The following is a 576,716-nucleotide window of genomic DNA, read 5'->3' on the forward strand; positions in this document are numbered from 1 at the left end:
CTGTTGATGAGCGGTTCATCTTTCACAGTGGGTGTGGCTGAGGACCTTGGCACTCCTACAGTGAACACAGCCAGAGTCCACCGCCACGTTCTCCACCTCAGAGACCACGTCCACGCCTGCCACAGTCCACGAGCCAGCGCCCACGCCTGCCACGGTCCATGAGCCAGCACCAAGGCCTGCCACAAGCCTGCGCCCACGCCTGCCATGGTCTACGAGCCAGTGCTTGGAGCCCCGTCCATTCCAGAGCCAGCGCTTGAAGGCCCATCTGTCCCAGAGCCAGTGCTTGGAGGCCTGTCCGTCCCAGAGCCAGCACTTGGAGGCCCGTCCGTCCCAGAGCCAGTGCTTGGAGCTAGCCCAGAGCTAGCACCTGAGATTTCTGCATCCCCAGCTGCCCTGATCTCTGATCCTCGACCTCCTGTGGCCCCGCCCTCTGGTACTGTCACGCCTGCCTGCTCCTATCTACTTGAATGGGGAAAGACCGAAACCTCCAAAACGGTTGGTCGAGATTACGATCAAAGAACATATTTCAAATCAGCAGTAAAATCTGACAATAATGGTTAGAATAATTTTGTGCTTCTATAGCTCAAATCATGTTAAAAACGCTATTTATCGATATGGTCTAGCTAGTGCACGTTCTTGAGTTAACTGACAGGCGATGTTTGTATCTGAAATGTGATTAGTCTCCTTTACCTGTAATGCCGGACTTCCTTTTTAACACCCCCCATATTGGGTGTTCCAATTCTTTCCATTCACTTTTATACAAGTGCTCTGTCTCTGAATAAACAGTCTCTGTCAAGAGCTTGTATGTGAGAAGTTGGGGGTATTTAAAAATTCTAACGGTCTGTTCAGAAAACCAAAATGGGCACAGGTAAAACTATAGGCAACCTAAATCAGAATTTTGTGTTCTAGGATGATCCCTCTTTACTGTGTCTTTGGCCAGCCAGTGTGTATGTATAATACTTTTGATTTAGTTCTGTTTAATTCCCTTAGTTCTTTCACATCAGAAAGTAAAGTAAATACAGTTAGAAACAACTTCATTGTTTAAGAGATCTTTATTCGGTCTTTACTGTTGATGTGGAGTAAGACAGGTTTTCTTAACATCTACTCTTCTTTGAAAGCAAGACTGCACTGTTCAGACTTCAGAGGTAAGGATTTTCCCTTGCAGACTCTTTAAAAATCATTAAAACAGTGTGAACATACGATAATTTATCTCAGTTTTCATAGTCTTTTTATTGTAGTAACAGTTTCCTGTGAACGTTTACAGTTACTAACTCTGCAGTGGAGTAGAAGGTTCTCTACACAGTAATTTAGCACACAAACTAAAAATACATTTATAAGCTTACAGTTTAGAACACAAGAATGGTAAAATTTTATTTAAACAAATGTATATGTAATATGTACTGTATGTAATACATTTAAACATTTCAGAAAAAACTCTAAAGCTCAAACTGATTCCGTCTTAAAATCTTTTTTTAGGACTCTGGAGATGTCTGTGCTTAAGATCACTTCACTCATTATCATCAGCTCTATGTTAGTACATACTACACACAGGTAATCTAGCACTCCATTTACTATAATTTATGAAGAGTAGAGTATTACTGATATAACAAAAGTACAAAACTGGGTGTTAAGCAGGGTAGACAATTGATATATTTGTTCTATCACTGTGTGTGTGTGTGTGTGTGTGTGTGTGTGTTTTGTGTTTAATGTTTCAGCAGATGATTTCTACTTTGCTGTGATGCCTCAAAGAGTAACAGCTCTGACAGGCTCTTGTATGCTGATACCTTGCACATTCAATATCTCCAATTTTGAGGACAAATGTAAGAAAGCAAAATATATTTATGGAATCTGGCTGAAAAAGAAACCACAGTTTGGTCAAAAAGACAGTTTTATAGCTTTTAATATCAGTCAAAATCATTTAAAGGATTCAATCGCATTCAGATTATTGGAAATCTTACTGAGGGAAACTGCACCACTGTCTTCGATGACATCATGAAGAATCATTCAGACCCCTACTACTTCAGACTGGAAATGGAGCCAGATGTATTCAGAGCAACATTTATGCAAATCTAACAGATTTAACTGATTCAAGTAAGACTGTGAGGATCAATGTAAAAGGTAAAATACCACCTCACTGAACAGACCATCTGCAAGCTAAATTAATTTTATTGCGAGAGCTAAGCAGCTTAGCTGGGACGCCAGCATTAGTAAAGAAGTTTAAAACAATCATTAATGTGTAATATTGTATCTTTAATGGAGAGCAGTTACTAGTCTTTAACATAGTGATTTCTCATGTACAATGTTACAATGTAATCTACAATAAGATACATCAAAGAATTGGATGTATCCCTTAATCAATAACTGCCTGCAATCATTTACCTTGCAGACTCACCACAGCCTCCTGAACTTAAACCTGATGATCTACAGGAAGTGATGGAGGGCACAACAGTCAGTGTTAGCTGCTCTGCTGAAGCCCCCTGTCCCAAACAACCTCCTACATTATCCTGGTCAAACATCCCCAGATCTGCCATCATTACAACACAGTTACAGGAGAAACCTGATAAAACCCAGTCAGTGTTTTCCCAAATGACCTTCAATGCTTCTTACATGGATCACAGAAGAACATCTCCTGCACTGTTACATATCCAAGAAATGCATCAAATACACAACCGTGGAGACAAACATGAAGCTGCGAGTTCTGTGTAAGTTAATTTCCTCTTAATAGTATTGATGTTGTCAAATGTAATGGGTTATGGTATTATTTTGTCACATATAAATAATAAATTATAGAATATACAGTATATCCAGAGATCTCATATAGTATGTACGTAGATATTTAACTTTTTATGAATGTGCTTCTGTTTTCTATCAAAGTTCCTCCAAAAGAAACTTGTCTCATTATTGAGCCATCTGCTTCAGTCTCTGTTAGCACTAATGTGACTTTGATCTGCAAAAGCAAAGCCAGTCCATCAGATGACATGAATTACACCTGGTACAAACGTGGAGTAAAATTACCTCTAACTTTGGGAAAGAAGATTACCTTGATTGTATCTCACAGTAATGAAGGATGGTATGTCTGCACATCACAGAATAAACTTGGTCAACAGACTTCACCAGAGGTCCAGCTCTCAATTAAAGGTGAATTTGGAGAAAGCATGTAGTATTTTAGTTTGTTGGTGCTGTCTGTAAGAGCTGCAGGCTCAGATGTTAAACAAATATTATTTTCATGAAAGAAACAATATTACCTTCACTGTAACTCACTATCATTTATTTGGATTCAACTAATTTTTGCTATTTTCTGGATTTTGATTTGTGTTTGCCTCTTCATGATGTGTATATACTGTATACTAAGTGTAAGCTGCAAGGTCATATACATACAGAACATTGAAATTCCCAACATTCTGGTCTAATTACATGCATTCCACATGATACAGGACAGGACGGGCACTCAAAGCTTATGATTGCAGGTTGTGTGGCAGGAATTATGGCTCTTTGTGCTCATCTCTCTTGGTTTTTGTACCAGGTATATTTAGTTGCATTCACTTTCATTGATTTTGTGTCATTTTGAAGCCATCTGTTTTAAGTGTTATTCAGTTTTGTGCTTGGGTTAATTTAAGCACCAGCCATTGTTAGATCATATGAAACTGAGCTACTTGTGTTTGACTTCATGCAGTGATCAGCTGAACCACTGCAAATGTGTGTATCATTTCAAACCAAGTCGTTCTGCGTTTCAATTAAATTATTTATTTCCCCACTTACCTGCTAGGACAAAAACATGCAGGGAAGACGATGTTGAAAAAGATTCTCCAAATCAGGTAGGAACTCTGCTTGCCATATTTTGTGTATGGATGAATGCTATTTTGAATATACAGCCATTGCAAGAATAAGAGAGAGAGAGAGAGAAAAAAAAAACCCTCTATTTATACAGTATCTATAAAAACTAATATAGATTGTTCTAAACTGCTGGATGTTTAGTGAATTTGATTGTTTAGGAAACAGTCAAATATTTTTAATAGTAAACAAATCTAAATCACAGCTAAATTTCATGCCATAAATAGTCATTTAACACCAGTGAGGAACAACTACATGTTTTTGTAGTTCAGGGCTCATCTGTAAAAATTCTGGACTCTGTCTACAGCAGGAAAAAGCTCATTCCAATCTGATTTTCAGTAGTCAAAGATGTTTGCATATGATTTGGTTTCAAAAAGTTCAAATAAACATCTACCTTTCAAATATGTTATTGGTTGCAGTTTGATTACCCGTTATAAGAGAAAGTTCCAAGCAGCTATTTTTATGACATCACTAATTAAGCCAGTAAGGCCACGTCAACACTAAAATGTTTTCTGTAGAAAATACATTGATTTTGCTACGTTCACACCTCTCATACACACTGTAACAGGGTTTTACTCCACTGAAAATATTTTATAATGTATGTCCCATGAACTACAAAAACTTGAAGACAGCCTATTCTTAACTGTTTCAATTCCACGTAGTGTGTACGGAATCGAACTGAACAACTAGATGTTAATAACAGCATTAATAGTGCATGTGAGATGTGTCCTGGTGCAAATCACACAAACAGAGGTATGTGTCTTCATTTATATATTCCATACTCGCTCTCCACTGTAGTTTCTCTCATCAGCCCTGCGGTCTTGGGGTTACTCATACATCACAGTTCAGCAAGAGCGAGAAGGATAACTGCAGGCAGACCTCCAAAAAGGGGCGGGAGTTACAAACCGGCAGGAAAAATACAGTATAGAAAGCCCCTAACCTAACCCATTCCACTTCCCTAACCCAGTAACACTTTAGAATACTCTTCTGTTATTAATGGGTAACTACATTAGAACAGATTATTAGCACAAGATTGACATTTTAGCTACTACTATTCACTAACAAGAAACTGTGATTAACTAATTAGTAAGTAATAGAACACATATGAATGCGGTAGTTCGTTATTAGCTAATCAATAACAAATTTTATTTCATACCTCCTGGAAAACTTGTAGGCTATTGTTTCATAATTAATGCAATAAAAAATCTAACTAATGCAGGAAAAATGAATAATATTACATTGACATTTTAATCACAACTGCTAACTAGTACACATGATTGTTTACCTAATCAATAAGTAATAGCAGACTTATGATTGGGGTTACCAATTAATAACTAGTAAATGTTACGCTTCCTAGAGAACTATTTACTAAGGGGACATTTGAAATAAATGGCTTTCTTAATTCGAGTTGGAGTTTACCTCAATCCTGAGTCAATACTTTCAGCATTCCTCCATTGAAGTTTACATTATTTCTATTCATTTTTTCCAGCGTCATTTATGTAGTCCAGTTGGGGATTCAGAGCTCAAGTCGAGTCTCGTGCTGGAGTCTGTATGTACGGCAAGTCTGGTAAACAAATCTGTTTACCTTTTAACTCATGGATTATTTTAACATGTGAACTTGTGAATTAATTGACTATGTCAAACAGGTCATTACTCATGGCCCTGTTTATTATTATTATTATTACATTTCATAAAGATATCACAACCTAGGTCAGCACTTGGTGTAATCACTGGAGGGTCAAGCAGGAGTATGGGCAAAAAGGACTCATCAGCCAACATTACCACAAATGCCATATAAATTGTAGCCTACGGTGATTTTATTTATTTTTGGATTATTGTTTTCTTCAGGGAGTGGGGGCAAATTCTTCATGATGTCACCAATTCCAGCCCTGGAATGACTACATTTAAATTATTATATTCTATTTAGTGACAAGAATAAAATACATCTTTACAGAAGAAGGACTGTGTCCCTCTTGTGCTCTTTAACCAGAAATGAACTCCTGAAAGGAATAACCCCTCTAAATTACTACATTGCCTGGTAGAATATCATTACTGGCCAACTTACCTCACAGAAAAATCTTGTTCTGCTGGATATCTCTCAATCATTACTAATGAGTACGCTGTTTCTGTATGTTAGTTGATTTTTGGGTTAGGTTTCTATTAATAACAACTTTTGAAAAGAATGGTAACTTGCTAATAATGACTCAAGTATTACCACATCCTTTTAAAGAAATTACTTAACATTTGGTAGAGTATTCTAAAGTGAAGATCATGGTAACCCACAAGAAATAATTTGTGTTACCACATCCTTCTGAAGGGATTACTAATGATCTTGAACAGTGTTCTAAAGTGAAAACGCAATGTAACCCATTAAAAGTAGGTGTTACTTGTCTGTTAATATTGAATACACAAGTATTTGGTTCTACATTATTAATTCAGTCAGATACATAAATCAGTTACATAAACATTCAAAACATCTATCTTCAATCCTATAGCAGGATGTAATTATTTTAAAGGCTGGTTCTCACAGTTGCAGCCTACAACACAGTAGTGCTGGTGGCCTTTCTCAAGTATAATATGCGGCAATTAGTGTAAACATTCATTCCAAAATCGGCTTTCAATGCATTGCCTTTCAACGTAAAAAAAATCAAGATGAATATAAAAATAAAGTGTCTACAGACGAGTGCGCTGATCTCAAAGTCTTTACCACACAATGACACTTCTCTGAGGCTGATTCCATCTGTCTGTGAATGCCCACTGAAGTGCTTCTAAAATAAATTGTCCATGTGTCCTTTGCCTATTTTTGATCTGAACAAAACTAAACAGATTTTAAAGGGATAGTTCACCCAAAAACGAAAATTCTGTCATTGTTTACTCACCCCTGTGCTTTTGTAACCCAGTATGACTTTCTTTTTCTTAATACAAAGGGAGCACTTGTGAAAAAAAATTGTGCTCATTGATGTCATACAATGGCAGTTTATGGTGACCACCTCTTCAAGCGTCAAAGGGAGACAAAAGTATATTTCAGAAGTCTAATAAATTATTCCATGAGGACTCATGGTTGTTTAGAAAGCATACAATAAGATTTGGTGAGAAACAAACCAAAATCGAATGTATTATTTAGTGATACCGTTGACTGACAGTTGATCTGCAAATGTGAGAATCTTTTTCAAGTTCATGACAGGGCATGAGAGCAACAGTACACACAACCCCTGGTTTGCGAGACTGGATGTTCAATCAAAATCTTGTTTATCTAAAAACAGGTCCACCACAGCATAATAACAACAGAACACAAAACAGCTGCACACAAACCAGAGAACCGAACTTATTAAATATGTCTGAGTTTGCAGTCAGAGAATATATGCATTTCTATGCCCAGCCTTATTTGTTTGAAACTGAGTACTCAATCAAACCGAGAGAGACAGGAGTCACCTCTTCTCCATTCTACCTGAACAGAGCGATACCTCAGCGAAAACATTCGGCAGGTGTAACATTCTCAGCCCAAATATTTTTTTTTTAACTGGCTAGTGAGATCTGGCTTCAATATACTGCTATGAGAACCGTTTTTGGACTGGTGTCAGATCACAGCAGATGGAGTTCCTCAGCGCAATTCCCAAAATAGAAAACAAGGGATCGACGGAATGTCCCATTGTTCGTCACGGCTGGTTAGGACAAAAACGAATTAACATAGAAAAGATCCTACCTTTAATCGCATGTCGTTTGTTATCAGGTTAGGACACAGGTTGACTCTGGCTTTCTCAACCTCCTCTATCTATCTCTTAGACAAACTCCATTTCAAACAAAAAAGGCTGGGCAAAGAAATGCATCTATTCTCTGACTACTCATCAGAAATATTTAGTAAGTTCGGTTCTCTGGTTTGTGTGCAGCTGTGATGTGTTCTGTTGTTAGTATCACTGTGGTAGACTTGTTTTAGATTTCGATTTTTCACCTGAACGCCCCATCTTGTGAGTGAAGGCAAAGTGAAGCGTTGATCTTGTGCAGTCTCATGTAAACACGCACAGGAGAGCAACAGTCAGTCAACAATTTCACTAAATAATACATTAGATTTCAGTTTGTTTCTCACCAAACCTTATCGTATGCTTTCAGAACAATCGTGAGTCTCATGAGATTATTTATTAGCCTTCTGAAATTTTGAAGCTTGTAGAGGTGGTCACCATAAACTGCCATTGTATGACATCAATGAGCACAATTTTTTTTCACAAGTGCTCCCTTCGTGTTAAGAAAAAGAAAGTCATACTGGATTACAAAAGCACAGGGCTGAGAATCACCAACAAGCCTCCATGAGCAAGGAAAAGCAACCTTGTAAAAGCAAAAATGTTTTCCCTGTGGGATACCATGGTCTGGAATGCCGCGAACATAGATAAGCAGAGTTATACAAACTGTGTAGCATCCCAGTGATGTTATACCAAATATAAATACTCATGGAATGCCGCTTGGCCAATCAGATTTGAGGACCGGAGCTAACCGTTGTATAAAAGAATTTAAAACAGAATACATATTTAGCTGCCTCTCTAACATTTGAATCACTGATGTGTGTTTTAAGTTCCAGGTGATTTCTACTTTACCAGAATGCCTCACAGAGTAACAGCTCTGACAGGCTCTTGTGAGCAGATACCTTGCACAGTCAGTATCTCCATATTTCAAAAGAAACTTTAGAAGGCAAAATCTATTTATGGTATCTGGCTAAAAAAGATTCCCTCCCTCTGACAAACAGCACCTATAGGAAGTTTTTAATAGCAACCAAAACATCATTAAATGATTCAGAAGCATACAGGTAATTGGAAATCTTTCTGAGAGTAACTGCACCACTGTCTTCTATGACATCATGATGAATCATTCAGGCACTTACTACTACAAGCTGGAAATGAAGTCAGAGAAACATTTAACAATAAACCAGTGAACATCCATGTCACAGGTAAATGCCATCTCTACTGAACAGAACATGTGCATGCCAGGTTAATTTTATTGTGAGAGCTGCAGTTTAGCTGTGGTACTGTATCATCATCAGTTTAGAGTTTGGAGCAATCAGAATCGTGTATGCTAACCAAAGCCTTAACACAAAGTAGAGTTCAAAAATCTTTAAAAATAAACAGTATTTGTGAAATGAAAACATTAGTTTAAGGCAGGCGTCTGCAACCAAGGGCACAGAGGGTTAATTACTGGCACAATCTCGATTTAACTAAGAAATAAATTGAAAACATAACTTTTATACAAAATGTTGGATTTTCTTGTTTTTAGATGGTAATATATATAGTGTAATCATGCTAAATAAAATGATCATCGTATTTTGTTCATGCCAGCTCGAGGATATGCTGTCAGAATGAGCTTTAATGCAAAGTGTGCTTACATACACAAGGAATTTTTTTTGATGATAGGAGAAACAAGCAAGTGCACACAGAACATTACAGTGAGACACAGAATATAAAACAAGGTAAGAGTATAAATGGACATAAAAAAATAGGACATATAACATAGAGTGGCATATGTACATGTGCAAGTGGTAATATATGTGCAAGGTAGGGGTATCTACAGTTGTACAAAAATTAGGTAAATGCCGAAACTCCGGGTTATGATTGGTAGGACAGCACATATTTACGTCACCAGATTCTGAGAGTTTTGCCACATAATTCATGAGAGGGAGTACTTCCGTCCAATCACAGTGCTGCCTCATGCATGAGCTGGAATTACAGCCACACCAGAGAATTCAAACTCATGGATGTAATGAACGAGACTTCAACAGCTCTCGGGGAACAAACATGAGAATGAACTTTTACACTAAACACTGTTGTCAGATCGAAATCTCTCCACAAAATGCACCGCAGTCCATCACCGGACCAGTTTAAGTATTTCTTGGCTGCGGTTGTGCTAGTCACGCTCCAAAACACACTGTTTGTGAGGGAGAACTGATGCGAGCACTGATTCCATTGCTTCATCTCCGTGTCGGATAATGGACATGATAGCATTGAAATCACACGTCAGAATGGACAGTCCACAGTCCATAACCGCACCGAAGCGAGTATGTTTGTTGGCCAGCTGCTGTTGTGCTACAAGCATGAAGCTGCGGTGTATTCCAGGTGTATTTGTGGAGGCTGTTCTGTTTAGATGGTGCCATTGCGTCTTCTCGCCGTGCGTCTGATCATAAACAGGATAACATGACGAGTTGTTCAAAAACAGAAGACGATGTAAACCTAAAACTCAATGTCATGTCAACACTATTTTGTATCTACTTTACATAAGGATTTACACCCATTGTTTACCGGTGTTACGTCGTCATGACAATGTAAGTTGAAATACTGGATAACTTTACAGATACAAGGTTAGTAAGTGATTTTATCACACTATAGTCCTGTTAAAACACAGAGTCCCCCAGCCACTGCGGGTTGCGTCAGAAGGGCATCCGGTGTCAAATACAGTATGTGGATCACAGATAGTCTGCTGTGGCGACCCCTAATGGGAGCAGCCGAAAGAAGAAGAAGAAGAGTCATGTTAAAACATATTATGCTTAAGTATTGTGGCTATGTTTTTAAAACAGTGTGTATGTTTTGTGTATCAGACGTGTTTACTTTCATTGAATGCGCCTTACTGCACACGATTTGTGCTTTTAGAATAATAGGGATGAGTCTAAATTATGTTCTGTGGCAATCAGCATTATGCCACAAACACTGTCAATAGAGTTTAACTTGTATTAAACCCGAAACACTCCTTATAAGAGTAAATATCTATGAATTATTGTAAAGTCTTAAAGCAGTGCTGGTTTTGATGGTAATATCTGCTCTATGTGCTGTTCTCACTTCATTCTCCAAAGTTTGAACAAAATATCCAAACCCAATTTCCTTTTTGCAGATTTGCAAACGGTTCTATTGCATTATAGGCCTCAATATGCTTCCGGAGAACTTCCTTTTCGTTCTTCGTTCAGGGGTAAAAAGAAGTTCTAAACAGCCAAGCAACGGTATACTGTTTCCGAACATTCAGACACCCGCCACACCATTGTGGGAGGCGTTTAGACTTACATTTAAATATGAGGACGCTACATGTAAAACCTTAACCAATGTGTTAAATTAAAATGTGTTATCAATGACTTTATGCCTCAGTCTATGATTAGACTTCATATGAGGTCAAAAAAAGAAGCCATTTTAATCACTCGATGATGATTTTAAGTAATGCGTATGCAGTAGAAAATGTTTAATTTGTCTTTCTGAATTCATGACGCTAATGCGCTAAAACGCTAAATGCAGCCATTATATTCGCCGGATACACTGTTATTGTGATTTATAATGACACTGATACAGTTGCAAAGATAAGTGTATAAAAGTGATATTGTTCAGAATAAAGACGAAAGAATAATACGTTAGACATGTGTAAAGTGCTTTCTCTGCAGAAGGCACAGGAGTGAATGGGCACTTGAGAGTATCTGAGAAGATTTTATTCCTTTAGTGGAATAATTAAACAAAAATAAATCACATGGTCTTGGAAAACATCTCTAAGCAAACGATCATACAGATGTAGGTAAGTTGCACCAGGTCGCTAATAACTCTACACGCCAATGTGTTCATGTTGACTGATTTTGATTCACTAAACAACATAAACAGAATTTGTTGTTGGCATCAAGGTAGGTGGAGCTCCAGGTCACACCAACCGTTGACGTGGACCAAGAGCTGTAAGGTGTTTTGTTGTCGAATAGAACTTTTCCTAACACTTTGCCCCCGCAAACTGTAACAAACCACTGAAAGGACCTGTCACACCCGTTCGTTCTTCGATTTTGTAGGAAGTATATTGAGGCATTAACTCTTCACACTTTTGTCCCATGATTAATATACAGCCCCAAACTCTCTTGTTTTCATCTCCACCAGGGGTGTAAAGTAACTTATTACAAATACTCACATTACTGTAATTAAGTAGCTTTTCCCAGAAATTTTACTTTAAGTAGTTTAACATTTTTATACTTTTACTTGAGTACATTTTAAGTGCTGTAACTGTACTTTTACTGTGCTATTTTCCCTCCGTCTGTGTTCGCTACTTCCCTGTCCTGATTTTATCCATCAACGTGATTGGCTACGAGATTCTCGTGACTCGTCAAATCAAAACACACATAGAAAACTTGAACGGCAGCTGTAGATTGGGCAACAACTGTTATGGATGTGGACTATGGCTCAAACAGCAGTTCAACACCTGAAAGGTGTTTTCACTTTTCGCAGTGAAAAAGGCCAATTGCTTGATCCTATCATGTGAGTTTAGCTTGCTCAAGCCAGATTTCAGCATTAATTCTGCCTCTAATTTGAAAAAACATATCAAGGTAAATTTCATATTTCTGCTTACTAAATTCTATGTGCCTATAACGTAGCATGTCATTTAGCTATCTATCACTGAGATTATCGGGTTGCTGTGAGAGACTAATGCAATATTATCAACAGGACTGGGTGATGAAACGATCTTGATGTTTATTGGAAAAAAAGAGATGTCCTTGATATCGTGTCTCAAACTTTTGTGCAATTTTCTATACTTAGCCTATGTTCTACATCTAGACCAGGGGTATTCTTTACATCGATAGCAAGACCACCACTGGTTAGTTGATCTAGATAAAATAGAAAAGTTTAACTTTTCACTTCCTCGCATCTGTAGCTGCACGCTGTTTGATTGACAGGCGGCTTATGTTTGTGTGCTGTGCTTTACATGTGCGTGTGTTCCAAGAGCACTATTACTGGTACGCGCCTAAACGATCAATTACACTTTATAATTCCGCCAATGCCGGTCTTGGTGACGCATTTAGGTAAATGCAGTCAGTTATGTCTAAAGTGAACGTAAACAGTGGGACAAAAAATAATTGTATCAAAATGTCAGACTTAAAGTGTACATGTAACCGAATAGACCACTGTCTAGTACAGGGGATCTCAACGGGGTGGTACCGCCCCCCAGGGGGCATTCAAAAGATGCCAGGGGCCGCTGAGAGCAAATTAGTGGGGGTGGGGGTGGGGGGGGGTTTAGGTTACAAATGGGGGGCATTTATCAGTCATAATAATCAAATTTATCATCAAGTTCCTCTTTACATTTAAAACGTTTATCTAGACTTGGAGTATATTGGTTGGTTCTCAATTATGCGGGTTGGTACGCATTTGAACAGCGGTTCATATGATTTTGAAGTGTAGTGACGCATCTGAAGTATCTGGTTTAGCAGTGTCAAATACACAGGTGGAGGCACAACCTCGGCTAATGCACCTGTATGGCTCTGTAGATGGATACGGCTCAATGGACAGAGCAAAGCTCTTAAAGCTCGAGCTCTTAAGGCCCAAACATACTCTACGCAAGTATGTGAACGCAGACGCATCGATTTCACGCGTCGTTGCATTGTGAAATGTGTCAGCGCTCAATTCATAACCCAACGTAAGTACGCGCTGCATTCTAAGTGTTGCCGCAAGGGGTGCTAGAGCAGATTTTCTTCTTTCAATCAACAACTGCTATGGTGGACTCGGGCAGCAATTTGAGTTGAACCTTTTCGAAAAATATATACGAATTTTTATCTCCAGTACATACAAATGAACTTGTTTTTTTCTCTGTGTCTCTCCCCACTCCTCAACTATCGACTCATCTTCCACATCCGGGCTGCATCCGAAAACGTAGGCAGCTGACTTGCTGCCTAATCAGTTAATGGCTTAATTGACAGATGTTTTGAATGAATAGAACTCTTATGGAAACTGGTCTCCAAACAGTTTGAAAAGCACCTTATTTTCATCCTGCCTCTGTATACAGCCTCTGAAGACAGCATTTTCCTGGTTTTGGATACAGCACTGGTTTTGTGAACCATTTTCAAAAAGGCAAATGTAAGATATATTAACTATCACTTAATATAAAAATACAAAACTCCAGACCTACCACATGACAAAGAAAGACAATAGCAAAGGCCCAGAGACGGAGTATGCTGAGGTGTCAGAGAAAAAAAGGCAAATCAACAGTTCCAGAAAAAGGGATTTTTGCTCCTGTTAAATCTATTTTATGTGTGAGGTGGCACTTGTCAGCTTTTCACAAATGCCATACTGACATCTCTGATGTGCAACGTTACATTTTACAAAAAAAAAGAAAAAAGAGAAATAATGTCTTGTGGATGAATGAACACCATCTGACATGCAACAATGACCTGGATGAATGAAAAAACTTCACAGACATTCTGACCTAATATTTACTGAAGGGGGAGCAATGTTTAATATAAAACTTTGGATATGGATCTGCATACACTTTGGAAATACCAGAATTTGGAATAGACCCTTTTCACAGACTGTGATGACTTAATGGTTTCCACCTTATTTAGCTGTATAAATCTAGCAAACAGAATATTTTAAATATTCCAATTATTTTGTGTACATTTTATAACAGTATGCTTTGTTTTATATTACCCTGGAAAATATTCAAGGTCGAACTTGTTTGCCATTGGTCGAGTCATGACATTGTGTTTGACAGTTTGCTTTTTTCATTGCATCACAAAGTCCTTACAGATTTTGATCAAATGTACCTATGAATGGCTTACCAACAGTTGTCTCTGCATATTAATTTTGGATAGGAGAAAGTATTTTAACACAGAAAAATTTACATCATCTTTAAACAGCTGCTGAGGAAATGAAAGTAAATTTGACATCTCTCTTCTGAGTGTTATCCAGCAAGCTTTTGAAGTAGCTTATTAGAAAATTCACTTGACATTGTTCATGAAAATGATCCCACTGACACCTATCTTCACCTCTACCGTATTTCAACAAGATCAAAACTTCCATTTCATTCCGACTTTATGACCCAGCAGAAGCCTCTGCCAGCTGGTTGCTTGGGCAGTGGGCGGGACTGAGTCAAAGGCGGCAATCCCATTGGCTAGCGCTCACAGTCCATGTTTTGATTCAGCAAATCAGTTCGAGTGAACGCAGATAATGTGATTAATATTAATGAGTACAACAGCCTGCCAGCAGTGACAGACACTGAGCTGCAATCTACAGAGAAGTCGTCTTTGATTATTGTAATTTTGATGTTGTTAGATGAAAACATTTAACATTTTGGTAACTTTCAGTGAGTTTTAAGTCTTTGACCTCTTTATTGTTAGTCTTTTTCACTGAAACACTGAATGACCAATAATGTCTCATGTACAACCACCTGCCAAAAAACTGAAGAGGACCAACATGATCACACGTGAAGTCGGTATGATGTTTCAGATAGTTTCGGTACCAAAGTACATCAGTTGTAATTGATTACATGTAATCTGGATTGCGTAATCAGATTACGAAAATCAAGTACTTGTAATTGGATTATATTACATTTGTAAATACTCGTTATCGAACTACAGTTACCTTCTTATGGATTACATGATTGTATGTTTATTAGGCAACGGCAGTAAATTGTTCATTATATGGAATTTTTTCCAACAGATGCTTCCAGTGTAAACAGCACCATCGATTATAATGGGTCCTATTGCTTTTGACGCAACAAGCTGCTCATATCTGGCATAGACAGGGTGTTAGAATGTGTCCCCCTCCCCAGTTTTCAGATCGTTCCTTCGCCCCTGAGTATGTCCTTGTCAGGTCTGTTCTCAAAAACTGAGCCTCCAGTTAAAGGAGTTCACCTAAAAATGGAAAATTTACTTTTACTCACTCATTTACTCACCCTTATGTTATTCAAACCCCATATGCTGTTACTTTGTCTAGGAAAATAAAAATAGATCTTTTAAGCAGCTCTATTCAATAGAATAACAGTTTATAGTGAGCAGGAGCTGTCAAGCTTCAAAATGGACAAATGCTATAAAGCACTAGTAAAGGTTCAGTATAAAGACATCATAAAAGTGTCCATATGAGTTGTGCACTATATTCCAAGCTTTCTGGGGCCATACAACAGCTTTGTGTTGTATGGACTACTTTTATGGTATTTTTATATTGATTTATTTTCCCTCTTTGGACCTTGACAGGAGTGGTCAATATGTCAATATGCTTTTGTGGGGAAAGAGCAGCATTAGGGTTCTTGAAGAAAAGATTGTGTTACAATTCTTCTGGGGGGAAAAACAATAAGGAACAACTTGAGGGCAGTAAATAATTCTGTGTATTTTCTTTTTGCTAACCAGCTGACACAATCATGTCATTTTACAGATACATCAATAATGAAAAGAAATTCAAATTATATTCGTCTTTTCTTTGAGACAGCACAAAAAAGAAATAAATGATGACCGAAACAAGGCAAATTGTTAGCAATGCAGACACAGTGTTTGTCTTGTACTGTGTGAACTTAAAAAAACATGTCTCTTTCAAAACCAAAAATGATCAAATTTTGGGCCTTCATCACAATTAAAGCCTTTATTCCAAAAAGTATTGCATTCAGCGCCTTTATTAGTTTAAAGGACCAAAGAGGACCATTATATTTGTGACCTCAACACCCCGCGACCCCCCCCCCCCCCCCAAAAATGCTTTTTGTGTATGTGCTTGTTTTCTATCAAAGTTCTTCCAAAAGAAACTTACAGTATATCATCATTGAGCCATCTGCTTCAGTCTCTGTTGGCTGACTTTGTGACTATGACCTGCAAAAGCAAAGCCAGTCCATTAAAGGACTTGATCTACACCAGGTACGAACATGGACAGGGCTCACCACTAGCTGCAGAAAAGAAGATTTCCTTCATTGTGACTCAGAATAATAAAGTGTTAATAATAAAATAAGTTCTGCACCACACAGAATAAACATGGCAGCCAGTCATCAGCAGAGATTCAGCTGATAATTAAAGGTGATTTTTGCACAAACATGTTAACAAACATTTTACTTAGTTGTTATTTAGATCATTTGCAGTTGCAGACAGTCCATTTATGATTTGGAAACATTTTAAATATGATTACATTTATTAGGCTAATATTTTATTGCATTTCAAGACAGTTCGGACACTTTAATCGTTTGATTGCTGGTGTGTGGGAGGAATTGTGGCTGTGCATTATTTTCTGCTCTTGCTTTATGTTTAAGGTAAATGTAGCTATACAGTCTACTCTTTCATTGCCTCAGCACATAACAACACTAACACAGAAGCTTCTCTTCTTTGGTTATTATATTAATCGTAATTTTCCGCTCTGCTAACATGAGAATTCTTTTGAAGTTCATTAGGTACAGTATCTCACATTGTTTTGCGACATACTGTATCTCTCATGTCTTTGCTGATTTAGACATTATTAGTGTGAATACTATTTATTATGCCACCTATTTTCTACAAAAAATGTAAATGTCCTGAACAAAGATCACACATTCTGACCTTAATCATCCTGACCATTCTTATAGGAAAATGACTTTCAGTAAACACACTACCAATGAAAGGGATCCCCCTGGTGATGCAAGTTTCTCATTTATATGGTTTTGTGTGTAATTCTTCTATAACCGGCCAGACAATGCACTGTAGAAAGTGGTAACTTGTGACTGTTACCTGAAGGAGCTATTTTTTACCAGATCTAAACCTTGAAAGTCGTTTTGTTGGTGTAACCTAATGCATTCAGGTTGATACAATGATGTTAAATAATATTTTGATTTGAATCGAACCAGTTACAGTCATTTAGATTATTAAGATTTAGATTATTTTTAGGTTATTTTTTATTGTGCATTGAAATGTTAGACTTTATTTATTTACTCACCAGCATATTCACATATTTGAGTCCTTTATTAAAATGATTCCTTTTGATCCCATTGATTATGAGAAATATACTACTTTTGAAATTATAATGCAAATAAAACATGTCCCTATCCCATTTTCATTGGGTACAGGATATAAACAGATGTGTATTATGTAAACACTGCCGCTGACATCATGAGTAATGAACAGAGGAATATTTCTGATGATGAAACACTGATCATCTACTATGGAGAAACTGCCATCTCAAAACTGCAGAACTACTGCATCACAAGAACAAACTTCAGATATGATGAATTCACAGAAATAGAATATATTCAGTTGTGTTAGGAATTACAGGTTCAAAAAGATATTTTAAGATACACTATTTTGTATCACGGTCAATGGTAAATTAAAGTATTTCTAGGAACGCTGTGCCTAAAAACTGCATTCTAAATTTAATATTGATTCAATAAATCAATAAACAGCTGTATTAATTTAGTAAATGTAATAGCTGCTTTGCTTATGAGAACTAGTGTTGATAAAATGCATTTTTATTATTACTGAAAATGTATTTCCATGTTTTTGAAACCTATGCTTTGACTTTATAAAGCATATTTTTTTTTTTTTTTTTTTTGACTGGGTATTAATTAAAAGGCCTAAATTTAAGATTTAACATACAACGCAATATTCAAATGAGAGTAATAAAAAATAAAATAAAATAAAAAATAAATAAAATAAAATAAATGATCAATTATTTTGTCCAGGATTTTCACAGATAAAAAGTGACCTAAGACCTGTTTTAATATATCTTTGCATTGATCTTTTTTATTGTGTCTTAAATTATATAATTATGAGAGCTTTAGTGACTCCAGCCATGTCTCCTAAGCAACCAAATTGGCATGGTTGCTAAGGAGGGTAGAGTCGCATGGGGTAACCTCCTCGTGGTCGCCATAATGTGGTTTGTTCTCGGTGGGGCGCGTGGTGAATTGAGCGTGGTTGCCGCAGTGGATGGCGTGAAGCCTCCACACGCGCTATGTCTCCGTGGCAACGCGCTCAACAAACCACGTGATAAAATGCGCGGGTTGACTGTCTCAGACGCGGAGGCAACTGGGATTCATCCTCCGCCACCCGGATTGAGGCGAATCACTATACGACCACGAGGACTTAGAGCGCATCGGGAATTGGGCATTCCAAATTGGGAGAAAAAGGGGAAAAATTCATTGTATAAAATGCTTGTTATATTTTGCACTGTAAGATACTGACCATTTTATGTTTTTTGTACACATTTAGCTCTTAAAAAGACATGATAGAATATAAAAATCAGCTTGCAGCATCAGAATAAATTTGGCTTAAGCTGTTGTTACAACCACTGTGATGTAATAAATAAATAAATAAATAAATAACCTTACACATAAAGATTTAGAATTATTTTTTAATTCAGTCAGCTCAAGTAACAACATACAGTACATTCAGTGACTGAGACTCATCAGTACTCTTTGGTCCAGATCCCTCAACATTGGTTCAAGTGTAAGATTGTCAATCATTCCAATGATAAAAGGCCATTTTGTTTAGGAAATTATAAATTTAAAAAAATCAGCTTTCATTAAGTCACCAGCAAACATTTAAAAAACACATGTGGTATTGGTGCTTTCTTTAAAGACATGTCTGATAATTTTGCTCAAAACTATTTTTTCCTAAAATGAAAGTGAATGGTGACTGAGTGTGTCAGTCCATAACATTCTGCAAAACACCTCATTTTGTGTTCCACAGAAGAAAGAGAGGGGTTGGAACAATATGAAACTGAGTAAATGATGGCAGCATTTTTATATTTTATTGTTTTGTTTTTTTCATATTGGTTGAACTATCCCTTTAAATATTACATAGTGTACTCATATGCTGCATTTTTTTGCCAGAAGGATTTGCTATGTATGTATCTTGTAAATTCATAAAGTTGTAAAAATATACATTTTGGCAGACAACTTGTAAACATTAAATAGATTTTTTTATCTTCTATTGTAAAATATAATAAGGCACTTTTGTATTGATATCACTGATAGTGATATACACTTTGTGGCTTTCTCCAGTGCAGTGTTCACTGCAGTGCAACAGTCATTCACAATAACACAGTTAGCTCCACCTCAGCCCATTTCTATACCTTATGTTTACTCAGCATAAATGTAATGTAATATAGTCTCAATTTAATCCCTCACTCTCTCCTCCAGCGCTCTCAGCTCTCCCTCCACCTGTGCAGGTAGATCAGCCCCAACCTGCTGGGTGAAGTAGGTTCTGAGCTCCTGTGTTTCTTTCTGCCAGAAGGGTTTGGGCAGGTCAAAGAGGGCACCCATATCTATATTCCCATCCAGGCCTTCTGTGTGTATGGCACCATTTTGTGGAATCCAACCAATAATGCTCTTGGAGGCAGCCTCATCTTCGCTGGTTCGGCCACATCGCTTGAAGATCCACTCGAGGACGCGAGCGTTCTCTCCAAACCCTGGCCACAGGAAGGAACCGGTCTTCGGATCTTTTCGGAACCAGTTAACGTGGAAGATCTTAGGGAGCTGGGTCGGTGCTTTCCGTGTCTCCATACTCAACCAGTGGGCCAGGTAGTCGCCAAAGTTGTAGCCGAAGAAAGGACGCATGGCAAAGGGGTCATGCATTATAACTTTACCTAAATAGTATGAGTGAAAAAAATGATATGTTATTAAAGAGTGTCAGTAACTTTCTGATCACAATGTGAGTCACAATTTAAAGTAGCTAAATATTATATGTAAGGGATAATATACAGTCAGCATTATCACAAAAAAAACCCACAAAAAGGAAACTGATGCGGAGTAGAGGGGTCTTGTATCACCCTGAAGGGGTTCATTTTGCAGTAAAGACTAATTGCACATTATTACATGCTTATTAACCGCTTATTACATGGTTATCTACCAAATACCCTGTAAATAAATAAATGGACAAGAAATATTGATTTGAGTTGAAATTATGTTATTATGTGAGAAGAAAGAGACTGTGGAATCTCCAGAAAAATGGAATTCTATCTACGGTTTGCATCAGAGTTTGGATGAACCTGTTGGGGTTTATTTTGCGACAATTACTGTCTGACTGCTTGTTATCCCACTTATTACATGACTATTTCCCAAATAAATAAATAAATGGACATGTAATACTGATATGAGATTAAATAATTTTATTAGTTTACTTGTAGAGATCACAGAGTGATACAAGAAGTACGAAAGATGACTGGCAATACCCGAATGACCGGTGAAATATCACTCTAAGAAATATTCTGGGTTCAATACAAGTTAAGCTCAGTTGACAGCATTTGTGGCATAATTTTGATTACCACAAAAAAATTATTTCAACTCATGTCTCCTTTAAAAAAAAAAAAGAAGCAAAAATCGAGGTTACAGTGAGGCACTTACAAAGGAAGTACATGGGGCCAATATTTGGAGGGTTTAAAGGCAGAAATGTGAAGCTTATAGTTTTTTAAAAGTACTTATACTAATTTTTCTTTTAAAACTTCAGTATTATTTGAGGTGTAAAGTTGTTTAAATCAGCTTTTTTTATGGTTGTTTTAGGGTTTTAAGGTTTACGGCGTTATGTTGTCATGGCAACAAAGTTGTAAAACTGGATATAACTCTACACAGAAAAGGTTAGTAAGTGATTTTATCCCACTAAAATCATGTTAACACACATATTGTTTACATCTTGTGGCTATACTTTTGAAACAGTGAGTATTTTAATGTTTACGGATTGGCCCCCATTCACTTCCATTGTAATTGAATCACTGTAACCCAGATTTTTGTTATTTAAAGAAAAGGAGGGACAAGTTGAAATAATTTTTTATGGTAATCAACATTACGCCACAAATGCTGCTGATTGAGCTTAACTTGCATTCAACTCAGAATTGTCCTTTAATCCCCAGATGTGCAGGCATTATTCAGAAATATCAGTGGATGGTGTGATTCACCAATCAGATTCAAGTACTTCAGAGAGCTGGGTAATAATACTGTATATAACTGAATTTTACATTTATCATATGGGGGATTGAAGGTCAGATTGTACCTTTATGTTCAGCAGCAGCTGTAGATTCAGATCTCATGGAAGCGCCAACAAACACACCATGACGCCAGTTAAATGACTCGTACACCAGAGGCACACCTGGGAAACAGACACAGGTACATTTAGAGAAAATGTAATCTGTATTATCTTTGACTTTTTTAAAGGATGTAATACATGAATAATACTAATACAAATAACTACTTGAGATAGTGTTAATAATGTGCAAATTGTGCTGAATTTGATTCAGTGACACTGACCCTCAGGTCTTCTACCACCAAATATGATGGCATCGATTGGGACACCCTCATCACCCTCCCAGCATGGGTCTATAATGGGGCACTGGCCAGCTGGGGCGCAAAACCTGGAGTTCGGATGGGCACACAGTGTAGAATCACCTGAGAAAAAAAAGAAAGACAGACATGTTTATTGCTGTTTATTGAAAATGGAAGCCAACAGATTAAGCACATACCAGCAGGTTCAATCTTATGGTCATTATAAGACCACAAATAGAACTATAATTATGTACAGTGCTATTAAGTAAAAATTTAGTAGGACCAATTGATCTTTTGATTGCAACCAAACCAAACTTCCATCAGCATTTGAAATATTTGTAAGTTGAAAAGGAACAGGTAGATCTCCCTCTAATTCATTACATAAAAAGTGAGACTCTGTTTCTCAAATGAAATCCTCATTAATATTGATTGTTATTTATTTTTCTTGTGATCTTGATGTAGCAAACATTAGCTCAAGAAAACAATATAGAGAATATGCTTTTATCTACCATACATACCGTACTTCCAGGATTTTCCATGCCAGTCGGTCAGCTTGATCCCAGGTGCAGGTGGTTTCAGACCCTCCCACCATACGCCCCCATCACTGGTCTCTCCCACATTAGTGAACACTGTGTTCCTGGAGATGGTTGCCATGGCATGAGGGTTGGTCTTTAGGGACGTCCCGGGGGCAACTCCAAAGAAACCATTCTCTGGGTTTATAGCTCTAAGCTTACCTGATGTAGATATCCAAAATACACATTCTGTATTAAAAACATATATTTATAACCACAGAAAACAGTCGGTTAAACATTACACCCTCTAATACAGTGTTTCCCAACTTTTTTCTGCCACGGCACACTTTTTACGACTAAACAATTCTACGGCACACCACTACCCCACACAGGTTAACCATCGTCAATATTTTTCCTTTTCAAGAACTTGTCCATGTTTTCTGTCCGTCTTAGTAGCGTGTTTACTTGTAACGTTTGAAAAAAAAAAAACAAGGCACATAGGTAGGCTACGCTGTGTGAGGTCACAGGTGGCAAGAGCGCTAAATGCGTAATGAAAAAACAACAAATTTGTTTCTTTTCTAATTTGTAGATGTTTTGTTTAGTTTAGATATAAGGCTAATTTTATGAGTGTTTTGCATGCTGAGTTGTGCACTAATTTTGGTTTTAATTACTTCTCTCTCTGTTACCCAATAAAACTACAAAATTATTGATTTGGTGGCCTCCCTGTATACCCAGCCATGTTTCAGTGTGATAATAATTGCATAGGTTGTGTAAGACAAGTCATGTTTCTCACCCTGACTGTCAAATTTCATCCAGGCAATGTCATCGCCCACACACTCAACTTTCCAGCCTGGCATTGTCGGCTTCATCATGGCCAGGTTGGTTTTTCCACAAGCACTGGGAAAAGCTGCTGCAATGTAGCGCTTCACTCCCTGAGGATTCGTAATTCCAAGAATCTAGAAGAAAGAGAAACAGATATCTCTATCAATTTCATGTTTATAAATAATGCCATTTCCCTAGCTAATAGTATAGATGGATGAATAGTATAGATGAATAATTCAAGGTGCATGATTGTTACTTGAATTTCATACAGTAGACATTATGCAGTAAAAAGAAAAGATCCTGGGGCCTGATTTTTAAACAACAGGTTCCATGGAACCTACATTAAAATTTATGGAACCCCCCACCCAAAAAAATATATATAACGTGTATAACATTTTTCTTTTTTTTTAAAGAATGTGAGAATTACTGAATTAATGAATTTATGACCACATTTAAATCTGTTTTGTCGGGGCCTGGGTAGCTCAGTGGTAAAATACGCTGGCTACCACCCCTGGAGTTCACTAGTTCGCTAGTTTGAATCCCAGGGCCTGCTGAGTGACTCCAGCCAGGTCTCCTAAGCAACCAAATTGGCCCGGTGGCTAGGGAGGGAAGAGTCACATGGGGTAACCTCCTCATGGTCGCTATAATGTGGTTCGTTCTCGAAAGGGCGTGTGGTGAGTTGAGCGTGGATGCTGCGGTGGATTGCGTGAAGCCTCCACACGCGCTATGTCTCCGTGGCAACGCGCTCAACAAGCCACGTGATAAGATGCACGGGTTGATGGTCACAGAGGCAACTGGGATTCATCCTCCGCCACCCGGACTGAGGCAAATCACTACGCGACCACGAGGACTTAAAAGTGCACTGGGAATTGGGCATCCAAATTGGGTGAAAAAAATAATAATAATCTGTTTTGTCATATTTACATTATAAATGCATCATATATTTAGAATATAAATTATAATATTAATGTACGCATAATTTTAAGATTATTTGTGTGCATTAATTGATTTGGGAAAAAAAAATTGAGCATGGATGTCTTATTAATTGTTTGCAGGAACATTTAGGAAATTACTGAACATTCACATTTAGGACGATTCTACACACGTCTTTATAAATGAGGCCTCTGGATTGTTTCTGAGGTCCTTTACCAGCATGTGTTCAGCCAACCAGCCCTCATCTTTGGCAATACGAGAGGCAATACGAAGAGCAAAGCACTTCTTTCCGAGCAGTGAGTTTCCACCATAACCGCTTCCAAAGGACAGGATCTGTCTGGTGTCTGGGAGATGTGAGATCAATACTTTCTCTGGATTACAAGGCCAGCTGTTTACTAAAGGAGCTGAAAGGGAAGAGTAGAGGACAAGAGGGTAGTTGTATAGACAAGAAAGGCAAGAATATTAGCCAAATAAAACAATTTACTCAATGGATAATTTGGAGGAAATGGACCTGGAAATTCATGCTGGTCTAAGGGGATCTTTCCAGCAGGGTTGAAGCATTAATTACATTTAACATTAATGTGAACTAGTTGAGCTACCTTTGAGTGGTAGAGGTCTGCCCACAGAGTGTTGGCAACGCACAAACTCTGCTCCCTCTGCCAGTTTCTCCAGGACTGGAGTTCCCATGCGTGTCATGATACCCATGCTAGCCACCACATATGGAGAATCTGTCACCTGAACACCAAACTTAGCAAGACTAGAGTTCACCGGGCCCATACTGAAGGGGATCACATACATTGTACGTCCTATGAGGGACAGACAGAAAAAATATTTTAACTTTTAAACACTTCAAATAGTTTTTATTCTATCTATGTTTTTGCAGACATTTTTAATCAAAGTGACTTACATTCAAGGTAAATTTTTAATCAGTTTGTCTGTTCCCTGGGAACTGAACCCATTACCATGGCGTTACCATTACCATGCTCTAAGTTACTGACATTTCTTGCTTACAGGACTGTAAAATTAACTTGTGGCTGTCTTAATACATACAATGCTGATTGAATACAACCAAGTCTTGAATATAGTCAAGTCAAGATAATCATTAAAAAACCAACACATTCTATATTCTACAACTGACCCTTTAATGCATACTTGGGTCTTTAGTGACCCAGTACCTCATTCCACCCCCTGTGCCTCATACATTTTTTGGAGCCCATACCTCTTTAGTTTTCCTCAATCTTTGTCTTATGAATAGCGCTATATTAATTTTATAACTGCTTAATTACCAAAAGTGTATAGAGTCATTAAAGACCCGAGATATGTAATCGTGTCGCTTTTTTTGTGCTTCCATAAATCATATTTTCATGATTTCTATATCTATATAAGTTTACTATCACAGGATATATATTTCTTTGTTTATTACAAGACAAATGAGTACTATATTCATACAAATGACTACTATATCACATTGATTTTCTGTGGGACAATAGTGAATTATCAGTATTCCATATGCATGTACACATACATATTATACATGCTATTTCTTACTCAAGGGTGGTGCTGATGTTTCAGTGATTGACTTAATTTACATTTGACATTGCTTTTTGTTGAAGAAGCAACGTGGAAGTAAACTATAGCAAGTGTAACAAATGAACAATATGATATGACTATTGTCATTTAAGTGTGCTTCTAAAATTCTGTTGTAGCAAGTTGTGCATCTATTTAGACTCAAAAAGTGCTTGAGAAAATACACATGTGTAGCTTATGTATTATGTGTAACTCAAAAAGTGTTTGTCAGCCAGTTGCAACTAGATTTAGCGACTTTTCAGACCCCTTTAGTGACTTTTTTTCTAAAAAGCACCTAGCGACAAATCTAGCGACTTTTTGGACAAACCTTATCTACTTTCCGTAGAAGAGTCGCCAGTATTGCCGCAGGAGTGCGAGGTCTTGCTTTCCCGCCGCAGGCACACCTCTCTGCATCTACTCTATTCAGTTAGTGGCAGACAGAGGAGCAGCACATTCAGTTGACCGCATGGCAGCTGACACAGACGTGAATGAGCTGCGCATGTGCAAACAGAGTTGCCAAGGACCAATCAATAATCTGTATGGTTTGCTCCTCCACCGTTTTAATTTGACCATTATTTTTCTTGCTTATCACTCACTGTTACCCAGACGGAGGCTGTGCGAGAGAAAAAATAAGACATTCTGACACTTCTAACTTTCTCTCCGAGTGATCGTTTACATGTAAATATAGCCGAAATCACAGCACAGCCATTGTCTTTAACTTATGTTATAAAATCAGGATTTTAGCAGTACAGAGCAGCAGCTTGGAAATTGCTTGGAAGTGACTACTTGTTAACATGTAGTCTCAATGGGTGGCATTTCAGTCACTATTTCATACTCGTTCCGTTGTCTGACAACAGAAACAGAACAAATATTTAAAAGAGAACAGCTTTATTGGGAATTTGGCTGTATTAAAATACAGTATGTGAGCACAGAAAGTAGGAGAGAAGCAAACAGATGTAAAAGGCTGACATAAGGCAGAATGCAAATACGACACGCTGATGTCATGAATATGCTAATTAACACATGACGTCATCTGGCTACATTTAGTGACTTTTTGAGCAGGCTTTAGCTACTTTTCATTGAAAGTAGTTGGCAACACTGGTGAAAGTATTGGATCCTGTTCTATATTTGCTGCATCATCTCTTTGATATATGAAAAAGTAAAACTATTGTTTTCTAATAGTCTTGAAAATGTTTGAAAATTGTACATTATTTGGCCATTTTGTAGATCGCTAAAGACCCAAGGTTTGTAATAATGTTTGGTGAAACACCCATGCATTTAAGGGTTAATTAGAAGCAAATTATCTATAAAACCTACAATATCTTTTATCATATTAAATACATTTTGCAGTATTCAGTAGTTTCAGATAGCACACACACACCTGCCATGCAGCCAGGAAAGCGATCCTCTCGGGCCTTCTGGAAGTCTCCTTCACTCATCCAGCTGCCCAGCTGGGACTTAGCGCCTCCAGTGGGGATGGGGATAGTGTCTCTCTGATTCTTAGTCACGATCACTGTCTTACTCTCCACACGAGCCACATCTTTAGGGTCAGTTCGTGCCAGCCAGCTATACAAAGCAATCAACAATTATTAAAGATCAAAACAGATCTACATCAAGATTGGTACAATGTAAAATCATTCATGTTGTAATTAGTATTAGGTTAAATGGTTCCAATATGAAAAGACACTTTGAGAAATAGTGGGAAAAACATACTGTATGCCAAACACACAAGATCAAGGACTTAGCAAAGAAGTGGCAAAACCAGCCCTGAAGCCATCAGTAGCGACTCACCAGTTTTCATATTTGGTGAGTTTTTTCACCATGCCATCTTTCTCCAGGTTGGCCAGGATATCTGCCGTCTCCCCTGGTGTGCCTGTGACCACGTGCACTTTAGCAGGTTTACACTCAGCCGCGGCCCCTGAAACAAACTCAGCCACAGATGGAGGTAGAGAGGGGATGGAGGCGAGGGACCGGGCCCCCACTGAAGCTGTACTGAAGGCATTTCGCCTGCAAGGACAAAATTCAATACACTTCATTGCATTTTCATGCATCAAACAAATGTAAAAAACATACCATAAAAACAACTCTTCATCATTCTTAGTTAGTTTACATGTGAACAATGAAAAGGACACACACACAACACATACTGAACAGAGTAACATTTCATTATTGTCAGATCATCTAACTGTTAAACAGTCTTTCCTTTACACACAATAAACCACTGTCTAGCATTTATCACACCGTAAAGTGATAGATGACAGATGGTGACCATGTTTGTAGGACATGTTCCTGGATCGACATCATTGTTGGTCATGGAACAACATTCCTGTCAACCAATCAGATTTTAGGTTCAGGCTTAGAGTTCCCTTTGATTTCAGGAAATGAAAATGGTTAATGTTAAATTTAATGGATATGGTTAGGACTATGCTTGCTTGACAGGATCAACAAAAGATGTTAACAGTCACCAATGATAGACGTAATTTCTTGAAAGTCTTGTGACCGAAGTTTGGGAATGATGTTTCAAAGATTTTAGTTTAAAGTGAGTCCCTGATTAAAAAATGTACTTCACAAGTTCACTGGTTTGTATAGTCCTGGAGCGCATTAAGGTAAATGGATTTGCCGTGCTGTCCATAATGGAGGGACTGGGCTTGAGCTCTGAGTAAAGCAAGAAAAAGAAAGACAAAATTGAAAGACAGTTTTGAAATATTAATTGTTATAGGCATTATGAAATATAAAGGTTGAGATAGGGAGATGGAGGAATGCCAGAAGAATTGTCACAGGTGCGAGGGAAGCAGCTGCTAATACAGTAAATGATAGACAGGCCTAGATAAACAATCTCCTCCCGGACTTACGTTTGGAACTTCATTGAGAAACCAAATCAAATAAATCCATCAGGCAGAGGCAGACTGGCCATCGGGAGAACCGGGAGTTTTCCTGGTGGGCCGGCCGTGAAACAGGGCCACGATATGCCAAAACGGGCCACGATATGCTGAAGGGGGCCGCGAAAAGGTGCCGTTGACAAATTGACAATACCCTAACCCCCCCCCGAAATAATGCAGGGCCGATCAGCAACTATTCATAGCCGATCAACAACATTTCATGTCAGTGGTAAAGGTGTAGGAGTGACTAGTGACTAAAAAGAATGTCAACCACAGGGATGGTAGAATATGAGATTTATTACCTCACAACTACCAGGTCAAACCAGATCTGATGAATGATACACCAGCCTAACTTCTAATGTTGTATCCGCACACTTATTCACACACATGTAAACACAATTATAATTTCATAGGAAGGGCTTGACAGAGGTTCTTCAGGTTTGCAAACTGGTTTGGCCTGACATTCCACCAAAGGTAAAAATCATCCTCTGCAGGCACTGTCAATGGAATAAGGTACAAAGTTTCAGTGAAGGTAACATGGACATAAATAGTGACAAAGCCTTTTCTCCAGGTGGGACATATCTACAGTAAAGTCAAGTTATTTTAGCCCAAGTCTAGTCTATAGACTTCAGCAGCACATGGATGGATCTACATGATCCATGACGCATAAGATGAATCACTGAATATTCAATTGATAGTAACATGTTGCATCTCAAGTGTGTTACTCATCTGCTGTGATTACTTTATCACAGATTTTAGACAAGTTGAAAAAATTTGAATTTAGAAACTGATTTAGAAACTGTAAAACTGATTTTTGGTGTTTGATTGGTCTACACTACCAGTCAAATATTTGGACAAACTTGACTGAATTTATGTTTTCATGATCTTAAAATCATTAAAAAAAAAATAAACAAACAAATAAATAAACAAATATAAAGGCTTATCCACCTTTTTCCTGAACATTTTTACTCCAAATAACACTTAAATGGCTGTTGTTCTCCATCTGTATCGCTCGTTTCTGTAGTTTTTACATTCTGTCTCAAGATCAGAAACAGAAAACAGACAATAAGAATCATCATGGAGCCCAGTGGTTGTTCAGGAAAACTGGGGATACCTCAATGTTTGAAATACGTTTTGTTGAGAAATATAAATTGTTCCAAAGAAACATTGCAAAACTACAAAATTATAAAAATTGTACGTTTAATTTCTTTAGAGGATATATTGAACTCGGGAGTAAAGAAAAAGCCACCAACAAGTGGACAGCATTTATGGGAAAGCATCCCATCCTCATAAAGTTGGTTGAGAGAATGACAATAGTGTGCAAAGTTTGTATCAAGGCAAAAGGAGAAACTAAAATATAAGACAGTTTTGATTTGTTTATCCCAATTAAATATGCAGCGACAACTATAACTAAGGCATTTATAGGTTGATTTCCATTAAAACACTGTGTCTCAGTGGTGCTATCAAAACATTGCTCAATTTGTTTGAGTATAACGACCATCCAACATTGACTAATGCTCCCTTCAATTTGACCTGGGAAGCTCCGACCTCCAAATCAGACATTCATTATTACGACATGTCATACACTGAAGTGAAATAAAATACAGAAGATGGCAAACTTAAACAAATGCACAATGAACAACGGTAAAATGGTACTCTTTTTTTGTTATACCTCTAAATAGGCGTAACTGAACACATCTGTATCACTTTTACATGACCTATTTAATTTATTAATGTATGGTATTGCATTAAAACAAACAGTCATTAGCTGAGTGTCATATACTGTAACATATTAATATTATTGAAATAAAGCACTGAAATTGAAATAACTTTGCAAAATCATTGCTTGCCATCATCTTTCATGTTGATGCCCCTTTCAATATCACAGCTTGGCAACTCAGGTATCAACTAGAATTGTAGAGCTCATAATTACAACATTTCCGACTCCACTTGAAGAGTGCTTTAACCAGTGGGCAGCAGCCATTATTTTTGCACTTCCATTTGGTGGCACTATTGGTGCAGAAATGACATGCTTCACCTTTAACTATTTTTTTGTCCATGCATACTTCCCATTTCTCTGTGCTATTCCATCGTTTGGATGACTTTACTGTTGAATGAGTGAATGACTTTATTACACTAAAATATGGAAAATAGTAATAACAAAGAACAAGTAGGTGTATCCAAACTTTTGAATGGTTTTATACTACAAATGTACATTGCCTGGCATCACCATTGCATAAGCGCACAGGATAAACAAAAGAAACAGAAGACAGAGACACAAAAATGGGAGGAAAGAATATCCTTTCTCTGCAACCCTTGTCCACAAGCAAGCACAGAAAGAATCCAGGAGAAAGCAAAAGAGAGAAAATTGGCATTTTCAGTGAACAAACAAAAAAACAAAAACAGAACAAAGGTTACATGCCAGAGGATGGCTGAATTTTGTCCTTGCCATTCAATTCTTGGCTTTCTGAGCCTTTAGACAGGTCAAGATTCATTTGAGACTAGCCTTCCTTGTCATTCTTTAACAACGTTAGCTGATCGCCGAAAGCATTTTCAATTGACTCGTGACTGGAAAGCCTGGTGACTAAAATTAGGAGGATATCAGAAGGGTAGCAAGAAATGGTCAGTTCTCTGACTTTTAAACTTTTCTTTTGTTTAGCTCAAGTCCCAACCCCCACTCCAACACTTTGTACTCCAAACTCTCAATCTATTGTTTTCTAAGGTCATAAAATGTATACAAGCTTTGCTAGAACAAAGATAAGTCTCTCAGTCTATCATCATTTTGACCCCCTTGATCTCTTTCGCTCTCAGTAATTGCTAAGCTTTGCACCATCAATTATCGTAGGTAGTTAGTCACACCCGCACATGAACTGACCAATTGGACAGGCTCCCTTGCATTCACTCCCCTCCCCTCAGAGCCTGGTTGAACTGGTCATGGACTCTAACACAAGCACAGCACACTATGTTCATGTATGCACACATAACACACTTTTATAAAAAAAAAAAAAACGATAGCAGCCATTAAATGTAGCCAAAAAAAAAAAAAGATCTTTTCCATTCTGAAACATATGCATGCATTAGAGTAGCAGCAGCCATACTCCTTGCATGGGCACTTCAGTGAAAATTGATCTTGTTAAACAAGTTAGTAGACTATTTAACTAAAAATAAGCACACACGTACACCAACAGTACGTGCAACAATCTGTCCTGGTATCATGCATGCATAGGGTAAAGTTTAGCTAGTATGTTCACACTCTGCATATTTACTTTAAGTCTTCCATTGATGTAATCACTCAGTCTGGTGAGAGAGTGACAGAGCAGATATTGATGCAATAAAATAACATTTTTAACAGGGATATGCAATGATATCTGCCAAGACTTTCTTTAACCCAAAATCTACATTCTTGCTCTATCTATCTCTCTCTCTCTCTGTACAGCAAATTCTTGCTTTGAATGGCAAAAAGAGTGTCTGTTATGTGTGACTGCTCATTCATAACACACCTTTCTTGGTTATGAGAAATTATCTAAATTAACCAGTTTTTCAGATGCATTGTGGTATTGCAGATTCCAATTCACAGTAAAGGTGGTTTATCTCTGTATGTTAAAACCTGCCTATAACCTCTAAAGAGGAAAAATTATTAAAATTATTATCTTTGTGACTTATGTTTCTGCATTCGTTAGTATATACAGTAGAGTACAAACAATGACATGTATATACTATGTGGCAAAAGTCCTTATTTGGGAGTACCAGAGCTGTAACGCTTTGGGGAATTATTATTTGCTTTTTATCCCAATATAACTCCATCAAGATCATTCTGTTTTGTAATATACAATTCTCTACCCCCTCAAAAAGGGAGTTGACCCTGTAATTCCACAGGGTGGTGGCAACTGTGCCTTTCTGTTTCTCATCAAGAAACTATACAACAAGGATGTTTACTTTGGAGTACAGCCAAATGCAATGTACTGAATGGGACTACCAGTAAATAAATTCATGCAAGGCATACCTTTAATTCCTAAGGTTCCACAGATCTTTGGCCATTGGTACCACATTGTATGGACATTCAATGAACCATTTCTAACTATTTCTTATTTCACACAATTGAGTCACCAGCTAGTTAATCATAGAGATATGAAACACCATGCAAGATGAAGTGCGACAGGCAGAGATTTAGAAATTATAACCATGTTATAAGGTTTTTGATACAATACAATCATAATAATAAAGATATCTCAACAGAAAAGACACTTACCTCCTTAGTACTCCTAGAAACAAGCAGGACATCTTAGGTGCAAAAAGAAACTCAAATTATGGCTTTTGAGAAAAAATAAATAAATAAAGTAATATGAGACGGGTGACTTGGTCCTCTGCGATCCTGGGCACCTCTCATATCAGACTGTGATAAAGTCCAGCTCTTGAGGTAGTGAAGAGTAAGGTACTTGCACTTTAACACGTATAACTTATCATCAGCTGATCCACCCACAGATCCTACTCTAATGACACGCTCTTCCCCCGAGTGCAAGCAAACCTGCGATCATCGTATGTGTCAGTACTAAATAAAGTCTGTTGTATTCGCAAACTTCCTAGTCTATTAACATATTTTAAAAGTCCAGCATTTCAACAGAGTAGGCGCGCGCTTTCGATCAGATGTGCACAGACACTGTGCTGAATCACGGCCGAACGAGGACTTCAGTGTCTGCCGGCTGATGTAAGCACACTAGTTCCTGTGTTTTCGATTCCGTAACGACTTAATGCGCTCGTGCAGCACGTCCCGCGCTGCTGCTTCACTATGGCTGTGAAAACACAATTGAGCAAAGTTCTGTAGAGGTGAATCTTATATATCAAGCTTCCCTGAGGTCGTGCTCGTGCCGATTCAGCAGATGTTGATAAAAGTTGACGGTGTGTGAATTATGACCCGCGGAATCTCGTTGGCTCGGTGTGACGTCATTCCATTCATCATCACAGCTGTATAGGGCTCGAGACACCTTTAAATTGAGAGGTAAATTATACTGGAACTTTATTATTGACAATATACACCGATCAGCCACAACATTAAAACCACCTGCCCAATATTGTGTAGGTCCCCCTCGTGCCACCAAAATAGCGCCAACCCGCATCTCAGAATATTCTGTGATGTTATTCTTCTCACCACAGTTGTACAGAGCGGATATCTGAGTTACCACTGACGTTGTTAGTTTGGACCAGTCTGGCCATTCTCTGTTGACCTCTCTCATCAGCATTTCTGATGTTTTTTGTTTTTGGCACCATTCAGAGTAAATTCTAGAGACTGTTGTGTGTGAAAATCCCAGGAGATCAGCAGTTACAGAAATACTCAAACCAGCCCATCTGTCACCAACAATCATGCCATGGTCCAAATCACTGAGATCACATTTTTTCCCCATTCTGATGTTTGATGTGAACATTAACTGAAGCTCCTGACCCGTATCTGAATGATTTTATACACTGCACTACTGCCACACGATTGGCTGATTAGATCAGGGTTCGTACAAGGTGCTTGAAGTGCTTGAATTTGGCTTTTTCAAATTGAAGTCCTGGAAAACCCTTGAAAATAGCAATTTTTACCAAGAGGTGCTTAAAAAGTTCTTGAATTATAGAAAATCTTAAAATGCTTAAATCATTTAATAAATGAAATGTATTTATTTATTTTCGGAAAAACACGACGACTGACCACTAGACCCCTGCTGAAGTAGGCAGCGCATAGACGGCGCTGTCACGTGGCACCTGTTACTTTTGGCAGCGCTGTTCAGAATCGGCCAATCACAATCAAATGTTACTGGAGGATTAAAAAATATATATATATTATAGATACTGCTGTTGCAGATTTAACAAGTATGAATCCTTGCAACTATCAGTTTTGTGAAAAAATTAGATGAGATGTAAAATGTTCTGAGATTTGAATGCAGATCAATGGAGGATTCAGTTTTGTGAGCCGTCTAGCACACCCTTATGTAAAGAAAGCTTTGTGTCTCACAAAATAGGTTATTTCTGACAACATGTGGGTCAATATCAAAATATGTTGATAAACATGTCCCTTGACTTTTTTAGTCATGAAAAAGCTTTCAAATAGCGAAGTTTCTATTTTATTTTATTTTTTAAATAATTTTATAACCTAACCTTTAATGATATGAAATGGCTTGACTCTGATTTGCTAATTTTTTTGAAAATATATTTGAAATTGTTAATTGCCTGAAAAAAATCCTTGTCCCCTTCATCTGGTACACTACTTCTATGATATGTAAAGTTATTTGTGTATTTATTTTGTACTTATTTTTAATAAAAGCATTAGTGTAAGGCCGAACAAGTGTGTAAAAAATAAAACAAAATTATTATTAATAATTTTAATAATTTAAAAAGAATGTTTGTCCCTTGATTTCATGTTATTGGTTTTATCAATGTTAAAACCTTTTTTTTTAATTTTTTTTAAAATGTTTTAACATTTTTTAAATACAAAACGTTGTAGAAAATAATTTTTAAGGTCAAAGTTCAGAGGCTGCTTAAATATGCATATAGTGATTTTTCCCAGCATGTTAAAAAGTTATTAATTCACATTTCAACTAATATTTTCACACACAAATATTTGGTGTTGTACCCCATTGAACCCTCAAAATGTGGTGTTGAAACCCATTTAACCCTCATTAGTGTTAACTTGCTTAATTTGTGAAACAAAATTAAATAATAAAAGAAAGAATAAGAATAAAAATTTATGTCAACATGTTACAAAATGTTTACCCTCAGCGTTTATAGGTAAAAACTGAACTAAATGGAAAATTTAAAAAAAGTTGTAAAGTCAACATTTCTTGACAATGACCCATTTGCAGTTTGGGTCAGTTCCTCACATAAATCTGTTGTGTGACTTTAGAAAACATGAAACACAGCACATGTCATATGGACTACTGTTTACGGACCCACTTATTCACTTTTGTTGGAAAGCAAAGTGTGTTTTAAGGGAGCACACTACAATTGCAAATCAGTTTCGTCATGAATGAACCAAGAATTGTTACTGTGAGAATATGTAGTTAAAGATGCTCATTGTTGTACTTGTAATAAGTGGTGTTTTATAAAAATAAATCAAATGAATGGTTAAAATATTTGTATTTAAAATTAATAAAAATAATTTGTTTTAATGACATCTCGAGTCCTTTAAAACTAATAAAAATGTGCTTGAAAAGTCCTTGAATTTAACTTTGAAGCATCTGTTCGAACCCTGTCACATGGATGATTGTTGGTGCCTGACGGGCTGGTTTGAGTATTTCTGTAACTGTTGATCTCCTGGGATTTTCATGCACAACAGTCTCTAGAATTACTCAGAATGGTGCCAAAAACACAAAACATCCAGTGAGTGGCTATTCTGTGGATGGAAACGCCTTGTTGATGAGAGAGTGACTAGTGACTAGTTTACTAGTGTGAACTGAGTCATTATTGTCTCTCCAATTTAAAGTTAAGTTATAATTTTTGGGACATTATCTGTTATTATGAAAACAAAACAAGTCTCTGGAAATTGCTATCAAAATTTCATTCTTGCAGGAAAATGTTATATTCACAAACAGAAATCTCTTCAAAAATTGCCTAGATTTGCAGAATTCTTGTTAGAAGTCCACTACTTTATACATGCTTTGAGAACCATAAATAACAAAAAAATTTACATCCTTTCTTATATGCTATAATGAGATCTTTCCTGATGACGACTTATAAAACATTTTTTTTGTATTTATTTTATTTATTTATTTATTTATTTAATTAATTATTTATTATTATTTCTCTCTCTCTCTCTCTCTCTCTCTCTCTCTCTCTCTATATATATATATATACACACACACACACACACACACACACACACACATATATATACATATATATATATATATATATATATATATATATATATATATATATATATACCTCCCTTTTTCAGGACACTGTATTTTAAAAATAATTTTGTAAAAATCCAAATAACTTTAAAGATCTTTATTGTAAAGGGTTTAAACAATGTTTTCCATGCTTGTTCAATGAGCCATAAACAATTAATGAACATGCGCCTGTGGAACGGTCGTTAAGACACTAACAGCTTATAGATGGTAGGCAATTAAGGTCACAGTTATAAAAACTTAGGACACTAAAGAGACCTTTCTACTGACTCTGAAAAACACCAAAAGAAAGATGCCCAGGGTCCCTGCTCATCTGCGTAAACGTGCCTTAGGCATGCTGCATGGAGGCATGAGGACTGCAGATGTGTCCAGAGCAATAAATTGCAATGTCTGTATTGTGAGACACCTAAGACAGCACTACAGGGAGATAGGAAGGACAGCTGATCATCCTCACAATGGCAGACCATGTGTAACAACACCTGCACAGGATCGGTACATCTGAATATCACATCTGCAGGACAGGTACAGGATGGCAACAACAACTGCCCGAGTTACACCAGGAATGCACAATCCCTCCATCAGTGCTCAGACTGTCCGCAATAGGCTGAGAGAGGCTGGACTGAGGTCTTGCAGGCCTGTTGTAAGGCAGGTCCTTACCAGACATCACCGGCAACAACGTCGCCTATGGGCACAAACCCACCTTCGCTGGACCAGACAGGACTGGCAAAAATTCCTCTTCAGTGACGAGTTGCGGTTTTGTCTCACCAGGGGTGATGGTCAGACTCGCGTTTATCGTCGAAGGAATGAGCGTTACACCGAGGCCTGGAGCGGGATTGATTTGGAGGTGGACGGTCCGTCATGGTCTGGGGCAATGTGTCACAGCATCGTCGGACTGAGCTTGTTGTCATTGCAGGCAATCTCAATGCTGTGCGTTACAGGGAAGACATCCTCTTCCCTCATGTGGTACCCTTCCTGCAGGCTCATCCTGACATGACCATCCAGCATGATATGCCATCAGCCATACTGCTCGTTCTGTGCGTGATTTCCTGCAAGACAGGAATGTCAGTGTTCTGCCATGGCCAGCGAAGAGCCCGGATCTCAAACCCATTGAGCACGTCTTGGATCTGTTGGATCGGAGGGTGAGGGCTAGGGCCATTCCCCCCAGAAATGTCCGGGAACTTGCAAGTGCCTTGGTGGAAGAGTTACACCTACACCTACTTCTTGCCTTTGTGACTCAGTAAATGCATTCATACATTGTTTGATCTGTTACTTTGTACATCTTATTATATTGGCTTGAGAAAGCCAGCATACCGTTATTCTATTTAAAGGTGCAATATGTAACAATTTTCATGTAATATTCGCCTTTTTTTTTTTGCCAATGTGTGAACGGCTTGTAACGCAACTTAAAAAATGAGCCCTTCCCGGACTTCCTAGGTTGCCTATTAAAGCCTGTAGACTGATTTTCATGTGAAGGGAGCGAGTCGCTTTTGCCGGGAAAATCCAAAGGATGTGACATTTATGCGCGCTACCGAGAGCCTTGTGTGATACTCCTGTTCTACCCGCTCCGTACGGGACTCGAACCGACATCTCTGGCATGGGAGGCGGGTGCGCTAACAAGAAGGCTAAAGGCTACAGCCTCTAGCATCAGTCGCTAGTGCACCTCTTGAGGTGAGGAGAGTGAGGTTTATACACATTGCACAGCTATCTATCAGCTGGCTCCCGTTACACTTGCCTCAGACAGTAATAGCTTCTCTTCCGCTATTTAACAGCGACAACAAACTGTAACACTAGCTAATGTTATCTTAGAGACGGAATCCAGCATATGTCCGGCTCCCAGCACAACACCGACTCCTACACAAACTCCGAGTAAGCCAAAAAAAAAAAAAAAAAAAAAAGTTTATCTACTGATCCAGTCTGGCTAAGCGGGAACGTGATCGTGGTCGAGTGAAAACTAGAGTGAACATCGGCAGGGCATCTGATTCCTGGATGGACCTTCGTTCAGTTTTGGGAATCAAAACCGACCCTGAATTGGCATTCTTCTTATTGGACAGGTAAGCTTACATAACCGCAAAGCATGTGAAATATAGTGTCATAAGGACTGATCTGTGTAATTTTAGCTAACTTGATCTTGCCTGCTAACGCTTACAAATTGCAAGCTACCTTGCTTCGTAACTTTCAAATAATTTCAACGATCTTCTCATTATACTAAATGTCAGGTATACAGGATAAACTTAAGCAAATACACTGGTTTCTTATTCGTAGTACAACATATGACATATAAAACATACAATAGTGCAACATAGTGCAGTGCAACAGTAAACTGTCTGGTATAGTTCGGTAGTATGTAGCTGTATGTGTGTATCAGTATGCTATGTTAGCTGATAAGTAGTTTTAGTTTAGTCTCAAAGTTTGTAGTAAAACAATCCTAACTGTGTAATTTTAATTATGCTACCTCATCTGTCAGCATGATGCCAGTCTCTTTGTACGTAACTTCATTGTTTTGGTCGATGCTCGCGTCCCTGTGGAGTGTGTGCACGAGCGCGATCATGAGCAACAGGTAGCTGGCTGCAGTTCACTTAATGGCCACAGTTGTCATTAATAACAAGGCTTTCTGAATCTTACATACTGCACCTTTAAGCTAATTATTATTATTGTTATTATTATTAGACTCAACATTTCTGACTGTATCTCCTCCTAGAGCTTTCGAGCTACATCCACCAAACTATGCTCAGACTTTCTAACTGTTCCGACTCGGTATGCTTATATTTTTCTAACGGATCGGAACGACTGAATTCCCGTAGCGGACTTCCAAACATGCCCAAATTTCCATTGACGTCCATTCAAGGTGTGAAAACTTTTTAACTTTTTCCTACAATAGTGAAAATTTTTCCTACAATAACTCCACAATAACTTCTGCCTTATTGTATACGATAGACAAACACTTTTGGACATTGGTTCTGCAATTGCACACCATAAACCAGACTTCAAATTCTTCAACGCCGACCCGCTGTTTACAAACACAGCCACATCCTCACATGGTTCTACACCAGCACTGTAGAGAGCATCCTGACTGGCTACATCACTGCCTGGTACGGCAATAGCACCGCCCACAACCGCAAAGCCCTGCAAAGGGTGGTGCGAACTGCCAGACACATCATTGGAGGTGAGCTTCCCTCCCTCCAGGACATATTCACCAGGCGGTGTGTGAAAAAAGCTCGGAGGATCAACAGAGACTCCAGCCACCTGAGCCATGGGCTGTTCTCACTGCTACCATCAGGCAGGCGGTATCGAAGCATCAGGACCCGCACCAGCCGACTCCATGATAGCTTCTTCCCCCAAGCGATCAGACTTTTGAACTCTTGATCTCTCACAATCAATATACATCAGCACTGCACTTTATTAATCTTATTATCTCACACTGGACTGTCATAAATTATATTCTCTCTTAACAACACACTGGCAACTGACTATCAACCGACAGCCTGAATGTCAATACAGTACAATACAACATACTGTACATTTTATATATACTATATATACTATTTTTATTGTATAATGTGTATTCTATATTGTGTGTATTGTATACTGTACATTGTATATTATTATTTGTATACTGTGTTGTGTGTAATTATGTGTATATTAGATATGTAAATTGTGTTGTAAATCTGATGTTTATTGTAGATTGGTATATGTCTCATCACTGTCACAACTGCTATGTTGCTCGGAATTTACCCAAGACTTTCACCCACTATTGCACTTGTGTATATGGCTGTGTGACAATAAAAGTGATTTAATTTGATTTTAGAGGATTCAAGCTACATCCACCAAGTTCATCACACACCTTCAGACTGTTCTGACTTATGCTGTTAAGAAATACTAACATGCCTAGCAACATGCTAAGACATGCTGGCAACATACTAACAACACCTAGGAACATGCTAGCAACATGCTAAATCATGCTAGAAACATACTAGCAACATGCTAAAACATGATAACAACACTTAGCTAAGAGCAAAAACATGCTAACAACATGATAGCAACATGCTAAAACATGTTAGCAATGCCTAGATAAGTGCTAAAACATGCTAGTAATGCCAAGTTAAGTGTTAAAACATGCTAGCAAAATGCTAGCAACTTGCTAACACATGTTAATAACACCTAGCAAAGTGCTAAAACATTCTGTTTATTCATGTATGATAATGTTTCTTAGACAGATAGACCATGAAAATTATCCAGCCAAGCACATTAGGACATAGAGTAACATTTATAAACAATTCATATCTGACAACACATATTTTATTAGATATTCTTATAGCAATACTTGCTATTTGTATGCCTCAGGTAAATATATTTAATTAAAAATCATAAAGTTTGTACATGAATTGTATAAATTATGCTTATGATGCCAAAGATGATTTACACACACATGCACACACACACACACACACACACACACACACACTTGTATACTTTTGATGACAAAAAAGGACATTACAGTTTGGACTATGCAGTAAGGCAAAAACAAAAACTCTTCCATACGTCATGTCAACCAAAAATAACTCCCCTTAGAGTTTTAACCCATTCGCAAATAGGTATTGTTTGATCCTAGATTAATTTTAAATTACTTTGTACATGTATGCACATAAAAATATCATTCTTTAGTTCAATTTGACAACATCAAGGAGATGAGTTGGATGTTGAATAATCTTCTTTGATATGTAAACCACCCATGTAACATTGTAAACAGAGGTATTCTGTTTCATCAATAGATATCTAACAGTGGATCGAAAGAGAGTAAACTGTTCAGAGGATGAAAGGAAAGTCAAAGAATAAACAACTTCTCTATTCTTGTCTCTTTTAATCTTGATTTTATTAATTAGATCTGTTTGGCTGCACACAATTGCAGTGTACTCTGATATTTGTATAGTGGGAAATTAGCACACAGTTTTATCTATATTTCCTTATACAGAATATATTTATGTGTGGTCTGTGTCCTTTATTGGTAGCAATACAAGTAACTTGTAGCAATATATCAGGGATATTAGATTCTCTTGCATAACAAAGTACAGCACACATTGTAGTACTGTTTTCCTTTGTCTGTCAGTTATTAACAAATGAAGTGGTGTTGACCTTGTCTCCATAGGCCTTTTAAAGACATGTGAAGTGTCTGACCAGAATGCAATACATGTTGTAAGCCTTTGTTTTTGTATATTATACCACGTGTGCATGATGAGCTCACTATATCTATATTTCATATGTACAGTATATATAAATGATGAACATATTTAAATTATACCCTTGAGCAACACCAGGTTGTGTGTACTGTTGCTTTGGATAAAAGCATCTCCAAAATGACTACTTCCAAATTTGGTACACATTTTGGTAAAAATGTACTACCCAACTCACCAACCAGTTGAATGTGATTTGATCTAGAATCACACTATTGCTCAATCCAGTTGAACAAAAGTTGCACAATTTGCATCAGTATGTTTGACTTTTTGTTGTAGAATATTTGATAAATTAATGGATGCTCTGTACACAAAACAAAATGTTTTTTTTTTTTTTTTTTTTAATGATGTTCCAGGGGTGCACAACACAACAAATTAGAAAAGCAAACAAAAGTTGAAAACACAATGGAAATAAACCACAGCACAACAAAATTAAGCCACAACACAATGGAAATAAGCCACAATAAAATAGAAATAAGCAACAACACAACAGAAAAGCCACAGTACAATGGAAATAAGCCACAACACAACAGAAATAAGCCACAACACAACCAAATTAACAGAAAAAAAATATCTAAAAAAAATTATTAAACACAGATTTTTAATTTGTGTGGCAGTTCTGACAGGTGAGATCATGATTTCATTAGATCTTAATTCTGTTGTGGCTTAATTCTGTTGTGTTGTGGCTTATTTCCATTGTACTGTGGCTTTTCTGTTGTGTTGTTGCTTATTTCTATTGTATTGTGGCTTATTTCCATTGTGTTGTGGATTTTTTTCAGTTGTGCTGTGGCTTTTCTGTTGTGTTGTTGCTTATTTTCATTGTATTGTGGCTTATTTCCATTGTGTTGGGGCTTTTCAGCTGTTGTGGCTTAATTTGTTGTGCTGTGGCTTTCTGTTGTGTTGTGGCTTATTTTTTGTTGTGGCTTATTTCCGTTGTGCTGTGGCTTTTCTATTGTGTTGTTGCTTATTTCCATTGTGTTGGGGCTTTTCAGATGTGTTGTGGCTTAATTTCGCTGTGCTGTGGCTTTTCTGTTGTGTTGTGGCTTATTTTCATTGTGTTGTGGTTTATTTCCATTCTGTTGCAGCTTGTCTCTTGTGTTATGGCTTGTTTTCGTTGTGTTGTGGCTTATTTCTGTTGTTTTGTGGCTTAATTTCATTGCGTCGTGTCTTATTTCAGTTGTGTTGGGGCTTTTCAGATGTGTTGTGGCTTAATTTCGCTGTGCTGTGGCTTTTCTGTTGTGTTGTGGCTTGTTTTCGTTGTGTTGTGGCTTATTTCTGTTGTTTTGTGGCTTAATTCATTGTGTTGTGGCTCCATTTCATTGTGTTGTGTCATATTTCAGTTGTGTTGTGGCTTTCGTTGTGTTTTCAGCTTTCATTTGCTTTGCTAATTTTGTTGTGTTACCAACCCCTGGGCCACTACTGTAATTTTTTTATACTGTTGTATACTTTATTGTGTTAATAATAATAATAATAATAATAAAAACAGTTCAAACCTCAAAACAAACAAACAACCAAAATCACCCTGTTACCCATTTTTCTAGTTGGCAAAATAGTAGGACTTTTATTCTAGTTAACAAACAAAGCCTGCTTCCGTTGTAATGTTGTCGCCCCCTTCTGGTCATATCGCCAAATATTTATTTAACACTAAATTCACTTTCATTTTCATTCTCTGTGTTGAGTAGAAGTGGCTTCTCGTCGTGTTGTCGATAATAACTGCATATTTACTTTTCTGTCGTATTTAGATCCCACGTCATCTAGTGGGATAAATACATTAAATAAGCGTTTATTTGCATAGAGGTTTTATAAATTTTGCACTAAGGTAAATCGACTCGATTATTCTGCAGCAATGACTTCCTTAGACATGAGTCCCGCGTCCAAAAAACAGGTAATCCACGCATTAAAGGCCCGAAAACTGCTTTATAATTATTTCTGACTGTCATTTGGGCGAGAATATTTGATTGTGAGTCGACCATCTGTCAACATATAATGGACCTTGTGGTGCTTGTGTTTTAAGTGTGTGTGATAAGTTTGACCAACACGTCTTATCTAATTTGCAGGTGGATGGATTTGCCCTAAAAATTACCAAGGAGGTAAATACAGATTTCTTCAGTTACCTCTCTCATACTTTGGAAAACATTTACCATGGTAATCATAATTTCTTCAAAAATACCATAGTTATTTATTATTACTTCAGTTAAAGTTTAAACTTGGCATTAGCCACCACTGTCATGTCATCAATAAACAAACAAACAAACAGAATGGCAGGCTTTCACATTGTTTTGAAGGAAACTCCATATTAATTAATTATGGTTTTACAATAACTATGGTATTTTAGTGGAAACTATGGTTACTGTGGTAAATCATTTTAAGGGGTGTCAGTGTCATGGTTATTGTTTGTATTGTTGTTCTGGTAATGACACATTTTCAATCCCTTTCAACAGGCCGAACAGATGGTCTCAAGCCTCTTCCCAGAGAAGATTGCAGAGATGGACAACCTGTTGCAGGTGAAGTCATCACTGTCAGCGTTCAGTCACAATGACTTTACAGAGACAGATTATAATGGAGCTGAGAGGAAAATGCTGTTGGTGTTTGTATTTATGTGTTATATATATATATATATTCTCTAGGATTCCTTTAGTCTGAAGGATCTGTCTGTCATCAAGGCTCCTCTGGATATCCCAATCCCAGACCCTGCCAAAGAAGAGCTCAAGAGGAAGAAGAAAGAAGAGGCATTCATAAGACTTTATTATTGACAAAGCTGTATTATTCACCTTAAAAACATTATGAGTTCATTGATTCTTGATTTACTGTATTGTGCATCAATACCTGTCTGTGGTTTGATGAAGTTACAGACTACACTTTAGCTCATTAATGACATATTATTCACACAGAAAAAGGCCAAAGAGGGAAAGAAGGATGAGGCTAAAGAAGAAGAGGATGAAGGTAAATAAATCCTCCACCCATGATGTGTAGAATGAATATGGAAAATGAAACTGAAAATGTAACTTGCTCTGTTCTTTTTATCCTTGGTAGAGAATTCCCCTAAATATAAATTCTCTAATGTTGTATTGTATTCATCTCTGTCCTAAGAAAATAAAGTGATTTGCAATGTAAGATGATGCTGGAGCACAAATTAAAAGTAATGGTGTTAATTCTGATCTGAAAGGCCCTCCCTGTGGTCCCATCGCCTGCAATGAGACAGTAGAGAAACTCATCAAACAGATCAAGCCTGAAATTCAGACTGTACAGGAGTGTCTTAACACGGTGAGGTTTAAACACTATAACTGGAACATTTCAACATTAGTGTCACCTACTGGACGCAAGGATTTAGATGGCTCAGTTTCAAACAGCAAGTATGTTATTTGTGATGCTGCAAGAAAAAAAAATTGTTTTTAAAACTATATATAGTCTATTTTTAAGATGTACACATTTGAGTTGTGACATTTTTATCAAACCAACTTGAGTTATTTTTAACATCATGTGCATGTTATGAATTGAACATAATGTAAAGCATTTAATTAAAGTTAATTACTTAACATTTATGTTTAATTTATTAAATAATGTAGATTATTTAAAGATTACTCAATTTGGGAAGCTTGGGTAGCTCAGCGAGTATTGACGCTGACTACCACCTCTGGAGTCGCGAGTTTGAATCCAGGGTGTGCTTTGAATCCTCGTGGTCGCTATAATGTGGTTCTCGCTCTTGGTAGGGTGCGTGGTGAATTGTGCGTGGATGCCGCGGAGAATAGCGTGAAGCCTCCACTCGCGCTATGTCTCCACGGTAACACACTCAACAAGCCACGTGATAAGATGCACGGATTGACGGTCTCAGACGCGGAGGCAACTGAGATTCGTCCTCCGCCACCCGGATTGAGGCGAGTCACTACGCCACCACTAGGACTTAGAGCACATTGGGAATTGGGCATTCCAAATTGAAAAAAAAAAAAAAAAAAAGATTACTCAGTTTAGTTTGTCATACAACAGAAATGTGTAAATCTTAAAAATAGACTGAAGTAATTTTTTTTAAGTGCACAACCTGGAAGCAATTTTATTTATGTACATTTTAATAGTTAAACTAAACAAACTATTGATTTTCTTTGTTCTTAGAAACCCCTGTGACAGGTGCATGTTTAAGACTTTTAGAGTGTTGTGAGAATTTTTTAGCATAGTTTAATATTGTGCTCAACCTACGTGCAGGTGTCGATGTGGATACAGTTACAGATCCCCAAAATTGAAGATGGGAACAATTTTGGAGTTGCTGTACAGGTCAGTCAGTAGTAGCTGATGTTAAGGACATTTGTGAAAAAAAGATTTTACAGTAAATTTAGATTAAATTAGAGATAATCTTATTTTATACCATCTTATACTTTAAAAATATATATAATGTTTCCACAGGAAAAAGTTTTTGAATTGCTTACCAATACTCGTACCAAGATCGAGGGATTCCAGACACAGATTTCTAAGTAAGAGACCAGACAGCATCACAACCCTTAAAGGGATAGTTCACCCAACAATGAAAATTCTCTCATTATTTACTCACCCTCATTATATCCCTGGTGTGTGACTTTCTTCACCAGAACACATTTGAAGAAAAATAGAAAAATATCTTAGCTCAGTAGTTCCTTAAAATGCAAGTGTATGGAGATTTCTCTTTAAACGTCATCTATATGACTCCAGCCATTAAATTAATGTCTTCTAAAGCGTTTTGATTGCTTTTGGTGCGAAAAAGATCAATATTGAAGTATTTTTTTTAACTCTAAATCATGCTTCCAGTCGGCAGTGGTACGCGTGTTTGACGTAATTGCATTGGCATTTGAAACACGAGAACTGAGGCACGTGCGTCACAGCCAGAAGAGCAGCGCTGTTTACAAGTGAGGAGGAAGGCTGTATAGTAGCTTGGTTGATTTTGGTTTAGATCTGTTATTATTTGTTTCTTTACTCACAATGATGTGTTTGTGTGCTTATCATGGATGTCTCAACCGAGTGGAGAACATGAGATTACCTCTGTATCCATGGCAACACGAATACATCACACGAGAGACCGCTTGGACTCAACCCTCTCGTGAAGCGTTGTATTAGTTAAAAAGTACTAAAACTTTTTTCACACCAAAAGCAATCGTGACGCTTTAGAAGACATTCATTTAACTTCTGGTGTCGAATGGATGAAGTTTAAGCTGACTGTCTGTGATTTTGGAGCTTAAAAAGAGAAATCTCCATTCACTTGCATTTTAAGGACCTACTGAGCTATTTGTCTGTTTTTCTTCAAATGTGTTCTGGTGAAGAACGTACGTCATACACACCTGGGATATTATGAGGGTGAGTAAATAATCAGATAATAAAGCAATAAGCCCTGTGAAGCCGTGTTTTACAGTGAATTTAGAACAGCTAAGGGGTGTTGTTAGGCACGACGCGGAGCTGGCAAATGACAGCATGACTACAGAAAGGTGTGCACAATATGCTACAAATAAAAAAGTAAACTAAAGTTTAACTTACCATCTTTGGTGTAGTTTGTCCACTTTGGATGGAGATAAAAAGCCGGTGGATTGGCCGGCAGCAACGAGAGGTATTTCTCCAATGAGGCGACATGACACAGAGGATTCCCTGACTGCTCAAACATAAATCCCCATAAACATTCTTTGTTTCTTTCGCTGGCATCTTTGTGTTTTTTTGTGCATTTGTTGAATGATAGTGTTACATACTTCTAACATTTCTCGTCCTGGCGGATGATAAATGATTCGGGCTTCAGTTGGCGGTTGCCCTCTTTAGCTCAGCGTCCCATATGCAGCTGTACATCAAACCAGACTTTGTTGACAAGACCCTCAGGTGTATTTGGATTCAGTGCTGCAGTCTGCTTGATTTTCTGAAAGTCTGCCTCCATTAACGCAGGATGGTGGGATGTTTTGTCACGTCCTTCTCGGCGAAGATTTTTCACTACTCCAACGAAAACGTTGTTGCCAGTGATAAACTCGGGATCTTTCAACAGACACCAGGATTGGCTGATCGGTGGATCTTTTATGTACCGGTTAAGCCCCGCATGTAGGCTGAGATAACTGCTGAAACTGTAGGGTTCACCTTTCCCATTTTTCACAGTGGCATAAAACTGACAGAGAGCCTGGTTTTGGTCAATTTTGGTTATTGTTTTAAAATCAATAGCCAGATCTTTCTCGGCACACCAATTCTGAAAACAGCGCACAAACCACATAGTCTGTTTAACGGTCCCAGCTTAATTTCTTGACTTTTCCAGTCAAGATGAGTGTCTTCTTTGTTTTCTATCTTCTTTCTCTGTCCTGTCCATCTCTTTCCACCACTCATCCATGCTTAGACCACCCATTATGTCAAAATTTACAACAAAATCTGTCATTTTGAAAATTTCTTTGGCGCAGTAATACTGAATTGTTTTACAGAATCACAAACGGCAGTTGCGCAGTAATACTGATGTAATGTGGTCACAGGTGTATGTTTATTGAGTAATTTACAACGGGTTCGAACTCAGCTCAACCAGTCAGAACTATCCATTTTATAATTTTAATTATTGGGTGAACCATCCCTTTAAAACAACCATTAACAGCCTTGTTTTTATTAAAAAATACTTTTCTGATTTGTTAACCTAATCAACAAGTAAATATGTGGATTGTTGGCAGCGCTGTGATTCATTTGTCACTGTATTTCTGTTATAATCAGGTACTACAGTGAGAGGGGAGATGCTGTAGCCAAGGCTTCCAAACAGCCACATGTGGTCAGTTTATTTTGTGTGTGCAAATAATAATAAGATTTTGCAATTGCTGCCAACCACATGGAAAAAAAAATACTGAAGCCTTTGAACAATACTTATAATAATCATGAAAACACATGGAAATACCATGGAATTTTAAATGGGCCTACACATTTTACATTTAATAGTGTTATCAGATTTGTCAGTGAATCATTCTGTTTAGTCTGATCTTTTAAATGAATTAGTCAAAACTGTTCACAAATTGGTCTAAATGATTCATTAGCAAATTGGTATGAATTCAAATGATTAAAATCTTTTATTATATAAAAATCATCTACGAGTAATTACAAACGACTGGAAATGCCATGGAAATTAATTGGTCAGAAAGGGTGGGAACCCTGTTTGTCAGAATCTACAATTACAGATTTTAGCCTAAAACTAGTGAAAAATATTTAAAATATCTGTAGAATCCATTTGAACAATACTTCTTAAGATTCAGTTGATTAGTGCTTTTAAACCTTTTTTTATTAAAAGTTCTCGGGATATATTTGAATGATGCCTTAGATTCTTCTGATTTGATTCTTTTGATTTATTGGTAATGTGTCGTTTTGCTGCATGACAACAGGGAGATTTCAGGCAGCTTGTCCATGAACTGGATAAGCACCAATACTGTGAATTACGCATCGTAGTCCTGGAGATTCGCAACACTTACGTGAGTTCAGACTCTAGACAATCTTATGGTACAAACTATGGGCTTTTCTATAACTTGAAATTAATTAAAGTTGATACTTATATATCTGGTAAAAGGCCTGAAATTGTAATTTACCTGTAATTTAGTTGAAATTCATTGGCTGTAAGTGTTTGTTCTCAACCATTCTCTTTCCAATTTTAGGCTGTCTTGTATGATGTTATCACCAAGAATCTTGACAAGATTAGGAAACCCAGAGGAGACTTATCATCTAAAGCACTTATCTACTGAGACCCCAGCCAACCTGCACTGAATAGTCACTGACACACATACACACATTTGCTGAAAGTGAAACATGTCATATTGTATTTCACATCTACAGTCACAGTGCATTGACTAGAGCTTCAATTTCATTCATCAGAGAAAAAATCTACTGTATTATAACGTTTTTACACAATAAAGTTGTGATACAGAGTGTAACATCGCTCATGTTTCATGTTGAATCTAACACAGAACATGTCTTTTCATAATCTTAGTCATGCATTAGGGTATTTTACAAGACAGGAGGGTTTTTAATAAGAGAAGAACTCTTAGGGTGTTTGCCAAGACAAAAAAAAAAAAAAAGAGCTAAAATTAAGCCACACTTAAAATGTATGAATATCTTTATAAATATAAAGCAAAATATGAAACCAAGACCCATTAGTGTAAAGAAATACAGCAAAACACTTTTCATAGTAATTGTGATGAACTTTACCTGTTGTAACTGCTAGGATCACTTAAAAAGATAGTTAAACAAAAAATGAAATTTCTGTCATCATTACGTACCCCATCATAGAAGCGTAATTATGACATTTTAAAGACCCCATTATGACATAATACAGGCATAATTATGACATCATGAAAACCCCATTGTGACATCCTAGAGGCCCAATTATGACATGAAAAGACCCTGTTATGACATCATAAAGACTGCATTAAGACATCATAGAGGCCTTGTTATGACATCATAAAGACTCCCATGTTGTTCCAAATGCATATGATTCTCTTGCGTGGAACACCGAAGATGTTAGGCAGAATGTTAGTGACTGACAGCCCCAAAAACACCACTTTAATTGTATGGAAAAAAATATTCAATGAAAGTGAATGGTGACTGGGGTTAACATTCTGCCTAGATCTCCTTTAGTGTTCCACTGAAGAGAGTAATATAGTTTTGGAACAATTTAAGACGGAGTGAAATATGACTGAATTTTAATTTTTTGCTTAACTATTCCTTTTAAGTGTCTAAATACTTTTTAGGCCCACTGTACACCGTCTCTCAAAAGTATCTGAAATGAAGATTATTTTTTATGCAATGTGCCCATTTGATGGAGTATTACATGTGGTGTACACATACAAAGCTCCTGGTCTTCCAAGACACTGGCAGAACCAGTCTGGCTTCAAAGTGTACCAGCCCATAGAAAGTCCCTTCCACCCCAGATACCCTAGAGCTCCCCCAACCAGCTGGGAGGGGAACTGTGGAAAGTGTGCCAGCAAGCAGAGAATCAGGAAAATCCAGAGATTTAACAACAACACACACAACAGGAAGAGTATCCTTAGTGGCGACCCTAGAGGCTTCCCTAGAGCCAAGCATGGTTCAAAAACACCAATTTCCTCTGCAAGAATCAAACAACATAAGCACAGAATCAAGATATCATCAGATACCTCACATCCCTGCCACTGTAGCCCTGCTTTGAGGCAGGCTGCTTTGCCCTTTTCCTGCCTCAGTAGCAACAAAGGGCCTCTAATGTCTGTTTCTGACTCTAGGAGCTTCATGGGGTTCCCATGGACTTCTGTGGTGGTATGGAGTGTCTCAAAGCAGCTTCCTGAGGCATCCACCAGAAAGGAGAGTACACGGCGTAACAGAGACCAGAGAATGCCAGCCACAGCAAGCCGAGAGAGATGACGAATAGATTGAATTAGGGAGTTACTGGTGCAGTATGACAGAAGAAAGACGAAGGAGCCACAAAATACACAGGTCCAGCCCCAGCATGAATGCAGGAATACCCTAAATATCACAACAATCATAATGAACAAGAAATCAATCAGATTTCAAAGGCACATGCACTGAACAAAATGTTATATAAAATAAGATTTTACAATACATTAATGTAACAGTTGATGGAAATAAACAGATCAACTTCACACTCTACAAATGTAATAACATCTTTATAAGAAGCAACTCAGGTATAAAGTTACAATAACTTTTAAAATAAGAGTTGGATCTTGCCTGTACAGGTAGTGGTTCTTGTTGCCAAATATGCTGTACTTGGAGACCCAAAGACTCAGAACAGGTCCAAACAACACTATCACAGAAAGAAGGAAATGAAAATGCTGTCTGAATAACAAATGACCAAGTACTCCAGCTGTGAGATCAGTAACCACCACCAGAGCTGAGAGTAGAAGTTTGATGCTAGAGTTTTGAATCCTCCGTAGTATCTCCATCAGCCCACAAAGATCCATCTGTTTTTGCTCTGGGCAGTACTTCCAATGCATTTCCAACAAATAGACTTAACAGCATAAATTTAGAAAAAGACCAATTTGATTGCTCTGCTCTAGTGGTCTGTTATTGGCACTGTTGTTTTTACAGCTGAGTACGACCTGCTGGATTGTCACACTTTTCATCATTTACCCTCTCACCTAGGGTCCCTGACAACATTTTGGCCCCTAACAGCTCCACACATTCCCTTCTTATCAGCTTGCTCTACCCCATGCCCGTGTGTCTGATATAAAGCAGAGCAGCAGCATTCCCTTTGTGGTTAAAATGGTTTAATTTTAAAATGGTCTCTTAAGATGCATATAAATTATGCGTCTGTATTACAACCAGGTTTTCTTTTAAATAAATCTTGGCTCTTGAAATTAACTCCGAAAACTGACCTGGGAAAGAAAAAAAAAGTAAAAACACACATTTAGAGACCATGGATTTCCACGATTTAGTGAATGCATTGTTGTTTTCAGGTTATGAGAGATTGGCTCTTTTAGTCATGCAGGGGTGTAGATTCCAGGGGAGATGGATACCATGATCAATGAAAACATGTACTTTCACCCCATTTTGACCTACACAGTTACTGTAATAAACATGCTTTTCTCTTTTAGTGTTTTTTTTTTCACGCTTTTATCTTCACAGACTAATTTTAGAACAGTCCATGTAATAAACAAAATGTATATAAACTTTGATCTAGTCATGAATTGCTTGGAAAAAAAAAAAAAAAAAAAAAACAGTGTCAATTGAAATGTTCAATTCACCTTAAAGGAATGTTCTGGGTTCAATACAAGTTAAGCTCAATCGACAGCATTTGTGGCATAATGTTGATTACCACAAAAATGTATTTTGACTTGCTCCTCCTTTTCTTAAAAAAAAAAAGCACTTTCAATGGAAGTGAATGGGGGCCAATTTGTATATGTTAAAATACTCACTGTTTCAAAAGTATAGCCACAAGACATAAACAATATCTGTGTTAACATAATTTTAGAGTGATAAAATCACTTATTAACCTTTTCTGTGTTAAGTTATAGCCAATTCTACAACTTCATTGATATGACGATATGTCAACAAACCCTAAAATGACTGTAAAAATGATGATTTAAACAACTTTACAGCTCAGATAATACATAGATTTAACAGAATTAATGTTAGTGCTTTTATAAAATTATAACCTTCATATTCTGCCTTTAAACCCTCCAAAATATTGGCCCCATTTTCTTTCACTGAAAGTGCCTCACTACAATCCAGATTTGTGCTTTTTTTTAATGAAAAGGAGGGATGAATCGAAATAAATTTTTGTGGTAATCAACATTATGCCACAAATGATGTCGACTGAGCTTAACTTGTATTAAACCTGGAATGTTCCTTTAAAATACAAATAGGGCATATGAGAAATTGACTTTTGAGATATGATTTAGAGCTAAAACAAATATAAAGTTGTGAGCATAAGTTTAATTCTTCTTGTAAAACAATTAAGTATCTTAAAGAATTCTAAATACACAAAGATCACACACAAATCAACTCTGTATCAATAGAAACATATTTGCGAACACTCTCACACGTACACATAAAGAAACTCACTTCTGCACCCATACAACCATGACAAAGTCTCCAGCCACACTTACACCACACATCCAGATTTTTGACAAAGAAAAGATTTTTCTTTACACTGAACTACAAAATCAAATCCTGGACATTAATAGCAATAAAATATCTTACAATATTTAGAATTATTCCTGAAATTTCTGCACTTTTAGAAATTTATCCATCATATCTAAATTGTTTTGCTATATTTACTTAAAGCAAGTACTGCTTTTTTGGTAAAGCAACATTGTTAACATACAGTAAGATTTCAAGCAACGCATTTGTGTCAAGCCTTTCTGAAATAATGCATTCTTATGATTTGTGAAATGTAAATCTTTCACTTCAGCTTAAACCTGCTTTAAACTGTCACCATGGAGCTTAGAAAGAGGTGTGACAGTAGACATAAAAGAGAAATCATAAAACTGCTAGTTTCCATTCCCTGTATGTCACTGCACCTTTATGTTGAAACTTCAATATTTGTATGGTGAATTTTGTTTTAAAGACAGACAGAGCAATGTGGACTCAGACAAAAAACACTTCTGAAAAACCCTGCCTAATACAACATCGATGTGATTTCACAACTCTCTTCACAAAATTTGTTCTCCTTTGTATTTTTTTTTTTCCTTCAGATTTCTCTTCTTAAATCTGCTGAGACAGCACCAAAATCCATCCATCTCTGGCATCGTCAACATTTCGCTGTCATCTCCACCACTTCCACGCTCCTTCGTTCTCTGTCTTTGTCCAGAGGGTGATTCTGTGTGTGTTCCCACAAACGTATGGCACCATCCCACTGAGGACACATGACAGGAAGAAGAAATGTAAAGAAGAGAAAACAGCCAAGGAGAGCTGTAGTTCAGTATCAACAGACCAACTTTTCAAACAATTACAAAGAAAGAAATTAAAATGCGAGATTTTAAGCGCTGAGAACAGACCTAAATTCATCCAGTCTGTTAAAAATACAGATAGTTTATTAGATCTGGATTGAAAAGAATTTAAAAAAAGATGTTTACTCACCGAACTGCTAACCATTTTGACTTGATACGGGTGCCAACTGACATCTCTCACACACGCGTCATGATTAGACAATTTGGTCACAACGCTCCCCGTCAATACATCATAGACTACAGAAGGAGTTGAAGGGAAAAAAAGAAATTAGGCAGATTAAAATTAAACACTTCACCTTTAAGGCATGATACACTTTTGATTCTTCTTTAAATATGTCAATGATATCTCTTCATTGCAAAGCTAATTAAACCACTCCAATGCTCAGGCAGGTTTATGTGGACACACTTACTGACGATTTTGCCTGTTGAACAGCCCGTGTAAATGAACTTTTGTCCAGTGCTGAATTCAGGAGAAAAGCGACACCGAATGAGCGTGTGCAGAACCCCGTGACCCCTGTATGTCATTACAGAGGTGTCACCAGTCAGCTTGTGCCTCTTCAGTGCTGCAGGGCAACAAGAAAAGATGAAATTACAAAATTAAACAGGCGCATTGTGTTCATGTGTAAAAACAAGGTGGAAAATATACCAGTATGTCTGACAGGTTTACTATACATAGACATCCTAAGTAAGCTACACAAACCTCTCTGGGGAACCTGCTGCCAGCGGTAGTCCCAGTTCTGTTGTGTGACGGCAAGTCGTGAAGCAGCAAGTCCCTCTTTGGGGGAGAACTTCCTCACGTCCCACAGCTTAATGGACTGATCTTTGGAGTTACTGATCAAATACCGAGCATCGCCCTTCAGAACAACATACAATTACTGCTTAGTGCATTACATGTTTAGTATGTATCAGTTAACTCAAGTTTTTGAACTAGAGCAACTAATTAATTTTTAAATAATATTTGTGACACCCGATTACCACACCTATATGCGTTTGCGTTGGTATTTTATTTTTTAAAAATTGGCATGACAGTGCCAAGTTGAAAGTCACTGAGCCCTTTGATCCTATATGCCTCATACTAATGAAAATGTTTTTTTTAAAGGATACTGCATAGCTAAATGCTTCAGTTTATGCACCTGCTAGTAAACGGTGGAGCTGAACACGCCAAACCCATAAATAAGAAGGGGTGAAATAGAGGGTGTACTCATACTTTTGGCCATTTAGTGTACCTTATATAAGGTTTTTATTTAGTTACCTAAAAGGCTGTTCTGCTATCTTGGGTGTAAATTTTACCATGGTTATCTAAAATAACCATTTTGCTTATAAAGACATATTATTGTTGTATTATTGTGTGAAAGTTTATTGATGTAAATAATAAGTGATGTAAATCATTGTGTCTTGGCATGATTCCACTATATATATGTGGACAGTACGGATTGTGTTAATATACCTTGCTGTGTATGAAGGTGATTCCATCTCTGTGTCCTGCCAGCTGACCCACAGGCTGTGGTCTGTCTTCTCTGAGTGTACGCCTGTCCCATACCTTACAGACAGCGTCATCACTCCCTGAGAACAGCAGCTGTGATGAACTGTCTGCAAATGCTACAGCATTCACATCATCCTCATGAGCATCAATCTGAGAGAAAGAAAGAGAACAGTTATGCTTCTTTTAAGGGGAATTTCTTCTTGAATTACTGAATAATGTTCTCACTATATATAGCTTATCAATGATCTCAAAGAGCTCATTTAATTCAGAGTGATAGACTTCTGATCTACTGTAACCAGGAAACTGTAATGCAAGAAGGAGTACTCATTTAAAATTCCAAGAGGTCCGGTCTCTACATTTCCTTCCCAGAAAAGGTCCGGATAATAATACGCAGCTTACACGTATTATAACTTGCCACGTTGGCAACAATAGTACTTTGTAAAAAAAATCCTAACCAGTCAAAATAGTCTATTCAAAACTGGGCAGGGATGAGGAAATTGGGGGCCCAGAGACAGCCAAAGTAGTGGGGTCCGAGGGATCTTCTACCAAAAGATTAAACTGTTTCATCAAGACTTCATCAGTTGAGGGCACTTGGATATGAATATTAAGAGAGAAGATCAACAGTTCGTTCTGAAGCTGAATGACAGCAGTCCAGTTTTTGTGTTGAAATATTTTTACATTCAGAATATATATATATGTGTATGGGACATAGGAGACCTGTATGGGTGTTCAGGGGTCCACCTGAGAGAAATTGTTTTCCTTAAAGTGAGAATTTACAAACAAACAATTTAGGTACATAACAACAGTGAAGAATTAAAATACTGTTTGTTTAATTTAAGTGTAAATAGGCTTTTCTTGCCATCCATGCCATGATGACATCTGATTAATTTTCACAAAATTAGAACAATAATCTGTTTGTTACTTATGAAAGGCTCGTAACATGCTGATTAATAAAGCTAAATTTAGACAGGGGAAAAAAAACGTCTACAGACGGCACGTTAACTGGCTAACTGGTTAACAAACCTGGCTTTGCTGAACCGTCTGAATCACACATCAGACAGATGGAGATAGTTTCATTTTTCTTCATTTTTGTTTTCTGCAGTGTGTTTAAGCAAAAGATGCCAGTATCTGTAGCGGTGTCTCCGCTACTGTTGTTAAAATAACAGTGCCTGCAACTACGTACAGTAAATCAGGCTTTGTGGCAACACATGGAGAGCAAGAATAAAAGCGCGTTCAGCGCTAGGGAATAATCACGTAGCGCTGGACGCGCTTTATTCCCGCTCTAGAGAAATATTTTGCTCTAGCGCTGAGCGCGCTTTATTCCAGCTCCATGTGTGTGTACACATATGCTTACACAATCACTTAGCCAGGTGTCAGATAACTAGCACAAAGATTTAGATCTCGGTCCGGATTGAATTGTCCTTCGGTCCGGATCTGGACCGGAGTCCGCCTATTAAGTACCCCTGCTGTAGTGGTAAAAGGGATAGTTTTCTCCTAAATAAAAATGCAGTCATCATTTACTCAACCCCCAGCCTATTTTGTTCCAAACCTGTATGATTTTCTTTCACTCACTGAATACAAAAGGAGATGTTTTGACAGAATGTTAGCCTCACTCACCATTTACTGTCACTGCATCTTTTTCCATTAAATGAAAGTGAATGGTGACTGATGCTGTCACATTCTGCTTAACATCTGCTTTGTGTTCCATGGAAAGTCATATGGGTTTGGTCCGTACTCACATAAGGGTGAGTAAATGATGACAAAATGTTCATTTCTGTTTGACCTATCCCTTTAAAAATGATTATGGTCACAGTATAGAAGAGAATCTAGTTCACACATTCCCCAACATGTGATCCATACCTTTAGAGTTCTCTTGTTTTGTTCACGATCAAACACATACAGGCATCCATCGTTTGCACTGTTTAATAGAGATAAAGGAATTTCAGCATCAGTGAAAAATTATCTTAAACATCCACTTTATTTTACCATACGGCAGTGTCAGAAATGAACTTTTCCATTCATGGTCAATTTGTTTTAAGATTTAATTTAGATTTGATATGGATTTGATTTACAGGGGCATTTTTTTAACTTCATGAGGGAATGTGTTTTCTAATCATATTAAAAATGTTAAATTCTTCAATTTTATCTATTTATTAAGATAAATTCTCTATTTGAGTCATTACATTGTACATTTTATGTAATAATATGTATACCTAGGCCTAGAATAGAATATTTTAAAAAATTCAGATGTTACAAATAAAACATAGAAGAATTCATTATGTGGGCATTTGTTTAACCCACACATTGTGAATTTTGGGGACATTTTTTTCACTTTCAGTGGCATTATTGCCCCAAGCTCCAGTTCATTTCTGACCCTGCCATGTGGGTGATGCTCATGAAACCTGTCAAGAACATTTCCTCTACATATTTAAGCCAAAATCAATACAAAAATATGAAATTATATTTCGTATAATGAAAATGAAACCAACATTTAGGACTATTAAGATATTTTACATTGTGACATTATTTTCAGGACACTTAAGCGCATTTGCCCCCCAATTCTAATTATTGTAAAACATCTGGCTGATTTGCTTTTTCCATTCCCGTTGTTTTCAATGATGATTCTCATTACCTTAACAGTAATTTTTTTTTTACTGTATTACAGTACAAAATTTGCTGTTGTATAATTTTTTACAATTTAAATCAGCAAAAATGAAAAGCAGTACCAAGGGAGTACTACTATGATGTATAAATAATTAACAGTTTAAATGATCATTTGTTTTTCACACTGCACTAATGAGAATATCACAATGACTTCTACACTTTTTGCATTGTGGTTATAACAATTTGGGGTTAAAATGTGCATAACTGTCATGAAAATAATATCACAATATAAAAAAATCTGCATGGCCCTAAAAATAGGCTTAATCTATTTATTTTCAAAATATAATTTCATATATATATATATATATATATATATATATATATATATATATATATATATATATATAAATACTTTTATTTTTATTTTTTTGGGAGTAAAATAAGACAAAAACATTTCTTAACAGGTTTTGTGAGAAGCACTTATGTGTGGTAAGTGGAATTCAACCAATCAAATAGTGTACCGATAATTGGAAACAGAAAAAACTTCCACACACGTTTAAAAAAATCCAAATGTACACAAATGCTGGGTTAGTAAAGGTCTTGGCATGTAGAACACAGAATAAGATACTGACCCGCCTAAAATCTCTTTTCCATCTGTGGATGCAGCCAGTGAGAAAACACAGAACCTCCGTTCATCTGGACTGAAAGAAGGAAAGACAACTGTCAGCATCAGTAACACTCTAAACACAAATGACTACAGTCCATGGTAATTACATTTAAATACTTAAAGCGATAGTTCACCCAAAAATGAGAATTCTCTCATCATTTACTCACCCTCATGATATCCCAGATGTGTATGACTTTCTTTCTTCACCAGAACACATTTGAAGGAAAATAGAAAAATATTTCAGCTCAGTAGGTCCTTAAAATGCAAGTGAATGGTGATCTGACTTTTGAAGCTTCAAAAATCACAGACAGTCACCATAAATGTCATCCATAGGCATCCAGTGGTCAAATTAATGTCTTCTAACTTGATAAGATCGCTTTTGGTGCAAAAATATAAATATTTAAGTACTTTTTAACTATAAAACTTCGCTTCCTTTCAGCAGCAGTAGAGAGCGCTGAGTTCACATGGTCCCTTGTGTGACGTATTCGCGTCTGCAAGTTACAGACGTAATCTCACGTTCTTCTCTCGGTTGAGACATCCAGGATGAGCACACAAATGCACAATTGTGAGTAAAAAAACATAAATACAGATCTAAACCAAAACCAACAAAGCTTCTGTATAGCGTTCTGTCTACTCAGTTGTAAACAGCGCTGCTCTTCCGGGTGTGTCGCACGTGCCTCAGTTCTTCTGAGTGTCTCAAATGCCAATGTGATTACTTCACACGCACATACTGCTGCTGACCAGAGGCGATGATTTATAGTTAAAAAGTACTTAAATATTGATCTTTTTCACACCAAAATTGACTTTATGGCTTTAGAAGACATTAATTTAACTACTGGAGTCGTATGGATGACATTTATGCTTACTGTCTGGGATTTTTGAAGCTTCAAAAGTCTGGTCACCATTCACTTACATTTTAAGGACCTACTGAGCTAAGTTTCTTCAAATGTGTTCTGTTGAAGAAAGAAAGTCATGCACATCTGTGATGGCATGAGGGTGAGTAAATGTTCATTTTTGGGTAATATAAACCTTTGAGCATGAACTAATTTCCATGTACACAGCACTACCTTACTTGTGGATGAACAGAGCAAGAGCAAGACCAAATCTCTAAAAGCATAATATTACTGTTTGTTATCACAATGCAGCATGATCACTAAATATTATGCAATGAAAAGCAGCTGTGAAAACAGTGAAGTGAATTTAATGGGAGAAGCAGCTTGGTCTTGAAAGACACGTTGGCAAAGTCAACTGCTGGCATTTTTAGCATATCTCAGGCAGAAGACAGCAGACAGGAAGTGTTGCTGTCCTAACATATAATAAAAAAAAAACAAATGTTTATTTTTCATATTAACACTTTATTTTTTAAATATATTTTCCTCCCTTTATTTTTTGGGGGGGGGGATTTTTCCCCTTTTTCTCCCAATTTGGAATGCCCAATTCCCAATTCGCTCTAAGTCCTCGTGGTCGCATAGTGATTCGCCTCAGTCCGGGTGGCGGAGGATGAATCCCAGTTGCCTGAGACAGTCAACCCGCGCATCTTATCACATGGCTTGTTGAGCGCGTTGCCACGGAGACATAGCACGTGTGGAGGCTTCACGCCATCCACCGCGGCAACCACGCTCAATTCACCATGCGCCCCACTGAGAACAAACCACATTATAGCGACCACGAGGAGGTTACCCCATGTGACTCTACCCTCCCTAGCAACCAGGCCAATTTGGTTGCTTAGGAGACCTGGCTGGAGTCACTCAGCACACCCTGGGATTCGAACTAGCAAACTAGCGAACTCCAGGGGTGGTAGCCAGCGTATTTTACCACTGAGCTACCCAGGCCCCACTTTTCCTCCCTTTATAATAAATATGGGTTATGTCATAAATTCACCAAAATAAACATAAACCTCACTTTGCCAAAATGTTTCAGCTTGGTTAGCTCACAGTCATGTTATGGATGCAGTAATGAATGGTTGTTATGATGATCTGTTCTACTATCTGTCATCCACATGAGAAAAAAAGCATCCGGGTGATTACCTGAGATGTAATGCTATAATGTACTATGAGGGAAACACTAACTTGAGGTCCAGAGCGGTGTGTGTTTCATTGTCCCCATCTACACTGCACACATGGACTACGGAGAGAAGACACAGACATATGTGCATCAGAAGAATCAGTACTCTCAACAAAACAGTACGGATGAGTTGTCTCTGTCTTACTATAGTCAGACCAGCTGGAGTAGAGCACACAACGAGCATCAGGGGTAAAACACACATCCAGAACGCTCCATCCCACGTCTCTGGCCTTCACAGTCTTCTTCAGAGCAAAACGGCCTCTACTAGTGTCATATAACCTGATATTCTGATCTAAAATAGAGGCAGAAATAACTGATTATCAAACAGTTTCACTTACCGTGATTCAATTATAATGTTTAAGATTGCATTACAAAAAGTATAACATGCATGTGTAATTAAATTATTGCCTAAAATGATAATAACCTTTATACTACATAATTTTAGTGAGACTTGCACTGTACTGATATTACTGACATTCTGGTTAGAGTTTTTTTTCTTTAACTTTAATTCCCGAACCTTAAAGGGATAGTTCACCCGAAAATGAAAATTCTCTCATCATTTACTCACCCTCCTGCCATCCCAGATGTGTATCTCTTTCTTTCTTCAGTAGAACACAATTTAAGATTTTTAAAAGAATATTTCAGCTCTGTAGGTCCATACAATGCAAGTGAATGGTGATCAAAAATGTGAAGGTCCTAAAAGCACAAAATGGCTGCATAAAAGTAATCCATATGACTTCAGTGGTTAAATCAATGTCTTAGAAGCGATATGATAGGTGTGAGTGAGAAACATATCAATATTTGAGTCCTTTTTTACTATAAATTCTCCTGCCTGCCCAGTTGGTGGTGTTATGCAAGAAGAATGTGAATTGCCAAAAACAAAAGGAGTAGTAAACAAAGACTTCAATATTGATCTGTTTCTCACCCACACCTATCATATCTCTTCTGAAGACATGGATTTAACAACTGAAGTCATACAATCAGAGTCGTGGTTTACTTTTATGCTGCTATTTTGTGCTTTTTGGACCTTCTGAGTTCTGGTCACCATTCACTTGCATTGTATGGACCTAAAGAGCAGAGATATTCTTCTAAAAAATCTTCATTTGTATTCAGCAGAAGAAAGAAAGTCATACACGTCTGGGATGGCATGAGGGTGAGTAAATGATGAGAGACTTCCCATTTTTTGTTGAACTATCTCAACTATCTAATTCACCACAAACCACTTAATGTTCATACTCCTTTCAAATGTTGTTTTGTATATAAAAATATTAACATTCTGCACACAGAATTATGATTGGTCTTGTGTTCCCTGCATTTCTTTAACCATATATACTGTAGATGCCTTAACACAGCACAGTGACTTCTGATTCTGTGCCACCGACTGAAAACTAGATGCATGCTGAGTGTCATAATGTCAAAGCAGCTCTGATGTGACATTTAATTTATGTAGAACCCAAGCCTTAAAAAACCAAAGCTTATCAGCATTACAACGTTAACACGATCATTTTGCTGCTTTGCAAGCACTGGCATTTCCTTTAGGAAATGCAAATCTAGCTGTGATAAATCTTTTGTTATACATTTTTGTGTGTGTCTCATGTGGATTTGGAAAATTAGTAAGCAGAGAAAATAAATGGTAAAGGCAAAGCCTTTGATTTACAGTTCAAGAATCTTTGTTTCACCTTGGCATGCAGACAAGAACATGTTTCCATCGTCACTGTAGACTCCACAAAAGACTTTCTGTTGATAAGTGTCCTTGTAAACCACATGATTGGGCAGGAAACTATGAGGAAAAGTTTGTGAATTGTTGTTATGAAACGTATGGAAAAGACTAATTAGTTTAAAAGCAGAAAAATGATACAGCATACAGCTGTATGTGCCCAATATGCATTATTATGGTAACACTTTACAATAAGGTTCCATTTGTTAACAACACTATTTAACATGAATTAACAATGAACAATACTTTTACAGCATTTGTTAATCTTAGTTAATGTTAATTAAAACATATTTCAGCTTGTACATTTGTAAACAATAGTTAATGTACCATGAACTAACATAAACAATGAACAATTGTAATTACTAACATTAACAAAGATTAATAAAAGCTGTAAAAAATATATAGTTAATTGTTAGTTCATGTTAACTAATGTGTTAACTAATGTGTTAACTAATGTTAACAAATGGAACCTTGTTACAAAGTGCTACCTTATTATTATAGCATAGCGTTTGCATGCGTGTGTTACACTCACTGCGAACGAATAAGGCTACACTCTCCATGAGAGAAACTTGATCCTCGACACCGTCCCTGTTCCCGCTTCAGCAAACAATACAAACAGTTAGTTTATAGGAAGTTGCCAAAACACACACTTTTGAATTATCACAATCTCTTTTAATATTTATCATTGCATCCTCTATAAACAGTGGGCTGCATAAATATAGATTCCTTAAACACAAAAAAAAAGATGCAAAGAAAATAACAGAATAAACTGCTATGAGAACGTAAGTATAGACTTATCTTACCTCTGCCAGCATATGTGTGAAACTGTGTCTGCCCTTTAGTCCTGAGGAAGCAGTGGCAAGCAGGATCTGAGTGCGGATCTCACTGCGGTCCACTTCCTGTGTGTCTGGTTGGGCATCCACTGAGAGACAATAAAAAAAGACATATTACACAATGAGTAGAAACACACTCATAATTGCAGTGTTTATTATGTGTTTATAATATTTATTCTTAATGGAACTGTATTGAGTGTCTATGAAATCTTTTCTCAACCTTGAAAAAGACTATAAAGGTCTGCATAATAATCACCAGGAGGGTCATATCGATGTCCTAAACGCCCATCCCAGGCCCCATCACTGTCCTCGTCAGAGTCTGAATACGACTGCACGAGCTGCAGGCCTGTCGCTCCACTTCCATGGACCAGGCGCACCTGGCCCCTATGGCGGATATAATGTAGAACACTTAACAAATTTCATACAAAATGAAATGAAAGAAAAGACAAACAAAAAGGGGGTGTATCTCCCAAATGAATCTCATGTGGGTTATGTATTTCTTTACCTCCGCAATAGGTATGCCAGGACTTGTGCCAAGTCAACGTCCTCTTCTGATCCCGACTGTCTCTCTGACTGCCTCTCTTCCTGTGTGTGGCCCGTCTGGTTGGAATTCTGGTTGGTTTCTGGTTCTGACTGGTCTGGGTTGTCAGAGCCCCGACCGGACATCCCAGAACTGGACTGAGAGCCCATAGACCGATTGTCTGCAAAATAATGCATTCAGCCAAGCAATCACACTCAACATTAGGTCTTTATCATTGTAAAAAGCAAAGTATATTATAAAATCTATAAAACAAATAATCAAAATCTAATTTTAAGCCTTTCCTCAACGACTTTAAACTGTCACAACAACAATCCTTTGGCAGACTAATACTTGTGAATAACATGAAATACAACCAAATATGGAGACATTCTTTTATACATTAACGTCTTATTAAAAATAGTGATAACAGAGAATGTCACTATGCAAAAATCCATAACAGGAAATAAAAATAATCCACACTGAGGTCGTGCATTTAGTGTCGGTGTTATTGACCCCTATATTTACTTGTCTCAGATAAATTATGGGCTCAAACTCAAAGAGATTATTTAAATTAGGTCAGAAAATGTTGACATAAAGCTGACAAAAGGCTGACAAAAGGCTGTGATGATAATGCAGGCGATAATGCTAAAATAACAACTGAAAACTGCAAACGGCACGGGGAAAATTTTCACATAATTGTTTTAGATCTAGAAACTACACGTTTAACATAAAAAAAAAAATGCAACAATCCTATATATTACTTTTCATTTACATCTACACAACCCTGAGTTGGCGCACAAGCTAGGAGATAGCAACCAAGCGACCTACAAAAGAGACACCTACCAGTTATATGGTAACAGTGCTCTGACAGCTCTTTGACTGATTTTTTTGTCTTCCTGCAGATTTCGGTAAATAATCAGGAAACTACGTTCTCAAAAATGACTTTATAAATGTGTTAGTTAAGTTTGCTGTACGCTTCAGTTCACCCCTGAGGTGTTTTCAAGACTCCCCAGGTTCGTGACGCGCCATGCTGTTTACAGTCTTGACTCTCCAGACTCGCCTTCCTCTGGTCACGTGACCCACTACGGTGGCTCAGAAGTGCACAACACAACGAAATTTAAAAAGCAAACAAAAAGTTCACAACAAAAGTAATCAAACCACAACACAAATAAATTAAACCACAACACAAATAAATTAAGACACAACATAAATAAAGCTACATCATAAATTAATTAAACCACAACACAAATAATTTAAGTTACATCACAAATGTATTAAACCACAACACAAATAAATTAAACCACAACACAAATAAATTAAGACACAACATAAATAAATTAAGCTACATCACAAATTAATTAAACCACAACACAAATAAATTAAACTACAACACAAATAAATTAAGCTACAACACAAATAAATTAAACTACAACACAAATACATTAAGCCACAACACAAATAAATTAATATACAATACAAATAAATTAAGCTACAACACAAATAAATTAAACTACAACACAAATAAATTAATTTGTTTGATTTCTTTGTGCTGTGAACTTTTGTTTGCTTTTTAAATTTTACTGTGTTGTGCACCTCTGGGCCACAGTAATAAACCCAAAGAATATTTTTTTAATTCAATTTAATATATATCTATATATATATATATATATATATATATATATATATATATATATATATATATATATATATATATATATATATATATATATTGAATATTTATATTTATTGTAAAAATCACTAGATAAATAAATTAATAAGAGTATACAATTAAGCAATATATATTGTTTTAAAGCAAGTTAACAGAGAACAGTGAATTGCATCCCTTTTTTCTTACAAATAAGATATTTTTATTTCACAATACATTAAATAATATGCCAATGTATTTTTATTTCTGTTTTTATTTCTTACTGTGGCTGTCAATACAATAAAATAATAATGAGAAGGCTAAAGATTTGAGAATGAAATGGTAATAATTTCAAATGATACTTAACAATTTAACTTTTTTTTTTTTCTGAAATCTTTTGTGGACCCCCTAGTGGTCCCCGGACCCCAGTTTGAAAACCCCTGATCTAGGCCACTGACAGTGACGCTGTATATAAATCGTATATATAAATTCCTGCTGTTTTCTAAAAAATGTAAAGGTGCAACCAGTAATTTTTTCCTCAAAAAATTTGTACTCCCCAAGAAATGCATTTTGATTTTGAAACATTAGTTTAAAATAATGAGCTCTCACATGAGATGAAGACTCCAGTCATTAGTAACCTTATAAAAGCTGTTTTATTCTACATGAAGAGGGTCCCCTCTTCATAAATTTTTGAAAAACCTTTATAGTGTTTTCTAAAAAATAAAATAAAATAAAATAAATTTCATAATTATCATGTGGTGTAACCATCAAGAAAAAAGTATTATAATACTTTCTTTGCACTTTCAATACATTAGAGTATAAACAACTTCATCATTAATTTCAAGAATATTTCAAGGTAAAACATATTTGTTTTAAATATTATGAATTTTTTAGTCAAAAATGTCAAGAAGTTTTCACAGGGTTACACCACATAACTTGAACAAAATGTTCCTTTTCATAAAAATGTCAAAATAAATATTGGATTCATGCTCAGTCTTGAGGGTCTAAAGGTGTTATGCTCTGTTTTATGGTTTTTATGGTCAACATAAACAACACAATGGCTACCTGCATGTTGGTTACACCAAATGATTTTGATTTGGTGGTCAAAAGTGCTTTTAAATATGAATCATTTCAGTGGTTTCACTGCTCCTTTTTAAAAAAAAAATAATAACAATAAAAGATAATTCTGCACTAGTATTGCCAACATTAATTTTTTCAGGAATTTCAGCTTTTAATGAGACTATTGCTCTTTTTTATTTTTACTGTCAACATGACTGAAAAAGCAGTATGCTCATCATAGTCAGAAGAGGTGTATTCAAGTGAATGGTTTGTCAATTGCATTTTTTTAATTTATTTTTTTAATGATGTTTTAATGTAATAGATCTGGACAAAAATGAGCATCATTTCACTGACCCTTACACATTGCCATAATATGCACCTGTTACCCTCTGTTATTGTATTCAGTCACAGACACATTTTTTCTACTCCAATAACAGAACTAATGGAAGTTTGGGCTGTTTATATGAAGGGTGCTTAAATAGTGGTGTAAAAAAGTTGTTCAACACACAAAAGTTTACCCTGAAAATTCTTTAAGTTAAAAACATGTACATGTTGTGTACACTTGTCACAGCAATATCTTCCCTTCTGTTCTCTCTTTTTTCTTTTCTTTTTTTAAGAAATAAAAAAAATCTGGGATTATGCAATATCCTATAATGTAATGTCTGTATTTATTTGGATTTAATTTATGTATAATATTTGAATAAATGTTTTAAGAGAATATATTACATATAAACTATAGATATAACTAAATATTAGTTAACCTTTGTTTAGAGCTCATTCTGTGAATTATGCTTTTTAATTTTAAATAAATGTCATCATTTTTATATTTGTTTTATTTTTTATGAAGCTCATTCATCTTTATGTGAAATCTAACTTTCGTATGTGTAGTGTAAACTGTAAAAAGAGATCAGTCAGGTCAGTGATGGGACTGAGAGGACTTACTGAACCAGAAGTATTCGGCTGTATCCAGTACCTGTGTTTCTCAATAAACTTGTTTTGTGGTAAGGTTTTACATTTACTATCGACAAAAAAATAGAATTGGATTTATGATTAACAGATCCATCAAGAGAAGAAAATAGACGATATTGCAGTGTATTACTTTCAAAATACAGTTTGTTAGAGCAGTTTGTTTGTTAGATATTGCTGTCAGTGACATTACCATGACAATGTGCTTTTATAATATGGTTTCAGAAAGTCTCAGAACACAGAATTACATTTTATGATTTTATAAAGAAATTGTTGACGTAGTACAACAAAAAAGAATGAATGCAAATATGAAAAAAAAAAATTGGTAGTGTTTACCTCTCAATTCACGAGTTAAGTGTGTGTCTGTCACATTATTACCTAATATATCTAGCCAGACTGTATTAAAATGACAGTTGTGGTATGTGTCCAAGCTTTCTCTCTATGTCTCTCTCCCTCTCATATGGTGCCCCATAATAATAAATGATTTTCCAAAGCAGTGCACAGTTATATAGCCTAATGTTGTTGTTCTGTTGTTTACAGGAGTAATATAGTGCCTGTGAAACAATGGGTTTGTATTGGACTTATTGATCTGCAAATGGATAATTGGAATGTCTCGATCATCTCTCAAATGCTTTTTGTAAATGCATTTTATCCTTTATGAGACCAGATTGGCATAGAACATAATTGATGTTAAACTCTGGTTCCTTCCTTGTAAATGTAATCAGATGCATAGGACTGTCCGGCTTCTGTTGTGTCTAATTTTCCTGGAGGGGTTCATATGATTCTATATTCCAGCAGATGTTGAAGAGAGGACGTATGGTGGTTGTGAGGGCCCCTATGCTATGTATGTAAACTTAATCTCCTCAGATGGTCTTGAGTTTATTGTGAAGAGAGAACATACTTTAACTTCTGGCACCATCAAAGCTACGTTGAGTGTGATACATGTTCAAAGTCTAGATTTCAAAACATGCATGCCGCTGTCAACACTAAGAGCATGGGTTCAATTCCTAGGGAACACAAACTGATTAAAGGTACACCTTGAATGTATTGCAAGTCACTGGATAAATGTGTCTGCCAAGTGATATTAATTTAACATTTTCATGTTCTAAAGTATTCAGCTATTTTTACTGTTTATGGTGTTTTTAACTATTTTACTCTTAAATGCAAAGTCTATCCCGCTCACTCCATCTCAGTTTTTTTCTTATGATTCAAATCTGATCAACTTTTGTAATTCTATGTTTTTCTTTGTTTGCCTATAGGTCAGTTTGCTGAAAATTAAACCAATGAGGTAAACTTCCGGGAGATACCCTCTCACGTTCTCTCTGAAGTGTGCATGTATTTCACCTACAAAACTCGCTACACCAACAGATCAACAGAAATTCCAGAATTCCCCATTGCTCCTGCGATTGCACTGGAACTGCTCATGGCTGCAAACTTTCTAGACTGTTAGATAGGAATGGAGTATGTGTTTACTGTGACCTGTGTACTTACATGCCATTTATTTGCCATTATATTTGTGTCCATTTCCAGCAATCATCACTCCAACACCTTATCCTTGAGTAATCATGCTAAATTGCTAATTTGGTTCTAGAAAATCACTTGCCATTATATCAAACACAGCTGAAAGTTATTTGGTTTGTTAAATGAAGCTTAACATTGTCTTTGTGTTTGTTTTTGAGTTGCCACATTATGCAATAGACTGGCATGTCTTAAGGTCAATATTAGGTCAAAAGAAGAAACAGCTTTTTATAGAAACTCGTCAGTTAATCATTGTTTTGAGGAATGAAGGCTATACAATGTTTGAAATTGCCAAAAAACTGAAGATTTCATACAAAGGTGTACACTACAGTCTTCAAAGACAAAGGACAACTGGCTCTAACAAGGACAGAAAGAGATGTGGAAGGCCCAGATGTACAACTAAACAAGAGGATAAGTACATCAGAGTCTCTAGTTTGAGAAATAGACGCCTCACATGTCCTCAGCTGACAGCTTCATTGAATTCTACCCGTTCAACACCAGTTTCATGTACACATTTAAAGAGAAGACTCAGGGGTGCAGGCCTTATGGAAAGAATTGCAAAGAAAAAGCCACTTTTGAAACAGAAAAACAAAAAGAAAAGGTTAAGAGTGGGCAAAGAAACACAGACATTGGACAACAGATAATTGGAAAAGAGTGTTATGGATCTTAACCCCATTGAGCTTTTGTGGGATCAGTTAGACATGTAAGGTGCATGAGAAGTGCCCGACAAGACAGCCACATCTATGGCAAGTGCTACAGGAAGTGTGGGGTGAAATGTCACCTGAAGTATCTGGACAAACTGACAGCTAGAATGCCAAGGATCTGCAAAGCTGTCATTGCTGCATGTGGAGGATTTTTTGATGAGAACTCTCTGAAGTAGTTTAAATTTTTTACAAATTGTAATAGTAATTTTTCATGTTATTAATGTCCTGACTATACTTTGTGATCAGTTGAATGCCACTTTGGTGAATAAAAGTACCAATTTCTTTCCATAAGAGCAAAATCTGTACATTATTCCAAACTTTTGTATATAATATAACGTTTGTGCAAATATTACTGTTAATTATAGTTAAATCGTACCTCTTGGTCAGTTCTTTATAAGTTCTTAAATAAGATATTTATACATTAATTTATGATTAAAAAAAAAAATTGGAACAAATAGATCTTAGGAAGCTTTTTATTATTATAATTATTTTTTTTATTGAAGAATAAAAACACAAACCAAAGACATACATATCAAGGCACATTAACATTGGAGTTACAGTTCAAGATATAATAAAAAAATAAAAGCTAAATGAAAAGATAAGAAGCATGCAAATTAAAGACAATACTTTAAGTTAATTCCGCATCTGCAATTATATTTAACTTTATAAAAACAGTAGATCTCGAATTATTGGTATTTACATATATTTTTTAATAATAATAGGCATAATTACAATAATACATTTTATAATAATAACAACATATAAAAATATAAAGCATAAAACAATTCTCTGCACATGCAACAAAGTAAGTTATATGTGCAGGGAAGGGGTGGATATTATGATTTTTATGGTCGTGTTGAGTGTTGACAGATCGCAGTGTACTCGGGTGTCACGTGACGGTGACGTCAGTCGCCCTGCGTTACTGTGCGCCACTGATGCAGGGGGATCCATCATGGCGTCGATGCAGGTGAGATCACAGCTGACATCTAGCTCTGTTCAATCTATAAATCAAGCCTTGATCAGCTACCGAGTGTATCGTCTCTGATAGTGTATATGGTGTTTTATAGATAGGCCTAATAAGGCGATCGAATTGTGGTGTGTTATTTGTTAAGTAATAACTTGTCCTCATCGAGGTGCCTGAGCTGTCAGGGTGAGATTATCGGTGCTTTAAAAGCAACAGCTGGCGATGAAGATTCACAGAAACAGTCAATATAATAGATAGAATAAATATTGCATTTCTCAAAATATTCTTTCTTTTCCCATGGCGTTAAACCTTGATTTCTCCACTTATTTTATACAACATTGCAAGGTTGCTGAGGAAACCATGGGATGTTTGAATTTACATTTTTCGTACCTAATGTTGTACTTTATATATTTAACTGTATCCCCCATAAACGAATGAAATACGTAAGTTTTTTTAGGACTGTAGAAACATGTTAGCTTTTTATATTTGCTTATGAATACAGACTTCAGAAGGAACATTTAGGTTTAAATGGGTCAGTCACAACACAGGTGGTGTCTTAAAACTTAGTGAGATGCCCACAAACAACTTTTTTTTCTGTTATTTATCTATACATTTTTATAATAGAACAATAACATGTTTAGACGTTGCATGTATGGAAAGTTGCACTGTATCTTTAAAAATGACTATATAAAATAATTGTAAAAAATACAAAGTAGCAAAGGTTTTTGAGAAAATGTACTGCAAAAATAAGTATAATAACATATGTAAAAGAAAATGACAGTAGTAGTCACAAATACATAAGGGGCTATTGAGGTAAACAGCTACTTTGACATCATATGGGCAGAATGCAGCCAGTCTTTTAAGGATGCCAGCTGAAATATTTCAGTGCTGTAGTGATTCAAAAACAATGATGAAGACTCTGGTATATATTCTATAGATAGTTCCTAGATATGATTTTCTTTTTCATTTCTTTTCCTTCAATTTGTTCTCTCTTATTCTCAACAGAAGAGATTACAGAAGGAACTGCTAGCCTTGCAGAATGATCCGCCTCCTGGAATGACTTTGAATGAGAAGAGTGTACAGAACACCATCACACAGTAAGAACTTCACTTCCTGACTCAATATTTAATCTTATACCAATGTGTGTAATTACTGTCTACTTACTGACATACTGTTTTTCCACTATTATGAGAAACCTGTGAGAGTGCAATATGGCTCATATTTTCTTCTGTATATATAGTTTGTCATTATATTGTATTTTGTCATATATACTGTGTGTGTGTGTGTGTGTATATATATATATATATATATATATATATATATATATATATATATACACACTGTGTATACAGTACTGTGCAAATGTTTTAGGCACTTTTGAAAAATGTTGCATAGTGAGGATGTCTTAAAAAATAATGAAATAAATAGTTTTCAATTATCAATTAATGTCATACAAAGTCCAGTAAACATAAAAAAGCTAAATCAATATTCGGTGTGACCACCTTTGCCTTTAAAACAGCACCAATTCTCCTAGGTACTCCTGGACCCAGTTTTTCTTGGTTGTTGGCAGATAGGATGTTCCAAGCTTCTTGGAGAATTCGCCACAGATCTTCTGTCTATTTAGGCTGTCTCAATTGCTTCTGTCTCTTTATGCAATCTCAGACAGACACGATGTTCAGTGGGGGGCTTTGTGGGGGCCATGACATCTGTTGCAGGGCTCCCTGTTCTTCTATTCTAATATTTTCTATTTGCAAAAGGAATATTTGGGAGCCTAAAATGTATATATCCTATTGACACCCTAAAGCTGAAGATATAAATAACCATCTTAAGACAAATGCTTTTGTGAAGCATCTTATGTGCCTAAGACTTTTGCACAGTACTGTACATTGACTTGTCATTTGAAGTATGATACATACAATGTCTGACATTGTAAGAATTCATGGGCTGGGTTGTATCGATTGCTCTTACATACATAAATTAATATTTTTAGATTTTTAGATTATGCTAAAAATGTCCTCAGGTCTGAAAAACCTGACAAAAAGTGTTTGTCACAGTTTTCGTTTGTCGTAACTTGTAAGGCTGCCTCAGTTTATCACCTGCCCAATCAATGTATAGTATGTCTGCTCAGTCTAATAAAAAATGAAAGAGTTAAGCTGTCAGCATGATAGGGTAGTATTGCTGTAACATACCTTACTGGCCTATTTTTGGCCTGTGTATGTAAGAATGTGTCTAGAAATATCTGTTTGACTATGGAAAATATCCCTAGAAAAAAACAGGGCAAGAATGTTGTGAATAACTATAAAGGATTATCAACTGAATCTGAATATTCGCTACATTGTATAACCACTCTTATGCTCAGTGTCATGATTGATACATTTTTCATTGACATTACATCAGAAGTTGGAAAACAGAAGTGATTACTATTGTCTTCTCAAATATATTTTTCTCATTCTCTGCATGGCAGTGATGAAAATAAACAGTTGACGTAATTGCTCGGTTTGACAGAGCTGAGTTTTGACAAATCTAGCCTTACGGCCATGTTATAATGGGATAAACTTAAAAGCAAAATTCAGCCAAAATGAAAACTGTCATCATTTATTTACCCTTATGTTGTTCCAAACCTTATAATTTTCTCTGCTCAGTGGAAAACCAAAAGGAGATGTTAGGCAGAATGTCAGGCACAATGTTAGGGACTTACATTCTCAGTCCCCATTCACTTTATATTTGTGGGAAAGAGCAGCCCGATCAACATTTATACATTTCTCTTGTGTTCCACAGAAAGGCATAAGGAAAGAAAGTCATATGTATTTGGAACAACATAAATAAATGATGATACTGATAGAATTACATTTTTGGGGAGAACTGTCCCTTTAAGATGTATCTGAACAGTTCATGCTGTTCTTTTTCACATATTTTAGCGTCTTTTCTGTCATCTGAAGGAATATTATGAAGTAAAGCAGAATAGTCTCACATGCAAACTAAGGCAGAAACATGAGCTCTTCTGCAGACGCAGCACTGATAGTCCAATATTTCCGCTCCATCTCTGGAACATTCTCTATTTTCTGAAAACAAACTGCTGCTGTAGATATGTGATAATGTTGTGGCAGGAAAATGGCATTGCTGATGTCACTTTGTCTAATTGTGGAATGCTGCAAGAGTTGCATATTTGTTTTGTATTCGAGCCAGACTGATTTCTTCACATGAACTGGGAGAACTTTGTGGTAACTTGTATTGTTAGGGCAGAGATTTCACATTTGGGTTTTAGGTTTTAAAATGGAAGTTTTAGTCATTTGCAGACCCAGATGGAATCTGCATTGTCTGCCCTGATTTAGGGGGGGAAATGTGTGTAATTAGCCTACTTGGAATGGATTTAAATATGGTGAAATGTGTGCTACACTCTTTTTGGTATCCAGTATTGGTAGCTGATCAAAATCCAGTTCATCTAAATATTTAAAGCTGAAGTTCTGTATGTAATTTCTGCACCACCAAACGGAATTGCAAAAAAACCTTTGTTTTCACAACAGTTTTCTGAATATGCCCCTTGTCTGCTGTTGGTCAAACAAAGCGATATTAAAATGGCTCTGTTTGTTTTGAGGGACCCGCCCCAACAACGTGACTCAACCAATGGCATGAGTTGGGGCAGGTCCCTCAAAACAAACAGAGCCATTTTCAAAGTGCCAATTTAGAAAATTAACCTATGAATGGCTTACTTATAGTTGTGTCTGCATATTAAGCTGGGATAGGAGAAATTATTATTACACAGAAGAAGTTACATACGTAAGCTTTAATAAATGATAATGCAATTCTGTGTAAATCTCTGGGGTTCTGCAGACACGGAATTAGAGGAGGACACACAAGGACTGGAACACACAAGCACACAGTGACAAATCCCATTGAGTCAATGTATTTCTGTCGAGTCAGGAAAATCACCTCACCTCATTCTTTCTCACTGACTGTTGAGTACTTTTATGCTACTAGGAAAAGGTCAACTTGCTCTCCATTGGTTAGCTGTTCCCCAAATGGCTAAAAATTGACTGGATTATCCCAGAGCGCTCGATTCAGGGATTGGTCATGCTAAAGAGTTTGACCCCTTATGTGGTGCCTCTTCCTATACAAGCTTTATTCATACTTAGTTCTGGAAATGTTATGCTTGTCTTGTCTTTTATCACCATTGCTGTAGTCTTGCCACTTTTTGTCCCTCTCCTTGAATGAAAACGAAACTCTACTGATTGGTTGCGTGGAAATTGTCATAGCAAAGAGAGTGTTCATTGTAAAGCCATGTTTGTACTTTCCAGCCCTCCAAGCTTCATAAAAGTCCAGTTTTTTTTCACTATTGCACTTGTTGGTAATTTTTATGGAGCTTCTAAATAGGAAGGTGGTTAGTTTAAGAGACTATTCAGTCAATCAAAAAGCAACATTAGTAATGGCTTTCTGTTTGTGTTTACAGATGGATTGTGGATATGGAAGGAGCCCCTGGTACTCTCTATGAGGGGGAGAAATTTCAGCTTCTTTTTAAATTTAGTAGTCGTTATCCCTTTGACTCACCTCAGGTAGGTAACAGTGCTTTCTGTGTAGTAGAACTAGAAATTATTTAGTCAATTGAAGCTAAATAATTAAATTAAAGACCCCATGAAATCAAAATGTCTATGTTTGTTAGCTTTGAGGCCATATATATTGTATGTGAATATACCCTTAAAAGGTGACAAAATTAACTTTCAGCATACAGGTGCATCTCAATAAATTAGAATGTCGTGGAAAAGTTCATTTATTTCAGTAATTCAACTCAAATTGTGAAACTTGTTTATTAAATAAATTCAGTGCACACAGACTGAAGTAGTTTAAGTCTTTGGTTCTTTTAATTGTGATGATTTTGGCTCACATTTAACAAAAACCCACCAATTCACTATCTCAAAAAATTAGAATATGGTGACATGCCAATCAGCTAATCAACTCAAAACACCTGCAAAGGTTTCCTGAGCCTTCAAAATGGTCTCTCAGTTTGGTTCACTAGGCTACACAATCATGGGGAAGACTGCTGATCTGACAGTTGTCCAGAAGACAATCATTGACACCCTTCACAAGGAGGGTAAGCCGCAAACATTCATTGCCAAAGAAGCTGGCTGTTCACAGAGTGCTGTATCCAAGCATGTTAACAGAAAGTTGAGTGGAAGGAAAAAGTGTGGAAGAAAAAGATGCACAACCAACTGAGAGAACCGCAGCCTTATGAGGATTGTCAAGCAAAATCGATTCAAGAATTTGGGTGAACTTCACAAGGAATGGACTGAGGCTGGGGTCAAGGCATCAAGAGCCACCACACACAGACGTGTCAAGGAATTTGGCTACAGTTGTCGTATTCCTCTTGTTAAGCCACTCCTGAACCACAGACAACGTCAGAGGCATCTTACCTGGGCTAAGGAGAAGAAGAACTGGACTGTTGCCCAGTGGTCCAAAGTCCTCTTTTCAGATGAGAGCAAGTTTTGTATTTAATTTGGAAACCAAGGTCCTAGAGTCTGGAGGAAGGGTGGAGAAGCTCATAGCCCAAGTTGCTTGAAGTCCAGTGTTAAGTTTCCACAGTCTGTGATGATTTGGGGTGCAATGTCATCTGCTGGTGTTGGTCCATTGTGTTTTTTGAAAACCAAAGTCACTGCACCCGTTTACCAAGAAATTTTGGAGCACTTCATGCTTCCTTCTGCTGATCAGCTTTTTAAAGATGCTGATTTCATTTTCCAGCAGGATTTGGCACCTGCCCACACTGCCAAAAGCACCAAAAGTTGGTTAAATGACCATGGTGTTGGTGTGCTTGACTGGCCAGCAAACTCACCAGACCTGAACCCCATAGAGAATCTATGGGGTATTGTCAAGAGGAAAATGAGAAACAAGAGACCAAAAAATGCAGATGAGCTGAAGGCCACTGTCAAAGAAACCTGGGCTTCCATACCACCTCAGCAGTGCCACAAACTGATCACCTCCATGCCACGCCGAATTGAGGCAGTAATTAAAGCAAAAGGAGCCCCTATCAAGTATTGAGTACATATACAGTAAATGAACATACTTTCCAGAAGGCCAACAATTCACTAAAAATGTTTTTTTTTATTGGTCTTATGATGTATTCTAATTTTTTGAGATAGTGAATTGGTGGGTTTTTGTTAAATGTGAGCCAAAATCATCACAATTGAAAGAACCAAAGACTTAAACTACTTCAGTCTGTGTGCATTGAATTTATTTAATACACGAGTTTCACAATTTGAGTTGAATTGCTGAAGTAAATGAACTTTTCCACGACATTCTAATTTATTGAGATGCACCTGTATATATGCGTTTAAAATGTACAGGCATTCTTTCCGGGGGAACAGACCAAAAATATTGATCTCTCATCTTCTGTGTATACCAATTCTTTTTTTCAATACAATGCTCTCTAGAATTACAAAAAAACACCCCACACCGTCTGCCTATGACTTGCATTTAGCAAATCAAGGTTCTTGGACAAGACATAAACTAAAGTCTATGGGCTATTTAAAATAAATATCAAAAATATTTTATTCTACATATCCCAACCTACACCGATCAGCCACAACATTAAAACCACCTGCCTAATATCGTGTAGGTCCCCCTCGTGCTGCCAGAACAGCTCTGACCCGTCGAAGCATGGACTCCAAAAGACCTCTGAAGGTGTCCTGTGGTATCTCGCACCAAGATGTTAGCAGCAGACTCTTTAAGTCCTGTAAATTGCGAGCTGGGTCCTCCATGGATCGGACTTGTTAGTCCAGCACATCCCATAGATGCTCAATCTGATTGAGGTCAGGGGAATTTGGAGGCCAAGTCAACACCATGAACTCTTTGTCATGTTCCTCAAATCATTCCTGAACAATTTTTGCAGTGTGGCAGGGTGCATTATCCTGCTGAAAGAGGCCACTGCCATCAGGGAATACTGTTGCCATGAAGGGGTGTACGTGGTCTACAACAATCTTTAGGTAGGTTGTACGTGTCAAAGTAACATCCACATGAATGCCAGGACCAAAGGTTTCCCAGCAGAACATTGCCCAGAGCATCACACTGCCTCTGCCGGCCTGCCCTCTTCCCATGGTGCATCCTGCTGCCATCTCTTTCCCAGATAAACTACGCACATGCACACGGCCGACCACATGATCTAAAAGAAAATGTGTTTCATCAGACCAGGCCAACTTCTTCCATTGCTCCATGGTCCAGTTATGATGCTGACATACCCATTGTAGGCGCTTTTGGCGGTGGACAGGGGTCAGCATGGGCACTCTGACCGGTTTGTGGCTACGCATCTCCATATGCAGCAAGCTGCAATGCACCACTGCAGTGTGTTCTGACACCTTTCTATCATGGCCAGCATTAAGTTTTTCAGCAGTTTGTGCTACAGTAGCTCTTCTGTGGGAGTGGACCAGACAGGATAACCTTCGCTCCTCAAGCGCATCAATGAGCCTTGGGCGCCCATGACCCTGTTGCCGGTTCACTGGTTGTCTTTCCTTGGACCACTTTTGGTAGGTACTAACCACTGCACAAGACCTGCTGTTTTGGAGATGCTCTGACCCAGTCGTCTAGCCATCACAATTTGGCCCTTGTCAGAGTCGCTCATATCCTTACGCTTGCCCATTTTTTCCTGCTTCCAACACATGAAACTCAAGAACTGACTGTTCACTTGCTGCCTAATATATCCCACCCCTTGACATGTGCCATTGTAATGAGATAATAAATGTTATTCTCTTCACCTCTCAGTGGTTTTAATGTTATGGCTGATCAGTGTAATTTCCTTTCAACATGTCAACATAGGAAAAGAAAACTGCAGCCATTTCATGGGATCTTTATTAAAATATTATTTATTTATTTATTATGTAATTGTCTCAGACAACATAGACAACCTTTACTAAATGGGGTAAAAAGCTATTTCTTTAATCGCATTAAACAAAAGTGTTTGCTGAATGTTGAAGAATTGTTCCTCAAATACTGTATATTTTGAATCAAACAATTACTAAATAGGCCTACATTCACCTTTACTGTAACACTTGGCTATTTCAAATAATTAGTAAAAGAGACAACTACAGTCTTAACTGTGCCCTAATCTTTTCTTACGGTACCACTACCTGTGCCACTGAGCCCAAATGCACCTGCATGGGATCAATTTGCACAAGGGCACTTTTGAACTTGTAGTGTGAAGCTTTAGAGGCCACATTTAAGGGGATTAGATCCAATCGTGTTTTACATATCATATTTGGAGCTGCCCTAGTGGAGTTTGTGTGCGTTAAGTGCATTTAATCGGAAGTGAGGCACAGGCTGTATTTTTTCCCTCTGAGTGAGAGTGCCCAATGCCCAAGTCCGGCTCTGGCGCTGGCCTGTCATTTAAACTGCTGTCTCTGTCTCCACCTCCTAATCTAGCGGCTTCATGCCAATTGTGAGGACTAAGCACTGGCTTATACTGAAGTCTCTTTTTTTCTGTATTAATGAGGGAATGTGGTATTGTTCCAAAAGACTACTTTTCCCCAGTTCCTCCAATTCAGCTCAGTGTAGGAGTGTTTTTGTTCTGATTGATGCTAAATACCATACTTGTCTGAAAGAGATGAAAATACTTATGTGTATGCACGTATTCTGTTTTGGCAGGTAATGTTCACAGGAGACAACATACCTGTCCATCCTCACATTTATAGCAATGGCCACATCTGCCTGTCCATCTTAACAGAGGACTGGTCACCGGCTCTTTCAGTGCAATCTGTCTGCCTTAGCATTATTAGCATGCTGTCTAGCTGCAAAGAGAAGGTAAGTGTCTCACACTACAATGATTGTTCTCTTGTGGTTAAAAAAATCAGTCAAAATGGCAGATGGGCATTTGGTTACTTCCGATGAATGTACACTTCCGATGAATGTAAAAGTGGTTAAGGTGCACTAAGATATATATACATATACTGTATATATATATATATATATATATATATATATATATATATATATACATACACTATATGGCCAAAAGTTTGTGGACACCATATTTGCTTGATGAACATTTGATTTCAAAACCTTAGGCATCAATTTCCCCCTTTGATGTAATAACAGCTTCCACTCTTTTGGGAAGGCTTTCCACTATACTGTATGTAGTAACATGGCTGCAGGGATTTGCTCTCATTCAGACACAAGGCTATCAGTGAGGTCAGGAACTGATGTTGTTCGATGGGGCCTGACTTACAGTTGCTGTTCCAGTTCACCCCAAAAGTGATCAGTGGGGTTCAGGTCTGGGCTTTGTGCAGGCCAGTCAATTTCTTCCACGTCAGACACAGTAAACCATTTCTTTATGGACCTCACTTTGTTCACAGGGGCATTGTCATGTCGGAACAGAAAAGGGCTATCCCCAAACAGTTGCCACAAATTTGGAAGCACACAAAGCCCAAGACATTACATAAAGAAACATTAAGATTTTTCTTTACTGGATTTAATGGAGTAACCAAATTCGTTAATTAGAAGGGGGTGTCCACAAACTTTTGGCCATATAGTGTGTGTGTGTATATATATATATATATATAATTCTATTTTTTTTGCTAATTACTTTTAAACAGAAAGAAATAGTAGCATTAGAAATAGTAATAAGAGAGAAACATTTTTGAAAAATGAGTACATTTACGTCCACAATCTGACAACGCAAGAAACCGTGTTTACGTGCGATATGAAATCATCGGTTTATTTTCAGCTTTTGATGTCAAGACGTAAACAGTCATGCACACAATAATTGCGTACACTGGTAAAAACATTGATAAAGGAATGGGTAAAAATGTATGTGGGCCGAACAGTTTTCGCTTAAACTGTTTTTGACCTTATTATACATGTTGTTGGCTTTTTAAACATAATAATGATTACATTTCACACTTACTTAAGTTGAAGACTCTAGTCATACCAGTCTTGGAGAAAAAGCTACTTTATTTTACCTATGATGCTTGCCACACATTCATGGCGCACATTCAGCTCTACCATGTTGAGATCAAATGACCAGCCGAATATGACTTGCTTTTCTCAATAATCGCTTGTAATTGGAGGCTTTCACTCTCAGAATAAATTAATCATGGCTGACTGCAAATAGAGCTTTTTTTGTTCTCCCCAATTTGGCATGTCCAATTCCCAATGCGCTCTAGGTCCTTGTGGTGGCGTAGAGACTCGCCTCAATCCGGGTGGCGGAGGACGAATCTCAGTTGCCTCCGCATCTGAGACAGTCAATCCGCGCATCTTTTCACGTAGCTTGTTGAGTGCGTTACCGCGGAGACCTAGCGCGTTTGGAGGCTTCACACTATTCTCCGCGGCATCCACACACAATTCACCACGTGCCCCACCGAGAGCGATAATCACATTATAGTGACCACAAGGAGGTTAACCCAATGTGACTCTACCCACCCTAGCAACCGGGCCAATTGGTTGCTTAGGAAGCCTGACTGGAGACTCTCAGCATGCTCTGGATTCGAACTTGTGACTCCAGGTGTGGTAGACAGCGTCTTTACTCAAATAGCGCATTTCTACAATATAATCGGTAACTGGGAATGTCTGGTTTTGCGTGTTGCTGCATCTATGCCGCTTGGTGTCAGTGCAACATAAACACTATAAAAATATTTAAATGTTCATCAATATATAAATAAAAAGACAAATATTAAATGAGTGCACCTTTAAAATATTTTCAAGATATTGCTAGGTAGAGAGTTCTAATATGGAACACATTAGACTTAATTTTCAATGGCCCACTCCCAATAACCATTTTTAATTTATGGCCATTGTCAAAGCAAATACCTTGGCAATCCATAAATCTCTTTAAATTCTGTATAAAGCTGCAGCTTTGTTATACAGCAGAAAGTCTGTCAGTGTGAAAGCTCAAGGCATGCCTGCTGCTGCTTTGCATATTCATTACAGGTACAAGATGTGTGAAACAGTTCTTACATTAGTAAGACATTACCTGCTTCACTCAGCCATATCTGGTGCCTCTGAAAACCAATGGCTTACTAATTACACAATTCGCATAAACATGTCATAGCGCTGACTTTTTATAATTGACAGTTTCTGACCTTATGAGACAGGAAAGGAAGACAGAGTTGTCAGCTGAACCTGAAAAATTAATCATCTTTTTCACTGGGGGGCCTGGGTAGCTCAGCAAGTAAAGACGCTGACTACTACACCTGGAGTCGCAAGTTCGAATCCAGGGCATGCTGAGTGACTCCAGTCAGGCTTCCTAAGCGGCCGGTTGCTAGGGTGGGTAGAGTCACATTGGGTTAACCTGCTTGTCGTCGCTATAATGTGGTTCTCGCTCTCAGTGGGGTGCATGGTGAGTTGTGCGTGGATGCCGCGGAGAATAGCGTGAAGCCTCCACACACGCTAGGTCTTCGCGGTAACACGCTCAACAAGCCACATGATAAGATGCGCGGATTGACGGTCTCAGACGTGGAGGCAACTCCTCTGCCACCACGAGGACTTAGAGCACATTGGGCATGCCAAATTGGGGAGAAAATCCCCCCCAAAAAAATCATCTTTTTCACTTACACACCATTTAAAACTTATTATAGATGGTCAAACACTACAGTGCTCTTTGAATGTCGGCTAAATAATAGTTTTATGAAAGTTACATGATATCTATGGCAGTTAATTTAGTGGTGCCCCTTAAAGGAGTATTTCACCCCAAAATGAAAATTCTGTCATTTACTCACCCTCATGTTGTTCCAAACATGTTTGAAATTTTTGTTATTCCATGGATCACAAATGGAGATGTTAAACAGAATGTTAGTCTCAGTCATCATTTACTTTCATTGCATCTTGTTTCCATATAATGTCAGTGAATGGCGACTGAGACTAACATTTGCCTAACATCTCCTTTGGTGTTCCACGGAAGCACATGGTACATGTTTTGCACTACCACATCTGTGACAAAAAATCTAGTTATTAATAGTCATGAATATTTGTGTTGAATTTTTTAAACATCAGCCCCCAAAAAGTTTATTTGAATTACTATTATTTTGTTTTTTACAGAGACGGCCTCCTGATAACTCCTTTTATGTACGGACGTGTAATAAAAATCCAAAGAAGACAAAGTGGTGGTATCATGGTGAGAACTGATATAAACTCAGCAAAAAATTATATGTCCTCTCACTTTCAACTGCTTTTATTTTCAGCAAACTTAACATGTGTAAATATTTGAATGAACATAAAAAGATTCAACAACTAAGACATAAACTGAACAAGTTTCACAGACATGTGACTAACAGAAATGGAATAATGTGTTCCTGACCAAGGGGGGAGGGGGGTCAAAAGTAACAGTCAGTATCTGGTGTGGCCACCAGCTGCATTAAGTACAGCAGTGCAACTCCTCCTTATGGACTGCACCAGATTTGCCAGTTCTTGCTGTGAGATGTTACCCCACTCTTCCACTTGCAAGTTCCCGGACATTTCTGGGGGGAATGGCCCTAGCCCTCACCCTCCGATCCAACAGGTCCCAGACGTGCTCAATGGGACTGAGGTCTGGGCTCTTCGCTGGCCATGGCAGAATACTGACATTCCTGTCTTGCAGGAATTCACGCACAAAACGAGCAGTATGGCTGGTGGTATTGTCATGCTGGAGGGTCATGTCAGGATGAGCCTGCAGGAAGGGTACCACATGAGGGAGGAGGATGTCTTCCCTGTAATGCACAGTGATGAGATTGCCTGCAGTGACAACAAGCTCAGTCCGATGATGCTGTGATACACCGCCCCAGACCATGACGGACCCTCCACCTCCAAATCGATCCCGCTCCAGAGTACAGGCCTCGGTGTAACGCTCATTCTTTCGACGATAAACGTGAGTCCGACCATCACCCCTGGTGAGACAAAACCGCGAGTCGTCAGTGAAGAGCACTTTTTGCCAGTCCTGTCTGGTCCAGCGAAGGTGGGTTTGTGCCCATAGGCGACATTGTTGCCGGTGATGTCTGGTACGGACCTGCCTTACAACAGGCCTACAAGCCCTCAGTCCAGCCTCTCTCAGCCTATTGCGGACAGTCTGAGCACTGATGGAGGGATTGTGCGTTCCTGGTGTAACTCGGGCAGTTGTTGTTGCCATCCTGTACCTGTCCCGCAGGTGTGATATTCGGATGTACCGATCCTGTGCAGGTGTTGTTACACGTGGTCTGCCACTGTGAGGATGATCAGCTGTCCTTCCTGTCTCCCTGTAGCGCTGTCTTAGGCGTCTCACAGTACAGACATTGCAATTTATTGCCCTGGCCACATCTGCAGTCCTCATGCCTCCATGCAACATGCCTAAGGCACATTCATGCAGATGAGCAGGGACACTGGGCATCTTTCTTTTGGTGTTTTTCAGAGTCAGTAGAAAGGTCTCTTTAGTGTCCTAAGTTTTTATAACTGTGACCTTAATTGTCTACCATCTGTAAGCTGTTAGTGTCTTAATGACCGTTCCACAGGTGCATGTTCATTAATTGTTTATGGTTCATTGAACAAGCATGGAAAACATTGTTTAAACCCTTTACAATAAAGATCTGTAAAGTTATATGGATTTTTACAAAATTATCTTTAAAATACAGTGTCCTGAAAAAGGGACGTTTCTTTTTTTACTGAGTTTATAAGTTTGCAATAAATATAACATATATTACATTTTCTTTTTAGTGGACGTTTACATTTAATTTTTTTTTATTTTTTATTTTTTTATTTTTTTACAGATGATACCTGTTAATATGAACTTTCTAGAACTGGACGAAAGAAGTCCTACTGACCTATTAAAGCACTTTTTAAAAAAATCATATGGTCTCTGAACTTCAACCTTGGACACAAAACACAAGAATGGACTCAGACCACAAACATGGGAGAGGATCTCAACTGCATAGCCCATAGCCAGTTGGATGCATGTTTGGGAAAAAGATGATGAAGAGTGGAAAATTTATTTTAAAGTGGATGGAATTAGACCCATCATGGGTTAGTGTGGAGAAAATTAAAATTAAGATTTATCCAAGAAGGAACTCTTCGTAGTGAGATGATTTCTGTCTTGGACCACAAGTGTTCATCTTAGTTTTTTACCGCTGGTAAGTTTTAAGGTCCAAGTGTCTTGTGCAATAACAATGAAAGGTGCATAGCTGGGCCAACAATGACAAATCAAAATCAATATGTTGAGAATTAAGAAATCTAAAACTATTTCCCCTCTGAAATCCCTTTGCTTTCCTCTTTCTTTTATTGTAACTGAAATGATATGCACTGTGAAATGATTCAAGATATGTTCATGCAGACATGCAGTTCTACGGAAATAGTGCACCACTTCGGGGGGTAGGATTTCTGATGCTTCACTGTAAATATTTAATTTAAGAATGGTACTTTTTTTTGTTATCTCATTCATCTTTTTTAAGTTCTGACATCATGGCAAATGGTTACATAAGTCATGCTGTTAGGGCTAAATGTGTCCTCTTGAGCATCCAAACAACAAAGCACTCATATTTACCTCTACTTAGTCAAATGGTGTCATCCCTTTGTTCCATAGATTTGCCTTTGGCAGATTACATCAAAGGTTACCCAATATATTGAATGTGGGCAAGAACTTTCTGTGTTGTGTTCTGTTTTATTTGTATGATATGTTTAATATTGAGCTCTCAACTCAAATCTCTTTTAAACTTCAATTTTAAAACAATTTTCTTCAACGTTATCCCTTTCTTGCACTCTTTTCACTCTTTAAATTATTTTTGTCGTGCTTTTATTATTTGGTACACGTTATGAAAAAGAGTTGAAAAATGGCAGTATGTTTGGGATTGTATGTCTTTTTTTTTTATTCTGGGTAATTATTTTGTTCTATGTAACCTCAGCTGATATGGAAGTCATTGTGATTTATACATTCTACAAGGTAAAAATTGAGAGTTGATTCTCCTGGCTCAGGTAATTTTTTCAAGAACAAAACAACCCATCTTTAAATATTGCTAAAAAGATGTATTTTCCATTTAATTAGCTTATATTTTCTTCAAAAGGGCTGTTACATAGTTTGGGGGGGCATGATCAAAAGAAAAAAAATCCAGTGAAATATACAATACTTACTTTATATGTCAGATTTGATGCATCTGTATAGCTATTAAAATTATAGATTACTTGGCAGCATGGTCTATATTTAGATACATTTGATAATAATTGAGTCATCTGCACTTTTTTCCCTCAAAATTATAATTTTTTCTCCTAATGACTGTCACTAGGGTCAAAGATTCTTTGGTTACTTATATTTTGTGTTTGCTGGGATAAAAAAAGCCCCCACAAGATATTCTGTCCCCAACAATTGTATATGTTTGATGTTCTGTCTCTAGTTGGTAACGTGTGATTTCACACTGTTAATTAACTTCATACACTCCAAATATGTATTTCTTAGCAATCCATTCAGACGTACTTGAATATTCAGAGCTTGGTTGGCTTGTCTCCTTTTCCATTGTCTGTGGTACAGTGTACTTAGACTTCCAAGTGAATGTGTTTGTGTAGGAAAAAATGGAGATGGCCATAGCTTCCCTTCTGCACACAATATATATAATGTTAAACATATAATTGTCATTAATACTGAAAGAATATGTGTACAAACTGCAACAGGGCTAAAACGAATGTGTGATTGGTGGCTGAGAATAATTGTGACACCTGTCATCATGAGAGGAAGTCAATAAGTGTAGACTTGTTTTTTTTTTTTTTGTTAAAGAATGGTTCTATTTAAATTTTGGTTTGCAAGTTGTAACGAAAATTAATCAAAGGTGAGGTTTTGTTTTTCTAACTTTTTTTTTTTTTTTTTTTGGTATGTAGAAATTATGTAATTTGTGCCTGTTAATTTAAGGAATAAAAACAGGTTTTGAGTCAGTGTTATTACTTTACACATTGCATGACCACATGACTAAGAACTGGTGTGCTGCATTTAAAGAATTAAAGGTATGGGAAAATCATATTTGCATCTACAAAAGAGTATTTTAGACAATTTGTGATGCCTTAAAAAAAATTGCCATAAATAGTTGAAGACGCACTCAGTAACTTTGTTTGTATCATCTTACAGTGACACCTAGTGGTGTGGATGCTGCATCTTTCAAAATCAATAGTTTTCAGTTACAGATGCCATTATAAAAATTCTCTGTTCACAATCAGCCATGATTAATTTAATCTAAGAGTGACAGTGTCCAATAACAAGACAGATACTAAGATTAAGCCAGTAGTATTTGGCTGGTCATGTGATTTTAAAATGGCAGCCCCCATGAGTGCGCCCCTGCCCCATGTAGAATAAAACAGCTTTTACAAGGTTACTGGTATGACAAGAGTCCTCATCTCATGTGAGTGCTCATGATTTCACATTTTAAAAATTACAATTCATTTCTTTTGGAGTAAAACTTGTTTAATGAGAAAAAAATGACTGAGTGCACCTTTAATAATGATGGTGATACATTTGTTTGTTTTTTGTTTTGTTTTTTTGCACAATGCAAACACTAAAAACTCAATATTCAATAAATCAAATGGATACCTGAATCTTGAATAATAATTTCAGAGTAGAAGTTGAAGAGACTATTTATCCATATACTGTTTTTTCTGCCAATAAACACAAATATAATAGCATGATAATTTTTGTATATAATGAACATTTACACATTTAGTAATGCTTTTTATTTTTATTTACACATCCCATAAACAAAGAACAGTGATCACTGTATTAATGGAAATACATGAGGGAAAAAGGTCAAAGTATCAGAAAAAAATATGGATATAATATATATATATATATATATATATATATATATATATATATATATATATATAAAGATAAAGTTAAAATTTATGCAAAATATGCACAAAATAAATAAGAGAAATGCTCAATAAGTTAGAAAAACAAGGTCAACCTTAGAAAAGCATGGCATTTAAATGTACAGTGGATGAATTTATCTCCAGTCTGTATCAGGAAGCCGGACTGTACCATCTTTGCGACAGAGGAGGGGTGCACTCTTATTTCGGTATACTCGAATTACTTGCCAAAAACAGTTCAGAACCTTTTCTATCCTTGTTAATTAAACACAAGTACGTACGATTTAACATACGACAGTAAACTGTTCTCGGAGTGCACAATATATTGAGAAAAGCCTGTTTGGCATAAAATGGTTTGCTCCTGGTCTCATTAGTTCTCTTTAGTGTTTGCCAAGGTTGGAGGTGTAACTGGGGTCTGTCCCTGGACGAAGGTAATGCATTAAAAATAACTGCATTCTCGTTTGAAGTAGCGATATATTCAGGTTTACAGATGAAAATGCGACCTGTCGTTTGGTTGTTTAATGTCTGGAGAGGCGGTGTGCATCGTTCAGCTGTGAGGGGGTATTTAGTCGTTCAGCCATGATGTCTACACATTCCCAGCTGAGTTCAGACCGGTGGCCTGCATGCTAGAAAGGGATTTCAAGGCTGTATTCCAAAACCTAGTGTGCAACCTACCTAGACATCATTTTTGTGCGTCATAAGCATCGATTAGGTTGTGAAACACAGTTCTAGACTGATTTATACAACTGTTTAGGGGTCAGTAACACATCTCACTATTGCGTTTTGTTAATCAGACTTCTTTCATCTTCAGCAACAAGAAAATGACACCGTTAGTCAATGCATAGACATAGAGGAAAGGCAGAGAGACTGGTTGAGATGTTCATCCAGCCAGCTTGGGAATGACATTGACCTCCCTTTTGTGATTTTGCAAAGTGTGTTTGGTATACAAATAAAACTATCTTCTCAGCCCAAGAGTCCAGGATGTATCTGGTTGATGGCCAAATGTCAATTACACTTAAGGCTACCTCCAGTCTACTCCATCAACTAGATGGTCATACATTGCATTTGATGCTTTTGTAGTTGAAGTTGTGAAGGAATGTTATGTAAGTGTTCTTGCAGTCTGAAAAAACAAAAAAACAAAATGGAAATATCAGGTGTTTTTATATTTGTGTTTTTGGAATAGTCACAAACATTTCTATATCAAGTTGAAAATATTTCATCTGGTCAAAATTTCTTTGTAATCTCTATTGAACAATGTTTAAAAGTCCTTATCCTGTAATGGAAATGGTGTGGGAACACTGTTATGTTCTCCTGTAGTTGAGAAGCTTGCAGATAATTTGATGCCAATTTCTGAACAATGAAACCTGGACAAATGAGGTGAAAAGACAATTGAAAAGTTCTAAATTAAGATGGTGCTTTTAAGAAACACTGTGATCTAATAGTTGATTGATTCAGAACCGGTCCTCCCACGCATGTGTCCCAAACACAGTCATATTTTACTATGATCTTATTCAAGTGGTTGTTGGATTGGAACACAAGCCTTTGACACGAGTAAAAGCTGAGGTTATCTGTGCCACCTTTCTGCAACAAAGTGTAGATTTTTCTTTTCCGTGCACTTCTTCCAGTGCAGTTGTTTTATTTGACTTTGGCTTACACCGGTGGCGATTCTAGGATTTCAATCTTTGGGGGGCTCAGCCCCCAGTGACACTATAAGATGAGCACATTTAATGTATTACACTTTGTTGTGTAGATAGTGTTTTGTTTTTTAAACTGAGCATACATCAATCTAGAAGGCCCGCTATAATAAACACACTTATATATTTATAAAAAATAATAATGGATATTGCTTAAAGAAACATTCAAATGATATATTTTTTGATTCTCTATTTATTAACAAACATTGTAGAACATGATTTCTATAGAGTAAAGTTATATCAAACACCACAATAACCTAATATTACAATAAATGTCACATTTAGCTTGGTCGTTATATAGTAGAGTGAATTAACTTCAAGATTATGCTTCTCTGTATATAGTACAGTATGTCATTAACACGTGACTCAAGTCTTTAGAATTTGTTCAAAAGAGAAAGTCATTCGGAAAAGAGATTTGAATCTCAAGAGACTACCTGTAAAATAAAGGTATTAAATAAAAATAAAAAAGATTGTATTGTACTTATTAGTTCAGTGACCGTTTTTCTACAAGTTTTATTTCCTTTGTGCTTTATCAGTGGTTTAATTACTCAGAATTGTTTATGATCGAAAGTTTAATTATACTTTAGTAAAATCTGTGTGTCTAAGAGACTTCAGCTGAGTGTTTAAGCATCATAAGCATTTCCTCGCAAATGACAACAAATCATATCTTCCATTTGGTGAGCTGCTGTGTATGACTGTCAGGCTATGCAAAAAAGACAACAATATTAGCCTAAAATAATTACAAGTTGGAATTACATCCTGATGACAATATAATGTCATTAGTCACTTTACTCTTAATTCATCAAGCCCCTTCCACTCCTTGTTAAACGAGATTACCGAACTAAATGAACGACATGCCTCCTCTACTTGAGTTGACTAACAGACGCTGATCCTTGCTCATTCAGTGAAGCGGTGTATTCGTTCAGTGGGTTGGACCAATGATGTGCTCCTTCACAGCCCGCACTCCGGTGCTATTGGTTCGCAATATAGTCAGTCTTTACTGATGGGAGAAGCCACCAAAGCAGTCTTGCACTTCATACAAGGGCAGTGCTGTCTGCGGCTGTTTAAAGGATTTAATCAGCACTATTGCTGAGTCACAGATTTTTAGGGGGGCTGAGATGAATTTTAGCAACGGCTATGGCTTACTGACATTACAGCCTGCCAACACTATTAGGGTATGTGTACCCGTTAAGCCCACCAAAGTTTTTTTTATTTTATATTTTCTTAGTTGACATGGGAAAAAAACGTGGATAAAATTAAATATTTATATCTCACTTGAAGTTTTATGTCAATTCCAACAATTTCCAAAATATTAGCTGAACATTCTGGCTTTGTGAAACATCCCTCAAACTAATTAAATTACGTTATTTTAATTAATAGCGTATTTTGTTCCGGATCAAGTAGAGGAAAAAATTATGGAGTCGCCTTGTAATTTGCATTTCTAAAACAAATACCTGTTCAAGTCTAAAAATGCAAATTAGTCTGCAGTTAAAAGAGAGTGCTTACAGACCTTAAGCTGTTGGACTTGGCTAATTGAAAGGAAAAATGGCCCCAACAAGAGAGTTGTCAATTGAAAATGGAAAGGATTATAAAACTCCAAGAAGGAAATCCAACACGGAGTGTGGCAAAAGAAGTTGGTTGTTCCCAGTCAGCTGTGTCTAAAATTTGGTGCAAGTATAAACAAAATGGGAAGGTTATAAAAGGAAAACATACGGGTAGACCAAAGAAGACATAAAAGCATCAGGATAGAAAACTAAATGCAATATGTCTTGAAAATAGAAAATGCACAACAAAACAAATGAAAAACAAATGGGCGGAATAGATTTAGGATCTTCTAGAGACCACATAAGGGCTACTGTAAGAAATCGGCTGAATGAAATTGGATGTACATATAGAAAAGCCAAATGAAAACCAGCACTAACACCTAAACAGAAGAAAACATGGCTACTGTGGGCTAAAGAGAAGCAATCATGGAGTGTGGATGATTGGAAGAAAGTGACATTCAGTGATGAATCACGAATCTGCATTGGCCAAGGCGATGATGCTGGAACTTTTGTCTGGTGCCATTCAAATGAAACATAAAGATGACTGCCTGATGATAACAATAAAATTTCCCCAGTCATTTATGATATGGGGTTGCATGCCGAGTAAAGGACCAGTGGAGATGGCAATCATTACTTCAACAGTCAATGCACAGGTGTACATTGAAATTTTGGACACTTTTCTCATTCCATCGATAGAAAACAGGTTTGGTGATGAAGTCATTTTTTAGGATGATAATGCATCTTGCCACAGAGCAAAGAGTGTTGAAGCTTTTCTTCAGGAAAGGCATATCAACATGACATGGCCAGCAAACAGTCCGGATCTCAATCTGAATGAAAATGTATGGTGGAAATTGAAAAAATTGGCAAGGCTCCATCCTACAAAGCTGATCTTTCTCGAACCGCTGTTCGAGAAAGTTGGAACCAGCTTGATGGAGAATATTGCTTTTCATTAGTGAAGTCCATGCCTCAAAGAATTCAGGCCATCATAAAAGCCAGAGGAGGAGCAACAAAATACTAATTGTGATTTTTATTTTATTATTATTATTTTTTTTTTCCTCTACTTGATCTGGAAAAAATATTCCATTAATTGAAATAATGTAATTTAATTTGAGGGATGTTTCATCCATTTTTTTTGTGTCATATCTGTGATTTGTTTTATTTGCCACGAAGAAAAAAAGCAGGGTGAACATCCTCTAAGTGTGGTGATTCCATAATTTTTGCCAGGGGTTGTACACTTCATCACTGAAACATTTAAGAGATGCATTATTTACATTTTATGTATTTAATTCATTTTTAAGTTTAAATTTAAAAAAGTTCTCAATTAAAATTGGACATGTAAATAAAAAGGAACATCTAAGCAAGGGATAATGTACTGTCAGTCGGTTGTTATCGCAAAATAAACCCAGAAAGGGTGATCAGCACTTGTATCATCCTAAAGGGGTTTAATTTGCGATAATAACAGAGTGACTGTACATTATCCAACTTATTACATGGCTACCAAGTAAATAAATATATAAATGGACATAATTTCAACACAAATTAATATTTTATGTGATTATGTGAGAAGAAATAAAACAGCTGAAATCCATCTACTGTTTGTGTTGGAATTCTGTTGGTGTTTATTTTGTAAATAATGAATGTCTGACTCCACATTATCCAGCTTATTACAAGACTACTTTCCAAATAAACAAATGTCCATGAAACATTTATTAGCTTGCTTGTGGAGATCGCACGGTGATTCGAAAAGCAGGAAAAATGACTCTCAATACCTGGCTGAGCAGTCTGATACTTGAATGTGCGGTTGTTACTCAGAGATATCAGACCACTAGATGGCGCCATTGGCCAATCAGAATTGGGTATTCCAGAGCGCCATGTAATAAAGCAATAAGCCACAAGAGGCCATGTGCTACAGTGATTTTACCACGGGTAAGAGCCGTTCTTAGGCCCTGCTCCAAATTGGACACTTTTTTTTTTTTTCACCCAATTTGGATGCCCAATTCCCAGTGCGCTTTTTAAGTCCTCATGATCGCGTAGTGATTCGCCTCAATCCGGGTGGCAGATGATGAATCCCAGTTGCCTCTGCCTCTGAGACCATCAACCCGCACATCTTGTCATGTGGCTTGTTGAGCGTGTTGCCACGAAGACATAGCGCGTGTGGAGGCGCCATCCACCGTGGCATCTGCGCTCAACTCACCACGCGCCCCACCGGCAACTAACCATATTATAGCGACCACGAAGCGGTTACCCCATGTGACTACCCTCCCTAGCAACTGGGCCAATTTGTTCACTTAGGAGACCTGGCTGGAGTCACTTAGCATGCACTGGGATTCGAACTAGTGAACTCCAGGGGTGGTAGCCAGCGTCTTTTACCACTGAGCTACCCAGGCCCCCCCAAATTGCACACTTGATGTGGACTTGTGGACTTTTGGACTACAAGATATGAAGGCCAAAGTATACTTTGGTTGTCCACTTTGCTGATCGGAATGCGCACAGGATGCGTGACGCAAATTTCCTCATCAGCACAGTCTGCGCAGACTGAAATCAAACAGGATAAGCCAGAGGGTAGAAGCAACAATACGCATAGACAAGGACTGTCTGTGTGGTGAGTAAATCTGGGCCGTACACAGACAGTCCTCGTCTATGCGTATTGTTGCTTCTACACTCTGGCTTATCCTGTTTGATTTCATTTCATGGCCTTGACCATGTTTTCCTTATAATGCACTGGTTAAGGACATTTTGCTTGGCTAAATAACTAATGTAGTCTAATAAATAATATAGCTTACTCAATACTGCAGCCTATAGAAATGTTAATGAAGATGAAGTCCTCAGTGGCTTTCAAGTTTAGATTTTTTAACGTTATATGATGTTATTTTTAACAGTGACAGAGCATGGCTCAAATGAAAGTGCAGACTTCATCCCCCTTGTCTGGGTCTGGCCTGTCCACTGTGGCACCCCCTGTGGCCATGCCCAGCCCAGGAGCTCTGGGTCTGCAGCCCACCTTCAATGGCACAGTGCCAGCAACAACACCCACCTGTCCCAGCCCTGCCTCTGGCTTTGTGGACTCCACTGTACCAGCCAACCCATCAGGTATGTGGCCTGCATACCGATCACATCCATTGTACCAGTGTAGTTCCATATAGGAACAATGTTAGTAAAACAAAACATTTTATGAGTAATATTTTTTGTAAGTTACAGTAGGCGTCCTATGCCTGCAAAAAGTATTTAGACACTTAAGCCATGCATAGAAATGTATGAATTTCTTTGCAATAAACAACAGTGCCAAACCAAATGGCATTTGCACACTAAGTATGCTAGACTTTTTCTCAAAACGAACTTAATTTTGCTAGTTTTTTTATTTTTTTATCTTTAAAATAATTTCCACTTGGTTTGATATTTTGTTGTTTACTAAAGCAATGACATTCATACTGTAAGTGTTGCTTAAATGCCCAAATACTTTTGTTTGGACCACTGAACACATACTGTTTGCTTTCGGTTTATAAAGCAGATTGTTTATTTTGAGAAACAACAATTTTTTAGAAATAAAGTCTTGGATCATTCAAGATAAGATGGTATATTTCGCACTATGATGACTCGGCAAATATAAACAAAATAAATCAGATGACCCAGTGTAATGTTATCATCTGGTTAGTCATAATATTTATCTGTCATAAAACAGTTGGGAATTATACCATGGAATGTCATATAGACATTGTTTCCAGTAGATTTGTAATATGTTTAAATGGTGAAATGAGCAAATATATTCATCCATTGGTTCATTTATTCATTTGTTTTAGCTGAACTCGACTGAATCGTGTCTTTTTCTGATAGGCCCTCCTGAAGAAAACATGGCAAACCCTAAAGAGAAAACGCCCATGTGTCTGGTGAATGAGTTAGCCCGTTTCAACAGGATTCAACCTCAATACAAACTGCTGAATGAGAAAGGACCTGCCCACGCTAAGGTATGGGAACATTCGCTGTAATTTTACATGGGGTTATGTTATGTAGAGACCCCATGAAATTGCTTGACAAGCACAATTTCGTATTGAAACAGGAAGTTTGGTCAGAACATATCAAAGGGCTTGTCCCATTTTATTTATTTATTTTTTTTTAAATAGTCAACAGGCGTTAGATACATTACAGCTGTGAACCACAGTTTGCTAGTTGGCGGCAAGTATTTTTCATCAGTATTTCATCAGTAGTTTTGCTCTGTTTTCCCAGCAGAGAAAGTCCATTTTAAATGCGTATGTTAAACTGCTAAAGATTAATTTTGTTTGCTTCTAGTAGTACACTAGCATATAGATGATTTCAAAGCTAATAGCCACAAAACTCTCATTTTGATTAGATTTACTGATTAAAAGTGCATTGCAATAACCCAATGGTAAGATATTGCAAATATAACCTCTCCTCATTGTTAAAACCTTCTAGGACTGTCAGGGAAGTGGTACATGAATCATGTCAATCAAGATAGTTGCTTCATTGGTCCTTTCAAATCCTTTCAGAAAATAATATGTCTTGCTGCCAACAGTCCATATCTTAAAAAACAAACAAACAAAAAAAACTCAATAATTCTAAATAACAGTGTAGGCAACCGCAGTACATGACCACCAAACCCAAACCTTTGTCACAGTGATGTTCAAAAAGTGCCTTAGATATCACAGTCAATTCTCCCCTGCTGTCCGTGTGCAGATCTTTACCGTGCAGCTGTGCTTGGGGAACCAGGTATGGGAGGCAGAAGGCAGCAGCATCAAAAAGGCCCAGCACTCCACAGCAACCAAGGCCCTGACAGAGAGCAGTCTACCCCGGCCTCCTCCCCGATCTCCTAAAGCCGACATCTCTAACAGCAACCCAGGTACCAAAATCTCCATTACACACTAGAACCAACTCAAAGCTTTACAAAATAGAGCTACAAATATTGCAATGAGTTCTGTTGCAGTATACAAATACATCTATCTTTATACAGTAAATATTGAGGAAAAATGCAGTTAGATGCCAGGGTGAATTGTGTTTGGATCAGTTTCTGTTGAGCCACTTACAAAGATAAACCAACATTATTTATAAGTCTGTAACGGCTGCTCTGCTTAGTACAAATATTGTAGTTAATTCTGTCAGTTTGTTTACCTTGTTGGCTAGGTTGAAACAATGTCTTGCAATCATAAAAGCATTAGTGAATGAGATGTTCTTGGGCTAAAGGGGGTTGTTTTGCAGGCAGCATCACTCCTACAGTGGAGTTGAATGGCCTGGCCATGAAGCGAGGGGAGCCAGCTGTCTATAAACCCCTGGACCCCAAACCAGCCCCTAACTACAAAGCCAATTATAACTTTAGAGGAATGTTCAACCAGAGGTAAGTCCTGTGAACTGCAGAGGTGTAATATTTTAGGAACTGAATGCCTCTGAAGCATGTCACTATTTGTTTATTTTAACCTCCTGGTAATAACAATTGTTGTGAATGGTCTTTACTGACATCTATAGCGTCTCATATAGCGTTCAACATACTGTGGGATACACAGAGGATACTTAAGAGAAGTCCTATTAGTCATAGCCACTGAGCAGTTGACAGGCTTCATTATATAGGTCAACAGATAATATGTGCACTTCATAACTTGTTGTGTATTCCAATATACATTTCTGAAAATAATATTTTCACTATGCAATATTAATTTTATGGTGTAATGTTTCAATTGTAATATGATTAATATTTACATTTATTAATAATTAGAATCTGAATTTTGTCTTTTTTCCACCAAGTAGTTTTTAGGCTTTGATAAATGTTTGTTGCCAAGTAATGTAGCTACATAAGTACACTGCAATAAATAAATAAATAAAACTTGATTCAAAGGGAAATATTATTATTTTTTTGCTTACCCCACTGGCATTTTTTTTTTCTTAGTTTAAGAATAAATTCCACTAAATTTAATTAGATTTCTCTGAAAACAATTTTTAATATCAGCTTACTAATATCAACTTCAAATCAATTATCGTTTATTTTCCCATAGTTTTTAATTGGATTATGCCATTCACAGTGCTTCATGGGATTGTAGTTTTTACCCTCATTAAAGACCTTTATACACAGTCTTGTACCTTTTGTCTTTTATTAGTTATTTCTACCATATGAATCCAAAGGGATGATTTTAAAATGTCTCATAGTAAAAATCTCCCCTACTTTTGGAGATTTTTAGTGATTTTAGTTTAAAGCATTAACTCTTAAATGGATAGAAGGCTTTTGGGAATCTAAAGCAAATTTCTGCTCAGTACCAGTATGTGGCAGTATTGCCCCATTTTTATTACTCTGCCCTTGCAAAAGAGGTTTTTTGCCATTTTGTTGCAAGTATTGATGAATTCACAATCAACTTAAAAGCTGTTGAAGCAATTAAGTACACAATTTTAGTCATGATTTATAGTGATTAAGACCAGTCTGTCAAGATATTTTAATATTTAATTAAATAATGAAGTAATTAGAAAAATGCAAGATAATTGCATTTATTTTGTATTTTTGTCTCAATTCTGTATAGTATTCATTCGCATATATCTGCAACCTAGGAGATAATTTGGCTTTGCAACCTAGCAATAGGCATCTCATTTTTCTGCAAAAAAACAAAAAAAAAAAAAAACCACGATGACTGATTTTTTATTCCAAATTGACCTGCAAGGATGACGAACTAACACTCTGATACGGTAGTACTACTCCGATAAAAGGCAAAGAGAAGCATTGCTGACATTAATTAGAACTGCATTAAAGGGAGCACAGTATACATTAATCCTGTTGTTATTTGAGGCTAGTATTTAGGCATTTGCTTTTGATTGATGCTCAATGGACACTGTGACAACAAAGACAAAGTGAGAAACTGGAGTCTTGTAATGCTACAATCTCAACCTGATATCAGATGTGTCAAAGGGCCTGTGTGTAGGTATTTAATGGACAAAATGTATATATTTTTTTTTTTCTCCTCTGGCCATCTAAAATTTCCATTATGTAGTCTTTGAAATAGTAAGAAAACAAGGAGCCAAAGTAAATCGGATCCTCTGTGCGATTACATCATTTTGTTACAGAGTTTGGCCAAAGACCACCAATGTGGGACTGCTCTGGATATTGAGGGGTGTTGTACATGTATTTTACCCTCGAGTCTTCTGCCCTCACCAGAGTCAACACAGATCTTCTTGTAGGTGTCACTTGTCTTGCATAATTAAACAAGGATTCACTTAATCACAGCTTTTGTTATGAGTTTGAGTATTGATGTTGTGGCTGTATCAGTTTATTCTAGTGTTGAATAATGGTTTGGCTACAATGAATTGTGGGATTATGGGATTGAAAGCCTTGTCAAATAAATCTAAACATGTATGCTTTAATCAAAAAGGGTATTGATTAGCACAAATGTATTTTATGCAGTGATATTTATAGGGGTCATGCCATTACCTTACATGTCATGCCTGCCCAGTCACAGTGATGTAATAAAGAGAAAGCAGAAAAGATACTATAATTCCTAAACAACAGAAGATCTAACAAGTTTAAAATGTGGGTAAATCCATCAAAAACCGTGCTGTTTCTGACTTTGTGTAGCACCTGCCACTCTGCATATCCTTTTGCAGGATCCCAACATTCGAAAAGAGTGGTTGAAGTTTGTTTTTCAAGTGGCCCCTAGTCATTTTAGTTGGATTTTAACAGTTTGAGCAGCAGTTTAAATCAGGATGGGGCAGCTAAAATCCATATTGGACTAGACAGCTTGCATTTAAAAATGCAGCAAAGACAGGTATTTCATTTCCTATGCTAAAAAAATGTTTTTATAGAAAACTTAGGGGCTGTTCAGACAGAATGTGTTATTGTGTTAAAAAGGTAGACATAACGCAACTAATGGAACAGAATGCAGGTGTCTTGGGATGTGTTTTTGGTGTTATTTTAACTTGACATCATTTTAAAAACTCTGTTTGTCAGACATAAAAGTTGGAAAACGTCATTGGTTCTTGTGTGTCTCGCAACTGATCATAACATGCCACATTTTAATATGCAACATCCAATTGCACAAATAAAATAGTTGAACTACAGCAGAGGGGAAGGTTTTCAGTGAATAACAACTTGCATTTTGTCTTTTCCTTACAAAATGCTATTTTATGGCTTCAGTAGACTTGAAATGTCTATATGTACTACTACTGTATTAGTTCTTCTATGGTTCTTTTTTTTTATTTTTATTTTTATTTGTGGAGCTTGATAGCCCCTTCTCATCAATCCCTTTCATTGTATAAAAATGAGCAGCGTAAACCTGGTGAACTATCACTTTAACTAGTGGCCAGGAGTATGTCTTATGAAGGGCTACCAAACAGTGTTTTGGATTATCCATTAAGCATTCCAGCGATATGATGTCTGCGTCCAGACATATACAGTATCCAGGGGCCAATGGGCTGCCAGAATCTACAGTTCATAAATGATGCTTGTAAAAGCTCTGTTATTAAGGGTGCCGCACATCCACTTATTACCAGCTGCCAGAATAATCACTTATTTACCCAATATCAGTATCAATTGCATTAAATCATATAACATAGAAGTTACTCTGGCTCTGCTTCAGTTTGAGGGGTTCAGGCAGAAAATTGCCTTTAAAGGAATAGTTCACCCAAAAATGAAAATTTGCTGATAATTTACTCGTCCTCAGGCCATCCAAGATGTATATGGCCTTCTGTTTTCATCAGAACAGGATTTAAGATTTTTAGGAAAGTATCCCAGGTTTTTAGCTTCATCCAGTGCAAGTGAATGGACACCAATTTGTGACAGTCCAAAAAGCATATTTAGTCAGCATCAAAGTAATCCACACAACTCCAGTCGATTAAGCAATGTCTTCTGAAGGTAATCGATACATTTGTGTGAAAAACGAATCACTAATTAAAACTTTAAAAAATCGCTTCCTGTAAACACCGAATGCCTCACGTCGCTGTCGTGTGATGTCATCATGTTGGCGCGTTCACGCGAGAATTCAGAAGTTCCGTTTACCACAGAGGAACGTACTTCACACGAGAGAGAGGTCAATTCAAACAGCTACAGAGAGCTGGCGGAAGCGCCGATTTAAAGTTAAAAATGTTTTAATTAGCGATTTGTTTTTCACACAAATGTATCGATTAACTTCATGAAGACATTGCTTAATCGACTGGAGTTGTGTGGATTACTTTGCTGACTAAATATGCTTTTTGGACTGTCAAAAATTGGTGTCCATTCACTTGAATTGGATGAAGCTAAAAACCTGGATACTTCCCTAAAAATCTTAAATCCTGTTCTTATGAAGATAGAAGGTCATATACATCTTGGATGGCCTGAGGGTGAGTAAATTCTCAGCAGACTTTAATGTTTGGGTGAACTATTCCTTTAACTCAAAGTAAGAGTTTTATGTGAAGCCCTCAGGTTACCGTTGAACGGGTCATGAATCTGGAACTTACGGAAAAGCACTATTTGTTTTAATATAGTGTGCTCTTAATAACCTTATGGATAGCTAGATTTTTTACATTTTACTGATGAAAATGTGTGAAGTGCTTGCCTGTGAAAGTCATAGACACCATGGTATTTGTGGGGTGTTGCTGTGTGGTTGCTACGGTGTTATAAATGTTTTTTTAGCATGTTACTTTTCAAATTGTAGGTGGTTTCTTACTGGCCCAAGTCAAAAGAGTTAACCCCCAAATCTCTAATGCTGTATTCTGGTCACTAAATATGTATCAGGTCAGTGTCACTAAGATTTTTTTGTTTTTTTTAAGTTTCATCATTTGCTAGCAAGAAGTTTTACATTTGATTGCTTAAAGTAATCACACACTTTTATGCTGTTTGCAGGAATTTGAAGTATCATTCATGTCCTTGGCACAAACAGTGTGGACATGATCATGGAAAAATGTAAAATTGTGTTTTCCAGACCTGTAAATGTCATAGGAATGAATAAAATCTTAAAGGTCAGGAAAAAGTCATAGGGGAATATATTTTAATATATTTTCACCTTTCTGCTGTATATTTCATGAGATGTATATTATTCTTGGGTTGAGAAAAACGTAATCACAATTCATTATGATGTCCGATATTTATTTATTTATTTATTTATTTATTTATTTATTTTAGTGAATCGTTCTTTTGAGTCAGTCCTTTTTAATGAATTTGTTGAGTTCACAACTGAGTTTAAATAAGTTAAATCAGTCTGAATATTTTTTATTTTCTGTGACTAGTAATCACAAATGACTGGAATGATAAAAAAAAAAGTCAACAGAAATTTTACATTGGTCAACCCTGTTGATATTTCAATAAGTGTAAACAATAGTATTAGTTTACGCAGCACTAATAACCTCTCTGAATCCTTAAATGATTTGAAACACACTTAGCTCATATAAGTTTGAATAGTAGCTTCTCATTTTCTTAGCGTGTTTGTAGTCAATTAAGAACTTCCTCCGCAACCCAGCTGCAGAGCTGCTTCACGTAATGGATCCGCAAGTTCAAATGAGGTCTTTTTTGTGTAAGCTGGAGCAGTGTCAGGCTAGTTCTGGAGGTCTCGTGGTCAGCCCAGCTGTTGTGTTCCAGCCTCATACTTGTGGTTTGTTTGTGTGAATCACTCCAAAGCTCACATTCATATCAAAAGGCTGGACCAACAGCACCTTTTTCATAGATTCAATGGTTCCTTTCCAGCCTTATCTCGTTCCGTTCTGAGGGGCGTCAGAGCGAAACACTTCCTGTGAAAAACCGGTGAGGGGTGTTTGTTGGAAATGTGTAGTTTGGAGTGCTCCTCAGCGATTCAGTGGCACGCCTCTCTGTTGCTCTAACCCTGTGCCTCCCTATGCATGGAGGAGGAAAATGTTATTTTCGATGGTGGCATTGTTTTGTTTGGGCGAGTCATTAATGCTTTTGTGTCTTGCAGTCAGAGGACAGCTGCTTGCCTTTGAGTCATAAAGCTAGCTTGTTTCTCTACTGTGCTGGGCTCCAGGTGCTTGCAGCTTACTGTGCCACACAGGTGTGGCTCACACAGTGTCTCTTTCAATGTCTGGCCTTCTTTATATTTTGATCTCTCATGGCTGCTGTCCAAAATGTACAGTTAAGCAAATTTAAGAGTACTTTTTAATAACTTTTTTTATTTAATAAACATTATACAGGGTTCCCACGGTCATGGAAAACCTGGAAATATCACAGAATTGGGATTGTGTATTGAATACAAATATTTGTAGTTATGCTCAGCTTTTAAAATGTTTTAGTGTTAGAAATAGCTTTTTGTTAGTGCGGTCCTATTAATAGGGATGCTATAACCGATAGTGCCGATAATGTTGTTTACTGGCCTATACAGATGTTTTACAGATACATTGGAAGTGAATGGGTGCTTATATTTTGAAGCTCCAAAATCCACATAAAGGCAGCATAAAAGGAATCCATATGACTCCAGTGGTTTAATCCATGTGTTCAGACATATGATAGGTGTGGATGAGAAACAGATCAATATTTAAGTAATTTTTTTTTATCATAAATTCTCCTCCCTGCTCAGTAGGGGGCAATATGCACAAAGAATGTGAATCACCAAAAACAGAAGGAGAAAATGAAGGAAAAAGGGCTTAAATATTGATCTGTTTCTCACTCACTCCCATCATATCGCTTCAGAATATATGGATTTATATGTACTTTTAAGTTGCCCGTATGTGGATTTTGGAGCTTTAAAATGTTGGCACCCATTCACTTGCATTGTATGGACGTACAGAGCTGAGATATTCTTCTAAAAAAAAAATTGTGCTCCACACAAAGTCATACACATCTGGGATGGTATGAGGGTTAGTAAATGATGAAAGACATTTTTATTTTTGGGTGAACTAACCCTTTAAGGTTTTAGCCTGGTGGCTGAAAAATAAAAAATCCTATTGACTTGTATTGAAGGAGGGTCTCGAGCGATATTTAGGAACCATAATATCATAGAAACTTGCAGGTGAGCTCTTTTGGCTTGAGCCAGTAAGCAATCACCTAGCAACATCCTAGCAACAACACCCTAGCAATGACATATCAATGCGCTCACTCAGAACACCTTTACAATGCTTATTTTAATGGCATTAAAATAGCTGATGAAGCATTCTCCAGTCAATTGTATTTGAAGTCAGTGTTGTTGTGGACACTGTGATCAAAGCAGCTGCTAACATTCCTAATTAAAACAAGCAACTATTACAGTATAAACTATTACCTTTAATGAGGACAAATTCAGCTATGCTGGGCATCCGTCCAGCCTAAAACTGTAGAGCCAAATTTGTTTCATTAGCAGTAAAAAGGATGATCCTTTCATGCTCCTAGTTCTAACTGTTATATCAGACATGGACCCTGCCTCTCTTTGAAAATGAGAGAGACCCAGTTAAATTCCAAGATGTGTAAATAGAGTCTTATTAAGCCAGTGTGTCATTTTGAATAAGTCATTAAGAATCGTAATTCGTAAAAGGGTCGGAATTTGACTCGGCTCTGCATTTTTGAAGTGATAAAACAGGGGAAACCCACTGATAAAAAAAAGCAGAGAGCTTTGTAATCTCTTATTTGCAAGTGAAACCAAAACACACATTCCTGAGGAATTTTAGGTTTAGCTGACCTTTAATTAAAGTTACAAAACGCTAATGTTCTGCACTGTTGTCTGAAGGCAGATCAGGCTTTTGGCTTTAAAGGGGCATTTTAAAAGGGTATCTGGATTATGTGCTGTTCTGGCTGGCTGTACCCAGTATTGTTTGGGACCATCAACCTCTGCTATAGCCCATTTATTGCCGAACCGTGGATATGTAGCTGTGCAACTAATTTTGTACAAATTTCAACTCAAATATGGATTATAGTCAATACCACCTGCCGATTTATTATACTTGCATCAAAAAAGCTTTTAAATGTGGCATGGTAACAAAATAAGTAATGCATAATGCTTTGACACAAGCCAACTTTTTTTTATTATGTTTCCTGTAATAGAGCGTTTTATACTGTAGGTATTTTCCACGAATAGAGAACAAAATAGGACCTAAAATCACTCTAGTTGGGGACCAAATGTTGGTTTGAACTTATCGAAAAATGTATACAGTTTTTTTCCATTTAATTAGAGAAAAAAAAATATTTTGTCTTTTTTTTTTCTTAAAATAAGTTCCAAAATTATTTGTCTATGATTTTAATAGTTGGAGAAGGTCGAAATGTGATGGGCCGAAATCACAATTTGAAAGGGGTGATTCTTCAAGGGGGTAATTTTCACAGCAAAAACATGGGATTTGTGCCTCAAAAGTGCACTCTATTTGTAGAAAGTGCCAGTAATTCTGGTAAAGGAAAGCCCAATGGGGCCTGTGCTGTTATGTCATTGGAAAGTGTTTTCTGAAGACGTCACAAATCTTCCTTTCTTCATGAGGGGTTTGGTTTGATCCACGCCTTTTGCCGTTCCATATCCCCTCCTGTGTTGGGTCTCATGCATGAGGTCTTCACCCCCTGACAAAAATCCTTTTGTGCTCATGTAGGGCATTACATGGGATCATTTTGTCACTATTATATATGATAATGCTTTTCTCACATTTGTGGAAAAGTTTTGGTAATGTGATCAGAATCGACACATGGGGGAAGGAGCATGAACAAAAAAAGAGAAAGAAAGAATAATCCATGTTTTCTCTTATTTCCCGGTGGGAAATCGCCCTGTCTTCTGCAAAAGGTGCCAGGTCTAAACTGTAGGCCAGGCAGCCACAGGGACATATGAGTGTAAGAGATGAACATATTCCAGGGACTGATCAATAAAGTGCCATTGCTCTGTCAGCCATTTTACTGTGTTTTTATTGTGCAAAAATAGCAAAAGAGAGTCATTAATTTGCTGAAGGCATGAGATACACAAAGATAGTTTTATGGCTACCTAGACCTTCACTGTGTGAGAACTAGTTCATATTCCCTAACCCCAAATATGACATTTTAGCACATTCTCATCTCACATTGTTTATGCAGTGCTAATGAATGATACCTAAAATTGTGCTGCTTTTTGAGGAAGTGTGCTATTACTTTTCTCAGTGACCAGACTTACTATTTTTGCAGTTTGACCTTAAAATGGGCAACGAAAAAAACAGTTTTTTTCAGACTTTAATTAAAAGATGACTAGTATATCATAGAGACTTTAAGTGGACTCTTTTTACTTATAATGGGCATTTTCGAGTAAGTTGTATTCGAGTACTCAAAAGTTTGGAATAATGTACAGATTTTGCTCTTATGGAAAGAAATTGGTACTTTTATTCACCAAAGTGGCATTCACACAAAGTATAGTCAGGACATTAATAACATGAAAAATTACTATTACAATTTGAAAAGAAATTTCAGATCTTCTTAAACTACTTCAAAGTGTTCTCATCAAAAAATCCTCCACATGCAGCAATGACAGCTTTGCAGATCCTTGGCATTCTAGCTGTCAGTTTGTCCAGATACTTCAGGTGACATTTCACCCCACACTTCCTGTAGCACTTGCCATAGATGTGGCTGTCTTGTCGGGCACTTCTCACGCACCTTACAGTCTAGCTGATCCCACAAAAGCTCAATGGGGTTAAGATCCATAACACTCTTTTCCAATTATCTGTTGTCCAATGTCTGTGTTTCTTTGCCCACTCTAACCTTTTTCTTTTTGTTTTTCTGTTTCAAAAGTGGCTTTTTCTTTGTAATTCTTCCCAGAAGTCCTGCAACCCTGAGTTATCTCTTTGCTGTTGTACATGAAACTGGTGTTGAGCAGGTAGAATTCAATGAAGCTGTCAGCTGAGGACATTTCTCAAACTAGAGACTCTGATGTACTTATCCTCTTGTTTAGTTGCACATCTGGCCTTCCACATCTCTTTCTGTCCTTGTTAGAGCCAGTTGTCCTTTGTCTTTGAAGACTGTAGTGTACACCTTTGTATGAAATCTTCAGTTTTTTGGCAATTTCAAGCATTGTATAGCCTTCATTCCTGAAAACAATGATTGACTGATGAGTTTCTAGAGAAAGCTGTTTCTTTTTTGCCATTTTTTCTAATCTAATATTGACCTTAAGACATGCCAGTCTATTGCATAATGTGGCAACTCAAAAACAAACACAAAGACAATGTTACGCTTCATTTTACAAACCAAATAACTTTCAACTGTGTTTGATATAATGGCAAGTGATTTTCTAGTACCAAATGAGCAATTTAGCATGATTACTCAAGGATAAGGTTTTGGAGTGATGGCTGCTGGAAATGGGGCCTGTCTAGATTTGATCAAAAATGACTTTTTTTCAAATAGTGATGGTGCTGTTTTTTACATCAGTAATGTTCTGACTATACTTTGTGATCAACTGAATGCCACTTTGGTGAATTAAATGACCAATTTCCTTCCGAAACAGCAAAATCTGTACATTATTCCAAACTTTTGGCTGCCTGTGTATATATTACGTTAAAAATAACAAGAATGACGCGTATGAGAAATTTATATTTCGTTTTATTCACAAATGTTACCAAGAATGGTTTCAAAATAAGATAACTTCAACAAACTATACATTTGGGAAAAATTTTAATTAGCAATATGCAATAATAATAAAAAATATATAGTAAAATATTTGCACGCACTCTGAGCTAACATAGAAACCAATATTGAAGACATTACACTAATGCACATACATAAACTCTGAGTCTACATAAAGGCTAATACATTTGTATCATGTCACATTATTATTTGCAAAAGTTGGCTTTTTATAAAATACACTCTCGCTCACTCTGCTGGTGTTCAGAGATTTAATGCATGTACACACCTCTCGTCTGATAAGCTTTATAGTTTCTCGTTCTGCTTCGCATTTTCTTTCCACCATAAAAGCAGATCTTTGTCCGTTGGTTTACATGACTCCAACAAGGACTGAATACCAATAGAGTAGAATTCAGTAAGAATAAAAATATTACAAGCATTGCCACACTTGACTTTGCTTGAAAGCACAGACGCCATGAAATCTTCTCTCATCCAACACCTTGATGGCACACATCAACAGCGCCCCCCAGTGGATTCAGTTGTAACTGCATGATTTTGGTGCGATTCAGAGGAAAGTAATTGTGTAATGCTGCAGGCAAATGCACCAAAAAATGTATTTGCAATATTCGAGTAGTGTTTTTAATAGTCGACTAGCTGGTGAACACTCTCTGAACACCTTAGCAGCCTCATAGCAAGTTTGGCAACACTTTAAAAAAACAATCAACACCATAGCAACTGCATAGCAATGTGTTTCAATCTACTTGTAACACCTCAGCCACCGCATAGCAAGTTTAGCAACTTGCTAAAATCAACTCGGAACACCTTATCAAACGCATAGCAAGTTAAGCAACGTGTTTAAAACCACTCCAAACACATTAGCAACCTCTTAGCCAAGCATTGTGGCTGCGACTTTTGCACAGGCAAGGACCACTCCCATTTTCTTCAAAAAAAACAAATGGTATATATGCACGCACACACACAAACACAAAAGCGACATCTGTCGTACTGTACCCAACAGCGTACATTAGTGGTAGAAAAAAAAGTTTTATATAGTGATACCCCCTAAATATGTTCAAGCTTAATGGTTTTTAGGGCAGTTTCAGCTATTGCATACACCTCCATTAGGCAGAAGGCCATAGTTAACTGTCCCAATAGATTTATTCAGGCATTTGACAGGGCTTATCTGTGGTTTAGTCAGCTTTCTGTCTTATCGTGCACCTGGAGAAGCCATATCACCTGTTAGCATATTTATATTCTCTACAATCCTCACAGGATTTTAAACCCTTTAAAAGCTTTCCTTGAAACTTAGAAATGTCAAATTCCCTCATGATGGTATTTACATAAGTGATGGTTGTGTGAAAATGTGAAAGTGAACAAATCTGTGATCGGGGCATCCTGTAAGCAATTCAAATTGCTAGAGATACAGTGCTTTGAAAAGCACTGATTTCTTCTATTTTTGTGTATTTTTCATACTAAATTGTTTTAGATCTTCAAACGAGATATACCCTAAAACAAAGGCAACCTGAGTAAACACAAAATACAGTTTTCAAATATATATATAATATTTTTTTTTTTATTGAAGCAAAAAAAGTTATCAAACACCTGTATCACCCATGTGAAAAACGAAATGCCCCCTTAAACTTAATAGCTGGTTGTGCCACCTTTAGCAGCAACAACTGCAACCAAATGCTTCCGATAACTGGAGATCAGTCTTTCACAATGCTGTGGTGGAATTTTTGCCCACTCTCCTTTGCGGAACTGCTTTAGTTCAACCACATTGGAGGGTTTTCGAGCATGAACTACCCGTTTAAGGTCCTGCCACAGCATCTCAATTGGGTTCAAGTCTGACTAGGCCACTCTGAAACTTTAATATAACTTCTTTTGAGCCATTCAGAGGTGGACTTACACCTATGCTTTGGATGATTGTCTTGCTGCATTATCCAGTTGCACTTGAGCTTCAACTCATGGACTGATGACCGGACATTCTCCTTTAGGATTTTCTGGTAGAGAGCAGAATTCATGTTTCCCTCAATTATTGCAAGTCACCCTGGCCCTGAAGCAGCAAAGCATCCCCACACCATCACTACCACAACCATGCTTGACTGTAGGTATGATGTTCTTTTTGTGGAATTCTGTGTTTGATTTACGCCTGATGTAATGTGATCTCTGTCTTCCAAACAGTTCCATTTCGACTCATCAGTCCACAGAACATTCTCCCAAAAGGTTTGAGGATCATCAAGGTGTGTTTTGGCAAAATTCAGATGAGGCTTAATGTTCTTCTGGGTTAGCAGTGGTTTTCGCCTCGCCACACTTCCATGGATGCCATTTTTGGGCAGTGTCTTTCTGATAGTGGAATCATGAATAGTGACCATTATTGATGCGAGAGAGGCCTGCAGTTCCTTGGATGTTGTCCTTGGCTTTTTTGTGATTTCCTGGATGAGTTGTCGCTGTGCTCTTGGAGGAATTTTGGAAGGTGGCCACTTCTGGGAAGGTTCACTACTGTGCCAAGTTTTCTCCATTTGGATATAATGGCTCTCACTGTGGTTCTTTGGAGTCCCAGAGCCTTTGAAATAGCTTTGTAACCCTTCCCAGACTGATGTATTTCAGTCACCTTTTTCCTCATCATTTCTGGAATTTCTTTTGACCTTGGCATAGTGTGCTACTGGGTGAGACCTTTTAACCAACTTCATGCTGCAAAAATTGTTCATGCTCTGACATTAGCAACACATTAATGATCAATCAAGGAAGAGAGAGAGAGTCTGGCATGTCACCTGGCTGTGAAAAGGCCTGTCCAGGTGACTGATCAGTAGGTGAGACTCAGTCTATCCATTTCTACTGTGTTTACCACCTTAAAGTCCTTTAAGGCAAGCCAGTTCACTTGGTGGCCATCTTGGTAGTGTCTCAGGGAAGCAGTTTTCTATGAAGGTAAAAGGCATACAAGTACTGCTCCTATCTACTTTAATGAGGAAAGTCTGAAATCTCCAAAACTGATAATAACTACGTTTAAATGGACACCAAAAATCAGCTTATTGCAAGAATGTGGTGATCCTGTCTACATTCACTGTATAAACGGCGTACTCTTTACTCCCGTATACATGTAGTTCGGTCAGTAACTTAATTTCCCATTGACGCTTGTGTAAATAACAAACATGGCATCTGAGGAAGACTTTGCTATTTTATTCTTTGTTGCTTCACTTTATTTCCAGATATTCCAGAGTTGTTGCTGTTTTTGATTTCTTAACTTTTTATCGTGACCTGCAGCGGAATTGCACTGAAATAGTGGTATTTCTCTCTTACATCAAACTCAGGAATTCACCCAATTTACAAGCGCATATACGCAAACGTGAGGGACAGTCGATATTTTACATTGGTGTGTATAAATGGTTGTAGTTTGTATGTGCTTTTCCCACTGAACTCACAGAAATGTTGAATTATTTCCAATGTGTTGACTTGTTGTTGGGCTTCATCCTCTGACGTTTTTTATCCGGTCTGTTCACGCACATGTTTACTCCTAAAAAAAACCTGTAAGAATGCAGCTTATGCGTTTAACATGACAACATTAAGCTGCGTTCTCCAGGAGAAACCCAGGTGTGTTAAACCGCTTTCTCTTATTCCCTTAAGTGGTGTAAGGAAATCGGTGTTGTTGTTTACATGACGTTTCAGGATTCCTCATTCAGAAAAAAACCAAGACAACAATGGGATCATAATTTGTACTACTTTAGCTCAAATCACACACAAAACATCAGCTACTTGAATGTGTTTTAGAGTAAACAAACAGCCTCAATCGTTTTTATTTGCTATCGTGCCATGTTCAAATTGTTTTTAGATGTTATACATTGATGATGACAACCAGTCCCAAATGTTTCATTCATCAAAATCATGATACCCAATAACATTTTGCACAACTTCTTTATCCTTTGAGAAAATTGCTGATACATTGCTACCAGGGGTGAAATAAACTCTGACTTGTGTGTTAAGGAACTCTGCTTGAAATTTGGGTGTTAGCCTCCTCCCAGGAGACAAGAGGTGGATTTGGGCTTGAATAACTACAGGAAGAGAGTCTTGCCTTTTTCTGAAAGGATACATGTGCTCTTACTACTCAAAAGTGTGTTTGGGATGATGTGAAATAATATAATTGAATTGTTTTTGTTGTGTTATAGAAACTCAAGGGAGTTGCATTGTGCATTGACCAACATCGTTATCTATAATGCAGTCTCAAATCAAACGCTCATTTTTTGACTGTGTTCCAGATTAGAGCAAATTTGATTTACTTATTCAGTTTTTGCATAAGAACATCCATTTTTTCATGATGTGTCATTGTTTTCTTTCCTGAAAACAAATGTGACCATGATTGGTTTTGACAACTTCAAATGAATGTGTTGTCATGAGTAGCTTTTTCCTCTGAATTGATATGCTGCAGCCCAGTTCTTTGAAATGCAAATCCGAACGATTCCATTTCCTTCTGATGTTTAGGAACTTGGTTACTTTGAAATCAAGCATTGGTTAAAGAAATAATTTATTTAAAATCTTTAAAATCGTCATCAATTACTCACCCTCACGTTGTTACAGCTGTCCAAAAAAGACAAAAAGCACCTTAAAACACTATAAAAGTGGTCCATATGACTATCATGTATTCTGAAGTCATACAATAGCTTTGTGTGATTAACAGACTGAAATGCATGTCATTATTTACAGAAATTCCTGTCTCAAATTTAATTAGTCCATGCATATTTTCAAATTTGGTCAAAACACGTCAGTGACACCAGATGCCATTGGTTTTTGCATCTTGTTACTGAACGTGTTGAAGTTTGTCCACATGTGTGGATTTATGTGAATAATGACTTTAGTATGGCTATTGTATGGCTTATAAACACTTGGAATATCGAACAAGTTATATGGATGTCTTATGTTGTTTTTTTTTTGTCCTCTTTGGAGCTTAACAACCCCTGGTCACAATATACATTCATTTTATGGAACAAAAGCAGCTCAGATATTCTCGAAACCATATCTTATTTTGTGTTCTGTGGAAGAAAAAGTCATATGGCTTTGGAATGACATGAAGGTGAATAAATGATGACAGAACATTTTTGAGTGAACTATCCTTTTCAAAACTGTAGCTTGCTGGGAATGTATTCTGACAACACAAATCAATTAATTAATAACTTGGAACTATGAAACCCATGGTGGAAATGTCATCTAAATGCTGAGGCAGTGTCAGGTTGATGTAGCCTGATATTTCTTCTGTGAAATGTTGTACTTGGATGACTCATTACATCTTAAGTCATTAAATGTCACAGCAGTGTCTTGCAGATAGTGGCTCACTAGGTATCAGTCAACACTTAGCTGATCTATTTCACAGAATAGCTGTTCAGTTGAAACCACAGCTTCAAAGTCTTCTTGATAGCCATTCTTTGTGGGTTATCATTTGAGTCATTCCCATTTTTTTTTTCATTCTTTGTCTTTATAGCTCTCTCTCATCCTTTCTTCAGTCAGATACATTCACATGCACAAATAAAAGACAATGTTAATGTTTGCCGTTCAGTGGGTTTCTCGCCGTCCTCTCACTAGGTGTTCCCACTTTGGCTTGCGTTCTTTTCTAATGCAGACCAGACTAGGCTGGCTGGTGTGTGTGTGCTGATAGATTATTGGGTCTAATGTGGTTCAGAGTGTCAGAAAGTGACTTTCCCACATTGCACAAAGGGGCCCTCCTACGAGCCGGGGCCAGGGCCACTCTCCCTGCACCTGTAACCAGAAAATCGACCACCCCGATATCCAGACCAGGTCCCATGTTGCACTTGGCATTTCCTCCGAGACTCCGCCTCCCACGGAGGGGCTGTGGTCAGAGAGAGTTGCTGAATCACTGTTGGAGCAGACAGGAGATGCACAGGATGCTGGTGCAGAGATGTGGCTCCGAACACATATGAGCTGAATTGATTTTACACCTTTAAAAAAAAACAGACAAAACCCAATAAGAGGAATCACTGAAGGAAGAATAAAGCTTGGTAGACTGTTCTTGATTCTGAAATTAATATAAAACAAAAACACAAGCACATTCCTAAATGAACAGTTACCGTCAGAAGTTTGTTATTCTGATATGGTTAATTGGGGATTGTGTAAGGGATAATGTACAATCAGCCGGTTGTTATCGCACAATAAACCACGACAGGGTGATCAGGACCCCAGCGTGAAGCGGAGAGGTCTTGTATCACCCTGAAGGGGTTTATTTTGCGATAACAACTGGCTGACTGTACATTATCCTGCTTATTACACAGTTACTAACCAAATAAATAAATTAATGGACAAATAATATTGATTTGCGTTGAAATTATGTCATTTGAGAAGAAAGAAATCACTGAACAGCTGGAATCAACCTCCGGTTTGCATCAGAGTTCTGTTGGTGTTTATTTTGTAAAAATTACTGTCTGACTTTCTGATTATTCAGCCTATTGCGAGACTACTTGCCAAATAAACAAATTAATGGACCTAAAACCTTGATTTGAGTTGAAATTATTTTATTAACTTGTAGAGATCGCACAGTGATGCGAGAAGCAGGAGAGACAGCTCCCAGAACCCGGATGAGCAGTCTGTTACGTGGATGTGCGGTTGTTATAGAGCAATATCGGACCGACGGATGGTGCCATTGACCAGTCAGAATAGAGTATTGCAGTGAGCTGTGCAAAAAGTTATATTATTAAATTGCTATGATTACTCGTTTATTATTAGTGGTGCTTGCTGGGAATTGAATAAATATTAATATTATTACGTGTAACTCGTCCCGCACTATCTGAGCTCAATTTCATATTCCACATTTTCAGAAATCAGTTTGAAATATTTAAAACACAAGGTTTGTATTGAAAGTATAATAGCAAAAATTAAAAGCAAACATATTTCAATTTTAGAGACTCGCATTTAAGATATATGCAGTTATTTTGGTGATGTATTTTTCTTGGACAGGAATATAGTTCTGCATTTCATTATGATCAGTGTAACACTATGCTTTCTTCTTTCCTGGTGGCTTTGGCATGTGCTTTGATTTCAACATCTCCCAGATGGCTTCAATTGCTATCAAATCTAATATCACAAGCCCTACAATGAAATGGAACTTCTCTATTAGCTGAAACTAAGTAACAGGAACATTTAGGGGAAATGTGCAATATGTAGACCAACTGAACCTTAGTTCAGTATGCTACACCGCAAATGTCTGTTTTAGTTTTTCTGTTAAGTAAAGAGTCTGACAGACCTTTTCTGTTCATGCTTTAACTTAATCATTACTAAATCACTAAACATGATACTCTTCCAGTGGCCAAGGATGTAGTATTCTTCCTTCAACATTTCATGTCAACTCATTAACTGCATTTGAAACCCACATACTGCCCTCAGATTATAAACGTTGACCACCTTTGATTTTGATTTTGTTTATGGTATTGTTTTATGTGTTGAACGAATAAGATGTTTTTATTAATGTCCAAATAATTCGTCAGATTACTTTTGGTTAAACTAAGTAAAGAAATCAAGTTAAAACTTTTCATGAGTTTTAAATCAAGTAGAAATGCCAGAAAGTGTGACTAGGCAAATGGATAGAAACAAACATGGTGTTATAACATGATGAAATAATTTTTACTTTATGCGTGATGTATTTTTAATTCCCAAAATGCTGATAAGAGCTAAAACTGTGAGAGCATGATGATTTTGGAAAGCAGCAGTTACTTTTTAACACTTTTCGGTCCCTTGACGCTGGAAAGGAGTGTGAATGCGTTCTCTTTGGTGAGGGGGGGTACGTGAAGGGGGAGAGCTGATGCTAGGTCAGTCGGTACCGTTCCTCATAAAGGCCTTAAAGTGCAAATAGACCCTTAAATCTGCCCACTAAACAGCGGCCTGACAGCCCTGCACGGGTGAACCAAAGTTAAGATAAAGAAAACTGGATATATTTGAAGCCCCTTTTGTTATGAGCTCCTTTGCTTGGAGCCAATGGGAGTCATTATTTCACCAACTCATTATGTCATTGACCCCATGGAAGAAGGTCCCTTTAATTTCGCCATTTATTACTCTACCAATATTGCCTTTTCTCTAGTTGTTTTAAAGCTTTATCCACCACTCCCATCAGCATTTGTGTGTTTAAACACTTTCTTCATGGGAGCTCTGTGGCAGTGAAGCACTCACATTAGCGAAGGGAGTAAACAATGGACAGCAAGGCCTTTTTCACAGTGCGTGCATAAGCCACAGTATGTGTAAGCGAAGCAACAGTAGGCTTGCGTTGTACTTTCATATTGACAGCGTTTCTGCTGTGTAACATAAATGTGACTTCATATGGAAAATCAATTTATTTCTGGATTACCATGTTGAATTTACTTAATAATGGCCATATAATATATAATGGTTTTCGGGAGTCGGCCATTAAGAACTATTACAAACTAAAGCATTGTGAAATATAATTAACATGAGGGGAAACACACACACACACACACACACACACATATATATATATATATATATATATATATATATATATATATATATATATATATATATATATATAAATGGGAATTTTTCTATATAGAAACAGCCCAATCTGTAGCTTTAAACTTTTTAAAACGTCTGTTTTACTGAATAGAAAGTGCTGTTAATGTGCCTACTACTGAGCAGGTTTAAACGTATGATTATAAGCCAACAACGTGTAAGGTCATGTAAATACCTTAAGCGGTTTTGCTTTATCAGGGTAAGTTCATAAATGGTTTAAGCATAAACTGATCGGTGCACATACATTTTTGCCCTTTACACTGATTTTGCTCTGCATGTAAACACCTCTAACGTCATTCTTAACGGCTTAACCAATGAACACAAGTGTTGTGCACATGCCTGTTCAAATTTTGACATCAAAAGTGCAGAATAATCCGATGATGTCAAGTCTCATGTAAATGCTAGGTTTCTTACAATGTTATTTTGAGTAAGCAGATTTTTTTATGTACAGTTGAAGTCAGAAGTTTACATACACTTAGGTTGAAGTCATTAAAACACATTTTTTTAACCACTCCACAGATATCATATTAGCAAACTATAGTTTTGGCAAGTCGTTTTGGATATCTACTTTGTGCATGACACGAGTAAGTTTTCCATCAATTGTTTACAGACAGATTGTTTCACTTTTAATTGACTATATCACAATTCCAGTGGGTCAAAAGTTTACATACACCAAGTTAACTGTGCCTTTAAGCAGCTAGGAATATTCCAGAAAATGATGTCAAGCCTTTAGGCAATTAGCCAATTAGCTTCTGATAGGCTAATTGGCTAATTGGAGTCAATTGGGGGAGTACCTGTGGATGTATTTTAAGGCCTACCTTCAAACTGAGTGCCTCTTCACTGGCATCATGGGAAAATGATTTCAAAAGAAATCAGCCAAGATCTTAGAAAAAAATTGTGGACTTCCACAAGTCTAGTTCATCCTTGGGAGCAATTTCCACATGCCTGAAGGTACCACGTTCATCTGTATAAAGAATAGTATGCAAGTATAAATGCCATAGAACCAGCCATCATACCGCTCAGGAAGGAGACGCATTCTGTCTCCTAGAAATGAACGTAGTTTGGTGCGAAAAGTGCAAATCAATCCCAGAACAACAGCAAAGGACCTTGAAGATGCTGGAGGAAACAGGTAGCCAAGTATCTATATACGAGTCCTATATTGACATAACCTGAAAGGCTGCTCAGCATGGAAGAAGCCAGTGTTCCAAAACCACCATAAAAAAACCAGACTACGGTGCACATGGGGACAAAGATCTTACTTTTTGGAGAAATGTCCTCTGGTCTGATGAAACAAAATTGTTTTTGGCCATAATGACCATTGTTATGTTTGGAGGAAAAAGGGTGAGGCTTGCAAGCCGAATAACACTGTCCCAGCCGTGAAGCATGGGGGTGGCAGCATCATGTTTTTGGGGTGCTTTGCTGCATGAGGGACTGGTGTACTTCACAAAATAGATGGCATCATGAGGAAGGAAAATTATGTGGATATATTGAAGCAACATCTCAAGACATCAGCCAGGAAGTTAAAGCTCAATCGCAAATGGGTCTTCCAAATGGACAATGACCCCAAGCATACCTCCAAAGATGTGGCAAAATGGCTTAAGGACAACAAAGTCAATGTATTGGAGTGGCCATCACAAAGCCCTGACATCAATCTGATAGAAAATTTGTGGGCAGAACTGAAAAAGCATTTGCGCGCAAGGAGGCCTCAAACCTGACTCGGTTACACGAGTTCTGTCTGGAGGAATAGGCCAAAATTCCAGCAACTTACTGTGAGAAGTTTGTGGAAGTCTACCCAAAATGTTTGGCCCAAGTTAAACGATTTAAAGGCAATGCTACCAAATACTAACAAATTGTATGTAAACTTCTGACTCACTGGGAATGTGATGAAATAAAAGCTGAAATAGATAATTCTCTCTACTATTATTGTGACATTTCACATTCTTAAAATAAAGTAGTGATCCTTACTGACCTAAGACAGGGAATGTTTTCTACGATTAAATGTCAGGAATTGTGAAAAACTGAGTTAAATGTATTTGGCTAAGATGTATATAAACTTCTGATGTCAACTGTTTGCATGTAAACGCTTACTGTGTGTATAGCTTACATGAAGCCTGACAGTTGCTTTTATGTTGCTTGATTAAAGCATATGTTGCAAAAGATATTGTTTATTAAATAGGTTTAAAGTGCATTTTTTCTGAGTTCAGCATGCTATGCACAGCAAAAAGAGAGTGCACCAAAACTTGCACCTATTTTTTTGCTATGCAGAACCACGTTGGTCACGGGGAAGTGAGAATGCTGTAATCTGTTCATTTGAGTGTCGAAAAAAATATGTGCCACTTGCCCAAAGAGTATGAAAATGGGATTTTCTTTTTCCTTGTTTGTTCCAATTACCAGCAATCATCTTCAATTAAATTCCTGTTAATTCCAGGTACTTTTTTTGGTGTCTATCGTTTCCAGTCTAGAATTTGCTCAGTAATAAAACTGCCAAGTTTCGATAAACTAATCCTCTTAAAAATCAAAGGCCGTTTTTTCCCTTCACCTGACTTTTTTCCTCTTTCACTCAACTTTTCTTTCTCTCTCTTGGCTCTCTTCCAAACCTAGGTACCATTACCCAGTGCCTAGGGTATTTTATGTGCAGCTGACGGTGGGGAACAATGAGTTTATCGGAGATGGGCGGACTCGTCAAGCTGCCCGACACAGTGCAGCCATGAAAGCCCTTCAGGCCCTTAAGAACGAACCCATTCCAGAAAGACCACCTCAGGTAACCCTCACACCTTTACTACCTTACAGACCACATAATACACTGGCAATATGCTCAATAAATCCACTTGCTCTGCACCTGTATAGACAAAATGTGTATGTTATACATTCATTTACTTTGTATAAGATACAAACGTACAAATTCAAATAAAAGCTTAGAGAAGTCCTCGTGTTCTAGTGTCTCAGGTTGAGAGTAGCTCGATTATCAATTATTCCTTTTCATATATCTTCACTCTTAGATTTAAACACACATAAAAGCCAATAATGCAGTTTCATTCATAATCCACATCAAATAGTCACTGTCTGTTTTTTAGTTAATAGCTCACTCATCTACGCACATTTCCTATAGCAACTAATGTCATAATGAGTATTCTGACCAGCCATACTTAACAAAATTGATTCAAACAGTAGTGTGAGTTTATGGCAAGACTGTTGTTTGGCTGACCAGTATCAGATAGGGGGAGTGTTTGGGGAACCTGTTTTAAAGTAGAGATTTTGTTGTTGTTGCCTTTTTCTATTTTGTTGTGCACACCTTAAAATGAGAAAACTGCAATATAAGCATTATCACTAGTGAGTGGTCTCAGTCTTTTGGACTCCACAGTTTCCTCTTTTTTTTTTTTTTTTTTTTTTTAGTTCATATACTTGGAAAAACATTTGTGCCCTGCATATTCATAACCTGTTGTCATGTAAAAGTGATATTCCGGTTGACGTTCCAAGTCACGATATTTAAGAAGAAACTGTTCTATTTCCTCCTCATCTTTCAATGTTTTCAAAATCTCCTTGCAGCTTTAGTTTCTGTCAGAGCTGTGTTTTCCTGTAGCTTCAGGCAGTCCTTCAAAATACTAATTTCTCCCATCGGAAATCATGTTACATTGTGCCCCAAATGCCTGGCATCCAGGACGGTTGTTTAAACCGCAATAGCATCTCTCCTGTTTGGTCTTGTCCCCCTTCTGTCTACAAAATGAGGTCTTTGTCAGATGCCTCTTCCATGTATTGCTTTACAAATTTATGCACACCATACCTGTGTACACCTCAGGGTAAAACCGTGTTTGACTGCTTGTCTCCCCACTCCTGTACCATATCTCAAAAGATGGGTATCATGCTCACACATGCACACAACACAATATTTGTGGCTCAGTGTTTGCCAAATTAAATGTAAAATATACTATATTTTCCTTCCTTTCCACTACCTTAAAGAGTATCTTGAAGGAACCATCATTTTGACTAAACATCTGTTGTAGACTTTGTAAATATATTAATATGTAAGAACTAAAACAGTAAAAATCTAGGCATGCTTTAAACACTCCTTTTCACTAAAAAAACACAAGGAAAACTGATACTTAATCGTTTTTCGTCTATACACACCAGTCTATATTGTAATAAATAGCAATATTACCTAAATATATTTTTCACTAAAGCAATATACAAGAATTAATACAAGAAAATACAAGAAAAGCCACATGTAGACTTCAATGAAAATTTTCGAGTGATGGTACAAAGCATTGAATTTGAGTTTTGAATTGATTCATTGAAACCAACAGTTTGTACTGATTTACAGAAATGAATCAAACTTACCAACTCTAATGCCATTTTTGACACTATTTAAACATCTCTGTCTTAAAGGAATATTCCTCGTTCAATATAAGTGAAGCTTAATTGACAGCATTTGTGGCAAAATGTTCATTACCACAAACATTTATTTTGATTGCCCTTCATTTTCTTTCAAAAAAATGTTTTGACTTGCCCCGCATTTTCTTTAAAAAAGACAAAAATCTTGGTTCCAGTGAGTCACTTTCAATGGAAGTGAATGGGACCAGTCCGTTAACGTTAAAATAGTCACTATTTCAAAAGAATAGCCACAAGATGTGTTAACAAGATTTTAGTGTGATAAAATTACTTATGAACCTTTTCTGTGTAAAGTTATAGCCAAACTTCTTTGCCATGACGATGTAATGTCAACAAACCCTAAAACAACTGTAAAAATGTAAATTTAAACAATTTTACTGCTAAAAAATACATGAAGTGCTTTTATAAAATAAGCATCTCATTGTAAGTGTCTCACTGTACCCTCAACCTTTGCTTTTTTTAAAGAAAAGAAGGGGCGATTCTAAATTAATTTTGTGGTAATCAACTTTATGCCACAAATGCTGTCGATTGAGTTTAACCAGAAAATTCCTTTGACACTTTCTTTAGGAAACTTTATGGCCAAATAAAAAGCACATTTAAATACTGTAATCATATGTTGCTTGTTATATCGCTAGAAAAATAATTGCAAATATATTGTGAATATTCAATATTTCAGCCCAACTTTCAACACAAGCAGATCCTAAGCAGTACAGAGCAGTTTTCCTAATCAAATCCAATTGTTTACCATGTGCTAACAGCTGAAAGATTGCATGCCAGAGAGAGCTACCAGTCAGTGAGAATAGACACTACAGTAAATACATTAAGCCCCACACATGCAGACAGAGTGGTTGGTAAACAGACTTTAAGAAGCTGTCTCCTCAATACTGTTGAAGACCGTCTTTAACAAGTTCCGTCCAGTTTTTGTCATGGGAACGGTGCTCAATGACCGCACAATGTATGCAGGAAATCGCCCAGTTGAAGATGTGCTGACAGACAGGTGGATTTGAGGCTTTTTCAAAGAGGACACACTGAATAATCCATCAGAAATGTTGCTTTCAAATTTGCTGCATTTTGAAATTGTTTTTTTTTTTTTTTTTTTTTTGCTGCTGAGAAGATAAATTATATTTGTTGCGTATTTGATTTATATCAGACTATCAGAAAATGAGTGATATTTTTAAGATTTTATTACTTTGCTTGAGTAATTGATTGAGATTGAAATGGTTTTGGAGTATTGAAGTCACATGAAATGGCATTTGCAAACCATTTTTCCTTCCTTAATGAGACCGAATATTAAATGAAAATATTTTAGGGCGGGGCAAGATTTTATCCACAAGGAATTGATTGGATCTTGAAAGTGGGTGTTCCATACCAGAATGGAACAGACTTGAAGGTGAGTTTGCCTAGATAGCTATTCAGGTATTGGTTAACATTAAACCAGCTTGACATAGGTGATGCCAGTGGTAAAGGTAATCATTCCAGAGACAATTTTTTCTTCTTTAGAATAACGTGTACTGATGAATCATGAACGGTAAGACCAGAAATGTATATTAAGAATTAAATGGGGGTCAATTTTTATTTCATGTTGACTTAAAGTCCCTTTTAAGGCAAGTCAGTTCACTTGGCGGCCATATTTGGAATGCTCTCAGGCAGGCTGAGCAGCTATTTTTCTATGTAAAAAAGGGGCATACGTGTACAGCACTAGAAGTTGATTGGCTCTTTTACCTGTAAGGTGGGACTTCCTTTTCTACGTCTGTTGACCGTTGGGTGTTCCAATTCTTCCATTCATTTTAATCGAAGTGGCCCCTCTGCTAATAGTCTCTGCTTTAAATAGGGCACTCCTCTTAAACTTCTTTAAAGTTTATAGTTTTAAAGAAGTTCAAATATTGTTTGTCAGCTGTTATTTTATCTATAATTGTTTAATCCTTCTGCATTGTTTTATTATGGCCTTAGATCTTTCAAATCTCTCTGTGAGAACATCAAGTTTAGCTTGTGATCTGTCAGATCAGCTTAAGAAAGACACACAAGCAAACCTTCAAAGTCTGTCACACAAAGTCTTGCACTCTCCAGACCACCTGATGTCTCCCCGTCCTAGACATCATTAACAGGCGTTTGAAGGAAACACACAGTGACATCATGCCGTGTGATCACTCTTAGGAGAACACAAACTAAACACGGTATTGAATGTCTACAAGAAAAGCTCAATTTGATGGAGAGCTATGAGATCACACACTCGTGGTCATGTGTTGCATGAGAACACACTCTTCATTCAGAAAAGAAAAGAAAGGAGGTGACCAAGATAATATGCTGCGGGGATCACATTAAAAGTCACCCTTTGTAACTTGTCTGAGATAACTATTGCAGCTCCTTTTTATAATTGATAAGATTTGAATCAGAACTAAGGGAAACTAGTCTTGGATCAGTTTGAAAGCAGTTTTTCCTCAAAGCTATTATACTCCAAATCTAAACCATTCAACAAAACCAAAAGTAACTCTTTTCAATGGAGTCATATGAGTAGACCTGCCATCAGATTGCAATTGAGTTTCTAAAACCTGTTTTTAGATCAGTGGTTTTCAAGTAGTATTGTTTCAGGACCCAGATTTTACATTAGACCAAGGGGCAACCCAAGACAATACCAAAATTGTTTACAAAAGTTGACCAAAATGTCCTTAAAAGGGTCATGACATGCCTGTTTTACTATTTTGATATGTTCCTTGAGGTTCACTTGTAATAGTAGAAAAGTGTTTTGTACAAAAAAAGTCATATATTTGTGAAACATGATCATTTTCCATCCTCATTCTGACCCTCTGTCAGAAACGCTCTGATTTGGTGTTGATTCTCCTTTAAGACTTGACAATAAACACCCACTTTTATGATTTGATCTCTGCTTAAAGGTAAAGTTGGCATTGATGTGTTATTGTGGAGGCATTCAAATGCAAATGTATACCACAGTGTGACATCATAATGTGGAGGAAGTAAAGAACATTTAGTTTTGGCAGCTTAATTTCAACAAATGCTCTTTTAGCAGTGTAGAGGAAGTTTTGAGTTCTGAAACTTAATATATGTTTTCATAGTACAATGGATGCTGATATGTCAAAAGATCAAGGAAAATGTAATTCCTAATGTCATGACCCCTTTAAAATCAAACATGGAAATGGAAGCTCACTAATGTCTACAATGAACTTCATGGACAGACCTTTTAGAGGCAGAAATCTGCGTGTTGTGTGTTTAACCTTTTCAGTGTCCAGATGAAAAGGTGACAGAGGAGAACAGTGATGCCAGCAAATCAGAGATCAGCCTGGTCTATGAGATCGCCCTAAAGAGGAACCTGCCTGTTAATTTTGAGGTAAACTGTACAAATTTAATTCAGAATATGTAGAAATGCAATATTGATCAGGAAGTATGAGCAAAAATTCATTCTACAGTCATTACCTGCTCTAGTGACGCTACACTGCTGAAAAGACTAGCTTAAGGTGGTTTGCTGGTCTGAACTGGCTACCAAGCTGGTTACTACAGGTCAAACTGCTCTAATTTTATGGTTTTAGAGGGGTTTTGGCTGGACACTTAGAAACCAGCTGGCTGACTAGCTAAACCAGCTGAACAACTGAGCAGTAAACCACCTTAGGCTGGTTTTAGCTTTTGTTTGTCCAGCTGGATATCCATGTAATTAAACATAGTTTTCTTATTCTTAATTGTTTTATGCACCAAATGGGTATGTTTTTGACATCAACCTTTTTTTCCAGTCATAAAGCACAACAAAACCTGTCTTGTGTCATTACTAGTTCACTGGACTTAAAAACAGTTTAGCACTGTAAAAAACAAGTTTCTCTGTATAACTTGAATGTTGTTTTGAGTGCTCATCCAATTTAACTTTATCCATCAGAAAATGCTTATATTTCAGTTAATTGATTAAATTGCAAATTACTAACTTTGAATAAAGAGGATAAAGTGAGAAAGTGATTATATTAAATGTCTGCTCTCGGTCAAGCTCTGTCAGTATAAATGAAATCCCTTAATTGTAATTGCTTTAAAACATAAAAGCGTTTATCATGGGCAGGAGAGTGCTTTGGACACTATTCAAAATCAGCACTTCATTAAAGAGAAGGATCAATGACAATGGTGTCTCTTTCCCAGCCTCTACATTCTACAAAAAAAAACCTAGTGGAAGTCTTGAGGTTCTTCATAACCTCACTACTGACTCGTCTTCATTTATCTTAAATTATTTTCCATGGCTTTCTCCAACTTTGCAATCTGCAATCATCTGCTTGGCTTTGGTCAACCTTACTGTGATCCAGAACCTGCCTGACATATGTTTTCTAAGAATCCTGTGTACTTGCATGCAATCTGTTACGTCTGGGACCCCAATCTAACTGCATTTGGACACAATGTAGCAATCTCTTTTTCCCCCTCTTTTTCTTGTTTTCACTGTAAGTCAAGTGTGAGAGCCTGGACCAGTTTCAACGTTGTTTGATCTTTTCAGGAATTTTCTCCCCAGCTATTAGTAGGAATGGAAATGTTTTCATTTCTGATTCAATTAGCATCCCAACATAATCCAAATATTACAATGTTACTATGAAAGAAAGAAACCATACTCATACTTTCCAAGAGTTTAAGGAATAGATTACCCAAAAATGTATTTGTCATGTTGTGCTAAACATCTATGACTTTATTTCTTGTGTGGAGCACAGGAGAAGAAATTTTGAAGAATCTACTTGTCACTAGGGCTGCAACTAACGATTATTTTGACAATTGATTAATCTAACGATTATTAGAACGATTATTCGACTATTCGGCGATTATTGCAATGATTAATGATTAGCTCTTAACCGATTCAGCTTGTGCCCAAATAAAAGTTTGTATTAAATGTGCTTACTAACAATAAAGAGGACAAAATCATCTTTTAAAAATACATCTAAATGACATTCACTGAATTAAAGGGAAAAAATACTTTTTTATTTAGTTGAATTCATTAAAGAAATTCACTACCTTCTCTCACCTTTCTGTTCACTTCACTCCATCTTTAACTCACAATAACGAACTCTCTCATATTAATAAAGCTGCGTATTGCTAATTTTCTTCATAAGAAATGCACAGTGACATAGATTATGATTCAACAAGTCACGAGCCATCACGTTGTAATCTAGCTGTAGCAAGCACGCCTGCTCGAGGGATGAGTGTCCCTGTGACGGAGTGTGCATCAGCCGGGTGCTGTTTCAATCTCTCCCCCTTAGATCGGGACACTTTGCACAACTCATAGAAGAGGTGCAGACCGCACAGAGAAATGTCAGTTTCATATTTGTAGTTGTTTACATGATCTGCTTCCATATTATTGGAACTTTAAAGCTATAACGCATTAAATATAACTGCTTTTAAGATGTAATGGCGGGGTGTTTCCTTTAAAGAGCTCTTGCTCCGCTTATACCACAACGAGAGTGCTTCTGTATTTACTTATTAGGTATTTTTGTATAATTCCATCATACTTTGCGATCTACATCACCTGAAGCTGTGAAAGTTTAGAGTGCATCTGGACTGTGAGCTGTGTTTTCTTCCTCTCCTCAGTCAGGCACGAACTGCAGTGCTCCTCTCGTGCACCATTATAAGAGTTTAATGTGATCTCATGTTACATTAAATGAGATCAAACGACTATTCGACCATGAACATTTTTGCTGACAATTTTTTATTGTCGACGTTGTGAATAACGTCGACTTATCTTTTCAGCCCTACTTGTCACTCTTTTCCATGCAATTACAATGAATGGGGACTGGAGCTGGATGCAAAAGCACCATCAAATTGTCATAAAAATTAATAAAAGAGGATCAGCACATTCTTAAATTTCTCTTTTTGTTTTCCACAGTGGAAAGAAAGTCATACGGGTTGGTAAAACATGAGTATGAATAAGGTTATGACAGAGTTGTAACTTTTGGGTGAACTATTGCTTTAAATCGAAAATAACGCCATCTCACTTCTCCCCCATATAAAGTAAAGGACCATTCAAGAATCAACACATTCACCTTTATGTCGGTGTCAAATTATATCAAACAGATGCCAGCCTCAAAGAGAAAAATTTATATAAATCACTAGGTTCTTCAGTGGTTCTTCTTACACCTTGCTTAGGTACATGAGTGAATATCCAAGCCAAGAACCACCCATCATGTACATAAGTACCTTCCCCTAGGGCGCACACATCAACAAGAGCTTTTCTTCATTATATCAGTCCTTGCCGTTGTCCCACCCTGGCTTGGTATCCTGCCTTTTCACCAGGCTGAGGACACAGCCGTCTCACTAATACAATATCTCACCTCACATCCATGGAGGGATGAAGAATGATAAACCTCATGTTACAGTGATTCCTTACTACAACTTGATCTCCGTTGTTAACCATGTGAGACTGGATCGCAGACAGAGGAACTACGAGAATCAAACGTTTTTTTGAAACCCCATCGCCGGCTGAGGATTCCATATCATCTGTTGCAGACAACACAAACTCGTCTGCTGCCACAGAGGCAGTCGGAACCTTGTGCCAAGACCTCCTCATAGTCCTTGTTCACCTGATGAGGCTCATTCGATGGCTGGAACTGCAGCCCACCTACCTTAGTCCTTTACATCAAAACCAGCCCTGAGTTACCAGGCCAGTTTAAGTAACATCAGCATGTGCTCATCAGCAACTGATTTCTTTAAAATCACTCCGTGTAAGGGGGTGCAGTGGAAAGGAGGCGGCGAGAACCGGCTTGACAACTTAAATAATAATTTAATAAACAACTTAACCAAAAACACACAACCATAAACACACAGTACAGCTGCCTGTAATTCTCTCTCTCTCAAACTGTTGTCCCCGGCCACCTTTATCCCTCGCGTGCCCCATCAGGCTGATTGGGGACCGAGCGTGTGTCATTCCAGCCCGGCCCTGCCGTCCTTGGCTCTACACTTCCCCCGGCATGATGTACATCCCCCCTTCCTCGCCGGGGGGCGTGCCTTGCGCCCCGACTGCCGGAGGGTCATCCCCGCCTTCCTCGACCTGGGAGGAAACAGGAGGGGAAAAACAACAACAAAACATAGGCGAGGGAAAGGCCAACACGGAGCGACAGAGAGAGAGAGGAGAGAGAGAAAAAGAAACTCACCGGTTCTCTGATGCGCCATCGCGTGGTCCTCGATCACTCCTCCACCCTCTCAGGCGGATGGCAGCCGCTCCTCCCCGGGCAGACCGGAGTCAGTCCTCCGACCCCCAGCAGACAAACGCCCCTCCGTGTTCCCGGCATCAAGTGAGGACACTCCTCCGCCCCTGGCAGTGGCCCTACCACTCCTAGCGGTCGGGGAGTCGCTTCCCTCCTCCCCCCGGCGGACGGTGGTCTTCTCTCGACCCCTCTGCGTTCCCAGGGGTCGGCAGGGCACTCCTCCGCCCCCGGCAGTGGCTCCCTTGCTCTAGGCGGTCGGGGAGTCCCGTCCCCACTCGCCTCGCGGACGGCGGCTGTTCCCCGCGTCCAGGTGGTCAGGCTACTCCGTCTCCCGTCAGATGGCAGCGGCGCTCCCCTGGGTGGACGGCAGTGTCGAGGACTCTGCGATGGGAATCCCTCCTCAATCCCGGGTTTCAGCACCAGTGTAAGGGGGTTCAGTGGAAAGGAGGCGGCGAGAACCGGCTTGACAACTTAAATAATAATTTAATAAACAACTTAACCATAAACACACAACCATAAACACACAGTACAGCTGCCTGTAATTCTCTCTCTCTCTCGAACTGTCGTCCCCGGCCGCCTTTATCCCTCGCACGCCCCATCAGGCTGATTGGGGACCGGGCGTGCGTCATTCCAGCCTGGCCCTGCCCTCCTTGGCTCTACACTCCGTTATCTCAAAAAAGATTTATGGTGATTTTTTTGTTTTTGTTTTTTTCTTTCTATTTTTTGAGATGTGCCCAAATCAGTTCTTAACAGGCTGTCAATTCACTGCTAATTATAAGATGCAGTGTGTAATTTCTACATCACTAGTAGCACTGATTTGACAATTCAATGCAAATTGAAAGGTCCAGTATGTAATTTATAAAACGCTAACGGCACTGATAGCGTATAACAATCAAGTCACAGATGAGAAGCACACACGTCTCTAAGGCTCTAATGCTGGTGGTACTCTAAAATAACTGACAAAATAACTGACAAATAAACGTAGGCTAATGTTTGCACTTAGATTAAATGCAACTAATTGACAGAAACGATGCACCGCTTATTCAAGCTTTCATTTATTTACTATACTTTTTTTGTGCTTTATTATAATAAAGTGACACACTGATCATGCAGTAACACACTGATGACTGATATATGCAGTCAATTATTCAGACCTCATCTCGAAATCTGAACGCAGTTGGTCAAAAGAGATGCATACTACCATGTGTTAATGGCAACGACACCTTTTAAATGCATCTTAATACCAGGCAATAAACAGGGCACACACACACACAGTGGGAGTGTGTGTGAGAGAGGTAGTGAAGTCAAAACTGATGCACTAGGTGAAAATGTTTTTCTTATTTTTTATCTGTCAAAATGACGGACAGCATTTGAAATTTTCCATCAATCTTTCAAAAAATCGGTAAATGACAGAGAATTTTCGGTTAATGCAACCCTTGGGCCTACCATCTGTGTACCTCAGCAGAAATAGAGATTCAACAGACCAGGCTATGTTTTTTCAGTCTTTAACTGTTGGTGAGCCTGTGCCCATTGCGGCCTCGGCTTTCTGTTCTTAGCTGGCACCAACAATCATGCCACGGTCAATCACTGAGATCACATTTTTTCCCCATTCTGATGGTTGATGTGAACATTAACTTACGCTCCTCACCTGTATCTGCATGATGATATGCACTGCACTGCTGCCACAAGATTGGCTGATTAGATAATCGTATGAATAAGTAGGTGTACATGTGTACCTAATAAAGTGGTCACTAAGTGTAAATATATATTCAGTAGACATTTGAAGTCAGAAGTTTACATATACCTTAGCCAAATACCTTCTAAACTCAGTTTTTCACAATTCCTGACATTTAATTGTAGAAAACATTCCCTGTCTTTGGTCAGTTAGGATCATTATTTTAAGAATGTGAAATGTATAATGATTTATTTCAGCTTTTATTTCTTTCATCACATTCCCAGTGGGTCAGAAGTTTACATACAATTTGTTAGTATTTCGTAGCATTGCCTTTAAATTGTTTAACTTGGGTCAAACGTTTTGTGTAGCCTTCCACAAGCTTCTCACAATAAGTTGCTGGAATTTTGACCCATTCTTCCAGACAGAACTGGTGTAATTGAGTCAAGTTTGTAGGCCTCCTTGCTCGCACACGCTTTTTCAGTTCTGCCCACAAATTTTCTGTCGGATTGAGGTCAGGGCTTTGTGATGGCCACTCCAATACCTTGACTTTGTTGTCCTTTAGCCATTTTGCCACAGTTTCCTGGCTGATGTCTTGATGTTTTGTCAATATATCCACATAATTTCCCTTCCTCATCATGCCATCTATTTTGTGAAGTGCACCAGTCCCTCCTGCAGCAAAGCACCCCCACAACATGATGCTGCAACCCCATGCTTCATGGTTGGTATGGTGTTCTCAGACTTGCAGGCCTCACCCTTTTTCCTCCAAACATAACAATGGTCATTATGGCCAAACAGTTCAGTTTTTGTTTCATCAGACCAGAGGACATTTCTCCAAAAAGATCTTTGTTACCATGTGCACTTGCAAACTGTAGTCTGGCTTTTTTATGGCAGTTTTGGAACACTGGCTTCTTCCTTGATGAGCAGCCTTTCAGGTTATGTCGATATAGGACTCGTTTTACTGTGGATATAGATACTTGTCTACCTGTTTCCTCCAGCATCTTCACAAGGTCCTTTGCTGTTGTTCTGGGATTGATTTGCACTTTTCGCACCAAACTACGTTCATCTCTAGGAGACAGAATGCGTCTCCTTCCTGAGCGGTATGATGGCTGTGTGGTCCCATGGTGTTAATACTTGCGTACTATTGTTTGTACAGATGAACGTGGTACCCTCAGGCGTTTGGAAATTGTTCCCAAGGATGAACCAGACTTGTGGAGGTCCACAATTTTTTTTTCTGAGGTCTTGGCTGATTTCTTTTGATTTTCCCATGATGTCAAGCAAAGAGGCACTGAGTTTGAAGGTAGGCCTTAAAATACATCCATAGGTACACCTCCAATTGACTCCAGTTAGCCTAATTGGTTAATTGCCTAAAGGCTTGACATCATTTTCTGGAATTTTCCAAGCTGCTTAAAGGCACAGTTAACTTAGTGTATGTAAACTTCTGACCCACTGGAATTGTGATTATAGTCAATTAAAAGTGAAACAGTCTGACTGTAAACAATTGATGGAAAAATGACTTATGTCATTAGTTTGCTAATTTGAAATTTGTGGAGTGGTTAAAAAATGAGTTTTAATGACTTGACCTAAGTGTATGTAAACTTCTGACTTCAACTCTGTGTGTGTGTGTGTGTGTGTGTGTGTGTGTGTGTGTGTGTGTGTGTATATACAGCTCTGGAAAAAATTAAGAGACCACTGCAAAATTATCAGTTTCTCTGGTTTGAGTTTGAGTAAAATGGACATTTTTGTTTTATTCTATAAAGTACTGACAACATTTCTTCCAAATTCCAAATAAAAGTATCGGCATTTAGAGCATTTATTTGCAGAAAACAACTGGTCAAAATAACAAAAAAAAATGCAGTGTTTTCAGACCTCGAATAATGCAAAGAAAACGAGCTCATGTTCATTTTTAAACAACACAATACTAATGTTTAACTTAGGAAGAGTTCAGAAATCAATATTTGGTGGAATAGCCCTGATTTTTAATCACAGCTTTCATGCATCTTGGCATGCTCTCTACCAGTCTTTCACATTGCTGTTGGGTGACTCTACGCCACTCCTGGCGCAAAAATTCAAGCAACTCTGCTTTGTTTGATACTTGTGGCCATCCATCTTCCTCTTGATCACATTCCAGAGGTTTTAAATGGGGTTCAGGTCTGGAGATTGGGCTGGCCATGACAGGGTCTTGATCCGGTGGTCCTCCATCCACACCTTGATCGACCTGGCTGTGTGGCATGGAGCATTGTCCTGCTGGAAAAATCAATCCTCAGAGTTGGGGAATATTGTCAGAGCAGAAGGAAGCAAGTTTTCTTCCAGGATAACCTTGTATGTGGATTGATTCACGCATCCTTCACAAGAGACAAATCTGCCTGATTCCAGCCTTGCTAAAGCACCCCCAGATCATTACCGATCCTCCACCTGGTCGTCTAATTGTTAGACGGAGACCTGGAGAGACCTTAAAGCCACATTGCCTCGCATCCACTGTGAACTTTGGTGGAGGATCAGTGATGATCTGGGGGTGCAGATTTGTCTTTGTGGAGGACGCATGAATCAAGCCACATACAAGGTTATTCTGGAAGAAAACTTGTTTCCTTCTGCTCTGACAATGTTCCCCAACTCTGAGGATTGGTCCTCCTCACACCTCCACACAAGAGAGCTGGAAATTACATGCTTGCATTTCCAAGAGGGATGTGCACCAGAATTTCATCACTTAATTATGAGCACATAGAATGATACTCATCCTGAGGAATTCTGAATTCTTATGTAACATCTATGTGTGATGATCAAATGCATTCCACATCAAGGCCTAGTAAATATTGGGTCATGCCGCTCTTGTCAAGTGTGTGGGAAATGCACACTGCTCTCTTGTGTTCCTCGGTTTCTGGCCATCTTTAGATGAAAGCCCAGATTGTTGGGGATTAGAAGTTTACTGATGAAGATTAATGATGTGTGGCTAGGCTTCCAATCATTCATATGAGCTGTGTTGAGGGATAGTTTGCCCAAAAATAAAATTTCTGTTATCATTCACTCTCTTGTAAATCAAAACTATATGATTTTCTTTCACCTGTGGAACACAAAAGGAGATGTTTAGAAGAATGCCCTTGCTGCTTTTTCTTCTTACAATCAAAGTGAATGGGAAGTGGGACTGTCAAGCTCCAAGAAGTGCCATTAAAGCTTCATAAAAGTAGTCCATATGAATAATACACTATATTCCAAGTCTTCTGAACTATCCTTTTTAGACATTGTGTTTTTAGTTTGAAATGACATGGACCTTCAAGGCTTCATATTTGTAAACTTTGAAGCTTAGTGACATTTGCCATTGTATTTGAATTGGACGTGATAATCACCATTAGTTGTGTGTGTGGTGATATGGCTCTTCTCAGCTGAGCCTGTTTTTACTGGAGTGTCACATGTTTGTGTGAATGCCAGAATGGTCATGTGTGTTAAGAGAGGATGTGAGGAGGGCTCTCGAGACGGATAACTTTCAGTTCTGACTGAGCGCACAGAGGCCCACACTCAGCTGTGTGTGTGTCTGTGTGAAACTCAATCCCCCCAGTGTTGCCCTTAAAAAGCTTAGAGCTGCTCACCTGTTCCCTCTACCATATTGCTGATGTCACAGGAAATAAAAAATGATTACACATGCGTGCCATAAACTTTCGGTTTCTCACAGAAACATTTGTTAGAAGCGGGTGATATTCTTCCTCTTCTTCTAGAATAACACAAATTAACGTCACCCAGAAAATTAATGGTTGTGATTTATGCTCTACGCAAGCATGCAAACACAGATGCAAAGGTGCAATCCCTTTGTGCATTCTCAATGTGTTTGGAACCAACTTTCAGTACTCAATGGACGATGGAGTTACCATCAAATGTGTGTTCCATTAAACTGGATTTGTTATTTTTCAGCTAGCTAGCTATCAATTAGCATATCGCTACTTTAACTAACTTTTAACTAACATTCTCAGCAATATTCTCTTCAAACTGTTGCTCATCCATAATAGTAGTTGAGCTAAAAGAGAATGGATTATGCTTATGCATGCTTCCTTAATCGCGGCAATGCAAAGAATGCAATTCATAAAACACAAGTACATTTCTTTCAAGATGGCGCCGCAGATGGCTGCTTCAGTGTGGAGCTTTCTATCGTTTTTGTTACTTTTGTTTGTTTGTCATGTTTTTTTGTCACTCTTTCCCGATCAGTTTTAGCAGGGATGAACTGCTGAAGATTCGGCAGATCATCCCTGATAATTTTTTGCCGGTGTTTGATTATTCGGAAGTAATCTTAGTTGGAGGCGCAGCGGTGCTCTACAAGCGATCCAAAAGATGCACGCGAGGGAAGCAAGCCGGCACGCTCATGAAACTTTGTCAGCGCGGCTTTAGGACTCCCCTGCAGAGTATTTATCCGGCGAATGTCCGCTCCCTCGCCAACAAAATGGACGAACTGCTTCTGCTCACTCAAACAAATAAGGACTTTTCTAATTCCGCTGCTCTGTGTTTCATGGAAACCTGGCTGAATGAAGCCATCCCAGATGGCGTGTTTCATCTGCCAGGCTTCCAGCTGTTTGGAGCAGATCGCATTGCGGAATCATCGGGGAAAACGAGAGGCAGTGGAACGTGCTTTTACATCAACGAAAGCTGATGTACAGATGTAACAGCACTGAAGAAGATGTGCTGTCCTAATTTAGAAGCGCTTTTCATCAACAGGAGTTTTCCTGTTCATTCTGGTGTGTGTACATCCCACCACAAGTGTGTGAGAATGCAGCGTTGCAACAGCTGGCTGATCACATCACAGACACGAAGCAACAACACCCGGACTCACTTATTATTATTCTGGGAGATTTTAATAAAGCTAACCTAACCCGTGAACTGCCAAAATACAAACAACACATCACATTCCCCACCAGAGACAGAAATATACTGGACCACTGCTATACCACTGTAAAGGATGCATATCGCTCTGTACCATGTGCAGCTTTAGGACTCTCTGATCACTGTCTGGTTCATCTTCTCCTGACCTACAAGCAGAAACTAAAATCAGCTAAGCTTGTAGTAAGTATTGTAAAGAAATGGACTAATGAAGCAGTGCTGGAACTACAAGCCTGCTTTGACTGCACTGATTGCAGTGTTTTTGAAGCTGCAGTCACAGACCTGGATGTGCTCACAGACACTGCGACATCGTATATCAGTTTCTGTGAGGATATGTGCATCCCTACTAGGACATTTTTATCATTCAATAACGATAAACCATGGTTTACAGGAAAATTCAGACCACTTTGTCATGCCAAAGAGGATGCTTACAGAAATGGGATAAAATATTGTAAAACCGGGCCAGGAACACACTTACTAAGGAAATCAGAGTGACTAAAAGGAGCTACTCTGAAAAGCTGAAAAAACATTTTTCAGCCAACAATCCGTCATCTGTGTTGAAAGGCCTGAAAAGTGTCACCAAGTACAAGACACCTCCCCCTCACTCTGTATAGAGTCAACTAAAGGCTGATGAACTGAATGTGTTTTACTGCAAGTTTGAAAAGCCTATACTCACACCCCTCCCCCACTCTGATCTTCACACACACACCAACACCTCCTGGAGCCCCCCCCCCAGCCTCCTGCTACTCAATCTGCACTTATGATCTGTGAGGAGGATGTGTACCGGGTCTTTCGGAAACAAAAGACTAGGGAAAACTTCAGGCCCAGATGGTGTTTCACCTGCCTGTCTGAAAGTCTGCACTGACCAACAGCTCCCTATCTTCACACAGATCTTCAATAGATCACTGGAGCAGTGTGATGTTCCCTGCTGCTTCAAACGTTCCACCATCATTTCGGTCCCCAAAAAAACCAAAATCACAGGAATTAATTACTACAGACCTGTCGCTCTCACGTCTGTGGTCATGAAGTTGTTTGAGAGGCTGGTTTTGGCCTACCTGAAGGACATCACTGGACCCCTGCTGGACCCCCTTCAGTTTGCCTACCGAGCAAACAGGTCTGTGGATGATGCTGTCAATATGGGACTGCATTATATCCTGCAACACCTCGGCAGACCTGGGACTTATGCAAGGATCCTATTTGTGGACTTCAGTTCAGCCTTCAATACCATCATGCCTGATCTTCTCTCAACCAAACTGACCCAGCTCTCCGTGTCCACCCCAATATATCGATGGATCACCAGCTTTCTGGCAGATAGACAGCAGCTAGTGAGACTGGGGAAACTCGTGTCCAGAACCCTCACTATTAGCACTGGTGCTCCTCAGGGATGCACTCTCTCTCTCTCCACTGCTCTTCTCCCTGTACATGAATGACTGCACTGCAAAGGACCCCACTGTCAAGCTCCTGAAGTTTGCTGACAACACCACGATCATCGGCCTCATCTGTGATGGTGACGAGTCTGCATACAGACAGGAGGTTGAACAGCTGGCTGTCTGGTGCGGTCATGACAATCTTGAGCTGAACACCCTCAAAACAGTGGAGACGATAGTGGACTTCAGCAGAAATCCCCCTGCACCCCCCCCCATCCTGAACAGCACTGTGGCAGCAGTGGAGTCATTCAGGTTCCTGGGCTCTACCATCTCTCAGGACATGAAGTGGGACACCCACATAGACTCCTTTGTGAAGAAGGTTCAGCAGAGGTTGTATTTCCTTCACCAGCTGAGGAAATTCAACCTGCCATAAGAGCTGCTGATACAGTTCTATGTGGCCATCATTGAGTCTGTCCTGTGTACATCTGTAACTGACTGGTTTGGGTCAGCCACCAAATCAGACAGAGGGAAACTACCATGGACAGTCAGGACTGCTGAGAGGATTATTGGTGCCCCCCTGTCCACCCTCCAAGACCTGTATGTCTCCAGATTGAGGAAATGTGCAGGTAGAATCACTCAGGACCCCACACACCCTGCCCACTCCCTCTTTGAACTGTTGCCCTCTGGCTGGCGCTACAGAGCACTGAGCGCCAGGGCATCCAGGCACAAGAACAGTTTTTACCCTCAGGCCATTTTCCACATGAACAATTAAACTGCCTCTGGACTCCCCCATAGTGCAATAATGTAAATACATATCTCATGTACATATGTAAATTCACATATTTAATTCAATAAATGTACATACCCCTACTTTGCACATACATTACCACATTTTACCACTATTATTTGCATGTCTATGTATACTCTTACCTTGTTTTATATTCTGTCTCACAGTAATGTTCTGTGTGCACTTGTTTCTCCTATCACCAAAAGAAAATTCCTTGTGTACGTGAGAATATTGGCAATAAACTCATTCTGATTCTTAGCATTGCCGTGATTAAGGAAGCGGGGATAAGAATAATCCGTATAATTGTTTATTTCACTGTTTTTTTTGTTTTTTTTATTTTAGTCATTTTCTTTTTCTTTTAATTAAAATCTCCTTTTTAATGTAGTCAATATTTTTTCATGTCATTCATTTTAGACAATTTTACTGACTAAAGTGGCATATAATTTTACATTTACATTTAGTCAGTTAGCAGACACTTTTATCCAAAGCGGCTTACAAATGAGGAACATAGCAAGCAATTTGTCATACAAAGTTTAACAATATCTGCAGTGTTGTACTGCCAAGTTCTCAAGGTGGCTAGAGAAGTATAGGTGCTAATGCTGAAGAAAGAGGCCTTTTCAGACTTTTTTTTTTTGTAAAGTGCAAGTTTAGTGCAATAGTAGGTGTAATTAGTGTGGATTGTTTAAGTGCTCATGGAACAGATGTGTTTTCAGCTGGTTCTTGAATGTTGAGATGGTATCAGCAGATTGTGTGGAGGTTGGAAGTTTATTCCACCACAAAGGAGCCTCTTTGTGATGGGACCACCAGGCACCACTCGTTCATAGACTGCAGAGAGTGGGTTGGATCATAAACCTGGAGAAGTGAATTGAAGAAAGAAGGTGTGGTTCCATTGTCTGTCCTGAAGGCCAGAGTCAAAGCATTACATTTGAGGCGGGCAGCTACAGGTAGCCAGTGGAGCGAAATCAAGAGAGGGGTGACACAAGCTCTTTTTGGCTGACTGAAGACCAGTCGTGCTACTGCATTCTGGACCATCTGCAGTGGCTTAATTGTGTTAGCTGGAAGGCCATCCAGAGCATTACAGTATTCCAGTCTTGAAATGACCAGAGCTTGGACCAGGAGCTGTGCGGCATTTTCACACAGAAAAGGTCTGTTTTCCTGATGTTCCTGATTTTAGTCGACAAAAGAACATGACGTTGACATTGATGTTAATGTGCAAAATGACAAAAACATGTATCAAACTGTAACAGACCAAACTTTAACCAAATATTGAATTTTTGGGAAAAATATGTAAGCTACTTACAATTATTTACACATGTATCTTATATAATTTGTAGGCCTAAGATTAAAGAACATGAGAACAGTCCTGAAAACTTGAGTTCCTGAAATAATAGCATATATTGAAAGTATTTGTTACTTTTCAGAAGTTACTCTGTTGTGAATTCCTTAAATTTTGACAGGATATTGCATTACTTGCAGCATTTATTAAAGGAAACGCTATATTCATAATGCAAGTTACGCATTCTGACTTGCACGTAACTTAGTTCAATGTCACCTGTCCATTCGCTTCATTGTATCTGCAGATGTAAGTTGTGATATTATGTTTATGTTGTGGATATCACTGATTAATATTACATATATAGGATGTGTTTGAATCAATTCTTTCTACATTATTCTTTCATAAAAAAAAAAAAAAAACTGTTAGTGCGTTGTTAATATCTTGCAGAATATCTTTGTAGTTTCTATCAACAATGTTTTAATTAAAACCATTTTATTATCGTCATAATGCATCTTTTTCGTCATTGACAAGAAGAAAACTTGAATTTTTGTCAGTTATTTCGAGAGTGCTAAGCGATAATTGATGGGACATTTTGACAATCACTTGGTTTCTATTTCTACAGTGTCACTGGGTAGCCCCACCCACTGTGAAATCTCATTGGTCCAAAATCTCACTCCACATTACTATACAATATACATCAGATATCTTATAATTGGCTGTGATCATGTCACATTGCGCAGCAGTTTCACGTTCAGCGTTGACAGACAAATGACTTGTCGCTGGAAACTTTTTGCATTGCTCCATGGTTAGGACACAGGTCTTAGACAAGATTAATATGTGTGAATGGTACTTCTGATCTATATTCATACATGTTTCATCTCATGTATTCATACTGGGTGTGCATGTTTAAAACTGCGTTCCTGTGGTCTCTCTTCAAATGAGTTTGTGATTTTGGTGTTAAACCAGATGGCTCGGCTGTAGTAAGTCTAATTAGCAATATTCCCATTTCTGCTGCCGAGAGAGAGGAAGAGAGACAGAGCAAAGGAAAAGAGCATACATGTAGCAGACATGGCCTGAGGGCCAGAGAGAAAGAGAGCGTGAAAGGCGTGACTGGAATAACTGCAGTTCCCACTTCTGCTTATGAGCATGCATATGTGTTCTCTTGTGTTACCATGTTCATTACATGCCCCTCAGGTGCTGAAGGAAAGCGGACCCCCACACATGAAGAGTTTCCTCACACGCGTAACGGTGGGAGAGATCTCGGCAGAGGGAGAGGGGAACAGCAAGAAGCTCTCCAAAAAGAGAGCAGCCCTCTCCATCTTACAGGAGCTGAAAAAACTGCCGGTCCTTCCTTTAGTGGAGAAACCCAAAGTGCATTACAAGAAACGGCCCAAGACCATATTGAAGGTGGGTCCAATTAAGAGTGGAACCATTTGCAATGCTATATCCTGTCTTAAAGGGATAGTTCACCCAAAAATAAAACTTCAGTCATCATTTACTCACCCTCATGTCATTCCATATATAAACTCAGCAAAAAAAGTCCTCTCATTTTCAACTGCTTTTATTTTTAGCAAACATAACATGTGTAAATATTTGTGTGAACATAAAAAGATTCAACAACTAAGACATAAACTGAACAAGTTTCACAGACATGTGACTAACAGAAATGGAATAATGTGTTCCTGAACAAAGCAGGGGTCAAAATCAAAAGTAACAGTCAGTATCTGGTGTGGCCACCAGCTGCATTAAGTACTGCAGTGCATCTCCTCCTCATGGACTGCACCAGATTTGCCAGTTCTTGCTGTGAGATGTTACCCCACTCTTCCACCAAGGCACTTGCAAGTTCCTGGACATTTCTGGGGGTAATGGCCATAGCCCTTACCCTCCGATCCAACAGGTCCCAGATGTGCTAAATGGGTTTGAGATCTGGGCTCTTCGCTGGCCATGGCAGAACACTGACATTCCTCTCTTGCAGGAAATCACGCACAGAATGAGCAGTATGGCTGGTGGTATTGTCATGCTGGAGGGCCATGTCAGGATGAGCCTGCAGGAAGGGTACCACATGAGGGAGGAGGATGTCTTCCCTGTAATGCACAGCATTGAGATTGCCTGCAATGACAACAAGCTCAGTCCGATGATGCTGTGACACACCGCCCCAGACCATGACAGACCCTCCACCTCCAAATTGATCCCGCTCCAGAGTGCAGGCCTCTGTGTAACGCTCATTCCTTCGACGATAAACACGAGTCTGACCATCACCCTTGGTGAGACTAAACCGCAACACTTTTTGCCAGTCCTGTCTGGTCCAGCGAAGGTGGGTTTGTGCCCATAGGCGACGTTATTGCCGGTGATGTCTGGTAAGGACCTGCCTTACAACGGGCCTACAAGCCCTCAGTCCAGCCTCTCTCAGCTTATTGTGGACAGTCTGAGCACTGATGGAGGGATTGTGCGTTCCTGGTGTAACTTGGGCAGTTGTTGTTGCCATCCTGTACCTGTCCTGCAGGTGTGATATTCGGATGTATGGATTCTGTGCAGGTGTTGTTACACGTGGTCTGCCACTGCGAGGATGGTCGGCTGTCCTTCCTGTCTCCCTGTAGCGCTGTCTTAGGCGTCTCACAGTACGGTTATTGCAATTTATTGCCCTGGCCACATGTGCAGACCTCATGCCTCCATGCAACATGCCTAAAGCATGTTCACGCAGTTGAGCAGGGACCCTGGGCATCTTTCTTCTGTTGTTTTTCAGAGTCAGTAGAAAGGTCTCTTTAGTGTCCTAAGTTTTTATAACTGTGACCTTAATTGCCTACCTTCTGTAAGCTGTTAGTGTCTTAATTACGTTCCACAGGTGCATGTTCGTTAATTGTTTATGGTTCATTGAACAAGCATGGAAAATATTGTTTAAACCCTTTACAACAAATATCTTTTAAAGTTATTTGTATTTTTACAAAATTATCTTTAAAATACAGTGTCCTGAAAAAGGGACGTTTCTTTTTTTGCTTAGTTTATTTACCTCTATGATGTCTTCAGTGCATGTGGAAAACACTCATTTTCAAAATTTATTTTTAACAATTACATGCATCTAAAGTAATATAGTTCATTAGCCCAGCTGTAGTCAACAGCTGCGCATTCACAGAAATGTGTATTTAGAATACATATGAATGACCACAATCAAATCCAATCTAATTAGATGATAGAGCCAAACCTATCCATTTTATAGTATATATTTAAAGTGTATAATTCTATTTCAATGATCAACCACTATGCAAGCACACAAGAAACTGATGGAACACAGCATTCTTTTAATTACTGGAGCTTGCTTTCTTAAAAAGCTTGTTCAATGGCTTACTTAGTTGCTCATTCTTTCATTCACTCATTCAACTCTTTTCTCATTCTCTTGACAGGGGTACTGATGTGAGCATTAACCAGCCATCCATCAGTGTCTCTCATCCTCTTTCTCATTCTCTTTTACATTCTCAATTTCTCTCTCAGACAGGACCAGAATACGGACAGGGCATGAACCCTATAAGCAGACTGGCTCAGATTCAACAGGCTAAGAAGGAGAAGGAACCAGAATACATGCTGCTGTCCGAGAGAGGGATGCCGCGCCGCAGAGAATTCATCATGCAGGTACATTAGACAGAGAGAGAGAGAGAGAGAGAGAGAATCAGGAGGTGTAAAGTGAGAGAAAAACTAAGGACAGAGTCTTGGACAAACACTGATAACCTCCCACTGTGCAATCTGTCTTCATCAGAAAGACTGTCACCTCCTCCGGCTCTGATTACAGCCGACCTTCAGTGCTGTCAAAGACACACACACACACACTCACTCATTCTCATTCATCTTCTGCCCATTGGGATAGTTAATGGACAGTCAGTCTTAATTAAGGTGATTTTCAGAAAAATTTGTCCCTGGAAACATTAGCACGTCTTTAAAATACAACTTTGTGCCAAAGTTTGTGCCCAACACATCATGTGCAGTAAGTAATATTTTTTTCCCTTGACCTCTTGCACAAGCCAACACTTTCCAGGTCTGTTTTTTTGTCTTGAATTGTAAAAAAAAATCTTTAGAATAGAGTGTAGTACAGTAATTTAGAATAAAATACTGTGTGGTTGAGTTAAAGTAGAATGTAGTAGAGTAATTTAGAGTAGAGTGTGCTAGAGTAATTAAGAGTTAAGTGGAGTAGGGGAAATTAGGAGTGATGTAGAATGTACAGTAGTAGTCAAGTAATTTTTATTTGCATAGCGTTTTTCATAACAGATGTCAGTTCAAAGCAGCTATACAGGAAATTATGGTATAACAGAAAATAAAACTGTAATGTCTTAGTCATCATTGTGCGATTTGATAAAAATGTGAGTGTAGATTGGGATTGTAATAATATTTGTACTTAAACCAAGTGAGCAAGCTAAAGTGAAGAATGAAAAACTCAAGATGTTGGTTAAAAGAGAAAAATAACCTTGGGAGAACCAAGGCTCTCTTTGGAGGCCAGTACCCTTCTGGCTAAACAGCAGAAGGGTACTGCTTTGGCGGTGGAACATGCTTTTACATCAGTGAAAGTTGGTGTACAGATGTAATAACGTTAAAGATGTGCTGTCCTAATTTGGAAGCGCTCTTTATTAACTGTAAGCCTTTCTACTCGCTGCGGGAGGTTTCCTCGTTTATTCTGGTGAGTGTGTATATCGCGCCAAATGCGTGTTTGAATGCCACGCTGCAACATCTAGCTGATCAAATCACAGACACAGAACAACAATACCTGGACTCAGTTATTATTATTCTTGGGGATTTTAACAAAGCAAACCTCACACGTGAACTACCCAAATACAAACAGCACATTACATGCCCAACCAGAGACATATACTGGATCACTGCTACACAACAATAAAGGATGCGTATCGCTCTGTTCCTAGAGCAGCTTTGGGACTATCTGATCACTGTCTGGTTCATCTTCTTCCAACCTACAGACAGAAATTAAAATCTGCTAAACCTGTAGTAAGGACTGTAAAGAGATGGACCAACGCAGCAGAGCTGGAACTACAAGCCTACTTTGACTGCACTGATTGGAATGTTTTTGAGGCTGCAGCCCCAGACCTAGATGAGCTCACAGATACTGTTACATCATATATCAGTTTCTGTGAGGATATGTGCATTCCTACTAGGACTTATTTAACAATGACAAACCATGGTTTACAGCGGAACTCAGGCAGCTTCATCAGGCCAAAGAGGATGCTTACAGAGTTGGGGATAAAGTCTTGTACAATCAGGCCAGGAACACACTGAATAAGGGAATCAGAGTGGCTAAAAGTAGATACTCCGAGAAGCTGAAAAACAAGTTTTCAGCTAACGACCCTGCATCAGTGTGGAGTGGCATGAAACAACTTACAAATTACAGGACTCCTACCCCCAAACCTGTGGTGGACCAACAACTGGCTGATGACCTGAATGTGTTCTACTGTAGATTTGAAAGGCCCAATCTCACACCCCACACCCACTCTGACCTTCACTTCACACAAACACCAACACCTCCTGCAACCCCCCTCCTCCCCCCTCCTGCTACTCAACCCGCACTTAAGATCTGTGAAGATGATTTGAGCCACGTCTTTCGAAAACAAAGGATAAGGAAAGCACAGGGCTCTAATGGCGTTTCACCTGCATGTCTTAGACCCTGTGCTAACCAGCTGGCCCCCATCTTCACACAGATCATCAATAGATCACTGGAGCAGTGTGAAGTCCCATGCTGCTTCAAACGTTCCACTATCATCCCCATCCCAAAGAAACCAAAAATCACAGGACTTAATGACTACAGACCTGTCGCCCTGACGTCTGTGGTCATGAAGTCATTTGAGAGACTGGTGTTGGCCCACCTGAAGGACATCACTGGACCCTTTCTAGATCCCCTTCAATTTGCTTATCGAGCAAACAGGTCTGTGGATGATGCAGTCAACATGGGATTTCATCATATCCTGCAACATCTGGACAGACCAGGGACATATGCAAGGATCCTTTTAGTGGACTTCAGTTCTGCTTTCAACACCATCATCCCAGCTATTCTCCAGACTAAATTACACCAACTCTCTGTTCCCACGTCTATCTGTCAGTGGATTACCAGATTTCTGACAGACAGGCAGCAACTTGTGAGATGGGAAATTCACTTCCAGCACCTGTACAATCAGCACTGGTGCCCCCCAGGGATGTGTGTTCTCCCCACTACTCTTCTCCCTCTACACCAACGAATCGCCAAGGACCCCTCTGTCAAGCTCCTGAAGTTTGCAGACTACACCACTGTCATCGGCCTCATCCGAGATGATGATGATTCTGCATACAGAAGGGAGGTTAAACAGCTGGCTGTCTGGTGCAGTCAAAACAACTTTGAGCTGAACACGCTCAAAACGGTGGAAATGATTGTGGACTTTAGGAGGAACACCCCAACACTGTCCCCCCTCACCATTCTAAACAGCACTGTGGCAGCAGTAGAGTCATTCAGGTTCCTGGGCACTACCATCTCGCAGGACCTGAAGTGGGAGACACACATTGACTCCATTGCAAAAAAGGCCCAGCAGAGGTTGTACTTCCTTCACCAGTTGCCACAGGCATTGCTGATACAGTTCTACTCAGCAGTCATTGAGTCTGTCCTCTGCACTTCAGTAACCGTCTGGTTTGGTTCAGCTATGAAATCAGACGTCAGAAGACTACAAAGGACAGTTCGGACTGCTGAGAGGATTATTGGTTGCCCCCTGCCCCCCCCCACCCCCTTCAAGAACTATACACTTCCAGAGTGAGGAAAAAGGCTGTAAAAATCACTCTGGACCCCACTCACCCTGCCCACTACCTTTTTGAACTGTTGCCTTCTGGCCGACACTTCAGAGCTCTGAGCACCAGAACCATCAGGCACAGGAACAGTTTTTTCCCCCAGGCTATCCATCTCATGAACAGTTAAAACTGCCCCTTTGAGCAATAATTAATGTGCAATACACAGCTTAGTCTTTTTATATTATACAACACATCCTATCTCTTCTGCTATTACATTCCCTTGCACTGTACATAACCGATTTGTATTTAGATTTGCACTACGTGTGTGTGTGTGTGTGTGAGTGTGTGTGTGTGTGTGTGTGTGTGTGTGTGTGTGTGTATGTATATATATATATATATATATACACACACACACACACACACAGTGGTGTGAAAAAGTGTTTGCCCCGTTCCTGATTTCTTATTTTTTTGCATGTTTGTCACACTTAAATGTTTCAGATCATCAAACAAGTTTAAATATTAGTCAAAGATAACACAAGTAAACACAAAATGCAGTTTTTAAATGAAGGTTGTTATTTATAAGGGAAAACAAAATCCAAACCTACATGGCCCTGTGTGAAAAAGTGTTTGCCCCACCTGTTAAAACATAACTGCGGTTTATCACACCTGAGTTCAATTTCTCTAGCCACACCCAGGCCTGATTACTGCCACACCTGTTCTCAATCAAGAAATCACTTAAATAAGACCTGCCTGACAAAGTGAAGTAGACCAAAAGATCTTCAAAAGCTAGACATCATGCCGAGATCCAAAGAAATTCAGGAACAAATGAGAAAGAAAGTAATTGAGATCTATCAGTCTGGAAAAGGTTATAAAGTCATTTCTAAAGCTTTGGGACTCCAGAGAACCACAGTGAGAGCCATTATCCACAAATGGCGAAAACATGGAACAGTGGTGAACCTTCCCAGGAGTGGCCGGCCGACCAAAATTACCCCAACAGTGCAGCGACGACTCATCCAAGAGGTCACAAAAGACCCTACAACAACATCCAAAGAACTGCAGGCCTCACTTGCCTCAGTTAAGGTCAGTGTTCATGACTCCACCATAAGAAAGAGACTGGGCAAAAATGGCCTGCATGGCAGAGTTCCAAGACGAAAACCACTGCTGAGCAAAAAGAACATTAAGGCTCGTCTCATTTTTGCCAGAAAACTTCTTGATGATCCCCAAGACTTTTGGGAAAATACTCTGTGGACTGACGAGACAAAAGTTGAACTTTTTGGAAGGTGTGTGTCCCATTACATCTGGCGTAAAAGTAACACTGCATTTCAGAAAAAGAACATCATACCAACAGTAAAATATGGTGGTGGTAGTGTGATGGTCTGGGGCTGTTTTGCTGCTTCAGGACCTGGAGGACTTGCTGTGATAAATGGAGCCATGAATTCTGCTGTCTACCAAAAAATCCTGAAGGAGAATGTCCGGCCATCTGTTCGTGATCTCAAGCTGAAGCGAACTTGGGTTCTGCAGCAGGACAATGATCCAAAACACACCAGCAAGTCCACCTCTGAATGGCTGAAGAAAAACAAAATGAAGACTTTGGAGTGGCCTAGTCAAAGTCCTGACCTGAATCCTATTGAGATGCTGTGGCATGACCTTAAAAAGGCAGTTCATGCTCGAAAACCCTCCATTGTGGCTGAATTACAACAATTCTGCAAAGATGAGTGGGCCAAAATTCCTCCACAGCGATGTAAAAGACTCATTGCAAGTTATCGCAAACGCTTGATTGCAGTTGTTGCTGCTAAGGGTGGCCCAACCAGTTATTAGGTTTAGGGGGCAATCAGTTTTTCACACAGCGCCATGTAGGTTTGGATTTTGTTTTCCCTTAATAATAATAACTGCATTTTGTGCTTACTTGTGTTATCTTTGACTAATATTTAAACTTGTTTGATGATCTGAAACATTTAAGTGTGACAAACATGCAAAAAAATAAGAAATCAGGAAGGGGGCAAACACTTTTTCACACCTGTGTGTGTGTGTGTGTGTGTTTGTGTGTGTGTATGTGTGTGTATATATATATATATATTTATATATATTTATATATATATATATATATATACACGTATATGTATGTACGTTTATGTGTGTGTGTGTGTGTGTGTGTATATATATATATATATATATAGTCTATTGTGTATTCTATATATACTTTTTTCTTTTCAATATTTATCTATTTTTTATTCAATTTTAATTATTTTTTAAAAGTCTTGTTGCTGTTTTTGTATTATTGTGTACTGGAAGCTCCTGTGACCAAGACAAATTCCTTGTATGTGTAAGCATACTTGGCAATAAAACTCATTCTGATTCTGAATCTAATGCCAATATTAGTTATTTATGTGTAAATTAAGTTGTGGTTTAAATTAGTAAATGAAGTAAATGTTAGGGGCCAATGTTTAAACAAAATGATTTTGTATGAACTGTAAGATTAGTGAAAGTCTTTGAAGTCCATCCTGTATTAACTATGAAAGTACACATAGATGCAGTGTCCTGTTATTTGGTTGATGAAGACTTTAGTTGGCAATTAATTCAGTTTCAATGTATTCCATTTTAAGAGAGTGTAGTCCATCCTTTGACCAAGATGATACAGGCAACAGTCAGTGAGGGGCATCGCAGTCCGTCTGGAAGCTTATGTTTTGGTGAAGTCCATCCTGAGGCCAAGGTTCAGGCAGTGGCACATGAAGTATCCCATGTCTTGGAGTTGCCATCTATTCATCTTCTGTGAAGGACATCGTAGTAGATTGAAGTAACTTAGAGTGCAGTAGAGTAGAGTATAGTATATTATTGTAAAGTAGATCATAGTAAAGAAATTTAGAGTAGATTACAGTGGAGAAATGTAAGAGTACCATAGTGTTGTCGAGTAATTTAGAGTTAATTGGAGTAGAGTAATTTAGGAGTGATGTAAAATAGAGTCAGTATTGTAGAGTGTAAAAGAGTAATGTAATTAAGAGTGTATTAGAGTAATTTAGAGAAGAGTGGAGCAGAGTGGAGTATGTTGAGTATAATAGAGTAAGTTCAAAGAGTAATTTAGCATAGAGTGGACTTATTTGAGAGTAATGTAGAGTCTAGTCGAGTAGTTTAGAGAAGAATAGAGCAGAGTAATTTAGAGTGTAGTATAGTAATTTACAGTAGAATAATTTAGAGCAGAGTTATTTAAAATAGTGCATTAGAGTAATTTAGAATAGAATACTGTGTGGTTGAGGTATTTAAAGTAGAAGGTAGTAGAGTAAATTAGAGTGTTCTAGTTCATTAAGAGTGTGGAGTGGAGTAGAGTAACTTAGGAGTGATGTAGAATGTTGTAGAGGTATTTAGAGTAGTAAAATAGAGTACAGTGTTGTAGAGTGCAAAAGAGTAATGTATAGTTTAATTTAGAGTGTATTAGAGTAATTTAGAGTAGAGTGGAGTGGTGTAATTTAGAGGAGAGTGAACTAATTTGAGAGGACAGTTTGTGAGTAATGTAGAGTGTAGTAGAGTAATTAAGAGTAGAGCAGAGTGGAGTAATCTAGAGTAGAGCAAAGTAATTTAGAGTATAATAATTTAGAGCAGAGTAGAGCATAGTAGAGTAAATTAGAACAGAGTGGAGTAGAGTTATTTAAAATAGAGTGCAGTAGAGTAATTTAGAATACTGTGTGGTTGAGGTATTTAAAGTGGAATGTAGTAGAGTAATTTAAAGAAGAGTGGATTAGAGTGGAGTTAGTTGAGTGGAGTACTTCAGAGTAGAGTGTTGTAGTGATATTTAGAGTATAGTCATTTAGAGTAAGTTAGAATAGAATGTAGTAGAGTAATTTAAAGAAGAGTGGATTAGAGTGGAGTTAGTTGAGTGGAGTACTTCAGAGTAGAGTGTTGTAGTGATATTTAGAGTATAGTCATTTAGAGTAAGTTAGAATAGAATGTAGTAGAGTAATTTAAAGTGGAGTGGAATAGAGTTATTTAGAATAGAGTGAAATTTATGCTGTAGGGCAGAAATTGCAGTCTTGTAACAGCGGAAATAGTTTGACACTGTAGAAAGGTAATTGGCATACAGAAAACAGAAAACACAATATATAGAAAAAATATTAACTACATAGTAGAGAAATACAGATATCATAAATAATTAAATCTCATGTTATTAAATGTCTTATTCTAAATTATCTATAAGAGATAATTAGGACATACATTATGAAGAGACTCTTCCAGCACTACCACACACACACACACATAAAGCAAGTATCAAGCAGCATCCAAGTTGGAGTAGTTTCTCTTCCCTGTCTCTCGTCTGATAATCCCTTGCTTTAAATCTGTGAGCGTGTGGTAATGCAGTCTCTAACTGATTCTCCATGCTCCTTTCACTGTCGCATTAGACTCTGCTTGTGTGTGTTTCTTTTATGTGGCCCACTCGCTTCTAAAATTTCCACATTGTTCCCCTCTAGAGTGTGAGCATCAATAAGTGTCTGTTTTCAGGTTTTCAGCCACACACCATCTCCCCACCTGCTGCTTTTCTCCTAATAAATATGGAAAGATGGTGTTCTGGGTTTAGAGACCATTTGCTATTCAAGCTTGACAGTAAAAAAAATTAACTATTTGAAAGTAAACAGATTGATTGTGGTTTTGTTTTCTTAAATACAATGTATATAATCCAACTGTTATTTAGTGTCAGTTGTAACTAATGAGTTGTGCTAAAAAAAGAAAGAAAAAAAAGGGAAAAAGCAAAGAGTTTTCCATTGTTCAAACAAAGTCCTGTAGACATTTATGTTAATGGTATTACGTCCACATGCTGGATGGACTAGTGTTCCTGTAGCTCCACTGGAAGAGCATGGCACTAACAATGCCAAGGTTATGGGTTCGATCCCCAGGGAATGCACAGACTGATAAAATATGTACTTTAAATGCACTGCAAGTTACTTTGGATATAAGTGTCTGCCAAATGCATGAATGGAAATTTAATCAAGATGGCTCTTAAACATCTACCACTTTGTATGTATGTGTTGACAGGTGAAAGTAGGCACTGAGGTGACCACAGGAACTGGACCCAATAAGAAAGTGGCTAAGCGTAATGCAGCTGAGGCAATGCTGCTTCAACTGGGCTACAAGGCATCTACACCATTACAGACCACTCCAGAAAAGGTTAGTTTTTAACCAGTGTTGGGGAAGTTACTACTGTTACATGCTGGTTTACAGCAGGAATGTTGCATTTTCTACACTATTAGTAGCCTGACCTAAATATGCTGTAACTATTCTCTGTCATTAAGAACTATTTGAGGCAAATTGAACCTTAAATGTAGTGTTTTTGTTTTTACATCAGCTAACTAACCTGTCTTTGTCATATCTCCTTCATTTATCCTCGTATAGTGAGCCAATTACCCCACTTTCTCACCACATTCAGTATGAACAGCATAGCAGGGGGTATCAGCCGCCTGTCAGTGGAAGAGTATAGATGTATACGTTTGTATCATCACGCTGCTTCCTGTTTCAGTATATACAATCTTAATCTTTAAATCCCCCATCTACTTTGTCTTTACACATTAGTGACATTTATGCTATGATGTCTCAATTTGGTAGCGATTCTCCCTTTCAAATAGAAACAAGGGAAAGCGACTTGTCTGACACGCATGAAAAGGGGTTTGCTAAACTGTCTCTATCTCTCTCTCTCTCTCTCCATTTCTTCCCTCTCCTCTATTATCGCAACATTGGCCACAGATGGACAACAAAGGCTGGAATGGACAAAGGGCTGCTTTTCCTGAAACAACGACCAACAGTAAGTGTTTTTCTCCCTGTCTGTGTTTCCCCGTATAGGTGATGGCGGGCCGTTTAATCCATCTGACTGATAAATAAGGAACTGAGTCTTGGCTCAGTCAGAGACTCGCTCCTGTGAAGAGCATGTGAATTCCTCCCTATTCAGACAGACTTATGTGCGTTCCCAGGGGGTCTGTGGGACCACTGTTTTACACGCACACTAACCACCAACAAACACTTCTCCAAATGTCAAAAATCATTTTCTTAATCAGTATTTTTGTTATGTGTTCCAGTAAAAATATCTACACATCCTTAAAAGAAGATAAATGTACTTCTTAAGAAAAATTGTTTTAGATAATAAGACGTCTTCAGAGAATAAATCATGTGTTATGTTTATTTTTCTTACCCCATTGGCAAATAATTTTTTTTAATAGTTTATTTTATTCACAAAATTTTGTTATAATTATGTTAAAAACATGAAAAAAACCAAAGTTTGCCAAAGTGGGTGAGAAAAATAAACTTAATTTAAGAGATATTCTCTGAAAACATGTCTTATCTTGTTTATAGAATATTGAGATGTCTAGTACAAATATTTAAACATCCTACAAAACAGCATAAATGTAAGGAAAATTGTGGAAGATAATAGGAAGAGATATATATATATATATATATATATATATATATATATACACACACACACTGGCGGCCAAAAGTTTGGAATAATGTACAGATTTTGCTGTTTCAGAAGGAATTTGGTACTTTAATTCACCAAAGTGGCATTCAACTGATCTCAAAGTATAGTCAGGACAATGCTGATGTAAAAAACAGCACCATCACTATTTGAAAAGTCATTTTTTGATCAAATCTAAACAGGCTCCATTTCCAGCAGTCATCACTCCAACACCTTATCCTTGAATAATCATGCTAAATTGCTAATTTGGTGCTAGAAAATCACTTGCCATTATATCAAACACAGCTGAAAGCTATTTGGTTCATTAAATGAAGCTTAACATTGTGTTTGTTTTTGAGTTGCCACAGTATGCAATAGACTGGCATGTCTTAATAGGGAAAATAGTCTAAAATATGTCTAAAATAGTCAATATTAGGTCAAAAATGGCAAAAAAGGACAGCTTTCTCTATAAACTCATGAGTCAATTATTGTTTTGAGGAACGAAGGCTATACAATGCTTGAAATTGCCAAAAAACTGAAGATTTCATACAAAGGTGTACACTACAGTCTTCAAAGACAAAGGACAACTGGCTGTAACAAGGACAGAAAGAGATGTGGAAGGCCAGATGTGCAACTAAACAAGAGGATAAGTACATCAGAGTCTCTAGTTTGAGAAATAGACACCTCACATGTCCTCAGCTGACATGTACAACATGTACAACAGTAAAGAGAAGACTCAGGGGTGCAGCCTTATGGGAAGAATTGCAAAGAAAACGCCACTTTTGAAACAGAAAAACAAAAAGAAAAGGTTAGAGTGGGCAAAGAAACACAGACATTGGACAACAGATAATTGGAAAAGTGTTATGGATCTTAACCCCATTGAGCTTTTGTGGGATCAGCTAGACTGTAAGGTGCATGAGAAGTGCCCGACAAGACAGCCACATCGTTGGCAAGTGCTACAGGAAGTGTGGGGTGAAATGTCACCTGAGTATCTGGACAAACTGACAGCTGGAATGCCAAGGATCTGTAAAGCTGTCATTGCTGCACATGGAGGATTTTTTGATGAGAACTCTTTGAAGTAGTTTAAGAAGTTCTGAATTTTTTTTTTTCAAATTGCAATAGTAAATTTACACATTATTAATGTTCTGACTATACATTGTGATCAGTTGAATTCCACTTTGGTGAATAAAAGTACAATTTCTTTCCATAAGAGCAAAATCTGTACATTATTCCAAACTTTTGGCTGCCAGTGTGTGTGTGTGTTTGTGTGTGTGTATGTATGTATGTGTATATGTGTGTGTGTGTATATACATATATATATACACAAATATAATTGTCCCACCATATTAATTTATTTCATTATAAAACTAAAATTTAATTAAAAATGGATGACTTGGACCAAATAATAAAGATAAGCGGCCAATAAATGCCCAACATAGATGGGAACTCCTTCAATACTGTTTGAAAAGCATCCCAGGGTGATACCTCAAATGTCAAGAGTACATGTCTGCAAATTCTAGGCAAAGGGTGAGTACTTTGAAGATGCTAAAATATAACACAGTTTTGATTTATTTTGGATTTTGTTCAGTCAACATAATTCCCATAGTTCCATTTATGTTATTCCATAGTTTTAATGACTTTACTATTATTCTAAAACGTGAAGAAAAAAAATGATAATAAAGAATGAGTGTTTCAGATCTTTTGACCGGTTGTGTGTGTGTGTGTGTGTGTGTGTGTGTATGTGTATATATATATATATATAAATTCAAAAGGTTTTGTTAGATTTATACGTAAAACAAGAAAAAAGCCCTTTGGGTAAGAAAAAGATGCTTCCAAGATATATTCTCTGCAAACAAGCATTTTTATATTTTACCATTTTTCTTCCCAAGTAAATTTATTTTGTTTTAAGGATATTTAGATATTTTTCCTGGAAAACAAGTCAGTGACTTAAGATTTTTTTTACAGTACAGTGTAGAACCATGGACTGCCAGATGGATCACACACACACGCTCAAATTACAGATGACAAGTTTTAGGATTACGTGAAATTGCATGATAGTAAACAATTTCTTACATAAAAATCACTGTCAAATGAGACCGCTTTAACAAGCTGACACATGCTCTCTCTAACACACAGGATGCACAAATAACTCTTAGATATGCAGGTTACAACAACAGTAATACAGATGGATATGCTCAACATCCTTGTATATACAACGAACATCTGTGAATTTGCACTGACCGCATCATGTAATTAGTTGTCAGCAATTTAGTTGCTTGCTTAAATTGAATCCGTGCTGAGCTTAACAGCTGTTTTGGAATCTGCGAAAAACAAACATTTCTCTAAATTATCTCTAAATCAGGTCACTCATGTTCTCACGTTGGAGTGAATTCGACCAAAGTACAGTGGTGGCCAAAAATATTGGCACCCCTGATAAATATGAGCAAAGAAGTCTGTGAAAAAAAATCTGCATTGTTTATCCTTTTGATCTTTCATTCATAAAATTCACAAAAGTCTAACCTTTAATCTTTAAAACAATTGAAAGAGGGGAAATGAATTATTAAATAAGTATTTTTCTCCAAATCATGTTGGCCACAATTACTGGAACCCCTAGAAATTCTTATGAGTAAAATATATCTGAAGTATATTCCCATTCATATTTTACATTTTTTTTAGTAACCTGGGTGACTAGGAACATGAAATTTTTCAGCCATGACTTCCTGTTTTGCAGCGGTATAAATATGAGGTAACTCACTGGCCAAATTCCCTTAATCATCAATCACAGTGGGTTAGTCTAAAGAATATAGTTCTGATGTGCGGCAAAATGTTGTTGGGATAAGAAAATAGCCAAAGCATTGAAAATGCCCATTTCCACCATCAGGGCAATAATGAGCAAGTTCCAATTAACTGGAGATTTTAAGAATCAGCCTGGAAAAGGACATGTGTCTATATTGTCTCCACTCACAGTGAGGAGGATGGCTGAAGTGGCCAAAGGATCTCCAAGGATCATAGCTGAACAACTGCAGAAATGAGTTGGGTCTTGGGGTCAGAAAGTCTAAATATATGTGTATGTGTGTGTGTGTATATATATATATATATATATATATATATATATATATATATATATCACCTACATCACCACAAGGGGAAGGGTTTCAAGAAAAAAAGTTTCTTCTCTCATCTTACAAAAAATTTAATTGTCTTTAGTTTGCCAGACACTACTGGAACTTTGAATGTGACTGGGTTCTATGGTTAGATGAAATTAAAAAAAAAAAAAAGGGCTTTTTGGCAGCAAACACCAGAGATGGGTTTGGCACACACGGAGATGAAGTACCACCCAATGCCCACGGTTAAATGTGGTGCTGGATCTTTAATGTTGTGGGGCTGTTTTTCTGTCAGAGGTCCTGGACATCTTGTTCGGATACAAGGCGTCACTGACTATCAAATACCAACAGATAAAAAATCAAAACCTGACTGCCTCTGCCAGAAAGCTTACAATGGGCCTTGGTTGGATCTTCCAGAAGGACAATGATCCAAAACAAACATCAAAATCAACACAAAAATGGTTCACTGACTACAATGTCAAGGTTCTTGCATGGTCACCCCAGTCCCCTGACCTGGACCCCATAGAAAACCTGTGGGGTGAACTGAAGAGGAGAGTCCACTAACGTGGGCCTCTGAATTTGAAGAATCTGTAGAGATTCTGTATGGAGGAATGGTCTCGGATCCCTTGCCAGGTGTTCTCCAACCTCATTAGGCATTATAAGAGGAGACTCTGCGCTGTTATCTTGGCAAAGGGAGGTTGCAAAACGTATTGAATAAAGGGTGCCAATAATTATGGCCAATGCATTTTGGAGAAAAATATTTATTTAATAATGAGAGATTTCCCCTGTTTCAATTGGTTTACTTCAATTAAAGGTTTTTTAATGAAAGATCAAAAGGATAAACAATGCAGATTTTTTTCACAGCCTTCTTTGCTCATATTTACCAAGGGTGCCAATATTTTTGGCCACAACTGTATTTAGTGACATTCCTGGAACCAGCATGCGCACTTACGAATGCTTTTGGCTCATGTGAAAACCTTTATTACAGTGTTTGGAGTCAACCATTTCTTACTACTTTTTCTTCTCCACAATTTATTTTGTGCAAATCATTTAATGTACACACTCCATTCAAACTTTTTGTAGATAATTACTGCTTTAGGTGCGCTATCTATTTTTGGTCTATAATTTAACATTTCTTATAAAGTTTTTAAAGTTTGAAAATCTCCCACTGACTTAATGTTTCATTGACTTATAGTCTTTCAAACTGTAATGGACAGTGACAATGTGCCTGTAAGATTTGCATACTAAATTGTGCTCGGTTGTCTGCCTTACATTTATTTGCATGCTGAATTGCAAATTTTGCAGTCGATCTATTTAACCATTTGTAGCTGCCTTTACACTGCAAAGACAGTGTTGCGTTGTGTTAATTTTTGTGCGCAGTCAATAGAAAATAATGGATGCGTGCTAAAAGCCATAGTATGCGTGAAGCAAATTTCATCATTAGCACAGTCTGCGCGGACCAGATTTTCTCACCATGCAGACAGCCCTTATCTGTGCGCATCGTCGGCTCATGTGCCTGCCGTTGACTGTACTAAACGAGTATCGAAATGCAGTCATTGTGCACGTGCGTTGTACGCGTTCGTATTCGTTCATGGTCAGAACTGGACCGGGCACGATCCAATCCGGAACGCACAAAAATGAAGTGTATCTGAGCCTTAAGTATCATGACAAAGGCAATGGCAGCTCTCTTCATTTACATCTCTTCATTTACAAAGATCCAAACCTGAACTTACCTAAAACTTTCACACTACTATTTTGCTGCCTTGCAAGCACTGGTATTTCCTTCGGGAAATGCAAATCTTGTTCATTTTTGTGCTTCTAGCTTGAAACTCTGTGTGTGATTGAGGCTTCTGGCTAATCACTCTTTCTCTGACACGTTCAAGGTTTGATTCTTCACACACACAACATTTAAACTCACGCAAACTAAAGGGGAAGAAATTGTGAGGGGATAGGGGAATGCTGTTTTTGCATCTGTTTGCACAACTGATCCTAGTGATTGACGTTTCTGTATGTCAGTCCTCCTGCGCCTTTGCTGGGGATATAATCCCCAACTTCTTTTGGCCATTTCTCTGCTTTGGACAAGGGCCATTCTTATATCATACTTGATCTCACCGGAGTTGTTAGACCCCATCTATCGCTTTGTTGTCTTTCTTACAAACTTTCCCAACCAGCGAACGTTAAATGTCAGAATAACACTTGTTAATTTATGGTTCCTAAAAGCTGCCAGCGGGAGAATGGACGTCTCTGAGGGGTGTTAACTCACTTCAGAGCAGATGTATGTGTCAGTGACCTGGGAACCAAGTTTTTCTTTTCTACCCTTTTCTGTGAGCACAGAACCCGGTCCTCTAAAGCAGATTTACGGTACATTTGTATCACCCTGCTAACTGTGCGGATTCATCTGAACAGCATTTTGATTTTGCAAGAGCAGTGATTCAGTTCCTTAGCACTGTGTTCATACCTTATTGCTTTAATGTCTTCTCCCTGTGGCTATTCAAAGTGACACATGGCGCTGAATGCCCAGAGTTGGATCCCTCTGAAGAGTATTAAGATACAGGATGAGCTAGACTCTGAAACAAAAAGAAAATGTAGCTTAGGATATTATGCGGTGAGTCACACCGAGTACAGACATATGATCACAGGGCTTGTGTAGCATAGTGGATTTAGAGCAACAAAACAATGGGTCAGATGTTATAAATCAGTTTCCTCCACTGTTATTCGGCACTTGAACAGACAGAGTAAAGGTTGGAGCTTTAATCGCATAATACATTCTGCTGAAAAAAATCGTTATTGATTAACTTTTATTTTTCCATTGAAGTAATGGCCTTATAGTCAATGCGAGTGCTCCGACACATTGAGCTATTGTGGGGGACCTGTGTTCGAGTCTGGTTTGGGTCACGTTCCCCTCACGGTCTCCTCTCTTCATTGTGTTGATGTCTTTGAATATGGCAATCAAAAAATTTCAAAATGCCCCAAAAAAACTATTAAAAATCTAATATAGCTTTTTTTAAACATAGGTTACAGGGTTGAATGGTTGAGTTTGTGTTAAATGCAGACTAATTACAACAAATTTGTTACAATTGAGAAATGGAAAGATTATTTTCTTGTCTTTTTGACATGCTACAGAAATATCCAAATGATGTTACTACCTAGGTGTCACAATTGTAAGAAATTTTATTTTTGGTAATGGGTAGAAAAATCAAGCTGTAACAGGGTTGCGTGCAAAATGTGGGGTACAACTATACTTTTTTTGGTAATTAAAATTGGTTGATAATTACAAACGTTTTTACTACAATTAATTCAATAGCTGTTATTGATTAATTGTGGGCTACATACTGTGTACATGTTTAAACTTGCTACTTTTCACACTAGGTTGAATTTACATATCTAATATCAAATGATAGTTTGTCTAATAAAAAAAGGGATTTGTGCCTTTTTAATGCTTAAAAAAAAAAATCATAAAACACCAAAGTGGAATATGCCACATGGCATTTGTGCTGGGAGCTTTGTAATTCATGTGTAGCATAATGAATGGAAGAAAGAAATGAAGTGGGTGTGCGGTGAGTCTTAGTGTTGCATTGTGTCCCAAAGAAGCAACAAATTTTCTTAATTGAATTTTAAATCCCACACGGTTATGCACAGCTTTGAGAAGCAAAAAAAAAAAAAAAACCTGACAAAACATTACAATTAGATCAACATTTCAGCAGTTGGCTGCAAAGTGGCCATATTTCACTTCCTGGTGTGTGTTCCTGGTTTGTGTTGTGTGAGAGAGTAAAAGAAAGCACAGAGTGTGTGAAAAGGTTAAAAAGTAGTGCAGGATTCCACGTCAGTGAATGTACGAGTAAGACAGGGCTCTGCTTGTGTGTGTATGAATATGTCAGTGTGTTGGTGTTTAGTGTCTTAGAGTATTGCTTCATTTTGTTGATTTACAGTTGGGCCTTGTGTGTTATCTGTTTTAAATCACAGCCTGGGCCATGAGCTGGCTAAACTCCAGTCCACCATTCTCAAATTCAGCCCATTATGCTGGGTGGAACCTGTTGGAACGAAGAGAGAGAGAAAAGGGGGTTGCCGAGGGGGTGGGGGTATTGTTTTTTTCTTTGCATTTATGTGCTTTTTGTTGTAACTCTATTGATGTCATCTTGGCTCACACCTTTTTGTTTTATGGCATTTTAAGTATGCATTTTTCTTATACAGGCCTGCAACTCTGATTTGTGTAACGTGAAATTCGAGTTGTCATGTGACATTTAAAAAAATTAATTGTTGGTTGCCTCTTTGCCAGTCAACCTTGCTGAAAACCTGTGGAGAGAATTCCAAACTGCTGGTTTTCATTTAGCATTCTCACTCCATGAATTAAAGAGCTGCATCAACAGCAGGCCTCAGTGTTCAGAGAAACTGTCTATTTACCTTTCTCACAGTTTTCTGCGATAATATTTACCAGTTATATGGACTAAACGGCAAGTTAAATTAGTTGTTGCTTGATCTGGGTTGTCAGAAATCATGGAAACTAGCCGGCGGCTTATGGACATTTGATTCAGTGCTGCTATGCACAGCTAAAGACCATTGCTGAAGATGCTCTTTTCTAACCCTTAAACTATCAGGTACTTGCAATTTTCATTAATACTGAATAGAAATAAATATTTTTAATTCTTCCAACCAAAAGCGCACTGGCATAGTTTTTTTGTTGTTGTTTTGTTTCTTGACCCGTTAAGAGCCAGAATATACACAGTTTTCCTGACTAACCACTGGGCAGTGCCATGATGATTTTAATTGCCGCTGGACTGTTTTCTGGTTGCGGTCTCCATAAGAAACAACCAATAGGAGTGATCCAGATGGAGAACAACAACAATATTAAGTGTTAGTTGGAGTAAAATTGAGTTCAGGCTCAACTTGTGCAGTTGTTGGCTGTCAAAACAACCCTTAAGCTGTTAATAATATTAATGTAACTGACCTCGGTTTATAGCTTTGTCATCCACCCACTCCTTAAACTTTGACAAGGCATTGAGGCATTGTCAAAAAATGGTCATCAGGACTTTCTAAAGTGTCAGCACTGTGGATCCAAATGCTTTTTTTAAAACAAATTTAATATGCTAAACATCACATTATCCGCTAAGAACATACTCCAATGCGAGTGAAAACACTGGAGCCTGGAAAACGAAAACGGGCTTCTGTTATGAATTGTGGAACATTGTGGAAAAAAGGTTAATAAACATGCGTACACACCTGCTCAGAAGCATACTGACCTGCACTTGAAAGATATTGACCATTTTTAAGGCCTAAAACATACTCTATGCAAGTACGTGAACGCAAAATGCTTCAAGCTACTTATGCTTGTTTTTATGTGTCTGTGTTCCAAAATGTGTGAGAGAACTCGATTCATCAGTACACAATGCAATCTCAGATATGCCACAAGGGTCCCTGTAGCAGGAAGAGACTCCTTAACAAGTTATTTGAAGTTTATTAAACTTTCAGCTTGTTAATAGCTAGCTACCTAAAGGCCAAAGTAGACTTTGGTTTTCCACGTGTGGCTACGTCTCATGCACAGTGCACAAATTTTGTCATCAGCACAGTATGTGCTTGCAGCCCAGCTTTTCTAGACTCACGGACAGTCTGTGTGTGTCGTCTGAACATGTGCCTGTTGTTGACTGTACTAAAGAGTATCACAAAGCAGTCGTGGTGCGGATGCGTTGAACTCGTCCATACAGGCTTGCGATCAAAAGAGTATACTATATGGGTAGCTCAGCGAAAAGCTGACTACCACCTTTCAAGACTCTGACTACCACCCCTGGAGTCACGAGTTCAAATCCAGGGCGTGCTGAGTGACTCCAGCCAGGTCTCCTAAGCATCCAAATTGGCCTGGTTGCTAGGGAGGGTAGAGTCACATGGGGTAACCTCCTCTTGGTCACTATAATGTGGTTCTCACTCTCAGTGGGGCGCATGGTTATGCGTGGATGCCACGGAGAATAGTGTGAAGCCTCCACACGTGTTATGTCTCTGCGGTAACGCGCTCAAGCCACATGTTAAGATGCGCAGATTGACTGTCTCAGATGCGGAGGCAACTGAGATTCGTCCTCCGCCAACCGGATTGAGGCGAGTCACTAAGCCACCATGAGGACCTGGAGCACATTGGGAATTGAGCATTCCAAATTGGGGAGAAAAGAAAAAAAAGAGTATACTATGAAAGTCTAGAGCACCTGACCATGAGCAAGACTTAACGTCACATGGAACAGCTACTGTAAGTATACCCTAGTCTTAATAGCTAATCTGCTTTAGTTGCTGGATCTTTGAAGGTAACTCTGTCACACCCTTGAGTACTGCATTTGTTACAGCCACAGTAATGCAAGAACAACGGAACTGTGCACGTACAATGTGTTGACTTGCATAGAGCATGTTTCTGCCCTTATACATGCACAGGAACAGTAATGACACTGTTGTGACTGTTTGTCTCAATCTAACCCTCTATAGCACAGAAAGGAATTCTTCACCTCTCCCCAGACGTGTATCAGGAAATGGAAGCAAGCCGGAATAAGGGAGCCCCCGGTGCCCCTGGAAACTACCTGACACCCAAAGACATTGGCCAAGGGGCCGTTCTACACCCCTTCAGTGGGCAACACTGCAGCGATCGCCAGAGAGCTGCTACTGAGCGGCACTTCACCCACCGCTGAAGCCCTGATCCTGAAAGGAAAAGCACCTGCTTTACCCTGTGGCTCCATCCAGCCTTCCCAGCAGCTGGAGTACTTAGCCCACATTCAAGGATTCCAGGTATGGAAAAAATCAAGTGATTTTGCAGATCTCTTTCTTTGTTTATCTGTCTCTCTTTGTGTCTTGCTCATGCTCACCACTCATAGTGCTACTAGAAGCTTCGGGTACCTCACAATTCCGATTCTAAAATAATTCTTGATGCATCTAATTTTTTGAGGAAAAACATAAGGGTGTAAATCTTTGAGCTAAGGTGGCTTGTTGCCAAATTATGGGTAAAGACTCTGCATAAAAGTCGTAGTAAAATATGTCTGCTCAATGGAAGCCTCAAACTTTGCCATTGTCACTCAAAGTGCATCTTACTTTCTGTGGATGACCTTTACTATTTTTAACTTTGCCGAGCATGCTCCTGGAATTGTGATTTAATGTGTAAGTACTAGAGCTGTCAATCGATAAAACTTTTAATCAAAGTAATTGCATTACATGCTGACTAATTATTCTAACTAAGCACAATTATCGCATATATCAATATTTGCTGAGAAAGGCCCCCAAATAAAAATAATGACTGTATTTTAAGGAATATAAGTTGCGTGTTTTTTACATCATCTGTAAGGCCCTGCGACTTATAGTCTGAAGCGACTTATATGCATAATTTACACTGGTGGCCAAAAGTTTGGAATAATGTACAGATTTTGCTCTTATGGAAAGAAATTGGTACTTTTATTCACCAAAGTGGAATTCAACTGATCACAATGTATAGTCAGAACATTAATAACTGAAAAATTACTGTTACAATTTGGAGAAAAAAAATTCAGAACTTTTTAAACTACTTCAAAGAGTTCTCATCAAAAAATCCTCCACATGCAGCAATGGCAGCTTTGCAGATCCTTGACATTCCAGCTGTCAGTTTGTCCAGATACTTCAGGTGACATTTCACCCCACGCTTCCTGTAGCACTTGCCAATGATGTGGCTGTCTTGTCGGGCACTTCTCACGCACCTTACAGTCTAGCTGATCCCACAAAAGCTCAATGGAGTTAAGATCCATAACACTTTTCAAATTATCTGTTGTCCAATGTCTGTGTTTCTTTGTCCACTCTAACCTTTTCTTATTGTTTTTCTGTTTCAAAAGTGGCTTTTTCTTTGCAATTCTTCCCATAAGGCCTGCACCCCTGAGTCTTCTCTTTACTGTTGTACATGTTGTACATGTCAGCTGAGGACATGAGAGGTGTCTATTTCTCAAACTAGAGACTCTGATGTACTTATCCTCTTGTTTAGTTGTATCTGTTTCTGTCCTTGTTAGAGCATTTCAAGCATTGTATAGCCTTTATTCCTCAAAACAATGATTGACTGACGAATTTCTAGAGAAAGCTGTTTCTTTTTTGCCATTTTTGACCTAATATTGTCCTAAGTCATGCCAGTCTATTACATACTATGGCAACCTAAAAACAAACACAAAGACAATGTTAAGCATCATTTAATGAACCAAATAGCTTTCAGCTGTGTTTGATATAATGGCAAGTGATTTTCTAGTACCAAATGAGCAATTTAGCATGATTATTCAAGGATAAGTTGTTGGAGTGATGACTGCTGGAAATGGGGCCTGTCAAGATTTGATCAAAAATGACTTTTTTCAAATAGTGATGGTGCTGTTTTTTACATCAGTAATGTCCTGACTATACTTTGTGATCAGTTAAATGCCACTTTGGTGAATTAATATACCAAATTCCTTCTGAAACAGCAAAATCTGTACATTATTCCAAACATTTGGCCGCCAGTGTATACGTAACTGATGCTGGCCGGTCAAACACACGCACACCAAAACAGATGAAAACATCAGCCATAGAGACGGTAGAGTTGCCAATTCAGAATATTTTGCCTTTACAAAGTACGTGATGCAGCCAGTTAAATATTTTGTCCATCATAACATTATTGTTTTAACAAACTCTAAACCACTGTCAAACGCAACACCTCACACACATGCCCAAAAAATGAAGTTTCATCACACTTGTAGTAAAAACATTCAGTCAGTGAACTGGATAATTCATACATTGCAAAGAGGGTTGCACATATCAGAAATATCCACAGTCACTAACGTTAATGAATGAATAGAATACAACAGGCATGCTGTTTTACTCACAGATGAAAAGCTGTTTATTTGTGCACGCACGGAGTTACAGATGTTATAAACAGATGTGGCTTATTGTCGCATTTCTATTATGAAACAAAAAGAATATGAGAAACTGTTAAACAAGACTACTTAAAGCAAATTCTCCCGTTTAAAACAAGTCCAAAAACACAGTGACATGATGTGTAGATTCTGAGGTACTGCACGTTTGACACCTGAACCAGTGAAGGGAAGTCTGCTAGTTGCTCCCAGGCCCTAGTGCCTGCCGTCTGCAAACTCTTTCAGTGCGACTTATACAGAGATGTGACTTTTTTTTTTTTTTTCCTCAACACGGTTTTACACGGGACACGGTCACTGTGCTTTCCCTATTCATTTTCAGTGAGAGAGAGGCGGCAGGTGGCAAAACGGATGCGGCAGTCGAAGCGGTCCTGCTTTCCAAGTTTGTTCACAAGAATCCTGCCGCTTTGTTGCGCACGACGGTTTGCAGCACACACCGTGCAAGATACAAAATTATTTATCTTTCTGCGGCTGCCGCTTGACACTGACCAGTCAGAGCTGAATTTATTCACAACTTATCAAATGACACGTAGCTTTTTTGTAGTCAAAAACAACATGGAGATGAATATACTCGCTGTTGCTGAATTTCCTCCTGACAAATAACGTTTCTTTTGAGCGTTTATAGAGACATAAATAGGAAAACAGCCTCATAGAAAGCTGTGAATGGACGAGTCGTGTACCAGGTTAAAATTGACTACGGAAACATGTATAGCTTATGTTTGGAAAATAGATGACTGTGCAATGTATATAAATGGGCCACGGTCCGTATACTTTAATTTTCTCTTCTGCAACAGGTGTCTGAAACATCAACTTTAGAGAAACATTTGCCCAGGTGGGTTATTGGCAGTGTTTTGTGGATTTTGAATGTTCATTTTTAGCCCTCCCATTTAAATTATTGATGTGATATTTATACTATACCAATTTACCAATAAAAATATGAAGTAACATGCAGTCTGTTTCTCAAGCCTGCCACTTACCGCGTCCCATGTAAATCTGCCTTCATAGTCATGTGCGATGCGACTTTATTTCCGGAAAATAAGGTAAGTATAAATAATACATAATTCAAATAATGTAATTGGCAATTTTTTTTAACATGTTATTTTTATACAATTATTCACACTAAATTACCACGTTAAATCAACAGCCATAGTAAATACATTCATTCTCTTTAAATATAGACTTCATTAGGGCTGCCCCCAACCAAAGATTTTCCTAGTCGCCTAGTAGGGGTTAATTTAAGCCATTAGTCTATTCGACTAGTCGCACGTTTATGATATTAATTTAATTACTTGAATATATTATTTGGGGGGCATCAGAAAATGGGTTGAGTTCCAGGGCTGAGAAAGAAATTAGAAGTAACATTGCTAACACTGTTCTACATTACAGAGAAATACTAAACTGTAATAATGAGCCTTTAAAATATACATTTTACAAGCGCACACGAAGCGAGCCGCAGTGACACCGGCAAAAGCAGTAATGATCCTGAATGTGTCGGAAAAACCAGCAAGGAGACTGTCTGAACATTTTGTTAATTTATAGAAAGAAATGCACATTAGGGTTGTGCCGACAGACGATGATCTCGGGGATCGACGATGGTCAGAGTGATCGCCAATAGCTGATGCCTTTGACTATGTCAAGACTATGTTTGGCTCGTTTTCCCATGTATAAAATTATTATTATTATTAAGCTAATATTACAAATAATTTGCACGTAGACACACAGACACACGCTTGAAGAAACACTTTTATATTATTAAGAACAGATGACAGAAAAGTCATCTATGTGCATGTATGTTTATACGGAGGCGTGCAGTCGCATGGAACACACGCATATATAAGGTTCTCACTCTTTGTTTCTGTCTTCTGATTTTTATTTATTTAATTTTTTTGCAAGAACAGTATTGTCTATGAGTGCTGCAAATGACCTCAGACATCTCAGCTCAGGAAGTGCTTTGAGTTCAGTTCACTTTATTTCCACAGAGCAGTTCATTGTGACCAACTGCAGCCTATATATATATATATATAATATATATATCGTGAAGGAGGGAACAAAATGAATTTATTCACACATATTTATTCACACGTATTTTCCCAGATAACGAAATACCCGATGGGTAGAGAATACACAGATGAAGTAGGTTCTTTGCCAGAGAGATGTTGACAACTGTTGTAAAACCATCTTTCAAAAAGTTGAACAACACACATTTTAATTGCACTTTTTTTTTTTTCAGTTTCATTTGAATTTTTAGTTAAAATAAAGTTCAAAGTTTGAAATCAAGGTGTCTTGCTTTATTGTGTAGGCTTAACCAAACCAAAACTTGGTCTACCAAGACTCTTCTCATCGACTAACCTTTGGTCGACTATCAGGGGGTAGCCCTAGACTTCATGATGCAGAACGTTGGTTGGTTGTTGTCATAAAGATGTTTTAAATAAAGTATGTTCAGCCTGTTGTTCTTAGTTGGTAAATCACAAATGACACTAGAAACCGATATTTTGTTAATAATAAATTCAGAATTCATAACCTTTTGTGGTTTCACGATGCTTCAGTGAATAATTTTTTTTCTACCAGGAAAATCAAACCTAAAATTTCATAACAGCTCTTGTGAAATCTAAACTTGATCTTCTTGGCTTGCACTGTCTGTCCATCTGGATAAGACTGCGAACATGTGGAGCTGCAGTCAATTGCCTGTTTCTGTCATTGATGTTCCTATTGGCCGGCGAAGTAATTTCCTAAAGTTATATTTGCTTTTCCTGTCTACATTCCATTGCAGACGAGGGATAACCACATTCCTTTATCTGATTCCTCTTCCGCGGCTCTGTTAGTCCCCCATGTGTGTGTTCACATTCTTTTCCACAGTTACACGGAAAACCATGTCAATGACTGGAAACCGCCATGGAGTACCTCACCTTGCATTGGCTCACTTAAAGGGATAGTTCACCCAAAAATAAAAATTCTCTCATTATTTACTCACCCTCATGATACCCCAGGTGTGTATGACTTTTTCTTCACCAGAACACATTTGAAGAAAAATGAAATAATTTCTTAGCTCAGTAGGTCCTTAAAATGCAATTGAATGGCAGTTTCTCTTTTGAAGCTCCAAATATCAGTGACTGTCAGTTAAAACTTCATCTGAACGACACCAGCTGTTAAATTAATGTCTTCTAAAGCGATCGCTTTTAGTGTGAAAAAGATCAATGTGTATTTACTTTTTAACTCCTAAATCATGCTTCCTGTCAGCAGCAGTACGCACGTGTGACATAATCGCATTGGCATTTGAAACACGAGAACTGAGGCACGTGTGTCAGCCGGAAGAGCAGCGCTGTTTACAAGTCAGGAGGAAGGCTGTACAGTAGCTTGGTTGATTTTGGTTTAGATCGTTTTTATTTGTTTCTTTACTCACAATAGTGTGTTTGTGTGCTTATCCTGGATGTATCAATCGAGTGGAGAACGTGAGATTACCTCTGTATCCATGGAAACGCCAAAACGTCACACGAGAGAAAGCTTGGACTCAACCCTCTCATGAAGCGTTGTATTTTTCACACCAAAAGCGATCGTGTCACTTTAGAAGACATTCATTTAACAGCTGGTGTCGAATGGATGAAGTTTAAGCTGACTGTCTGTGATTTTTGGAGTTTCCAAAGAGAAATCTCCATTCACTTGCATTTTAAGGTACTACTGAGCTGAGATATTTGTCCGTTTTTCTTCAAATGTGTTCTGGTGAAGAAAGAAAGTCACACACACCTAGGATATAATGAGGGTGAGTAAATAATGAGAGAATTTTCATTTTTGGGTGAACTATCCCTTTAATTTAGCAGCAGGTGCTTTTCATATTAAACTATTTTATCTTAACCTGCTGAGGTTGCCTTTGAAAAAGGCTTTTGTTTTTGCTCAGAGCCTTCCAGTAGACTGAAACACGATGAAGAGCGGCAAGGCGACCAAACGTAAACGCGCAGAAAAACAGCAGGTTTCACTTATAGGGACAGCTACGAGGGATGAGCTGACCTGCCTGTGTGAATCACTCCACGTTTAAACCCCTTTCCCCCCTCAAAAACCCTGATAAGAATCCCGGCCAGCGATCCTAATGGCTTTATCCCCCCATTCCTTGGTGTCTTCTATCAGGAGGGATTTGAGTGTGTAATGAAGAAAAGCAGGAAATTTGTGTTTCATTCAGACAATGTGGGTTGATAATTAAAACCTGAACGCACCTAAAACAAAACAAACCGCCGAGCTGCGTCTTTTTGCGCTAAGAGGTAGATTCCAGACTGTTGTATGTTCCTTGGCAGATGTTCATATGGAATTTGTGCAAATTGTATGCGCTTATTGGCAGACACCTCAGTGTTTCCAATCAGTGCACTAGACATGCTATCCACAATGCCAAAGGACACGTTTAAATTATACCAGGCCATTCAGTGATTCAATTGGGTCTTGATGAAACTTAAACATTTTCTGTTATGAAAGCCCCTATTAGGCCCCTTTCATACTAGCATTGGAGCAACAAGGACACCTGCAACAGTTTGGAAAAGCCAAAGAATTAATGTTCAATGAGTTTCCTAAAGCATTTGTGCTACACTGCAGATGTTGTACTTATTGTAGACGCATAGACACATGGTAAATCATGCATCCGTTTCTGATTCTGATCTCAAAAGTCAAAACACTTAGTTTAATCGCAAAGTTAATGGACAAATAGGGCTGTGCCTTGTAAAAATAAAGACTTAATACAGTCTATCTTTGGTGTTCTTGAAATTTGTCTTTATTTGATTGTGAATTAATCAAATCTCATTCTCTTTTGTCAGGCCCCAACTAGACAAATGGGGCCCAGAGAGGAAAGAGAGAGTGATGGAATATGGCCAGAGGTTGAAAATTAGAGGGGGCATGATTGGCTTTTGAAAAGAGTATTGGTACAGAGTGGGTTGGAGAAAGCAGTTTGTTTGCTGTTCATTTCACTGTTTAGGGCCCTGTTGGCTCAGGCCATATTTGATGGAAGTAGGGCAGAAATAATGGAATCGTTGGATTAATGCATAACACATGCCCTCTCTCTTTCTTTCCCTTGCATTCTCTTTCGTTCTCTATTCCTGCTGTACCAGTGCAATGCAATAATTTCTTATTGTTCTCTTTTTAACTTCACATTTTCAGTGGGTTCATGCCCACATTCTGTCTAACCTTCCCTGACCCTCTCAGTGGTACCGTTGTCTTAATCTTCAGCATAATATATACACCGATCAGCCACAACATTAAAACCACCTGCCTATTATTGTGTAGGTCCCCCTCGTGCCGCCAAAACAGCGCCAACCCGCATGCTGTTCTTCTCACCACAATTGTACAGAGTGGTTATCAGAGTTACTGTAGACTTTGTCAGTTGAAACCAGTCTGGCCATTCTCTGTTGACCTCTCTCATCAACAAGGCATTTCCGTCCACAGAACTGCTTTTTGTTTTTGGCACCATTAGAGACTGTTGTGCATGAAAATCCCAGGAGATCAACAGTTACAGAAATACTTAAACCAGCCCGTCTGGCACCAGAAATCATGACACAGTCCAGATCACATTTTTCCCCATTCTAATGGTTGATTTGAACATTAACTGAAGCTCCTGACCCGTATCTGCATGATTTTATGCACTGCACTGCTGCCACACGATTGGCTGATTAGATAATCACATGGATGATTGTTGGTGACAGATGGGCTGGTTTGAGTATTTCTGTAACTGCTGATCTCCTGGGATTTTCATGCACAACAGTCTCTAGAATTTACTCTGAATGGTGCCAAAAACAAAAAACAGTGAGCGGCAGTTCTGCAGATGGAAACGCCTTGTTGATGAGAGAAGTCAACAGAGAATGGCCAGACTGGTTCGAACTGACAAAGTCTACGGTAACTCAGATAACCGTTCTGTACATTGTGGTGAGAAGAATATCATCTCGGAATGCTATTCTGAGATGCGGGTTGGCGCTGTTTTAGGGGCACAAGGGGGACCTACACATTATTAGGCAGGTGGTTTTAATATTGTGGCTGATCGGTGTATGTGTTTTTTGCTTTATCTGACATCCCACACATAAGAATCTGTAAGCCCTTGTTGTTACGAGAAATGCTTGTAAATAGCACCAAAATAGGGTTCTTTGGCTTATAAGAATAGCAAATCCCTTTTGGTGCTAAATAGAACTTGGTCTTGCACAGCCAGACTTTTGACTACCTGCATAAATTCTGGTCCACTTTGCAGCTTAATCTGACCAAGAGCCACCAATTTCTGGCAAACTTTGGCAGGCCCATAAATCGGCACTGTTTGTAACACAGTTTCTTGTAAAAACAGCAGACTGTTCAAATCTGTGCACACAACTACCAGAAATTATGTAAGGCCAGCCAATCAGATTGGGACTGGTGATTTCATCTATTCAATTTTGTGTGAAATTTGTATCGGACGATCCGTTTGCTGTCCATGAGAATTGAAGGGTTCTTTAAGTAGATATGGTTCTAAACTGAACTGTTCGAGAGGTAGTTCATCCAAAAATAATAATTCTGACTTCATTACTCACCCTTATGTTATTCCAAACCCTTATGACTTGCGTCCATGGAACACAACATGAGGGTAAGAAAATTATGACAGAATTTTCATTTTTGGGTGAACTATCCCTTTAATAATATTAAAAGAACCCATTTAGAAACGTTCTTTTAGAGTGCAGAGCCAAAGCTGCATTAAAACAACACAATGGTTCCTCTATACTCAAGTCTTCTCTTGACTTATCTGACTTGCTTTGGATTATGCAGTATCCTTGAGTGATCTGGTTAAACTCTTCAGCCTCTCTTGGTCACTTATTTGGCACTGTAGCATCACCCCTTGCTGGATCCAGAGATGGATCTTTCTCTAAATCCCCCTTCGCTTGAGCAACCGGAGCCCTGCCAGCTCGTGCTCACTCCCCAGGCTGGGGATGCAGAGAGTCGGAGAGGACAAAAGAGAGAGGAGAGGTGGAGCAGTGAAGCCAATCTCTGTGGGAACGCTGCTCTTCGCCACATGTCAGGTGCACATCATAAAGGGCCTTTTGTGCTGAGCCTCTGAGCTGCAAAGCAGTCTAGGCACATGGAGAACAGCGGGTAGAGCTCAATGTTAGAGATGAGTCCTACACTTTCTCCTTTTATGAGCCCCATTCAATCCCTTCAGTCTGCATAAGGCTGTGTGAGGGGAACATACTGTACTGTAGTCCTCCATCAAACAGTTCCTGGAACTTTACATTAATATAATACATGTGGACTTTTTATCAGCATTAGAGGCACAAATCCCATATTTGTGCCTCTAATGAACTATATAATATGTTAAACTGTTTTCTAACATAAAAACTAGCATCACTAGTTTTAAACACATTACAAATTCATTAAATGTCTTCTTAAAATAGTGCTTTTTGCCTGTTCTATCTTATAGTCCTTCTTAACCCTTCTCGACTGTATCCAACAATTAAAATAATACACTAATGGCATAATTTAGAGATAATCTATTGAATTAATTTTGAATTGATAATGTATTTTTAATTCTTTGTATTCATTTTAATGACCAAAAATGTAGTAACCGTATGATTTTTTTCCCCTATTAAAAAATACTTTACCATTATTTAAAATTGTTACACCAAAGTAGTAACATAATTTGATCTCTTTGATGTTTATATAATTGTTATTGCTAGAAAATTGCAATCACACACACCAGGTTTTAAAATTTTGTTTAGATGTCCCATACTTAAGATACAGGATTGCAAAGATTTTCAGGCCCTATTTTGTACTCTGTTTATGGATTGCCACCTGTACTCGGAGAACCCCACCTTATCTGTCTTTTTGTTTGTCCTCATTTCAGCTTTCCTTTTCTACCCTTTTGATCCCACTTTGTGTTTTCCCATACCAAACCCATCTGCGCTCTCTCTCTCTCTCTCTCTCTCTCTCTCTCTCTCTCTCTTTCTCACACTCTCTCTCTGCCCGTCTGTTTCTCTTACTGTTTATCTGTCTCTCACACACAGTTTTGAACCTTGGCTAGAAATACCAGCATACCAAGATTCAGATCACACACTTTTGATGGCTTCTCCGAATCGTATCCTTTGATGTTTCCTGACCTTCTAGTGAATCGCGGCTGCTTCTGTAGATGAATGGAGATGGGTTGATTTAAGAAATTGTTCCTGGATTTCTCATCTTGCCAGTGTTGGGCACACATGCATCACTGTGAGGTGCTGGTGCTTTGATCCTGGGAGGCAGCATTCAGCATCTATATGCCAACTGCTCTGCATTCATACCATAAATCACTTCATAAATTGCTTCATGAGCAGGTGATGGAAGTGTCCGTGGAGCATCTGTTTCATCCTCTTTATCAATGGGACCTTTTCCCATGATAACCTGAGTTCCAGCTTGAAGTCCACATGGGCAAAAAGCTGAAGCCTAAAAATGAGTAGCTATGAGTTGATTCGACACAGTGGGTATAGTTAACAAAAAAAATTTTCTTAAAACAGTTTCCAGGTCTTACTGTGAATGATTCATCGGGGAAGTTACAGTTGTGCTCAAAAGTTTGCATACCCTGGCAGAAATGTTTATATTTTGGCATTGATTTTGAAAATATGACTGATCATTCAAAAAAACTGCCTTTTATTTAAGGATAGTGATCATACGAAGCCATTTATTATCACATATAATTTGGCTCCTTTTTAAATCATAATAATAACAGAAATCACCCAAATGGCCCTGATCAAAAGTTTACATACCCTTGAATGTTTGGCCTTGTTACAGACACACAAGGTGACAGACACACAAGGTGACACACACAGGTTTAAATGGCAATTAAAGGTTAATTTCCCACACCTGTGGCTTTTTAAATTGCAATTAGTGTCTGTGTATAAATAGTCAATGAGTTTGTTAGTTCTCGCGTGGATGCATTGAGCAGGCTAGATACTGAGCCATGGGGAGCAGAAAAGAACTGTCAAAAGACCTGCGTAACAAGGTAATGGAACTTTATAAAGATGGAAAAGGATATAAAAAGATATCCAAAGCCTTGAAAATGCCAGTCAGTACTGTTCAATCACTTATTAAGAAATGGAAAATTCAGGAAGCTCTTGATACCAAGCCAAGGTCAGGCAGACCAAGAAAGATTTCAGCCACAACTGCCAGAAGAATTGTTTGGGATACAAAGAAAAACCCACAGGTAACCTCAGGAGAAATACAGGCTGCTCTGGAAAAAGACGGTGTGGTTGTTTTCAAGGAGCACAATACGACGATACTTGGACAAAAATGAGCTGCGTGGTCGAGTTGCCAGAAAGAAGCCTTTACTGCGCCAATGCCACAAAAAAGCCTGGTTACAATATGCCCGACAACACCTTGACACGCCTCACAGCTTCTGGCACACTGTAATTTGGAGTGACGAGACCAAAATAGAGCTTTATGGTCACAACCATAAGCGCTATGTTTGGAGAGGGGTCAACAAGGCCTATAGTGAAAAGAACACCATCCCCACTGTGAAGCATGGTGGTGGCTCACTGATGTTTTGGGGCGGTGTGAGCTCTAAAGGCACGGGGAATCTTGAGAAAATTGATGGCAAGATGAATGCAGCATGTTATCACAAATTACTGGCAGACAATTTGCATTCTTCTGCACGAAAGCTGCGCATGGGACGCTCTTGGACTTTCCAGCACGACAATGACCCTAAGCACAAGGCCAAGTTGACCCTCCAGTGGTTACAGCAGAAAAAGGTGAAGGTTCTGCAGTGGCCATCACAGTCTCCTGACCTCAATATCATCGAGCCACTCTGGGGAGATCTCAAACGTGCGGTTCATGCAAGACGACCAAAGACTTTGCATGACCTGGAGGCATTTTGCCAAGACGAATGGGCAGCTATACCACCTGCAAGAATTTGGGGCCTCATAGACAACTATTACAAAAGACTGCACACTGTCATTGATGCTAAAGGGGGCAATACACAGTATTAAGAACTAAGGGTATGCAGACTTTTGAACAGGGGTCATTTCATTTTTTTCTTTGTTGTCATGTTTTGTTTTATGATTGTGCCATTCTGTTATAACCTACAGTTGAATATGAATCCCATAAGAAATAAAATAAATGTGTTTTGCCTTCTCACTCATATTTTCTTTAAAAATGGTACCTACATTATCAATTCAATTCAAATCAATTTTGTGCACAACTGTATTCCAAAGAATACCCATTTTTGTATTTGTAATGTTTCATCAAAATATAATAACTTGCTCTGCCTCTGAAATGACTTCTTGGCTGATGTTACCAATACTTCTCCTCCAACTACCTGTTAGAGACCACTTTTAACAATCCAATCAATTACTCTGGGATCAAATCAAGTTCCGCTCTACATTTTTATTTCTCATTGAATATCCTGTTTCATTCTGAAATATGTCACATTACAGAAGTAAAATGGGTTGCAAATGCAGTTTCATGTTGACTTTAAGACCAAACTTAACCAAATCTGAAATTTTTCTCCAACATGCGCAAACTTTGTTAAAATAAATACAAATATGTATGCTTTTTTTTTTTTTTTTTCAGTGATTACAAACCCCAACCCTTGAGAAACCCTGAAGGTTATACATGCAAGATTTTCTCATACCCAGTCTGAAAATAGTTGGTCAGGTCCTGTTGGACTCGGGACAGGTAGCAGACCTCCAAGCCATTGACTGGCCTTTAAGACAGTATGTTGACTGGTTATTCATAAGTTACTTTAATTATGATTTAATTATCGTGCTGCGCACCTGCTGCATCTTTATAACCTGCCTGCCACCCACCATCCTGTCCTTAATGGCAAATCACTGACTGATGGAGTTATTAAATTTAATGAGAACATCTGGACTCCAATGGAGCTGTATAACTCAACAATAGCTGCAGGTTCATAACTTCAATTGCAGAAGTGGACTCATGAGCTTTTAAAAGTGACTCGCTCTATTTATATTAAATGATATGATGTAAAATAGGTTTTTGGCTCTGGAATGCCTTTGACATCCAACCCTGCCCAAGAATATTGACTGGCACATGTTGATACTTGGTGAATAATTGTTTTTGGATGACTTTAGAGTCAACTGAATATGCACTACATGGCCAAAAATATGTGGACACCTCTTCAGAGCTACAGATGGAGTGGCAAACAGCTCTGTGTATATTTATTAAAAAGATTTATTTGGCAAATAATTTGAGGCTGTATAATTTTTCCCTCTTTTTGCATGTAGATTGGCAGCCCTACTTGTCAAGGAGAACATTAAATACATGGCTTATGGCAACAAGTTACCTCATGTTGAAACTAGATGTACCATAAACAGACTTTTTATAGCTTTTAACTGCAAAATGATATTATCAGGCATGCTCATATGTTAAGTCCACCAACTAAATCGTCAGAGATAAGGATCAGTGCTGACCATGTGCTTAATTCCAAGATTTTCCTTTTTATTATTCTCCCTTACTGGCTGTGTAGCAAATCTTACTTTAATTAAAATAAAAAAGATTGGATGTACGTTTGGAACATCTGCACTTTGAGATGTTCCTTCAAGTTCCATTTTGTTTTTCTTACCCCCCCCCCCCCCCCCCCCATACTCTCTGTTGTCTGTGTGAAACCCACTTCAAATAGCACTGGCGGCATTTTATGCTTGGCTTGCCTCTTTTTCCACTGCACATCTTCATCTTAAACACAGTCAACATCAAACGCATCTCCTGTTCAACCATGAAAGAGCGGGACGGTTTGTTTCTGTCTGTCTTGCCCTTCCCCTGTTCCTGGACCTTGTGTTTATGCTGAGATTTTCATTAGCAGACACATGCTGGACGTGCTAATCCCTTATGGTCTGATTTTGCTTCGTTCTAATGGGGCCCAGCTGTATGGCTGTGGCGTATTTGTGAGAGGAGGGATCTTTGAAAACAAAATTTGTCAGGGAGATGAATCTTGGGCCTGACAGGAAACTGGCACTTATCTTGGTGTCTTGAGCTCGATGGTGGCCTGCAGTTATTTGCTCAAAGTGACAATACTCCACCACAATTAAGTGCATTAGGAAAAGCTTTAAATCAAAGCCAGTTGCGAACAGCACCAGTAACGGATACACAGTCATTGGTATGCTTACATTGTAGCTCAAACACACAAGATTAAGTTAAATAAATTTCCTTTGTCCCAGGTGTAGTATTGTAGCTTTCCATGATTAAGAATCACAAAAGATTGTTCATACAATTTGTTTTGGCTTTTGTTCTCCAAAGTGATGTTTCTGGTTCAACTTTTAGTGTGCTTTCCCATTTGGTGCACAACCTTTGGTGCTGACCCGAGTTGAACTGTGTACACCTGCAAACCACACTGGAGTCCTCTTCATGTGAGCTCTGGGACGTTGCATAGTTGTATCATGAATGAAATCCATCATGACTCTCAGAATTAAACCTCTATTGATAGTGTATCATTTGCATATTTGCATGTTCCCTGCATGCTCATTAAAGTATAATGCATTTTTTATAGTTGCTTGTCTCTGAATAAATTGGCTTCCAAGAGCAACTTGTGTGGTCTGGTTGAACAAACTATTGTGTGAACTTGCGTTACTGTAGCGGTAACAAACCTCAAAACTTAAGGGTGCAATAGAGTTATCTTCCAAAATTTTTACCATAAAACCGAATGTTTCAGTTTACTATAGGTATGGCTGCTATATAAATATATTGAATTTAACCTACTTGCTAGCAAAATTCTCTTCAAAGTGGTGCTCCACCATGACAGTAGTTGAATTGAATGAGAAACCGCTATACCACCCCTTGCTGCTATATGTACTTGCGTTGTGTAATGAATTGCAGTCTGGCACATTTGGAGCACAACAATGCAAAAAATCTTTCTTACGTAGCTAGAAGTGACTACGTCCACGAACTTGCTTACAGTACATTTTGGGCTTTAGAGTCAGCTTTGAAAGAATTATTTTAGGGTTTTTTCTCTTTGGGTTTCTTTGTATTCATGTCTTCTGTGTCCTAATAAACAATGAAGAACACAATCTGTTAGTGTAGAATTTAACAGAAATATTAAACAACCCATTTCTGCTCTTTACCATACACAAGATGTTTCTATATCTTTTTCCTGAGGCTATGAATGCCAATCACATGTTCTGCTTCAGCAATCGGTGTTGTAAACATTGTCTTTATAACACACTTCACATTGGAATGTCTCATGGATCTGGCCCATCAGGCCACTTGAGGACTTAACATAAACACTTTCATTGAGTGAGCGATTCCTTAAGTCTGCACTTTGTCTTATCTGTTTTCTTCTCTTTGCCACAATGTCCTGTTGTGAATCTACTTTTAATTTGCTATAAAATTTGAGTTTATGCATTGTAGGGTTGTGACCATACCATAATCATATCTTACGATACTATACCAGCTAAAGTATCACGATACCAAGTAGTATCATGATACCACACGATAGTGTGTTAATTCTTAACACAGTTTGTCATAGCAAAGGTGGTTCTAAGAAATTCCTCTTGTTGCTCCGGAAGTGGTGAAAATAACTGATGGAGGAACAGGGAGAAGGCTCAAATGGACTAACTTGTTACCTAATACATTTAGTTTGATGTAAAAAAAAAAAAAAAATTATTCACTTCAAACGGCAACATCTTTAAACTTTTATTCCATTATTTCTGTGATTATTTGAATGTTGGTAACATAAAGATATTGTAATGTTAAAAGGATTATTTTGAGCAGCTGTTTCATTATTATAACAGCCCCGGTCTCCTGGTAAACAGCAGCGTGAATGCAGATTACACACACAACGGTTTGATCGCACAGCTCAGGGACGCTCTAATTGTAAGTGCGAACTTAGTGAAGTTAACGCCACCATGCATTGGTAATTGGGAAAAAAAAATTAATGAGTGCAACGTTCGATGTTTCAGTGAAACAGTAAATTCGTAAATGTGAAAATAAAGCATTTAGGTTAAATGAAGTGGCACTAACGCATGTGTATTCTGCAGAGGCAGTGGGATGTGTCCGAAGGTGTTTAATAAGGTTGCTGGTGTTTCCCCTTTTGGCTTGAAATCTCTGTAGGCATTCACAGCAGACTGGTTTTCCCGGTCTCATCAGCCAAAACCCAAAATAATTCTAAATTTCGCTATGTGAGTTGTGTTGTGTAAAAAGCTTCTCACTCTCCAAAGTTTTACTTAAATCCATATTATCCATTAAGAACACGACTGCCAAATTAACACGCTGGGATTCAGACGTGTGTTTGAATCATGGGAAAACCACTCATTGAAAAATAAACAATACCATATAAGCAGCAAATTCTAAACGTCATTTTGCGCTCTTAAAGGGAACTGCGTGAAGAGGACGCCACTAGAAAATATTTACTACCGCACATACAACATAACTTATGGTACTACTGTATTAACGGTACAACCGTTTTAAAAGTACTGTGGGACCGCCAGTATTTTGAAGCATAATAATGACCAAAGTTCAGCCATGAAACTCTGTGGTGCAAACTGATAGGTTCTTTGAACTTGTTATCTGTTAGCCAATTGGCTCGCTCACGTGATATGTCACGCCAATCGGCTTGCATAGTGTAAGCTGATTGGTCCTTTGACTTGCAGTCGAGTAGCCAGTCAACTTGCTTTGCTCTCTTTGTATGACATTTAAATTGCTCAGTTTTGCAGATAAACCGGTTTCACTGCAGTGTGCTGCTATATTTTTTCTCTGAAACCCACCTTCACCCTAGCTTCACCTGTATAGATCTGCTGCATGGGGATTGTTTATATGTCTATTTGTGCTGCAGCATGACCTTCATGCTCGAATCAGCATGTGTATGTTCTGGCAGTAGCAAATCTCTGTACTTGCTCTGCAGTAGCAGCATAGCAGATCTGGTCTGTCAAAACCAATATCCTATTATCTCTCCTCTCCACCAATAGCTGTTGTGTGGTGGGCATTCTGGCGCACAATGGCTGCCGTCGCATAATCAGGTGGATACTGCACACTGGTGGTGGTTGAGGAGATTCCCCCGCTATGATGTTAAGCACTTTGAGTGCCTTGAAATGTGCCATATAAATGTAAGGATTATTATTATTATTATTATTATTATTATTATCATCACACAGCCACATTAACATTAACATTTTCAGAAAGTTGTCATGACTTAACTGAGGTTCAGTACAACAAGGACTGCGATAAACACTGTGCACATGTCTTTTTGTGAAATAATGCATTTCTACTACAAGATGACATTGCGATGTATTAAGAGTTTTTTTTGGAAAGCAAACGCAATACAGATTAGGGATGTCAATTTTCAGACATTTTCATAATCATGGAAATTAATGATTAAATAATTGTTTAATTGTTAACGTCAATACCACAAAATGTGGAGGACTCCAAATAACGTGCATGTAGCACTGTTGTAATATAAGTTAAATGAATACACTTACGAAATGCAAGTATTGGGGGCCTGGGTAGCTCAGCGAGTATTGACGCTGACTACCACCCCTGGAGTCGCAAGTTCGAATCCAGGGTGTGCTGAGTGACTCCAGCCAGGTCTCCTAAGCAACCAAATTGGCCCTGTTGCTAAGGAGGGTAGAGTCACATGGGGTAACCTCTCGTGGTCGCGATTAGTGGTTCTCGCTCTTAATGGGGCGCGTGGGAAGTTGTGCGTGGATCGTGGAGAGTAGCTTGAGCCACCATATGCTGGGAGTCTCCGCGGTGTCATGCACAACGAGCCACGTTATAAGTTCGGATTGACTGTCTCGGAAGCGGAGGCAACTGAGACTTGTCCTCCGCCACCCGGATTGACCCGATCATAATTTCAAGCTTGATTACACTTCCTAGTGCTTGACGCATGCGCAGAGTGCTAGATGGCACTATGGGAAGTGTAATCAAGCTTGAAATCATGATCGCCATGGAGACTGCTGTCAAGATATACAGTGAAAAAGGAGTTAAATTTTGGGCTGTTCTCACCCAAAACCAACTGGATCGCTTCAGAAGACATTGATTAAACCACTGGAGTCAAATGGATTACTTTTATTCACCCTTAATTTGCTTTTCAGAGCTTCAGATGTCTGGCCACCAGACATTGTGTGTGTTCTGCAGAACAAAGAAAGTCATACATTTCTGGGATGGGATGAGGGTGAGGAAATGATGAGCGAATTTTCTTTTTTGAGTGAACTTTCCCTTTAAGTGTTCAAGTCACTTCAGAATGATCATATTTATGAGATTAGTGTACATGAACACCACCACAATGTCGTAAATCCAGTGAGATTGTCTTGGAGTGCCAATTTTCAGAGATGAAGGCATGTCAATTTAAGAAACATGGCAAGAATCAAGCAAATTGGTGACTCTACAGTTTAGATTTAATGTATTTTTTGTCCTATTGATGAAGACTAAAGCTTGCCAGAAAATAAGACACATTTATATGAGGTGATAGGCTTGTGCAACAAAATGACATTTCCCATCAGTAGACTATATGTGGCCACACAAGAATGATCAAATAAGACACCCCTAATTTGCAGTGTGTATGTGAAGACATGTACTGTATATGTCATTGCATTGGTGCTGAAAAAGCTTCATGCTTTTTCAGGAAGTGAAAAAGATGAAAAATTGCATAACGGGCCCGTTCTGTCCAACTAAATTCACTTGAATGCTTATTACATGGAAATTACAACTTCTGAACTTGTAAGTATGAACTTCCCAGGAAGACTTGAGTGCAGTTGAAACAACAACATAACTGAAATAGTGTTTATATTGGCTATGTGTAAACATGTGGACCTGACAACCACCTAGACACCCTAACAACTGCAGAGCAATGTGCAACAAACACAGAAAACAACTTAGCAACAGCATTGTAACAATCTGGCAACCACATACTGTAGCAATGTGCTAAAACACACAGCAAATCACCTTGACAACTGCATAGCATGCCCCAGCGACCATTGAGAACACCCTAGTCTACAAAAAAATATTGTTAGACATTTTCATGAGCGCTGGTAATTATTCAAACTACACATCGCACCTTGGTTAAATGTAAAAGGTAAACGCGTTTGACTTTTTATATGAACAGGTTTCCTGGAAAGGCGGGAGATTGATAGCACATAACTTCATAATTATTTCACAGCTTTCATATTGTTTAAGCCTAAACTGTTTAAAAAAAAAAGCTAATTTCCTTAAGGTGTGCCTTTAGCCTAGTTGTACATCATTAACATCCCTAATACAGATGTCAAAGGTTGCTTTTTGTAAATGAACCAAACTTAGTCCTAATTTATTTGGTTTCTCAAGCATTATGGATGCGATTAATATGTTTCCCTTTATTGTGAACGTAAGTTTTGCAGAAAATGGATTGAATGAATTGTAAATGTCTGTGCAGCATCCAACAGCAGGCGGCTGTGGCTCAGGTGGTAGAGCAGGTTGTCCACCAATCGCAGGGTTAGTGGTTCAATTCCCAGCCCACATGACTCCACATGCTGAAGTGTCCTTGGGCAAGACACTGAACCCCAAGTTGCTACCAATGGCAGGCTAGCACCTTGCATGGCAGCTCTGCTGTCATTGGTGTGTGTGTGTGTGTGGTTGTGTGAATGGGTGAATTAGACACAGTACAAAGGGCTTTGTAGAACCACTAAGGTTAAAAAAAGGCGCTATATAAGTGCAGACCATTTACCATCCATTGGCCTATTTTTACCTGCTGTAACCAGCCTGTTGACCCTGATGTCTCGAGACATGTGTTACAGAATTTAACCATTTTTAACTTGACACATGATCTTAATATTGTTAAGCCTGACATATGAAAGAATTATCAGAAAATACAGTTTGTTTGACATTACACTGTTTTTAGTACCATTAGACAAACAATTTTTTTTTATGTATCATATTTGATACATTAGGCTTTAAAGGTCATTATCCTCCTGAGGCCCAGCAATTCATTTTTGTGTAGGACATTTGTTATTTAAGTTTTTTTTAGCCCATACATGCTACAGTGTTAAATCTTTGGGTATTATCAGAGGGCTCACTGGGCTTTCTCAGGCCATGACAACTTCCTCTCCTTGGTCTGTAAATATGGATTGAAATGTATCACAGTTCAGTTCAGCACATAAAATACAATATGAATAAAATATATATATTTTTTTCAGTAAACAATTTTTATCATATGTATTTTATGCACCAAACACTATATTGACATTTAAAAAAGGGAAATTGTAAAGAATTTTCACTGGGTCTGAGGAACTTATGGTAAGATGACATCATCATTGCTTGAAATGTAAAATAGTGAGATCTTCATAATGGCAGAGCAGGCTGCATATACGAAAATACACAGAAATATTAGTTCACACTTTATCTTTAAATATATGTCGCTGGCTACCACCCCTGGAGTTCGCTAGTTCGCTAGTTCGAATCCCAGGGCGTGCTGAGTGACTCCAGCCAGGTCTCCTAAGCAACTAAATTGGCCCGGTTGCTATGGAGGGTTGAGTCACATGGGGTAACCTCCTCGTGGTCGCTATAATGTGGTTTGTTCTCGGTGGGGCGCGTGGTGAATTGAGTGTGGTTACCCCGGTGGATGGCGTGAAGCCTCCACACGCGCTATGTCTCCGTGGCAACGCGCTCAACAAGCCACGTGATAAGATGCGCGGGTTGACTGTCTCAGACGCGGAGGCAACTGGGATTCGTCCTCCGCCACCCGGACTGAAGCGAATCACTATGCGACCACGAGGACTTAGAGCGCATCGGGAATTGGGCATTCCAAATTGGGAGAAAAAGGGGAAAAATCCCCCCCAAAAAAAAAAAAAAATTTTCAAAGCTCTGTGATTTGTGTTTTTCTCTTTTTTTTTTTTTTGTGGTGTTTTTCTGGTAGAGAGCAGAATTCATGTTTCCCTCAATTATTGCAAGTCGCCCTGGCCCTGAAGCAGCAAAGCATCCCCACACCACCATGCTTGACCATAGGTATGATGTTCTTTTTGTGGAATTGTGTGTTTTGATTTACGCCAGATGTAACGGGACCCCTGTCTTCCAAACAGTTCCACTTTCGACTCATCAGTCCACAGAACATTCTCCCAAAAGCTTTGAGGGTCATCAAGATTCTGACGAGCCTTAATGTTCTACTGGGTTAGCAGTGGTTTTCGCCTCGCCACTCTTCCATGGATGCCATTTTTGGCCAGTGTCTTTCTGATAGTGGAGTCATGAATAGTGACCATTATTGATGCGAGAGAGGCCTGCAGTTCCTTGGATGTTGTCCTTGGCTTTTTTGTGACTTCCTGGATGAGTCATCGTTGTGCTCTCGGAGGAATTTTGGAAGGTTGGCCACTTCTGGGAAGGTTCACTACTGTGCCAAGTTTTCTCCATTTGGATATAATGGCTCTCACTGTGGTTCTTTGGAGTCCCAGAGTCTTTGAAATAGCTTTGTAACCCTTCCCAGACTGATGTATTTCAGTCATCTTTTTCCTCATCATTTCTGGAATTTCTTTCGACTTTGGTATATTGTGCTAATGGGTGAGACCTTTTAGCCAACTTCATGCTGCTGAAAAAGTTTTATTTAGGTGTTGATTTGATTGAACAGGACTGGCAGTAATCAGGCCTGGGTGTGTCTAGTCCAGCTGCACTCCATTATGAATGCAATTTCATAGATTTTGGGATAAGGGGCAAATACATTTTCACACAGGCTCAGTTGGTATTGGATAACTTTTTTGCTTCAATAAATAACATTATCATTTAAAAACTGTATTTTGTGTTTACTCTGATTGCCTTTGTTATATGTTCAATTTTCTTTGAATTTTTGCAACAATTTAGAATGAGATATACACAAAAACAGAAGAAATCAGGATGTGGCAAATACTTTTCACAGCACTGTATATACGTATGGACAAATACAAATCTGTTATATACAGCTAGTGCAAGGGAATGTAATGGCAGAAGAGGTAGGATATGTTGGATACATATAAGTAGACTGTATTGCACATAATTATTGCTCAATGGGGCAGTTTTAACTGTTCATGAGATGGATAGCCTGAGGGGAAAAAACTGTTCCTGTGCCTGACGGTTCTGTTGCTCAGAGCTCTGAAGGGTCGACCAGAAGGCAACAGTTCAAAAAGGTAGTGGGCTGGGTGAGTGGGGTCCAGAGTGATTTTCTAGCCCTTTTCCTTACTCTGGAAGTGTACAGTTCTTGAAGGGAGGGTAGGGGTCAACCAATAATCCTCTCAGCAGTCCGAACTGTCCTTTGTAGTCTTCTGATGTCCGATTTCGTAGCTGAACCAAACCAGACAGTTATTGAAGTGCAGAGGACAGACTCAATGACTGCTGAGTAGAACTGTTTCAGCAGCGCCCGTAGCAGATTGAACTTCCTCAGCTGGCGAAGGAAGTGCAACCTCTGCTGGACCTTTTTCACAATGGAGTCAATGTGCGTCTCCCACTGCAGTTCCTGTGAGATAGAGCCCAGGAACCTCTATGACTAAATGGATCGATATAAACATTGAAACCACTTTATTCACAAATAACCACTAGATGGTGCCATAAACATATGAAACTTACATGCCAAAAGTTACTTGGCTGTTCAGCTTTAAAAGAGAGTGAAATGGGAGCTGTCAAACATTGTGTATCATATTTGATACACACGCCGTTATAAATGCAATGCTCATGTGGCGAGATGCTGAGAAATCTTTTTATCTATCTTTTTTCGTTTCTCTTTTTTTTGTCTTTCTCTTTATCCTTCTGTCTAATGCTTGCTCTCCCATGACTCAGCTTTCTGTAATTTAGACCTAAACAATGATCTTTGTGCTTTTATTTTTGTTAAAATGATTTCATGAAAAAGTTGGCTGGTGATAGTCTTCACTCTTTTGTCCAATGTTCTCTTTACATTTATATATAGTCATTTACCAGACACTTTTATCCAAATTGACTTACTATTGAGAAACATAGCAAGCAATTTGTCATACAAAAGTCAACAATATTATCTGCAGTATCGCACTGCCAAGTTCTCAAAATGGCTGGAGTTTAAATCAACTGGCCAGTAAGAGTGGACAGATCATGTTTTTTAGGTTTTCTTTTTATTGTGTATGTGTGTGTGTGTCTGTGTATACAGTGTGTGTGTCAGAAGACCAAGATAAGCTTTGCGTGTGTAAAATGCAGATAAGATCAGCAGGTTTAGCACTCTAACTTAGAGCCTATCCACTCAAAGTCCAGAGTAGCCTCTGTCTGCAGTCTGTCTTTTTTTTTTTTTTTTTTTTTTTAATGAACATAAGTCAATCCAAGACAGTTCTCCTGCTACAGAGCTCTCTGGAAGCAGTCAGTCACACATTGTATCCAGCCGTCCAGACAGCCATGTGCAGTTTTCCCATGGAGCAACTGACACCTTTCCCAAACCTGTATAATCACACACATAATGTAGATCCTTATCCACTGGATTTTCTCAGCTGCTCCAGGTATCATTTCAATTTACATAGTCCCCATTGCCTTATATGTAACATGCCTCTTACACTACCAAAACCATTCTAACTTGTCCTGAAAGTAATAAAACAAGTTTGTAATGAAGTGTGTAGTTTCTGTGCCACAGCACAGAAACTCTCTGTCCAAGCATACATACACCATGCGCAATCGAATTGCTGAACAAAGGACATCAGCTGAGGAGGTGACAAAGATGTTTTTCAGTTGACCTTTTGCATCATAGTAGCGTGTTGAAGTCAGCTACAGCAGACCCACACAGCATTTACAACAACAACATGGACAACTTTACAGCCACAAGCATTTCTTACATTCTTTACCCACTGATTTTGGTTCAGATCAGATGAACATTATCTGTTCTGCTTGGTTATGTCCTAAGGCAGAAGACGATGCAATTTGCTCCTGGGTAGTTCTTGCTTTGCTTTCACCCTTATAATCTCAGCGTTAAGTGTAATAATAATGTTTAGACTGAGGAGAGATGTTGTGAATAAATAGACGATTAAGAAAATATATGGTTTGTCTGTATTTTCTTTGCGATCACTGGTATTTCTTTTCTGATCACTTAAACATTTCTATATCTGTACTTGTCATTTGCTTCAGGCTGTATATTCAATAAAATCATGCTTTCTGCGTTATTCTATGAATGGGATCCACATGAGATCAAGAAAGGAAGCTGTGGTTATCATCATAACCAGTTGATGATAATTGAAAGTGAGATATGTGCTGTAAATAATGTGTCATAGTTGTGATGTTTATTTCCTGAATTCATAGTGCTAACACTAGCATGCTAACCTTGGCCATAGTATGCATCTGATATCTTCTTTTATTGTATTTTATGATGGAATGTGTGACAGTAGTCCACGTAAGATCATGAAAAAGTTCTTTTTTTTTACTTGTTTTTATTAAAGAAAGACATTTATTGCTACTGCAAAGATTTGTGTTGGGTGATAAACATTTTCATGTATGATATGAGTGTTACTATGGCAGACAGATAGGAGGGATTAGTCAATGGACAAATGAACAGTAATTAGTAGCACATCAATGTGTCGGGTGTGAATGGTTTACAGACTGCTGATCTGTCCAAAAATGAACATTTGCATGTCCCTGCATTACAAACAAGATAAAAGGCACTTCAAAGGGAGAACAATCATAATAGCCATGCTAGATCGCTTCAGACAGAATTTCCAATAAAAATGAATTAAAAGGGGAGTTCTGAATAAACGTTATGTTTGAGCCCAAAATATTTCAGCCCTCCAAAGCTCTCACAGTGGATAGTAAAGTATTCGAATGGAATAGGGATGATAACTTCTGAATAAAACACACCTACTGTATAGTTGTTGTGGCTCTTCTTATCTGCTTTGTGTTGCGTTAGACTTCCGGGTTAAATACACGTTTCGTGGCACCTCTGTTTTCTGGAGCATGAGTATATCGCCGAGGCATATTGCGGACTGGTTGAAGTGGGTACATGCAAGATGTAGCTGATCTACCACAGCATTATCTAGGCCTGTTAGATCAATTTCGCATAAACCGGACTGGTACGATTTCAACGTGTTTACATGACATTTTTGGTCTGACTAACGTGTTTACAAAACATTTTAAAAAGACGATTTATTGCTTTAGTCCGACTGAAATCAGACTTTTAAAGTGCATGTAAAAGCATTTGGGATGCTCAACCAATCAGAGCAATGTTTTGATGGTGCCACAGTATTTACATTTTTCCAGTGAATCAACCTACAAACGGCTTACTTATTAATCTAGGATTGTACAAAGTATTTTGACATAGAAATATCACATACTTCACATTTAAATTTTAAGATACAAGAGATTACATATCAGAGTACGCTGTCATTATCTGATGCTAGTGTCTTACGAATGTCTAATTTATCTCCTTAATGCTTAAGGTGTCATGACTAGCCTAAATGTGTATTTGTCAGGCAGAAGATGATCAAAGTGGCCCAGCATACAGCATCCAAAATCCTTAAACACCCACCCACACACTCTTTTGGGTGTTGCTGAGTAGAGTTTGACAAGCATAGGTGTTCTCAGAAACCCTGGAGAGAGAAAATGGGGCCAGATCTCACCTCAAAATCACCATATCACTGGCACTTGCCATCAGAGCACTCAAAGCCTAGATTGTAAACCACTCTCAATGATGGAGATGAAAATCTGAAACCACTGCTGTTATCAGGCTAAACTGAGCGCACATTGCCAGCCAGTTTTAAGGAACCAGTTCATTCTTTTCCCACAAAAAGTTTTCCAAGCTCAGAACGGCAGTGAATTAACATTCTCTTCTGTTTGTCTCTTGTTTTATACAGGTGCAATACACAGACAGGCAAACTGACAAAGAGTGTATGACTTACCTAACTCTCTCACCTGTTCAGATGACCTTCCACGGCATTGGGAGCTCCATTCCAGCTAGCCATGACCAGGTAATAGAACCTATAAATTAGCACTACCAGTCGAATGTCTGGACACACCTGCTCATTCTTTATTATTTCTATTGTCTACCTTGTAAAATAAGAGTAAGTCTTCAAAACTATGAAATTGCACAAGCAGTAGTATAGAAGTTATGTAGAGACCAAAATAATATTAATATTAACAGTGAATTGAAACCAATCAAAACTATTTTAGATTTTAGCTTCTTCAAAGTAGTCAACATTTGCTTAGATCTGTGCACTCTTTGCATTCTCTCAACCAACTTCAAAAGATATCCTCCTGGGATGCTTTTAAAACAGGATTGAAGAAGTTCCAATGTATGCTGGATATTTGCTGGCTGCTATTCATTCACTGTCTGTGAATTCACTATTTATTCACCTATCATTCACTATCTTCAATTAAATCTTTTTTTTTTTTCTTTTTTAAAGAAATACATTTAAGCATAAGCTTTTAGAGCAAAGGTTCGCATGGCAATACATTATTTTAGTACACATTCATTAAAGTGTGTCCAAACTATTGAGTGGCAGTGTATGTGTAGATATTTATATATGTACATATGTCTGTTTATGTATATATCTTTATTCGGGTGAATGGTAAATGAGCTGAAATTTGAGTGATTTGTTCAACTGGCTGGTATTTTGGCACATTTTTCCCATGGTTTTTCTAGCCAGTTGACAGCCTTCCATGCCGATTTGTTGATTGCTTTGGAACTGACCTGTAATACTGTAATAAAAAGGTAAAACAATTGACAAACTTGTGCTGATAGGCCGAAAGGATCACCGAATGTGCTGTCATTAAAAGGTGTTCATTATGGAGATTCATTGAGGAGAACATGTTGTGCTCAGATCATTTATTGCATTGTTTGTTTGCAGAGTTTCCTTGGATATGTCAGATTACACACATCCAGTGGCATCCCATATTTTCATTATATTGCGGGCTTACAGCAGGCACTTTTTATCAGCGCATTCAACATTCCGGCAGTCAGAGCATGCAAAGCCATTACCCCCATTGTTAATGATAAGTGTTATTTAGTAACAGACATGACCATGTTTGATTAGGTTTTCTTTCATTTTTCTTGCAGTAATTATGAAACAAAAAGGGCCTTAGGATCTGAGCTGGCTGGTATTCATGTGGTGGCGTATTGTGTGGTGTCATCCATGCAGAAAACCGGTTGCTTACATTATCTAATCTAAACATAGGACACTCTTTTGTTCTGCTCTTCAAAGCTCAACTCTCTAATAAAGGCCTGTTCTATAACCAGTAATAGGCATTTCTGTTGTGGGGACACAGCCACCAAAGCAAAATGAAGGCAATATAGGCCATGGACTTGTTGTTGCCCAAAGCACTGGTGAATGACCGACTGTTAGGGAGCCTTTCTTTTCCAGATTCCTTAGTACAGTGGCCTCCAGCCACAAAAGGAGTCAGAACAATGAGCCCAGGGTGGTTCTGGATTGTGACACTTTTTGGCCCAAGCTGCTCCACTGCCCCACAGTCCATAGTTGCTGCTCCAACTGGGTCATCGAGTCAATAACTACGTTTCCATCGTTTTTTTTTGTGACAAAAGGTGTAGCGCATCAAAAAGTTTCCCGATATAACTGATGGAAATGCAATTTATCACTAAAATTTCACAAGTGTCGACATAATATTTTTCCATTTAACTCTAGCATGTAAACTCTATGTCGATACTTCAAATGTTGCGAAAACTGGTTTGGAAACACTTTTTGTCAAAAAAATTGGAATTAACACAAAAATTTTGTCACATGACATAATTTACCCCATTCGTTACCCTGTGTTAATCATGACGACAAGGTATACATCCATGAAAGCCAATTTATTGTACGTGAAGCATTACTCGCACTGTTATGGATTGGTCTTAATGGCATACCTGCACAGATCCGATGCTGCAAACACATCTGCGTCATGACACTTCCTGGAGTGCCAACACAAATATCTCGTATCATGCACCTGTCATCGACAAGTGCACGGAGAACAAATGAATGGTCACTGTTTGCGATTAATTTAATCGTGGTAGCCATCCTTTTATTTATTAAAGTAGCTTTTCCACACCATTCAAAATAATAGACGGCAGTCATGGAATTAGCCCACAATACAAAAAACATATCATTTCTGTGCACAAAGATGTTTTAAATTAAAAATAAAAACACAATACTAGGAGAAAAGCATCAGTGTGCTTTTTTGGAACACTACCATATAGCCCAATTCTATAAAATTATTGTTTAGTTTACTTTTGAAAAAATGCCGGCAAAATTCCCTGTATTAAATAAAAAAATTACCAAACGAATAAAGCATTAAATAAAAAAAATAAATTACCAAATGAAAAAATAATATTGTTAGGCCTATATTCTTGCCTTTTCTTTACACAAACTTAAATTAGCCTTATCCTGTAGACGAAAAAGTCGTCTGAATGACATTCTCAGAATGTTCTGCACTTTTTTCAAGACTATAAACTATCAGAACTATTTGTCCAATGCTGAGTTCATTTTCAGAAAGTGAGCTTTTGAAAAATTTTTAACTTTTAAATATTTTAAATCTAACCCTCTTTACCTCAGATCTCATTTGCTGAGCTTCTTCAGAAAATGTAAATTGCATTATGACGCTAAAAATTTATTTTACATGACAATCAAGTTCAGTTGGTCGTTAAAAGTTGCTGGACAAATGCAGGACATAATGCAGTTGTGATGGCAATGCTTTAGATTAGATGATTGTTCAAAACAGCCTATTGAATATCAGGAATGTATCGTATGTAATCCCTGATATTACACTGCATCAATGTTTCTTTAGTACCTGCATTAACAGCAATTACACATCGATGGATGGTCCTTATACGAAGACTGAAAGATTCCCCACTACTTGGTACAGGTTGCTAGCTTGAACGGGGTCATGACGATTCGCTTTCGGGTCGGAACCGGTGGCAACCTGCTATAGGCGCAACATCAGGACCAATATTACAGTCCTATCAGATGGGCAACTGTTCCCTTTTGATTGCAATTTCATCTTCTGATTGCATTTATTTGTGAAATTAAAATGACAGTAAGCTGGCTAATTTCAATGAATTGTCTCAATACTTGCCCCATTTTACCATAACTTCGAAACATTTAGGGACATCTGTGGGGCGAAAGGTGCACAATTAGCAATATTCACACATTTCTGTATGGAAACGGCTTAAGGGCAGATTTATTTTGCGATAAACCAAAACTTATGCGACAAAGTGTTTTTTTTTTTAAGCATGACGTCATCACGCACACCATTTTATCATTAAAAGGCCATTTAAATGGAAACAAAACAGTGCGAAAAGTGGATGGAAACTAGGTTAGTGTGAACTTCTGAATAGAATCAGTTCCATTTGTGAATGAATCATTCAGACCTGTTTTGTGAACTTGATTAACTGATTAATCTAAAAGATCCAAATCAAAAGAATGATTTGTTTACAAACTGGACATCACTACTTCTCTTAGGAACTCTCATGAAGTTCATTAGAGTGTCTATTTCATGCACAAAGCTATCATAGGATGGCTTCATAAGACTTGGAATACATCACACAAACCAAATTTATGGTATTTTCACGTGTTAAAAAGCTTGAAAGCCTTGCTCCCCATTCATTGTAATTGCGTTTAAGAGCGTCCAGTACATTCTTCAAATATTGTCCTTTTGTGTTTCATTGAAGAAAGTCATACAGGTTTGGAACAATATGAGGGTGAGAATTATAACCTAATTTTATTTTGTGGCTGAAAGTTATTCCTTTATTCTACCCTCCCATTGGTAGTTGCCACATCACGTTAATGCTTATTTAAATAAAGTTGGACTATGCCGAACTTGTCACCGGAAATGACCAACTCTCACTAAAAATGTATATGAGTGGTGATCCAGGCACTGGAGTTTGTTTTAATAAGTGCATGTTGTGGCGGTTATCAGTGGCGTGACTGAAAGCAGGCAGCGATGTTGTCTCTTGCATCTAGACACCTGCTCTACTTGTTCCTCTGTTCCGCACATTGCGCTACTTTCCAGTTAAATCACAAAGCAAAATGCAAACAGATGTGCCCCTGCTCATTATGTACATCCACTGACATATATGCAGTCTTTGTTTATAAAAATAAAATGTTATATTAGGGCGAATAAGAACCCTGAACTCCTTTTACTAAAGGCGAAAACTTTACCACGAGACCAGGTGGGCATTTTGGAAAAGACATTGCTGATCCATGTATTTATCCACTAACAAAATCCCTGTTTTGACAATGTTAAATGAATGGAAGATTTTACATATTGATTATGTGAACTATTTATTGGATGGATTGAATTGGTCATCAAGAACAACTGTTTATAAAAACAGTAAAAGATTATTTGACATTATCTGTACACAAGCTAATTAATACTCATGAGTTTTGCCACTTTTAGCAAAGTTAAAAAGTAAAGTTAAACTTGTAGTCAAGTTAGACTACGGTGGATTAACAACTACGTACGTAGATGTGCATTGCACACAAACACAAAAAAAAAACATTCCTGTACTGATATATCCAACTGATATAGCATGGTGCTTCCATTCCAAGGGAACAAACATACTGATAAAATGTATATCTTGAATGTCAAGATGCATAAAATGTAAGCACCAAAAATACTATGTTTTTTGGACATGGAACCAGTGAAAACCTTGATTTCCAGTTTTATAGCACTATTCACCTGTGCAGTAATGGTACATTCTTGAACATGTACCTTGCTAATATCATGGTATTCTTGGAAAAGAAGAATGTAAAAAATATAAATGCCAACATCATGGTAAAATAATGTGGTAATCATCATGGTCATTGCCTGATGGTTCCGCCATCCTCTCAGAAAAGTACTTTGGCGGTTCCAAAGTATTGAAGTAGTAATTTTTTTATGGACAGCATTTAGAGGTTGAACGTTGATTGGCCTCAAGCCATGTGATGTCTTAACCATAGCAGTACCAGGTCACAGTTTGACACTTACTCATTGGTAGAATTGACAGAGTCGTGTGGAGAGCTGTGTAGAGTTGTTCCTGGCTCCTGCAGAGTCTGTCAGTTTACAGGGCCCTTGGTCCTGCTCTTTCTTATTTCAGAGGAAGACTTCAAGAACCCATTGTCTGACACCCCTCCTGCCTTGATCCTTGGGTGTCTTAGATATACAGCTGACTGCGAATGGCGAATTAGACTTACGTGTTTGCCTACAAAATGATGTCTTGGCTGAACAGCTCTTGTTGCTTTGTGACGTGTTTAGCATGGTTGCATTGTTTTAAAAGCTGAAGTGTGTCATTTTTTTGCTGTTTTAATATGCAGCAAATATTGCTTACTTTGTAAGTAAGCCATTGGTTGGTTGATTTCCCTGAAAATTGTAAACATTGGTTCAACCAATGGCATGAATTTGAGGCAGGGCTATCTGTTTATCCAACCAATGGATAGAGTTTTGGGGGGGGAGTATTTAGGAAACCTGTTTGAAAACGATCGTTTTTGCAATTCCAGTTGATGACGCTAGTGGTGCAGAAATGACATATTTCAACTTTAAGAAAAAGGTGCTGTTCCAAACTAATGTTTTTTTTATAAATTGATTCCAGGAAAGCCATGTCCATTTTTGACTTGTTAGATCATTTAAATTGTCCATGGTTTGCAGAGCTGAAGAAACAAAAGTATCAGCCCATAGCTGCAACAAACATGTCAAAGAGCTTGCAGAGCTGTGCACGAGGTGTTGCTTATACAACATGGAGGCCCTGAAATCGAATGTGACAGGGCAAAATTGTTTGCTGCTATGTGTGCACGCTGTGCTCAGCTGGCTGCTCTTTTCCCATGAGCCATTGCCTCCAGCCATCAAGATGAGGCTTGGGAATACTCTTACCTCATACATCAGGAGAAATTTCAAAGTTGGCGCTTTCTGAGGTTCTCAAATGAAGACTTAGAGCTGGCTATCAGAGCCTAGAAGTTCTTAACTCCACTGCAATTTGTCCTCTTTCTCACAGTTTAGGCAAGTGTGTATGGAAAAATCGTATAGAAAATATACAATAGCCATTTGGCAGTGTGTTTAATGCATGAGCATTAGAGTTGGCTTGGCTTATCAACAGCTTAAGTTTCAGTCAGTTTGTTTGTTTCTGTTGCATGGGAGGCTGTCCCATAATCTACAGGAAGCGTAATGAAAAGTCCTTGTTTTGAGAGGGTATTTTTTTATTTTCACATAACTGGAAAGAGTTGGAGACAGTTTGTGTTGGTATTTGTTTTATTATGGAACTGACTTTCAAAATCAATCATACCTTCTCTCTAAGATTTCCTCCTCTCAGACTTCCTAACAGAACCAAGACATTAGCTCTGTTTCATAACCTAGTAAGCTACATCACTGCCTACATTTGCAGCTGTTTTCTAAAGGCCTAGGGTACACTGTTTTATCTTGTGCCTTTACGTCTCGCGCACGGTGGAGCACTCTAGTTTTTCAAAGTTGAATTTTTTGACCGCAAGCCCGTATGGACATATTCAGTGCAAGCGCACTGACTTCTTTGTTATTCTTTCACAGTCAACTTAGTACAGCCATCTCCAGGCACTTGAGCAGATGGCCCACACAAACACGTACAGGTACGCAAGGCTACAAAAACTGCGGACTTCTGATGATGAAATTTGCATCACACGCATTGTGTGCGAGACATAGGAGCACTTAGAAAACCAAATTATAGTTTAGCCTTAAGGCAGCATCCTCATGGTCAAGGAATCTAACTGATTTGGAACGCTATTAATAACATAAGCAAAAAAATAAATAACTCCATATGGTGCTCAGCATGGAAAACTCGACTCACATTTAAGGCCAGGTCCACACTAATACGGTTTTTGTTTGAAAACGCATCTTTTGCTCTATGCTTTGGCCTTCTTTCCACACTGAGACTGCATTTTTGTCAGCGAAAACGGAGCTTTTCGGAAACGTTCTCCCAAGTGGATGCATTTGAAAACAACATTTTTGCATTGAAATGTGGACTCAGAAAATTTATATATATCTGAAAACGATGACACATTTGTTGTCATGTGACGCAGCCATGTGATCCGTTCAACCAAAAAAATCAAGATGGCGGCCTGTGTTTTAGCGGCACTATTGTGCCTGATATTCACTTTGATTGTGTTGTTAAAGACAAATGTTACTTTGTACAACCTTTACATTGCATTCCTTCAGAGTGTTCCCGAGGTTATTCGGAATTGGTGTCCGGTGACGGAACACGAGGACAATTGCATTTCAGACCATACATGCAACGTGATTTTTCGCATGCACTGTAAGGAGACTTAAGCGTTTTCATACGTTTCAGTGTGGACAAGCAACTGTTGCAATGCTTTCTGAGTTTGCCTTTCTTGTGAAGGATACATGCTACACAAAAAAACCCACGTCTGAATATGCATACTTTCCTACTATGTTGTACAGTATGCAAAAATAGTATGTTAAATGAGTAGAATGTCCGAATCCTCAGTATTCATGAAACAGTAGGCAAGCAATACCTGGATGATCTCCTGCATTCGCAGAGATTTTAAGGTGTGTAATGTGTCTGGAAGTGTGTTTATACTACACACCTACATATCTAAAGAACGTATTTTATTAACGGTCAAGAAAAATGTATCTTAGGAGGCAGCATAATTAACCTTAATAAACAATTTACAATTAAATAATTGATAATTGTTTTTTTTGTTTTTTGCTGAGAGGCTAATGATAATTAACAATTATCTTATGTTTTTTTATACACTAAACTATATATACATTTAAAAAAAGTGAAATTGTAAAACCTTTTTGGGGGTGGGGTTAGGAGGTTATAGTAAGATGACATCATAATAGCTTGTAATGTAAAACAATGAGATCTTTATAAAAACAGAGCAGGCTGCATATATAAAAATACATATAAATATCAGTTCCCACTTTGTCATTATTTTCAAAGCTCTGTGTTTTTAATTGTGGTAGGAATGAATGTAATGTAATGATGATAGAGAGATGTTTATCAAAAGCCTGTTGTTTTATATTGAATACATTTCAAAGTAATTTTTTTTAAATATAAAACAATGTACACTTTTTTTTTTTTTTTCACCCAATCTGGAATGCCCAATTCCCAATGCGCTTTTAAGTCCTCGTGGTGGCGTAGTGATTCGCCTCAATCCGGGTGGCGGAGGATGAATCCCAGCTGCCTCCGCGTCTGAGACCGTCAACCCACGCATCTTCTCACGTGGCTTGTTGAGCGCGTTGCCACAGAGACATAGCGCGTGTGGAGGCTTCATGCCATCCACCGCAGCATCCACGCTCAACTCAACACGCGCCCCACCGAGAATGAACCACATTATAGCGACCACGAGGAGGTTACCCCATGTGACTCTACCCTCCCTGGCAACCAGGCCAATTTGGTTGCTTAGGAGACCTGGCTGGAGTCACTCAGCACGCCCTGGGATTCGAACTAGCGAACTACAGGGGCCTGAGCTACCCAGGCCCCCACTATGTACACATTTTTAAATAAGCAACATTGCTTCGATTGAGCAAACACTCTTTTTGAAATATCAGTAACAATATAAAAGTTATTGTTACTTTTAATTTATCAAAATCAGCAAAGATTTTACTGCAGAAAATGTGTTCATCACAATACCAAGGTTTGTAAAATGATATTACAAGAACAGAAAAACACAGAAACTTACACCAGGAGGCAGTAGACATCTAGTACATTGCATACAACAGTTTGTTTGTTTTTTAGCAAAGTATGTTAATGATGTAGAGGCTTTAAAAAAATAATGTATCAAAAATGATAGGCACTGCTTTATAGGGTTCAGTTTTGGAACCACCTTCGCCTTGGTGGAGCACTTAAAATGCCTTAAAATGCTGTCACTCGGTTTTGCAACTGAGCTTTTGTTTCCTAGCAATTAATTGGAGCCCTTGGATCTTGTACTTTTCGTTACAAGCTTGTTTGTTGCAACAGGAAGCCTGTTCATACTCTGATGCATTGTTTTTGTTGGGAAACAGTCCTTTCATTATGACAAGCAAGGAGAAAGGGATTTTGCCACAACGCAGACACCTGTTGAGAGGATGGGCAGCTATTGACAGTCCTGATTCATGGCTGATAGGCTGCTGTGCCCATCTTCAGAAGGTCTCCTGCTGGGTGCTGGGCTGTTTGAAGTCTCCTCAGGCCCAGGGCTGGAGACGTTAGTACAGCAGGCCCCCTCTGTCAGGGGTCTCGGCTTGTTACTCAACTCGGCAGCTGTTCACGTCTTCTCTTTGACACAGACTAAGCCTTACATAATGTCTCTGTCGCCTACGACAGCACCTGTAGGAAATCCGTTTACATAAAAACAGAACCAAAAGGGCCTTGCCTAATCTTCATTATTTGGAAGAGGATTATTTTTCAAAGAGGATTATTTTTCGATGGCTAATTGTATTTTGAAAGTCCACTAAGCAAAGACTTGTTAATTGCATGTCAGGATGAGAGAAAAGTTCATTTTAGGTTATAGAACACATAATAAAAACATCATGAAATCCTATATAATTCATGGATTGTAAAGCGTTGCCCAACAGATTACAATATGGAGGCGATTTTGAGTGAAGTAGTGTAGTGTTACAGCAGAGTAAAAGAGCAAATCTCACATTTCACCTCAAAATAATAAAAAATAAATTATATTTTGTGTAGGAAAACAAAGCCTATTGGATGACCAGTAAGGTTTTTTTATTTATTTATTTATTTTTTTTATTTCATGACATTACCATGATGATTTTTTTTTTATTTTTTATTTTTTTTTATAATTCTTGTTGTTATGCAAAAAGAAATATTGTTTAAAATGTTAAGTAAATAGTATTTGTACTACCTTTAATTTATTCTAATTTATATATCTTTAAAAAATATATTATAGTATTTTTTCATTGTAATGCTAAAGTTCAAGTAATGATAATTTAATGAGAATCGTTATTGAGAATGAGATTTACAAGAAATGTAAAACATCCAGAATTATTACAGTAATGAGAGATGGGGGTGGTCAGTGTGTTTAATTGTCATGAAAATAGTCACAATGACAATAGTCACAAAGAAAAAATTGTAATGGTCCTAAGATAAGCTTCATTTACTTTTTGCAAAAGCATTTTTTTCTTTTGATTTTGTGATGAAATGTGACACGTTTTTGCAAGATTCACGCATTAATCCTTATTTTTAAAGTTGCTAAAATGGAAGTACAAATCAACTAAAGTCAGGGCTTGCTTTACAAACAGTTTAGAGGGCTACTTCTACATTAATAAGGAAATAAGAATAAAATGCTAATTACATAATATGTTAACAGTTATTAAATTTGCTGATACTCAAACCAGCTTAAAAATGTGGAAAAACGCAAGCGATTGACCATAAAGTAACCAACAATTTTAAAAGTGCTGTAAAAATGTCAGGGGTAAACCAGAACAAAGGTCAAAGTAAAATAACGATTTAGCCAATAACACTGCAGGTAAATCAAAGTACATTATATTGCATCGTCGTTTATATCAGCAGATGCACTTTTGGCCACTTGCAATGGAGAAAATTATACCCACACAATCTATGAGGCATAAACAAACACAGTCTGAAACTTCATGAAATTGATAATGTGTTGGTGCCTTTGTCATGTGGCTTCCCTCTGAACATTTCCTGCAATTTCTTGCCTAATAGAAGCTGCTGAATTTTCAATGACCTTAGACAAGTCACAATGAAAGACTTGTGTATATAATCACATGAGGTTTTTATAGTACATTGAGATGGTTGCATTTTGTAGATAAATGACTCAAGTGTTTTGCAAGTTGATCCAGCGAGTATTGAATTGAATGGGGCTTTGAAAGTTTCTGATTTTTGCCCACTTTTATTTTGGATAAAACTTGAAACTAATTAACCCAAAATGACAATTCTGTCATCATTTACTCACCCTCTTGTCATTGCTAACCTGTATGTCTGTCTTTGTGGAACACAAAAAAAAGAAATTTTGAAGAACTGTACTTGTTATTTTGTCCGTGCATGTACAATGAATACAGAGACTGAGGCTTTCCATTTTAAAAAGGATGCTAAAGCACCATAACAGGATCATAAAAGTAGCCCATGTGATTTGTGCACTATATTCCAATCCTTCTGAAATCATACTTAATCTTTGTGTGTGGAACCAAGTAAAATTCATTATGATTTACATTTTTGAGTAAACTTTTCCTTTAAGGTATTTTGTATCATTTAACATTGCTCATTCTTTGCTCTTTTGAACTCTTCTGCACATTCATCATCACTGCTCAGGTCGAATGTCAACCCTTATCACTGCTTGCCAAGTGTCTGGAAGAAAACTAATAATGACAGTGCAACGTCGCAGTTTGGTGATATCTATCCCTTTCTTCACTCCTTCCCCCATGTGGAATCCAAACTCCACATTTCAAATGTGACACTTCCTCACGTTTGAAGCCCCTGCTTTCAGCAGGAGGTAGTAGCTTGATCAGCACCCATTTGTCAAGTGGTCCCGCACTGCGGCGAGACCCCATTAGCCTGTCTTTGAACGCTGCTGTCTCAAACCGTCCCATCAAGACCCCCCTGACCGCCTATCACACCAGCAGCCTCGGGTTCTGGTGAGAAAACAAAGCCCTGCCATTGCACCATCACTCACCCTTGCATGTCTGTCATCTGTTTTTCTTAGGAAACGACTTCCAAAGTTGGGCGCATTAGAATGTGGGGGACCTCAAACGAAGCGTCAAAGAGACGATAGGTTGGGGGGTAGGGGAGAGGGAAAAGAAGAGAGAAATGTCTTTTCTTCCCTTATTGACCTCCCCAAAGCCCATCTCTCAACAAGCTTTGAATTGGCCTGCCAGTGGATGTGATTGTCGGGCAACCAATCTAAACATGAACTTGCACATTAAGGGCAACTTGTTGATGCCTTAAGAGGCCTCTCCAAACACAGAAGGTTTGATAATGGGGCATTAGCACCATGACTGACTCTTAAGAGCCAGACTCACTGGGGTTAACTGCCTGTGGTGGCATATCCATGCTTCCCACTCAATTTTTCAGTGCCACAAGATTTACTTAGAGTTTTATGACACACTTACTTTGGGAGGAATTGTTCTGATGTTGATTTGTGCAATGAGCATAATTAAGTTGGTTTGGCTGAGACAAAATGACCAGATTTGTGTCATGTTTCACAAGTTGAGTATTTACATTTAAATTAGTCTAATTTTAAACATTTATGCGGCATTGAGTCCAAGGACATCTAATACTGTAAATTACAAAGTTCAAGTCTAAGTTTTGTACTTTCGTACTTCTAAACCAGTTGTGTTTGATTTCTTGAATTCACATATGAAAAAATTAAAGAAATGCCCATGTCAAAACGTCCCTAACTTCAGATTATCACTTTTGTTGAATTTGGGTTGAGTTCGCATAAGCAAAATAATGTTCAGTCTTTGTTTGACGAAAGACTGAAGTCAAAATGTGCGTCAAACTTTAGTTTTAAATTTTTTGTTGAATTGAAAACCTCTGCTCTAACACATTTATATTTAGTTTTTGGAACCTTCATTTGAAAAATTAGCTCAAAAAATGCTCAAGCCAAAATGTGTAAAACTTTTTATTTATTTATTTTATTTCAAACCTGTGCTAATGCATATATTTGGTTTGACCCAGCATAAGAAAAATTCAGTTTCAGACATCTGCTGCCCTTATTTATATTTAGTTTGTGGAGTTAGCAAATGTCTTCAATGGTAGGCTTAAGTCTAAATATGTGTTATTAGTTTTGTCCTACTTTTTGTTGAATTTTAAACCTTGCTAATGAATTTGTGTATTTGGCTCAAGTTAGCATAAGAAATAGATCTTTTCATCAAAAGACTCGTCAAATTTTATATATATATATATATATATATATATATATGTTTTTTATTTAATTTTAAACCTCTGAGAACCCATATTTATATTGGGTTTGTTAAGTTAGCATATGAAGAAAGTCTGTTTGTCTGGCCCAAAGACCGAAGTTGTGAGAAATGTTTGTTGATGTCTTGGGGTTGTAGGATTAAAACCAGTTTTAATTTTCAGTTTGTTAATCTTTGTTAAAAAGGTTTTGTTTATTTTTCAAGGAGCAAATCAAAACAAAGGCTTGGTAGCCGAGTGAGAACATATGTTTGCCTTATCTGCAAGTTCATTGCATATGTGAATGTTAGTGGTAAAAATTATTATTTCAGACCACAACACCTCACCCGTTGAGTTCTTCTGACACAAAGCTGCTGTTTTTTCACACTCCTGCCCTTATGCATTAAGTGCTACATTCATTAGCACCTTGGTGCCAACAGAGCTTAATGTTTTGCCAATAGCCATTGATTAGTGTTATTGAGAGAGGTGTGTGAAATGACTGTTTGCCCAAACTGCAGGGTTAGCAGTCATTATCATTTAATCAATTCAAGGCAAAATAAAGTTCTGTTTAAGTTCCTTTGAAAATTAATAAACTTATTTTTAGTCAGTACTGTCATAGTTTGTTAAATGTTTCATTCAGAAATATCTAGTTATTAGCTATGCATGTTTTTCAAGTGCAAATATCTTTTAAGGTCATGTGACCCCGCATCCACGTGTGGATGTTGTTTAAATGAATTAAAACCAACTAAAAACTGTTCGCAAGACTCTACACTGTCATTTAAGGGTTAAACCTTTGGCGCACTGCATCACGTGATATAACAGCATGATGTTGATTTCCAGGAAGTGCTGCTACTGGCGCAGCGCCAACAAAAGTGGCTCTGGTAAGAAACCTCTAAGTTTGCAGGGTGTCAACAATCATACCACGGTCCAAATCACTGAGATCATATTTTTTCCCCATTCTGATGGTTGATGTGAACACCAACAGAAGCTTCTTACCTGTATCTGCATGATTTTATACACTGCACTGCTGCCACACGATTGGCTGATTAGATAATCGCATGGATGATTGTTGGTGCCAGGCGGGCTGGTTTGAGTATTTCTGTATCAAATCAAATCACTTTTATTGTCACACAGCCATATACACAAGTGCAATGGTGTGTGAAATTCTTGGGTGCAGTTCTGATCAACATAGCAATCGTGACAGTGATGAGACATATACCAATTTACAATAACATCAAATTAACACAACACAATTTAAAGTCTAATATACACAATTACACACAACACAATATACAAATAATAACATACACTGTAACTGGTGATCTGGGATTTTCACACACAATAGTCTCTAGAATTTACTCCGAAAACCAAAAAACATCCAGTGAGCGGCAGTTCTGTGGACAGAAATGCCTTGTTGATGAGAGAGGTCAACAGAGAATGGCCAGACTGGTTTAAACTGACAGTCTACAGTAACTCCGATAACCGCTCTGTACAATTGTGGTGAGAAGAATATAATCTCAGAATGCTGTTTTGGCAGCATGAGGGGGACCTACACAATATTAGGCAGATGGTTTTAATGTTGTGATCGGTGTATGTGGACATATATTTTTAGGAAAACTATTTGCTCTTGAAAAAAATGAGTTTTTGCTAAGTTTATTAAGTTTTTGCTTGTTTATTAAATCATAAAGGGAAATGGAAAATGCATAGAGCAGTCACGCGGGGGTCTCAGGAGGTTAAGGCATTTATTAATCTTGTTTAATGTTCATTTTATACATATTTGTAAGGTTAATGGTGTATACATTAACATTATTTAATGCGTTATGAACAAACTAATAATGAACAATTGTGTTTTTCATAAAGTAACATTAAGATAAATAAATGCTGCAAATACATATTGATAATTTTTAGTTCACAATTCCTTGTGCATTTACTGATATTAACAAATACAACCTTATTTTGAAGTGTTACCATTATATATATATATATATATATATATATATATATATATATATATATATCACATTACTGTGCAAAAGTCTTAGGCACATAAGATGTTTCACAAAAGCATTTGTCTTAAGATGGTTATTTTTATCTTCAGCTTTAGGGTGTCAATAGGAAATATAAATGTTAGACTCCCAAACATTACTTTTGCACATAGAAAAGATTAGAATAGAAGAACAGGGAGCCCTGCAACAGATGTCATGGCCCCCACAGAGCCCCCCACTGAACATTGTGTCAGTCTGAGATTTCATAAAGAGACAGAAGCAATTAAGACAGCCTAAACAGATAGAAGAACTGTGGCGAATTCTCCAAGAAGCTTGGAACATCCTATCTGCCAACAACCAAGAAAAACTGTGTCCAGGAGTACCTAGGGGGATTGGGGCTGTTTTAAAGGCAAAGGTGGTCACACCGAATATTGATTTAGCTTTTTTATGTTTACTTGACTTTGTATGACATTAAGTGATAAATGAAAACTATTTTTCTTGTGATAAACCATAATCTATTAATATAGTTATGCATTTATAAGTAAATATTTAGTAAATAAATAATTAATGGTAATTAATAAATAATTAAATTAAAACACGTTACATAAATAGTACTCGTTTGTTTTGTATACAGTGTACTGTACATTAGTGTCCGACCGATATATTGGTCGGCCGATATTAGCCTTTTACCGATATATCGGTATCGGCGTATATTTTACCGATATGCGCCGATATGAAAACTTTTTTCAGAAAATATAATGCAGAAAACAATGCTTTAAAATTGGTGTCATAGTGTAGTTTGTCTAGCAGAGCACACTCCGTCTCCATTGTTTACAGAGCTGAACTGACGGTGGCTCTGCAGACAGGGCGGAGTTAAACTGTGTGTCTTCATGGTAAGTTGTTAACTAGTCTGTTAAATACATACTGGAAAGTTAATAAACAATGACACCATCATTTTCCCTTTTCAGTATTACTAATATAATGTTAACCTTGTCCCTTTCACTCATGTCTGTTTGCTGTTAGCCAGCTATAGTTTGTCAGTGCAGTCAGTAATGTAGCAGATTGAAAGGTAAACATCAGAGCATCTTTTTGCAGCTCAGCAGACAACGGCACGGTGGTGGATTGTGTCTGTTGAGTGTTGATTTTTACGCTATGTTATTACCTAGTTGTTGAGACACAATGCTGGAAAGTAAAATAAAAACATCCGTCTTGTACTCTCTGTGACAACGAGCTTATAGCTAACTAGCTAATCACGTAGCTACTTTCATTGTTGTCAGCTGAGTGGAAACTAATGAGTAAACATGTATTCACCAAACTGTTTTGTTCAGGATTCACAGTTTGGTACCCCCTTCAACTGAACAATTCCAGTCATTGCATTTACAAAATGTAATATTTAAAAGTCTAGTTTTCCACCTTTGAAAGTTTCCCCTGAACTTGTATAGCAGAATACAGTGTAACACTGCTGCCGCTTTTATCTCTTGTCTCGGCAGTATTAATATAGTCAGCATTTGACTGATACTAAACAGTACTGATGTATATTTAGCTATTTATTTTATTTTTATTTATTCTTTATTTTAATGGTCAGCATTTGACTGATACTAAACATACAGTACTGATGTTTATTTAGATATTTATTTTTATTCTTTATTTAAAAGGTCAGCAATTGACATACTAAATAGTACTGATGTTTATTTAGCTATTTATTTTATATTTATTCTTTATTTTAATGGTCAGCATTTGACTGATACTAAATATACAGTACTGATGTTTATTTAGATATTTTATTTTTATTCTTTATTTTAATGGTCAGCATTTGACTGATACTAAACATACAGTACTGATATTTAACTATTTGTTTTATTTTTATTTATTCTTTATTTTAATGGTTAGCATTTGACTGATACTAAACATACAGTACTGATGTTTATTTAGATATTTATTTTTTATTCTTTATTTAAAAGGTCAGCAATTGACACACTAAATAGTACTGATGTTTATTTAGCTATTTATTTTATATTTATTTATTCTTTATTTTAATGGTCAGCATTTGACTGATACTAAATATACAGTACTGATGTTTATTTAGATATTTTATTTTTATTCTTTATTTTAATGGTCAGCATTTGACTGATACTAAACATACAGTACTGATATTTAACTATTTGTTTTATTTTTATTTATTCTTTATTTTAATGGTTAGCATTTGACTGATACTAAACATACAGTACTGATGTTTATTAAGCTATTTATTGTATTTTTATTTATTCTTTATTTTCTCAGTGTTCATTTCTAGAATTTGTTGACAATGTATAATAATAATGTAAAATATTCTTTGATCAAAATATTTATTTAAGAAAGCAGCCTTCTGAGTACCTTTGCATAGTCATATCAGTGCAAAATCGGTGAAAAATACACATAGAAAATGTCTGTTTTCATTCCAGCTCAAAAATTAAATATATCGGCCAACATATCAGTAATCTGTGAATTTTCCCTCTCTGAAATCGGTATCAGTCTCAAAAATCCCATATCAGTAGGGCTCTACTGTACATAGGATCAATAATGCACCCTTACTGGAAAACAGACTTCTGTAGCAAACACTGTTCTGTGGAAAGTATTTTTCCAATGTGTGTATCTCTTTCTCATTATACTTTCTCAGAAGTCAGTGTTCTGCTTTACTTTGAAGGGGAGAGGAAGGAGATCTTTATTAAACTACATTTACAAGCCTCTGGGAATGACTGGTTTTTACACACAGCCCAGTCTATAGGCCATAAATAGTCTCTTGATTCCAGTTTTCTTGATCACCGTCCGATCTACTTGATAAATTCAGTCAGAAGCAAACCCGTGCTGACATTTGGAGATTCCTTCTCTGTAAAAAACCCTATCCTTTGTCTGCTTTCTTAGTGACGTAGATTGAGATCCTCCCTTAACTTGATATGTGACACGCGTCTTGCGGTTACGAGCTGTTCTACATTAATCATTACAGAGCGCTTCTCCTGAGAACAAACTTTCGGCCAGTAATTATAAGCACATACAAGACAATGAAACCTATTGTTTTGAAATAATTAACCACAGGAAGCTGTTTTCCACAACTGTGAAACACTATCCCAAGATGTGTTGATTTATTCATTTAAAAATAAATTTTTGACAACCTGTAATTACGGGATGTCCTTGCTCAAATTATAGACTATTACTTGCACTCAGTGTCTACTGTGTCAACCGCAGAGTCACGGCTTGTTCAAAGAACTGGCACGATTGTGTGCAAGAGTATACGTTTGCTTTTAACGCACCGCATGCATGCTTTATTTTTGCACCTTTTTGAGGGTGTGAACGTGCACGGATGAGGTTTGCATCCCAGCCAATATGGATTTCTTAGCAGGGGTTCATAAGTTGCCCAATCATTTATAAGCACCTTAGTTGGGCCTATCTTATGGAAATGAGAGGAGCAATTTGAGTGTTTTTCTGTCTGTCTGGGAGCCCCATCACATCTTTCAGTTAGCACATTCTCACGCGTCACGGACCTGACATCATGAAACGCCCATGAACAACGAGTGCACCAGGGGTTAACGTGAATTACGACCGAGGTGTCACACACTCCTGCTGCTAAAGCAAACAACAGGCTTTGTGTGTGTATGTGTGTGTCTGGTATGTCTTAGGGCAAGGAGCTTGATGAGTTGGCCTTATGTTGTCAGGATCCATATACAATGGCCCCAAAAAGTATTTAGACACTTTTGGATACTTGAGCCACCTTTAAAATGTCTCAATGTCATCTAATTGCATTTCGAACCAAGAAAAATTCGAACCAAGAGGCGTCTGCAAACAAATGATGCTAGATACACCCTAGCACACAATGCTTGGGTGATTTACAATTAGTGTCATAACGTAGCTACTTTCATTGCTTGTCAGTTAATGTGTAAACATGTATTCACCAAACTGTTTTGTTCAGGATTCACAGTTTGGTACCCCCTTCAACTGAACAATTCCAGTCATTGCATTTACAAAATGTAATATTTTAAAGTCTGGTTTTCTACCATTGAAAGTTTCCCCTGAACTTGTACAGCAGAATACGGTGTAACAACGCTGCTGCTGTTTATCTCTAGACTCGGCAGGTGTAAATGCTTCTTGTTTTACAACCTGCCCTTTATTGACTAGCAGTATTAAAATAGTCAGCATTTGACTGTTACTAAACAGTACTACTGATGTTTATTTAGCTATTTATTGTATTTTTATTTATTCTTTATTTTCTCAGTGTTCATTTCTAGAATTTGTTGACAATGTAAAATAATAATGTCAAATATTCTTTGATAAAAGTATTTAAGAAAGCAGCCTTCTGAGTACCTTTGCATAGTCATATCAGTGCAAAATCGGTGCACAATCCACATAGAAAAGGTATATCGACCACGATATTGGTAATCGCTGAATTTTCCCCCTCTAAAATCGGTATCGTATTGGTCTCAAAAATCCCATATCAGCTGGGGTCTAATGCAAACACATAAATATTTAAGTGTGGTGTATCCAAATATTTTTGGGGCCACTGTGTCTGAGTATGTATCAGTGAATAAAGACTTTGTAGTTCTTTTCACTACCAAACAATTTTATTTTCAGTCTTTTTCAGCGAGATAATTATTTTAGATGTGGGGAGCCTTTTGTCACTGGTATTTACCAGAGAGATGGAAGCATCCCAGGAAGTGTTCAGAAATGAATGACATGTTTTATATGTCAGATTAATATATAGCCTTTGCATTTTCTGATTGGAAAAGGAAACTCTGCCTGCGTGGTCCTATCACATCTTCCTCAGTGCTCATGTGCATAGATTAGACAGGAGGTGACTATCAGCCAAATTATACAGCAAATTTTATGATGCTGTTGTGAGTATCAGAATATGACATATTTTTGTATATTTAGAATCAGAATCAGAATGAGCTTTATTGCCAAGTATGCTTACACATACAAAGAATTTGTCTTGGTGACAGGAGCTTCCAGTGCACAACAATACAAAAACAGCAACAAGACTTTAATTAAAATTTGAATAAGAAAATATATATATATATATTGAAAATAACAAAGTATATATAGAATACACAATAGACACACACACACATATATATATATATATATATATATATATATACACACACACACGTGCAAGGGAATGTAATTGCAGAAGAGGTTGGATAATATAAAAGATTAAGCTGTGTATTGCACATTAATTATTGCTCAATGGGGCAGTTTTAACTGTTCATGAGATGGATAGCCTGAGGGAAAAAACTGTTCCTGTGCCTGACGGTTCTGGTGCTCAGAGCTCTGAAGTGTCGGCCAGAAGGCAACAGTTCAAAAAGGTAATGGGCAGGGTGAGAGAGGTCCAGAGAGATTTTTCCAGCCTTTTTCCTCACTCTGGAAGTGTATAGTTCTTGAAGGGAGGGCAGGGGGCAACCAATAATCCTCTCAGCAGTCTGAACTGTCCTTTGTAGTCTTCTGATATCCGATTTCGTAGCTGAACCAAACCAGACAGATACTGAAGTGCAGAGGACAGACTCAGTGACTGCTGAGTAGAACTGTATCAGCAGCGCCTGTGGCAGGTTGAACTTCCTCAACTGGTGAAGGAAGTACAACCTCTGCTGGGCCTTTTTTGCAATGGAGTCAATGTGGGTCTCCCACTTCAGGTCCTGTGAGATGGTAGTGCCCAGGAACCTGAATGACTTCTACTGCTGCCACAGTGCTGTTTAGAGTGGTGAGGGGGTCAGTGTTGGGGTGTTCCTCCTAAAGTCCACAATCATCTTCCACCATTTTGAGCGTGTTCAGCTCAAGGTTGTTTTGACTGCACCAGACAGCCAGCTGTTTAACCTCCCTTCAGTATGCAGACTCATCGTCATCTCGGATGAGGCCGATGACAGTGGTGTCATCTGCAAACTTCAGGAGCTTGACAGAGGGGTCCTTGGCGATGCAGTCGTCGGTGTAGAGGGAGAAGAGTAGTGGGGAGAGCACACATCCTTGGGTGGCACCAGTGCTGATTGTACAGGTGCTGGAAGTGAATTTCCCCTGTCTCACAAGCTGCTGCCTGTCTGTCAGAAAGCTGGTAATCCACTGACAGATAGACGTGGGAACAGAGAGTTGGTGTAATTTGTTGGTGTAAAGAAAGCCACGCCGACGGAGCTTGACCAGCGCGCCTGCTTGTCTCCCTCGCCTGCGTCTCCTGAACAACACAGTCGCGCCTCCAACCAAAATGTCCAGCAAAACGTCTGAATATTCAAAAACCGGGAAAAGATTGACTGGTATATGCTGTCGAAAGTTCAGCAGTTCGTCTCTGGTAAAACTGACTGGAAAAAGATTACAAAAACACAGGACAAACAAAGAAAAACAACAAAACAATAGGAGCGCGCCACACCAAGGCAGCCCAAGATGTGTTGTTTTGAAGGTTGTCACGTGCGATCGACATTTACGTATATCTGGAACAAACCAGACAGTCAGTATATATTAACTGTAAATAGAGACTGTTTGAGTGATCATGACCACATTCAGCTTCACTCCCTACAAAATGCCCACTTGCGGTGTCAATCAAACATGCAGTGTGCTGATTGTCATGACTCACATTACACACTTGCAGCGTGCATGTTTGATTGACACCGCAATTGGGCATTTTGTAGGGAGTGAAGCTCTATCGGTCCACACACCATCTGATTGTCATGACTCGCATTACATCACGTATACTCAGATTTGTATATGCATCCCACTTTTTTTTAACAATTAACAATTTGTTAATGCGTTTTTGTACCCGTTTCCAGTCTCTTTATCCTCTCCGTGCTCACAGTTCAGCGAGTCAGAATTAGGTGCTCTCAATATTTCATCAGTCACTCATCTCAGTGCTATTCTTTGAGGATCCCAATTTAAATCAGATTAATGCTGGTCACAGTACCAATAATCACAGCAATTACATCTTAACCATAACGGCACCGCGTCTTCACGCATTTGCTTAATAATTAGTGATTTGCTGCCTGGGTAGCTCAGCGAGGAAAGACGCTGACTACCACCCCTGGAGTTCGCGAGTTCGAATCCCAGAGCGTGCTGAGAGATTCATCCTCCACCACCCGGATTGAGGCGAGTCACTACGCCACCACAAGGATTTGCATTGGGAATTGGGCATTCCAAATTGGGGAGAAAAAAACTAAAATTAGTGATTTGTGTTACTGCAAAGCGCCAAAGACAGTAAACAAATCATATATATTAATGATTTCTCACTGGAGCAGTTTTAGAGCTTAATGAATATATTTTTCTTATTTTTGAACATATCTCTACTGTGTGTGATGCTCTCATGGTTTTTACTGCTTACCAGTATGTTGCAGTGACCTTTTGATATTGACAGCAGAACTATTCACAACTGTTTAAAAACAAATAAATGTTAGCAATTCACAATTAATGTAATTTTAACGTAATTTTGTTAACTTAATTAAAGGTTCCATTCATTAACACTAGTTAATGCATTAGGTATCATGAACAAACAATGAACAATATATTTTTACAGCCTTTATTAATTGTAATGTTATTTAATACATTTGCAATTGTTCATTGTTAGTTCATGTTAGTTCATAGTGCATTAAGTAATGTTAACTAATAAAACTTTTGATTTTAAAAATGTAATAGTATATGTTGTAACTAACATTAGTTCATGTTAACGAATGGAACCTTTTTGTGAAGTGTTACCGTAATTTAACTGTGTGGGGCATAAACATATAACGGCACAATATAACTTCCAAAAGTGTGGCAAAGGGCACCTTTTTAAAAAATTGCTATCGGGATCGGCCGATCTTAGTGTTAAAAAATCGGAGATTGGAATCGCCCTCAAATTTCCTTATCGGTGCACCACTTTAATTTTGTATATATAACAAATCTGTTAGAAATATGCTAATAAAAGCATTTTCATTAGTAGTCTCAGCCCCCACTGTATGTAATTATAGAATATAATTTATAGAATAAAAAAATATGTTCCAAAGAATACAGCTGAAAATTATGTATTAATGTGATTTCATTATGGATAAAGAAATGAAACTGAGAAAACTGCACAAGCCACACTGCTGCAGCATTGTAACAGCGGTCTCCATAACGCCAAGTCCTTGGTGTCTGGAACAGGACATAGTCCTTGAATGAAAGGGCTCTGCTTAACATCATGCCTTCTATTCAAAGTAGAGTCTTTGTAAACATATTCTTTGTCTGCGATCAATCTCTGTCTGCTTTGCCTTTCCCTCTTTTTTTATACTGCCTCCATAACCTTGGAACCCATACATGTTTCCTTACAACAGAATGAGACTTTGAAATGAGATGCGCTCTGGACGTCAAGGATGAGGCATTACTGTGAAAAGACAGTGCATTGATTTATAAGAAGCCAGTGTGCATGAAAATTTTTTCAGAGGCTGAAGAAGGCCACAAGGTCCTCCATTAGTCCCCTGATCTCTGATAGAGGGAGCAAAGAAGAAAAGAAGGCAGGGGAAAGAGGATGGGATGAGAAGATCTTATGCTCTGAAGTCTGTTTTTTGGTTTGGAGTGCTCAGCTGCAGGAATGGGGCTTTCAGACTTGCTTCTATTGTTCAGGCACTCATCCTGTGCTGCACTGTTTTACAACTCCCCCTCTTAGTTTTACTGTCTAGGATCTAATTAGCTCCATCCTAATCATGTGTTAAATTGCATTACCTGGTATTTACTGTCTGTTAGCAGAGTTGTAAAAACGTGTGAGGGTGCCTGTAAACTCAGATCGCAATTAATTTGATGACTTTCCCCTCCTTTTTAGAGAGCTTCTGGTACAGGAGTCACAAGGCTGCAGAAAGAAATGCAACCTGCAGAGCTGGCTTTTGAAGAACTTTGTCCTGCATGGTGCTTTCTGGGATAGATTTATCTGTTTTTGACCATGTGCTGAGAACCAATGCCATATAATTATCTCAGTGCCAGCTGAAGTCAGTGCATTAGAGCACTTTCATGAAGAGTTTACCATGAAAACAGGCCACTAATCCAATTCTTGTTCTTGGATCTGTCACAGTTAGATACAAAATGTCCTGTTAAAGACTACCAGTCAAACATATACCCATCTCTTTCCTTGTGTCCCATGGAAATACATTGTGTTTCTTTAATTCACTCAGCTTGCTATAGTTAAAGGGATAATTCACCCAAAAATGAAAATTGTGTCATTTACTCACCCTCATTTCATTCCAAACCTGTATGACTTTCTTTTTTAGTGGAACACAAAAGGAGATATTTAGCAGAATATCAAAGTTGTTGTTTTCCATACAGTGAGAGGAAAGGGACCAGGGGCTGTCTAGCTCCAAAAAAAAAATACCATGCAAGTATAGTAAGTCCATATGACTAAGTGCTATATTTCAAGTCTTCTTCAGCCATATAATTGCTTTTGTGTGACAAGCATATCAAAATGTAAGTTGTTATTCACTAGTAATTTTGCTTGACAGCCATGTTCACCATTCAGTTTTATTGTTTGGAAAAGAGCAGCTTGGACATTGGACATCTGCTAAATCACTTTGTGTTCCCCGAAAAAAAAAGTAAGAACACTTTTTATATAAAAAATAATAAAACAAAATAATAAAATGCATTGATTTTGCTAAGTTTACGTCTCTCATCCAGACTGAAACGCTTTCTAGTATAGCATACTTTGGAAAACAATGATGTTATGAAACCGAAAATAGAATTTTCAACCAAAAACTTATTAGTGTGGGCTTGGCCTCAGTCAAAGGGATTTGGAACTACATGGGGTTGAGTAACTTATGACAGAATTGTCATTTTTGGGTGAAACTGTCCCTTTTATATTATTTGAATATGTCTAAAATTCCCTTATGCCATCAGAATGTCTGACATCACCAACGAGGATCGCATTACAAATACACTGTTCTCTTCCCTCAACACCGTGCACCGTGCGAATGCTCTGCATTACATATGCGTCCCTTAAACTAATAGTCCAATCAGGCACATGCTGTACATTCATCAATTCCAAAAGCACACGCATCCAAAAGTGCCAGGATTTGAACTACGTCACATCCCTTGAGTGTCCAGCCCCTTTGATGCAAGCAATTCAGAATGTATTGTTTTTTGTAAACATATCTCAATGATGAAACATCACTTGATTGTGCCGCACATTTCCTTGGCAACAGGGTCAAGTTTTTCCCCAACAGATTAGCCAACTTTTTGAGGGAGAAAGCTGCAGTCATTTCTGTAATGAGCATGGAGCGGTGTAATTGGAGGGAAATGCAGATGGAGAGGTGGGTGTCTGTCTTGGGGTCTGAACCCGGCGGGTTTTGAGTAATGGGGAATCTTGCACGCCATCAGGGATGGGCCCTGTTCATTACACCATGCATTTGAGTGTTTTATTGGTGTGTCCCATTTGTGTATGGACTGGTTAAAGCTTCCTCTGAGGCAGCTATGGGGAGTGCGGAAGTGAAGGTGGGGGTGGGGGGCATATCGGGACAGAGGGGTGTAAAACGCTGTCTGACTGCAAACACTCTCCAGTTACAGGATTTGGGTACTATGACTTACATGTATTCACACACACACTTTTTTTTTTATCCTCTCCAGACTGTCTGTTCCATAAAGACAAAGATTGTGAGACCATTGACACTTGATGTCTAAGCTACATGCATATATTTGATGTCTATATTTTACTTCAGACTTCAGTATTTTCTCTGGAAAATGACCCACATTTTTGACGCTTTGCAGTGAGGCACGGGCTGTGTCCATATTCGCGGACTGTTAGAGTATGTACTGCATTTGATGAACAACATACTTCTCGGTTGTTAATAATGTAAGTTCTTTAGGTATGCAGGTGAGCACTATGAATACATTCCCGGACATACTTCATACAGGTATGTGGACATTGTTCCGTGACCTGAATATCAGAGGTCGACTGATAGTGGATTTTGCGGATAACAATAACTAAGGTGGTCGGGAAGGCAGATAACCGATTACTCGTCTGATAGTTTTTGAAATCTACTTCTAGAATTTTACAGAATTTTCTTTTTCTTTCCTTACTATGACGGGCACAGACATAGAGGCTACAAGAGCCAAAATGAATAAAATCCCAGATGTAGTTTATTGTGCAACCAAAATCCCAATAATAACCAGAATAAATTAAGATCTGTGTATAACAAGGGACTTTTAACTATAAACAAGCCCACACTGGGACTCTTAATTTGAAATGACAGAGACCTGGCTCCATTACAATGCTCTATATTAAATATTAACCAAATTAAGCTTTTCATGGCCTATGCATTGACCAGATGAAGGGTTTTGTATACATATATTTCACCAGGGCACATTTCCATATTGTCACATTTTTCTTTGGGTGTCCTTGCCTCAATTTAGAACACTTGAATATCTGATCAAAGCAACAAAATATGCATTGAAGTCCGGATAAAAATATGGGTGGATTGTTACCCACCCCTCGAGGTCTCAAAAAGAGATGTCCGACTGGAATCTTGTAGAATGTAGTATGACATAGGATGTTTCTCGCCTACTTGATGTATACAGAGGACTCGGACACCCTATTCATCTGGCATACTACTTTTGCATACAGTGTGAGTGTATTCGGATGTGGAGATGCATGCAAAAGGGAAAACATAGCAGATTTATTTTAAGCTACCTCACCCCTTTGTCTGTAATATTTCTTTAATTTCTTGAATATATTCGCTAGTACTCTATGTATAGCTCTATTCTAAATCCAAATGAGTTCTCTCCCAAGACAGCACTTTTTAGGCATCATAGGTGCACTCTCGACACAAAGACAGCCGCAAAATCACGCTTTTCTAATATGCCTTCTTTTGGGCAAAATAAAGGCCTGCTGAAAGTCATTCGAGTTTGACACGGCGTAAGGGTGAGTAAATTATGAGAGAACAGGGCATTCATTAAATGATTTGCTTTTGTGTTCTACATAAGAAAGAAACGACATGAGGGTGAGTTAATTAAATCTGAATTTTCATTTTTGATTGAACTTTTCCTTTAAGACCCAAAGCAAACACTGAATGACCTACAGTGGACACGGGGGCTGCAATCTTACTGGTCAGTTTATTATTCATGCAAATGATATGGAAGTTATTACATGCCCACACTAAACCACACTTTCATCACTGTTAAGCTCATGATATAAAGGACTTTTCCTCTAAGTATGCATTGATATGACAGCTAAAGGCTGATAAGCAAACCTCCATTTGCATGTGCTATCTTCGCAGCTGACCCGTCTTCCTCTATATTCATTGTTTTCTGGGCTCATTATTCAGTATGATGAAATCTGTAGATGGTGAGGAAAATAAAGGACTGTGAGGGAAAGCTCACCATATAGTGTCTGATAGACCTGGTCCTGTTGTCCAACCACAGTTTTGCATTATGCTTCAGGCAACTTATGTGGATTAGATTTGAGTCTGTGTGTGAGAGAGAGGTGATAAGAGATGCTTCCAGCAGAGGAAGGGAATCCTTTTTCCATGGTGACATCCCTCTATCATAGAAAGTTAAACTGTGAATGATGTCAGCAGAAGACTTGTCTCATGATTCCATGTTTAATTTACAGCATCTCTATTGTGATACATCCTTTGAAGATCATGAAGTTTACACCCTAATTGCTGCATGGATCCTCAAATAATGAAATAAATATAGTGGCCCCAAATAGTATTTGGACTCTTAAAAATGTATAAATGTCTTTTTATTCAATAAAAAATGATCAAACCAAGTGACATCTGCAAACAAATAATGTAAGACCTTTCTCAGACTTTCCTAGGCATTTTTGCGATGACATTTAACTATCTGGTCCTAAGGTTTTCAAACGGTCCCAAATTTTTAGTGAATGTATGAATGGTACTAAATTTGACAACTAGAAAGTGTCAGAATTACTTTTCATGTTCATTTTGAAAAGTATGTCTATATTGTCATAATTTAAAACTTAAAAAGCTTGGAAAGAATGCTTCTGCCATCTTTCTTTAAAATAAATGAATGAACATTACATTTATATGCGCTTTTCTGACACTACACTCAAAGCGCTTTACATAGTGAACAGGGCACTCTCCACCACCAGTGTGCAGCATCCACATGGATGATGCAACGGCAGCCATAGTGCACCAGTACGCTCACCACACACCAGCTATGGGTGTAGAGGAAGAGCAGAGTTATAGGGTCAATTAATGGATAGGGATTATTAGGAGGCCATGATTGATAAGGGCCAATGGGGGGAATTTGGCCAGGACACCGGGGTTACACCCCTACTCTTTATGAGAAGTGCCCTGGGATTTTTAATGACCACGGAGAGTCAGGACCATGGTTTAACATCTCATCCGAAGGACGGTGTCTTTTTACAGTATAGTGTCCCCATCACTATACTGGGGCATTAGGACCTACACAGTCTGCAGGGTGCGCACCCCCTGCTGGACTCCCTAATACCTCTAATGCCACTTGGTTTGATATTTAGTTATATAATGATTGCAACTGAGATGGACATGTCTCAAATTATTGTAATTAAATTGAAATGTATTTTTTTGTAGCTTCAAAATGTTTTAATCTGTGGAATATTTCTTCACACTGTGTAAATTTGCTTATATTTTGCAGATCTGTTTGATTGCAAGTGTATGTTATTTTTATATTGTTTTGCACTTTACACTTGAAGTTGCTTGGAATTACTCTTTCTACATCTGGCCCTACTGTTTTAAAAATAGACATACTGTAAAGAGTTCATTCTCATTCTTTAAATTTTATTTTCCCTTCATTGTTTAACCATTAGACCATTAAAGAACCAATATATGGGTCACGCAAACTTAAAAAAAAAACCTTTAGTATTTTATTTTGAAAAAAATATTAACCCATCCAGTAAGGTTATCCTAGATATGATAAAACAAGCATAGGTACTACTAGCATAGGAATATGACTTATTACTCTAGATAAATGTGTTTTTCCAAGTTTAAGGTTTGTTACTCTGAATCATAGTGTGATCATATAACTGTTCTCTCTGATTAATAGTATGAATCTAGACCTGATATGCTGGCCTGTGCCTGTTCCAAGCTGGCTCGTTCAAATGTTGAGGTATGCGGTACCCTGCACCTCTTCCATGTGGTTTGTATTTTGTCATGGGAGGTGCCATCCACGCTGTCCGAATGACGAACAGATAAAGCAGCCCTCTCCGGCCCTAATGACGCATGACATGCTGCTGCATTTTGGCTCCTCTCTCCAGGGAGGTCAGGCAGTTGTTGACCTGCATTCTGGACATGTTCCACGAGAAGGCAGAATCTGGAATTTTGATTACTCTTGAGCTTGTGTGAATGCAGATGTCATGACCTTGTTTTAAACAGTTTGCTACCTTGAATAACAGGCAGGTGTGATTTATAGGATTAGTTCTGTAATTCAAAAACATTAGCTATATGATTTATTTTTCTAACCCCCTAGAGTCCATAAATTATAATCTCCGTTTTGAAAATGTATTTGCCATTGTGTAATATATTGCATAAGCCTCTATGGTGTGAAGCACTATTTAGTTAGATTGATGAAACTTTCCAATAAGTTTGAATTTGTTAAAAGTAAATGAGTTGGGTATTATGAACTAACAATGAACAGTATTTTTAACAGTATTTATTAAACTTAATGTTAATTTACAAATATACTTTTGTTCATTGTTCATGTTAGTTCATAATGCATTAACTAATGTCTACAACCTTTAATGTAAACAATGTATTATTATATGTTGAAATGCTTTAGAAGTACTATTCATTGTTATTCCAATTGTTGCATCCTAAACTAATACAACTTTATTGTAGTGTTACCGATTTTATCAGTGGAAATCAACATTTAGATACACACTAAAATATATTTTAGCGTATTGTTAAGATATACACATTTCAGTTTCATAAAATGTCATAAAATTTAATTGTGTAATGTTTAACAAAATGATTTTTTTTATTTTATAAAAATGTTATATATTCATAACAAAAATAAAAAAAATATATATATATATATATTCAAAAGCATTAGATGTATGATTCATGTTCAGTACTTTTTTCTCAAGAGTCCATACATTATGTCCTTTCTGGAAATTCTTATTTTTTCATTGTGTAATTTGCTGCATAGGCGTTTATTGTGTGAAGCACTGTTTAGTTAGATTTTATCAGTGAAGATAAACAGCTGTTTACAAGTGCTACAAAAGAATTACATTTATGTTTAATGAAGTAGCTTGGACCACTGCCATTTTGGCACATATTGTCCATAGTTTGTGTGGTGTTCATAAATCTCACAGGTATCCTCATATTTGTTGTATTTCTTTGCAAATGGATCATCTCACATGCTTTTTTTTTATTAGTGTAATCTTAAAGCATTTCATGAAGAATTTCACTGAACTGCTGGTTCAGCATATGTTGTGCGCTTCCAGTATTCCAACTCTAAATTTACACAAACTGCACAACACAACACAGGACATATGGTAGACTGGCTTTGCACTGTTAAAGGTCCACTAGCACATGCAGCTGAATATGGCATTAGATTGGTTGACCAAGAAGTACTCTTGAGCTTTTTTGACAAACGGTCATGAAGTCAACATGAAATCATAATTTTTAATACAAGTTCCTGGCCTTGTGCGTGAATCATTAGTGAATGTTACTCCAAATAAAATAAAATGTTGTCTTTGTAATCTTTCATCAAAATGTAATGGCTTGCTCAGCCTCTGTAATGACATTCTTTTTCCTTTGATGTCACCTAGGCAGTGTAAGCTATTTGATCATTTTAACCAATAGCCAAATAGCTATTTAGATATTTAAGCAAACTCGAGTTTTAGTATAGAATGCCCACTTTTCACTATCCAATCAGTTCAGTTAAGTCCTTCCCCACATGTTTTACTCAAAAATATGTCACATAACGGAGTAAAATGGGTTGTGAATGCTGTTTCATGTTGGCTTTAACATAAAAAGAGCGGATATCACCCTAAAGGCTGTAATGTGGTTTGCGGTCTTTGCCACCCAAGGCACCAATCCACCATCATAATGAACTTTATTTCTAATGATTCCTCACACTTAAACCTCTTGTACATTTCCTCACTTGCCTGATTAGATAATCTAAAATCAACAATTGGAGTTAATGGCATGTGTTTGTATGAAATGCAGAGTTGGAGGGGAATGTTCCCTACTCACATAACAGGGAGCAGGTTTCAGCTCTCCAAGCACTGAAAATATTTAATGCTTCCACCCTCTGCAGCGTGCACATGACGTTTTTACAATTAGCAAGGAGCCCAGCAGACGCGAGTTTAGAACGTGTTGATGAATGGCAATAAATTAAGTGTGAATGTGTGGAGTGTTTATCACTTGCCATTTTCACCAAAGACCATTATCGCTTCAATGACTCACAGAGTCTAGACAGAGAGAGAGGGCCTCTTTTTTTTCTTGCCTGGAGAAGGATATGTGTACTCCTCTCACTGATGGGCCTACAGAAGTGTCGGGAAAAGAGTCTGGAAGCTGGATTTGATAAGCGACTGAAATTCCACATCTCCCTCCTGTTGGTTTCTTCTTTATGTGTGATTTCACAGCTCATTGAGCCGAGGCCTCTGGTATGTGCTGCTTCCAGAGTGGCTCATTTGAAATGGCGCGCATTTGCTCTGTATCTGATATCCGGCTTGTTTTAGAATTTATGGATTTGAAATATAGGTGGTGTAGGACTGGGAGCCTCTCCTCTCTGGGTGCTTTGGGCACAGTGTGGCCAAAACTTTCCAAACGAGAGACAGGAATGTTGCTGTGAGTTGTCTCCAGAGCTTTGATGTCAGGAGAATGGTGGGCTTTCTGTGGGATATTCTTTCCACCGACCTCTCACATTACCATCGCGCTGTGGAGGGGCATAGGCTGCATGGATTTATATGCTCCTTTTAAAAAATGGGAACAAGCCTTTTCCCATTGTACAATGTCCTAAATCTCTCATAAAAGTGATTTCACAAATTTAAAGGAATAGTTAACCCATTAATGAAAATGTGCTTATCATTAACACACCTTAATTTAGTTCCAACCCTGCATGACTTTCTTTCTTCAATGGAACACAAAAGGAGAAATTATGAACCATGTATTTGTCGTTCTTTTCTAAGAAATTACTATGAATGGGGACTGGAGTTTTCAAGCTTCAAAAAGGATGCAAAAGCAATTGGACCACAAAGGTATTCAAAAGAGAAGTAGCAATGTTCGATTTGTCAACAAATTGTTCAGACCGTTTTGTGAACCTTATGAACCAATTCATTGAGAAGATCTGACTCAAAAGAACAATTAATTATTTTTAGTGAATAAAAAAAAAAAAACTTAAATTCTTTAACATAAACTCTCACACAAACCTATCATATTGGTTCAGAAGACTTTAAATATAGCACACAAGTCATATGAGCCATTTTATGATGCTTTTCTTACCTTTTAAAGCTCCAGCAATTTTGTAATTGCATGGAAAAGAGTGACCAGTACATTCTTCGAAATGTCTCAGTTTGTGTTTTACTAATGAAAGAAAATGATACAGGTTTTAAACAAAACAAGGGTGAGCAAATTAAAACAGAATTTAGTTTTCAGTAAAACATTTCTTTAAACTGCAAAGGTGTTTTTTCCCATCTCCCCATACTTGCAAGCTGTAGTAATTGTTTAGTCTAGGATGAGAAATGGCGCAACCTCACTGCCTCGAGTTATATTATATTTTAATCCTTCCTTTTAGCTCTGATCCTTTGGCATTAGCGAATTGATGAGAAAGCCCCTCTGTTTCTTTTGATGTCAACAGCCTATAAAATTGTGTAATAAATAAAACAAAGAGAAGGATTTGTGTTTCCATTCACTCGCACAAGTTTGGATGACTCAGAAACCCATCTGTTGGACAGTTGAGAAAAAGCCCACTGGCATTGCCGTGCACAGAGCGTTTGTGTGTGCATTAGAGGGAGAAAGAGATTGTGTCTGTGTGTACACCTGCAGAGTGTTTGATTGCGTTTCAGATTGTGGACCTGTTTATAGTGCTGCCAGAGACGCTGTGAGCGGTTCCTCATCGTCAGTGCTTAATGGAGGACTAAATGGGCTGTGTCTTCAGCAGCATGTCTTATAGAAATGAGGTGGCAGAAAAAACAAATTATGAAATGGTGATCAAAGGCCAGCAAGGGGTCGGGACTGATGCTCTTGGATTGGACAGTAGATGAGCTTTGGTGGGAAGCTGTGCCGGACCATGGGAAAAAATCTCTGGATGACCAGATGAGAGCTTCAGTCAGGGCTTCATCTCTACCCAGTACAAACAGGAGATGATCAGGTCTAACAAAGTAGACTGCTACACCCATCTCGCAAATGTTCTCGCAGTCAAGGTCGAACTTAAAATCTTAGAATATAAGGCACCCGTGCCACTTAATTCTCACTGTAATTGGTGCCATTATCTAGCGATTTGCTCACATGTGTTGAGCTGTGGTGCTCATGTGTACAATGCGAGTTCGAGTCCTGTTCACAATCTGCTATCAATTAATGGGGAAGAGTAATCAAGTGGTTTAAATCTTACTGCCATTAGTGCTGTGGCTTAGCAGTTAGGGCATATAATTGAGCCATGGTTCTTATGTGGGTAATGTGAGTTTAAGTCTTGTTTGCAATCTACTATCAATAAATGGGGAAAAATGTTCACTTACGCCATTTAACTCTCACTGCCATTGGTGTCGTGGCTTAGCTGTTAACACACAGGCATTGAGCCGTGGTTCTCATGTGGGCAATGTGAGTTTGAGCCCTGTTCGCAATCTACTATAAATGGATGGGAGAAAATGTGTATAGCATTCTCTGCAACAGCATGACTTCTGAATTCATGAACGTCAGTGCTATTGGTGTGGTGCACTTAATGTTGCCCTATTACTGAAAGCAGGAGGTAAGCTGAATTTGATTTAAAAGGAATGTTTGTGTAAACTTTCTTGTGATCATGGCAGCGGTAATTTATCAAATGATAATCAAATGTTTGAGAATAGCATTATAAAAGCCAATTCAGGTGTCTGGATTACAGTGGTGGAGCGATGCTGTACATTCACAGCAAAGTACGCTAGATCACGGTTTGTCTGCTGCATCTTCCCAAAAAAACGGCCTGTAGTGTGGGGAATGGTCATGCCAAATCGTGTTCAGCCCTAATTTTGTGGCTGTGATTGCGGCATTGCATGATTTGCGTAATTCCCTTTAGTAAAATGAGTGCTAAAACAATGCAAACAGCGTTTTGTTTTTTTTTTTTTTTTTTTTTTTTTTTTGCAAATAAACGCAGCTATCAGCAAGCACAATTGATTCCTATTGAATTCCATTTACATTTACATTTATGCATTTGGCAGACACTTTTATCCAAAGCGACTTACAGTGCCCTTATTACAGGGACAGTCCCCCCGGAGCAACCTGGAATTAAGTGCCTTGCTCAAGGACACAATGGTGGTGGCTGTGGGGATCGAACCAGCAACCTTCTGATTGCCAGTTATGTGCTTTAGTCCACTACACCACCACCACTTACAATTCCATGATTAATGTCTTTGCTACAGAGACCCACTGCAAGGAGAGCGTGAACAGCTTAGTTAGTGCTTTCTTTTACGCTCCATGCCCATGAGTGATTGGCTGTCAGTTTTTCTCCACTTCAGCTTGAAGGCTTCCATGTTATCCTTGTTGTATTCACCCCCCCCCTGTGAGAGGCAGGTCGATAGAGGTGCACGGCCTGTCGATCCATCACCTCCCTCCCATCTGCAAATTGGCCTCTGAAGCATGAAGCCCATCTCTGGGGGAAAGCGCCACTGTTTTGCCAAGGCACTGAAGGAAATGAAAATGCAATCAGGGAAACCATTAAAGCAGCATAAAAAAAATTATTCCTTACTGTCCTTTGACAAAGTTCTCAGTTTGTCTTCCTCTCCTGCCTTTTAGTCTGAACCGAGATATTTAGCCCTGACACATTCCACATTAGTTTTTTTCTCATTCGTTTGAATCCAACAGCGAGTTGAGATATGCAACCTGCAAAGTAGTACTTGTCAATGCTTTTACTGAGTGGTGGTGTATTATCTAAAGTAGGGGAGAGAGGGGGGTGTCATCAAGGGTCCCAGGGCAGCACTTCTGATCTGATGCTTTCAATGACAGAGATTGACCACTTCCAGGTTGTGGGGATAGACAAAGCATATTTCACCTCTGTTTATATGTATCAGCCCATCTCTGCTTCGGCAGGCTTACTCTATCTCATTAGAAAAATAGTGATATAATTGACTGTTGTTACAGTAGATAGTCGGGTATTTATCTTTGAGCCTGCTGTTTGGTGATGGGCTGCCAGGCTTTTATCACGAGCCTGTCTTCTTCTTTGATTCATTGTCTTTGTCTGGCAGCGCAAAAGCAGATGCTGCTTATTTACTCAGACTGTAATGGCACACACATACACACACATTCACACACAACACCGGTAATCACCGTTGTGATTGCAATTTATTGGCCACAGGAGAGGCTGAATTATAAGCCTTGTAACATAAAGGCATCTGCTTTAGAATCAATCAAAGGTCCAAGCTGCATGCTCAAGTCTTAAATCTAATTAATTAAAATGTACAGTCCTTACTGATGAGCCACATTCGAAGTTGTTATAAAGTTACAAAAAGCACAAAAACTATGACCAGTAGGGCTGAGTAAAGATATTGATTTTCAGATGCCTCGCAATATCGATTAAATCCCAAGCTCAATCTTTTACTCTATGTGGCAACCCTCTACAGTGTGACTAAATTTTGCTCTATGCACTCAAAAATGTCAGTGATAAGCCATTGGCTGGTAAATTTTCAGATTTCACCAGTGATTGAGTAGTATATTGGCGAATAAGTTCAGCATTGAGATTCTTTCACTACGTGTTAAAGAGTAAATGTTTGGTTTGACTCGTTCTGTGTAATGTGTGTCCAAAGACGAGATCCATGCAATCCATTTGTCATTGAATAATGTCTGTCTTTTTAATATCTTTTCTGTTCTTTACAAAAACAACAAATATAAAAAAATAAAAAAAATGTCTCTCTCCTTTTCTCCCCAATTTGGAATGCCCATTTCCCAATGCGCTCTAAGTCCTCGTGGTGATGTAGTGACTCACCTCAATCAGGGTGGCGGAGGACGAAGCTCAGTTGCCTCTGTGTCTGAGACTGTCAATCCACACAATTATCACGTGGCTTGTTGAGCGCGTTACGCTGTGTCTCCACGGAATCCACGCACAACACACCACGCGCCCCACCAAGAGCGAGAACCACATTATAGCGACCATGAGGAGGTTACCCCATGTGACTCTACCCTCCCTAGCAACTGGGCCAATTTGGTTGCTTAGGAGACCTGGCTGGAGTCACTCAGCATGCCCTGGATTCGAATTCACGACTCCAGGGGTGGTAGTGAGTGTCTTTACTCGCTGAGCTACCCAGGCCCCCCCGAAAAATGTTTTTCTAATCACACATAGTAAAGAAGCCATGTGACTCAACTCTCGTAATGTGCGCTAAACCAAAACACTTCAGTGATGCTCGCTGAACTACATTTCTTTTATCTGTAAACAAAATGGACATTATAACTGAAATATACCCAAATTAACTGGAATCTAATCAAAACGGAATCAAATCGGAATCGAGAGCTTGTGAATCGGAATCAGATCAGGAAATCTGTATCAAAACCCAGTCCTAGTGACTACACATTCTATTAAAGACATTCTATATTAAAGAAAAATGAAATTTAGAGTTTTGCTGCTTTTAGTCCATGTGTGTTAGCTGTCATCTATAAATCAAATCAAATTCCTTTATTGTCACTCAACCATATACACAAGTGCAACAGTTGGTGAAAGTCTTGGGTACTGTTCCAAGCAACATAGCAGTATGACAATGACAATAAACATCTAATTTACACATAACACAGTTTACACATCTTGTTACGCAACACAATATACAATATACACCTAATAAATATATTCTAGTATTCTCCTAAATATTGTCAAAATTCCCTTTTAGCAGATATTTATATTTAAAATGTATAATTTCTTTTGTGAAAACAAATTACAAATATTGAAGATTCATCTTGTACTACAAAGATTTTTGTCCAATCAAATTCTCTATAGAATGACAATATCCCTTCCCCAATGCCACCTGCAGCTGACCAGCTGTGGCGAAACTAAAGCCCATTGGCTACTTAATAAAAAGGGGGCCTGCCCCTCAAAATGGTCCGCCCAAACTTCCTATTTCAACAGAAAATACATTAACACAGGAAAGAGATCTGTGCTTGTCAAGCAAATTCACAGGGTCTTGAATGTGCCAACTTACCATGTTACTTGGCAACCGTAAAAAGCCTACAGTTAGGCAAATAAACTATTTTTCTTTGTGGAAAAAAGTATTCTGTAATTTTTATAATAATTGTAGCTGCTTAACAAACATGAATTTCTTTTGTCATATTGTCATTTTAGAGAAGCCCGTAGTGGCGTATTGCTATATAACCACAATGCATGGATAACTTAAAAAACAAGTCTGTTTATGCACACCATAAATGTCAAAGTAAATTTAGTCGCAAAGAATGTTTTTAATTGAATTTATAGATGTGAAATGGAGTAGAGCATTTTATATTTTTGTAAGGTGCACTTTTGTATGATTTATAAGGGACGTTGAATTTTTGTCTGGGACTGGTGTTGTTTTCGTTCTCCTTCCATTATTCCTTTCTATAACATGCCTATATTCCCTGAAGTAATTTAAATACATGTTGAAATCCAAGTGCAGAGTATAAAGTTTGCCTACAGATGATTTATACAACATTCAGGAAGTCATTGTGGTGGACGCGCTTTCATTGCAGTCCTGAGAACTGTACATTACCAGGAAAATCTCAAAATACCTCTAAATTATTGTCTGGAATATTGAACAATTTCCTGGCTGAACAATATCCTCCTTACTGAGCCTCGTGCACACTTGTCATCAATCATCAAAACAAATTTAATTTAAACCTAATTTATAACCAGCCCAAGCGTCCCTGGGATTTTACATTCATGCGCTGGGTAATAGACTGTAGCCGCACAGTATTTTCCATGATAGATAAGCGCACATTTTTTTCCCAAAGATTTCACAACTTGATGAGACATTCCTTGCACAGATGCCCCAGAGTGCTCCTTAAATGGACGACTATCTGTGGTGTGGCATGTCTGTGCTTCTGTTAAATGTGTATAGTATTGGCCGCAACAGCATAACTTTAACCATGTGGAGGGATTTGACTGTAATTCCTCCAGACTTTTCAGATATACTGTAAGTGGATATAAGATATAAGATCAGATGGGAGGCAAATACTGCATTCATTTCCTGTGCTGTGGCCTGCTCCTCTCCACTTATCTTCACCTTTAGCACTTGATGGACCATTCTTAAGGGTGTTAAGTCAAATAGGTGCAGGTTTTCATCAAGGGTCTGCAAGATTATTAGGTTAGTTTTGAGCTTGCACTGTCTATGCAGTGGCCTCAAATGTATTTAGACACTTAAAACACACTTGGAAAAACATGAATGTTTTTGCATTAGATAAGAAAATACCAAACCAAGTGGCATTTATTTTAAAGATGGCACATGTGGGAGGTCACGTGATGCCATGCGAGGAGCAGATGTGTAAACGACGAGCTCTGCACACTTTGCTAGTTTTTTTAATTGTTTTCTTGTTATAATCCGGTGAGATTCGATGCACCCAGCTACATATTTGTTCTTTGAGGTAAACATGGCAAAGAAATCAAAATCCTCGGGCTCTGGAGACATTAAAAGACACTTACGTGCTCAAGCTGAAACCTCTGACAGGCCTGCGGACCAGGGACTCGGTTTGAACGGTGCGGCAGGAGAAATCCAGCGTCAACTGTCCAACATATCTGTGATGCTGATGATGGTTGTTGCTGACTTGGAGGATCTCGCTGTAATACATCAATCGATTACGGCGATGGAAACAAAATTCTCTGAGTTAGTTACAAGAGTGGCAGATGAGATCGATTATCTGGAGTCATTGGAAAGGGAATTATCCGCTAATCCGCTAGCGACCAAAATAGATGTGTAAAGCATTTTGGGAAAAACTGGAAGATTTGGAAAATAGGAGCCGACAAAATAACGTATGGATTGTTGGAATTCCTGAGCATGAAGAAGGCAGAGATATGGTGAAATTCCTAGACGTGCTCTTCCCGAGTCTGCTCTACGTAACAGACCATAAGCTGGAAATAGAGCGAGCTCACAGGGGGACAGGCCCTGATCAATTCTGGCCAAATTTCTGAGATCATCCGATAAAGATCTCGTGTTGCGTGAGACGAGGAGCAAAGGAAAGCTTTCTTGGAAGAATCGCAATATTTTCTTGTTCCCGGACTTTGCGAATCCGACGAGAGAAACGCGATCGATTCAAGGAATGTAAGAAACTCTTACATCAATGGAAGAACGATTTCGCACTGATGTTTCCGGCCAAACTGAGAATAGATACTAAGGATGGCCGCAAAGTATTTACGTGTCCCAAGCAAGCACTGTCCTTCATAGAAACAATGGAGTAAGCTATTTGGTGTTTCTCATGTAGCTCCAGAGTGGATTAACTGAGGAAGCTGGGCACAGTTTTTGTTTCTGTTTGTGTTGGTTCCGCCTAGTGGCTGGAGTTTGTTTTGTGGAATAACACTCCTTCAAGAAACTTTTGCATGGACGAAGATCGCTTTTACACTGAAGTTCCCGGCCAGATTGAGATGGATACTAAGGATGGCCACAAAATATCTACATGTCCACACAAAGGATGTCTTTTATAAAGTTGACTGACAGAGTAAGTCATGGTGTGTTTTTTATGCGGCCTCCGAATGAATTTGACACGCTCAATACACTCTTTACCATCCGAGGAACCGGGATGCCTGTTTTGTTTCTTTTTGTGCTAGTTCCGCCTAGCGGCTGGAGTTTGTTTTGTGAAATAGCACTGCTTCAGGACAGTTGTGGATGAATCTGTTCGTTCGTTTGTGCTTGTGCCTCCTGTTGGCTGGAGTTTGTTTTGTGGAGTATTTTTGTGGGACATTGGAATGATTACATCATCTGCAGCACTCATAAACAGCCGGCTCACTGAACACTTGTTTGTCTGTCCGAGGAAACTGAACGGCTTTATATTGGCTGGAATTTGTTTTGTGGAGGAACGCACCTTCGAGACAGTTCTGTGAATGAATCTACACATTCTTTGTGTTTATTCTGCCTATTGGCTGGGGTTTGTTTTACAAAGTATTTTCTGTTATGTAATTTTGCTTCACAGTTTGTGCAGAAGCACCGGACTTGAGCAATCCGATGGCAAAGTTGTCACGGGGGCTCTCGTAGGCGTACATGGACCTTTTGAGTTTAGAGGGATTGATGCCGGTTGGTGCTGTCGTGCACGGGGTTAATGCACAGCTTTTTATTTTTTCTGTTTGTTTGGTTCTGGGGGAAGTTTGGGGTTTGATTGTTGCACTAATGTTGTCTGTATAATCTTGTTTTTGACACACAGTTTATTTTTTCTATTATATCATAATGTCAAATGTTAACATGAGTGGGTTATCTTTCTCCACATGGAATGTGAATGGGTTGGGGCACCCCATAAAAAGAAGGAAGGTTATTTTCTTAAGTGTAAGAAATGTGATATAGTGTTTCTTCAAGAAACACATCTTTCCTTGCAGGAAGTTGAAAAATTTGGGAAGATATGGGGTGGGCATGTTTTCTTTAGTACTGGCTCAAGTAAGAGCAGGGGAGTCATTACATTGATAAGTAAACATCTACAATTCAAATCTCTCAAACAGATTAAAGATAAATTAAGGAGAATCATTATTGTTTTAGTAGAAATTCAGGGGCAAAGGTTGTTTTGGCTAATATTTACGTGCCTAACGTTGACAATCAGGGCTTTTTTATTGATCTTGAAGGGATGTTGCAAGCTGCTGGCACCCCTCGTGATATAATATTGGGAGGAGACTTTCATCTTTTGATGGACTCAGTCCTTGATCATAGTGAAGCAAAAGTGTATAAGCCCCCTAGAGCAACATTGACACTTCACAGGATGTGTAGAAATCTTGGTCTTGCAGATAATTGCCGACTTTTGAATCCATCTAGTAGGGACTATAAATTTTTTTCATCAGTCCATAAGTCAATTTTTATATCTAAGTCCCTCATTTCATCTGTTGTGGATTGCTCAATTGGAAACATCTTAGTCTCAGATCACGCCTTGGTGAGTTTAGAGATGTTGCCACACAGAGAAAAAGAAATCATATAGTTAGCACTTTAATGTATCCCTTTTGCAAAATCCTGATTTCCAACAAATGTTAAAGACTGAAATCAGTGTTTATATGGAGACCAACTGGTCTTCAGTATCTTCTGTGAGCGTGGCTTGGGAGGCACTTAAGGCAGTTCTTAGGGGTCGGATCATACAGTATGCCTCAATTACCAAAAAATCCAAAGCACGAAAACTCATGGAGTTGGAAGGGAATATTAAAAGTGCAGAGGCAGAGCTGAAGCGCCGATTGTCGACTGATGGCCTCAGAGAATTGACCCTATTAAAATATAGATATAATACTATTTTGTCGCGGAAAGTGGAGTTTTGATTATTCAGGGCAAGACAGTCATACTTTGAGTCGGGGGGCAAAGCAGGGAAGCTTTTGGCTAGATATATAAAGTAGAGAGAGTCTTTTTCTACAATTCCCTCAGTGAAATCTGCTGGTGGTGAAATTTTTACCTTGGCCATTGATATTAATAATGCTTTTAAAGAGTTCTATCTTGATCTCTATAGTTCCATGTCTTCGTCTACTGATGAAGATATTAGAACATTTGTGGAACCATTAGAACTTCCTAAATTGACGACTGAGCAAAAAAATTATCTTGATTCTGAGATAACCTTGGAGGAGTTTGACGAGGTAATTAAGGCCTTACCTACAGGCAAGGCTCCGGGGCCAGATGGTTTTGCCGCTGAATTTGTTAGATCTTATGCTACAGAATTGGCTCCACTTTTGTTATAAGTTTATACGGAATCATTAAAGAATGGAAAGCTTCACCCCAACCATGACACAAGCCCGGATCAGTCTGATTCTTAAAAAGGACAAAGATCCAAGCGAGTGTAAAAGTTACCATCCAGTTTCCCTGATCCAGCTAGATGTAAACATTTTGTCAAAAGTTTTGGCTAACTGATTAAGATGGCATCTCTTTTATATATAGATCAGGTGGGGTTTATTCAGGGCCGTAGCTCTTCTGATAACATTAGGCATTTCATCAATATCATGTGGTCAGTAGCGAATGATCAGTCTCCGGTCACTGCCATCTCACTTGACGCTGAAAAGGCATTTGATATGGTAGAATGGGATTATCTTTTTAAGATTTTGGAAATGTATGGGTTCGGGAGTACATTTATTGGATGGAATAAGCTACTTTATAGACACACGGTAGCGGCGGTACAAACAAATGGATTAATTTCAGATTATTTTACTCTGAATAGGGGCCCTCGGCAGGGTTGCCCTCTTTCCCCATTATTGTTCTGTCTTGCCCGGGAACCATTAGCAGCTGCGATAAGAAAGGAGGATGATTTTCCAGGGGTGATGGCGGGAGGTTTGGCACATAAACTTCTGCTTTACGCAGATTATATTTTATTATTTGTCTCTGACCCTACTAGATCTATACCTTGCCACTACAGAATTATTAATTCCTTTTCCAAATTCTCAGGATACAAAGTCAATTGGTCTAAATCCGAAGCTTTGTCTCTGGCACCGTACTGTCCAGTAAAGGCCTTCCAGTGGCCCAAACAGGGCATTAAGTATTTGGGTATTTTATTCCCAGAAAATGTGTCTGATTTAGTTAATTAACTAAATTAACTAGATTAAATTAATTAATGAGTTAATTTTGACCTTTTAATAAAAAGGTTTTCGAGCGATGTGGACAGGTGGGCTTCATTACATTTATCGATGATTGGGAAGGTTAATGTTATTAAAATGAACTGTATTCCAAAATTCAACTACCTGCTACAATCTCTCCCCTATAGATGTCCCCCACTTTTATTTCAAGCAATTTGATAGCATAGTGAAGTCCTTCATTTGGATTGGTAAACGTCCCAGACTACATTTCAACAAATTACATAGGCCGATTGACAAAGGTTGGCTAGGCCTACACAAAATTTTGTTTTATTATTATGCGTTTGGTCTCAGGCATCTGGCTCATTGGTCACTTCCACCTGAAAGAGCCCCTCCCTGGTTTTCTATTGAACAGGAAGTCCTTGCCCCTATTTCGCCATTGCAAAGCCTTTCTATCAAACTAACTGGAGAAGTTAAGTCACACCCCGTTATCTCACATTTGCACGTGATTTGGACAAGAGTGGCCAGAGTATTTAATTCAGACATTTATTTAAATGTTGCCTCAAGCATATGGCTGAACCCCAAATTATGTATCAACAAGTCCCCTTTCTGTTGGTTAGAGTGGATTGTGTGGGGGGTTACTACACTCTGCGACCTGTATGAGAGTGGAGTGTTGAGTTCTTTTGAGAATTTGGGTCATCATTTTGGGATTCCCAGATCTCAGTTTTATAGGTATTTACAGCTGCGCCACATGCTCTGTACTGTTTTTGGGAGTAGCACCCCCCCCCCCCCAAATACTTTGGGAGAGGTGATTACTGCTTTTAGAAAAGGCCATGAGGCATCAGTGTATTACTCCCTGCTAATTCAGAGTCTGGGGGATGGAGCTTTAACTTCTATCAAGAGATTATGGGAGAAAGATTTGAACTTGGTATTGGAGAAAGGAGTGTGGACTAGGATTCTAAAAAATGTCAAGTCTGCATCTAGAGATGCAAGGGTTTGCCTTGTGCAATTTAAGATTTTACATAGATTTTATTGGACCCCCTCTAGATTATATAGGCTTGGTCTTAAAGACACACCCACCTGCTGGCGATGCCAATCAGAAGTTGGAGACACAACCCATGTCTTTTGGGGATGTGTTAAGATCCAAGATTTTTGGTTAAAGGTTCAGAATTATTTGTGTGATGTTTTGGGCACAAAAATTTTACTTTGCCCCAGACTTTGTATTTTGGGCGATGGGGCAGTTATAAATTTGGGGGACAAATATATATAAAAAAAATTGGGTTCTGACTAGCATGATGATTGGCAGACAAATTATATTAAGGGGTTGGAAGTTGGACAGAGCGCCACCATTTCCGGAGTGGTGTGCGGAGATGGGGAGATGACAGTTAGAAGGCTGGGGTTGGAGGACTTTTTTTTTTTCAGGAAGTGGGGTAGGTATTTGGTGGTTTTGGGGGACTCTCGGGGAAGGGATGAGGAGAGAGAAGTTTAGTTTAATTATGCATGTTTATTATATATATATATATATATATATATATATATATATATTTTTTTTTTTTTTTGTATTTATTTATTTATTATTATTATTATTATTATTATTATTATTTTATGTGACCACAGGGGTTGGGTGGGGCTGGTATTTGGGGAGGGATATTAGTGAGGGTTAAATGTTGATTCGGTGTGTATGTGTTGTATTTTCTCTGTTGTGTTATTTTCTTTGAATCAATAAAAAAATTTAATTACAAAAAAAAAGATGGCACAAGTGCACTTTTCGAGCTAACTATTTAAAAAAAAACATATTTATGTTTTAGATCCTAAAATAGATTAATTTTCAAAATTTTGACAAATTATTTGGACACTTTCTGATTGTCAAACCTTGTAGAACATGTTCATAGTTAATGTGAAGAACTACACTTGTGGTTACTCTTCTAGGACATCTGTGTGAAACCGAGGCGAACTGACATCATACCAGGGCCGGATCTAGGGGGTGCCCGAGATCATGTGATATGAAATAGATAACACTTATGAGAACCATTACCTTCTTCCATATTAGATACACATGCATATACAGTACTGTAGATACAACACAACTAGCTGCAGTTATTTGATTCAACCTAATACTTATTAATCAGGGTTAGAAATGCACACATATCTGTGTGTGGTGTGAGTCCAGTCCACAGTGAGTGGGTTTTTTTAAGGCTGGGTTGGGTTCAGAGGGAATAGGCTGTCAGCTGTGAGAAATATGTCATGGTTCTTGCGGCATATACAGCACATCTGGTGCTCATTGGCAGGATACTGGAGAGAGAACATCAGCCCAACAACCAGGCCAATCTGCCAATTCTCAACCCGCGTCTGTCACTGTGAGGGTCTCCCCTGCACCCCCTCCCCACCAAACTCTCTCATTCTCTATTTTCTCGTTTTGTCTCTCTCTCCATTCTGTGCTCTAACTCTCTGTTGAGCCAAGACTTTCAATCATAGTAATTTGATTTGGGCCTGCTGAAAGGGCTTTAGAGACACCGGTCATACATCAGACTCGCCTGCATCCGTGGATGAACCATGGATAAAATATCTTTATATGTCCGCAAAAGTTCAATTAGGTAATATTTGTGCTGTCTTCAGACCTGTATGAACATTTTCTGGGACTTGGCATGGATCAAAATCAATTTTTTATGTTTTTCTTGATATCGTTTTTGGGTTATTTTTCCATTCACTGTCATTGTTTCCTCCCGCTGGTCACATATATGGCGGCAGTGGGGAAAAGTGACATCACTGAAACGGGTCAATAAAGTCCAACACACTGAATCTGAAATATCCTGCAATGATAGGTTTTTGTTCATTCTTTTTTTAATTTTTTTTATTTAAGGCTAGTTTGATTCCATGAAAAAAAACAAAAAACTTTCAACCGTATAGAGTGAAGAAAATTCAACATGGGCTTTGGTGCAAGTAGTTTTGGTGCAATAGAATATTTCTTAATAAACGGAATTGGAAAAAGAACGATTTCCCAAAAACTAGCCCAGCCCACAACATATACCATTTGTTGAGCCAAACTGATATGTTGGACTTAAACATAGAGCTGTTTTGAAAGCATCACAGTGTTTACACACCTCTTAAAGTCATAGCCTATTTATAGTTGTCTCAGCACATAAAATAGGGATAAGAGAAAGTACTTTAAATTGTTACACACTTCACTTGTGGGGCTCTATTTTCGTGACCATGCTAGGCACAGTGCTATGCGCAAGGATTGTGCGCTGCTAATTTTTTCTTTGTGAGAGTGCTAATTCTACACATAATTTTTGTGCCAGTGTTTGCGCTATCTCTGGGTATATGCGTGCAAACTGTGGGTGCATTGTATGTAAATGAAGTGGCCATTGCACAAGAAGTTTGAGAAGCACATCTGTTCTCAGCACAAAGTCTAAACTCAATTCCTGCATTTACTGTTTGGGGATTCCACCAGCAGATGATATGGAAGAGTTATCAAACACTTTTAATACTAGCCATCAGGGATTAAAAACCAAATGTTTTTCAATTCGATTTGTTCTGAGCAAAATTGTATTTTTTTTAGTTCAGAAGTTCAGCAGCCTCATTTCCAAATGGTAACCGGTTAGAACAAATTAAAAGAATGGTTAATAACATTTGTTTTAAAATGATAGTACACTGGTCTGCAACCTGGTCTGGAAAAGCAAGCCCAAAATAAGCCATTTGCCTTACCAAAATAAGCGAAAATAAGCAATTAGATATTTTCCTGTGTGGTGAATATATCAGCATAGAAAGCATAACAAGCATACAGTTAATTAAGTATAATTTTAATTACAGATCTGCTTCTCAGTCAAAACACGGCAGCATCAAATCTTTATTTACAATGATAAACCCTTTGGCGTTTGGTTTCATGAAAAAAATAATCGGAACATTAGCCATTATTTGTATGTCAATAGATCAATGTTATTAATAATTATATTAATAAAAATAAGGTTTATTTTGTATAGTGCCTTTCCAGAGCTCAAAGAGGCTGTACAGAAATTAAACATAAAACATTAATCAGTGAATCATATAAGAAATATACATTACAAAACAATGAACAATAGGAGTGAAGCAAAGCATATTTCAAGCAGGTTAGGCATGAGCGAGCCGACATACAACACATACATACATCTCAGTTCGGAGCTGCGCAGGCAACAATGCATTCACAGAGCAGGAATGCATTGCAAAACATACCATATGAATGGACTGTCTTCATTCATATGGATGTTGCTTGACAGGGAACGAAAGATATATAATGATGTGGATGGTGCATTAACCAGTGAAGAACCTCCGAATTACATTGCACTTGAACCAGCCCATTAGCGCTTTGTGCACTCTTTTTCTCTAACCCACTTGTGCCTAGACTTAGCACATGCTTGCACGAAAATATCAAAGTTTCATGGCCATGCCCACTGACTTTGTGCGTACGACATTTCGCATAGCACTGCGCTTAAGGCATAACACTTAATGTTACTTTAGTAGTCTAATAATTATAGACAGACTTTTTGGTTTTGTTAAAGTACAGGTTTCAGAATCATTTCAAATTCTTTGTTTCAAACATACTTCTCTCATTAGTTCTACTTCCTATGGACTTACAGGAAAACAGTATATCAGTTACACCTGAGTTATCAGACCTTATTGTTTCAGCACACTATGTCCGCAGAGTTGATTTATTTCAATTTTATTGCATATCAGCCCATAACGTGGCCAAGCGGCAACGCAAAATCCCACTCATCGGTTTGAGGAAATGCTACGCTGAAAATGTTGACTTATTAACATTAGATAAATGTTAGATAAACAGAGAGTTGGAAGGAGCCAAACAAAACAGAGGCAGCAGAAAGCATCCTGTTAGTCTCGGGTTTCTGATTCTAAGTGTTGTTTAAAAAGCAGCTGATGTAGGTTATGTTCCCTCACTCAAAGCCATCTGTTTCCCTACCTCACACAGGCTGCTCTGAGTGCCTTGAAACAGCTGTCAGAACAAGGACTGGACCCGGTGGACGGACCAATCAAGGTAGAAAATGGATCATGTGACATGTATGTGCACACAGAACTGTAAGTACACCCGCACCTAACACCTCCATTTTAGAGAGGATCACATATGTAAATGACTCACTGACCATAAATGATCCGTTATGTCTTGGTGATGTGTTATATACAGTAAATGACAGAAGTGCTTTGAGGCAGTCTGGGCAGCCATTGCCTTCTACAGTTGAAGTCAGAAGTTTACATACACTTAGGTTGAAGTCATTAAAACTAATTTTTTTTCTTTTTTCCCTTTTTCACCCAATTTGGAATGCCCAATTCCCAGTGCGCTTTTTAATTCCTCGTGGTTGCGTTGTGATTCGCCTCAATCCGGGTGGCGGAGGACGAATCCCAGTTGCCTCTGCGTCTGAGATCATCAACCCACGCATCTTATCACGTGACTTGGTGACCGTGTTGCTACGGAGACATAGCGCGTGTGGAGGCTTCACGCCATCCACCGCGGCATCCACGCTCAACTCACTACGCGCCCCACCGAGAACGGACCACATTATAGTGAGGTTACCCCATGTGACTCTACCCTCCCTAGCAACCAGGACAATTTGGTTGCTTAGGTGACCTGGCTGGAGTCACTCAGCACGCCCTGGGATTCGAACTAGCGAACTAGCGAACTCCAGGGGTGGTAGCCAGCGTTTTTTACCACTGAGCTACCCAGGCCCCCTAAAACTAATTTTTTAACCACTCCACAGATTTAATATTAGCAAACTATAGTTTTGGCAAGTCGTTTAGGACATTTACTTTGTGCATGACATGAGTAATTTTTCCAACAATTGTTTACAGACAGATTGTTTCACTTTTTCTTGACTATATCACAATTCCAGTGGGTCAGAAGTTTACATACACTAAGTTATCTGTGCCTTTAAGCAGCTTGGAAAATTCCAGAAAATGATGTCAAGCCTTTAGACAATTAGCCTATTAGCTTCTGATAGGAGGTGTACTGAATTGGAGGTGTACCTGTGGATGTATTTTAAGGTCTACCTTCAAACTCAGTGCCTCTTTGCTTGACATCATGGGAAAATCAAAAGAAATCAGCCAAGACCTCAGAAAAAAAATTGTGGACATACACAAGTCTGGTTCATCCTTGGGAGCAATTTCCAAATGCCTGAAGGTACCACGTTCATCTGTACAAACAATAGTACGCAAGTATACTGCTCAGGAAGGAGACTCATTCTGTCTCCTAGAGATGAACGTAGTTTGGTGCGAAAAGTGCAAATCAAACCAAGAACAATAGCAAAGGACCTTGTGAAGATGCTGGAGGAGACAGGTAGACAAGTATCTACATCCACAGTAAAACAAGTCCTATATCGACATAACCTGAAATGCTGCTCAGCAAGGAAGAACCAATGCTCCAAAACCGGCATAAAAAAGCCAGACTACAGTTTGCAAGTGTACATGGGGACAAAGATTTAACATTTTAGAGAAATTTCCTCTGGTCTGATGGAACTTTTTGGCCATAATGACCATCGTTATGTTTGGAGGAAAAAGGGTGAGGCTTGCAAGCCGAAGAACACCGAACTGTGAAGCATGGGGGTGGCAGCATCATGTTGTGGGGTGTCTTGCTGCAGGAGGGACTGATGCACTTCACAAAATAGATGGCATCATGAGGAAGGAAAATTATGTGGATATATTGAAGCAACATCTCAAGACATCAGCCACGAAGTTAAAGCTCAGTCTCAAATGGGTCTTCCAAATGGACAATGACCCCAAGCATACCTCCAGAGTTGTGGCAAAATGGCTTAAGGAGAACAAAGTCAAGGTACTGGAGTGGCCATCACAAAGCCCTGACCTCAATCTGATTGAAAAGTTGTGGGCAGAACTGAAAAAGCATATGCGAGCAAGGAGGCCTACAAACCTGACTCAGTTACACCAGTTCTGTCTGGAGGAATGGGCCAAAATCCAGCAACTTACTGTGAGAAGCTTGTGGAAGGCTACCCAAAACGTTTGGCCCAAGTTAAACGATTTAAAGGCAATGCTACCAAATACTAACAAATTGTATGTAAACTTCTGACCCACTGGGAATGTGATGAAAGTAATAAAAGCTGAAATAAATAATTCTCTCTACTATTATTGTGACATTTCACATTCTTAAAATAGTGATCCTAACTGACCTAAGACAGGGAATGTTTTCTACAATTAAATGTCAGGAATTGTGAAAAACTGAGTTTATATGTATTTGGCTAAGGTGTATGTAAACTTCTGACTTCAACTGTATATAAACTCTTATGAGAGCCTCAAGATAATTTAACCAAGTGGACATGATTTATACTTTTTCCATTTAAATATTAACAGATCATCATGTTAGGGCCCTTGAAATGCTTGCCATGTGTTGTTCCTCACAGAGTTAGCATAATTTAAGCCAATATTGGCCCTATTTGTGCATTGCCATTAAACAGGATTAATTGTAACATCATCAAATATTATGAATACAGCTCTGAAAAATAATGATGTTAGCAAGAATTGTCCCTTGCATAAGTAAATAGGACTTTATTTAAAAAAACAACTCCCAAACACTGTTTGAATAATTGGTCCTTGAGATCATTGTCATCGATGTGTTATTATAAACACAGTTTAAATGTTATATTGGTTGCTATGCCCCTGGTTACACTTAAAGACCCTATGAAGTTTTGTGGCTTTTACGCTGTCTGTTAGCTTTCATGTCATCTATATGCTAGTGTACTCATAAAACTAAATTACCCCCCCCCCCACCCCCCAACTCCACTCATTTCACTTAATGCCAAACAGGATTACACACACATACACGTACCTTACACTGCCTGAGCTTATCACTTTCATGCTATAGGTGTGTTGTGAATTTTCCTTCAGTGGTATTGTCCATTTCCTCAATCTGTCCTCCCCCAGTTGAAACCCTCATTGTCATTTCCATATACCACTCAACTACATGTGTTGCTACGACAGAGCGTTCTCTTGCATGATCTTTATCCAGCTGTGATCAGAGGGGTTGCTGTGGGAAAAGCGAATCGCTGTCATTTATCTGTGATAAACAGGGCGCTGGAGAATGAAATATGAGAATGGAAATGATAGATACACCAAAACGGAAATCACACCAACCCATTCAAGAATATTTTCATAGTAGGTGTGCCGCAGGAAAAGGTTAAAGAAATGTTTATTTACAGTGGCTTCAGTTCTTCGGCGCGGTTATGTGATAGCACTGAACAAAGAGGAAAAACTGCCCATTTCAACAGCCCATCTAGGTCACAGTGGAAGGGGCTGAAGGGAGGGAAATATCATTAAGATTGTATCCCCTGGACCTCGCTGCATTTGTCGTCTTCATACTTGTATTCATTATCAGGTACTTTCACTTTCAAAATAAATTAATCATGGCTGACTGAATAGCGCTTTTCTACAATGGCTTTGTAAGATGTTGCATCCACTCAGCCAGACGTCAGTGTAAGGATGGGAATGGTAAGGAATTTAATGATTCCAGTTCCTTCACGATTCCATTCATGATTATTTATTACTTGTAAGGAAGACATTTGGAAATAAGAAATGTAATTCTTATTGTATTTAGGGCCTGCTGCCCTCAACAGTCTTTCATCAAATGACAATCATTTCATGCTGTATTTAAACAGATTCTTGCAGAAGGTGTTTACTAAGATTTTAACAAAAATCATAATCTGTATATTTAACTACACATTAACTAGGTCATATGAACATCTAGTTAGTAATTACTAACAAACCAAATCAAATCACGTTTATTTATAGAGCACATTTAAAAACAACCATGGTTGACCAAAGTACTGCACAGTGGCATCACAGGCAAGACAGTATAACAGAAATAAAACATAGGTAGTAGGGCAGTTTCACAGCTTAACCATGGTTTAAGGTAAATTAAAAGCTAATGAAAATAAGAATGTTTTAAGCAACGATTTAAAAACAGATAAAGAGGAGGCGGTCCTGAGGTAATCTGGTAAACTGTTCCACAGTTTGGGACCAGTGATACAAAAAGCACGATCACCTCTATGCTTTATCCTGAATCTAGGAACAGACAGAAGTCCATGATCCCCGGATCTGAATGATCTGGTTGGGTTATGCGGACGAACCAAATCACAGAGATAATGGGGTGCTAGATTGTTTAATGATTTATAGACAAATGTTAAAATCTTAAAATTAATTCGAAATCTAATAGGCAACCAGTGCAAGGAGATCAGGATGGGAGTGATGTGTTCATGTTTACGACTGCCCATCAAAAGACGTGCCGCAGCATTTTGGACCATCTGCAGGTGGGATAGAGCTGATTGGTGCAGGCCAGAGTACAGAGAATTACAGTAATCCTGAAGCATGAAGAAATAAAAATATGGATCACAATTTCAGAAGTTTTCCTGGATAGAAAATGTTTTGTTTTAGCTAGGTGACGTAGGTGGAAAAAACTTGATCTAACCACTTCGTTAATTTGTTTATCAAACTTTAGGCTGCCATCAAAGAAAAAGCCTAGGTTCTTAGCGTGAGAAGTGAGATGAGGAGTGAGAATACCCAAGTCAATGTTGTTCACTGTTTTAATCTCATTTGGTCCAAACAGGATAATTCTGTTTTACTCTCATTAAGGTGTAGGAAATTATCTGTCAGCCAGGTTTTGAGTTCCTGCAGACAAGCTAAGAGAGGGTCAAGAGCTTGTTTGTCATGACGTTTTATAGGTACATAGATCTGTGTGTCGTCAGCGTAACAATGAAATGACACCCCATATTTGTTCAAAATTGCGCCCATAGGAAGCATATATAAAGAAAATAGGGTTGAAGCGAGGATCGAGCCCTGCGGAACACCACAGGTAAGCTGTGCCACAGAGGAGGTGTGCTGGCCCACTGCAACAGAGAAGCTTCTGTCTGATAGATATGACTGGACCCAATCCAGAGCCGTACCTCGAATACCAACACAATGCTCAAGGCATGAAATAAGGATATTGTGGTCAACCAGATCAAATTCTGAGCTAAGATCTAAGAGGACCAGGGCCATGACATTCCCAGAGTCTGTAGTCATTAAGATGTCATTTAGTACTTTTAGTAGAGCAGATTCTGTAGTATGCAAAGCTTTGAAACCCGACTGGAGAGGTCCAAGGATAGAGTTCATATTTAAAAATGATTGCAACTGGGTTAAAACTGCTTTCTCCATAATCTTAGCAATAAAAGGCAAGTTAGAGATAGGCCTAAAATTGGTACAGATAGTGGGATCCAAAGTGGGTTTTTTGAGGAGAGGTGTCACCGTTGCAAGTTTAAGGCAAGTTGGGACAGTCCCAGTGCAGAGACAGTTGTTAAAAACAGACAGTTTACAAGTTAATGAATGACTTCAGTAAGTATTTTGATTCACGAAAATGTCCCAGCCGGTAAGTGTCATGCGTTCAGGAGGTAGCGGTGTATGTTTTTGCGCTGTAGATTCAAAACAACCAGCTTATTTGAGTCACTCGTTCGGGAATCAGACTACACTGGTTGCGCTTAGTTTTGCCCTGCAGATTCAGCCGCTGCTGAATAGTAATGTATGACAGAGTATTTTAGTGCAGTGTTCTGTCCTCTGCAGAAGAATGCACATTCGAGAACCGTAGAAGACATAAAAATCGTTTGGTTCTGGTATTTCTTAAGAAATGGAAAGGAAACGGTTATCCACCAGACTGACAACAGGTGCTTATGCACAGAATTTTGTTCTTCCTTTTTTTCCTAATGTTAATGAATCCAGAGTATTCTAAATAAAGGAGCATGATTGTACAGCTTGATTTGAATAAGTGCAAACTTATTCACGAATCATGATTTCTGCGTAAAAACGTTCGCACACAGTTTTCACGGCAATATACGTGCATATAAATGGTTAGTGAATGCGGCCCACTGACCTTGTGTGATTTTATATGAAGGGTCTTTTTAAGGCAATGCTGCAGCTTGATCCTGTTTAACCTTAATTTCCACCTGTTTGTCTTGTAGACAAGCGAAACGTCTGACTGAGAGGACAGACAGTAAACTGACTAACTCAGGAACCACTGCTCAGGACTGCAAGGATTCAAAGGCTGTCGTCTAGGAACTGACCCCGCTCCCCACTGAGAGCCCCCACGACCGCCGCTGCATCCTTCTACACATGTCAACATGCAATATGGTGGATGTGTCCCATGATAACTAAAAGACAAAAAAGGCATTTTCTTGAGTCTATGTGAAGACAACACTATCTGAACACAACATTTATTTACTCTAGAGTTACTTAAAAAGAGCAAGCAAGCTAATATAAAAAAAGGAAAAAAATGTTTATTGCATGGTACTGTTTGAAAAACAAGGGAAACTTCAGTGACAGTGTAGAATTTCCCCATTTGATAGATGTTTGAATATTATTTTCACCTTGTCTCCTAGTGATATGGTTTAAAACAGGCTTATAACATGCCATTAATAGAAAAAAAGCATTATTGGGGGCAAACAAAGTTGTGTATCTTATTTTGGTGGGTTATATTATTTTCCTTTTCTCTTTAATCTATGAATAACAATGCTTGAGTATTTAAGGATTAACCAATGCGAGTGCTGTGAAGTCGTAGATGTTGTCTTCATATATAGTCACCCAGCTTACCGTACATGCTGACATAAAGCATTCATCTATCTATATGGATGTATATGAATTGTAGAATAATCATACCCAGAGGAAAACAAAAACAAAAACTATGAGTGTAAATGGACAAAATTGATACTAGAGGTAAACAGCATATTATCACCCATGATACAGCTAATCTAAGGTGTCCAAATCGAACAAACAACACTCTTGCCTTCTAAAACGTTTTTTTGAGGATAGAATTGCGTGACAGAAATACAAGAGCCTGTCGATTTGTGCCTCTAGCAAATTCCTGTTTGATGATTGTTTCCTTCTCCATCAGTTTTGTCCAGCACATCTACACCCATGTTGTGTGTTGTATTGACTTGATACATCAACTGATTGCTTTTAAGGACTGCATTCTGAGAGCCTGTAATCAATGGACAGGCTCTCTTTTCAAAATGATTGAGTCGTAGAAAGAACAATTACTTGACCTGTCAAAAGTAACTCACTAGAAGAGCGTTTTTCTCTCCCTGAAGATCTACAATGTAACAAAAGACATGTTGGTTACCTAAAATGCAGTAAAATCACATCAGTTCATGTTGAAACCAGTGTTGTGTGTTGTTATCTTTTCTCCTGATGAGTGAATTTATGTGCGGTGAGATGACAGTGAAAATGCGTTTGCATTTCTAATTTTATACAACATTTTTCATTACAAATTACACTATCAGCATACCAATAGGAGTGAACATTTTAATTGAAAAGTTGACATGAATTTCAGAATTTCTTGGTATTTGGTATATCCTCCATTTGCATGCCCTTGAGCTGGAATGGACTTCACAAGTTGATCCATGTTATCCAGCATGATTTGATAATGTTCCAAAGAGCATCTTGTGTGCTTCAATGGAAGCAAGGAAGTCTGACCTTTTGTACGAAAATGTCCCAAATTTGAAATTGAAAACAAAAAATCTGTCATGATTCCACACATCCGGCCCCTAATAAGGCTGATTAAGCCTGAGAGGGATTTTACACCCTCTGCCCTGCCACAGTAACACATCCTCCTCATTTCAGAATTATTACATGTTCTTTGTAGCTAAACAACGGGTTTTGTATTTTGCTGGCAGCACATGGGTGTGAATTAAAAACCACAGACGATTTGCTCAAGCATATTGTGTAGTGCTGTGTCCAAGCTAAAGGGAATTCTAGGCTCAGTAACACATGAACCATCATCCATGAGTCATTCAGTCGTTAGGACACTGCAGTCTAAAAATAGATCTGTAATAAAAGATTATGCAATATCACTATGGAAACATTCCTTCATTCATTGTAAGGAGTATTCCTTCTTTACATCACCACCAAACAAAGTCCAAGCTCATTAAATAAAGGATTAACGGATAGAATATCAAGTTTGTTACAGATCTGTTATAAGTGGTGTTTGCTAAGGCAAGCATCACTATTACTATTGTTCATACATGGATGTTAGTTGTTTGTTAAAATCCTTAATCCTAAATATTCATGTGGTGCGTATCTCCAAACTTTAAGCACCATTTGTGCTATGGACATGAATGATAGCTCAAAATCAAATTGTTGTGTAGAGATGTGCTATTATTTTTCCTAAGTGATTGGACTTATGATTAATAATAATAATAAAAATAAATAAAAAACCAACCAGCCATATCTAGAGACTTGGGCTGGTCTTTTGACTTAGGCCAGTAAGAAACCAAACAGAACATCCAAGAAACTGCATAGCACTGCATTAGGACCCTCCTAGAACAGGGTAAGATTGACAATATTTGCTCTCTGGTTTTGATTTTTCAGGGGCATTTTATACCTTTAAAGGGCACATTTCTTTCTAACCACATTTTTTGCCCCCATATTTTACATTTTGGGGGCATTTTTGTTACTTTCAGTGGCAATTTTGCTTTGAGCCCCCTTAATTTCTTACTCTGTTCTAGAACACCCATATCTAGAGAATTGGGGTTAGGCTCTTTTGACTTGGGTCAGTAAGAAGCCATCCAGAACCCCCAAGCAACCACATACTGTAGCAATACCTTAGCAACCACCTGGAACACCCTCAAAAACATTTGAACATACTAAAAACTTATTAAAATGCTTAAACATACTAAAAAGCACCCAAGCCATATATAGAGGATATATTGGGGATGGGCTCTTGGACTCCTTTGACCTTAGCAACCACCAAAAGAAACCTAAAAACATTCAAACATCCATTGTAATGGACAGATGTGCAACTCTTTAAAAAGACATAATTTGGAGGAAAATTCTTATGGAGTAAAAAGTAAATGATTCTTTGTAAGAAGAGAGTTTTCTGCTGAGCCTATAAACTGTAAAAATTAAAAGATATTTGAGGGGTTCCTTAGCTGCCACACTGGTTGAACCATCTGAAAATCCTCCAGACACCCTTTAAAGGAGCCACAAATATCAATTTATGTCCTCAAAAAAACATCAATATACATTTCAAGTGCCTCGAAGACTTTCTCTTATTATAGGGTTATTGAAGGAACCGTTGACAGGCCTTAGAGTTCTTTAGAGTTCTTGCAGGAACTTAAGTTTCTCAGAGAACTGAAAGGGTGTCTGGAGAATTTCCAGAGGGTTCTGCCAGAGTGGCATCTGAGGAAGCCCAGTTGGTGCCTCGATTATCTTTTAGTTTTTCCAATGAAGGTGCAGCAAAAAACCGTTGAAGAACCTTTATTTAAATGCCCTTTATTTCTCACATATTATCCTTATTATTGTTGTTTCTTTGTTCTGCTCCCATCACTGTCCTATGGCATGTGATGTTTGTTTGAGTTGGGCCTTATGTAGCTTGATTCAGTTATTTGGAGAAGATTTAATTTTCTCTGTTTTGTTTTTGTTCCTTTTGTTGTGGCTGATCGGAGCTGGCTCATAACAGCCTTTCAGACTTTATCTGGAACGCCCATTTGCTAAACTGATACGTAACTATGCAACCTCAACAACAAACCGGCCAGAGCAGCTGTAGACTGACATGAGAAAGCTCTCAATGCACTGCTGTATCAAAGTCTTTCTGTATCCTTTAGCAGGAACATACTCTTCCATCTCAACAACAGAGAGATGTACTGCAAATTTTCTTATGCCAGATCGTGAAAGTTTTTGTGTGGCATTATCCCTCTTGAAATTCTTAGCACCTGGTATGCAGGAAGAGACATTTTAAATTAAAGCTCTTCAGCCTTTTTCAGGCCAAGTGTTCCTTGCTGGATAAGGACCCGTGTTACATATTGTATCAAATTGAGAGTAGCATTTTAAGCCTGGCCTATAATAACGTGTACAATAGCATATTAATGTATTGCTTTGTTATTACATTTACATTGCAAATTGCAATAACAGTACATTTTAAATTTGCATAATACATTTTAATGTGGGAACTTTGGCTCTTAATTTTCGCTTAAAGTTAACTTAATTTTTGTTCATGTGTTTTTAGATCAATTAGTTTGAGATCAAACAATATTTAGCAGACTCCCTGTTTAAAGAACACTGCTTTAAAAGAATAACTTCCAGTAAGATGAACGATATGTTATCTTTGAATAAACACACAAGCTATGTTGACCACTTAAAGTTTAAAGGAATGGTTCACCAAAAAAAATCAAATTCTGTCACTGTTTACTCACCCTCATGTTGCTGTAAGCCCATATGACTTTCCTTTGCAGAACACGAAAGGATACAGTAGCAGTTGATAGTGACTCGCTTTAAAGCTTAAAAAAGCTCCCAAAAGTGATTTAAAGCGACTTGTGTGTCATATCCCAAGTTTTTTGAATGCATACAATATCTTTGTATGATTAACAGACTCAAATTTGTCATTATTCACTCTCAAATTAAATAATTGATCAACTCATGTATACAATCAAATATAGTGATGTGTTAGGCGGCGCTAGCTATAGGCAGACTAGACAATTGCCTAGGGCCTTCACATTGCCAGGGGCCTCCAAAAGACATGTGAGCTTTGGTAGTTATCCAGGACTGAACGGTGTGACAGTTATGTTCGCATTTGCGATTAAAAATTATAATGTGCAAATAGAAATTTTAACCCATTCGCACATGTGCAATAAGTTTAGCTTCTGGCGCTTGGAAAATCCACAGATGATGCCTATTAAGAGTGTTACAACAAAGAACATGTCAAATGAGTCTGATGTCTACTTTTACTATATTATTGCATAATCTCGAGCACTTTAGCACATGGCCATGAACGCGTAGGGTCAAGGTAATGTTCCCTCTGCGCAGCGCGCTACTTGCACTGCTGCACTCAATTTGATGCGCTATATGCAGAAACTGAGTGTTGATCAAATAAAACTCAAGATATTATTCTGTTTGCCTGCAAGTCTGTGAGTACTGTATTTAAATGCTTGACATGTAGAGAATTAACTTAAAGATGGTGAGCTTTTGACTCAAACACTGAATTCAGCATGTTTCTTAGAGAAACACCATGCGATGCAGATAAGGGGTTTTCAGTGCTCTAATCTTAAACCAATACAATGAATGTTAATAAAACAGTTTATTAAAATGGTTATATTTATTACATTAGTGTTTATTACAAAGCAGGAAATAAGAAAATGCATTATCCTTAGGTGTTGGAGCTTTAGAATGATATTCTTTATTGTGCACCCTCTTATGTTTTAGTTGCTGTACTTGTATAACACTAAACAATTAAGAAAAGGAAGTCAAAGACTCTTGAATTTGCTCAATGCTAAAGGTTAGTCTCAGTCTCAGACAGCATGCCCATGGATTACCCACAGAACATTCACAGCAAGCATGATGCATATTGCAGCAGAAATGGCAAGAGTTGCAGAAAATCCATTCAGTTTGCCTAGATGCAATAGGTAACGCTATTAGGCTGGGGTGCACAGGTTCTTAACAGTTTTTCAGATAAAGTTTTGTTTAAAAGTTACTAGGCTGCTACAATGAGCACAAACTTTGACTTTTGATTAGATTTGCCAAAGCTTGCCAAGTTTATGGCATTTAATCTTTGAAATAACTTCGAGTACTGCTTGAGGCAGATTATGTGATTGATTGGTATGTCATACCAAACTAAATAATAAAAACAATTAGTAAAAAAAAAAACTTTGTCCATTCAGGGGCCTCAAGGATAAATTTTGCCTAGGGCCTCTTAATGCCTAAAACAGGCCCTGGTCAGTAACATCAAACCTCATTGGTTCTTGCACATCTCATGAGGTTTGATGTTATTGACATGACATTTTTGGGAACACAATTCCTTTAAACAATTAGGACTCCTTAAATGTGCACTCTCTTTTGAATACATTTCCAATTTTAGGATTGCTCTGTCCTGGATGACTCAAAATCATTAATGACCTTTCATTGTGTAAAGCTGTTAACACTGGCTTTCTTGCATGGGAAAACAAAGTTCAATGACCCCCCCCCCCCCCCATCCAAATTAAGTGTTATCGACCCTTTAAAACCATTAACTTAGTGCTTCGCTAAACTCACTCTTTGTAGATTGACAGGAAAAATAAATCCTGTCTGCATAGCATGGGAAAACGTTTAATAATCTTGTGTTTTCATGTTGTATCAAAGCTATGAATTTCTGGCAATACGAGGCTTAATTATTTCCTTAGCTAATAGCTGCTTAAGTCAACCGATTGTATCTGACAGTTAGCTGTAGGAGGTTTTGATGTATCAGTATTTCTCTCTCTCTGTATTATCACTAATCTCCTACCATGGACCATCAGACAGCCCAATTAGCCAGACTCCTCCAACATCAATACCTCCACCACTGCAGGCTGACGTATTGACGTCTAGCTGGTTGCACAACAATTGAAGAGCATTGGCAGAGACCTGGATGTCTCCAGTGCCTGTTGCTATGGATAAGTGATTAGCTGTGTCAGTGAACCCATTTAATTAGCTTGATTGGTGTTAAAGGAAAATGTCTTGCTTTTGCAGAACTGATGGAAATGGAATTATGCAAGTGACATTTAGACACCGAATTATTAGGTATTTTACTATGGATGAACTACTTTTAGCATTTCAGCAGGCATTTAGAAAAGAAAAATGCTTTTTTAATAAATTATGATGAAAATCAGGAAATTGTATCATGGGTGTTTTGGGAAAAGGTTACTCAATGGTCAAAATGGCTTATGTGTTTTCTATAAAGCACACTATTTTGACTCACAAATCCCACTTAACATGCAGTTGGTCAGTTTTTTTTTTTTTAAATAACTAATCTATATGCAATTCGCTCATTTAAAAAAAAAAAAAAATATTGCATTGCTACATTTCAGAATTCTTCCGCTGAACACATCACATTGAGCAGATTTACTTATTATGAAATACTCAAGCTGCAACCTTTGAAACTAAAGAAAACCCTCCTCTCTCTTCCTGTGATGCATTTCCCCTTGAGTGAAACTCCCTCATTTTGGCTACAATGGAACATTTGAGTCAAACTGTTCTACATTGTCTACTTCCCAGAAGCTGTATGTGGCACTAACAACTGCTGCCCACCAATACATTAAAAGCTGTGTGTCATACTCCTAAGTCATCATAAGGATGAGTTTAGGACTCATTAGAAAAGTTGGCAAAGACTTGAGCAACAAGTCTTGAGACACACTTAAGCGATCAAACTTTTAAACCTAGGCTTCCTGCGCTGTTTCTTGGCATTTCTGGCATTTGCTGACATTTTGCTTGTTGCAAACAGTCAGGCTTATGAAAAGATTTCATACTTCATGGTTGGTTGCTGTGATAATTGTTGATATTTTTAGAGATGGCTTACATTTGTGGTTATGACTCCAATAAATCAAACCACGATAATCTAAATCATTTTATTAATTTAAGTTAGGTAGAGACACTAAACATTGGAACCACATCGTTTGCTCCTCTATAGAGCAGTCTTTAGGAAAGTTACAAAAAGAGTACTTATGTCATACTGTTAACAAATGGCAAACATGAAGAGGTAGAGATTTTAGGCTCATCACAGTCAATGAATGAAAGGACGCCTATTGGAATGTAGTTTAAACTTGTGTTTTGTCCTTTTTTCCTACTAAACATAAAAAATATTCAAATATCGATCTGTGAAAAGTAATTTCAATGGTCCAGGTTTGCATACAACGAAATGGATAAACATTTAAACAGGACAAGAGTGTGTACATTGAGAGCACATCTGACACTATCAAAAATACCTAATTTTCCGATTGTGATAGACATTTTACGTTCCAGTTTTTAAACCATTTTCAAATGTTGTGTGAAGAATTCCCTCCAAATAACTAAGAAAAAAATGTGGGTAATTTGCCAGATCTACAACCACAAGTTGTAGTTAATGCATGAAACCAAAATGGATCACAAACTAAATGTAGTGTTCAATTAAAGATTATCTGTAGTGCTTAAGAAATCCATACAGACAAAGAGTCGGTCATTTCTGCATTCACATACACCGAATACCACCAATTCATATTCATGATACATATCTGTCTGTAGATATTGCTGAAGAGGACATTCTTAATTTAGAGTAAAAACTGTGCTCCCTCTCACCCAAAAAGAGTGTTGAACACACTAATAAAAAAAAAATAAAAAAAGAAGAGGAAAACAATGTTACAAGCATTCATTCCATCTCAAACTTTGTCAACAGAAATTGGCATATTCTGAAGCATTTGCAATTTACCAGACTTTAAGTTAACATCACATGATTTATCACTGGGCCCTTTCCGATATATAATCTGCCTTCAAATGAATTGGAAATTGGAGTGGTGCAGTACCACATTGAACAGTGTGATAATGTTGGCAGTGTAGAGAAAAGTAAATACAGTGCATGTCTACACACAAAAAAAAAAAAAAAGAAAAAAAAAAAAAGTGACAAGGTTTTACTGTTCGTACAGTAACATACTGTATAGTTTCACAAAGACACTAGATAATGCTGGTGACTACATTATGTAAATAGTTAATTACTGAATATCTCATGTATGATTTCAAAACTATTGACAGTATATAGATGGATGGTTTCTATAAACAAACCATTGAAAACACAAAACAAAAACAAAAAATGACAAATAAATCCTTAGTGTAGTACACAGCTTTCTTTGTTCCAGAGGAACAATATGGTAAACCTTTGCATCTGCCGAATGCAAGTGCACCAGTCTAAACTCAGTCCTTTTCTCTACAGTCTTCCCTCTCAGTGGTCTTATCCTTTTGCGGGTTAAAAATTAGCTCCATGTGGAACTTGCAAACAGCGCCCTCTATATCCCATTCTTGGCCTCATTGTTGTTCATTGCCTCCTTCCTCTGAGCCAGGAAGGGGTACATGCACTTATCTGCCCCCAGGAACCGGTACATGCACACAATCGCTTCGAAGGGCAAAATGCTGTAATAGAAGAAAAACAAATGGACCATGTCAGTTCTCATTGGTGCAACAAGTTGTAGACCAGTGGTTCTCAACTGGCTTTGCTTCAGGACCCAGATTTTCCTTTGGACACCCAAAATTGTTTGTCTTACAAAATTTAATTTCGATGGTTTCATACTGTTATCTGATAATTCACCGCACAAAACTCATAGTGATTGGCAGTATTAGGATCAGCACCCACCTTTTCATAAAGTTGACCATGTATACAATGCGAGGTGTGCAGATCATGGGCTGGTCTGTCAGGATAGCCCTCATGGCCTGTTTTACGCAGAACTCTGGCCTCAATGGAGGGAGAAAGGGCTCGATCTCTTTCCTGCCCCACCAAAGCCAAAGAAAAGGCAGGGGGAGAGAAAATAAAGAGACTTTCATTAAACAAAGACGACTCTTAATCATTCATGTTTTCTTCTCTAAGCCCAAGTGCTTAGCCAGTCAGAGCAAGTCATTACTGAGTGGAAACAGATCCCGCATGCACCTGATAGAAAGGCAAGCTTCTATTCAAGTGGAAGCCCTATTGTGTGCATGAAAAACCAACCTGACAGTGACATGAGAGGCCACAAGCAAAGCTACCCTGACTGTTGTTAAGCAATGTCTACTTGAACTAGATACCCATTGTCTGTTTCGCTCATTTAGTGGTGGTTATTTGTAACCCAATCATGACATTTGGACGGTTCCATTCTTACCTTATTCTACATCCTCTGAACATGCCCGTGTCCACCAGGTAAGGACACACCAGTGTCATGTGGATACCGTCCTTCTCTGAAGCCTTGATTTCGTGACTAAGGGACTCGTGGAAGCCGATGGCACCGAACTTGCTAGCGCAGTAATCCTGGAACCAAAAAGTAACAGAGTCTGTAATGGTGTGCTTTGAATTTGAGCTTCCCGAGGCAGTATTCCTTTCTGTAATGGCACGGCAGCTCAACAATTTCATTAGAATTCTTCAGCCGTGTATGGAGAATACTGTAGGTAGGAGGGTTTTGATGTGGTTCACTGTGGACATAATCTTCAGAAATGGAATGGGCAAACACAGATGCGTGTAGATAAACACTCTGGAATAAAAGGAATTTGAGTGCGCACACAGCAGCTTGAGTCACTCCATTAATGCAAAACCATAAAAAGTCATATTCAGAGCACTGCAAGGAAGCATAATAGGTCAGACACTGCTTCTGGGACCCTTTGAAGTGAGACTTATAAAATAGAAGTGTAGTGTACGTACAGCTAACAAAACAAAAAAGGCAAAATTTCCCCGAAAGGCTGTTGGGAAAATTACATCAATTTGGACAGCAGTAAAAGAAAGGCTTGTACATGCATTAGACTCCAAACACCATGAGGTGCCCTGTGTCAGCATTGATTAATGAACAGAAATGGTAGTTTTTTGGTGTATCAATTCCAAACTCTACTGACAGACTTTATCAATGAATATTATGCAAAACTGTAGCTCAACTGAAATAAAATGGTGCCAGCGATGCCAAGCGATACCTAGGTTTGATTCCCAGTAGTGACAATAAAATACTGTATTTAGATAATAAATTTATTTAGAGCATCTTCCAAAAAGAACAGAGAAAGAGCATATTTTTACAGTATATATGGCATTATATTGCCTCCCTGCTCTCTAAATATTGGCAACGGCCATTCAAAGGTGCAGTATGTAAGATTCAGAAAGCCTTGTTATTAATGACACCCGTGGCCGTTAAGTGAACTGCAGCCAGCTGCCTGTTGCTTGTGCTCATGCTCGTGCACACACTCCATAGGGACACGAGCATTGACCAAAACAATGACGTAACGTACAAAGAGACAGAACGTGATTCACCAGCATCATGCTGACAGATGAGGTAGCATAATTAAAATTACACAGTTATGATTGCTTTACTAGAAACTCTGAGACTGTATATTATATTTTACTCTCCAGTGCTGGAACAGGGCTAAAACAAAGTGTGGATATAGGTCTGACTATGTGAGACTGTAGTTTGAAGTAATCACTTTTCTTTGCATGATACATTGACTGCATTTATACGATAGCCTATGTCGGCGTTAGCTAGCTAGCCAGCTTTCTCAATAGCTGTTAGCTAAATTTGGTGGATGATGACAGTAGCTGTTTATAAAATAGACTGTACATTATAAATATGTTGACACAATTCAGTATTGATGTGATTCCATCACAACTGTAATTTTGATATATCGATGTGCTATTGTTTTATAATAATAAAGGATGTATATATTTTCTGTATAAACAAGTTATGTTACACTAATGAATGGGTCTTTTTGCATTATCTTGAACATTGTCTAGCATTCATTTCATGTGTTATTGTAGTTTACCTTGCTGAATAATTACAGATTAACATTGACATTAACCTGACTTTTAGTACAAAGAGAAGATCGTTTAAATTATTTGAAAGAAATGCCCTGCCGATGTTCACTCTAGTTTTCGCTCGACCATGATCACATTCCCGCTTAGCCTGACGGGATTCAGTAGATAAATGTTTTTTTTTTTTTTTGGCTTACTCTTGAGTTTGTGTAGGAGTCGGTGTTGTGCTGGGAGCCGGACGTTTGCTGGATTCCATCTCTAAGATAACGTTACCTAGTGTTGCAGACTGTCTGTTGACGCAGTTGAATAGCGAAAGCACAGAGGCAAGGCTCTCGGGAGCACGCATAAACGTCACATCCTTTGGATTTTCCCGGCAAAAGCAACCCGCTCCCTTCGCATGAATATCAGTCTACAGGCTTTAATTGGCAACCTAGGAAGTCCAGGAAGGGCTCATTTTTTAAGTTGCGTTACAAGCTGTTCACACATTGGCAAAAAAAAAAAAAAAAAAAAAAAAGGTGAATATTACATGAAAAATTTTACATATTGCACCTTTTAAAAAAAACAACAAAAAAAAAAAACATTGGTTTACCATTAGTTAAAATGGCTTTGAAGAAGTTTGTTTTGAGAAATCTACATATGTATGTTGGAGAGGTTTTGTCTTTGTGTTTGTATTTGTCAATATACACAAGTGCTCCATGGGAAACCTGTCTTTTCAGTAGGTAGACACCAATTCAACAAATTCAGACACCAAGACCAATTCAGCATCTCTCAAGCGTTAGCGTGCTCCTTAATTTGCGTGGAGATCTAGGCGTGCTGCAGCAAATTTCCATGCCACGCTGAGCCAACATGCTGAGCATCTTTTTATTCCAGTCTGCCAATAGATATATGTGATGGATGCAAATGTACTAACCTCCACACCAGCTGTGCTGAATAGGCCCAGCGAACTGGCAACTGTCACAATGTGGCCATGGTTCATCTCTAGCATCTTGGGAAGAAATGCCTTGGTGGTCTGGAAAGAGATGAGGAAGGAGGGGAAAAAAAGACGGTTATTTTTTTTTATGCTGTTTGTCTGTGCCAAAGCCCTTTGATCCTGTTTCTTTTTCTTTCGACAAATAATTCACCAAGTCTAAACACTCATCTCCCTCGTCCTGCTGGGGGAGTTAAGAAACACAATTCCATTACTGTCTTAAAGGCCATTTACAGGGAGCTCGGCTTTCACATGCACTTAAAAAATGAATTAGTGTACAGTTCAATTTGTTTTGGTAGTACTAGTTTCGAGAACTTTTTCATTTCTGACACGGAAGTTTAACTTGGACAGAAAAAAGAAACTACTCAATGGAAGCATGAATTATTGCACAGGTTTTGTTAAGTCTATGGGGTGGTTTCATATTGGCCTGAAATGGCTTATAAAATGGTGAAAAGACAGCTTTTAGACAGAAACATGCCAGTTCAAAACAAGCTGTTTGTCTGTGGTTTCCTCTTTTCCCACAACGAGTTGGTCCCAAGAGTAGCATCTCAGTATCAGCAACACAAAGCCAGAGCGGCGTTCTCACTCACCACTGTCACCACAATACAATTCAAAAGTCCAAAACAAAGCTCTGAGCTTCTGTAACGCCACTGTAAGTCAACTAAGAAGGGGAAACAAACACCACCTTTTTAACCAGGATCAGGCATTAGCACTGGAACAATTAAGTGTATTGAAAACTAGAAAACTAGCGGAGGTTGGACTGTAGTGCAGAAGGTTTCTAGTGTGTACAACTGAACACCTCACTAACTTTGTTAAAGGGATTGTTCAGCCAAAAATTAACCATTCTATAATCATTTTCTCACTCTTATTTTGTTCCAAACCCATTCTTTCTTGTGAAGAACGCAAAAGATGATATTTAACACAATGTCCAAGCTGCTCTTTCTAATACAATGAAAGTGAATTGTGATATTAATTTAATGGAAAAGAGCAGCTTGGACATTCTGAAAGAAATAAAAATAGGTTAAGAATGACATGTGGGTGACTAAATGACTGAATTTAAATTTTTGGGTGAACTGTTCCTTTTTTTTTTTTCATCTGGTCTGACGTCCTGCCTGGCCGTGATTGACTGTTTGCGATAAATCAGGCTCATCTTCCACTTTCCTCTGATCCCGGCTGGACAAAAGATTGAGTGAATAAAAAACAAAAAAGCATGCCATATCTTACTTTCACTTCACACCCAGGGGAAGTGAGGGGGTGGATACAATAATGATGAAAAACTTAACTGGCATCATCCATTTACTGCTCTCTTACAGAAGACCTGTCATACAAGCCTGCAGAACCGCCTGTGGCTTTATAGTCAATTCTCAATGGAACATGAAACATGCAATGAAGAGAGTACAAAACTGTTAAGAGCCAAGACAGAGGCCTTCAATTATATCAATATTTACAAACAAGCCCAGTGGAAACGTACCTTGCTTATGCTTGAAAATGGTACCAGCTTGCATGGTTAAGCGCAAAGAGCAGAAATGCATTCTCGCACCTCTGCCAGCCATCTTAACACCTTGATACGTTTTTGAAATATCTGCGAATCTGGTTGTGGCACTGGAATCTCTCAAATTCATTTCTCCTGACTTCACCTCCATGAACCAGGTCATGTGAATTAGAGTTGCAGCCCACATGGTACAGTTAATATCCATATGTGCTTTTTAATTCCTGATGTTAAGAGTTAACTGTGTGTTTTTCCAGAGCATTAAGCATAAAATTGCTCTTAATATTCGTCTCGTTGTGTTGGGGGGCACATTTTGGGGAGCAGACTTGGACCCGTTTAAAGCTGAAATCGTGCCTTGCATGCCAAACTGGTGGTAAGTATGCGTGCAAATGAAGCATTAGGGTAGATCGGGCCTGTAGTACACATATGCCAACATCTTCCAAACACTGCAATCTACACTACTGAAATTTGATTTGGGGAGTTTAGACTACGAGCTGTTGCCAATGAAACAGCTTAGACTATTCCGTCCCTCTTGGCTATAACAGAACATTAGTGCACGAAATAAGACAAAGGCAATCAAAGGTCTGCTTGTACATCCTGTGGGAAAATAGTTTTTAAACCGCTCATGTAACGCCACAGAACTTGAAGCCATTCCAGTGGCCAAATGTGAACTAAAGTACATGAACGCAGACGTTTCTAGCAACACAAGCTTGATTTCTTGCATAGTTTTATTCCAAAATGTGTAAGAGCGCAATTCATTACACAACACAAGTTTACATTGCATTCTCAGCATTGACACAAGGGGTGCTATAGTGTACATTAGTGTGAAGTTTCCACTTCTACGGTGTTTTCTCTTTCAAGTTAACTACTGTCATAGCAGAGCAACGGTTTAAGACAGTATTGCTGAGCAAATACATAAAAGACAATATTTTGTAGCAATTAATCAGAATAGCACATCCAGTTTAAAATGGAAAAAAGTTTTGAAGGTAACTATCGCCCCCTTGAGTGTGGAGGTTTGTTACCATCACAGTAACGCAAGAATGCACAACTGGCATGTTTATCTGGACTGTGCATTGGCAATGTGTTGGCCAAGTGCTTGTGTCTGTGTTGGTGTACTTGCCCTGTTTCTGCCCTTAGATATAAATAAAAATGTGATGTAGTAAAAAAAAAAAAAAAAAAAAAGAGATGTAGCCTTTACATAAACATGGAAAGACATTTAATTCAGAGTCAGTAAAAGTCCTTTCAATATACATATATGCTTTTTTTTTTAGCTATGTGTATCAGTTAGACTTAAAATGCTACGTGTTTCTCACTTGAGCATGAATGGCTGTAATAAGTAATTTGTGCAAACAATACATCAAAAAAATTTAAATAACAAGTATGTTAACTTTCTAGTGAACACTGTTGTTTCCTGTTGAATGCACATCGGTGTAATGGCATTCTTAGGCACTGTTCTATAGAGACCCACAGAATGGTGCAATTTATTGGTAGACCTGATATTAAAGAACTAATAACCTATGAAGTAAAAAAGTTTGAATATACGTACAAAATATTGGTCAAACCGATAACTGGTCTATCACTACTCTCCAGTTTATGGACTGACACTACCTTTATTGAAACTGGCCACATCACAACCTCATTGGGTTAGAGTGGTCAAGGAGATGTTACCAGTTCAGCTCCTTAACCAATCAAACCCAAAGTTACCAGCCCAATACAATTCCACTTGATAATTAAGCTACCACCACATCATAAGCTCTGAACTTGCACAAATGAGGAGAAATGGCTAGGAATCTTTGTATAAACCCAATCCACTATGGAATGAGCCTTTGAAGGGGGCCACCTCTGATGTGGGCATGGCCTTACTGACCTCTCGGACACAAAATGTGTGAAACTGAACAGAAGATCATGTCTTAATTCATAGCTTCCGTAATTGCTTTTCAGCGCCTGTGTTTACGCTAAATTAACTTCCAACAGCAGAGAGCTTCCTTGGCCCTTGCAGTGGTTCAATGCCTGTTGTGCTCTCTAATTGATACAAGCTCAAATGCATTGCTCCTCACAAAGCTCTTCACAGCTGCAGTGTCAGCCTGGATTAGTGCTCATGTCTGACCACTAGGGACATGCACAAATATTGTTGTACAGAAAAGCCCAGATGGCCAGTAATTAGAAGAACGTGGACTGGTCCTAAGAAATATAGCAGAGGCATTGGCCAGATTGATGAACAGCCCTCGGACTTTGAAGCCCAACAAATAAAACTGAAGTGGGGGCTAATTGAGGGTCTAATTGATGCTGTTCCTATATTGCCAATGTTTAATTAAAGTGGGAATAGGGAAACAAGTATTTGCATGCTAGATCTATGGTTATGTACTCTACATTACATACGGTTCATGCCCCTGCGTCCATGCTGGACCAGGTTGATTAATGCTGGTTTGGTGCTGGTCTAGCTGGTGTACCAGCTTTGTTTTTCAACTGCAAAAAAACAAAAAAAAAAACACTTGTCAACCACCATGGCCTTTATGGTTAAGCTAGTTGGGAGACCAGCACACTAGAATCCCATGGTGATGCATGTCTTTACAAGAGGGATGAAGGGTAGTTTTGACTTAAAATCCTTGTTAAACACAATTAAAAACCACAACCAAATGGACTCCAACTCGGTTAAATGGCAATATTCAAATTAGCCAAATAATTCACCAGTGAAGCTCACTGGCCAGGAACAAATATAAGCAGCTCCAAATCAAATATCTGATACAGGTGCATTGGCCTCGAGTAAGACCATCTAAAACTACTCAAGAAAGACCCTTCTGCCTGGCTGCTCCCTTTCTCTTGGTCCAGCAGGAATGCAGGCTGGAGAACTTAGCTCCTGTCGCTTGGCATCTTGTCAAACTGATCCCCAGACAAGAAAGCAATTGTCGCATAAGTGGGTCAGGCATCAGCTCCCCATTACCAGCAAGCTTGTGTACAAGACTCCCTTTCCCTTGATGCTTTTCTCTAGGAATGGGCTGAGTCCTTCGCTTCAGCCACGCTCACTTAGCAACTAGGAGGCTTTCACGGTCACCACTGCACCCAGTTCTGGAATGCACTTCTCACATGTCGCCTATTATGGGGTCAACATCACGAGCTCTTCAAATCTGACCAAGCACTAAATCTGTTCATTTGCACCACTTAAATAATTTGCTTTGCAAAGTTCCAGTCAGTTTGCCTCAAAGTCACATCTACCGGCTATTCTCAAGTCAGTCTGCCCTGCTGAAATAAACTCGCCTAAGATAGCTTGCTGGTCATAGCTGGTTTAAGACAGTTTTAGCTGGTCTCCCAGCCTTTAGGTGGGGTGAGGGGGGCAGCTGACCTCCTGGCCTGACAAGCGAAAGTGCTGAAAACCCCTCTAAAACCAGCCAATGGACTAGGCCGACAGACAGCTAAAACCAGAAAACAAGCTAAGGGAGGTTTAAGATGTGGTTTTTTTCCCATCAGGGTGAACAGGAGCTGCCGAGACCTCACTGGTCTTGGGACTCAAAACCAGCTGTAAGCAAACAAAAAGCAGAGGGCTTCAGCAGAGCACAGACAGTCTGGAAGAGAACCACTCTGAGATGATGGCCTTGCTTCCTGTTGGCTCCTCCAGCTTTGTTACTTTCCCACCATGCAATCCAACAAAATAAAGATAATGTCCATCTGGACTTTGCCCTTCCCGCCTCCAGAGTTTTGAAACACAGCAGACCGTTGAAATGAAGATGCTGAACTGGCTGCCAGGTCATATTTGAGACCATTTAAGAGGATGAAATGGAGCAGTTATAAAGCCAGGCTTAAGAAACTTCAAGGCCAGAAGAAATAAAAAAATAAAAAAAATGGAATAAAATCAAATGAGGGAGTCTGGAAGGCAGTGGCCTCCACACTTGGATACATGCCCATACAGTTAATGGGTAAAACAAATATCTGAAATGCAGTAAAGCAACAGCCCAGAAAACATGCAACAACTCATAGTGCAGCACTCTTTGGAAAACTTTCAGTTTTAAAAATACTTTCTCCTACCCCAGCTAAATATGCAGAGACAACTATAAGCAAGCCATTAGCAGGCAGACCAATGGAAACAATCTTTAATTTTGCAATTGCGTTTGGTGATGCTAGTGGTGCAGAAATTACACACTTTAACTTTTTTTTAAAATGTAAAAGCTAATGTCGGTATGCTTTTTTAAAATTCTGCCTCATATTGTTCCAAACCCTTATTACTTTCTTCGGTGGAACACAAAAGGAGATGTTAGGTATTAGAGCTGCATGACATGGAGGAAAAATGCACAACGTCATTGGAGTGCGCTGAACATCAGAACCCCACAGACCAAACATTCTTAAGTTCATTGGGGGAAAAAAGGGCTGTCTATCCCAGACATCAAATAATTGTCTTTTGTTCCAAATTGCACATAGACAGCATATAATATGTACAGTTTTACCATTACCTACATGTCCGCAAATGTGACGCGCTACATCATTCGAGTCGGAAGCAGTTTTTGGAGAAACACAATGTTAGTATCAGCTTTTAAATTGAAAATTTTATCATGAAATTAAAACAATACATGTCTTTTTGATGGTCTTTAATGCCTTGTGCGACAGATCGCAGTAGCTGACCATTCAAACAGAGCAGGGCACAACGCTCTCTCTCTCTCTCGCTCTCTCGCTCTCATAGCATGAATGAACATCAGAGAGTATGTTGAAAGATACAGTACAACATACTGAAATGTGTCATCTCTCATGTAATTGCCCAATCTGTTAATGTTGAAATGACAATGGAGAAAATGAATGGGGAATATCTCATGCTTTAACATCATGGATCGAGCACCGGAGCACTAACGGGATCGGTGTCTAATCACACGTACACACCAAGTGCCAATCGCGCCCCCAGTCTATTCTCTGCTATCTGCGTTGCCATAAACGTTAGTCTGCTGTACTTTTTACATTATTAAAATCATTACATTCTTGTAAGCCCTTGCGATATGCATATGCGCATGCATATGTACATTTGCAATATTTTAATCAATGCAATATATCATCCAGTCCAATTATTGGCAGAATGACAGCCTCAGTCACCCTTCACTTTTAGTGCATCTTTTCCATACTATGAAAGTGAATGTTCACTGAGGTTGTTGGTTCCTACAATTCTGGCTAACATCACCTTTTGTGTTCCACGAGAGAAAATCATACAGATTTGGAACAACATGAGGGTGAATAAATGACAGAATTTTCATTTTTTGGGTGAACTATCCCTTTAACTTCCTAAAGAAAGATGACCACCCAGGCTCCAAAAACTACTTCAGTTCAATTTATCAAAACATGAATGAGCAGCACCATAATAATATTGCATACCAGTACTTAAAACATCCTTCTGTACAAAAGAACGGCAACACAAAAAAAATTATAAAAGTGAAGAGAAAAATCAATAATGAGTCTTGCAGTGTAACACACCACATGCAAGCAGCATGACCAATTAAAATAACATGTTTGTGTAAGAGGGAAAGTAGTGTTGGTGCATTTCGATTCAGCTGGCTTGTGGATTTAATGACCACATCCACTCGCTATTCCCTGCCTGTCCTTAATCATTAAGCCCTGCTTTCATCTTAAACCCCCACAAGAAAGCATGCACTGCATAAAGCTTAATAAAACAAGCAAAACCTTAATGAGAATCCCAACTCCACCACTAACAAGTGCATCTGTTTTGGCAAGCAGCACAGCTTTCATTGAATAACTTCCAAGTAAAAAAACAAAAAACAAAAATCAAATGCAATAAAATAGATAGCAAATACAAATTGTGTTACACTTGTGCTCAATTTGCATCCAGGCATTTTCATGCTTCATTAAAAAGACATCCAGTATTTAGAATGTGCTCATTCGCATGTTTGCCAATGGAACAAAAAATGCCTTCCCCTTTAAAAGAAAGTGTGGGATCAATTGTGTCCCAGTCTTTCACCACAAAGTGGTATCTTAACACCCTAAGTCCATCAAAAAAGCTTTTAGTCTAACTAAAAGGCCCATCAATACTCGCCTAATTAACTGCAAGTGAGATCAACCGTTTTACTTCCCAGGCTGTGTGCCATGATGTCAACTCTCCCTTCTCCAAAAAACATTAACCATTCTGTCTTGCTAATAAACAAATAATTAAGACCATCCTCGCCCTCCCCCACGGACACATGCGTAAAAAAATAAAAAAAATAAAATAATAATAATATTTTTCTGAATGTGGTGCATTATTCACAACAAACTGCCCCCCTACGGCCCAACCCACAAGGTGGTCTCAGTAAGACAATGCAAACTACAGACATTCATTTCAGGGCTTTTACACATTTACTGGCAAGAGGTTAATTAGTGAGGCCAAGTGAGAATGGACTCATCCAAATGGTACTTCCCCAAGCAGGATGTGCCCTTCAATGGGCTTTAAATTAACAAACCAAAGCAGAGCAGATTGTTCCTGGTGATCTTACCAAAACCCCCTGCTGTATTTGTCTAGCTCGGAGCTTGTTTATATCCAGAGATCTGGGAGCTTTGGAGAGGACCATGTTGATACGGCAGGGGCCATGTTAATAAAGTTTCTCAGAGTGGAAGTACTGTTTTAAGACCGAAACGGATAAACGGATAAAGTGCGTTGATATTGTTTCTGAAAACGGGCCAGATTCTCATAATCTCTCCGCTTGTGGATGTCTACATCAGCAGAACATCCAGACTTGGCCGTAAATATTTATTTTGGCTTCCACAAACAATCTATTGAAAAAAAAAAATTGGTAACACAGACAAAGAGAGAAAGCGAGACAGGGGTGCTGGGGGTTCTTTGATGAATATGCAACATTTATTCAACTAGGAATGTTTCAAGTGAAATGGCCCATCTTAGAGTGCAGACACAACACATTTGTTTGCACTTAAAAACACCAGACTGATTGGGCAATGGAGCTTCAAAGTGTGTAATCTAATTGATTACAAAAGAATAAACAGGATTGCTTGCTTGTTCTCATGTGGACAAAGCCATGTAGTGTGCAAGTTATTTCATTTCCCATTTAACTTAATATTAACTTCAATCTCCATTCTGGCTGGTTTACAAGTGGGATCACTAACATGCTTGGAACAAAAAAAAAAAAAAAAAGAGAGAGAGCCTTTCTTCCTTGTTTGGCTCAAGTGCAAATACCAGAATAGAGAAATGACTATGTGCTGATTAAATGGGGTCCCTGACAGTGGCATCATGTGATATCACCACTAGAAAGAGGACATTCCGTTGTGGGTGAAGCTGAATATAAACTCACCCAGAAGTGTGCATGGCAGTTCACCACCATCGTCCGCTCGATCAGTTCATCGGGGCACTCAAGCAGGTGGTGGCCAGACACAACACCAGCGTTATTGATCAACAAGTCCACTTCACCGACTTCTCTGCGCACTTTCTCCGCTGTGGAGTACACGCTTTCCCTCTTGCCCACATCAACCACATATGTGTACACCTGCGGCTGAAAAGGAGGGACCTCTTCCACACCGCCAACAGCTCCTAAGGAAAAATAAATAAACAGTTAAATCAACACCTAATATACAAAAGGGTCATTCATATGATCTCCATTCAGCATTTCGATTTTTTATCACGGATTATCACCCATAAGCCAACGAGGACTAGCCTATATATTGGTGGAATGAAAGTTTCCCACATTCTTAAAGTTGTGACCATAAAAAAATAGTCTGAGATTATTGTGAATTATTAAAAAGGAAATTGCCGTGAAAACATCCAATTTTAAAAACTTTACATCTCAAATATTACACAAGTTTTAATGTAATTGCATTCTAAAATTCTAAGCTTCATATTTCTGCCTTTAAACCCTCTAAATTTTCCCAGTTCACTTCCATTGTAAGTGCCTTACGTAACCTCGATTTTTGTTTCTTTTTTTCCTTCTTCTTTTTCTAGACGAGGAACGAGTCAAAATTATTTTTTGTTGTAATCAACATTAAGCTATGTCACAAATGCTGTCGACTGAGCTTAACTTGAATTGAACCCAGAAAATTCCTTTACCAAGACCCAGTTTTCAATGCAACAATATACTTGTATATATTACTTATTATTATTATTATTATTATTATTATTATACATTATTTTACACTTAAAGTCATCAACCTATACTTAATATGTTCAAGGTAGGCAACTAAATGGGATCACACACAAAACAAGTCATACCTATTAAATATATAGCCTACTATATCATAACAGCATCAATCATCCCATTTACCCTCTTTTGACATCGGGGTGTCTTCTCTGTAGATCTGTCGCACCATCTCCGCAGTCTCCTCGTTGCTCTGGCTGTTGATGTCCCACAGCACCAATGTTGCCCGGCGCCTGGCGAACTCCTTCGCGAAGAGCCGCCCGAGTCCGCCGCCAGCCCCGGTGATCACGCACACCTGTCCCGCTACGCTCTTCTCTTTCGGCCGTATGAGCAACTTGAGTCCGGCCACCACGATAGCCCAGAGGACTTTCAACATGACCAGGAAAAACTCCACGACAATGTTTATCACCATGTCTATTGCGTGTCTTTACGTCGCAAATGCAAATGCAAAAAAAATAAAAATAAAATAAAGTCTTAAAATAAACTAAAAAACCTGAGTTTTCTATTGTGCTGCTGACATTCAAATCTAATCTATTTTTAAACTATCCGCTTATATGAGAAGGCTATGGGTTGAGCATCAAATTAACCCCAACTGGCATAGAACTATTAATATACATATATATTAAAATACTATACACCACTTGACCAAATAGCGCATTAAACTATCAGAATATGAGCTTGACAAGAAAAAAAGCACACCTTGCCGACCGATATAAACAGGTGTGCTTTGGGGGGGTTTGCACTTCAGCAATTTTTCTATTTTAACGCGACAAATGTCCGTAAATGACAACAACGAGAATTAAAAAAAAATGTAAAAAAGGCATGCGTCTCTAAGTTGCCATAAATACAGCCGCGTCTCCCCGTATCAACACTATAGGATCCCGGTACGGATGCGCGCGATAGCTGCCTGACCGTTGCCGCTCTACAGAGAGACGAGAGTGACAAACAGATTTCTGACGGATCTCATAAGAACGCCGCTGCAGCTGCTGGCGCTCTATTTAAACCAGCCCCTCTCCACAGGACCCCACAGGGAGATTGTCTCAACTGCCTGTATGAAATGGAAATGGAAAACAGAGTGGGATGCATCATCATCATCATGACATTGCCCTACTAATATAGTTGTTTTCAATGCTTAGACAGTCGCAAATAAAATGTATATAAATGGATGTTGTATGTATGTTTGCTCAGAGTAATTATTGGTTTGTGTGTGGAAAAATGGATAGTTCACCTAAATATGAAAATTCTGTCATCATTTAATCAGCCTCGTCACAAGGGTGACTAAATGATAACAGAATATTATCATTTTTTTGATTTACTGTACTTTTAAAGGGATAGTTCTCTCATCATTTACTCACCCTAATACCATCACAGATGTCTTTGACTTTTTTTCTTCTGCAGAACACAAAGATTTTTAGAAGAATATTTAAGCTCTGTTGGTCTCTATACAATAAAAGTGAATGGTGACCAAAACTTAGAAGCTCCAAAAAGCAAACAAAGGTAGCATAAACATAATCCATAAGACTCCAGTGGTTAAATCTATGTCTTCAGAAGCAATATGATAGGTGTGGGTGAGAAACAGGTCAATTCCTTTTTGTTTTTGGTTTCTTTTTTACAATCAATCTCCATTTTCATTTTTACATTCTTCTTCTTTTGTTTTTGGTGATTTACATTCCTCATGCATATGGACACCTACTGAGCAGAGAGGAGAATTTATAGTAAATATATATATATAGAGAGAGAGAGAGAGAGAGAGAGAGAGAGAGAGAGAGAGAGAGAGAGAGAGAGGCCTTAAATACTGATCTTTTTCTCACTTACACCTATCATATAGCTTCTGAAGATATTTTACCACTGGGGTCTTATTGATTACTTTTATGCTGCCATTATGTGCTTTTGGAGATTCAAAGTTTTGGTCACCATTCACTTGCATTGTATGGATCTATAGAGCTGAAATATTCTTCTACAAATCTTTGTTTGTCATCTGCAGAAGAAAGAAGTCATACATGTCTGGGATGGCATGAGGGTGAGTAAATGATTAGAGAGTTTTTCATTTTTGGGTGAACTATCCCTTTAAGCTCAGCATCAGGTAAGAAAAGAGCAGAGACATCCTGTTACAATGAACAATGTTACTAGAAGGTTTTATATTAGGCATGACTTTGTGAATGGCTCCGGTGACTTTTTTACATAAACAAATCATTGCAAGCATTTATAATTTGTGGCATGGTTTATCCCATTATTTCAACAGATTGCTGCAAACATAGAATCTCTCAGCCCACCAGTGTCATAAATTCATTTTTACATTGAGGGGCAATATTTGTCCCCCTGGATTTGATTTTTGGGGGCATTTATTTTACCATATGAGGACATGTCTTATTCATTTATTTCAAATACATCAATTTTAAACAATTCATTAATACAAATGTTCAATACTGTATTAAATAAAATTTAGCTCATATTTAATTCCATTATACAGTATATAACTACTCAAACAAAATATTAGGAACTATACCAGATGTTACAAATAAAAAACAGAATTTATTATGAGGGCATTTTTCCCCCCCACATTTTCAATTCCGGGGGCATTTTTGCCCTGAGCCCCTCTTAATTTCTGACCCTGCAGGCCACCAACATACACTATAGACAGGATTTAATCTATGTGCTCCATCATGAACATATTATTGCATAGAAACCATTGGATAAAACTAAGAGTGAAGTATTTGAGCATCTGTGTCTCAGTGTCTTGTTTCTATGAGTGATTTTTAAGAAACTGAGTTATAGCCTCTGTACCTGTCAGGTGTTATTGGATGCAGTGGCTTAAGTACATGGAGGGCAGGGTGGGTAACTGCCCTAGGACTCGGGGTGAGAGGGGGTCCCCCGATGGCTGGCCAAAAGGGAATGCTAAAAATGACAGAGGGCAATGAAAAACCCCAAGGAAGGTGAAAAGGTACCCTGCAGGTGCTTTGCACTAGGGCGTGTAAAATCCAAGTTAAGCCACTGAATGGATGTGTTATTATCTGTAATCCAGTACGCACCTCTCTATTATATTTTCAGATTCAGTTATAAACAGTTTTGCAACTCGCTCAATGATAACTATTATAAAGTAGCCCAGCAAGGAGCAATTTTCTCAGATGTTTAGAAATAAGCATAGGCCACTCACATAATTGTTTAATTTCAAATGAATGGGTTACAGAGTTATCCTCATTTCCCCCTGTATATTAGAACTTGAATTTACCTCTAGCTCGTTTTTATGGATCTGTGAAACCATACATTATCTGAATGACTTCATGATGAGTGAACCTAGAGTGAAATCTGTGCGCGTAGAAAAAAATTGGAGTTGTGCCATAATTTAAAATAGCCTTACATTGTCGCCATCTTATGGCGTAGTGTTGTAATTGCATCATTATTGTAGTTCGCGTTTACATCTATCAGTGTGCTTGACGGTAATCAGTGAAAGTTTTAGTAATTCTGCAACATTAGTTGTAAGCACTAGAGTACATGCACAGAAGATAGTGAGCTGTCTTCAGCATTTTTAAATTCATGAATTTACCCAGGGTATTTATTTTTCCACATGTAAAATAATATTTAATGCAAATAATAAAAATGTAATCTGATAGCGGCCAACAAATAGCATATAGTCATATTTAGGTAATTAAACTGCTGTGTCACGTGGTCGTGGTAGCAGTAACTACGGCAACGGTAACGCAATGGACTGGCAGCGTCTTTGTTTTGTTCCTTTGCCATCTATTTCACTACCATTCACCGGGTCGTTAACATTGACATGATGGACGTAAATACTCATGTTAACACTTTTAAATGGACTAAAATGAGACTATAGTTTAACTGACGTCTAAAAGTTGAGATGAAGCCTTTCGCCAGCGTCGTTAAAGCTAAACTGATGTCACAGCCAGCAGCTGAAGCTCCTCTGATCATCCAGGACTTTAAAGACGGGCTATCCAGTTATCCTTCAAACAACATCTCAGGTTTTCCAGTGTTTGGAAGTAACACAGCTGGTGATTCCAGGCTCAGAGTATTCTCATCAAGACAGAAATACCCATGCTCCCTAAGCTGTGAGTGATATCTATGTTGCTTGCGTTGAGTTGGCACTAAACTTTCCTTTACAGTATCTCTTCTTCATCTTTTCTTCTGAGACCTTAGATATTAAAGAAGTTAAATGAGCCTCAAACACGTTATACATGATAACTGTCTATTTTATTAACATGCGGATCTACTATGATATTTAGATTCCAAGGATCTAAAGCCACACATTGAGGGGTGAGTACACGTACAAAAATGTACCATGTTTTTTTGGAAATGGCACCATGTTGTACCATATTAGTACCATGTTATTTGTGGAAGAACTTTGGTGCACCATGTAAATACTTTGGTATATATGAATTGTGCCACACTTACATAAATGCATTATGAATGAAGCTAATTTTGTGTTTTTAAAAGTCTTACATTAAAGGGATAGTTCACCCAAAACTGAAAATTCTCTCATCATTTACTCACCCTCATGACATCCCAGATGTGTATGACTTTCTTTCTTCAGCAGATCACAAATGAAGATTTTTAGAAGAATATTTCAGCTCTGTAGGTCTATACAATGCAAGTGAATGGTGACCAAAATTTTGAAGCTTCAGAAAGGAAATACATGCAGCATAAATTTAATCCATACAACTCCAGTGGTTTAATCCATATCTTCAGAATATTTAAGTCCATTTTTTACTATAAATCTCACTTCCACTTCCACATTTTTCTTTTGTTTTTGCCGATTTACATTCTTTGTGCATATCACCACCCACTGGGCAGGGAGGAGAATTTATAGTTAAAAAAGGACTTAAATATTGATCTGTTTCTCACCCACACCTATCATATCACTTCTGAAGACATGGATTAAACCACTGGGGTCATATGGATCACTTTTATGCTGCCTTAATGTCCTTTTTGGACCCTGTAAGTTCTGGTCACCATTCACTTGCATTGTGAGGACCTACAGAGCTGAGATACTCTACTAAAAATCTTGATTTGTGTTCAGTAGAAGAAAGAAAGTCACACATCTGGGATGGCATGAGGGTGAGTAATCGATGAGAGAATTTTCATTTTTGGGTGAACTGTTCCTTTAAATGTTTAGATCTAAACCATGTTTAGATTAAATTTATGAAGGGCTGTAGAAAATGACCAGATGTATTTTTTATGTTTTGATTTTTCTGACTACACAGAACTCTACTTCCGCTTTTAGCCAAAGACCAGTCGGCAATGACCAAATGTACCTCGGTCAACAATGTTTCTGACAGTGATATTTCGGGTCGACATTTTTTATTTGATAGAAGGTGGAGAAATGGAATGTACATCACCAATGATATTGAAGGTTTATACATTTTGTATGCTCTATCATTAATAGTATACACATCAGAATAAAGAAAGCTGTTTAATGGTATGCATTCAGATTAAGAGGCAGTCACATCATTATTTGATGAGATGGAACAAAAGTGTAATTTGGTCATTTCAGTTGGGTCACCAGTAGATGGTGCTCACAACATTCTCATGAAGATTATTGCAGCATATTGACAAATTCAGTGTTATGAGGAACATTCATGAGATGAGGATATATTTTAATAGTATTTAATAGTCTGAATCAGTAATCTGCCAGTATTAAGTTTAAAGGAGCTACCCTTTTGGGCAGAGATTGCTTTTATTTAAGATAAAAGTGATTATGTATTACGTAGACCTGTTCTTGAACTATGTTGCTGTTGCTAGCTTTCTGAATCAACAAATGTTACAACAGCTCTGTGAAGTGAAATGTCATCCAGTGAAATGTTTCTCATTTTTCCAAACAGATAATGCTCTGATAAAACAAAACTCCACAATACGTCTACCCTCTCAGGAGTTTCATGTTTATCAGTCTCACAATTTTACTAGATTTGCCCACCGCAAAGAATTTTCTCAGAGCAACCCAAAGCCACTTATTTTTGGGTGGGTTTATCATTAATATTTGAGTACTGTGATACTATTATGTTTTGTTTCCAGTGATTAATGTTCTCTGCTCCAATTCCAGGTCTGATTATCTTACCTCATTTCCATCAGTTCTGTTACCAGCCACAACTCCATCTGTCAGTGAAAAACACTGTTTATCTCTAAACTATAAAAACAGGTAACAACAACCACACTATTTTTATGTGTATTTTCTGTATATGGATCTTGTATTTGGATATGCATAATCATACTCTCTCATGCTTTTCTTTCAGATCAAGGATGAAAAGCAGAGCTCGTAATCTCTTCACTGTTGGTGCTAACAAGAAACGTGAGCATTTCATCATTATTAATGATTAACTGATTTATTGTCACCTAATATGTGTGTGTTTTTTTGTTTTTTTTTCACCCAATTTGGATGCCCAATTCCCAGTGTGCTTTTTAAGTCCTTGTGGTCGCGTAGTGATTCTCCTCAATCTGGGTGGCAGAGGACAAATCCCAGTTGCCTCCGCGTCTGAGACCATCAACCCACACATCTTATCATGTGGCTTGTTGACCACGTTGCCACGGAGACATAGCGCATGTGGAGGCTTCATGCCATCCACAGTGGCATCCGTGCTCAACTCACCACACGCCCCACTGAGAACAAACCACATTATGGCGACCAAGAGGAGGTTACTCCATGTGACTCTACCCTCCATAGCAACTGGGCCAATTTGGTTGCTTAGGAGACCTGGCTGGAGTCACTCAGCACGCCCTGGGATTCGAACTAGCGAACTTTTACCACTGAGCTACCCAGCTACCCAAAAAAAGATAGTTTACGTTAACATTAGTTAACACAATAGTTAACATGAACTACCAATGAACAATGCTTTTAAAGCATTATTACTCTTGGTTGATGTTTATTTCTACATAGATTTGTTTACATCAAAACTGGCACTTTAACTAGTTAAAGGAATATTCCTGGTTCAATACAAGTTAAGCACAATCGTCAGCATTTGTGGCATACCACAAAAAATTATTTCGCTCGTCCCTCCTTTTCTTTAAAAAAGAAAAGGTGAGAAAAAAAGAAGCATTAATCTGGGTTACTGTGAGGCACTTACAATGGAAGTGAATGGGGCCAATCTGTAAACATCAAAATACTCACCGTTTCAAAAGTATAGCCACAAGGCGAAAACAATATACATGTAAACATGATTTGAGTGTGATAAAATCGCTTAATATCCAATTTCATTACCATGACAACGTATTGCTGTAAACTCTAAGACGATAGTAAAATTACAGAAGTTTTCACAGAAGAATTAATGTATGTGCTTTTATAAAATTATAAACTTCACATTTCTGCCTTTAAACCCTCATTAGACCCCTTTTTTTTCCTGTTTTTTTAAAGAAAAGGAGGGATGATTCTAAATAATTTTTTGTGGTAATCAATATTATGCCACAAATGCTGTCGATTGAGCTTAACGTGTATTGAACCCGGAATATTCCTTTAATGCGTTATGAACTAACTTGATGCTGTAAAGATAATTGTTTATTGTTAGTCCATGATACCTAATGCATTAAGTAATGGTAACATATAGGACCTTATTGTAAAGTGTTACCATATTGTTAAAAGCTTATTTATGTCAGTTCCTTAGCTTAGAATACGTAGCACATAGTGTAGTTTGTGTCCCTTCAAGGTGCTTGCTCAGTGTTCAACAGGTTAGAGCTCTCTCTTCAGTCCTGTAATAGATTCAGAACGTAAGCATTGATAAATTTCACGTGTACATGTGTTTTTTACGTAGAGCTTACAAACATTACTTAACACCTTCTAACCACACTCCCAACATGCACACACACCTCATGTACTTCACACCAGACTCTTGATGACTATAGAAATCCCCAGTCTTTTGTCTGTTACCTTTGTAAACCTGAATAAGCAAACTGTGCTCTTATCTAATTACCTGTGGGCTGGTTATTGTTTTTCAGCTCAGTCCTACCCTGATCCACTCCTGAGCGCCTCGGCCTCTTTCGTTCAGAGGCTCATGGAGATCTCTTCTCTGGAGGCGGACACGGTCCGACAGGAGAAAATTAAGAGACTCAAAAAAATCAATAGGCAGGACACTTAATCAGAGTTCATTAGCCAAAGAGGAAGCACATTGCACCTGAATTCACAACTGTGCCAAGGCTGTGTAAATAATGGGGAAAACCTGAGAGGTACAAAGTGTTGTAGCATAATGACTGTAACTACTGTACAACCCATTACATTTCTGGAGTATACCTTCCAAGGACTGTCAAAATCAAATTACACCTTAAAATTTGAAGTACAACCCCAGTTCCAAAAAAGTTGGGACAGTATGAAAAATGCTAATAAAAACAAAAAGGAATGATTTGTAAATTAAATTCACCCTTTTCTATATTGAAAGCACTACGACTAAACATTAAATGATGTTTTACCTTGTGACTTTCGTTTTTTTGTTTTTTTTCAATGTACAGTAATTTCGAATCAGATGATTGCAACACGCTCCAAAAAAGTTGAGACGGGGCAATTTAAGACTAATAACAATTTGACGAGTTAAAATAACAAGGCGATGTGAACAGGAGATGTTAAACAGGTGAGGCAATTGTGTCATAGTATATAAGGAGCCTCCAAAAACAGCCTTGTCCTTCAAGAGCAAGGATAATTCGAAACTCGTCAATTTACCAACAGATGCTTCAGCAAATAATCCAGCACTTTGAGAACAATGTTCCCCAAAGACAAATTGGAAGGATTTGGGGCATTTCACCCTCTGCAGTTCAAAATTTTGTTAAAAGATTCAAGGAATCTGGTCAAATCTATGTGCATAAAGGGCAAGACGAAAACCATTTGAATGCATGTGATCTCTGATCCCTCAGACATCACTGTCTTAAAAAACATCTTTCATCTGTAATGGATATCATGAACATGGCTTGGGATTACTTTAGTAAACCATTGTTAGTCAACACTATTCACCGCTGCATCCACAGATGCAAGTTAAGACTTTACTATGCAAAGCAGAAGCCATACATCAACACTGTCCAGAAGCGCTGCCGACTTCTCTGGGCTCGGTCTCATCTTAGATGGAAAGTAGAACAGTGGAACTGTGTTTTTTGGTCCAATGAGTCCACATTTCAAATAGTTTTTGAAAAACACAGTCGATTATCTGGGCCAAAGAGGAAAAGGACCATCCAAGTTGTTATTAGTGTCAGGTACAAAATCCAGTGTCTGTATGGGCCAGGGGTGTGTCAGTGCCCATGGCATGGGTAACTCGCACATTTGTGAGAACACCATGAATGCAGACAGATATGTACAAATTTTGGAACAGCAAATACTGCCATCCAGCACCGTCTTTTCCAGGGACGTCCCGGTTCTTTCAGCAGGACAACTTCAAACCATATACTGGCCGAATAAGCAGTGAGTGCGAGTGCTAGATTGGCCTGCCTGCAGTCCTGACCATCTACAAAGGAAGAATGTGTGGTGCATTATGAAGTGCACAATACAGTAACAAAGACCTCGTACAATTGTGCAGCTGCAGACCTGCATATTGGATGAATGCTTAAATGCTTAATAAGTGATATTAGAAGAAATGGTGATGTTTCACAGTGGTAAACACTCGACTGTCCCAACGTTTTTGGAGCGTGTTGCAATCATCTGATTTGAAATTACTATACATTAACAAAAACAAAAAAACTATGAAATTCACAAGGTAAACCATCATCTAATGTTTAGCTGTAGTGCTTTGAATATAGCAAAGGTTGAATATAATTTACAAATCATTCCTTTTTGTTTTTATTGGCATTTTTCATTTTGTCCCAACTTTTTCGGAATTGGGGTTGTATATTTGCCAAGAATAACTGCCTTGATATTGCATTAAATTACAGTGATAATGAAATTATAGCACAAACTGTAGGGTGTCTTTGTTTAGTTATGTCATACACCAAGTTATGGAAAATAAGTAAAATGGAGAACATATGGAAAAGGGCTAAATACTTATTAATGCTTTGTTTCCTGCATGAAGAGAGTCCTCACTTGAACCTTTTAAGGAAGTACTAATCTAATTTCTGTCATGTATCCAACAAATATATCGTATGGCTCTACAAATTAGAACTGCAATTCTAAACTTGAAATAATATACAGCAGTTGATCCTAAAAGCAGAAATACTGTATTTTCCTTAGTTTTGCAAAAGGAGAGAAAGTCCAAGCGTATTACATTTTGATTCATAATGTGATAGTCTCATAATTAAGAAGTGATTACAGAATATGCCTTCCAATAGCACAATTGGCTGCTATATCCTTTGGCTGATAACATATAGTTCACTACAGTAGCTGTAGTATGATGCAGATGATTGTGCTGGTTGCCTTATAGAGAATGGGATAGCGACCTTCTATGCCAAGATATCTTTTGACAAAAGGAAAAGGGCCAGGTTGATTCAGTTCAGTATTAGGTTGGCACATTCTGGGCAGAGAGGAAAGAGATGATGTCTCAAGACTTCATTACAGAAACCACCTGCACTGAGAAGCACATCAAATAACATGTAACATATTATTGAAGCACACTTAGCATTCTTATTATTCTTGTGAATAGTTTTTTTTAAATTATTTTATTTATTTCTAAATTCAAATTATGCTATTTTTATATTTAAATATTTTTACAGCCAATCCCACCTACAGTGGCTCCAAAAAGTGTTTTGACACTTCAGTCACACTTAAAAATATCTGAATGTCATTGCATTAGATACAAAATACCACGTCAAGTGGCATCTGCAAACAACTGGTGCTAGAACTTTTTACAGAACTAATGCCACTTTTCTTAGCCATGTTTGAATTACTTTTTATCAACTGATCTCAAAATAATTTTTAATGGATGTATGCAGTCAGTTCCCCTGAAGTTTACACAGGTGTCCTAGCAGAGTAACCACAGGTGGAGTTCATAACGTTCACTATGTTCATTAAACCAGAAAGTGTCTTAATTCTGAAACTGAACAAACGTATTTTTGTGAAATGTTTGATTGGAAAGTGTGCTACTAATCTTTCTTTAAAAACAGCTACTTGGTTTGATATTTTGTTAGAAAGTACAAAGACATTCCAGCCTTTTAAGTATTATTTTATAATAATATAATAATTTTAGAAGCCACTCAACTTGGTTCACATGGTGATAATAATAATAAAAAACTTCACTAGAGTAAAGATTGGCATCTTTTAAATGCATATTTTAACTCATCAGCAAAGCAGTATTTAACATTTTATTTAAATCGCTAAGACTGTAATGGTATCTAGAGGGTTTAGTTCACTATCTGAAGAGGTGCATGTGAATAAGCGTATTTCAGAGGTTTGCTGTGATCCAAAACATAGGTCACCATGCTCAAAGTGAGCAAGCTGCTCAAGCTTTCCTGGTGGATTGCTTTTTTTTTTTTCTGCTAGTCCTCTGGCTTTCAACTTTAGTCAATTAAAATGACCTGGAACAAACAGTAAACAAAGAGTCCTTTAATAGAAGGCTGCCATAGACCTGCCCACAAGAGGTTTATCATTTCAGGCCAGTTCATTTCAATTCACCCCAAACCAGCCTGACTCTGACATAGCACACAGTGCAGAGCTCTTAAAGAGTCTGTCGTCTTAGACAATTACTTCTTCTGCAGTTTAAATACTCAGTATAGATTAATGCCTATGGTAAAAAATAGGCATAACTTTTCATATAAAATGTGAACGGAGAGGAACTTATAATGGACACCACTGTAAAACATGATGATAAGTGTTTATGTGCACCTATAATGTATCATTTAAGATATTTGGCTTATACAAATTTTAAAATAAAGATGACCATAAATACCTGTAGCATAAGCTTAATATGCACTAAAAAGGAATGCAACCCTAAAAAAGTTAATGGTAATGATATACTTCAGAAGGCTCTCTCAGAGAGAAGACAGTGTCCTCCTCTATCTTCATGAATCTGAGAATGGAGACTGTGCCCAAGCCAAACCTAAACACAGCCAAATCTACAAATCAAAAGGCCCAGATTTTGGCAGGAGTTTTGAGAGTTAGCTCAGTAGAACAGTTAGGTTGAATAACAGAGGTCCAGTTCAAAGAATGGCTTTGATATCAGGTGACATCAGTAAGTCCAGTACAAAACACAAGAAACCTTTTAGAGTTGTTTTTTTGTATCTGTTTCTTTTGTAGTTTGGTAAGAAATAAAATGTAAGGGTAACACTGCTCTGTTATACTTGTTTCTGGTGCTATGGGTGTTACAACCAACAAGAGTTCATACCTTTATTGATTTAATCACTGCTGTAGTATTGCTTTCAAGACAAAAAGCATTAAACCAAGGCCATAATTTTGTATGCACAGGTGTCTGTGACTCTTCTTAAAAGCAAATAAATAAAGTTACAAGGTCATTAAAAGCCTGAGTATGAGTATCATAAAATTTGATTGGTTCTGGATCAAAGGTACCCACTTGACTAATCAGACATTTATAGATCCTCTTGAAACCTTACCAGCCAAACTTTGTGAAAGTCAAAATTTTTCTTGACTGATCTCACAGGAAACCACAGTCAGGATGAAGTTTTCTTTGTCTGCTAAAATCAGTCTATGCTTTCCGATTTTCCAAACTGCCCCCAGTGGCCAAATTTGGAACTACAAGTTTACGCATGGACATCTCGCAGACCTCACACGATGCAAGCACAATTCGTTCCTTCAATTCCTTCTTTGAAGGGACGTGACATCAATGGTATAGTGCATCCAAGTTTCTGAAATATTTGAGTAGTAATTCAGGCATGGCGTGGGCGATTTCCAGAGCTTAAACATTTGCGTGTACTGACACTTGTTCGGAATTTGACATTTTGGGTCCAAATTTGGGTGTAAAATAATTTGAAACCGACTCGCAGATTCCCGCGAGATCATGTTGAAATTACAGTTACAGCTTGGACATACAGTATTAACCTTGACCTAGAGAATAGAACTTTGAAGGACGGTATTTACAGTATATATCTCCTTTTGGTTAGGGTCAAAGAACATCCTGTACAGCTTTACAACCTTCACTTTTGTGATAATGACACCTCGTTGTAACTGATATTCTCAGGAAACACACCAATGTGATGACTTGTTTAAGGAATCAATTATGTTTTCACTGCAAACTGATGCAAGACACTGATCCAGCATCTTTAAATTCTCCTCAATACATCATGTTTATAGATAGAATTTATAAACAAAGCTACAGAATAGAAATAATATTTGTGGAAAGATCTCTACATCCCATAGAATCTTCATGTTCTCCAGCCGCATAAAGATGACATAACTTTATATTTCAAATGGCTTAAAAAATATTGCTCCTACAACTCATTGGAAAACACCATTCTGTCAAAAGAGTACAGATTACACCTTGCGTTTTATACTGATGCTCTATACACGCATTTTGGTCCAGATGTCCAAGACAAACAGCATGCAGACTCTGACTCTTTGATCTCTCCATTGTTAACAGAGCATACAATGAAAGCACACCTGCACCTTGGACAAACGGAAATTTGTCTGTGTGGATATTCTCAAAGTAGCCCAACCAAGAGATGAGTCACTCAACGAACAAGGCTTTAGAAATCTCTCTATAACAGACACTAAACTGAATGTACTAAACTGAGTAATGAGGGAATACAGTACTGAAAGGCTCATTCACTGACATCACACTAACAGTGATAAACTGTTGCCGATATACAGTCTGAAAAATGAACCAGGCAGCCAGTTGAAGTCATATAATTTATGATAAAAAAAAAAAAAAAACATTACTGATATCTTAAAGGTGCTATTAGTAATTCTTTTCATGAATAAGTATGCAAAAATGTTTCCTTCTCCTTTAAAGATATGAATGAATTAAGTGTCCTGAGATATCTCTGTGACAGCTGTAGACTTTGTAAACAGCAAACAAAAACGTGTCCACGGACATTGACGCTATTCACCTGTCAATCATTTTACTTGTTCTCATTTGAAGCGGATCATTGAGGATTGTTCATAAAGTTGAGGGCGCTATTGTGCCAATGTTGAATTTGACAGCCACAGGAACAAACAATGCTGCTCTTTTGCTCAGTTTTGGTCTCAAAATTATCTTTGGAGGGCGGGGTTTTGGAACGAGGGGCATGGCTGATTCAACAGCTCAGTCACGTGAAAGTTTCAGAACTCTAAAAGTGCTTACAGCACCTTTAATATCCACCTTTTTCTTGAATGCAGAAGTGTTCCACGATTTGACTTTTCAATTTCCGATCTCCAGTTTGTTCACTTGCATCGGCATATATTTTTAGCGGGTAATGTAATGTTTACGGTATTACATTTGTAAAAATTGTCAAAAAACATGCCGATAGTCAAGATGACCGTTCTTTTTATAGACAGTGCCTCACCTGAGTGTGCAGATGACGTGAAGAGATGGTCCAAGTTTAGTTACATTGATATCATTAATTATGACAGCCAACAACTGCACAAGTTGAGCCTGAAATTCATTTTTACACTAAGCAACACTTAAATGGTTGTTGTTCTCCTCTGGATTGCTCGTTTTGGCAGTATTTACTTGGCGTCTCGAGACCAGAAATACAAAACAGGCAATTAGAATCATCATGAACTTATCATGAACTTATCATGGTTGCTATGACAGCATGCCACTCTTTAACAGGCACGAGCGCTATGAGTGAGAAGGGAACAAAGTCCCTTTGGAAAGGAGGGTATGAGGTACATTTTTGGAGAGTTATAATGATGTAGATAGAAAAGAAAATAGATGTTACAGGTGTACTTTTAGTTTATAATACTTCATTTTCATTATATATTACTATAATTATACATATTATATACTCTGCACCCATCTACTGAGGTACTTCAGCTTGGAAATTAACATTACTTACGTTTGAACATCATATTTATGGGCAAATTGGCGTCATTTTTTTTTAGACATTTCTGTTGAAGCAAAGAATTGTGGGTTGTGTGTCCACAAAGGATACACCTCATGCATCCTCCGAATTCCCGCGAAAGGAGGTCGCATTCGAAGCCTGCATTCGGAGTGTCCTACTCACTTTTCTGGAATGAGACAGCCTCGATGATGTATGCGGCCGACAAATGTGACCTCCATAGGAGGCAGCCTTCGAAACGAGAGACAGCTATTGAACATTTCAAGGACTTTTCATCTGTTTAAGGAAGTGACGTCTTTGTCCCTTGAACATTTCCTACTTGTTGTCAAACTCATTCAAAACAACAGCGGGAGGCACACTTCATTAATAGTGATTTTAACATTATTAATGTTACTAACGTAAACACGACTGTAACAGAATATCATAATTAAAATGTGGACGATGTTGTTCGGTGGCTGGATGCTCCCTGGATGCCTGTAACTAACGGAAATTAAAGTAGTTAGATCTCAGAAAAAGCAACCACAAATGGATGCATGAATCGATGCAATGAAGCAAGACAGCTGGGTATGTGCAGTACTAACATCTGTAGCACACATCTTATTTCTGGTAGGTGTACAACATTTTTGCCAACTAATAGTGCGTTTGATAGGTAGAGTTTAGCTCTCTAATTAAGTAATATTATGTCTTTACATGCTCTTTAAAAGTGACTATAGATCGCTCCCATTATAATGAATGAAGCTGCGCAAGTAATTTACATTTAGTCATTTAGCAGACGCTTTTATCCAAAGCGACTTACAAAGGAGAAACATATGCCATTTGTCACACAAAAGTCAACAATATCTGCAGTATTGCACTGCCAAGTTCACAGAGTAGCTGGAGTAGTATAGAAGCTACAGCAGAAGAAAGAGACACTTAAGGAAAGTTTTTTTTTTTATAATGAAAAAAAAAAAAAAAAACGTACCTTGACTGCAATTCATGCACTTGCAGCATTAACAGCTTCATTGATTATAATAGGAGCAATCCAATGTTCCCTACCTTTCCGCTGAGGAAATAATTGTGAGCATCTAAACTATGATACACTACGATACGATACACTTCAGGTAAACGTTTGATGTTCTTTGAGAAAATGTGTTATTTACAGGATCCAGTAATGACACCTCATTGTTTATTTTCAGTTTTTGCACATATCTTGTTTGTTCTGTTTTAGCTAGACTCTAAAAGTCCACGCAAGTCATTTTACTTTGACAGTTCTGGGTTATAAAAATGCAGCTACCAGAAATGCTTCAGGGCAAGACATGCGCAGTAGCGTTCTTATTCCTTTGTTATTTACGTCCTTGAAATGGTCTATTGGTGTTTTTATATGGCTCAGCCAAGTGACAAGTTTAATCAACATAGCTAAGCTATTACAATTATAAATGTATCTCTTGTTTGAAGGCCAGATTGTTGGTATTAATCTGCTCTCCTTTTATATTGGAATGTAATAAATATGAAAATAATGTTCTTAAGTTTTGCATTCTTGTAACAGATATCACATCCCATCAGCTTCCCACACCATGCTTGTTAAACTCTGTAGCAATGTTACCTTCCTGGTTAAAGAGGAACACCAGTGCAATAGTAATTTAGTGTTTATTTGCAATGGTGGTAACCACAATGGCAGTCTGTATTCAGGATAGTCTTCTCAGGGGGCTGTGGTATGCATAACATTGATATTAACCCTGCACATAACTCTCTTTCAGTTATTCACAATAAACAGTAACCTGTCTTAACCACTCTTACACACACACACACACACACACACACTCTCTCTCTCTCACACACAAGCACGTGCGCACGCACACACACAAAGGGCATCTCTCAATTAAAATGTGCTTAATAAAACAAAAATCATATATATATAGTTTGGAATATTATAAATGACATTGCATGTGTGATTCTTCTCTCATGTACTCATGAATGTGCAAGTGACACAAGATTTTTGGATTTTTATCAAAACCACACACAAGCTGCATCGACTACTGCATCGAGTCACTATCAACTGCTATTGAGAAAATCCACAATATTTATTAAAACATCTTTTGTGTTCTTCAGAAGAAAGAAAGTTGGGTTTGTTATGACATACAGGTGAGTAAATTATGAAAATTTAAATTTTTGTGTAAACTATTGTTTTAAGTCTGATCTAAGTCTGTATACCTTTTGGTTCCACTGTGTGTGTGCATTAAATCTTAAGTATGTCAGATGCAATAGCCTGTGCTTGACAAAAATATGCTATTTTTCAAAAACTATTGTTTCACATGATTCTTACATCTGAATGCAATTTTAATAAACCTGTCTTCATTCAGCTTACTGATTGGTGAGGTAATTTCCTGTGGTTTGATGGTGACATTGATGCTGATGTTAAAGGCTGTTACTCTTGCTTGGCTTGACTTCCTTGTTATAGTAAAAAATCAAAGGAGCTGAAATGTCAGACAGTCAAAACAGATCTCCAAAAGATTAATTCTCACTAATATCCCATTATTCCCTTGATCTTGCTCCCTGTGCATGAGCAGACCCTCATTCCCCCCATGATTAGTCTGAGTTCCCCGTGGAGGGCACAACAGCTTCAGCCAAGTGTAGAAAAAAAACCATGAAGCAAATTTCAGCCCTTCTCTTAACATGTTGGATGCCAGTCCACAGTGCATACATTACATCATATCAAAAATTAGATTACTTCATTTACCCATAAAAATGACTTTTGTTGGTGGAAAATCAGGTTGTTTCAGTCATATTAAACAACATTTTTGACTGGAATTACTGGAATAAAAATTTTTTTTAGGCCATGTCCACACTAATAAGGATTTCACAAGTTCACTGGTTTATATATGTAGTCCTGTAAAAGGATTTGGTGTGCTGTCCATAATGGAGGGTTTCGAGCACAGGGCTGGGCTTGAGCTCTGAAATCCTCCCGGACTATCTGACTAAAGAAAGAAATAGAAAGACTATGTTAAATAATAATTGGTATAGGTGTTAAAAATGTGAAGGTGGAGATGGGGAGGTGGAAACACATTTTTCAATTTGAAAGCACATTGATTTTACTATGTTTACACCTGAAACGGCGAAAATGGTGACTTTTGAAAATTGGTGACTTTTGAAAATGTTCTCCATTACAGCATACTTTGGAAAGTGATGATGCTAGGTAACTGAATGGATGAGGCCTTAGATGTTGCCACATGTTGTTACTATGACACAGCATTTGTGTGGTAAATTTACACTTAGAATACCAAAATCATAATAAATAATAATAATAGTTTGGGGGGTGTGTCCCACTTGAGCATTTTGCTGCTTCAACAATAGGCGTCCCGTATATTAGAACGTCTTCATTTGGCCAAAATATGGGCTAATATGGGATGTCTTGACTAATATGGGACAGCTGGCATTGGCAACACTAGCTTACAAACACCACTGCAACCCCATAACACCATAGGCAACCACCCATTAGCATTGTGACAGCAGGCTTTGCATGGGCAAGCACCACATTTTCTTCAGAAGATGTAATTTTGGGTTATCTTGGGTTACTGCCCTCTGAGGTACCTTCCTCTCAAGCAATGTCCATGATTAATGACATTTAGTTCAATTATTAATTAGTTGGCCAATATCATTTGAATGTAATTAATAAGTATTCTATGTATCACTGCATTTCTGAGCCTTGTCATCCCTGATTCCCCTATGATTCTGTAAACTAGTTCAGAATCAGAATGAGCTCTATTGCCAAGTATGCTTACACATACAAGGAATTTGTCTTGGTGACAGAAGCTTCCAGTGCACAACAATACAAAAACAGCAACAAGACATAGATAATAATAAAATATTATTAAAATTGAATAAATAATAATAATAATAATAATAAATAAAAATGTAATAGAAAATAAAGTATATATAGAATACACAATAAGACTAATATATATATATATATATATATATATATATATATATATATATATATATATATATATACACACACATACAGTACATATATATACACATATACATATATATATACTACTGGTCAAAAGAAACACTTGTTTTTGAAACACTCATTCTTTATTATAATTTCTTTTTCACTTTTAGAATAATAGTAAAGTCATCAAAACTATGAAATAACATAAATGGAACTATGGGAATTATGTTGACTGAACAAAATCCAAAATAAATCAAAAATGTGTTATATTTTAGCATCTTCAAAGTAGTCACCCTTTGCCTAGAATTTGCAGAAATGAACTCTTGGCATTTTCTCAACCAACTTCTTGAGGTATCACCCTGGGATGCTTTTAAAACAGTATTGAAGGAGTTCCCATCTATGTTGGGCACTTATTGGCTGCTTTTCTTTATTATTTGGTCCAAGTCATCAATTTCAAAAACTTTTTTTTTATTATTAAACTTTAGTTTTATAATGAAATACATTAATATGGTGGCACAATTATCTTTTTATCTACAAAACTAATTTCAAACATTTAAGCATACACCTTCAGATCAAAAGATTTTTAAGATCATGAGAAACATTTCAGTCAAGTGTTTCAAAACTTTTGACCGGTAGTGTATACACACATACATACACATATACATACATAAACATATATGCATATATATATACACACATTCATACATACACAGACACACACATACATACATACACATACGTAGTGCAAATCTAAATACAAATCTGTTATATACAGTGCAAGGTAGTGTAATGGCAGAAGAGTTTGGATGTGTTGGATAATATAAAAAAGACTAAGCTGTGTATTGCACATTAATTATTGCTCAATGGGGCAGTTTTAACTGTTCATGAGATGGATAGCCTGAGGGAAAAAACTGTTCCTGTGCCTGACGGTTCTGGTGCTCAGAGCTCTGAAGCGTCGGCCAGAAGGCAATAGTTCAAAAAGGAATTGGGTAGGGTGAGTGGGGTCCAGAGTGATTTTTCCAGCCTTTTTCCTCACTCTGGAAGTGTATAGTTCTATCAGGAAGACTCGCAGACTTGAGTGAAATTTAAGATGACATTTATTTGATGAATATAAAACAGAAATGTAAAGTCTCTCTTTGGTGTAAGCCCTGTCTGGCGCTGCGCTTACATTTCTTGAAGAGAGGGCAGGGGGCAACCAATAATCCTCTCAGCAGTCTGAACTGTCCTTTGTAGTCTTCTGATGTCTGATTTCATAGCTGAACCAAACCAGACAGTTATTGAAGTGCAGAGGACAGACTCAATGACCGCTGAGTAGAACTGGATCAGCAGCGCCTGTGGCAGGTTGAACTTCCTCAACTGGTGAAGGAAGTACAACCTCTGGGCCTTATTCACAATGGAGTCAATGTGTGTCTCCCACTTCAGGTCCTGTGAGATGGTAGTGCCCAGGAACCTGAATGACTCTACTGCTGCCACAGCGCTGTTTAGAATGGTGAGGGGGGTCAGTGTTGGGGTGTTCCTCCTAAAGTCCACAATCATCTCCACCGTTTTGAGTGTGTTCAGCTCAAGGATGTTTTGACTGCACCAGACAGCCAGCTGTTTAACCTCCCTTCAGTATGCAGACTCATCGTCATCTCGGATGAGGCCAGTGACAGTGGTGTTGTCTGCAAACTTCAGAGCGATCCTTGGCGATGCAGTCATTAGTGTAGAGGGAGAAGTGTAGTGGGGAGAGCACACATCCCTGGGGGGCACCAGTGCTGATTGTACTTTTGTTTATATCTTGACCTTAATCTATTCTACTTGGACTTGAACTGATTTATTGGACTGTTTGAACTTTGCAGTGTGCCATTGTGTCATAAATAAAACCCTTAATGTGGACCCTGTCTCCAATTCTCTTATGCTCCCACTATGCAGTGTACTGACTAAGAACTAACTCAATACCTTAATTCTATCACCTAATCAAACTGACATCACTCTGAAGAGCAAATGTTGCAGACATACCACACCACAGTTAATTAACAAACAGAACTGCACACATCTGCCACAAACAAGATGCATTCTTACAAGTTGTCTCTGATAAAGCAATGCTTTAAGAGCATGGAAGTGCTCATGTACTTTCTGCTTGTAGGCTCGGTAAGGAGCATAGTGATATTAAAGCTAACAAGGCTGTGCACACCCTCAGGCTCTTTAAACTGGAGCAAGGCCAAATGTTCACATTCCTCCCACTGTTTCCCTGCTGCACAAGCTTCTGCTGTCCAGTGGCAACAGCCTGGGCACTGATCTGAGATCAGTTTGATGTGATATGCCAGGGCAGAGTGGCCAAAAGAGCAATGGAGAGAGAGAAAGAAAAAGAGAGAGAGAGAGCTCTCACACACCCTCACTCAAACAGCATTCCCCACCTCTCTTTCTGTCTCCTTTGCTCACTTTGTGCCTTGTATACTGGAAGACACTCTAGGTGAGTTTTACAGACAGATCTGGCTAGGACATTAAATTCCTCTGCTGTGATTGCCACAGAATAGCTCCTTTCTTCAGCCAGAGCACTCGGTAAATCTGTTTCTCTGTGCAAACAGAGGCGGTGTGTGGCTGCAGGAATTCCAGGTCACAAGGATTCCACCAGCAGGGATCATCTCGCCTGTGAACTACCTGTGACTCCTAGATCCTTTCATTTCCTACGTGGCACTGGGTGTAAGAGGAACCAGACACTGCGTTGTCTTTTTCATTTTACAGAAGATTAGTGGGAGAACACAGTCTGAGGTCACTGTTTCTACACTGCTGATTTTTGGGGCATCATGGGGTTGTTGTCAGTGGAGCAGAATGTCTTGCTGTTTGTGACCGTTCTGTTTGGGAAATACCGCTATACTGAAGGGGGATGTTCAGGAAGGTGCTGCCAAGGGACAGATCTCACCTGTTTTACCACAGACTGGAGGATGGACCATGTCTATGGGATGTGTTATTGTGATGAGAGGTGTGTAAAGACTAAAGACTGTTGCTTTGACTACCCAGTAGAGTGCCCAGGTAAGAGGTAATATTTGCAACATCATTGCTGAAGTGAGAGAACTGTCACAAGCACAATGCAATCTGGCTGTTAAAAATAAGCAACAATACTAAATTTAGTGAAATTTAAACAAAATTCACTTAGATTTTTAAGATGCATTCTCAGAAAAGTCTTTCATGGAAATTTTGTTGAGATATGTTAAAACATTTTTAAATATGAGATATTTAAAAAATGTACAGTATGTGATGTATAAGGTACTATTTATGGTGATCTTTAAGTTATTTATTGTGTATTTGTTCTCGAAACTTTTGTAAAAGTTACAAAAATAAACGTAAAAACTATTAGATATTTTACTATAAAAAAAAATAAAAAAACAAGATACTGCATAAAAGGAGGATTTGAATTTTTTTGCAATGACAATCATTTATTGCTATAGAGTACAAAAATATGGTATACAATCTTAGTATATATAGTAACGTCTTGCATATTAAATTAGAAGTTTCGTGTGTAGGCCTATATTTGCATGCATTTATAGTTGAATTACACAAAAAGTGTATAACATGCTTGTGGTTAAGTGTAATTACATAACATTTCCCAAATGGATTTTCCAGGGCATGTTGAGTGATTAATATTTTAGGATAGAGTAACAACATTGGACAATTAACGCACTCCTGAACTTGTCTAAATGTCATCACATCATTCAAAGTAGTTAAATAAAAAGAAGAAACTTCACTTTCTTCCAGCCATTTATTGTCTCAAACATGGTTATCTTGGTCCCTGTTCTCACTCATTGGGTGTGTTTTTAGCCCAGCCATGTGTAGTGAGCGATTGGAGTCACTGGAGCGGGTGTGCCCAGCTCTGCCAGCCCTCATTCCGCGTCCGGAGACGGAGCATTGAGAGAGGGCCCAGAAACAGCATTCAGGTCTGTCCGAGGCTGGAGGAACAGGCAGGCTGCATGGAGTATCAGAACCACAACGGGCAGTTTTGTGCTCAGACGCAAGGTAAGCGTGCAATACAACATTAATCTCAACATGGTCTTGGTCTCTTGATTGTGGGTCTACACAGAAAATGGTGTTTAGTTACTTTAAATAAATGTTTAATAAAGTGAAATAACCCTTAAACCTTGAAGTTTTGGACATCAATAGTTTCCCATGTTTTCTACAAGCTTGTAAAGTTCTTGGGATGGTGCCAGCATTTCTTTTCAAATTTCCTGCCGACTTGCACACATTTGGCAGTGCTTTGTAACATTCCTGGTTGAAAAAGCAAGTATTTCAATCAGAAATCCATTGACTGTTCAACCTAGGTCTAAAGTTGACCATTTAGCTGTTTACAGGTGGAGACTAAATAGGGACTGTGTTGGATTACTTCCAGGAGCAGCATTTATAACCACAATGGAGTACAGCAAAGGCAGAGTACATGATTTGTATGGGACCCCGCTGGATGCTGGGTATGTCTTACCGTAGATTAAACAAACACAAAGACACTGTCCATAATGAGAATTTGTGATGAGAAGCCAGTTTATTCAATTCAACAAACAGTTCTTCTCTTGAAGCATCAGAAACAGTTTCTGACAATATCCTAAGCCATTTTAATTACAGATAATGTTTCTAGTTAAACACTTTCAGGGCCAAAAGTGTCATTTTGACCTTCCTTGCGAAACAACCCTTTATGCATGATAATGGCATGCACAAAAATAACAAATCATTTCTAAAAACATAAAAGCAGCTATTGAATTTAATCAAAACTACTTATTAGGAAAACAAACCAGTTCAATCCATATTTCTTTCTCCACAGATTCTGTATGGAGTTCAAGATGGAGTCTCTGACACAACAGTGCATGGTGGAGAATCGGCCCTTTACTCGCTGGATGCAGTACTTGCGGGAAGGCTATACTGTCTGCGTGGCCTGTCAATCTCCTGCCATGAGCAATTACAGCCGGAGTTGCCAAGGAGATGGTAACCTAGCTGAGAGGTAGTGTACCCACTGGGCCACAGTGTTGTTAAGAGCACTTCTTCTTTCTGATGTAGCAACAAAACCACATTGTGCTTTGAGGTCAAGGTTTGTTTTCATGCCAACACAACAATCATGAAACATTTAGGCCATGCAAAAAAAAAAAAAAAAAAAAAAAAGTTCTAGACTCTGCACCATAGTGCATATTCATATTTCAATGACCTTTGACCTTAAGGTTTTCTGTAAGTGCTTTAGGTCTTAACAGTGTACTAGTTTAGGTATAGGGGAGAGTGGGGTAAGATGTGTCTCCAATTTAATGTACTTTAATCAGTCTAATCAAACTGCATAATTGTTTTATATATTTGGAAGAGGAGATGAGAGATGCACATAAGAGAAGATAAGTTATGCTAAAAACTGTTGAATTGCCAATGTTTAAAACCATGTTATTTGTCTAGAGCCTAGGGATGAACTATAGAAAGCAATAATCTTCCAAAAAAGTATCTGTGGGGTAAGCTGTGCCAGTGGCTCAACTAACAGTGATGGTGAGCTGAGCATCCATATATATGAAATACTATTATAAAACGCTGACAAATTGATTCACTGCATTAATTTACTCAACACACCTTTTCCTTGCTGGTTTATGAAAATGTTAATAATGTGCAGCAAAATAGGACTTTGGAATGGAGCAAATATATATATATATATATTTAAAATATGTTCATATTGTTATTTTAAGGGTAAATTGTTTATGCATTCTTAATCCAGCTTACCTCTAAGGTACTGGCCCACCTATTTTTTGTCTTCCATAGTTCATATTTCTATTAACTTAAAGGAACAGTTCACCCAAAAATAATAATTCTCTCATTTACTCTCTTATGTTAACTTAAACTCTTAGGATTTTCTTTCTTCTGTGAAACACAAACGAAGATATTATAATGGAGGTATGATGTCTGTTTATCAATACAATGCAAGTGAATGGAGAGCAAATTTTCCAGCACCAAAAAGGACATAAAGGTAATCCATAAGACTCCAGTGGTTTAATCCATGTCTTCTGAAGCGATATGATCGCTTTTGGGTGAGAACAGACCAAAATGTTACTCCTTTTTCACTGTATATCTTTTTAGCTCAATTACACTTCCTAGCCCCATCTAGTGCTCTACACATGTCAAGCACTAGGAAATGTAATCTAGAGGTCTGCGTGGAACTGTTTTTTCCATCCCGCACCAATCCATATTTACAGGAAGTGTAATTGAGCTTGAAATCATAATCACCAAGGAGACGGCTGATGTCAAGATGTACAATAAAGTAGTCTGTTCTCACCCAAAACCTGTCGTTTCGCTTCAGAAGACATGGATTAAACCACTGGAGTCTTATGGATTACTTTTATGTCCTTTTTAGAACTTTAAAATTTGGGTCGCCATTCACAGAAAGTCATATGAGTTTGAGATTAGAGTACATAAGGGTTACTAAATGAGAAACTTATCATTTTTGAGTAAACTATACCTATAAGTTGCTGATGTTTCTAATTTCATTTGATTTTACCTCTATCTGTTATTATCTCATAAATTGTGGCACAGCTTACCCCATTCTCCCCTATATGTAAAATGTTTTGTAGTTGTCAACTAATGCTGTAGAGACTCTTCTTGTCTCAGCAGGGATGAGCTTCTACACTGGCAGGCGGTGGGAAGTCCTCACTGCAGAGGAACATGGAGGAAAGTACAAAGACTGGAGCACTGCTCCTGCCCACAAGTGCACAGCTTCATTTTCATTTAAACACACCTAAGGTGACTTTTAGTACTGAACTCCACTTAAGTAGTCCACAAAAGAACGACATGCCCTATTACATGTAAAAAAAAAAAAAAAAACTACATCACACTTTTGCATATTTTTACATAATTTATTAAAAAATATTTTCCCTTTTTAAAGTCGCTTCTTCAAAAAATAATAATAAAATAAAACAAAATTCAGAGGGATCTCCATGAGCTGAATTAAAAGCAAACATGAGCTCATTTTCGCCCTCTACTGGACAAATGTGTAACAAAGCTCAACTGTAAAATCAAGCTGCATACAGTTTTTGAAGTTATTATACAATACTTTTGCCCAATTTTGAAAAAATATGTTTGCCAAAAATTTCACCATTCTATAGACTAAATTTATTTTAAAATTAGTCTCAGAATGAAATGTCACTTATATGAAGAGTAACTGCAAGGAAATCTATAACAGCACTTAGCAAAGAGCTTTGTCCATGTGAAGTGTCTATGTGTGAAATATTAAATCACAAAAGTAAATAAATTCTGTCACTGTACATAAAACAACTGCCCTCAGATTGAGGAATATACAATCTTCCATTCCAACTACTATACAAGTATTGACACCTGGCAGATTATGACAACTTCAAAGCAATAAATTCTACAGGTCTTGAAGTATTTAAACTGTGGCCAACAACACCTCAGACCTTTTCCAGTTTCTTCAGGGTTCTCCACCTGTCTTTGAGCATGACACTGGTCCGGTTCTCAAACTCAAACTCATTCAGGATCATGGCCCACTTCCCCTCCCCGTGCTTCCTCACACCTGCTTTAAGCCCCATATCTTCTTTGTAAGTCCACATCTGAGAGGGGAAAATCATGGATGCTGTTTATAAGTTCAAATGATTACACAACCCATTATGAGCAGGATTTGTGATGTCTGGCTTCAGAGTAACTCACCCTCCTGGTTCGCGTTGTTGCACTGATATCGCTTTGTAATACTGAAGCGGCATTACTCCTCCTGGAAACCCCTGTGTTGAATAAAAAACAATAAATGTTTATAGACTCATAATTGGAATAAGAAACTGTAGGCATTCATAGAGTTGTTTACAACATACTTAATTCCACCCATATGAGAACTTACTACAAATGGAGGTTCTCCTGAGCTTGGTTTGCTTTTTCTTCACGGTTTCTGGTTTCCACAGCTCGTGACTTTGTTTTGAGAAAAGTTTCTTTTTGGGTCTGTGAGACAGTAGACACAGTATCTTCAATTTAGTTTTTTTTTTTCCTCAATTGAGAAATGTTCCAGGTTCAATACATGTTGAGCTCCATCAGCAGTATTTGAGGATGTCGATTACCATGGAAAACACATTAGTCTCTTGCTAACATTTAAACTGGTCATACTTTTGTGGTTTTTAATGTTTATTGCCATGCTCTGTCTTCTCTCATTAAGAACCCTACTGAAGGCACTTACAATGCACTTGTTTTAACAGAAACAAAATCATTTTCTGTGGTAATAATCACCATCATGCCACAAATGTTGTAGACCGAGCTCAATTTGTATTGAACCAAGAACATTCCTTTTATTTGCTTTCAGTGATTTCAGTATAAAAAGCAATTATGTCAAAACAATATGAAAGATGTTGAGGAAATGAAAATATTTAAATTTCAGAATTATCTTATTGATGATCATTTCTGGGTCATTATGGTGAATATGGACTAAGGTGCTCAATCACTCCAGTGAATATTGATCTCTGAAATCCTGTGTGTGGAAATAACCTAAAAGACCCTCACCTGATATTTGGCACAAGTGGATCCACCTGTTCCTCATTCCTATATGGAATCACCACCATGCCAAAAAAATAAATAAGACCAAATACATTAACATTTTCTGCCCAATCTGGAATTAATTAATGCTTAAATCATTATTATGGTGACAATAGCCCCTTTCACACATACGACCTTTTCCAGAAAATGTACTGCATTTTTTTTTTTAAGGTAAGAAATCATGCGTGAACACAACCTTTTTGAAAATACTGCTACATTTTGCTCTGGCAACTTCCCTTAATGAGAAGTTGTATCATTACCTATAAATATCCATATTGATGATATGTGTGAACAGCACATGTGGTACATTTACCAGTAAAGGCAACCCAACGATTTTCCTGTAATTTACTTTTGAACGGAGCTATTGTAAATATACTGGACATTGACGACACTGCTTGAACAAACACGTACGATTTCATCACTTGTGGAGAGTCAGTCATAAAAAATGAATTTGAAAAACCAAGTACAAGCAACGGTCGCTTAGAACATTGTAAGTGAGAGATGATTTTACTCTTTTGGGTCGTTGGACTCTGGGCTGGATGATGCCTTCACATCACTGTCCTGTTCAGAGGAGGTTTTCTCCGATTTCTCATGACGTGCTTGGACCACTTTTGATGCTGCCTAAAACCCAAAAACTAATTCCTAAAAATCGTGAAATCATGTGATACATTTCAGGCATTAAAGGAACAGTTCAGCAAAAAATGAAAATTCTCTCATCATTTACTCACCCTCATGTCATCCCAGATGTGTTTGACTTTCTTTCTTGTGCAGAACACACACACAAAAAAGATTTTTAGAAGAATGTCTCAGCTCTGTAGGTCCATATAATGCAAGTGAATGGTGACTCCAACGATCCAATCGGTTATGGCTGAGAAAAGACCAAAATGTAACTCCTTTTCACTGTAAATCTATGCCATTGCGATCATGATTTCAAGCTCGATTACACTTCCTTGTGCTTGACGCATGCGCAGAGTGCTAGATGGTGGTAGAAAGTGTAATCGAGCTTGATATAATAATTGCGAAGGAGTCTGCTGATGTCAAGACATACAGTGAAAAAAAGAGGGTTATATTATGGTCTGTTCTCACCCAAAACTGATTGGATTGCTTCAGAAGACATGGATTAAACCACCGAAGACTTACTGGCTTATTTTTATGCTGCCTTTGTGATGTTTGGAGCATCAAAGATTTGGTCATCATTCAATTGAATTATTTGGACCTACAGAGCTGAAATATTCTTTTAAAAACTTTGTGTTCAGTAGAAGAAAGAAAATTCAAACACATGTGAGATGGCATGAGGGTGAGAAAATGATGAATTTTCATTTTTGGGTGAAATATTCCTTTAAAGGGGTCATGACATGTCTTTTTTTTATTATTTTAATATGTTCCTTGAGGTTCACTTACAATATTAGTAAAGATTTCTTTGCATAAAAAAAATAAATAAAAAAAGTCATATATTTGTAAAACATTATAATTTTCCATCCTCATTCTGACCCTTTAAGACTTGATAGTAAACACCCATTGTTATGATTGGCTCTTGATTAAAGGTAAAATAGGCATTGATGTGTTGTTGTAAAGGCAGTCAGATGCAAACATCTTCCACAGTGTGACATCACAATGTAGAGGAAGTAGAGAACGAGTCGTTTTGGCAGCTTGATTTTAACTAATTCTCTTACTGCAGTGAGGAAGTTCTGAAACTTACAGTATGTTTTTGACAGTACAATGAACTCATATGTCAAAAGATCAAGAAAATTTAGATTCCTCATGTCATGACCACTTTGAGATGCAGAAGACATCTATCATAGTGAAAGTCAACAATGTATTAGCGGCAACATGTCTGCATATTCACTGTGTAAGCAACAAATAATACCTTTCTTTGACAGCAAAAGCCCTATCAACTGCTCTTAAGAACTCAACAGCTTTTCTCTATCTTTATTAGGTGGTTATTAAGTATAGAGAGTGGAACTAATTGCTACATCTCTATACCCCCAGGAAAACACTAGAATTTTAAGAGATCATTAGGCAAATTCCCAATATGTATGGAAACCACATTTAAACCACTGACAATAAAGCCCATTAGTACCTCATTCCCACAGGATGTAGTAAATAAATTAGAAATAGAATGCATTGTAAGGAGGAGCAGTATTCTGGTATGCACTGCAGTACAAAAAGGCCCCGTACTTCCAGTAAGAAATCAGAAGAACGGTCCTGGAGAAATGTGTTGAGGAATATGTCAATGCTTTCCAATAGCTGACTGTAGGTAAATTTCATCAGGAGTTGGTCATAAGCATCCTTCTTTTTCACAATGGTGGTTAACTTTCCTTGTAGCTTCTGTTAAGACAGACACCAAGGAAATTTCAGTTCATTTCAGCATCATATTTCAAAGTTCTAAATGAAAATTTCACCCAAAAATTACTATTCTGCCATCCATTACTAACCCTCAAGTCATTCCAAACCAATATGATTTTCTATTTATGAAACCCGTGCAAGGTTTGAATATGCACAAGGGGGAATGAGATTTAAAAACAATGGAGAAAAGGAAGATTTTCATTACAATTACCACTTAAAATTTTGCCTGTTATTCACACAAAGCTATTGCTGGCTTAAAGGGATAGTTCACCCAAAATGTTAAATTCTCTCATTATTTACTCACCCTCATAATATGTACGACATTTTTTCTTCAGAAGAACACATTTGAAGAAAAATAGAAAAATATCTTAGCTCAGTAGGTCCTTAAAATGCAAGTGGATGGTGATCAGACTGTTGAAGCTCCAAAAATCGCATATACGTCATCCAAATGCCTCCAGTGGTTAAATTAATGTCTTCTAAAGCTATACCATCACTTTAGGTGTGAAAAAGATCAATTTTTATTTAATATTTATTAAATTTTTGGGTGAACTTACCCTTTAAGAAGACTTTGGAATACAGTGCAAAAGTCGTATCAGTTCCTTTCACGGTGCTTTTTATGTTCTTTGTGGAGCTTGACAGCTGCGTTAACTATCAACTTTAATTTTAGGGAAAAAAGCAGCTTGGACATTCTACAAAATATTTGATATTGTATTCCACAGCAGTAATAAAGTTATGCAGGTTTTGAGGGTGAGGGTGAGTAAATGATAAAATAATTTTAATTTCTGGGTGAACTATAACTCTGGACTAACAGGTGAATATGCACCTCTGGTAACTGAGTCTCTGTCTCCAGCCATTGCAGGGTATCCTTTGCCATCTGTGAATTCCCATTCCTCAAACACACAGCAACACACTGGGACACAAAACACCATGAATAACAAAAAAACAAGTTGCACTGTCATGACTTCAACTCACGCAAACTCTACATTGCAAAACAACATTCATTTGCAATCATACTCAACCTGAACAATCAATAGAGTCCTGATCTTAGCATGTAAAGAAGCATCAGACACAAGATCCTCCAATGACTCCCAAACCGGCAGTGCTGACATCATTGGGGTGATTTTAGGGTTTTGATCATAATGAACATCTGAGAAACAAAACACAGGATTCAACGGTTTCTAACCAATGAATTTCAATGACGCTTCCTGTCGTTTATGATTACCACATATAAGTTTCTAAAAACATTTTATGGAGAACGCACTCACAAAGAGCAATAAAAAAAAAAAAAAAAGAAAACTTCCAGGACTTTTCCAGGCCTGGAAACCACAATTTCAATAACTCCCTGAAATTTCTATGTTTTCAATGACCAACGTATGATGAGGTTAAGTACTAAAGAAAAGTTAACAAACATTATTATCAACTAAACATCTTTGAGGTGGACATGAACCTTAAAAATACCCCCGTTTTCAGTAACACTATTTATTCTGCTATTGTATTGGTTTGCATCTTGTGCTGCATACTGTCCTGTATCTTACAATGACCCAAAAAACTATTTTGACACTAAAGCCGCATGTCTGTTGTGAAAAACATATAGAAAATAAAATATATATAAATATACAGTACACAAACTTTAGTTAAATGTGATGGATTACACACACACACACACAGGTTTGAAATAATATTACTGTTTCGGAAGAAGATTTGCATTTTATTCACCAAAGTGGCATTCAATTGATCACAAAGTAAAGTCAGGACATTACTGATGTAAAAAAACAGCACCATCACTATTTAAAAAAAATAAATAAATAAAAGTTATTTTTTGATCAAATCTAGACAGGCCTCATTTCCAGCAGCCATCACTCCAACACCTTATCCTTGAGTAATCATGCTAAATTGCTAATTTGGTACTAGAAAATCACTTGCCATTATATCAAACACAGTTGAAAGTTATTTGGTTTGTTAAATGAAGCTTAACATTGTCTTTGTGTTTGTTTTTAACTTGCCACAGTATGCAACAGACTGGCATGTCTTAAGGTCAACATTAGGTCAAACACAGCAAAAATGAAACAGCTTTCTCTAGACACTCGCCAGTCAATCGTTTTGAGGAATAAAGGCTATACAATGCTTGAAATTGCCAAAAAACTGAAGATTTCATACAAAGGTGCACACTACAGTCTTCAAAGACAAAGGACAACTGGCTCTAACAAGGACAGAAAGAGATGTGTAAGGCCAGATGTACAAATAAACAAGAGGATAAGTACATCAGAGTCTCTAGCTTGAGAAATAGACACCTCAAATGTCCTCAGCTGAAATCAAAAGTAACAGTCAGTATCTGGCATTAAGTACTGCAGTGCATCTCCTCCTCCTCCAGTTCTTGCTGTGAGATGTTACCCCACTCTTCCACCAAGGCACTTGCAAGTTCCTGGACATTTCTGGGGGGAATGGCCTAGCCCTCACCCTCCGATCCAACAGATCCAAGACGTGCTCAATGGGATTGAGATCCGGGCTCTTCGCTAGACATGGCAGAATACTGACATTCCTGTCTCGCAGGAAATCACACACAGAACGAGCAGTATGGCTGGTAGCATTGTCATGCTGGAGGGTCATGTCAGGATGACCCTGCAGGAAGGGTACCACATGAGGGAGGAGGATGTCTTCCCTGTAACGCACAGTGATGAGATTGCCTGCAGTGACAACAAGCTCAGTCCGATGATGCGGTGACACACCGCCCCAGACCATGACGGACCCTCCACCTCCAAATCGATCCCACTCCAGAGTACAGGCCTCGGTGTAACGCTCATTGCTTCGATAAACGGGAGTCCGACCATCACCCCTGGTGAGACAAAACCGCAACTTGTCAGTGAAGAGCACTTTTTGCCAGTCCTGTCTGGTCCAGCGAAGGTGGGTTTGTGCCCATAGGCGACGTTGTTGCCGGTGATGTCTTGTAAGGACCTGCCTTACAACAGGCCTACAAGACCTCAGTCCAGCCTCTCTCAGCCTATTGCAGACAGTCTGAGCACTGATGGAGGGATTGTGTGTTCCTGGTGTAACTCCGGCAGTTGTTGTTGCCATCCTGTACCTGTCCTGCAGGTGTGATATTCGGATGTACCGATCCTTTGCAGGTGTTGTTACACGTGGTCTACCACTGCAAGGACAATCAACTGTCCTTCCTGTCTCCCTGTAGCGCTGTCTTAGGCTTCTCACAGTATGGACATTGCAATTTATTGCCCTGGACACATCTGCAGTCCTCATGCCTCCTTGCAACATGCCTAAGGCACATCCAACGCAGATGAGCAGGGACCCTGGACATCTTTCTTTTGGTGTTTTTCAGAGTCAGTAGAAAGGTCTCTTTAGTGTCCTAAGTTGTTATAACTGTGACCTTAATTGCCTACCGTCTATAAGCTGTTAGTGTCTTAATGACCATTCCACAGGTGGATGTTCATTAATTGTTTATGGTTCATTGAACAAGCATGGAAAACATTGTTTAAACCCTTTACAATAAAGATCTGTAAAGCTATTTGGATTTTTACAAAATTATCTTTAAAATACAGTGTCCTGAAAAAGGGATGTTTCTTTTTTGCTGAGTTATTTACACACACACACACACACACACACACACACACACAGTTGAAGTCAGAAGTTTACATACACTTAGGTTGAAGTTAGGGCTGCCCCTAACCAAAGATTTTCCTAGTCGACTAGTCGTTGTTAGTTTATGACATTAGTCGACTAGTTGTCGCACGTTTATGATATTAATTTAATTATTTAAATATTAATATATAAATATGGGGGGCATCAGTAAATGGCTTGAGTTGCTAACACTGTTCTACAGGTGCATCTCAATAAATTAGAATGTCGTGGAAAAGTTCATTTATTTCAGTAATTCAACTCAAATTGTGAAACTCGTGTATTAAATAAATTCAATGCACACAGACTGAAGTAGTTTAAGTCTTTGGTTCTTTTAATTGTGATGATTTTGGCTCACATTTAACAAAAACCCACCAATTCACTATCTCAAAAAATTAGAATACATCATAAGACCAATAAAAAAAACATTTTTAGTGAATTGTTGGCCTTCTGGAAAGTATGTTCATTTACTGTATATGTACTCAATACTTGGTAGGGGCTCCTTTTGCTATAGTAAAACCATGGTTAATTTTCATCAGGGACCGTGACAAAAAAAAACTCTAATTACTAAATCAACATTTTAACTTAATACCTGCACTAATACGCTACATGCATCAACAAAGTGCACTTAATTACTGCCTCAATTCGGCGTGGCATGGAGGTGATCAGTTTGTGGCACTGCTGAGGTGGTATGGAAGCCCTGGTTTCTTTGACAGTGGCCTTCAGCTCATCTGCATTTTTTGGTCTCTTGTTTCTCATTTTCCTCTTGACAATACCCCATAGATTCTCTATGGGGTTCAGGTCTGATGAGTTTGCTGGCCAGTCAAGCACACCAACACCATGGTCATTTAACCAACTTTTGGTGCTTTTGGCAGTGTGGGCAGGTGCCAAATCCTGCTGGAAAATGAAATCAGCATCTTTAAAAAGCTGGTCAGCAGAAGGAAGCATGAAGTGCTCCACAATTTCTTGGTAAACGGGTGCAGTGACTTTGCTTTTCAAAAAACACAATGGACCAACACCAGCAGATGACATTGCACCCCAAATCATCACAGACTGTGGAAACTTAACACTGGACTTCAAGCAACTTGGGCTATGAGCTTCTCCACCCTTCCTCCAGACTCTAGGACCTTGGTTTCCAAATGAAATACAAAACTTACTCTCATCTGAAAAGAGGACTTTGGACCACTGGGCAACAGTCCAGTTCTTCTTCTCCTTAGCCCAGGTAAGACGCCTCTGACGTTGTCTGTGGTTCAGGAGTGGCTTAACAAGAGGAATACTGTAGCCAAATTCCTTGACATGTCTGTGTGTGGTGGCTCTTGAGGCCTTGACCCCAGCCTCAGTCCATTCCTTGTGAAGTTCACCCAAATTCTTGAATCGATTTTGCTGGACAATCATAAGGCTGCGGTTCTCTCGGTTGGTTGTGCATCTTTTTCTTCCACACTTTTTCCTTCCACTCAACTTTCTGTTAACATGCTTGGATACAGCACTCTGTGAACAGCCAGCTTCTTTGGCAATGAATGTTTGTGGCTTACCCTCCTTGTGAAGGGTGTCAATGATTGTCTTCTGGACAACTGTCAGATCAGCAGTCTTCCCCATGATTGTGTAGCCTAGTGAACCAAACTGAGAGACCATTTTGAAGGCTCAGGAAACCTTTGCAGGTGTTTTGAGTTGATTAGCTGATTGGCATGTCACCATATTCTAATTTTTTGAGATAGTGAATTGGTGGGTTTTTGTTAAATGTGAGCCAAAATCATCACAATTAAAAGAACCAAAGACTTAAACTACTTCACTCTGTGTACATTGAATTTATTTAATACACGAGTTTCACAATTTGAGTTGAATTACTGAAATAAATGAACTTTTCCACGACATTCTAATTTATTGAGATGCACCTGTACATTACAGAGAAATACTAAATTGTAATGAGCCTTTAAAATATAAATTTTAAGTGCATGCACGAAGCGAGCCACAGCGACACCGGCAAAAGCAGTAATGATTCTGAATGTGTCTGAAAAACCAGCAAGGAGACTGTCTGAACATTTTGTTAATTTATAGAGAGAAGGCGGCCAGGGTAGCTCAGCAAGTAAAGACGCTGACTACCACACCTGGAGTCGCAAGTTCGAATTCAGGGCGTGCTGAGAGACTCCAGTCTGGCTTCCTAAGCAACCAATTAGCCCGGTTGCCAGGGTGGGTAAAGTCACGTTGGTTTAACCTCCTCGTGGTCACTGTAACGTGGTTCTTGCTCTCGGTGGGTCACGTGGTAACGTGCTCAAAAAGCCACGTGATAAGATGCGCGGATTGACTGTCTCAAACACGGAGGCAACTGAGATTCATCCTCCACCACCCAGATTGAGTCACTATGTCACCACAAGGACCTAGAGCGCATTGGGAATTGGGCATGCCAAATTGGGGAGAAAATCTCAAAATATAAATAAGAATTATAGAGAAATGCACATTAGGGTTGTGCCGACAGACGATGATTTTGGGGATCAATGATGGTCAGAGTGATTGCCAATAACTAATGCCTTTGATGATGTCAAGATGATATTTTGCTCGTTTTCCCATTAATGTATTAAATTACTATTATTATTATTAAGCTATTATTATTATCAAATTAATTTTACAAATAATTTGCCCGTAGACACTAGGGATGTAACGCTTCGAATTTCTCACGGTTCGGTTTGTATCACGGTTTCAGTACGGTTCTGTATTTGCTTTCAGAAAAAAAATATTACTGCCAAATCCAAAGAGTAATCTATTTGGTAAACACTTCAACAGGTTTACCCTTAAATAACAATCATTGTTTTACAACAGTAACCATAGTTTAACCATGGCATTTATAGTAAAATCATAGTAACCACAACACAAACATGGTGACTGTCATGGTTACAATATATAGTAAAATCATGGTTACTATATAGTGTAAAAGACACACACTTATCGGTTCGGAGTGGAACTTCAATAAATGGCCCTTTGAAGGTCTCTGTGTTGTTCTGTCTTTTCTGAGCGCTTAACCAAATCCACTTATTATTAATTTACACTTTACAAATTGATTCCGTTATTCATTTTATCTGACTCCAATTTTATATTAAATTGACTCCAAATTAAGCTGACCTCTAATTTAGATTACAGCTCTAATTAATTTCTGATCATTATTTTTATTGTATCTTTTTAAATTATTGATTACTCTGAATCATCTTAATTTTCATTATCTTTTCATTCGGGTCCCGATTGTCGCTTAGAGTCATATGCCGGCCGATTAATTGCATAGATCTCACAGACACTAAATCGCCAGCCCCTTCATAGTCAGCGGTTGCAGGGTTTACTAATATCATCTGGTTCGGCCGCCTACTGTTTGCTCATAACCAGATGATAGTTTTATTTAGTCACATTTCATACAACTTGCTAAGACGGTGATAAGCAGTGACTGGTAGTCTTACGTGGTTACCTATTCATAAGCTCCAGTAATGATCATTATCCTGGACATAAGTTAGCAGTAACAAAAGGCGTCCCTCGAATCTGCCGGTGGTAAATTATTTTGGAGGAATTCAGAATAAATCAAATAATTTATTTGCCAGGTAGGATTTAAAACCTATGTTACAAAATCAATTTCACACATGATCAGAATAAATAAACATATCAAAGAAACATACCTGACAAAACTACATGCAACAGCAAAGCATGGGAGATCTGGCTTACAGATTCCCAGAGCTTCTTGCCAACTTTCCTTAAATACCCAGACAGAATAAACATTGTGTACCAAATGGTATTATCCTTTGAACAATGAGAATTTGGGGCAAATGGGTTCTTGACTTCCTGGGATTTAACATACAGGAGATCATTTAAATTGTAGGTCAAGGAGGGGGATGGACCTCCAGAATAATGCAGTATTTGGCAAAGACCTTATAACTTTGTCACCATTAGTTTTACCAACATGGGAAAGAGACCATTATACCAGTCGCACAGAGACCTCTTAAATGATATCAAACACCTACAGTTGCATTCTGTGTTTTCATGGTATTTGTTATATTTTTACATATAAATCTTGTGTCTCTGTACTGGTCCTGAGCTGTTGAAGGGGAGAAGGGGGAGAGAAAGAAGAGGGGGCAGCAAGGTGATTTGCAATTTATCACACTGTGATGATATTCAGGTGAAGATTTCAGCTTTGTAAAACAATGCAAAGGTGATTTGCAATTTATCACACGTGGTGATATTCAGGCAGCTTTTGTAAGAGAGTTCAGATGTTGTCTGAAGTCGAAAGTTCTTTGTTATTCCATGAATTGATGTGTGTTGGGCTATCAGACATCTTGGCATCAGCCTTACAATAGAAACAGTATTACTGTTATAAATCCATGGTTAATTGTATCAAAACCATGATTTCTGTTCAGAAAACCATGGTGACAGCAGTCATGGTTACTACAATATTACTATAGTAAAACCATGGTTAATTTTCATCAGGGACCGTGACAAAAAAAAACTCTAATTACTAAATCAACATTTTAACTTAATACCTGCACTAATACGCTACATGCATCAACAAAGTGCACTTAAAATTAATCTCAACATATATTCAATATTCGGAAGCTGTACATCACTATAAAAGGAATAACCTTGCTATTAAAATGCATACGAAAAGGGATGTTGTGATAATGCTGCTCAAGTATTTTAATCATATGTGGAAATCCCACATGAACACCCCAAACACTTAAGTTACTGTTTCATGTCTGTCCGAATTAGCACTGGAAGGGAGTGTGTGCCGTTTCAGCTCACCTGTGGCTCTTTCCCTGGGTGATGTCTGCGTAAAAGATTAATCATGTATCAGTGTAGTACTATAATGGCATCTTAATGCCATTAATCAAAGGGCATTATTGACGCTCGCGATAGATTACAGCCACGTGCACTCGTGTCGAGCAATGTCTGCAAACAGTGCCTGTTTTGTAAACGTCTTTTGACAATCGCTGTTGTAATTGACTGCAAAAAAAAAGTTTCCATAAAGGAGAAACACAGGGGGCTTCTCTATCAACATTTCGTTTTCTCCACGTGCCATTTTCAACTACACACAACGCTTGCAGAACAGTGATGTCATCAAGTTGACCCACGTGAAAAACACAGGTGGAGCGTATCCATTTACAAATCCATTCAGATGCATTAGTGGAGGTTGTAACTGTAAAACTTGTGCTCCAGATGCGTCATCAAACTTGAGGTGAACCGACCGCGGTGCCAAAGCTTCCCGAACCGTACGGTTCAGTTTTTTACCGAGAACCGTTACACTCCTAGTAGACAGACACACAGACACATGCTTGAAGAAACAAACTTTATTATATTATTAAGAACAGATGACAGAAAAGCCGTCTATGCGCATGTATGGCACACTGTTTGTACGGAGGCGTGCAGTCTCGTGGAACACGCGCATGTAAAATGTTCGCACGCTTTCTTTGATTCTGTCTTCTGAATTTTTTTTTTGCAAGAACAGTATCGTCTACAAGTGTTGCAAATTACCTCAGACATCTCAGCTCAGGAGGTGCTTTGAGTTCAGTTCACTTTATTTCCACAGAGCAGTTCATTGTGACCACAACTCTGCAGCCTAGACATTTGTGATTAAAACATAAAATAATACAAAAACACGTTCACCTCGAACCATGATTTATATTTCAGTTATTATTATCATCATTATTTTTACATTTATAATTGCTTTTATGTCTTCATTTGCACAAGTAATTTTACACCTGCATATTTAGACGGAGACTTGCCTGACGGTAAATGGAAAGGTGGTTACTTGTATATAGATATATAATTTTCCCAATCACTTCATTATTTTAATTGCTTTTTCATTTCGTTTGGAGTGCAATTTAAATTTAGAAATGTATTGGATTTAAGTTTTTCCTTTATATCTTAAGGAAATATATTTCCTTTTAAATAATTTCATTTTCAACGCAAAAATCACTAAATCAAGAATATTCACCGATCCCTCAGCCAGGGTGTTGCCAATGTAATTGGATATTGCAATATATTTCGTGAAGGAGGGAACAAAATGAATTTATGCACACACATGATGTATTTTCCTGGACAACAAAATACCCGACCAGTAGAGAATGCAGATGAAGTAGGTTAGTTTCCAAAGAGATGTTGCCCTTCACAACTGTTGTAAAGCCATCTTTCAAAAAGTTGAACAACACACATTTTAATTGTACTTCATTTTTTTCCAGTTTCATTTGAATTTTTTGTTAAAAATAAAAACAAAATAAAGTTCAAAGTTTGAAATCAAGCTGTCTTGCTTTATGGTGTAGGCTTAACCCTAACCCTGCTTAACGAAAATTACCCCATAGTACAACCTAGCATCCAATAAGTGGGTAATACCATTGTTCGTCGGTTTCCTGTGGAGTTTTTTTTTTCTGCGACCAACAGACCAATCAAAACTTGGTCGACCAAGACTCTTCTCATCAACTAACGTTTGATCGACTATTAGGGGGCAGCCCTAGTTGAAGTCATTCAAACTCATTTTAGGAGGTCATGCGACGCCATGCAAGAAGCAGACGTGTGAACAACGAGCTCTGCGCACTTTGCTAAATTTTTAATTATTCTTATGTTATAATCTGGTGAAACTCGATACACCCAGTTACACATTTGCTCTTTGAGGTAAAACATGGCAAAGAAGTCAAAATCATCGGGCTCTGGAGACATTAAAAGACATTTACGTGTTCAGGATGAAAGTCCCGACAGGCCTACAGACCGGGGACTCGTTTTGGATGGCGCGGCGGGAGAGGAGATCCAGCGTCAGTTGTCCAACATATCGGTGATGATGACGAAGGTTCTTGCTGACTTGGAGGATCTCGCTGTAATACGTCGATCGATTACAGCGATGGAAATAAAATTCTCTGAGTTAGTTACAAGAGTGTCGGATGCTGAGAAACGAATCGATTATTTGGAGTCATCAGAGAGGGAATTATCCGCTAATCCGCCTGCGACCAAAGTTGATTTGGAACGTGTTCTTGAAAAGCTTGAAGATCTTGAGAATAGAAGCCGCAGGAATAACATCAGAATTGTTGGACTTCCAGAGCATGAGGAGGGCAGAAATATGGTGAAATTCCTAGACGAGCTCTTCCCGAGTCTGCTTGACATAACAGGCCACAAGCTGCAAATCGAGCGAGCTCACAGAGTCCCTGCTCGGAGATTTGCTGAGGGAAATAGGCCCGATCGATTCTGGCCAAATTTCTGAGGTCATCCGATAAAGATCTCGTGTTGCGCCAGGCGAGGAGCAAAGGAAAGCTTTCTTGGAAGAACCATAATATTTTCTTGTTCCCGGACTTTGCGAGTTCGACAAGAGAGAAACGCGATCGGTTCAGGGAATGCAAGAAACTCTTACATCAGCGAAAGATCACTTTTGCTCTGATGTTTCCGGCCAAACTGAGAATAGAAACAAAGGACGGTTGCAAAGTATTTACATGTCCCAATCAGGCAATGTATTTTACTGAATCAATGGGTGAGTAAACCATTGGATGTTTCTCATGTGAGTGGGTCGACTCGCTGTACTTACTCTTGAGGAAGCTGGGCGACATTTTGGTTTCTTTTTGCGTTGGCTCCGCCTAGCAACTGGAGTTTGATTTGTGAATAACACTTTCCTTAAAAAAGCTTTTGCATTGACGGAAGATTACTTTTGCATGGAAGTTCCCGGCCAGTTTGAGAGTGGATACTACGGATGACTGCAAAATATCTACATGCTCACACAAAGGATGTCTTTTATAAAGTTGACGGATTGAGTAAGTCATGGTATATACTTTTATGCGGCCTCCGAGTGAATTGACTTGCCCATCCGGGGAACCGGGATGTTGGTTTTGTTTCTCCGCCTAGCGGCTGGAGCTTGTTCCGTTTACGGGACACTGGAATGATTACGTCATCCGCTGAACTCATAACAGCTGACTCACTGAACATTCGTTTGTCTATCCGTGAAACTGAACGGTTTTATATCAGCTGAAATTTGTTTTGTGGAAGATCACACCTTTAAAAGAGTTCTGTGAATTAATCTACATGTTCTGTGTTCATTCTTCCTTTTGGCTGGGGGTTATTTTAAAAAATATTTTCTGTTATGTAATTTTGCCTCACAAATTTGTGAGGCAAAATTGAGCAATCCGATGGCCAAGTTGTCGTGGGGGCTCGTGGGCGTTCATGGACCTTTTGAGTTTAGAGGGATTGACGCCGGTTGGCGCTTTCATGCACGGGGTTAATGTGCACGTTTTTCTTTTTTTGTTTGTTTTGTTCGGGGGAAAGTTCGGGGTTTGATTGTTTCACTAATGGGGAATGTGGTCTGTATAATTTTGTTTTTGACACACAATTTATTTATTTTTGTTATATCAATGTGTCAGTTGTTAATATGAGTGTACTCTCTCTCTCCACATGGAATGTGAATGGGTTGGGGCACCCAATAAAAAGAAGGTGATTACTTTTCTTAAATGAAAGAAATATGATATAGTATTTCTTCAAGAAACACACCTTTCTCCGCAGGAAGCGGAAAAATTAGGGAAGATATGGGTTTTTAGTATTGGCTCAAGTAAGAGCAAGGGAGTCATTATATTGGTAAATAAGCATCTACAATTAAAATGTCTCAAACAGATTAAAGATTAATTAGGAAGAGTAATTATTGTTTTAGCTGAAATTCAGGGGCAAAGGTTGATTTTGGCTAATATTTACGCACCTAACGCTGATGATCAGAGCTTTTTTATAGCTCTTTAAGGGATGCTGCAAACTGCTGGCACCCCTCATGATATAATATTGGGAGGAGACTTTAATCTGTTGATGGACTCAGTCCTTGATCATAGTGAAGCAAAAGAGTCTAAGCCCCCTAGAGCAACACTGACGCTTCACAGGATGTGTAAAAATCTTTTGACTTTTGAACCCATCTGGTAGGGACTATACATTTTTTTCCATCAGTCCATAAGATTTATTCCAGAATATATATATATTTTTTTATATTCAAGTCCCTCATTTCATCTGTTGTGGATTGCTCAATTGGAAACATCTTGGTCTCAGATCATGCCCTGGTGAGTTTAGAGGTGTTGCCACATATAGAGAAAAAGAAATCATATAGTTGGCGCCTTAATGTATCCCTTTTGCAAAATTCTGAATTCCAACAAATGTTAAAGACTGAAATCAATGTTTATATGGAGACCAACTGGTCCTCAGTATCCACTGTGGGCGTGGCTTGGGAGGCACTTAAGGCAGTTCTTAGTGGCCGGATCATACAGTATGCCTCATTCACCAAAAAATCCAAAGCACGAGAACTTGTGGAGTTGGAAGGAAATATTAAAAATGTCGAAGCAGAGCTGAAGCGCCGTTTGTCATCCGATGGCCTCAGAGAATTGACTCGATTGAAATACAGATATAATACTATTTTGTCGCAGAAAGTGGAGTTTTGGCTATTCAGGGTCATACTTTGAGTCAGGGGACAAAGCAGGAAACTTTTGGCTAAATATATAAAGCAGAGAGAGTCTTTTTCTACCATTCCCTCAGTGAAATATGCTGGTGGTGAAATATTTACCTCGGCTATTGATATTAATAATGCTTTTAAAGAATTCTATCTTGATCTTTATAGTTCCACGTCTTCATCTCCTGATGAAGATATTAGAAACTTTGTGGAACCATCAGAGCTCCCTAAACTGACGACTGAGCAAAATAATTCTCTTGATTCTGAGATAACCTTGGAGGAGCTTGGCGAGGTTATTAAGGCCTTACATGCAGGCAATGTTTGCTGCTGAGTTTTTCAAATCTTATGCCACAGAACTGGCTCCACTTTTGTTAGAAGTTTATACTGAATCATTAAAGAATGGAAAGCTTCCGCCAACCATGACACAAGCCCGGATCAGTCTGATTCTTAAAAAAGGACAAAGATCCATGCGAGTGTAAAAGTTACCGTCCAATTTCCCCGATCCAGTTAGATGTAAAAATTGTGTCAAAAATTCTGGCTAATCGATTAAGTTATGACATCTCTTATACATATAGATCAGGTGAGGTTTATTCGAGGCCGTAGCTCTTCTGATAACATTAGGCGTCTCATCAATATCATGTGGTCAGTAGCAAATGATCAATCTCCAGTCGCTGCCATCTCACTTGACGCCGAAAAGGCATTTGATATGGTAGAATGGGATTATCTTTTTAAGGTTTTGGAAATATACGGGTTCGGGAGTACGTTTATTGGATGGATTAAGTTACTTTATAGACACCCTGTAGTGGCGGTACAAACAAATGGATTAATTTCATATTATTTTACTCTGGATAGGGGCACCCGGCAGGGTTGCCCTTTCCCCATTGTTGTTCTGTCTTGCCCTGGAACCATTAGCAGCCGCAATAAGAAAGGAGGATGATTTTCCAGGGGTGGTGGCGGGAGGTGTGATGCATAAGCTTCTGCTTTACGCAGATGATATTTTATTATTTGTCTCTGACCCCAGTAGATCTATGCCTTGCCTCCACATTATTAAGTCCTTTTCTAAGTTTTCAGGATATAGAGTCAACTGGTCTAAATCCGAAGCTTTGGCTCTGACAGCGTACTCTCCAGTAACGGCTTTACAGCCGGGTGCTTTCCAGTGGCCCAAACAGGGCATTAAGTATTTGGGTATTTTATTTCCAGCAAATTTGTGTGATTTAGTTAATTTTGACCCCTTAATAAAAAGTTTTGAGCGATGTGGGCAGGTGGGCTTCATTACATTTACCTATGATTGGGATAGTTAATGTTATTGAAATGAATTATATTCCAAAATTCAATTACTTACTGCAGTCTTTCCCTGTAGATGTCACCCTCTTTTATTTCAAATAATTTGATAGCATAGCTAAGTCCTTCATTTGGAATGGTAAGCGTCCCAGGTTAAATTTCAATAAGTTACATAGGCCGATTGACAAAGGTGGGTTTGGCCTACCCAAGATTTTGTTTTATTATTATGCATTCAGTCTTAGACATTTGGCTCATTGGCCGCTTCCACCCGAGAGAGCCCCTCCCTGGTTTTGTATTGAAAAGGAAGTTCTTGCCCCTATCTCGCCACTGCAAAGCCTTTCAATTAAACTAGCAGGAGAGGTTAAGTCGCACCCCGTTATTTTGCATTTGCACTCGATATGGACAAATGTGTCCAGAGTGTTTAATTCCGATATTTATTTAAATGTAGCCTCGAGCATATGGCTGAACCCTAAACTATGTATTAATAAATTCCCTTTCTGTTGGTCAGATTGGATTGTGAGGGGGGTTAATACACTTGGTGACCTATATGAGAGTGGAGTATTGAGACCTTTTGAAAATTTGGTTCAACATTTTGGCATTCCCAGATCTCAGTTTAAGTATTTACAGCTGCGCCAAATACTCTGCACTGTTTTTGGGAGTGGCACGCACCCCGCCCCCCAGTGCGGCAGATACCCTGGGAGTGGTGATTGCTGCTTTTGGGAAGGGTCATGAGGCATCAGTGTATTACTCCCTGCTAATTCATAGTCTGGGGAACGGAACTTTGAATTCTCTCAAAAAATTATGGGAGAAAGATCTAAACTTGACATTGGAGGAGGGGGTGTGGGCTAGGATCCTAAAAAATGTCAAGTCTACATCTAGAGGTTCAAGGGTTTGCCTTATGCAATTTAAGATTTTACATCAATTTTATTGGACCCCCTCCAGATTGTATAGGCTTGGTCTTAAAGACACACCCACCTGCTGGCGATGTCAATCAGAGGTTGGAGACATAACTCATGTCTTTTGGGGGTGTGTTGAGATCCAGGAGTTCTGGTTGAAAGTTCAGAGTCTTATATGTGATGTATTGGGCACTCGGCTTTCACTTTGCCCCATACTCTGTATTTTGGGCGATGGGGTGTTCATCGACATTGAGAATCGGCACATAAAGAGTTGGGCCCTAACGAGCGTCATGATCGCCAGACGGGTTATTTTAAGGGGTTGGAGCGCCCTTATTTCATGAGTGGAGCTCGGAGATGGGGAGGGTGGCGGCCTTTGAGGAAGGGATGTATAGAAGGCTGGGAAATCTGGGGTTATTTGATAGAAAATGGGGCAGATATTTGGCCTTTTTGGAAGGCTTTTGGGGAGGGGTAGTGGAGAGGGATCTTTAGCTTTAAATATGTGTGTGCAATTTGATTGTTTTATTTTTTTGAAAATATGCTTTTATTTATTTATTTATTGTATGTGCCTGTTTTTTTATTTTATATTTATGACCACTGGGGTGAGTGTTTGTGTCGGGTGGGGGTGTTTGGGGGGAAGGGTTTAATTGTGTAAAATTTGATTCCACATTTTCTGCTATGTTTATTTAATTTGTTGAATGGAATCAATAAAAATTGTTAATATATATAAAACTCATTTTAATACTCTACAGATTTAATATTAGCAAACTATAGTTTTGGCAAGTCATTTATGACATCTACTTTGTGCATGACACATTTAATTTTTCCAACAGTTGTTTACAGACAGATTGTTTCACTTTTAATTGACTCTAAATCACAATTTCAGTGGGTCAGAAGTTTACATACACTAAGTTAACTGTGCCTTTAAACAGCTTGGAAAATTCCGGAAAATGATGTCAAGCCTTTAGACAATTAGCCAGTTACCTTCTGATAGGTGGTGTACTGAACTGGAGGTGTACCTATGGATGTATTTTAAGGCCTACCTTCAAACAATGACTTGACATCATGGGAAAATCAAAAGAAATCAGCAAAAAAAAAAAAGAAAAAAAAAGGTGCACCTCCACAAGTCTGGTTCATCCTTGGGAGCAATTTGCAAACTTCTGAAGGTACCACGTTCATCTGTACAAACAAAAGTTCACAAGTATAAACACCATGGGTCCATGGAGCCATCATACTGCTCTGGAAGGAGGCGCATTCCGTCTCCTAGAGATGAACATAGTTTGGTGCGAAAGTGCAAATCAGTCCCAGAACAGCAGCAAAGGACCTTGTGAAGATGCTGGAGGAAATAAGTAGACAAGTATCTATATCCACAGAAAAGCGACTCCTATATCAACATAACCTGAAAGGCTACTCTCAGCAAGGAAGAAGCCACTGCTCCATACCGCCATAAAGCCAGACTACAGTTTGTAAGTGCACATGGAGACAAAGATCTTACTTTTTGGAGAAATGTCCTCTGGTCTGATGAAACAAAATGGTCATAATGACCATTGTTATATTTGAAGGAAAAAGAGTGAGGTTTGAAGCTGAAGAACACTATCCCTACTGTGAAGCATGGGGGTGGCAGCACGATGTTGTGGGGGTGCTTTGCTGCGGGAGGGACTGATGCACTTCACAAAATAGATGGCATCATGAGGAAGGAAAATTATGTGGATATATTGAAGCAACATCTCAAGACATCAACCAGGAAGTTAAAGCTCGGTTGCAAATTGGTCTTCCAAATGGACAATGACCCCAGTCATACCACCAAATTTGCGGCAAAATGGCTTAAGGACAACAAAGTCATGGTATTAGAGTGGCCATCACAAAGCCCTGACCTCAATCCGATTTTCCCAAATTTGTGGGCAGAACTGAAAAAGCATGTGCGAGCAAGAAGGCCTACAAACCTGACTCAGTTACACCAGTTCTGCCTGGAGGAATAGGCCAAAATTCCAGCAGCTTATTGTGTGAAGCTTGTGGAAGGCTACCCAAAACGTTTGACCCAAGTTAAACAATTTAAAGGCAATGCTACCAAATACTAACAAAGTGTATGTAAACTTCTGACCCACTGGGAATGTTATGAAAGAAATAAAAGCTGAAATAAATAATTCTCTCTACTATTATTCTGACATTTCACATTCTTAAAATAAAGTAGTGATCCTTACTGACCTAAGACACTGAATGTTTTCAATGATTAAATGTCAGGCATTGTGAAAAACTGAGTTTATATGTATTTGGCTAAGGTGTATGCAAACCTTCTGACTTCAACTGTATATTAGGCATGTAACGATACACAAACTTCACGATACGATATGATGCATAGCCTCATGATATAATACAATACGATAGGGCTGGGCGATTAATAAAATTTTATTTTCAATTACAATTTTGGCTTCCAACGATTATGAAAACAAGATAATCGAGATAAAACGATTATTGTGCTGCATTCCGTTTTGCAATGAAACGCCCTGGCATTACATCTTTAAAGCATCCATTATTAAAGTTTAAATAATAAGGAAGCTGGTTATGAAAAACTCCAAAACTGCCATTTATCTGTGCGGTCAGCGCAGCGTCTATAAGTAGCGTGAAGTGACCGAGGAAGAGACTGAATCTTCTCCCAGCTGATACACACTCTGGTGCGGTGATGCTCGTCACTCGCACGTGTTTGCTGCAGCTAGATTATACTGTGATGGCTCACAACCAGAGGTGGGTAGTAACGTGCTACATTTATTCCGTTACATTTACTTGAGTAACTTTTTGAAAAAAAAAATGAAATGTACTTTCAGAGTAGGTTTAAAAGTGGGTACTTTTTACTCTCACTCAAGTACATTTCTAATGAATTTTTTTTACTTTTACTTCTTTACAATGGGTGGCGTTCCTGTCGTTACATTACTGTGTTTAATTTTAAATCATGTGTAATTTATTGAGAGATTATTGAATGGGACTTTTATGAGAGCGGAAGTTCACACAGCTGCATGTGCTGTCACAGACTATCACTCAAGTCATCAATGCTGCAGCATCAAACTCTTCAAAGTGAAACACTTTCTTCGCTCCGCACATAAAAAAAAAAAATTAAAAAAAAGAATAGTTTCGTCATGCAATGCCTTCATTTAACACCAAGACAAGCTGATATTTCAAGATTAAAATCACAGCTCCAATTTAAGGCAGCACGCTGAGGTAAGTTTTGGCTCTAATGATAACATGGACTTTTCTGTGTAATGTGATGGTCATTTTCAGGGTGATAATTTAACTGGGCTCTTATGACACCAGTTTTTAAGTGTACATTTTTAAATCAGTGCAGCAATATATCAGTGCGCTTTGTCCCGCATGTCATGAGCAGTATTTACGCATTTACCCCACGCCCTCGCGTGGGTACTGGAAACTACCGCAGCTACTTCATGTGGATTAACTGTATAAATCCATGTAAACATCCAAGTTAAGTGTAAATCACTGCCATTCGCATGATCGACAACTGGAGCGTGAACAGACAGCATTTCTGCGCATGCACAGCGAGGTGCGCAGGGCGCACGCGTGAGATGTGCGGGTGTGAGGCAATCGTATGGCGAAGAGAGTGGCTGGGTCCGCAATCTTTCATTCATTCACTCGTTCATCCCAAGTCTCACAGCCTCGCTGTCATTCCTATTAAAAATCAAAGATGGCGCTAGTGTGAATAAAGTCTATTGCCTTAGGGTGCTTTCACACTGGCAGTTTAGTTCGAAACAGAGCACGGTTCGCATGAAAAATTGGTAATGTGAAAGCTGTCATGCAGACCGGGGAGCGCACCGCGGTACTGAACCGGAGACTATCTGTAGGAGGTGGTCTGAATTCGGTTGCAGTGGAACTCTAGCACGATTTGTGTGAATGTGAAAGCAACTCGGACTCGGGTGTGCACTCATTCAGGAAGTAAAGTAACCTGCGCATGCATTTTAGCCAATGACGACATAATTAGTTTCGACTAATAAATATAGGGTATAATAGGAGATGACAGTGGCGATAACTTCACCTTGGACACGAGCGTAAGCGTGCAGTGTAAACAAAGATGCAAATTAATTCCTTTCAATGAAGTCTCCTCAAAAAACGGCATTTGAAAGCAGCAGCAAGCCGCCTTCCCCTGGACATCTGATGAGTTACGCCATGAAGCACACATATACGCAGTTGTCGTTCACTCTGCTGTACATAATGGCACCAAAATAACAAAAAAACAAAAAGTATTATGAGTCACGTTGTGTTCACCATGCGTGTTTGTGATGACGTAAGATGAACGTAAATGGACCAGGGTTCGATAGAATCAAGTGAGTGTGAAACCAGACCAATGCTTTGGGGGGCACCGGGAACAATCGCACTCGGAATCGGACCACAGCAAATGTGTCCAGTGTGAAAGTCCCCTAAGCCTTTTACTGTTACAAGATTGCCCAGACACAGAGACTACAAGAGTGCAAATTGAATGAAATCCCAGATGCAGTTTATTGTGCTACTCCAGTCCCAATCAATAGTTAACAGGAGAAAAAAAGTGGTACACAATATGGGACTTTTAATTATAAAGAAGCCCAGAATACATATGGGACTCTTAATTTGAAATGTCTGCACTCCCAGTTGTAAGCTCACTGACGGCTGATTCGCTGAGAAAGTGAATCTGATTCAAACTGCTAACCTGAGCTCCTGAGTTCACACGCTCAGTTCTTTTCTGGTGATTCATGAAAAAGATCCGGTTCAAAAGAGTCATTTGGTCACGACTCTCTCGCGCTGGGTTTGTTGTGTGCAGTGCAGTGAGCTCGTCACCACAACAGAACAGGTGAAAAGTGGTGTGAGACACTGGTGCGCGCTCTAAAGGTGTATTCAATAACTCACAAGATGATATCTGACGAAACCGCATATGAACGCACACAACCTGACTGTCGCCAGATTTTAAATTATAGTCGCAATAAATTATTTTTGGTCACATTTGCGACCATTTTAGTCGCAGTCTGGAACCCTGGACAAGTGGATTTTTGAAGGGGCAAGTGAAAGAGAATTTTCCTTGCCCGACCGATTAAAAGGGCAATAATGTATAAATAATCGGCTATATTGATTGACGGGCAGCGTATGTGTGTTTGCTGAACATGCGCATGCGTTCCAAAAAAGGTTCGCGCTAATACGCACCTGAACGGTCAAATACATTTAATAATTCCACCAATTATTGCAATGTCTTGGTGAGGTATTCATGTAAACACAGAGAGTGATGTCTAAAGTGAACATAAACAGCGGAGAAAAAAGCAGATTTGTATTACAATGTTGGACATGTAAGTATAAATATAAGATAATAGACCTGCTGCTGTCTACTATGTCATTATAATAATCAAACAACCATAAAAAAAAAAGAAAAGAGAAAACCCTCACTTCTCTTGACTGCGTAACTTTAGTAGCTTTAAAAAGTATTAATGTATTATAATCATAAAGTAAAGACCAGTGGAAGTTTTATGTTGCATTTCATTCTGAATGTTTACTTGAATACTTGATAGCCTACTACTGTTAAAAACTTTTAAAGCTGTTAAAAAAAAGCACTAAATTTACTTAATTTGTATTTTTTGTTCCATTATTTTTAATCTATTTCTATTTATTGCTGTTTTTTCATTGTTATTTTGTTATTGTTTGTTTACTAGTCTTGAATAATTCAGAACTTGAAACCATTCTTCCATAATTAACATATTAGTTAGTGTTATTATTTGTTGTGGTTTTGAAGCTGGTATTGAAAATCGTCAAATTTCACTACCGACTACTGAAACTTTGGCATTGTGATAATGTATAGCGTTTATTGTACATGGTTGATCTTGCTGCAATAACATGATGAAAAAGTAGATCTCATTCCGTAGATGTGTGAGCACCCCTACTGTAAATTTTGGCGATGGAGGCTTTCCTTTATTTGACTACCATACGTGACATAAAATAATTACCATATGACAATAGCCTTCTCCTCTACCCAGTGCAATTTACATTTCAAGTGGAAATCCACTGTTAAAAAGAATAAAAAAATGTAAACGTTCAATAAATGCATGATGTTTCCAAAGTCAATGAGTAATCGTGTTAAATAATCATGATTATGATTTTTGCCATAATCGAGCAGCCCTATTGTGCGTGCGCTCTTTATGTGTAAAGCAGGGTTTAACCATAAATTTAACAAATAAAACGTATTCATCCTGTTGAAGTAGACTATGTAATTAACCACAGACCTTTAGATTACATGCCTACATATAAAACTGTAGAGAATATTAATCAAGCAACAATACAGAAAAAGAGAATAACACTCACTGCTCTTTTCTGGACGCCCTTTAAAACTAAACAAAAAATTAGGTTGAGAAATTGCTAATTTTAATTTACAGACCTAAAGTCAGATAGCATTAAATCAGTAGGCTATGAATGCATCAAATCTACAGTAATGATCATTCCGTGGGGACTGAAGAACAATTATGAATTTCACTTTTATTGGTTAAATCTTTCCTTGTACCAGTTCATGTTTTCGTTTTTGCCAAAAAACTACTTAAACAAACTTCAAAGCTGAAAAGAATTGTGTTATTCTGGGTCGGTTGAGTCACTCAGATCCAAATTAAACTGAAAAGCATGAATCTGCGCACATACAAAAGTTTCCGCGCCAAATTTTTTATTACTTAAAGAGGCATGTTTGATGGTTTGTTTAAAGTAAATAAAGGTATTTAGAACTGAAATAAAAATTAAAAGGCATTATTTGAAGATGTTCAAATTGCATATGTGCTAATAGAGAAATATTTGACTGATTACAAACAAAGGTCTGGAGACCTGATTATCTCACATAGTCGTTGTACAAAATAAATAGCGAGATTTTATAAACTAAAACACCACTATACAATCTCATATAAATAATTTCAGATGTGTACCTTATTAAGCATGTAAGCGTCTGATAAATTCTTATGTTTATATTTCACCCAGAGGGGCATCTCAAAGGCACAGTTGCTGGGCCACTAACCCCCTGCATACGTGGCCGGAATATTTTTATGTTTACTGGACTTTGCATGGTTAATTGATGAATGAAAACTATTTATGTCATTATTTTTGAAGACACCTTAACGGTGGATATATAAATATATCTATACACCAGTGTTTGGTGTAATGTATTAATAATTAATTAATTACTGTAATTAAATTACTTTTTCATTGAAAAAAGTAAGGAATTACTCTTATTTTTTTCAGTAATTTAATTACAGTTACTTCTGATGTAATTGTGTTAAATACTATATAGACTATAGAACAATTCTATATAAAACAATAGTGAATTTAAAAACGAAATGTAACGTCTAAAGTTAAAATTTGTGTCTTCTAATTTAATGCAGCCCCCTTAAATTCTTTGGCCAGTTCATGAATAATTTATTTGATTTTATACGATTTATTTGAAAGAATTAAAAGAACAATTTCATGTTTATCATTATATTTTTCATCTGGTCGAGGTTGATAAGGGTTTTAGAAAGTAATGAGTAATAAGTAATGCAATTACTTTTCAGACAGAGTAATTAGTAATCTATTTACACTGTACATAATGTAATTAGTAATTAATTTTTTTTTTTTTTAGAGTAACTTACCCAACACTACTATACACACACACACACACACGCAAGCAGCATCTGCACTTAAATATGCTAATGTTTGTCTTAAACTTAGCCTAAATACCTCCTGAGCAATACAACTGAAAAATAAATAAATAATTGATTTAGTAAACCTAACAACAGTCTTTTGTGAAACTTTTACTTAGAAAGTGTGTAATCCTAATTTAAATAAACAGTATTTGTTTTTTTTTTAATATTTGATTTTCATCTAATGCAATGGTATTATTCAGACATTTTTAAGTGCGGTTTATGTGTCTAAATGCTGTTGGAGTCACTGTATGTTGTTAAATGTTGGCAGCAATACACATTAAAATACAGCAAAAGAGCAATATTGTGATATTACCCAGGTTTTCCCCATCCAACACTCTGGCGAGGAAACAGCAGATGGTTCTCTGAGAGGGATCATCCCATCTGTATGAACATGACTGATGCTGCTCATCCACTATCGCTGTGCACAAGACAACGCGACATTATAAAACAAACAAATGAAAACTATACAATATTACACCATTATATAAGGAAACACGGGGACTCCAATACAGATCTAATGTATTGCTCAACACTTTACCTTCAAATATTTTCAGAGTATTGCCGAAGTTGTCAGATCTATCTTTGAAGAGTCGACATAACGACGCGAAGTAAAAATCAATCATCCATGATTTAACGACACCCTCCACCTCGACGAAATCTGTTTTATCAGTTGTACTCGAGATCATCTCATGTGACTCGCTCTCCATGTTCATGTTTGATTTGACAACAAAAGTTCCTTCCCGCCAACTGTGATACACCAAGTTGATGAGAAGCGCTTAGTGACCGCGGCGCCACCTGCAGGCGTGGAGTAGATAACTATTCGCAATTACCTTTGCTTCTTACGCAAATATCGTATTTTAGAGTATATAAAACAGTCCATTATTTACACACTTTAATTTACAAACCTATAAACTAAGTAGAAGCAGTATATAAATGGTTCATTGATTCCAAAAATCCTTGAATTAAAATTTAAAAGGGTTTCCTACTTTGAAAGCGCTAGCTGTCAGACAAAAACATCCTCCGTCACATAAATGTACACTAGCAACAAGTTTTTAGCAAGCAAAAGGACTCTCTCCTTTCTCTTAATATCCATATCAAATGATGGTTAAAGACAAACTGTGCAGCAAATAGTTCACCACCATGCTGCACACTACCTCATGATAATGATAAAAATGAAATTTCTTGAAAGGCGTTTGTTGGTTTGTGCCATTCTCTTCTTGGATAAGAATGACAATGACAGCCAAAGCCGGTCAAGTCTGTATTTTATGCATTCACTTCCATATTCATGCCAAATTTTGTTAGATCTTGATAAAAGCTTCTGTTATTATACTTGCAAACCAATGACTTTTACAACAAAGTGTGAAAAACTGTGTATTGATGAAGTATTAAGGAAGAAACCCATTCTTGCTTTTGGCTTCAATTCGATTAGATATATTAGTCAGTGAATGCTACACTTGGGGCTGTTTGTTTCCTCCCTTCCAACTGAAAATACCCCCTTGAGCAAGAGTGGGCACAGACAGGGCCTGTTTGAGGGGTCCTGATATGCCAAATAAGTTGTTTGTTAAGTATACTACCACCATTTTTCTATTACTGCACATTTGGATTTATAAAGTTATTGAATAAGAAAACCATGGAAACTCCAAAAGCTATGTTACTCATTAATTTTCTGCATTTATTTCAATAAGATACCAAAAAGGGATTAGAAGGCCTTGAAGGTATATTTAAAAGGGCAACATATCCTAGCATGCCAAGGTAATTTTTCATCTAAGCTACCACTTTTATAAAAACATCATTATGTCAACACTTTTCCTCAAATCCCAAAAGTAATTTTTGCAATGTCACTACTATTTGCTTACTCCTAGCCGTTGTTTCTGTACATCAATCATGAGGACGATGATGGCAGGTGCAGAACACAAGTGAGTTATTTACACATTTATTTGTTATCCTGCATATATGCTAGTAGACTTAACATAGACAACGTGGTTTATTTTACAGAAATGTTGACATACATGTATGACAGAGTGTTCTGTGATCACATAATTGTACAGGCTACTACATGCATTCAAAGATGCTGATATGTGCAGAAACAGTCTGCAGCTTAAATGTGTCTACGGACTTTGAGGTGCAAGATAACATCGTTTAAACGAACAAAAACAATAAATGAGGCAGAAGACATGAGAGGAGAAAATACAATGTCACAATTATGCATGGGAGAACAGGCTATGCCACATGGATGACACATTCACAGTTAAATAATAACCTCGCTTTCAAACAATAAAATAAAACCACACACTTGCCATGAACATGTATCACAAAAGATCATGTGATGAGAAACATGCTTGTTCACAGTCGTCCATCAGCTGTTAGCTCACAGAGTTTATTTTAGCATTTACAAACACCATCCTGAATGAACAAAGTCACACAGACCCAAATCACTTTGCATCTACTGCTCCCATAAAAGGCAATGGGAGATGCTTTTGTAGTCATATGATGACATGCTACAAATAAAAAAGCAATTGATTGCCTGGTGATAAGAATAATGCAAGAGTCATGTTTAACAGTACCTTTATTCAACAGGTGCTAAATGGTCTATCAAAGTGTAAACCGTTTGTTTGTGCAATATTTTATCTGTAATTTTGAAATGCCACAATGCACACAAGAGTCTGACAGAGAAAACAACTGAGACCTATAATTGGAGGGGTGGGGGGGGGGGGGGATCGGATACCAGCAAACAAAAATAAGTTAAATATAATCATAAATAACTTCTTGTGAACAGTTCATATGATGAGGGTTCAAAAATTATATTTCTAAGCATATATATGAGCTAGCATGATATGATGTATAGAAAGCATTTCAACTTGCTTGTGCTTAGGGCATCTGATGTCCTTAAAGAGGTCATATCATACTTTTTCTTAATTTTCTCCCTGAGGTCCACTCAGGGGCGTAGATTCCGCAGGGTTGGGAGGGCTACTTTTGAAATGTATTCCACTACAGATTACAGAATACATGCTGTAAAATGTAATTTGTAACATATTCCGTTAGATTACTCAAGGTCAGTAACGTATTCTAAATACTTTGGATTACTTCTTCAGCACTGGTAGATTTTTTCACTTGTTTTGACTATAAAAACTCTGTCAGTACAGTAAGACAAAATACACATGTTAAAAATACATTCTCTGAAAAACCTAAATATCTTATGCAGTGTTGTTTCTAAAACAAGATCAATCAATCAAATGTTTTAAGGATTTTTAGATATTTTTACAGGAAAACAATACAAAAATTATTATCAAGAATACGATTTTTGCCCTAATATCAAAGGTCTTACTAGAAAAAATAAATTATGATCCAACGTAACCCCCCCTCCCCCAATAGTCAAAATAAGCAAGTACAACACCCCCCCCCCAGTATTTATTTATACCATGATCAATGGAAACATGTAAATTCTTCATACTGTAACCCCCCCAATGTTCAAGCCAAATCTACGCCCTTGGGTCCACTTATAATATTATAATGTCATGATTACATTTTTCATGACAATGTGGGTGGTCAGCAAGTATTTCAGTTTTAGCAGCTTAGTTTCAATAAATGGCTTTTTGGACCAGTGAGGAAATTGTGAGTTTTAAAAGTTACAGTATGTTTTCATAGTACAGTTTAAATGATCTAAAGAGATAAAGGAAAAATTAATTCCTCATGATATGACGCCTTTAGAGAGTTGTTGATGTGTATGTGGTACTGAGGAACAACAGAAATGTGTAACTGCTTTAAAATGTTGAAAAATCACTCTTGTTCTTAGGCTGAAAACAAAGCCCATCTATTTACTGTTTCAAAAGTGCCTATAGGCAGTGCTGGCCAGGCACACAATTGGTTGAATTATTCCTTCCATTGATGACTGCACTCTCGATATAAAGCACACCAGGGAAGCTGACTGTCTCATGGAAACACGTGAGATGGGCCATCGTTTCCCTGTCTGTCAAAACAGGCATGTGATGACACATTATTTAAAAACAATTACAACAACAAAAACGAAAGAAACAAGATGATGCTTTCTTTAAACGAAGAAAACAGAGACATTCACCATATCAGAAAATTTGTGTCATAGAAAACCTGAGAACTTAATATTACGCATATCTATTACTTAAAGACCTGACCCCCCCATATAAAAAGTAGAATTTTTCTGTACAGTGCTATATGAACAAAGCCAAATGATTTGCAGCCTTCTCATAAATAAGTGTGTATGAAGAGGCAAGCATAATTTCAACCACCATATGGAAGGAAATTGTGGTTGTGCAGAATTTTGGTGTAGAAAAAACTGTCAGCATCAATTTATAAAACATAAAATACTTTATATGAGCCCATTAAATAATTGAGTTTTTCAAATTGACAACAAATCTTTTTGTAGACATTTATAAAAGGCCCTCATGCTCCAAATTGTCAATAAAATCTTTATTTGAAGAGTACTGACGTATAACTGGAGTGACTCCTACGGTCACATGATATTTTTGTAAAATGTGAAATTATCCTTTTTGAGTGGTAACACTGATATTTCAAATATTAAAGATATATCATCTGAAAAATACAATTGTAGTCTCTGCCTGTACACTTACAAATCCATTAGACTGTAAATAAAGTGCCACAAATATTGGCCTGCATAGATTGCAGTATGCTGTATTGCACTTCCCACCATAGCGTAACCATGTGAGCCAGCTAAATTATGAGTTCTTCCTCTGTCTTTTACAATCCTCATTCAGCGCATTCAGATTGTGTGATCAATTGTCATAATGTACATTTTGAACATTTAGCCAACTGCCATTACAAAGCAAGTAATATACATGACATTTCCAGCAATCTTGGAATAAAGGCAACATAAAACAGATATTCTCTCTAGTGACAGGAAAAAAAAAAAAACTTATCGGGCTTTAGTCCTGATGATAATACAAAACTCAGTCTGAAAATAAAATAAATATGAAATATTCAGTAGAACTGGACAATATTGAGTTTCTGTTAAGAAATTAATAAAAGGTCAAGCATATGAATGATACAGATTTGGTGAAACATGGATAATAATGAAGCAACTCATGTGAAAAATTAAAACTGCGGTGGCATTTACACTACTGTACTCTCCCAAAATGAAAAAAAGTGTAATGTGTGTTTAAATGAAAACATAGCATGTGCTTTGGTCCTTTTGACAAGTAAAATATTACTAAGATGATTGGGTGTTTTGAGTTTTAAAAAAAAATACCGTATATGAACATCATATTTAAGTTTTAATGACCCGAACTATGTGCTTGATGGTCAAATTACTTGGTGGTAATTTAAAACCCCTATGTGAAATCTACTGGTTTTTCATTAATGTATTGTTTATTGTGCCATTGTTTATGTAAAGATAAGACATACATACATGATGTACCCATCTTTTTTTATGATATAACTTTAAAAGCAGGCCATGTAACTTTTATCTTGATGGTTCAAATCTAACATTATCATAATAGTTTTGCAATATATAATTTGCATTTTACAGCTACAGTATAGAATTTGATTTCTGATTTCCTGTGTAGGATCTATTCTCATCCGTTATCTATTTGGCAACTACATGTATATATGCAACATTGAATTTCAAGAATAAAAGCGGTGCAATCCATCAATAAAAATCTAAACGTCTGGTCATTAAATCTAAGATTTCAATTAATGGTGTTAATTGGGGTACCGACCCTCCCAAGAATTCTGAAAATATATTTTGGTGACATTATAGGCTATTCCTATATCTTAACAAAAAAACATATCTGCATTAGGTACACATTGCATTTCTACAGAAAGTCATGATATGTTTCAATACGTCGCTACTTTACTTCACAGTCTTTGATGATAAATCCCTCTTTAAAATAAAAATAAATAAATAAAAAAAATCAGAAAACCTTTTGACATCCACTATGCTCTCTGTGGCTATGTGCATTGTCATTGCAGTAGTCTCTGTATTTACCGTGGAGTGCTCTCAGCAAACTAAGCACCGTAAAACAGCGTTGTTAACATGCATGCTTTTGAAGATCTGTCCCCCTACGTTTCTGACTGTCTGTAAAATATAACGAGTGAAAAAGTACAATGTACAGTTAGGTCAACAATGTCCTCACCGTTGGGTAGATACTGTACATTCTAAACAAGCCATTTTTTTGCATCCGCATCATCCAGGTCTTGTCTGCAAGAAGTGCAGTCTCATTCATTTTTTTATTATTGACAATGACACAATTACAAGGGACTTTTCATGCCATGCAGAAACATCTCTCAGCTCACATCTGTGTGCCTTTTTTTCCTCCAGTGTGCTTATAGCTTCAGTCAGAATGTCAGCCCACAGTCACATACTAGTTTCACAGGATGGGGAAAGATTACCATCCCCTGGCATCAGATGGATCTCTGGTGTAAACATGTGGTTCTCTACCTTGTGTTCACTTTGGCTAGTGTCTGGCTTCTCCTCCCCATTATCAGCAACTACACCCTGAGTGCAGTTCTGTGCTGATAGTTTGGGCGAGGAGATGGCTGCAGAAGCCACTTCCTTTGGATTATTTTCCTCGTAATACTCTTGTTCCTCCAGCACCCCCAGAAGCAATGCCATCTCCCCAGGAAGGTATTCACCAGCCAGTATCTTTGGAGAAAGGACTAAGCCTTTCTTTGGGATACTAGCCAGTGGCTCTGAATCTGAACAGAGAGGAGAGCACTCTACCTCTGGGGAGTCGTCTTCCAGAAGACTGTTGTTTATATCCTGTGGGGAAGAGGTGTAGGGTGGCGTCGGAGGAGCATCTTCTGGTGTTTCTATAAAGTTGACTTTGAGACCTTTTATCTTGACTGAATTTGTGCCACGAATGGAGCTTCTGATGTTCTCCACAACCTCGTTAAAATTCTCTCCATCTGGATTGACAGGGCCATGCTTAAATGGGCCAGTCCCTTCTGTGTTCTCCTCTGGACTCAAGTCAGAAGGTGTCAGTTGGCCAAGATGAAGGCGTGGAGGTGATTTAGGTTGCTTTTGCTGAACCTGCTCTGCTGTATAAGAAGGGGTGGATGCCTTCTCACCCTGTCCAAATTCAGCAGTGCAGCTTGCAAAGCTGTCAACACTTGATATGCTTCTCACATCAGTGACGGGTCTTTCCCTGGGTTGTTGTTCTGTGGCAGGTGGGTCTTCCTTCATCTCAAACTCTACCTCATGTTTTGACACAGCTGAGGCAGCGGTTGCACTGAGATCAGAGAAGGACTGCGTCTTTGTCATCTGGTTATACATTTCTTCCAGTTTCTGAGCGTTCAGGCGCTGAGGACTCGGTGTTCTAACATATTCTTGTGATCTGTGCGGGCTGCTGTTAGGCAACTTTTTGTCAAAGGATCTTAGGCTGGTATCTGAGGATGTGCGCTTTGGAATACCCCACCGGCTTGGAGATAGGTGGTTATCCATTGGCTGTTTATCATCACTTTTGTCTACAATGACATCCATGAGCTCCATACTTCGTGCAAAGGCATCTTTAAGATTCATAGACACGATACTGCCATTTCTCTTTGCTCGTTCTAAGGCCTCTCTTCTCTTGATGGCTTTCTCCTGTCGTTTCTGCTCCTTGTAGAACTCTGAGAAGTTGTTCACAATAATAGGGATGGGTAAGGCAATGACCAGCACACCAGCAATGCAGCAAAGTCCACCAACTATTTTGCCAAGCAAAGTCTGTGGGTAAATATCTCCATAGCCTACAGTTGTCATAGTGATTGTAGCCCACCAAAATGAAGCTGGGATGCTGGTAAATTTTGTTGCATCCTCATCCTTCTCTGCAAAGAATACCAGACTTGAGAATATCATAATTCCCATGGCTAAGAACAATATGAGTAAGCCAAGCTCATTGTAACTGCGCCTGAGTGTGAATCCAAGGGACTGCAGTCCAGTTGAATGTCTCGCTAATTTCAGAATCCTCAATATTCTCATGATGCGGAATATCTGCACCACCCTCCTCACATTTTGGAACTGCAGCACACTTTTGTTGGATTCGGTCAGAAATATAGTGACGTAGTAGGGTAAAATGGCTAACAAGTCAATGACATTTAGTGGCCCTTTAAAGAATTTCCACTTGTTTGGTGATGACAGGAAGCGCAAGAGATACTCCATTGTAAACCATGCGATACACACAGCTTCAACGTGAGCAAGTTGAGGATTGTCATTGGCTTGGTCAAATTCGTCTATTACTTGGAGTTCAGGTAAGGTGTTCAGGGACAGTGCAACTGTTGAAAGTACGATGAACAGGATGGATAAGATGGCCAGTATCTGCAAGAGAAAGAAAGAGAAACTTAATTCTTTGTGTTTATTTTTTTTTAATTATTTTTTTTCCCCCAATTTGCTTAACATACATGGATCAAGATGTGCAAATAAATCTTTTGAACAAAAGATTCTGCTGAGTTCAAAGTTCAAAACTTCAGTGGAAAGTTGATGAAGACAAACTTATGCCAAAAAAAACCCCCAAAACAAAACAAAAAAAACATGCAAATATATTTTGCTAAATATAAGTTAAATGGTCTATTCTCTTATGCAACCAAGGCATAAAAGCATATTTATTTATCTTTTTAATTAAGTTCCACAAAAAAATGATTTGTTTATAATTTAAGGATCCATTTGCCTTTTATTTAAATATTGTTGGAACCAATAATCTTTTAAGTACAAAATGGTCTTAAATGTTTTTGTCTTGATTTCAGCCTTTACATGATTGATTTACATGATTCCACTGGTAAAAGGTAAAAACTGGTGCTGATCTAGGATCAGTTATTCTTTTTACTGATTGATCTCTGAGAACAGAGGTCAATCAAACAGAACTGGGTTGGCAGACTCTCTTAATCTGAAACATACCTTGAAATACATTTTGTGACAATAAGATAAGCCAGATGCCAGGCAGTTTCTGTTTGTGTGCTGATGGCTGGAAACCATAAAAATCAGGGCATTAATAAAACCGGGGCAAAAATGGCATACCATTTTCTTTGATTACCAGTGTTGAAGGGGACCTCAATGAATGAGCAAGCATATGGTATGAATATAAACATTAGCATGAATGAAGTGATAGACGTCTCTGCTCGTAAATGGATGTCAGTAAATGAATGAGTGGGAGGATCAAGCTTGAGAAGACCTTCCTGCTACTATTGACCAACTGCAGGGAGAGCTTTTCCAATCAGAGCAGGTCAAAGACAACACCCGTCCTTTCACCCACGTAGTTCTCATTGCAAACTATCTTTCTGGGAGTGGTTCATTCAATATGCACCCCTGGTCACCTTTATAGAGAAATCATTGCCCTGCCTTGTGTTTATATTATGTGTATGTCTGCAAAGGATGCCAAAGCATTGCTTTTTGCCTTTTTAAAAGACCTTGTAAATTCTTTGTTCTTTAAATTATTGTGTTTTTCTAGTCTGGTAAGGCAGTGAAATAGGGATTTGATCACATAAAACTGTCATCACATGGACACAGCACCTTATTTACTGTTTCAATGTTCTTTGTCTTGTAATGTCCATATTGTTGTTTTGAAAGATTGTGAAGCTATGCAAACAAAATGAACTCAAAGAGCTGGGCTACAGAACAAGCGGCACATTTAAATGATGTCATATAAGATTAAACATCTGTGAGGATTTCAGGCTCCTTTGCATAATTCATAATTGTAAGTCAGATTCTTAAGTGTATGATATATCTATTTTGTCTTTCTTTGCAAATATTGATTCTTGGCCTATGTAAGACCACTTGCTAATGCTAGGCCAAGAATCAATATTTGCGAAGAAAGACAAAATAGATATATCATACACTTAAGAATCTGACTTACAATTTTCGAATTATGCAAAGGGAACCTGAAATCCTCACATATGTTTAATCTTATATGACATCATTTAAATGTACCACTTGTTCTGTAGCCCAGCTCTTTGAGTTCATTTTGTTTGCATAGCTTCACAATTTCCTGTGGTGTACCATGATTTGATTACATAAGCCAGTGCAGAGTACAGCTGTGAAGCTTCAGAATTCAGTTTTATCAACAACGACTTGCTTTACCCAAATCCTCTGCACTACACAGAGCAAATATTTGGAAAACCATCTTGATCTGACTTCATATTTATTAAGGAGACCAGAAATTAAATAGTATTTAAATAATATTAAAATTACTATTTAAATTTCTAAATAATAATAATAATAATAATAAAAAAATTATATTGCACCTATCATTATTTACTATAACAAAGAAAAAGCTTGCTGTAGATGCTATTTTTTGTTTTGTATTACTCTTTTAAACTAAAAAGACTGTTCATTAATCTTGAAGGGTTCAAATAGCAGCAGATGAATGGTGACTATTATTCAGATTGTGGTCGAGAAAAGGTCTCCAGGAATATTAAAGTTAATGAATCAAATCTACCATGGCAGGCCTAATGTCTTTATAAATGAGAGCTGGATTGATGTTTATTAGGAGACAGTGATCTCAATCATTTTTTGCGCAGTGCAGGTGATTCTGAAGGGCGCAAGTCTTGCTCTGACCTTGGCATGTTGAAGAGAAGTGAGCATCCATTCTCCTTCCCTTTGTAGAATACCACTGAGAATAGACTGAAGTTATGCCCACTATGTCACTAATGCAATCAACAGCAAGTGTTCATTTAAGTGTTTTATCTTTATTAAGTCAACAAGGAACAGCCTTGACAACCCATTTTTCTTTTATGTGTTACTGTTTCTTTTTCTTTTTCTATGTGCTGTAGCACATATTTCAAAGTGCCACAGCATAATCAACGAGAAACAAATGATGAGATGTGACATGATTTTATCCACTGGGAATTTACTGGATCATGAAAAGTGTATTAGGATGCCATGTCACCCTGTCTGATTGACTGATTCAGTAATACTGTTTTTTTCTTGTTTTTCTTTCTTCGATTTTCTCCCCTTTTTCTCCCCAATTTGGAATGCCCAATTCCCAATGTGCTCTAAGTCCTCATGGTGGCGTAGTGACTCACCTCAATCTGGGTGGCAGAGGACGAATCTCAGTTGCCTCCACGTCTGAGACCGTCAATCCACGCATCTTATCACGTGGCTTGTTGGGCGCGTTACCACAGAGACATAGCACATGTAAAGGCTTCACGCTATTCTCCGTGGCATCCACGCACAACTCACCATGCACCCCATTGTGAGTGAACCACATTATAGTGACCAAGAGGAGGTTACCCCATGTGACTCTACCCTCCCTAGCAACCGGGCCAATTTGGTTGCTTAGGAGACCTGGCTGGAGTCACTCAGCACGCTCTGGATCCGAACTCGCGACTCCAGGGGTGGTAGTCAGCGTCTTTACTTGCTGAGCTACCCAGGCCCCCAGTAATACTGTTTTATTAATTATATATTTTTTATTTTTTTTTATTTACATGCCATGTGTGTCACCTGTCTTGAGCACTATAATTAAACAAAGCAAATTCTATTGTATCACTGCAGTGGAGAATAAAGTGATATATGTAATGTCATAAAGGGAGAGGCATAAGTGCCCACTCATTTAAACCACTGAATCAGTCCACTGTTACAAGCCGACCACACACATGGTTAAATCACAATATATGGCATGCTCAAGACCAAAGAATCGGCCATGAAATTAGCTAATGCATTTTATCTCAATCCACAGAGCTCTGGCTGTTCTACATTTTGTAAAGCAAGAGTGTGTGTGGTTCAGTAAGTATTATAATGAGCACTACTTGGTAAAAACCTATTAGCAGCATGTTCCATCAGTCAAGCATGGATTTTCAGAAGAAGTGTGAAGTCATGGTGTTTTGAGGACACAGAGTGGTGTCTCCTCACCTCTACCCTCCCGAGCAAGTCAATCCTGTACTGGATTACAGCTTTGGCAACGTGTCCTTTAGCTGTACTGCATGTACTTGTCTGTACACAATAGGTCTGTCCTATAAGCTAGTGAGCTGCCTTGCTGATACAACAGCTTATATGTTGTGGAATTCTTTAATCTACAAAACTCATAAATTTGATTTAAACCTCCTGCCCCAGCTCTTTCTATCAATCTGTCACACCCTTGCATCTTCCTGCTCCCAAACAGCTTGGGCTACATTGGAAATTACACACCCACAGGCAACCCAACATTATATAGAGTGGTGTCAAATGAACACCGATCAAAGGGTTTGACCTTATTCCCAAAAACCCTACAGAGGTGTCTTGTATTAACTTAAGTGAAGTGGGAGTTGTTAAGGAGATAAAAGTAGTGTTCCACTAGCTGACTCGAAACAACTAAATTTTAGTCAGGGGTGTTCAAATTATCGACTATTTTTGCTGACATCTTGCCTTCTTCTGTTGGAGGTCTGACACACTGACCAATTAAAAATGGAAAAGAAATGACATACTAAACAACTGCAAATGCCATTACTGTCCGATTCCCCATCACATGAAGCTCACCGTAATAACAGCTGAAGTAGTGTGCAAACATAAACAATTCTAATAGACTGAATTAGGGGCTGTTCACACCGAACGCATTATCATTGTATTTCTAAGTTAGAATGCTAGACAGATGTCTTTGACCTCTGTGCCACTTCTTGCTGTTTCTTTAGAGCCAACTTCAACTTTTAAAATGCACTTCGAGACACCTGCATTTTGTTGTATTTTTTGTGGTGCCTCTAGAACGCTTTCGTATTGCACATAAATATTAAAAATATATATTTTTGTAATATGTGTAATCCAAGTTATGTAACTGTAAATCAATAACTGTAATCTGATTACAAGAAAGTGAAATGTAGTATAATACATTACATTTGACTAAAAAGTAATCAGATTACACTAATTACTTTGTAATCGCATTACACCCAACACTGAGTACACATGATCTACCCCTAAAATTAAAGGAAAATGATAAGTTGATAAAAATGGTGTACAAGCCCTAAGATAAACTGTAACATTAACCCTAAACCTAACCCTAAAATCTGATTGTTTGATAGAAATGTTGTTCTAGCACCAACAAGCATGTTGATTCAAGAACATGTGCTACTTGGCAAAATCACAGTCACTGTCCCTAGCATGGGATGCTGTATGCTGGTTTCTTAACTAGCTAAACCAGCAAGACTCCTATGGTCAACCACCTTCATCAGAAAGTCCACGCTAATTGACCAGCATTTTTTGTTGTTAACAACATGGCTATACTTGTCCACCAACGAGACCAGCACCAAACCAGCTTGGATCAGCATGGAAATTAATGCAACTGGTCTTTTTGGCATGGATGCGACTCTGAAACTCTGAAAAAACCTAAATCATTCAAGCAGGCAACATCAATTGGCTTTACGATCCCTAGGTTTTAGTCACCTGTCACCTCTTTCATCCAACCCAATAGATATGTTCTTCCACTGGGACTCTACTTCCTATTAGTCACCTGTCACCAGGGAAGGCAATGCAATTTCCTGTCTCATCCCAATACTCACTTCCATTGCATGCAAGAAAAATGTCCTGGGTCACACCACCCTGTCTGTCAACCAAGGGAGGTTATTGATTGTGTATATATATCACATTATGGACACTGCAAAGAGCAAGCACTGCTGAGCCATATTGATCACCACTTTGTACATTATCGGGCCTCATGAACTTTGAAGTGTGACAGTTTGCTGTCTAACATCATCAATACGTGCTGCACAGATTGGGATTTTCTTCAGTATAGAATAAATTCCTGTCATTATGACTGGGAAAATGCTGATTGATCAGTCATTGTGATACTATAATTCTCTTTTTAACTGGGTCAAATGAAAATTAGGAATATTTTGGCACATGGTGCTTGCGATTCAGGCAAACTAACAGGAGGTGAAAGGAGCATTGAAAAGAGTTTTATTGTGAACAGTGACTTTTTAAATAAACTTACATCTTCCTTATAGAGCCAACAGATTTACACAAAGTGATATATATATATATATATATTCCAGCAGAATACCAGTTTGAAATGTTTCGGAATATAAACTACTGTCATTAGTGAAAATTAAATGGTATTGATAAAGTTTGTCTTGGAAGAGTAAATATGTCAACGCAACATTAGCTTTGATAATCCAAGATCAGCAATAAGAATTAAAGGGATAGTTTATACTCCAAAATAAAATTACTGTCAACATTTACTCACCCTCATGTTGTTCCAAACCCTTAAGACTTTCTTTCATGAAACACAAAAGGACATATTAGGGAGTATGTTAGTCTCAGTCACCATTCCATTTCTTTTTTTCATACAATGAAAGTGAATGATGACTAAGGATGTTATCCAGCCAACATCTAATTTTGTGTGTGACGGAAGAAAGAAAGTCATGCGGGTCTGGAATAACATGATAATGCCAGAATTTCCACTTTTGGCTAAACTATCCCTTTAACTTGAAGTTGAGCATTTGCTGGCCTGAAATTTGGATTGTAAAATACACTGTATCTAGTGTAAGAAACATTAGCATTTGAGACAAAAGTACATCCATACCCCCCATATTTCCAGTAAACCAATGTAGTACCCTCCAATTTAAAAATTACAGTTCACAACTGTCACATGTACATATTTTGCAGGGTTATGTTCTAATGCTCAAGCAATGGGGAATGCTTAGTGTTTTTCTTTCCAACATTATATTTTTATTCTGTTTATTCCATAATTAACACTATTCATGGCATAACAGCTCAAAGCCTTTAAAGAAGGTACACAACTATCAAGAGGCGTGAATGTTCTCCTTTCAAAATATGACCTCCACATCTAAAGTTAGCAGTTTCTAAGTATTGATTTATCCTGAAGAATCTTGGCTCTCTAAAACCTAAATAAATGCTTTAATGTTGCTAAATTACATCAGGTCAGTACGTGTATGACTGCCATGGCAAACATGAAGGTTGTTATTGGCAGTGACCACAGAGAGAGCCCCTTGTCGGACCTGGACTCATCTCCACAACATTGATGCCCAGAGACTTTATTGACTGGGCTATGAAAATTTGGGTTGTACAACATCAAATGTTTTTAAGGACCTTGGGAATCAAGTCAATCCCACTAAATTTTGGCTTCAAGAGAAATGATCACTGATCAATAAAGCAGAGGAAAAACAGAAAAATAATATGTGGCCCACAGATTATTTCTCATGAGTTCCATTCAACTCTAAGCTCTAAACTCTAAATAAATGCTTGGTTTAAAAAATTAGACTACTTCCTCAAAGTCCTGACAACCCTGCTGTGGATTCCCTAAATGTAATCCTCGCTGTGCCTGATGCACTAAACTTGATTAAATTCAGCTCTTTGTGTGTCATGCACTGATTTTGCTGAATTCAATTAAGGATTACTTATGAAAAGAACCTTTGACCTTAACATTTTTTCTAATATGGTCAGTAATTACTTAGGACATGCTTTAGTGAACATTTAATCACTCAGAATGTTCCTCTAATTTAGGCCTTAAATCTCAAATTCACTAATACAGACATTACTTATCACTTTCAAGACATATGAAAAAGACAAGAGTGCAAACAAAACATCCCATTTTTAAAATCAATTTGACAATTGACTAACATGCATAATTGATGCGCTCTTGTAAAAGATTGCAGGGAAACCATGGAGCCACGGTTTCTAGTCTAATGACTTTGCAGTGGGTAAATCTAATCAGACTGAAAGTGCAAGCTAATAGCTCTCATGGACTTGTCTATCACCTCACACTACCAGTTGCATTGTCTCTTTCTCCTGCAACACACACATTTCTTTCTAAACCTTGATTCTGTTGTGGCAAAGCTTCCATTTTGACAATACACTCCATCTTCATTAAAATGTCTGTCCTTCTCTCTTTGACAGATGCCAATATTATTGATCTTGTTTCTCATAAACTTTTCTCCAGCTGCTCAGAGAGAATGGTCTAGCCTTGAACTTCACAATGCAAGGTAACTCTTCAAATACACCAGTGAATGCCCCTGTAAATGTTATAGGTTGTGGAATCAGTGATGGATTGATTGGTGTGGGGGAGTGGAAGAGTAAATCCTCTGTGTCACATGTTGAAAGACAAGCCAAGCTTGAAGTAATCCCAACCATCTATTTGAAAAAAAAGAGAAAAAGGAAAGAGCTAGAGTAATTCACAATGCACTTGCCAATCTATACTCTCAGTATTGTATGGAGCAGTGGCGTACTGCAAATCTTGAATTCCAAGGGAAATGCAAATATACAATACAGAATTCGAAAACATTTAAAGCAAAGACATTTTTCATGAATCAACCAAAGAACACACTGGATCTATGCCTTATACAGGTTGTTTTTGCATTGTTGTCACCCATGTGTTGAGTGTATTTGTATTTATGATGCCTTCAAGAGACCTTAAGGCCAAATCACTATGCACATGATGCAGTTAAGAGTATGGGAATGAGCTGCCCCTGTCTTCATACAGTATGCCCAGAAACACCAACCCCTTCAACACAATGCAAACACACACACACACACACACACACACACACACACACACACACACACACACACACACACACACACACACACACACACACACACACACACACCAGTCTATGCACAGTGTGCTTTCATTATTACTTAAAATAATTTAAGCACAGCCTTCAAAAGTTATATTCAAAGGAGGGCACTCTGCACTTTACAGTTTTTTTTTTCTTCTTCTTGTAACTATGCAACGGCACTCTCAGGGTTCAATCAATCTATACCTTGAAGTGAAGCCCAGTTCATGATCAGTTTCTCCAGCTGTGTGGGCTGATAGGACATGAAAGGAACCTTAATGAATAACAGATTCACTCCCACTCACGGGTCATCTTCTTTCTTACTTTCTGGAAAGTTTCTTGCTGGAAAAAATATTTTCTTTATCTCTGTTTTTGTCTTGTTTTACAGCTAAAATATCTAAACATCCTTAAAATATCTAAACATCCTTAAAACAAGATATTTGTCCTACAGACAAAATTTACTTGAAGCAAAATTTCACAAGATAGCAAAGGAATGTTCCAGGTTCAATACAAGTTAAGCTCAATGGACAGCATTTGTGGCATAATGTTGATTAACACACACAAATCTGACTCGTCCCTGTTTTATTTAATAATTACACTCACCGAGCACTTTATTAGGAACATATGGTCCTAATAAAGTGCCTGATGTGGTCTTCTGCTGTTGTAGCCTGTCTGCCTCAAGATTCGACATGTTGTGCATTCTGAGATGCTATTCTACTCACTGCAATTGTACAGAGGGGTTATCTGAGTTACCGTAGCCTTTCTGTCAGCTCGAACCAGTCTGACCATTCTCCGTTGACCTCTCTCATCAAATTTACACAGATTATGTAAGTGATTTATTCACACTAAAATCATACTGACATGTATAATGTTTAAGTATTTGAAAGCAGCCATCTGTCAGTCAGGCAGCACGCAACGCGGGTACTGAATTGAGTCGGTACTACCGGATCATGATCATGTTGACTATTGAAAGATTGGTGTCTTTTGTGTTTTAGTATCAACGTGGTACCAAAGTATCAGCGCTTTTGACAGCCCTACTTGTACATTACATTGTAATTTTAAGCTTGTTTTTCTTACCCCATTGTCAAGTTGTTTTTTCTTGTTTTAAGCATAATTATTGTGGTTTATACTTAAAACAATTAGCCCAATGGGGTAAGAAAATAAGCTTAAAGGGATAGTTCACCCAAAAATGAACATTCTCTCATCATTTACTCACCCTCTGGCATCCCAGATGTGAATGACTTCCTTTCTTCTGCAGAACACAAATGAAGATTTTTAAAAGAATATTTCAGCTCTGTAGCTAAATACAATGCGAGTGAATGGGTGCCAAAATTTTGAAGCTCTAAAATCCACATAAAGGTATCATAAAAGTAATTCATATGATTCCAGTGGTTAAATCCATGTGTTCAGACATGAAATTATAGGTGTGGGTGAGAAACCGATCAATGTTTATGTCCTTTTTTTTTATCATAAATTCTTCTCCCTTCACAGTAGGGGGTGATATGCACGAAGACTGCGAATCACCAAAAACAGAAGTTAAAAATGAAAGTGAAGAAAAAGGACTTACATTTTGATCGGTTTCTCACTCACACCTATCATATCGCTTCAGAAGACATGGATTTAACCCCACCAGAGTCGTCTAGAGTACTATGTTGCCCTTATGTGGATTTTGGAGCTTCAAAATTTTGTCACACATTCACTTACCTACAGAGATGAGATATTCTTCTAAAAATCTTTTTGGGTGAACTATCCCTTTAATTCAAGATATGTTTGCTTTTTTATATTATTGAAAGGATGTTGAGATATTCCTTCCTTCCTTCCTTCCTCTTTTTCTTTCTCTTTACCAGTGGAATATTTTGAAGGCTATTTACTCCAGTACCAGCATTTCAGAAACACAGAGTTGTGCAGCTAACTCTGTGAGCTGTTACATTGTGGGATGGGATGCCCGTGTAACTTTAACTAATTGGTGTTTCTGTTCTCTGCGAAGCATTCTCAGAGATGGATGACTTGAGATTTTCCTCTCTCACATTCCACAAGCTCTTCTCTGGTGGTTTTCCAAGTAATGATAGACTCTTAAATAATGTCTTGCATTCTGCCATCTGTTCTCAGAGTTTATTCAAGGTCCGTTTCTGGCTTGATGGTGCCTTGTGAATTAAATACATCTGATATTTTATCCAGTTCCTTCACAATGAGATGGAACAGAAAGCATGGAGGAAGGATTTATGATTGCGAGCAGCATGTCACCTACAGCAAAGAGGCACATCCTACTATATCTGCAGATATAGAAAGCTAAACAGGCAGATATTATTTACTAAATGGGATACTAAGAACTAATAAGAAGGCAATGATATTAAAAGAAAAAGAAAAAAGTAATAGTGCTACTAGTATTGCTATTACATTAGGGCTGCACGATTATAGCAAAAATCTTAATTGTCAATTATTGCCCTTGAAATTGTAATCGTGATTATTAATGTCGATTAAAATATTAAATTACCATGACGTCACAAAGTAAGCAAAGTAGCAGATTTCAATGGTGGATATGAGCTGCACCCCAGCTTCTTTTAAGCATCTTTTAAGCATTAAATATTGTAATAATGTTTGTTAATGTTAGGCCAAATAAAACGTATTTTAAATGGATATCTATGGTATAAAATAAATTAAATTATTGCTAAATTACTTCTTAAATTATTAGTCCACATACAGTAAATAATATGACATATTAAATTTTCAAACTTATTAACAGCCGATTTAAATTGACCAAGTTACTTACTGCATTCAGTGAGCCCTTTGGTGGCGAGACAGGGGACCATTCATCCCATTAGATCTTCAGTGGTGATCTTGTTCATGTAAGATCATCGTTAGATAATTTTTGGCCTCAGTGGTTGCACTTTGGAAATTAAAAACAGTCATTTGCGATCGGAGTTTGTGCAGTTCGTGAAAATGTTAAATCTACTAATACCAGCTGCGTGGCAAATGGGTCTTATTAGAGCAGACGCAATAACAATGACGGTGATTCCTGAAATATGCTATTCATGCCATTTTCTTTATGTTGGCTACACCTCCAAAACAAACTTAGAACAGTTAAGCTGAATTACTTTATTGCTATTTTGTACAAATCAAATTCACATTGGCCTACTTACTAACGTGGCAAAACAAAACTGTTATTAGATTTTTAATAAATTGTACACAGAAATCGAGCAACGCGACAAACTCTCCCATTACAATGATTGCTGTCACTCACTGTAGGTTTACACTGTTTGAGACCTGCATTTCGACACGAGCTCAATGATGCTCCGCACAAAGTTCTGCACTATCTCGAATGCTCTCATTAAAAACAAAGCTGTCTAATCAACATAATAAATCAATTATTTACACCGCGTCCATGCCTTGATTAGAACGGGAGCATATTAGTTTTGTCGTTTTGCTCATTTGCAGTGTATTTAACATATACGTTCTGGGGGGTCACGTGACGCCATACGAGAAGCAGACATGTGAGTGACTAGCTCTGCGCACTTTGCTAGTTTTTAATTATTTTCATGTTTAATCCAGTGAGATTCGATACACCCAGTTACATATTTGCTCTTTGAGGTAAACATGTCAAAGAAGTCAAAATCCTCAGACACTGGAGACATTAAAAGACACTTACGTGCTCTAGCTGAAACCTCTGATGGGCCTGCGAGCTGGGGACTCGAGTTGGAAAGCGCGACGGGAGAAGATATTCAGCGTCAACTGTCCAACATCTTGGTGATGCTGACGAAGGTTGTTGCTGACTTGGAGGATCTCGCTGTAATACGTTGATCTATTACGGCGATGGAAACAAATTCTCTGAGTTGGTCACAAGAGTAACAGATGTTGAGAAACAAATCGATTATCTGGAGTCATCGGAAAGGGAATTATCCGCTAATCCGCCCGCGTCCAAAACAGACTTGGAAAACATTTTGGAAAAATTAGAAGATCTCGAAAATAGGAATAGAAGGAACAATATACAAATTGTTGGAATTCCTGAGCATGAAGAGGGCAGAGATATGGTGAAATTCCTGGACGAGCTCTTCCCGAGTCTGCTCGACATAACTGGAAATCGAGTGAGCTCACAGAGTCCCGGCTCAGAGATCTGCTGAAGGAGACAGGCCCCGATCAATTCTGGCCAAATTTCGGAGATTATCCGACAAAGATCTCGTGTTGTGCCAGGAGAGGAGCAAAGGAAAGTTTTCTTGGAAGAATCACAATATTTTCTTGTTCCCGGACTTTGCGAATTCGACAAGAGAGAAACGCGATCGGTTAAAGGAATGTAAGAAACTCTTACATCAACGGAAGATCGCTTTTGCACTGATGTTTCTGGCCAAACTGAGAATAGACACCAAAGATGGCCGCAAAGTATTTTTATGCCCCAAAAAAGCACTGTCCTTTATAGAAACTTTGGGTGAGTAAACCATTGCATGTTACTTATGTGAGTGGACTGACTCGCTGTACATAACTAGACTGTCTAAGGAAGCTGGGCGCCATTTTTGTTTCTTTCTGCGTTGGTTCCGCCTTACAGCTGGAGTTTTTGGAATGACACTTCCTTCAAGAAACTTCTGCATTGACGGAAGACCGCTTTTACACTGAAGTTCCCGGCCAGATTGAGAATGGACATTATAGATGACCGCAAAATATCCACATGCCCACACAAAGGATGTCTTTTATAAAGTTGACAGACTGAGTAAGTCATGATGTATTTTTTTTTATGCGGCCTCCGAGTGAATTTGACTCTTGATCATCCGAGGAACCGGGATGTCTATATTGTTTCTTTTTGTTCTAGTTGCGCCTAGCGGCTGGAGTATGTTTTGTGGAATAACACTGCTTCGGGACAGTTATGGAGGAATCTGTTCGTTCTTTGTACTTATGCCTCCTGTTGGCTGGAGTTTGTTTTTGTGGAGTATTTTTGCAGGACATTGGAATGATTATGTCATCTGCCGCACTCATAACAGCTGGTTCACTGAACACTTGAAACACTTGTTTGTCTGTCCGAGGAAACTGAACGGCTTTATATCAGCTGGAATTTGTTTTGTGGAGGAACACACCTTCAAGACAGTTCTGTGAATTAATCTACACATTCTTTCTGTTTATACTGCCTGTTGGCTGGGGTCTGTTTTACAAAGTATTTTCTGTTATGTACTTTTGCCTCACAAAATCTGTATAGAAGCACCAGACTTGAGCAATCCGATTTGTCGCGAGGGTTCTCATATGCGTACATGGACCTTCTGAGTTTAGAGGGATGGACGCCGGTTGACGCTGTCATGCGCGGGGTTAATGTGCACATTTTCTTTTTTCTGTTTGTTTTGTTCTGGGGAAAGTTCGGGGTTTGACTGTTGCATTGATGTTGAAATGTGGTCTTTGTAATTTTGTTTTTGACACACAGTTTATTTTTTCTATTATATCAAATGTCAAATGTTAATATGAGTGGGATATCTTTCTCCACGTGGAATGTGAATTGGTTGGGGCACCCCATAAAAAGAAGGAAGGTTATTTATTTTCTTAAACGTAAGAAATATGATATAGTGTTTCTTCAAGAAACACATCTTTCCCCACAGGAATCAGAAAAATTTGGGAAGATATGGGGTGGACATGTTTTTTTTAGTGCTGGCTCAAGTAAGAGCAGGGGGGTCATTATATTGATAAATAAACATCTACAATTCAAATAGATTAAAGTTAAATCAGGAAGAGTCATTGTTGTTCTAGCAGAAATTCAGGGGCAAAGGTTGATTTTGGCTAATATTTATGCACCTAACGCTGATGATCAGGGCTTTTTTATAGAACTTGAAGGGATGTTGCAAGCCGCTGCCACCCCTCATGATATAATATTTGCGAGGAGACTTTAATCTTTTGATGGACTCAGTCCTTGATCATAATGTAGCAAAAGTGTGAAAGCCCACTAGAGCAACGGTGACACTTCACAGGATGTGTAAAGTTCTTGGTCTTGCAGATGACTGATGACTTTTGAACCCATCTGGTAGAGACTATAATTTTTTTTCTATTATTCTAGAATAGATTTTTTTTTATATCTAAGTCCCTCATTTCATCTGTTGTCGATTGCTCAATTGGAAACATTTTAGTCTCAGATCACGCCCTGGTGAGCTTGGTGGTGTTGCCACATACAGAGAAAAAGAAATCATATAACTTGCACTTTAATGTATCCCTTTTGCAAAATCCTGATTTCCAACAAATGTTAAAGACTGAAATCAATGTCTATATGGAGACCAACTGGTCCTCAGTATACTCTGTGGGTGTGGCTTGGGAGGCACTTAAGGCAGTTCTTAGTGGCCGGATCATACAGTATGCCTCATTCATCAAAAAATTCAAAGCACGAGAACTAGTGGAGTTGGAAGGGAATATTAAAAGTGCCGAGGCAGAGCTGAAGCGCCGAAAGTCGTCTAATGGCCTCAGAGAATTGACCCGTTTGAAAAACAGATATAACACTATTTTGTCACGGAAAGTGGAGTTTTGGTTATTCAGGGCAAGACAGTCATATTTTGAGTCAGGGGACAAAGCAGGGAAGCTTTTGGCTATATATATAAAACAGAGAGAGTCTTTTTCTACCATTCCTTCAGTGAAATCTGCTGGGGGTGAAATTTGTACCTTGGCCATTGATAATTAATAATGCCTTTAAAGACTTCTATCTTGATCTCTATAGTTCCACGTCTTCGTCTACTGATGATGATATTAGAAATTTTGTGGAACCATTAGAACTCCCTAAATTGAGGAACTTGACGAGGTAATTAAGGCCTTACCTACAGGCAAGGCTCCGAAGCCAGATGGCTTTGCTGCTGAATTTGTTAGGTCTTATACTACAGAACTGGCTCCACTTTTGTTAGAAGTTTATTGAGGATCATTAAAGAATGGAAAGCTTCCGCCAACCATGACGCAAGCCCGGATCAGTCTGATTCTTAAAAAAGACAATGATCCAAGCGAGTGTAAGAGTCGCATGTTACCGTCCAATTTCCCTAATCCAGCAAGATGTAAAAATTCTGGCTAAAATTTTGGCTAACCGATTATGTACAGTTATGACATCTCTTATACATATAGATCAGGTGGGGTTTATTCGGGGTCGTAGCTCTTCTGATAACATTAGTTGTTTCATCAATATCATGTGGTCAGTGGCGAATGATCAGACTCCGGTTGCTGCCATCTCACTTGACGCCGAAAAGGCGTTTGATATGGTAGAATGGGATTATCTTTTTAAGATTTTGGAAATGTATGGGTTCGGGTGTAATTTATTGGTTGGATCAAACTGCTTTATAGACACCCGGTAGCGGCGGTACAAACAAATGGATTAATTTCAGATTATTATACTCTGAATAGGGGCACCCGGCAAAGTTGCCCTCTTTCCCCATTATTGTTCTGTCTTGCCCTGGAACCATTAGCAGCCACGATAAGAAAGGAGAATAATTTTCCAGGGGCGGTGGCAGGAGGCGTGGCGCATAAGCTTCTGCTTTACGCAGATGATATTTTATTATTCGTCTCTGACCCTACAAAATCTATGCCTTGCCTCCACAGAATTATTAATTCCTTTTCCAAATTCTCAGGATACAAAGTCAACTGGTCTAAATCCAAAGCTTTGGCTCTGACAGTGTACTGTCCAGTAACGGCCTTCCAGCCAGGCGCCTTCCAGTGGCCCAAACAGGGCATTAAGTATTTGGGTATTTTATTCCCAACAAATTTGTCTGATTTAGTTAGAGTTAATTTTGACCCTTTAATAAAAAGGATTTTGAGCGATGTAGACAGGTGGGCTTCATTACATTTATCGATGATTTGGAAGGTTAATGTTATTAAAATGAACTGTATTCCAAAATTTAACTACCTGCTACAGTCTCTCCCAGTAGATGTCCCCTTCTCTTATTTCAAGCAATTTGAGAGCATAGTGAAGTCTTTTATTTGGAGTGGTAAACACCCCAGATTATATTTTAGTAAGCTGCATAGGCCGACTGACAAAGGTGGGCTAGGCCTACCCAAGATTTTGTTTTATTATTATGCGTTCGGTCTCAGACATTTGGCTCATTGGTTGCTTCCACCTGAAAGAGCCCCTCCCTGGTTCTGCATTGAACAAGAAGTTCTTGCCCCTATTTTGCCATTGCAAAGCCTTTCTGTCAATCTAATCAGAGAAGTTGAATCACACCCGTTATTTCACATTTGCACTCAGTATGGACAAAAGTGTCCAGAGTGTTTAATTCAGATATTTAACTAAATGTTGCCTCAAGCCTATGGCTAAACCCCAAACTATGCATTAATAAGTCCCCTTTTTGTTGGTCTGAGTGGACTGCGAGGGGGGTTAATACACTCGGTGATCTTTATGAGAGTGGTGTGATGAGATCCTTTGAAAATTTGGTTCAATATTTTGGGATCCCCAGATCTCAGTTCTTTAGGTATCTTCAGCTACGCCACTTGCTCTGTACTATTTTTGGGAATAGCATACACCCCCCTAAAGCAGCAGATACTCTAGCAGAGGTGATTTCTGCTTTTGGAAAAGGTCATGAGGCATCAGTGTATTACTCTCTGCTAATTCAGAGTCTGAGGGATGGAGTCTCAACCACTCTCAAGAGATTATGGGAGAAAGATTTAAACTTGGAATTGGAGGAGGGAGAATGGGCTAGGATTTTAAAAAACATAAAAACTGCATCTAGAGATGCAAGGGTGCGCCTTATACAATTCAAGATTTTACATTGGTTCTATTGGACCCCCTCTAAATTGAATAGGCTTGGTCTTAAAGACACACCCACCTGCTGGTGATGCCAATCAGAGGACGGAGATATAACCCACGTCTTTTGGGGTTGTGTTGAAATACAAAAGTTTTGGTTAAAAGTGCAGAGTCTGGTGTGCGATGTGTTAGGCATTCAGGTATCATTCTGCCCCAGACTCTGTATCTTGGGTGATGGGGTGGTGATTGACATTGAAAGTAGACACATAAAGAGTTGGGTCTTAACCAGTGTCATGATCACCAGGCAGATCATTTTGAGGGGCTGGAGGTTGGCTGGAGCGCCCTGTTTTCAGGAGTGGTGCTCAGAGATGGGAAGGGTATCGGCCTTTGAGGAAGTTACATTCAGAAGAACAGGGAGGTATAAAGTGTTCGTTGAGAAATGGGGCGGGTATTTGTCATTTGTGGATGTGTGATTATTGTTGTTGTGTTTATCTGTTTATTTATTTATTTTATTTTTTTGTGCATGTGTGTGTCTATGTCATTTGGGACCACTGTTATGTTGCTGGGGTTAGGGTGGGATTGGGAGGGGTAATAGTGGGGATAAGTTTGATTCTATGTATATATGTATTGGCTTATGAGTTACATATATGTGAATCAATCAAAATTGTTAATCGCAAAAAAAAAAAAAACCCCAAAAAAACATCTACGTTCAAAGCGAGCTGTGCAATATGCAATGAATCCAAAATAATTCCAAAGTGCTTTTCTCTCTTGTTCTACAGCTTCTTTTTGAGGGTCAGGTGATGTTTCTTCAGTATTAATTTTCATGTGCCACCACGAACAGAGGTGGGACATAAAGTAAGTATCTGGGCATTCAGATGGTTTACAACCTGCGCATTAGGATCAGTTGTCATTACTGATAGGACGGAGGATTAGTTTAAGCGGCTCTGATTGGCCATTGCCGTTTCATTGCTCAATGGACATGTTAGTGATTGGTTAGAATACTCAACCGCTGTAAAAACATGCTGTAAATAGAAACCATTGAAGCAACATGAGCAGAATTAAATTGAACGCTGTAATCATCAGTTTTCACGATTACATAATCGAGGCAGCCGTAATCACAATTGCGATTAGTTTTTCTATTAATTGTGCAGCCCTATATTACATTATATTATTGTTATGTTATTACATTATATTATTAGTCACTAGTATTTAACTTTAGAAAAAAATTCAGAGTTAATACAAAATTAATTCATGACTGATTATGAATCAAATATATGCTTTCTCACTCAATAAAAAAAATCTAATAAAAAAATGTAGATTACTGTAACAATTCATTATTCACAGTTCTTTTAAGCTTGTAATTTGTAATTGACCTTGGAAATTATTTTAGTTCCTTTTCTTATAAACCATAATGTGTAATTATTTTTAAGGAGAATCCTTTAGAAACCTTATTTCTGTGTAATATACTGTAATATATCTTCAGTCCCAGGAGCCATATTCTACCTCTATGATAGCAGCACAACAAAAGCAGCATAAACAACAAAACTAAGTTAGTATAGATTTTAACTCCAAAAGACATCAGTATGTGGTTCAAACATGCGGGTTAATGTCAATAACTATAATTGTCAGTAAAGATTCAATGACACTAAGCACCATGTTGAAAGATAGAGAGGTTATTTCGACAGCAGAGCTGAACCTGCCAGTGAGCTGAGCAAGAACATAAAGTAATGCAGAGCGAATCACACATTCCTTTCCTGAGATTATTATTAATGTGTGGACAGTTCTGGAAATGACATGAATATCCATAATGGAATCTGGCTCTGTTTATTTCCTCTCTAATATATGCGTCTCAATTCTGCTCCGTATCATTGTACCTCATCATCTTCAGTGCAATCATTGTCGCTGAATGTCCTCATGACATTTCTGACAGATGTAGCAGAGAATGTGGAGCTTGCAGGTTTTTATATGTACATCGATTAAACTCTGTCCCTCCGAATTGCCCTCTTGCTTTCACTTCCTTTCTACCGCCCTTTCTCTCACTTCCAGAGGGTAAACGACACTTTGAATGTTTGCGCAATAGTTGTGCTAAATCAAACATTATTAACCTCTGTGTTTCAGACTCTATTCCTCTGTGTTATAAGGGGGTTATAAGTAGTGCCCAACCGATTATATTAGCCTTTCACCGATATATCGGTATTGGCGTATATTTTACCGATATGAAAACTTTTTTCCAGAACATATAATGCAGAAAACAATGCTTTAGAACTGGTGTCATAGTGTTGTTTGTCCAGCAGAGCGCGCTCCGACTCCATTGTTTACAGAGCTGAACTGACGGTGGCTCTGCAGACAGGGCGGAGATCAGCAGTGTCATCACGGTAAGTTGTTAACTAGTTTGTTAAATACATACTGGAAACTTAATAAAAAATGACCCCATCATTTTCCCTTTTCAATATAACTAATATAATGTTAACCTTGTCCCTGACAACCATTTCACTCATGTCTCTTTGCTGTTAGACAGCTATAGTTTGTCAGTGCAGTCAGTAATGTAGCAGATTGAAAGGTAAACATCAGAGCATCTTTTTGCAGCTCAGCAGATAACATGGTGGATTGTGTCTGTTGAGTGCTGATTTCACGCTATGTTATTACCTAGTTGGTGAGACACAATGCTGGAAAGTAAAATAAACAATGTCTGTCTTTTACTCTCCATGACAATGAGCTTATAGCTAACTAGTTAATCACATAGCTACTTTCATTGTTGTCAGCTGAGTGGAAACTAATGAGTAAACATGTATTCACCAAACTGTTTTGTTCAGGATTCACAGTTTGGTATCCCCTTCAACCGAACAATTCCAGTCATATCATATATAAAATGTAATATTTAAAAGTCTGGTTTTCCACCGTTGAAGGTTTCCCCTGAACTTGTATAGCAGAATACAGTTTTATTTATTCTTTATTTTAATGGTTAGCATTTGACTGATACTAAACAGTACTGATGTTTATTTAGCTATTTATTGTATTTTTATTTATTCTTTATTTTCTCAGCATTCATTTCTAGAATTTGTTGACAATGTATAATAATAATATTTGTTTAAGAAAGCAGCCTTCTGAGTACCTTTGCATAGTCATATCAGTGCAAAATCAGTGAAAAATCCACATAGAAAAGGTCTGTTTTCATTCCAGCTCAAAAATGTAATATACTGGCCACCATATCATTAATCGGTGAATTTTCCCTCTCTAAAATCGTATCGGTATTGGTCTAAAAAATCCCATATCGGTCAGGCTCTAGTTATAAGTCCCCCTTTCAGTTAAAAGAGCCAATTGCCGTTTTGATAGAGGGATCGCCTGTTTGTTTAATCTAGAATGTGCATGCACACTAACTGTATTCTGTAACAGTATATTGAAAGTTGTTGAACGTTTGGGCACGTGTTAGCTCCAGTTTCCGGGTAAAATATACACAAAATGGTGGCAAAAGTGAATTGTATTTTTAGTTGTACCCTCTACCTCCTAACCCAAACCCCAACCCTAAACCTAACCATCAAAGGAGTAAAAATTTAATTTTAGCGAATATTCAAACTCTGAATCTTGCTCACCATTGTTTATATGCATGCGATAACATCCTGATTTCCATAGGCTTCTATAAAGCCACAGGAAAAATAAAGATATTTGAAGTAATGCAAAAACGTCTGATAGGGGATGGCACTCGTCAGTAATTCAGCAGAATGAGGTTGATTTCATTGTACATAAACATTCAGAAGCAATGTGTTGATTTCCTGTGTGATCACGTTGTGAAATATGGTCTGAGCTAAAGAAGCAATATTTATAATCAGATTTTATTGCTGATTTGAAATCATCCTGGTTACTTGCGTAACCTCCGTTCCCTGATGGAGGGAACGAGACATTGTGTCGATGTAGTGACACTAGGGGTCACTCTTGGGAGCCCGAGACACCTCTGGTCTTTGATAAAAGGCCAATGAAAATTGGCGAGTGGTATTTGCATACCACTCCCCCGGACATACGGGTATAAAAGGAGCTGGTATGCAACCACTCAGGACACCGCGGAGACCACACCCCGCCCGGGGGGGCGTATTTATGTGGAAATACGTCACATGGTCTTGCCGAGCTATGTCGGAAGTATGCCATGTGGAGAAGTCCCATGGTAGGACCTACCCTACAGGGGAGGAGTTACTACAAGCATGGAGACTGGGGCAGAGGGGCCTCTGTCCAAGGACCGGCAGCGTGTCTCTCCGAAAACTCATCTGCCACAGGTCTCGGAGGAAATCAACCAAGGAACACAGTTTGTGAACACTACTGGGAGTTAACGGCGCACATCTTCAGCTCAGGGGAGGTGAAAGGCGCTATACGCAAGCAATAACCCAGCCGGCTGTCCCGGACTTACCTGCTTGTGCGTGCCACTACACAGGACGAAACCTGTTCCACCCGGAGGTTGTAGAACCTCGCAAAGTTGTTGGGTGTTGCCCAGCCCGCTGCTCTGCAAATGTCTGTTTGAGAGGCGCCCCTGGTCAAGGCCCAGGAGGCCGCTACACTCCTGGTAAAATGGGCTCGTAGCCCTACTGGGGGCGGCACGTCCTGGGCGTGATATGCCACAGTTATGGCGTCAATGAGCCAGTGGGCGATCCTCTGCTTGTAGACAGCGCTTCCTTTCCGCTGTCCACCAAAGCAGACAAAGAGCTGCTCAGAGACTCTAAAGCTCTGTGTGCGATCCAAATAGATGCGTAAAGCGCGCACCGGACACAGCAATGTCAGGGCTGGGTCTGCCTCCTCCTGGGGCAGTGCTTGCAGGTTCACCACCTGGTCCCTAAAAGGGGTCATGGGAACCTTGGGCACATAGCCCGGTTGGGGTCTCAGGATCACGTGAGAGTAGCCTGGACTGAACTCCAGGCACGTTTCGCTGACAGAGAACGCTTGCAGGTCTCCTACCCTCTTGATGGAAGTGAGCGCGGTCAGGAGGGCAGTCTTCAAGGAGAGTGCCTTAAGCTCAGCTGACTGCAAAGGCTCAAAGGGGGCTCTCTGTAGACCCTGAAGAACTACAGAGAGGTCCCATGAGGGAACGAGGCGCGGTCTGAAGGGATTCAGCCTCCTGGCACCTCTCAGGAACCTGATGATCAGGTCGTGCTTCCATATGGACTTACCGTCCACTGTGTTGTGGTGTGCCGCTATAGCGGCTACATACACCTTCAAGGTTTAAGGGGACAGCCACCCTTCCAACCTCTCCTGCAGGAAGGAAAGCACTGATCCAACTGTGCATCTCTGGGGGTCTTCCCATCAGGAAGAACACCACTTAGCAAACAGATGCCACTTAAAGGCATACAGGCCCTAGCCTGAGTGATTGTGTCTACCACTGCGGGTGGTAGACTGCTTAGGTCTTCCGCGTCCTGTCCAGGGGCGAAACATGGAGATTCCAGAGGTCTGGTCGCGGGTGCCAGATGGTGCTCCGTCCCTGAGAAAGAAGGTCTTTCCTCAGGGGAATTTGCCGGGGGGGGGGGGGAAACGAGGACAGGAGCTGTCACGAGGAGCGTGAGGACCAAGAACCACGTCTGGGTGGGCCAGTAGGGTGCTACCAGGATGACCTGCTCCTCATCCTCCCTGACCTTGCACAGGGTCTGTGCAAGTAGGCTCACTGGGGGAAACGCATATTTGCGCAGTCCAGGGGGCCAGCTGTGTGCCAGCGAATCTATACCGAGGGGTGCCTCGGTCAGGGCGTACCAGAGCGGGCAGTGGGAGGATTTTTGGGAGGCAAACAGGTCTACCTGTGCCTGCCCGAATTAACTCCAGATCAGCTGGACCACCTGAGGGTGGAGTCTCCACTCTCCCCTGAGGGTAACCTGCCGTGACAGCGCGTCTGCTGCAGTGTTGAGGTTGCCCGGGATGTGAGTGGCTTGCAGCGACTTGAGGTGCTGCTGACTCCAGAGAAGGAGACGGCGGGTGAGTTTTGACAAACAACGGGAGCGCAGACCGCCTTGACGGTTGACATATGCTACTGTTGCCGTGTTGTCTGTCCGAACTAACATGTGCTTGCCCTGGATCAATGGCCGGAACCTCCGCAGGGCGAGCAGAATTGCCAGCAACTCAAGGCAGTTGATGTGCCAACGCAGCTGCGGGCCCATCCATAAGCCGGCGGCTGCATGCCCATTGCAAACAGTGCCCCAGCTCGTTTTGGAGGCGTCTGTCGTGACCATGACGCGTCTGGAGACCTGCTCTAGGGGAACGCCTGCCTGTAGAAACGCGAGGTCGGTCCAAGGGCTGAAGAGGCGGTGACAGATCGGCGTGAAGGCCACGCGATGTGTCCCGTGGCGCCATGCCCGTCTCGGGACTCGAGTCTGAAGCCAGTGCTGAAGCGATCTCATATGCATCAACCTGAGTGGAGTGGCCACCGCTGTGGATGGCATATGCCCCAGGAACCTCTGAAAGAGTTTCAGTGAACCGCTGTTTTCTGTTTGAACGCCTTCAAACAGGTCAGCACTGATCGTTCGTGAGGCGCACCGTCAATGAGACTGAGTCCAACTTCAAACTGAGAAAAGAGATGCTCTGAACCGGGAGGGGCTTGCTCTTTTCCCAGTTGACCCGAAGCCCTAGTCGGCAGAGGTGCGAGAGCACCAAGTCCCTGTGTGCACACAACATATCCCGAGAGTGAGCTAGGATTAGCCAATCAACGAGATAGTTGAGAATGCGGATGCCCACCTCCCATAACGGGGCAAGGGCTGCCTCTGTGACCTTGGTGAAGATGCGAGGGGACAAGGACAGACCGAAAGGGAGGACCTTGTACTGATATGCCGACCCTCGAATGCAAACCGCAGGAAGGGACTGTGTCGAGGTAGGATCGAGACGTGGAAGTACGCGTCCTTCAGGTCTACTGCCACAAACCAATCTCGATGCCGGACGCTCGCTAGAATGCATCTTTGCGTCAGCATCTTGAACGGGAGTCTGTGTAAAGCCCGGTTCAGTACTCGCAGGCCCAAGATTGGCCGCAACCCACCGCCTTTTTCATTACAATGAAGCCCAGCTGAGGCTTCTGTGTCCGACTGGATGAGCCCGCTCTCCAATGCTGCGCTCGAGAGCTCATCAGCTTCACGGGCTCCGAACGAGAGGTCGAACTCGCCGTGACACAAGCCGGCGGACTCATCCGGAAGCCCGATCGGGGCAGACGAGTGTGCTGGGGAATGGGAGGTCCGTGGGGGGATACCCGGCGGAGGTGGTCCCATTGGGGTCCCCAAATCGCCCCCAGGGCTGGCCGCGCTGGCCTCATACCTGTAGGTAGAAGGACCGAGGCGGGGAGATGCTGGGGTGGCTTGCTTTCTTATGAAAGCAAGCCGCAACCGCAACGTTGCCATGGTCATGTTCTCGCAGTGAGTACACGATCCATCCACAAATGCTGTCTCCGTGTGGGTCGCGCCCAGACACGAAAGACAGTGATCGTGACCGTCAGAAGTTGAGAGATAACAACCGCAACCAGGAATAACACACAAACGGAAAGGCATCTTTAAAAAGAAGCGTCTTTAAAAAGACGTTCCGTGTGTGCCGCCCTTTTAGAGAAATATACTCTTTTAGAAAAATATACTCTCTTTTTTCTGCCGAAGCGCCCAGGGGCGTTCTCTGCAGTGCACCAGTGCAGAGGAGGGAGAAGCCACTGAAATGCACCGTCAGATCTGCAGAGGTGAATGAACAGTCAGCTCAGTAAACATCGACCGTTCAGCTCTGAAGAGAAAATCTGAATGAGTGGTTGCATACCAGCTCCTTTTATACCCATATGTCCGGGGGAGTGGTATGCAAATACCACTCGCCTTTTATCAAAGACCAGAGGTGTCTCGGGCTCCCAAGAGTGACTCCTAGTGTCACTACATCGACACAACGTTGAGTGAGTGACAGATAGGGAAACGGAATTAAAACTTAATCATGACAAACTTTTTTGGAGATTTCAGTCTTTCCCCATTCACGTAGATAGGAGCTGTACTTGTATTCCGATTACCTACATAGAGTATAACTCACTTTGCCTTGAGGGTTAAACCCAATGGCTTCTCAACCAAACATCCCATGTGCCATCTCTGTCACTGCCACTAAATGCACTTTTAAAAAGAGCATGGGAGGAGAGGTATTGAATAATACAAGAAGTAATCGGATACCAAAGAGCATTCAATTTAAATAAATAACAAACCCAATTAATAAATGCACTTAGATTTACTGTACAGATGCATCTAGTTGGGCAAATTCTTTGATCCGTGGGGGGATACCCGGCGGAGGTGGTCCCATTGGGGTCCCCAAATCGCCCCCAGGGCTGGCCGCGCTGGCCTCATACCTGTAGGTAGAAGGACCGAGGCGGGGAGATGCTGGGGTGGCTTGCTTTCTTATGAAAGCAAGCCGCAACCGCAACGTTGCCATGGTCATGTTCTCGCAGTGAGTACACGATCCATCCACAAATGCTGTCTCCGTGTGGGTCGCGCCCAGACACGAAAGACAGTGATCGTGACCGTCAGAAGTTGAGAGATAACAACCGCAACCAGGAATAACACACAAACGGAAAGGCATCTTTAAAAAGAAGCGTCTTTAAAAAGACGTTCCGTGTGTGCCGCTCTTTTAGAGAAATATACTCTTTTAGAAAAATATACTCTCTTTTTTCTGCCGAAGCGCCCAGGGGCGTTCTCTGCAGTGCACCAGTGCAGAGGAGGGAGAAGCCACTGAAATGCACCGTCAGATCTGCAGAGGTGAATGAACAGTCAGCTCAGTAAACATCGACCGTTCAGCTCTGAAGAGAAAATCTGAATGAGTGGTTGCATACCAGCTCCTTTTATACCCATATGTCCGGGGGAGTGGTATGCAAATACCACTCGCCTTTTATCAAAGACCAGAGGTGTCTCGGGCTCCCAAGAGTGACTCCTAGTGTCACTACATCGACACAACGTTGAGTGAGTGACAGATAGGGAAACGGAATTAAAACTTAATCATGACAAACTTTTTTGGAGATTTCAGTCTTTCCCCATTCACGTAGATAGGAGCTGTACTTGTATTCCGATTACCTACATAGAGTATAACTCACTTTGCCTTGAGGGTTAAACCCAATGGCTTCTCAACCAAACATCCCATGTGCCATCTCTGTCACTGCCACTAAATGCACTTTTAAAAAGAGCATGGGAGGAGAGGTATTGAATAATACAAGAAGTAATCGGATACCAAAGAGCATTCAATTTAAATAAATAACAAACCCAATTAATAAATGCACTTAGATTTACTGTACAGATGCATCTAGTTGGGCAAATTCTTTGATCACTTGCTGCATTGATTGTGAAATGTCGTTGTTGCAGCTAATACACCAATTAGTTTAAAGTCCTATTGATATTCTATGTCCTTATATAAGATAGAGGGGTTTTATGTCAAGAACTTAGTGTCTAATTCCATTTCCAGAGTCACGACAGGTGGGAAGTATAATAAATAGGAAATAAATAAAATGATGCAAGAGATTTTCTCAACTAATTTCATTTTTCTGAGCCAATTTTGCAATTAATTTTAACCAACTGGCAATCTAAGTCAATTTTAGTGGAGGTATGATGTCAGTTTGCCTCAAATTCACACAGGTGTCCTTGCAGAGTAACCACAGGTGTAGTTCAGCACATTAAAGGAATGATGATTCAGTACTAGTTAAGCTCAATCGACAGCATTTGTGGCATAATGTTGATTACCACAAAAATTAATTTGGACTTGTTCCTCCTTTTCTTAAAAAAAAAAAAAAAAAAAAGCTAAAATCAATGTTACAGTGAGGCACTTACAAGGGAAGTGAATGGGGGCCAATTTCACAAACCTTTTCTGTGTAAAGCTATAGCCAGTTTTACAACTTCGTTACCATAACTATTTAATATCAACAGGGATGGGCAGTATTTCAGATATATGTATTTGAAATACATATTTTAAATACAAAATACTATTTTGTACCTTTTTATTTTAAAGTCTTTGGAAAAAATCAAATGTAATTTGTATCTAAATACATTTAAATTTGCTATTTGTGTATTTTCAAAATACATAAAATACTTTGTGCCAGTCAGCCTCTTTATTAGGCCCATTGTACAAAGGTGCCCTGGTTTGTTCCTGGCAGGCAGCAGATGCCCTAACCCTGCCCCCACCCTAATCCTAAACAAATGTAGCCTGCAAGGCAGAGTAGCCTGCCAGGAACAAGGGATGGCACATTTTCCCCATCGTGCTTTATTAGGCTGCTGATTTCCTGTATGAACTAGTTCAGACATGCCCCCCAACCCCAACTTTCATGCATGCGAGCTGCAGATGTCTGTGTCTCAATCAGCTCCCTAGCTCCCTATGTCATGAATCAGTATATCGTGAACATTTGGGCACTGGCAAGGGTGTTCGTTTACTGAACACTGGGACACTTATGACTCAATCACCTGTGACACATTAACGAGCTTGCACATTTAAGTGCAGCTGTTATTAATCAACACCACCACTATATAAATGACACTATCATTCATTTTCGTTGGAGATATTCAAATGTACAATGTTATTAGAACAGATAAATGGCATAAATAAAGGAATAAAAATATATAGGAGTGTATTTTAAACCTTCTTTTAACAACTCAAATATTTAAAAGATTGTTTCACTTTCATGGTAATTATGAATTAAAGACATTACAAACAACATCTCTTTTAAAGAGAAAATAAGGCTTACTAGTAACTAGTTTTACACTTGTGCTCGTCATCTAACAACTTGAGAGACATGACGATGTTTCCGGTAAGGGAACATAGTGAGCAATGATGCTCCCTGGTTTTTACAGTGCATTGTGGGATTTTTTAGGAAGCGAATGTTTCAGTACACTGGAATGATTCTGCGATTGAGACACTAGAAATGGCCGACTCAATGATCAGTGCCCTGATTACTGAACTAGGGAGCTGATTGGGAGAACGGCTCAATCTAGCATTGGGTGAGCTAATTTTCTGCATTCCTGCAAGAAAATATGGAGTAAATGAAGGTTAGGATGTGATGGTCGATTCTACTTGTTGCAAAAAACAATAATTGCTGGCAACTGTTATTTAATTTCCATTAATATATTAAAGTAGCTATGATACTTCTCACCAGCCAATGCAATGTGTGTCAACAGTGAGGAAATGAAAACTACTGTAAGGTAGTTTCATTTACCTCAGTTGTGCTTTCTATGCGGTTGTGCGTAAATGAAAAGCGCACGAGATGCGACTGTTATATCCATTATCATGACAGCTGATCATAACAGTTAAGAAGACACACTTATAAATTAACCACATAAAATGTATTTTTTTTATATTTAACAGCAACAGTCATTTAACTTAAACATACGGTTTACAAGTCTGGAGAAATATATTAATTTAAATATATAACTATACATTTTTATAAGTATACACGTGTATGTATTATATTAATTTGGATTTAAGGTTATTTACTGTACATTTATATGTTTTTACACAAGCATATTGTATCATCTTACTTGAACCCTGTGATCAGTGTGACTCAAGCATCATCTGTGTTTGATGTCGTTGCAGGGTATTCCAAATGAGCAAATTTTGTCAAGTGAAGTGGACTTATATCCCATGCTCAGTGAGTAGGGAGCAGTGATCACTGCATAGGGACCCTGCAGATAGGAAAGAACCTCTAGTCAGCAGCCAGCTAGCGAGCTAGTCTAACTATCGTTAGCAAGTTCACTAGCTATCATTAGCTAGATTTCTAGCTAGCAAGCTAAAATGGAACATCATTCAGATTTGCCTTCAGTTAACATGATGAAGGAATTAAAGAGCATTGGCAAGGGTTAAAAAAGCATTAGCACCAGCGCTAGCACTGGACATTAGTGCTAGTTAGTCAGTCTTGCTAGCTAATCGGTTGTTGGTGTTAGCAACTAGCAAAATAATTGATTTTCTGTTAATGAGTAATTGTTACTCAGTGAGAAGTAATGGTGGTGATGGAATTTTTTATTTTTTTATTTATTTTTTCTTCCTACTGGGCAGGGGAAGGGAAAAGGTAGGTGAAATGAAAACAAAAGTTTCTAAGCATTCTTTGCACTCAGAATAGGACCAGGTAGATTTCAGTCTAATAGTGATACTTCATTGAATGGCCAAATTTAAGATAAAGATACAAAATACTGTATTTTATTTTGATAATTTTTTTTTTTCCACACAGTATTTGGTATATTATTTTGATACATTTAAAGTGAGGTATTTTGTATTTTCTATTTTAAATACATTTTCATGTATTTGTGCCCATCACTGAATATCAACAAACCCTAAAACGACTGTAAAAATTATGATTTAAACAACTTTACAGCTCAAATAATACAAAATTTTTAACAGAAGAATGAATGCAAGTGCTTAAAAAAATTATAATCTTTACATTTTTGTCTTTAAACCCTCCAAAGATGAGCCACATTCGCTTGCATTGTCCCCATTCACTTCAACTGTAGCCTCCATTTTTGCTTTTTTTAAAGAAAAGCAGGGATGAGTCGAAATACATGTTTGTGTAATCAACATTATGCCACAAATGCTGTCAACTGAGCTTCACTTGTATTGAACCCGGAACATTCTATGGACATGTTTCACTAACGTTTCACAACCAGAAAGTGTAACATCACTTTTTGTCTTATTTTTGGGGCCACTGTAGATTCTAAAAATTACCGCATGAGTAATAGTACAAACAACCTGAAAACTAAGCTGTCCCAACAACCTGCTGAAAAAAGAGAACAAACCAACCTAAGATGGTTTGCTCTTCTTAGATGGTTTAAGATGGTTTAGCTAGTATAGCTTAGCTAAGATGGTGTATTGCTGGTTTTACCAGTAAACCAACTGGTGTCCCAACTTGATCAGCTGACAAGTGCTCAAAACCCCTGTAAAACCATCAAAACAGACCAGCCTACCATCTTGGTCAGGCTGGGAGATCAGCTAACCACCTAAGGTTAGTTTAAGGTTCAAAACTAAGCAGTCTAAACAACAATCTGAAAAACAGTATAAACCAGATAAAGATGGTTTGCTTGTCTTAGCTGGTTTAAGATGGTTTTGCAGGTATTTCAGCCTGACCGTATAGCTGGTATATAGCTGGTTTTACTGGAGATTAACTCATAAACCAGCCTGATCAGCTGACAAGTGCCCCAAACCTGTCTAAAACCATCAAAACAGACCAGCTTAACTAGATTGACTAGACTGGGAGACCAAACTAACCAACTTAGGCTGATTTAAAACTCCAAAAACCTGCTCAAAATCCATCTAAAACCATCAAAACTGACAGCTACCCACTTTAGGCTGTTTCAACGTTTGTTTTTGTTTTTTTGCAGTGGGGCAGACTTGCATCAACTTCAACCAAAAGGACAACAAAAGATATGAACAAAAAACAAAAGCTGAACTCTCCTCCCCTCCCTGAGTTTCATGATAATGTTAGTATGTAGTGTGAATTCGCATACTCTTTTTCCTGCAGCTCTTGCTGACGGTATGTAAAATCCAGGCACTCTCCCACTCAGTGGATAGTTTAATAAAAGCACCCTCAGATAAAATGTTGAATTCCTGCTTTGACGTTCTGCTTTCTCAATATGCACCCCTCTGAGTAGCTGTCCTTCAAGCTGAATTATGCATGCAGAAGACTGTTTGACCTTTGAGGATACATTGCATGGAAGAATGACTTATCTCATCATTTTCTATTAAAGTTGTTTTAGGGACACTAGTAACTCTATTCACAAGAGTCTTGTTCAGAGGAATCACTGAATGTCAGGCAGTTGACATCATTAATATCATAGCTTTATATGTTTATTTAGACTGAGCATTTCAGACAGTTGTCAAATTGAGGTACGTCAGATATTTGAAAATGCACATATTCACGGCACAGCTGTCAGATGCGAGGATGACTCTGTTGTAATCTCTCAAAGTGAGTTGTCGGACATGAATAGTTTTGGGAATACTTTCTGGTTCATTTCATAGGGTAGCCACAGTTTAAGACACAGCCTAAAAAAGTAATGTAAATAAAAAAAATAAAAAAAACAGGCCAATGGCAGTTGATAGTGCCTCACTTTAAAGCTTGAATAAAGCTTTTAAAACTATCATAAAAGTAGTCCATGTGAGTCGTGCATCATATTCCAAGTCTTCTGAAGTCATACTGTAGGTTTTGATGGGAAACAAACCTAAAATTTTGTTCATTTTTCAGTCACTAGGGGGAGTTGTTTACACCAGTAATTGAGTTGAATGTTTCAGTTCTCACAGACTGTCATTATGTGCATCCATATGCAGTGCAAACCACTGCAACTGAAACATGCTGGTACAAAAAGGGCAAAGCCCTTTTGTAACAGAAAATGTTCTCTTATCTTTGAAATGAGTTACATTGAATGGCACATCACAACCATTATTTTACTGAGCCGGTGAATAGTGTATGTCCAGTGGGCCTAGAAAAGAGCAGTTCTATAGCCACTTTTAATCAGCTTCAAATGGGATCTGTTTAAATTATGTTCTTATGAATACATTTATTAAGCTGTGAACTCAGCAGTCAGTCCCAAATTAATAAACATACGCAGAAAAAACAAGCTGATTCATATCTGGAAGCAAAATTCACACCCTCATTTGAGTGGCTGTGCCTTAGTTAGCTGTAACAGATTTAAATGATGCTTACAGAGGTAGAATCGGCGACTCTATAAGCTCCTTGGAAAGGACATTCAGGGGCAGTGTCATTTTCACTTGAAAGAAGTTTTAAACAGTACTTGTGTAAGAGTGCATATAATGACATGCTCTGGGTTTGCATTAACACGACAGCCAGATAAGAACATGAATTCTTGAGACAATGGCGGCCCAGCATTGTGATAATGATGCTGTGATGCCATTGCTATAGCAACTGACAAATGGCTCTCCCATTCATGGATGGTGTTGTGAGGGAAACAGCCAGAATTAAGCACACCAATCTGCATAGAAAATACAGCAGATTTCTGTAAGAGAGATCTACAGCCTGTTCTTGGGTTGGGGGGGGGGGGGGGGGTTCCTCTGCAGTAAAACCTGCAGTAAAGCGAATATGAAAAGACTGCAGACGCTATTGCTTAAAGGGGTAGTTCATCCAAAAAGAAAATTCTGTCATAATTTACTCACTCTATAATGACATTCAAAACTTACATGCAGTTCTTTTTTCTGTGCAACATAAAAGGATGTGTACACTCCTTTTTCCCCATACAACAATAGTTCACAACATGGCTGTCAAGCTCCAACATGGACAAAAACCCCTTTAAAGCAGTCCATATGACTAATGCGCTATATTTCAAGTCCTCTAAAGCCATACGATTGCTTAATGTGAGAAAAAGATTGAAATTTAAGGAATTATTCACTGGTAATCTTACCCTTAGAATAAAATATATATATATATATATATATATATATATATATATATATATATATATATATTTTTTTTTTTTTTTTTTTTGGTAAATGTTCCTTTAGCAGTTTGGTTTACTTTTAAAACATAAATATACATTTCATGTAGTTATATGTACTGTAAATCTGAATAATTCAAAATAAAAAGCAAATCATCAATATTGTGGTATATCCCATTCAAAAAACTACTATGGCAGTACCATAATTCAGACATGGTATCAGATGGTATACCACTTTGATTTATATGGTACTGTTTAATTACCATGTTCATATACTAAAAAAACTAGACGCAGCCCAATAAATATAACGAAACGCAGATGTCTCGATACATGCTTTTAAAAGTTGATATTCCTTTTCATCTGACAAACGTGCTAAAAAACGTGGCACTTCTGTAGAAAAAAAAACAAAACAGCGAGACATGGCACAGCGGTCAAAGACGCCCATCTACTGCATATTTACATACAAAAACAATTCAAAAACATTGCAGAAGGACACAAAAACGTGTTCGGTGTGAGCGGTCCCAAAGGCAATTTAGAGAATATTATGGCATTACCATGGTTTTTCCATGGTATATTTTTATGGTAATACTACGGTACTTTGTTGTTAGCCATAAACTGGCATGCATCAGATAAATTTGTTTTCAAAAGACAATTGTAGTAAATGTTTAACTACAATTAGTAAAATTGGCAGAATTAAGAGATTTGATGGATGCTGAAGGGTGCATGGAGTGCTGTCTGTTGCCATGGCTTTATGAGGTACTGATGGGAGGGCTGCCTTTGAGGGAGACTTTAATTCAAATGAGCATAAGCACACAGAATATGTTAGATATTTGGGAGAGAAGTCTTTATAATGGAGCACTGTCAGATTTCTACCAACAATCTCCAGCATTAAAAACCCATGTCGAGTTATTTTGAACTAGCGCTTGACTTCAGCTCTGAGGGAGAAGAGGAAGTGACATCAGTGCTGTGTCACAGGCAAACTCAAAAGTTTCCATAGTGTTAACTACTGGGTGAAGAAGTATCAGATTATATGACAGGTCCTCCTGTAGAATGAGTAACCGGTTATAACCCTTTATATCCTTTATATCCTTACTAAAGATAGAATGGAAATCCTATTACAATTATCCTGAAGCATCCTGACATAACTAACAGAGTATATGAATGCTCTTCCGGCTCTCTGCCTTTGTCATGACGGCAACTGTCACTATTTCTTTATCTCTCTCTCTCTCTCTCTCTCTCCGTTTACTCACCAACACAGTCATTCACAAATTACATAAGTCAAACTATTACTTAACCATGTCGCATTGTCAATGTTGGGGATGCTACTGTGAAACTGTTGCTTGTCAAGCTACAAGCTACTCATAATTTAAAGCAGTTAAACTACAGACATGCTACTGTTGAAAAGGCAGTTTTATGGAATAGTTAGGTACTGCATTTTATACCTATTTAAATATGTTTCACAAATTATCAGAGCAATACAGTATTTATCTGGCACAAAAACAATGAGGATCTCAATTAGAGCGACAACATTTGAACAGATCAATTTAAACTAAATCCAGAAACCATCAGAACTTATAAAATCAAGTCTTAAACATGGTTATGAACAACAGCATTTGACTAAATATTTTGTTGTTGTTAAATGATTGTGGTAAATATTATAATATCTTGTATTGTTACAAAAGAAGTATTATTGCTTCTGGGAGTCAAATTTCATTTTTGAATCATTTTTTTTTTTTACTTGTTCATTTACATGAACCAACCTCACAAACAATTCACTAAAATAAGTCAGAATTCCCAAATGTTTCATATGATAGAGATAGAATGGACATTTGTCAAGCACATTTGACAATATTACAGTAATGTACAGAGAAGTGTCCACCCACTTTTTCAGCCACTTTTTAAAAGAGCCCTAAGCCATGAACCAAGCCAACCAACTGAGGTGAATCACAACATTTCAAACTTTTATTTGAATCAAAACAATTATTAGAAAATTGGACATAAAGACAAAGGTACAAGACTGTTTCCTTAATGTCTTTAATGAGGGAATGAACTACAATTCCATGAAGCATTGCAAATGACAGAATCAGATATTTTTCAAATATCGAAAATTATGAAAAAATCGATGGAAGTGGCCGGTTGATTATGGGCTCTTTTGCAGCGGTTTGTTTGCCATGATTTTCTGATTGGTGGATTTTGACCCTCAGGATCATGGGTAGCATACGTAGTTCTTCACTAGGAATTCCGCTATTAAACATAATATTTTAAAAATGAAGTTGAAATAACGTGGACTGATGGCTTCAGCAGAGGCATATACCATTGTCTAATTCCAGAACCAGACTGTTGCGCTCTATTGTCATTTTGTATCGTTACTCATTACAAAAACTAGCTTAGTAGTGGAAAAGCTCATTTGAAGACAGCTACCGTCACGCTACTGAAAATGTAGTTAGTAAAAGTGAATGGCGGTGCTACTTTTGGTTAGGTACTCCCCAACGCTGCCCACTGTTGTGCTTTCGGTCATCTGAAAGATTTTGGCGGTCAACAAGAACTGTTATGCTGGGCATCATTAGAGAAGCTAGTGCCCAACAGACCTGTCTGCCAGCACTTAGCAGCAGCACTACCTCACTGCTGAGACAGATCTGGGCATCTAAGCAGTGTTTGGGGCTAAATTAACTACTACTGAAAGCAGCGAGTTGCAGTGGGATCATTTATCTGTGTCCTTCACAATGTTAAATACTTTACTGTGTAAACTTGTTAGAGTTGTAGAGAAAATAGTTTATCATTCTTTATACTGACATCAGCACACCTTCCACTGAATTCTGCAAGCTTGAGCACTCAAGGTGTAAACAGTGTTATCTTCCGGAAAAACATTTCTTCGTTTTTTTAATAAGCTTTATTTGGCATAGACCAACTTCATGGCTAACAACGGCCTTTAGTTGTGACTATATTCACAATATCGTTAAGCATCTCATAATCTGTGTTTTAAATTTTAGCAATATAGTTTAAGATGCTCATTATACTGTTTGTATTAAACAATCTGTCAGTTCACAAATCCAGCATTTAATAACATTCAATGATTAACAAATTTACAAATTCATGCTCAGAAGAAAAAATCTTTAGAGGTGGAGGATAAAATTATTAAGTGAAAATGTCCCGTTCCCTCCCTTCTGGCAATGAGAAAAGTATATGTTTGAGATAGAGTTGCTACACAGGGATTTAGTCAATACCACAGGTTAGTGTTCTGGAAAAAAGCTAATCGTATAAAAATAAGAAAAGTTAAAGTTTGCTTCGCATCTCTTTATGGCAGTTCCCCTTAACATTAATTCTATCCACATGACACTTTAAAACATTTCCAGTGTAATATTTTAATAATTTGTCTAGTATGCAAATTGTAAATAGGACCAATCAAATGCTAATAGCCTAGAGGCTATATGCAGTCTCGTGAATTTTATCTCAACAGTATGCCAGGTTATAGGAAAAAATGCCTTTTTTGGTCTCTACCTTGGAGAATCGAGTCTATCCTCACTGAATAACCACAGCAACATCACTCTGTGTTGTTTTAGTCAGAGATGTCAGAGCAGAAATTTGGCATGTCTCACTGCAAATTAGGGGTGGGTAAAATATTCTTCATTTGAACGATCTCGATATTGATTCTTAAATCCCAAGATCGATCTTTCACTCAATGCTCAACCCTTTACTACAATGAGAGGAAATCACTCAAATTTGCAACCAAATTTTGGCAATGCAACTAAAGTGAATATATTTGGCAACTGCCATTTCATTCTAATCACGCATTGCACAGATGAGATAAAGCCCTCTGAGTCCTCTCTAGTTAACATGCGCTCATTTAAAGATGCTGTTTACAGAAATGTCATTCTATGTTAAAGAGACAGTACCGGTTTTAGCTCGTGTCCAAAAAATCAATAGTTTGTATCAGTATGTATACTTGTAAATAGTACAAATGATGCAATTAACAATAAATATGTAACAAAAATAATATATGAAATATAATATCTTATTTACAGTATTGATTGAATACATTTATTTGTTCATTTTTAAAAAGCCAAAATGTGACCAAAATGATGAAAAAGTAATAAAATATAATTAGTAAAATTTATATTTTCCTAATGATCCTAGTTTAAATTATCCCCTGTATAATTAACAGCATTAGCTGGGAGTGAATTTCTTTTATATGTAAGCAAAAGGGACATTATAACTGAAATAAACCCATATGAATCGATATTGTATCAAATCGGAATCAAATTGAGAGCTTGTGAATTGGAATCAAATTGAAACTGGAAATTTGTATCAATACCCAGCACTACTGCAAATATTTTGTAAAACTATAGTTTGCAATTGCGACATGACCGTATTATGGTGTATTACTATATACTCTATGGGAAAGATAGCATTGCATTGTATTTCCAGAAAGCAATCAATCAAGATTTTAGACACCATTTGTTCTCCTAGAGTTCAGAGCTTTGACAATGTTTATAAGGATCTCGAGGGCTGCTGACGCAAATTCCAGACAGGCCACAGGAGCCATAGAGCTCTGCTTCCCAGTGTTCTGTGCTAGCATAATATCTTTGAATATGGCTTACAGTGGCCCATAAAGTATTTGGACACTTAAAGTTTATGAATGTCATTGCATAGAAAACAAAGTATCAAACTATGGTAAATGGCATTTATTTAAAAAAGAGAGCACAAGCACACTTTTCAAGCAAAACATTTCACAAAAGTAAGTTTGATAGGTTTTGAATTATAAAACAAAAGATATACTGTTAAAATTAAGACAAAAGGTATTTGGACACTTTTTATTTGTCCAACTTGTGGAACATGTCCATTGTTAATGTGTTGAACTACACCTATGATTACTCTGCTAGGACACCTGTGTGAACTTGAGGGGAACTGACTTTATACATCTAAAAATCACCAGTTTATTAAAATTGTGAAATGGGCAGAAATGTAAAGTTAGGTCTGAAAAAAGGTGTCTAACATTATTTGTATGCAGTCTCTTGGTTTGATCATTTGTTTTCTAATGCAATGTAATTCATACATTTTAAGGTGGGTTAATTGCAAAATACTTTTTGGGGCTACTGTATTTAATCCCAGAGCTACATATGTTCAGTTGGAAGTAAATAAAACAGAAATTCGTACAGTACTTTACAAATTATTCTAAATGTTTCAGATTATTATATTGACATTATAAGTAAAGGAAAAAGTATAGCATTTAAAAAAAGCATTAATCCTTAACATTGTGTAATGTGTAACACTGCTTCTCATTACTTCATTCTGAGGTGCAGGAAGGGCGATGGTTGATTAAGTGTAGGGAAAAAATGACAAAAAATGACAAATGAGAGCTGTGATTGACAGAGGCTGATTCAATAAATATCTCAGGGCTTTTAAATCAGACACATTAGGCGATGTATCTGATGAACAACATTAGTGAGCTTGCACTTCAAACTTGGCCTTCTCAACATTCGTGTATAATTCATCAATTGTAATTTACATTACCATTAAATAGAATGGAGCTATAATTTACAGGAATAAAATCTAAAATCAATAATGAGAAGTGATTCCTATTTGCCTTTTGTGTGATACTAATTTTCAAGCTGTAAAAAAATATTCATCTGACACCTTTAGAATGATGAATAATACCTAATGGAAAATTCTAGAAAATGGTCTTAGGGAATAAGGATCTTACAGCATGGTGGGGGATTCTGTGCAAAGGCAGCTCCCACAAATCATGGTAACACCCCTCTCTGTACTATTCCCCCCTTCCTTGTTCCCAGTAATGATAAGATGATACCACTGAAACACAAATAGCACTGGTATCATTACACTGCATGCAATGGGGATTGTTCGAGGTATGCAGGAATTGGAGCTGCGGTTGGGCGATCCCCATCCGATGCCCTTCATGCTTGCAAACACATAAATATACAGGGTATTGCATGCTGGGAGCAGACTGCAGCAGTCTGGGGAAGCCCAGGATTCCATGAAAATGGAATTTCTTGCATCAAGAAGATTTGGTCCTACACACTGGGTTGTAGCTGGCCAAATCTTGGCCTAATGCTATATCACAATATATTTGTATTTCATGGAAAATGAACACAAAATTAGTTTAAATATTAAATAATCCTTTATTCCAGTGAATTAACTGCATTATAAATCACAAGAACTTCTATTAATTCATTATTTCCTCTTTTAATTTGGAACTTGATGGACACAAACCAAAAGATGATTATTCAAAATAAATTAATGTCTGGCATCAGTGCATCAGCTTCACATTATGTAGCACAAAGACTCAAAACAGTAAAACAAATTTTATAAGATGGATTTCTGACTCTAAATTCTGACTGGATGACATTCAGAGCTTTTGTAAAATAGCAATATACGAACACCTGTGATCGCACATCAGTTGCATTCTATATTAATGCCACAAATGTGATGTTGCTAGGCAACCGCAACAAGACTAGACACAATGCAAAGGGGAGTTTCACAACACCATTTTTTGTTCGTTCTCATCTTGACTTATTTTGAACATGTCCCGCACTCACATAAATAATGCAGTTTGTAACTATATACAGTATACAATGTTGAATATACAGTCAAGTAAAATCTCTAGTTGTCACACGTTTTAGTTTACCTATCATATGCTTTTCAGAAAAATGTAAACAGTAAATTTTTTTGAAATGAACAATTCATGAAACAACAAAATTATAAAATACAAAATGTAAAATACAAAAATATTAAATTATTGTTTCGGTCAACACATATTGTTGTTATTATACTGTATAAATGTATATAATTTAAACACATTTATTTATTATTTAAAACCAATAAAAATGTGACAACTACAGTTTAAACTTTCAGTTAAAACCTACCTTCATAATATAGTTGACCCTTGCCTTAATGTATGTCAGTGTGTGTTTTTTTGTGTTCACTTGTTTATCCAACATCTATAACAAACATATAATGATACTGGAATTTTAGTTCTGAGAATAGAATTTATGAAAATTATCTTATTCAAGAGAGTTTTGAAATTGGTGTTATAAACCTACAAATCCACTACTAGAAAAAATACAAATTTGTGTTATTGGACATAAAACTGAAAACGTCATAGTTATTCAGATATAGCCCTTGTGACAACTAGCCCCCATGTCCCATATCATTATATGGTCATACCACCCAGCCCTGGTTGCAGCAAAGCCAGACCTTCATTTTGACACCAGAGGTCCAAAAACAGTTGTCACAGCAGCAGCTTAACCTTGGCGACCTACTATAAGTCATTCCACAACTGATCTCTCTCCATCGCTCAGTAGGAAAACAGAGACTTTCTTCAAACATGCAGTGGGCTATCACACGCAACAGACAGGCTTGCATATAGGCACAGCGAAGACAGATGATGCTCACCACAGAAACCATGTATGTGGCTTATAGCACTGGAGCATGTGGCTCCATTTGAGCTAGATAAATTATGTGCTTTTCACATGTTTATATGACAATGTGACAGCCTAGTTTGGTTAAATGGAGCGAGCTAGAGAACGACCATATTTGGATTGCTCTGTTCACAGCAGGGCAAACTTCTCACACATACACACACATAAACGCATACACAAATACAAACTGGCGTGTCCTTGCAGTGCCAACAGCGTAAACATACTGTAAAACAATTATATACAGGATATTAAGTATTCCTAATTCAATCTTTGAGCTCTAAAACAACACTTCTGTAACCTCATAACCTCTTAAATTATTACAGTGATTACACAGGAAGTAGCCAATTATGTAGCCAGTTATGTCCAAGATTAGGTGTTGTGTTTGTCCAAACAATGATAAATCAGGTTGGTTGCTACTTCCTCTGCCCAATGAGTCATTACAGTTACACTAATATTCAGCATTATCCAACACTTACATTATACTTTTAACAATGCTACACAGAACAGTACATATTTTGTTTTACCAACTTAATGGTTGAATCTCCTTTTTTAACTCAATTTTAATCTACTTCAAAGTTCTTTTGAAGTAATCATGCAAGTGACCAAAATATCTCCAAAATTGTTCAACATGATCGAACGGAAAATTTAAATGCTGCTTCCAAATGTTCATGTACCCTAAAATTGACCCCAGTTCTAACATGTTCACCTTTCCCTGTGGTGTCACGTGAGCAATTTTTGAGACACAGGTTCTGATCCCGTGGAAACCAGGAAGTAATCGTATTCGCTCTAAGATACGGGTTCGGCAGTTGCATTTTAGCTCTGAAATTCCATTTTTACACCACTGACAGTTAGGTTTAGGGTTGGGGTTTGGGTTAGGGAGTAGGGTTAATAAAATATGCATTCCTGTTGACTGTATTACATCAATTACAACTAAAAATACAACCTTTTGTTAGTAAGTGAAAAAAAAAAGAAAAGGAAATTGCCCAACATGTCCATATTTTTCCAACTTAAATCACTGTAGCACACATCACACCATTATTATGACTTCCGAACTCATAAGTAGGAACTTCCCAGGAGGATTTAAAGGCAGCATGAGTGCTGCGATTTCTCCCATTAATTTTTCTATGAGTGCTCTGTCTCCTACTGATATGGTCTCTGTCTACTATAACACATTGGCAGATTTCCTGAAGCACAAAGTTTAAGAAGTCTGTCGAGCAAAGGCATTATACCAAGCCAAGACAGAGGACTGCTCTTTAACAGCATACCAACACATGCCAAACCCAAACATAAGGTAGAAAATCTGTGTTCTTTTTTGCAGTCTGCATTAACAAGTGAAGTAATTTTCATTGTTCTCTCTCCAACCTCCTCTATCAGTCTGTGATTCTGACTGTGGGAATATCAGGTCTATCCCAGCCCACCCACAGGATATTCCTTGCACTCCCATGAGGAAGTTTGATTTCCACATTTAGATTCACACAGGGGAGAATGTATGTGTGTGTGTGTGTTTTGATATATCAGTCTCATGCCATACTAAGCGAATGTTGTTTGAAATGCTTGAGTTTCATTGTATTTATTTATTTATTTATCTATTTTTTTGTTTAAGTGGCACTTGCTATGGCACTATTACTATTGCTCACTGAACGAACCCCAAATCCTAAGTATTAAACTTTGGCACGTAACTCATCCTGCACTGTTTGTGAAATGGGCATAAACATTATACCTCAAATCGAGCAGTGTTGAGACGAGGTGTGCTATTACTTTTCTAAGCAAATGGACTTGTGATTTTCACCTGGGGGATGATAAATCGGTCAATAAACAAATAAATAAATCAGTTAGACTTACATTGAAGGAGGAACCCAAACCATATCTAGGGACCAGAATATCATAAAAACATGGGAGTGGGCTCTTTTGACTTTTGGCCAGTAAGTACTGTATATCCCACTCGTAACCACCCAGAACAACTTGAAAAACCAAAACAGTAACACTCTGACAACCACCTGAAACACCCCTTGCATTGTGGCGGTGAGTTTTGCCCAGGCAAGCTCACTCATATTTTCTTCAGAAAATGCAAAAATCTACTTTCTTATTCTTCTGTTAACATCACTGTTAGCTTCACACTTAGTTCTTAAAGGAGAGCTGTGTGTTTACTTAGAATTCTGTAGACATATAGAAGGCCTGTTTTCAGTCACAAACATTTCCCACTGCTTCATCTATACATAATGAACACACTTATGTGTCCTCTTCCACAGCAACCAATGTCTGACTAAGGCTTTTAGTTAGGCTACTCTGAAAGGGTGAAATGTCAATGTTTTGCCCGTCCAGCTGTTTCCTGGCAAATATGAAGCCCATCCATTTAGACTGAGAGAGGAAAAAGCAGCACACATGCATTTAGAGATTGAGTTACTGTCCTTATCTTCAGATCTCTACAAATGCAGTTACATGAGGGAGTTTTCTCACAGACGGACTCTCACAGCCCTTTTCAAGACACTGATCTGGAACCTGTGAAACTAGAATAGAACAGGAATCCAAAAAAGAACAAACAGACCACATTATGAACAAACAGAGTTGCTGGCTAGGTTTGGAATGGAATACTAGCTTACTCCATATTGCACAGTATATACTGTATACTGCCTGGCATTCTTTTTTTTTTCTTTTAATAAAATGTGAAACAGAATGCATTATGCAAAGAGTAATATGGTAGTTTTTCTGAACATAGCCATTGGCTTTAAGGCAATCACACACACCTGGTCAAATAAATAATCAAAAGCACAGAAGAGAGCCAAAACATCTTCAACAAATGGATTAATAAATTTAGATGGTCCAGAAAAAAAGACTAGGAATAAATAAATAGATGAATAAATATTAATTAATAAAAAATATTTGTCAATAAATAAATTTTAAAATGAAACTAATAGCAGTTGTCCATGACTTAAAAAAATAAATACAATTAAATTAAAATAAAGGAATTAATAAATAAATATGTTATGAATAACAAAATCACACCAAAACCCATATTCATTATTTCTATTCACACTTCATAGAATATTGGAGTTTACTGCCAGTCTCAGTCACAATTAAATATTTGTTTTTCCAATAAGGCTATTAAATAAAGCTTTGGATTTAATTTTCATCACGGTACAAGATAGTAAGTCATACTGTGGTGTCACTTTTTCAAAGTTCAAATCAAATTTTCCACCCAGACATCAGCCTTGCAGCAAAATGAGTTGCATTATTGTCAGCATTTAGTTCATTAATTATTTCAGCAGACATTTTGACTCCTTTAAGTTTTTTTATGACATGTCTAAACTGGAAAATCCCTGAAATATTCACTGAGGCCAGCCTGTTGAAAAACAAACACCACTCTAGGTAATGCTACTGAATGAGTGCTACTAACTCATGCGTTTGCCTGAAGGGAAAAACGGCTGCACTGTTGTCCTTTGATAATACACTAACATTTGACATCTGGTGCAGAGGGAGGAGTATTGCCCATCCACCCACTCTCTCTTCCTTCATCTGCAACTCTTCCTCCAGCCTGTAAGCAAATCCGTTATAACATCCTCCTCTGCCGTCACATGTTCGGCCCCATGGCCTGCTCGGTGGCGTGTGGCAGATTGCCTGCACTCCACTAAACAAATTTGTACATGCCGATTGGTGTGCAATGTCAAACTGCACACAATGCATAAATGGAAAATACCTTAGGGTGGCCAAAGTGCTATAAAAAGCATATGTAAATTACATTGTATAGAGAAAAGAGCAACCCTGCACACAAGAGTGCCCAGACAAGGACTGATTGCATGGCTTCAATGGGGCTTGTACCTCCGGAGATCCCTTATTTTTCACGTAAATAAAGACAAAAGACAAATTCAATGCAAGCTGACCCCCATCTTTTTGACAAGCCACCTTTAGGCACACAAAAACCCAACTGGCATTGTGTTCCTTTGCCCGGCTTACATTATGTAATGCGTCAACGATGAGTAGATTGCCGCCTTTCATTCGCTTTCCTTCACAGTTTCCTGGGAAGCAGTAATTAGTGCCAACAACAAATTGGTTGTTGTTAATGAGCCTACAGGCTGAAGCGGCAGCATGAGGTAAGGGAAACAAAAAGAAAGTTGCCCCCTTGTAAAATGGTTTGCATAGCAGAGGTACACTCATCTATTCTCCAGCCGTCACCGGCCTTCTTACAGCCTCTTTGATGAGGGGAAGGCAACTTTTCATTCACAGTAAATCAGTCAGAGAGCTGAGAAAATTCTTTATCGCCACCACAAAGAGAACAGCTGTTCAGACACCAGTGTAAACTATCTCTAATACAGGGATGAATCAGCCACAATCAATTTTATACTTTTCTACTGAGAGTTTTTGACTTACACTAAAACAGAGTGAACCTGAAAGTGTATTTATTAGTGTACTAACTTACAGTACTGCTTACTGCATTTTGCATATTATGTATACTGTGTACCAGTGCCAGAAATTAAGGGAGGCTCAGGGCAAAAATGCCACAGAAAGTGACAAAAATGTCCCTGAAACCAATTCCTCTGTTTTAATTTGTAATATCTGATTTCCATATATTTCTTATGTTCTAATATTTTATACATATTATCCCTGAAAATATGAGTTAATGCTAATTTAACTTTATACTGTAGGTAACAGTCTAATTGAGAATTTATTTTAATTAATGGATTAAATTAAATCATTTTACATAAAAATGGTACAATATGGTTAGAAAAATTATGCCCTCTTAAAGGTTAAATGCCCCTAAAAAATAAATTCCACAATCAATTTAATAAAGGGGTTTACAAATACATATGTTCCAGAAAAATATCATAAATAAATGAAATCTAACTAAATTAAAACGAAACACATAAAATAATAACAATAAAAATATAATAATAATACTTTAAAATAATGAATACAAAATAATTCAAATTTATAATAACAAAGGAATGAATAAGTATATGTTTTATAAGGGTCATTGACAAATAAGGTTGTCCAAGGTGTTAGAAATAAGAAATCTTTTGTCAAGTTCTTATAAATGCAATCTTTTGGGGCTTTTCCACTGCACGGTACAGCTCGACTCGACTCTGCTCGCTTTTTGGGGGTTTTCCACTGTGGATAGTACCTGGTACCAGGTACTTTTTTTAGTACCACCTCGGTCGAGGTTCCAAGCGAGCCAAGCCGATACTAAATGTGACGTCAAAACCCTGCAGATCACTGACTGCTCAGAGAGAATCGTCACTACCAGCGTCACTGGATTTGCGACATGGGACATCAACCCCCTAGTTTTAAAGTTAGCAACAGCGACAGCAATATCATTTGTTCACGCAAATTTCGAATTATAAAAAGAAATGGCTGTGCGCAAAACCACGCTGTGGTCAATAAACGAGGTGCAGACGTTCCTCTCGTTAGCGACGAACGAAACGACGTGAAACGAAAAAGTCTTTCAGGAAGTGTCAAATTTGGCTTCATAATTAAAAAAATATAGCATTTGTTACAATAAATAAATAAATAAATAATGACTTTAAAAATGTCATGTGATGTAACCATTAAGTTAAAAGTATTAAAATACTTGCACCTTGAATACATGAGTATAAACAGCTTAATAAATAAAAAAAGATTTCAAATACATTTTCACGGTAATTTATATATATATATATATATATATATATATATATATATATATATATATATATATATATATATATATATATATATATATATAGATATATATATATATACAGTAAATATGAATTTTTGAGTAAAAATAAGTTTTAACAGGGTTACACCACATGACCTGAACAAAATGTACCTATTCATAAAAATGTCAAAATATCAGATATTTTTTTCAAAACTTCACCCTCAGTCTTGAGAGTCTAAAGGGGTCTGCTCTGTTTTATGGTTTTTGTGAACATAAACAAAAAATGGCTATAACTACATATAACTAAAATTTTGGAATCTGGCCACCCAATTGAACTGTAATGAGATCCCTCAGGGCTATGTTCTAGTTTGGACTCAGTGGCCGCGTGAGGAAGCTTGTCCCTTTGGATTGTGATCGTCTGTCTCCAAGATTTTATCTCTGAAATCATAAGAGCTAACCTTCTGCTCCAGTGGTCCTGGAGGCCCCTCTGCTCCTAGCTCCAGTGGTCCCGGAGACCCTCTCGGTGGAGGCCCCTCTGCTTCTAGCTCCCCCCCCCCACCCCCGAGTCTTCCACGGCTCCACCTCTTTTGTCTCCTGAGCCGCATACTGCTCCACCCCCTGCTGCTCTGCCTCATGCGACTCCATTCCCTGAGATTCCTGAGGCTCATTATTGTCCGCTCCTCCTTCTGAGACTCTGCCTCCTGCGGCTCCCATGGGTTCATCTTCTGAGCCACATACTGCTCCACCCCCTGCTGCTCCGCCTCCTGAGACTCAATTCCCTGAGCCTCCGGCTTTGCCCCCTGTGACTCCATTTCCTGAGATTCTTGAGGCTCTGTCTCTTGGGCCGCTTCAGGCTCCGCCTCCTGTGGCTCTGCCCCCTGAGCCCTTGACACCATGGCCTCCAGACCCTCTGCCAGTGCTCATGGCCATGGAGGCTGTTCCCCAGACTTTGCCAGTGCTCACGGCCATGGAGGCTGTTCTCCAGTCTCTGCCAGTGCTTCCAACCATTGAGGCTGTTGCCCAGCAGCTGCCCAAGTCCAGTCTGACCTATGTTCAGCAGCCTTCCATGTCCAGTCAGACCCCTGTCCAGCAGCCACCCCATACCTGGATCCTCGTCCCTGGCTGCCATAATGATTCAAGGAAAAATGTTAATCCTAATTTGTTACTCTGGAATAATTTGACTGAATGTAGTAGGTCATCTGGTTGTTCTGCGCATACAGAAAATTATCATTCTGTGTACAGTAAACATAATATACACTGTAGAAAATAAGAATAGTATGGTAGTATGCTACTTCAAACATAACTCTTGTCTTTGTCATGGACACCTTGTCAAATAAATAATTCAACATGATCACACAAAGTCGGCATGTTGTTTCTGAGAGTTCCAGTACCTAGGATAGGTCACATTATGCAGACTCGCTGATGAGCACCATTTCCCTTCAGACATTATTTTACAGGCTCTAGTGTGTTTACCCTCTGTTGTGGCATGACCGAAGCACGTTGTGTCAGCAACCTTGGTTTGTATCCTGCGCTGAAAAGTAATTGGATTTGGAGGCTGCCATTCATGGGTTAATTTTTTCAAAAACTGTTAGCACGGTGTCTGTGGTGCTTAAAAATGGCTCTGGCCCACCCCAACAACATTACTCAACCAATGGCATGAATTGTGGGTGGCACTATCTCTGTTTGACAAAAAGGCAGGTGGGGGGAGTATTAAGAAAGCTGTTTCGAAAACAATGTTTATTTTTGGCATTCCATTTGGTGGCGCTAGTGGTGCAGAAATTGCATATTTCAGCTTAAAATTTTTACTGCTGATAATTAGGATTAGGTTTGGGGTTTCCTCTTCACTGTATTACATCCTGTACAACTCGCTTCACATCTCACTGTTGGCGCTCCTCCATGGACATTACACCCAGGAAAATATAGCTCCCACATGCTCAAACGCCCAACAACACTTACCGCGTTGGCCACTAGGGGCAGTGTTTCAGTAAGCACAGACCAATTTTATCTAAAAAAAAGACAAAGTCAACCTTTTGTTTCTTATTTCACCGAGATCAGTGATGAAACATTTCCAACTAATGGGTCAACAACTAACACTAAAACAGAATGAAACACATACACTTCACTGCGTATTATTTCCAAAGTTTATAGGGTCTTAAAAAGTTCTATTAAAGTTCAAGTTTAATTTGTGTGTACGAAGTGTGAGGTAATAGCCATTTTTATTTTTGGCACAAAGCATGCACAGCCTGTATAAGAGGGATATGTAGCCAATTCGAATCCTTCAGTTGGATAAATGTATTCAATTTCCCATCGCTTGCACACTCATTCTCTGTTTGCTTAAACCTAATTTCCAGAGCCTCAAGGAAAATAAAAACCAGATTAATGCCATTTTTTAAGGCAGTCTTTTTTGTCTTCTGAAAGACATTCTTTTTTGGCAACAGAGTGGAAATTTAACAACTGAATTGTGGTAAGGGGTTACTGTGCCACTGGTAGCTCAGAAAGTATTAGCCATTGAATTCTCCCGACTGCTACTCATTCCAATAGCCTAAGTCACATTAGGTTATTTTATGGAAGAAAGGCACCCATTGCTGCTTTTAAAATTTATTCAGAGAAAGTCATCAACAAAGGTCTTGAGCATGTACTCAGTATACAGTACAACGCTTCTTAAGGCACAGATGTGCATCAAAATAAACTCTCTTTCCACTGTAAATACAGATCTGGAGAGAAGATGACAATTTTGCAAAAGCGGAGAATCATTTATGCATCACTGACAACAAGATAAGAAGCAAAAGATTATTTGCCAATGGTCAAAAATGTGTTTTATGGGGTGACTTTATCGGCAACGGCAAAGACCATGTCATCACTGTTCACCTGAAATAAAACTCAAAAACAATTCATCAGATTGCATTATACGTCATCTCAGATTAATACAACAGAGCAATCTCTATTCTTGGATAACAGAATGCTGAAGGTGGATTACAATAAAACCAGATGATCTCTCTCATACGCACAAGTCTTTCCCAAAAGTATGGATGGCTTATGAAAGAGAATACCACAAGAATGACATCTTGCATTTTATAATGCACTGTAACATTGATTGATTGACAAAGCACTCTTTGGAATATGATTTTAATTCACTGCATACACTGTGAATTATATATTAAACATCTACTTATAACAAGATAAATTTACTTCAGAAGTACAATTGTGAAAGATAACAAATGTTTACATAGAATATATTTTGAATTAAGTTATAAGCAAATATATTATTATTATAATTTTTTTTAAGAATAAACCTCATTAAATTTGATTGGACTTGTGATTGAAAGGAAAAAGAAAAAACTTTTTTTTTGCCAATGAGATAAGAACATTAACTTCATTCAAGATATATTCTCTGAAAACAAGTCTTATTCTCTTACGCAATTGTACTTCTGAAGTAAATTTATCTTGTTCTACTGATGTTTAGATATATGCTGAGGCCGTCTGTGATCCGTGCCACCATCTTGAAGCATCTGGCTGCAGGAGAAGCAAGCAGATTAATCAAAAGATTTGTTTTCGATCATTTAGTCTAGGACCAGCTGGCAAGGTTGCACGTAGGGTTGCCACTTTTTAAGTTTTAAAATAAGGGACACTTAAATGAGGGGGGTAATCACGGCCCCTAACCACATCCTCCACAGTTTTAGCAATAAATGCATTGAGTTAATATGCGTTATTAATAAAAATTGTATATCCTATCTTATATGCTAAAATGAGAACTTTCCTGACCCATCATAGGCAAATTTTCCAACTTATATCAATGTTAAATTGCCGATCTGGAACAATTTCACCATGACGCCATCTGACCAGCTTAAATACGGGACAAATCACGTCCCGTATTGATTCAATACGGGACACATAATTTTATCTTTAAATACGGGGTGAACACGTATTTTACGGGACGGGTGGCAATTCTAGTTGCATGCCATCAGAGAGTATTTAGCAGAGATGGACCACTTCTATTAAAATGAATGGGAGAAATTGGAATGCCCAACCAAGGAGCTCTAAGCGCCCAACGGTCAATGGATGTAGAAAGGAAGTCCCGCCTTACAAGTACAAGAGCCAATCACATAGATACAGACATCACCTGTCAATCAATTCGAGAACACGCGTGCACATTAGCTATACAAGCTGGGAAAATTGTGTTTTTAGTGTAATATGAGGTAAAGAATCACAATTTATAATACCAGTTTTGTCAGATTTGATTGCTGATTTGAAATATGTTATTTTATCGTAATCTTGAGATATTGGTCTTTCTCCATTCAAGTAGATAGGAGCTGCACTGGCATGACTGGAAATAGCCTCCTGGGAGCGTTCCAACAGTGGACTGACTTGCTAGACAGACTTTGATGCCATTTAGAATTGAACTAAGAATGTCTTTTAAATTCCAATTTGAATTTGACCTGAATTTGAATTGAGGTAGCAAATAGGATGCAGAATTGCAAATTCGAATATGAATTTAGGGAAGCAGAATTTTAGAATGAAATTCAAATTAAGATTAAAATTTTAGTTATATATTTAATTATGATATAATATTATGATATTAATTATATTGCTGTGTTGTATACCAAAGTCAAATGGTGCCAAACAACATTAAGCATGTTGGAAACCTTAAACAGAACTATTTTTAAATTTACATTTTTTCTAACCGTGCCTGTATTGTTCATCATACTCTTCTCCGCTACTGTTTCCTATAGCTGTGCTTCAATACTGTAAAAACTTTCTCACAAAGTTGCATTTCACGCAAGAGCTACATACATTGAGCAAAGATTGAACATGCCATTGGAAATATTTCACCCTGAATAAACCAAACAAAGCCATGGACCACACAAGTCATGTTCTAGAAAGATCAAGAATAGAATGAAAACTAGCCAAGCATGATGCCACTTTAGACTTAATGATTGCAACATAAAAGGATTGCTATGACCCACAGCCAACAACCTCTATGCCACAAGGACAGTATGTCATATCTCCTTTAGGGGTGATCTAGGCTTTTTTTTTTTTTTTTTTTTTTTGAGAATTTAACTTCAAGTGAATTTTTATCCATGGTCTGTGAAACACTGCTTTCTGTTTGGTGGAGATAGAGTAGTGTTTTCTAACTGTCAGGCACAGGGAAAGTGGGGAAACACCTGAGGGCAAACCCATGCCTCACTAATAAGAAAAGATGATGCTGAGAACTCGGCTATGAAGGTGAGCTTTCAAGGTGGCCATAGATGTCTTTTGCTTTCTTTTTCAGAAAGCGCATTGAATACACAAAGCCCTTAAACAATCTATACTTTTCTTGGGAGCATGCTCTTTACACACATTAAAGTGAGCTTCAAACTGGATTTGCTTCAATCAATGTACAAAACTGAGTCACTTGAAGTGTGAATGCAGGAATGTAATGCACAAAGATCAATAAGAAATGACAGTGCACCTTCAAAATGTTGAATCAGCATAGAACCTTGGTGTCACATACAGTATATAGCATGTTTACAAGGCACAATAAAATAAAACTGCATATGCCATCCTGTTTAACAAACAGACACACAGTGACATAATAAGACTTTCTGATCAATTGTATTGATTACAAGCAAAGTCTTTCTAGCAAGTTGAGTTGAGTTGATTGACAGGAGATGTCTTTATCTAAAAGGTGATTGGCTCTTTTAACTGTAAGGCAAGACTTCCTTTCTACATCTGTTGACAGTTGGGCATTCAGAGCTCTGTGGTTGAGCATTCCAGTTTCTCCCATTCATTTGAATAGAAGTTGCCCATCTCTGCTAAATAATCTCTGTTACAAGTAAGCTGCTTTAAGCTCTATGGAGAGCTTAGAAATCACGTTAAAAAACATTATTGCTTATCAGGTTCATAGGACTCAAAAGTCACCTTAGATTTACAACATTTCACTCTGGGTCAGTTACAATTAGCTGGATTGGCAGAGAAATGAAGGCTACCGGCCTAGAGCACACAACCATGATTAACTGCCCAGAGCTGGAAAAAACACGTTCCATCAACGCGCTGTTCACAATCACACATGCACTGGTCAACAGCTGTCTAAAGTCCTAGTTCACACCACCAGATATAACTAGGGATAGACTGAATGTATATAGGTATAGTTGTATACGAAATAAACTTTACAGCATCAAATTCTATCTGGCTTTATGGTGTTTGTCACTTTTGTCAGAGAATATCCACAATAGCTATGTTTCCATCAACCTCTTTTTATGTGCATTTTGGGATACTGCATAAAACTGCTGGATGGAAACACCAAGATGCGAATAAAATCTTCAAAATGTGCATAAAATATGTATACGCTTGCTTGAGGTGGATAAATATTTTATTGGATAAGAAGAAATGCGCATAAACTATGATGGAAACAAATTTACAGAATAAACTCCTATTGAATTTATTAGGAATACAAGATGCGGATCAGAAAGGTCAAGTGACTGAATAACTTGTTCATAACTGGACTAACCAGTGGGCCAATCATCACATCTGAAATGTTACTCTGGTCATCCTGAAATAACGGTGTCTAGAAAATCCAAAGCCTACAAAGAGTTTGCAGAGCAAATAAGTCAAAAACAAATTTGAACTGTGTGGAAGAGAAGGTTTATTTCCACTTTAATTACATTTACACAAAATATCTTATAGATCTGCACAATCATAAGGATGGATGAATGCAAATACTGTATATAGTGCACCCAGAAGTGTGTGATGCGCTGTTGCTCCCAAACATGAGACAAGTTCTTTACAGTGTTTTGTCTGTGTGCTCTAAACTGCCAGAATTTTATTAATAAAACACTCACAGTGGCTACAATTTCTCCAGAAGTGACGATTTAATTCTTTTGAACACCCCTGGATGGAAATGCGGCTTTATTTGCACATTGTTTTTGCAATAACATGGTTTTTCGCATAAATTAAATTCACAACTTGGATGGAAACATAGCTAATGTACAGGAATATCACCTGAATACACAAAATAAATGTAATATCTACAAAAGGGCAGAGGGCCACCAGTAGTTTCAGACTAAGCATATTGTACACAAGCAAGTACATTATGGCAAATTGCAAGCACTTCTTAATCTGTCAAGCTCTAGTATGACTTTATGGCTAATATGGCTTTACGCAACATCGGGGAGCCAGAACACACAGGTTTTTACCAGTGCGCCAGGAAACAAATTTGTGGTTCCAAGGTAACAGGCTGTTACAATGAGCATTTTTGAGAAAGAGAAAAAGTTTACAAGGGTAGTGGTCTTTGATATACGAGGTTAGTCAAATCTTTAATATACTTTTTTGAGGCAAGTTAACCACATCTTCACTAGCAGAACTGTGTATTATGTTTCATTTTCTCAGTTACATCTGTGATGTAATCTGTACTTATAACATCTGGCCGGAGAGAATTACTGAAAATCACAAAGTCTATGCTCATTTCCACTAAGTTCTTTCTATTTTTTCTATGCTGGTCTACTGCTGCCTTCAAGTGCACTTGGGAAGCTCCTATGTCCGAGTCAGGCATTCGTTATTATGACTTGCAGTAAAGAAAAAGCAGAGGCAGCCATACTATAACAAAAAAAACAAAAAACAATGAACAGCTGCAAAAGCTCTTGAATTTCTTTCCGTTGTAGCAGAGTATTAAACATAAGTGAATACATATGCATCTGTTTTACACAATTTTTATCATTTATTTATGCATGTATCTAAAAAAAATAGTTTATTAATTTACATATAAGCAAACCGTGAAGCGTGTCATTTGCATATAGCAGTTGATTAAAGCTCTGCCATAAACAACACCTTAAAAATATTGAAGTACTGCACCACTATCTGTCTCCAACTCCTGAAGGCCGCATATTTTTGTGGTATCAATGATTTCAGATTAACCCGCCCATAAAAGCAGGTAAAAACGTACATGTTACATGTCACCTTACATTTCAAAATCAAACAATCCTTGCTGTCTAAGTGGGAGGTTCTTGGCCAGAATAAGCTGCACAGTGAACCAGACTTCATGCCGATAGTTGAAAGACTTGCTATGTGAGACTAGGTCACAAGGAGCAAAGTTGAACTAAAAGCAAAGAAAATGTACAGTATGTTACTGTAGTCCCTCTAAATATGCCACGTCATAAATTGTTGTGAAAAAGGTTGAAAGAACTACGTCCTCCTCAAACTTTTGTGTCAGACTCTTGGGGGTCAACAGGCACTGAAAAATTCAGACAGAGCAACAGTGCTGAGAGCAGTCAGATCTGCCTGACTGCTCAGTTTTATTCAAGACATTTCAATATTACATACGTTAAGCTGAGCTAGAGGAAAAACAGATTCCAGGTGGAAATATGAAGGCAGCTCGCAGTGTATAGCATCTATTAGCATAATGCTCTCTGACACTGCTGGCGGACAGGATGAACTGCTTTTCTCTTCACAGAAGCTGCTGGCTTGAACTATTCACTTTAAATAGTTTTAATTAACAAGGCCTCATTAACATTAATATGTTCCTAAACATTCTGTTTGTGTAATTAAATACCCACGCATAAGTAAGCTGGCTGGAGTCTGGTGGTTAAGGATCTGAGTTGGTACCATTAAAGATGCAGATCTTGTTACAGGTGAGGTCAACCTGTGAATTGAAGATTTAATGATATCGTCTATTACCATTGTACCCCTGATCATGTCTCCCTGCAATTAAAGTATTGTAAATGACTTGTTTTAATGTTTTTCAACTAATCTTTGATTAAAACTGTACAGTATATCTATATCTTGTTTAGGCTAATCGCTCACAATTAGATTAAATGTGATATGCTGTAGGGCTTTGACCAAAATCGTATACAATTATTATAATTTTTTTTTATCACAGTAAGTATATGTCTCATTATAGTTAATTTTGCTGGAAATTCAACCCCAAAATGTTTTATATATTAAATAATAATTTAGTAATGCCTATTTTTAGCTAATCTAGCCACTTTAATACTGGCTTACTTGAATTCTAATAAGCATGGGATGTCTATTTGAATATTCTCCTGGAAGATCAAATATACTAATCTGTTTCATAACACAGGAGCTCTGCGTGTAAGTCTGTGTTCACTGTGTGTTGCTGTCACTGAGACTGTAGAGTGCCAGAAGGGTACAAAGTGTTTCCTGCACTGTGTTCTGTTCACAATAGGTGATCCTGTGAAGCGGAACTACCCTTTCAGGTGACTTAAGATTACGTGGTTCCATCTGTTCAGCATTATTTACTGCTAGGTAAATAAGATGATAGCCAATTACACCCAAAAACAGAGTCCCCTGCATGGCTAGGGCTGAGTTTAAAATTAAAAACTTGCTATAGGGAAACAACAGCCAATTTACTTTGGGACAGCTGGCACTAGAAGAACACCATACACAAAAGAGAAATGCCTTGATCAATATTTCCACTTTTTAAGGACACTGACGTGTAAGGGGATGATTTAATCAGTAAGGAACCATCATCCGAGAGTAAATGTGCAACTACTGTAGAAACTTTCAATTGGACGTGACATAAGCTGGCTCTTCTAAAGTCAGGAAATGATAAGTGTATGAAAAAGACAGAAATGCTAGAGATGGTTGATGCACTAAGTTACAACCTTGATCTCAGGTGTCAAAGTTTGCTCAAATCTCAGAAAACCCCAGCTCAAGGTAATTTGAACCTCTGGCAATCTGTGCAAAATATATATCTATATCTATATCTATCTATCTATCTATCTATCTATCTATCTATATATATATATATATATATATATATATATATATTTTTTTTTTTTTTTTTTTTTTCTTTTTTTGCATTAGGGGCCCCATATGGTGAACATTTACTCTTTGAGGACTCCACGTGGTGAACGAGAATGAATTTACCCTGCAAAGGTGTCAACTGCTGAACACATGTGAAAAGAACATCCTGAACTTGTGTCTTTGTGTGTATATGTTTATAGAATATGACTGATATATATACTGTATATAGTATATATATATATATATATATATATATATAGAGAGAGAGAGAGAGAGAGAGAGAGATTATAATAGCTTTAAACTTTATTATAGCTTTTACTTTTTCCAAATTTTTTAGTGTTGCAATGTTAATTTCATCATAATTTTACTCATTTGAGTTTGTCTTCTATCCTGACTTTTTATCTTCCCCTCTATAATACATGTTATACTACATTTATATAAATATAGATTGTTAAAGCTAAATTCTACTCTGCATTGTTCCGAATAATTTCACCACATCATATTTTCAATTCATTTTGAATTTGTGTACAGTTTGTAATAATAATAATAATAAAATAATTGTTGTCCACTGCCATTACCAAGATGCCAAAAAATACCATCACATTAAAAAATAAAATATTTGATTATGATGGAGATGAGAAGTGCCAGGGTAGCAGATAAGACAGTTTAAAGATAAGAAATGCAATTCATTTTAAGATTTTTACATATTGAACTCAGAGTAGCTTTATTAGTTGTCATTGCCAATCAGTAAAAAATAAAACATTTTTTTAGAAAGAATTTATTTTTAAATTGAATTATCAATTTAATTGTTAATTGAATGTGAGCTAACTTGTTGTGTTGGCATAGTCCAATGCTTATCCAACTTTTTCTCCAATGCTTATCCAGTAAAAAATTTTGTTGCCATCACACACAATTTCAAATATCCAAGTCATCACATATTATACCAAAAGTCATTTGAAGGTTGAACAACGTCATAATCAGATCTCTATTCCAGGACATGTGATAAATGTTTTAACATAGTTTGAAGAAGTTTCATTTGTCAAGATTTCCCATATATGTGTGTGCATCCTTGCTTATGCATGACTGTTATGACCTGACACTCTGTGTGTTCAGGCACTCCCTAGGGCTGTAGAGCAGGAAGTATTGACAGCAGAAGATGGATTTTATAGCTAATGAGGGGAGAAATGTTTGTCTTTACTCTGTACCTGTCTGTGTGAACCAATTTGACTCCAAATCTGCCACAATTCGGCTAGCCTACAAGACGATACACCTAATCCACTCTGATAAAGATGCCAGTCTGCTTCCTTCCCAAAGACCCACTGTCTTTTCAGGTCTGGTGTTTGTCATAGGCACAGTGTGTTTTGCTGTCCACTAAGATAGATGACAGCCCAGTTTTGGTTTCTGAGCTCAAGGCACAAGATACAAATGTCAGAGTGTGAGGGGAAATCAGATCACTGTAATTTTCCTGCTCAGTTACAGAATCATCTCTGTGAGCATGTGCGTCCCTCTGGCTACTGTGTGACAATTACTGTTTGCTTTTCAGATAACATTTAAAGCATCAGGTTCTTCTTTAAAGTGGCACCAAACGGTATTGCAAAAATAATGGAATTTGGGAATTCCATTATTGGCTCAACCATTTGGCTGAGCCAGTGTTGCTATGTCTGGTGGTTTAAAGCTTTTGATACAAAAACTAAAACTAGAAATACAAAAGAACAGCTCTACAGGCTCTGTAAACAGCATGTTGAGGGAGAAGCCCACACTTTTTTAGCCAATCAAAAACACTCTCTGCCTGTGAATCATTGAAACCAATGAGGTTTGATGTTATTGACGTGTCGCCATATTTGAGTTGATCACATATGTGTTGGTCAGTTATTTAATTTGATTTGAGAGTGAATAATGACTTAAATTTCAGTTTGTTAATTAAATAAAGTGATTATATACCTTTAGAATACTTGGAAGATGAAGAAAGGATCGCATTGACAACTTTTATGACACTTCTGAGATCTTTTTTTAAGCTGCTATTGCATGGAAATCAGTGATCGTGAGTCGCAACATTCTTTAAAATATTTCTTTTTGTGTTTCACAGAAGACAGAAAGTCATCTGGCTTTGGAACGACATGAGGGTGAGTAAATAATGACAGAATTTTCTGTAGCACTTTCTATGAAGCCTGTATTTATAATGCATTATAATGTATGCATAATGCCTTATAATAAACCTTATAATATGTTGTATTGTCTCAAATACTTGTAACAATAGTTTTAATACATTATAATACTTACCCATTTGTGGATATAACTTCCAAGATTACGATGCATTATAACACATGATGAAGCCTCTATTTATAATGCATTATAAGGGTATTATTAACGAATTATACATGCTTCATAGAAAGTGTTACCGAATTTTCATTATTGGGTGAACTATTCCTGTAGCATGGTGCTCCAAGAAAATCTTCCTCTTGGAACAAACGTGTGTGAATTGATACACAAAGATTTGTATAACACAGCCTTGAAATCTTAGCTCACCTTTGTACAAAATAGATGACACGGTGTCACTGTCGGACATCATCTGCGAACAGGCATTTTGAACCAGACAGCGCTATAACACAGACGTTCAACCATCAACTGTCACCGTGAAAGCAGAGTAATAAGTAGGTGTCTGACTTCAAATATCAAAATAAATATTTGAAAAACAGTCTTGTAAAGCCCTGGGTTGCCTTGTTCTGACATAATTTTCTGTAGATGTGACAGCTGAAGGCTGGTGGTTGTAATGAGTGCATTTTTCCGCAGACTGTAACCCTGGTCTCTCTATGGGGGAGAGGGCAATCATGTTAATAAGTGCTGGCTGCACATCCACTGCCAGTGAGAAAAAAGTGAGAGAAAGAGATAGAGCAGATGGCAAAGGAGAGAAATAGAGACACAGTGAGAGAGCGGGAGACAGCTAGATTCTGCCTCCACTTTGGGAGCTGCAGAGGTGGATTGCAGAATGAAAATGGCGCTACCACTCCCTTCAGACCTGACTAAGATGAATATATGGGTTATTCAATAAAATAAGGCCACTTTACAAAATATTCTATCAAAATATTCCTCTGTTTGTTTTGAGAATCCAGACCAGCCTGGCTTAACAACAATATCTTAACTAATGGCATGAGTTTGGGACGAGACTCTCTGTTTTTCCACCTATGGAAGACAGGGGAGTGTTTGGGGAAACCTGTTTAAAAACAAGCAATTTGAATTTTGATGATGCTAGTGATGCACAAATGATAAAAGTCACCTTCCCAATGGTCAAAAAAGCGTCTATGTGAATAAATGGCCGGATTACAGCTTTATGGAACTAAATTAAGCCTTAATGATAACAAAAGAGGCAGGCTTCAGAGCAGAGCAGGGTTATTTTGAGGAGTCCTCAGGCTTTGGGACTTTTGGGGACTGGCTCCCATGTGGGACTTTTGCAAAAGCCGAGGGCACTTTCCAACTCTCTGCTGCATTGCAAGAGTCAGACTTTAACAACATGTCTATATAATGTCCTGCCTCTAAAAACATGCAGTTCAAGTTTCAAAATTCAGTTTATAAAATATGTAATTTATATAACTTTGTCTCTAAAATCTCTAAAAGAGCAGTTCAAAAAAATTGGTTACTGGCAAAACTATCTACTATGACATAAACAGCCTGATCACATGACAATTATGTGACTATAGCCAGATTTTTGTAAAATGACAATAAGTGGTTCATTACACGTATCGCAGCAGTTTCAAGGTGACATGTCCACTGTGTGGCGCTAAAAGTGAGTTCAATTCTCTCCCAAACAGATCATATTTTTAAGATTAATGCTCTATCGAGTTTTAAATCAACTAAAACTTCCACCCTACCCTAAACCTTAAAGGTGCACTCAGTAATTGTTTCCTAATTAAAAAAGTTTTACTCCTAAAGAAATTAATTGTGATTTTGAAACATGTGTATAAAATCATGAGCACTCACATGAGATGAGGACTCTTGTCATATCAGTAACCTTATAAAAGCTTATTCTACATGGGGCAGGGGCGCACTCATGGGGGCTGCCATTTTAAAGTCACATGACCAGCTAAATACTACTGGCTTAATCTCAGTATCTGTCTTGTTATTGGACACTTTCACTCTTGGATTAAATTAATCATGGCTGATTATGAATAGTGAATTTCTACAATGGCATCTGTAACTGAAAACTATAGATTTTGAATGATGCAGCACCCACACCACTAGGTGTCACTGTAAGTCCAAAATGACACAAACAAAAAGTTACTAAATACACCTTAAAACATAAACCTAACCGAAAGTGACATTAAAGGCAAATATGACATGAAAAAGGCAATTGAAGTAACCACATCATTTTGAGGTGCATCTATGTCACTTTCGGTTCATGTGTCGACATGCATACTCTGTGGGACTCGTACCTCGATACTTTGCATCACAAAGGCAATGCCCTATCAATTTTCAGCTATCTGCACAATTTATTGGCATTCAAACAAGCTTGTAATTGTAGTTGGTTATGTAATCCAAACGTTAAAATGTATCGCCTTACAAGTCATGCCCTATAGTAAAATAGTTTAGATGTCATAAGATAGCTTTGTATGCGGAACCAGGTGAAAATCAAGTGTTAATGAACTGATAATCTGTCATTTTACTGGTGATTTTATGTTAAAGGGAATAAAAGTCCTTGCTGTTGTAGCGCCTGAAACTGCCATGACAAGCTACGTGAAAATCATTTTGCAAAAAATTTAGGTATAGTAAAGTGAATCTATGAGACCAGTTTTTTTTTTTCCATCATAAAACATGGAACGATGTAGTAACTACATCTACCAGCAGGGGATAACTAGCCCATATTAACCAGCACCCATACTAACCAGCCAAACCCTGAAAACTTGAAAGTCATAGTAAACTAGCCGATCTACTGTATGCATACATACTGTGACTGCATGTTATTTGAATACTATACAAATGCCTCAAGTTGCTATGTTGCTTGACAATCGTGAACAGCCTATGCTATATTCTGCTTCATGTTCAACTCCTCTTAATTGGGGTAAAATCACTGTAACGTACAGAATCTGGTGGCTTAATGGCTTATTTTAACTGCACCCTACAGAAACATGTAATAGATGCTGTTTGTTGTTGTTTTTCCTTTTTTTATGGGTGGCAGAGAGATGTTCTGGAGAAGGCCAGCCTCCTTTAGTGACATGAAAATAAATAATGATATCGTTGAAGGCCGATCGATGGGCAGTTGAATTAGAAACTTGGCCGACATTAGAAGTTTCCCCAGCCCTTGCTGGCCACACTGTTTCCATCAAACTTTGTTCCTGTGACTTGACACTGAAGCTGTAGGAAACACGGGCCAGAAATTTGAAGTGAGAGCAAAATGCAAGGCAGGGGAGAGAAGAGGATTCGACTGGGGGGGGGGAGCGAGAGAGAGAGAGAGATCCACAGTGTAACCTTTGCTACTCCAATACCACCCTACTCAGCATAATTGCTTGACCCTTATATGTCTCACCATGTCTGGCTGTCACATCAAAAGGCAGGAAGCTTCCTAATCAGTCATTACAAGCGATGTTTACACAGCAGCAGAATATGGTTGTCAGTACTAAATTCGGTTGCATTCACACTCAGTTTGGTTATAAAATGAGAGTAAAAACTCTCTTTATTCTATAACCTAAATGACTCACAACCAGATTTTGAAAGAGAATCGGGTTAGCTTTGATTGGACGTGATTCATATGCTGCACTCTACACTGACAAAATACAAAAGCATAAAAATCTAAATGCAAAGCCATTAAGTCAAATGTTGGAAGAATTTACAATGTCATGGAGATTGCCATCTTTGATATTTACTTTTGCCCCTGTCACTAGTGGTTCTCAAATGTATTTGGTCAGGCCCCCCTTTGAAACAATAAAAACATTTGCCACCCAAAAAAAAAAAACCCTAATCGAAAGTGATCAAAATGCTAAAATTAACAGCGTATTCTTTCATCTTCACATCACGTAAAAAAGTTTTATTTAAAAATACTATGAAAACTGAATGAAAAGTTACACTTCACTGAAAAAGAATCTGAATGAACATTTGTCACAATGCCAACATTGTTCTGTTATTTTGTGTATACTCTCTGTATTACGTAAATATATAACATTTTAATTATGCCTATACACTTTCAAACCATATAAAAACAGAAGGAAAAATAAATAAATGAAAAGTGATACTACTACAGGAGCAACCCCTGGGCATGAACACATTGCAAACCGAATCGTCCATTCATCTGTATTTAAATAGCAGAAGGGTTTTCTCTCAATGGAGACATTGACACTGGATAGTTATTTTTATTTTTTTTATTTTAAATATAATAATAATAATTGCAAGGATTCATACCTGTGAATGTTAATCCGCCTCAGCAGTATCTATAAACCTTTTTAAACTCCAGTAATCTTCCAGTAAGAATAAACAACTGTGATTGGCCCATCTTGGCCAGCGCTATGAAAAGTAATAGGCACTATATGAAAGCGACAAGACTGAGGGATGAGAGGATGGTAATAGGCTGTCCAAGTTCCAAAAGCACCATACAAGTCGTCCTTAACTCTTGTGCCTTATATATCAATTCTTCTGAAGCCATTCAATAGTGTTGTGTGAGGGACCGACCGAAATGTCAGTGTTAATTCATCGTTTCCCCCATTTGAAACTGGCACGCGAGACATCTTTGTTTACATAAGCGCAGCTGAGAATGCACCTGACACTATTACATGCTTTGTGCAGTTCGCGCTGCGGTGCCTGCCAAAAGTTTAAACAAAGCAGGAGAAAAAGCAGAGGTGTATAAATTGTGCACATTGGTTCTTGCGTGTATTGTCACTATTTTTGCTAAATGTGTGAAAGTGATTTAAGAACGGGTCAGTCTTCCACACCCCCCTTACAATAGCTTTGCGCCCCCACACTATGGTAATAGACATTATTCATACTGTCATGAGAATAGAAAAGGGGCTTGACTTTGGTTAATTATTCATACAGACATTATTCAAGCCACTCCTGTAAGCTGTTGTATGAACAGGACAATTCAAGGTAGTAAATATGGTTGTCAGTCCTGAAAACTGACAGTGTGAACCTAGTCACAGAGTTCAAATGCAGTTTACAGTAGGTTGTTGGAAATAATGTGGTTAAGGATGCCTCAAGTTGTCAGGGGCCAACAAAGGCAAATCAATATGCATTTGCAAGTGCACTGCCGGAATCTGCTGTGAGAACTACAGCAGTAATTGGGACATCTAATTACACATTCAACAAACACACTCAACGTCTACATTTAACCATTTAATGCATCAGTTTTACTTAGTTATAGCAAAAAGAGAACTACTGCTCTGAAACAAATTAAGGAGAAACCATATATCCAGGTAGAATCCAACCAAAGTTCAAATTTGGGATATGTTACTGTTTGGTTTCTGGTGTCTAAGAGGATCTTATAAAGATTTTCTGTTACAGAACAGATCTGTGGTCTGTGATTAAACCATTTCAGTTAAAGCCAGAATACTTTATACACAGTATAATTTAATTTGATTTGCAACAAGAACAACTTTGGATCTGTATTTTTTTATTTGTTTTTATTTCATCATTTTGTCTGGGGCTTCTTAGAAGCAGGGATACAATCTTGTGTAGACTACATGACCAGGCCTTTAAGAAGCTTAAAGTATTGTTTAGATGCGTACTTTAAATATCTTATCCAGAATATCTTTTCTGCACATCTGGTGCAACGTTGGTTGCAAGGCCCCCCCCCCCCCCACACACACACATACACATCAAGGACAAGATATCCATTGATATTGTAAAGGGTTTTTGCAAAAAATGATGTCTGAAGAATGTTGAATCTAACATTTAACAAAGATTTGGCTTGTGAGAACTCATTTTTGGAAGTTTCTGTTCAAACAGTTGCTTATTTGTTCAAGCTGGGAAAAAAACCCCATTCCGTTAAAGCTAAATTTAACGTTTCTGAAGCAACAATATTGTGTTTAGTGAGCATGTGTATGGACATGTATGCATGGAAACAGTTGCCTGGAGCTACAAGTGCTAAGAATAACTCAGTTTTGAGCAAGGGCCAAAGCAAATCATTCACAAGAACCACTGCAGCTTGGTTGATGACTTTCTTCAGAAAGGGATTATATCAAATTAAATGAAACCCTCTCAATTTACATAATGATAATTTTATGAGCCAATTAATAACAAAAGTAGGATGAATAAACCACTACTCTTGTCACATTACAACTAAAATTAGGTAATGCTTAAATAAAATGCTTAATTATTTGAATTACAACATGTAATTAAAAAGGAAGTAAGATTAAAGAGAGTATACCTGCTATAGGATGAAGCATTTTGCAAGAAAAAAAATAAACTGAGCAGTTTTACTCTTGTCTTACGCCTGTCTTCCTTTTCCCTACCTTAAAGACCCCATGATATTAAAATGTATGTTTTGTGGCTTTCAGTCTATGTCTGTTGGCTTTGTAACATTTTATATGCTAGCTAGAGTACTCATAAACATTGAAAAAACTAACATTTAACACATGCACATTTAAAAATAGCATTTTTTTACTCATCTAGGGAAACGGACCAATAGTGTTGATGACTCAGCTTGCACAACATAGATTTTTGTGCAATCAAATGCTCACTACTAAATAAGTATGTCCCTCCCCCTAATACCACCTGCTAGTCTAGTAGGTTCAAGCTTAAAAGTAGGTTAAAGGTTAAAAAACAAAGATATGCCCTTGGACATGTTCTACCCAAACCCAAGCCTTTGGTTTCAATAGGAAATGCGTCAACACAGGACAGAAAACCACACTCATTAAGTGATTTCACAGGGATTATAACAGAAGTCAAGACTGTCAAAATTTCCTTTAGTTTTTCTTCTAGTAAGCCTGTTACATACTCCTTGCCATCACCCTTACTGTCACAACTTCAGCCTTAATGACAATAAAAATCTGGACTCACTAAATGAATGGTAAAATCCATCACAAGAATTGGCTATGCCTTGAAGACGCATTGAGAGCATTCAACTGGGATTGTAACAAAAAAGTAATTTAACATATAAATTGCCGTATTGTTCCAAGAAATGTAATTAATAAAACACTAGACATCTACTGCATATAGGGCTGGGCGTTTTTTCCGATAAATTCGAATTTGCGTTTTGACACGATTTATTTTTTTTTATATTGAGATTTTGCAAAAAATATTGCAAACGCTATAGTTGGATACATTGTAAATCCACCAAAGGCTGAATAAGGAAGAGAAAAAGAATTCACGACGCTTGTCTTAATTCCGCTCTCAATCTCAGCAGCTGCAAATGAACGTGACAGGTTAACAACACAAAGACTGATATAAAAGACAGCGGTAATATTCCTAGTACGATTGTACACAGTTTGATTGTAGCTTAGCTTCATCCTTCAGGCACGTTTACACCGGCTTAAGATCATAACTGGCCTTTGTGTGCGCATGTTGATGAATTGTCTCCTTTCTTTTCTTTTTACCCATAAAAATGTGTTCGTTACGTGACAGATATGGGCGCTTCATTTCAAATCATGGAGAGGCAATATATGGGAGAATCAAACAAGTGTACTGCATCTATAGCCAACATCTGGCAAGCGATCATTTTGACAAAATTTGCTGGTTGAATTGTAATGATAAATTATTTAATATTTCTGCGCTGCTCAGCGTGAACCACTAGAGGGCACATCTCTATCTGCAGGGATTGATGAATATACACACAAATTGTTTGATACACAATGAGTACTTTTTAGATAAACTTGATAATTTATAGATTTCTGGATAACTTTCTAGATAGACTTGGTTTAGATAAAATGAATACCTACACTGGCTAAGAATTATTTAGCAGTTTTCTTATTCTATTATTTCTGAACATCTGGGTTTATTAGAATTTAATTTATTTTACATTTACACTCTGTTGACAACTTCCCCCATTTGGTGCATTTGGTGCATTTGTAAATTTTTCTCACACACCTTTGTTTCCTATAATGAAAAGAACTTGGATTTCTCTAACCAGGTTGCCTTGCATTCTAATAAAGAACATACAATTTGAATCAAGTTGGAGAACATTTAAAAGTTGAAAAAAATCGAATCGTAGATCATCCATAAGTTTGATAAAAATTGAGATTTAATTTTTTTGCCATATCGCCCAGCCCTAGCTGTATATTGTGAAACCACAACATCAAAAACCACCATCTCTCACGCCGTAAGAAGATATATCAATCAGTAATCAATCAGTCTCAGTAGTCTATCCATTGGAGAGTTCCAAGAAACATTCTACTGTGTTGTGCTTGGCACAACTTTCAAAGTTAAATTTACCTTTAATTTTAAAGTTTAATATCCTCACCTCCATAAGATCTCATCCTATCCACTCAATTTTTCTGTGACATTTTGTGGCTGAGGGTCTAATGTTCAGCAAAGTCCTCGTCCTCTTGGGGCATTTTGGGACCACAGTGCAGTAATGCCTTTGGAACCCCCTTCTGCTTTAACTACCTCATATTTTACACAGCAGGTCTGGCTGAGAGGGATGACACAGGGCACCTGCTCTATCAATAGTTTTGTGTCTTTGCTGCAGAACACACTAACCTGGGAGAAGCAATTAAAGGTGAATTCATTCAGAATGATGACCCTTCCACCGTCGTTGCAGTGAAAGGCAGCCAGATAAGTTTCATTCACACCTCTAATTCCTAATCAGTGCTAAATACAGGTCTTATTCACTAAATGTGCATAAAACTTGTGTGCAAATCTTTCACACAGAAATCATGATTCATCAAGAAGTTTGCCCTTAGAAAAATGGAATGTGTTAAGGCAAAGTAAGAACAAATGTATGTGCATACACGCCTGTTGTAAATCCAGTGGAAATTTAGTCTGAAAACCTTTTCGGTGCACATAAGTACGCAACTTGTACATAATTAGTAAATGGGACGCTCTTTCCAAATACGCATCAAAAAGTTGTCTTTCCACTATTTTTTGTGGGTATTTATCAGGCTAAAAATATATTACTGAAAAGAATAAGAATTAACTTGAAAGGCTGTTTTGAACTTCAGTGTTCTGTGACTTTATAAGCATCAACTGAAGGTCCAGTTACAAGCCTGGACCATTTAAACTATCATAGATATAGATCAAAACAAATAAAAAAATAAAATATATAAATACTCAGCTCGGGGGAGAACCTTGAGTGATCCTGAGTGAAAACGTTTTGACTAAGCTGTTTTATTTGGGGAAACAGCGGTTCATTTTTATCTCAATGGGCTTTGCTGTCTCACTTTTTCAAAAATAGGGTAGAGCTGGAAAGCCTATGAATAGATAATTAAAGGTAGAGCTGTATTTTCCTCACTGAAGTAACTAAACTGAGAGGAGAAACACCTCTCTGAAACTTTTAATAACACCACTTCCTGTTTACCCATCTTTACTGCAATCCCCTCCTCTACTCCCCTCTGCCATCAGTACCAGCAAAGGAAGTCTATAACACCTGGAGAAAGTGACTAGTTAGCATTCCCATACATCTCAATGGCAGTTGCTCAGCTTGCGACTATCCTGAGTTGTGATGTCAAAGGCAGCAGACAGGGAAATATATATTAGTCCATTTCATGCTTTTAAGAGACCCCCACCCACAAATAAATAAATAAATAGAAAAACTGAGACTGGTAAAACATCTACTGTAATAAAATGAAATATTTGGCTAATATACTGTGTGTATGTGTGTGTATATATATATATATATATATATATATATATATATATATATATATATAATATTTCGACATAGTACACAGCTACTTTTGTATGGAGATGATACTTTTAGTTGTAGTTATGACTAGAGCCCGACCTATATGGGATTTTTGAGACTGATACCGATACCGAATTTAGAGGGGGAAAATTCACCGATTACCTATATAGTGGCTGATATAGTTAATTTTTGAGCTGGAATGAAAACAGACCTTTTCTATGTGGATTGTTCACAGATTTTGCCTAGATATGACTATACAAATGTACTCAGAAGGCTGCTTTCTTAAACAAATATTATTATTATACATTGTCAACAAATCCTAGAAATGAACTGACAAAATAAAGAATAAATAAAAATACAATAAAAAGCTAAAAAAAGCATTGGTACTGTATGTTCAGTATCAGTCAGTTGCTGACCATTTAAATAAAGAATAAATTAAAATTATAGCTAAATAAATATCAGTACTGTATGTTTAGTATCAGTCAATGGCTGACCATTTAAATAAAGAATAAATCCAAATAAAATAAATAGCTAAATAAACATCAATAGTACTGTTTAGTAACAGTCAAATGCTGACTATTTTAATACTGCTAGTCAATAAAGGGCAGGTTTTAAAACAAGAAGCATTTACACCTGCCGAGTCTAGAGATAAACAGCGCCAGTGGTTTTACACCGTATTCTGCTATACAAGTTCAGGGGAAACTTTCAATGGTAGAAAACCAGACTTTTAAATATTACATTTTGTAAATGCAATGACTGGAATTGTTCAGCTGAAGGGGGTACCAAACTGTGAATCCTGAACAAAACAGTTTGGTGAATACATGTTTACACATTAACTTCCACTCAGCTGACAAGGTATGAAAGAAGCTACGTGGTTAGCAAGTTAGCTATAAGCTCGTTGTCACAGAGAGTAAAAGATGGACGTTGTTTATTTATTTTCCAGCATTGCATGGAAACGTAGCGTGAAATCAACACTCAACAGACACAATCCACCACCGCACCGTTGTCTGCTGAGCTGCAAAAAGATGCTCTGATGTTTACTTTTCAATCTGCTACATTACTGACTGCACTGACAAACTATAGCTGGCTAACAGCAAACAGATGTGATAAATATGAGTGACACGGTTGTCAGGGACAAGGTTAACGTTATATTAGTTATATTGAAAAGGGAAAATGTTTCATTGTTTATTAACTTTCCAGCATGTATTTCACAAACTAGTTAGCAACATACTGTGAAGACACCACTTACCTCCGCACTATCAGAAGAACCACTGTCAGCTCAGCTCTGTAAACAATGGAGTCGGAGCACACTCTGCTGGACAAACTACATTATGACACCAATTCTAAATCACCCCAAGCATTGTTTTCTGCATTATATGTTCTGAAAAAAAAGTTTTCATATCTGCGCATATCGAAAAACATATACACTACCGTTTAAAAGTTTGGGGTCACTTGCCTGAAAAGTTTCTCATGATCTTAAAAACCTTTTGATCTGAAGGCGTATGCTTAAATGTTTGAAATATGTTTTGTAGACAAAAATATAATTGTGCCAACATATTAATTTAATTACAAAACTAAAATTTTATTTAAAAAAAGTTTTTGAAATGGATGACTTGGACCGAATGATTAAGAAAAGCAGCCACTAAGTGCCCAGCATATAGATGGGAACTCCTTCAATACTGTTTAAAAAGCATCCCAGGGTGATACCTCAAGAAGTTGTTTGAGAAAATGTCAAGAGTACATTTCTGCAAAATCTAGGCAAAGTGTGGCCACTTTGAAGATATATACCAAAATATAACATAGTTTTGATATATTTTGGATTTTTTTAGTCACAACATAATTCCCATATTTCCATTTCTATTATTCCATAGTTGTGATGACTTCACTATTATTCTAAAATGTGAAAAAATAAAATAAAATAAAAAAATAAAGAGTGAGTAAGTGATCCTAAACTTCTGAACGGTAGTGTATGCCAATACTGATATATCTGTGAAAGGCTAATATCGGCCAGCTGATAAATCGGTCGGGCACTAGTTACGACATCTTCCAGCAGGTGGGACTGGGACGTGCTTACCAGCCAAACCCTGACCCCTTGGTACCAGCTAACAGGGCAGATAAACCAAAAACATCACAACACCCCACTTGCCACTTTTGATAATGGCCTCATATGCAAATACAGCCAGCTTAATATTAGGATAAGATTTCATTACAGAAGCTCATGGATTCAGATTTGTTTAACTGGGCTTTGCAAGCCAAGCTCCCAGTCATATATCACCTCACATTGTTTACCCAAAGAGTCATTTAGAGTGTATACTTCATCTGTCCCCAGACAGCTGTGTGGCATGTTGCACTATTGTGGACTCCGAGACCACATTCCCAGATTAACAACCAAACAGCAGTTGTTGCGGATGTCTTCTTGGTAGATAGAAAGTGAGGGGCGAATTTGTCCCACTTTTGCATGCTGTATTACAAGTCTTATTCACTAAGCATCCGCAGCCCAGTTTAACCATATGGTAAAAGTGGCTAAAAAGCACTGCACCGGGGGGGGGGGAATGTGCTTTGTAGGGGGGCAACTGTATTATATCTTAAATGTCCCCTGTTCACATATAAAACATAATTTGCTGTCTTAATATTTGTGGACATGCAATTTTTTTTAAAGACAACCAAAGATTCACCAAATTTGAGTACAAATTTAACAATTTAAATTTTAAAATTTATAAAAAAACAGGCTCATGACAAATGTTTCAATTAGTCAATACACCCTAACATGCTGGTTTTACCCACAAACTTTAAGCCATGTTGCCATGCTGGTCTTTAGAATGTCTAATACAGTAAAATTCTTGGGTAAACTGAATGATAGGCTACATCAAGATTTTAGGTTAGAATTTAATCAGTAGGCTATAATCAGCATGTACAGGTCTTGTAAATGGTCACCATTTCCTTTAAGATTCTTTATAGACTTTTTAAGCACATTTTAAATTCACTAATTAATTTTAAATGGTCCAGTGTTACAAGTGAATTTTTAAATACATGTATCTATCTCAATTATTATGAGTTTAAAAGTTGCATGCATCATAATTATGAGTGACCAATAAGATGGCTTTAATGTGTTTTTTTGTTTTTTATCATTATTATGTCTGTCAGAGTCTATGCGCATTCCATATTGAGCACACTTGGTGTGTGCCTCTTATTAGAGAATGCGGTTGTTAATATTAAGCTCAATTCTCCGTTATTGAGGACACGTGTGCCTCTCCCTTGTGATTGGTGCGCTGCGAGTTAAGTATTTGATTGATAAATGGTGTTCATAAAGAAGACGTTGTGTTTGTTATCTCCCTTGTAAACTATTTAGTACTTCTCTTGCATTTCGTTTGCAAAAGAAGCAGCAGGATCAACTCTACCTTTGTTCTCTCTCTCCCGGTTATTTGCGCTTTTTATTCTTGCGCCTGTACCCAACAGTGCCAATATTAATCTGTAGATATTATTAGGTTGAAGTGCGTTGATGTGGTGAGCTTAGTGTATAAGTGCCTTTCTCACTGAAGGTTTTTGACTTGAATGTTTTTAAGTGTATTCATAATTAATTTGCCATTGCTGGTGTGGTGTGGCCCTGTATAATGCTAGCTGCTGTTTCTTCTACCTGTTTCTATACATCTGCTCCTGCATGTCGCTTCATTGTTTGTTTTGCCAAACTTGTTGCACTACATTTGTCTCGTTTCTGCATTGTATAGTGCAAAACATTAAATTAAAGACAGTGGGCAAAAATACCTCATGTTATTTATAATAAGTGTGTACTGTATGTTGTTCCAGAAATGAAAACCCAACAGACACACATACAAAATATTTTGTTTAATGAATGCTTGCCAAATAAAAGCGATCACTAATGAGTTGGGCTCAGGTGCATTAAAAAAGACAGAAAATCCGATCCAGATCGGGTTTCGTGATAATAACGTGGGAAATTGCACTATAAAAGTAACTTACACTTACACTTACTCCAGCACATATAATCCACATTAAGTAGAACTGAAACTGGAGCTGGCAGGTCCAAAGATGCGAAATTAACGCTGAACTTCTACCTTATCTCCAGATGTTGTTGGTTCGTTATTCGTTTGACATTCAGTTTCTCCTATCCATGCTCTCTGGCACTCGCAATTTTACAACGATATTAGTAGCACAATTAGGTTAAAGAATATATGACTATATCATACAGGCATAAAACATTGAACTCAAATGGTCAGTGCTTGTTGTAGCTGGAGAATTATGCCTAAAAATGTTCAGATGGGCTTTCATTAACTAGCGCTTGTTACCCACAGCACTAAAATGTCGCAGGTGTCCAAGTATTCATTCATTCATTCATTCAATTAAAGTGTAAGTTATGCATACAATTTACAATCTTTAGAATGTGTAAACAATTTTTAATAAGTGTTTAAGGCTGTTGCATTGAACACTTGGCCACCAGTGACGTATTTAGCACAGTGTGTGGACTTTTCAGACAATCTCTTATGAACCATAAGCAAATATTTACTAAATATTGATCTTTAATTAAACTTTACCTACCAAATATTATTATACAGTCATAATGCATTGATGTTTTGTTTAAATATAGTTTGTTTGGTCTATTATAATGTGGGGTCACTGAACTCTCAGTGGGATGGAAAATGAGAATACCACCCTTACATTCTACCACTCCAATTTACATGGGCACTGTCACATTTGGCACTGTTAGCAAGGTTAAGCTGATTTGCTGAAAAAACATCGTGCAATGTAAAAACAGGTCTCTAATGTGCGAGCATGTGAGTGAAAATTAACTGCGTGTGTATGTAGAAAATTAGACCGGATGTCTTACACCTGTCATCAAAGCTTATGAACTTATACCATCAAAGTCAAAACTCCTTATCCATCTAAACTTAAGTACAAATTACGTTTTAAACTGTGAAAAACAAACAAACAGACAAACTAAAATCGTGGACGACTGACAGGTGTGAGTCTGGCAAAATAGTGAAGTATCAATTTTACTTGCTATCATTATGCTATGTCACCTAGCAGTATGCTGGGCTGGTGAAAAAAGATACTTGTGTGACGCACGACCCGAGTAGATGCATTTTTTTTAACCGCAAAAGATAGGGTTATTATATTGCATATTTATCTGACCTTTATGGCACAATGATTTTGGTGTTTCTACACTAGAGGGCACACAAAATGATTTTTGTCAGTGAGAAATACATGAACTGGATTTGAAAGTTGTTTTAGACTGTGATGAAATTAAAAGAACGGTAAATCTCAGAATTTTATTCGCGTACCCCCATTGTCACCTCACATACCTTCGAATGAGCTTGCGTTTCTGGTGTTCCACATTCGAATGCGTTTAAATAAGTGAATGGAGCTCAAAGTGTAGCATGAACACTCCTTAAAGAGATTTTCTAACGATCACCATGTGGTGTTGCCGAGCTTTGTACATTTTACAGGTGCTTGGTTTGCAGTGGTGAAGCAATGCTGTGATTTTCCAGCAAAGTATGCCAGATTGTGGCAGTCTGCTGCTTACCCTACAACCTAATGCTCAGAACAGGCCTGCAAGCTGGGGAACTGCACCATGCACATTGTGTTTAGTACATATTTGTTGGGCATGTTTGCGCTGTTACATGATTTGCGTAATTCCTCAAGTAAATTGTATGCTAAAATACGCAGCCAGTGTACAATTAAGCGATGCTTTCAGTGGGCACAATTCATTGTAAGTAAATTCCCCCCTGAGAAAGTGACAAAAATTGTTAGAAAGACAACAAGCACACAGCAAATATATTCATTTTCATCAGTGTATGGCATTAGTGATTGAGGCCCAGTGGAGCGTTGTTTTGCATTGAAGGGGAGCAGAGAAGGGACTTGGCAGTGGAACTGTCTGCTGACCCACACCCACTTTCTCCTCTTCATTTGCATGCTCTCTTCACATATGTGAATGCCATCACAGAGCAACAAATTAAATATTCATTCTGTAAAACCCCGGGATATGTAACCATAGTCGTGCAGTTTCAGCAAGACAACAAAACTAAATAAAAAACAATGAAAATATACCTCCAAAACCATCAAAGTAAAAGGCAGTTTATGCCTCCAGCTGTCAAATGCTAAAACTATGTACTTGATGTTCTCTTTCCGGCACTGACGCTTAAATTTAAAGGTCAGCAGCAAGCAGGAATTAATAAGCAAATCACTTCAGTGACTATGGTCAGAAATTCTGACAAGACATGCAAGGGACAAGAATAACCAGCACTCAAAAAGCACATGGAGTAATTTCATATTTTCCCACAATGCACTGCAGTTGAGGTCTGAGATATGTACCCTGTGGGTGCACCTGTATTTTCATTTCTACCACAGAGGCATAGTCATTTGTCTATGGCATGGATCGCCATGGTAACCTGCCACATTGGCATCTTTGTTTGCCTATCACAGATTCTGTCACTTAAACTTACTTCTTCAATCTGACTTGACCTGTTTTAAAATTAATGATAGCAATATTATCTCATCACACTACAAATGCAAAGCGTGCCAGACCAGATGCAGTTGATTTGACTGAATTGCAAGGAAATCACTAGTACTTAATGAAGTGAGTCCTGAGCTTTCTGTCTCTCACAGGCACTTGTGCTGATCCGCAGCTCTGAATGAGATTCCCCATTAAAGATTTTCATTACCTGAATGATCAGAAAGAGAGGCTGATATGTGACTTGCATTACTTGACAGGTTTTTGGTTCTCTTGACAATCAAATGACGTAAATGTGCCGTTTTGTGATTTTGGCAATGACAACAAAGACAAGATGAAAAATACGCATCATAGCAGTAATTACTCAATTTAATTGAAATCATATGGTTGGCAAAAATATGGTGAGAAGAAAAATGATATTGCAAAATTACAAAACTCTAGAAAGTACATGGTGATTTATACAATGCAGTCGTAAAATTGTGGGAAGTACCCTCCTTGAGCTGAAAGGACATAATGCAATGCCCTAATTAGTGTAAAACAGGGAAAATAAATATTAAAAAAGGATACACAACACAGTAACTTAAAAAAAGTAGCTAATAATTCCATATACTCATTATATGCTATTATTTACCAAACTTTTTATATCTTGATACACATTTAAATGTATATATCATTAAAGTTTTTTATGCCAATCTAGAGTCAAATGGAATAAATTAAAAATATGACATGATGAAATATTGATTACATTTTAATAACATTTGTCAAAAGACAAAAACTATGAGTAAAAAAAAAAAAAACAACAACAAAAAAAACTGTGTAAATTAACAATGGGAGAGTCCAAATAGAAAAGTAAATTATTATATTGATTGACACGTTTGCCAGTATTCTATAGCGTACATTACATTTTCTTTACGTCTCAACTAAAGTGGGTTACATAAAACTGAACATGTTCAATTTGTTTATTTAAGGAGGGATTATAAACCTTGAAGCCTTTTTGTCATAAAAAAGAGATAGCTGCAATCATATTCTGGATATTTGATAGCTTTGGATAAAATAGATGCCATTTTTTACACCAAAAACAAAATGAATATGTCAGATTAATGTACGACTCAAATTTTCAGCTCAGCACAGACAGTGTCATTATTGGACATGTCTGGAGGGTAAACATTCGTGAACGTTTTCAATAATCCCCTACGGAACACAAGATTATAGCTCTTACAGAAAGCCAAACCCAGACACAGAGAAGCTGGATCCTCTTGAAAGAAGAGATGAAAAGCATTTCTCCATGCCTATTTTCTGTGTTAATCCTCATTAAGGGCCCAAAATGAACACACACATGCACAATCTGCCTGCAATAGGCATTAACACTGTCCGCTCTGCACAAGCATTCAAAAACAACTAGATGGAGAACTAATATTGGAGCAGAAGTCAAGGGTCTCGAAATAACTCAAACAACTGTTTTTAACTTGACATGTCTTAAATAGTTAGCCTTTTTTTATTATTATTATTATTATTATAATTAGCACATACTTTTTTTTTTTTTTTGAACTCATTCAATTTTAGACACATTAATGAATCATTCAGATTTGTTATGTGAACCTGTTCGATCAAGTTATTGAAAAGAACCGACTCAAAAGAACGGTCACAACAATCGCTCACAATTCAGAAATCACTATGGCTTGTGAGGAAGTATTATTATGTACAGAAGCAATATTTAACAAATGAAATATTTTAGAGCAGAGCATAACTTGAATGTATTTATCACTATATAAACTTCCATGACTTTTACAGGTCTGGAAAACATGGAAAACCCCTGATATTTCCAGGTTTTCCATGACCGTGGCTACGCTGGTTGTACGTTTTATACCAAATAAGATGTATAAAAGATTGCTAAATTTAATTTAACACTCATTTTGCATGACCTTTACTCAGATTTCACTAAAAATATGCATTATCCATCAACAAGGATGTCGCTAGATTTTGGAACTGACAATAAAGGCTGAATGACTGCTTCATCCAAATCGCTGATTTTTAAGAAACATCAAACAAACTCCAACCCAAATCACAGGAATCTCGGCCAGATAAATAAGAGGTCCATTCATATTTCATCACTCTTCCAGCAGCGTAATCTAGATTCTCCAGCACTGCCTCTGCAGCATTGACTGGGCTGTACATAGGGGCATGTGCTGTGGCTAACTTAGGGACACGGATTGACACAGGTGCATCAAGATAGAAGGACACTGTACAGTTTGTGTAATGACCACATGAATTATGTATAGCCTGCAGCAGGGGAGGAGATAGATCAAGGTGGGTGCGGTAGGGGAGTGTGATACAGAAACTGCAACTAATTAATATGAGTTTTCCCTTTCTGGTCTTTTCTCCAGCATGAATTTCCAAGCTGGTTAGTGCTGGTTTGATGCTAGTCGAGCTGGTGAAAAAAAATGCTGGTCAATAAGCATAGTCTTTCTAATAAAGCTGGTTGACCATGGGATGCTGGCTGGTTAAGCTAGTTAAGAAGCCTGTCCAGCAAACTAGAATCCAAAGTTTTTCAACAGAGTAAAGAAGAGAAGCCCCTGTTCTTTCAGTTGTATACTTCCCAAAGTGAAGGAAGGGCTTGGTGCCAGCAGACAGTTTCTTAATTAGTGTCAATGTTATGTTTTCTCTGTCAGCTTGCGTAAAAGGCTATGATGAACCTAGAAGTGGCTTACCTCACACCATTACTGTCATGTGCTACAATAAAACAATGGACCAAAGTACAAAGAGTTCTGTCTGAAAAGCAGATTCAACATTCAGTATATATTCCGTAAAACAAAACTGTTAGGTCATGACTAATTGCAGGAAGACATTGTAAACTCCACTTGTGGCTTTTAGCATAATTCAGTGAGGTACAAACAGTCTCTAATAGTTTACGTCATCCCTTTCCACAGTCTGTGTTCACTAACGTCCACTTGAAACAGCTCCACTAGTCACAATTTTGCTAATGGTGTCTCTGAGACATTGATTCATACTGTGCAGTGATATATAAAGTAACTAAATAAAAGTAGCGATGCTAAACTTAACTGCATACAGTATATTCTCCTTTTTTGTTGTTGTTGTATTTAGTATAAATGTATCCATTCAAGTTTAACTGTCAACCTAATCAAGATTCGTTCATTCATTTAAAAACCTGTACTGGTTTGGAGCCAGAGCAATACAGCTCTGATTGTGGGCACTATTTTAAGAAACAACTATGCCTTAAGCACAGCGCTATGCTATGCGTCATGTACTCAAAGTCAGTGGGTATGGCATGAAGTTTTGATATATTTGGAAACAAGTCTACATGCAAGTGGGTTGGTGAAATTGTGTGCGCAAAGCACTAATGGGCAGGTTCAAGTGCAATTTAATTGTGAGGTTTTTCTCCGGTTATTGCACCATCTGCGTCATTTTATATATTCCATTCCCTTTCAAGCAACGTTAATATAAATGAAGACAGCCTATTCCCAAGAATTTGGTAGTTTAAACAGGCTGTAGCCAATGCACCCCCTGCTCTGTGACTGTATTGTTGCTTGTGCTGGTCCAGACCGCGATTTATGTGTTGTATATTCTCAATCTGCCTCTCTGGGACTGTTGGCTCTCATCCTGCTTGCCCGTGTCTCACCTGCTTGAAATATGCTTCGCTTCTCTCCTGTTCATTGTTTTGTAATGTATATTTGTTATGTGTTTCTCTGTACAGAAAACAGAGTCCTAGAGCTTTGGAAAGGCACATTACAAAATAAACTTATTATTATTATTATTATTAATTATATTGATCTACTGACACATAAATCATGGCTAGTATTAAAAGTATTCGATAGCTCTTTAAGATCATCTGCTGGTGGAATCCCCAAACTGCAAATGCAGTTTAGACTTTGTAATATTGTAATAACCTATTTCTCAAGAAATTAGCAAATTACTCTTTGCGCCACTTCATTAACATACAATACACCAACAGTTTGGCCATGAATTCCCATAGATAGCGCAAACACTCCCACCCACATCCACTTGCACTTTGCGCTGGCACGCAAATTGGATAAGACATAGCGCACAGTTGTTGCGTATAGTGCTGCGCCTAGCGTGGTCATGTAAACAGAGCCCTAAAACTTTCTTATAGTTAAACTGTATATTCTAAATATATATGATCCCCTTCAATAGCTTCAATGTAGTTAGCTATGTCCAGTACTTGACTGTGTTTATAGTTACTGTATGAGTGGCTTAAAGTATATTTAGCTACAGTTTCAAAGTAGTTTCCCAATACAGATACTATGAAGACGTTGTTTAGAGATGTATCATATGCAGTGGGTTCCTGATTAAGCTGATTGCACAGATTTTTTTTTTTTAATAAGAACTGCAGGAGTTCTTCCTATACTTAATAACTGAATTAATAATCCATGAGCTATGATGCTAATGTTGCATAATATCACACATAACTTCAACCTTTAAATACTCAGCAGTTTCAAGTGCTTGAGCACTAGAAAGTTCCAGCTATGCATAGTTGACTAATAAATAGACCTAGTGCAGGCATTTAACTGAATTAAAAGTGAACATGTCTTTGAGGAAGTAATTTATAGCCAAAAACATGGATTCTCAGGAGAGAGGCAGGCTCGTGCATGGTATAAAGATGGTGAATGAAAGCTATGACTCATCTACGCACAGTGGAAGCCATGTAGTGAATGTCTCGTCATAGAGTCATGCTGGTTATAAATGTATAAATCTCAGTGCTGCTTTTGTTCACATGAAACACAAGGTGTAATTGGTCTGAAGAGAAACAACAGTGTTGCCAGATCTTGCTAGGAAAAAAAGTACCTGGTCTGACAAAATAAACCCAAAATAACTGACTTGCCTTGGAAAAAAAAAATTAAGATACAAACCATTGAATAAATCTCTCTCTCTCTTTTACACACACCTCTGGGGAATGGAAAAAAAACATGCATTTATGTCCGTTAGGGTAGGCATTAACAAGCACAAATACATGAGTTTATTCTGAAAAAAGAACAACGGCTTCCCACATTTATAAATGACTTAAGGAAAAACAAGCCCAAAGTCGCTTATAATAAGCGGACATGGCAACACTAAGGAACAGCACGTAACAGAGCACTTTGCGGCTATCACCCACTCACTCCTGCATGCAGCTCTCACTTTGCAGCTGGTTTCAGCTGCAAATGCATCAGTTTTGCTTCTCAGCAAACGGCTCTGCCCCTGTCTTCCTCCATTAGTGCATAAGATGAGGCCAGTGGTGTAAATCATTTATTACGTTCTCAAGTTTGCTGTGTTCTGATTGCAGTACAGTAGGGCTGCAAACTAATGATTATTTTGATAATCAATTAATCTAACCATTATTAGAATGAGTATTCGATTATTGCAACGATTAATCATTAGCTCTTAACCGATTATTCAGTTTGTGCCCCGACTTAAAAGGTTGTATTAAACGTGCTTACTAACAATAAAGAGGACAAAATCATCTTTTAAAAATACCTCTAAATGACATTCACTGAATTAAAGGGAAAAAAATACTTTTTATTTAGTTGAATTCAGTAAAGAAATTCACTGCAATAATCCAATTGTTATCAAGTGTTTTTGTCTTGATTTCCATTTAAAATGGTCTAAAAATCCTTAAAACAAGATACATTTACTTTAGAAGCAACATATAAGATATTTAGATTTGCTTTAAGATAATATATTATAAATATAAGTGTATTTTGTATATAAGTGTAATGAGGGAGAGGCGGAAGCCGAGGAAGAATCCATATGCGGATGTTTATTCAAACAATCCATCGTAATCCAAACACAGTGTCAGAGGAACAGGCAGTGAGGTCAAAACACAGTAAAGCAGTCCAACCAGGCAATCAGACAAAAGGGATGATCCAAAAGAGTAGTCTAAACAAACAGGTCAAAACACTAGGCAATAAGGTAATAAGGCAATGATAGAAACACTTGGTAAGGCAGATAATCTGGCAATACTTCGCAAAGTAACTATGGAACAGCATGGCTATATATATGATGCAAACAGGAAGTGACAAAACAGGAACTGATGTGGCAGGAAACAGGAAGTGACAGTTTAGAATTCAGGTGAGGGCTCCCTCTGGTGGACGGGAGACCGCTCAGGTGTTACAGAACCCCCCCCTCTAGGAGCGACTCCTGGCGCTCGGCGTGGACGTCCCCGTGGTCGTGGCGCTGGGCGGTCTGGCCTGGCTCGATGAAATTCCTCAATAAGTGAGAAGTCCAGAATATCAGAAGCAGGTATCCACGATCTCTCCTCAGGCCCGTATCCCTCCCAGTCCACCAGGTATTGGAGCCGACCCCCTCTACGCCTCGAGTCCAGCAACATGTTCACCCTATAAGCTGGCGATCCGTCAATGTCCAGCGGAGGTGGTGGTTCTTGAGACTCAGCGTTGGGATCAGCATTCAGGTGGACCGGTTTGAGGAGCGAGACATGAAAAGATGGAGATGCGGTAGTTAGCAGGAAGCTCTAGCTGATATGTAACCTCATTTATCTGTTTTACGATTTTGAATGGGCCAACATACCTTGGACTGAGCTTCTTGCTCGGCAGACGTAACTTGATGTCCCTCGTAGAAAGCCAGACCCTCTGTCCCGGTTGGTAGCGAGGATGGGGGCGCCGTCTTCGGTTAGCCTGAAGTTCTTGCCTTCATACGGCTCTTTGAAGATGGACACGAGCGCTATCCCATACCCTCTCGCTATGATGTATCCAGTCATTGACCGCAGGAACAGAGGAAGGTTCGCCAGACCACGGAAACAAAGGAGGTTGATATCCTAGCATGCATTGGAATAGGGTTAGTCCTGTAGAGGCATGGGTTAATGAATTCTGTGCATATTCTGCCCATGGCAAAAACTCTGCCCACCGATTCTGTTCCCGGCTACGGTAAGTTCTCAGATATCTACCGATTTCTTGATTCAGTCTCTCGACTTGACCGTTTGACTGAGGGTGATATCCTGACGTCAGACTCACATTGATGTCTAATTGTCGGCAGAAGGCCTTCCAAACCTGAGATGTGAATTGAGACCCCCGATCAGAAACGATGTCTTCAGGTAAACCATAGTTGCGGAAAACCTGGTGAAACAGGGCTTGAGCAGTTTCCATGGCGGTAGACAGACCCTTGAGGGGAATAAGACGGCAAGACTTGGAGAATCTATCAATGATGACAAGAATTGTTGTGAAATTTTCAGAGGGAGGAAGATCGGTAACAAAGTCTATTGACAGGTGAGACCATGGACGTTGTGGGATGGGTAGTGGTTGCAGAAGACCAGATGGCAGTTCCTTGGGGGTCTTCGATTGTGCACAAACTGGACAGGCTTTCACGTAATCAGTTATATCTCTATTCATCGTTGACCACCAGAAAGCATTGCAGATTAATTTGATTGTGCGTGAGATACCTGGATGACCTGAGGTGATGGAGGTATGAACCCATTGCATGACCCGTTGTCATAGTTCTTGGGGAACATATTGTTTGTTCGAGGGGCACATGGCAGGCGGAGGATTTTGCTGCGTGGCTCTCTGGATCTCCTCCATGATGTCCCAGTTCACAGGAGCGATAATTACAGAAGAGGGGAGAATGGGTTCAGGAGAATGATCTTTGAGAGGAGGGTCATGGCGTTTGGAGAGGGCATCTACCTTGCTATTCTTACTTCCTGGGCGATATGTGACAGTAAATTGGAATCTTGAAAACAGTGACCATCTGGCCTGACGTGAGTTTAGTCTCTTGGCACTCTTTACATACTCAATTTTTGTGATCAGTGATAACCTGAAACGGGTGAATGGCTCCCTCCAACCAGTGTCTCCACTCCTCTATCGCAGCTTTCATGGACAGTAGCTCCTTATTACCAACATCATAGTTTCTTTCAGCAGAAGTGAGTTTTCTAGAAAAAAAATGCACATGGGTACAACTTAGCTGGTTGACCCTGACGCTGTGACAGTACTGCTCCAATTCCGCAGTCAGATGCATCCACCTCCACTACAAATGGGAGGTTAGGGTCAGGGTGTTTCAGGATAGGTGCCGAAGTAAAACTTGACCTGAGTTTTGTGAAGGCGATGGTGGCTTCGTTTGTCCACTTTAACTTGGATGGTTTCCCTCTCATAAGAGACGTCAAAGGAGAGGCGATCATACTGTAATTCCTGATGAAACGGCGGTAGAAGTTGGCAAAACCTAGAAATCTTTGAAGTTCCTTGATTGTGGAGGGTTGGGGCCATTCAGTGACTGCCTGGATCTTGGTAGTGTCCATCTCCACTCCCCGATGACTTATGTGATATCCCAAGAATGTTGTTTTCAGAACATGGAATTCACATTTCTCAACTTTTACATAGAGTTGATGCTTAAGACGAGAGAGGACGTTTCGGACATGTTCAATGTGTTCAGCTTCCGACTTGGAGTAAATCAGGATATCGTCAATATAAGCAATAACATACTGGTTCAAGATGTCTCTGAAGATATCATTAATAAATGACTGAAACACAGCTGGCGCGTTGGCTAGCCCAAACGGCATCACCAAGTACTCATAGTGACCTCTGGTGGTGAGAAATGCTGTCTTCCACTCATCACCTTCCTTAATCCGGATGAGATTATAAGCGCTTCTTAAATCTAACTTTGTGTATATCTTGGCTTCACGAAGTTGTTCTAGGGCAGCAGGAACAAGAGGAAGCGGATAGCGGAATTTCACCATCACGTTGTTAAGTCCACGATAATCAATGCATGGTCGTAAACCTCCATCCTTCTTCTCAACGAAGAAAAAACCTGCAGCTGCTGGTGAAGTTGAAGGTCGAATGAATCCAGAGTTGATAGCCTCCTCGATGTAATCTTCCATGGCTTGAGATTCTTGACGCAATAGTGGGTAGACTTTACTCTTAGGTGGCATGGCATTGGGCAGAAGGTCGATGGTGCAATCCCAGGGGCGGTGTGGTGGTAGCTGTGTAGCTTTGACTTTGCTGAATACCTCTAAGTAGTCGTGATAGCAAGCAGGAATTTTGGGACCAGGGGTAGTGAGCGGGCTCTCAACACTCGTGGCGAGACATGGTCTTGACATATTGATGTTCATGCAATGGGTTAGGCAGAATTTGGACCAGTGAGTTAGTTCTCCATGATGCCATGATAATACAGGATCGTGAACAGATAACCAAGGATGTCCAAGGATAATTTCATACCTGGGTGAGTCAATGATGTAGAATGATATGTTTTCACTGTGGAACAGATCAATCTGTAGCTGTGCAGGTGCAGTTTGATGGGTGATACCTTCCCCAATGGGTTTATTGTTGACATTAGTGATGCAGATTGGGGGAACACAGGGTAACGTGGGTAGACACTATTTCTTGACAATATCTTTGTTAATCAAATTCAGAGCAGCACCAGAGTCAATCAACGCTGTCAAGGTAATGGGACCATCCTTAGTAGACAGCTGCACAGGGATCGACAACGAATCTGAATTCTGTAGAGAGCATTGATTAACACTCACCCACCTGGTAGTAGTGGTGGCTCTCCCAACTTTGTGTGGGCACCCTAAGCTACGGTGGCCTGCTTCACCGCAGTAAAAACACAGATCATGTTGGTGGCATCGAGTTCTCTCTTCATCAGATAGTCGTGCATAGCCTAGTTGCATGAGGTCTTGGTTGACGGTTGGTGTAGTGAGGAAATGTGGGTGAGGCAGATGAGCAGATTTCCTCTTAGAAGTGTTTCTCAACAGGTTATCTATCTTGATAGCCATAGTAACAAACTCAGAGAACGTAAAATCCTCACCCTTGCAAGCCAGTTCCGTCTGAAGCTCAAGGTTTAAACTTTGCTTGAACACAGCCCTTAGAGACACATCATTCCATCCACTTTGAGCAGCAAGGGTTCTAAATTCAATAGTGAAGTCTGCAGCAGTACGGTTGCCTTGAGACATGTGTAACAATCGTGTGGAAATATCCTGTCCCCCCTCAGGGTTTTCAAACACATCTCTGAGTAGTTGTAAGAAGTATGCAGAGGATGAACGAAACTGTGAATCTGTCTCCCAAACCGCTGCAGCCCAATCAATCGCTTTACCAGAAAGCAATGACATCAGAAAAGTGCATTTACCTGCTTCATCATGAAACTGATCTCTCTGGCTTTCTACATAAATGCGTGCTTGTCTGATAAAACCACGACAATGTCCTGCAGAACCATCAAACTTGTCTGGCAAAGCCAGTCTTACCGTTGGTGGTGTAACTGAAGGAAGCGATCGAATATAGTGGGTCAAATGTTCGTTTGCCGACTGCAACTTGTTGAGCTGCTCTTGGTAGTTCTTCAACATCTCACTTTGATAAGTGAAGGCCGCTTGGAGCTGAGAAACCTCCACTGGATTCATAGTAGGCGAAGTATTCTGTAATGAGGGAGAGGCGGAAGCCGAGGAAGAATCCATATGCGGATGTTTATTCAAACAATCCATCGTAATCCAAACACAGTGTCAGAGGAACAGGCAGTGAGGTCAAAACACAGTAAAGCAGTCCAACCAGGCAATCAGACAAAAGGGATGATCCAAAAGAGTAGTCTAAACAAACAGGTCAAAACACTAGGCAATAAGGTAATAAGGCAATGATAGAAACGCTTGGTAAGGCAGATGATCTGGCAATACTTCGCAAAGTAACTATGGAACAGCATGGCTATATATATATGATGCAAACAGGAAGTGACAAAACAGGAACTGATGTGGCAGGAAACAGGAAGTGACAGTTTAGAATTCAGGTGAGGGCTCCCTCTGGTGGGTGGGAGACCGCTCAGGTGTTACAATAAGTGTATTTTTTCACTTGGTTATATTTCTGCGAGTGCAGTAAAGACAAAATATACTTATATTCAAGATCTATTCTCTAAAAGCAAGTCTAAATATCTTCTATGCTGCTTCTCAGGTGAATGCATCTTTTTTTTTAAAGGATTTTTAGATATTTTAAAATATTTGTATTTTAAATATTATATTCAACATTCTCAGATAACAATTTTTCTTCTGCAGTATAGCTACTAAAGAAAATGTACATTGTTTTAAAGGAGTTTTAGATATTTATATTGGAAAACAAGCCAAAACAAAAAACAAATCAAAAACTTATTTTGTTGCAGTGTGTAATAGGGTGAAGACTACCCTCTCTCACCTTTTTGTTCACTTCAATCCATCTTTAACTCACCAAAAAAAAACAAAAACTCTCTCTTACTAATAAAGCTGTGTATTACCAATTTTCTTCACGATAAGAAATGCACAGTGACACATACATTGTGATTAAATAAGTTGCGAGCCATCATGTTATAATCTAGCTGCATTAAGCACATGTGCTCGAGGGATAAGTGTCCCCGTGACAGAGTGTGCATCAGCCGGGTGCAGTTTCAATCTCTCCCCCTTAGATTGGGACACTTGCACAACTCATAGAAGAGGCGCTGACCGCACAGAGAAATGGCAGTTTCAGAGTTTGTAGTTATTTACATGATCTGCTTCCATATCATTTGAACTTTATTAAAGCTATAACGCATTAAATATAATTGCATTTAAGATAATATCGGGGTGTTTCCTTTAAAGACGCTCGACACGCAAGTTTTGCTTCAGGGGAGTGGCAGCTCCAGCTCCACTTATTCCAAGAGAGTGCTTCTGTATTTACTTATTTTGTATTTTTGCATTATAATTCCCTCATACTTTGCGATCTACATCACCTGAAGCTGTGAAAGTTTAGAGTGCATCTGGACTGTGAGCTGTGAAATTCTTCCTCTCCTTAGTCAGGTGCGAACTGCAGTTGTGCTCTCGTGTGTCATCATAAGAGTTTAATGTGATCTCATGTTACGTTAAATGAGATCAAACGACTATTCAACAACAGAAATTTTTGTCGACAATTTTTTATTGTCGATGTTGTCGATAACATCGACTAATTGTTTCAGCCCTACAGTACGGCAGCAGGTAATGAGATTTTTCATGGAGCAAGGTGGTGCTCAGAGCCAATGGCTTAATAGTAAACACAGCACCTGGTAAAGTCCAGGTGTGGCCATCTGTGCTGCTCAATAGCAGAGTCAATACGGAGAAGATGTGTGTATACTCAGAGGGGTGGGACACTGCGTTTTCCTAGTTAAAACAACAACCATGCCCCACTCCCTGCTGGAAAAACATCTTAAACCATCCAAAGGTGGTTAGCAGTTCTCCCAACCTGGCCAAGCTGGTAAGGCTGGTCTGTTTTGATGGTTGTAGAGGGGTTTTAGCCAGCTGATCAAGCAAGGAGACCAGGTGGCCAACCAGTTAGACCAGCTAATTATCAGCTTGGCCAGGCTGGAAGATGAGCTAGACCAGCATAACTTCAATTTGGCCAGGCTGGGAGACAAGTCAAGTCATTTTTATTTGAAAAGCGCCTTTCACAACACACATCGTTTCAAAGCAGCTTTACAGAAGATCATACATTAATAGAAAATGAAACTAAAGCATTATAGATAACATTATAGATATTACAGAGTCATCATTGTGTAGTATGATAAAATACGATTCTGAATTGTGTTTAAAAATAAGTAATTAAATAATAATTGTATTTATAACCCCAGTGAGCAAGCCGAAGGCGACTGTGGCAAGGAACACAAAACTCCATAAGATGTTGGTTAATGGAGAAAAATAACCTTGGGAGAAACCAGGCTCACTGTGGGGGCCAGTTCCCCTCTGGCTAACATCATGAATAGAATGCCAATATTACTTATGTATAGTGCAAGTCGTGGTTTAAAATTATTAAACTATCTGGTCTATCTGGAGACCAGATAGACCATCTAAAACCAGTTGAGACCAGCAAACCACCGTAGGCTGTTTTTTTCAGCAGGGCTAACAGAAGATTATAAGTAATGTAGCCTACATTTGTGTGGTTTTCCTACTAAAAAGCCCACCATGAATTTCCAGACTGGTTTATGCTGGTTAATGCTGGTTTGGTGATGATCTCACAGTTGAACCAGCAAATGGTTTCTGTAGAGCCGAGGAGGGCGGGGCCGGGCTGGAATGACGCACGCCCGGTCCCCAATCAGCCTAATGGGGCGAGCGAGGGATAAAGGCGGCCGGGGACGACAGTTCGAGAGAGGGAGAATTACAGGCAGCTGTACTGTGTGTGTTTATGGTTGTGTGTTTTTGTTTAAGTTGTTCATTAAATTATTATTTAAGTTGTCAAGCCGGTTCTCGCCTCCTCCTTTCCCTCGAACCCCCTTACACTGGTGCCGAAACCCGGGAAGGAGGAAGGATTCCCGTCGCAGAGTCCTCGACACTGCCGTCCACCCAGGGGAGCGCCGCTGCCATCCGACGGGGGACGGAGTAGCCCAACCACCCGGACGCGGGAAACGGCCGCCGTCCGCGAGGCGAGTGGGGACTGGACTCCCCGACTGCCTGGAGCGAGGCAGCCGCTGCCGGGGGTGGAGGAGTGCCCTGCCGTCCCCCGGGAACGCAGAGGGGTCGAGAGAAGACCGCCGTCCGTGGGGGGAGGAGGGAAGTGACTCCCCGACTGCCTGGAGTGGTAGGGCCACTGCCAGGGGCGGAGGAGTGTCCCCACGGGACGGCGGGAACGCGGAGGGGCGTTCTGTCCACCCGGGGAGGAGCGGCTGCCGTCCGCCTGAGAGAGTGAAGGAGTGATCGAGGACCACGCGACGGCACATCAGAGAACCGGTGAGTTTCTTTTTCTCTCTCTCCTCTCTCTCTCTCTCTCTGTCGCTCCGTGTTGGCCTTTCCCTCGCCTATTTTGTGTTGTTTTTCCCCTCCTGTCTCCTCCCAGGTCGAGGAAGGTGGGGATGACCCGCCGGCAGTCGGGGCGCAAGGCACGCCCCCCCCCCCCCCATAGAGGAAGGGGGGATGTATCTGAGGCAACGCCGGGAGGAGTGTAGAGCCGAGGAGGGCGGGGCCGGGCTGGAATGACGCACGCCCGGTCCCCAATCAGCCTGATGGGGCGCGCGAGGGATAAAGACGGCCGGGGATGACAGTTCGAAAGAGAGAGAATTACAGGCAGCTGTACTGTGTGTGTTTATGGTTGTGTGTTTTTGTTTAAATTGTTCATTAAATGATTATTTACGTTTAAGCAGGTTCTCGCCTCCTCCTTTCCCTCGAACCCCCTTACAGTTTCTTCCGAAAGTTCATGTACCCTGATATCAACCCTATTCAGACAAATTTATGACAAGGGCCATCTCCCATTACAGTAGATATTTTTGTATAAATTCGAGCATAAACACATTTCTCTCCAGCGCTACTGAGACATGGGTTCTGGTCTCATGGGAACCATGAAGAAATCGTGCTTATTTAAATAATGGTGAGTGCGATTTTCAGGTTGAATTTCACTCTCAAGTTAAATTTTTTCTTTACTGATAGTTAGGTTTAGGGTATGGGTTTGGGGTTACATTTAAATATATTGGTAACCAGCTATATTGGTCTTTTCTGCTGGGTTTTGAACCCTGTCATGTTTATAAAAGCATCACAGAACTGCATATAAATAATATGGGTTACAAACTGCCCTCCCTTCCTGCTGTTTCTCATAATTGCTGCCATAATGTCTTCTGCGGTAAGACCACACGTCAAAGGGTGTGGCAACCAAGCGCTTAAAAGCTTGAGAGTGTCGAGCACAAACATAAGCTAAAGTATGCAGCCGAGAGACACGCTCTCCTGGGCAGTTTGCAGCCTCTCCTCTTGTGTTTTGGAAAAAAGGATATGAAGCATGTGGTAACTCATCTCATCAGAAACCAAGCTTTTCCTTTTTTATCTCCTTTTTTTCAGAGGAAAATCAATTAGCACTGTATCACGGGCACATCAAGTCCTGTAATCCCTCAGTCAGAATTTAAGCATCTGTCTGCCAATGCGACAGAAGCTCACTCATGCTCACAATCAACGGCATAAATCATGAGAAGCCCTGGGTATTATGTGTCATTGGGAAAGAGGTAAAAATACATAACTCACAGAGGACACAGGTGTCAAATGCCAGCGGGAGGAGTGAGAGAGGGAGGGACTGGGGGGTTTGGTTCCTTTTATAGGGAAAAAGAACCAAACACGTGTTCGCTCATATAAAATGTCCATTAATCACAAGCTGCCATCCGTGCCTCACTTGACAAATGAAATGGGAAAATGATGGTTACTGCAAAAAGAAGACACGTCAGCGTGAGTTACTCTCCCACCCCGTGACTATGATGTCAAATTAATATTAGGCATGAGAAAAGAGGACCTGAACTTTTAATCTCCTTTTAGCTCATTATCTCGGCTATTCTTAATGGATTACATTATTTAATAGCATGCATGTTTCTTAAGTGACGGACGTCCATTGGCACACCCTTCCGACAATTCATACCACATTGGTTTTACTCCAGGAAGCCTAATTGCCTTTTATTATTGATTGAGAGATCACACTGGACAATTATTCTAAAAACCTCATCTTTCCTCGAGTACAGTAGATAGATAGATAGAGACAGACAGACTGACCAATAGATAGATTGATAGATTGATAGATAGATAGATAGATAGTAGATAGATAGATAGATAGATAGATAGATAGATAGATAGATATCTTTTTGCCTTTTGGAAATATTCAATATATATCTCGATATACTATATATTGCCACTTAAATGGTTTAAAATTGTGTTTGTTTTTTATCAGAGAAATGCTAGAAGTTAAATACAGTACATATAATCATGGCACCTTGTCCCACACAGAATTTCGCTAATAAATACAAGAAAGAATAATCATTTTCCATCGTCACTTTGTATACACCAATATAACAATACATAGTGATACAAAACAATGTTTGCCTTCATATATTTTTACTAATATGTTTTAATAAAAAATAAATAAGAAAATCACGTGGAAGATTCCTCAAACAAAACATGCGAGTAAATGACGGACTGCAAAATTAGTCTAATGTTGCAGTTGTTAGGAAGCACAAAGGCCAAATAAAAAGTGCATAAAAATAATTGCAATATTCATGATGTCGCTTAATTTTATACTAAATATCTTGTGAATATTCAAATATTCGAATCGTCCAGTCCTATTTCATACCCGTGGATTTTATGGTAACTTTACAATAAGGTTTTATTTGTTAACATCAGTAATTGCATTAGGTATCATGAACTAAAAATGAACAACATATTTAAAGCATTTATTATTCTTGGTTAATGTTATTTAATAAAAACAAGTTAATTGTTAGTTAGTTTCACAAAGCATTGGCTAATTTTAACATTTACAACTTTTAATTTTGAATATGTATTAATATACAGTATGTTGAAATTAACATTAACTAAGATTATTTGATTATTATAAATTATTGATCACTGTTAGTTCAAGTTAACTAATGGAGTTAAGTAATGTTAAAAAAGACAACCTTATTGTAAAGTGTTACTGATTTTATTCCAAGAAAACCCAATAGGCTCAGTTTATTGATTGAGATGTATCGCACCAGACAATTATTCTTGACACTTACACACCCCTACACACACACACACACACAGACACCTTTCCAGTGCAGTGTAAAACAATTACCGTAAAACCCTTTATCTCATTTCATTAAAGGCCATGTAATCTATAGCAGATACCTCCTGCCAGCATTTAGTGCTTTATAAAGAATAGTGGCGTTTGACGAGGAAAAAGTTGTAAAGTCATATCCGCGGGTGTTTTTATTTGGGGTGTCACAGTGCCATCACAGCCAATTGCCCTTTATGACCCTGACTGCAATAAACAGACCTGCACTAAATCATTCTGCAATGTACATCCACAGGGCAATCTTTTTCACAAAATGAACACAAGAAAGAATATTTAATCATTTACGTTAATATGCACCAATATAACAATACTTAGTGTCTTTTATACATTTAGCTAAAATATATTTATCTAAGAAAAATGCCCTGTGGAGACTTCCATGAAAATTTTGAGTGATGACATAACTAAATTGTTGAATGAGTTATAAATCGATTTACTGAAATGGACAGTTTGAACTGATTAACTGAAATGACTTACCCAAATGACAACTCTAATGCTGTTTTTACAAGTGAAGTTTAAATGAGAGATACTATTTAAACATCTCTTAACAAAACAATTTGCGAGTCGCAAGTCAAGGATTGATCGTGAATCTAGTCTATTGACACTCAACTTTCAAAAACAAATAATAAGCATTAAAGGGATAGTTCACCCAAAATGTTTAATTCTCTCATGATTTACTCACCCTCATGCCATCCAAGATGTGTATGACTTTCTTTCATCTGCTGAACACAAATAAAGATTTTTTTTAAAGAATATTTAATCTCTCTTCATACAATGCAAGTGAATGGGTGCCAACATTTTGAAGTTCCAAAATCCACATAAGGGCAACATAAAAGTATTCCAGACGACCCTGGTTGTTAAATCCATATCTTCAGAAGCGATGTGACGTGTGGGTGAGAAACAGATCAATATTTAAGTAATTTTTCCTTCACTTTCCCCTTCTTCTGTTTTTGGTCTTCAGGCTTCAGGCATATCGCCCCCTACTGAGCAGGGAGGAGAATTTATGAAAACAATTGGCTTAAATACTGATCTGTTTCTCACCCACACTGATCATATCATGTCTGAACACATGGATTTAACTACTGGAGTCAAATGGATTACTTTTATGCCGCCTTTGTGTGGATTTTGGAGCTTCAAAATTTTGGCACCCATTTACTTGCATTGTATGGGCCTACAGAGCTGAAATATTCTTCTAAAATCATAATTTCTGTTCTAAAGAAGAAAGAAAGTCATACACATCTGGTATGCCAGGAGGGTGAGTAAATCATGAGAGAATTTTAATTTTTGGGTGAATTATCCACTTAAAATCATTGCAAAATTCTCAACATTGCTTCATTTTATATTGGCAGCAAATAGTTTGTAAATATTACATATATTGCCCAGCCCTACTGGTTAATAGCACAATGAGATGTGTTTTATCCTTTGAGCATGGACAGAGCCAAGAAGATGGCCTTTCATGCAACACCTCACATTAAAGCTTGCATGTAGCCTGTGAGTCAGGGAAATGGAGCAGTGGAGAGTGAGCTGCAGTGATGAAATCACAATGTGGGTAGACTATGTCCCGCTGTATTCACCAGGGGAAGAATATTACCTTGACACCCAGCTCAGGCCAACTGCAATACAAAGACTTTGGAGGAAATGCCAGAGTATGGGGAAGTTCCGCACTCCTCAAAATGATAAAAGTACCATGGGATGTGGCCAAGGAGGGGTGAGTCAAGGTTAGGTCACAGTAATATAGTGAGAGAGAAGAAGGCAGGGGGGACAGATATAAGGAATAAGATTATAAAAGTGTGAGGAAGACAGAGAATATAGAGTGAGTGATATTAGACAGGGTGTTTGGAGTATCACACAGTCTCCTCAAATCTCCAAAACACAGCATGCTAAAGATGACCAACAGCATAAAAACTGTTCCAGAACACCCACAGGGAAGACTCCATGGGACAGATAGAAATATCAGGAATATTTGTGAGATCCGTGACGGGCCCTAGGAACATGTAAGCTGTAAATATGTAAAATGATGGTCCTAAAACTCCATGTGGCAATTACACACAAATAACGAGGGCCAGTAACAGAATCAAAATAAAAACTGTAAAAAATTGTAATGACATTTTTTCGATGTTTAAATACTGTCTCCTACTCTAACAAAACATGCAAAGACAACTGTAAGTAAGCCATTTGTATGTTGATTTTCCTGAAAAGTGTAAATACTGTGGCTCTGTGGCACTATCAAATCATAACTCTGTTTGACTGAGCATCCCGACCAGCCGAAAAAGCAAAACGGGCTCAACTAATGCCGTGATTTTGGGACGAGACCGTTGGTTTGTCTAACCAATGGAATTATTTTCATTAATTTCATTATTTTTGCAATTCCGACTGGTGACACTTGTAGCTCAGAAATTACACATTTCCACTTGAAACAAACTATAAACTACTAACTAGGTAGTGCAGTAATTTCATTCTCACACTGAAGCAAATATGAATACATTAATGTTCTACAGTAACTGCTGTACAGAGAGTACTCTACTTGATCTGTATAACTAAATCAAAACAAACATTATAGGCCAGAAAAATCAAGATTAAAGCAGCAGGACTTATGCGTCTTACACTTTTTAAAATATATGCATTAACGGTCCAACAAATAATAAATACTGCATAAAAGAAATTGCCTTTCTACATTTTAACAGCACTAATGCAGTCGTATTACTTGACAACACAAACACATTGCCTCCACAGACTAATGAACAGGTCAAGCATAAAATAACCCTAAGAAAAACAATTATTTTACTAAACAAGGATGTTCAAGCATATTTAGTCACTAAAGTATTGGCAGATTTAAAAAAAGAAAGTAGTCAGCAGAAAGTGTGCTGAGGTAGAGAGCCGTCAAAGAGATGTAAAGGCACTCTTCTGCTTAACTTACGAAAATCTTCTTATTTAAATAAACTGTCAGGATAGACCGACGACTAAACTCACTGTGATAGGCCAATGGCAGCTAAAGTCTTTGATAAGGAATCAACAGTCATTGAGGGCTGCACTATCTGCACCACTCAGTCTGCGATGGGCCAATGATGCTGACAAAAACTGCAAACCTAAAATTCTCTTTGTAAGACTTTGTAAAATAAGGGAAATGCAAATTAGTTTAAATGCAAGGGCAGCTGAGTCCTCGCCACAGGAGCCTGTTTTAACGAAAAAAGTTTTTCATTTTACCTCCTCAGAAACCTTCTTTACCTGAAAGTGATGTTGATGTTGCAGTGATGGAATGTAATTTGTGTACATAGAGCTTGTTATTAAAAGTAAAACAGGAGAATTAAGGGGATGTTGGTTTTTAAAAAAGGGTATGGAGTGTGGCCTGTTCCCAAGGGCCCGAAAGGGCTGCCTTTGAATGTGTCTCATATGAAAAGTACAATGCCATGCTTGTGAAGCAAAATTTTAAACAGAAAAAGCTGCCTTGCTGAAAGGTACAACAGACCTATGCAGGACAACTTGTGATTAAAAAGTTGGGGGATGAGATGAAGTCAACCCACACAGAAAAGTTGAATTGATTTTAAATGTGTTAAATCATGAGAAAGTAAATTTTGCTTAAACTTTTACGATAAAGGAGCTCATTGCACTATGAAAAAATTCTGTAACTTTCAGAACACGAAACTTGCTCCCCAGTCCATGAAAACCCCAAAAAACACATTTACTTAAACTTAGCTGAAATAACGACTTGTTCTGAACTTTCACAACTTTCTAATGTCAGATATGAATGACCCATATGACTTTTCTGTATGACTTTTCCATGGAACATTAGATACCCATTAGAAAGACACACATAAACCCAACTCCTGTGAGCATCAGCCAGTAAATATTTGGCTCATAGGTTGTTGTATTCACTTTGAAATGCAATAACAACAGGTGAAATCAATTATGTTAATACATGCCAGGAGCCCATCATAAGGGGATTGGCATTGATCAGGGACCTCTATGAAAGGCCAGGGGCATAAACCTCAGCAGAGCTGCAGTCCAGACAACCTCTCTATCAGAACTCCACATCCGCATTCTCTCAATGTCACAGCCGATCTGCCAAGTTTGGTTTTAATTAACTGTGTACTCTGAGAGCATAATCACTCTTTTTCTAACAGTCTTCTAATCAGTGGACCAATGGCCTGAATCATATTTTTCTACCCTTTTTCAATGTCCATTAGCCATACGTCTCCTTCATTTCCCATGCACAGTCAAGAGTCAAACAAGTTTGTCCCACCCTGTGTTCCATCCAATCACATGCTTTTAAGCCAAACATGATGCACATAGGGGCCGGTTCCAGCTCATTTAGTCAAATATTACTTGAGAGATAGGGCAACACATGTTCATCACGGGATTCATAATAAATGTAATTGCTTTTCACAAAGTCAGTTGTTGAAGTGACAACCAAAGATACATTTTGTTTTGCATTCATGTGTAATATGTGATGGAATTATTGAGATATGACAAGTATTCTTTGTATGATTCGAAGGTGGTCACATTGCCAACTGCCTACTACTGCCTGTAGTCGGAATTCACGGTTGTCTTGGTTACAACTTTTTTCGCCTTCCTTGAATGTCTAAAAATAATGTCCAGCTCTCGACAAGAAGTACGCCCTTACCGTGCTCCACAGAATAAGTAAATCATCGCATCACAGGCAATGATTTTGTTTTGATAATCCTTATATGCACCCATGATAATTAATAGATTACAGCAAGAATTTCCAGTTGGATGGAAAGGGAAATTCCCATTTACTGAAGGTAGAAATTAATGTCCACATGTTAGAAAGTAATCTTTTTTTAAGCCCCCAGCACTGAGTAAAAAGAGATCAGCAATGCTATTTAAACACAAGCTAGGTATTGTAAACAGGCTGTACATAAATAAGTTGTTACAACATAGTTTTCTCCAATCATTCGATAGAAGACTGGGGGTCATTTGTGAAGCTTATTAAAGAACATACTGTATTTATTCTGTTCCAAAACCTAGCAAGCTGCCTATGGAGGCAGAATTGTAAAGCATCATAGACATGCTTCCAACATGAATGCAGTTCCACAAGACCAGTTAATAATGCTGTCTCCTAAGATACCTCATTTTGGCCAAATTCTAAAACAGAATGTACAGTATCCTTTGCAAAGACGGCAATCCCATTTTTTCACTCAATGCTGAAATGTATAGATAAAAATAGTTAGTAGAGGTCGACCGATAGTGGATTTTGCTGATACCGATAACTAAGGTGGGTAAAAAGGCAGATAACCGTTTAATCGACCGATAGTTTAGTTTGTTTTATTAGATTTAGCCTATAGAATTATAAAAAAATGTCTTTGTCTCTCCATACAATGAAGGGCACAGACACTGAGGCTCCAAAATGAATAAATTCCCAAAAACAGTTTATTCTACAACTAGAATCCCAATAATAACCAGAAAAAAATTAAGATCTGGTGCATAACGAAAAACTTTCAACTATAAACAAGCCCGAAATACACCCGAGACTCTTATTTTGAAATGAAAGAGGCTTGGCTCCATTACATTGCTCTACAGTATATGTAAGAAGCTCTTTATAGCCTTTATATTCACCAGATAAAGAAATTTGCATAGTTTTTGTATATATAGTTTTGTATATGTAGTTTTTATATACTGTATATATTTCACCAGATGAGGTTTATTGATGAGGAATAAAACATGAGGAATAAAAAAAAGTTCCAAAAAGCGACTATCAGCACCGATTAATCGGTAAAACCGATATATCGGTCCTCCTCTAGTTAGTAGTGTCATAAAAATGATGATTGGCAGACAAGTCATTTTAAGGGGTTGGAGGTCCGACAGAGCGCCATCACTCCCGGAGTGGTGTGCAGAAATGGGGAGGGTGGCAGCTTTGAAGAAGGGGTATTTAGAGGATTGGGTAATTTGGACTAGCTTATGGGAAAGTGGGGTAAATTTTTGGCATTTTTGGAGGGCTCTCAGGGAGGGACAGTGGAGAGAGAGATGTAGATGTAGAGGTTATCTGTGTGATTACTATATTTTATTTACTTAATTATTTTATTTTTAATATTTGTTTTTGTGTGTCTGTAATTATGTGGGACCACTGGGATGTTATTATGGGTGGGGTTGGGTAGTAATAGAGGGGGTTATGCATTGATTCTGTTTGTATTTGTCCTTGCTTTTATGTGTTAATATAGGAATCAATAACAAAAAATTATCTGATTTTTTTTTTATATCATTTTACCAAATATTTGAGCATACTATTTATTTGCATGCCAATTATAGTATTTCGCTGTTTAACATGCCAACGTCAAATTCTTATTGAAATCAATGGCGAGTCGAATTTCCTATGCAAATGTCCTATCATTTTACCAAATATTTGAGCATGCTATTTATTTGCATGTCAATTACAGTATTTCAAAGTTTAACATGCCAATGTCAAATTCTTATTGAAATCAATGGCGAGTCGAATTTCCTATGCAGAGTGCTATTTGTGTGGAGTTGCTGCCTATGTGCTCCAAATCAGTCACTTATAAGATTACATGACATTCTTACGTTTAAAAAAAAGCTTAACACTGTGCAATAAATGGCACAGATTGGAGGTGTCTCGAAACATGTTATAAAAAGTTAATTTAACTTTACACAGCATTTTAAAAATGTGGCAATTCAGCGCAAGAAGCTAAAAAACAGCAAGAAGCAGCGCAATGGTCAAAGACGTTTGACTAGTGCATGTTTACATAGATATATATATATATATTTTCCATATGGATGCAAATACATGTTTGATATGACCACACCTTAGAAGACAGCTGCTTATGTAGATAGTGGGCAGCAAGACAGCAAGTTTTGAAACAGAGCTATCTTCTTTCTTCTAATTGGTCCAGTTGGTTTTGTACAATATTAAATATAGCTCAATTGAATATAATTGTTGTCCTGTAACAACCTCATTTTGATTATTATAGAGTGCAACAATCACCACTAATGACAGGGGTGAGCTGATCACATCTGATTAAGCATCACATTGTTGTTAAAATCCTTCCTGTCTGATGACCTGTCTGCTATTTTCTGCTTCTAAGCCTTTTGCAAATAGCCGTAGCAGGTGATGATTCAGCTGACGCATACGCATCAAGATGCCTAGCATGGCTCAGCTTACCTTTACATACTGATCTCAGATCAGCTCTATTCAGAACGGCTAGCCATGGATAAGCTTGAAAAGGCAACTGATATTAGTGTGACTCTATTTGGCGCCAACCATTTGTGTAGGCTAATGCCATTGAGCTAATTTACCATATGAGCCTCACTCCCTCTGTGCTCCCTGCTGAAAAAATAAATAAGCTAAAGAACAGCCTAAGCTGGTTAGCTGATCTCAAAGACTGGGCAAGCTGGTCAGTTGGCTGGTTTAAGTGGGGTTTTGGACACTTTTTTGCTGGTTAGGCTGGGAGAACATTCTAAGACCAGCGATCCAGCTTTGGCTGGTTTAAGCAGTTTTTCCCAAAAGAGTGGCACAGGGATCATGGATAATGGCTCTCAAATTGGTTTGTGTTAGAACCATTCTGCTCCCCCTGTCGAAATGACATAGCAAGGACATTCCGGAGCAATGCCCCGGTAATGGACCCTTCACGCATGGTGCTACACCATGAAGAACACATTAGACATAGTCTGTTCTGGCTAGTGGAGTGAAACTTAGTGGGGAAGCCCTGCTGTAACTGCCTGGTGTTCATTTCCACTGAGAACGGGGCTTTATGGGATATGAGGTGCAGCAATATATGAGTCTAATAAAATGAAATTGTGTGGAGGCTAAGAGAGGATTTGTATCATGGCTCATAGTTTACAGATTTCGCACAGAGTTTTCGGGAAGCCGAGTGTCCATTATGGGCATTTCATGCTTACCATTCTTGAAATAATGAGCCTGTTTCTCTGATACATCTCTTTTGAAGGGACATGATTAGTTGCAAATTACCTGTATATAAGCATTCAAGGCCAGGCTGTGAATATAATTAAAGGAGTTTCTAAACTAAAGGAGCTTGGTTTTCTGCTGTGTGTCATGCCAGCAATGCTCTTTAGCCATGACTATATTCACAATATTGTGCAGCTTCTTGTACTTGTTGTATAATTGTATCCATACAGCCTTCTGATTCAGACCTATTGCAATGGAAAGTGTACTTAAAACAGAAGGATTACAGCAGGCACACCACACATTCCCTAATTTCCCTAAGACGTCTTAAACCGTGGCGTCAGGAGTTGAGTGACTTGCACTCGTGACTAGAATCTGTCATTCAGAGTTCAGTGAGGTGAACAGAGATATTTAAGGTAGCCCAAACAACTCAAAAAGGAGACTATTGGACAAAATGCTCTTCAAATACATTGTTTTCACAAAACACAAATGTATGGATTGTTTCTGTACTCTATGTTATTGAGAAGCAGGCAGCGGACTTACTAAAACAGCAGGACAGCTCATTTACCTACAACAGCCAGCACAGCATAAAGACATCACCTACAGTCTAAAGACATCACCTACTTTGATCTCTCATATTTCTTTGTGAGCGCTTGACAATGTGACATTGCACAATATTCAGCAGTGTCTCAGTGCTTCTTGGTGAGTCTTGGGCTTGTCGCCACATTACTTCAGAGGGCAGAGCAGCAGTGCTTTGTGGAAAGTGGGTGATGGTGTGTGAGTGGAGAGAGGACAGGTAGGAGAAATGAGGGAGTGACGCTTGGCAGGAATGAGCGCGCATGCAGTTTTAGACATAGAAAAGCACTGAATAAGAGGCAAATGTGAGAGAATTTCCCAAACCTGAAACTATTTAATATTATTTAATATAAGATTCATCAATATTTGAAAATTATATTACAAGGGAATATAGCTGCTACACTTCCAAAAAAACAGGTACTGTTTCAAACCGATCTCATGAGAAGTTGTATTAATAGTATAAGGCGGTGAAATCGCAAGAAATTGTACAAGTTGGCTCCTACAAAAATGTATGAGTTTTACTCCCATAAAAAATGTTTTAACCCCTAACGCAAACCTAAACCTATCCATAACGTGTAACCCTTACCCAGATCTTTTTTTCTTTCTCCTCAATTTGGAATGCCTAATTCCCAATGTGCTGTAAGTCCTCATGGTGGCGTAGTGACTAGCCTCAATCCGGGTGGCGGAGGACGAATCTCAGTTGCCTCCGCATCTGAGACCGTCAATCCGCACATCTTATCACGGGGCTTGTTGAGCGCGTTACCGCGGAGACATAGCACGTGTGGAGGCTTCACGCTATTCCCCTCGGCATCCACGCACAACTCACCACGTGCCCCACTGAGAGCGAACCACATTATAGCGACCACAAGGAGGTTACCCCAAGTGACTCTACCATCCCTAGCAACCGGGCCAATTTGGTTGCTTAGGAGCCCTGGCTGGAGTCACTCAGCACACCATGGATTCGAACTCGCGACTCCAGGGGTGGTAGACCCTTACCCAAATCTTAACCTAACAATAATTTTTAATGGAAAATAACTTTTGTGTACCACAGAAGAAAGAAAACATCAGGGTTTGGAACGAGACGAAGGAAGAGTTTAACAGGTTATTCACATATATTATTAATTTGTATGTGAGTAATCAATTTTGTTCACTGACGTTTCCTTTCTTAAAAAAAAAAAAAAAAAAAAGATCCCTTATTTACACTTATTTTAACAAAGTAAGTCATGTATTTTTTGCTTTTTTTTTGTAAGAACAGGTTGCATAATTTTCTTTTGAGATCTGGCAACACAGATCACGCTCCTTTAACTTAAATAAAACCTGTATAAAACCATTGTTTTGAACTTATCTTCGCAGGACTCAGGCCTGTGAGAAAGAGAACTGCTCAAACACGCTTTTTGCTCAGTCAGCAGATGAGGTTTCTGGTCTTCATGGCCATGACAGTCTTAAGTCTGTCCTGAGTCAATCAAACCCAGGGATCAAAACATGACCTTCAAATCCGAAAGTGCTTAAACTTACCCAGCACAGTCTGGGAGGCTTTTAACTTCCAATAATACATCACCATTGACTATTGACAGGATAAACCTCTGACAAATCTTGGATCACTTCCATATAACACTGGCCAATAATTTTTCTATCCCAGTATAGAGGGCAGATATTTTTATTTATAGAGCTGATAGTGATCTACTGTCTGTGGCCACCAATTACCTTATTACAGGAATCCTTCAAGGGTTAAACATGGGCTTACAGGGATTAAACATGTCCTGAAAGCAACTCAAAGACTGACCACTGGAGTCATTCACAACCAGCCACTCTCATTTCTCTGAAGATTTCTCAAACATAGGCCTACTTGTGTTTGATGCACTTGCAGTTTCATATTCTATTTTTTCCATGTTTGTTCATAAACTTTCAATTCTGTCTTTCAGTGCTTCGTTGCTATGTAGTAAATGTCCTTCCCATCAATATTTCAGTTTAAAGTGCTTAGATGCTTTCTTTGGATCATATCAATGGTGGCAGACTCACACACTGAAGACTTTGCTGGACTAAACAAATTATGATTCCTTTGAAAAACAAAAGTTTTAAAACATTTCTATCACTGTTTTTTGACCCACTGGTTTAAAGTCAATGTGAATCCCTGTTTGCAACCCATTTTACATCTGTAATGTGACGTACTTCTGAGTGAATCAGTGTATTCAATTAGAGTAAAGACAGTACTTGATTTCATCCATCTTGAGTTAATTGGATTGTGAAAAGTCTGCATTCCATATCAGAATGGAGCCAGACCTGAATGCGAGTTTGCCACAACAATGCCTAAATTGGTGGCTAGCTGACATCAGCGCAAAAGGAAAGTAGTCTCAGATGAAGAGCAAGTTACAACATTTTGATCAAAGGTTGAAATAACTTTTCTTTTTCTTTCTTTTTTTTTGTTGGAATAATATGGTGATGAAATGACTGATTAAATGATCACAATAAGACCAGGAACATGCATTAAAAAAGCAAACAGGGTCAATTTTGACATTGTTCTTAAAATCATTAAAGCTAATATAATGAAAGTACAGAAACACTATGTAAGCTACAGATAAATCATTTTATGATCAACTGCCACAAAACAAAGAACACAACATTAGAAGCATGTAAGCGATGTAGATTTGTTGTCTCTTTATCAGTGAGGAGTATGCAATCTTTTCCTCTCTTTGACATATTAGCTCCTACATTTAGCCCACATGCAATCACATGGCTTTTTCTTGCACTCTAAAAGAGACTTACTGAATATGCTTTAATTAAAACAAACCATTCACTATTCAGAATTACAGTTACTATGTCTTACAACTCTGTAAGATGACTTGGTGTCTACTTTCTATATTGGTAGCCATCTACATTTATAGCAACCTAACTGAAATTGAATCACATTAGCAGCTGATCTGAGACACTCTTCTACGCCAGGAACTTTGCTAACAGCCATTCACCCAAATAACAACCTCAGAACTCGCAGATAATAGAAGAGATAAGGAGATAATGTACACAGCTATTTCTAACATTAGCATGTAGCTTGCAATGCTAAAAAGTCAAGACTCTAATAAGTACATGAATATACCCAGAGATGGTATAATTAAGAGGAGATGGACCATTTATAAAAAAAAATACATCTGAGCAAAATCACAGCAAGTCCCTCCTTTCTGTTAAAAAAGAGCCAATTGCCTTTTTGATACTGGCATTAATTAGACCAGCCTGAAAAATACAGCTTTTTAGCATGATTTTGAGCTAAAGAAACAACATTTTATCAATGTTGTCAGATTGTATTGATTTTTCATTAATTTTATGAACGTAATTTTGACAAGCAGTTTGGTTGATTTCGTTCTTTCCCCATTCAAGCAGATATGAACTGTACTTGTATACTGATTGCCTACATTAAAAAAATGGCCACTGAGTGAACCGACTTGACTCAAAGGGACTTTGCCATAACACAAATGAATACTGGATAATATACTAAGTAAAAATGTATCCCTTAACTCCATTTCGAAAATACTTTGTAAAGCTCATCAGCTTAAACATGCTGTCCAGGTAGGTAGCTCTCAATGGTTTGTGGCACAGCCTGTATATATTTTTTAACCTTGCAACCCAGCTGTGCTCAGGCCTCTGGGTTCCCTCTGCAGCTTATCCTTATAAAGAACATGGGGTGGAATAAAGGGCCAACTCAGGCAACCCACAGCCAATAAAGGGCCAACTCAGGCAATCTGCAGCCAGAGTAATTCAGCCTCATTAGCACGCTTAAAGCTTTGTTTGGGACATGGAAGTGCAAAGGCATGTAATCAGATACAGTAGATACTGTAGGCTACAGTAGCACCAGTGCATGAAACCCAGGAATTGATTATATGCCATCAACTCATGACCTCTATTTCTAGACCAGCCAAAACAATGTGAGACACTGACCTGAAAGGGCAACAGAATTAGTTGTAGTACAAGACTCTGTAATATTGCAAAAGAGGATTAGTGGGTGGTCGGGGGTCTCCACCCATGCAAACAGCTGGGACCCCAATCCAATCTCGACTCCCATAACTCCAGTCATTAAGATGCGGTATAGGATTGAAATCCTGCATTTACAGCAGGGTTATTATTGTTTTGAATTTTGAATATAATTTTTAGTTATTATTTCTATTTTAATTTTAATTTGTCCTTTTAATTTACAGTAATATAGTATTAGTTTAATTTTAGCTTTGCCAGTACATTTAGTATTTGTCCAATTACTGTACATTAGTTTTTATTTCTATTTTATTTTTCATTTGTCCTTTCAATTTAGTTTAGTTTTCATTAGTTTTTGCTCCTTCATTTTTTTTCCCAGTATTTTTTTTCCAGTGTTTTCTAGTTTCAGTTTAGTTTTAGTTTTTCAGTAAATATATTGTTTAGTTTTGAGGTTTAGTATCTAAAGGCTACCATAGTTAATGCATTAACTGATATCATTTAAATACAGTATGTTTAATGTCTCATGGACGTCTAGTGTCATCACTGTCTGGTGGCATTTTCATGTGTAATGAAGGCAGGTTGTAATTGTTTTAAAGTTTATAATATAATATGTATCAAATACTAAGTCTACAATTAATTTGTGGTCATTTTAATTGTATTTTTATGGAAATCATATAAATGTATTTTAGTTTAATTATTCCAATTACTGTATGTTTTTTATAAAAAAATTTATAACACTAATATTTAAGTTATTTAAAAAAAAAAAAAAAAAAAAAATATATATATATATATATATATATATATATATATATATATATATATATATATATAAAAATAATAAGAAAAAACAATTCACCACCCAGTCCTTTTATGGAGAAAAAAGGACCTTTCTTCTTTTAAACAACATATTAGTGCATCTAAGATGACACTATCTACTTCAGTCTGAGTTTGTCGGCTGTTTGAGTGACAAGGAGAAACCGTATCAAGGTCATTTTCAGAACATGCCTGTTCAAAACAACTGTTCGGGCTGGTCTGCAGCCCTGACTGATATAAAATGCCATATAAAAGTGACTCATGTAGATGTGAATCAATATATATATTGAAATTATCACAGTGAAAGAATATGAGAGATGCTTTCTGGACTTCCACATTTAGAAGCCTGCTATAATCCACAATATCCTACAGTACATTGACTATACACATTTACTGTATGTGTGAATCAAAACTCTGATTTAATCTCTGGTAAAGATTTGGTCTGTTGTTCTTGGAAAATCCATAAACACTTTTATTGATTTTAATACTACTTCTGGAAAAAAAATTACATTAATCAAAATGGAAAATTGCATGAAATCCTGATATTTACCAGTCGTTGCACAAACTCATTGCACAAAGAATCATATGATACAACTTTTGAGGGTTTCATTATCTATATGACAATAATACCTTTCAAAGCAATAGCAGTGACACTGAGTAAGGAATTCACTGGAAATCTAAAAAAATAAACTGTGCCTACTTCTGTCTTTGTTTTTTTAGCACCCAATTCACTAAAGTAATTATGCAAATCTGGTACTGGCACAAACACATTCAAAGAAATTAGATTTGAATGAAATTTACACAGTGCAATCCCCCAGTTTGCATGTCAGTTCTGAGTGCTAGGTTGTGAAGGATGCAGCAGACTACTGCGATCAGGCATACTATACTTGGACAGCGTTGCTCCGCCAGTGGAATCCAGGAAACTAAATCGAAATACCATGTTTTTACTATTTTCATAAATATGTGCATTGTCCATCTGGATATATACATATCCTGTTATAATGTTTTTCTTCATCATTTGAACTTTATTTGATGAATTACTATTGCCTGCTGCAATTAACACTGCACAATTACTTCCCAAAGAAAGCAGATGATAAAAGCCTTTTGTGAACAAGGCACAATTTATAAAAAGCCTAATTTAAATAGAAAAGAGACATGTTTGCACCAAAAACAATCATAATAACTTAATTTACTGTAAATGCGTATTGTGCAACACAGAATGTGCCACAATACGACGAATGCTTTTGCAATGAAATGCCGCATGAAAATGTGCTGCAACTGTTCAGTGAATTTGAATGTCAGCTTGTGATGATATTGCCATGGGTAAATTGAATCGCCAATGCCACCACACCTTCCTTATAGGTTTGACATAATGATAAAGGCTGAACCTTTGTCATTGTCAATTAAGCAGGCAATATTTTGGTGGCCACTGAATTTAGATGAACAGCCCACTGCAGCACCAGATCTTGTGTGGAAAAATAGCACCTACAGCTCCAAGGGGACTTACAAAGACAAACAGGACAAAGAAAGAACAGTCATACATTCTGATGGCAAACATTTACCTTTGCTCATCAAACGTTCCCTTCACATCACACAAACATTGTGTCCACTTAACATTTGCAGTGACCCTCTGGTCCAGAAAATGCATTATATGGTCGGTTAAACTAGGTTTATGGTGTTCTGACCATAAGGGAACAATGAGGACATCTCTCTCTGCCTCCATCAGGTCCATGTCATGCCTTCAGTTGCTCCTTGGACTTTAAGCTCATTAAGGGCCATACGCATCATGAACCGGATTAGGGCATAGGTCTGTTAGGGCACAGCATGAGAGCAAGGCCCTGTAGAGTAACAGTGCTGTCTACAGGCTCACACTAAAGAAACTGTGAGGATATATACTGTACAGTAATTGCCATTGGCCCACAATTTATGTTAGTGATGAATAACTAGAAGTTCAGTAGTCTGCAAAAATTTTGACTTATGCACAACTCAAATAATTCACTTTTTTTTTTTTTACAATTCATGGCTGCTTTTAATCCATCAACGTTCTTGACCCTGTTTGCTTCAGTTGTGTCTTACAGTATGCACAATTATAATATAACAAACAAAAAAACAACAAAAAAACAGGGATGAATCGACATTATGCCACTAATGCTCTTCATAGAGCTCAACTTGAATAGAACCTGGAATATGTTTAATCAATGAAAGATGGAGAGATGTGAGATTAGAGGCTTCTCTCAAACTATCAACCTTTTAGTGTGTTACACCAAGGGACACAAACCAATTCTCTTTTGTGGATGTAAAACATTCTTCTCTTTAATTCTTGTGCATATCATTAGAAAGCTGCAGTGTTTATGGGCTTTACATAGTCATTACAGGAGTTTAAAATATTGGACATAAATTTACTAACAAAGTTGGTAAGCAATTATGTATGTTTAAGTTATGTAGTTATACTTTCGAAATTTTAATGTTTATTGCAATGTTTACTTCCATTGTAGATGCCTTACTATAACCACTATTTTGAATAAAAATAAATAAATAAAAACTGAGGGAGGAAGAGTCTAAATTATTTTCTGTTTTAATCGACGTTGTTTTTTTTTTTTTTTTGTATTGTATTTGACCTGGAACATTTCTTGTACCTTCTCTTGCTTTATCTCTCCCAGCCTCTCACCACACCCTACAATCACACCTTTTCCATCTATTGGCACAATTTCACATTTACTTCAGCCCCCTTTAATCACAGCAATGATTGGCCTCAACCACTGTTTCTGCCTGGCAGATGGAGACTGGGGTTATAGAGTGGACAGGGCAGTGTAGGTGCCAGGAATGCAGAACAACCACAGGTACAGTAAGTACGTCTGAGGGGACTACTGGGTTTCATCAGATGTTCACTTTCTCGCAGCCGTTCAGACTCTCACGCAGATGAATATAAGTAGTGATTACAAAAACATTCTACTAGTTTCAAACCAAACCTCTGCATTGTTATCAAATGGCAGAAATGATCAAATGTAATGTAATATTCATACTAATTTTAAAATTCTGTTAACTACATAAAAAGCTTTGAATGGTCTAGCTCCGCAGTACTTAAGTGACCTTCTGTCACACTATATTCCATCACGTTCATTACTATCACAAAATTCTGGCCTGTTAATAGTTCCTAGAATATCAAAATCCACAACTGGCTCCTAATTCCTATTTGTCTCCTAAACTATGGAATAGTCTCCCTAATACTGTTTGGGATGCAGACACACTCACTCAGTTTAAGTCTAGACTTAAGACTCATCTATTTAGCCAGGCATACACCTAAATTATCTATCAACTCACAATTAGGCTGCTTTAGTTAGGTCTGCCAGAACCAGAAACATTTCTCATAAACTCTGCAATAAATTGAATGGCATCTACACTAATATTATTCTATTTGTTTCCCCGTCTCAACCCCGGGATTCATATCCTGAGGTTACCAGAGCAGTCCAGATCCAGCTACATTCTTGCTTGGTGTCGGACTCCACTGCTACGTGTCTCTGAGTGATGATGACAAACTACAGCTGGTGCCAGCCAGACATCACTTTGGTCTTTTACGATGGACTTTAGAGGATGAACTGATGCGAGCTCCAACTGTAAAACATCAGATATTTCATATGCCACTGCCTGAAAATTGGTTTTAGGATGGACCCCACCGAACCTCACCGAAATGACCTGCTGGTTGAACTGCGATGCACCTCACTGATCTCTGCCTGATTAACCTTGGTCTAATGATGGACTACACTCTTAAAATGGAATACATAGACTATCAATTAATTGCCAACAAAACCCTTCATCAGCCAACTAACAAAGGCAATGCATCAATGTGAATTTCTGCAGTTCATGAACTTCATAGACATTAGTCATTAATCGTATAGTTCATACAATATCTTTGTTTAAACACTGGCCTTTAACACTTACTTAGTTTACAAATTTTAAACCATGACTTGCACTGCACACAAATAACTAATACTGGCATAATATTCATGCTGGTTAGCCAGAGGGGAACTGGCCCCAACAGTGAGCCTGGTTTCGTGCAAGGTTGTTTTTCTCCATTAACCACTATCTTATCGAGTTTTGTGTTCCATGCGACAGTCACCTTAGGCTTGCTCACTGGGGTTCTAAATACAATTATTATTTAATTATTTAATGATTTATGTTTATACACAATTTACAATCATATTTAATCAAATTATACAATGATGACTCTAAGACTTTATCGATATTACAGTTTCATTGTCTGTTAAAGCACAATTTTCTGCTTTGAAACAATATGTGTTGTGATAAGCGCTATATAAATAAAAATGACTTGACTTAATGCATAAACTGCTGCCGTCCACCCCTGAGCTTTCTAAAATCCTAAAATTTATATCTTTTCCTTTGAGTGAACATTTCTGGAGATTGCTTATTTACACCAGTAGGTGTGACAAATGAGTGTCTTTTATGTTATGAGCAATTAATTCAGTCATTGACTGAACTGATTCATTAAAAAACACATGTGAACGAGAATGAATCATTCAAAAACACTGATTTGTTAATTAACGAAACACCACTATTTTAAAGCCAGAGAGTGCAGTGCAGAAACCGGAGCTGTGCTTAATGCTTTTGCTTCTTTTGGAGCTATTTTCACTGGCGGAGAAGAAATGCAATTTTCGTCTGAAACGTAACTTATTTAATATTATTTAATTGTTTATTGAACTATTGCTTAAATACAGTACACAAGCCATTTTGCAACAGAAGCAGGCTGTTCCCTATCTGTCCTCACTTGACGTTGTGTCGATGTAGTGACACTAGGGGTCATACTTGGGAGCCCCAAACACCTCTGCTTTTTTTTAAAAAGGCCAATGGGAATTGGCGAGTGGAATTTGCATGCCACTCTCCCGGACATACGGGTATAAAAGGAGCTGGTATGCAACCAATCATTCAGATTTTCTCTTTGGAGCCGAGCGTTTCTATTCATTGAAGCTGAATTCATCTGCGAGTTCATTCACCTCATCTGCTGGATTTTACGGCGCATTTCAGCGGCTTCTCCCCCTCTGCACCCGTGGAGTGCAGAGAACGCCCCTGGGCACTTCGGCAGAATAACAAAAGAGTATATTCTAAAAAAAAGAGTATATTTTCATTCTAAAAGAGCGGCACACACTTTTAAAAAATGCCTTTCCGTTTGTGTGTTATTCCTGGTTGCGGTCATTATCTCTCTGCTTCCGATGGTCACGATTGCTGTCTTACGTGTCTGGGCGCTGCCCACGTGGAGACATTGTTCGTGGATGGCTCTTGTCCTCATTGCGAGAACATGACCATGGCAATGTTGCGGTCACGGCTTGCATTCGTAAGAAAGCAAGCCATCCCAGCGGCTCCCTGCCTCGGTCCTTCTACCTACGGGTATGAGGGCATGCCAGTTAGCACTGGGGCGATTTGGGGACATCAATGGGACCACCTCCGCCGGGTATCCCCCCATGGACATCCCATTCCCCAGCATGCATGCTTGCCCCGGTCGGGTGCTTGGACGAGACTGCTGGCTCATCTCAGGGCGAGTTTGACTTCTTGTTCATAGCTTGGGAAGATGATGAGTTATCGAGCACAGCATCAGAGAGAGCGGGCTCGTCCAGTTGGTCGCAGAGGCTTCGACTGGGCTTCCTCCTTCGGAAATGGTCGCCCAGTGCCAGGCCAACGTGGAAATGATGGACATGCTTTCCCGGGCGGCCGCGAGCGTCGGGATAGAGTGGAACCCTTCACTCTCCACCCACGGCCACGCCCCGCCCCGTTCCTTTCTTTTGGAAGTGCATGAGGAGCTGACAAGATCGTGGGAGGCACCTTTTACTGCCCGGTCCCAGTCTTTCAGCTCCCCCGCTCTCACTACCCTCGATGGTGGAGCGGCCAGGGGGTATTCGGTGATCCCCCAGGTGGATAAGGAGCTCGCGGTGCACTTGTATCCGCAGAGCACCACCACCTAGCGTGGGAGCCCGAAGCACCCGTCCAGGGCCTGTAGGTTTACATCGTCTCTGACGATTAGGGCCTACGGTGCCACTGGACAAGCCACCTCCACCCTGCACGCCACGGCTCTCCTGCAAGTACACCAAGCCAAGGCGATAAAAGAACTGCACAAGGGTAGTTCTGACCCGGGATTGATGCAGGAACTGCGCTCGGCGACCGACCACACTCTCCGGGCGACGAAGGTCACAGTGCGGTCCAGGAGCGGCACCTTTGGCTCAACTTGGTTGAGATGCAAGAGGCTGACAAGGCACGGTTCCTTGACGCCCCCATCTCCCAGGTTGGCCTGTTCAGCGACACCGTCAAGGACTTTTCCCAGAAGTTCTCGACAGTGAAGAAGCAGACGGAGGCCATACAACACATCCTGCCACGGTGCGGCTCAAGACCCCACACCCCGTCTGCTCATCGCCAAGGGCGTCCTCCTGCAGAAACAACACTGGCTCCGCCACAGCCCGCCACCGTGGCCCGGTCCCCGGTGTGGAGCCCAACGCAGGAAGCAGACGCAACCCGTCTCATGGCCGGCCGCTAAGAACCCGAGGAATGCTTCGAAGCGCCCCTGAGATGGGCGACCCAGGGGCGAGGAGACCTGCTTCTCTGGAGCTGATGAGCAGACCACTCCATCCCCCAGTGGAGGGCCGGGAGGAGAATCCTTTGTTTTCATTTTTTGCCGCATGCCCAAGAGGCTGCGGTACCCAAAAATTCAACAAAAGAGTGGTTTTCTCATTTTCAGGGTCAAATATCCAGTGCGCACGGCCATCGTCATGACCACAGTCCCATTTTTGCAGGTATGGCGCTCCAGAGGCGGACCCCCCCGCCCCTGTGCACCCAGCTGTGGAACAAACATGCCCACACGGGATTGGTTCTACGGGGACGAGATTCCTCCTCCCCCCTCCATCTTGTGGGCGGCAGGAGCCAGGTAAGTGCTTCGATGTCCCTGAACTCAGCATGGCCAAGGGGCTCGAGTCCCCTCGACGTGGCACCTCGAGCTCCACCCCGCCGCGAGGCCCCACCCACCGGTACATCCGACATGATCATTCCCTTGGTCCCCCTCGCCCAGAATCTCCACTTCTGGAATCTCCACGTCTGGCCCTTGGACGGGACGCAGAAGACCTAAATGGCCTACCACCCGCGGTGGTAGACACGATCACTCAGGCTAGGGCTCCCTCTATGAGGTGCCTGTATACCTTGAAGTGGCATCTGTTCGCTAAGTGATGTTCTTCCCAACTCGGAGACCCCCAGAGATGCGCAGTCGGATCGGAGCTTTCCTTCCAGCAGGAGAGGCTGGAGGGGCGGCTGTCCCCCTCCACCTTGAAGGTGTTTGTAGCCGCTATTTCGGCTAATCACAATGCAGTAGATGGTAAGTACTTGGGGAAGCAGGACTTGATCATCAGGTTCCTGAGAGGCACAAGGAGGTTGAATCCCTCCAGACCGCGCCTCGTCCCCTCGTGGGACCTCTCTGTAGTCCTTCGGGGTCTAAAGGGAGCTCCCTTTGAGCCCTTGGAGTCAGCTGAGCTTAAGGCACTCTCTTTGAAGACTGCCCTCCTGATTGCACTCACTTCCATCAAGAGGTTAGGGGACCTGCAGGCGTTCTCTGTCAATGAATCGTGCCTGGAGTTCAATCCGGGTTACTCTCACGTGATCCTGAGACCCCGACCAGGCTATGTGCACAAGGTTCCCACGACCCCTTTTAGGGATCAGGTGGTGAACCTGCAAGCGCTGCCCCAGGAGGAGGCAGTCCCAGCCTTGGCGTTGCTGTGTCCGGTGCGAGCTTTATGCATATATTTGGATCGCACGCAGAGCTTTAGTAGCTCCGAGCAGCTCTTTGTCTGCATTGGTGGACAGCGGAAAGGAAGCGTTGTCTCCAAACAGAGGATTAGCCACTGGGTCATTGACGCCTCCCCTTGGGAGGGACACCCCCTGACGTAGACACTTACGGCTCCCAGTTGGTTAACAAATTCCACTCTTTTTGGGGAGAAAAGAGAGGAAAACAGGCCTCGGCTGGGCTAGCCTGTCCCTATTGTTGAGCAGTCGACTTGTTCCCAAAGGACCGTTCGACGCTCATAATAGTGTTGGGGGAGGTTACATGATGGCCTGCTGCACTGGCTACGAGGCACACAGCAGTCTGCCTGTCTCGCTCCGCCTGTCAACGTAACACAGTTCAGCTAGTTGTGGCATTTTGTATAGGGACCCCTAGTGTCACTACATCGACACAACGTCGAGTGAGTGACAGATAGGGAACGTCCAGGTTACTTTCGTAACCTTCGTTCCCTGATGGAGGGAACGAGATGTTGTGTCCCTCTTGCCACAACGCTGAACTACCCGCTGAAATGGCCGGGACCTTGTCTCGGCTCCTCAGCACAAAACCTGAATGAGTGGTTGCATACCAGCTCCTTTTATATCCGTTTGTCCGGGGGAGTGGCATGCAAATTCCACTCGCCAATTCCCATTGGCCTTTTTTAGAGGTTTGGGGCTCCCAAGAGTGACCCCTAGTGTCACTACATCAACACAACGTCTCGTTCCCTCCATCAGGGAACGGAGGTTACGAAAGTAACCAGGATGTTTCTTTTTGAAATTTTTAAAATATGGTATAAAAGGAGTATAAAAAGCAAACATCAGTCACTTTTTCCTTTTGCTTTCTGCTTCATCCATATTATTGGTGTAAATGATCTTTTTATTCCAAGCTTGTAAGCTGAATCATGCCCAGTCATTAGTTTAAGATAGCAATACAACTCACACCCCTGCTCCAAACCATTCCCGGTCTCCATGGCAACAATGCAAACACTGGGCTTTCTTCAGACAGGGATGAAAAATCTAGTCAATTATTATTTCTGCTTTTCTTACCCCCTCACTTCCTTCTTAGCTGTTTCCTCTATTTTATTTTGCCAGCAAGGACAGAAACAACCAGAGGGGCTGTTGCTGACATCTAACATGATGTTTTCCCCAGTCAATTAAATCATCAATCAACTCCACCACTCCCACTGTGAGTGTTCGTGAGGAATGAGTCCAGCAGGTGTCCAATCACAGCAGAGACACCTGGGAGGAACACCGCATCAGTCTGAATCACAAATATGATTGACTACTGGCCAAATATAGAAGTGCTGCATCAGGTGCCAATATACCACAGTGTCTTCTCTTGCCTGAGAGATGACTGGGTGTGCAAGATTTCATTTCTCCCCACACCTCAAGACAAATACAGCTCAGGAGGAAGTTGCAGACTGACATTTGGTCGTGATGCAAAAGTCTGCATCACTCTGACTGTCTCATTCACCAGAGCACTTTTTGTATCTCTTGTGGGTAAAGATGTTGAGGGCAGTAGAGTACGTCTGGGCAAAACAATCTGCTACGCCAAACATGAATGTTTTCACTGAGGCTGTCAAATGCAGTTTTTGCCTGAATGTTTCAGGAACTGTTCACCAAAGAAATGGCAGTTCTGTAATTTTCTCACCCTCAAGTCATTTTAACCCCATAAGCTGTATCTTTTCTGGAAGAGTCTTTATGCAGGTCTGTGATGGAGAGCCTGTGAATCGGTCTCCATCATGGGATTTTAAAGTGTCTAAAGGACAAGTTTCTTATTTTACTCATCATTTTACAATATTTATTGGGGTTTTGTTTATTTCAGTTATTTAGAAAATCTGTTATAATGTGCAAATTATGTTTATATCCATCCTATTTATTGTATCTATTGGTGTTTTAACTCATTTTATCTCTCGTTTTTATTTAATGTGACTTTTTTTTTGTACAAGAATGGGGAGGTGAGGGTTAATTTTGAAATAATGGTATGTTCCAATTGGAAATGGTGGGGAAATTTTATATTTAAGCCAGCTGCCACTTGAGGCACAGACAAGATAAATGACATGTGTTTGGAGCACATGGGACAAGGTTGCTAGCACTGCTTGAGAGCAACAAAATATGGCCTCTATAGTTTAGGGAGGGGAGTAGGTAGTGCTCTTAGTACCAAAAACAGGCCTAGCTTGTTAGACTTTTATTTTTTATGTTTGCTTTTAAACACTTATTTATTTGCACATTTTGCACCTGGATTAAACATATTTTTGGAACACCATGCCTCCTCTCTGGTGTGATTCTCCTTGTGACTGCCTTGGTCCCTATCACAAGGTCCTTTCCATTTAATGACAGGTCCCCTGTCATTCATTATTCATTCAAGTATGAAAAAATGGCATTTAAGGGGCCGTTTACACGACAACGTTTTCAACTAAAAACGGAAAACCTTTTATGCGTTTTGGCTGTTCGTTTAGACGACAACAGCGTTTTGGGGCCTGAAAACGCAAACTTGTTTTTGAAAACGATGCAGTTAACATCTCCGTGTAAACATACAAGAATGAATTTGTGAAAACGATGATGTTATGCGCACGTGTATTACATGTTCAGTCTATAGGCATGCGCGAGTACTTCAAAACAATGCGCGAGACATTCAAAACTACAATGGCGGACTACAGGACTGTGTTTGTGCTGCTCAAGATTTTGTCCAGACAAAATTGCTCGATGCTTTCTCCATCTTCATTGTTTGTATTCACAGCTCTGTGGAAGAATGCTTATGTGCGCAGGCGCGTAGTGTTTCTTTACAAAGTGACATCGCCAGCTACTGGCCTGGCATGCATAATACAGCGCTTTTAGTCATTTTCGTGGATCCGTGTGAACGGGGATCGTTTTGACAACGTTGTCGTCTGTTCGCGAAACTTTTCAAAAATGCAAAGGAAAAACTTTTCCGTTTTTAGTACATCGTTGTCATGTAAACATACCCTAAAACAGCAAGAGAAGGGTTCCTTTTAGTTTTATTTTATAACCTACTGTCAGAAGAACAGCTTTTAGTCATCTACGGTGTCAATACCTCTAAAAACTTAGACATTATTATCAATATTATTAATATTATATATTTTTTTTTATATTTTTTATTTTCATTTAAAGTTTATTCTAATCAACCATGGGTAATAAAGTTAACATATGAGTTTTGAGAAATCTACTGTCACAGTCTGTCTCCCTCATGTTTCATAGGACTCTTATTTTGAAGTGTTTTCCCAGACTACATTTCCCAGTATGCACTGCCCTCATCACTGCCATCTGTTCCTGATTTTTCTCACCTGTTTACCATTCCCTTATTAGCTTTTGTATGTATAAATACCCTCTAGTTTAGTTCCTTTGTCAGTTCTTGTTTGTTGTTGTTTTTGAGTTCCTGTTTGTTTCCCTGTCATTTTTATTAAAGCCTGCACAGATCCTACATCTCCCGTCTCATCTCAGCAACCATTTGTTACATCTACTACAGATACATCTACTACTGATACAATTACAATGCCACACACACAATAAATCACACCAATTACCAAACTGTCACAAACTATTGCAAAGTAGATTTGGAATGCTATGACGGTGTGCAAATATTGATGAACGATCCCTTTAGGATTAACAATGTACTGCAGAATTCTTATTGTTAATCCAAATTCCCTCTCTGGGATCCTGTCAAAACTGTCGTTTTAGGGCTGCGAAAGAGCTACTAGACCGTCACCTCATTTAGGTGTACCAGACAACTCTATTGAACTCTTCTCTGTCCCAACCCAAAACACTTCCTGAGACTTTATCAACTTTTCAACTAATTAAGTTTTCCTCCCTCTTTTTTCTCCTTTGAGTTGACCACATCTTTGATCTATGATTTTTTTTTTTTCATATGTAAACTCAACATCATGTGTTACTTGAATTATACACTGTACCTCTTCACAGTTATTTTTGGCAGATTAATACAACTCCAACAAACCATCAAATTACCAGTAGTCTTTCATCAACATTAGACACAGTTCAAGTGCTTTCTCACTGTCGGCTCATCTTTGTGCCGTCTTCAGTCATGGCAGTACATAAATACATCAAGCTATAATGTGCAATTCCACGGCATCTCATGGAGATGTTATGACCCTCAACTAGTGATTCTGATGTCTCTCAACTGCAAGATGTCTTGGAGAATTTGGACCATTAAAACAAAGCACTAAGCGTGAAGCATATTTGTTGAGCTTGGGGTGAAAAGTTTCTTGTTTTTTTCCACTGCCATGCTTTTGTAATTACTGGGGCCATTGATTTCTGAGTTATGTGTGAAATAATTAAAACTGCAAATCAGAAATGCCAAGTATTTCATTGGTGCAAATCAATAAGTGAAGTCAACAGGAAGAAGCACTTCTTCGCTTTTCTTACCAAGTGGTATTTCCACACTTTCTCTACTTTACTAACTCTCTTCCTCACCTGCTCCTCAGATAAAATACATTCTGCTCCTTATTAAAGCTGAAGTGCAAGTTCTAGTACAGAATTGCAAAAATAATTATTGTTCTCAAACAGGTTTTCTGAATACTTCCCCATCTTCCATCAGTCAGACAAACAGATAATCCCACCCAAAACTCATGCTATTGGTTGAGCCAATGTTGTTGTCTTGGGCTGGTCGGGATGCTGAAATAAAACAGCAATATTTTGATAGCACCACAAAGCCAGTTTTCACACTTTTCTGGAACATTTAACATAAAATGGCTTCTTTTTATTATCTCTACATAGTATGCTGTGACACAAGAAAGTATTTTAACATAAAAAAAATTACACACTTCAGATTTAACATTCACCATTCGGTGACCTTAAACACCTGTTCTGTATGGGCCAAATGGGATCACTTCAGATGCCTTAAGTTCCTGAGATAATCTAAGCCTCCTGAATCATATCCCCAAGTCATCTACACTGATTTATTTGTTTTTGCTCTCTGTTGTAGTTGACATTATCCAAGAACCATTTTATAAATACTCTGCCATTTCTAACACTTGTTCTACAACCCATCGATTTATTTCCCACAATGAAAATGGCCGCATGGTAATACATTTTCTTCGCCCTTTCAGTTTTTTGGATGTAAGTGGTTTGTCTACAAAATTACAACATTTACAATAAAAATATCATAAACATAGTACATATTACCTGTTTGCTATCTTAAATGTCTTCTGAAGTCATAAGATATAGAACTTTGTGAGGAATGGAAAGAAATTTCTTTTGTTTTTCACTGATAATCTTAATAAACCCTTCCCTGAAGCACTAGTTTGCGTTCATGTCCAAAATAAAACCAATGGTGTGTCATGTTCGGTTCCTAGTATGCATTCAAAAAACAATGTTGTTTTGGTGTCAATGACATCAATGTGACAGTTTTTTTTTTTTTTTTTGGAGCTTGACAGACGGGGTCACTACGAACTCCTGTTGTATGCCAAGAGCTGTAACAATCCTTCAAAAATGTCTACTTTTGTGCTATGCTGAAAAATAACAGTATACAGGTTTGGAAGGACAGAATTTTCACATTTTTAGGTGAGCTATTACTTTAAAAGATGTATGAGTTTGACGTTCAATATTTTTGCTTCAATATTTAATTTATTCATTAGAGCCAAAGGTTTTATGACTATAATCAAATCAAATGGATATGTGAGCACTGCATAAATTGGATTACAGGATTAATGCATATCCACAATTTATGTTAAATGTTTGTAAATGCATTTATCCAAATAATTCTAAAGCATTACAAAGAGCATTGTGAAATCTAATCAAAGTGCCCTGGAACATCCCCTTCAATCGAGATACTCAGCAATCAATACAAAACCAGAGGAACCAATGTTACACATAATCCAAAGAGTTCTTATCTGGTTATGAAGGTGGGGTAAAGAGGATTTAGGATGTGACACCTAAATTGTTAGCCTATGCTGATTAGGTCTCTGAAGAAAGAATTATGCAACTAGAATACTGCAGTTTAGAAGAGGGTGCCTTTGCTTTACAAATGAAAGTTGGACCCGAGGGGGGCACTATATTTAAGGACGGCATAGCACTCAAAGTCAATTTACAAATCAAATACATATCGCCTTTTCTGTGTCACAATAAAAGCTCCTTTCGGTGTCAAAATAAAAGCCCCAGGTGGAGGTGAAGTAAACAGGACAAACATATATTACTTTTGTATAACGCAAATCTAATAATCAAAATAATAATGATAATTATTAGCATTATATAAGCATTATATTATAATACTAAAACCTGACGTGTTTAGTATTCTGCAATGTTCAACTGTTTTTCAAAAATAACTCAGTGAAGTAGCTTTGCACTCCTTGTTCAGTCACAAAAATGTATTAGTAAAAACATTTGAAGGACATTTTAAATAATTAATATTTTAAATAATGCTTTTTATTAAGATACTATGTATCATTTTAAATTAAATATAAATATAAAGTGCATATCAATGAAAATATTAGAATTTCATTCTCCCTTGTGATTATTTATTTATTTTTTATTTTTTGGAGGATTTTTCCCCTTTTTCACCCAATTTTGGAATGCCCAATTCCCAGTGCGCTTTTAAGTCCTCGTGGTAGCGTAGTGATTCGCCTCAATCTGGGTGGTGTAGGATGAATCCCAGCTGCCTCCGCGTTTGAGACCATCAACCCGCGCATCTTATCACGTGGCTTGTTGAGCGCGTTGCCACGGAGACATAGCACGTGTGGAGGCTTCACGCCACCCACCGCGGCATCTGCGCTCAACTCACAACGCGCCCCACCGAGAACAAACCACATTATAGCGACCATGAGGAGGTTACCCCATGTGACTCTACCCTCCCTAGCAACCAGGCCAATTTGGTTGCTTAGGACACCTGGCTGGAGTCACTGAGTACGCCCTGGGATTCGAACTAGCGAACTCCAGGGGTGGTAGCCAGCGTCTTTTTTTTTGCTTTTGTTAGAACAAACCACATTTCACACAGGATGAAAGGTGAGTATAAAATACTTTATCCACCAGCTGTTTGTTTTCACCAGTGACAATACCGAAGAACCATGTCGACTTCTGAATGAAGCTCTCTAGAGTAACTTGTTCACACTAGAGGTCTTCACAGGTCCAAAAATTTGTGCCCGAAACCAAAGAGACCCGGAAATGTACTACCCGGACGCGAACCGGACCTGTCTATTATTTGAAAGCTGGGACCCGGACCCGGCCAGGAGACACAGACCCGATCGACATCGATTTCACAGCTGATTGCTATTAACAAGTTAATTTACAAGTTGTGAAAACAAAACTTTGTGTCTTACCTAATGTAACGTTAGTAGCCTTCTCCCCTGTGCCTGGCCGTGACGCATATAATCCATCCTTCTTGCCAAGAAAGTTGGTAAAATACATCCAGATTTTCTGTGATTCCTCTCTTGCTTATAGAAACAGCATAGCTAATCCATTCATTATTTCAGCTTCAAAAGTGCACTTGCTGTCACGGTGATGGATGACAAACGCGACTTGTTTAGAATCAGCTTTGCAGTTTTTTTGTATCTCGCATAAGATAACTTCAACTATTTGCCCTTTTGAACTAAAATAACGATTGCTCGTTCATTGCCTCGGCTGCTATTGTTAGCATTGCTAATTTGCTATTGTGTGCCTTAATACCGCTCTGCCTCTGACGTCACTCAGCTTGTTGTGGCTCTGCTCCGTTTTTCACCTTATTTCCCGGCCCACACTTTCTCATCCTAATTTTACAATGTTACAAGTTACAACACACACACACACAGCACCATCATCATCAGTGCTGTCTTCTCGGATCGACTCATCCGAGGTATTACACATAATGTTAAACAGACCTGGGACCTGCAGCAATAGAATGGGACCCGACCTGGCTGACCGTATAAAATGTGGATCCGAACCTGTAAGGATCCCTGGTCGGGTCTCGGGTCCTCAGGTTAGGGTGGACCCGTGAAGACCTCTAGTTCACACACAAAAAACAACCACAACTGTTTTCATTGATCACCTGATCTAAATCCTACATTCCTACATTTGGGGTAGTCGCAAATATACTGTTGCTTCGAAGACCTGACATTAATTGGGCCTGGACTCCTCTTTTAAATCAGACCAGTTCATGTAAAACCCCACTAAATCAGCCTGTGAGTGTGAGCTCCAGTGTGCTGGGAGATTTGTGGCATATTTTAGCCCCATAATTCTGTTTGAAACGCAGACATAAATACAACAGGAGTGGTGCATTAGTCGAACATGTAAAAATGACACTTCTAGCAAGAATACTCAATAATGTTATTGCCTTAAGTTTGAGTGAGTGCTACAATTCTGTGGCAGTCATTTAAATCTACAGGGCACATTTGTTACTCTGCAATAAAAAAGATACTATTCGCAGTGTGAGACAACTGCTGAAACTTCAAATAAATCAAGCATTATGAACCAACCAAATATTGAGCAAGCTTCATTCGGGACCTCAGTTTACATTTCTATTTATTTAAAAACTTCATGAAATGGTTTGACAAATGCAATTTTCGTTCTTTTTTCTTTTAGTTTCTTTCGTTTATGTCACAGCACAGACTATTGCTAGTCTGCAGCAGGTTGCATTGGGGCACATGCTCTTTCTAGAAAGCATTTTATTGGACAAAAATGTGCATACTCCCCTGCAAAGAGGATAAAGCATCAATATTTATGGTTCATTTCCCCAGAAATGAAATACTGCTGATGTTTCACGTGTATATGTGCAAAGTTTGTTCTGGTAAAGTTTTTATGCTAAACCTCAAAGCTAACAGACGTTAGCAGTACGTGTACATGTACAAAGTCTGATTTGTGCAAAGTCAGACTAACAGAGCTAGATAATGTGATTGTTGCTCGGCTTCATCCAGCATGTATACATGTTAATCGGACCACAATTGGCCTCTATGTTGTGCGCATGGTTGGAAAGACAGAGGTTATATGCGACATGTATTTAACACTTCCTCAGCTGATGTCCTTTCTTCAAATATTCAATTATGCATTGTATACTTGGACAGACAAATGAAGACTGTAGCTTGACTACGTAAAAACCTGTTTATAACTGCATGTAAAAATACTGACAAATAGACCACAAAACTACAATTTTGATTTCATTTATAAAGGCAGTTTGGTGCATTTGAAAATATGACTTGGCAGAGAATGCCTTAAAAAAGCCTCCGTGCTTTTGCCCACTACGCCACCACTACCTAATGTCAATTCATGTGCTTTTGTTCCTGGAGGAAAAATTCAGCAGATGTGCACAAGCACATGGTTTAACACGCTGATGCATGACCTCATGTAACTCCATGCAATCTATCGACTACACATGCAGCCACTTGCCGATGTTTCAGTTATCTCAACCTTGATTTATTGATGTAGATTCGCATTATTGTAATTCTGTTCTGTTCTATTTAATCTACAAATGAGAGAGTCATTACAAAGATTAATTGATTTCATTTACCAGTCCTTCTCAGTTTGTCCTGTGAAGGACTTCCTTTAGCTTTCGTCCTTTAGTACAATCCCCTTGGTGAGTGAAAGCATTGTACCCTCACCTAAGCAGGCTGCCTATTTATAGGTGTATAGAGCCAAGGTGCAACTATCCCTCTGTGAATGTTACCTCTGTAAGTCAGTACCACAACACAACATCCAGATGTGTGTGGACAGGTTTGACAATACTTGTGTGGGGCCAATTTATCAAAATGTTCTTACTAACATGTTGAAAACCAACTTGTGAGGACATTATTTTCAGTGGTCCTCACTATTTGAAATGTTCTGATTTAAATCTACTGCCACTAAAACGTTTGTGTGAGGATTAGGTTTATGTCTTTTGTTTGCATCTATGATATCTCCTCGCTAATACCTAGGGCTGGGTATTTATACAGATTTCCTGATACTTGTGATTCCAATTCACAAGTACTCAATTTGATTTGATCCCAATGCAATTCTATTCCAATTAATTTGGGTATATTTCAGTTATTTTGTCCATTTTGCTTACATACTGTACATATGAAAGAAATTCTCTCTCAGCTAATGCTGTTAATTACAGTATACAGGGGACCTTCTAACTTCCTACATTACTTCATTATATATATTATATTATTGCATGTTTATAATATTATATATTATATTACTACATTATTACGTTTATTGTTCGCATGCATAATTTCTACTACAGTTAAACGCATGTAAACCATCGCTCAATGCTCTGCAGAAGACATGTGCAAACAAATTAAACATAAGTTAAGCGAGTAATAACATTCATATATAATCCTAACCCTAACCCCAACCCTAAACTTAACCCTAACCTACTGAGACCAAAAACTGTGTTCTTTCACCTACTTCTTTGCAAGTCTGAATCAGAAACAGAATCAGCTTTATTGCCAAGTATGCTTACACATACAGGGAATTTGTCTTGGTGGCAAAGTGTAGTATCTAATGAAGATGTGATGTTAAAGGCACAGCGTGGCCGATTTTCAGGACATGAACGTCCGCAACATGGTGCCACTTGTTGGTAATTCAGCACATGAGAGCCGTTTTTTGGTGGCAATTTTTTTTTAACTAACTTGTCCGTGAGTTCAAGTTGAATGCAGTAAAACCAACCTGTTTGTGTGGATGTGAATCTGTTCCTGTGTGTGAACTGACCATTACATTTATTATTCATGATGAATGTTAGATAAGTGATGCATTCTGGGACATCACTTAGATTACCACAGTTCTCTCTCTCTCTCTGTCTCTCTCTCTCTTCATCAGTCCACCACTTTCTTAAAATACATGCTGTAGTGTGCTCGTAACAACTTTATTGGAACCCCAGAACAATGTGTCAATCAAGTAATCCCCTTTCCATTTTTAACCTGTGTTCCCTGCAATGGAAGTGTGGTGAGTGAGTGCTCAGTGTTGTAATGTTTGGACACATTAGTGGAGATTCCTCAGAGGAGATGTAATGAGATCTCTGCATGCATGCTGGGAACACTGTCGCAGTGGTGTGAGAGTGATTTGAGCATGTAATGGCCCTTTACTAGCCAGGAAAAGGCCGGAAGATTTCCTAATAAAGTTTGCATATCTACGTATTCCTCTTCTTTTCCTGCTTCTTTCTCTCTCTGTAAATGTTCTGGAGCTTAAAACTGAAGCGTGTAAACTTTTTTAATGTTAAAATGCTTTTTTTCCATACCCCAATTTATGTGAAGTAACCATCAATATTTCTCTGAAAGTGCACACATTCAGACTAAAAATTCTAATGGATGTTGTTTACTGAAGCCTTGTCATGATGTACATACTAGAGCTTACACAACTGAATAAGTATGTGCCAAGTTATTATAATTATAAATTAGGGTGACCTTATTGTAGTTGTCCGAAAAGAAGACACTAAGGAGCGGTGTGTGTGTGTATGTGGGGGGGGGGGGGGGGGGAGTAGTAACTTTAATACATTTACAATTATTTAATATAATATAAGAATAAAATACAATACAGTTAAACATTACAATGCAATACAATGCAATACAATACAATAATAGAATACAATTTTTACACAACTACACTTCACACTTTTCAGTCCTTCTGCTGTGCCCAGGTGTACTTCCCTGAATAAATTTTTTATGACAAACTCTCTCCTTTGGCTTTGGTTTTGTGCTTGCAACATAATATTTAGTATGGACAGAATTGGAATACAGACATAAGGCTTGTTTCTCCCCTCACATAGACTGACCTGTGTTCTTGTTAATTGTATTTTCTGACTTTTTTGCCACTGACATGACAGTGCCAGGTTTACAGGTCATTTAAAGAAGTAGCACTACAAATATCTTATGGACTGAGTTGTAAAATTTCCATCATGGTCTATTTTATCCGCCATATTTGTTTTAATTTCACAGATACTGTACATATTACATTTGCTATTGTCTCAATATGGTCAACATATTAAGTTATTAAAAATGGCAATATGTAGCATGTGCAAGTCTGATGAAACAGATATTCGTTTTAATAATTTGAGTCAGGGAAGTTAATTTTAAAAGTGTTCTTACATTTTTACGTCATTGATTTTTCTCGCTGAAAGTGGCACACTGGCGATCTCTCTCTACATACAGCGCGCACACAGGGAGCTTGTGTGCGAGAGAGAAGGAGACAGTGAAAGATTCATGATACGTAAAGATGGACGAAAATGATAGCGCAAAAATTCGAAGCCTTCTGCCATCTTTGTGACTAAACACGTTAATATGCAGAGACAACTATAAGTAAGCCATTTGTAGACTGATTTTCATGAAAAGATTAACCACTGTGGCTGTGTGGTGCTATCAACACATTGCTATGCTTGTTTGAGCAGCAATCAGTCTGACACAGCAACACTGGCTCAACCAATGGCATGACTTTGGGGGCGGGACATTCTGTTTTTTTACAACCAATCGAAGAAGGGGGAAGTGTTCAGGGAAACCTGTTTGGAAACTATCATTATTTTTGTAAATTCCATTCGGTGACGCAAGTGGTGCAAAAATTATATTTCAATTTTAAAATGGTTGTCCAGCACAATGCGCATGTTTTAATGAGAGGTGTTTCCTGTGAATTTAAAGAGGCTTTCCCTTATTCAACTGCATGAAGCGCTAAAACGCAATGCGGATTAAAATCTTTTCAGAAGCAGTCACTCGTACATTTGTACACACTAGGGCTGCCCCCTGATAGTCGACCAAAGGTTAGTCGATGAGAAGAGTCTTGGTCGACCAAGTTTTGGTTGGTCGGTTGGTCGCAGAAAAAACTCCACATAAAAACGACGAACACCGGTATTAGCGCTGGTTGGACGCTAGGTGGTACTATGGGGTAATTTTCATTAAGCAGGGTTAGGGTTAAACCTACACAATAAAGCAAGACACCTTGATTTGAAACTTTGAACTTAATTTTTTTTTATTTTAACTAAAAATTTAAATGAAACTGAAAAAAAAAAAATAAGTGCAATTAAAATGTGTGTTGTTCAACTAGAATGATGGTTTTACAACAGTTGTCAACATCTCTCTGGCAAAGAACCTACTTCATCTGTGTATTCTCTACCCGTTGGGTATTTTGTTATCTGGGAAAATACATCATGTGTGTGAATAAATTTGTTTTGTTCCCTCCTTCACGATATATATATATATATATATAGACAGAGAGAGAGAGAGAGAGAGAGATAGACAGAGAGAGAGCGAGTGAGAGAGAGCGAGAGAGTGCGAGAGAGAGAGAGAGAGATCGCAATATCCAATTACATTGCCAAACCGGGCTGAGGGTTCGGTTAATATTCTTGCTTTAGTGATTTTGCATTGAAAATTAAATTAATTTATTTAAAAAATGAAAAACTTAAATCAAACACATTTCTAAATTGAAAATGCACTCCAAATGAAATGAAAAAGCAATTAAAATAATGAAGTGATAAAAGAATAATATATACAGTATATATATATATATATATACACCTTTCCATTTACCGTCAGGCAAGAATCCGTCTAAACATGCAGGCGGAAAATTACTTACACAAATGAAGACATAAAAACAATTATAAATGTAAAAATAATAATTATAATAATGATAATAATCACTGAAATATAAATTATGGTTCGAGGTGAACGTGTTTTTGTATTATTATATGTTTTAATCACAAATGTCTAGGCTGCAGTTGGTCACAATGAACTGCTCTGTGGAAATAAAGTGAACTGAACTCAAAGCACCTCCTGAGCTGAGATGTCTGAGGTCATTTGCAACACTTGTAGATGATACTGTTCTTGCAAAAAAAAAAAAATTCAGAAGACAGAATCAAAGAAAGAGTGAGAACCTTTTACATGCCCATGTTCCACAAGACTGCACGCCTCCGTACAAACAGCGTGTCATACATGCGCATAGACGGCTTTTCTGTCATCTGTCCTTAATAATATAATAAAGTGTTTCTTCAAGCGTGTGTCTGTGTGTCTATGGGCAAATTATTTGTAATATTAATTTGATAATAATAGCCTCATAATAATAATAAGAATAATAATTTAATACATGGTAAAACGAGCCAAATATCATCTTGACATCGTCAAAGGCATCAGCTATTGGCGATCACTCTGACCATCGTCGATCCCCGAGATCATCGTCTGTCGGCACAACCCTAATGTGCATTTCTCTCTATAAATTAACAAAATGTTCAGACAGTCTCCTTGCTGATTTTTCCGACACATTCAGGATCATTACTGCTTTTGCCGGTGTCACTGCGGCTCGCTTCGTGTGCGCTTGTAAAATGTATATTTTAAAGGCTCATTATTACAGTTTAGTATTTCTCTGTAATGTAGAACAGTGTTAGCAATGTTACTTCTAATTTCTTTCTCAGCCCTGGAACTTCTGATGCATGCCCCCCCCCAAATATATATATTTAAGTAATTAAATTAATATCATAAATGTGCGACTAATCGACTAATGGCTTAAACTAATGACTACTAGTCAACTAGGAAAATCTTTGGTCGGGGGCAGCCCTAGTACACACATACAAACAATACAATTTGAGCATGTTATTGCTTCTTTTTGTGCCTTTATATGCTGTTTACAAAGCCTTAACAGAAGACTGACAATAACAAATGACTCTCCCCTCACTTGCTTGTAAGGTAAATCAAGGCATTACCACAGCATTCACAGACCACAGTGAGTGGCTCAGTTCTTATTATCCACACCCAATGCAGGAAACAAGCAATGCTTACTGTACTACCACAATCTTCCTGCTCTTTCCATCACGAGTCAGTATCATAAATTAAGAGGGTGGAAGTACGCTGAAATTGAATAACCCATTATTCCCATATAGGAGAGAAAATGTCTGACAAAACAGATGACACTGCATTTGCGGTACAACACATAGGCTATGACTCTAACATACACTGCAGGATGTCTAACAATATTTTTCCTTTTGTTTCACATGGCCTTTTACTTCTGTCATACGTTAAAGGAATAGTCCATCTAGAAATTATGATTCTACCATTATTTACTCACCCTCATTTTCTCTTTTATTGGATCTTATTCCAAAGAATGAAAGTAAATGGTGATTGAGACTGTCATTCTGCCTAACATCTCCTTTTATGTTCCATGGAATAAAGTTAGTCATACAATTTTGGGACAACATGAAGAATATTTAATGATGACAGAATTTTCATTTTTGGTGAACTCTTTCATTAAGAGGAAGTTTTTAATGATTCACTACATATACACAACATCCATTGCAGGATGTATGACATATTTACGCTAGCATCTGTATTTTTGCCTTACGTTTCACATGCCCTTGTGCTTTTGCCATACTTTGAGAGGATGTTTTTATGATACACTATCTCAGATGTGAAATATAATCCTTCCGTGCACTGATCTCTTGATTGAATTTCATCAGCGTTCCCTCCAGCCAATGGATGACTTAGAGCACACTGTAAACCCTTAAATACAGGCACAATTGAAGCTACATGGGGCATAAAAAGTGGTTCTCCATGCATTGTGCGCAAATGCAATGAATGTTCCAGTGAATGTAATAGGAGAGACGTAGTATTGAGATGAACCATTTCAAAAGAAAGTGACCTTTATGAGATATACACGATAATAAAAACAAGACACACATAAATGAAAAAGTGAAAATTTAGCAAACAATCTGTCACCTTTGGAAAATAACCATGATGTTTCAACCTAGTCTCATAGAATGAATGTTACTTTATCTTCATTTTGCAAACTGACTTTTACATGCCGAATTCTGTTTCGTTGCAGTTTTCTGGTGAAATTAACACTAGAGACGTTACAACAACAGTGCATTTTATTCACTTTCACACAAATCACGAGAATAACGGCTGATTATGACTATATAAACACTTATTTTTCACACTATTTCTCACACACTGCTATTTTATGACATCAAACACTTTTAATATAAAGCATTAGTTGAAAAACAATACATTTTAACGCTTGTATTACAGACTCACCTACATTTACACACTTATTCCATTGTGATTATCTTCCTCAGTAGCTCACTTCATAAGAGTGTTGGACTTTGAACTCTGAAGTCTGCAGTTCAAGCCCAGCCCGCATGCTGACACGTGAGAAAAAGCATCATAGAAGCGACATGAGATGACGTGGTTGCTTCAGAAAATGTGCTTTTCAATTCTCATTTTGTTTTTGGACACTATCAGTTAGGTTTAGGTGTTAGTTTAGGGTAAGGATGTCTGTTTTGTTTACCTCTCATTTGCTTTAAGAACACTATTGGATAGGTTTAGGTTAAAGTTTTAGGTTAGGGAGGGACGTTTCACTAATTAAAACCTCAGTCTAATATTCAGCTTGTCTGATTACGACATAATTTTACTCGCTGTTGGCACCCCTCACAGGAAAATTGAAGACAAACATGTAATAAGGCACATCATTTTGTTTTGCAAAAATGTTGCAAAGGTCACGTTTTGTTCATGAGACCAGACTGTGATGTTTAGATACAGTGTATTCAAGTACAGTGTATGGCATACACAGTAACTCTGTCTCAAAGAGCAATGCTGCTCTTGCACATTGTGTACAACAACTAACTGCCAAATAGTGCCAACTCTCTGTGATCCATAACGGCCAAACAAGGCCTTCCAACATTGCCTAAATCCTTTCCAGCTAATCCTGTACACAGGATCACAACTTTTTATTGTCTTCAAAAGCTCTATTACATTTTTACATCAACACTGATCGTGCTGTACTCAATCATTTTCCGTTATTAAAATTAACATCACACCCGATTTGCCAGACAACACACATTTTTGTACATCTTATTTCCTATAGGCATAAATATATTCAACTGAGATATGTCACCACTTTTTCCCTTCACACTTGCAGTGGAGTAATATAATCTCCAGACACAAACAGAGATAATAGTGTATTGAGAGAGGGAAAGGCAACACACTAAGTTTAACTACACTTTGTATGAATGTTACATTTACAGCATATATTCCTTTTCTGACACTACACAGTGAACAGGGGACTCTCCTCAACCACCACCAGTGTGCAGCATCCACATGGATGATGCAACAGCAGCCATAATGTGCCAGTACCCTCACCACACACCAGCTATTGGTGGAGAGGAGAGAGTAGAGTTATAGAGCCAATTCATGGATAGGGATTATTAGTAGGCCATGACTGATAAGGGCCAATGGGGGGAATTTGGCCAGGACACCAGGGTTACACCCCTATTCTTTTCAAGAAGTGTTCCAGGATTTTTAATGACCACAGAGAGTCAGGACCTCAGTTTAACATCTAATCCAAAGGACAGTGCCTTTTTTACAGTATAGTGTCCCCATCACAATACTGGGACATTAGGACCCAAACAGACCACATGTTGAGCACCCCCTGCTGGCCTCTCTAATACCTCTTACAGCAGCAAACTTAGTTTTCCCCAAGAGGTCTCCCATCCAGGTACTGACCAGGCTCAACCCTGCTTAGCTTCAGTGGGCAACCAGTCTTAAGCTACAGGGTGATATGGCTGCTTTAAATCTACTTTATCCTTTAGATCCGGGGGTTTCGACATCTACAGACCCATGGACCCTAATACCAGACTCTAAGCCAATTTAGGGGCCCCTAATATATAAACGCTAGATTTATGCGGAAACCTAACTTTCATTAATAACTTACACATTATTAATTTCTTTAATGCTGAACAGATTATTAAATTTAAAAAAAAAAAAAACATATAGAATATCTTTATAATTTTAAAGAAAAACTGTCTAAAGGCCACTTGTAGGACCAGGCCCATGGATCCCTGGATTTAGATGAAAATGATTTTTGGAGAGCTGTCAAATACCCCTGGATGCACAGACTGTCAAATTGTGTACCACAACACTTTACCTTAGCAGCGACCGAAGAACTTGGTTTCTCCAAGAGGTCCCAAAGTTTCTTCCTCTTGTCTGGGCAGCAGGTGTTATCAAATTCCCCCTCGCCCTCCCTCTCTCTCAGAGTCTCTGCCTCTCTCCTCAACTCCTCGTTCATCTGCTCTTTCTTCTGGTGGTAGCGTGCCTGGCAGCACGACTCCAGGTAGATCTCATCAATGCCCCAGTAATCAAGCTCTTGCCCAAAGGACAGAGCGCACATTTCCTCCATCATATGTAGTTTTCCAGTTCTATAAAAATTCAAGATGGACGTGAATGCGCCCGGGTGTCGGTCAAAGAAGTATTCGTTCTCGTTTAAGCAGTAGTCATCACAAACCTCCATTAGAGACTCATGGGTATTACAGTCTCTGAGTTTGCCTAATCTGGTTCGGGGTAGCCGGTCCAAGGTCCGCCATAGGACCTCGTGGTTGAGGCCTCCGACATTGATGCGTACCCTCCGGTAACGGGCCTTGTTCCGGATGATCTCGATAGGCTCAGGTGGAAGCGAAGCCGTGGATCTGCCTCCTGGTTTTGGAACCCCCAGACCTGCCTTCTCTGCCATTGTGTGCAGGGAAATAGGCAAGACTTGCCAGGAAGATGTAAAAATAAATTAACCAGACCAGAGCGTAGTTGAGAAAAAGGACGATTATGTTGGGTCCTCCTTAGACGAGTCCCTCCATGACTGTAAAATAAAAACAAAAGAGAGAAGACACTGGAATATTTGGGAGGTGAGAATGTTCAATCAAATGCATTTGGTAACATACTTTAAGAATGAATGTCATTGTAAATACCATAGACACCTGTTGTTCAACCATAACTTTATTTCCCTCCTCTGACAGCAATTTAGGATCCCTGTATGTCAATTTGGAAGGTTTTGCGTAGAACATTCGAAGCACAATTAAATGCCAACAACCTACCATGTCCTCTACATACTGACCGACCAAATTAAGAACAAACTCAGGTTTCTGTATACTTCACCACAGTATAAACTTTGGGAATGATGGCACATCTTGTTTAAACCAGAGATAATTAGTAATTAACACAAGAATTATCTTGTTGCCACATTCAATATTCATCATTTGCCTTCTACTGTATCTTTTCAAGGTTACGTTCAGGAGTCTAATGTAAGCCGATATGTGAGCGGATATAAAGGATGTCAATCTACAGAACAAATTGTTCTCCTTTTCTTTCTTTCTTTCTTTCTTTAAAAAACACACACACACAAAAAAAGAACAAAAATAAGAACAGCAACCATTATTTTATTCCAAACTCTCCAAAAATATTCAGAAGCTCTCATCTGCACCAAGATCCTTACACCTTTTTATTTGTTTAAATTACATTAATTTATTTTATATTAACTGCATTCACACACAATTATGTGTACTGATGTAACACTACAAGCTTGAACAGAAGACACTGAACTGAATTGCAAAGATGCAACAGTTCAGTCACACAACCTAACAACAGTATTTGTCTCTCTCACAGTTTGGTTATATAATTCTGTTATCATATTCCTGTTTGAAGATGATGTAAAAAAGCCATCAAGTAGCCTGATATCAATTCCCTCATATTATATACGTTTACAACTCTCGTTCTCGTGTCCAATGCGTCTCTATCACTGCATTGGCTAGTTATAATGAAGAGCTGTCAAATGCACCATCGCCGCCCGTTTTAAAACTGTTCTGTCCCTAACACACGTTAGCCTAAAAAATAATAATAATGATGATAATAATAATAATAATAATAATAATAATAATAATATATATATATATATATATATATATATATATATATATATATATATATATATATATATATATATTAGCTATACAAAGTAGCCTACTTCATAAACATACATACATACATACATACATACATACATACATACATACATATATATATATATATATATATATATATATATATATATATATATATATATAAAAGATAGGGATGCAAATCTGGTCTGACAGGTGGGTGGGGGCAACACTGAGTAATGATCGATGGTCGGTCGGAAGGGGAAAACTACAGGGAAATATCAAAATTCGGGAATTGCATTAGTGTAAAAAAGATGAATGTTAAAAACCAAAACTAAGCTTCACTTCATCTCAGCTCTTCCACTCAAACAAGTGACGTCCATCACGACTTGTCATAACAATGTTTAACACATGTTTTTAGTACCCCAAAATGCAGTAAGCTATATTTCTTACCTTCCTGAAGTAAACCACCTTTTGCATATACAAACCGCTCTGTGCGAAAACGGGGAAAAGACGGCTGCGGGTTTCCCTTCGCCCGGCGTTTAAGATTCCCAGCTCTCTACGGAGGCTTCAGTTAGAACTGGACATGTGTTCCACATTTTGTTATACATGAACAAATGTGAGGAGATCTCACAGCAGACCAGGAAATATCTGCAACTAAAAGAGCTCCGCGGTTCTCGTTGAGAGCGCTGCCTCCATCGATGGCTTGATCCGGTGAGACGCGGGATGTCTGCAGATGTCGGACGCGTAAATTCAGAGCGGGCGCGCGCTGTGTGTGGAGCGGACTGCAGAGTGACACTGTGCGCGCCTGTGTGCAAGTGTGTGTGGATAGAGTGGGTCGTCTGAGGCACGAGCTGCATCACAGCCTAGAGGTGAAACCTAATTGGATTGGTCTGTACATCAGCAAGGGCAGCAGCAGATCAACTTCAGTAAGAACTCTCGGTGTCTCTCTTTCTGTCTCTCTCAAGAGTTCAGTGAAGCACCACAAGCCTACAAGGGTGAGAAATCAGTTCTGCACTATCATGCCAAATTTAGGCTTAAAGGCACCTGTGATATTACGCAATAGTAGTTCAAAGTTTGTTCCATATATTAGTTAGTCTATATAAGACAAGGGGAAAAAAAAGACTGAATATGTAAATTTTCATTATCACCTATAAAATTCTGGCAATCCTGCTGAAACTACATATCAACATCTTAAACCAGCTTAAGCTGGTTTGCTGGTTTTAGCAGGTTTAAGCTCATCTAGCTGGTCTCGCAGCCTGGTCAAACTAGTATTTTGCTATCTGGTTTAGTTGGTCGGCCTGCTGGTTTTCCAGCCCCTCTAAAACCATCAAACAAGTTTAGAAAGAAAGCAACAGTACATACACTGAAAAAAACAAAACAAAAAACAATTTGCTTCTACTCAGAAACCTATATATTTATAACATTTTTAGCTTTACTTAAAGGGATAGTTCACCCAAAAATGTTAATTCTCTCATTATTTACTCACCCTCATGATATCCCAGTATATCTTCCTTTATTCACCAGAACACATCTGAAGAAAAATGGACAAATATCTTACATCAGTAGGTCCCTAAAATTTAAGTGGATGATGATCCGACTTTTGAAGCTCCAAAAATAACAGACAGTCAGCATAAACGTCATCCATACGACTCCAGCCATTAAATTAATGTCTTCTAAAGCATACGGTCGCTTTTGGTGCGAAAAGATCAATATTTAAGTACTTTTTAACTATAAATTATCGCTGACGTATTCGCGCCGGCACGTTACGGACGTAATCTCACATTATCCACTCGGTTGAGACATCCAGGATAAGGACACAAATGCACCATTGTGAGTAACAAACAGATACAAATACAGATCTAAACCAAAACCAACAAAGCTTCTGTACAGCGTTCCTCCTACTCAGTTCTAAACAGTGCTGCTCTTCCAGGTGTGTCGCACGTGCCTCAGTTCTCACGTGTCACAGGTGCCAACGCGATTACGTCACACACACATACTTCTGCTGACAGGGAGCGATGATTTACTGTTAAAAAGTGCTTAAATATTGATCTTTTTTGCACCAAAAACGATCGTGTAGAAGACATAAATATAACTGCTGGAGACATATAGATGACGTTTATGCTGACTATCTGTTCTTTATGGAGATTAAGACCTTTTTTATTTTATTTACTAAATGACCTTGAGCTTGAGCTTGAAAATGTTCATTTTTGAATTTTCTTATGAATATTTTCTCAAATACTGAACCAATCCTCATAAATGATATACCATTTGAAAGCTTAAAGTCTTTAGAATCAAACTGTGCCCATAAAAATAAAATAAATAAATAAATAAAAGATTAAATTACAAGTATAAACACTAGATGGCTGCAGAGAGTTACTTATTTATCCCTGATTGAAGAGATGATTTCTAGATTTTGTCACAAGTTCTACATTTAGATATTTAAACATTATCAAAGGCTACTTTTGTCAAAGTTTAGCATTTTGTTTGATTTGTGTGAGGTTATTTTTGTCAGTTTTTGCATACCTAAAATGATTAGAATAACAAGTAATAACATAATTTATCCCTGGTTGTAACAAGATGAATGCGCATGTGTGTGTGTTCAGCATTGTAGATGTGTTATGGTCTCACCAGTTCATTTTGGTGTGTGTGTGTTCTGCATTGTGGCTGATTTATTCTGTTCTTTTTACATTTTTTTTTTATTCTGTTTTATAGTCTGACCAGTTCAGTTTTGTGTGTGTTTGTGTTTTACCACTCTTGATGTTTGGTAGTCTCACCCTTTCATGTATGTGTGTGTTTTTTCTGCATTGTGGCTGTTTTCTTAGATTTTATATAATCAATAATGAAAAAAAATCTGTGATTTTTATCGTTTCCCATTCATTTCCTATGGCGGTCACTTTTGACCGGGAACAGTACAAGTGTAACTTTTTTTTTTTTCTGCAACTTAAACTGATCGAATCAACTCCAGTTTCTTTGTGTGTGTTCTGATATAAAATGAACGAAAAGCCAAAAAGACTCATACCTGTCAGATAAAGGAAACCAGTTTTATTGAAGAAACAAAATTGATTTTGGTAAAAAATGACCAAACAGTACATGAGGGTTAAGCATGTTTGTTTTGTCAAAAGGAACTGATTGAGTCATATAATTAGCTGTTATTAAGTTGTTATTTAAGTATTTTTTGATGTTGTTTTACTGTAATTAGCTGTTTCTTGTAAAGTCACCATTAGAGTACTTAGTGTTCACTCTGGGAAAGTTGGATTCTGTTCAATCCATGTAATTTTTCCTTGTTTGCATAGTTGAAGCACAACTTTATCTGGACTTCTTTGGGGAATCCAGATTAATGACTGACCTCAAGTAGAAACAATAATATACAGTATGCAGCATAAATCTGTACATCCCCTCTGAACATAAAGATATATTTCTAAATGATTACTATTACAATTCATGCAAAGATTACAAAATTTAAATATATCAAACATATACTTAATAACAAAATAGAATATATGTTATCAATATCTGTAACATGATAAAATTAGGCAACTTAAGTAAACGGTTGCAAAAATGAGCACACCCTTGAATAAATTCAAGTAGTGTGCAATATTTTCATACTTAGAAAGTCCTCCATGACTTTTAAAAACTGCTCTGACCCTTCTTCACATAAAGTGTACAAGTTCATGACATATTGTCATGTCTATCCTGTTCCACTCTTGGAGGATGACCTCCTTGAGGACTGATGTTTAATGGGGAGTGATGCAGGACTTGCACTCCACAGGTGCTCAAATAGGGTTGAGGTTGTGTGACATTGTTTACAAGGTGGGGAGAGAGGGTGGCATCTTATCTTTTAAGATTTTGCAGAACATCTGGGAATTACTGATGCCAGTGATGAAGTAAAATTCCCCCACACTTTCAGCACTTATAAAATCCCCATATTAGAACTTTACCTTCACTTCCCACTGTACTCCCTGTATGACGCCATGCATTTTGGATTCCATCAGATCCACCAAAAAAAAAAAAAAAAAGAAAAAAAAAAAAGGCTTGGGCTCATGAGACCAGCTTATAGATTCTCAGAGGTCTGCACCTTTATCAGTATGGGCCTTGGCAAAGGCTAAACAAGCTTTTTTAATTATCTGGCTTCAGCAGTGCCTTCATGTGTGGATGACACCATGCATTTCACTACTTTGCAGAGTGTGTCTTACTGTGTGAGATGAAACAGTCAGTCCAGTTTGGCTTCCCACAGCTTTTACCAGCTCTGAGGAACGTGCTTGGCGATTCTTAGCAAAAATCGCTCATCATGAAGTGAAAGCTTACAGCGACAGTCTGAACATTTAAAGAAGCTTTCCCGAAATCCATCCTTTTTTAATTTCTGTATCACTTTTGCTACTGTGTTTTGACTCAATAACAGTGACTTGCTAATACTCTGGTACCATTGTCCCCTTTTGTGCAATAAAATAATTTTCTTCCTTCATTTACTTGACAATTCTCTCCCATGTGGTGCATTTGTTGTCAGCATTGAGCCTGAGAGTGATTCAATGTGTTAAGTAACACTTTTACACTTTAACCAATTATGTCTATTTGAGTGTGATGGTTCAAAAGAATAATCTGCTGATCAATGTCCCTCAACTAGCACCATAAGTGTTATATTGTAAGTTTCAGGAGGGTGTACACATTTTTGCAACCTGGCCTTGTATAATTTGGATAAGAAAGTTATTTTTTTCTATACATTTGTGTATAACAAAGGTTTCCTAGTTGTGCTAACATAAAATGAACATAAACTGAACTTACTTAAAAAGTGTATTGCAAAAATGCTACATATTATTTGAAGTAAATCCAACACATCATTTTTATTCAGGGTAGTTTCAAGTTTATGGTATATACATTTATCAGTTTATACAAGACAGCAAATAAAGAATACATCTAACTTGATTACAACCTGTAATATGAGTGACTTGCAAACTCAATGCCATAAAGAAGTCTACAGTGAATACTTTGCAATGCATTTTGACCAACAATGTAAGCTGCACTCGAGCCAGTGTCAGTAAGATCCATTATATTTATTTGCTTTTTATGACTGACAGCAGTCAGTATGTTATACATGATTTGGCTCCAGGCCAATTATGTACTGCATTGCGAGCAAATATTTTACAGGGTAAGACACATATACCCAGTAATCCCCTAGCACTTTGCCACACAATGTATGCAGTGGGTCCATTTTTATTATGTTTGCCTTGGGGAACCATTTGTACAGTATGAACTGTGATTTAATTTTTATGACACTACATGAGAATGTGTAGTCACAGCAATTATTAGATATGAAGCAGATGTACTGAGTTTCAGTCTATGTGGAATAACCTGGGTCTATGCTATTAAAGTTCCCTCCATAATTGTAATTAATTAAGCCTCTAAAAATGCATTTGCTTTGTCTTTTAAACAGTGCCAAGTGAAAAAGATGAAAAGAGGCAATAGTTTGGAGAGCATCCATCCATACACATGAGGTGTCAGGATTATAGGTGACACAGTGATTGAGGAAGAAATGGTGCATGCAATAAATATATTCTTTGCATATCAAAGGGGCTGTAACTTGATTTCAGTAGACATTATGCTGAAGATTATTAGCATACATCTCTGAATAATACTTTAAAGGAAACAAGAGGTGACTACATTTAAAGTCAACATGAAAATCAAAACTGACTTTCTTAATGTATTGTGAATGATTCCTCTGTGCATGTTATTCCATATAATTTTCTGTTGTTGATATCTGACTTTGTAATCTTTAATCAAAATGTAAAAACGTAATAGCAAAATTTTATAACGCCATATGCGCCATGCTGGCTATTGGATAATGTTAACCAACAGCCAAAAAGTTACTGTATTTAGACATTGTTTTAGGGAACTTGTGGTGCGTATAAATCATGTTGGAATGATCTTCATTTTACGAGTTGATCGCACATGAACGGCACCACAAAGTCATAATTATGAGTGGGAAACTCTGGATTTCTGAGTTGGGGGTGTGTCGATTGAAGAATCATGGAAAGATCATTGGTAATAATTAAGATTTACTTGTGGATTTTGGCTGTGCAGTTAGTTTGTATGCATTTTTTTTGTACTGGTAATGAAGAACAACAATAAATCTTGCCAGAAAATAAGACTCATTTAGCTGGTTTATGAAGTGACAGGCTTGTGCAACAAAACTACATTTCCCATCATTATACTGTATGTGGCTGCACGAGAATGATAAAATAGATAGATAAAGCTTTTATGTTGCTTGAAACGTTCCTCTAACATGACATTTTTGTGACAGTGCAGTACAGTATGTGTTTGTGTGTGACTGATGTTCTTGCCTTAAATGATGGGCGATAGATAAATCTGCATTGATTTTTGTGACTCTTGTGCACTGTCCGCTATAAGCCATAATGGGAGGGTGAAGGACAAGGTGAAAAAAATGAGTCTTAATCTACTGTCACTTCGGTTCAATAAAAATATGCTTGTGGCTGGTCATCCGCTTACACCAGTGCACCCTATCTAGTAAATATCCTTTTCTGTATCTTTCTCTTTCTTATGTGGATCTTAACCACAGAAGAAATTCACATATGCAGTATCTGATTTCCATAAATTTTAAACAATCAGAATGTGTAATTTTGGTAACATAACAAGAGAAAAACAAAAGATGAAAATTATATACACTCAGTGACCACTTTATTAGGTACACCTGTACACCTACTTATACATGTAAATATCTAATCAGCCAGTGGCAGCTGTGCAATGCATAAAATCAAGTAGATATGGGTCAGGAGCTTCAGTTAATGTTCACATCAACCATCAGAATGGGGAAAAATGTGATCTCAGTGATTTCGACTGTGGCATGATTTTTGGTGCCAGACAAGCTGGAGATCAGCAATTACAGAAATACTCAAACTAACCCATCATGCCACGGTTGAAATCACTGAGATCATGAGATCACATTTTCCCCCATTCTGATGGTTGATGTGAACATTAACTGAATAGATATATACCATTTATTTAAAAAAAAATGCAAGAGATACATATACTCAATAAATACAATATATCTTGGTTAATGTTAATTATAACTACTAAAAATATAGTTCATGTTAGTTCATAATTAACTGATGTTAACATATGCAACTGTTAATGTTCAAAATGTGTTTGTATATGTAGAAATTAACATTAATCAAGATTATGCTGTAATTGTTCATTGTTAATTCATGTCTAAGTATTGTGTAATGTTAATGTCTACAACCTTATTGTAAAGTGTTATTTTTCTTTTGGCTGCAGTATTGAACTAGAATTGAACTCCCACCATAGTGAATATTATAAAAATTAGGGAGATAATTACATTTTTTTTTAGAAGATTCATACATCTCAGTGTGTATTTAGTGGACTGTGTTGATATCCATCTTATTGTGTAAATAAGGCAGGCTGCCTTTTTTGTTGTCTAGAGGCACTCTGGGCGATGATTAACAGATACTGAGCTTCTGCATCTTTAATTATAAACTTTATGCCAACATTGTGTCAAACCACTCTGTGTTACCAAGACTACAAAACATTTTGGGAATGTAATGCATGTTTAATACTCAGTATCATGTGGGCATGTGTGTGTAGGCAGTTGCCATAGAAACACCAATCCTAGCATCATGCACAAGCAACATTTTGGCACAGCAAAAGGGTTATGCCTCAAAGCTAGAACTGCATGATGCTATCAATATATCTGATTGATTTTGTACAAAAAAGCAAAAAAAAAAAAAAAAAAAAAAAAAAGCAAAAAAAAAAAAAGCACATTAGGGCCTATAAATGTATGTATTGAAGTGTATGTCCAAATATGTGCTTAAAAAAATATGTATCCATATTCCATGCATGGGTAATGCGTGTGTTCACAAATGCCAGTTTTGGTATGTGCATGCCTGTGTGTTTGTTGGTGGGTGTTTATAGCGGGAGTGTTAATGGTGGAATGTAAGAAAATAGTTGCAGCATAACCCTGGAACAGGTAGTTGTCTACACTGGTCCCCAGTTGTTCCTCCCCCCAGCAGGTCCTTTAGTTTCCCATTTGTTATAACGCTGGCCCGCTGAGCCATCCCTCCAACCGTGCCAAGAGGGAGGCGAATGGCTATAATTTAAGTGAACGTCTGCAGGCAGGATAGGCAGGAGGAGCCGCTCAGTTAAATTATAATAATAAACTCCCAATCGATGCAGGACCCCTTGCTAAAAATAAAAGCAGCTCTGGGTTGGATTGCTGTATGTCCATAAAAGAGGAGGGCTAATATGAGGCAAACACATGATGGAACCTGTCAAAATCACAGCACTCTTTTTTATTCTTAGTGACATCACACATGTGTGAATGATGTTCTAAACTGTGTTCTGTACAGGAATGAAAAAACAAAACAAAAACACAAAAATAGGACGTGTTCTTGTGTCCATGTTTTTAATGTTTTTTTCTATTTAACCATGCACTAGAAGGACATATTTGACAGTCACTGTTGTTTCAGTGTTCTTTAAGATGCAGTGCAAAATTTAAAGAAGTTTTAAAAACACATCTTGTGAAACCTACGTTCGGTTCCGTTCCATTGCACTGCATCTAGCTGTTTTTGAACACAATAACTCGCCCTCTGTGAACAGCCCCTAAGAGGGTAATGCCCCCTTAACCATGGATAAATCACTCTAACGCACAGCCTAGAGTGGCTTATTGTGTTTATAAACAGAAATTTGACAAAAATAGCAATGCTCAATAAATAGATAACATTAATCATAATAATAATATGAATTATAAAATGCCATGAAAATTGTGTGCTTGTGGCAAAATATTTGCTAAATAATATAACGAGATTCCTTACATTTATCTCAGCAGTTTTAAGTTTAAATGCTCACTATGTCGCTCTAAAACCAAGTTAAACTTTCTTCCAAAAAGATGAGGTTTATAAGGTCAATGTTCTCGAGATTTAAATCAACAAACCCAACCCTAAACCTAACTAATAGTGTCAAACTTGTGCCAATTCGGAGTTGCAAGTTAACTATCCATTTTATTAAAATAGAATAGTGACTTACATTGGTAGCCTTAGTGGACGTCTCAACAGTAAATGGCTTAGGTACCAGAAAATACCTCCACAGCTTTTTGGAGTCAACAGAACAGCCTTCTTTCAGCCTTAATTATAAATTAAGATGGAGAACTGAAGTGATGTACTTTTCAATTAAATTATTAATGGATTTTTGAAAAACAAGGCTAAGGGAACACATCAATGAGGCAGGCATTGGAATAGAAATCGTGGTCTGGCAAGGAGGAGGAGGAAATAGATGGTTAATGTCAACAGGAAAAATGCAATGGGACCCATCCATTTGTTTTCTAGTATATTTATAGGCTCTGAAGCCACCAGCGTGGAAGAAATTATCCTGTTAAGAAATCCTTAGCTCTGAATAACAGAACTTTAAACACGTTATCAGGATTATGGGAATGTGCCATAGACATTCATGTGTGTAGGGATGGATAGGAGGGGGACAGGGGGACAGGTTCCCCCCATGTTTGGAAGAGAGTGAATTCATCGTGCATCTGTCTTTTTTTAACAACAAAGAAATTAATTTAGTTTGAGACACAGTAAATTAACCACAATAGGGTTCCTGTTACAGAACTAATGAGTCATGCAGGTGATATTAACTTTTAATGATTGCTCATCAAAGGGTTAACAGTGGACAACTCAGAAATACTCAGAAATCTGCATTGTATCACATTACTATATGTTGGATTGAAAATTACAGTCTATATATCCACTTTGTATATTAACAAACTGTATCATAACATGCTCATGTTACAATGCGATATTCAACAAGTTTTACTTTTGTTGTAACAGGACCACACTGAACGACATCACTCCTTTTCTCTTTCTAATTCTCAACAGGCACACACACGCACTAACACATGTGTGCATATACACACAGGCACAGTGAGGCCCACTCACATAAAGGCTCTCACATTGGCACGCCCACACAAACTTGTGAATACTAACAACATTCCTGAAATCGTAATCCATTACATATTTATCCTCCAAGGTGTATGTTATCTCTCAGTTGGATTGTTATCCTAAACTCAGCTGCATAAATACAGAAAAGCAAAGTTGATTTTAGATTGTATTTTTTAACATAAATCAGCATTTTTATTGAAATTATAAATACATTTCCCCCTCCCAAATTGTACTGTACATGAAAAGAGCTGAAGACTAAATATAAAAGAGGACAGAAAATCACTACTACCCAAATATGAATTTTAAATGATAGATTCAGTATCTGGACATCTGATCACGTCTAGCTTTGTAGAGGAAAAAGCTATTATTAAAGTTATGGTTAAAACTTTGCAGAACACCAAACAGAGGACTAAGAACCATGCACTTTTAAAATCTTTCATTTAAGTTAATGTAAGTAAAAAAATACAATTTAATATGATTTAATCAACTACATTTTGCTACCCCAGAAAAAGTTATTGTAAGGGTCAGATCATATAGAAATACCTTCTTAACGGATGCATATTTTTTCCGAGCCTTTTTTTGAAGAAAACATACTTTTTATTGATATTAGTGAAGACAAATCAAATAATCTAGCAAAATTACTGTCCCTGCAGATGGGGCAAAGTGTTGCTTGGCTCTTTGACAAGAGATAATAAAGCAAATAAATTAGTTTTGACCTTAAGTGTACAGCCGCTTGAGCAAGTCCATGGATAATTACCTAGATAATAAATTATACCCAATGAATTTTTTTTTTTTTTTTAATCTTACTGTAGGATGCTAGAACTAGTGAGAAATAATAATGGAATAAAAGAGCATGTTTTCTATAAATGTATTCCAGGCAGAATACAGCATTTTAAGTACAGTATCTCAAGTGTCCATTCAAAGGGTTGAAAATAATGAGAGAGAAAGCAAGAGAGAAATAGTACGGTTAAGACTAATTCATACTTACTGGGCGAACAGACTTCGCTTAGTTGGCCAACAAATGATGACAAAATGCAGTGACGTTTATGTTCTGCCAATTTGTAGTTTGGTGAGATTTCTCCTGTTCATGCACATCTCTGAAATTCGTGACCTTGGAGAACTCGGCTGGTCGAAGAGCATTGATGATTGGTTAAAACTATTTGTGGGCAGGGTTGGGAGGGTTACTTTTGAAATGTATTCCACTACAGATTACAGAATACATGCTGTAAAATGTAATTTGTAACTTATTCCGTTAGATTACTCAAGGTCAGTAACGTATTCTAAATACTTTGGATTACTTCTTCAGCACTGGTAGATTTTTTCACTTGTTTTTACTATAAAAAATCTGCCAGTATAGTAAGACAAAATACAAATGTTAAAAATACATTCTCTGAAAAACCTAAATATTTTATGAAGTGTTGTTTCATGATAAATCAAACTGGATTTTTAGATATTTTTACAGGAAAACAATACAAAAATTATTATGAAGAATACGATTTTTGCCCTAATATCAAAGGTCTTACTAGAAAAAAGAAATTATGATCCAACTTGAATTTTCTTGATAAAAAAATATGATCGTGCCTGGTAACGTGCATGTGAAATGGCTAGAAATAGCATTTTACACAAGGTTTATTTCTAATTCTTCTGCTCCAAACTTACTTCAAACTTACTTCTCTGTCTGCTCGTATGAATGTAACACATCAAAAGAAAGTGTTTCACCACTGTTCAAATGCACTTTGGATCGCATAATTTATATGTATAAATTGTTCCATCTGAAAGGACTAAACATTAAATGAAACAAATGACAATAAAATGCAAAGTAATCTCTTCAGTAATCAAAATACATTTTGAATGTAACTGTATTTAATTACCAATGATTTAAATTGTAACTGTAGTGGAATACAGTTACTTATATTTTGTATTTTAAATACGTAATCCTGTTACATGTATTCCATTACTCCCCAACCCTGTTCGTGGTGTGGTTTGGATATAACGCTTCTTATTTACAATCGCGCGTGTCAGCTGAGGAGTTATTACCTTGGTTACTGTTGATAAAATGGATAACTTTGATGCCTGTCTCTCAGAGATTGTGCGGAAGTATACTTTTTTACATGATTTGCAACACAAACTCTACAAAGACAGTGCGGCCACGACAAACGAGTAGAGAGAAATTGGAGTGTTTAAAAGTGGAAGGGGCCGTGACATGTTACATAAAGCAAAGAAGCACCACAGCACTAAAAGCGGTGATCTACGGAGAGAAAAACCTGCATTATTGGCTTTATTTGTGGCTGGAACAGTACGTAAAAGTCCTGGTTACTTTCGTAACCTCCGTTCCCTGATGGAGGGAACGAGATGTTGTGTAGATGTAGTGACACTAGGGGTCACACTTGGGAGCCCCAAACACCTCTGCTTTTTTGAAAAAAGGCCAATGAGAATTGGCGAGTGGAATTTGCATGCCACTCCCCCGGACATACGGGTATAAAAGTAGTTGGTATGCAACCACTCATTCAGGTTTTGTGCTGAGGAGCCGAGACCAGGTCCCGGCCATTTCAGCGGGTAGTTCAGCATTGTGGCAAGAGGAACACAACATCTCATTCCCTCCATCAGGGAACGGAGGTTACGAAAGTAACCAGGATGTTCCCTATCTGTCACTCACTCGACGTGTCGATGTAGTGACACTAGGGGTCAAAATGCCAAAACTAGCTGAACTGTGTTACGTGAACTGGCGGTGTGTGACAGGCAGACTGCTGTGTGCCTCGTAGCCAGCGCACCAGGCCGTCACGTAACCTCCCCCAACGCTCTTATGAGCGTCGAACGGTCCATCAGGAGCAAGTCGACTGCCCAAATATAGGGACAGGCTAGCACAGCCGAGGCCTCTTTTCCCTCTCTTTTCTCCCCAAAAAGAGTGGAATTTGTTAACTGACTGGGAGCCATAAGTGTCTGCATTGGGGGTGTCCCTCCCAAGGGGAAGACACCGCGGAGACAACACCCCACCCAAAAAGGGGGGGGGGTATTTTGAGTGGAATATGTCACATGGTCTTACCGAGTCTTCTCGGAAGTATGTCATGTGGAGAGGTCCCATGGTAGGTCCTACCCGAAGGGGGAGGAGTTTCTACAGAGCATGGCGACCGGGGGCAGAGGGGCCTCTGCCCAAGGAAGACACAGTTTGCCGACAGGGAAACAATTTTGCGGAAGATATCACATGGGGTCGCCTTCGGGGAACCAGCACATGTGGAGCACCTACCTCAGTACAGGGGCTCATTAGCACACATACTGGGCCGGTCAGCGAGGGCTAAGGAGGAAAGTCATCCAGGGATCACAGTCTGTGAACACGACTGGGAGTCTAGAGCGCACGTCTTCACTTCAAGGGAGGGGAAAGGTGCTATGTGCAAGCGGTACACCCGGCCAGTTGTCCCGGAACTTACCTGCTCATGCCTGCCAATACACGGGACGAGACCGGCTCAACCCGGAGAATGTAGAACCTCGCAAAGGTGTTGGGTGTTGCCCAGCCAGCTGCTCTGCAGATGTCTGCCAAAGAGGCGCCACTGGCCAGGGCCCAGGAGGCTGCCACACTCCTGGTTGAGTGGGCTCGTAACCCCGCAGGGGTTGGCACGTCCTGAACCTGATATGCCATCGTGATGGCGTCAATGACACAGTGGCCGATCCTCTGTTTGGAGACAGCGCTTCCTTTCCACTGTCCACCAAAGCAGACAAAGAGCTGCTCGGAGCTTCTAAGGCTCTACGTGCGATCCAAATAGATGTGTAAAGCTCGCACTGGACACAGCAACGCCAAGGCTGGGTCTGCCTCCTCCTGGGGCAGCGCTTGCAGGTTCACCACCTGATCCCTAAAAGGAGTCGTGGGAACCTTTGGCACATAGCCCGGTCGGGGTCTCAGGATCACGTGAGAGTAACCTGGACCGAACTCCAGGCATGATTCACTGACAGAGAACGCCTGCAGATCCCCTACCCTTTTGATGGAAGTGAGCGCAGTCAGGAGGGCAGTCTTCAAAAAGAGTGCCTTAAGCTCAGCTGACTCCAAGGGCTCAAAGGGAGCTCCCTGTAGACCCCGAAGGACTATGGAGAGGTCCCACGAGGGGACGAGGTGCGGTCTGGAGGGATTCAACCTCCTAGCACCTCTCAGGAACCTGATGATCAAGTCGTACTTCTCCAAATACTTACCATCTACTGCATTGTGATGAGCCAAAATAGCGGCTACATACACCTTCAGGGTGGAGGGGGACAGCCACCCCTCCAGCCTCTCCTGCAGGAAGGAAAGCACTGATCTGACTGCGCACCTCTGGGGGTCTTCACACCGGGAAGAACACCACTTAGCGAACAGACGCCGCTTCAAGGCATACAGGCACCCCGTAGAGGGAGCCCTAGCCTGAGTGATCGTGTCTACCACCACGGGTGGTAGGCCACTTAGGTCTTCCGTGTCCTGTCCAGGGGCCAGACGTGGAGATTCCAGAGGTCTGGTCGTGGGTGCCAGATGGTGCCCCTTCCCTGAGAAAGAAGGTCCTTCCTCAGGGGAATTCGTCGGGGGGGGGGTTGTCGCGAGGAGCATGAGATCCGAGGAACATGTCTGGGTGGGCCAGTAGGTTGCTACTAGGATGACCTGCTCCTCGTCCTCCCTGACCTTGCATAGGGTCTGTGCAAGTAGACTCACTGGGGAAAACACATATTTGCATAGTCCAGGGGGCCAGCTGTGTGCCAGCGCATCTATACTGAGGGGTGCCTCGGTCAGGGCATACCAAAGCAGGCAGTGGGAGGATTCCCTGGAAGCAAACAGGTCTACCTTTGCTCAACCGAATCGACTCCAAATCAGCTGGACCACCTCTCCTGAGGGTAACGTGACAGCATGTCCGCTGCGGTGTTGAGGTCGCCTGGGATGTGAATGGCTCGTAGCGACTTGAGGCGCTGCTGACTCCAGAGGAGGATACAGCGGGCAAACCTGGGCAGACGCCTGGCGAACTGAATCGCGTAGCCAAGTCGGACGATCTGGGTCAGCCATCGCGACAAGTTGGAAAGTGCGAGCCATGCGCCCAAACTCCGGGCGAGTGGGACCAAGGGAGTGATCACGTCAGACATACCGGCGGGTGGGGCCTCACGGCCGTGGCCGTGGCTGTGCTGAATTCAGCGACATCGAAGCACTTACCTGGCTCCTGCCACCCACCATAAGATTGGCTGAGGAGTGGTAAAGAGGAATCTCGTCCCCGTAGTCCACTGGAACCAATCCTGCGTGGCCGTGTTTGTGCCACAGCTGGGCGCACAGGGGCGGGGGGTCCGCCGCTGGAGTGCCATACCTGCCAAAATGGGACGGTGGACAGTGGTCGTGACGACGGCCGTGCGCACAGGATATGTGACCCAGGAGACGAGGGAACCATTCTTTTGTCAGGATTTTGGGTGCCACAGCCTCCTGGACATGCGGCAACAAAAGATTCTCCTCCCGGCCCTCCACCAGGGGATGGAGTGGTCTGTCGACCAGCCCCAGAGAAGTGGGTCTCCTTGCCCCCGGGTCGCCATCTCGGGGGCGCTTCGAAACCTTCCTCAGGTTCTTAACGGCCGGCCACGAGATGGGTGTCCGTGGGGGGATATCCGGCAGAGGTGGTCCTATTGATGTCCCCAAATCGCCCCCAGTGCTAACCAACGTGGCCTCAAACATGTAGGTAGAAGGTGCGGGGAGCTGCTGGGGTGGCTTGCTTTCTTATGAATGCAAGCCATGACCGCAACGTTACCATGGTCATGTTCTTGCAATGAGGACATAACTCATCCACGAACAATGTCTCCGCGTGGGCAGTGCCCAGACATGTAAGACAGCGATCGCGGCCGTCAGAAGTGGAGAGATAACGACCGCAACCAGGAATAACACATAAACGGGAAGGCATCTTTAAAAAGACGTTCCGTGTGTGTGCCGCTCTTTTTGTGAATGAAAATATACTCTTTTAGAATATACTCTCTTATTTTTGCTCTGCCGAAGCACCCAGGGGCATTCTCTGTACTCCACGGGTGCAGAGGGGGAGAAGCCGCTGAAATGCACCGTAAATCCGGCAGTTTTGAGGTGCGTCTCTGGAGGGAATTGAATTCAGTGCACTGAATACAACCACTCGGCTCCGAAGAGAAAATCTGAATGAGTGGTTGCATACCAGCTCCTTTTATACCCGTATGTCCGGGGGAGTGGCATGCAAATTCCACTCGCCAATTCTCATTGGCCTTTTTTAAAAAAAGCAGAGGTGTTTGGGGCTCCCAAGAATGACGCCTAGTGTCACTACATCGATACAACGTCGAGTGAGTGACAGATAGGGAACACTGTTACATCACCCTACACTAACTAATTTTAAAACGACACCATGTTTAAGTATAAATGCCAGCTTCGTTCGCCGAGGGTGTGTTTGTTCACCCAAGAGAAAAAAGTTTGGTTTCTTCCAAAGTAAAAACCAGGCTTTTTAGAGAAATATACAAATGTTAATCAGTTCGCTGATTGTTCTTTATCCAAATACTGCCAGATCATGACCGTATGCTACTCTAAAAAGTGCAGTCACAGGCCCAACATGAACTTTTTCCCTGGGGTCCTCTCTGATCTCTATGCTACAGTAAATTATTGTCCTATTTATTTTGCATTTGTATGTATGCTTGGGTGGATGTAATTTTATTTATGTACAGTATTCATGTATTCAGTCTCTGCTCTGGTTCAGAGATTTCACCCCACTCATAAAAACCAGACCATAAAAATGTAACTTCCACTTGACTGTAAACACAAATCAACAGGGTCCAGTTTCACTCTTTGAAGCTTACTGTCTGCTTAGGTCAGTCTTGGCTGGGTCAGCAACAAAACAAGGGTGATCTGGTTTCTCAGGGGAGAAGGAGAGCTCGTTATTTATGGTTTGCCAGCAGATCGGTGTCATATCACAGGGCTCAACTTTTTTCCTGACAGTCTGCCATCCCTCTTTGCTCTTTTGCTGGCACTCTTCATTTGTAAGGACACCCAATTCTGTACCCCATGGTATCTGGGAAATGGTCCGTGAGAGACTTAATTGTGCCATAAATGCTTTTTATGCTACAGACGGACAACTCTGTCGTGTCTCATTTTTATCCATTTTAGTTAAGTCCTCAAGTTTGATATAATTGCTTATTGTCTACGGATTACGGTGAAAATGGCTTGTGTATTTCAGTCTCAGACAGTTCATCTGGGTTATGGGCAATACATTATGGCAATAATACAATCAGTTCCGGTCCCAAAATTGGTAACTGGTAAAGACTCACAATAGTATCTAAGGCCTAAAATTGCTACCTATATTTGCAAAAGTAAATGGATATGCTATTGAAAGCATACTTTTCAGAATTCTAAAAAATAACTAGATAGGTACATTTTCTGAAGAAAATGTGAGTGGTGCTTGCTATGGCAAAACATGCTGTCACAATGCCCCACCAAAGGCCTCAGTACACTTCCCCAAGTCAAAAAAGCCCATAAGTCTTTACATTGTTCTGGTGCAGAGATATCGCTGGGGGCTATAGGGGCCCTCAAGGGCCTCACGGAGCCTCCCAAGGGCCTCAGTACACTGCCAAACCATCCCCTTTCCTCTATGATGTCCTGGTGCCGAGATATGACTGGGTCATGTTGTAATTTGGTTGCTAGGGTGCTCTGAATGGTTGCTAAAGTGTAGCTAGGCAGTTGCAAGGGCATTACTGAATGACAGCTTGCTGGCCCATGTCAAATGAGCCCAGCCCCAAGTATCTATGACATTCTGATTCTTAATACAGTATGATCACTCTGTTAACTTTTAAGTCTATTGGATTTATTTTAGTACCCCCTGAGCATTTTCGCCATCCGACTGGGGCTTAAAAATACAGGACAAATCATGTTCCGTATTGATTTGATACGGAACGCATCATGTAATCTTTAAATACGTGATGATCCCATATTTTACAGGATGTGTGGCAACCCGGAAGAAGATCTGGGTTCAGGATTTTGGAAAATCCTTATAAAGGCCAGAGCAATAATAATAATGGTGCCTTGTGATTACTAATGCACCACTAATGATTCTTTTTTAACAGCTTTTCCAGACTCGTCAACCAACCAGCCCCCACATTCCATTGTTTGGACAACAGGTTGTCCTGTCTCAAACTCACACCATTGGATGAGCCAGAGGTTGGCATGTCAGGCCATCAATGTTTTGAAAGCGCCACAGAGCCACAATTTATGTAGTTGACCCGTTACTGGCTAATTTATAGTTGTCTCTGCACATTAAACAGGGAGAGGAGAAAGTATTTTAACATTGAAAAAGTTTCAACAAACATTGTTTGCAACAAGCATCATTAAACTTTGATGAACCTTTCTAATTGCAAGAATGAGTAAAGCAATTTGAAATAAATTAGCAGAATACCTATCTCATTAATACATATAAAATGAATCGGCAGAATGCTTACCTCATTAACATTGATTACATGTCTATGTGTAAGCAGGTTGCTTATGATTACAGATACAGTATCAATGGCCTTGACAACACCTGTAATCATACTTGTTTGCTGGCTCTTTGTTTCTGAGCCCCTAGTTGCAACTGGAGACCCGAAGGTCACGTTCATGTCCTATATCTAATTCTTTACACTTCCTACATAGAGAAGCTTTGATAATGTACTCCAAATCATGAGTACTGACTGTCTGTCTGTCAGTCTATCTATCTATCTATCTATCTATCTATCATCAGTCTGTCTGTCTCTGTCTGTCTATCTGTCCATCCGTCTGTCCGTCTTTGAAATTTGCATTCAAAATCCTCTTGGCTGGCTCAAAAATCTGAGGGGGCACATGCCAGTTTGAATCGGCATGACGCCAATTTGCTCCTTGTGCCCTAATTCATCCCTCCAATCAATATCTCACTAGATGAGATCAGCGATGAATGAAGATGAATTTGAACACTGCAAAGTTTTCACTGAAAAAAGTGATGCAGAGAGACAGTTACAGACCATTAGTTCAGTGGTCAATGTGAATTAACCTTCCTATCAGGGTAATCATATGATAACTAACTCTGTTGAAAGCACAGCGAACTTTGAAATTGCCTGCAGTGATCTTTGATGACATTCTCTGAGTGGAAGTATAGCTTCTGGAAAATTTTGTTTCAAGGTCAGTTTCAGGGGATCATAGTCTTTGCAAGTCTCACTGTGCGCTCTTTGGCATAATTGTAAAAGTACACCTAATTGTGTAACCCATACCTGAAGGGACGTCAAGCTCTTTCTACTTAATTAGGCTGTAGAGGGAGAGGTAATTAACCTAATACAGTTTAATTACACAGAGTGCGTGTCCCTGAATGTTTAATCAAATGTTTATTTTGGTGTTCAATTTTGCATGCAATAGACTGGTATAATTACAATTTCAAGACATGGAAACAGTCATTACTTCAAGAATACGTTGCTATATTGTATTTTTACAATTGATGGTGAAATATTTTTTAGCTGGCCATTAACAACATACAAACAAAAATTAAATGTGAAAGGCAAACATGAAATGGCATTTTTATATAATCCATCGAAAATGTATTGGATTGTGACATAAGGGTGTTCCATATCAGAATTGAGCCAGATCTGAATGCTAGTGTACTGTAGGACAGGTAATTGGTAGGGAGGGGTTGAAAAAGTAAGAGGTATTGGTGATGTCAGCAGACAAGGAAAGTTGTTTCAGACTGGGCAATTTTATTATAGTTTGATAAAAGATTACCAGACAAACTTTAAAGATAAAAGAAAGTGCACCAAGGAATTGTACACAATAAGACCAGAAATGTGCATTTAAGAAAGTAAATAGGGGGCCTGGTTAGCTCAGAGAGAATTAACGCTGACTACCACCCCTGGAGTCACAAGTTCGAATCTAGGGTATGCTGAGAGACTCCAGCTAGGTCTCCTAAGCAGCCAAATTGGCCCTGTTGCTAGAGAGGGTAGAGTTACATGGGGTAACCTCCTCGTGGTCGTGATTAGTGGTTCTCGCTCTCAGTGGGGTGCATGGTAAGTTGTGCGTGGATCGTGGAGAGTAGCATGAGCCTCCACATGCGGAGTCTCCCCGGTGTCATGCACAATGAGCCACGTGATAAGATGTGCAGATTGACGGTCTCAGAAGAGGAGGTGACCGACACTTGTCCTCCGCCACCCAGATTGAGTTGAGTAACCGCACCACCACGAGGACCTAATAAGTAGTGGGAATTGGGCATTCCAAATTTTGAGAAAAAACATTATTCCCTTTCCCCCTCCCAATACCCAACCCCACCCTGGCCCTCAACAAATATCCCTGTGGTCACACTTGAGTATACACACAAAAAAAAAAGAAAAAAAAAAAAACATATTAAAGTAATCACACATATTTAAAACTTCATTTCTCTCTCCACTGCCCTTCCCCGAGAGCCCTTCAAGAAGGCCAAATAGCTGCCCCATTTTTATTGAATCCAAATTGCCTAGCCTTCTACATGACATTTCCTCGAATGCCGCCACCCTCCTAATCTCTATCTCGCACCACTATTGAAATGAGGGCTCTTCAGCCGATTTTCATCCCCTAAGAACAATCTGTCTACCTATCATAACACTGGCTAGGACCCAATTGTTTATGTATTTATCCCCTATATTAATGACCACCCCATCACCTAAAATACAGAGACTGGGGCAAAATGAAATTTGAGTGCCCAATACGTCACACATAAAACTCTGAACCCTCAACCAAAATTCATGGATCTTAACACACCACCAAAAAACATGGGTTGTGTCCCCATCTTCTGATTGGCATCGCCAGCAGGTGGATGTGTCTTTCAGACCAAGCCTATACAATCTGGGTCCAACAGAATCGAGGGGGTCCAACAGAATCGATGTAAAATCTTAAATTGCATAAGTCGCACCCTTGCATCTCTAGATGTAGACTTGATGTTTTTTAGAATCCTAGCCCACACTCCCTCCTCCAATACCAAGTTTAGATCCTTCTCCCATAATCTCATCAGAGAAACCGAAGCTCTGTCCCCCAGACTCTGAATCACCACTCCCAGAGTATCTGCGGTGCATGCTACTCCCAAAGATAGTACAGAGCTGGTGGCGCAGCTGTACATACCTAAAGAACTAAGATCTGGGAATGCCAAAACGTTGAACCATATTTTCAAAGGATCTCAACACTCCACTCTCATATAGGTCACCAAGCGTATTAACCTCCCTCTCAATCCACTCTGTCCAGCAGAAAGGGGACTTATTAATACATAATTTTGGGTTCAGCCATATACTCGAGGCTACATTTAAATAAATGTCCGAATTAAACTCTCTGGACACTTTTGTCCATACTGAGTGCAAATGCAAGATAACGGGGTGTAACTTAACTTCTCCAGTTAGTTTGATAGAATGGCTTTGCAATGGCGAAACAGGGGCAAGAACTTCCTGTTCAATACAAAACCAGGTAGGGGCTCTCTCAGGTGGAAGTGACCAATGAGCCAAATGTCTGAGACCAAATGCATAATAATAAAACAAAATCTTGGGTAGGCCTAGCCCACCTTTGTCAATTGGCCTATGCAACTTACTGAAATGTAATCTGGGATGTTTACCATTCCAAATGAAGGACTTCGCTGTGCTATCAAATTGCTTGAAATAAGAGAGGGGGACATCTATAGGGAGAGACTGTAGCAGGTAGTTGAATTCTGGAATACAATTCATTTTAATAACATTAACCTTCCCATTCATAGATAAATGTAATGAAGCCCACCTCCCCACATCACTTGAAAAACTTTTTATTAAAGGGTCAAAATTAACTCTAACTAAATCACACAAATTTTCTGGGAATAAAATACCCAAATACTTAATGCCTTGTTTGGGCCACTGGAAGGCGCCTGGCTGAAAAGCCGTTACTGGGCAGTACGCTGTCAGAGCTAAAGCTTTGGATTTAGACCAATTAACTCTGTATCCTGAGAACTTAGAAAAGGAATTCATAATTCTGTGGAGGCAAGGTATACATCTAGTGGGGTTGGAGACGAATAATAAAATATCATCTGCGTAAAGCAAAAGCTTTTGCGCCACACCTCCCACCATCACCCCTGGAAAATCATCCTCTTTTCTTATCGCGGCTGCTAATGGTTCCAGGGCAAGACAGAACAATAATGGGGAAAGAGGGTAACCCTGCCGGGTGCCCCTATCCAGAGTAAAATAATTTGAAATTAATCCATTCGTTTGTACTGCCGCTACTGGGTGTCTATAAATTAACTTAATCCATCCAATAAAAGTATTCACGAACCCATACATTTCCAAAATCTTAAAAAGATAATCCCATTCTACCATATCAAACACCTTTTCAGTGTCAAGTGAGATGGCAGCGACCAGAGCCTGATCATTCGCCACTGACCACATGATATCGATGAAATGCCTAATGTTATCAGAAGAGCTATGGCCCCGAATAAACCCCACCTGATCTATATGTATAAGAGGTGTCATAACTTTACTTAAACGGTTAGTCAAAATTTTTGACAATATTTTAACGTCTAGGTGGATCAGAGAAATTGGACGGTAACTCTTACACTCACTTGGATCTTTGTCCTTTTTAAGAATCAAACTGATCCGGGCTTGTGTTATGGTTGGCGGAAGATTTCCATTCTTTAATGATTCCATATAAACTTCTAGCAAAAGTGGAGCCAGTTCTGTAGCATTAGATCTAAAAAATTCAGCGGCAAAGCCCTCTGGCCCTGGAGTCTTGCCTGTAGGCAAGGCTTTAATTATCTCACCAAGCTCCTCCAAAGTTATCTCAGAATCAAGAGAATTTTTTTGCTCAGCTGACAGTTTAGGAAGTTCTAATGGTTCCACAAAGTTTCTAATAATATCTTCAGTAGACGAAGATGTGGAACTATTAAGATCAAGATAGAATTCTTTAAAAGCATTATTAATATCAATGGCCAAGGTAAATATTTCACCACTAGCAGATTTCATTGAGGGAATGGTAGAAAAAGACTCTCTCTGTTTTATAAATCTAGCCAGAAGTTTCCCTGCTTTGTCCCCCGACTCAAAGTATGACTGTCTTGCCCTGAATAGCCACCTTCCGTGACAAAATAGTATTATATCTGTATTTCAATTGGGTCAATTCTCTGAGGCCATTAGATGACATTCAGCGCTTCAGCTCTGCCTTGGCACTTTTAATATTCCCTTCCAATTCCACGAGTTCTTGTGCTTTGGATTTTTTGGTGAATGAGGCATACTGTATAATCCGGCCCCTAAGAACCACCTTAAGTGCCTCCCAAGCCACGCCCACAGAGGATACTGAGGACCAGTTGGTCTCCATATAGACATTGATTTCAACCTTTAGGATTTGATGGAATTCAGGATTTTGCAAGAGGAATACATTAAAGCACCAATTATATGATTTCCTTTTCTTCATATGTGGCAACGCCTCTAAACAAACCAGGGCATGATCTGAGACTAAAATGTTTCATCAACGACAGATGAAATGAGGGACTTAGATATAAAAAAAATCTATTCTAGAGTAAATCTTATGAACTGATGAAAAACCAATGAACAAATAAAACTCTAAACAAGATAACAAGACAATGAGCATAAACCAATGACATGATAGAACCAATAACAAGACTATGAACCAATGGGAAACAGACACAGTGAACATGAGGGAAACAGGATGATCACATGACTTGACATGGAAACAGGAAATAACATGACATGGAACTACTTTTCAAAATAAAAGACATTAACACAAAACATGAACAAAAACACATCTCGACATGACAACGCATAAGAAGAGAAATGCCCCAACCCATTCACTTTCCACGTGGAGAGAGACAATCCACTCATATTAACATTTGGCATTTTGATATATAAGAAAACATTTATCGTGTGTCAAAGACAAGATTATAAAGACCACATTCCAACATTAGTGCAACAATCAAACCCCGAACATCCCCTAGAAAAAAAAAAAAAAAAACAGAAAAAAGAAAAACGTGCGCATTAACCCTGCACACGACATCCCTCCAAACTCAAACAGTCCATGCATGCCTACGAGAGCCCCTGTGACAACTTTGCCATAGGATTGTTCCGGTCCGGTGTTTCTATACACATTTAGTGGACAGAATCACAGCAAAAGATAATCTATAAAACAAACTCCAGCCAATAGGCAGAATAAACACAAAGAGCATGTAGCTTCATCCATAAAACTGCCTGAAGGTCTGTTATTCTACACAATAAACTCCAGCCGCTAGGCGGAACGCGCAGATTCTTCAAACAGTCAAACGAATGTTCAGTGAGCCTGTCCACTTGGCTGCAACATGAGTGCAAGCAAATGACTTACTCATTCTAATGACTTTGCAAGAAATACTCCACAAAATAAACTCCAGCTGATAGGCGGAATAAGCACAAAGAGCGTGCAGATTCATCCACAAAACCGTCCCGAAGGTGTGTTGCTCTACAAAATAAACTCCAGCCGCTAGCCGGAACCAGCACAAAAAGAGCATGCATAATCTTCAAACAGTCAAGCGAATGTTCAGTGAGCTGGTCCACTCGGCTGTAAGGCCCACAAGGTGACTTACTCACTCCATTGACTTTATGAAGGACATCGCTTGCTGTGGGCATGTGAAAGTTTTATGGCCATCCTTAGCATCTGTTCTCAATTTAGCCAGGAATATCAGTGCAAAAGCGACCTTCCGTTGATGTAAAAGTTTCTTGCATTCCTTGAATCGATCACGTTTCTCTCTGGTCAAGTTCGCAAAGTCTGGGAACAAGAAAATGCTGTGGTTCTTCCAAGAAAGCCCTCCTTTACTCCTTGCCTTGCATAACACAAGATCTTTATCGGATGATCTCAGAAATTTGGCCAGAATTGATCGTGCCTGGATCGCTGAGCCGGAACTCTGTGAGTTCGCTCGATTTCCAGCTTATGGCCTGCTATGTCGAGCAGACTCGGAAAGAACCCATCCAGGAATTCCATCATATCCTGTCCCTCCACTCCCTCTGGGACTCCCACGATACAGACGTTATTCCGCCAGCTACATGGCCATGTCCTCCAACTTCTCCCAGACACGCTCCAAATCTACCTTGGTCGCTAGCGGATTAGCAGATAATTCCCTCTCCGATGACTCCGGATAATCGATCCGTTCCCCTACTCTTGTGACCACATCAGTAAACTTCGCCTCCATGGCAGTTATCGATCGATGTATCACTGCAAGATCCTCCAAGTCAGCAATGACTTTCGTCAGCATTGCCAACATGTTCAGCATCTCTCGCTGCATTTCCCGTATCTCTCCGACCAAATCGACTCCCAGGACCGCGGCCTGCTCAGGGGTATCAGCTTGAGCACTTAAGTGTCTTTTAATGTCTCCAGAGCCCGAGGATTTTGAATTCTTTGACATATTGTGCTCCTAGAACAGTTATAGAACAGAGTGTATCGAATCTCACCGGTTTATGTCATAAATGGTATTAAAACTAGCAAAGTGCGCAGAGCTCACCGTTCACACGTCCGATCCTTGCATGGCGTCACGTGACCATATCATAACACTTACGTTTTTAAGTAAAAGTGTATGTTTGCTATGCTCTGTTTAACCAGGCCATAGTTGAGACCTCATTTGATTGAAATTGTGAAAAAAGTTACTGAAGATTCATGGCGTGCCATTTATCTGATTTTGCCAGCTGGACACTCTCAGATAAGGGGCAATTTAATGGCTCAGGGATGCACTGCAGTAATAATTGGATCGAAAGGTGACTTCTGATTTTACAACGGGATGAGCATGCAAGCATGCTAAAGGGGAAAGACAGTTTTCACTTAATCTCAAATGGCGGAAAAGTCACTGAAAACAAATAGATTAGATTGCAAATTAAGATTACTATCTGCTGGGTGTTCTCAACCAAATATATGGGGATGGACTGATCAATAGGTCTCACAACAGATCAAAGAACAATTCAAAGAGAACCCATTAAAACGGAGCAGAAAGTAGTGAGGAAAAGCACATTTCAAATGCATCAGCAAGTATAAAACCAGTGTGATAAGAAATGAATAAATTATAGCATATTTTACTGCAAGGTCAGCTAGGTGGTGTGTCTTCTCCCATGGTACTGCATCCCACGCGAGGAAGAACATATACACACAAAGGTCAAACGTTTTGCGCACACACACACACACAAACTGCTTCTTCTTAAACTTTTGAATTTATGAGGCTTTATAGTACAGGATTGGTTAACGATGCAACACTAGGAAGCTTTGCTTAACCTTTGCCTGGTCTTGGCATGTGGGAAGCTGCTTGCAGTATCAAGATGAGTACCATTCCTTAACAAATCACTAAAATTAAGCAGACCTAGTGCATTTCATGCTGAATTCCATAGCAACATTTTCTGCAAGTACTGTCCAGTCAATCCAATCTCCTGTCAAATTTGCTGCTTTAATGTTTGTGATTATTTATGTGATGATAACACTGTGCCCCCCTTTGCTGGACTGGGTAATGTATGAGACTGTAAATATCCCTAAACATGTTCATTATTTACAACATTCTAAGGAGGCATGCTTAGGGAATTATTTATATGTGCATTTCAGCATCTTGCTTCAAAACTTTTAAAATTCAATGGTCATATTTTTGTGTTGTCTCAGTCTTTTACTTTTTTTTTCTTCAGTATTTAGAGCCAATTACTTCAAACATTTCCATCATATATTTTGGTATGTTTTGTACTGAAATGTGTCAGATTGTCAGGATTTTTCATGAGAGATTTGTAGGTTTTAAACATTGTTTGTCACGTGTTGTCTTTGATGCAGATGTTAAGGAGCCAGCAATGTGTTTATGAGTTTGTGCATAAACCCTTTAAGCAGCAATTTCAAAGAGTGCACAGATGGAACAAACAGAGTGTCCGTACGCTGAGTCAGCACTCAGGGAATAAAGTTACTTTTAATGTAGGGTATATCTGATTTGCAGATTTTGAAAAGAATTAAAGTAAAAAAAAAGAAAAAAAAAAAAAGCTAATTTTTTTATGCACAGAAAAGCTCCATAGGACCACTGGCTCAAATATTAAAAAATCAGAAATTATATGATCAGAATAACTGGTTTGTGCAAAAACAAACATGGGTTGAGGAGCACCTTGTGAGCTTCTGTGTAAGCAAGGAAATCATTATAAGTTAACATGAACTAATAATGAACAATACTTTTACTGAATTTATTAATCTTAGTTAATGTTAATTTCAACATATACTTCAAAATTTGTATTTGTTAACATTAGTTAATGCACTATGAACTAACATGAGCTAACTATGAACAATTATATTTGTATTAACTAACATTAACAAAGGTTAATAAATGCTGTAATATATATATATATATATATATATATATATATATATATATGTGTGTGTGTGTGTGTGTGTGTGTGTGTGTGTATATACACATGTATACATTTTCTATTCATTTTACATCTTAAACTTAACAACAAATGTTCTGTTATTTTCGAAGTTAAAATTTGAATCTCAGATTTTCAGTGTGTACTTATGTAATGTAAGTTATTCTACGTTTCTAAATTATTCTCATAACTATAAACTGTTGTACTCTCCTGTACTCTCATAATATTCTTCTGTCAAAATTTGTCCAATGTCCACAAGGTGGAGATGTGCTCATTAGCTATTAGCTGGGCATTAGCCTTTTCAAAGCTTGAATCCATTCAATGACTTTAGTACCCATAGATTGAAAAGGTTAATAAAATGTGACTTTTTAATCAGGCCTTTTAAACATCACTTTTACGTACAAAATATGTAATACTTTATGCAATACTGTAAGTAATATGTATGTATAAACAATCTCTACATACCCATTCCCCTTTGCACATTTCTCTACATAGCAACTCTTCTGTAGCTACATACTGTATGTTATCTTGTGTCTTTGTCTCTCTGTACAGTATGTATGTTGTTTTAATAATTTATTTAATATTTTCTATGTTTTTGGCTAATAAAACTCTCTGATTCTTTTCCTAATGAAATTGAGGTATAAAAATAGTCTAAGCTTCAATCAGTGCAGTGTTTGGATAGCTTGGGTTATTTTTCTATCCAGTTGCCACCCAATGTCATAAAACTCTTCACTATGAAGCTTGAGGGGAATCATCTGCTTGAGTGTACTCGTGGCCTCTGGCATTGATCTTCATGAGGGGATCAGTATGCTCCGAAGATACCTTTCGTTATCTGACACACTTCACAGCAAGGCATCTCAGACTGATGCATTCTTACCTTTCCTGACAAATAAGGCCAAGCATCAAATGGGCAGAGGTTATATAGCCACTAACAGTACTACCAGTCACTCTTTGTTTCTGTTTTTCTCAGTAAGTGGCCTGGATGGAAAAATGGAGACGCCACCAAACCATATCACACATGGTGCCACGCTTGAAAATAAGATTACAGCAGCCAGAGGGTGAAGGGAGGTGGTTTTACAGAATCTTTGGAGATATACCTGTCTCGTTCACAGCAAATGAACAAACACTATCAACAAAGGCGCAAATTGATTCTGCTTGATTGGATTCGGCTGATTCAGGAAAACATATACAAAGCTTTTCAGCTACTTATCAGAGATGAAATGAAGAGGCGCTAAAATAAAATCATATATATACAGGGTTGGGAAGGTTACTTTTAAAAACTATTCTGCTACAGATTATAGAATACATGCTGTAAAATGTAATTTGTAACGTATTCCATTAGATTACTCAAGGTCAATAACGTAATCAAAATACGTTGGATTACTTCTTCAGCACTGGCAGATTTTTTCACTATTTTTGACTATAAACAAGTAAATAAAGTAAGAAAAAATACTTCACTGTAAAAATACATTCTCTGAAAAAAGTCTAAATATGTCATGCAGTTTTGCTACTCAAGTAAATATATTATTTTTTTTTTTAAGGATTTTTAGATATTTTTACAGGAAAACAACATTTAAATTTGCATTAATTATAAGATCTTTGCCCTTATATCAAAGGTCTTACTAGAGAAAAAAGTTATGCTCCAATGTGTATTGTCATCATAGAATTCATTATAAAATGTAATCGCACCTGATAACAGATGTATGTAAAGGCAAGAAATAGCATTTTAGCTTAGCATGATGCTAAATGTTCACATGACAGTTTACACCAGGTAACTTTTTGATGCTCCAAACTTCAAAACCCCACAGAGTGTTCACAACCACATCCTTTTTTGATTGAATGTGGATTCTGTTCATAGAATGAGGCAGAAAATATATTTTTTGTAGCTTTCTATATGATAATAAAGACTACAGTGGTTAGCACTGGTGCACTGCAGAGAACGCCCCTGGGTGCTTTGGCAGAAAAACTAGAGAGTATATTTTCTGAAAGAGCATTTTTCCCCTCTAAAAGAGTATATTTCTCTAAAAGAGTGCACACATGGAACGTCTTTTTAAAGATGCGTCTTTCTAAAGATGCCTTTCCGTTCGTGTGTTATTCCTGGTTGCGGTCGTTTTCTCTCAACTTCGGATGGTCATGATCGCTGTCTCTCATGTCTGGGCGCGACCCACGTGGAGGCAGCGTTTATGAATGGCTCATGTTCTCACTGCGAGAACATGACCATGGCAACGTTGCGGTCGCGGCTTGCTTTCGTAAGAAAGCAAGCCACCCCAGCGGCTCCCCACCTTGGTCCTCCTACCTACGGGTTTGAGGTCAGCGCGGCTGGCGCTGGGGGCTCCCACCACTCCTTTTAGGGACCAGGTGGTGAACCTGCAAGCGCTGCCCCAGGAGGAGGCAGACCCAGCCCTGGCGTTGCTGTGTCCGGTGCGCGCTTTGTGCATCTATTTGGATCACACGCAGAGCTTTAGACTCTCTGAGCAGCTCTTTGTCTGCTTCGGTGCACAGCGGAAAGGAAGTGCTGTCTCCAAGCAGAGGATCGCCCACTGGCTCGTTGATGCCATATCTATGGCATATCTCGCCCAAGACATGCCGCCCCCGGTAGGGCTACGAGCCCATTCTACCCGTGGTGTAGCGGCTTCTTGGGCCCTGGCCAGAGGTGCCTCTCTAACAGACATTTGTAGAGCAGCGGGCTGGGCAACACCCAACACCTTTGCAAGGTTCTATAACCTCAGGGTGGAACTGGTTTCGTCCCAGGTAGTGGCACGCAACACAAGCGGATAAGCCCGGGATAGCTGGCCGGGTGTATAGCATGCACATAGCGCCTTCCACCTCCTTTTGAGCTGAAGATGTGCGCTGTTAATTCCCAGTAGTGTTCACAAAAGTTGTTCCCTGGTTGACTTCCTCCGAGCCCTGTGGCAGTCGAGTCTTCGGAGAAACTCACTGCCGGCCCAGTACACGCGCTAGCTAAGAGCCCGGTTCTGGGGTAGGTGCTCCGCATGTGGCGGTTCCCTGTATGGCTAACCCCATGCGATCTATATCTTCCACTAACTCGTTTCCCTGCTGGCAAACTGCGTCTTCCTTGGGCAGAGCCCCAGTCTCCATGTTGTAGTACCTCCTCCCCCATTGGGCAGGATCTACCTTGAAGGCTCTCCACATGGTTGGAAAGACCATGTGATGTATTTTTCCACTTAAATATCCCCCCCCTCTCTGGGGTGAGGTGTGGTCTCCGCGGTGTCCTCCCCTTGGGAGGGACACCCCCCCGACTAGACCTGGTGGCCCAGTCGGATAATCCCCCTTCTTTTTTTAGGGAGTGGAAAAAGAGAAGGGGAAAAGAGGCCACGACTGGGTTAAGCCCGTCTCTATCTTTGGGTAGTTGACTTGTCCCCAAAAAGGGCCGTTCGACACTCATAACTGTGTTGGGGGAGGTTACATGTCGACCTGGTGTGCTGGCTATGAGGCACACAGCAAGTCTGCCCACTACACACCGCCAGTCCACGTAACAGCCTTGTGGCGTTTTGTATAGGGACCCCTAGTGTCACTACATCGACACCAACGTCGAGTGAGTGACAGATAGGGAACGTCATGGTTACTGGTGTAACCTCCGTTCCCTGATGGAGGGAACGAGACGTTGGTCCCTCCTGCCACAACGCTGAACTACCTGCTGAAATGGCCGGACCTTATATCGGCTCCTCAGCATAAAACCTGAATGAGTGGTTGCATACCAGCTCCTTTTATACCCGTATGTTCGGGGGAGTGGCATGCAAATACCACTCGTCAATTTTCATTGGCCTTTTATCAAAGACCAGAGGTGTCTCGGGCTCCCAAGAGTGACCCCTAGTGTCACTACATCGACACCAACATCTCGTTCCCTCCATCAGGGAACAGAGGTTACACCAGTAACCATGACGTTCTATTGATTTTAATAATTAATCATTATCTTTGATAATGATTAATTATTGCTAATAACCAAACCCGCTCCTAAACGTAGCGCACTACATTTACTTTAGCCCCATATGAGGTTTTAATGAGTTAGATTCAATTAATTAATTTAAATATTAATTAATAATAATAAATAATTATTCATTATTTCTGATAGTAACACTGATCTAAACAACCAGTAAAGCCCTGCAATACAAACAGGGCATTAGCCTACCCATATGCTTCAGCATACATCACCTTAATACATGCAGGGTTGGGAGGGTTACTTTTGAAATGTATTCCACTACAGATTACAGAATACATGCTGTAAAATGTAATTTGTAACGTATTCTTTTAGATTACTCAAGGGCAGTAACGTATTCTAAATACTTTGGATTACTTCTTCAGCACTGGTAGATTTTTTCACTTGTTTTGACTATAAAAACTCTGTCAGTACAGTAAGACAAAATACACATTAAAAATTCATTTTCTGAAAAACCTAAATATCTTATGCAGTGTTGTTTCTAAAACAAGATAAATAAAACTGATCTTGTTTTAAGGATTTGTAGATATTTTTACAGGAAAACAATACAAAATTATTATCAAGAGTACGATTTTTGCCCTAATATCAAAGGTCTTACTGAAAAAAATAAATTATGATCCAACGTGAATTTTCTTGATAAAAAAATATGATTGTGCCTGATAACGTACATGTAAAATGGCTAGAAATAGCATTTTAGCTTAGCATAAAGCTGACAATTTACCTACAAGGTTTATTTCTATTTCTTCTGCTCCAAACTTACTTCAAACTTACTTATCTTTCTGCTCATATGAAAGTAACTGTTACATCTGCAGCACCTGCTATCTCTCCTGTAAGCCGCCAGAGGTCACCATCCCCTGAGTATTAACACTTCACGAACTACATTTCCCATAATCCTCCATTCAGACTGATTACTCTCACACCTGTTCCACATTAACTCTGGTTATTTAAGTTCCTTTTTTTCTCTAATGCCAGGTCTTGTTTGCCTAGTTAACATTTCTGAGCGTTATTTACCAATCCTGGTTTCCCTGTGTTTTGACTCCTGCCTGTTCCTCGTATTTCCCAGCCTGTTTGTGAGTTTTGTGGATTTATTGCCTGTTTACTTGATTACCCCTCTGCCTCTCGGATTTACTTGGTTTGCCTTTCTGGACTGTCTGCCTGTGTACCGAACCCTTGCCTGCCTTTTTGTTTTCCCTTTATTTTACTACTTTGTTTTTACTATTTATTCTGTTATTAAACTGCACATGGATCTTAACACAACTGCCCCGGCACCTTTGCTACAGAAACCCATCATAAGAAAGTGTTTCACCGCTATTTGAATGCACTTTGGATCGCATCATTTAACGTATAAATGTTTTCCATCTGAAAGGACTAAATATTAAATTAACAAATAACAATAAAATGCAAAGTAATCTCTTCAGTAATCAAAATACTTTTTTGAATGTAACTGTATTCTAATTACCAATGATTTAAATTGTAACTGTAGTTGAATAGTTACTTATATTTTGTATTTTAAATATGTAATCCCGTTACATGTATTCCGTTACTCCCCAACCCTGAATACATGCTTACATCATTCACAGTATTTTATGCATTTAACACATGCTTAAATCACTCAAATAATTTTACATATTTTTAACCAGGCTTTAAGGACATGTAGAGCAGTTTAAAACAATAAAATTCTCATTACACATGTTCACTTATTGGAAAACATATAAATCATTAAATATGATGTGATTAATTCTAAATTTACATACCAGTTCCTTGCATGTGTGCAAAACATAGGCAAACTCCACACATGCAATCCATATGCATCCTTCAAAAATAACCTTTAACAAACACTTTTAAAATACAACTCATTTGAACATATATTTAATGTAATTTATGTGTAAAAGCATTTTGTGTGAAATTTTATATTTACCCAAAGCATTCTCAACTGATGAACAAAACTGGGAGCTCTCTTGCGCAATATGTTCTTACGTTTCTAACCAGCACACATGCACAACACGAGAGAGTGCCGGAAAACAGATGTCGCAAAACTCTGGTTCTTAAAGGGGCCACGTCCAATTTATATCCAGAGTTCAATTTCATTAAATTTCTCCACTTGGCTACATTTATTAATTATTTATATATTTCAGTAAGCAGTTTATAAATAACTTTCAGTTCTATCAGAAAGACTCGGTACAACATTGTGTTTAAGAAATTTATTATAATGAAGTGTCTATTTGCACCCTGGTTTAAATAGCATCTGCCACACAGTGCAGCTACTTACACCCCAATAGTCTAGTGGAACCACAGAATGACAGACTAACCAGTAGATGTCACTGCTGTGGCGTGGGGTGTAAAGACAGTGTGTGAACGTGTAGTGTTGTCCTAGCGACCACAGTTCGAATATGCATTTTGTCCCACAATTTTTCCCCATCTGATTTCCTGTTAAATCTTAATATTTCCTTTAATACTAAAAACAATAGATAAAAATTTATATAAATGTTGATTTTATCGCAGTGATTTGGCTACGGTGAATGTCGGGGATTGCAGAGAAGGGTTTGATCCCGAGTCAGGGTTTGTCGATCGCACTCGTTCCCGTGTGAAACCATGGTTACTGTAGTAAAACCACGTTTTTTTTTTCTAAGTTAAGGTTAAGGTTAGGTTTAGGGGTAGAGGCTAATATAGTATGTCTGTTGGAAATAAACACAATAAACACACTGCAGTAATGCCCATACTGTATGTTACTATTTAAATATGGGTGTAAATAGTATCTGACACTATTTGCACCAGGGTACAATTAGTATCAGCCATTACTTGCACCAGGGTTGGGGTGCAAATATTATCTGCCACTATTTGCACTGGAGTATAAATAGCATTTACCATTATTTACACCAGGGTGCAAATAGCATCTGCCTTATTATAATTGATAAATAACAGAGAATGATAATAGTTCCTAGGTGTAAGCCCCCGTCTTGTGGTCCAATGAGAGACTCTTAAGCGGACCGTCAAAACATGATGGGAAGACAGCAGTGGCAAGGAGCCTACTCACTGCAGAAGGTCAAGTACCATGGATCACGGACCAGACATCCCGAAGATTCCCGGTTCGACTAAAGGAGACCTAGGACAGTTATTACGAGTGACCAGAATGGTCCTCAGCACCACTCACATTCCTGGTGAATCCGGGATGATGGAAGAAACCGGTATCGGCACAGGGGCTGGTCCGGAGGATCTACAGGAGACTAATGGGGGTCTCCACAACCAAACCCCCGCCACCATACCCAAACCCCTTGTTACCATGTGCAAATCCAATTTTCCAAACTTGCTGGAGAACACACTCACTACTGTCAACCCAACCTCTCCGCAGATGTGGGCTGATCTCTTTGAGAATGTTGAGGGGTCCCACTGACCAGGTGTCCACCATACGACAGATTCGGAGAGAAGTACAACGGATGATCAAAAATTGTAATCTGAGCTTCGCACATTTGAGTGAGCTGTTATCCACATTTGAATCCACCAGGGCCGGCCGGGTGGATAAGAGGAGGAACTGTTATGGGACAGTCTACAACAATCACCTCTGTTTTGCTTTTCCCTCAGAGGACCACCTGTGTCTCAAGCTGGGCAGGTGGGGGGTGGGGGAGGTTAGGAACTGATAGGAGCTTCTAGAATAAAGACTGTGCGCTATAGCCCCAGAGCTGTCCTTGAATGTATAATGTTCATGATCTTCTGTCTGTTTCCCACAATATACAATGTACCCAACACACTGAGTTGTCTTTTGCCTAGACCTGACTGTGCTGTAAATATCCAGAAATCTCAAAAGCTCACATGAATCTTGGCCTCGTCCTTGTCATTGACTAGCCTACAACATAAAGTAAACATGTTATTATTTTTGTCATTATTAGTGGTAGTAACTCTGCAAAAATGCAACGCCAATTGCATGACACAGGTTGTCACGTGCTGTCAACATGGCAGTGCCCATGAGGCGTGACCCGCTCTACGTAAATGTAAACGGCTTTTATTGGTTTTATAATCTTTATCCTTTATCTCATAAGTGTACATCATTTTCAACATATTTCTAAAAAAATGTCTTTGTGTAAAACCTTTTTTTATTAACAAAAACTTCAGCATAAACTTATACATACATTTTAAAAATTAAAATGTAAATGCTGTAAAAATATGTTGTTGGCTGATGAACCTAACTAATGTGAACAGATGTGAATAAGTAATTAACTAATGTTAACAAATACAACCTTATTGTAAAGAGTTACCCATATTTTAAACCCCCCAAAAGTCATTTTTAAACACATAACAGCATCAGTAGAATATGACAGCAGCTAAAAACTACCCCTCATCTACACTTTCACATGAACAGTTATGGCAAATGTATGCTCTGTGCATTTTTCCCATGCAAATTTCAGCAGAACATAAACTGAGCCCATATTGCCACTGGCCTGGAGGCAATTTCATATTGTATTGCTACCAAATCAGACCAGAGAAGAACGCAACATCATGTACAACATTAGAAAGAAGGATAACTGTTTAAAATTATGTATGATTTGAACTATTTTAAAGAAAATTAAGACCCTAAAACCAAACACTGTATATGACATTTTTCTCACTCCAAACAAGTATTTAAAAAATATCTATGTTAAGTCAACAGTTATTAAAACTTTAAGATGTTTTGAGAAGAAATATAAGATTGCATTGAATGTGCACATTAAGGCTAGAGCATTGTGCATTTGTTTATTAACGATATTACAAACATTAAGTGTTACATTTACCCCGCTCTCCCCTACAGCTGGTAGATATTAATAACAAAATCATCCAGCCTCTCTTTAGACATTTTGGGCCTCTGTGTCATGTTGAGACCAAGGTACTAGCAAAAAGCTTTCCATAGAGCACTCCCTGCTCTCTTGAGTTTCACAATAAAGCTGGTAATGCTCAGACGCTGAGCCATTTAAACAGTAGTTGCTAAGAGGTTCTGGGCATGTAAGGGAGGTTGTCCACGACAATCTCTGCATAAGGGGAAAGATCATGTTTCCTTGTCATTTGGAAAGAAGGCTGCATTAGATGCTGTCTTCTTGGTCCATTACAATATAAAAGCACTTAGCAAAACTTGATTTAGCATAGATAATTGGGTACATGTCTTGGAGCTTTGGAAAAATTAAAACCAGTTCTGAGAGGATTGCAAAAAATTTTGTTTCTATTTTGATAAAGTCACAGACAGCAGGGAAAAAAGCTATGTTAAATACAAATTTAAAATGCCACAAACCAAATATAGGGTTGTGAGTTAAATGAACTCAACACATCAAATCAAACAGTATTTTCTTATAAATGCATCTGTCACTTCACTTGGTTACTTGGTTTTGTAAAACATTAACAAAACTACACAGGGTAGTATAATAAACCTGTAGACTACATTAAATACGGGATTAATTTAGATTATGCTATGCCAACCACAATTTGTTTTGTACAGTCTGTTATGGATGGCGAGAGCATGAAACATCAAAATTCAATAGTGCAATTTTCATATTCAGCATATTTAATTTCAATAATTGTAAATATTGTTGGTCTGTGTTGTTTACTTTTGTATGTTAAAGACAATTAGAATCTAGACCAGACTACTGGATAGTACATGATGTTTGGAAATTTATCAAAGGAAAATCACACCTTTTTATAGTGTCCATTATAATTTTGTTTACTTTGTGATGTCACATGGTAAGAATACTAGTATAGAGTAATTAAACTGTCTGAGGAAATTACTGAAATATGACCGAAGCAAACAGTCATTGATGAGTTTGCACATGCTGGGACAGGTGTTTCCACAAAACTGAAAAACAGATAATGAATACATACCAGCTAAGGTAACAGCTTCTGAAATATAGAAGTCTCTACACCTTAACATATCCCAATGGTTGTGTCTTAACTCTATTAGTTGCTGTTTATTATAACAATCAACATAGCTTATTTGAAATGATAAAGGAGGAACAAACATTTTAATGGATATAAAGTGGAATGGATGGATATGGCACAATCTGTTTGTCCTTATCTGATTTGGCAAAAAACACAAGCACGATGGGTATGCCTTTGTGTTTAGATTCCTCTTTTGTGTTTTTAAAGTAGAAACAGCTGCCTAAAATGCACTTGCTCAAACCTCATAAATATTTCTCTCCACTTGATCGTATTTAATGGACTATTGATGTAATAAAAGTTTTAGATAAATTTTGCAAACTGCTGAGAGCAAGATCCTTGTGTTATTTATTTAGTTTCAAAAAAATCCCTAATGAGATCTCTTTAATTACTCAGTTGTTTCTCCTAGACAGCAATGAAGTTAAATAAAAATCAAATCGAGACCTTTGCTTAAGTCTTGTTATTTTCAGATGTTTCTCTTAAGAAAAAGACTCCTGAAATCTCACATGTGTCTCCTCAAGAGTTTCCCAAGAGATCTCAACAGTGTTTTAAACTGTTCAGACTGAACAGGATACCATCATCTTCAATCAAATATTTCGATTTCGATATTAACTCTAACATTACAGACTGATCTCAAAGTGAAATCAGAAACAGCAAGTTGACATTTCTTTAGATAAATTGGTCTGTTCTTACCGAAATTCAAAACACTGCCCCCAGTGGCCAAAGCAGTAAGTGTTGTTGGGTGTATTGGCACGTGTGAGCTCCATTTTCCATGTGTAATGTCCACTGAGTGGTGCCAAAAGTGAGTTGTTTTCAGCTATACTGGATGTACCCCCAACCCAAACCTAACCATCAGTGGAGTAAAAATTTAATGTTAGAGGGGAAAATGCAACCTCCAAATCATGCTCATCACTGATTATGTGAACATGATTACTTCCTGGTTTCAACCTGGTATCCGAACCTGGATCTCCTACTCTGCTGATGCAACATGCTTCTGGTCACACCATAAGGGAAGCTAAACATGCTGAAGCCGATTCAAACATGTCTGATAGGAGATGTTGCTTGTCAGTGAGTTGGCATAATGAGGCCGATCCTAGGGTACCAAAAGTAATGGAAACAACATGCCGACCTCCCATGTGATCATGTTGCACATTTCTTATTAAACTCTTCCAAGACTAAATTATACCAGGGGTCAGCAATCTTTTAGACATGGAGTGCCCCCCACACCCACCCCCCAAAATTTGTGCAAAACCCAATGATTATGATATAATCATGATCCTGTATGTGAAAGTTTTTTTAATGAAAGAAAACCTGTCCTTTTGTACAAAATGAGTTAACACATTTAATGTCACAAATTTTCTTATTTGATTACCGATCACAAAATTGTGTGTAATCTTAAATATTTCTTATATTATGAATGTATATTTTTCAAAATCACACAGAGGGATAATCACTAGTATGCAAGCAACAGTAAGAGAGGAGCAGACTATTTTATTTATATGAAGTTTTCACACCTGCGTTCCAATCTACATCTTGATGTAATCCTTCCTCATGATCATGCAGCGTGTTTTCATCAGCTAAATGGGAGCTTAAACAGTATTAAAGTGTGACGAGACTCGCGCTACACGTGCAAGACATTCACGCATCACAAGCCAATCAACTATTTAACCCTTTTCAGTGAATCGCATCTGCAAAATCCTAAAACTTTATTTCCAGGTTTAATTTAGTATTTGAATAGTCTCAGATTTTTATGTTTTCTCTTTTAACGTTTAATGTAATTTTGAGTGTGACCATGGTTTAAGGAGGGTTGGAAATCTCAAGGATTAATAGTGGTGTTTTCCTTATTACATCACGTGTTGTTCTGAAAGCAAAAAAAAACAAATGAAACACGGAATGTAGGCTGTTATCCGTGCAGCCTGACTGAAGCACAGGGGGCGCATTAACTCACGCGGTTAACCAAAAGTGAAGCTTTGCCGGCTCGTGATGCACTGCACGAGTCTGTTGGGTATACTGTAGACTCATTTTAACTTTTTGTTTAGTCTCCCATTCAGCTGATGAAAACACGCTGCATGATCATGAAGAAGGATTACATCAAGATGTAGATTGGAATGCATGTGCGAATTTATATATGAAATAGTCTACTCCTCTCTCGCCGTTGCTGGCGTGCCAGTGATTATCCCTCCGCATGACAATGCTGGCACGCATGCCATAGGTTGCTGACCCCTTATATATGCTATGCTATCTACATTAAAGGTGCACTCAGTAATGTTTTATGCATGTCGTCTTGGACTTAAACTGACACCTAGTGGTGTGGATGCACCACAAACCATTCAACCGTGGATCATTCAAACGCAATAGTTTTCAGTTACTAATGCCATTGTAGAAATTCACTATTCACAGTCAGCAATGAATAAGTTAATCCATGAGTGAATGTGTCCAATACCAAGGGGGTTACTGAGATAAAGCATGAACGGTAGTATTCGGCTGGTCATGTGATCCTAACATGGCAGCCCCGATGAGGGCTTTTATACATGATTTTATACATACTGTACACCACAATATTATTGTGCAGTTCTTTAGGAGTAAAACTTTTTTATAAGGAAAAAATGAGTGAGTGCACCTTTAATTTGTATTAATTTACATACTACATGTCAACAATTTGATTTGATTCAGATTCTTAAGCTCTCAGATTCAATTTTAATACAATTTGATTCAATTCATATTAATTTCTATATATTTTAGTTAGAGACAAAGTTGATACTTAAATGAAATGTAACTGAGGAGTCTCCTGGGCTATATAAAAAAAAACTCTGAGCAATAAATTTTTCCTCAGGGCAGTGTTGACATTCATTGTTTTTTTTTTTTTGTTTTTTTTTGGGTGTATTAAGCAAAGCATTCATGATTTTTGAAATATATATAATTTAAGTGTTGATATCGAATCAAGTAAACAAGCATGTCACATCAACACTGATAGTACAGTGGTTCTTGATCCCCAGTGATACGACATAATCCCTAGTTAATGATGTATTTTATCAAATAATCCTTCTTGATAAACAGTATGCCTACTTTTAATTCCAGCATTCCCTTTCCCAAATGAATATTGCATAATCCACATGATCAACTGCCTGGGGAGTCAAGAAAAGTCTAGCTTGATTTGATCTTGTAGTAAAGCACTGATTTGTGCTAAAATATCATGGGGATTTACCTTGAAGACAGATTTGAGTGTGAGCTTTATCAGATCATCCTTAGCTTATGTTTGGAAGTTAATGTTGCTAGGGACAAACAGTGGACAGTTTGAAGACATGTCTAAAAAGTATGATAAATATTGATGATAGCTCTTTTTAAGTGAATTCGACAATGACAAAATTATTTCTGGAAGCATCTGACAGTGTCAAAGGATTATTCTTTTTTATTAATTATTGATAATAAAAGAAAAAGTGAAGGGTTTGTGATAGATTTGTATAGCATTTATGTAACAATCAAGAACAATGTAACAAAGGAAATAAATGTATTTACTTCCTGCAGTTAAACACACTTTTTTGTTTTGACTATGTTCTGTGTCAAATTCTTTCAGGCTTTCAAATACCAAGATCATGGGTTTGATTTCCAGGCAACAGACACACTAAATGCACTATGAGTCTCTTTGGATAAAAGCGTCTCCTTTTGTCCAGAGAAAATACTTGCATTAACTCTTACCATAAGCATTTTGAGTACTAAAGACTCAAATTAGCATGGCTTTTAATGACTGCATCAGAGGAAATTACCTCTGAGTAAGAGTCACTGTAACTGGATCCCCTTCAACCAACACAGTATATAACTCGCTTCATGTAGAGAGAGAGCGAGAGAGAGAGCGAGAGAGAGAGAGAGAGAGAGAGAGAGAGAGAGAGAGAGAGAGACCACAACACACAACTGCAGTGTAGACACATCAGCTAGGTAGGAAATGGTTCCTTCGCTCTATAGCATTAAATACACACAAACATTGTAAGCAATAGTTTGAGATCGTTGTAAAAGGCATGACTGTCTTTATGTCTGACTTCTGTTTATGATTAACAAGCTTTCTCTTAAAATGATGAATTATGCTTTAAAATTAAGTACTGTACCAATTGATGATTTGGTATGGATCTTTTGCTAAATATATTTCTCAAGTGATATGATTTTAGTTAGCTCATGCAACATCTAATTAAACAATCATTTTTATAAGCACAATGTCACTATTGAAATTTTGCATTCAGTTTTAGTTTCACTGGGAAGTTTATGATAGTTAATCGATTGCTAAGGCCAGTTTTCACAATTGACTTGTGAGACAGTGTTAGTAGAATGGCATGGCTTGCATGCTTGATGAAATCTTATCAAAGACTGATTATAGACTAATTAATGGGTAAATTAGGTAGAATTACAATGTGTATTTTCTGCTCTATTCTATGTTCCAAATCGTTAGAGGACTATGAAAATGATTTGAGGATGACAAACACAACAATAGAAAACAATTTGCATCCCTGAACACCTGTGCTGTGGGCCATAATCCAAGAGCAGACAGCTGCGTTTACAGCAGTCTGTGTGTATCTCAATTAGCACTATTTGCTCACTGCTTGGCAACCAGTGTTAGCGCTTCATCTTAGAAATAAAAAAGACTTCTTGTGTTCTCTGTGTCTGCAGCAAATTACACAGACAGAAATCCATCAAATAGCGGCACTTATCTGATACAATGCATTTTCCAATTAGATTTTTTTTGTTTTTCATTAAAAGCAAAGTTCACATTTCAAAAAAGATTTTTTTCTAGAAATAGTCTTATTTAAAAGATGCACACTGCACTGCCTTGATCTAAATTTAAAAGATGAGCTCTTTAGCACATGGGCATTTGAGCAAGTGTTGTTCAAAGTTAATATCTCAATCCGTGAGACTATATGTGCAGACAACTCTAGAGTATTTAAAGATTAAAGGGATAGTTCACCCAAAAATGAAAATTGTGTCATCATTTATTTACCCTCATATTGTTCCAAACCTACATGAATTTCTTTCATCCATTGAACACACACACACACACAATAAAAAGATGTTAGGCAGCGTGTTAGTGTCACTCACCATTCACTGTCATTGCATTTTTTCTCCATTCTCCACAGAATAAAAGTGAGTGGTTACCGAGGCTGTTATTCTGCCCAACATCTACTTTTGTGTTACATGGAAGAAATTCAAATGGGTTTGGTACAACTTGAGGGTGAGTATATGAGGACAGGATTTAAATTTTTGAGTGAACTAGCTCTTTAATTGGAATAAATCTTTCACTGATAGTTCAGATAGACAGGGTATTGTTTGATGAATTTGAATATTTGTATATGGTTCCTGTTTCTGTATCTATATGCCCCAGACAGTATATTGGCTGTACTGACTCAGCGTTGTGGTTATATGAGGTAAAATATGACAACAAATTATTTTGCAAGTGAATTGTGATTAACAACATCTTTTGTGTATCTTAATTATTCCCATTTCTCACCTGCAGTATATATATATATATATATATATATATATATATATATATAACAATTAATTGAAACTATTCATACTAGTATAAAGCTGGACAATGTGGATATTCAACCTCAGTTATGTGTGCATAATCTATGTGCAGAGTAATAATAAATATCGGCTCACATTTAAAAAAAGTTATTCAGCCTTCAATAAAGAAGTCAGTTGTCATTGGAAATAGACAGATCATTTTTGTGTTTAATGCATATTATGTGTGCCAAATGGCCTGAACACCTCAGGCAATGTACCACTGGGTTACTTTTTGTATAGATTCCTATTTTTTATGTGAGATATCTGTAAGAGGCACTTTTAAAGCATCACACAATCAGTGATGCTTAACAGTCAGCTGAATGGTACAACATCACTTTATCACAGCAAATGTCAAAATTTAAACATCTGTCACAATGACTTTATGGTTGCAATGATTTACTCATGTCAGACTCTGAGAAATCAAATAGCAAATATCCCTATATTTGTCACCTCATGGTGAGGTTACTGTGCAGTTGCCTGCTCTCACTGTAGTTCTACCCTGAGCCTCACCACACAAAAACAGCTGCCAAAGGAAAACACAATGAACACGACCAAGCATATATCTCAGGATATAAATACAACTGATTGAATGAATAGTTCAGCCAAAAATGAGGACTCTGTTAACATTTATTCACCTTCAGGTCGTTCAAACCCTTTAACTTTTTTCTTCTTTTGAACACAAAAGGGTAACTTTTTGAAGAATATCCTAGGCACTGTTTCCCATATAATGAAAGTGAATGAGGACCTAGGCTGTCAAGCTCCGATACCATAATAACACCATAAACAAAAAATTCCATAAAATTATCCAGGCTGATCAAACAAACATTACGTGACCATGGCAAGATTTTTGCAAAACAAAATTATGTGCTTCATTACACATTTTTTACCGCAGTTTCCCAGTAAAATGTCCAGTGGGGGGCACCAAAAGCGAGTGAAATGGTGTTGTAATCAGACGAGGTTTTCAGACGAGGTGAATATACGTTTTAATGAGTAAAACGTACCTCCCTAACCTAAAACTTTAACCTAAATCTAACCAATAGTGTTTTAAAAGCAAATGCGACATGAAAAGCACATTTTCTGAAGCAACCACGTCATTTTGAGTCGCTTCTGTGACACTTTCATCTCACGTGTCAGCTTGTGAGCATGACTGGGCTTGAAATATGGTCTGTGGATGTCTATGGAGTCCATAGTCCACCACTCTAAGAGGTGAGCTACCGCGGAAGCTAATCACATTGGAATAAGTGTGTAAATGTAGGTGAGATTGTATAACAAGCATTAAAATGTATCTTTTTTCAAATGATGCATTATAGTAAAAGTGTTTTGATATCATAACAGTAGTGTGTGAGTAGTACAGCGAAAAATATGGTTTATAAAGTCATAATCAGTCATTGTAGTTATGAATTAATACACACTTGTTGTAGCACCTCTAGTGTTAATTTCACCAGGAAACTGAGACAGAACATAGAACGTGCAATGTAAAAGTCAGTTTCCAAAAATTTTGTTATAGTAACGTTCATTCTATGAGACTAGGTTGCAATTATATTATATTATTGTGCGTACAGTGTGTTGTATTGCAAGCCTTCTGAAGTCATATGTAAACTACTGAAATTATTTTATATGGAAAAGAGTGTCCAGGATATTCTTCAAAAATTCACCTATTGTGTTCCACAGAAGAAGGAAAGTCAAATGGGTGAACTCTTCCTTTAAATGTCTCTACAGAATATCCTCACCAAGCTCACCAAATGCAGTTTGGAAAAGAGTTTGTGAGGCAAAGCAGCTTCTACAAATGTGTGATAAATGAGGAAGAGTCAGGTCTGGATTCTGCAGATGTGTTTGAGGTGCGTGTATTTTTGTTTAATTTATTCTCCATTGTGTCATATGTGTGTGTTTTAGAGGATGTGGGGAGAGCTAGAGGAGGAGGGGTGAGGTTAAGGAAGCACAAACATTTACAGAAGATGGTGCCATCAGTGTGTGTGTATGCGTGTCTCTCTCTATAATAGCTTTTGCCAAGGGCCAGAGAAAATACCAGGCTTAATTTAGTCTGAATTTTTACACTGTACTTTTCTTACTTTCCTTGGCATCGTGATTTCATAATCTGTTCCTCTGCCAGTTGGCTTTCAAAGGGAATGCTTCAGCCATCGATCGTTTAAACAGAAAAAGTCCAGAAGACCTAAGCTCCAGGGATGAGAATGGAGCAAACCCTTTGCATTATGCTTCAGCTGGTGGAAACCTGGACATAATTCGACTCATTGTGTCTATTGTAGGCCCTGAGGGTAAGACTCACTCTTTAAAACAGTTTTAAAGATGAAGTGTTTAATTTCTGTGCCACCAGCATCCCCAAATGCTATTACTAAAACAATTACTGTTTTCAAACAGGCTTCCCAAACATTCCACCCCATCTCCAATTGGTCAGACAAATACATAGTCCCACCTCAAACTCACGCATTAGTTGAGTCAATGTTGCTACTGTACGTCAATCTGGTCGGGATGCTCAAACAAACAGAGCAATATTTTGATAGCGACAGAGCAACAGTGTTTACATTTTTCATGAAAACTAACTGGTAAATCGTGTATTTATAGTTGTTTCTGCGCATTAAGCTGGGATAAGAGAAAGTATTTTAACATCTGAAAAAAATTACACTCTTTACCTTTAAAATAAAGATGAACAGCACCATCATGCACACCAAGTCTGTGACATTTTAATAAATCTGTCACCACAAAATTAAAACTAACAGTTTGTGAATGGTCATAATACAAGGTTCAATGTATGTATAGCTTAAGTCTAAGAAAATATTAGTCTATGAATCAAGGGTTGCAATCCAGCTCTAGTCTCCAGCTCTAGCTTTTATAAAGTTTCATTGCAAACCTATGAGATCTGTTGTGAAAGCCTTGTCCTTAGAATGTTTCTTCACCTCACCCCATTTGCTATTCAGATCACATCAGGCCAATGTCTCATTATGTTCTAATGATCATAAAACAATCACATAATCTCCTAGGGGATCACACACTTACGTCAAAAGACGGCTTATTGTGTACACAGTCCTCCAATAAATCACTGACAAAACACAGACATTGGTTTAATCACAATGATAAGAAAAGAAGAAGAAGAAGAAAAAAAATGATTCCAGAGTGCACATTTTTCTCTCAGAATTTTCTTAACTGTTTACTTTCAGAGTGGAACAGTCAGTGTTTAAGTCACATGTCCCACAATGCATTGCTTAATACTGTAAAATACTGTAAAACCTAGTGGCTTGGATGCAGCATCATTTAAAATCAATAGTTTTCAGTTTCAGATGCCATTGTAGAAATGTAGTGTTCACAGTCAATGAGTTCATAATTATAATAAATTCACTTTAATCAATGAGTGAAAGTGTCAAATAACAGGACGGTTACTGAGATTAAACAGCTTTCATAAGGTTATTGATATGACTGGAGTCTTCATTTTAATGTGAGTGGTCATGATTTCCTACATATATTGCAAAATTACAATTCTTGTTTTAGGAGTTAAACTTTTTTAATGAGGAAAAAATTACTCAGTGCACCTTTAATTACAGTACTTTTGCTCTGAAAATTTCTCATAAATTTACAGAAATTTCTTACAGTGTAGTTTTTCTAGGCATGTCAAATGTGTCCATGGGCGTGCGGTCAAAAGAGTATATTTTGAAAGGCTGAGCGCTTGACCGTTCATGAGATGGAACTGCATGGAAGTATCCTTGGGTCAGATGCAAGATGCACTGAAAAAAGACAGAAACATACTTTACGCAAATAAGCGTACTTGGTTGAATATGCTTAACATGCATTCTTGTGGAGGTAACAAATTTCAGTACTCAAGGGGGCGATAGAGTTTGTGCCATTAAACTGTGTTATTGTGTTATTATTCAGGTAAGTTGCTATTAGAGCCCGACCGATATGGAATTTTTGAGATTGATACCGATTTTAGAGGGGGGAAATTCACCGATTACCGATATGGTGGCCGATATAGTAAAATTTTGAGCTGGAATGAAAACAGACTGTGACAAGGAGGAAGGCGGGGCCGGGCCGTGACTATGCATGTCCGGTCCCCAATCGGGATAATCAGCTGAGGAGAGGGATAGGTGCAACGAGATGTGGCAGTTCGGGAGAGAGAGAGAGCTACAGGCAGCTGCCCTATATGCGTTATGTTTGTGTGTCTTTGTATTTAAGTTTATTAAAAACATTACATTGATGCTTCATCCGGTTCCCGCCTCCTCCTTTCCACTGAACCCTGTTACATTGGTGCCGAAACCTGGGATGGAGGAAGGCTCCTCCAAGGAGTCTTCGCTGCTGACTGGGGGTCGTGGACTGAAGCAGGACAGCGGGCCGAGGACCACTTGACGGCGTATCTGGGGCTGGCGAGCTCCTCTCTCTCTCCTCTCTCTCCCCTCTCTGCTTTCTCTCTCCCTTTTGTTAATCCCGCCCCCTCTTCCCTTTCTCCCATCTTTCGCCCTGTTCCCTCTCCCAGGCACACAGGGTCCAGAGAAATCCCCGACCTGAGTTCAGCGATGGGGGTATGTGGTGAGCAGGGTGGAGCCGAACGGCGTCTGGGCAGAGCGAGGCTGGGAAGATAAGTGGCGAATGACTTTCATCTGCGTGCCACACGGGTCTCACATTCCAGCGAGGGGTGGCGGGAGTACTTAAGGAGAGGAGAGAGTGGCAGACGGGAGAAAGAGATGTGTGAAGCTGTTTGTGTGTAGTGTGTTGAGCTGAAAAGCCAACATAGTTTATGTGTAATGAAGCTGAAAAGCAAACCTTTTGTGTACTGCTGGAAAGTGGCCTTATTGTGTGCGACTGAAAAGTGCAACAATAAATTATGTGTTTTGTCAAGCCGGCCACAGCATCCTCTTTTCCAACTGTTACACTGGTCCCGAAGCCTGGGAAGGAGGAGGGATGCGCCGTCGTAGAGTCCTCGCCACTACTATCCACCCCAGTGGAGCAGCCGCGGCCATCCGCAGGGGGACGGAGGAGTTACGGATGGCCGCCTGGTCACGGAGGAACGGCCGACGTGCATGAGGGGAGGAGGGGCTTACTGCCGGACGGCTGGAGCGGTGAAGCCACTGCCAGGGGCGGAGGAGTTCCCTACCGGCCGCCAAAATGCAGTGGGGTTGGAAGAATGGCCGCCATCCGCGAGGGGAGGAGGGGCTCGCTGCCGACCACCTGGAGTGGTAGAGCCACTGCCAGGGGCGGAGGAGTTCCCTACCGGCCTCCAAAACGCGGAGGGGTGCTCCGTCTGCCAGGGGTCAGAGGACTGGCTCCGGTCCACCTGGGGAGGAGCGGATGTTGTCCCTCAGGGAGTGGAGGAGTGATTGAGGACCAGGCGATGGCGTGTCTGGGAACCGGTGAGTAAGTTTTCCTCTCTCTCCTTTCTCTCTCTCTCACTGTCGCTCCACATTGGCCTTTCCCTCTCCTCTTTTTGTTGTTTTGTTTTTCCCTCCCCTTGTCTCCCTCCCAAGTCGCAGAAGGTGGGGAAGGCCTGCCGGCAGGCGGGGCCGGAAGGGCACGTCCGGCCCCCAATCGGGCTAATCAGCCAGGGATAGGTGCAACGAGATGCGGCAGTTCGGGAGAGAGAGAGCTACAGGCAGCTGCCCTGTATGCGTTTATGTTTGTGTGTCTTTGTGTTTAAGTTTATTAAAAACATTACTTTGATGCTTCATCCGGTTCCCCCCTCCTCTTTCCATTGAACCCTGTTACACAGACCTTTTCTATGTGGATTGTGCACTGATTTTGCAATGATATGACTATGCAAAGGTACTCAGAAGGCTGCTTTCTTAAATATTTTTATCAACATTATTATCGACATTATTACTATACATTGTCAACAAATTCTAGAAATGAACACTGAGAAAATAAATAAATAAAAATACAATAAATAGCTAAATAAATATCAGTCCTGTATGTTCTGTATCAGTCAGTAGCTGACCATTTAAATAAAGAATAAATTAATATTATAGCTAAATAAACATCAGTACGGTATGTTCAGAATCAGTCTGTTGCTGACCATTTAAATAAAGAATAAATTAAAATTATAGCTAAATAATAATCAGTACTGTATGTTTATCAGTCAATGGCTGACCATTTAAATAAAGAATAAATTAATATTATATCAAAATAAAAATCAGTACTGTATGTTTACTATCAGTCAATGGCTGACCATTTAAATAAAGAATAAATTCAAATAAAATAAATAGCTAAATAAACATCAGTACTGTTTAGTATCAGTCAATGGCTGTTTTTTAAAATAAAGGATATATTAAAATGATATCTTAATAAAAATCAGTACTGTATGTTCAGTATCAGTCAATAGCTGACCATTTAAATAAAGAATACATTAAAATGATAGCTAAATAAAAATCAGTACTGTATGTTTAGTATCAGTCAGTGGCTGACCATTTAAATAAAGAACAAATTCAAATAAAATAAATAGCTAAATAACAAAAGTACTGTTTAATATCAGTCAGTTGCTGACCATTTAAATACAAATAAAATGAATAGCTAAATAAACATCAGTAGTACTGTTTAGTATCAGTAAAATGCTGACTATTTTAATACTGCTAGTCAATAAAGGGCAGGTTGTGAAGAAGCATTTACACCAGCAGCAGTGTTGTTACACCGTATTCTGCTATACAAGTTCAGGGGAAACTTTCAACGGTCGAAAACGTCCTGGTTACTTGCGTAACCTCCGTTCCCTGATGGAGTGAACGAGATGTTGTGTCGATGTAGCGACACTAGGGGTCACACTTGGGAGCCCGAGACACCTCTGGTCTTTGATAAAAGGCCAATGAAAATTGGCGAGTGGTATTTGCATGCCACTACCCTGGACATACGGGAATAAAAGGAGCTGGTATGCAACCACTCATTCAGGTTTTATGCTGAGGAGCCGAGACAAGGTCTGGCCATTTCAGCGGGTAGTTCAGCGTTGTGGCAGGAGGGACACAACATCTCGTTCCCTCCATCAGGGAATGGAGGTTACGCAAGTAACCAGGACGTTCCCTATCTGTCACTCACTCGACGTTGTGTCGATGTAGTGACACTAGGGGTCCCTATACGAAAAGCCACAACTGGCTGAACTGTGTTACGTGAACTGGCAGTGTGTGGTGGGCAGACAACTGTGTGCCTCGTAGCCAGCACACCAGGTCGACACGTAACCTCCCCCAACATAGTTATGAGTGTCGAATGGCCCTTTGGGGACAAGTCGACTACCGAAAAGATATAGACAGGCTAACCCAGTCGTGGCCTCTTTTCCCCTTCTTTTTTTCCACTCCCTAAAAAAGAAGGGGGATTATCTGACTGGGCCGCCAGGTCTAGTTGGGGGGGGGGGGTGTCCCTTCCAAGGGGAGGACACCATGGAGACCACACCTCGCCCAAAGAGAGGGGGGGATAATTAAGTGGAAAAATACGTCACATGGTCTTGACGACCAAGTGGAGAGTCTCAAGGTAGATCCTACCCAATGGGGGAGGAATTACTACAAACATGGAGACTGGGGCAGAGGGGCTCTGCCCAAGGAAGACGCAGTTTGCCAACAGGGAAACGAATTAGTAGAAGATATATATCGCATGGGGTTAGCCTTACAGGGAACCGCCACATGCGGCGCACCTACCCCAGAACAGGACTCTTAGTTAGCACGTGTACTGGGCCGGCAGCGAGTCTCTCCGAAAACTCGACTGCTACAGGGCTCGGAGGAAGTCAACCAGGGAACAAAACTTGTGAACACTACTGGGAATTAATGGCGCACGTCTTCATCTCAAAAGGAGGTAGAAGGCACTATGTGCAAGCAATACACCTGGCTGGCTATCCCGGGCTTATCCGCTTGTATTGCGTGCCACTACCTGGGACGAAACCGGTTCCACCCGGAGGTTGTAGAACCTTGCAAAGGTGTTGGGTGTTGCCCAGCCTGCTGCTCTGCAAATATCTGTTAGAGAGGCACCCCTGGCCAAGGCCCAGGAAGCCGCTACACCCCTGATAGAATGGGCTCGTAGCCCTACCGGGGGCGGCATGTCCTGGGCGTGATATGCCATAGTTATGCTGTTAATGAGCCGGTGGGCGATCCTCTGCTTGGAGACAGTGCTTCCTTTCCGCTGTGCACCAAAGCAGACAAAGAACTGCTCAGAGATCCTAAAGCTCTGTGTGCGATCCAAATAGATGCATAAAGTGCACACCGGACACAGCAATGATAGGGCTGGGTCTGCCTCCTCCTGGGGTCAAAGGGGGCTCTCTGTAGAACCTGAAGAACTACAGAGAGGTCCCATGAGGGAACGAGGCGCGGTCTGGAGGGATTCAGCCTCCTGGCGCCTCTTAGGAAACTGATGATCAGGTCGTGCTTCCCTAAGGACTTACCGTCGACTGCATCGTGGTGTGCTGCTATGGCGGCAACGTACACCTTCAAGGTGGAAGGGGAAAACCTCCCTTCCAACCTCTCCTGCAGGAGGGAAAGCACTGATCCGACTGCGCATCTCTGGGGGTCTTCCCATCGGGAAGAACACAACTTAGTGAACAGACGCCACTTAAAGGCATACAGGTGCCTCGTAGAGGGGGCCCTAGCCTGGGTGATCTTAAGACCGCTTAGGTCTTCCACGTCCCGTCCAGTGGCCAGACATGGAGATTCCAGAGTGTCTGGTTGCAGGTGCCAGATGGTGCCCCGTCCCTGAGAAAGAAGGTCCTTCCTCAGGGGAATTCGCCGGGGGGCTGTTGCGAGGAGCGTGAGGTCCGAGAACCACGTCTGGGTGGGCCAGTAGGGTGCTACCAGGATGACCTGCTCTTCGTCCTCCCTGACCTTGCACAGGGTCTCTGGGGGAAATGCATATTTGTGCAGGCCAGAGGGCCAGCTGTGTGCCAGCACGTCTATGCCAAGGGGGGCCTCGGTGAGGGCATATCAGAGCGGGCAGTGGGAGGATTCTTGGGAGGTGAACAGGTCCACCTGTGCCCATCCGAATTGACTCCAAATCAGCTGGACCACCTGAGGGTGGAGTCTCCACTCTCCCCTGAGGGTAACCTGCCGTGACAGCGCATCCGCTGTAAATTTGAGGTTGCCCGGGATGTGAATGGCTCGCAGCGACTTGAAGTGCTGCTGACTCCAGAGGAGGAGATGGCGGGTGAGTTGTGACACAATGAGAGCGCAGACCGCCTTGGCGGTTGACATATGCTACCGTTGCCATGTTGTCTGTCCGAACTAACACGTGCTTGCCCTGGATCAACGGCCGAAACCTCAGCAGGGCAAGCACAATTGCCAACAACTCGAGGCAGTTGATGTTCCAATGCAGTCGTGGGCCAGTCCACAGGCCGGCGGCTGCGTGCCCCTTTGCAAACAGTGCCCCAGCCCGTTTTGGAGGTTTCCGTCATGACGCACCTGGAGACCAGTTCTAGGGGAACACCTGCTCGTAGAAACGAGAGGTCGGTCCAAGGGCTGAAAAGACGGTGACAGACCGGCATGATGACCATGCGATGTGTCCCGCGATGCCATGCCCATCTCGGGACTCGAGTCTGAAGCCAGTGCTGAAGCGGTCTCATATGCATCAACCTGAGCAGGGTGGCTACCTCTGAGGATGCCATATACCCCAGGAGCCTTTGAAAAAGTTTCAGTGGAACCGCTGTTTTCTGTTTGAACGCCTTCAAACAGGCCAGCACCGACTGGGCGCGCTCGTTCGTGAGGCGCTCTGTCAAAGAGACTGAGTCCAACTCCAAACCGAGGAAAGAGATGCTCTGAACCGGGAGGAGCTTGCTCTTTTCCCAGTTGACCCGAAACCCTAGTCGGCTGAGGTGTGACAGCACCAAGTCCCTGTGTGTGCACAACATGTCCCGAGAGTGAGCTAGGATTAGCCAGTCATCGAGATAGTTGAGAATGCGAATGCCCACTTCCCTTAATGGGGCAAGGGCTGCCTCTGCGACCTTCATGAAGACGTGAGGAGACAGGGACAGGCCGAAGGGGAGGACCTTGTACTGATACGCCTGACCCCCGAATGCAAACCGCAGGAAGGGTCTGTGTCGAGGTAGGATCGAGACGTGGAAATACGCATCCTTCAGGTCTACCGCCGCAGACCAATCTTGATGCCGGACGCTCGCCAGAATGCGTTTTTGCATCAGCATCTTGAACGGGAGTCTGTGTAAAGCCTGGTTCAGTATTCGCAGGTCCAAGATTGGCCGCAACCCACCGCCTTTTTTCAGTACGATGAAGTAGGGGCTGTAAATCCCCTTCTTCATCTCGGCCGGAGGGACAGGTTCTATCGCGCCCTTCTGTAGGATGGTAGCGATCTCCGCACGCAAGGTAGCAGCGTTTTCGTCCTTCACTAAGGTGAAATGGATACCGCTGAACCTGGGCGGGCGCCTGGCGAACTGAATCGCATAGCCAAGTCGGACGGTCCGGACCAGCCATCGCGACGGATTGGAAAGTGCAAGCCACACATCCAAGTTCCGTGCAAGGGGGACCAAGGGAACAATGTTGTCGGACGTACCGGCAGGTGGGGCCTCGTGGTGGGGCGTAGCTCGAGGTGCCACACCACATCATGGCTGTGCTGAGTCTAGGGACATCGAAGCACTTACCTGGCTCCTTGTGACCACCCCTGGAACAGCCTGGGATGGGGGAGGAAGAGGCCTGTCCTCGTAACCCGTGGAGACTGTCACATTGGGGGTGGCTGTGTGCCACAACTGGGTGCTCAGGGGCGGGAAGACCACCGCTGGAGCGCCAATCCTGCAAGGAAAAACCCGTGGACGGTAGTCATGATGACGACCGTGCACACTGGTTATGTGACCCAGGGAAGAAGGAAACCGCTCTTTTGCTGAGCTGTTGGGTATCGCAGCCACTTGGGCATGCGACAAAATCAAACCAAAAGGCAATAAAAGATTCTCCACCTGGCCCTCCACTGGAGGATGGAGTGGTCTTCTTACCAGCTCTAGGTGAGTGGGTTTCTTCAACCCAGGGTCACCCGTCTCAGGGGCGCTTTGACAACCTCCGTGGTTTCTTTGCAGCTGACTGTGAGATGGGTGGCGTCTGCTTCCTGCGGTGGGCTCCACGCCGGGGCCAGGCCAAAGGGGCGGGCTGCGGCAGAGCCGGTGCAGTCACTGCAGGGGGACGGGATCTTTAGCCGCGCCGGGGCAGGATATGCCGGATAGCCTCCATCTGCTGCTTCACCGTAGAGAATTGCTGGGCAAAGTCCTCGACGGTGTCGCCGAATAGGCCAGCCTGAGAAATGGGGGCAGCAAGGAACCGTGTCTTGTCGGCCTCTCCCATCTCGACCAGGTTGAGCCAAAGGTGGCACTCCTGGACCACTAATGTGGCCATCGTCCACCCGAGAGACCGCACCGTGACCTTCGTTGCTCGGAGAGCGAGGTCGGTCACCGAGCGCAGTTCCTGAATCAGATCTGGGGCGGAACTACCCTCGTGCAGTTCTTTCAACGCCTTGGCTTAGTGGACCTGCAGGAGAGCCATGGCGTGCAGGGCAGAGGCGGCTTGTCCAGCAGCGCTGTAGGCTTTAGCCATCAGGGACGACGTGAACCTACAGGGCTTGGACGGGAGCTTTGGGCATCCGTGCCAGGTGGCAGCGCTCTGCGGGCTTAGGTGCACCACGAGTGCCTTATCCACTGGGGGAATCACCGTATAGCCCCTGGCCGCCCCGCCATCGAGGGTACTGAGGGCGGGGGAACTGAGGAATCGGAGCCGGGCAGTAAAAGGTGCCCCCCACAATTTTGTCAGCTCCTCATGCACTTCTGGGAAGAAAGGCACTGGAGTGGGGCGTGGCTGCTTTGAGCGGCGGCGCGAGCCCAGGAACCAATCATCAAACCGTGAGGGTTCAGGGGAGAGCGGAGGGTTCCACTCTAGCCTGATGCTCGCGGCCACCCGGGAAAGCATGTCTGTCATCTCTGCATCAGCCTGTGACTGAGCAATCATACCCGAGGGGGGGAGCCCAGCTGAGGCTTCTGCGTCCGACTGGACAAGCCTGCTCTCCGATGCTGCGCTCAAGAGCTCATCATCTTTACGGGCTCTGAACAAGAGGCCAGACTCGGTGGACTCATCCGGAAGCCCGACTGGGGCAGACGAGCATGCTGGGGAATGGGAGGTCCACGAGGGGATACCCGGCGGAGGCGATCCCATTGGGGTCGCCAAATCGCCCCCAGTGCTAGCCACGCTGGACTCAAACCCGTAAGTGGAAGGACTAAGGCGGGGAGCCGCTGGGGTGGCTTGGTCATGTTCTCGCAGTGAGAACATGAACCATCCACGAACGCTGCCTCCGTGTGGGTCGCGCCCAGACACGAAAGACAGCGATCATGCCCATCCGAAGTTGAGAGATAACGACCGCAACCAGGAATAACACACAATCAGGAAGGCATCTTTAAAAAGACGCGTCTTTAAAAAGACATTCCGTGTGTGCCGCTGTTTAAGAGAAATATACTCTTTTAGAGAAATAAACTCTTTCAGAAAATATACTCTCTTTTTTCTCCCGAAGCACCCAGGGGCGTTCTCTGCAGTGCACCAGTGCAGAAGAGGGAGAAGCCACTGAAATGCACCGTCAGATCCAGCAGAGGTGAATGAACAGTAGTAATTCAGCTCAATGAGCATGACCGTTCGCCTCTGAAGAGAAAATCTGAATGAGTGGTTGCATACCAGCTCCTTTTATACCCGTATGTCCAGGGGAGTGGCATGAAAATACCACTCGCCAATTTTCATTGGCCTTTTATCAAAGACCAGAGGTGTCTCGGGCTCCCAAGAGTGACCCCTAGTGTCACAACATCGACACAACAACGAGTGAGTGACAGATAGGGAACCAGACTTTTAAATATTACATTTTGTAAATGCAACGACTGAAATTGTTCGGTTGAAGGGGGTACCAAACTGCGAATCCTGAACAAAACAGTATGATGAATACATGTTTACACATTAGCTTCCACTCAGCTGACAAGGTATGAAAGTAACTACGTGGTTAGCTAGTTAACTATAAGCTCGTTATCATGGAGAGTAAAAGATGGACATTGTTTATTTACTTTCCAGCATTGAGTCTCACCAACTAGGTAACAATGTAGCATGAAATCAACACTCAACAGACACAATCCACCACCGCACCTTTGTCTGCTGAGCTGCAAAAAGATGCTCTGATGTTTACCTTTCAATATGCTACAGTACTGACTGCACTGACAAACTATAGCTGGCTAACAGCAAATAGATGTGATAAACATGAGTGACATGGTTGTCAGGGACAGGGTTAACGTTATATTAGTTATATTGAAAAGGGAAAATGATGGAGTCATTGTTTATTAACTTTCCAGTATGTATTTAACAGACTAGTTAGCAACTTACCGTAAAGACACCGCTTAACTCCGCACCGCTTAACTCCACACTGTCAGCAGAACCACATCAGCTCAGCTCTGTAAACAATGGAGTTGGAGCGCGCTCTACTGGACAAACTACGTTATGACACCAATTCTAAATCACCTCAAGCATTGTTTTCTGCATTATATGTTCTGAAAAAAAAAAAGTTTTCATATCTGCGCATATCGGATAATATCGGCTGACCGATAAATCGGTCAGGCACTAGTTGCTATAAATATATTTACTTTACTCGCTCTGCCATGACAGTAGTTGGCTTGAAAAACAAACTCACCGTAGACGTGACAGTTCAAACTAATGTATGCTATTGCGGCCCTTGCAGCAATGTTAAGGCTGCAACACGTACTTGGGTTGTGGTACATTATGTACAGTTTGACACATTTTGGAACACACAATGCACAAAATCGAGCTTGCGTAGCTAGAAGCACTTGTGTTCACATAATTGTACAGAGTATGATTCGTCCAATAGTGTTGTAAGATAAAGTAATTGTCAATCTTTGTAGTGCAAACAATAAGTGGTAATTTTATAAAAACAAGGGATGTTTTTTTTACATTTCCAGCCCGTAACATCAGAAGGAATTTTACTCACCAGGACACATATAAACACTTGTTTTGTAGAGCTGAATGTACAGGATGAGCAGGGCAGAACTACTCTACACTGGGCCGTGGAGCAGAATCAAGGGCAGAGCTGTGCATTACTGCTGGAGCTGGGTGCTAACCCCAACCTCCTCAACAGCGCCCTGATGGCCCCTTTGCACCTGGCTATTACAAAAGGACACAACCATCTAGTAGAGGTCAGTCCACTGTGGTTGCAGTCATGGCATGCATACAAAGCTTTGCTCACTTTCAACAAGCTGTAACAGAGTGTTTTGTTGAAGCAATTAACTATTTGCAGTCTCTTCTATGATCCATAACATACTAGTGTGTTAGTAAAATTATTTCTCGATTACATGGCCATTCTTATTTGGCACATACAACATTGCAGTGTATTCAATGTATCAAAGCTTAATTTAATAGTTCACACATAAATTAATCTTTCACTCATCCTCATATCATTCCAGACTTTTCAAAACACAAAATGAGATGTTTTGAATAATGTCCATGGACAAAATTATGTTAAATTAGGTTATGGTTAAGTTAAAGGAATGTTCCTGATTCAGTACAAGTTAAGTTCTTTCGACAGCATTTGAGGCATACCAGTAATTTTGATTACCTCAAAAATGTATTTCGATTCGACCCTCCTTTTCTTTAAAAACAAAAGAAGAAGAAGAAGAAACAATCAAGGTTACAGTGAGGCACTTACAAAGGAAGTGAATGGAGCCAATTTTTGGAGGGTTTAAAGACATAAATATGAAGCATATAATTTTATAAAAGCACTTACATTAATTCTTCTGTTAAAACTCATGTATTATTTGAGCTGTAAAGTTGTTTAAATTGCCATTTTTTACAGTCATTTTAGGGTTATAGGGTTTGTTGATATTACATTGTCATGGCAATGAAGTTGTTAAATTGGCTATATCTTTACACAGAAAAGGTTTGTAATTGATTTTATCATACTAAAATCATGTTTACATGTTTATTGTTTATGTCTTCTTGCTATCCACAATATTCCAGAGTCCCATGAGGCTTTGTGGTGATGTGGGAAGAACTTCCGGTTTAGCGTAAACAATTGTTATGTTATGTACTAACGCAGCATTAAAAATGACGGAAACTTGAAAACAAATGATCACAGAATTATAGCGAGGTGATATTGTTCTTCCCCACCTGTTAATGATTATGGGTTTGAGAAGGATGGCCAAATATCGCAAATAGAAGCATTTATTTTTTTGAGTCTTTATCCATCAATGGAAGAACCTGAGCAGACTAACCTGAAAAGCTATGTAGCCTATTAGCGCCTTCACAGCTGTAAAGTTGGACATAATTAACTGTAGATAATTATGTTTATTTTAAAGCATATATTGAATCTAGTCAGAACCTGAAGAGTTTGTTGTATGTACTTACTGCAGATACAGGAGAGGTCCAGACAGCAGGATGCTCATGTATTACAGGACTCAGGCGATGAAACTGTCATGCTGCTGTTTTTTGGATAAAATACAATTATTTTGTGGGAGATGACTGTGTAGTAAACTCAATCTAGCTTTATAATTGTTAGTTTACACACATAATATCCATATCTAAATGCTATAACCTACATGAAATGTTTTAGTGTTGACTGAACAGCTGATCCTGTTGATAGATTGAATTTATTGTTCTTGTGTAGGAAATAACGATGTATTAGCAGCCGCACAATATACTGTACCATACAAAAAGATCTACATGCAATACAAATAAACATATTTATTTGGACATACTTTATAAACATTGTACACAAAAGTTCAATGATCTCTGTAAAGCAACTATAAAACATTATGTATTATTAAAAGCACTAGCTGTACAAATACATTTTATTGTTACCAAATTAATGTCCTCACTGTTTTCCAAATCACCTTTTCCCCTTAAGGGAAGACAAGCACATTCTGCAAAGACACTCAAAAGAAAGTGAATTGCAGACAGGAAAAATGCAGGAAAAAGGAAAATCAGAATACAGTTAATTTCAAACATCATAAAACATCACTACTGTACATGTCTCATCTAATAATTATGGTCTTCCACTGTAGAATGTATCCACTTAGCATCACATAATGAAAACAGTTGAAAACATCGTCTCCAGGGCCGTAACCACCATAGACATTGAGGGGGACATGTCCCTCCCAATATTCATAATAGCGGTCTACTGATATGAGTTTTTTCCATGGTTAATTATTAAATTATTGCATTTGGTCCCCCCAATCCTGAATATGTGGTTACATCCTTACATCCATGTGGTTTACATCACAGACAGTTCAGGTAAAACACTGTTCCTTTTTATAATCTGTTATAATGCCATTTCAAAACATGTGAAGCATTCACAAAAAAAAGATGCTAAATAGAAATGAACAAATTCTCAAAATGTCTAATGAAATTTCAGCACATGTATGAATGAATGAATGAATGAACATTACATTTATATAGCGCTTTTCTGACACTACACTCAAAGCACTTTACACATTGAACACGGGACTCTCCTCAACCACCACCAGTGTGCAGCATCCACATGGATGATGCAACGGCAGCCATAGTGCGCCAGTACGCTCACCACCAAAGTATGTGAGTGGAGCGGAGTGAGGAGTGGAGCGGCATGATTTTGCTTGGAGCGAGGAGCAGTTTTTTAAAAAATCGGAGCGTCATTGATTTCTTTCGCTCCAAGAGCACTCCACTAATGCTCCATCACGGGCAAAACACCTGTTAACAGACCTTAATGCAATAATTCACCACGTGTGAAGCTGTGTTTAACACTATTGGCATGAAGGAAAGATGGAATTTCTGATATAACCAGAAAGAATGTGATAAAATAAAATACTAATTTAAAATCTAGCGCACTTTGTTTTCACGCTCCCTATTATTGAGTTAAGCATGCGGTAAAGCTTGACTTAACTACATGCTTGTGTCTCGTCTCTTTATTCTTACGTCAACTGACATATAGTGCAAATTAATGATGGGATGGCAAGGGACAACATGAGTGGGGAGGTGATTGCCACGATCAAAGTTTTGTTGTGAAATCCTAAAAGACGTCTCCAAAAAACACAATGATAATCCGTTCACATGTGGAGAGAAAATCTAAAGGTCAGTAATAAATATATCCCCTATTAAATATTTTGAAATCATATCAACATTCTAATGTAATGCATCTCAATCTTAACTGTAGGCTATTATGTCCCGCATTAAATAGAATCGAACATTTAATGACGTAAAACGTCATGGTTACTGATGGAGGGAACGAGACGTTGTGTCGATGTAGTGACACTAGGGGTCACTCTTGGGAGCCCGAAACACCTCTGGTCTTTGATAAAAGGCCAATGAAAATTGGCGAGTGGTATTTGCATGCCACTCCCCCGGACATACGGGTATAAAAGGAGCTGGTATGCAACCACTCATTCAGGTTTTATGCTGAGGAGCCGATATAAGGTCCGGCCATTTCAGCGGGTAGTTCAGCGTTGTGGCAGGAGGGACACAACTTCTCGTTCCCTCCATCAGGGAATGGAGGTTACACAAGTAACCATGACATTCCCTATCTGTCACTCACTCGATGTTGTGTCTATGTAGTGACACTAGGGGTCCCTATACGGAACACCACAATTGGCTGAACTGTGTTACGTGAACTGGCAGTGTGTGGTGGGCAGACTACTGTGTGCCTCATAGCCAGCACACCAGGTCGACACGTAACCTCCCCCAACATAGTTATGAGTGTCGAATGGCCCTTTTTGGGGACAAGTCAACTACCCAAAAGATAGAGACAGGCTTAACCCAGTCGTGGCCTCTTTTCCCTTTCTCTTTTTCCACTCCCTAAAAAAGAAGGGGATTATCCGACTGGGCCGCCAGGGGGGTGTCCCTCCCAAGGGGAAGACACAGCGGAGACCACACCTCGCCCAAAGAGGGGGGGGGATATTTAAGTGGAAGGACACGTCACATGGTCTTTCCAACCATGTGGAGAGTCTTCAAAGTAGATCCTGCCCAATGGGGGAGGAGTTACTACAAACATGGAGACTGGGGCAGAGGGGCTCTGCCCAAGGAAGACGCAGTTTGCCAACAGGGAAACGAATTAGCGGAAGATATATATCGCATGGGGTTAGCCTTACAGGGAACCGCCACATGCGGAGCACCTATCCCAGAACAGGACTCTTAGTTAGCACATGTACTGGGCCAGCAGCGAGTCTCTCCGAAAACTCGACTGCCACAGGGCTCGGAGGAAGTCAACCAGGGAACAAAGTTTGTGAACACTACTGGGAATTAATGGTGCACGTCTTCAGCTCAAAAGGAGGTGGAAGGTGCTATGTGCAAGCGATACACCTGGCCGGCTATCCCGGGCTTATCCACTTGTATTGCATGCCACTACCTGGGACGAAACCGGTTCCACCCGGAGGTTGTAGAACCTTGCAAAGGTGTTGGGTGTTGCAAATGTCTGTTAGAGAGGCTCCCCTGGCCAGGGCCCAGGAGGCCGCTACACCCCTGGTAGAATGGGCTCGTAGCCCTACCGGGGGCGGCATGTCCTGGGCAACATATGCCATAGTTATAGCATCAATGAGCCAGTGGGTGATCCTCTGCTTGGAGAGAGCGCTTCCTTTCCGCTGTGCACCAAAGCAGACAAAGAGCTGCTCAGAGATTCTAAAGCTCTGCGTGCGATCCAAATAGATGCGTAAAGCACGCACCGGACACAGCAACGACAGGGATGGGTCTGCCTCTTCCTGGGGCAGTGCTTGCAGGTTCACTACCTGGTCCCTAAAAGGGGTGGTGGGAACCTTGGGCACATAGCCCAGTCGGTGTCTCAGGATCACGTGAGAGTAACCCGGACCGAACTCCAGGCACGTTTCGCTGACAGAGAACGCTTGCAGGTCACCTACCCTCTTGATGGAAGTGAGCGCATTCAGGAGGGCAGTCTTCAATTAGAGTGCCTTAAGCTCGGCTGACTGCAAAGGCTCAAAGGGGGCTCTCTGTAGACCCTGAAGAACTACAGAGAGGTCCCATGAGGGAACGAGGCGCGGTCTGGAGGGATTCAGCCTCCTGGCGCCTCTTAGGAACCTGATGATCAGGTCGTGCTTCCCTAAGGACTTACCGTCGACTGCGTTGTGGTGTGCTGCTATGGCGGCAATGTACACCTTCAAGGTGGAAGGGGACAGCCTCCATTCCAACCTCTCCTGCAGGAAGGAAAGCACTGATCCGACTGTGCATCTCTGGGGGTCTTCGCCTTGGGAAGAACACCACTTAGCGAACAGACGCCACTTAAAGGCATACAGGCGCCTCGTAGAGGGGGCCCTAGCCTGAGTGATCATGTCTACCATCTCCAGGGGCCAGACATGGAGATTCCAGAGGTCTGGGTACGGGTGCCAGAGGGTGCCCCGTCCCTGAGAAAGAAGGTCCTTCCTCAGGGGAATTCCTTTTATACCCGTATGTCTGGGGGAGTGGCATGCAAATACCACTCGCCAATTTTCACTGGCCTTTTATCAAAGACCAAAGGTGTCTCGGGCTCCCAAGAGTGACCCCTAGTGTCACTACATCGACACAACGTCGAGTGAGTGACAGATAGAGGACACCAACTGAACTAATTAATATGTTAATATTGCGTAGTTTGACTTTAATCGATTGCCATCTAACTGTATTTTAGTGCCATAGGCTAATTTATGCATTATACATTTGCAGATGAAGAAGCTCAGCAAATGCGAATAGAGGAAGATTTAAAACCCTAGTATTTCTAAAAGTGAACTCTGCATTAGACATATAGTCTTATTAGGTTTTGATTTAAAAAGTTTAGAACATTCTGAGAATGTATTTTATTTTTTTTTTCTTTCACAGAATTATAGGGCAAGGTTAATTAAAAGAAGTGCAATAATAGAAAATAATAGGCAATAATTAGGCAATAATATATAGGCCTAATAATGTTTTTATTTTATTTTTATTTTTATTTTTTACTTATTCATTTGATTTAATTTAATGTTTTGTTTTTGTTCTGGTAATTTATAAAACATTTTCTTTTGGTAATTTATAATTAATGTTTTTTTTTTTCTTTGTTTTTTTTTGCATCTAGCAATTTATTTAATTGATCAAACCCAGAGAATGCTGCCGATATGTCTCAAAAGTAAGCTATAGAAATGATTTAATTTAGTCTTGGGCTAATGTTAGTGTTATAATAAAGCACATTGTAGCTTTTCTTCTAGTATTGTGTATTTATTTTTTATTTAATACACCTTCTGCATGGAAGGTTGTGATACTAAAAAGCATACTGAAATAACTTTACAGTGGAGAGGTAGTTAGGTGCTTATTTTATTTTGCCATGGAGTGAACACAGAGCGGGGTTTCTCTAATCCAGGAGCATGGAGCGAGCGAGGAGCGGGAAATGGACAACCTGGAGTGGAGCTGGAGTGATTAAAGAATGCTTTGAGCGCAGAGGGGAAATTGTTGCCGCTCTACTCCACTCACATACTCTGCTCACCACACACCAGTTATTGGTGGACAGGAGAGAGTAGAGTTATAGAGCCAATTAGTGGATGGGGATTATTAGGAAGCCATGACTGAGAAGGGCCAATGGGGGGAATTTTGCCAAGACACCAGGGTTACACCCCTACTCTTTACGAGAAGTTTTTTTAATAACCACACAGAGTCAGGACCTTGTTTTAACGTCTCATCCGAAGAACGGTGGCTTTTTAAAGTATACAGGTGCTGGTCATATAATTAGAATATCATCAAAAAGTTGATTTATTTCACTAATTCCATTCAAAAAGTGAAACTTGTATATTATATTCATTCATTACACACAGACTGATATATTTCAAATGTTTATTTCTTTTAATTTTGATGATTATAACTGACAACTGAGGAAAATCCCAAATTCAGTATCTCAGAAAATTAGAATATTACTTAAGACCAATACAAAGAAAGGATTTTTAGAAATCTTGGCCAACTGAAAAGTATGAACATGAAAAGTATGAGCATGTACAGCACTCAATACTTAGTTGGGGCTCCTTTTGCCTGAATTACTGCAGCAATGCGGCGTGGCATGGAGTCGATCAGTCTGTGGCACTGCTCAGGTGTTATGAGAGCCCAGGTGCTCTGATAGTGGCCTTCAGCTCTTCTGCATTGTTGGGTCTGGCATATCGCATCTTCCTCTTCACAATACCCCATAGATTTTCTATGGGGTTAAGGTCAGGCGAGTTTGCTGGCCAATTAAGAACAGGGATACCATGGTCCTTAAACCAGATACTGGTTGCTTTGGCACTGTGTGCAGGTGCCAAGTCCTGTTGGAAAATGAAATCTGCATCTCCATAAAGTTGGTCAGCAGCAGGAAGCATGAAGTGCTCTAAAACTTCCTGGTATACGGCTGCGTTGACCTTGGACCTCAGAAAACACAGTGGACCAACACCAGCAGATGACATGGCACCCCAAACCATCACTGACTGTGGAAACTTTACACTGGACCTCAAGCAACGTGGATTGTGTGCCTCTCCTCTCTTCCTCCAGACTCTGGGACCCTGATTTCCAAAGGAAATGCAAAATTTACTTTCATCAGAGAACATAACTTTGGACCACTCAGCAGCAGTCCAGTCCTTTTTGTCTTTAGCCCAGGCGAGACGCTTCAGACGCTGTCTGTTGTTCAAGAGTGGCTTGACACAAGGAATGCGACAGCTGAAACCCATGTCTTGCATACGTCTGTGCGTAGTGGTTCTCCCCCACATTTATGAATGGGTTTTGTTTCACAGTCCTCTCCAGGGTGCGGTTATCCCTATTGCTTGTACACTTTTTTCTACCACATCTTTTCCTTCCCTTCACCTCTCTATTAATGTGTTTGGACACAGAGCTCTGTGAACAGCCAGCCTCTTTTGCAATGACCTTTTGTGTCTTGCCCTCCTTGTGCAACGTGTCAATGGTCGTCTTTTGGACAACTGTCAAGTCAGCAGTCTTCCCCATGATTGTGTAGCGTACAGAACTAGACTGAGAGACCATTTAAAGGCCTTTGCAGGTGTTTTGAGTTAATTAGCTGATTAGAGTGTGGCATCAGGTGTCTTCAATATTGAACCTTTTCACAATATTCTAATTTTCTGAGATACTGAATTTGGGATTTTCCTTAGTTGTCAGTTATAATCATCAAAATTAAAAGAAATAAACATTTGAAATATATCAGTCTGTGTGTAATGAATGAATATAATATACAAGTTTCACTTTTTGAATGGAATTAGTGAAATAAATCAACTTTTTGATGATATTCTAATTATATGACCAGCACCTGTAGTGTCCCCGTCACTATACTGAGGCATTAGGACCCACACAGAGTGCAGGGTGAGCACCCCCTGCTGGCCTCCCTAATACCTCTTCCAGCAGCAACCTTAGTTTTCCCCAGGAGGTCTCCCATACAGGTACTGACCAGGCTCAACCCTGCTTAGCTTCAGTGGGCAACTGGTCTTGAGTTACAGGGTAATATGGCTGCTGGCTGTATACAAACACATCGTTTATATATGAAAATCACTGCACTCCGTTTCTGGATGTCTGTCGTAGCTGGACCGTAACGGTGGATAATATAAGTAATCCTGCTGTTGACTTGCCAATAAAGTGAAAAGAGCACACAAACAAATAGTCAATCCTTCTGTAGGCAGCCGATGGAAGCAGCATCTGGGACTGGAGCACTTTGCTTTGCGAGTGGTTTCTGATCATAACATCGCTGTTTTAGACATAACTTTAGTTTTGCTTGATTATTAGGATAATCATTAACTGCACACATTGTCCGGGACATTTTTAAGATATCTTACAACATTTAAAAAGCAAGACTCTAACTGCATGACACGCAACCAAGCAGTGACTGGCTACACACAAAACGCCAACCAATAGCCAAGCGGAAATTCTGCCCACCTTACGAAATACAGTGGACTTGTTGAGAATATTGTGGATACTTTCGAAAAAGTGAGTATTTGAACATTCAAAAATTGGCCCCCATTCACTTCCACTGAAAGTGCCTCACTGTAGCCCAGATTTTTGCTTTTGGTAATCAATATTATGCCACAAATGCTGTCATTTGAGCTTAACTTGTATTGAACCCAGAATATTCTTTTATGGATACAGTATTTTTTATTTTTTTTTACCTATTATTGTTTGACAATAAAGCTGTTTCAGGACGCACAAAGGATATTGATCCTGCAACATTTCCTACTACTTCACTTAATCACAGCATGCCTGTATCAAATAGGCCTTTATAATAGCATACAGTATATACAGCTCAGCTTGAACCATAAGAGTGTTCTCTATCTAGAATCTGCTCCTTGTCAGGGAAGAATGCTGGAGAAATTAAAATGATTACAAAGCCTTGCGGACACTGTCCTCATCCTGAAAAGATATTGATGGCCATTTGTTTGTGTCTGGCACAGCTCCTTCTGTCTTGTGGCAAGACAGATGCCAATCTGGAGGGGGATCTGGGAAACACTCCCGCGATGTTGGCCTGCACCAACAATAACTACCAAGCTCTCCACGTTCTTGTGAGTACAGAGTAGTTACAGGGCAATACAAATCAAGTGTCGGCATGCAAAGTGAAAAACAGAATTCTCATTCTCCCATATTGTGGAATCAAAGTGGCTCTTTCCTTTCCTTACAGTTCAAACATGGTGCCGAAATGTGTCGTCAGAACAAACTTGGCCACTACGCCATCCATACGGTTGCTTTTGCAGGTGCCAAGGAGTCTATGGAGCTGGTTTTGAAAATTGGTAATCAAGTTTAAAATTTATGTTCAAAATTTACTGGGCCCAGGACAAAGGTTTTATGGGTGGGCTCCCTTTTCACCATGCTCAACGATTGAACATTTGAGATAGTCTCCCCTATCTGACACAGCTAGTTCAGGTCTTGTGCTGCATTCATGATGATCATCTTTAGGAGATGAGTGCACATGAAAGCCAGACTTTGATCATAATATGGTGTAATTGTCTGATCTGAATGTTGACAGCAGGGCTCAACAAGATTTATATAGATTCTATCTATCTATCTATCTATCTATCTATCTATCTATATATATATATATATATATATATATATATATATATATATATATATATATATATATATAATAACACAACCCCAGTTCCAAAAAAGTTGGGACGGTTTAGTGTGTACCACTTTGTAACATCACAATTGCTTCTAATAACACTCATTAAGCATTTGGGAACTAAAGATACAAGTTTGTTAAGTTTAGCAAGCAGAATTTCCCCCCATTCATCCATTATGCAGGTCCTCAGCTGTGCAATTATACGGAGCCTTAGTTGCCGTATTTTACGCTTCATAATGGGCCACACATTCTCAACTGGAGACAGGTCAGGACAGACCAATCTAACACCTGCACTCCCTGTTTATGCAGCCATGCACTTGTAATCCAGGCAGTATGTGATTTGGCGTAGTCCTGCTGGAAAACCGCTTCTGAATTTGTGTGATCTCTAATCCCTCAGGCATTACTTTCTTAAAAACTGCCATCCGTCTGTAATGAATATCATGACATGGTCTCGGGAATACTTCGGCAAATCCTTTTGAATCAACACCATTCAAGTTAAGGCTTTAATATGCAAAGCAGAAGCCATACATCAACACTGTCCAGAAGTACTGCCAACTTCTCTGTGGTCGGTCTCATCTAAGATGGAAAGTAGAACAACAGAATTGTGTTTTGTGGTCCGACGAGTCCACATCTCAAATAGTTTTTGGAAAAAACAGCCGTCATGTCCTCTGGGCCAAAGAGTGCCCATGGCATGGGTAACTTGCACATCTGTGAGGGCACCATTAATGCAGAAACATATGTAAAAATTTTGGAGCAACATATGCTGCCATCCAGATGCCATCTTTTCCAGAGACGTCCCTGAATTTTCCAGCAGGGTCTATATATTTTAGGAAATGGTATGCTTACAGTGTGCATAACTGCATGTCGTGAAAGTTGAAAACCCTTGTTATAGTAAATCATAATTTCATAATCATAATAATGTTATTATTTATTTTCATTTTCATTATATTAATCACATATTATTTATAGCTCTTACTACAGCAGTTACCTATTGCTGATCCGCTGTTGCTCCTTTAATGATGCAAAGTTTGATCACCTTTGTATTCCCCCACACATACAGCCAGATGGAGGTTTTCCTGCAGGACATGCCAAACCACATACTTCCTGGATTACAAGTGTATGGCTGCATAAGTAGAGAGTATGGGTGCTAGAATGGCCTGCCTGCAGTCCTGACCTGTCTCAAATTCAACGAAGGCCCTGTACAATTGCGCAGCTGAGGACCTGTGTATTGGAGGAATGGCGGAAAATTTCACTGGCTAAACTTAACAGACTTGTGTCTTCAGTGCCCAAATGCTTAATAAGTGTTATTAGAAGAAATGGTGATATTATGCTGTGGTAAACACTCGACTGTCCCAGTCTGATTTGAAATGAGTAAATATTAAAATAAAATAAAACAAAAACTTTAAAGGTCAAACATCAAATAATGTGTTGTTGTAGTGCTTTCAATATAGCACGGATGAATAGAATTTACAAATCACTCCTTTTTGTTTTTATCAGCATTTTCATTGTAGATTTTTCATTCAATGTTTTCTCTACAACAAACTGCAGTAAAAATAAAGATTCTTACCACATAAAGACTTTTCATTTGCAGTAATAACTGGAAATTATACAGCTATAACATAACTTCATGACAATATTTTTACGAAAAAAATTTTGCTGGAAAACTTTTGCTAAAAGACTGGATTATAATTTAACAAATTCTTATTCATGCTTTAATAAGATGATTATCACAAGTCATTTCTGCAATTTTAATAAAACCTTGTGTGTTTTACACAAGGTTTTATCTCGACGATGGCCCTATATTTCATCCACAGTATTCACTATAACGAATCCTCTCTGCTCATTCACTATGCTGTTTAGGCAGGCTCTTAAAATGCATGGGTGGTCTCTGTTCTGGAATTATGTGTTACAGACTTAAATATGTGTGGATTTTTCAAATTGCTCTTTTTGGCTGATAGACAAATGACACAATTTGTATGTACATTACAGTCTTACATTTACAGATGCTTTAGTGGATTTTATCTTTAAATGCAAATGAGTTAAATAGTCAAATCAGACAGATGGATAAACATGTCACACATGACTGACAGCATCTACCATTATGGGATTTATTTGCAAGTGTGTGGCATGGTCCCCAAACAAACCAGTCATGCTTACATTGTGACTGAAGAGAGTGATGTGAAGGAATTACAGTATTTGTTCATGACAGTCTACTCCTCCATTCATCTTTATAAACTATTTAAGAAAGAGGGACAGAAGCTGAACTATTTGTCTCCCTCTTTCTCTTTCTCATCACCATAAAGGAGAGGAGATGGGTATTTCCTCCGTAGTGCACATTAATTATTTGGATAAGACCAGAAGCAGTCCCCTCCATCTGGCTGTACGTGGGGGGAATACAGAGGTGATCAAACTTTGCATCATTAAAGGAGCAAAAGTGGATCAGCAACAGGTAACTGCTGTTTCAAGAGCTATAAATAATATGTGATTAATATAATGAATTACTAAATAACAACATGTGATTTATAATAGGGGTTTTCAACCTTCATGACGTGCGGTTATGCACACTGTATGCATACGATTCATAAAATATATAGACCCTAGTTTACTGTATTCAGTGTTATGGTTGAGTCTGTTTCTTTGAGCACATCGTGGCAGTCAGTGGTTCAATACCCAATGCAGCTAGTCGTAAATCATCCTCCACTGTGAATAAACGTGAGCAATGCTTGCTTATTGTCTTCTTGTTTGCTTGTGCAATACTTGTCTTATAAGTTTTACAGTTTTTTTTACTGTCATTTGCAAACACCTTGTAACATACAACATACTGTGGATGTGGTTTGTTATTTAGCATGATCTATTGGTGCTTTCCAGACAATAACTCTGACTTTTCCCACCTCCTGCTTAAAAACAAATAATGGCTGGAACACTTCTCGAAGTTGGAAATCCTTTTCAGCTATTTTGCTTGTTAATTTTACAACTTAATAGCATACTAGCTAGGATCTGGAAGCCATTATATTTGACATACTGCATGTGTCCTGTACGTGTGATTGACTGGAACACATTGAGATCGGAAGTGGGAAATTTAATCTCGGCCTTTCCCACCTCCAACTTTGACTGGAACGCAACATGTGAATCTGTATTTTACACTGTTTGTCATACTACTTTTTCCCATCTGTGAATTAATCTGTGCTTTTAAATGAACAAATTACTCTTGTTTTTTTCAGTGATTTTAACAAATCAGTTGAATCAACAATTCAGTCATTCCCATAACACATATAAGATGCTCATTTGTCAGCAACTACTGGTGCAAAGATGTAAGCTGTGGTGTGGGAACAAATATTTTTGGTAAATGGATTCAAAAGACTCGTCTCACTGGGATGAATTAATATCCCCACTTCTATAAAAATGTAAAAAAAAAAAAAAAAAAAAGAAAAAAGAAAAAAAAAGATATATCTGATTTTTAAAGTATTACAAAATGGTTGTTACAATGAAAACGATTGACCATCAGCTTGACTTGATGACCCAAAGTTTGTTACGACCCAGGCATGACATTAATCTCTAGTCTAGTCTTCTTGACTAGTCTTAACTAGTCTAGACTAGTCGGATTTTGGGCTGCACCATAAATGTTATCCAGCATTTGAACCAACAACACAAGTCACTAACTTTCTACTATTCTCATAAATAGCTTTACTAAAAGAGAAAATAAAGACAACAATATCAAATCTACTGGATATCATAACATAGGAGAAAAAGGGAATATACAGTATGCGTAACCAGGAAATGCAGAATGATTCGTTATTTTGGTAGTTGACAAATAACATGTCTATGAACTTTTTTTCCCCCTCAACATCAATGTTTCAAGTAAAATTTAACCAATAGGGAAAGTGTATATTTTAGGTGCTGTAATGGGTCACCATTTTAGCAGTGATAAATGAACTTTAAGAAAAAATATTCCATGGAATCTGTGAATTAATATGAGGTAAAAAAAAAAAAAAAGCAAAAACGCCCCTGCATGTATAATAATTAAATCAGTAATAAATAAGAAAAATTGTCTTAGTATAGCATGCCACACTGAAGGAGATGGCACAAATTGCATACAGTGCATATATATCATATGGCTGAGCCTTGCCTAACACATTCCCTTTGCCCCATAACTAATAACGATTCATCTTTTCATGAAATGCAGCCGTATGAAAACATGGCTTGCAGTGAATAAAACAGACAGTTTGATTTCCTGACTCTGATCCCGTTGTAACTCTTCCCTCTTACAGATACAAACACACTTGCACTCCTCCAATTGTCCTCATCAGTCCACAGCAGCAGGGTTGATGCATTCAGTAATAGCTTCAGATGGTTAAATTGATAGAAATTGCAGTCACTCGCATCTATAACTGAGCTTGGCTGTTCCGTCCATTGCCAGAGTAATTCAGGGTGCTCTCTTATTAATGGGTCGTATTACTGCTACAAAGCTGCTGAGAGATTGTCCTCTCTTACATTACCTGACCCTGCCTCTCCTATTTATGTCAAGCTAATAGCTGACTTCCATCTCAGTGTTTCTCTCTCTCTCTCTCTCTCTCTCTCTCTCTCTCTCTCTCTCTCTCTCTGTGTGTGTGGCTTTATTGTTCTGCAGTGTGACAGATCCACAGCCCTCCACTTTGCCTGCACTCAGGGCGCCATTGAGGCTGTCAAAATCATGCTTTCCTCTTATAACAGTGTGGAGGACATCATCAACATTAGGGATGGAGCCTATCAGACCCCCTTACATAGGTCAGTCAAAGTGTGATGTCATATTGCTGACCAGCAGACATTCTGACATAACCTAGCTTTCTGGTTAATCTCAGAGCTAATTAAAGAAAGGGGGAAAAAAGGCAGAAGGTAGAAAATATGGAACGTAGATGCAGAAAATGGCATTTTACACCCCATAACTAATACAGTATTTGGGGTGTTGCTGATATTCAACATTCAATTGCACATCAAGAGCATGCATTTCTGCAATGTATTGTGAACACCTTTGCTTAAATTGTTAGTTCTCCCAAAAATACAAATTCTGACATCATGCAGCTCTCACTCGTAACTTATTTAGGGTGCAAGAAAGCACTGCGGTATGTGGTGAAATATTTATAAAGCGATCAAATTTTTCGATTTGGAGAGCATTCAACCTGAATTTGCAATATGAACCTATTTTACCAATATTTTATTGATTTCTATGTGTCAACAATTAAAAATGTATTTTGCTTTACTTTCTCTTTTAATAGAGCCACATTGTTTGATCATGTCGAGCTGGCTGAATATCTTGTTTCAAAGGTAAATATGTTTCAATAGGTTTGTCTTTTGTGAATGGCTGAAATATTTAAACTATACTGTATATCCACCAATAGAATCAGCCAGTTAATTAAATGCTTGATTATACAGCCCAATATCTCATCCTCTTGTAGCGAATTTGGTAGTATAAATTTACAAGGGATGGGTTAAAGTGCCCGCGTACCTCCACCGTTATATGTAGGGAAACAGTATGTGCGAGCTGGGAATTAAATTAAACTGTCCTTATTCTACATTATTATGTAAGGAAATTTATAATGGAATTAGTCGCGTTCGACAACCATTATAAATCAGATAAATGACAAATAACTAGATTATTTGTCTGAATAAAATTCTCCACCATTAACATCGTAATACAACATCTCGTTGTATCCACTCACAATTTCTATTGTAAGGAATTAGCTTTAATAAGGGAATTATGATTAATTCTCTTATTGGAGTAATATTATTCTCCTGGCTTATTGAAAATAATATTACACATAATTAGGTACAGATTTGAAGTGAAATGTTTTAAAAACATGGATGAGATTATTTATCAAAATATACCACCATCAAATTATATTTAAAAGGGGAATATGAATAATTAACCATAACTCATTATAATTTATTATAAATATTTGGATCAGTCAATAGAATTAACTTGAGGTAGCTGAATTAATATTAAAATCAACTAATCTGTTCGTCCAGCGAACACTCAGTATTGATCGTCTATCAATCTCTCAGAAAGTATATTTTTCGTGGCCACAGAAAAATAACTCTTTCTTAGCATGTAGCTGTGATCAACTCGTTAAATTGATGTTGATGTACAAGCAGACCAGAATCAACTCGCAAGAATGTACACAAAAGCTTTATTTAACTAAATCATGAACACATAACTAATCTAAACAAACACATACACACAAATCACGCATACATGGGAAATGGATAAGTGAAAGTGAATGAAACCGGAACAGAACAGGGGAAAGAAGCTATGACAAGAGTCATTTAACCATCTGAAAGAACCATCAGTTTCTTACTTCAAAGCACCTTTGTTAACAAAGGGGTTCACAGCTTATACTAAACTTCTGTTTAGTTAGTTAATTGTACGATACTTGCAATGCCTTGGCTGTTGAGAGAGAGCCTGGATGCAGTCTCAGGAGAAAGTCTTGATGGTTCCTTGAGTCGATGGTGTTGAATTTGCAATCAATTTCTTCCATGTTGAATGAAGAAATGATGATGAACTTGCGGTGTTAGTTTGACTCTGTTATGTTCGAGGAAGTTACACATGGCTTGATGTGTTAAGGCCTGCCAGCCCGCGACCTCGTGGTCGGGCCGGGTGTTTTCGGTCCCACACGAGCAGCAACCATGAGCAGCAGGGAGAAAGAGAAGAGGGAAGAGAGAGGAAAGAGAGAGAGAGGGAGGTCACTCCGACAGTGCCCTTTAACTCCTGAGGGAGGTCACTCCTCTCGAGTTTGGCTTGATCAATGAGAAAGGTGCAATTTTCCAGCAGGAAAAGTTCCTTTGTTTGGAAGCTGACTCATTTGCATGATTGGAGTAAGCTAGCAGTTTGTGCCCTTTTATGCTCTGATTAATATAACAAGCATACAATGCATGCTATAAGGGGGTGCTATACTCCAATGTTTAGGGCATCACACAAGGATTAACTTGATAGGAAGCATGATACCAATAATTTAACATTATCTAGTGGTTCTGTCATAAAGCATGCACAAAACAGTATACAGTACAAAAGACTCTATACGAGAAAGTAATAATCATACACACAATGTCCTGAGGATATGCATGTTCATTTATAGAACAGTTTGTCTATAAATGAACAAAGAAAAGTCTGTTTTATGGGCTTTATGTGTCTTTCCTATGGGGGAATGGAGTGAGTTTCTTCTCAGCCACATTCTTTTGCTTTTGCATGTGGCTACCTTCCCCCACCTGGAATGTCTCTGAGGTCCACTAGTTGCTGGACCAGTGTCAGCAAAGGGGGCGTAAGAGCTGATAATGATTAGTGGGAGAGCAGACACCTCGGAGTCTGCTTGGGCCTACTTGGACCTTTGCTTGTTACTGTCTTGAGACGTCTGTTGGATTATTCATTAAATAATGAATAATAGTGTGTCTGATTGGTCCAGATGCTACACTCTTATTACATTTATATTAATACAGCCACTAATTCACTGTCATTTGGTTTCATTTTTCTTGGCAAAGGGAGCAGAAGTTGACTGCATTGACTGTAAAGGTCTGTCCCCTCTGCTGCTAGGCTCAAGCTGCGGTGCATGGAGAACAGTGGTATTTTTACTGTCAAAAGGTATGATAAGATAATATCTCTGCTAGAGCGTCTAATTGTACTCCAGTGCTTAAATTTGGCATTGTCTTCAGCGCTTTTGCAATTCTGTTTGGCATTTCAGCTTCAATATCATTTGCATGCACATTATTTATGTGTATTTAACAATTTCTTGCATTGAAAAAGGTGCCGATTTCAAAATCAAAGACAAAGCAGGGCGCAACTTCCTCCACTTTGTGACTCTGCAAACAAAAGGGCTGAAAAATCTGCCTGACACAATCTTACAGGTGTGAAAATATGTCAAAATGTCACATGCAGTTTGTCAGATTCAGAGCACAACAATAGGTCTAAGCAATTGGATGCCAGTACTGTCCAAGTGACCCTAATATAATATATAAATTTGAATGTATGTGTATGTACTGTATTTAGTTATAACAGCCCATTGTCTCCTCCAGAGTACTGCCGTGAAGCAGATGTTGTCTGATGAGGATGTAGAAGGCTGCACTCCTCTGCACTATGCCTGCAAACTTGGCATCCATGACTCAGTAAAAAACATGCTGGGTCTCAATATCTGTGTGGGTCAGAAGTCGAGAGAGAAGAAATCAGCCCTTCACTTTGCTGCAGAGTGAGAGTTTTTGCTACATCGTCAGTGCTATATCAGCATGACATCTTTTAACAGCCCGTGTGCTTATTTTCTTATACAGTATGACTTATTAAGTGAGTAATAATTTTGACCTACAATAGTACATCAAAACTTATGATCATTTATGAAAATTTTGCAGGCACTTAAACAAATGAATATAGAATATACATTCCCTAACCCAGTGGTTCTTAACTGGTGGGTCGCAACCCAGAAATTGGTTGCTGTTCTGACTGGGTCATGGACAGCAGATAAAAAGCAATATTAAATGCAAATAATACAATACAACTAACCATATAACTGTGCATAGTTAGGGTAGCAAAAGGATTAACAGCTTTTGAATGCTCAGAGAAATGCTTTTATTTATTTTTTTGCTGATGCCAAAGATTGTACATAAAATCAATCTCTACTGTATTTTCACACAAGTTAATCTGTCACTTGGTGTAAGCTACCCAAATTCGGCAGATGCCAACATGGACAGGTTGCGCAACATGCCTTCATCCTTGAAAACAATGAACAAAACTATGGAAGGTAAATAAAATTACAACTCATTAAATACAGGTTCACTTGCAACCAGTGCAATGATGAATTGTGCCAGCCACAGTGTGTTTGTGCTGTGAATTATTCATTTTTAGTTGCACTGAAATCACATTGATATGTTTATATAAATTTATTGGCTGCACATTCCTCATATTTAGCAACCTAATACAATATTTAGCCCAGTGTTTGTTCCATGTGTTAGACTTGAAAACCACACTTTATTTTCCTATTCAGCCTATATTATGTTAACAATTTTGCATAGGCCTATTGTTGTGCCTGTGCAGTTCATGGAAATATTAATATGTAATATCAGTTTCAGTTTTTGATTTTAAAGACATTTTGTTTACTTTTGTATGATAAAACAATTTTTTTTTAAATGTTTGTACTTTATTGGGTCGCAAGTTTTCCTTAAGTTAAACCTAGGCTTTGAAGCAAAACCAACCAGTTGAGAACCACTGGCCTCATCTAACTCCTTAAACTCAGTTTCTACTGAACCAGTCATTATTAAAGGGTGTTTTCCCCAATTTCTCTGTCAGATATGGGCGTATAAACACATGCCACAGGCTGCTGGAGACCCTAACAGACTCCAAGATGTTGAACGAGGGGGATGAAAAAGGTCTGACGCCCCTCCATCTTGCTTCAAGAGGAGGACACACTCAAGTCGTGGATCTGCTGCTCAGGAGGGGAGCCCTCTTTCAAAGGTCGGTCATGCCTATCTGTGAGAGCAAAACAGCAAAATGCATTTTTTCCACAATAATCATCACATAATTATAAAGCAGTTTTTTAAATTTTTTTATTATTATTCAGCTAAGTAAAATCAGGCCCAATTAATTTGCAATGTTGGGGAAGTTACTTTGAAAATTGTCAAGTTACAAGATACTCATAATGTAGTAGTTCGACTACAGTCAAGTTACCCTTTTGGAAAAGAAGTTAGTTCAACATGGGGAATAGACTGAATGTTCTGGTACCCTGAAATCACCTGACAAGCACTATCTCCCAACAGATCCTTTGTCTTCAATTAAATGTTTTTTCCCTTTACTTATGGCGCTACTGATAGAGTGTTGAGCTAGCAGCCTAAGCGTTCAGTAATCGAATTCACATAATGATGAGAGCGATTGAGAGGCTGCATTTTTACTCCACTGACAGTTAGGTTTAGGGTTTGGGTTAGGGTGTAGAGTTAATGAAATATGTATTTCTGTTAAGTGTATTACATCCTTCACAACTAAAAATACAACTTGCTTTACCACTCACTTTTGGCGCCACTCTGTGGACATTTCACCAAAAAACTGGAGCTCACATGTGCCCAATTGTTTAACAACACTTCCAGCTTTGCCCACTGGGGGCACTGGGTCAAATTTTAGTAAGCACAGACCGATTTCAGCTAAAGAACTTTCGACCAAGTGTCACAGTGTTCACAGTGAGATCAGTCTGGCTAGGTACACTACAATATACTAACAAAAAGTAGTAAAAAAAAAAAAAGCTACTAAAAATAATGAATTGACAAATGTTTATGTTGCAAAAAAATATATAATAATAATAAATAAATATTATGTTGCAAAAATTTAAAAGATAAAAATCATGATATTGCCAAGAGGCAACTTTGTTAAAAGCAGTTGGTTACGCTGTGAGTTCAGCTGGACATTTCATCATGAGGTCTGTTTTAATCTCTAGTGATTACAAAGGCTGGTCCTGTTTACATCACGCTGCGGCTGAGGGATACACACAGACAATGAAAATCCTGCTGGCAGCCAATGTTCAACTGCTGGACGGAACAAATGAGGATGGGGTAAGCAGTGTCAAAATACTAAACCACAATAGACAAAGGAACACAATAACTATAAGGAATGCAATCAGTTAGCAATGATAAAAAAAACAACAAAAAAAAACAACTACAATAATCTACAAAAAAATTTCAATTTCACATTTGTTAATAACTAAAGGTATTGTTAAAGGTGAAGTATATAACTTCTGTGCCATTAACGTCACCAAATGAAATTGTAAAAATAATAACAGTTTTAAAACACCGCCACCTGCCATTGTTCAGAAAACAGATAGTGCTGCCCCAAACCCACACCAGTGGCTGAGCCAATGTTAATAGAGCCACGGTGTTTACAGTGTTTTGGGTAATCAATCAACAAATGGCTTAATTATAGTATTTTAACATTGGAAAAAAAAAAAAAAATCACACCACCTTTAATGAGTAAAATTTTATAAAGCTGATTGTCTGTACACCCTCAAGAATAAAATCTCACATTGTTTTGTAACTTTAGTGTAATTCAAACATGGAAGCAAGTGAAAAAAGATGATGGATGCAATTTTTTATTAATTTGAACTGAGCTGCCATTTAACTTTAACTCAACGTATGTTTTAACAGAACACAGCTCTTCACATAGCTGCAAAGGCGGGCCATGTAGGTGCTGTTCTCCTGTTATTGGAAAGAGGAGCTGATATAACTCTTAACAACGCTGAAAACTCTTTCCTGCATGAGGCTGTGCGCAATGAGAAAAAAGATGTAGTGAATGCCACCATCGAAAGCGAGAGGTAAGGAGGCATCCAAATTCAAGATAACTACCTTTTGTGTTTACATAGCTTATATTGTCTTGTATTGCTGGTATACACTTACCCCAAACACTTATGGGAAAAGGGGGCACTACAAAATATAAATGTAGCCATTAAATACCAGAGCATATTTCAGAGTTTTATCAGTTATTTTCTAAAGAACTAATTAAAGAACACATTAAAATAATTAAGGATTTTTAATTCCAGTGCTTGGAAATTTAAATATCACAGAATACCACTAGCGCCACAAAACAGAAATATAATGACATTTTTTCAAACAGATTTCCAGAACACCCCCACATCTTCCATTGGTTGACAAACCAACAGTCCCGCCCCAAACTCACGCCACTGGTTGAGCCAATGTTGTCATGTCGGACTGGTCATGACCCGTGACGCTCAAACAAACAGGGCACTATTTGTGCCACAGGGCGACATTGTTTACACTTTTCGGGAAAAAGAGTACATCAGCCTACAAATGACTTGCTTATTGTTGACTCTGCATATTACAGCGCAATAGGAGAAAATATTAAAGTTGAGTGTTGGGGAAACCTGTTTCAAAACAGTTATTTTTGCAATTCTGTTTGTGTCACTGGTGTTCTGTTTCGAGACACAGTTGAAGGAATAGTTCAACCCAAAAAAATTTCTCACCCTTATTTAGTTCCAAACCCATATGTGTTTCTTGGAACACAAAAGGAGATGTTTTGCAGAATGACAGCCTCAGTCACTATTCACTTTTATTGTAAGGGGAAAAAAAGTGCAATGAAAGTGAATGGTGACTGAAGCTGTCATTCTGCCTAACATCTCTGTTTGAGTGTCACAGAAGAAAGATAGTCAAATGGCTTTGGAACATTATGAGGGTGAGTAAATGATGAAAGATTTTTCATTTTTAGGTAAAGTATCCCTTTAAAGGCCTAACGTTTTTTAAAAACCATATTGTTTCTCTCCTCTGAGTTTTTCAGTGGTTGACAAAACTAATAATTCACTGCAGGTGTGCTGAGGCAATGAGGTCATTTAAAGCTAGTTCAACTTCCTGCTGTGTTGTGATGGACATCATAGAGTTCCTCCCGGAGTCTTTCAAGGTCTATCTATTAACTTCCTTCCTTGTGAAAATATAACAGCCACTATTGATAAGAGTCTGTAAAGTAAAAGTGATAGGTCACCCAAAAATACAAATTCTGTTATTTCTAAAATTCTGTTATCTGTTAAAAATTCTCACCCTCATGATTTTCCAAACCCATATGACTTTCTTTCTTGAACACAAAAGAAGATGTTAGGCAGAAAGGTAGCGTCAGTCACCATTCACTTTCATTGTATGGACATAAGATGCAATGAAAGTGAATGGTGACAGAGGCTAACATTTGGCCTAACATCTCCTTTTGTGCTCTACAGAAGAAAGAAAGTCTTATGGGTTTGGAATAACATGAGGGTTAGTAAATAATGACAGAATTTTCATTTTTGGGTAAACTAATCCTTTAAACCTCTCTCACTTCTGAACAGCATCTTCTGGACCAGTGTATGCAAGAGTCAGACCTTGATGCCAACAGTCCAGAGTACCATGTATGCTATGCACAAATGCTTTAATAATGACCTGAGGACATTCAAAAAAGTTGCATAAGCTGTAATGAAGTTCATTAAATGTGCTCTCAACTAAAGGTAAATTTTCAATGGTTTCGGCAGATCAAGTATGATTTCCAGTGGCTTCAGGCTCCCATACAGTTGAAGAAGTATGCTAAAACAGACAAAAACATGAACTTCCAACCACTGGCAGCTCTGAATGTAAGTCCCTTTAAATTATAATAGTATATGTTCCTGTAAGGCATCTATCTTTTCTGAAACCGCTGAGGCTGGTGTGAATGTAGACTTACATGAAAAACAATGTTTTAATAAATAATACAAAAGAGATAGAATTTTTAAGAGCAAATAGTGGGGTGGGGGACTCTAAAGTCATAGTTTAAAAAGTTTCAGAACATAGTCTGAAAGTGGTTTTTTGTGTGTGTGTTTGTGTGGAATTTGTTTTACTAAATGTTTCCCAAGAACTGCAGAAAATAAGCTATACCTACACAAACCCATGTAGCTCATGTTTACTTACAGTACACTGTATATTAGCAGCTGCTTATTTGACAAATATGCAAAGTACTGTAAAATACACTGCTGATATACTGTATTTCTTTAAAATATATATTTTTAAAGACTTCTACAAAGATCGGATACATTTTACTTCCTAAAATGTTGTTTGACTGAATCATCATGATCTTTGTGTCTCACTAGGGGATGGTGCAGTACAACCGACTGGATCTTCTCACTCACCCCGTGAGCCAAAAATACCTGGAGATGAAGTGGTATGTTAATGAGGCACTACTGAACTCTTTTATATAGAGCCTACTTTCACTACAGTCCTAGTCATAATTAAATAATTAACTATGTTATAGAAAACTTTAAATGAGGCGTGCTAACAGAGGTGGGTAGAGTAGCCAAAAACTGTACTCAAGTAAAAGTACAATTGCTTAAAAAAAATAAATTATTACTCAAGTAGAAGTAAAAGTACTAACATAAATAATTACTTGAGTAAGAGTAAGAAAGTATCCAATTAAAAGAGTACTCAAGTAGTGAGTAACTCGTTACTTTCACAAATGGCATAATGGATGTTAACTCCCCTATATATTCCATTACATAATACACATTTAACATGTATTACAGAATTATTATTATTATTAATGGAAATTCTGTAATCATTCACCATCATGTTGTTCCAAACCCAAATGACTTTCTTTCTTCCATGCAACACAATAAGGAGATATTAGACAGAATGTTTGCCTGAGTCACTATTTACTTTCAGTGAATGTTTCTTTTCTCCATATTTTGAAAGTGAATGGTGACCAAGACTGTCAGTCCCTAACATTCTGTCTAACATATTTTGTGTTCCACATAATACAAAGGGTCACATGGGTTTGGAACAACATGAGGGTAGGGAAACGATGACAGAATATTAAATTATGGCTGAGCTATCACTTTAAAGGTATAGGTCACCCAAAAATGAAAATTCTCTCATCAATTACTCACCCTCATGCCATCCCAGATATGCATGACTTCCTTTTTTCTGCAGAACACAAATTAAGATTTAGAAGAATATTTTAGCTCTGTAGGCCAAAATATTGATGGTCCAAAAAGCACATAAAGGCAGCATAAAAATAATCCATAGACTCCAGTAGTTAAATCCATATCTTCAGAAGTGATATGATAGGTGTGGGTGAGAAACAGATCGATATTTGTTTTTTGCTAGACATTCTTCTCCCTGAAGAATGTGAATCACCAAAAACACAACAAGAAGAATGTAAAGTTGATCTGTTCTCTGTTGCTCATCCATACCTATCACATCGCTTCTGAAGATATTGATTTAACCACTGGAGTCTTATGGATTACTTTTATGCTGATTTATGTGATTTTGTTTAGCTTTAAAATGTTGCCACCCATTCATTTGCATAGAATGGACCTACAGACCTGAGAAATTCTTCTAAAAATCTTCATTTGAGTTCAGCAGACGAAAGAAAGTCTGGCAGATCTGGGATGGCATGAGGGTGAGTAAATAATGAGAATTTTAATTTTTGGGTGAACTATTCCTTTAAGGGCTCTTGCAGATCTGGAAGAATTTGTCAATAAGAAGAGAGGTTTGGAATCACATCTAGTAATTATTACGGTGAAAACATGAAAATGTCCCACAAAGACATTATATATAATGCTGAATTATAAACCAAAGCAAGATCATGTTTTATTAATGCCTACTTTCGTTATTTCATAGCTTTTAAAATACTGCGTGGATTCTTATTTCAGTGTAGTTACAGTTTTCAGTGTCTAAAGAATTTAGATCATTAGTTCTGTACAGCAGTACTGCCGCTCTCTAAATGCAGAGTACGCAGCCTGCGTAGGGCACCAACCCCAGCCACGGAACACTCGCTGTGTCTGAAATCACCCCCTATCCACTACATAGTGCACTATTTCGAGTGTCCGCCATTTTGTAGGAGTGTCTGAATTCTGAGAGAGCCACTCGTTCCCTACTTTTGTTCACTCATTCTTACCCACAATGCACTCTTATTTCGAGTGTTCATTTGATGTACACTCGACAATGGTTAATTGCCCACAATCCACCACGGGGAAGATGTACCAGCTGGGAGTTTACTGCTTCCTTCACTCCTGCAATGTTTTATTTCATGCTTAATGTATTAAATTACTTTTTGACAAATCATTACTTGATTAAAATAACATAATAACATATAGAGGCAAAACATAGAGATACATTTTAAAATGTACTCTTTATTTGATAAAATGTGTTTACTCTTTATTTTAACATACGGCATATATTAAAAATGACAAACAGAATGAAGATTTATTGTATTAATATATTATTTAATAAGAATAACAAGTAAGGCCCAAGTATTTTAAATGTTCATATGTGACATTGTTTCTGTGACAGTCCCAGAGCTCCAATGCGTATACGTCAGCGTCCGAATTCACTCGCTCATTTCGTTCACTCACTGCTGAGATATAGTGCACTCATTTATAGGAAATAGTAAATGAGTGATCGATTTCAGACACAGCCACTCTCTTCACCATATGATTGCCTTGCGCCTGCATATCTCTCACACGTGTGCCTTGCGCCCCTCACTGTGCAAGCGCAGAAATGCTGTCTGTTCCTGCTCCAGTTGTCAATCATGTGAATGGCAGAGCAAAAGGCATTTACACTTAACTTGGATGTTTACATGGATTTATACAGTTAATCCGCCCGAAGTAGCTGCGATAGTTTCCAGTACCCCTACGAGGGCACAGGGTAAATGCGTAAATACTGCTCATGACATGCAGGACGCGGGACAAAGCGCACTGATATATTGCTGCACTGATTTAAAAATGTACACTTAAAAACTGATGTCATAAGAGCCCATTTAAATTATCACCCTGAAAATGACCATCACATTACACAGAAAAGCCCATGTTATCATTAGAGCCAAAACTTACCTCGACGTGCTGCCTTAAGTTGAAGCTGTGATTTTAATCTTGAAATATCCGCTTGACTTGGTGTTAAATGAAGGCATTGCATGATGAAACTATTCTTTTTTCACTGTGCAGAGTGAAGAAAGTGTTTCACTTTGAAGAGCTTGATGCTGCAGCCTAGATGACTTGAGTGACAGTCTGCGATAGCGCGCACAGTTGTGTGAACTTTCGCTCTCATAAAAGCCCATTTAATAATCTCTCAATATATTACACATTAACTAAAATTAAACCCAGTAATGTAATGACAGGAACGCTGCCCTTTGTAAAGAACTAAAAGTAAAACAATTTCATTCGAAATTTACTTGTGTGAGAGTAAAAAGTACCCACTTTTAAACCTACTCTAAAAGTAATTTTTTCCCCCAAAAAGTTACTCAAGTAAATGTAACAGAGTAAATGTAGCGCATTACTACCCACCTCTGCGTGCAAATCATCTTGGCCTATGTGAAGGTATAAGACACTGCAATGCATATCACTTATGTGCATCTGGTTGAAATAGCAGTTTTGGTTTTTGACCAGTTTACATAAAAGGTTGTTTCTAGGGGTTATTTTTTCGTAAAAACTAACAGACTAAACTAAAAAAAATTCTTTTTATTTTTATTATATAAAGGTCTTGGAAACTTTTTACCATGCCTTCACCATTTATTTTTGCTATCTTCTTCTTCTTCTTCTTCTTATTATTATTATTATACTTTTTTCATAGACATAGTCTTTCTTTTAACAACTATGACAATCTAAACAAATACTGAAATAATCATAAACCATTTCACCAGTTTAAAATTAAGTTGTATTTGTTAAACTCAGTTATCACAATAGTTAACATGAACTAATTTTAACAATAGTTTAACAATGAAGATTACTTGTACAGTATTTATTAATTTTGGTTAAAGGGATGGTTTTCCCAAAATTTAAAATTCTCTCCATCCCAGATGTGTATGACTTTCTTCTGCTCAACACAAATTAATATTTAAGAATGTTCAGCTCTGTAAGTCCTTACAGTGCAAGTGAATGGTGGTTAAATCTTTGTAGCTCCAAAAAGCTAATTAATGCAACATAAAAGTAATCCATATGACTCCAGTGGTTAAATCCATGTCTTCTTAAGTGATATGATAGGTGTGGGTGAGAAACAGATCAATAGTCCTTTTTTTAATATAAAGCATCCTCCCTACCCAGTAGGTAGCAATATGCATGAAGATTGCAAATCGCCAAAAACAAGAAGAAGAATGTGAAAGTGGAGATTGATTGTAAAAAAATAAAATCTACTAAAAAAGACTTCAATATTGATCTGTGTCTCACCCACACCTATCATATAATTTCAGAAGATATGGATTAATCCACTGGAGTTGTATGGCTTAATTTTATACTGCCTTTATGTGCTTTTTGGAGCTTCAGTGTTTTGGCCACCTTTCACTTGCATTGTATGGCCCAGCAGAGCTGAGATATTCTTCAAAAAATCTTTCTTTGTGTTCTGCAGAAGAAAGAAAGTCATACATGAGTAAATGATGAGAAAATTTTCATTTTTGGGTGAACTTTCCCTTTAGTGTTAATTTATAAATATACAAATATTTTTTTAAACATAAGTAATTATGAATGGACATTTTAATTAATTAACATTAACCAAGATTACAATGCTGAAAACAAATTCATTTTCCAACATGTTTTCATACCTAATGCATTAACTACTGTTGAAGAAGAGAACCTTTTTCACACTCCTGGTTTTGGAACGCGAATTAAACATTTGCAGGGTAAACTTCTACAGCGGTGAATGGAAGACAACAGTAAATATTATTTTCACTTACCCATTTGCTTGAAGAGCAAAAGAAAAAATCCAATCTTACGTTTCATTGACTTTCCAGAAGAGGAAAACATAGAGAGAGGTAGATTAAGACAGTCAGATCAGAGAAGTTGCCAAATTTACTGTCACTCTTTCAGCAGCTGTAATATAAACCCCTCGCAGCTGTAGTTATTCGTTTTTTAAAACTAATTCCAGGGTAATATGACACAAATCATAATGTTATAAATTTACACTCAATATTTAAAAAAATTATAATTTTTGCAAGATTTACGCTGCTAAATAAGGCGGAAACATGTCATCACAATCTGTGAAAAAGGTCTATTGTAAAGTGTTACCAATATTTATGGTGTACAAATTATTTCTGATCGCAAATTTGAACACAAATTATGACTCTCCTTCAGTTGTGGCATCATCACAAAATTGTTGGACATTGTTAGCCAACAAATAAAATACATTTGTAAGAGTGTGCAAAGTAGGTTTGTAATAAAGTTTATTTTCTTACACTCCACTGGGCCAAAAGTGCCCATAGTGAAGAAACACCTGAAAACACACCACTGAATATCCTGATTCTGTTCCATTTTACTCTGACAGGAAGGCATATGGAAGCAAGGTTCATTTGCTCAACCTGGCTGTCTACCTGCTTGGCTTGCTGCCCCTCACGTACCTCATCCTCAATCTGAGACCGAGCCAGGACATTTCCACCAATGGCACATCTGTCATCATGGTGCCTGTATCTTTCAGAGAGGTAGACAGCCTCTATTCAAAACTCTCTGGAGTCTTGTAGGGAAGAAATGTGTTGAAAGAGTGCAAAAGACTTTCAGTGAACACAATGTAGAGACTGATTCCTGTGTTTCGTGGAACAAATGACAGCTGGAGATGTTTATCAGTGGCGAGTAGGAAATGGAGAAAGACAATAGTGTAGTTGAATTTAAATGGCAATCAGACTAATCTTAATTACTTTTCCGTGTCACACCATGTCATAAATGCTAAAAAGAAAGGAACAATAAGGAAAATTGCATGACCCTTTTTGAATTGAAAATACTTTATGTCATGGTATGCATATCTGACAGTTTAATCAACAGCTGGCTTCTAAATGTGGTACTACACTTTAACTGTGTCAAACACATGGGAGGGATTGGTGTTACTTAAAGCACACAGATGATGTCATGTCTTTGCCATTATCTATCTCAGGTCTTATTTGTCACTATGTGGTGGGTCAGAATAACCCATGGTTCTTGTTTACATGTTGACCTAATCTATTATATATTGACAAGCTAATTATTTTTGCTATCATTCATAATCACATTTATAATCACTCTCACATTTGCATTCTCTTGGTTATAACCTTGTACGTGTCATATTACTTAATTTATTAAGTGTAATTTTGACTGAATGACATTCATTTCCTGTCTGTCACTCACTCGACATTGTGTCGTTATAGTGACACTAGGGGTTCGCGCTTGAGAGCCCCAATCACCTTTGCTTTATTCAGAAAAGGCCAATGAAAACTGACAAGTGGAATTTGCATGCCACTCTCCACCCCGGACATACGGGTATAAAAGGAGATGGCGTGCACCACTCATTCAGACTTGTTCTTCGGAGCCGAGCGCATGTGTGTGTGTGTGTGTTTGTCCCGTCACCTTATTCCTGCTGCTGGAATTTACGGCACATATCAACAGTTGCCCTCGCACGGTCGAGTGTTGTGCTTCCCCTGGGTGCTTCGGCAGCTGAGTCCACAGGTGTAAAAAAAGTATATTCCAAAAGAGTATATTTTCTCTAAAAGAGCTCGCACAAACAATTGCCGTCTTTTTAAAGATGTTCTTTTTTCCTTTGTGCTACTGGGTACGGCCGTTCCCTATCTGTCAGTCACGACATTGTGTCAATGTAATGACAATAGGGGTCGCTCTCAGGAGCCCCAAACACCTCTGATCTTTGAGAAAAGGCCAATGAGAATTGGCGAGTGGAATTTGCATGCCACTCTCCACCCCGGACATACGGGTATAAAAGGAGATGGCGTGCACCACTCATTCAGACTTGTTCTTCGGAGCCGAGCGCATGTGTGTGTGTGTGTGTTTGTCCCGTCACCTTATTCCTGCTGCTGGAATTTACGGCACATATCAACAGTTGCCCTCGCACGGTCGAGTGTTGTGCTTCCCCTGGGTGCTTCGGCAGCTGAGTCCACAGGTGTAAAAAAAGTATATTCCAAAAGAGTATATTTTCTCTAAAAGAGCTCGCACAAACAATTGCCGTCTTTTTAAAGATGTTCTTTTTTCCTTTGTGCTACTGGGTACGGCCGTTCCCTATCTGTCAGTCACGACATTGTGTCAATGTAATGACAATAGGGGTCGCTCTCAGGAGCCCCAAACACCTCTGATCTTTGAGAAAAGGCCAATGAGAATTGGCGAGTGGAATTTGCATGCCACTCCCCCGGACATACGGGTATAAAAGGAGCTGGCTCACAACCACTCATTCAGATTTTTTCTTCAGAGCTGAGCGGTTGATTCTCACACAGCTGCCGGTCCATTCACCTCTTTAAGAAGCGTATGCTGTACAGTGCATTTCAGCGGCTTTCTCTCCCTCTGCATGATCAATGCAGAGTACTCCCCTGGGCGCTTCGGCAGCCTCTAATAGAGTATATATTCTAAGAAATAAGAGTATATTTTCCTCTAAAAGAGCATGCATTGACGGACAGCGTCTTTTTAAAGATGCCTTTCCGTCTTTGTGTAATTCCTGGGTGTGGTCGATATCTCTCCATCTCTGACAGCCATGATCGCTGCCTCGCGTGCCTGGGCCATAATCACGTTGAGGCAGTGTTCGCAGATGGTTCATGTTCTCATTGCGAGAACATGACCATAGCAACGTTGCGGTCACGGCTTTCCTTTTTCTGGGGGAAAGCCACTCCAGCCACCCCCCGTGCCGGGCCTTCTACCTACGGGTATGAGGCCGGCTCGGTTGACGCTGGAGGCGATTTGGGGGCTCCAATGAGTACGGCTCCACCGGGTAATCCCCACGGACCGCCCATTCCCCAGCACACTCGTTTGCATCGGTCCAGTTCTGGGATGAGAAAGGCAGCTCGCCTCTGTGCCAGCCTAATGTCTCTTTGGAGCTCACGAGATGGATAAGGTTTCAATAGCAGCATCGGAGAGCGCATTGGCGATGCCGGACGCTGAGGACTCGACTGGGCTAGACGTTATCTCTCCCCACCGGATGGCCATGAGATCTGACTCAAGTGGCTGGGTTGCCAGCACGCTGAGGCAGCTTTCGTGGAGGGGTCATGTTCTTACTGCGAGAACATGCCCATGAGAACGTTGCGGTCGTGGCTCTCTTCCTTCTTTGTGAAGCAGAGAGCCACCGCGGCTGCTTCCCGACCTGGTCCGTCCTGCGTTGAAACTCAGGCGGCTGTGTCGGCGAGCGCTGCAGGTGATCTGGATGTGGATATGGGAGCATTTCCGCCGGCTCAATCCCCGCGGACCTCCCAGCACCCAGCATGCTCGTTCTGCCCAGTAGAGTTCACGAGAGAGGTAGGCTGTCCGCCTCAGGGTGGATTTAATATCTCGTTCAGGGCTCACGACAAGGATGAGTTATTGGTTGCAGCATCGGAGGGTGGGCTTCTGCTTTTGGAAGCAGATGAATTTTCTGAGCTCCCACTCTCGGGTGGTAGATCTCAGGATGAGGCTACCGCCTCTTTTCGTGGAAGTTACTTTTCTTTGCCCATACACGTTTTGCTGGCTTGTCCACCCTAACTACCCTCGACGGCGGAGTGGCTAAGGGATATTTCGAGCTTCCCCAGGTAGAGCGCCCCGTCGCAGTGCATTTATGCCCGCAAGGTGCAGCCACCTGGAGGAACCAACCAATACTCCCTTCCAAGGTGTGTAAGTTTTCTTCGTCACTCGTGGTCCAAGAGCGGCACCTGTGGCTCAACCTCGCGGAGATGCGTGACGCTGAGAAAGTTCGCTTTCTTGATGCGCCCATCTCCCAAGGGGGGCTCTTTGGCGACACTGTTGAGGATTTTACCCACCAGTTCTCGACAGTAAGAAGCAGACAGAGGCCATCAAACAAATCCTGCCATGGCGCGGCTCGGCCACTTATAGGCCTCCGAAATCCCACGCCCCGTCTGCCTCTCGCAAGGGCCGTCCTCCCGCGGTGGCGGCCCCGGCTCCCCCACCATCAGAGCCCATACACCGGTCTTTGAGAAGAAGATCCTCCCGCAGGAAGACGGCACCGCCTGCCCACCAGCCAGCCGCCAAGATCCCCGGACAGGCTTCGAGGCGGTCCTGAGACAGGTGACCCAGGTATGAGGCAGCTCTCATGACGACTCTAAACCAAGGGTGTGCGCACGGGCCCCACTCTCGCCCCTGGGTCAGCACAAGGTGGGTATCCCAACATTGCCGGATGCCTTCTGGGCTCCGGCACCCAAATTGTCAATAAAAGAGCAGTTTCCTCATTCCCTGGGTCATTCTCCAATGCTCAGCCCCTCCGGCCTGTATCTCGCGTTCCCTTGTTTTCCGTCGAAAGAAAGCCGACAAACAGGTAAGTACGGTGGTTTTTGGGGCCGCTCGCCCACCCCAGCCACCGGTCACCGTTGCAGGCTCACAGAGCAGCATGCCTCCCCTGGACGATCCTCCCGGTGGGGCGTCTGCTCTAACCTGCCGCGAACCACCCACACCGGGCGTGATAAATCCAATCGTCCCCCTGGTGCCATTAGCGCAAAGGCTGGAAGCCTGGTTAGCGCTTTCCAGCCCGTCACGATGGCTCATCAGAATGATCCGGCTCGGCTACGCAATCCAGTTTGCTAGATGGCCACCCAGGTTCAGTGGTGTCCTCTCCACCGCTGTGCGAGGCAAGGATGCCTCAGTCCTTCAGGCGGAGGTCACCACCCTTCTGGTGAAGGGAGCGATAGAACTCGTCCCCTTAGCCGAGTTGCACAAGGGCTTTTACAGCCCTTATTTTATCGTGCCCGGGGGGGGGGGGGGGTTTGCACCCAATCCTAGATCTGTGTGCCTTGAACAGAGCCTTACATAGGCTTCCGTTCAAGATGTTGACACAGAAGCGCATCCTGACGTCTGTACGACCTGAAGAATGCGTACTTTCACGTATCAATCCTTCCTCGACACAGACCCTTTCTTTGGTTTGCCTTTGAGGGATGAGCATACCAGTACAAGGTCCTCCATTTCGATCTGTCCCTGTCTCCACGTGTCTTTTCCAAAGTCGCAGAGGCTGCCCTGGCCCCTCTGAGGGAGAGGGCATTCGCATTCTCAATTATCTCGACGACTGGCTGATCCTAGCTCACTCGCGAGATCTACTGTGTGTGCACAGGGACCTTGTGCTTCGGCACCTTGACCGACTGGGGCTTCAGGTCAGCTGGGAAAAGAGCAAGCTCTCCCCGGCACAGAGCATCTCTTTTCTTGGTATGGAGTTGGACTCGGTCACCCTGATGGCACGCCTAATGAACAAGTGTGCACAGTCAGTGCTGGCCTGCCTGAAAACCTTCCCAGTGAAACAATTTCAGAGGCTCCTGGGGCATATGGCATCCTCGGCGGCGGTACTCCCCCTCGGGTTGATGCATATGAGACCGCTCCAGCACTGGCTACAGACTCGAGTCCCAGGGTGGGCATGGTGCCACGGCACCCAGCACGTGACTATCAAGCCTCGGTGCCGTCAAACGTTCAGTCCTTGGACAGACCTGGCATTTCTACAGGCAGGGGTTCCATTAGAGCAGGTCTCAAGGCGCGTCATGGTCACGACAGATGCCTCGAATTTGGGCTGGGGTGCTGTGTGCAGCGGGCAGGCAGTATTGCTGGCCCTGTGGAGGCTCGGCCATTCATTCAGGGCAAGCACGTGTTGATCCGGTGGACAACATAGCAACTGTGGCGTACATAATCCGCCAGGGCGGGGTACACTCACGTTGCATGTCGCAACTCGCCCGCCGCCTCTCAGCAGACGTTGAAGTCTCTGCCAGCCACTCACCTCCCAGGTGTCCTCAACCATGCAGCGGACACGCTCTCACAGCAGGTAATGCTCCGTGGAGAGTGGAAACTCCACCCCCGCGCAGTTCAGCAGATTTGGGAGAGATTCAGAGAGGCGCAGGTGGACCTGTTTGCCTCTCGAGAGTCCCTTTGGTACTCCCTGTCCGAGGCTCCCCTCGGCACGGATGCCTTGGCGCACAGCTGGCCTCGGGGGCTGTGCAAGTACACGTTTCCCCCAGTGAGCCTCATTGCACATGCACAATGCGCATCTATCTGTCTGCTTTGGAGGGCAGCAGAAGGGGAAAGCTGTCTCCAAACAGAGGTTGTCCCATTGGATTGTGGATGTCATTTCTCTGGCTTACCAATCACATGACCTTCTGTGCCCTTTGGCAGTCCAAGCGCACTCCACCAGAGGTGTTGTGTACTCCTGGGCACTGGCAAGGGGTGCCTCTCTAGCAGACATATGCAGAGCAGCGGGTTGGGCCACACCCAATAACTTTGCGAGGTTCTACAACCTACGCACAGAACCGGTTTCAACCCAAGTGTTACGGGGTAACAAAAGGTAGGCCGGGCGGCCGGTCGGGTGTATTGCTTGCATTGCACCTTTCCTATTTTGAGGTGAGAATGTGCGCTATCTTGTCCACAACAGTTCCCCGTAACTGGTGAACAATGGACGCCTCTTTAATTCCTTAAGCACTATTCGGTGGCGAACTCAGCGGAGGAGTGACGCCACCAGGCCCAGTACTCGTGGTATGCCCCTTTTCAGGTGAGCTCATGTACTTGGGCTCAGTGCTCCATACGTGGTGATTCCCCCCTCGGTAATCCCATATGATGCGTTTCCACTGTTCGGTTTCCTCCCAGGTGAACCCTGTGTTTCCCCTTGTCAGAGCTCTGCTCTGCCTCGGCCACTGTTGCTGTGTACCCTCTCCGTAGATAGGGTCCTCCCCAGTGGCATCATTCCATATGTGAACTTCCCCGTCGGTAAGTCCATGTGAGGTATTCTCCACATGTTAACCTCCCTCTGGTAGGATGTGGCCTCTGTAGTGCTCTCCCTCCTGGAGAGGGAAGAGCACTTCCCCAGCATTATTCTAGCAGGTGCTCGGCAGGAAATTACTTAACACAAGACCTGGGAGACAGCTTACCTAACTCGCTGGAAGGTCACGACGTGGTCGAGCGCTCACTGCGAGGCACGCAGCAGCCTGCCCATGTCCGCTCCTCCATACCTCGTGACACAGTTCAGCGCCTGCACCGTTTCGTATAGGAACCCCTAGTGTCACTACATCAACACAACGTCGAGTGAGTAACAGTCAGGGAACGTCTTGGTTAAAACTGCATAAAATATTAAGACTTCATATATATATATATATATATATATATATATATATATATATATATATATTATAATTTTTCTTACCCCATTATTTAAAATATAAATCTCACAAAATGATGCTCATTTATACTTAAAACAAGAGGGGGTACAATTTGCCAGTGGGTTAAGAAAAATAAACTTTAAGATGGTATATACTGTGTGTATATATATATATATTATTACTATTATTATTATTTATTTATTTTTTTTTTATAATGGGTAAGACAAAAAAACTCTTACTGTAGTCTTATAATCATACAGCATTTTGCTTCTCAAGTAAATGTATCTCATTTTAAGTGTGTTTAGATATTTTTTCAAAAAAACTGATTAAGAATCTTTTGCTGTGCTGGTGTTGGCATTAATATGATAAAAATTTGAATAATGAGAAACATGCAAATCATAGCAGACAATTTTCAGTTTGGGATATTATACTGATTGGCTTATGTATGCAAAGTGATACACTTATTAGATTAATGTTGGCTATGATTAATTTGGTGATAATATCATAATAACTCTCTCTCTCTCTCTCTTTCCCATCCTCCAGCAAAAATACTTAATCTCAGTCTGTATAATCATGGTGCTAGTCATGAATGTGTATGCCATTTGCAAAGAGCTGGTACAGTTTTCTCAGCAGGTAATGGTCATGCACGTCATCCCCATGGAATATACTTCCACTACATGCCATTACATGTATAGCCATTACAAATCATAAATGTCATAATGTACATTTAATATACATGCAGTTGAGTAGATATGCACTGAACTGAGCCTTGGGAATTTCCTTGTTATTGACTGATGATTAATATGCAGTGCTCCAAGCCAAGTAATTTACCTATCAAAACACCACTCAATTTTTGCATGCGTTGTTCCATGGTCTTGCCGCTGAGTAGAGTATTAAGATTGCACTATGTTAGCAACCTTAAGGTGACTTTATTTAATCCATTTTGTCTTTTACATCAAAGCGAATAATGTACTTCACTGACTACTCTAACCCTGCTGACTGGACTTCAGCCATTGGCTCTTTGGTCTTTGTAATTCCCATGTGCTTCAGTGTAGACAATACATGGCAATGGGAGGCCGGAGCTGTGGCCATTCTGACATCATGGATCAGCTTCCTGCTTTACTTCCAGAGGTATATTTACCAGCCTTTAGTGTTCAAAATTATGTTAAACCCACTTTTATGTAACCCAAATGAATTTCCTCACAAATTTATGTCTCATTTACCAAGTACTAATTTATATCTCTCTTGACCAAAATTTTTATTAAGGACAAAAATTTATTTGGGAAGCTAACATGAAATACCTTTGGAACATTGACATGTCCTGCAGTATGACATGCTAAACTAAAACTAATTTAAACATATTTTTGCTAAATATTTATTACGCATGCAGTTATGAAATCTAATAAAAATAAAAAATAAAAACTCAAAAGAATAATGACCAGTCACAGCATCTAATATATTGCAACATGATCAACGGGAATTGACATTCTGCTCCTGAATGTTCATATACCCTGAAATTGAAACTATTCTTCTGAATTACTGACAAGCGGCAATGCCATCAGACATTTTTGCACCAAGCCAATTGTGTTAACCTTTCCCTATGGTGCTACTTATAGCATGTTGCATGAGCAACCTCCGAGACACGGTTCTGGTCCTATGGGAACCAGGAAGTAATTGCATTCACATAAACAAAGGTGAGCGCTATTTAGAGGTTGCATTTTTGCTCTTAAATTAAATTTTTACTACACTGTTAGGTTTAGGGTTGGCATTTGGGTTAGGGGATAAAGTTAATAAAATACGCAATCCTGTTTATTGCATTACATTATTTACAACTAAAAATACAACTCGCTTTTTGCGCCACCCTGTGGACATTTTATTTGAAAACTGGTTAACAACACTTCCAGTTTAAGCCACTGGTGGCAGTGGTTCAAATTTCAGTTAGCATAGACCGATTTCAGTAGGCGAACATTTGACCTTCTGTCACTGAATTCAGTATGACCATCCCTTATACATTCATATATATTCTAACTTAAAATTTTGACATTAATTAACAAAAAGGTTCATGGACATTTTGAGTCAACTATCCATTTACCAATTGCCTTAATTCAGTTCTCTCATTTGGATTTGGTACTAGCTACTATGGTAACAGGTTTAACTTTATCCACTGTGTTTCACAATGAAGAAAACATCAATATAATAATACAAAATATATGAACATTTTAAACATCATTTATATGCCCTCTTTACATTCCAGGTTTGAGCGAGTTGGAATTTACGTGGTAATGTTTGGCGGAATCATTAGGACCCTGGTGTGCACCTTGGTTCTCTTTGTCTTCCTCTTGCTGGCATTCGGCTTGTCCTTCTATGCTTTGATGCTTCACCGAGTATGTCCAAAAAGGAGATCATATCAACTCAGCATGAAAGACATGTCAAGTCTTGGCAAATATCTGCGATGTGATGATGTTTACTGGTTGTTTCCTATCAACAGAGTGAGTTCAGCTCAATCAGTCTTTCCCTGGCCCAGACTTTTGTGATGACAGTGGGAGAGCTGAACTACCAGAGCACATTTCTGGATGCTTATGAGAATGGCCAGATGGCGTTTCCTGGGATCACCTATTTTGTGTTTGTGCTTTTTGTTCTCCTCATGCCCATCCTTCTAATGAACCTAATGGTAGGCACATTGGAAACTGGCTATTATTGTTAATGATAGCTGCAATTTGATAGGTATTAAGCTTATTTGTCTCAACTGCTTTGCAGATTGGTTTAGCGGTAGGAGACATTGCAGAGGTACAGAAGAATGCCGAGCTGAAGAGGATAGCCATGCAGGTGAGCCAGTTGCTTTAACTACATACCTCTAATTGACATACATTTTTTGCAATACATTACTAAATCATGTCTTTAAGATTTAAAGACCCAATGAAATCGAAATTGGAGTTTTGTGGCTTTTAGCTTAGAGGCCATCTATATGCTGTAGTGTAAGATTAAACAGGAACTTTTACAGTATACACATTTTAAATATACATTCCTTCCCTTCAGGGAAAATGAATGAAAAATAAAGGTGTATATAAAATAATGGAGCCCCTTGATCTTACCCATCCCAAACATGGGGGTAAAAAACAGTGCTCATCAAAGTATTTCATGGGGTCTTTAAAAGATCATGTGAAAATACAGGTATAAGTTGCATGATGAAATGACAAATAAATAAATAACTTCAATAAGAACTACTGAACATAAAAAGGAAGTGTTGGATTCTGCATTGGACAGCACATTAATAAAAAAGCTCTTCAATACAGATAGATCTTCACACTACCCTTGAGGAAAAGCTGCCATACTGGTTCCTAAAACGAGTGGACAAACCAACTATCACTGTCTATCCCAATAAATGCAAGGTTTGTCTGAAAAAAAAAAAAAAAAAAAGTGTTATTCCCACAAATAATCTGGTCGCACATGAACTTCTCTCTCCTTTTATTTAAATTAAGCTACTTGATACAGGAGAAATTTAAATGAAAAGTATTTTTTTTTAAATGATGACAAGGATTTGTTATACAGAAGGCACTGATGCAGGTCTTTATTGATGGTGAGATCCAAAATACAGTTCGCACCCGTTTTAACCTCTGCTCACGTCAGGGTGGACCTCTGGAGAGGGAACTGCGCAAACAGAAGAAAAGGTGATCCTTCTATAATACCCTCACCACTATTTAAATTATGGGTCTGATTTCAAAAGTGAGCATGGTCAAAACCCTGTGAACTACAGTTTAGAGGGAGTTTCGTCAAAATATATTTATAAAAAGCATCCCAACTGTAAATTCTGATAGGATGAGCCACACGTCAAAGTCATGGTAAAATTACTATAAACACACACCTGTGATCGCATACTCTATATTAATCTGGCAAATTATTACTTTGCTTGGCAACTGCAAATAGCTTACAGTTAGGATAATAAACTATACTTTGACAAAGAATTGTTAATGCTTTTGTTTTGAATTGTTTGTTTATAATACATTTAACTCTTTAATGAACATCCATAGTTGCCGCTGTTTTATAAAAAATCACTGTAATGGACGGCCTCTCGTGACTTTATTTTCATTCTCTACATCACATCACAATTAAAAAGGGAGGTTTACCAGCCCAAACTATGTATCCTGCACATTTAAAGATGATTTAAAATTTAACACAATATTCAATGCATGTTCTTTGAAAAAGCCAGTACATTTTAAGTGGTATACTACAAAAATGGACTCTATGTTTTATCTAATGGTGGATCTGGTGGATGCAGATGAATAAGAATTAAAGACGATTTGCAATATGCAGACTTGTGGGAGAGCAGCCTCTAGTGTGCATTAGCTATAATACAACATCATCTATCCTAGACATCCACATACCTTGTCTACACTCCCTTATTTCAGACATTTGATTTTATTTAATTTTCAAAGTAATACTTGAAATATTTTCTGCTAATAGTACAGTATAACAACAAACAAAACAATCAAATGAAACTTTGAAGATATAGTGAAGGGATCGTTCACCCAAAAAATTTAAATTCTCTTGTCATTTAGTCACCCTCATGCCATCCCAGATGTGTATGTCTTTCTTTCTTCAGCAGAACACAAATCAAGATTTTTAGAAAAATATCTCAGCTCTGTAGGTCCATACAATGCAAGTGAATGGTGATCAGACATTTGTAGCTCCAAAAATCACATAAAGGAAATATAAAAGTAATCCATAAGACTCCAGTGTTTATATCCATGTCTTCAGAAGCGATATAATAGGTGTGGGTGAGAAACAGAACAATATTTAAGTCCTTTTTTACTCTAAATCTCCAATTTAGTGAAACTAAACAGGCACCACATGTGACTTTCAGATGATGAGAGACTGTTTATTTTTAGGTGAACTATCCCTTTAATTACGATTTATGCAGGCATGTCAGAGAAGAGACCTGCAGGGTAGAACATGTATATTAGTGTTTATGGGCGACCCAAGTTTGAATCCAGCTTGTGACATCTGTAATCCCCTCCCCTATGTTTCCTACCTCCACTCTAAATGTCTCTTTTAATAAAAAGGCAAAAAGCTAAGATAAAAAAAAAAAAATATATATATATATATATATATATATATATATATATATATATATATATATATATATAAAAAATGCAATAAAAATATATACTTTAGTTTGTAAATAAAATACCAGCTGTACATGCCTAATTGACCCTTTAACAATTTCCTCAACCGATTGGTATACCATAGTTTGGTAGTAGATTAACAGTGTAAAGACACTGAATATCACACCCAGATTTGCAGGAATATTTTATTTAACCCACCAGAAGAGTTTTTTTTCTTTTCTTTTTTTTAAAGAAAAAATAAATGTTCCCTTTAGTATTTCTTGTATTGACTGTGCCTCAATACATTTCTTAGACTTATTGAGATGGTATGAGCTATGCTTAATCTGTTCGTCTCTGTAGGTTGAAAGAAATGTCCAGTGTGCTTGATAAGCAACATAACTTGCTGAAGTTGATCATCCAGAAGATGGAAATCACGTCTGAGGCTGATGAATGTGACGGCCCACAGAATCCTAGAGCCCTAAGACATATTACCTCCTCAGGCCAAAAGTCAAAGTGGGCCCCCCTCATGCAAGCTCTTGCATCAAGGAAATAACATAACATGCAATGAAACCATGGTGTAATGGATGAACCCAAAGTTCTCTGCAGTTATTACTTCTGATATTACTTTTTTTGAGGGAGATTTATGTTGTGGTTTAGAGCACTAGTGTTTAGTGAGTGCTTTTTTCTTCTTCTTCTTTTTTTTAAGCAAGCATATCCAGTGGTTAATTGTGTGGTTTATATCTTGTGGTTAAGTATAAGTTGATCTTGTGTGGGTCAAAATGTAGTGTATTTGTCATGTAACACTGTGTACACTTATTTGATTCTAACTGACCTTTTGCCATGTATTTAGAAAGTGAGCTACCCTATACACTGACAAATATATTGTGAGGCAGTCTATTTAAAGATTTGTGCTGGACAGAGAAAATGAATTGTTGGAATGATTTCTGAGTTACAGGGATGTTCATAAAGTCACTCAAGTGTTAACCATTCACAGGATCCAATGCAATGATCTAATATGCAGGACCCTGTAACAGCTCTAGTTCTAAATAAGATGTGGTTTTAGAAACACATTGGACAGGGTGGATATGATTACTACAGTATAATGCACTTCAAGCCCCTTAATGCAAAGACCACTATCAACCTGTGAAGCACCACATATCCAGATTTATCACCCTGATCTGTCCACAGCTGTGCTCCACGAGTAGGAGAATTAGCATGTCAATTTCATCTGGCTGGATGTAGTAACCCTGAGATGCTTTGTCATACCAAATCCTAAATTCAAAGTGGTTCTGCCAAGGGTAGCACATCTGTGTAACCCTCATTTTTTGGATCCGTTTCAACTCACTTTTTAATATCTCCACAACATCCTGATGAAATTGCCATGAGAGCAGCATTACATAAAACCATCGTGTTGATCAGATTGTCAATGGGGATTTCACAGAATTAAGCAAAAGTCACTCATGTTGGCCATATATTAAGACCTGCACAGCAAAAAACACTATAAAATTCACTTTGTGATTTTACATGCATGTCATGAGATGTAATAAATTTGATGACAAGGATCAGAATGTCCAGATGGAATGGATTTGCTTTTGATTTGGTCACTCAAGTGCGATACAGATTAATTTTTTAGGCATACAGTACTAAAATCTTTACTGCAATTGAGTACAATTGCTTGACCCATGCTGTCAATAAAATAATAATAAAAAAAAGAAAGTCATGCAAATGCTTACGCAAATGACTGATTGATACAGTAGATAGAGATAGACAGACAGTGCACAGACATCAAACCAGCACTAACCATCATAAACCAGCCTGGTCCAGCATGAAAATGCATGCTGAGCATGGAGCCAGAATTCTTTGAGTGTTAATTCTCTGACATTAAAGCCTTATAAGCTGCTCTCAGCTTATGATAAATCTTATGATAAAGCTTATCTTATGATAAAGAGAGAACAAGAACAACAATTCTCATCTATCATCTGGTGAATGCTTCACGGCATTAGGAGTTTATAGACCTCAGATACATCACTTCCTCCTCCCAAGGGTAAGCAGCACAAGATTTCTCACACACTCCAGCCAGCTCTCAACTAGATATAAAAAGATCTCAGTCACAGAGTGTTCACATCTTCAATATCACAGATCTGATAAACAGATTCGTTGATCTCTGAAAGGTCTGTAGTGTGAGGAAATAATTACCTCATTTGATCTCTCAGTTTCTCTCAGTAAATGTGCAAGAACATCATGACATTTTGCACTTCTGCCAAGCCTTCTCTAGCTGTTTATTAAGGTCAATCTCATCAAAACATGTCCAGGTCACATTTCACTCCAAAATCAGAAAGAAAAAAAAAAAGTCAAAAGAGAAGTCAAAAGAAAGTGAAACCTAATTTTAAAACCATTAAGATTATTAGCGCAGTGATATTATTTTAAGTTAGGCACATTTCCCTCTAAAATTTGCATTACAGTAATGTGCCATGAACCTTTGAGAATTTTGTAATTCCAATAATTCATTATTTTTCGTTACTGTAATACATTATTTTATTTTACTATTTTACGATACAAATGACTATAATACAATGATTTGTTTTATTTAAATCAGAATAAATGAAATACAGTACTACTCTACTACCAGGATGTATAACACTTTTCAATTCAACAAAGTATCATTATTATTTATTTAATTATTTTTCATATTTTATTCATGAGAATTAGACCTTTTTTTCATTATGTCACTGTGCTTAACTGACATGAAAATAATGTCACAATACCAAAAATTCTTGCCAAGCTCAGTTGACAGCATTTGTGGCATAAAATTGATTACCACAAAAAAGAATGTCAGCTCACCTTTGCTTACTTAAAAAGAAGCAAAAAATCACAGTTACAGTGAGGCACTTACAATGGAAGTGAATGGAGCCAATCCATAAATGTAAAAAATATGCTCAAAAGTATAGCCACAAGACATCAGCATTATACACAACATGATTTATAGAATCGTTTACTAACCTTATCTGTGTAAACGATGGTAAATTCCTGATTTTATTACACTAAAATCTTGTTATAAGTTGATATAAGGTATAATGTTTATGTATGGTGTCTATAGACAGAGATTATTTAGCAGAGATGGGCCACTTCTATTAAAATGAATGGGAGGAATTGGAACACTCAACCAAGGTGCTCCGAGTGCCCAATGGTCCAACGGATGTAGAAAAGTTCCGCCTTACAGCTGAAAGAGCCAATCACCTTTTAGATACAGACATCACCAGTCAATCAATTCTAGAACAGGCATTAGCTATACAAGCCGGGAAAATTTTGTTTTTTTAGTGTAATATGAGTTAAAGAATCACAATTTATGATACCAGTATTGTCATATTTTATTGCTGATTTGAAAAGTTATTTTATCATAATTTTGGCCAACCATTTTTGAGGTTTTGGTCTTTCTCCATTCAAGTAGATAGGAGCTGCACTGGCATGACTGGAAATAGCCTTCCAAGAGCATTCCAAAGATGGCTGACAGTGGACTGGCTTGCTAGAGAGACTTAGCTATAGACCATTTCAAGAGTGTAAACAAAAACAAATGAATTAGAAAGGATACGGAAATCCGTTTGGACCATTCAACAAAGTGACTTTTTCAAGGTAAGTCAGTCCACTTGGCAGCCGTTTTTGGAACACTCTTGGGCAGTTTGGGCACTCATTTTTCTATGTAAACAAGCGACATGATAGTGCAGCACCCTATCTACTTGAATGGGGAAAGACCAAAATCTCCAAATCGGTTCGTCAAGATTACGAAAAAAGAACATATTTAAAATAAGCATTAAACTTTTTTTGTTCAGAGGCATGTGGGCTTCACTCGAGCAGCCTGGCTGCGACGCGTGCTCCAATTCCCGGTGTCGCATCTAACTCACGCTGGCGCGGGTCCGACGGTGCATCTAACTCGCACCGGACCCTCACCACTCAGTTCCTGGATCCGCGAAGACACCAGCAGGTAGAGACCGCTCTCCCGAGGAGAGGCGCGTTTGGTGTTTAAAGGCAGCGGTGATGAGGCTGTATTTTTTCTGTTGAGAGTTGGCTGCCGTTGGGCGTTTCTTCCATTCATTTTTATAGAAGTGGCCCGTCTCTGCTAAATGGTCTCTGTTTTGACAAGCAGGAAATGTTCACGGAACAGTGACATCACTTGATGTCACCAACGAACAGTCCTTGAAATGGTCTATGCATTTGAATGAATGAATGAATAAATGAATGTTACATGTATGTAGTGCTTTTCTGACACTACACTCAATGTGCTTTACACAGTGAACAGGGGACTCTCCTCAGCCGCCACCAGTGTGCCGCATCCTTTCAGTGCAACAGCATTTAAACAATGTGTATTTTAATATTAATGGGCTGGCCCAATTAATTAACTGCCTTACTCTAACCGCAATTTCGTTCTTTTTTTATTTATTTATTTATTTTATAAATGAGGGACGATTTGAAATAGTTAACATTATTTTTATTTATTTATTTATTTATTTTTTGGCAATCGACAATGCCACAAATGCTGTTGACAGAGCTTAACTTGTACATTTAACCTAGAACATTCCTGTAAAATAGACTTAGACTTAAAATATGTTTTTGAACAGGTTATTGGTGAGATTTACCCCATCACTGTTATCAATGTCAGGGATTGGAAAATGGATAGTTCACTTTTCAGCCACTCATATCAATCAATTAAATGTGCTTGATTCAAGGCAGGGAATGCTTTGCTAAAATGGGATGTACTGATTTTCCTAATGGCCGTTTTGATGCTGTTACACAGCATTTGTTTTACACTGCAGCTGTGAGACTGCGGTGACCATGGGAACGAAGGCGGGAGGAGAGCACACGGAGCCACTGATGTCATAGCCCTGCACCTGTCCCCCTTACTCATTCGCACAAAACAGAATGTGAGAAAAAGAATAGAAGCACTGCCCACACTACGACCCCTAACACGCTTACTGACAGACAACTGCACATTTCTCAGTTAGCTCTGCTCTAAAACAATGTAGGGTACGTTTAGTGACACCATTGTTCCCATGTAATTTGTCCTTATGTGGAAATGCTTATACTGTTCACTGTAAAAAAAATCCTGTTGTTTTTACAAAAAAAAATTTGGCAGCTGTGGTTGCCAGAATAATTATGTAAAAAATACAGTAAAAATGTAAACAACTTTACAGAACAACCTGTACATTTTACAGTTTAAAACTGTTGTAATTTACATGACCACTATGGCACTGTAAAAAAAATACAAAAATAATAATAAACATGATATTAGCCTTCTGAAACTGTATAAATCTGCTTTTTACTTTATAAGGTATTTGTTGTAACTACAGAAGAGCACATGATGACATGAAGTTCACCAATAGTGGCTCTTTCAGGAGCAATGACCAATAAACATGTAGAAACAGTTCGCAATGTCACTCACACAAACACTAAACACCGTCAGGGTAACACATGTGATATTTAAATAATGCAGTAAACATGAACTAAACGACATCAAATATAAAACAGTACATCCCAATGTACGTAACTGATATTAAAAATAAGAAGAAACATAACTATTCCCATAAAATATAATGAAATGTAATGGGTCACGCAGGGAATTGTGGGAACGCCCGATTACTGCTTTATACTGTAATTTTAACAATAATTTGCTGTAAAAAGTAAATGTACTCTCTTGTTAAATATGTAATTTTTTTTACCATTAATTATACAGGAAAATCATACTTTTTCAATCTAAAAAAATTCATTTTTACAACATTTAATTGTAAAAACTACTGTATTGTCTTTTAAAATATATTTAAAAATTTTAGTGCATATTTTACAGTTAATAATTGTTAATCAATTAAGTTTTATTTCTATAGCATTTTTACAGTCTTTTACTGTTAAAATTACAGACACTTTTTACAGTGTTGTTTATAATAGAGATTAGAGTTAAAAATACCATGAAAGGTGTCTCTGTAGCTGTTTCATATACCAACATTTGTTTGTGTACTTTTTTTTTTTTTTAACGATTATAAAGATCAGCTAGGCAGCTTCAGGCATCCTCAAGAGTTTTCCTCAAAGAGATAGTAAACAGATACATTTTTTTTTTTTGTTCTGTTCGAGGTTGCATTCTTTCTCAATTATTACCCTCCAATTGTTTGGGTTGGGCGTATGGTTAATAAAATATACATTCCTGTTTACTGTATTACATCATATACATCTAAAATCAACTCGCTTTTGGCGCCACTCTGTGGATATTTCACCCAGAAACTGGAGCTCACACATGTCTATACATTCAACAACACTTCCTGCTTCGGTAGTATTTTGCATTTTGGTAAGCACAGACCGATTTCAGCTGAAGAAACCTGCTGTCACCGAATTCACAGAGAGATGTGCCACAAAGGCTGCCAGTTAAGTTGATGTTGTTCTCACGTTGGTTAATATTACACCGATATTGCAGGCTTTTTTTTTTTTTTAATTTTTTACAATCTTTGTCATTGATTTGTTTCCTTCGGAAATACATTGTTAATATCCTAGCTATAGATTAATGGTTTAGTGTAATCATTACATAGAAATAAAACAAAATATTTTACAAATCATATTGTTTCATAATATTCCATGAACTGATTGTTCACAATGAATATAATGGCCTTACTGTAAGAATTATTTTTTTAAATTCCACAGAACAAGGAGCATAAACTGTTTATTGTAGTCTAGTCCATAACTGTCTACACTTGGCAGATACCTTCTGCAAAAATGGAGCATGCAAGTCAGCTGTGCTTTTGGATAATTGTTGGCTGAGGGTGACCATTGTAATATCAAATCTTCATTTCACACTCATTAGGTGGGAATGAAAACTCATAGATATCAAGTTTAGTGAGTATATAGTGAGATGCTGTGAGAAAATTTCAACTGTGGTAAATCTGGCTTTAGCCTTCATAATGTACAGTATGGTAACACAATAGATGCCTGTGTAGTACACACATCTTATGAAGAGATAAACAAAACTACAGTATGCAAAGTTCAGCTTAGTGTTATGCATTTGTGTAACATAAAATTTACACTTAGTCAAGGCAAAACAATTATGTACCAGATGTAATGACAAGCTGTTAGGTTTGGTCTTGGTGGACTAGATCAGCTTATGCTGCTGATGCTGCTGCAGAGCAAGAACAAATGCTACTGCTAAAACATACATAGACATGTGTTAAGCATGTAAGACATGTTGCTACTGCTCAATTAAATATTTATTCAATCCTCTTGAAACACAACTAGACCTGTGGTGTTGGGGAGGAGGAGGGTCAGCTTGCACCATGTAGAGTTTCATGACTGCAGCTGTGTCTCGTTTCAAGGGCTGTGGCTAGACAGGACACATCCTTTGTATGCAGCAGTATACAAAGCATCCTCAAATTCCAATTTGTCAAGTCAAGTCAAATGTATTTGTATAGCGCTTTTTCACAACAGGCGTTGTTTCAAAGCAGCTGTACATGAAATTATGCTACAACAGAAAATGAATACATATAATGCCAATATTAGTTATTTATGTTTAGAACTAATAGTGGTTAAAATCAGTAAACTAAGTAAGTGTTGTGGGTCAATGGTTAAACAAAATGATTTTGTATGAACTATAAGTTTTAGTGTTAAAATCCTTGAAGTCATCCCAAATTAATTGAGGAAATACATGTAGACGCATGGTCCTTTGATTTTGGCATATAATGGCTTTTTGCTTAGTTTAAACAAGATAGCCTTCATAGGACAAACAGAAGCAGAATGTTCCATGGTTGCTATGACAGCACACAGCACTCTCAGCCACAACCTTTCTAGTATGGGGAGCCTACAAGCTAGCATAAAATAGCATAATACAGCGGTCCCACAGACATTCTATGGGCGGTACACTGGCAAGGAGACAAGAGGCTGTTCTTTTTGAATGGACGTTTATTGAGGAGAAGTGCTGAATAAACTGCTTTTGAGAGGAAACAGCTAATCACTTAATGAATTGACTGCCTGTATGCTAATCTTCAACATATTTAACACTAAATAATCTTTTTGGAATGGACTGTTTGAGTTTTTTATGAGTTTACTACGATAAAATTACTGTTTTATAAGAGAAGACACTGACGATTTTGCGACAGGTAGGTGATAGTTTATGGCTCTCCCAATTTATTCATATGTATGGTATCCACAAACAGTGACTTACTGTCATAACATGCTAGTTGACCGTTACGCTCTCTCCTATGATGCGCAGAGATTGTTAGCTTAGTAAATAAAATAATCTCTGGTCTTAAACTGCACAAGCGCTCTGAGTGAGAAGGGAATCTCTGAGGTAAACTTTAGAAGAGTTATAATGATGTAGAGAGAAAAGAAAATGGATTTTGTGTCATTGTGGCATTAAGAGAGGCCAGGCATCAACAAACATGTGAGTTTCTCAACAAAAAGCAGGTCCAGGCAGATTCAGACACACTGGGTTCTTTTAATTCTTAACTCAAACAGCCATAAGCTTCAACACAAAACAGTCAACTCAGAATTCATTCAAAATGGCTGACTCCTATCCCTCAGAGAGCTTGGCTGTTAAATAGGGCCACTTCCTTCAGTGGCAACAGCTGTGCTCCATTGTGAGGGAACCTGGGGATTGTAGTTCTGGTAAAGTCTGCCATCTTGGTTTGTAGTCCCTGTGCTGCCACACACCCCCTTCTCTGCTCCAAGGCCCATGTTTGCAGGGTGAATGTGTAGAGGGCACCTCTTCGTAAGAGTGCGTATGCATTGCCATGGCAAGGGGCAGGCCTGTGAATGACAGAGAAGTTAAATGCTTGGAGGCTTAAGAACCAGCGAGTTACCCTCCCCTTGGTCTCTTTATTTTTTGCCATCCACCGCAAAGGGGCATGGTCTGTCACCAGCACGAATTTCCGCCCTAGGAGGTAGTGACAAAGTGCCTCCAAAGCCCATTTGACTCCCAGGCATTCCTTTACCAGTGAGGAGTAATTATTCTCACGCTTTGCTAACTTTCTGCTTATATAGAGAACTGGGTGTTCCTCAACTTCTTGAGTGTGGGACATTACCGCCCCAAGACCCACCTCTGATGCATCAGTGTGCACTACAAACTCTTTCCTGAAATCCGGCACCACTAGGACTGGATGAGATGTCATGGCCCTCTTCAGCTGCTAGAATGCTTCCTCCACCTTCTCTGACCACTTCACCATCCTGGAGTGTCTCTTTGTGGTTAGTTCTGAAAGGGGAGCAACCAAACTAGAAAAGTCAGGGACAAATCTCCTGTAGCAGTTTGTTAGACCCAGGAATGACTCTGTCTTTGTCTTTGTGACTGGCCTGGGCCAGGCTTGTATGGCATGGATTTTGGCTTCCTGGGATTTGACTAGGCCTTGTCCCATGGTATATCTGAGGTAGTTCGTCTCACTGTAGTCTAGCTTGCACTTTTTGGGATTAACCGTTAGACCTGCTTCCCGCAGAGAATCCAAAACTTTCTGAACACATGTTAAGTGGCTTTCCCATTTTGGGTTATATATGACCACATCATCCAAATAAGCAGCAGCATACCTTTGATGAGGTCAGAGGACACGGTCCATAAGCCATTGAAATGTCACGGGGGCTCCATGAAGGCCGAATAGTAGGTGAGTATAGTGGTATAGCCTATCTGGGGTAGCAAATGCAGTCTTTTCCCTGGATGCTGGAGAAAAACGAACTTGCCAATACCCTTTGGTTAAGTCAAGTGTGGTGATAAATCTAGCCTTGTCCAGATGGTCAATATACTCATCAACATGTGGGATTGGATAAGCATTGAACTGCGACACTTCATTTAGCTTATGAAATCATTACAAAACCGCACAGTGCCATCTGGCTTGCGGACCAGCACAATAGGACTCAACCAGGCACTCTGAGATGCTTCAATGACCCCCAGCTCCAGCGTTTTTCTTACCTCTTCCTGATAGCTTCTCGACGTGTTTCAGAGACTCTGTAGGGGCTCTGGTTTAGAACTTTGCTAGGTAACATGTGAATTTCATGTTGGATCACTTGGGTGTTACCGGGGGAGGAGGAGAATACATCTCTACTGCAGTCTACCAACTCTAATGTCTCCTGCCTCTGCTGTGGTTTCAGCTCTGGACTCACACTTCTTCTCTTGGCAGGTCATGAGTCTCTGTGGGAAGGAGGCAACCCAACAAAGCATCTCTTCTATGCCATCTTTTCAAAAGGTTTACGTGGTAAATATGATCTGGCTTTCTCTCACCTAACTGCTTCACTCTGTAATTCACCTCCCCAATTTTCTCCACAATTTCAAATGGTCCTTGCCAGGTGGTGAGAAACTTAAATTATACTGTGGGGACAAGAACTAACACCTTGTCCCTTATCTGGAACTCTCTGGGCTGTGCTGGACGGTTGTATGTAGCTTGCTGTTCCCTCTGGGCCTTCTCAATATGCTCCCTGACAATGGGATACACGGCTGCCATCCTTTCACTCATTGTTCCCACATGTTCAATTAGTGTCCTGTAAGGACAGGACTGTTCCTCCCAAGCTTCTATGGCAATGTCTAACAGACCCCTTGGCTTATGGGTGAACAGTAATTCAAAAGGGGAGAACACAGTAGAGGCCTGGGGAACCTCTCTCACTGAGAACAGTAGGTAGGACAGGAGCTGGTTCCAGTTCCATCTATCCTTGTCTATGACCTTGCAAAGCATGTGTTTGAGGGTTTTGTTAAAGCGCTCCACAAGTCCATCTGTTTGAGGATGGTAGACTGAGGTTCTTAACTGTTTGATCTTCAAGAGGATACTCAGCTCCCTGACAACTCTTGACATGAATGGGGACCCTTGATCTGTTAGGATCTCTTTTGGTATCCCTACCCTACTATTAAGGAGGAAGAGCTCTTTGGCTACCTGTTTGGCTGTGGCTTTTCAAAGGGGACCTCCCTCTGGGTAGCGCATAGCATTGTCCATCATCACTAAAATGTATTGTGTCCCCAAGCACTCTTGGGAAGGGGCCCCACAATATCCATTCCAACTCTTTAGAACAGGGTCTCAATAATTAGCAGGGGAATAAGGGGGTTCCGCAATGTGGGCTTTGGTGCCACCTGCTAGCATTCCAGACATCTGTGGCAATAATTCTCTACCTCTTTATGAATGCCTGGCCAAAAGAAGTATTGTCTACACCTAAATGGGCTCCGAGGTGAGTATGAGCTAGATACAACACTGTTGATCTATAGGGCTGTGGCACTAACAGCTGTTCAAGAGTGTCCTCCCCCATTTTGTTTACCCAACAGGCTAGGCCACATTTGACTGAAAAGTGGGGATTATCTGGGGACCTTGCTCCTTGTCTACCCCCTCCACCACCCTAACGTTTCTCAATGCATTAGCCAGCATTGGGTTATGTAACTGTTTCGTACCATACTGTCCTGCTAGTGGAGGGGCCTGTGCTTTGACTCTGCTTCCCCCAGCGCTGTCCTGTGATGACTCCTCCCTCTCAAATGTTTTGGGTTTTTAGCACCATTCTGAGTAAATTCTAGTTGTGTGTGAAAATCCAAGGAGATCAGCAGTTACAGAAATACTCAAACCAGCCCGTCTGGCACCAACAATCATGCCATGGTACAAATCACTGAGATCACATTTTTTCCCCATTCTGATGGTTGATGTGAACATTAACTGAAGCTCCTGACCCATAGCTGCATGATTTTATGCACTGCACTGCTGCCACACAATTGGCTGATTAGATAATTGCATGGATGATTGTTGGTGCCAGATGGGCTGGTTTGAGTATTTCTGTAACTGCTGATCTCCTGAGATTTTCACACACAACAGTCTCTAGAATTTGCTCTGAATGGTGCCAAAAACCAAAAACATCCAGTGAGCGGCAGTTCTGCAGATGGAAATGCTTTGTTGATGAGAGAGGTCAACAGAGAATGGCCAGACTGGTTCAAACTGGCAAAGTCTATGGTAACTCAGATAACCACTCTGTACAATTGTGGTGAGAAGAATAGCATCTCAGAATGCTATTCTGAGATGCGGGTTGGCGCTGTTTTGGCGGAACGAGGGGGACCTACACATTATTAGACAGGTGGTTTTAATGTTGTGGCTGATCGGTGTGTGTGTGTATATATATATATATATATATATATATATATATATATATATATATATATATATATACTGTTTATGTACATATACAATGATGAAATTTTGGGGAACAACCTAATGGCCACATTACAAAATAAATATTGACCTCTTGGTTGAAGCATTTAATGCCCCATTCTAAGTATCAATGGGCCCTTCAGAACTAGAGAAGGCAGTCATACAATGTTTCCTATAACACAGTTGAACTGACATCTGCCTAACATAATTGAATGATAAATCATTTTCATTTGCCAGGCGTGCACATTTCCATCCTCTGCCACGCACCTTACATCCTTATAAGTTTGTATACGGTAAAGGAGATAAATGAGATCACAATGTGGTCATGTTAAGAATGTCAACATGTGTATTTCCCTTCAACCATAGGGTCTCAGTCATTGCCCCCCATCCTGCCAATCCTGCAGATGTAATGTAAAGTGCTGACAGCTGTGGCCAATGTGCACTGGCCGTGTGTGAGAGCATTCTAACTGAGTGGAAACCCAATATCTCTGTGAAATAGCCAGTGGATCAAGAACTTTTGATAAGCCTTTCACAGATTTCTATTTGCTTCACTGCATGTGGGGGAATCTCTTTGCACTGAACTAAGAACAAAGTAACTAGATTTTTCATCATATATCTTTTAATTTTTTTAAATTTTTATTTATCTATTTACTCTAAGTATACCTAGGTTGTTTAATGGCGGTAACATTGGATTACAGATTTTCAAAATTAACTAGTTATGTGGAAAATTTGAGCAACTTTATGTGGTGGGGTCAAAGGGAATCAGTTCACTAGTTCACACAAAAATGATGTATTTGAAAATTATCTCTTTAAGCTAGTCTATTATAAACCTATTATTAAAATTAATACATTTTATGTTAAACAACTCACGGTCCTAGTTCATGGCAGATTACACATCCACACTGTATATGTTATCAGTGGTGCTGAGATCACTGTGGGAAAAGTTTGATGGGGAAAAGGGGAGGAGAAATCCCTAATCCAGAGTGACCCTGCCAAACCCCAAAACTTAAATGCTTGGTGCTTGGTACGCCACTGGGCAAGCTCTAACATGCTCGGTGAGGAGGGGTGCAAGATAAAGTCTGACATCTTTAACAGCCTTTTACATTCAGGAAATGCTGAATGTCCTTGTACTCTGTGTACTTCAATAATGGCCTTATATTGATGTCCTGTCTGGGCTTCTTTGAAATTTGAAATTAAGGCTGTACCTGTTGCATTGAGCCTTCAGCAAGGACTTTGAATATCTTATACAACTGCAAAACAGGACAAAAATTAGTTCAAAAGCAAGTTCTTTACTCTGAGGAGCAGGTGCAGTCACAATGTCCACTGGCTCGGTGAGTGATCCTGAAGATATCCAGGAGCTGTTGATCACTGGCATGGACGCTCATTCTCTAGAAAACTCAGACAATGAATTTGGTGTGGATGACAGTCTGAAAGGAAAGACAAAACGACCTCGAGTTGGTGCCAATAATAACAACAAGCAGCAAATGAAGATGGCAAAAGATGGCCGACAGTCTCAGAGAAATGCAGCTAATGCCAGAGAGAGGGCACGGATGAGAGTCCTGAGTAAAGCTTTCTCACGGCTGAAGACCAGCCTGCCGTGGGTCCCGGCAGACACAAAACTGTCAAAGCTGGACACACTGCGTCTGGCGTCCAGCTATATATCTCACCTCAGACAACTCTTACAAGATGACAGATACGAGAACAGCTTTGTGCATCCTGTAAACTTGGTATGAGTGAGTGTTGTCCGACTTCATCACAGGATTTTATACTCATCCACATTGGTCAATAATTTATTTTTATTTTTTGGTGTTTTTATTGTTCAGTATAATGCCCATACAGAAATCTGTACTGAGGTTGTACCAGGTTGCAGGTTACCACTTTTTAAAGTGTGATATCTGGCCAGATATGTAGCTACAACACATATGTTTGTTCATAAATGGTTTTTGATAATAAAAAAGTTACGCACAAACATGTACATGCACTGTACATGTACTGTGTATATGCAACAAACATTTCAAAATATTATTTGATGTTTTCATATATGTAACATGTATTTTCCTAAATAATATTTGAATTTAAATATGTACATATAGGTATGCTCAAATATATGTACTATAAATGTATATATGTTTATATGTCAGATTTCTGTATGGATTTCAATACATATTTAATTCTTGCTTGCATATGCTATCACTGCTGCCTATTTAATTCTTACATACAAGGGTGGCTCCAAAAAAATGGGGCCACTATATTTGATTGCTCAAATCTTAAATGCATAAAGGCATTTGCACAATTTTTGCCATACTTCTAAGACTTTTTGTAAACAACAAAATGGCGTCACTGTGACATCATTGTGAGCAACAACTTGCTACAAATAAATAAATATCACCCCCCCCCCCCCCCCCACACACACACACACACTCACTTTTTTTTTTCTTAAAGTACCATAAATTTGTCATTGTACATGAATATGTTAATCATTAAATGCCATGGTATTACCATCTGATACCATCACTGTACCTTTTTGTAAGGGATATAATATATTTAATAATCAATGCTAAATGTGACATCCCTGAATGAGACTTAGCCTACATCTAAATCTTGTCTCTGAGTCTGCACTTACAAAGGACACATTCAAGTCAATTCTATCAGTCTACATATATGCTACATACATATGTATAACCCAATATATATTATTATACAGCATTGTACATGTATATCTCTGTATACTACACTGAACAGGTTGCAATGTATTTCATGCCATTTGACCTGACGTATGTGGAAAACATTTTTATTCTTTCTTCACAGACCTGGCCTTTTGTGGTCTCGGCACGATCAGAGGACACCAAAGATATTTCAGCAGCAGTCAGACTATGTGGAGCTACAGCATAAACATCTGGCACCTCTCTGTCTTTCTCTCTTTTATCCCACTCTCTCGCTCTCTTTACTGTCTGTACTCATGCACTTCCTTTGAACTTACATCAAGGGCCATAACACTGTGAAGACTGCATTTGCTACATACAAGCAGTTAAATAGTAGTGAAATCATTGGGAACCATCTGCCTTCATAATCTTTAACGCCTGCATTTGATTTTGTAATTAAGTTAAAGAAGTTTCTTTAAAGGCATTCTATTACTAGAAAGTAAAAAAAAAGGAGTATCACTTATGTTTGATTGTTTTGCTGATAAAGTGATGATGTTTATTCTAGCAAACAAATGCACATATTACTATACAGTATATGTTTGATGAATGTTAAATGATGTCTGTATTATTATCGAGAACGGATTGCATCACAATGGAAATACATAAAATCAAAAGTTATTGTTTTAAGGCGAAAGTTAAACTTCTAACCACCTGCCAGACATGTGAAAGTCATATTTTTGATAAGATGTTTTCCTATAAGATCACCTTGTCATTATGTGTGTAATTCATTTATAGCACTGAATACACATCATGTGTGATTATAACATGATCAAGTGTTTCACATTTAGCCTGTCTGAATCTGTGATATATCTTATACTTTTGCAATTTCAAAGATAAACTGTCAAAGGTCAGTGTCTTAAATGCATTCTCAAAATCTGCTTCCAAAATGTTTTAATGAGTTTTCCAATCAGAGAATCTATTGAAATGTTCAGATATTTCGATTTTTTTATAAGATTTTTTAACTTTCTTATGACTTTGTGCAATCTGCAGACAGGGACATCGCAAATTTTGTCCAATAAATTTGCATGATTCTTTCATTATTTTTCCAGTCATTCGTGATTTCGGAAAAATATTTTTGCCTATTTTTGAAATGTATTCTTTTCAATTTCTTAACAAAATTTCATGAAATTGCATTGTGTAATGGATAACAAAATGTAATTCATAAAACTGTATTTTTATATTATTTTATTTATTTTATTATTGCATTTATACATACAGAGAGACAAACAATAAATTTACTACAGTGAAGACAATTACAAACGTATTGAGGGGAAGAAAAAAGAGAATACATAAGTAAATAAGAGAGAACAAAAAGAGAGGTAAACACAAGAGACTGATAAATACAAAATTATAAGTACAAATAAAGAACAGCAATATATGTGCAGCAAATAAATAGATATAGGTTCAAAAGATAAGGGGGAAAAGGGTAAGAGATTAACAGTGAATAAAGATTAATATATATATATATATATATATATATATATTTCTTTAAGAAACCTGTTGAACAAATAAAAGGTAGGTATATGGTAAAACGTTAGCAAATTAACTTTTGTATATGTATTTTGATATATGTATACTAACATTAATATGTGTAGAGATGTAATAATTAGGGAAAAAAGAAAACCACACCAAGTGAGGGGCCCAACATCCCAACCAGAGACAGGCTATATCCCACCGCTCATGCGACCACAGCCGGAACACACCCGCCCCATAACAACATCACACACAGCAGTCCGAGGTCATCAATAAAGAATACCGCCCATTAATTGTGAGGTTATAATTGGGCGGGTCAAGGGGTAGATGTGAACTTGAAATGTCTATATCTACAGTATATCTGTGGGCCATTGATAATTCAGCTATAATTCTTGGAGGTTAAAAGTAATGGTGAATTGTAAGTTTCATAGTGTTTATAAGTTGGAGCCTATCTGTAGTGTAAGTATTATGTGGTGTATTATGTATATTATGTTGTAAGAGTTAATGTAGTATAACATACGTTTAAATGAAACTACCCGTAGGGGGAGAAAAAAAAAGTGCATACTTCATTATCATAATGCCTATACACACGGAAGAAGAAAAGAGAAAGTGAGAGCAAGTATCAGCAAGTTGAATTCTTTGATGAATAAGGAAAATTACTTGATGAAATTCTCAGTTTGGTTTTTCTGTAGAGATTAATTACATTCTAGATTAACATATTTAGAGAGAAGGTCCAACCACAATGATGTTTTGAGTTGTATTTCTGTCTTCCAATTAATAAGGATTGTGTTTTTTTTTTTTTTTTTTTTTTTGCGATGTCCAAGTCTATCAGTAAAACAGTGGTAGATTCAGCAGGTAATTTTAGCTTGGAAAGATCACTGAGGATACAAATACTTGGGCATAGTGGTATATTCATTTTAAATATTTGTGACATTTTTGTGATGGTCCTTTTCCAAAAGAGATATACAGGTGGACAGAACCACAATGCATGGATGTAAGTATCTGTTACCTGGAGTGAGCACTGTGTACATTTGTCTGATGTGTTAAATCCCATTATGTGCAATTTGTGTTCTGTTATATATATTCTGTGAATAATCTTGTATTGAATTAATTGTAAATTTGTATTTTTAGTGATTTCGAAGATGGAATTGCACATTTTTGACCAAAACTTTGTATTAGTTGTGATACTAAGATCTTTTTCCCATTTATCGATGAGGAATGATATAGATGAATCATGAGATGCCAGAGTTTTATATAATTTTGAAAAGAGTTTGGGTGCATTTGTTAACTTGTTTAAAGTTTCTAAAAGTGGAGTGGAATGGAGAGGATTATATGTTATATTGATTTTTGCTTTTGTTGCACTTTTTAACTGTCTGTATTGTAAATACTGCTCTTTTCCTATATCAAACTTTTGGCAGAGATCTGGGAAGCTGAGAGTGTTATTTTCAAAGAGGTGGTGCAAATGAGTTATGCCTTTTTTTTTTTTTTTTTTTTTTTTTTATTATATGAAATTGAACATCGAACTGGTCCCTTGAGGTCCACTCGCAGAAGATGAAGCACTATGTCAGGCAAGGACAGCTAAGGACAGCTACGAAATGTATTATAATTATATTATTTAATTAAAGATTACTCAATTAAATTTAACGGAATCTTATGAAATTTAAATAAAATAAAAAAATGGTGTATATTTTATTAAAACATCAAAAGCAATTTCTAGTCACTGAAATATTTTAAAGACAAGCAGAAAAATGTATAGTCACCACTGACATTTCCATTCAAAACTTTTAAGGATTTTGTTCATTTCCACGACTTTTCCAGGAATGGAAATTACGATTTTAAAATTCCCTTAACTTTCCAAGTTTTTAAAGACAGTGGAAACCCGCTTAATTCTTTCAGAGCTACAAAAATGGTTGGATTGTAAAGACTGTGTGAGCTTGTGCCCAAGTTGGAAGAGCCCATGTGCACAGTGGTAATTAAAATGTTGTGCAGTTTGAAGAGGAAGCCGACTTTTCATCACGTTTGTGGAGGATTGCAGCTGTCGAGCAGTTAGTTTCCCAGAACACTGAACTGGTCCCTTGAGATCCTCTCGCAGGAGATGAAGCACTTTGTCAGGCAAGGACAGCTAAGAAACGGCTCTCACATTCTCGACCACTGCAACGATGAGCGCTCTGGGGTTCACTGAGCTAACAATGAGGAAAGCATTATCTCACTGCTAGAATTCATGACTCAATAAACTACTGTGATTTGTCATCCTCTTTTACCTGGTACAGTTATATACCATTATTTCAGAATGCCACTGGAATCTATGAGAACAAATGAATAGAGCATAGCGGATTATTCATTGCATACATTATAGAAGGGTGTGCACAATATACTGTACATTTCATGCATCATAAGAATTGAATAAATACATTGTTTTAAGTATAAGATTCACATCATAACCTAGTCATAACATAAAAACCTAAATAGTTCCATCTAGTGGTGATGGGCTGCTTGTGGATATCATACAGCATGTATACAGTATAATGCATAACAGGCCTATAATTTGTTTGATTGGCCAAACTAATAAAATCTGCAGACAGCAACACAGCCAAGTTCAACCTTCCTTCACATTTTGAAAGGAAAAGGTGAAATGTGGTATTATATTTCCCATTTGTTATGATTTATACAGGTGGATATAGCACTCAAAATAAAAAAATTAAAAAATTAAAAATACTACATGTATGGAGAAAAACTACAGAACAGTTTCCTAATCTTGTTTTAGTTCTATACCTGGAATAATTAAAACAAACATTTTAGTGAAATGTAATTCCAACATTTTAAAAATTCTGTAAATGGCCAACAGAGATCAGTATTGGTCCATAATACAACACTATGAAAAGTCCATTAAACAGGCCCTCATTTCTGAATCAACAAAGCTGCAACTTCATTTTGACACTCACTTTCAGTAAGGTTTTCTTTTTTTTTTTTTTTTTTTTTTTTGGTAATTTACACATAATAATAATATGTTGTTTCAGTAAATGCTTAATTGAGCAATCTGCTCTTTTCTTTCTCTGTGTTTGTGTTGAGCAAAAAACGTCCAAAATGCTTAAGTAAATTCTTGAAATACTCTGTATGTTTAACCTTCCTTTATTCAGATGGAACACATTTTCATTAATATGGAGCTGTGTTTTCGGGCATTAACCCACAAGGAAGTCCAAATTTTTGCAGACCAAAATACATTTCAGAAACAAAAATTTCCATGAACAGGAAGGAACTGTAGGTCCAAAGCCAACAGCACTTCACGGAGGGTTTCTTTGTAGTTTAACCAAAAGCACTAACTGCATTCTATGGCGGGCCAAGATTTGGAGAACATTCTGAGCTTATTTGTTATCTAATATCCATTCACTCAACAGCAAAGAGGAAGACATTTTAAAAAGAGCCTATTACTTTGATTATCAGTTTAACATCTGTTTTGTTTTGGTTTCATTCAAAACAAGTAGGCCATTTACTGTAATCTCATGTCTTGTTAGCTTTATCTAGGTACAATTAAAAAAACTTTGTGGAATAAAACAGCCCAGTTTATAAAATAAATATAGAATTTAACAACGATAGCTGGATCTAAATAGGCCTTCTAAACTCTCACATTTACTACAAGAGGATATGAAAATGTTTTATGTTTACACTGGAATTGCAAGAACCTTGCCACACTCTTTTTCCGTCCACTTCCTTTGAAGATGGCTTCCAATTCATAGTGCCAAGTCACTGCCTTGTGCTCAGTGTAATCCACAACGTGATTCAATGTAGTCAGTATTAGTGTCACAGAGCATGAGAGACTGTGAGAAAGTTTGGTGGTGCTCTGAAGGTCACTGTGAATATTACAGGGTGTGTGATCTGCTTGGCTGGAGACTTCCTGTTGGGACAGTTGGGGGAGATGACACAGTTTTCTTTTAGGCAGGTGATAGAGTTTCCGAACAAGAGCAAGGCGCTCTATCTCCCGAGTGAATGGAGCCTCTTTGTGGCTGGATGTGCTCACAGAGGAAGGTCAAACCAGGGAAGGGAGGAGAGGAGGAGGGGTGTGGGGGGTGGTGATGAGATCGAGCACTGACAAGAATACATTTCACCAGTTCCCTCTCTTCCTATTGATTATTTTTCCTCTATTTCATTTTTTTTTCTTTTTTCCTTTCTTCTCTTCTTGATTATTTTGTAAGTCTGAGGAGTGGCATTGGCAAAAACATTCAGTGTCGCACTTTTAATCAGGACCAGTGTCCTGATTAGAAGAGCGATTCAGGGCACTGATATTTTCTTGCGAGGTATGCACCCTTCTCTCCTCATTGGTTACAAGAAAAGGAAGGGAACCTCAACATTTGTCGACCAAACAAAAGGGTTTAGGTAAGCTCCTGAATGGCATTGTTGTTCACAATGGTGCACATTTTGTTGTGCAAAACAAAATGTCTTTTCTCCAGGGCTAAGGTGTGTTTCAGAATAATGTCACCTGTGAAAATGTTCCAGGTGTCAGCTTTCACAACACGAAGATGGTACAGAATATAATCACCAATGCTCTGTTCAAAAAGTACCCACTGTAAAAGTAAAAAAAAAAAAAAAAAAAAAAAAAAAGGAGGCACCATTTGAGGTTCCTCAGAATGCCACACTGGTGAAACCTTTTGGAAGTGGGCAGTTCACCGAGGAGCCAACATGATCACACTGGAAATTGACATGTTGTTTCGGAAAGTTCATGTACCCTCATATTGCCCCATTCAGTCGAGTAACTAACAAGCACCATCCCCAATCAGACATTTTCGCACCAGTTTAAGGTTGAGAATATTTCCTTCTAGTGCTACTGATAGTGTGTTGCACAAGCAACCTCCAAGACACAGGTTCTGGTCCAATGGGAACATAAAAAATTCAAACAAATAAACAATGGTGAGTGCAATATAGAGGTAGCATTTTTGCTCTAAAATTACATTTAACTCCACTTTAGGTCAGGTTTAGGTTTGGGGTTAGGTGGTGGAGTTAAGAAAATATGCAATCCTGTTCACTGTATTACATCATTTACAATTTACAAAAATAAAACATACTTTTGATGCCAATCTGTGGTTATTTCACCCGGAAACTGGAGCTTGTACGTTCAACAACACTTCCAGCTTCGGCCACTGGAGGGGCAGTGATTTGAATTTCGGTAAATACAGAACAATTTCAGCTAAGCAACTTTTGACCGACTGTTGCAGAATACACAGTGAGATCAGTCTAGAGGAGCTTACAAAATGGAACTCAAAAGTTCCTTTAAACTCTAAAGACTGTCAATTGTTCCTTCACCCTTCTGAAAAGACCATCTTAACCAACATGTAATTCCCATGCTAGTCAAAACTGGTTAGTGCTGGTCTAGCTGGTGGACCTGCACGGCCACATTTTTTACCAGGAAAATGTAGCTGGTGCAGCTGGTCGACCAATATTCTTTTTCTGGTAATTCCGCTAAGCCAAGGAAGTCTTGCTGTTTAGGCTAGTCAAAAAGCCTTGTTGGAACACCAGTACACCAGCATTCTCTTGAGGGTTCCTCCAGTTTGGCAGTCTGAGGAACATCAAATGGTGCCTTTCTTTTCTTTGTAAAAATCTTTTTATTTTTACAGTCACAAAATGGACTGAAATGTTGTTTAGACTTTTATAAGGTGCAGTTCTGTCCAGGATAGATAAGGTTATCAACTTAGACAGACACCTGCCTTCTGAAAGAGGAACTGCAATGGAACATCCTTTCCTTCTTTCTCTTTTTCTTTCCATTCTTTATGGGACAGTTTCATTACCAATATCTATGGGCTGCCTGAAAATCTTTCATGCAGTCAGCGAGCCATTTCCCCTCCAGACACATACTTTCTCATCCATCAAGTGATGCTACAATGGTGGCCACTGGTTGACAATAGGGATAATTTTTTTCTCTCACAATGGCTTTTGGTTCACCTCTTTTGACTAGACTCTGGCTACTATAGGCTACTATAAATACTCCCTGTTCCCATTGCTTTGGTTCACAGACACTGCTCAGAGCAAAGATGAGGCCTAGTGTGGCTTTAGGCTTGAGCTGTCAGCGATCCACAGGGATTAGTAAGTCATAGTCACTGTATTGTTCTCCAGGCTCCAATGGGCACATGGAACTCTGGCCTTTGTCTCAGAGTCCCTTGTGAACTTCAGAGATGGTAACAAAGGTGTGACACACCTGTGAGTGTGGATTAAACTTCCTCCCTTTTAGTCATAGCCCTTGGCTGTGTTCACCACATCAAACAAATAATTTTCCCGGCACCTTGCTACTCATTGGTTCTTTAGTAGGCAATTACTTACTTGAGCAACCCACAAAAATGAGATAGTACTCTCACATAAATACATCCTTTCCTTTTTATACCTTCTACCTAGGGCTGTTACAAAAATGACATTTTGGCTAACATTTACCTGTGATTAATGATTAAATTGTCTGTTTTGTTCACGTCACTTACAATTTAAGCTTAATACACATCAAGTCATTTATTCACACTGAACTTGCAGTTATACAATAAAATGAACTACTTCCTTTGAGGCTTTGTAAACAAATATTGCACAGGAGTATTCACAATTTTATAATTATTTTAAAATAAAACTAATTACAAATGTTTAAATTCTTTATCTTTTGGGTCTACTTTAGTCCACTTTCCATTCATACTGACTTTTTTGGAACCTAGCCAACCAGAATATTATATTATAGCAACATTATCTTGATTGATTGATTGTTGTTCTAATTACAAATATTAAAATATTATGAATTATATTATAGTAATTTATTTCTGTCCTTAAGAAATAACCTTATGTCCTTAATTTTAAGGTGGTCTGACCTGTAATGGCTAAAAATATTTGCCATAATTTTACACAAAAATTAAAATAAAAACATTCAGGACGGCTCCTAAATGATTAGTTTGCAGGTTAAATACGGGTCACATAGCACAAGAATAAGGTTTTATTTAACGGCACTGACCACCTCTGTGGCTAATTAAATAAAAAAAACCGCCCTTACAGCAAATTCCAGCCAACTTATTCACTGAACAAAAACAAATTTCTCAGTAATTTTCTCCTGATCATTAGTCTTATTTTGACAAGTGAGTAATGAGCTATGACTTCAAAAGAAAAAAAGGCTCTGTCATACATTTTGATGGAGATGTCTAAACAACTACAATGCTAATTCAATGCTCTTCATGGTGAACTTTCAGTGACACCACCATTTCTCCATCAGAGAAATTTCATGGATATCAAGTATTGTAGTCTCCAAACATTGTGTTTGACCAGTGTATTATCATTATTGAATTTCTTTGAATGGTCAAACAAATGGCATAGTTTAAGGCCTCAGTATTGACAGAAGAAAGACAATATTATCATGTACTCTTAGATTCTAACCATTTTTTAAACATCATTAAAACTTGACAAGTAAAAGAGACAACACAAAAATCGCAACATTTAGACTCTTCATTTAGAAACTCATAGCAACAACTAAACAACCGTTCAATGTTTGACTTTACTGATATTGCTTGACCACACCTGTCGATAACCATAAATCACCATTGGTTGTATGATTAGCAGTGGTGTTTGCTCACATAAGCATCACTGTTTCTTTTGCTCATATTTCAAAATAGAATTAAACTTATGTACATAACTTGCACCATTTGTGCAATGGACATGAATGACATCTCAAATCGTACAGCTTGTTGAGAGTTAATCTGAGTTATGGTTTTCGCCTTGTGGACAACAAAATGGAAAAAAAAAAAAGAAAAAAGAAAACCTGCACAGACTATAAGAGTGATATACAGTATATATGGACTAGAATGTCATAGATTTATTGGCCTCTTTTTACTTGGACTAGCAAGTAAAAACTGAGCAAATACCTAGATCACCATAGCAACCACATAGCAGATGCCCTAGTAACCACCCAGAATACCATAGCAACCACCTAGCAATGCCCTAGCAATAATTCAGAACACGTTAGTAACCTCTTGGCAATGCCCTGGCAACAACCTAGAACAGCCTAGCATTGTGGCGACACATACATTTTCTTCAGAAAGTGTAAATGTAGTTTATGCTCATTCTCCTACATTTAAACACTATAAACAGTGACTTTCATATTTCTGGTAGATACTTAAGCCATTATTGGGATAATCAATAAGCATTAATGCTGAGACTGGATACGTGGTCCATATTATTGAGGTCAGTTTTACCTCAGCGTAGACGGTCATTGTCCTACATTATGCATTTTGTGAGTCATTGGCTGTATGTTTGTCTCCCTTACTTCAGCTCATTGACATTTGTGTGACATGCACCAGTTTGTAGGCCATCATATTTTATTCACACACATCCATAAATAACTTATCACAGGCTACACAGACTATATACCTTATTAATTGCATGCAATATATTACACGTCTGGTGCGTGTGTATATGTGGAGGGCCAAAGGGTGGTGGCGCGACCTCATGTGCTGCTGGAGGTATATTGGGACATCAAAGGGTCACAGTTGGAGTCAGGGGTATAAAAAGTACTCAGAAATTATACTTAAGTGAAAGTATGGATACTGAGTAAAAATTTTACTCAATTAAAAGTCCAAGTATCTAGCCAAAAACATACTTGAGTGAAAGTAAAAAAGTATTCACATTATATTGTACTTACAGTGAGTATTAAAAAAGTAAAAAGTACATTTTTTCCTAGCTTGAATGAAACGGAGTAAGTGAATGAAGTGGAGTGGCAATAATTTTCCCTCCGTGCTCAAAGCATTCTCTAATCACTCCGCTCAAGCTCCACTCCAGGTTGTCCATTTCCCGCTCTTCGCTCCCTCCTGAATTACAGAAACCCCACTCTGTGTTCACTCCATGGCAAAATTAGCACCAAACTACCTCTCCACTGTAAAGTTATTTCAGTATGCTTTTAAATATCACAACCTTCCATGCAGAAGATGTATTAAATGAAAAATAGATGCACAATACTAAAAGAAAAGCTACAATGTGCTTTATTGGAAAACTAACATTAGCCCAAGGCTAAATTAATTTATTTTGATAGCTTACTTTTGAAAGATATCGGCAGCATTCTCTGGGTTTGATCAATTCAATAAATTACTAGACGAAAAAAAAAAATGAAATTAAAAATATAAATTACCAAATGAAAAAAAAAAGATCATCAAATTTATAAATTACAAAAAAAAACAAAAAAAAAATGTATTCATTATTATTAGGCCTATGTATTATTGCCTAATTATTGCCTATTATTTTCTATTATTGCACTTCTTTAAATTAACCTTGCCCAATATATTCTGTGAATGAAAACACTTTTTGTTTTTAATCAAAACTAGATAAGACTATCAAAACTATATGTCTAATGCAGAGTTCACTTTTAGAAATACTAGCTTTTGAATTTTTTTAAAATTTTAAATTTACCTCGCTCTGTTCGCGATTGCTGAGCTTATTCATCTGCAAATGAATAACACATAAATTAGCCTACGGCACTAAAATAAATTTAGATGGCAACTGATTAAAGTCAAACTACGCAATATTAACATATTGATTAGTTCAGTTGGTGTAGGTTGTTAAAATTTCTATTTCTATTTAATGCGGGACATAATATCCTACAGTTAAGATTGCGATGCACAAAATTAGAATGATAATATGATTATTCAAAATATTTAATAGGGGAGATATATATAAACTCAGCAACAAAAGAAACATCCTCTCACTTTCAACTGCTTTTATTTTCAGCAAACTTAACGTGTAAATATTTGTATAAACATAAAAAGATTCAACAACTAAGACATAAACTGAACAAGTTTCTCAGACATGTGACTAACAGAAATGGAATAATGTGTCCCTGAACAAAGAGGGGGTCAAAATCAAAAGTAACATTTGTGTATCTGTATCTGTATCTGTTGTGGCCACCAGCTGCATTAAGTACAGCAGTGCATCTCCTCCTCATGGACTGCACCAGATTTGCCCTTTCTTGCTGTGAGATGTTACCCCACTCTTCAACCAAGGCACTTGCAAGTTCCCGGAACATTTCTGGGGGGAATGGCCCTAGCCCTCACCTTCCGATCCAACAGGTTCCTGACGTGCTCAATGGGACTGAGATCCAGGCTCTTCGCTGACCATGGCAGAACACTGACATTCCTGTCTTTCAGGAAATCACACACAGAACGAGCAGTATGGCTGGTGGCATTGTCATGCTGGAGGGTCATGTCAGGATGAGCCTGCAGGAAGGGTACCACATGAGGGAGGAGGATGTCTTCCCTGTAATGCACAGCGTTGAGATTGCCTGCAATGACAATAAGCTCAGTCTGATGATGCAGTGACACACCGCCCCAGACCATGACGGACCCTCCACCTCCAAATCGATCCCGGTCCAGAGTACAGGCCTCGGTGTAATGCTCATTCCTTCGATGATAAATGCGAGTCCGACCATCACCCCTGGTGAGACAAAACCGCACTCGTCAGTGAAGAGCATTTTTTGCCAGTCCTGTCTGATCCAGCGAAGGTGACTTTGTGCCCATAGGTGATGTTGTTGCCGGTGATGTCTGGTATGGACCTGCCTTACAACAGGCCTACAAGACCTCAGTCCAGCCTCTCTCAGCCTATTGTGGACAGTCTGAGCACTGATGGAGGGATTGTGTGTTCCTGGTGTAACTCAGGCAGTTGTTGTTGCCATCCTGTACCTGTCCTGCAGGTGTGTTATTTGGATGTACCGATCCTGTGCAGGTGTTGTTACACATGGTCTGCCACTGCGAGGATGATCAGCTGTCCTTCCTGTCTCCCTGTAGTGCTGTCTCACAGTACGGATATTGCAATTTATTGCCCTGGCCACATCTGTAGTCCTCATGCCTCCATGCAGCTTACCTAAGGCACGTTCACGCAGATGAGAAGGGACCCTGGGCATCTTTCTTTTGGTGTTTTTCAGAGTCAGTAGAAAGGTCTATTTAGTGTCCTAAGTTTTTATAACTGTGACCTTAATTGCCTACCGTTTGTAAGCTGTTAGTGTCTTAACGACCATTCCACAGGTGCATGTTCATTAATTGTTTATGGCTCATTGAACAAGCATGGAAAACATTGTTTAAACCCTTTACAATTAAGATCTCTAAAGTTATTTGGATTTTTACAAAATTATCTATAAAATACAGTGTCCTGAAAAAGGGCGATTTCTTTTTTTGCTGAGTTTATATATTTCTGACCTTTAGATTTTCTCTCCACATTGAACAGATTATCATCGTGTTCTCTGGACGTCTTTTAGGATTTCACAACAAACATTTGATCGTGGCAATCACCTCCCCACTCGTGTTCTTCTTCGCCGTCCCGTCATTAATTTTCAATATATGCCAGTTGATGTAGTAATAAAGACACAAGCATGTAGTTAACACAAGCTTTACTGCAAGATTAACTAAATAATCGGGAGCATGAACACAGAAAGTGAAAGTAACCTTTGCGCTGGAGGTCTAATATTACCAAGTGCAGCTATATTTTAAATTGTATTTTATTTTCATCAAATTCTTTCTGGTTATATCAGAAATTCCATCATTCCTTCATGCCAGTAGTG

The 576,716-nt window shown here is 38.7% G+C and overlaps 13 protein-coding genes and 1 pseudogene across 15 annotated transcripts; 8 read left to right on the forward strand and 6 right to left on the reverse strand.

The window, feature by feature from the left end:
• Nucleotides 1-18,867: 18,867 nt before the first annotated feature.
• LOC127434301 (phosphoenolpyruvate carboxykinase, cytosolic [GTP]-like) lies at nucleotides 18,868-33,386 on the reverse strand. Its single transcript, XM_051686940.1, has 10 exons — nucleotides 32,748-33,386; nucleotides 27,411-27,626; nucleotides 27,001-27,185; nucleotides 24,653-24,859; nucleotides 24,270-24,457; nucleotides 23,092-23,254; nucleotides 22,305-22,520; nucleotides 21,772-21,909; nucleotides 21,518-21,613; nucleotides 18,868-20,117 (listed from the first exon to the last, which is right to left on the reverse strand). Exons 1-10 carry the CDS (start codon nucleotides 32,777-32,779, stop codon nucleotides 19,648-19,650), a joined length of 1,911 nt encoding a protein of 636 aa, XP_051542900.1. The 5' UTR covers nucleotides 32,780-33,386; the 3' UTR covers nucleotides 18,868-19,647.
• Nucleotides 33,387-43,257: 9,871 nt separating this feature from the next.
• LOC127434327 (proteasome activator complex subunit 1-like) lies at nucleotides 43,258-49,489 on the forward strand. Its single transcript, XM_051686985.1, has 11 exons — nucleotides 43,258-43,494; nucleotides 43,667-43,699; nucleotides 44,051-44,113; nucleotides 44,237-44,338; nucleotides 44,501-44,552; nucleotides 44,776-44,873; nucleotides 45,807-45,875; nucleotides 46,005-46,072; nucleotides 48,291-48,345; nucleotides 48,947-49,033; nucleotides 49,214-49,489. Exons 1-11 carry the CDS (start codon nucleotides 43,456-43,458, stop codon nucleotides 49,298-49,300), a joined length of 753 nt encoding a protein of 250 aa, XP_051542945.1. The 5' UTR covers nucleotides 43,258-43,455; the 3' UTR covers nucleotides 49,301-49,489.
• A 144-nt stretch (nucleotides 49,490-49,633) lies between these two features.
• LOC127434321 (fat storage-inducing transmembrane protein 1-like) lies at nucleotides 49,634-52,867 on the reverse strand. The gene is made up of 2 exons (XM_051686975.1): nucleotides 51,276-52,867; nucleotides 49,634-51,053 (listed from the first exon to the last, which is right to left on the reverse strand). The coding sequence occupies exons 1-2, from the start codon at nucleotides 51,539-51,541 to the stop codon at nucleotides 50,354-50,356; spliced, it is 966 nt and encodes a 321-aa protein (XP_051542935.1). The 5' UTR covers nucleotides 51,542-52,867; the 3' UTR covers nucleotides 49,634-50,353.
• A 4-nt stretch (nucleotides 52,868-52,871) lies between these two features.
• On the reverse strand, nucleotides 52,872-64,947 carry LOC127434304 (DDB1- and CUL4-associated factor 11-like). Its single transcript, XM_051686947.1, has 15 exons — nucleotides 64,730-64,947; nucleotides 63,872-64,067; nucleotides 63,623-63,750; nucleotides 63,337-63,455; nucleotides 63,066-63,130; nucleotides 62,496-62,596; nucleotides 60,962-61,108; nucleotides 60,822-60,876; nucleotides 58,718-58,786; nucleotides 57,342-57,399; nucleotides 55,446-55,631; nucleotides 54,699-54,852; nucleotides 54,409-54,561; nucleotides 54,129-54,235; nucleotides 52,872-53,904 (listed from the first exon to the last, which is right to left on the reverse strand). Exons 2-15 carry the CDS (start codon nucleotides 64,054-64,056, stop codon nucleotides 53,800-53,802), a joined length of 1,632 nt encoding a protein of 543 aa, XP_051542907.1. The 5' UTR covers nucleotides 64,057-64,067; nucleotides 64,730-64,947; the 3' UTR covers nucleotides 52,872-53,799.
• A 3,409-nt stretch (nucleotides 64,948-68,356) lies between these two features.
• On the forward strand, nucleotides 68,357-69,006 carry LOC127434220 (elongin-C-like; annotated as a pseudogene).
• A 1,693-nt stretch (nucleotides 69,007-70,699) lies between these two features.
• On the forward strand, nucleotides 70,700-87,133 carry LOC127434332 (ubiquitin-conjugating enzyme E2 W). Of its 2 annotated transcripts, none has more exons than XM_051686991.1 (6): nucleotides 70,700-70,745; nucleotides 71,748-71,839; nucleotides 75,190-75,292; nucleotides 79,365-79,520; nucleotides 82,752-82,827; nucleotides 83,290-87,133. In XM_051686991.1, the coding sequence occupies exons 1-6, from the start codon at nucleotides 70,731-70,733 to the stop codon at nucleotides 83,412-83,414; spliced, it is 567 nt and encodes a 188-aa protein (XP_051542951.1). In that variant the 5' UTR covers nucleotides 70,700-70,730; the 3' UTR covers nucleotides 83,415-87,133. The 2 variants fall into 2 exon arrangements, with proteins under 2 accessions (XP_051542951.1, XP_051542952.1); XM_051686992.1 differs by having other exon boundaries at nucleotides 84,428-87,129.
• A 736-nt stretch (nucleotides 87,134-87,869) lies between these two features.
• On the forward strand, nucleotides 87,870-239,890 carry LOC127434299 (double-stranded RNA-binding protein Staufen homolog 2-like). Its single transcript, XM_051686938.1, is given in 16 exon segments — nucleotides 87,870-87,928; nucleotides 93,615-93,822; nucleotides 94,564-94,694; nucleotides 95,422-95,584; nucleotides 95,941-96,076; nucleotides 117,281-117,440; nucleotides 122,304-122,408; nucleotides 137,391-137,603; nucleotides 139,683-139,820; nucleotides 147,957-148,088; nucleotides 148,662-148,719; nucleotides 158,931-159,045; nucleotides 159,047-159,227; nucleotides 185,026-185,139; nucleotides 232,677-232,783; nucleotides 238,693-239,890. Coding segments are annotated over 15 exon segments (2,046 nt in total). The 5' UTR covers nucleotides 87,870-87,928; nucleotides 93,615-93,623; the 3' UTR covers nucleotides 238,787-239,890.
• Nucleotides 239,891-246,064: 6,174 nt separating this feature from the next.
• LOC127434319 (retinol dehydrogenase 10-A-like) lies at nucleotides 246,065-261,515 on the reverse strand. The gene is made up of 6 exons (XM_051686972.1): nucleotides 260,638-261,515; nucleotides 259,675-259,910; nucleotides 250,861-250,959; nucleotides 248,329-248,474; nucleotides 247,830-247,961; nucleotides 246,065-247,609 (listed from the first exon to the last, which is right to left on the reverse strand). The coding sequence occupies exons 1-6, from the start codon at nucleotides 260,921-260,923 to the stop codon at nucleotides 247,486-247,488; spliced, it is 1,023 nt and encodes a 340-aa protein (XP_051542932.1). The 5' UTR covers nucleotides 260,924-261,515; the 3' UTR covers nucleotides 246,065-247,485.
• A 2,806-nt stretch (nucleotides 261,516-264,321) lies between these two features.
• si:ch211-171b20.3 (uncharacterized) lies at nucleotides 264,322-268,745 on the forward strand. The gene is made up of 7 exons (XM_051686981.1): nucleotides 264,322-264,575; nucleotides 264,750-264,780; nucleotides 265,728-265,876; nucleotides 266,346-266,481; nucleotides 266,564-266,659; nucleotides 266,754-266,809; nucleotides 268,447-268,745. Exons 1-7 carry the CDS (start codon nucleotides 264,368-264,370, stop codon nucleotides 268,584-268,586), a joined length of 816 nt encoding a protein of 271 aa, XP_051542941.1. The 5' UTR covers nucleotides 264,322-264,367; the 3' UTR covers nucleotides 268,587-268,745.
• Nucleotides 268,746-281,725: 12,980 nt separating this feature from the next.
• On the forward strand, nucleotides 281,726-292,263 carry LOC127434325 (somatomedin-B and thrombospondin type-1 domain-containing protein-like). 2 transcript variants are annotated; one of them, XM_051686982.1, is made up of 6 exons: nucleotides 281,726-282,295; nucleotides 283,082-283,276; nucleotides 283,647-283,722; nucleotides 284,070-284,246; nucleotides 285,878-286,009; nucleotides 292,152-292,263. In XM_051686982.1, exons 1-5 carry the CDS (start codon nucleotides 282,070-282,072, stop codon nucleotides 285,996-285,998), a joined length of 795 nt encoding a protein of 264 aa, XP_051542942.1. In that variant the 5' UTR covers nucleotides 281,726-282,069; the 3' UTR covers nucleotides 285,999-286,009; nucleotides 292,152-292,263. The 2 variants fall into 2 exon arrangements, with proteins under 2 accessions (XP_051542942.1, XP_051542943.1); XM_051686983.1 differs by lacking the exon at nucleotides 292,152-292,263 and having other exon boundaries at nucleotides 285,881-286,006.
• On the reverse strand, nucleotides 286,127-313,800 carry LOC127434314 (telomeric repeat-binding factor 1-like). The gene is made up of 10 exons (XM_051686961.1): nucleotides 313,577-313,800; nucleotides 313,352-313,456; nucleotides 291,163-291,290; nucleotides 290,967-291,053; nucleotides 289,976-290,125; nucleotides 288,309-288,418; nucleotides 287,765-287,803; nucleotides 287,115-287,212; nucleotides 286,931-287,001; nucleotides 286,127-286,833 (listed from the first exon to the last, which is right to left on the reverse strand). Exons 1-10 carry the CDS (start codon nucleotides 313,749-313,751, stop codon nucleotides 286,675-286,677), a joined length of 1,122 nt encoding a protein of 373 aa, XP_051542921.1. The 5' UTR covers nucleotides 313,752-313,800; the 3' UTR covers nucleotides 286,127-286,674.
• A 1,188-nt stretch (nucleotides 313,801-314,988) lies between these two features.
• On the reverse strand, nucleotides 314,989-452,390 carry LOC127434298 (potassium voltage-gated channel subfamily B member 2-like). The gene is made up of 3 exons (XM_051686937.1): nucleotides 452,083-452,390; nucleotides 449,853-450,554; nucleotides 314,989-321,322 (listed from the first exon to the last, which is right to left on the reverse strand). The coding sequence occupies exons 2-3, from the start codon at nucleotides 450,432-450,434 to the stop codon at nucleotides 319,385-319,387; spliced, it is 2,520 nt and encodes an 839-aa protein (XP_051542897.1). The 5' UTR covers nucleotides 450,435-450,554; nucleotides 452,083-452,390; the 3' UTR covers nucleotides 314,989-319,384.
• Nucleotides 452,391-496,022: 43,632 nt separating this feature from the next.
• LOC127434296 (transient receptor potential cation channel subfamily A member 1-like) lies at nucleotides 496,023-550,468 on the forward strand. Its single transcript, XM_051686933.1, has 27 exons — nucleotides 496,023-496,136; nucleotides 496,409-496,571; nucleotides 508,245-508,420; nucleotides 517,610-517,717; nucleotides 517,834-517,942; nucleotides 520,581-520,726; nucleotides 522,905-523,041; nucleotides 523,530-523,578; nucleotides 525,787-525,886; nucleotides 526,049-526,149; nucleotides 526,318-526,487; nucleotides 527,579-527,743; nucleotides 528,714-528,828; nucleotides 529,417-529,583; nucleotides 530,590-530,680; nucleotides 531,099-531,158; nucleotides 531,279-531,377; nucleotides 531,870-531,940; nucleotides 537,028-537,181; nucleotides 544,316-544,405; nucleotides 544,734-544,903; nucleotides 546,027-546,156; nucleotides 546,261-546,443; nucleotides 546,530-546,598; nucleotides 547,066-547,161; nucleotides 547,322-547,440; nucleotides 549,235-550,468. Exons 1-27 carry the CDS (start codon nucleotides 496,041-496,043, stop codon nucleotides 549,425-549,427), a joined length of 3,327 nt encoding a protein of 1,108 aa, XP_051542893.1. The 5' UTR covers nucleotides 496,023-496,040; the 3' UTR covers nucleotides 549,428-550,468.
• An 11,377-nt stretch (nucleotides 550,469-561,845) lies between these two features.
• LOC127434335 (musculin-like) lies at nucleotides 561,846-564,825 on the forward strand. The gene is made up of 2 exons (XM_051686994.1): nucleotides 561,846-562,720; nucleotides 563,802-564,825. Exons 1-2 carry the CDS (start codon nucleotides 562,310-562,312, stop codon nucleotides 563,883-563,885), a joined length of 495 nt encoding a protein of 164 aa, XP_051542954.1. The 5' UTR covers nucleotides 561,846-562,309; the 3' UTR covers nucleotides 563,886-564,825.
• The last annotated feature ends 11,891 nt before the right edge of the window (nucleotides 564,826-576,716 follow it).

The sequence above is a fragment of the Myxocyprinus asiaticus genome, chromosome 44 (assembly GCF_019703515.2).
Source record: "Myxocyprinus asiaticus isolate MX2 ecotype Aquarium Trade chromosome 44, UBuf_Myxa_2, whole genome shotgun sequence".
In the NCBI taxonomy this organism is placed as follows: domain Eukaryota; kingdom Metazoa; phylum Chordata; class Actinopteri; order Cypriniformes; family Catostomidae; genus Myxocyprinus; species Myxocyprinus asiaticus.

Coding starts and splice junctions, on each gene's coding strand:
- LOC127434296 (XM_051686933.1), top strand. CDS start 496,041: ATGCAGTTTGGAAAAGAGTTTGTGAGGCAAAGCAGCTTCTACAAATGT. Junction 530,681..531,098: donor TCCTCCCGGAGTCTTTCAAG/GTCTATCTATTA, acceptor ACTTCTGAACAG/CATCTTCTGGACCAGTGTAT. Junction 544,406..544,733: donor TGGTACAGTTTTCTCAGCAG/GTAATGGTCATG, acceptor TTTACATCAAAG/CGAATAATGTACTTCACTGA.
- LOC127434314 (XM_051686961.1), bottom strand. CDS start 313,751: ATGAACATGGAGAGCGAGTCACATGAGATGATCTCGAGTACAACTGAT. Junction 291,291..313,351: donor GTTGGATGGGGAAAACCTGG/GTAATATCACAA, acceptor TTTGTTTCTCAG/ATGTTCATTATGATCAAAAC. Junction 291,054..291,162: donor GGACTCTATTGATTGTTCAG/GTTGAGTATGAT, acceptor TTTGTGTCCCAG/TGTGTTGCTGTGTGTTTGAG.
- LOC127434327 (XM_051686985.1), top strand. CDS start 43,456: ATGACTTCCTTAGACATGAGTCCCGCGTCCAAAAAACAG. Junction 44,114..44,236: donor AGATGGACAACCTGTTGCAG/GTGAAGTCATCA, acceptor TATATTCTCTAG/GATTCCTTTAGTCTGAAGGA. Junction 49,034..49,213: donor TGGAGATTCGCAACACTTAC/GTGAGTTCAGAC, acceptor TTCCAATTTTAG/GCTGTCTTGTATGATGTTAT.
- LOC127434321 (XM_051686975.1), bottom strand. CDS start 51,541: ATGCATTGGAAGTACTGCCCAGAGCAAAAACAGATGGATCTTTGTGGG. Junction 51,054..51,275: donor AAGAACCACTACCTGTACAG/GCAAGATCCAAC, acceptor TGTGATATTTAG/GGTATTCCTGCATTCATGCT.
- LOC127434304 (XM_051686947.1), bottom strand. CDS start 64,056: ATGGGCTCTCAGTCCAGTTCTGGGATGTCCGGTCGGGGCTCTGACAAC. Junction 61,109..62,495: donor GTTCTTGTCTGCATGCCAAG/GTGAAACAAAGA, acceptor CCTCTATTTTAG/ATCAGAATATCAGGTTATAT. Junction 54,562..54,698: donor GCAGCAGGTTCCCCAGAGAG/GTTTGTGTAGCT, acceptor GTTGCCCTGCAG/CACTGAAGAGGCACAAGCTG.
- si:ch211-171b20.3 (XM_051686981.1), top strand. CDS start 264,368: ATGAAGCCTTTCGCCAGCGTCGTTAAAGCTAAACTGATGTCACAGCCA. Junction 265,877..266,345: donor CATCACCAATGATATTGAAG/GTTTATACATTT, acceptor TTTTCCAAACAG/ATAATGCTCTGATAAAACAA. Junction 266,482..266,563: donor CCAAAGCCACTTATTTTTGG/GTGGGTTTATCA, acceptor CTCCAATTCCAG/GTCTGATTATCTTACCTCAT.
- LOC127434332 (XM_051686991.1), top strand. Junction 75,293..79,364: donor ATCCCTTTGACTCACCTCAG/GTAGGTAACAGT, acceptor CTGTTTTGGCAG/GTAATGTTCACAGGAGACAA. Junction 79,521..82,751: donor TGTCTAGCTGCAAAGAGAAG/GTAAGTGTCTCA, acceptor TGTTTTTTACAG/AGACGGCCTCCTGATAACTC.
- LOC127434301 (XM_051686940.1), bottom strand. CDS start 32,779: ATGTCCTGCTTGTTTCTAGGAGTACTAAGGAG. Junction 24,860..27,000: donor CTTTCCTGGCTGCATGGCAG/GTGTGTGTGTGC, acceptor TGTCCCTCATAG/GACGTACAATGTATGTGATC. Junction 24,458..24,652: donor CAGACCTCTACCACTCAAAG/GTAGCTCAACTA, acceptor CTTCCCTTTCAG/CTCCTTTAGTAAACAGCTGG.
- LOC127434298 (XM_051686937.1), bottom strand. CDS start 450,434: ATGGCAGAGAAGGCAGGTCTGGGGGTTCCAAAACCAGGAGGCAGATCC. Junction 321,323..449,852: donor GTTCTTCGGTCGCTGCTAAG/GTAAAGTGTTGT, acceptor TTTCTCTTGCAG/ATACTGGCCATCTTATCCAT.
- LOC127434335 (XM_051686994.1), top strand. CDS start 562,310: ATGTCCACTGGCTCGGTGAGTGATCCTGAAGATATCCAGGAGCTGTTG. Junction 562,721..563,801: donor TTGTGCATCCTGTAAACTTG/GTATGAGTGAGT, acceptor CTTTCTTCACAG/ACCTGGCCTTTTGTGGTCTC.
- LOC127434319 (XM_051686972.1), bottom strand. CDS start 260,923: ATGGTGATAAACATTGTCGTGGAGTTTTTCCTGGTCATGTTGAAAGTC. Junction 259,911..260,637: donor CACCCCGATGTCAAAAGAGG/GTAAATGGGATG, acceptor ATTTTTCCTTAG/GAGCTGTTGGCGGTGTGGAA. Junction 247,610..247,829: donor ATGGTCAACTTTATGAAAAG/GTGGGTGCTGAT, acceptor CTTCTATTACAG/CATTTTGCCCTTCGAAGCGA.
- LOC127434325 (XM_051686982.1), top strand. CDS start 282,070: ATGGGGTTGTTGTCAGTGGAGCAGAATGTCTTGCTGTTTGTGACCGTT. Junction 283,277..283,646: donor GTTTTGTGCTCAGACGCAAG/GTAAGCGTGCAA, acceptor GATTACTTCCAG/GAGCAGCATTTATAACCACA. Junction 283,723..284,069: donor GGGACCCCGCTGGATGCTGG/GTATGTCTTACC, acceptor CTTTCTCCACAG/ATTCTGTATGGAGTTCAAGA.